This window comes from Mauremys reevesii, linkage group 1 (assembly GCF_016161935.1).
Source record: "Mauremys reevesii isolate NIE-2019 linkage group 1, ASM1616193v1, whole genome shotgun sequence".
Taxonomy (NCBI): Eukaryota; Metazoa; Chordata; order Testudines; family Geoemydidae; genus Mauremys; species Mauremys reevesii.
In genome coordinates this window covers 357,587,323-358,161,576 of record NC_052623.1, presented here as the reverse complement: position 1 = coordinate 358,161,576, position 574,254 = coordinate 357,587,323, and the positions used below count along the sequence as shown (strand labels likewise).

Here is a 574,254-nt window from a genome sequence, read left to right as displayed (position 1 = left end):
GTACCACACTTAGGAAGGAAAAATCAAATGCATGACAAGAAACCGGGGACTAACTGCCTAGGTGGTAGCACTGCTGAAAAGGAGCTGGGGGTTTTAGTGGATCACAAATTGAATATGAGTCAATCTCATGCAGTTGTGAAATATTCTGGGATGTATTAAAAGGATCAATGTATATAAAATATGGGAGGTAGTTGTCCCACTCTGCTCAGCACTGGCGAGGCCTCAGCTGGAGTACTGTATTCAGTTCTGAGCACCACACTTTGGGAAAGAGGTGGACAAGTTGGAGTCCACAGGAGAGCAGCAAAAGTGATCAAAGGTTTAGAAAATCTGACCTACGAGGAAAGGTTAAACAAACTGAGCATGGTTAGTCTTGAGAAAAGTTGACTGAGTGGGGACCTGAGAACAGTCTTCAAATGTGAAGGGCTGATATAAAGAGGACAAGATCAACTGTTCTCCATGGCCACTGAAGGCAGGATAAACAGTAATGGGGCTTAATCTGCAGCAAAGGAGAGTTAGGTTTGACATCAGGAAAAATGTTCTTACTCTAAAGGTAACTAAGCTCTGGAACAGGTTTCCAAGGGATGCTGTGGAATCCCCAGCACGGGTGGTTTAAGATCAGATTCACAAACCTGTCAGGGAAGGTCTAGGCTTCCTTGTGCAGGGGGCTGGACTAGGGATCGCTCAAGGACCCTTCCACACCTACATTTCTATGTTTTTTAGTGCCTCGTTGCCATGCCTAGGTGCCAGACACAAGGATTTAAAGCCTCCACATTATCCTGGGAGGACTTTGTGCTCTACACATCTTTCAGCAAGGACACAATTCCCGAGCTGCTGTCTTGGGGTGGCTACATACCAACAGGATAGGAGAAGAGGCTCAGCCACCAGAACATCTATTGCGCTAATTAGGGTAGACCTGTGCACTCAGACGAGTCTTGCATTGTGCTTTAGAGGTAGCAAGATATGAGATGACCTCTTGTAGTCTTAAGAAGCCAGCGACTATGGACATTAGCCTAACTCCCAGAGCCACTGAGTCCTCCTCCAGCCCTTCATGCTAAGCTGCTGCCCTAGACTGCCCGCATCTCTGCCCAAGGTACATGGGGTAAGTATAATGCCCACATACGGAGCATGTGCTGGTGAGCGGCACCACCTGATTGTTCCTGGCACTGTTTCCTTTCCTCCAGGTGCGGGCTGTTGGAGAGCAGCCGTGTTCTGATCGGTGACAGCCCAACCACTCCTGCATACCGCAGACTCCTCACCGCGGTCTCTCCTACAGACGCACAGGAGAATGCCAAGCAGGAGAGCATCCTGCGGCTGATTGACATTCGAGGCTGATGAGACTATAATTCCATTTCCAAGACAGTTTACAGGGGCTGGAAACCTAGAGGCAGGCTGCAAGGGGGACAGGCAAAGAGGTTCTGCCCAGAGGGGGCCGAGACCCACTGCTGGGAGCTTTCCCACAGAGTGGGGGGGAGGAACCGAGAGCAGGGGGTTACGTTTACTTTCCAAGAAATCAGAGTGCCCATTTCTCAGGCATTTCCATCCAAATTAAACCTCCCCAGCTGCATGCATTTATACACAGCGTATTTTCCCAGAGCCTAACTACACACCAACAGCACCATCTAGTGGCTTTCCCACCACTTCCGAATCTCCAAGCAGATGTGGTTACACAGTATGAAATATTTACAGACTGCATTCAGCAGGTTACAGCCCCGCAGCACACACAGCACCGCCCAGGCAATGCTTCCCTAACTCTACAGACTCCCCAGGCACAGCAGAGTAGGGCACCAGGGAAGAGGGTGAAAGGGCTTGGTTTTAACCTCAGTCAACACTGACCTGCTCTGTGACCTTAGGCAAGTCCTCTCCCCACTCCCTCCCACCACCGTTGTGTTGTCTATTTAGCCCATGAACTCCCTGGGGCAGGGGCCGTCGCTCACTATGTCTGTACAGCTCCTAGCACAATGGGGCTTTGATCTCAGCTGGGGCTGTTAGTGGTGACTGCAATACATGCAGGATGAACAAGGAATACAGGCCAGGCTCTGTCAGATCAGATCTGTGGCTCATCTCACTCAGGGCAGGCTGATTCAGAGGAAGGTGCAAGAAATCCTGCAGCAGTGTCAGTCCTGGGATAATCTGCCCCCAAGGGAAAGCTCCTGCCTGACCAGTCAGTGGTTGGTTTATTCCCTGATTCAGAAGGGTTCAATCTCCCTTCCAGACCCAGGGTTCCTCCATCTCAGACTGCTGTAATGCTGGAGTTCCATTATCCCTGTGTCAAGGCAGCTCTGGAAAGGCAGGCTAGGGGGTGGCTGCAGAAGGGTTCACGCTACAACGCAACTGAAGGATATGAACTTTACCAGAATAAGCATTACCATGAGCCCAGGCAGCCCTCTGCTGGCCACAGCACTGTAGGAGCAACCGAAATGTCCCTGCACTACTCACCATGACCACAGGGTGGAGCAAAACCCTCTGTTTCAAGCTTGGAGGATTAAACTTTCCCACTCTTTCTGCACACACCAGTTCGGGCCATTCTTGACCCAATCCTCATGCACCTTGACCCCTTCCTCTCTCCTCAGTACCACCCCGCTCCAGCCAGTCCTGGGACTTTCCCATCAAGGGAGGTTTGAGCACAGAGGAGAAGCAACATAGGGAGGGGAAGAGAGTCTGGTGCATGCAGGAAGCAGGATGGTGGGCAGGTAACTGCAGATGGGAGCTCAATGGGACAAGTGCTCCCACATACAAAGGGTCGAACAAGCACAGCTCATTGGCTGCAGATTCAGCTCCTTTACATCTGTGCCAGGCACCGTGGCACTACTGCGGCTCAGGGCAGGGCTGAAAGGAAGCCAAACTCTGTTACCTTCTCACCCTGAGCAGTTGTGTTAGCAGCCCTGGCTGCAAGTTACAAGGAGGTAGCATCTGCCACCCCAAATCAGTCCAACAAGTCCCATCTCCTGCTTCTGGCCTTGACCAGTGTGCCACGCTACAGAGGAAAATCACAATCCCCTCGTGCACCTGGACAGTTGTGCAATGCTGCACACAACAGGGAGGGGATGTGCTATCTGTAGCTATGGAAAAAATCCCAAAGTTTTATGCACTTTGAAACCAGCAGCAGCACATGCTCTGTGGCTACCTGTCTTCCATGCTCCGCTCAGGTCCTGAGAGCCTGGACAGGACATCTCCTCCTCACCTGCAAGGCACTCACCTTGGCAACGAACTGCTTGTCCTTCTGGTCCAGATTAGCCGTGGGAGCCACATAGTCTCTCCAGATTCTCAGCTTGCGTTCCTTGGCATATCTAGCAACAGAAAGATGCACCTGACCATCCAGAGCTAGGTTTGGAGTGTGCATCCTGTCCTACTTCCTGCCATCACGGGAGATGGGGCCAAGCCCCTTGCAGACGGTGACCCCCCATCTAACCAACACTGACATGGCATCCGTGCCCTACGCACAGGCAACTGCTCTGAGCACTAAGTCAGTCCTGATTCCTGGCACAAGGGCACCCTAGCAGCCAAACGGGCCTTTGTAACCCAACTACACTGAGGAAGTGGATCAGGACAGCAAGAAAATTAAAGGCAACACAGGGAGCAGCTGAGTCCTCTTGAGTCCTCGTGGCCACTTGCCTCTAAAGCCACATGGAGGCCTCTGAGAATCAGGCCCCCATTGCGAAAGCCATGGCCCAAACCACTAGTGTATTCTGCCCACCTGCAGCTCCCAGCCCAGCCAGAGAAGTGCTGTGTTAGCCAGCAACATCCAACTGAGCAGTGGAGGTGACACCAGGCCTGAGCTGGCTGGAATCTACATGCCAAGGGACCAGCCAAGCTCCTGCCTCTCCATGGTCACCTTCCAAGGCAGAGATCCGCCTTCTTCCGAAGCTGCATGCAAGAGGCAAACTACAGGAGTGAGGGGTGCTCCAGGGCCATGGGCTGAGGGGGAAGGATGCCCCTAGATCTCAGCCAAGATAGGAGACAGTGGCAGGGGAGCACCACAGCTGTCAGCCACCCACAGAAGGCAGCAGGCAGCATCCCATCTGCTCTGCTTGGACACTAGCTATGAAAAGGAGACGCACACCCAGCCCATACCTCCCTCTTCAAAGAGCAGCTCTGGGATTCCCCACCAGACACCAAGGGGGAATGGAAAGAAGCCAGCCAGGGAGCTGGGAGATCACCTTCCTCTGAGCCTTTCCCAGCTGGCTGCAGCAGTCTCTAACCTCCGCAGGAGCTCAGCTAACCCCACTCCCCTGCAAGCAGAGCACACCACGCAGCTGTCACCAGGGGCAGAGCAGGAGGCAGACAATTGTCCTTCCCACAGCCACGCAGCTGGGCCCAACTCCCTGACACTGCCCCATTCAGACAGCTGCGGGCAGCCAATGGAAGGCAAGGATGTGATTTTCTTTAGCACATGAAGCCCTCCCGGTCAAGGGCACTCTGGGTAAGACCTTGGTTGATTCTTGTGGAGCCCTGTGCAACAGAACCATCTCCACCCAGCATCAGCAGCCACCAGTTACCTTTCGGCCGCTCGCAGCTTCTCAGCCCCGCGGGTATACACAGCAATGGACCAGTCCACGCAGCGCGCAAAGCCGTCCTTCAGCAGCAGCTCCGTGATGTTGCCATTCTGGAACCAGGAGGGGAGATGACAGGGTCAGTCTCTACACTCCTGGGGCTTGGAGGCTCAGGCGTCATTCCCGTGGCAGGGCCAGGACAGACACCCATCTCCTGGCCCACTAGTATGTGGGAGGAGTCTAAAGCCACGGAGGCCCTCATTGCCAAAGGAAGCAGCATCGTGCTAGGCCCAGCCCTGGCTGAAACCCGACAGCCCTAGCTCATTGCCATGCTCACAGGACAGCTGCAGCTAGCCCATGGAAGGCAGGGACCCATTCTGCACCCCAGGCTAGCAGGAGCCACACGAGTAGGGAACTAGCCAACAGGAAAGCACTTAAAACTTGCCCTCAACAGTGGGGGATGTTAGGGGAGGCAGCGGCCCTCTGACTGTCACCTGGGCTGCAGTCCTGTTGGGCCCCTCGGATACTGGATGCCCAAACAGCCAGCCACCCCCTACTGCCATCAGTGACTGCCTAGAAGTCACCACCCTCGCCATGGTATCCCACTACAGTCAGAAACTCCTACCCAGCAATAAAGCCTGTAGAGCTCCCAGTGGTGCAGAATGCAGCAGGCTTTGCAGTTTAATAAGCAACACGGGTCACCATGAGCACTCCTCCCCGGCTAGCTATGTTCTCTGCGCCAACTCCCCACTGAATATGGAATGTGCTCTGGACACCTCCCCTGAAATTCAAACACTCCTCCATTTCAGTGGCCACCCCATGCAGCTTTGAACTCCAAGCTCCAGAGATGAAAGACTGTGAACCCCACGGTACCACTAGGACGTTGGCCAGACACACCCAGCTTGGGCACATGAGCAAAAGGCCCAAATCTCTGCTCTCCCCAATGGCAGTAACCTGTCGCACTGGGATCTGCCCAGAAACCCTCAGCACCCCCTGCCCCACTTGCCGGATGGAGGATGGTGCCCAGGATGTTCTGATTGTGGCAGCTCTCCAGGACAATCTGCACGTCTCTCTGCAGCAGCCGTGACTCAGTGAAGAACTTTGCTTCGGCTGCAAATGGCTCCGGTGTCTCTGTGCCATCTGCCTCCCGCTTGAACGTGGGGCACTGCAGAGCAGAGGCAAGGGCAGGTTAGGAGGGGGCGCACTGGTAAGACCTCTAGGATGGGGCAGACTGCTCGGCAGCAGTAATTCGAGAGCAGGGATGGATGGACCACCATCACTCCTGCTCCCACTCCTACTGCGGATTGTACAGAACGGAGCACACCTCCACCGCATGTAGAATCACCAGCAGCAGAGCGAGGGCACCTGGACCACAGACTGGAACCATTAGTGCCGTGTGCTGGAATCCTGGAGTCCACTGCACGGGAACGGCCTCAGACTCATGCATTTGTGCAGTAAGTAGGTGACCAGATATAGCACTGTGAAACATCGAGATGGGGGACCATAGGTCCTGTGGCAGACCGAACCCCTAATATCAGGACAGTCCTGAGAACATTGGGACATCTGGGCACCTCTCAGTAAGTGCTGTTAACCCTTGGGGAAATAGCTGTGTAATTACATTACTCCTGGTATTCTGGGGGCCCCCAGACCCTGTACCGAGATACAGGCCAAGGCTCACCCTAGTAATTTTGGGTGCCCAATGGGAGACCTTAAAAAAGGCAGATTTTCAACACTTGATCAGCAATCAGGGCTCTCAGTGTATGCCTGGAAGCACGCCCACAAATGCATAAGAATAGGAGCGTTTCTCTGGGAAAGGCATTTGCAAAGTTCTAACCATGGCCAGGCATTGTGGAAGGGAATTCCGGCCCGGGCAGCAAGTGATATGCTAGCACCTCCTCGACTTTGCGGAACCGTTGACAGTCCCAGAAGAGGGAAAGACGTGGAGGGCTCTGGCTTTTGGGAAGCACAGGACAGTTCCTGAATGGAGTACTGGCCTCACCCTTATCCCAGGATCTTCAATGACCATGAGTGTCAGGATCTTAGGATTTGTGTGATCTGAAAAAGGCTACCTCCCATCAGCAATGGCTAAGCACCAGGCTGGGACACGGAGTTCAGTGCTGGGTCTGAAGGGACCGTCTTCGCCCACTGAATTAGCACAGCCCTGGGAGTTTTAGCCAAAACCCTGACGAGGCAGATCCTGCTTAGCCTGTGACAAGGCAAGATCATTGCCCTAAGGCAGCACTGGCTGCAGAATGCTTTCAAACCAGATTTCCCCATGGACTTGTCACCCCTAAGCTACTAAAAGACAGGGATTAAGTCTCCGACTCTTAAGTAGCTAAGATCTGCTTTAACTCCCACCTCCTGCAGGAGACATGGAGATGAGCAGCCACTGCCTCCTTGTGAAGTCTAGAGGAGGGGTGTGGACACAGGTGCCTGACAGTTACCTAAGAGGCAGTCCTGAGACAGGGAACTTCATGGACACTGTCCCAGGGAATAAGACCAACTTAAAAGCTGTGAAGCTCCGGTTCAGGAGGTTTAATGGGGGTTACTGGTGAAAGCCCAGACTCTCCTCACTGAAAGCAGCAATGCACATTAGAGTAGGCACACCCCAACGGGCAGTGCAGCTCAGCACAGAGCAGTGGAGGATACTGGCATGCCTGCGACAAACCTGAAGGCCCAGCTGCAGCACAGGTCTGGTTGCAAACCTGGAGCCACAGTTCCAAAAGAAGGAAACAAGAGCCATGACTCACCTTGATGCCAGAAAGCATGACGGTGACCAGGTAGTAATCAGGGAGGAGCAAGGCTCTGACCACGCTGCCATCCCGGACGTGTTCTATGATGGCTGCAGAACAGAAATGAGTGAGGGTCAACTCTCAAGGAGAAGAGAACAGCACCAACTTTACGCTCCTCCCACCACAGCATTCAACCAAATCCAGCCATGAGAAGACACCCACACCCAAGCAGCACACACTGCAATCCCCTGCCCTGGACACGAAAGGCCAATTCACTTGGGATATGCACCCAGCAGCCTCCGCTGGGGCAGACTGCAAACTGAGGCCGGTCAGAGCTCAAAGAACAGTGCATATGTAAACACCGGTAGGATGTGAACATCCCACAGCTACATGCTCGCCAGTACCCCACCATGCTGCTTCACCTGGAGCACACGCTTACCATTGACTGGCTTCTGGTGCATGGAATCCACAAAGTGGCGCGGGTTTTCAATCGTGTATTTGAGATCCCGGACCGTGTGAGAGCCTGTTCCTTCGCTCCACATTCCTTTTTTCGCAACCTTCGCCTGATCTTCCAGCTCAGCCAGTCTGTTCTGCTCAGGACTAGGAGAAAACACAGCTCTATTGTAAGAGCATAGAAGATCCAGCGCAGAGGTGTGGGGGCTGTGCATAGCAGAGGCAGTTGGATGCTGGGGCATTGCTATCTTGCATGTTTTACCAAGAAGGTTTGCTCCAGGGAGCACACATTTGACTTGACATTTCACTTCTGGATACTTTAACAATCCAACCACCACTCAGGTCGAACAGATACAGGGGAAAGCCAGACCTCACCTTGCTAGTCGCAGTGTGCACAGCACACCCAAGACTAGAGGAATCTTGTCTAGCATCTCACAGCTGAGGAAGTTAGAGCTTTACAAGTACAGCACTGAGGCCATCCCTATAAGAGGATTAGCTGGATGAACACCCAAGGATTGCCAGGCAGATGGGAGCCCTGGTTTCATACCACGGTGCAATCTATTCCCCAGTACAGTGGGAAAGAGACCCAACCCTTTGTTACAGCTTCCCCGCAGTGGAGCTGCACCCAGGAAGAACGGTGGGGTCATACTGTCTGCGCAGACAACCTACGCCGCACAGCATCTGAGTCAGAAATAAATTCCTCCCTTTGTGAGACGACAGCCACAATGATTAAGTGACTGGCCCAAGGTCTCAGCAAGTGAGTGGCTGGGCCAGTAATCCAGTCCAGGGGCCCAGACTCCCTGCATTAATGACTGGACTGCGACAGTCTGGGGAACACTGTCTGCAGAGGGAGCTGGTTTCACCAGCCTGGCTCCAAGAACTGCAGGCTTATCTTCTGACGCTTAGAAGTGAACACTGCAGTCAATTTCCAACTAGGCTAGGAAGAGCCAGCCTCCATGCCTGGATCCTAGAGCCATCGAGCCATTGCTGTACATGCTGATCCAGCATGAGGCAGACCTTGCAGCAACGGAAGCAAGCATCTGAAGTGCATGCTGGAAGCGCTCCCACAAGGCACAAGCCAGGAAGAGCAGTGACAGAGGTTCACTCACCCCCTTGAACAGTTAGCATAATTAACAGGCGCCAACAGATATCCGCGCCGCAAATCACACCACATTGTACTTCCACATCTCACTTCTCTCGCAAAATAGAGACAATCAGAGCGTGCATGGAAGCCTCTCAGCAGAGAATTCATGAGCTGCTTCAGCTCTATTTAACACAAATGGAGGCAAAAGGAGCCTTACCAGGTTTGAGTACAGGGATATCTGGCCTGTTAGCAACAGCTGTTCTGGATTCATTAGCCAATTAATTAATGCAATCATCTCATAACAAGAGCAGCTGTCAGCCCAGAGCACTGCCACTCCACTAACATGCTCGACGCACTTCCAGCAAGAGACTCAAAGAAACTCTCATATACCAATGCAGCACCACATGGCTCTTCCTTCTGCCTGGGCATGGGACACCAGCAGGACTGGACTGCTGGCACCGTGCAAGCTGAAAGCCCGCCTCAGGAGCGGGAGGCCTGTTTTCCACAGCTTGGCAGTAAAGCCATGTACTGCATCCCAGCACGAAGAGGGCCAAAGAGTCCTTTCCCTGCATCAGGAGACCATCCTATTTCATAGCCTGAAATAGGCTATAGAACCCAGACAGCCACTGCAAGCACTTCCCCACACTCTTAACTTTCATCACGAGTACTCCTCCTGACGGAATTGTTCATGTGAGTGAAGTGAGTTACCTCCTTGTGTTTGCGGGATCAGGGCCTTCCCTGTCAATAAGTTCTTTGTCTCCACCACTGTTGTCATTCAACAAGGAACCCAGCCATAGTGGCATTTTAAAAAAATGTTTAAAGTTGCAATAGCAAACTTTCAAAATAGCTTTCCAAGCCCTCCCCCGACATTAAAAAACAAAAAAAAAATCAGTGATTTAAATTCCTTGATCCTGGTAAAGGACTGGTCCTGCATTGGATGGGGTGGGATGATGGCCAAAGTGCTCCTTTATACCATATCGGCTTTCCCGAACCCTGAAACTGCCTTGGAGTTTAAACAGGAGCCCGCAGTGAGGGAGGAGCTGTTGGTTCCAACTTCTCATGCAGAGTGTGACATATTCTATGTCTGGATCAGGTGGGAAGAGCTCATGGCACTTGTGCCACTACCAAGCTCTCCCAGCCTCTCCCTTTGACTCAGACATGCCACCCCACCCCTCATCAAGGCCTGAGGAAATAGGAAAGAAGACTCAAGGCAGCGTGCGATGTCTGTGCTGGCTTGAGCTGAACGCCCGGCCTTCCTGTTAGCAAAGGGGCAAGCAGCACACTGTTCTGCACAGTCAGTTGCAAGCAGTTACCCAAGGCACAGAGGTTAAGAGAGGCTGTGTACCAGCCACCATTTACAATGAACTAATTGCGGGTTTTTAAAAATACCACTATGGCTGGGTCCCTTATTGAATGACAACACTGGTGGGTGGAGGCAAAGAACATATTGACAGGGAAGGCCCTGATCCCACAAACACAAGGAGGCAAACTCACTTCACTCACATGAACAATTCCTTCAGGAGGAGTACTCGTGTGGGGAAGTGCTTGCAGCATCAGGGACTAAACTATTAAAAATGTTTAGTAGCAAAATCTGTCACTTCACAAGTACACGGTTCCAGTGTTAAAAGTTTGGCCTTCAATACACTGAGTTATTGACATTTTTATTCACAGGCTAAAATGTTCCAAAATACCCTAAAGTTTGGCTCCTAAGCCTATATTTAGGCACCCAAGGGTGCGACTTAAGAGCACAAGTCCCACTGACTGAAAACTGCAATTCCTAATACAGGAGTACAGCCTGGTTGAAGCATTTCAGCTCTCAATTGGTGGCTCAGAGCGTGGTGATAAAGCACAGGCTATTTGCCCAGTATTTCCAAACAATGTTTGCATTCCTCTCTGAGCACGGATATCAGCGAGGCTCTGGACTGGTCTCTCAGCACAGATGAGCATTTTAAGTGTTGCACTCGAGCAGAATAAGTCTACATAAAATCAGATTGTAAGGCTGCATCTGCACCGCTTGTGGTGGGGCGACTAAGCCATTGAGAGCTCTCCCATCACCTTAACTACTGCCTCCGTGAAAGGTGTAGCTATGGCAGTAGCTCTCCCACCGACATAGCGTGGGCTACACTGATGCTTAGCTCCGTGTAATTTACGAATCTCAGGGGGTGGATTATTCACACCCCAGAACGACAAAGTTACACCAAAGTAACCTGTAGTGTAGACAAGGGCTTAGTTAGAAGCGACAAAGAGTCCTGTGGCACCGTATAGACTAACAGACGTATTGGAGCATAAGCTTTTGTGGGTGAATATCCACTTCATTAGACATCTGTTAGTCTATAAGGTGCCACAGGACTCTGTTGCTTTCTACAGAACCAGACTAACACAGCTACCCCTCTGATACTTGACACCATGCAAGGTCTTAGTTAGGAATCCAAAGAAACAAGTACAACATCCACTTTAGCAATGTTAAATCCTGGGTACGTCTATAGCACTACCAGGGCTGTGTGACTGACTGCAGCTCGTGTAGACACACCCAACTAGCGCTACGGACTGGCTTGCTAAAAACAACGGTGAGGACATGGTGGCACAGGCTAGCAAAGCCAGTAGGTACCCAAGGGGGTTGTGCAGCTCACGCTGAAGCCTGTGCATCCTGTCCTCACTGCTATTTTTAGCAAGCTAGCTAGATTAAAGGAGTGCAGGTACATCTACATGAGTGGTAATCACACCCCCAGCTGCAGTGTAGACATAGCCTATAGCATGGTAAGTAAAGAACTGCAACTTGGGAACTATTCTGATTTAAACAAAAGTTGGTTTGTTAGTTGCTTATGGTTTGTATCCACCAACCATTCTTCATTGGGATTGACCCTTACAGTCAAGGATAACATAGCATGACCAAGAGGTGTATTAATTCTGGTGTCCTGCCCCCTTTCATTTCCCCTGTATTTTAATTGCACAGTATTTCACTTTGTGCTCTGAACAGCTATGCTGCTGGGTTCAGTTAAATAACTGCCTTGTTCTTACCAGAGCTTGGCAACACACAACTGCACTGCTGCAACTTGCGGTGGCCCCAAAAGTCTAGCCTAGCTCTGTTTAAGGTGCACACGTCATGCCATGTCCACAGGCAGCACAGCAGCTTGGTGGGATTGCACTGAGAGAATCAGGGCGCTGCTGCAGCTGCATCAATAGAATTTCATGCCAAAGCTGGAACTGCATTGGTGCAGTCACCCAGGATGGGATGCAGTGGGGCAGAGTCTTGCTCGGTGAAAGTGTAATCACAACGGTGACTCTTCCCCACTGGAAGACGTATGTGGGGGGCTGATGCATTTTCAGGCCCCTGCCGGGCATTTCACAAGTGTTCTAGCATACAGAAGACTTCAGAAGGGGCTGCGTTTCAGTCGTGGGTGATGTGATTTGTGTCTGTAGTTTGGAAAGCCATTTGCAGCCTTTCAGGAAACAAGGCACTATCTAAAAGCAAGTCTATATTTGACCAGTAGTTCTGGACAAGTCGGGCAATGAGGTCTGCACCACTGAGCACAATGGCTCCTGTGCGACAGCACAGTCTAGTGGACCAAGCAGAGACTGGGCATCAGGCATTGCAGAGGTGCTGTGCTCATGGCATCACTGCCTTGCTGGCTGATACTGGGGGAAGTCTAATTTCTGCAGACAGGGAAACAATGGGGATTATACCTCCCTCCCCAACAGTGGGATTGCAAAGCACTGTACTGTACACCCCTTAAGTATCATCACTTGAAGAAAGCTTTAGGTCTGCCTGAAAGACGGAACCAAGAGGAGCTTAATCCAGGGTCCCCAGCTCTCCTGGGAAACACCTGGCACTGCAGAGTTTTCTTTATTGGCAAGATTGCCACGGGTCTGGATTTTAGCTCCAATGTGGGCAGTGTTTACTCAGCATACCTGTTTACAGACTGTGCTATGAAAACCTCCAGTGGAAGACATCCAAGTGTGCTAGTAATGGGCTTGAGGAAATGATACAGGCATGCTTCCAACCCAACAAAGGATAAAATAGCATCCAACAGCTAAATATAGAACAGCTCCATAGACAATTCACACCCCGTGTAATACAATAACCCACGCCTAGGGATGCACTGGAGAGATCCTGGGATATCTTGTAGTTAAAATCCTGGGTCTCCCAAGAACTGGCCAGTGGAAAAAGCTACTCATGAAAGTTTTGCGGATATCACTTCCAGACACGGGACAGAGAGTGGAAAGTTGACATGTCAACTCCAAGGCTCTAACACAAGTTTTGTGCATCCTGGCAAACAGTAAGGGCCACATGCATGTGGGCTGAGTGTTGCGTCTGTGGATACAGAGTTGGGAAAAATCAGTATTAATTGCAGTGTTATCTTCCAGTGCATTAGCATGCTCTGACAGAGAAGGCCCAGGACAGCCTCAAAGAGGTTGCTTTGCAGCTAGAGAGAGGTCTCTCAAGAACTACTGAAAATGTGAGTATAGGAGAAGCCTGGTGAGGGGGAGAAGACTATTTGTTTACCCTCCTTCTGCCATGACCCCAAAGGAGGGGGGAGCTGCCATTTTGGAATGCCTGTTCCCAGCAAGCCAATTAGTTTAGTAGAAAAATCTGTCACTTTACAAGTAAACTGCTTCAGTGTTGAAAGTTTGGCCTTCCAATACATTAAATTATTGACATTTTTATTCACAGGCTAAAATGTTCAAAAATACCCTAAAGTTTGGCTCCTAAGCCTGTATTTAGGCACCCCAGGGCGTGACTTCGGAGCACAAGTCCCACTAACTTGCACCTGAGAAGTTGCTAGCACAGACTGAGATAAAGCACCCAACACACCATACTGCATAAAGCCCAGAACTCAACCAATAGCTGGTCCCTGAACAGGAGTGAGGAAGTAATTCATCAACAGCTTTGTCCTGTCACCACAGCAAAGTCAAAGCAAAGGCTGTTTGGGAAAGTCAAGTGCCACAGAACATCTGAATCCCAGAACAAGTTTAGAGGAGAGCAGGAAATATACGTACTTATTGGCTCGGATTCCTTCCCTGCGAGAGGCCAGGCCTTCTGCCACGAGAGACTCAGCAATGTTCTCCCCAGTCGTGTCTGGTAAGAGGGAAAGAAATGAAATCAGAGTCAATGAGAGCAAAGTTCAAGTCCTGTCACCTCACAGCATCTGTTTGGACGAGAGACAGTTATACAGGAGGCTCTTTATAGACAAAAGACTTGGGAGCGAAATATCAATTGAGACAACCACTGGAAGCAAACAAACAAGGAGGCAAAGGGAGGGCAAGGTTACAGTTACTTTGATGGAGAGTTAGGCTTGTTCTTGGCACCTCCGTTGTCCATCTATGCCAGTGGCTCTCAACCCGGGGCTCCTGGGCTGCTTGCAGCCCAATCAGCACACAGTTGTGTCTCATGTGACATGCTCAGGGCCATAGTATATAAATTGTGTGATGTGGCTCACATAGAACAGAGCTGCACATGCAGCCCACAATGGTAAATAGGTTGAGAACCACTGGCCAACACATTAGTGCATTAAATGTTTACCAGGCACGACGATAATAGAACAGGCACAATGCTTCACTAATTTCAGAAGGAATTCACAGGCAACTTGCTGGCATGGTGGCCACTAAGCGAGCATGAAACCTAGAATAAGTTTTCTATTCAAATCCAGCCCCAGCTCCGTGAAGAATAGAAGGCATTACCAGCTGGTGGCTGCTTGGTGCCTCCCCTTAGATTCAAGCGATGGGCATCTGCACCTGGCAATTTTGGCTGAGAAGCCAAGGATTGAATGGGAGAGTCAACGGAACGATATTGGCAAGGCAGGGAAGGGGGGGGAAGGGCAGTAGAGTGAACTTTGCCCTGTGCCATCTCTGCTTTAGAGGGGAGAAAGGGTTGGTAGCTGTGGGGCAGAAACAACAACTTTCACCATCACAAACCACCACCCCCCACATGAAATATGGATCACTGCACCCACAAAAAGCATTAAAAGCACTTTAGCACAAGTGAACTCTGTTCACAGCTGACATGGAGATATACCTATCTCAGAACTGGAAAGGACCTCGAAAGGTCATTGAGTCCAGCCCCCTGCCTTCACTAGCAGGACCAAGTACTGATTTTGCCCCAGATCCCTAAATGGCCCCCCTCAAGGATTGAACTCACAACCCTGGGTTTGGCAGGCCAGTGCTCAAACCACTGAGCTATCCCTCCCCCACTAACCACTTTCACCCAGTCATTTAGATTATGGAGTTTGATACCCATCTCCTCCAAACCACCACCTTGACAATCCCCTCTGCATGCTCGGAGGGATGAAGGATGGGCTTGGCCACAAAACAGGGTTCTAGCAGCTGCCATGCGGCCACTTCAGGCAGGATTTCCTAGAAGTGCTGGAGTGATTCTAGAGCACCAGTCTCAGATTACCAATACCAATGAGTCACTTTGCCCCAGGGAACACCTAGATCAGTGGTTCTCAAACTTTTGTACTGGAGACCCCTTTCACATAGCAAGCCTCTGAATGTGACCCCCCCCACACACACACACAAAATAAATTCAAAATACTTTTATAAATGCTGGAGGCAAAGCAGTGTTTGGGGTGGAGGCTGACAGCTCGCAACCCCCCCATGTAATAACCTCGCAACCCCCTGAGGGGTCCCGACCCCCAGTTTGAGAACCCCTGACCTAGATCAATGCAGTGCCAGTCTGGTGGCACCATGATGCAACAGGCACTGGTTGTCAAGGAGGAGTTTGGTGTCAAAGCACAAGGAAAAGAATATATGGGGCAAGCCACTCCCTGAGGACACTAAATTAAGGCAGGGGAAGAAAATAAGGGAGAAAATCTGACATAAAATCTGCACATCAGTCTGGGATAAAGAATTTTTATACATGACCAGGCCATCATCTGCAGCAGAAGCCATTGCATAGGACAGGCAGGTAATTATATGCAACAGGATCAAAGGGGATTTTGAAATACCATCGGAAAGAACCAGAATTCTAGACAAACCCAGGAAAGGGTGAGATCATGAACTGCTACAATAGTGCACAACCGCACAAACACCTGTTTCTGTTCAGAATCAACAGCCAACTTTGTGTCTAATGTGGCAGCGATGGGCCACACCTGACCACAGCCATTTGAGGGTGCATCTGATTGGACTCCACAGAACAGACACCAACTCAGACATGGGGTTCTCTCCAGTCTGAGAGGCTGGAACAGTTTGTTGGCAAGGGAGGGGGCAGATTAGTAGCTGTCAGGAACTGACAGCTTGCATGATCGGAAGAATTAAGGTTTTTGCTTTGCTCTCTCCCCAGTTCATGGCCTACCTAGGTGAGGCTGCAGCAGCCTCTGGCTCTAGGTACATTTGGAATGAATCCATGTCGGATTTCCTCAGACATTTCTAGAACAATAGCAATCCTTTTGCTCTTCATAGTGGGGAAGACGCTCCTGTTAGACATCCAAAAGAAGAAATAAGTGATGCTACATCCTTAAAAAAGGAGGAACAGAAGTGAAGGACAAATCCAGGTTGCTTCTAAGGCCCCAAGCTGGTGTGTTTCCGATTCATAAGGTGCGTGCTTCTCCCACTCTGCTCAGCCCAAAGCTAAGAACAAGGTGCAAAGGTTACAAGCTTCTGACCACTAATAGAGAGCTAGAATCCAGCTGGAGGAAGGCACCTGCCTGGTGAGGCTGTTGTGGCATTAACTGTATTGACATCTAGACAAACTTCATCAGGAAATGTTTTATGCTTTGTCTATTCATCTAAATCCCGTCCTGTCACACAGTTTAACAATAAGGGAGACACCTACACAGGAAGCCTGGCATAAAAATATTTTATGTGGCAGAGAACAAGGATGAAGAATACTGAAACAGAGCACTTAAACTGATAGCAATGTCACTTCAGAACAAAATCCTTTCAACATTTATTTCCAGCAGACTACGCACTCTACTTCTACCTTCTGATGATAAGTACACAAATGCTCCAGGATTCCTGACAGAAGAATGGATTTGCTACAGAAGCCAGGTAGTTAGAGACAATAGTCTTCTCCCAAGGAGACAGTCGTAGCATCAGCTTTTCAAAAGGATTATGAGGGCAGATTATCCCACAACTGGCTACTGAGGGGGTTCTCAACCTCCTTCTGAAGCATTTGGTGCTGACCACTGTTGGAGACCAGGCCAGATGCCCCCTGGGTCTGATCCAGTCTGGCAAGTCCTGTGATAGGCTGAATGGCTCTGACACTGGTAGGGCAGCAGCTTCCTATCTCTGTCAATGGTTCAACAGCAACTAATAGCAGTTACTGTAGGCAGGCTGGTCACAAGTAACACACAGCTGCAGCCTCTTATTGGAACACCTGGGAGAGACCAAAGAGTGAATGGTTTGTAAGAGGGGGAGGGAGTTGAGCATGCTGGCAAGGCAGGCTCCCTATACACACTTCTGCCATTGTACCTCAATTTCCAGGCCTCTCGTGAGCAGAAACTCAAATAGGGTCATACTGGTGTTGGCGAGTTAGAAAGGATTGACAGATGGGAGTTCAGGAAAGAGCAAGGGAGTAGAGATCTGACATGAGCAGCTGAGAGACCACTACGGAGGAAAGACCTGAAAAGAGTGGAAATAGGTGAATACAGAGGGCCTACCATAGCCAAGGAGAGGAATCAGTAGGGGCAGCAGGATGACATTAAGGAAGTCTACTTGAGCAGAGCACCAGTGAAGGCTCTCAACTGTGAGATGCAGGAGGCTGTGCACTCAACCTTTAGGGAAGGGGTAGAAGCCTCAATGCTTGGGACGTGTAAGAACCTAAAGGTTCTTATCCAGCCCCCATGTCTCAGTCTTTAATGCACTTTTCCTCCCACACCCCTGTAAGGTAGAACAGGAAACGAGGCCCAGAGAGAGACTCACCCAAGGCTTATGCAGTCTGTGCCAGAGCACAGAACTGGCCTAGGTCTGTCAAGTGCCAAGCTAGTGCCCTACACGCTGGTACCCATCCTTCCCTCCTAAGGGCAGCAGCAGCCAGACTGGATCAGATGAGCAGTCCATCTAGTTCCATGTCCTGTCTCCAACTGCAAGCTACTCCAGAGGCATGGGCAACAGCAGTGATGGGACAACCTGACTCCAGAGAATATATCCTGCTAGTGCCCAATAGAGTCTGAAGCATAAAACAGACAGGTTTAGCAGGGAACAATCCCTTGCATGCAGGAGATGGACAAGACTGAAGACTCACTAGTGACCCAGACACTCTGAAGGCTGATGAAAGTTACGCTCCTGTTAGTCTATTGCTAGATTAGGACAGCACTGTATGACTGGTGGGTGTTCTCTTTTCCCTCTTTAGACAGTGACCCACCAGCTTACGGCGCATTGGCTTGGCTTGAGCCTTCTCCCTTGGACACTTCCGATCCTTGTGCATTGAACTGACAGCTGAGGAGCAGGAACTAACCCACCCAGCATGGGGAGATAGGGAAGCAAAATGCATTTGCCCTATCTATTTAGGCAACAAGAGGTCAGTCCTATTCAGCTTCTTCAGCCACCTCCCTGTGTGAAACAGAACCCCTGTCCATGCAGACATAGCTACTGTCTCCATGGGTGCTCTGAGGCTGGAGCAACCGCAGAAAAAAAGAGTGGGTGCTCAGAATCCACCAGCCACAGCTGTTCAGTGGCACCACTGCCGATCAGCAATTTGGTGACACCCCCGCTCAGCTAATCAGGGGCACCACCAAACAGCTGACTGGCGGCTCAGGGAAGGGCTTGGGGGACGGCAGAGAGCAATGAGCAGGTGGGGGTCTTGGGGAGCGGGCAAAATAGGGGGCAGGAAGAGGCAGAGCGAGGGTGGGGCCTTAGGGGAAGGAGTGGAGCACCCCTAGGGAAAACTAAGCACCTATGCCTGCAGAGACCCAACAAGCAGTAAAGTCAAAGGGAATTAGCAAAACAGACGATAGTGAACCAAGAACAAAAAGAACAGAAGAAAGGAGGGGAAAATGTAGCATGGAGAGGAAGGCAACCAGGGCTGTCCTCGTCAGTGCCCCTCATTTTTACTATTGATGTGCACCTGGAGTTCAGGGACGAGGCAAGTGATAGTACCATGGGCATACCCTTGTGTTTCATTCCAGAGCATCCACTAGGAGCTCTCTGAAGGTCTCCCATTCAAATGTGGACCTGGCAGATACTTAGAGTCTGCAAGGTCTTTAACTCCACCGCACCATTTCGGAATAAGTCTTACTCAGATTCCAAGGCCAGAAAGGACCATTGTGATCATTTAGTCTGGCCTCCTCTAACAGGCCAGAGACCTGCCCCTACATAAATTCCTAGAGCAGAGCTTTCAGCAAAACTTCCAGGCTGGATTTAATTGCCGGTGATGGAAAATCCACCACAAACCTCGGTAAATTGTTCCAGTGGTTAATTACCCTCACTGTTAAATGTATGCCTCATTTCCATCGTGCGCGTACATGCGTTCCAAAGGGGTGCTTAAACAAGAACGGGGCTGAAAAAAAAAGATAGTTACCTGTTCCGTAACTGGTGTTCGAGATGTGTTGCTCATGTCTATTCCACAGTAGGTGTGTGTGCTCGCCACGTGCACCAGTGCCGGAAGTTTTTCCCTTAGCAGTACCCGTAGTGGGGGAGCACCGCTGCGACCCCTGGAGTGGCGCCTCTATCGCATTATAAGGGGAGCTGCATGCTTTCCCCACCCTCAGTTCCTTCTTGCCGGACAACTCCGACAGAGGGGAAGGAGGGCAGGATGTGGAATAGACATGAGCAACATCTCGAAGAACGCCAGTTACGGAACAACTAACTGTCCTTTCTTCAAGTGATTGCTCATGTGTATTCCACAGTAGCTGATTCCAAGCTATACCTGATGGAGGTGGGTATGAGTTACGAGTTCCCATGACGCAGTACCGCCCTGCCGAACCCGGCATCATCCCTAGTTTGGGAGATGATCGCATAACGCAAAGTAAATGTGTGAACTGAGGCCCAAGTGGCTGCCCTACAGATGTCCTGGATAGGGACATGAACTACGTAGGCCACCGATGAGGCCTGAGCCCTCGTTGAGTGCGCCCTGATGATCGGTGGCGGGGGAACCCCTGCCAGAGCATAGCACGTGCGTATGCACGAGGTGATACAGCGGGAAAGACACTGGGTGGAGACTGGTTGTCCCTTCACACGCTCGGCCGAGGCAACAAAAAGTTGCTAGGATTTCCAGAACGGCTTGGTCCGATTCAAATAAAAGGCCAGTGTCCTACACACATCGAGCATGTGAAGGTGGCACTCCTCCTTGGAGGAATGGGTCTTAGGACAGAGCACGGGAAGAAAGATGTTCTGTTCCATATATAAGGCGGAGACCACTTTCGGGAGAAATGCCGGATGAGGGCGAAGCTGGACTTTATCCCTATGGAAGACCGTATATGAGGGTTCCGAGGTCAGGGCCCTGATTTCCAAGACATGACGGGCTGAAGTGATTGCTACAAGGAAGGCTACCTTCCATGAGAGGTGAGACCAGGAACACATACCCAAGGGCTTAAAGGGAGGCCCCGTGAGGTGGGACACCACCAGGTTTAGGTCCCACTGCAGCACAGGGGGTCTAGCATACGGGAATGAACGGTCAAGGCCTCTCAAGAAGCGGAAGGTCATAGAATGGGAGAAGACCGAGTGCCCTTGCACCGGCGGATGGAAGGCCGATATGGCCACCAGGTGTACCCTGACAGAGGTGGGTGCCAACCCTGGGGTCCTAAGGGACAGGAGGTACTCAAGGATAAGCTGGAGTGGTGCAGACAACGGGGTGCTCCCCACTCCCCCGCCCACCTGGAGAATCTGGATCACTTCGCCAGGTACGTCCGGCATATGGACGGCTTCCTACTTTCCAAGAGGACCCACCTGACCTCCTCCAAACACCTCCCCTCCTCCTCGTCTAGCCACTGAGCAATCACGCTGTCAGGTGGAGCATGGCCAGATTGGGATGGAGAAGGAGGCGGACTCCGTCCTGGGACAGGAGGTCCGGGCGAAGCGGCAGCCTCCTCGGAGGGGCTGCCAAGAGGTGCAGGAGTATCCCGTACCAGTGTTGGCGGGCCCACGCGGGGGCTATAAGGGTGACACGCGCTTTGTTTTTACTTTTTGCAGGACTTTGACGATGAGGGGAAACTGTGGGAAAGCGTAGGAAAGCTGGCCCGACCCCTGCAGGAGGAAGGAATCCGAGATCATGCCCCTCCTCACTCCCTCCCGGAGCAAAACTGGGGGCAACGTCGGTTCTGGGGGTTGCGAAGAGGTCGACCTGGGGAACTCCCCACTCTCAGAGGAGCCAGTGAGTGACCCCCGAATGGAGCGACCACTCATACTGGGGTGAGAAAACCCTGCTGAGGCGATCGGCTTGCAAATTGCAGATGCCTGGTAAGTGGAACGCCCTCAGGGAGATATCGTGGGCTCTACAAAACTCCTATAGGCTCAGGGCTTCCCGGCAGAGGGCCGAGTAACGAGACCCGCCTTGCCTGTTGCAGCGGTGTTGTCCCTCAGGACTCTGACCACTTTGCCATGAAGGTGCATGTTGAAGGCAACACATGCCAACCGTATTGCCCTGAGCTCCTTGACATTTACGTGGAGGGACAAGTCCACGGTCGACCACATCCCCTGGGTTTGCATGTTCCCTGTGTGAGCTCCCCAGCCCAAGTCGACACATCGGACACCAGGTTAAAGCTCAGGTAAGACCACCATTGTAGGGAGGCAAGTATCAGGGACGGAACCGTGAGAACTTTGTCTAAGCCCGTCCCGGGCCTGGGAGAACTTGGAGGCTAGCCAAAGCTGGAGTGGGCTCATCCAGAGCCTGGCATGGCAGACCACATACATGCATGCCGCCATGTGCCCCAGGATCCAAAGGCACACTCTCACCTTTGTCACCGGGAAAGCCGTGACCGAGGTGATGAGATCTTTTAGGGCCTCAAACCTGCTCAGCGGGAGAGAGGCTGTGGCCCTTGAGGAGTCCAGCAGCGCCCCAATGAACTCTATGCGCTGCACTGGAACTAGCACTGACTTGGTCTCGTTCACCACTAAGCCAAGCTCGACACATGGGGACAGGAGCAGCTCCACATGGGCCCTTACCTAGGAGAGTTGCCCTTGAGAAGCCAATCGCCCAGGTATGGAAAGATCTGTACTCCCTCCCATCTGAGGTAGGCCACTACCACCGCCATGCGCTTTGTGAAAACCCTGGGTGCTGTGGATAGGCCAAATGGGAGGACCGCAAACTGGTAGTGGTCTAACCCCACTAGGAAGCAGAGGAAGTGCCTGTGCCCCTTGAAAATATGGATGTGAAAATATGCGTCTTGAAGGTCCAGGGCCACATTCCAATCCCCCAGGTCCAGGGAAGGGATAATAGAGGCCAGGGACACCATGTGGAACTTGGAGCAGACCAGAAAACAGTTGAGATCCTGCAGGTCCAGGATGGGCCTGAGGCCCCCTTTCGCCTTTGGGATCAGGAAATATTGGGAGTAGAAACCCTTGCCCTGGAATTCTACTGGTACTCTCTCCACCGCCCCAGGTGCAGCAGTCGCCCCACCTCCTGCCCTACGAGATGGGCATGCTCCGGGGTCCCCCCGGGCCCATCAGGGAGGGGGTTGGTTGCAAATAGTCAAAACCGCCTCTTTCCCTTAGAGGCTCCTGGCTGTGGGGCAGAGCGGGACTGTCGCTGAGACCGGAGCTTCTGGTCCCTCGGCCTCTTGTATGGGGGCTCTTATCTGCTCCTAGCCAGTTGAGCCAACAGTTGTGGTTTGGCCTTGTCCTTAGCCGGAGGGATGTAAAGGCCCAAGGTTTGCAGAGTGGCATGAGAATCTTTCATCCCGTGCAGCCTGATGTCCATCTGATCTGAAAACAGAGCTTTTCCATCAAATGGCAGGTCCTGCATGAGGGATAGCCCGGACAGGAGGAGCCATGACACCCTGTACATAGGTATCACAGACGCCATGGAACGGGCTGCCGTGTCCGACACTGCCTGAAGGGCCGCTTTGGCCGCCGTCACCCCCCTCATCCACCAGAGCCTTAAAGTCCTTTCTCTCTCGCTCTGGGAGAAGAGGTTTGAACTTAGCAGGGACTCCCATAGGTTAAAGTCATACCAGCTCAGCAAGGCCTGATGATTGGCCACCCTGAGCTGGAAACTTGCAGAGGAATAAAATTTCCTACCAAAGGAGTCCAGTCTTCTGGCGTCTTTGTCCTTGAGAGTGGGCATGGGCTGGCCCTGTCGCTCTCAGTGGTTCACTGATTGCACCACTAGCGAGTTAGGTGCCAGGTGAGAACAGAGGTACTCGTAGTCCTTGGCCAGCACGAAGTACTTCCTCTCAGTCTTCTTGGAAATCTGGACCAAGGAGGCGGGAGTTTGCCAAAAGGTGTTGGAGATGTTGGCTACCCCCTGGTGGAGGGGTAGTGCCATGCATCCCGGTGCTGAGGAAGACAGTACATTAAAAAGGGAATCGGACAGGCCCGCCATCTCCTCGGCCTGCAGTTGGGGGTTGGACGCCACCCGCTTTAGCAGGTCTTGATGCACCTTGAAATCCTCTTGCAGGATAGAGGGTGGGGGTGCCGTTATAGTGTCATCCGGGACTGGAGAGAGAGCCGACTCATGACCTGCCGATTTGTCCCTCAGCCAAGATGGGGAGGCCGATGGAGCCTGGGACGCCCCAGCCTCCGAGCGGGTTCCCGTCTGGGCGGGCATCAGTGGCCACAGTACCCATTGGCACCACTGTCCCTTCCATGGGGCCCCTTGCCACTGTCCAAGTTGAGGGCCCGGTGGCACTAGCTGGTCCAGCTGAGCCACGGAGCCCAGAGACAGGTGACCGGTGCCGAGGTTGACATCACCATCAAGCGTGTGGTCCCATAGGAGCGGTAGGAACGACGGTGCCCGCGACGCCCTCTTCCACGGGACCGGGACCTCGACGTCAAGGACTGGTACCCATCAGAAGTACTGCTCCAGTACTCGCCTCAGCGCCAGGAGCACCGATGCTGGAGAATCGCAAGGAGAGTCCCGTGTGTGACGTCTGGCAAAGCAGGAACTCGAGCGGGAGCATCAACGTCAATTGTGCTGAGACCAGCTATGGTAAAACTGAGTCTCGAGGAGGAGCGTTTTCAGTGCCTGTCTTGGTGCCTGCGCCCACTACCACGCAGCGTGGAGGGACCCCAAAACTCCTGCCTGGGCAGCGAACCAGTTAGCCCGGTTGGCATCGAGGGCGGGCGTGAGCTGCAAGTTGACCGGCCACTGCGCGTCGAACAAAGCAGGGAGCAGTCCTCGGAGTGGGAGCTGTGCCATTCTGGAGAGGTCTGGCGAGCACCAGCTGTGGCTTGCCGCGGGACCGAGGGCCCATCACTAGTGGCACCCCAGGTACCAGTAGCCTCAGAATGTCTCATGCAGCCGGTAGAGTCTCGGTGTCGATGGCATCCTGGCCACAGGAGACGCGCATGTGGATGGTGCTGGGCTGCTCCGCTCAGCACGAGTCGGAGGTTTTGGGCCAGGGGTAGGGGGAGTGAGGGCTGCCCGACGCAGGACCAGCCTCTCCCCTTTCCTTTTCTTGGCGCCGTGGCGAGGCGGAGCCCCTCCTTTGCTTCTTGGAGGGGGAGCGGTGCCAGCTGGTGGAGGGGGCCTCACTGCACACTGATGACAGTGCCAGGCGCCAAGTCCACTCGATGCCCCGGAGCTGGGGCCAGTGCCAATTCCATAAGGAGAGCTCGAAGCCTGATGTCCCTCTCCTCCTTAGTCCACGGTTTGAATGACCTGCAGATCTTGAAGCATTCACTCATGTGAGTTTCGTCCAAGCAGTGGAGACACTCAGCATGCGGATCACTCCTTGGCATGGAACAGCGACAGGAGTCGCACAACTTGAAATCTGGGGCACGGGGCATGCTCTGAGCCCACTTTAGCAATTGAAAACTGCCAACTGTAGCAAACGGTACCACTAAGGAATAGAAAGGCTGCAACAGAGCTGGAGCACGAAGTTCTGACTACCTTCACAGGCGGCAAGAAGGAACTGAGGGTGGGGAGAGCGTGCAGCTCTCCTTACAGCACGAGATAGAGGTGCCACTCCAGGGATCGCAGCGGTGCTCCCCCACTACGGGGACCGCTAAGGGAAAAAACTTCCAGCACCGGTGCATGTGGCGAGCACACACACCTACTGTGGAATACACCTGAGCATCACGAAGAATTGGAAGCCTTTGAGTCATTGTGTGAAGTACTCATGCCCCCAGACTTCCCATCATTTTAAAAGAATAAATCAGCTGTGCCCCACTTGTGCACTGCTTTTAACTGGGACCTGCTGACAATCCCCTCTACTGTGTGAATGAAAAGCAAAAGGTGACTTCCTCTGCATGTCTGACTTTTGTTGGGCACTCTTTCTTGGCTTCTCTCCATTTCTTGTCATAGTTTTCATGGTCGGTCTCTCTATTGGTTTGTGTCTGTTCCTTCTCCATCCAACACCTTATAGCCTCTTTCCTCGCATTCTTCTCTCTAGAGACACTTTGCTCAAATTTCCTCCCCCCAGCTTAGTCCTAGCAAGGGTAAACCACCCCGGAGCCATTTACCAAAGGTTGAGGTGGATTTGCCATCACTAGCCGTTCTTAAAAACAAGGCTGTATGTTTTACTAAAAGCTCTGCTCTAGGAATTATTGTGAGGAAGTGCTACAGCTTGCATTATATAGGTGGTCAGATTAGAAGATCAGAGTGGTCCCTTCTGGCCTGGGAATCTTTGAAAGCACCCAAAGTCCCCTAGACATCAGAATGAAGGCCCCATTAGGCTGGGAGAGGTGTGTGTGTGCGTGTGACCACCTTTGCCCCCACTCTTTCAAAAACTCCTGGAGGTGGGAACACCCACAGACTTGGGTTTCTGACCCATTTCATAGCAAAGGACAAGGGCGTACAGACTAAATTCTCAGCCATCAGCAGAACAGAAACAAGAGCCTGGACTTATGAGCTTGACTAGAACACATTTTATGCCCTGAGCATTCAACTTCAGACCACACAACTTGCCTTCCTCTTCCCTGAGCCCCAGCCCCTCCTCACTGGAACTAGCCCCCCCCCCCGGATATTTATGGCAGCTGTGCCACTTTTACAGCTCAGATCCTTTTTCCTTGCTCCATAGGTCACACTGCCCCTTTCTGCATGCTGGAACGACCCTAACAGACTCCGCCTAAGCATGCTGTCTAGTGCAGCTCATTGAAAGCTGCTCAGTGAAGCTTTGTATGAAGGAAGCTATAAGTCAGGGGTAGGCAACCTATGGCACGCATGCTGAAGGCGGCACACGAGCTGATTTTCAGTGGCACTCACACTGCCTGGGTCCTGGCCACTGGTCTGGGGGCTCTGCATTTTAAATTTAATTTTAAATGAAGTGTCAAACATTTTAAAAACCTTGTTTACTTTACATACAACAATAGTTTAGTTATATATTATATAGACTTATAAAAAGGCCTTCTAAAAACATTAAAATGTATTACTGGCATGCGAAACCTTAAATTAGCGTGAATAAATGAAGACTCGGCACAGCACTTCTGAAAGGCTGCTGACCCCCGCTGTAAGTTATAGAACATTCAAAAGCTAAACTAAAGCAATGGCCTAAAAAGGGCAATGGGTGCATTCAAAGCACTACTCCTGTTTTATAAGCGCCAGATAACCCACTTCCGAGTCGCTGTTCTCAAGCAGCTCCATGAGCAATGAACATCGATTCTCACTGCACTGACCCACACACAACAGTCCAAGGATGCTAATGAACTAAATGGGAGCTATGAACTCTTTTCTGTTGCCTGTCTCCAGTTGACTAAAGCCACAAGATTTATAATGGCAATAAGGGCTGCAACAGGAAATCTGAGGGAATTCAATTAGCACCACGACCTGCCGCAGCCTGGAGCCCAAAGACATTCAGCAATGACAGTCTGCGGCTCCAGCAAAGCAAACCACATTATAGGAACCCAGCACCCAACTCCAGTGGGTGCCTGGAGGTCCAGTGAGAACCCGCACCTGAATTTCCCTAGTATTAGTGACAATGCTATAAATGGCAGCCTGAGGCCTGCACAATGGAAGAGACCACAGAAGGAAGAACAGCAATGTACAGCTGGGTGTCAGGCTCTCCCGGACTAAGCAGCAGCTCCAGACTGAGGGGCAGCACGTCACTTCACCTACCTGCATGGCACACTTTGCCCTGTGGGTGTCTGGCAGCTCCCTAGCCACTACTCACCTTTCCCAAGGTACACCATGCCGTACTCCCGGCCTTGTGGGGTCTTGTACTCCACAGTGAAGCACACCTCCTTCCCAATGAGCTTCTTTCGCAGGAACTCACGAGCCGGAAATCCCCAGGGCTGAGGGGAAAACAGAAAACTTAGTCACTGGAGGTCAAAGTGGGCACCATCAGACCCCAAGGGTTCCCCTTCCACTGCTGGACAGTGCACAAGATCTCATAGTGGAGCAGGGTTGCCTAGTAAACAGATCACTGGATTGGGACTCAGGAGATATGGGTCTTAATATCACCTTCAACACTGGCCTACTGGGTAAACCTGGACAAGTTACTCAGTTTCCCCAACTGTAAAATGGGGTCAATGATACTGACCCCCTTCATACTGGGACCTGCTGATGAAAAGAGCTACATAGGAGCCAGGTGTTCTCTTGGCTAGACAGCATTTCACTGCTCCTGCAGGAGACCCCAGTGAGGCCACCTGCAGTTCGGTGGTTTGGAAGCGAAAGATACCAGGAGGCATCTGCTGGAAAGTAGGTCTGTCCAGCACTGACAGGCCAGGAGCAGCGCCAGTTAGAAGACAACATTTAAACTATTGCTGTCCTCTTGATCTGCTCCAAAGTAGTCAGGGTCACAACCACTCCCCAGGCAACAATGAATACTGTCCAGATTGCTTTCCCTGCTGAGACTGAGCCCATGCCATAGGGTCTCGGGCTGGCGACGGCTCCTCCCTACTCTCTCACTTGCATAAATTCAGCCAGAGGAAACTATGGATTGAAAACCCTCACAGTAAGAATACAGCTGTGGAATCGCCTGCCCAAGGCACAGGTGGAAGCCCCAACACTAGCCAATTAAAGTTGGACCAAACAGTGCCAAACATACTAAGGAGCCATCTTTCCCTGGCCTGGGGATGGGGGTCTAGATGAGCTATGGATCTATGGTAGTTTGTATGCCCACACTGCCTCATCCAGGGGATCTCAGCTCTACTCGCCCCGCCCCAGTCCTATGCCCCAGCCACACTCCAGCCACAGAAAGGCTGCAAGGGCAGAAACTCAGCATTACAACATGATTGCAGGGTCAGGCAAGCAGAGAAAACGGACTGGGGAGAACACTGTTCTAGCCACCAACAATTAGCTGAACTGACAGGTGTGATTTTATAAAGCAGGAGATATTTACACAGTTAAGCAAAATGTTCAGGAGACCATCTCCCCAGGGAGAGTCTCATTGCAAGGAGACCTGCAGTTTAAGGGAGCTCTATACTGCACCTAACACAGGGAGGGAGGGTGGCCCAGCTTTGGCTTAGTTCTAACTCCACCACCTCTATCCAAAAGAGGACATGGGGCAAATTCATTACCACTCAGTGAGCAATCAGCACATGCCACAGCCATTAATGCAGCATTTCTCACATGCAGCCACAGCCTCCTGGACTTTTTTTTTTGGGCAGGGTGTGGGGGAAGAAGCAGCCCTTTCCTGTTGCTCCTGGATACACTGCCTTGGTGTTGATTGCTGGGGCCACCAGCAGTGGCTGGGCACTGCTTCCCCTGTGGAGACACCTGGAGCACAACGCCGGAAGACCAGGCAGCCAGTGATTTTCCCACTTTCCCACGGGCGATGCGGTTCAGGCTTTAGGTTTCAGCCCTGGGGTGGCGAGACAGCGGCCAGCAGGCTCTGGCCACACTGCTTCGGACTCCAGCCCTCCACTGCCTCCCCCAACCCACGCCCATTGCCCCAGGCCCCCACTGCCTCTCCAGTCCCCCACATCTGGGGCTTAATTTGTCCCCAGGCTTGTTGACAGAGCTGAGTAAGTCTGCTGTGAATAATGATACTGGTATATTTATCAATATAACTTTTCACAACAGACTTACTAGCTAGCAACAAATAAATTACAATGATTTAGCCATGTCTATGGGCATATTTGTTTGTTTTTCCTAAAGTTAATTAAGTATTTTAGGAAAAAGTGTGAGAGCGGCCACCAGCAAGAGTTGGTGGCCACACTGAGGCCACCAAAAAATTTTGTTCCAAGAACTCCTGCATTAATGGAAGCAACCAGCTACTCATCCTAGAAACTCTGATCGGTCACATGACCCCAAAAGCAAGTCCCTGAACCTTTGTTCTGTTCCCTGCAAACCAACACAAAGTGCTTAGATCCGGACCTTATACATCCTGATATCCAACTGCTGCAAATACTCAGCATTTCAGACCAGAAGGGACCATCATGATCCTCCAGTCTGATCTCCTCCACAGAGCAGAGAATCCACACAGGGATTCCTCTACTCTAAGGAATTTCTCCCCTACCAGGGAAGAATACAGTCTGGGCCCTTTTCTAGTCAGATGGGTTATTTCAACAGGATGTGACCAGAACTCTATCTTCCGAGAACAGCTCGCATATTGGGACCAGAAAGACGAGAAGTCACAGAAGGGAGACGTCTCTTCAGACTGGTTTAGGACAGCCCTTTGTTCATGATATACATTGGCTCCCAGTGCCTACTTAAGTGAATGGTGCCCTGAAGGTGTCAACCACTAAGATGTTCTGGGCTAATTTTTCAGTATTATCCCCAGCCTCACCTCCCCATTTGCTTTGAAATGGGACATGAGGGGACACTGCCAAATATTGTTCCCCAAGATGGTGCATAACTCCACCAGAGAGGTCCTTTGGGGCCATCTGCCTGTCCCAAGTCAGGGTAAAGGAGGAGGGTTGGGCGTGGGGCTAGCAACTCCACCCTGTAAAAATCAGCTTGCTACAGAAACGCCAACAATAGAGTTAACAGAGACTTTTAGCCTGGAAAAAGAAGGGTCTTCAACTCGAAGATGCATGACGCTGGGTGGTGAAAGCCGCGAGGAAGCCACTAAGCCGATCACCCTTCTTGCAGCCAGGAGGATTACCATCGGCACATGGAACGTGAGGACCATGTACGAGTCAGGAAAGACGGCGCAGGTTGCAGCAGAGATGAGGAGCAACAACCTGACCCTACTAGGCATTAGCGAGACATTAATAGCTGCCTCAGAAGGATTCTCCAGATCCGCTGGCCAGACACCATCAGTAACATCCACCTCTTGGAGAGGACCCATCAACTCCCAGCAGAGGAAGAAATTAGAAGGAGAAGGTGGGGCTGGATAGGACATACACTACGCAAGCAGCCAACCAACATCACCAGACAGGCACTGCAGTGGAACCCCCAAGGCAAGCGGAAAAGAGGCCGCCCAAGAAATACCTGGCGACGCGACCTTCAGGTTGATAGCAAAAAAATGGGCTATACCTGGAACCAGCTAGAGCGAATGGCCCAGGATAGAAGACTATGGAGATCTGTTGTTGGCGGCCTATACCCCGGTTGGGGTGACGGGCATGAATGAATGAATGATGAAGATGGTGCATTATCACAGGGAAAAACAAAGTCCTCGATTTTTAGAGCTGGGCAGGAAACTGTTTTCCTTTCCCATGAATTTGAAAAGAAATTCCCATCCCCAAATCAGGACACGATGTCAAAATCTAGACTCTTTGCAAGCCAAACATCCAAAAGAAATTCTGATCAAGTCAACTGTAATGTTTCATTTTGATTAAAGCTTAATTTTGAAACTTCTGAAGTTTTTCAAAATTTCCCTATGCATTGAAATTGACCCTTTCCTGCAAAGGGTTTTGGTTTGAATGAATCAGGGTTTTCCAACAATATCCAGATACTCAAAAATTCCCAAACAGTTCTATTTATTCTTCAAACAAGCAAGCAGTAACAGGTGAAGCAACTTGCACAGGTTAACAGTTGATCAGCATCTGAACTGCGAATAGAATCCAGTAACTACACTGAAAACACTGCACCTCACTCTGGACTGAAAAGTTCTAATTTCACCCTAGCTTTCACTCGCTATCGATGTGCCATCTGCAATCACATAGCCACTGATACCCAGCCTCAGACAGGAACACCATGTTCTGGAGGATGTGTGGGGAGTTCCTTTCCCCCACTCTTCCACCAGTGGAAGATCAGAACTGTGCCAAGTTCAGGCACTGACACCAGTATGTCCTGCAATTAATATGCAGGCCTGAAAGTGAGTGGTTAAACTGCTCACGTAGAGTACCCTGCTAATTCATCTGCAGTGAGATCCTCCAGTAGATATCCATTGTCTAAACTCCTTACAAAACACCAGGCTACTATATCCTACCAGTATCAGTTCAGACACTGGAGGGAACCCAGAGCTGAGTAACTGTATCCAGAACGCTACATAAAACCTTGAGTTACAGGACCCTCAATCTCAGGACAGAATGTAATGCAACATACAGCCCTGGATAATACAACCATGACCTGGCCACGTCTCTATGCTCCCTCACTTGGCACTAAAAAACGCCCTGCACTCAAACATGGCCAGTCTGAGTGCCTACAGTCAGAACAAGGGGGGCGGGGGGAAGAGCTGCATTAATACCTGCCCTTTGGAGGAGGTAGCAATAAGACTGGTTTTGAGGAACTTTTAAATCCTCTATATTTAGCCCTTGAGCAAAGCAGCGAGTCAAAGGCAGCTCAGAGTCTGCTGGGTTGAGTTAGCATCCTGCAGCTTGTGTCGTGCTTAAGACTGAAGCAGAGGACTACGGTAATGAGACGTCTTAGCCTTGCAGCTGAAATTTGCTTCTCTCAGCACAGGTCTGTGTAAGGTCTATAGACATTTTGTGCTGGTGATCCTGGGGGCAAAAGAAGGCAGCTGGAGTCCTATTTATTCCCCGATGGGGCGCTGCAGAGCCAGCACTTATTCCCCATACCCAACCAAGGCTGTGCTTTAGCGTGGAAGATTTCCCTGGAGCAGTGGAGGGGAAGCTCACTGCTATACTACACAGTTACTCAAATACAGAATCTGTTCATTTTAAACCAGTGAATTTAGATGGAGAACACCACCTGCCTGCCTAGCTAAAGAGGGATCTGAGCTGTGAGTAAAACCTTCTGGGCTGGGCAATTGTGAATTAGTCTTTTCACACACCCTCTCAGAGAATTCTCATTTCCCTTCCCCTGTCTCCAGCTGTGACCCATTTGACTGTGAAGCTAAGCAGGGCTGGGCCCGGTCGCTACTTGGATAGATAGCACAGAGGCTGAAGGAAGAAGCCCTGTGGTTTCAATAGGTGGCGCTTTCCGCTCCCTCTGAGCAGGCACTCAAGCTGGCTGACAACACAGCACCAGATGAGGACAATTAACCGTGCTCTTCTGTTTCCACTAGAGAAATGTAAAGGCAAAACAAGGCTGAAAGCAAGAACCTGTCCAGGACTCTGTGCCTGACCCCCAATTCATAGCGCCCCCTAGCACCATACTGGGGCATTAGGTCAGCACATAAGGGAGAGCACCCGAGTACTGGGGTTTTAGGATCAGACTCCAGCCCACTCCCTGCAGCACAGCACCCCCTAGTGCCACATCTTGGCATTGGGTCTGCACTGACCCCCCCAAGCAAGGACCACTACCTCATGGATCAAGTTACGCTGGTCCAAGACCGAGGACTTGCCATACTGAGCAGTGCAAAAAAATCACTGCTGGCTTGAGGTTTACTTCTGGGCGATCTGCCAGGGCTAGGCAGTATTTGGGTGGCAACCACATTAGGTTATCTCCCTGATTTATTCTAAATGAAGCTCCTGGCCACAGTACTAGGTGCTCTGAGCATGAGGAGTTAAATGCAATCCAGCCTTATGCACCAGCCCCTTGGCCAGCAAGGAGACACCTACCTCATCAGGGGTATCCTTGGCATCTGGCTGTCCTGCAGCAGCCCGGCGGGCGAGGTTTCCAGCACGGATATTGCTGAGGTTGATCTGCCTCTCAGGAGGGGGCCCCCCACGGGGCTGCCCTCGGACAATGATGGCGCAACCTGAGAGGACCTGCAGGGAGAAGGAGAACATTAGCACTCCAACAGCAAAGTTAAACCTGTGGAGAAGCATCAAGTGTGATACTCTGTTCCACTCCATCCCTGTCTCCCCGCCTTGGGCCTTGTGCTAACAGTGACCTGTGCTCCCAACACTGACTGCCCAAGGGATCCCACTTACAGATCTGGAGTTGCATTTCCACTGTAATGGGCCCTTGATTGTCAAATTCACCCCCCTCAGTTCCTGTATCGAGGCTGTATTCCTGGCACCCATCATTATATGTTCAAGCATCACTCTCCACGCTTCCTAACAGCACCTTAAAAATTTCCCCATGTGCACAGGGGTGTTTTCACAACAGCCACTGCTGGCCCCAACTTCCATTCCCTCCCACACCCTTTCCTGGCTGCACCCCCTCAAAGCTCGCCAACTGCGGCAGATAGAGGTCTGTCAACACCAAACTCTTCAGACCCACCCTCACTGAGTGAGACAGACACTGGAGTTCATCTACATGTGGAATTCTGATAGAACTTCGCACTTTTGCTGCAACACTGGATTTTCAAGTCCACAAAAATGGACAATGTACCTGAGCCCCAAGGGACAGCAGTTTGATTTTACTCTGCTGAACAGCACCCTGGGCTACAGGGTTCCATGTGTATCCTAGCACTAGGCCTCTGCAGTACAATCAGCTAAGCCCACTTCCAGCCACTGTGCAGATAGTAGGAAGTGTGTCTGCTGCACAAGAGGGTGCCAGCCCCATCTGGAGAGATGCCAGTAGGCAGGAGAAGTGAGCCCTTTCTGCAGAAGTAAAGCATGGCATGTAGCTTAGACCACATGTAGCTGGTCCCGCTATGACAGAAAGGAGTGGGCCAGGGCCTAGCTGCCAGACCCAGAACACTGCCAGTGAGGTTTAGCCAGAAATTGTATGACCAGCTTCACTGGATCCACCAGGTCAGCCAGCTGCAGATGGATCAGATTCAGGAATAAGCACGAATGCCAGACTGAAGGAGGGAGCAAGCTGCTCTCCAAGCACCTACAGCAGTGAGCAGGCAGACATGCAGAGTAGCAAGGCTGGTGGGTTCAAACTGCCAGGCTGTGACAGTAACAGGACCTCCTGCCCATTCCCCAGCAAGGCGCTGCGTAAGACCTTCTCACCACAGCCAGCAGCAGTGAGCAGCCCAGCACCGAAGGTTTGTTTGCAACTGGCGCTTTCTGCGGGCCAGAGACATGAGCTCAAGTGGAGATCAGCAGAGCTCAGCCCCTGGGCCTCCAGCTATCAAGTTACTCACACGTGGCACCTGCAAGCCTTGCCTACAGCCAGGGCACAGTGGCCAGCAAGCTGTGCAGTCGCACCACTGCTGAGCCCTAGGTGCAAACTAGGGCAAGGCAGGGTTTGCACTTCACATTGCCGTCCCTTTATGCCTGTAATCCCCAGAGCAATGCACCCAGCTCCCTCTTCTTCGCACCCCACTTCCAGCAGCCCTTCACACCCTCTCACTAGTAAGCTCACGCCATGCCTCACTCAAGGTTAGATTTTGTCAGGTGTCTGGTTCTTTGTTAAAAGTCTGGTCAGCAGCGCAGCGGGGCTAAGGCAAGTTCCCTGCCTGGTGTGGCTCTGCGCAGCTGCTGGAAGCAGAGGCATGTCTCCCCTCCAGCTCCTATGCATAGGGGCATGCAGGGGCTCTGCATGCTGCCCCCACTGCAAGCACCGGCTCTGCAGCTCCCATTGGCTGGGAGACACAGCCAATGGGAGCTGTGAGGGTGGCGCATGCAGATGGGGCAGCACGCAGAGCCACCTGGCCGCGCCTCCGCGTAGGAGTTGGAAGAAGGACATGGCAGTGCTTCCGGGAGCTCCTTAAGGTAAGTGCTACCCAGACCCTGAACCACTGACCCACCCCCTGCCCCAGCCCTGATCCCACTCCCATCCACCAAATCCCTCAACCCCAGCCCTGAGAAGCCTCCTACACCCCAAACTCCTCATCGCCAGCCGCACCCCAGAGCCTGAATCCCCAGCCGGAATCCTCACCCCCCACACCCCTCTGCCCTAACCCCCAGCCTCAGCCCTGATCCCCTTCCTGCACTCCGAACCCATCAGCCCCAATCCAAAGCCCCCCTCTTTCACCACAAATCCCTCATCCCCAGCTGCACCCAAAAGTCTTCACCCCCAGCTGGAGCCCTCACCACAACCCCCTTCCCCAGCCGGAGCCTTCATTTCTCGCCCCACCCCAGAATCCACAATCCCAGCCCAGGGCCTGTATCCCCTCCTGCACCCCAACCCCCTGCCTCAGCCTGGAGCCCCCTCCCATACTCCAAACTCCTCGGCTCCACCCCCAGCCTGGAGCCCCCTCCTGCACCCCAAGCCCCTTATCCCTGGCCCCATCCCGGAACTCGCCCCCCAGCCGGAGCCCTCACCCCCTCCTGCACCCCAGCCCCCTGAGCCAGCCCTGTGAAAATGGGCAAGTGTGTGCGTGCGGACAGAGCGAGCGACAGAGAGGGAGGGAGGGAGAGAGAGGATGGAGTGAGTGGGTCAGGACAGGGGTATTCAGTTTTGTAGCAGTAGAAAGTTGGCAACCCTACCCAAGATCTGTTCCTGTTCATCATCTATTTCATGTGAAACAGTTGGCTCTCCAGGGAAGGGAAGAGGCTTATTCCAATGCACTCAGTAAGTCCACACCACCAGGAGCTGCCCCCTGAACACGTTAGCAAGGTGGGGCGCTGCTAATGGGAGAATCCTCCCACTTACAGCCAAGGCCCTGGAGCATCAGGACTGAGTCCTTGCAGCCAATCCCACTTACAGAATCCATGCTGGGCTTGGCACAGCAGGGTCTAACAGTCTCAGTTGGCTAGTTCTCCCCAAGCCCACACCCTCAAGAAACAACCCCCAGCACGTGTGCTAGAGCACTCATTCGCTGCAGCCAGACAAGTCCTCCTAGCTAGAGAAGAGAGGTTGTAATGAATGATGTCCAGGCTCTTCCCCTGGAGCTTGGCTGAGACATCTGTCTCCCTTGGCAGTTACACACAGGAGAAGCAGCGCAGCCTTGTGGGGCTGAGGAAAGCTGGGCTCTGTCTCCAGCTCTGCCACTGCCCTGCTGGGTGACCCTGGGTGAGTTACTTCACCTCTCCCTGCCTTCACTCCCCACACCCATGTTATTTTGTGGCGATAGTCCCTGCTCCTAAGAGTACAGATATTAAATATTTGCACAAGGCTGAGCACAACAGGCCCCGATCTCAGCTGGGGCCTGTCTATCCTATCTTAGATCAGTTCTTTTACCACACATCACCACAGTATCTGAGCACCATCCAGTCGTGCATTAAACATGACTCACATCTGCCACGTGTTTGTTCTTGGTGCCGCCGTAATCCAAATACTACAGGCTTCGCTGCAGGCCAATTGCAAGAGCAGTGCCATCGCCACATGTGGGGCCAACAAGCAGGATGGATGTAGCAAAAACAAACATTTAAACAGGTACCTTAATCACAGCCCAAAGCTTCCCAAGCAGATGTGAGGGGCAATGCAGGGAGAGGGCACTGGCAGCCACACTGACATTGAACACCAATCTTTCACCAGGAATATTCAGAAGAATATACGCAGCTGGTGAGGAAAGCAAACCCAGCACTTCAGAGGGTTTTGCTCACTAAGCAGGGCCTGCTGGGAAGGACTGCTGACCACCTCAGACTTGGGGCCTGGATTCCCTAGATCATAGAATCATAGAACTTAAGATCAGAAGGGACCATTATGATCATCTAGTCTGACCTCCCGCAAGATGCAGGCCACAAAAGCTGACCCAGCCACTCCTGAAATAATTCTCTCCCTTGACTCAGCTGTTGAAGTCTTTTTAAATCAGGATTTGGGGACTTCAAGTAGCAGATAATCCTCCAGCAAGCGACCCCTGCCCCATGCTGCGGAGGAAGGCGAAAAACCTCCAGGGCCACTGCCAATCTACCCTGGAGGAAAATTCCTTCCCGACCCCAAATATGGCGATCAGCTGAACCCCGAGCATGCGGGCAAGACTCTCCAGCCAGACACTCAGGAAAAAGACTTTCAATATCCCAACATTGACCCTCGGTACTAATTACCAGTGGTCGCATGTTATTGACCTATTGACTAAATCACGTTATCCTATCAAACCATTCCCTCCATAAATTTATCAAGCTTAATCTTAAAGCCAGAGAGGTCCTTTGCCCCCACTGTTTCCCTCGGTAGGCTGTTCCAGAATTTCACTCCCCTGATGGTTAGAAACCTTCGTCTAATTTCAAGCCTAAACTTCCCGACTGCCAATTTATATCCATTTGTTCTCGTGTCCACATTAGTACTGAGCTGAAATAATTCCTCTCCCTCCCTGGTATTTATCCCTCTGATATATTTAAAGAGAGCAATCATATCTCCTCTCAACCTTCTTTTGGTTAAGGAAAACAAGCTCCTCAAGTCTCCTTTCAAACGACAGGCTTTCCATTCCTCGGATCATTCTAGTGGCCCTTCTTTGTACCCGTTCCAGTTTGAATTCATCCTTCTTAAACATGGAAGACCAAAACTGCACACAGTACTCCAAATGAGGTCTCACCAACGCCTTGTATAACGGAACTAGCATCTCCTTATCTCTACTAGAAATAGCTCGCCTAATGCATCCCAAGACCGCATTAGCTTTTTTAACGGCCACATCACATTGCCGACTGTCATCCTGCGATCAACCAGGACTCCGAGGTCCTTCTCCTCTTCCGTTACTTCCAACTGGTGCGTCCCCAGCTTATAACTAAAATTCCTGTTAGTCATCCCTAAATGCATAACCTTACACTTCTCACTATTGAATTTCATCCTATTACTAATACTCCAGTTTACAAGGTCATCTAAATATCCCTGGAGGATATCCCGATCCTTCTCCGAATTGGCAATACCTCCCAACTTTGTGTCATCCGCAAACTTTATCAGCCCACTCCTACTTTTGGTTCCAAGGTCAGTGATAAATAGATTGAATAAGATCGGACCCAAAACTGAACCTTGAGGAACTCCACTGGTAACCTCCCTCCAACCCGACAGATCACCTTTCAATACGACCCGCTGCAGTCTCCCCTTTAATCAGTTCCTTATCCACCTCTGGATTTTCATTTCGATCCCCATCTTTTCCAATTTAACCAGTAATTCTTCATGCGGTACCGTATCAAACGCCTTACTGAAATCAAGATATATTAGATCTACCGCATTTCCCTTGTCTAAAAAATCTGTTACCTTCTCAAAGAAGGAGATCAGGTTGGTTTGGCACGATCTACCTTTCATAAAACCATGTTGTAATTTGTCCCAATTGCCATTGACCTCAAGGTCCGTAACTACTCTCTCCTTTAATATTTTTTCCATGACTTTACATACTACAGATGTTAAACTAACAGGCCTGTAGTTACCCGGGTCACTTTTTTTCCCCCTTCTTGAAAATAGGAACTATATTAGCTAATCTCCAGTCAAACGGTACAACCCCCGAGTTTAGAGATTCATTAAAAATTATCGCTAACGGGCTTGCAATTTCACTCACCAATTCCTTTAATATTCTAGGATGAAGATTATCCGGGCCGCCTGATTTACTACCATTAAGCTGTTCAAGTTTGGCTTCTACCTCGGATACTGTAATTTCCAACCCCGCACCTTCATTCCCATCAGTCACTCTGCCACTATTCCTAAGCCCTTCATTAGCCTCATTAAAGACCGAGGCAAAAATATTCGTTTAGATATTGTGCCATGCCTAGCTTATCCTTAATCTCCACTCCATTTACAGTTTTAAGCGGTCCCACTTCTTCTTTCTTGGTTTTCTTCCTATTTATATGGCTAAAAAACCTTTTACTATTGGTTTTAATTCCCTTCGCAAGGTCCATCTCTACCCGGCTTTTGGCCTCTCTCACTGCATCCCTACACCCTCTGACCTCAATAAGGTAGGTTTCTTTGCTGATCCCTCCCATCTTCCACTCTTTGTACACTTTCTGTTTTTTCTTAATCACCCCTCTGAGATGCTTGCTCATCCAGCTCGGTCTAAAACTGCTACCTAAGGACCGTTTTCCCTTTCTCGGGATACAGGCCTCTGACAGCTCCTGCAACTTCAACCTGAAATAATCCCAGGTGTCTTCCGCCTTTAGATCCCTAAATATGTTAGTCCAATCCACTCCCCTAACTAGTCGCCTTAATTTAGTAAAGTTAGCCCTTTTGAAATCGTAAACCTTAGTCTCAGATGCAATTTTGTTTATCCTTCTATTTATTTTGAACCGAATTAGCTCATGATCACTCGAGCCAAGGTTGTCCCCTACAACCATTTCCTCAACAAGGTCCTCACTACTCACCAAAACCAAATCTAAAATGGCATCCCCCCTCGTCGGTTCAGCTACTACTTGATGAAGGAATTCATCAGCTATCACGTCTAGGAAAAGCTGAGCCCTATTATTATTACTAGCATTTGTTCCCCAATCTATATCCGGGAAGTTAAAGTCTCCCATGATCATACAGTTCCTATTAGTATTTACCTCCTTAAAAACATTAAAGAGTTCTCTATCCATATCCAGGCTAGATCCCGGCGGTCTATAGCACACTCCAATCACTATCCCAGGGGAGGCTCTAGTAGTTTTCTTCCCTAATGTGACCATTGCCCAAACAGACTCCGTATTATCCATTCCATTACTAGTTATTTCATTACAGTTTACCTCATTGACATACAATGCTACTCCCCCACCTTTACCTTTGTTTCGGTCTTCCCTAAACAGCACATACCCTTCCATACCTGTACTCCAGTCATGACTACCGTTCCACCATGTTTCGGTTATTCCTACAATATCCGGTTTCAATTCTCGGACCAGGAGCTCCAATTCCTCCATTTTGTTACCTAGGCTTCTCGCGTTGGTGAACAAACATCCTAATTTTTGCTGTTTGGCTTCTCTCACCTTTGTTACCCAATTTGATAGGGACACAGTACCTGTTGGGTTTGTGGGGAGGCAGTATCCCTGAGCAGTAACCCTGAGCACACCCCAAAAAGCCCAGGTCAAGCCACCCTGGCTGAAGGATGACCAAGAAGCAAAGCTTGTGTGATACCAGAGGTCCCTGAATATCTGGTATGAAGAACCACTCGTTCATCTTGCCTGCCCCATGATGCATGGAAATCCAGTCCCCCAGGTAGCACTGCAATAGCCAGGCTGGAAAGACATTTCCAGACTTCAAAGGGGACTGCATCTAGTCCTGCTTGGACCCAGGGAGAAGGCTCACCAAGGAATAACCCACAAATTCTGATTGATACATGCAATCTGCTGCTTAATCTACAGTTTAATTCTCAGTACAGAAAAAATCCCAGGGGAAACCTGCCAACAGAGAAAGCAGGAGGAGCTGAGAGATAAGCATGCTCAGCACCAGGCAATTAACTAGCATCCTGCTCCTCATGCAGGGACAGGATTGGTGCAGCATCTAGACTAGAGCACTGCCAGAGGAGCCACTCCATGTAGCAGTTAGCTTTAACTGGGGTTCTCCTTGCTTCTACAGCTGAGAGTACAGACCAACTAGGCCAGGGGTGTATGGAAAGATCATTTCACCCAAGCAGCTAACCCAGGAAGAGCATCCACAGCCTATGCTACTGAGTGGCCTCGATACCCCTCCAGTCACCCGATAGGTTTCTGAGAACATGGCAGAAGCCCAGTGCCCTGTAGCCTCCTAAAGGCACCCCATCAGCACAGCTGGCTCTGCAAGCCACAGAAAATGGAAAAAGCACTAGCAAAGCAAACCGAATGGGCACATGGAGGGGGATGCATATACCGTGCATGAAAAGCTTCAGTACCAGCAAGACATTTTGCTGGTGCCAGGTGTACCCCTCTGCTAACTGGATCCAGGACCGTAGACTGCTGGAAATGTTACTATAATTTGTCTGCCCAGAGACAGTGCCTTCTCAGCTGGCTGTGCACTTGGGACAGCTTTCATCATTTTGGCTGCGTGGGATCCTCCAGCACCAACAAACTTGACCTTCAGACCCAAGATTGCTGGCCTCAGTTATCTCTCTCCTCAGAATAACTGTGCACCTTCCTGTGCTGTACTCTCTGCTCAGCTGACTCCTATACCCACAACAAGCACAGCCCCCATCCAGCTGCAATCACAAGGGGTGCAACAGAGCCAAGAAGGGGGACCTGCACATCAGGCCGCAGGGAACCTTTTTGGACACCATGGAACCTGGCTTGAAAAATTCATTCCTTCTCCTACCAAGTGGGATGCCTAAGCCATCAGTTTCTGCAGGAACTAAGATTTCATTCTAAAAGATACATTTTAGCCCATATGTTTGTGACCCAATGCAATGCTGCCTTCTCTAGTCTGCATGCTCCTCTAGTGCCTCTGTCACTGCTCCCTGCTTTGCCAAGGATCTGGTCAGATTCACTGCCACTTTCGAGAATCCTGTGGAACTCTGTACAACACATATTAGCGCAACATCAGGGGAGCACTAAATGCAGAGGAATCAGGAGTGTCACCTCCTGGTAAATGCTTACAGGTGGGCAAGGGGTTGATGCTATAGTTGCTGCAGACTCCATGACTGAACTGCATGGTATGGATGTAATTTCTCAACCATCATGTGGCATTAACAATGTCCTGTGCTGGGTAAAATATATGGGAATCTCAAGCTGAATACGTTCTTAAGACATATATGTTCTTTAAACCACTAATCAGTTACTGGGACCAGTTATGAGTGGCAAATAGAGGGATCCAAGGAAACAGCCTGGTCTCACTGATTCTCAGGAGCACTCTGATCTGCTGATGCATGTACAAGCAGTCTGGGAGCCAACTGCCCACAAGATGTGCTGAACATTAGGAAGGCAAAACTGCCAGCACCCCTATAGGGGGAAAGAGGAGTGACATCACCTCCCAAGAGCCCAGAGAGGACAACGAGGCCAAGAAGGGTGTTCAGGAATACAACTACCTAGCCAGGTGAGGTGATGGAGCAGCCTTGCCTGTTAAGTCAGCTCTCTGGCTAGTAGATGGAGAATTTTTCAAGCCTATAGTTCAGAGAAAATGTCTTTGCCATGCAGGCACCGATAAACCAGATCTACTGAGCTCTACAGGAGACGGTCCTGTTCTCACAGCATGCCACAGCACTGAGGAGGGCAGCTGCCATGTTTGAATGAATTACAGCCCAAATATTCCAGTCACAGAACATCCAGTGCCCTGAACCAATGTAAGAAGTGGATGCTTTTCACCTTGTTTTCAGACTGCTCTTTGCCTTTCCCCAATTGCCTTGAATACAAATGCAAAAAGCAAACTCCAGGCCAGTCTCCTGGCTAATGGGGGACTACAGTCACCAGGCAGGCTGCCAAGAGAGCAGAGATCTAATCTAACAGGTGAGCTCTCCCCTCCCTCCAGGCAAGCTGGATGTACACTGGCCTACAGAGCCAGGCTTCTTTGCATGGGATTGTGCCGAGTCTGTAAGGAGGAGGGCTGTTTGGCAGCAAGCAGAGCAGATCGAGCCCAGACAGGGAGTGGAGACGTTCTCTGGAGGAGAATGCACACTCTCCAATGCTAGAGCACAGACAGGCAGCATAGTTAGGGTCTGGGGTAGGAGTGCGTCTATGGTGCAAGACGTGTAGAGAATGCAGTTGCTTGCATCGGTCAGCACATACTCCTCTGGGCTGCGTCAGACCCAGCAGAAAGAAGGAGGCGGCTATGGTGGGGCAGGATACTCCTGCCTCAAAGAGGGACATATTCCCCTCCCCCCGGGCATCACTCCCCACAGCCAGAGCATTCATCCATCAAGTCCTGTGTCCCCACCCTCACACATTAGCCTTCCTCTAAAGCAGCAGATGTGGGCAACCTCCACACCCCCTCCAGTTATGCTCCTGGCCAGGACCCTGCTGTCACCGGCAAGGTCATCAGGACATCACCTGAAAGGGCTGCCATCCAAAAACAGGCATTTCCAGAGGCAACTTCAGTTTCTCCTCCCTGGAGTTCTCCAGGCGCTTATCCATCCACCGCCCTGTTCTGACCCAATCAAGGATGGGTGCCGTCCTCTAGCCACGAATGACGATTCCCCTTTTCTGCTCCCTCAGCAGTGGCCATGATCTCTGCAGCAAGTGCAGCCTTGCCAGGCGAGGCGCCCAGCTGGAGTCCCCAACATGCATGGTCCCATATTACACAAACACTACCCAACACCAGATGCATGCTTAACTCCACCCCCACCCCCCATCACTGCCAGGCTGGTGAGAGGAGCCATTTGGCCTCAGCTCTCTAGTAGCAGGGTGGAAAGCTGTCCCCACCCATAACTCCAGATGGGAGCTGGAACAACAGCAACACAGCTGCAGATGCAGTCCACCCCCCCACCCCCCAAAAGGCTCCTACAAGATTCTGTGGGGATTCAAGAGCTCATTCCAGAATACGCCTAGAGCGTGTCTCCACTTGGATTATAAAAACCACCCCCTCTCCCGCACAGGAAAAGGGAGGGTAAGCCACACTGCAGTTATAAATAAGGAAGAACCCAGCCTCCTACAGGCAGTGTTCCCTCTAATTTCCCCCACGCATGTGCGGAATGAATTTTGTTGTGTGCACCAATATGGAGTTGTCAAACTTCATGTGGTGGGGGTGGGGCTGAGGGGTTTGGAGTGTGGGAGGGGGCTCAGGACTGGGGCAGAGGGTTGGAGTGCAGGGGGTGAGGGCTCCGGCTGGGGGGTGCAGCTCTGGGGTAGGGCCAGGGATGAGGGGTTTGGGGTGCAGGGTGCCAGCGGCTATGGCAGGTAGAGAGGACTCCCCACAGCAGCACCTGGGCTGGGGAGAGGCACCTCACCCCACCGGCCGCGGCAGGTCCGTGCCGGGGGGGAGAGGCACCTCACCCCACCGGCCGCGGCAGGTCCGTGCCGGGGGGGAGAGGCACCTCACCCCACCGGCCGCGGCAGGTCCGTGCCGGGGGGGAGAGGCACCTCACCCCACCGGCCGCGGCAGGTCCGTGCCGGGGGGGGAGAGGCACCTCCCCCCCCCGCGGCAGGTCCGTACCGGGGGGGGAGGCACCTCACCCCACCGCGGCAGGTCCGTACCGGGGGGGGGGGGAGGCACCTCACCCCCCCGCGGCAGGTCCGTGCCGGGCGGTAGAGGCACCTCACCCCACCGGCCGCAGCAGGTCCGTGCCGGGCGGTAGAGGCACCTCACCCCACCGGCCGCAGCAGGTCCGTGCCGGGCGGTAGAGGCACCTCACCCCACCACGGCAGGTCCGTGCCGGGGGGGAGAGGCACCTCACCCCACCACGGCAGGTCCGTGCCGGGGGGGAGAGGCACCTCACCCCACCGGCCGCGGCAGGTCCGTGCTGGGGGGGAGAGGCACCTCACCCACCGGCCGCGGCAGGTCCGTGCCGGGGGGGGAGAGGCACCTCACCCCACCGCGGCAGGTCCGTGCCGGGGGGGGAGAGGCACCTCACCCCACCGACCGCGGCAGGTCCGTGCCGGGGGGGAGAGGCACCTCACCCCACCACAGCTCTGAGCCCCTGCACAGGGCTTAATAGGCAGCTGTGCAGCTTAGAAGGAACTTAGCCTACAGGTGTTTAGCTCCAAAGACACACTTGCCATGTGCCCCCACCCCGCTCCTGCACAGTGATTTGAAACCAATGCACTAGTAAGGCTAGGGCTCTGCTACACTGACCTGACTGTCAGGTGACGGGGGAGGAGTTTGCCCTGCAGCACAGACAGGGCCAGAGGTGTTTCAAGTGTGCTGCAGAACTGTGCTGGTTCCTCACTCAAGCCCCAGGACTAATGGCAGAACATTACATCTCATCTACACTGCAAGATGAAGCCCTCGGCTGCCGCCAGATCCCCCCATATAGTGGTAGTTTCTACAAGGGAGCTAGGACAGTAATTGCTTCCCATGTGCTGTAATCTGGACACACTCCACTCAGTGGTGCTAGTGGAAGAATTAAAACCGAGGTCCTGAGCACTTGGCATTGACTGACTGTTGAAGCTGATAGTTGTTACACATTTTCAGATTAATAAGCCACTCAAAACAGGAATGTGCTGGGGGATCTGCCAGTGAAAGGGGGGGAGAGGAAAAAGAATGGCCCACAAGGCCAATGGAAAAGAGACCCTCTCTCTCACACACACATTGTTGGGAAATGTTGCCAGCTCCATAAATTATAGTAACGAGAACAATCTGACCAGCGTGGACAGCAAACAAAAGGCTTTCCACAGTTCTGGTCTAGTTAGTCTCAACCCAATTCTCCCCAAGATTGTGACCCACCCATTTATCACACTACTGTCTCTGCACAGTAAAGTATCAGAGGGGTAGCCGTGTTAGTCTGGATCTGTAAAAAGCAACAGAGTCCTGTGGCACCTTATAGACTAACAAACGTATTGGAGCATAAGCTTTCGTGGGTGAATGCCCACTTCGTCAGCTGGAGAACAAAGTTTGGCCCCCTGCCAGCCCAGTCAGGGATTAGCTGGGATTCCCGGGGGGGTCACACATTTCCCATTTTCTAAAGGTTATTAGCTAGCTACCATGGTGATGGATGCTATTAAAAGCCACAATGCCCCGAGTCATGTTTCAAGCTGAACAATCACTTCCTGCTTCCATAAAATTCCCACTGTGGCTTAAACTGGAGACAACATTCCTTACTTCCTAACCTAAAGAGAGGTGAAGGGTTGCTGTGCTCTGTTAAACAGCTCTTGTGTTCCACCCCAGACATGGTTGCAATGATCCTTTGCTAAGGGCTTTTGGGATCTAGGAGAAAAAGTGATGCAATGTAACTGATTTACTGGGAACTGAATCCTCATTCCACTCTGACTGAGGGCTCGGGTCAGTTTTTAGCATTATACACAAGATACCAGGGAAACTGGCATGTTTCTCTGCACTGGAGAATGCTGCCTCCTGTGTTCAGGAGCATATCACTGTGCCCAGCAGAACAGCAGATAGATGGTACACACCAGATAACTGGCCCCAAACATTCCTACCTGGAGATCATTTGTATTGCACATGGCACCAGGCATCGCTACATGCGATTTGTTATTTGTCATACAGTAGATCATATAAATGAAATAAATTCACACTACAAACTACTGGAAAATGAGTTTCACTTTAAGCCTGAAAGTAAATTATACATACAGATCAATCCTGTTACAAAGACCTCAGTGCTCAACAATTAAGGACTCTGAGGTTTCATAGTTGTAATTATCTTTAATCTTTAATTTACAGGGCCCAAGGAAAGTCAGATGCTGTTAACTGTTTTATCCAATTACCAATAACACCTAAGTGTTCTGGGAAATTATTAGGGTTCTCTGATGAGGGGAAGAGGCAGCTGCTGTTAGCAGGTGAAGCCTTGAATCTGATGGTTCTGGGGGATTTCAGTAAGAGGTCCAGATGGCCCAGCCCCCCAAAAGCTGGCGTATCTGGTCATAGGAGGGTCACTCCAGCACAATCGAAGGGCAGCTAGAGAAGCACCTCCAGCTGCCAGCGTAGGTGCCACCAGACTCCCCCTGCTGTGATACTGGTCCCTTGGAATTGTCAGCAGCTGCTGTCAACTTAACACAACTTTTAGGCTCCTCTAACTTACACTAGGGACTGGCCCAGGATCAGTGCAGCACAAAGTGAGCTTTTGATCCCGCCCTGGGCATTCCTTCATTACAGCTGGGGACCTCACCCAGAGATTTTATGGGCCTGGGGCAAATTGGACCTGACAGCTCAGACTACAGTCTCTGCTAGAGCAGCAGTTTAACTCTTTTCACCAGCACTGGAGATAGCAAGGTTTGTCTTTTCACACAGCGTGCAATAAAATCCATACCACTGTCCCACACCCGCTAGTCACCCTTACACTCAGCACTCACGCTTCTGACTTTATAACCCAGGCACGAGGTCAACTATCAGTCAGGCAAAGAGCTAAAACACGGGTGGCCAGCCTGAGGAGCCACCAGAATTTACCAGTGTACATTGCCAAAGAGCCACAGTAATAGGTCAGCAGCCCCCCGCTCCCAGTGCCTCCTGCCCACCGGCAGCCCCGCCAATCAGCATCCTCCCCACAATCTGCTGTTTCATTGCATGCAGGAGGCTCTGGAGGGAGAGGGAGGAGCAAGGGCATGGCAGGCTCAGGGGAGGGGGCGGGAAGGGATAGAGTGGGGGAAGGGCCGGTGGCAGAGCCAGGGGTTGAGCAGTGAGCACCCCCCGGCACATTGGAAAGTTGGCACCTGTAGCTCCAGCCACATATTAACTTCTGAAGAGCCGCATGTGGCTGCAGAGCCACAGGTTGGCCACCCCTGAGCTAAAACGTTCATTACGCTCAGACTGCCAAGAGCATGATGGGAAAGAAAGCCATGAAGGCATGATATGGGCACAAAGGGGCATATGTAGAAGGGAGGGGAAGCTAGCAAAGAGGCAGAGGAAACCCACATTGTAAAACAAGTCAAACGGTGCATTTACAAGCTGACACCATGGGAAGGCAGAGGTATCTCCAGTCACCAGGCTTCCCATGTTTACACAAAAACAACCAGGAGCCCTTGTGCACCTTAGAGACTAACAAATTTATCAGGGCATAATCAGATGAAGTGGGTTTTAGCCCACAAAAGCTTATGCCCAAATAAATGTGTTAGTCTCTAAAGGTGCCACAAGGAGGACTCCTTGTTTTTGCTAATACAGATGAACACAGCTGCCCCTCTGAAACATGTTTACACAGCAGCTGTAGCCACCCACAAATCTGGCTCAAAATGAGGGTCCCATCTGAAGTGCAAACTAACTACCATCATTCCTATAGCTTTTCTATATATTCCTATGCACAGAGCTTTAAAGACAAATTAAGTTCCTGCCCCAAGTTGCTGATTTCACACATTTAGTGAGTTCAGCACCAGAAGGCTAGCCAGAATTTGCATTTAATTGTTTTCAGGGTCCCAGATGGCCTCTCCCAGGGGGAAGTGCCACTTAACCTGTTGCTAGAAATTAGTAATCTGTTTGCCCTGACTGTTCATGTCTGCACATAGCAAAAAGCAAAACCTGACTAGGTGGCTAGAAGTTGCTGAAATGCATCACATATTACATGCTTGGACCTGTTAGAATTGACTATTTTTTTTGGCAAGAAAGCAAGCCATACACCACCTTGGCCATTTGGCTTCTCTTTCAGCACCGGATTGAAAGAGCAGCCAGAACTCAGCCATTTTCAAGTGAATTGCAACATCCAGGACACAGTACTGGAATTACTGAGCAGAACAGGAGCAAAGTCCTGAAAAGACCACTCAGCAGACGTGCTTGCCCTTCCCTAGGTGGAATCCATGACAGGAACCAAGAATCCTCAGTTCAAACCAAGTATTCCAAGATGGAACAGCTGACTTGTCTTTAGCAAGTCACCTCGACTTTGCGAACATGCAAGAGATTTTATGAGGGCCCAGGATGAATCAGCAGGCTGTTTCCAGCTGTATCACCTGTCATTTATGCAAAAAGGCAACAGGAAAAAGAAACCAACCACCAATCCTATCTGATCAGCGATGAATCGTTAGATTTGAGCTATAAAACAAGCCTCAAGCAACACTGTGCAGGATGCAGAGTACACAGGAGACTAGTATCAGACAGTGCAACTCCATGAGGGTAATTACTCAGGTCAGGTTACAGCATCACCACTGGGGGCTGGACTAAACCCAGGTTCCTTCCAGCTCTACACCAGACAGTGTCTGGGCACACAGTAAAGATCCAACCACATCCCCCACCTCCCAGACATACCAGGAATCTGTGTCTACCTGTACTGACCGGAGACAGCTGACCTCCAACAGCCACTAACAGGGAAGGTGACCCCTGAGGAACTCATCTGGGATGCCGAGAAGGGTTAGAGATGGCAGCTCATCAAATGAGCTAAGGCAATTCCCTCACAGTGAGCCCAGCCCCCAGGTACCTCACCTCAGGGGAAGACCTGCCCTGGACACCAGCCCTCGTCACCCCAGGCAGTTCCCTAGAGAGAAAGCCAGAGGGAATGATTGCAAGAGACGACCCATCAAGACTCAATGTGGCAGAGGGGAGAAAGCCCAAAGGTGACATGCAGGCTCAGACTAAGATGGAATGTGACTGAATTCAATAGAGTTCCTTCCAGAGGTTCAGGGAACAGGAGTTTTCAGGCAGCAAGACAATATAGTAAAAGAGAAGCAAGGTAGAAAGGTCAGAAAATACCCCTGCAGTTCAGAACAAGATGCCAACTCACTAAAGCAACGGATCACAGCAATGCAGCAAGCTAACCTAGTCACCCCTCACCTTCCTCATGCTTTGATTCACATTGTTAGGCTTCTGAGTTACCAATCAAGGTAAAAGGGGCAGCTCAGGCCTAGCTGTTGTTTCAGGCTGTGGGCATCATCAGTTACTCTCCAGTCACATTCATAAAGTTCTCACTGCAGCCAGAAGTGCTAGGGTTTTACTCTTTAAAAAAAGAAAGCAGCTTCCAAGACAAGGTAGGACGCCTGTCTCCATCCAACTCAGCAGGATGCTCTGCAAGCACTGGGGTTGCTCTAAGAGCAGGTCATTTTCTCAAGAAAGCATTGTTACCTGCACACTCTAGGGCATCCCAACTTTAACTGGGTTACACCTTGAGATCCTAGGAACAGGGGTGCCTAAATTATCCAACCCTTTCCCAGTTCCTAGGGCTCTAGGCAAAAGGCATCTACACCCTTACCCAGTTCTTAGGGCTCAGACCATAATCTTCTGCGGGTTTGTGGGGCCTTTTACCAGTGAAAGAGCCATACACAGTAATACCCTTAACCTCTATTTATCAACAGTTACCAAAACAGAATATACAGGCTAAGTAAGCATACAATGTCCACCACTCCCCATAAGGCAGACAAGCTTTTCTTGGTGGCCAGTCAGGATTAGGTTGTCCTTGGCTCCAGTATTCTGCACCATGTGGTTGGCATGGTGTTGAGGTCTGGCAGCTCTGATCTCGGGGCTGTCCCCTCGAGTTGGTTCCAATGAACTTCCTTTTGGACTCTAGTTTATATAGTGAAACTTGAGTCCTGCTTAGCTGTACCATAACCAATCATTGTAAACTACAGTATTTTTCACCAATCCTAGCCCATTACGAAATAATTCTTTAACCAATCAGACCCCAGCACCTTAGCTGAATTAAATCTTGCAAGATTAGTTATGAAACAGAAACAATCATAGAACCAGAGACCCTACAGATAAACAGAAGTGGGGACCATAAAGACACAACAAAGTAGTGGGGATTTCACAACCACAACTGTTGATATGTGGTTCCTTGCCAGACAGAATGCCATCAAACAAGAGTTCTCTAAACATCTTAAGCTCTGTTTCTTTATCTGGTGGGAGTGGGTGCTGTTTGGAGAGGAGCACCTCCTTAACAGCCTGACAGTAGTTTGTTTTAATACAATTTAGAGGGAATGTGAGGGTGACTCTGCTACTTAGCTCATGGCTGCTGTCTTTCCATCTGGCTGCTTTTTGCTGCAGAAAAAGGCCTCAGACCTTACAGCACAGTCCAGTGGACTTGCAGTCAGGTGGATGTGAGTGCTGTTCCCAGCTGTGCTGGGACACACTCTCTGTTACCTGGGATAAGACACTTCACTTCTGAGGGTCAGTTTCCCCATCTGCAAAGAGGACAACATTGACTCTCCTTTGTAAAGTGCTTTGCGATCACTGGGTGAGCCGGGCTGAGCATTGTTACTGTGCATTTTTATTAGGTTTGAGATTCCCATCACAAAAAATGCACAAAGCTGACATCCTAGTCGTCATTCCCACAGCAGCCATCCATCTGCCTCCTTGTGTGTAACTATCCAGCTCTCATTGCCCGTGCAGCGAGAAGATACGATCTGCCTGCACCTGTGGTTCCAAGAAAGGAATATGCCATGTTGCCCCAGGGGTCAGCTAGTCTTTCACAGAGCCCAGCCTCCACTCCACATCATGTATGTTAATAGGCACGTGGCACTGCTACTTTCCTCACATGGGGGCACATCTGCCATACACCAAGCAGGGACAGGACTGGGTGCTCTTCGAGAAGCATCTTCCCCCCTTCTGCAAAGGCTGTGATGTCTGGGCTCCCACACAGGCTAGATATACATGTTTGGGGCCTTTTTAGGAGTGCAATGCTCTCAAGGACATTGCTGAAAAAGGCAGAGACCCCACTACTCTCCCAGGCCTCAGGAGAGCAAACCTGAGTCAGATGTGAGCACCGATTTCTACTGCTCACCTGCGCAGACTGGCCCTGCCATGCCTAAGTGTAAGGAGAAGCCAGGGAGGGGGGGTGAAGTTAGAGCTTTTCCTTGTGTTTCAATCCTGCACCTTCACCATGCTCACACAGGGACTAGCCAGAGATCTGTGCTCTTCAAGCTTCTCCTCCCCACTTCACCAAACACAGGGGCAACCAGCTTCTCAATCCTGTGCGTTCCACCCACAAAGGAACCTTATTGCTGACCTGCCACCCCTCCCTTGGCGAGGCAGACCACTGGGCCATCCCCATTCGCCTTCAAGCCTCCCCATTCCTGACATGTACCATTCACAGACCCCAAATCCACAGTACAGGGACAAAGACCAAGACTTCTGCTTTATCTTCCAACTCAGTCCAGTTCCCCATGCCACCTCTTGCAGCTCATGGAGGTCTCCTTCAAAAATCTAAGGCTCCTAGGGTATCTTACCCTGCAGTGCTCCCTTATGCTCTGCTCTCAGTCAGCCATTGCAATCAACCTGCCTGCAGTCTCTGATTACCTTTGCTTAGTCCCTTAAAACACACGTCTTTGCACCCTCTATTAGCTTCTGAAAGTCCTCATTCAACCACAGCACCATGTGCATTCTTGGCACCCCACATACATGGCAGAGCGTATCCCATGCCCCCTGTATAGCTTTAGCCTACCTGCTGCTCTGCAAGCACCTTCCTCCTTCAGGAATTGGTTCTCAGGAAGCATCTCCTCAAACTCATTTTCTCAGTTTGTCCCGATTAGAAAAAACGAATGCTGTGATTTCCATGGTGTTTCACAGAGTAAGACCAGGTTCTCCCCCATTAAAAGGCTAGGATCAGAGAGACCAAAGCAGGCAAACCACAGAACAGCTCCGGTAGAGGAGGGCATGAAACAGGTAGGCCAGGCAGCATCCCTGGAAACAGTGGCTCTAAGTAGGGATTTGGAGCCCAGAGGATGCTCAAAGAAGGAGATTGTCCCAAGGATAGGCCCCTGCGAAGTCAGGACTCTGAGCCAGGCTACAGTACAATCAGTCTTTGGAAGCATAAAGCTACATGCCCATCATCCCAACACGTCAAACAGGGGAATTGTGAACTGTCATTCACTCAGACAGTGAGTAGGACAGCAGCCCTACCTATAGCCCCCTAATCTCTTGACGTGACTGGGGGAACAGACGCCCAACTACCTCAGGTGTCTTGGGAACACCTACTACGTCCTCAGGATCTGACACCAGTGCTGGAAGGAGACATCCCGGGCTCTGTCTGCACAAGTCCAGGCCTGCAAAAGAGGGAGCCCGTTCACCTATCTGCTCCTTCCAATGATCTTCTAGGCTCTCATCACAGCAATAGTGCTGCTGCCTTCTCTGACTCCGTTCAGTAGCTAACTTCTATTTACTTCTACTTGCACTAATATATGTAGCATTCAGCTCCAAAGATGCGAACAAGCCCTCGCACAGAATGGGGCTTGCTAAGTGCTATACCTACAGCTGCTAATTCTGCCCCATCTGCAGCTTCTCACAGGTCTGTGTCTCTCCTGAGACTCCTGTTCCCTCCTCCTACAGCAATTGGCTAGCAGGCTGAATTACACCAGCATGACCCATACAATATGCTCTAGCCGGGTACTCACATGGCTCTCACCACCATAATATCTGAGCCAGCAGTGTGCAGAGGGGGTTGCTACCTACCATGTGCTCTCAGACTTGCTATTTCCATATACAGGCAGGGGGAAGGGGGGGCTCCCAAGGGAAGATTCATATAATCAGTTTCATTCACTTTCCATCTACTTATTTCATCTGCTTCTCCCTCCTCCCCTGCCAACTTCAGCCCTCCTATGCCCCAGCCCCAATTCCTTTACCCTTCCCCAAGGGAGTCTGCACCTACCCAGGTAATACCACAGTACCACTGCACCTCTTCAAGCAAACATCCACAGAACCAGCTTTCTGCCCATTAACTATGGCAGGATGGACAGTGCCCATCTCCCCTCATTTCAGCACAGCGTGGGAAATTCCCTCCCTGCTAACACCTGGGGTCTCAACTGGACACAGTTCTCCAGAAGGAAATTAAATTTAAGCAGCCACTACTTAAGAACTGGTCTAACAGGGTGAAAAATCTGATTACAGGACCCAAGAGACTGGCAGTGTGGAGACAGCAACAGCCAGTGTCCATTCTACTCCGTGCCTACAATGGAACAGAAACTGCAACCCACCTCAGCTACCACACAGACATGACCACAGAGACTGCACGGGTGGGAAGGTGATGATCCAACTTGATTGAGCAGGATGGAAATGAGAGCACTGGATGACAGGCCATGCAGGTCTGACTCACGGGCAGCACTCAAACCATCTCCAGCCTAGAACTCTTCCGATTAAGCTTGCTCCATTGTCATCGAGTGAAGTTTGGGATTCCCGATAGTTAAAAACAGCAATGGGGCTTCAAAACCTTAGCGCAGCTGGTAGCTGCAGCCCATGACCAACCACAAGCTACTCTGAGCTTGAATCAACCATCATCTCCCACACATTAAAATGAGCTGCCACTTGCCCTACGACTGTAGCATGGACTGCATTTAACATATACGTAATTATCCAGCCAGCTGCGAGAGCCAGGGGACCTAAGCCACAGAAAGGAACAGCCATTGCAGTGCACTTAGGGCAAAATGTCCTTGTTTGAGACATTTAAGCTTCTCTTCCTCTTTGTGCAGGGGCTCAGAGGCCCATTTCTCAGCTCCCCAAATGCCACAGGCTTCCCCACATCAGTAGGAAGATGCACCTAAAAGGTGCAAAAACAAAATTAAGAGGGATGCCAGAACATCTGTTAAGAGAAAACTGCAGGTCAGTGAGTTGGGAAGTGTGACCTTTAGTGGAGAAATAATGCCCCAAGTCACCTTCCTGAGGGCCGTTCCCACTAGGACTATGCCAATCTGGACTCTGTTACACTGTAGGAGTGCCAACAACGTGCTAGGAATTTTTCTAACACGAAGAGGACACACTCCCTACCCTGAAGACACTACAATGAGAAAATGAAAAACAGGAAGGGTGGGGGAGAGTCTAGCACATACAAACAGAGCAACAGCCTGGTAGCTCTGTTTTCAGGGGACTGCGTCAGCTATCCCCCCACTGCCCTCCCACTTAGAAATTACTCACTGGGTAATTTCTTGCAGACTTCATAAGAACTTAAGAAGTGCCACACTGGGTCCGACCAATGGCCCATTGAGCCCAGTATCCTTTCTTCTGACAGCGGCCAATGCCAGGTGCTTCAGAGGGAGTAAACAGAACACAGCAATTTATTGACTGATCCATCCCGTTGTCCCTTCCCAACTTCACAGCAATAGTGGGTCTAGAGGGTGTCCCATGCACAGTGGATGACACAGAAAACAGACACTGCTATGGAAGAGGTGGACAGAGGAGTCAACAAGGCTAGCACTGCAGTGGAGAGATAAGGATAATAAACGTGGTCCACTAAGGAGAGTCAGAAACATGAAGGGCCTTGAAGGCAAGAACAATAAGCTTGATGCAGTGGAAAGGGGATCCGTGGAGGGATTCACTGCCGGGGAGCAAACAGGCAGGTAAGTTTGTATGAACCAAAGGGAGTCACGGCAGCCAGAGAGCAGGCTGCAGTGATCAAGGGCTGCAGGAGAAATGGTGCTGAAGAGGTTGTGGCCAGGCAGGGGACTGGTGAGCTGATCCAGCACTGAAGGCTAATGAGGGGTCCAGTGGTCAAATGGGCCATCAGAAAGGGAGTTATCGAAGAGGACGGTCAGATATTGCAAAGAGGAAGGGAGGGGTCAAGTCAGAGGAAGGTGACTCAATGGGGGCCTGCACGTGACAGCTACATGGACAGAAGAGCATGACTATCGTTCCAATAAAGCAGAAAGGCTTAGAAACAGCCGCAGGAGGGATTCCTATCCCACCATCATCCTTGCAGTCTCAAAGAGGGAGGTGACAACTCTGAGGAACTGTCCCAAACTGAGGCATCAAGAGAGGTGGTTTTGGAACAAATTGATAAATTAAACAGCAATAAGTCACCAGGACCAGATGGGATTCACCCAAGTTCTGAAGGAACGCAAATGTGAAATTGCACAACTAACTGTAGTATGGAAACTATCGCTTAAATCAGCTTCCGTACCAGATGACTGGACAATAGCTAACGTAAAGCCAATTTGAAAAGGAGGCTCCAGTGGTCATCTTGGCAATTACAGGCCAGTAAGGGTCAAACTGATTGAAGTCTGCAGCAAAACAGATATCAAACCCAGGTCTCCCACAGCCCAAACTAGCACTCTAACCACTGCACCATATCTATATATATATATATATATATATATACACACACACACACACACACACACATATTTAGATATATATATATACACACACACACGAGTTTTTACTCCCCTAAAGGCTGTTTAGTGAGCATTACAGAAAATGCTTTGCATAATCGCAATTTGAAGAAAACTTCCAATTCAGCTGAGAAACAGCAGTTTAGCAAACTAAATCTAACTGAAAATTAAGCCAAATTCCCATAGAACTCCATCTGTAGCTCATGCTCACACCCTGCTATTCTGCATCACTGTCTGTTTTTAAAAAGAATATGCCAGTCTCACTTGCTCACCAAAGGAAGTGGCAGAAGAAACAAGGTTTGTACTTCTGACAAGTACATTCATTTGTTCACACAGCTGAGACATTTCAAATTTAAGGTTCAATAATGCACTGAGTTTCTCACAAGTGTTCAGCACACACCAGTTAACATCCCCAAAATCAGAGTCATGCCATGATATAAACAGAAAGTTGAAAGAACTTTGTTTATAGGATTTGCTGCACTGGCTCAGGAGCCCAGGCCAAAGTTTTCACACCTGGAAGCCTAAAGTTAGGGAACTTAAACCTGCACCAAGGGACCTAAATAAAAATTACCTGATTTCCAACACACAGGACACCTACAGCCCCCATTAACTTCAATGAGACATATAGTTGTTCAGTACTCCTAAAAAGCAAAGTATTTTTAATGAAGGCCAAGCCATGGATTACAAGCCTAACTTTAGACATGAACCAACCTCAAACAGTGACTTAAGTCTGCTACTCTACACGATGACAAAAACCGGAGTATACCCACCTGTACCATTCTGCAGATGGTAGAATTCCTTCCTGACTCCTCTACGCAATCAGTTTGTACCCTGAAGCAGGACGCTTGATTTCCCCTTTAATCACAGGTTGCAAAGCTACAATTGTTAGGTCATAAAATTATCCAGTCACTGCGCTCCTCTCGATAACCTCCTGAGGCCATGGATGCCACAAGGATGATTATGCTACATGAAGTAGCATTTATGTCTATTGGGTCTAAATTCACTGCCCTTCAATTTCCATCATCAAGTGACTTCCTGCAAACTGCGCTGCTGGCGAAGCAGCCGGCCCCAGAGTGAAATTTAGAGTTTTAGTCTCACGTGCCTTGAGAGGGAAACTGCTGCAGAGGCTCCTTTAGCCTGCTCAAGCACCTTATCTTGGGGGAAGGGAACAGAAGATAACAGGAAAGGGACAAAACATCCAAAGAGGAAGAAATGCTGGAAGGAAATAAAAGCACATGCTTCTATTTGGGGTGGAGACTCGATGAGTGTTTCCTCTGCCTGCTAATCTAGCAGGGATAGTAAGTAACAGCATCAGTAGCCTCCCTCCCTGCCTTCAAACTTCTGAATCCCTAATCTGTGGGAGATTCAATACAGCTAAAGAACTGTTCTTAATACAGACTTGCCCCTAATCCACATGGGTTTGGGAATGATGCATCTTTTACTCTGTTTGCACAGCACTCCCTCCCCTCACTGACCTCTTACCATCAACCACCTATCAGTTTGCCAACTGTATTTCATATACTCTATATATTACAGTAGGACTAGAGGCCTCAGTGCACTGGTTACTGCATATACCCTTTTTAAATTAGGGATGTGTTTGTTTTTCACACAAACTACTTAGCTGATTTTTGTGAAAACTTATGCAGCTGTCCGTCTTGGGGCAGAAACTAAGCCTGAAAAATCTCAGCTCGAAAGGGAGTACAGAAAGGTCTAACCTCAGACCTAGGGCCAACTCTAAATCCGACAGCACTCGCTCTGGCAGAGGAACCAGGAAGTCTGATGCCCACATTCCTTGGGATCTCTAGCAGCAGCCTAGCAACTCAAAGCTGGTAAAAACTGTAGTTACATTTTTTTAACCTACTATGTACAGCCCCTCTGGGGATCTCCTGAAAGAGCTAAACAAGGAGCAAGCCTTTCCCGTTTCAGCCCAACGGGGCACATTCAAAGCTCTGACAATTCAGTGGGTTAAGCCCTCTGGTGGTAAAAAGCCCACATGAACTGTGGTGAGCAAGATGACCATCCCTTCTTGGAGGAAGACTGAGGGGGGAACAACTTCTGAACCACTGCGCAAGCAGAGATGTGACCGGCCCACCTTCCTGCGCTGCTGCCTTGGCTAGAAGACTGTTCCCTTCAGAGCACAGCATGGCACCGGTCAGGGCCAATGTCCAGATTCCACTAAGATTCTGTTCTGCACTATAGCTGAAATTGCACTAGCAGTCCTTGCATCACCTGCCCAGACCCAGCACTGCTTCCCAGGCCAGCGTGAACAGGCTTCTTTTTTCTGAACACATTTAAAGTTGTGATAAGGACAAACTAGGAGAGAGTGAGGCATGACCACTGTAAAACTCCCTGCCTCCACAGGATTGGGCATGAACCCCTGACCTGCTAGTAACAGTGACTTTAGGACAGTTGCTAGCACCTTGACCGTTAACAGGGCCTGTATAGAAACAGCCCACTAGCCCCAGCTCCCCACACACACCCCCGGCCCAACCAGAAAAACAAGTCTCAGTTTCTACCAACCCCCTCATTTCCCCCCAGCCCAAATAACTGAGCTATATGTCTTGTGCCTGCTCCTCTCCCACAGACCAGGTTCCCATCTGAAAAACCTAGCCTCTCCACGGGCTCCCAGCAGTCCAGACAACAGCAAAGGATTAGACTTTGTGGCAGCTTCCAGAGCAGGGCTTGCTGCAAACAACACTGTCTGGGCCAATACAGATGGAGATGTTTGCAATACACCAACCCCAAGCTAGGTCTCCCCCACCAGCACACAGAGCAATTCCAAAACAGAAAACACACTGCACACCCACCTCCCTAACTCTCTTAGCCCCCCAAACAATGCAGACACCCCCACACCAAGCTGCACGTGTCCATGTCCCTCCCCCATCACCCTACACCCTGTTCAGGGCTCACCCCCAGCAGTCTCCCTCCAGACTTACTTAGGAGCAAGTTTTTCATACAGCCACTGAAAATGTTGCAAAGCCAATGGAAAGCCTGCCCTGGACATAAAGGCCTGCCAGTTCCTCAGGGTAAAGTACATACCCACCAATCCTCTGGCTCAGGCCCCTCCCTGCAGGTCGAGGGGATGCCCTCCCCAGCCCCAGGATGAACACACGTCCATCCACATGACAAGAGCAATCGCTGAGCAGCTTCCAGGTCCCCAGCCCTTGTGGGAGGGCAGAGCATGCCCCAGCCCCCAACCCCTGCAAGCCTGAAGGACACGTCCAACCCCTCCCACGTCGGAAGGCCTCCTGGCCTGCAGCAAAGGCACCGCAGCAGACAAGTCTCAGGCCCCACTAGGCACAGGACAGGATGTTCCCAGCCCTCTACTTAGCGCCCCTTTCCTCTGCCACCTCCCCCCGCGAGAAGCGGCCGGGGACCAGCGCGCCAGACCCGGCCGGGGCCCTGCCCCAAGGCGCACACGGTGCCCAGCCCAGCCCGCAGAGGCCAGGAGATGACAGGCCCCTGTCAGGGAAGGAGGGATCCGTGTCAGCCGCAGCGCCAGGACCCGGGAGCCTCCAGCCCTGCCCGGGGGGGGCTGCGGGGTCCCAGCTGCAGCGCAGGGGAACAGAGGGGCGGGGAGGGGTCAGAGCAGGTGCGGGGCGCGGCGGGCGGGACCGGGGGGGCGGGCGGAGGGGCAGCGAGGGCGGGGGGCACTGAGGGGGCTGGAGATGCGGACAGGTGGGTACGACAGAGACCCGGGGAGGGCCCGGGGCCGGGGGCAGGGCCCGGGGAAGCGGGACTCGCGGGGGGCGGGGAAGGGCCCGGGGCCGGGGGGAAGCGGGAATCGCGGGGGGGAGCGAGGGAGGGAAGGTCCCGGGGGCCCGGGCCCGGCTCTCACCATCTTGACGATGCCGCGCTGCAGCGCGAGGGGCGCGGCGGAGCCGCTCTGGCCGGGGGCGGCGGAGGCCATGGCGAGCCGGGCCGGGCGGGTCGGGTCAGGTCGGGTCGGACGCGCTGAGGTGAGGGGAGCGCGGAGCGGACGCACCAGACTCAGCCGGCGGTAACGTGGGGGGGAGGGGCGCTCAACGCCGCCGATATTTATCCCTCCCGCCATCCCGCGCAGGCGCGCTGAGCCCGGGACTCCCTCAGCCGACCAATCAGCGACCCGTCCGTCAGGCCCGGCCCCTTTCTGCCAGACCAATCAGCGCGCGGGGCCTCAACATGAGTCCGATAGACCGTATTCACAATGACGTCACCGGGGTGAGGGCGGGGCTTCCGGGGCACGCGGGGCAGGGACACGTCGGCAAAGGCTCGGCTGCCCTGGCCCCACGTGTGGCGGCCGCAGCGCTGACGGGAGGGGGCGCCGGCCCCTGTGCTTTCCCCGCCCCGCGGCTTAGCCCCGAGTGACCCCCCAACTCCTGTCCCCACCTCACCGCTCAGCCCCGGGACGGGGGAACCGGAGTGACCCCCCAACTCCTGTCCCCTAGCCCACCGCTCAGCCCCGGGACGGGGGAACCGGAGTGACCCCCCAACACCTGTCCCCACCTCACCGCTCAGCCCCGGGACGGGGGAACCGGAGTGACCCCCCAACTCCTGTCCCCCACCGCTCAACCCCGGGACAGGGAAACCAGGTGACCCCCAACTCCTGTCCCCACCGCTCAGCCCGGGACAGGGGAACCAGGTGACCCCCAGCCACACCTGTCCTCCACCTCACCGCTCAGCCCCGGGACGGGGGAACCGGAGTGACCCCCCAGCCACACCTGTCCCCCACCTCACCGCTCAGCCCCGGGACGGGGGAACCCGGAGTGACCTCCAGCCGGCCACATCTGTCCCCCACCGCTCAGCCCTGGGATGGAGGACCCCAGAGTGACCCCGCCAGCCACACCTGTCCCGCATCCCTCAGCCCCGGGATGGGGAGGACTGGAGTGACCCCCCCCCCAGCGACACCTGTCCCCCACTGCTCAGCCCCAGGATGGGGGACCCTGGAGTGATCCCCCCTTGGCCACACCTGTCCCCCACCGCTCAGCCCCGGGATGGGGGGACTGGAGTGACCCCCCCCCACATATGTCCCCCACTGCTCAGCCCTGGGATGGGGAACCCCGGAATGACCCCACACACGCCTGTCCACCAGCCCACAGTTCAGCCCCTGGGACGGGGGGACCAGAGTGACCCCCTACACCTGTCCCCCACCGCTCAGCCCTTGGGATGGAGGACTGGAGTGAACCCCCCATCAGCACCCGCCCCACAGCCCACCGCTCAGCCCTTGGGATGGGGAACCCTGGAGTGACCCCCCAACCCACCCAGGACAGGGGATCCCGGAGTGCCCGCCCAGCACATCCCCCCCAGCCCACCCCACAGCTCAGCCCCCAGGAGAGGGGATCCCCAGTGTCACCCCGCCCCCAGCACCTGACCTTCAGCCCACCCCTCAGCTCAGCCCCAGGATGGGGGAACCCCAGAGTGGCACCCCACCTCACGGTTCAGCCCCCAGGACAGGGAGACTCCAGAGTGATCCCCGACCACCAGCCTCTCAGCCCATCCCACTCCTCAGCCCCAGGGACAGGGGAACCCCAATGTCACCCCACCACCACCTGACCCCCAACCCACCCCACCACGTAGCCCTCAGACAGAGTGACCCCACCAGAAGCTTCCCTTCAGCCCACCCCATGGCTCAGCCCCCAGAAATAGGACCCTTGGAGTGACTCCCCCTCCACAGCACCTAGCCCCACTGCAGGGCAAAGGACCTGCCCAACTCCAGCCCCCAAAATTACCCCCCCACCACCTGCCCTTCAGCCCACCAGATGCCACAGCCCCCAGGATGGGGGGACCCTGGAGTGAGCCCCTCCCACCACCACCTGCCCCCAGCCCTCTCCATCGTTCAGCCCCCGGGTGACCGCACTACCACCTGCCCCTCAGCCAACCCCACAGCGTAGCACCCAGGACAGGGGACCCCCTGAGCAACCCCCTTGCAGGGGAAAGGACCTGCTCAACCCCTCTCCCACCACAGTTCATCATGTAGGACAGGGAGGTCCCACAGTAAATCCCCTTCCTGTCTGCCCAAATCTCCCCCAACCCAGCCCATGACTCAGCACTCGGGCACAATTAGGGACCCCAAAGTAACACCTCCAACTCCTAGCCCCCAGGAGGGGCAATGACCTGCCCAAATCCACTGACCTCCAATACACGCCACCATTCAGCACCTGGGGACAAGGGGGGACCCCAGCATAACTGCCCCACACCAATAAGCCCCCATCCCTCACAAAGGGAAAGCACTTTGTTATCTAGCACTCCCATCTCCTGCTGACCCCACTTAGCACCTGGTGAGAAGTGGGGACCCCAGAGTAACCCCCTATCCTCCCCTACTCACTCCCTAAGAAGGGAAAGGACCTGCCCCCTCTGCCCTCACATTCCACTTACATCACAACTCAGCACATATGGAAAAGTGGGATTCCTCACAGCCCCAGGAGGGGAAAAGGACTAGCAATCCCCACCTCCAACCTGCCCCAGGTGAGACCCCCTAGTTTCTCTCCTCCCCCCAGGAAGCCCCCAGGCGCCTGGAAAGGGTCACCCTCTTCACAGCTCAGCAGTGGCGGGGATCCCACATCAATTTCCCATCCCCACCTTCTGGATCCCCCTTGCCAGGAGAGTAAAGAACCCTACCTGAGGCCAAGCAGTAAGAACGGAGATGGAGATGAGAGAAACACCGCACACCAACGGAACAGCTGTCTCTCATCCAGCCCAAACCCATCTCCCTTGCCCCATCTAACACTCCCTATACGAGACATTGCTGCTCATCTTAGATGGGGACTGCAGAACGAGAGGAACTTAGACAGCAACAACCCCCACCCAATGCCCCAGCCCCTAACCGGTTTCAGTTCCCATTCCGTTCACATCTAGTCTTTTCTGAGGGAGTGAACTGAACAGGGCAATTCAACATATGGAAAAGGCAGTGAACAGTGAGGTGGCAAAATTTTCAGATGATACAAAATTACTCAAGATAGTTAAGTCCAAAGCAGACTGTGAAGCGTAACAAAGGGATCTCACAAAACTGGGTGACCAGGCAACAAAATGGCAGATGAAATTCAATGTTGATAAGTGCCAAGTAATGACTGGGGATATTGAACAGCTTCCATATGCAGAGGGATTAAAAACAGTGGGACTGTTAAGCTTAGAAAAGAGATGACTAAGGGGGGTATGATAGAGGTCTATAAAATCACGAATGGTGTGGAGACAGTGAATAGGGAAGTGTTATTTACCCCTTCACATAACACGTGACCAAGTGGTCACCCAATGAAATTAACAGGCAGCAGGTTTAATACAAACACAAGGAAATACTTCTTTACACAACACACAATCAACCTGTGGAATTTATTACCAGGGGATGTTGTGAGGCCAAAACTATACTGGGTTCAAAAAAGAACTAGGCAAGTTCATGGAGGATAAGTCCATCAATGGCTATTAGCCAAGATGGTCAGGGATGCAACCCCATGCTCTGGGCGTTTCTGAGCCTCTGACTGCCAGAAGCTGGGACTGGATGATGGGATGGATCACTCGATAATTGCCCTGTTCTGTTCATTCCCTCTGAGGCATCTGGCAGTGGTCACTGTCAGAACACAGGACACTGGGCTAGATGGACCATGGGTCTGACCCAGTTGGTCATTCTTAAGTTCTTATGTGTGGCTCACCCTCCCAATTCTCAGAGGCAGGCTCAGGAAGAGGAGAAGGGAAGTTAGAAGTTAGAGAGTTTGAATATTCCCAACTACTGGTCCATGGCCCAGGCAACATAATTCAGGTTTAGGCGGCTGGTACCTTCCAGACCTTGGTGATAAGTTCTTGCCTACCTCCCCATTCATTCCCAGCCGAGAGCATCCACTACTTGCTTTTCACAAGACAGGGCAGGAGAGTTGAAGTAGTCCAAGTTCTACTGCAGGCTGGAGTGAAATCAAAAGCTGTGGCCACTGGCTGTTGAAACAGAAGCGTTACACTGCTGAGCTAGTCCAGGTGCCCAGACTGCTGTATTAAGGATACTTTTTAGAGATCAGAGGGAAATACAGTAATACCCTGTCCCATCCAGTCCTATTGTCTTTATCCTCAAGCACCTTCTGTTGCAGGAAGAAGCTGCACTTCCTTACCGCTGTCAAGTTTGTACATGTTCTCATCCATACACTATTATTTGCACTAGAGTAGCATCATGGAATCATAGAATATCAGGGTTGGAAGGGACCTCAGGAGGTATCTAGTCTCACCCCCTGCTCAAAGCAGGACCAGTCCCCAACTAAACCATCTAGAAGCCCCTCCTAAGAGCAGGGCCCCACTGTGCTAGATGCTGTACAAACACATAGGAACAGAGAGTCCCTGCCCCAAAGCGCTTACAGTTTAAATAGACAAGACAAACAAAAGGTGGGAGGGGAAACGGGAAGCGAATTGCACAGGGTTGCTCAGTAGAATTGTGAACAGAGACAGATCTCCCGACTCCCAGTCCGGCGCTCTATCCGTCGGGGAGCAACTTGCACTCCTCATAGACTTTAAGGTCAGAAGGGACCATTATGATCATCTAGTCTGACCTCCTGCACAACGCAGGCCACAGAATCTCACCCACCCACTCTTGTAATAAACCCCTAACCTATGTCTGAACTATTGAAGTCCTCAAATAATGGTTTAAAGACTTCTCATGGGTGACATCCATTTGCCCAGTCAGTACCTACATTGGCAACTCTCACTCACTTTGCACAAAAATAAACAAATTGGAGACCTTCTTGTCTTGATTGGAGTTGCAGCCCATAGAAACTACAGTTCCCAGCATGCTGTGTTCTATCTAATGCCGCATGTGGATCAAGTGGCTTCAGTTAGGCTTCAGAGGGGGTATTTGCATGCTGGGATTTGTAGTCTCCACAAGCCACATCTCTGAATTCTAGACAAGTGATGCTTAGGGACAAATTATTGAATGCTGCAAGGTGTGCTTTTGGCACACATGGTTTAGTTACACTCAGGATACAGGAAATCTGTGTTTTAGCTTCCTTTTGAATTCAGAATCATTTTCCATGCTGTGTGTTCACTACTGGACATTTTCTCAAAGGGGCTACTACTGATGCTGCATTTCTAGCTTCTGGGTGGATATTCTGACATGCAAAGAGTTGAATCTGGGGAAGGAGCTTTCCTCCTTAGGGGACCTACAGTCTACCCCATTTAGGGTGACCAGACAGCAAAAGTGAAAAATCGGGACAGGGGGTGGGGGGTAATAGGAGCCTATATAAGAAAAAGACCCAAAAATCAGGACTGTCCCTATAAAATCAGGACATCTGGTCACCCTAACCCCATTCCCTGGGGCAGCCGCTGCATCACCTTAGAGACTAACACAGACAGCTGTAAAGTTTAGAACATTGTAACATTCAGCCTCAATTGCCAGAGTGAAGGTTAAGATCACTATGCAAATTGCCATGTAAAAATAGAAACCTGTGCCTGTTTTAACCCTGCAAGGTGGAGCAAGAGGGAATCAGAGTAACAGAGTTTACAGCTCAACTGATCTGAGAGCAGCTATTTTCAGAAACTGGTTTCAGGTTAGGCGGTAGTAACCTCTGTTTCCTCTGCTTCATCTTAGTTTATCTTGCAGAAAGGGCTGCAGAAGGAGTCCTCATTTTCATACTAATGGCTCTGGTCTTTTTCCATGCTGCCCCCTATGCCTGAAATTTCCCCCCAGAACCCATTTGTCCAGTCACCACCTTGGCATCATTCCACTCCAGCCTATAAACTCACTTCACTACCACTTCAACCTGTGCAACTCTCTGCCAGATGATGTTGTGAAGGCCAAGACTATAGCAAGGTTCTAAAAAGAACTAGATCAATTCATGGAGGACAGGTCCATCAATGGCTATTAGCCAGGATGGACAGGGATGGTGTTTGCCAGAAGCTGGGAATGGGCGACAGGGGATGGATCACTTGGTAATTACCTGTTCTGTTAATTCCCTCTGGGGCACCTGGCATTGGCCACTGTCGGTAGACAGGATACTGGTCTGACCCAGTATGGCTGTTCTTATGGTCTGCCAGGCACTCTATGAGAGGAAGGATGGTCTTATGGTTAAGGCACTGGACTGGAACTCAGGAGCTTTGGGTTCCATTTGCTGCCCTGGCACAGGTTCCTTGTGTGACCTTGGCCAAGTTGTTTATACTTTTTTTGTGTCTTAATTCCCCATCTGTTAGAGAAGGAGAAATTCTTCCTTTGTCTGATTTGTCTGTTTAGATTGTAAACCTCTATGGGGCAGGGACTGTCTCTTACTGTCTGTATGTACAATGCCTGGCACAATAAATTCCCAGTCTCACTCAGGCCTCCAGGTGCTCCTGTAACATCAGAAATGAAGTAGTAGCGAACAGCATCTAAAACAATAGATAATTAAAAGCAACAAAGAATCCTGTGGCACCTTATAGACTAACAGACGTTTTGCAGCATGAGCTTTCGTGGGTGAATACCCACTTCTTCGGATGCAAGTGGTGGAAATTTCCAGGGGCAGGTTTATATATGCAAGCAAGAAGCAAGCTAGAGATAACGAGGTTAGTTCAATCAGGGAGGATGAGGCCCTGTTCTAGCAGTTGAGGTGTGAAAACCAAGGGAGGAGAAACTGGTTCTGTAATTGGCAAGCCATTCACAGTCTTTGTTTAATCCTGAGCTGATGGTGTCAAATTTGCAGATGAACTGGAGCTCAGCAGTTTTTCTTTGAAGTCTGGTCCTGAAGTTTTTTTGCTGCAGGATGGCCACCTTAAGATCTGCTATTGTGTGGCCAGGGAGGTTGAAGTGTTCTCCTACAGGTTTTTGTATATTGCCATTCCTAATATCTGATTTGTGTCCATTTATCCTTTTCCTTAGAGACTGTCCAGTTTGGCCGATGTACATAGCAGAGGGGCATTGCTGGCATATGATGGCATATATTACATTGGTGGACGTGCAGGTGAATGAACCGGTGATGGTGTGGCTGATCTGGTTAGGTCCTGTGATGGTGTTGCTGGTGTAGATATGTGGGCAGAGTTGGCATCGAGGTTTGTTGCATGGGTTGGTTCCTGGGCTGGAGTTACTATGGTGCGGTGTGCAGTTACTGGTGAGAATATGCTTCAGGTTGGCAGGTTGTCTGTGGGCGAGGACTGGCCTGCCACCCAAGGCCTGTGAAAGTGTAGGATCATTCTCCAGGATGGGTTGTAGATCCCTGATGATGCGCTGGAGGGGTTTTAGCTGGGGACTGTATGTGATGGCCAGTGGAGTCCTGTTGGTTTCTTTCTTGGGTTTGTCTTGCAGTAGGAGGCTTCTGGGTACACGTCTGGCTCTGTTGATCTGTCTCCTTATATCTATTTAATTAATAGATAATTAAACAGTCAGGGGGGGCTCCAGGCAGGTCACCGGGAGGGCGGCAGGCAGGGTGCCTTTGGCGGCATGCCTGCGGAGGGTTCGCTGGTCCCGCGGCTCCAGCGAAGCCGCGGGACCAGCGGACTCTCCGCAGGTACACCTGCGGGAGGTCCACCAGAGCCGCAGGACCAGCGGACTCTCCGCAGGCACGCCTCCGGGAGGTCCACCGGAGCCGCGGGACCGGTGAGCGGCAGAGCGCCCCCCGCGGCATGACGACGTGCTTGGGGCGGCGAAATGTCTAGAGCCGCCTCTGTAAACAGTGTCCATGAACCAACTGCATGAACGCAGGATCTGATCCATCTCTTCTCACACCCACTTGTGTCATGTCTAAATCCTAGATGGGAAGTGCCTTAAGCCAGGGGCTGTTTCTGCCCTGGGAGATTTCATATACCGCTGGGATTAGTACAAGCAATAAAGAAAAAGGAGTTCCAGAGGGATCTTAGTTTATAACCTGAGTGGCTTCAGCCTCCTCAAGGACAAGGTTTCCACATGCCCTTCAGATCTAAGATATGACGCGCGCGAGAGAGATCCATATGCATTAAAAGAGAGAGCTCAGTCTTTTCCCGGCTGGCCTTCGTGATCAGAAGCTGCCCTTTATCATGTACCAGCAGTGGAATGTCAAAGTAAGGTCGCAGCCTAACACAGCTCCTGGAGATGTTTGGCCTTCTCATTCCACACACTCAAGGTGGAGTTATACGACTAGTCTCATCGGTAAGAATTGCTGGATTTGATCCTATTTCTTCAAGTTGCTATAAAACCTCCAGAACAGAGAGGGGCAGTGTGGTCCAGTGGATAGGATACAGGAATGAGATTCAGGACAGTTGGGTTCTAAGCCCTGTTTTGCCACTAGCCCCACCTCTGTGTGTTTTGATTTCCCTCTGTCTATTTTGTCTACTTACACTGTAAGCTCTTTGAGGGCAGGGATGGTGTCTGTACAGCCCCTTGCACAGTAAGGCTGTGACTGCCATTGGGGCTATTGCAATAATAATAAAGCAGCTCTCCCTTCCTCCTCATTAGCGTACAGTGCTCAGAGGCATTTTAAACCGGAACTCAGTAGCTCCAGCCCCCAGCAAATGACCCCTGGTGCATTCCATCCTTCAAGGACAAGCACACAGGCCCTTAGCTAACGTTTGTTAAGTGCTCTGGAAAGCAGAGGGCGCTGTAGGAATGCCAAGCCTTGTTGTCCCATTGGAGATGTGAGCATTACTCCTATGGCTTGGGTCTGTGACCAGTACAGAGCTGTCCCTCAGAGCAGTTAATAACATTTAATGCTTGATTTGTAAACCGTCCCACATCCCCTGCCACAGTGCTCGGGGTGCTGTGCCACGAAGGAGTAAAATGCATTCCTATAGTTAAATCAGTGACTCAGATCAGCAGTCACATTCTCTTTTTGAAATATATCAAGTCTTGGAAGCTGTCAGGCTAATATTGAATCATGTCATTTGTGGGTGGTAGAAAATTATTATCCTCTCTCTGGTAAGTGGTCACACAGAAAACCTAGGGAATTTTATAGCTGAGCGTAATGCCGATGGCATGTTCTTTCCTTCGGTAGCTAGAACAGAGTGGCACCTACTCTAATGATCAGGGGTGTCAAAGTGACTGATTACTGCAGCCATTATTACTTCCATGACAGTAGCAGCCAGAGTCTCCAATCGGGATCAGAACCCCATTCTGCTGGGTACTGCCCGGACACCCTGGAAGAGTGTGGGGCTAGACAATGACTGGCAGTAGCCAATACTGAGGCAAGGTGGGGATAGAGGGTGAGGGTTCCCTGAGGAGGGGAAACCCAGAGAGAAAGGGGTTACTGCCAGGGGGCAGCACCCCATGTAAAAGGGCACCGGGTCCAGGGAGGGACACGGGGGCCAGAGGACAGGTGGATCACCAGCCTGCAGAGGGTGCTCCAAGGCTAGAACAGAGCTAATTCCCGGAGTCACCAGCAGGAGGTGCCGCAGGGGTGAGTCCAACCCATCTACAGCTCCTGACCCAGATGTCTGAATAACCACTTCAGAAGGGTTATTAGGAATAAGCAGAGAGCCTATAAGGAAGGAGAAACAGGATGGATCAGCAAAGAAAGCTACATCGTAGAGGTCGGAAAACGTAGGAATAAAGTGAGAATTGCTAACAGTCATGTTGGATTGGCTCTTGCCAAGGGAATTAAAACAAATAATAAAAGAGTTTTAGTTATATAAATAGAGAGAGAATTCAGAAGGGTGAGTTTGGGCCACCAAGCAGTGGGACGGGGAAGAGATTAAAGATAATCTAGGTATGGCCCAAAAACTAAATGATTTTTTTGTCTTGGTTTTCAGTAGGGATGACAACACAGAACATGGGCAAGTGCAGAGAAATAGAAATGACCACGTCTGAAGTGAAAGAACTTTTGCAGACAAAATACTTCCAGCCCCACGAGTGGCAGTAGCTTTGTCAGCAGGCAGAGTCGTGTTCACACTGCCATTTGCATCAACAAAACTCTTGTCTTTTGCGGGGGGGCTTTTTAAAGTACCCATGAAAGACACAAGTTTTGTTGACAACATCGCAGTGTAGACAAGCCTTTAGAGGTCAATGTGATTAAATAGTGGGGACTAGATAATTTCCAGCCCAGAGTACTGAAAGAATCATAGAATCTCTGGGTTGGAAGGGACCTCAGGAGGTATCTAGTCCAACTCCCTGCTCAAAGCAGGACCAATCCCCAACTAAATCAAAAAGAACTGGCACATGAGATTGCTAATCCAGGAGCAGGGAGTTTTAATATATTTACTTATTCAAGGGTGATACCACATGACTGGGGACTAGCTAACATTGCATCTATATATAAGAAAGGGGAAAAGAGGGCTCTAGGCAATTGCCGACCTGTTAGTCTGACCTTGTTCATTGAAAGGCTTTAGAACAAACACTGTGGGAAAGAAGTAAATTCCTGGAGATAAACAGAAAAGGGGACGTAATGCAGCTTGGGTTTACCAAAGATCGATTCTGCCAGACTAACCTGACATCCTTCTTTGAGAAGGTAATAATTGGAGATATACCAATCTCCTAGAACTGGAAGGGACCTTGAAAGGTCATTGAATCCAGCCTGCCTTCACTAGCAGGACCAGTTTTTGCCCCAGCTCCCTAAGTGGCCTCCTCAAGGATCGAACTCACAACCCTGGGTCTAGTAGGCCAATGCTCAAACCACTGGGCTATCCCTCAGATAACTGATTTCTTTAAACAAGGGAAATGCAGTAGATTTAATATACTTGGACTTCAGTAAAGCATTTGAGATAATACCACATGGGAAGCTGTTAGTTAAATGAGAGAAGATGGGGATTAGTACTAGCATTGTAAGGTGGATAGACAACTTCTTGACCTGCTGCTCACAAACAGGGAAGAATCAATAGCGGAAGCAAAAGTGGATGGGAACCTGGGAGGCAGTGACCATGAGATGGTTGAGGTCAAGATCCTGACACAAGGAAGAAAGGAGAGCAGCAGAATATGGACCCTGGCTTTCAGAAAAGCAGACTTGGACTACCTCAGGGAACTGATGGGCAGGATCACCTGGGAGAATAACGTGAGGGGGAAAGGAGTCCAGGAGAGCTGGCTGTATTTTAAAAGCAGCAAAGAGTCCTGTGGCACCTTATAGACTAACAGATGTATTGGAGCATGGGTGCTCCGACGAAGTGGGTATTCACCCACGAAAGCTCATGATCCAATAAGTCTGTTAGTCTATAAGGTGCCCCAGGACTTTTTGCTGCTTTTACAGATCCAGACTAATACGGCTATCCCTCTGATGCTGTATTTTAAAGAATACTTACTGAGGTTGCAGGAACAAACCATCCCGATATGTAGAAAGAATAGTAAATATGGCAGGCAACCAGCTTGGCATAACAGTGAAATCCTTGCTGATCTTAAACACAAAAAAGAAGCTTACAAGAAGTGGAAGATTGGACAAAAGACCAGGGAGGAGTATAAAAATATTGCTCAGGCATGCAGGAGTGAAATCAGGCAGGGTAAATCACACTTGGAGTTGCAGCTAGCAAGGGATGTTAAGAGTAACAAGAAGGGTTTCTACAGGTATGTTAGCAACAAGGTCAGGGAAAGTGTGGGCCCCTTACTGAATGGGGAGGCAAACCAGTGACAGAGGATGTGGAAAAAGCTAATTATCAGGGGACAGCCGTGTTAGTCTGTATCCACAAAAACAACAAGGAGTCCGGTGGCACCTTAAAGACTAACAGATTTATATGGGCATAAGCTTTTGTGGGTAAAAAACATGTACTCAATGCTTTTTTGGCCTGTGTCTTCACAAACAAGGTCAGGTCCCAGACTGCTGCACTGGGCAGCACAGCATGGGGAGGAGATGAACAGCCCTCTGTGGAGAAAGAAGTGGTTCGGGACGATTTAGAAAAGCTGGACGAGCACAAGTCCATGGGTCCGGATGCGCTGCATCCGAGGGTGCTAAAGGAGTTGGCAAATGTGATTGCAGAGCCATTGGCCATTATCTTTGAAAACTCATGGCGATCGGGCGAGGTCCCGGATGACTGGAAAAAGGCTAATGTAGTGCCCATCTTTAAAAAAGGGAAGGAGGAGGGTCTGGGGAACTACAGGCCAGTCAGCCTCACCTCACTCCCTGGAAAAATCATGGAGCAGATCCTCAAGGAATCAATTCTGAAGCGCTTAGAGGAGAGGAAAGTGATCAGGAACAGTCAGCATGGATTCACCAAGGGCAAGTCATGCCTGACTAACCTAACTGCCTTCTATGAAGAGATAACTGGGTCTGTGGATGAGAGGAAAGCAGTGGATGTGTTAGTCCTTGACTTTAGCAAAGCTTTTAATACGGCCTCCCACAGTATTCTTGCCAGCAAGTTAAAGAAGTATGGGCTGGATGAACGGACTATAAGGTGGATAGAAAGCTGGCTAGATCGTCGGGCTCAATGGGTAGTGATCAATGGCTCCATGTCTAGTTGGCAGCTGGTATTAAGCGGAGTGCCCCAAGGGTCGGTCCTGGGGCCGGTTTTGTTCAATATCTTCATTAATGATCTGGAGCAGTGGTCCCCAACCTTTTTTGTCTGGCAGGTGCTAGACGACGAGCCATGGAGGACCGTGGCGGCGGCCGAGCATCCACCGAAATTCTGCCGACAAGTGGCAACGTCAATAGGCGTCGCCGCCAAAATGCCACCAAAAAGCAGCGTCATCGAGAGGCGTCGCTGCCAAAATACCGCTGAAAATCTGCGGTATTTCGGCGGCGACGCCTCTGGATGACACAGCTTGTCAGTGGCATTTCGGCGGATGCTCATCCCCTGGCCAGTAAGTGGGTGCACTTAGACACCCCAGAGGGCACCACAGTGCCCACGAGCACCGCGTTGGGGACCCCTGATCTGGAGGATGGCGTGGACTGCACTCTCAAGTTTGCAGATGACCCTAAACTGGGAGGAGTGGTAGATACGCTGGAGGGTAGGGACAGGATACAGATGGGCCTAGACAAATTAGAGGATTGGGCCAAAAGAAATCTAATGAAATTCAACAAGGACAAGGGCAGAGTCCAGCACTTAGGAAGGAAGAATCCCATGAACTGCTACAGACTAGGGACTGAATAGCTAGGAAGCAGTTCTACAGAAAAGGACTTAGGGGTTACAGTGGACGAGAAGCTGGATATGAGTCAGCAGTCTTCTCTTGTTGCCAAGAAGGCTAATGGCATATTGGGCTGCATTAGTAGGAACATTGCCAGCAGATTGAGGGACATGATCATTCCCCTCTATTCGATATTGGTGAGACCTCATCTGGTCTCATCTGGAGTACTGTGTCCAGTTTTGGGCCCCACACTACAAGAAGGATGTGGAAAAATTGGAAAGAGTCCAGCAGAGGGCAACAAAAATGATTAGGGGGCTGGAGCACATGATTTATGAGGAGAGGCTGAGGGAACTGGGATTATTTAGTTTTCAGAAGAGAAGAGTGAGGGGGGATTTGATAGCTGCTTTCAACTACCTGAAAGGGGGTTCCAAAGAGGATGGATCTAGACTGTTCTCAGTGGTAGAAGATGACAGAACAAGGAGTAATAGTCTCAAGTTGAAGTGAGGGAGGTCTAGGTTGGATATTAGGAAAAACTATTTCATTAGGAGGGTGGTGAAGCACTGGAATGGGTTCCCTAGGGAGGTGGTGGAATCTCCTTCCTTAGAGGTTTTTAAGGCCCGTCTTGACAAAGCCCTGGCTGGGATGATATAGTTGGGGATTAGATCCTGCTTTGAGCAGGGGGTTGGACTAGATGACCTCCTGAGGTCCCTTCCAACCTTCATATTCTATTATTCTAACTGCTTAAAAAGGAAGACAGCAATGGGTTGTGGTGAAAGGGGAACTATCGAACTGCAGGGAGGTTGCCAGTAGAGTTCCTCAAGGATTGGTCTTGGGACCAATCTTATTTAACATTTTTATTAATTATCTTGGTAGAAGCAGGAATGCGCTAATGAAATGTGCTCCCGACCCCATGTTAGGAGACATTGTCGAGGAGGATCGGAATATTGTACAGGAAGGGCTGGCTGACCTTGAACACTGGAGTCTCAGAAATGGGATGAAGTTGTATAGTACAAAGTCCAAGGTCCTGCACTGGGCATGTGTGGTATTTAGATGTTGCTTGTAATTATTAGAACTGGGAGCACTGGCTGTTGGGAGTCTGAAAGGACAGGAAACAGGAAGGGGGGGGGAGGAGTTGAGGCGGCAGAGTGAGAGCTACCGAGAGTGCAGCAACAGCTTGGTCAAGAGGTTTCCACTTTATTTTTAAAGTCCTGTTGAAGTTTGTTAGTACCTTGCCTGGTTACTACAACAGCATGGGAGCAGTGTGGGGCTAGCGCCCCCACAATGGAAATATTGCAGGCGCTGATCTGTGTTTCCACCCACTGTTCCCTGTAAACTGCGCACAAGTGCTGGGGGAGCAGGGTGGAGGTGGGAGTGAAACCCAGAGGGCTAGAAATGCTGCCACAACTGTTCTGCTTCTGTCCCTGACCCTAACTGTCCCCTGCTGCCCATGCAGAGCATCTCCAGCTCCCCATTCACAGCGAGCTTCCGCCACCTCTGCACTTAGCAGAAATTCTTCCTGTTAGCCCCTATGAGCTGGGGGCTCATCAGTTAGTAGTGACAAAGGAGGGGAGAGAGAGAGAGACCGGGGTGCGTGGGTTGATCACAGGGCGACGATGAGCCACAGGTGCAACGTGGCTGTGAAAAAGGCAAATACGATCCCAGGATACATCAGGCAAGGCATTCTCCAGTACAGTATTAATGCCATTGTTACAAAGCATTGGTCAGAGCCCATCTGGAATGCCGGGTGCAATTCTGGTCACCTGTGTTCCAAGATGAGTTCAAACTGGAACGGGGCAGAGAAGAGCAGGGGAAGGGAGAGCTGATCTTACAAGAGGAGACAAAGAGCTTGGCTCATCTACCTTGGCAAGATGCAGGCTGGGAGGGGATCTGATAGTCAAGTAGCTGTTTCCCTCCCGGGGATTTCTCCTCAAGCTAAGGACAATGTTGACACAAGAGCAAACAGGGATAAACTGGCAATAACCACATTTAGGCTGGAAATGAGAAGCAGGTTTCTATCCATCAGCGGAAGGAGGCTCCGGAACAGCCTCCACTAGGAGTTGTGGGTCTGTCAGGCTGATTTCCCCACTCTGGCACTTCGAGTGAAGAAGGTGGGGCCCACAAGGATTCTAAAAATTAATACTGGCCACTCCAGGCTGCTATTAAACTCCCAAGGTTACAGTTTCTCTCTGACCTTGGATGGGTAGATACTGACACCACCCAATTGCAAAAAAACCTTTGAAGCCAGAAAGGCGCACTTGGGAATTCCTTCCTGTGGGCAGGGCCGGCTCCAGGCACCAGCATCCCAAGCTGGTGCTTGAGGCAGCATGCTGCAAGGGGCGCCAGTCCCTGTTGTTTTGCCCCCAAGCAGCGCGCCGAATTGCCGCCACGGAGGGCGGGGGGAGTCCGTGCACCCTTAGGGCGGCAGGCGCGTTTCCACGGCAGCAGCAATTCCGCGGCAGCTTCTATGTTTAGCTGTCCGGGGCAGCTTCAGCTAAACATAGAAGCTGCCGCCGAATTGCCACCGCTGCGGAAACGCGCCTGCTGCCCTAAGGGCACACAGACTGCCCCCGCCGCGGCGGCAATTCGGCGCGCTGCTTGGGGCGGCGAAAACTGTAGAGCCAGCCCTGCCTGTGGGGTACCCTCAAGCCCTCCAAGGAGGAGCTGAGAAAGAAAAACAAAGGAAATCAGCGGTTGCCACCAGCTAATTTAACAACATTTGCATAAACCTCTTAGGACACCAAAAATCCAATCCTGTTCTTAAAAAAGATAAATTTTATTAAAAACAAAAAGAGAGAAAATACTCTGGAACTTAGGCTTTTGCTATATTTTAAAAGAGCAATTCCAAAAACCAAGCACCCAAAATAGCTTTCTTGGGGGTTCAGCCTAAAGGTTACAAGCAAACAAAAACATCTGGGGTTAGCACAGAGGAGTCCACAAGCCATAAGAAATAAACAGCAATAAATGTAAGTGCATCTTTCTAAACATTCCTGATCGACTTACACATCTAGGGGTTCCAGATAAGTAGTTCTAGGTATGATCTCTGATCAGACCTGGCTTAAAGCTTCTCATAGCATAACTGCTCCCTGTTCCCCTCTCACAGCGACAAAGGGAGGTGTTTTCCCCAATTTTAAAAAGTTCTAGCCCTCCCATTGGCTCTTTTGGTCAGGTGCCCATCCCACTCCTTTCCTTTTACCTGTGGGCTTGTTAACCCTTTACAGGTAAAGCAAGTGGAGAACCACCACCAAGAGGGAGTCCACAGCCAACTGGCTGACTGGGTGTCCACAAAAGGGAGCTACCCTTCTCTCATTTATCAGAGGGGCTAATGACCCAGCTAGATTTAAAATGGAGCTTGATCAACTTATGAAGAGCATGGCATGACAGGGGCAGCCCAGAGGCTTGGCCGGCTCCAGGGGTTTTGCCGCCCCAAGCAGCAAAAAGAAAAAAGGCGCGCTCGCGATCTGCGGCAATTCAGCGGAGGTCCTTCGCTCCGAGCGGGAGTGAGGGACTCTCCGCTGAATACCTGGAAGTGCCGCCCCGCTCCGGAGTTGCCGCCCCAAGCACCTGCTTGATAAGCTGGTGCCTGGAGCCGGCCCTGCCCAGAGGGTCCCTTCTGGTTCATGTCAGATGTTCCTTAAAAAAATCTCATGTTTCAAGGCTTCTGCTGGTCACCTGCGGGGGCTAGGAAGGGGCCCCCAGTGCATTCTGGGGTTGGGCTTTTTGTTTCCAGGGGCGGCTCCAGGCCTCAGCACGCCAAGTGCGTGCTTGGGGCAGCAAGCCGCGGGGGGGCGCTTTGCTGGCGCCGTGAGGGCGGCAGGCACGCTGCCTCCGGCGGCTTGCCTGCGGAGGGTCCGCTGGTCCTGTGGCTTCGGAGGACCTCCCGCAGGCAAACCGCTGGAGGCAGCCTGCCTGCCGTGCTTCAGGCGGCAAAATCCCTAGAGCCGCCCCTGTTTGTTTCCTTCCTCTGAAGCATCAGGGATGTCCATGGCTGGAGATGGGACAATGGGCGAGGTGGGGCAGGGCTCTGAGGTGGCACCCAACATTCTCTCTCTCAGGTGCTTGGCTGACTGGTTCTTGCTCACATGCTCAAGGTCTAACGGATCGTTACATGTGGGGTAAGGAGGAATTTTCCCCCAGGTCAGATTGCCCCTGGGGAATTTTCACCTTCCTCTGCAATGTGGGGGGCAGGGCACTTACCAGGATCATCTGGGTATATCTCACAATCAATTTCCTGCCATTGCAGGGGCCATAGGCACTGGTGCACCTCGGTCCCTCCTTCTCTGCCTGTGGCACACAGGGGCGGCTCTAGAAAATTGGCTGCCCCAAGCAGCGCGGTGCGCTGCGCCGCCCTTCCCCGGTCCCGCGGCGGGTCCCCTCTTCCCGCGGCTCCGGTTGAGCTCCCGCAGGCATGCCTGCGGCAGGTCCACCGGAGCCCGGGATGAGCGGACCTGACTGTGGCGGGTGCCGTGGTCCCGCGGCTCCGCTTGAGCTGCTCAACCGGAGCCGTGGGAAGAGGGGACCCGCCGCAGTCATGCCTGCAGCAGGTCCGCTCGTCCCGGGCTCCAGTGGACCTCCCGCAGGCATGACTGCGGAAGGTCCGCCGGAGCCAAATGCCGCCCCCCAGGGAAAGGGCCGCCCCATGCGCCTGCTTGGCGCGCTGGGGTCTAGAGCCGCCCCTGGTGGCACATGCTAGTTTAGTCTCCTGAGGGCTGTAATACCTTGGTCTGTTTCAGTTGTTGAGTTTAGTGTGCGGGTGCTGGGGTCCTGGATAGACTGTAGGTCAGACTGGACCTGGTCTGGCCTTTAAATACTATGAGACGGCTACAAAAAACGTGTCAGCCGTTGGGCTGTTATGTTAAGAACCGGGATGTAGGCAGCCTGACCTACTAGTCAGAGCAGGGGTCAGGTCTAGTGGGCAGAGCAGGCATCCAGGTTGGAGAACGAAGCCAAGGGTCAGCTCCAGAATCAACAGTCAGAACCAGGCATCGCAGCTGAGGGTCAAAGTCGAGGCCAGATGCCAAACAGCAGGAGCCAAGGGTCAAGCCTGAGTCAAGGTCAGAGGCCGGGTAGGAGCCAGGATTGGAGGTGAGGATAAAGGCAGGAGGAAAGGTAAGGATCAAGTGCAGAACAGAAGCAAAGGCGGGAGTAGGGCAGCAGCCGAGCAGGAACAGGACTGGGCGCAGGAGGCAGGCGCAAGCAGGGTCCAACGCCACCACAACAGGAAACCACCTTGTTGCTCAGATAAACTTCCTGTTCCATTCTCCTCCTGGCTTAAATCGAATCGGTGGAGCCAGGCGAACCTCCAATCAGAGCCCCCATGAGTGGGGTCTTGGCTCGGACAGCTTCCCAGTCCCCTGGTTTCACTAGCCAGGATGTAGCAGCTGTCTAGGGACTCCCAGGCCTGGGATCAAGAGCCAGGCCATCACCTCTTGCTGTGGGGAGACCAGTGCCGATCATGCTAACCAGTAGAGTCTCATTGTTGACTTGTTGCCCCCAGGCTGCCCTGGGTTTTGATTCTGAAAACAGTCACCTTAAGTTAGAGAATCGCCAGGAGCTGCCCTTGTCATTCCAGGGAGTTTTGTTCACTCTCTCTGCTCTGTTGTCCTTGGTCCTTCTGTTGGTTTCTTCTTTTCCATCATCCCTTTTTATTTCTTCACCTCCCTTTGCTGTCCTGAACACTGTTCTTCTCAGATAGTACCTGGCTTCTTGTAACTCCCCGCTGCCATGGATCTGTTCCCTCCACAAAGGGGCTCATGCTGACCGCCACTGTCTCCTTCTCTCGCCACACCTACCCAGTTCCCAAATTCCTCTGTGCCCAGACGCTCCACCTCCTCTTCTAGCCAACGGATACCATCCACAGTGCTCAGCACACGTTGGGTGACAGTCACTCTCTTGGCAGAGAGTCAATACAGGGCCTAGACACTGCTATAATCTCACAAGGTCCATGCACCACTTTAGAGGTGCATAGACCTTATGCTAGACCTATGGATGAGGAATGAATTCCCCCCACATCTGAATAGCCATCGAGCATGTATGACAGTTACCCCTCCAAGGCACATGGGGAAACCGCCGCTGGAATTCAAGCCCTGTTTGCCAGATAGAGGAAAGGACAAAAATTACTCCGGGAGGAAATCTTACATCTGAGCTCCTAAAGAGTGATCAGAGCTAGCGTCTGTCAGTGTCCCCTCGATACTGCGACCATGATTCATTATGTGCTTCGTCACTTTGTTATTAAGAGCATGCCTGCAGCTGTGCAAACACGGGGGCCGAATTCAGACAGGAGTGTACGGGAGAGTGCTGATTTATACCGTCTCCCAGCAGCTCACTCCAACCTTAGACACCAACAGATTCACCTCTGCATCTATCTAGCTTAGCCAAGAGACGGTCAAGAAGGGCCATAGATCCATAGCTTTTAAGGCCAGAAGAGGCCATTATGAGCACCTCATCTGACCTCCTGCACCACACAGGCCAGAGAATCTCAGCCAGGAAATGCTGCATCAAGCCCATAATTGCTGTTTGAGCTAGAAGGACATCCAGCCTGGATTTACAGACTGCAATCCACCATGGCCCGAGGTAGGTTGTGCCAGTGCTTAACTGGACAGTCTATAAGTACCTACATGGGGAGGAGACTTCAGAGACCAGAGGGCTCTTCAGTCTAGCTGAGAAAGGCAAAACGGCTGGGAGCCCGAGCTAGAGAGATTTAGACTAGGAACAAGGCCCAGATTTTTAACAGTGAGGATGATTAACCATTGGAACAATTTACAACCTAAGGATGTGGTGGATTCTCTCTCACTTGCTACCTGGACATTAAGACTTGCTGCCTCTTTCTACACGACCGGCTCTAGCTCAGCCAGAAGTCCTGGGCTTGATACCGGAACCCCGGAGGGAAATTCTCCAGCCTGTGCGATGCAGGAGGTCAGACGAAATGTTCAGAATGGTCCTTTCTCACCTTAAAACCCAACAATCTGGCTCATGGTCTCTAAACCCGATGACTTCTAAGCCATGGGTATTCAGGACCCAGACTGCCAGCGCCTTCTGCCTGGGGGGGAGTGCGCTAGAAATACACAGGCAGGACCAGATATTCAGAAGAGCTGAAGACCAGATTTCCAAGCACTCGGTGCTCACAATTGGAGCTGTTTAGACACCTAAATAAGGCCTGGATTTGCAAAGGGGCTCGGCAGTGAACATGACCCCAACAGGCTGAGCTCTTTGGATGATCTGGCCATAGAAACGCAGACTGGATACATAGAGAATATTGTAATTATTAGCATGGACACAATGCTGCCTGCCCCAGCCTGTGCAGTAAGTAATCAGGTCCTCCCAGATCACTCCTTGCCAGCCTGGTGCCTGGCACAAATGTGTCACTTCTGAATCTGTATACTAAGCATGCACACACACAACCCTGTGTAGTTTAATACACTTTTCTTTGTATCTGTGCAACCTCTTGCATCCAAGTATCTCAGATCACTCCCTGTTACCCCAGGAGCTACAACAGTCACAGTATTTCCATGCTACATCCAGGGAAACTGAGGCACAGACAGGGGGAAGGAATTTTCCCGAGGCCACATATGGAGTAATGGCAGAACGAATAATAGAAGCTAGCAGTCCTGATTTGTAGCTTGTCCCCACCTGGGATAGAACCCAGAAGTCCTTAGTCCCCAGCCCTGTGCTCTGACCTCTGAACATCACTTCTCTCCCAGAGCTGGGTCCAGAACGCAGTAGTCCTGACTTGCAGCCCTGTGCTTTGACCACGAGACATCACTCTCCTCCCACATAATTGTATGGTGAGTTTTTTCAGTGATGTGCACCCCTGTCCACCAGGGATTTGGCTGAAGGCCAGCCAAGTTCTCCCTCACTTGTGAGCCAGTCTACATTTGAACTCAGGCCTCCAGACACAGAAAGCTTTCTGTGCTCACTCCCCACACTCATCCTCTTCCCTATGTCCCTGCAGCCCCCACTAGCCCCTTGCTTGCCCTGTGGAACTCACCTGCCCATGAATGCCCACCCCAGCGGCAGGTCGAGCCCCTGTCGACGTCACCGTGGATAAGCACTTTCTCCTTGGTGGGACCTGGCAGAGGTGGAGGTGAGCTGTTGCCACGTCCAGTGTCCTTTACACTCTGAGTAATACACGAAGCTTGTTTATGAGGCGTCATTTCAGTGCATTACTAAACCAGGGGGCATAAATGTTTAATGTCAAGTGCTGACATTTTAATACCGCTTGGAGTGATGCATTTGACCAGTAATCCCAAAACAGCCCCCCTGGGGTGGGGCAGGGGAGGAAGGGAGCTCTGAAAGGGGGAGGGAATGGGGAGGGCTGGCAAGAAGGAGAGAAATGACTTTTGGGATGAGAACGAGGACAAGACCAGTAACTTTAACTCTGGTGAAAGGTGGTGGCTTGTCAGCCCCGGAGACTGGGCACCCTGCTACAGCTCAGGCAACAGCCGTACAAGCTTCTCCCAAGCCCCGCTCTGCCCCCACATCTCAACCCCGAACTGGACTTACCAGCTGCTGCGGTGATGGGGGCCAACAGCAGAACCTCGCAGAGAGTCGGGGCAGTGTGAGGTTCAGGCCCAATGGCCCCGTCAGTCGTTGGCCTCCATGGTATTTGTAGCGGTGGAAATAACGTTCTGAGGCTTCTCTGGCCCAAGATACGCATGCGAGCCATTGAACGGCCGATAGACGGTGCCTGACATGGGCCGCATTGGCTGTTGTGAGGGAAATGCTGTCTCACAGCTAGAGAGGTAGCAGCGGGGTTCACTATCAAAATCTCTGCAGCAAAACCAGTCAGCATCCCCATGCCTTCGCGGCTGACCATCCCAGTCCCCAAGGATCTTCCAATCTCATCCCAGCGGTGGGATCCTCACCGCACAGACGGCCTGTGGGCCTTCCTCCTCTTCAGACCCCTTCCTCGCTTCCCCGTCTGCCATTGCATCCATGGCGAGAGTCTTGCCAAAACGCCACATAACTGCCCGCCCGCCGCCTGCTCCGCCGACGAGCCCTGCTTTGTCAGCCTGTTACATTGACGCCCGCAGGCCTTCTCCCACAGGGCCCCTGCTCCAGCCCCATTTCCCTTCCTCGGAAAGGCCCACCTCCCCCACGCTGTTTCTCATGCATCAAGCTGCCTTGTACAGAGCTGCCTGTCGTTGCCCCCCTTCCCCTGATGCTCCCTATCTGTGAGCTCCCCGGGCCAGGGACCACCCTGTCCTGAATGTCTGGGAAGTGCCTAGCCTGTGTTGCAGCCGAAGAAGTGAGCTGTAGCTCACGAAAGCTCATGCTGAAATAAATGTGTTAGTCTCTAAGGTGTCACAAGTGCTCCTGTTCTTTTAGCCTGTAGCAGGCACTGCCATAAATAAGAGGAGATTCTGCAGCCCAACCTCTCTTATGGTGCTGGCCCATTCACTTACAGTGGGCATCATTCCTGGTGGGTCTGTGGCCCAGTAACTACCTTTCTATAGTAGCTAGAAGGGTTTGAGGGAGGACATCTAGGGCCAGCCCCTCCCCAGCCCCAGCCCTGCTCCGGTCCCACCCACAACCGTATCCCTGGCTCCCGGCCCTGCACCAGCCCCTAGCCTTGGCTGCTGGCTGCAGCTCTGCTCCTGGCCCCAGACCACCCCCAGCTGTGGCCCCAGCCTGGGCCCTCTTACCCTTGTCCACGTCCCTCCATGCGGAGCCCACTCCCAGCCCTGGTTCCGGGGGGGGCAGAGGGGGTGTAGACAGGTGTAAGGGGGGGATACCCTCAAATGTTTGGGGATCGCTGATCTAGGGTTTCAAGGTAAATCTTAAAATCTCAGACATAGTAAATGGGAGCAGGAGAGGTAACTCTGGCAAGAGAAATGAGAAAGGTTCCTGTACTAACCCCCCAACTCATCCTCTCCCACATCCCTGGACCACCCCCACTAGCCCCTTGTTTTTCCTATGGTCCCTGGAGCTCACCTGCCCATGAATGCGCTCTGGGAGGGGTTTGCCCACCCCAGCTGCAGGTCGAGCCCATCTGGTAAGGCTGAGAGGATGGAAGATGATTAAATACAGGTAGGATCTGATGAGAAACAGTCACATGAAAAAAAGTCCAATTCAATTACATCACGTAATGGCAGACAGCTAAAAAAATATTGAAGTGCTTATGTACAAATGCTAGAAGTCTAAATACTCAGCCAGGTGAATATGAATGCTTGGTATTAAATGAGACTATTGATATAAATGGCAACACAGAACTGAGGAAAATCAATGGGACACAGTAATGCTAGGGTACAAAACAGGTCATGCCGGTGGGGGAGTGGCACTACATGTGAAAGAGAGCATAGAGTCAAATGAAGTAAAAATCTTAAATAAAACTAATTGTACATAGAATCTCTATGGATAGTAATTCCATGCTTGAATAATAAGAATATAGAATAAGAATATAGAATATAGCAGTAGGGCTATATTACAGATCACCTGACCAGGATGGTGATAGTGACTGTGAAATGCTCAGGGAGATTAGAGAGGCTATTAAAATAAAGAACTCAATAATAATGGGGGATTTCAACTATCCCCATATTGACTGGGAACATGTCACCTCAGGACGGGATGCAGAGATAAAGTTTCTTGACACCTTAAATGACTGCTGCTTGGAGCTGCTAGTCCTGGAACCCACACGAGGAGAGGCAATTCTTGATTTAATCCTAAATGGAGCACAGGATCTGGTCCAAGAGATGAATATAGCTGGACCACTTGCTAATAGTGACCATAATATAATTAAATTTAACATCCCTGTTAGGGGGGCCGACACCAAAGCAGCCCACCATGGTAACATTTAATTTCAGAAAGGAGAACTACACAAAAATGAGGAGGTTAGGGAAACAGAAATTAAAGGGTTCAGCATCAAAAGTAAAATTCCTGCAAGCTGCATGGGAACTTTTTAAAAACACCATAATAGAGGCTCAACTTAAATGTATAGCCCAAATTAAAAAACACAGTAAGAGGACCAAAAATGTGCCACTGTGACTAAAAAAACAAAGTAAAAGAAGCAGTGAGAGGCAAAAAGGCCTCCATTAAAAAGTGGAAGTTAAATCCTATTGAGGAAAATAGAAAGAAGCATAAACTCTGGCAAATGAAGTGTAAAACTATAATTAGGAAGGCCAAAAAAGAATTTGAAGAACAGCTAGCCAAAGACTCAAAAAGTCACAGCAAATATTTTTTTAATTATCTCAGACTCAGGAGCCTGCTAAACAACCAGTGGGACCACTGGACGATCGAGATGCTAGAAGAGCACTCAAGGAAGATAAGGCCATTATAGAGAAACTAAATGGATTCTTTGCATCAGTCTTCACGGCTGAGGATGTGAGGGAGATTCCCAAACCTGAGCCATTCTTTTTAGGTGACAAATCTGAGGAACTGTCCCAGATTGAGGTGTCATTAGAGGGGCTTTTGGCACAAATTGATAAACTAAACAGTAATAAGTCACCAGCACCAGGTGGGATTCACCCAAGAGTTCTGAAGAAACTCAAATGTGAAACTGCAAAACTACTAACTGTTGTCTGTAACCTACCATTTAAATCAGCTTCTGTACCAAATGAAGGGAGGACAGCTATTGTGACACCAATTTTCAAAAAAGACTCCAGAGGTGATCCCGGCAATTACAGGCTGTGATGTTCCCCTCTGGTGTTATCCGGACCAGTGATCTGCTAGGTCACTCCAATCCGCGACTCTGGGAGCCAGCCTGACCCTGCTCTGCTGTGAGAACCCCACTCCTGGGCTGGTCACGCACAGCCTCTAGCATGGAAGCTGCTCCTTGAATTGTACAACCGAACGACACTAGCCAATATCTCCGGTCCCAGACTCAGTCCTAGGAACCTCCGTCTTGCAGTGTGCAGCTATCCCCGCTAGACGCTGCAAGCTTACACAAGTTCATCAATTTAACAAAGAAATTGATATGTACCAGGCTTATTATCCCGAGGGGAGTCTCTGACACGCTTCAAACCAAACACACTGCTTCAGGTAGAACAAACAAACTAATTTATTAACTATGAAAGATTGACTTATAATCACTTAAAATCTAAGCATAACAAGTCGGATTTGGTCAAATGAAACAAAAGCAAAACGCATTCTAAGCTGATCTTAACACTTTCAGCCCTTACAAACTGAGATGCTCCTCACCACAGGCTGGCTGGTTGCCCTTCGGGCAGGCTCTCCCCTTTGATCAGTGCCTCAGTCGCTTGGTGGTGGTGGTGTCTGTAGGTGGAGGTGGAAGAGAGAGGAAGAGCCTGGCAAGCGTCTCTCCATTTTATCATGTCCTTTCTTCCCTCTTGGCTTTGCCCCCCACCCCTTCAGAGTCAGGTGAGCATCACCTCATCACCAGGGCCGGTGCAAAGATGTTTCATGCCCTAGTCGAAACTTCCACCTTGCGCCCTCCCCACCCCCCGCCCTGAGGCACCCCCCCACCACGGCAGCTCCCCACCCTCCACCCTGAGGCCCCCCCCTCGCCCCAGCTCACCCCTGCTCTGTGCACGAGCACCCTGAGCACGCTGTCACTGCTTCACTTCTCCTGCCTCCCAGGCTTGCGGCGCCTAAGCTGATTGGCGCCACAAGCCTGGGAGGCAGGAGAAGTGAAGCGGCCATGGCGTGCTCGGGGAGGAGGCGGGGCAGGGGTGAGCTGGGGCAGGGAGTTCCCCTGTGTGCCCCCCCCCACGTGCTGCAGGCGGCTCTCCCCGCGCTCCCCTGCCCCAGCTCCCTCCGCCTAAATGCTGGCAGCCACCGGGGTGGCCAAAGATCCGGCCACCACGGTTGCTGCTGAAGAAAATGGCGCCCCCCCAAATCCCAGTGCCCTAGGCGACCGCCTAGGTCGCCTAAATGGTTGCACCCGCCCTGCTCATCGCAGTCCCAAACTGACCAAGGGAAGAGTCCAACAGATCCTTCTGTTACTGCCTAGGCCAGAGTCCTTTGTTCCTCTGAGGCTGGGTTTGTCCCATCCATGCCCTGATGAGGTGTGAACTGCCTCTTTGCTCTTGGAGAGTTTTTGCCTGGGCTTATTTTAAGCCATGAAGACACATTTTCAGCCTCATAACTATATACATGAAATTATAACCTATAACATTACTATAATAACAGTTACTATAACATCGCTATAACAATGCTCAGTACATCATAAGCCTTCCGAAGCCACCCAACATGACAAACTGCATTAGATATCACACAATCATATTATAAGGATGAACATGGGGGTGCTGGGTGTTCCCCTGAGGTACAGAGTGTCATACAGGCCAGTAAGCCTGACTTCAGTATTGGGCAAATTGGTCGAAACTATAGTAAAGAACAGAATGATCAGACACATAGATGAACACGATTTGTTGGGGAAGAGTCAACATGGTTTTTGTAAAGGGAAATCATGCCTCATCAATCTACTAGAATTCTTTGAGGAGGTCAACAAATATGTGGACAAGGGTGATCCAATGGATATAGTGTACTTAGATTTTCAGAAAGCCTTTGACAAGGTCCCTCATCAAGGGCTCTTAAGCAAAGTAAACAGTCATGGGGTAAGATCCTCTGATGGATCAGTAACTGGTTAAAAGATAGGAAACAAATAGTCGGTTTTCAGAATGGAGAGAGGTAAATAGTGGTGTCCCCCAGGGGTCTGTACTGGGCCCAGTCCTATTCAATATATTCATAAATGATCTGGGAAAAGGGGTAAACAGTGATGGCTAGATGGCCCATTGGTCTGACCCAGTGTGGCCGTTCTTTTGAGAATCTGAATTTCTGCTGGGCAGAAAACTGGCATCTTTTCCTGAGACCTGCCAAGGATCCTGGCAGAAACAAAGATGCATCTTCAGATCTTTATAGTGGAAAGAGAGGTGAGCCCTGTGGTGACTGGGGAAAGGAATGAGTGGGTGGAGCTGAGCAATGGACAACAGGAACCCTTTCCTAATGGAGAGACCTACTGGGCTGTGGAATCACATCCAGGGGTATGATGGGACCCCCACTGCTAGAGTCACTCCGGTGCACTGGGGAAGGAGGTGCTGTAAATACACCTCCACTGGTCGTGGGAGATGGGTGGGATAGGACTCTAGGCCTGATTCACAGATGCCTTGCACCATCATTTACACCTGTATAAAGTGGGTGTGAAACGATCCAATCAGAACGGTAGCATTTTACACACTTTGCACTGCTGCAAATGATGCAAAGCAACAGAGCATCAGATTTGCATCCCCGCCACCCCCACCCCTACACACTTCATCTCTGATCCATGCACCTGCGGGGCCTGCTGCTAGTTTTCCGTTCCCCAGCCAGAGCTCTCCTTTGTCCCACACTCACTTACTCTGTTCTTTAGCCACCGAGGATCCCACCTGGCAAGGGTGTTAAATCTGTCTCAGCTCCTGGTGCTGCAGCACCTGTACATGGGACTAGGAACGGGCTTTGTTTCCCAGGGCCATCACTGAGGTTCTCCTGTCTAGTTCAAGGGCCACATGTCCCAGGAGACCTACTGCCAAGTTCATCCCCATGGCACCGGATTCGGCAGAACAGAGCCCCTGGGAGAAAGAAGAGGAGCATCAGAAAGTGCTTGGGCAGGTGGAGATTAAATTACAGGAATAGGCAGAGAGACGTCAGATTTACAAGCAGGTTTACTCCCAGCTGGGCTGCTCCACCAGCCTGAAACAAACTGCTGTGAGGCATGAACAGCCCCATTCATCGGAATGGATTGTTGACTCTGAAACCTAAGGAGGACAAGCTGGAATATATTGAAAACTGAAACTGCAGGCAGCCTAAAATGAGCTGGATGTAAGAGCAACAGAAGCAATGCCAGGGATGTGGTGCTCAGTTTGTCACTGACAGCCACATTTCACTCAATAAAAACCTGGGTTTTCTACACCTATATGGTATTGCCACAGAATCCTCCAACGGAGGCTACAGGTAGGAGCCTCGGCAGAGACAGATGCATCCTGGAGGTGAATGCCTGGCTGCGAGCATGGTGTCGCCAGGAGGGCTTTGGCTTCCTTGACCACGGGATGCTGTTCCAGGAAGAAGGACTGCTAAGCAGAGATGGGGTCCAGCGACGGAGGAAGGGGAAGAGCATATTTGGCTACAGCCTGGCTAACCTCGTGAGGAGGGCTTTAAACTAGGTTCGACTGGGGCAGGTGACCAAAGCCCACAGGTAAGTCAAAAGCATGGAGACCTGGGAGAAGGGTCAGAAGGGGGCGGGGGGCGGCATGGGCTGTTATAGCAGGAATAAAAGAGAGACAAGACAGAACTGGGTGAGAGGGAAAATCAAATCAGTATCTTAGATGTCTGTATACTAATGTGAGAAGTATGGGGAAAAAGCAGGAAGAACTCGAAATGCTAATAAATAAACACAACTAGGACATAATTGGCATCACAGAGACTTGATGGGATAATACGGATGACCGGAATATTGGTATAGAAGGGTACAGCTTGCTCAGGAAGGACAGGCAGGGAAAAAGGGGGGAGGAGGTATTACCTTATATGTTAAAAATGTATACACATGTACTGAGGCTGAGATAGAGATAAGAGTCAGACTTGTTGAAAGTCTCTGGATAAGGATAAAAGAGGTAAAAAACAAGGGTGATGTCATGGTAGCGGTCTACTCCAGACCACCAAACCAGGAAGAAGAGGTGGGTGAGGTTTTTTTAAACAACTAACAAAATCACCCAAAGCACAGGACCTGGTGGTGATGGGGGACTTCAACTCCCCAGACATCTGTTGGGAAAATAACACAGCAGGGCACAGATTATCCAGTAAGTTCTTGGAATGTATTGAGACCATTTTTTATTTCAGAAGGTGGAGAAAGCTACTAGGAGAGAGGCTGTTCTAGATTTGATTTTGACAAATAGGGAGGAAGTGGTTGAGAATTTGAAAGTGGAAGGCAGCTTGGGTGAAAGTGATCGTGAAATGGTGGAGTTCAGGATTCTAGGGAATGGTAGGAGGGAGAACAGCACAATAAAGACAATGGATTTCAAGAAGTCAAAGTTTAGCAAACTCGGGGAGTTGGTAGGTAAAATCCCATGGGAGCAAGTCTAAGGGGAAAAACAACTGAAGACAGTTGGCAGCTTTTCAAAGAGACGTCATTAAGGACACAAGAGCAAACTATCCACTGCATAGGAAGATAGGAAGTATGGCAAGAGACCACCCTGGCTTAACCAGGAAATCTTCAATGATCTAAAACTCAAAAAAAGAGCCCAACAAAAAGTGGAAGCTTGGTCAAATTACAAAGGATGAATATAAACAAACAACACAAGTTTGTAGGGACAAAATGAGAAAAGCCAGGGCACAAAACGAGATCACACTAGCTAGGGACATAAAAGGAAACAAGAAAACATTCTACAAATACATTAGAAGCAAGAGGCAGACCAAGGACAGAGTAGGCCCGTTACTCGATGAGGGGGGGGGAAAGACAATAACAGAAAATGTGGAAATGGCAGAGGTGCTTAATGACGTCTTTGCTTTGGTTTTCACCAAGAAGGTTGGTGGCAATTGGACGTCTAACATAGTGAATGCCAGTGAAAATGAGGTAGAATCAGAGTCTAAAATAGGGAAAGAACAAGGTAGATGTCTTCAAATCACCAGGGCCTGATGAAATGCCTCCTAGAATACTCAAGGAGCTGACTGAGGAGACATCTCAGCCATGAGCGATTATCTTTGAAAAGTCATGGAAGACGGAGACATTCCAGAAGACTGGGAAAGGGCAAATCTAGTGCCCATCTATAAAAAGGGAAATAAGGACAACTTGGGGAATTACAGACCAGTCAGCTTAACTTCTGTACCCGGAAAGATAATGAAGCAAATAATTAAACAATCAATTTGCAAACACCTAGAAGGTAATAAGGTGATAAATAACAGTCAGCACGGATTTGTCAAGAACAAATTGTGTCAAACCAACCTGATAGCTCCTTTGATAGGGTAATAAGCCTTGTGGATAGGGAATAAATGGTAGATGTGGTATACCTTGACTTTAGTAAGGCTTTTGATACTGTCTCACATGACGTTCTCATAAACAAACTAGGGAAATACAACCTAGATGGAGCTACTCTAAGGTGGGTGCAAATCTGGTTGGAAAACCATTCCCAGAGAGTAGTTATCAGTGGTTCACAGTCATGCTGGAAGGGCATAACGAGTGGGGTCCCACAGAGATCAGTTCTGGGTCCAGTTCTGTTCAATGATTTAGATAATGGCATAGAGAGTACCCTCATATTGCCCTACGATGGACACCACAAGGAAGAAGGAGGAGAGGTAGACCATTGGGGACGTGGCGAAGGACCATTGAAGAGGAAATGAAAGCATGGGAATGAAGTGGGATGAAATTTGCTGCCTCGCTCAAGAACGAAATGAATGGAGGAGAATGGTTGACGTCTTATGCTCCACTGGGAGTGAATAAGAGGAAGAAGAATAGAGAGTACACTTATAAAATTTGCAGTCAATACGAAGCTGGGAGGGGTCGCAAGTGCTTTGGAGGATAGGATTAAAATTCAAAATGATCTGGACAAACTGGAGAAATGGTCTGAAGTAAACAGGATGAAATTCAATAAGCACAAATGCAAAGTGCTCCCCTTAGGAAGGAACAGTCAGTTGCACACATACAAAATGTGTAATGAGCCCCTAGGAAGGAGCACTGCGGAAAGGGATCTGGGGGTCAGAGAGGATCACAAGCTAAATAGGAGTCAACAGTGTGATGCTGTTGCAAAAAAGCAAACATCATTCTGGGCTGTATTAGCAGTAATTCTTCCCCTCTACTCTGCGCTGATTAGGCCTCAGCTGGAGTATTGTGTCCAGTTCTAGGCACCACATTTCAGGAAAGATGTGGACAAATTGGAGAAAGTCCAGAGAAGAGCAACAAAAATAATTAAAGTTCTAGAAAACATGATGTATGAGGGAAGATTGAAAAAACTGGGTTTGTTTAGTCTGGAGAAGAGAAGACCGAGAGGGGACATGAGAACAGTTTTCAAGTACATAAAAGGTTGTTACAAGGAGGAGGGAGAAAAATTGTTCTTCTTAACCTCTGAGGACAGGACAAGAAGCAATGGGCTTAAATTGCAGCAAGAGTGGTTTAAGTTGGACATTAGGAAAAACTTCCTAACTGTCAGGGTGGTTAAGCACTGGAATAAATTGCCCAGGGAGGTTGTGGAATCTCCATAATTGGAGATTTTTAATAGCAGATTAGACGAACACCTGTCAGGGATGGTCTAGATAATACTTAGTCCTGCCTTGAGTGCAGGGGACGGGACTAGATGACCTCTCGAGGTCCCTTCCAGTTCTATGATTCTAGGAACTTGGCCATGGGATTTAGGTCTAGCCTGAGTATGCAGGAGCCTTAACTATTGGGGTAGTTTGCATCTAATGCAATGTGGGTCTATACAAGTACAGAAAGGCAAACCCACTCTCCTGTGCAGAACCAGGGAAAACAGCTCAGGTGGTAGCTCTCTGATAACCTGTCTCTCCTTTGATTTTAGAGCAATGGAAGAAGCGGGGAGGGAAAGGAAAGGATGTGGGAACCATAGCTGGAGAGGGAGAGCGAATGGGGTCATGGGAGGGGGAAAGGAAGTGGATTCAAGGGAAGGGGGGAAAGGGATTATACAGAGGGGAAGGGAAATGCTGCAGGGCTTGGCTTAAATTCAACCACAGCTGTCTGGAGCGGAGCTCTGGTAACTTTTTCTCACCTGTGGGGCAGAAGCCCTGAACCCCTACATCCCCCCAAGCCCCGGCGCACTCCCACCCCACAGATGAAGCCCTGAATGGGTGGGAACATGGAGGGCTCTGGGAAATACTATGTGAGAATTTAAGCCCTGCTGCAGGGGGTCAGGAGGAGAGTAGGGTTGAGTGCAATGAGAGGGGGAAGAGATTACATGGAGGGGGAACCGGAGATGCAGGCTATTTGGAGGTGAAATGGGGTTGTATGGAGGCAGAGAGGGTGAAAGGGGGTGTATGAAGCTATAGAAGGATAAGGGGCTATAGCAAGATGGGGTGGGGGAAGGCTGTAACAGCGGGGGAGAGTGAAGCTAATGACACCTGAGGACCCCAGGCCTCCTGCCTGTTGAGATGAGTTCCTGTCTGCATCCTGTAAAACTTGCCCATACCGGTATTGCCCTGGCCTCTTCTTTTGTCATTCAGTGTTGAACGCATTCTAACACAATATGCATTTCCTCACCTTTTGGGGGCGAAGCCAGACTTTAAGGCACCTGCTCCCCTACTTGGTGTAAACTTTGCTTGTGCCAATCAGAAACGAACACAAACAGGTTTTGGGCCCCGTCCCCTATGACACTTCTATGATGTCATAGTTGGTACTTTAGGCCAGCCTGCCATGTGCAGGCAGGGAGAGGAGAAAGAAAAACGAATCCTGTGTATCCTGTGTACACCCGTAACCAAGCCTGATCACCTCGAAGCCTCTCTCTCAGCTCACGTGTTTCAAACAGAGTTTCTACGTTTGCCGGTCGTTATGCGTTGGTTTGTATTTGTAAGTATCAGTTATTACTAAATGCTGCATCTTTGTTTATAAATATTGTTAATAGATATTTTAGTCATTGTGTGTTTTAAGTTTCATTAACTCTATTAGCTAATCATACGCTGCTCCCTTACCCCTTGTAATTATCCCCAATAAAACTTTAAATTGATTAATTTTAGTGTGTGTGTGTGTGTGTGTGTCTGCAGTTTGCATCGTGACCCACACTCTCCTTGCATCCCTTACCAATACAGTCTGTTGCCACGTGCAGCCTGGTAAATAACAGGCCTGCATTTTCTTTCGCCCCTGCGAGTCCGTGGCAATCTTCACTGCCCTGGCTGAGAGCTGGGAAGAAGCCCCTCAGGATTCATCACTGGAAGGCCCACGGGGTGGAGATTAACCTCAGAAGAGTCTGTAGGTAAACACAAGATATTGGCCCCCAGGAAAATTAACCTGGGCCTGGGGCTCTGACAGGCTCTAGAGGGGACAGAGTCAAAGCCTGCAATGGCCAAGGGAAGGATCCTCATAGCCGCTGAGAAATGAGGCCCTGCCCCTCCATACCAGGGGTGCATCCCTGCAGGAGGCTCTTAGCAGAGCAGTCAGTCAATAGGACACTGATGTAGGGCCCAGAGATCATGTTATGGGAGCTGCCACCGCAGGGTCTTGAGATCAGGGTTCTTCCTGGGCCCACGCAGCCTCTATGGATACCATCAGCATCGTGTACAGGGAGCACCTTCGCCTACGTGACACAGGAGCCTATGACCAGGGTAGGGATCAGACAGAGCATCACAGAAATGACTGTACATCAGACCATTGGTCTATATAGTCCAGTATCTCTGCCTCCTGCTGTACCAAATCAAACTATTGGTCCACATAGTCCAGTGTCCTCATCTCCTGCTATACCAGATCAGATCACTGGTCCATATAGCCCAGCATCCTCACCTCCTGCTGTATCAGATCAGACCTTTGGTCCATATAGTCTGGTATCCCTGCCTTTACATATGACCACATCACCACCACCTAGATGGCCCAGGGCTTGGATGAGAGCAGCTCTGGGATGAAGAACAGCGGGCTGAAACTGAGGGCTTGTCTACACTACCGCGCAGGGTTGATCTAAAATACGCAACTTCAGCTACATGAATAGCACAGCTGAAGTCAACGTACTTAGATTTACTTACTGCAGTAAGTCGACACTGACGCTCTCCCGTTGACTCCGTTTGCGCTCCTCATTCCGGTGGAGTACCGGAGTCGAGGGGAGAGTGCTCAGCGGTTGATTTATCGCATCTATAATAGACACGATAAATCCGCCCCTGCTGGATCAATCGCTGCCCGCCGATCCGGCAGATAGTGGAGACAAGCCCTGAACCTGAACAAGGCAGAGGTGATGCTGGTGGGCAGAGGACAGTGTCTTGTAGAGTTCCCAGCCATGGTGTAGCCTCTGCTGGTTGAAGATACACACCCACAGTCAGTCAATTCAGTCCATAGTCTAGGAGTTCACTTGGATTCCTCGCTGACGCTGAGCTCTCACATCACGGCATCCGCAAGTAATGCTTGCTACCAGCTCTGGTCGGCTAGGAGACTCCATCCCATCCTGGCAGATGAAGGCCTGGCCTCATGCCTTCATCACCTCTCAGCTGGCCGACAGCAACGCAATATACCCGGGCATGAGAACATCCACGCTTACTTGGTCAGAATGTCGCAGTGCCTCTCTTCAGGCTGCCGTGAACATATCGAACGGCTCTCTGCTCGCTACACTGCTCGCTACACTGGCTTCTAATACATTTTTGAAGTAAGTCCAAGGTCTTGGTCCTTATCTTCAAAGCTCTCCCTGGCCTGACCCCAGGACATCTGAAAGACCATCTAAAGCTCTGGGATAAAGACAGGAGTTAACTTCACTCCCCTGGCCCATGGAATTCTCAACAGTAAGAGTGAGGCTTGTCTGGGCTGGAAACAACCTTCCCCGGGAGCAGTCCCAAACTGTGGAATAAACACCCCCCGGAACTAAGAGCCATCACAAACCTCATCCCCTGCCACTCCAAGTACCAGACATGTTGTTTGCCCTGACTTCTCTAACACAAACACAGAGCAACAGGTACATGTATATGAAATCACACACACACCCCCTACCAAAACAAGACACTCTCCTGCACACGCTTCTCCCTCTGGGGAGAGGATGGGCGATCAAACGCCATGCGGCAGATGAGTGGTCACATTACCTTCCCACAGTGCATTTAGCACTCAGGTGCTGGGCACAGTATGAAAACTGATATAGACTAGATCAGTGGTTCCCAAACTTGTTCTGCTGCTTGTGCAGGGAAGCCCCTGGCGGGCTGGGCCGGTTTGTTTACCTGCCGCATCCGCAGGTCCGGCTGATCGCAGCTCCCAGTGGCCGCGGTTCGCTGCTCCAGGCCAATGGGAGCTGCTGGAAGCGGCGGCCAGTATGTCCCTCATCCCGCGCCACTTCCAGCAGCTCCCACTGGCCTGGAGCCACTGGCAGCTGCAATCGGCTGAACCTGCGGGTGCGGCAGGTAAACAAACCGGCCTGGCCCGCCAGGGGCTTTCCCTGCACAAGCGGCAGAACAAGTTTGGGAACCACTGGACTAGACTATCCCTGCCTCATGCTGTATCAGATCAGACCACTGGTCCATATAGGAAATCACAATAAAATAATGCTTTACACTTACATTACACCTTCCAGCCCAGGATCTCAATCGGTTTTACAGAAGTGGGTTAAGGAACATCCAGGGGTTACAGTAGGAAACTGAGGCACGGGGAGGGAAAAGTATTTACCTAGAATCACATAGTGAGTCAGTGGCAGAGTCAGATAAGGACCCCGGCATCCTGATCCTGCATCCTCTCCCCTAGACACCTACTCCCAGAGATGAGAATGAAATTTATGTTCACTGATTCCCAGGTCCACCAGACCTCCCTCCCTCCAGAAGGGACCCATGCTCTGACCACTAGAAAACACTTCCCTCCCAGACACAGAACCCAGGAGTCCTGGCTGCCAGCGCCTTAGGCTAAGTACTAGACTCACCCCCTCCCATGCCAATGGAGCTCCTGCCTCCTGACACAAAGTGCCGTTAACTCACCACCAGTCTACACCATCTCCCCTGGCTGGGGATACTTTTTCCTTTCTGTTCCGATCCGGCCTCAGGGCGGAGTGGGGTGGGGCTCTTTTCTCTTGGCCACGTTTCCCAGAGCCTGCAAACGGGAGCTGCTGTTGCCAGGCTGAGTTCCCCCCCGTGAAGTCACCTGTCACAGCGGAGGAGGACAGGGGATTGGTGGCAGCTGCAGGTGAAAAGACACAGGGGTGGGGGGCAGCTTGCAGAGAGGAAAGAAGCCCCAACGCTCAGCCCTGGGGCTCCATGAGCCCCTAAAGGAGTCCGTGTGCAGCAGGAATGAGCTCCACAGAGGTTTTCCTGAGTCTTACTGAGCAGATACCAGAGTGTCACCCAGAGCACCACAGAAGGGCTCTAATGGTCATGGACCCAGACGTGTCACCCAGGGCTCAGCCAGGGCACCCCCAGCCTCCCTGGCACCTGGGCTCTCAGGCATGCTCTGAAAGGCAGCTGGCCAAGCAGAAATGCTTTTGTTTTTTGGGGGGAAAAAAAAATCAAAAAAAATAATCAAATGTGACGCTGGGTAATGAAAATAAAAATGAAAAAAAAATGGAAGAACACTGATTGATTTGATTTTGTTTTTTTTTTAGTTTATGTTTTATTATTTCCTCCAAGCTCTTCTGGGTCCCCGACATCCTCCATGTGCCATGGACAATGACACAGTTTGGACCGGGGGGCGGGGAGAGGCCTGGCAAGCAGGCAAGAACCCAGCTCCGGCAGAGATGGGGTGGGTGGGGTAGGAGGGCAGGAGGCGCTGAGTCCATCCCCCCATGCCCCAGCCCCCCCCAGGGGGGGGCTGGGGCAGCTGCGCTGCAGCAGCATGGCCGCATGCAGGCAGGCTGGCATGCTGCATGTGCTGCGGAGCACATCTTCTAGAGGAGAGATGTAAAACCAAGGTTCTGGCCATGTGCGCCTGTAATGGTCCTCACTCGGGGTCTGGGAAGCATGGCCTAGTGGTCACAGTCACAACCCCAGACTGCCAAGGGGGTTGTGGGGCAGGGAGCCCGGGCCCTCCCACTCCACCGGGCTCCAACCCAGGGCCCTTCAGGCTACCAGTAACCTGGCAACCGAGGCTGTCCTCCCTGGGCCTCTTCCTCTCGTTCCCCAGGGTCAGCTCAGTCCAAGGCCTTTGCCTGGTGGGGAAATCCAAAACCAAAAGAAATAAGGGGAAGTTTTCTATGTCCAAGGTCACAGGATACTTCCCGCTCTGTGACGGGTCCTCCCTTCCCTCAAGGTTTCCCTCTGCTCTGCTGGAGCTGTGGGTGCAGATCTGCTCACCTCCCGCTCTGCCACCCAAATGAGCTAATTCCCTGCTTTTTAGTGCCTCCAGCAGATGGCGCATTTGCTGCAGGTGTGGCAGGGAGGGGCTGGCTGAGCCCAAAATGATCCTTTAACCCCTTGTTGGCTAGTGTGGGGTTTGTACACCCCCTCACAGTGCCCATTTCAGGCTCTGTTTGCAGACCCTGGGGTCCAGGCTTGCTAGCGATCTGGGATGTGCTTCTGCATCACAGCACAGCGCAGTCCCAGAGGCAGCTCTGGGCGTGCCCAAGAACAGGCTGTATTCCCAGGCACTCTGCCTTCTCTGCCTTTTCCTCCCCTTACGTGGCATTTCACCTTTCCTCCTGGGCCTTCTCTCCCCAGCCTCCTCCCTGTGGCTTGGCCTGGGTGGGCTTAGGGAAAGGAGATGCTGCGAGTGCATCTCAGCACCGCTAGGCTTGGCCTCCATTTCCTTCCCTCTGGAGCAGCGGTTCCCAAACTTTAACAAGCTGTGAACCCCTTTCTCTAAAATGTCAAGTCCTGCTAATCCCTTCCTAAAAATGACTCTTTCCAGGGATTTTCTCCTTTACCTAAGTACAAATGATAAAAGCAGTGAGCTTGGAAATATAAAAGTTGTTTTTGTGACATGCTTATTACACACTATGTATTGTTAATTATTATTTCTCATTACAGTACTTGTATTGCATTAGGAAAACGGCAACACTCTTCCAAGATCTCACTTTCGCGGCTTGTATCACTTTGAATAAGCCTGTTATAAGACCAGGCTCCTGTGTTTCATCAAGGAGGATCAGATGTGAAACAGCAGGAAGGGGTTTCAGAAGCCAGCTCACAGAGTTCCTCCTACACCAGCATTCGGGTCTTGAGCAGTCCAGGCAAACAACGCACGTTACAACAAAGCTCAATTTGTTCTTCATAATAATTTAAAAAACAACACTAACTGCCTATTTAATTTTTAAAACAGCAAAAAATATCCACCTCCCTTTCCATTTCTTATGAATCTTGAAGTTTAAATCTCCTCAGTGTGATAGATGCGCTCGCTTTCATCTGCTTAGCTCTTGGAAGTCCAGGGGCTCCGGGCTGCTGGCCCCGGGCTGCCCGGGGTCCCTATGGACAGCTCTGTCCACCATTAGGGAATTTTTCTCCGAGAACCCCCTGTAACATTTCACGAACCCCAGTTTGGGAGCCGCTGCTCTGGAGGAAGGTGGTCTGCAGCCAGGGTTCTGCCTCCAGGAATGCTCTAACCCTCGGGAGGCTGCCCTGGGGCTGTGGTCTCCCCATGCAGCATGGCTGTCTCAGTGGTTCATGGCCAGGCTGGCAGCGTATGAGCTAACCTGGTTGGCATCCATCATTGGCCATGTGCCATTGGAACCAGGGCTTTGTATTTGCCCTGGGAATGGAGAGACATCCAGAGAGGTCATCAGGGCATCGGGAACCGTGCCGGGCTCAGCCAGCCGTCTGCCTCGTGCTACAACAGATGTCACTCAGGCCAGTGGTCACAGTCACCTCGAGACAGAAGGAGTTGTAGTGGGAGGAGAACCCCCCCCCCGGGATCTAATTCTGTTCTCGTTTACACTGCTTTCACTCCATAGACTTCAATGGAGTAGCTCCTGATTTATCCTGATATCCGGAGAGGGGACTCAGATCCATGGATTGCAATGGCAGGATCCTCGGAGAGGCCAATAACTTCCCAGAGAGATGACCACAGCATAAAGCCTGTGAGTCCTGGAGTAGCAAGGAGTCCAGCAAGTCCCTGCCCCTGACAATCTGCAGGAATTGAGGGAGGCACCATGTTTCCACAGGCATCTCCATTTTTCCCTTCTATTCCTAGCAGCATCAGTTCTGTCTTGCCTGCTTCTTCTGGGCACTGGGCCACCTTGGACAGGGGAGGCTGCAGAGGTGGAGCAGACACTGAGCAGACTCTCTGCTGGGATACACTGGCAGACGAGCACAGGTCTACACCTGCAGAGAATGTGGTCCATAGAGTTGCCATTGTCATGCTATTGATACTGGAGTCCAAGGAACCTTGTTCTCTCCTTGATGGGTCTCTGTGCTGATGAGACGAGGTGACAATCAGGCGTTTAGCTGGACTGCTTTGGAGCTGGAGGCCTTTTGAACTCCAAGCTGATGGGTCAGTGCTGGCTGAGACTAGCAAGCATTTCGGGTGGGGGTCTGGGGGGAGATCTGAGTGTGTGCCTTCACATCTCTCTCAACTGCTACTCTCTTCACCCTCTCCAATCCATCCGCCTGGGAAATAAGGAGAGTTCAACTAAGTATGTTCCAGGCAGAACGTCCTGGAACTGTCATCCTGTGATAAAAGTCCCGAACCTGGTCAGGCTGAAGTGAACTGTAGTTTGCTCAAATAAAAAGTTCCCACTTGGAGAAACAATAATTATGCGGTGAGAATAAACAGCCAAGCCTCTGAGACAGCCGACGCCACCAGGAATAACAATTATTTATCCCATTGCGTGCTGGAAACATAAAAGTAAACGCCATGTTCATGTTTCGAGGGCTCAGTGGGAAGGGATTTTCAACCAATACAATAATACTGGGTTACATTGTCACGCCAAAGGAGCCCAACACAAAAGACAGGAATCACTACACACTCTGCTGGAACGCAGGGAGAGAAACAGGCCCTGATCCAAAGCTCGGGGAAGCAGGTGGAGTCATTGGCTTTGGAGCTGGTCCACAGAGAATGCATCCCTGGACTGGAGAGCTACAGTGGAGACGTTGGTGTGATGGCAAATGCAGCACTGATTCTGGGCAGGGTAACAGAGAATGTGGCGCTCGCTGAGGGTGTGGACTTTGGTGTAACAGAGATTGAAACGCTGGTTCTGATCGGGGCATTCTGTAGTGTATTTAATACCAGTAGCAGATGAGTTGTTAAACTGGAGTCCTGGTCAGATTCTAATTTGGCGGATTGTATTCAGCCTAGCTACACTCTCCCTGCAGTCAGGGTCGGCTCCAGGCATCAGCACGCCAAGCACGTGCTTGGGGCGGCAAGCCACGGGGGGCGCTCTGCCGGTTGCCACGAGGGTGGCAGGCAGGCTGCCTTCAGCAGCTTGCCTGCGGAGGGTCCGCTGGTCCCGCGGCGTCAGCGGGACCAGCGGACCCTCTGCAGGCAAGCTGCCGAAGGCAGCCTGCCTGCTGTGCTTGGGGCGGCAAAATACCTAGAGCCGCCCCTGCCTGCAGTTACAATTAACTGATACATTCTTCTCCATCTGCTGTTCCAGACTGTTATATGGTGTTGCTGTTCACTGCTTAAGCAGCTGCTGTGTTCCACCCCAGAGGTGGCCATATCTATCTCACTAATAACCATAGGAATTGTATATTGCATGGAAGCACTAAGACCCTGGTCTTGCAGTAGGATCCACATGAGTGCAAAGGTTATCTGATGTGAATCTGAATATGGGGTTGGATATTCAGGGTTGTGGGGCATCTGTAAATGTGTCTCCTGTGTTTTGGGTCCACAACTGGCAGGATCAAGCATTAATTCAAGGATATTTTACAGCTCGGTGGAGCAGCGCCCGTGCTTTGTTTAGTGTTTGTATAGTGCCTAGCATGTTGTGAGCCCTGTAGTAAATAATCACCACAATGCAGTGTGACTATTTTGTTTTTATCTAGGGCCATGGGGAGGGGGGTGGCACTTTCCCAGTGAGTGTCTGCAGGAGAGAGCTCCATTCATGGAGCTACCATGGCATAGATGGGGTTAAACATGCTTTGTTTTAAAAATCCCCTTGTTTTGGGGGCAGGCTGTGAGCTTGGGCAGAGAGGTTCTAACTGCTGAGGTAACCCTTGCTGTCTTCCCGTTTTAGTCCGATAGGCTGTATAATGTCCCAGGGCTGGGATAGCAGGGAGCTGGGGCCAGGACTGAGGGGCATCGGCAGAGCTGGCAGTGTGGGGCAGGGGGAATGCTCAGGACAAGCATAACAGGAGGAGGCTCAGGGATGGGATTGAGGGGCATTGGCAGAGCTAGGGGAGGCTTAGAATAGTGGGATGGGGGAATGCAGGTCAAATTTGGGGGGCGCTGGCAGAGTTGTTAGGGGTGGGGAGCCCAGGGCTGGGATAGCAGGGGCTGTGGGTCAGGGTTGATGGGCACTGGCAGAGCTGGGCAGGGGAGGGGAGCCTAGGGCTGGAATAGCTGGGGGCTGCAGGTTGGGAGTGAGGGTCATTGGCAGAGCTGGGTGTGTGGGGAGCCCAGGGCTGGGATAGCAGATGGGTGGGGGTGTGGAGGGGCTGGGTGTGGGGAGCCCAGGGCTGGGAGAGCAGATGGCTGTGGGTCAGGAGTGAGGGGTATTGGCAGAGCTCTGGGTGTGGGGAGCCCAGCGCTGGGATAGCAGGGGCTGCGGGTTGGGAGTGAGGGGCATTGGCAGAGCTGGGTGTGTGGGGAGCCCAGGGCTGGGAGAGCAGGGGGCTGCGGGTTGGGAGTGAGGGGCATTGGCAGAGCTGGGTGTGGGGAGCCCAGGGCTGGGAGAGCAGGGGGCTGCGGGTTGGGAGTGAGGGGCATTGGCGGAGCTCTGGGTGTGGGGAGCCCAGGGCTGGGAGAGCAGATGGCTGTGGGTCAGGGTTGATGGGCACTGGCAGAGCTGGGCAGGGGAGGGGAACCTAGGGCTGGAATAGCTGGGGGCTACAGGTTGGGAGTGAGGGGCATTGGCAGAGCTCTGGGTGTGGGGAGCCCAGGGCTGGGAGAGCAGAGGGCTGGGGGTCAGGAGTGAGGGGCATTGGCAGAGCTCTGGGTGTGGGGAGCCCAGGGCTGGGAGACCAGAGGGCTACGGTGAGGGGCAGCAGCAGAGCCGAGGGGTGGGCACTATGAGAAGAATAGTGCCTGAGGCCAGGTGAGGACTGCACAGTGCCTGCCCCCCTCCTTGCCTGACTCCAGTGCTACGGCTCACTCTCTTTGGAGGGCATGGATAGGGTTGCCAACCCTCCAGGATTGTCCTGGATTCTCCAGGAATTGAAGACTAATCTTTAATTAAAGAGTGTCATGTGATGAAGCCTCCAGGAATATGTCCAACCAATATTGGCCACCTCAGGCATGACACTCACTCACTCCCTGAGAAGCATTTTGGATTTATTAATTGTTAACCCCCCTTCTTGATCATGCGCAGTAACAGGAGGCTTTGCTACCCTTGATGGGGCGCCTGGTGCTGACTCTGCCAATGGGCTCCGTGGAGCAGTGGGCCTAGGGGAACGGGATGTTTACATAAGAACGGCCAAGCTGGGTCACAGTAATGGTCCGAAGAGCCCAGTGTCCTGTCTTCCCACAGTGGCTGGTGCCAACTGCTTCAGAGGGAATGACCCGAGCAGGGCAATTTATCGAGTGATCCATCCCCTGTCGTCCAGTCCCAGCTTCTGGCAGTCGGAGCTTTAGGGACACCCAGAGCACAGGGTTGTGTCCCTGACCAGCTTGGCTGACAGCCATTGATGGACCCGATCCTGCAGGAACTTTTCCAAACCCAGTTATAATTTTGGCCTTCACAGCATCCCCTGGCACTGAGTTCCGCAGGTTGACTGTGTGTTGTGTGAAGAAATACATCCTGCTGTTTGTTTTAAACCTGCTGCCTGTTAATGTCATTGGGTGACCCTTGATTCTCGTGTTATGTGAAGGGGTAAATAACACTTTCTGGGTCACTTTTTCCACTCCCACCATGATTTTATAGACTCCATCATATCCTCCCCCCCCCCCGCCCCAGTCATCTCTTTTCTAAGATGAACAGGCCCAATCTTTTTATCTCTTCTCACATGGAAGCCGTTTCAGATCCCTAATCATTTCTGTTGCCCTTCTCTGTATCTTTTGTGAGATGGGGTGACCAGCGCTGCATGCTGTGTTCAGAGCATAGTGTCACATGGAGTCATATAGCGGCATTATGATATATTCTATCTTATTAATTATCCCTTTCCTACTAGTCCTTAACATGCTGTTAGCTCTTTTTATGGCCACGGCACATCGAGCAGATGTTTGCAGATAACTCTCCATGGTGACTCCAAGATTTTTCTGGAATGGTAACAGCTAATTTAGATCCCATCATTTTGTATGTAGGGTTGGGATTGTGTTTTCTAATGTGCATTACTTTGCACTGATCAACATGGAATTTCATCTGCCACTTTGTTGCCCAGTCACCCTGGTTAATGAGCTCCCTTTGTAACTCTTGGCAGTCAGCTTTGGATTTAGAATCATAGAATCATAAACCGATGGGGTTAGGAGAGACCTCTAGGGTCATCTAGTCAACCCCCTGCCAAGATGCAGGATCCGTGTGTCTAACACATCCAGGACAGGTGGCTCCAGTCTCCTTTGGAAAACCTCCTGTGAAGGAGCTTTCCCGACCTCCTGAGGCGTCTGTTCCATTGTCCTGCTGCTCTGACAATTAAAAAGTTTTTCATGAGATTTAATCTCAATCTGCTCTGATGTAGTTTGAGCCCATTGCCCCTTGTCCTGCCCTCTGTAGCAAGAGAAAACAACTTTTCTCCATCTTTTGTATGGCAGCGTTTCAAGTATTCAAAGACCACTGTTACCTCCCACCTTCATCTCCTCTTTTTCAAACTAAATATACCCTCTTCCTTCAGCCTTTGCTCGTATGGTTTGCATTCCAGCCCTTTGATCAGCTCGACTTAATTAGCTTGAGTATTTTTTGTCATCTTCAAATTTTGCCATCTCACTGTTTACCCCTTTTTCCAGATCATTTATGTATATGTTGAACAGCACTGCTCTCAGTACAGATCCTTGGGGGACACCACTATTTACCTTTCCTCATTCTGAAAACTGACCATTTATTCCTACCCTTTGTTTCCTATCTTTTAACCAGTTACTGAGCCATGAGAGGACCTTCCCTCTTATCCAATGACTGTTTACTTTACTTAAAAGCCTTTTGTGAGGGACCTTGTCAAAGCTTTATGAAAATCCAACTACACTATATCCACTGGATCACCCTTGTCCACATGTTTGTTGACACCGTCAAAAGAATTCTAGTAGATTGGTGAGGCATGATTTCCCTTTACAAAAGCCATGTTGACTCTTCCCTAACAAACTGTGTTTATCAGTGTCTGATAATTCTGTTCTTTACTATAGTTTCAACCACTTTTCCTGGTACTGAAGTTAGGCTGATTGGTCTGTAATTGCCAGGATCACCTATGGAGTCGTTTTTTAAAAATTGGCATCACATTAGCTATTCTATAGTTATCTGGTGCAGAGGCTGATTTAAGTGATACGTCACATACCACGGCCAGTAGTTCTGCGGTTTCCTATTTGAGTCCTTCAGAACTCCTGGGTGAATCCCATCTGGTCCTGGTGATTTATTACTGTTTAGTTTAGCAATTTGTGCCAAAAGCCCCTCTAATGACACCTCAGTCTGGGACAGTTCCTCAGATTTGTCACCTAAAAATAATGGCTCAGGTGTGGGAATCTCCCTCACAGTCTCTGCAATGACGATGGATGCAAAGAATCCATTTAGCTTCTCTGCAATGGCCTTGTCTTCCCTGAGTGCTGTTGTGCACCTCAATCATCCAGTGACCTCACTGATTGTCTGGCAGGCTTCCTGCTTCTGACCTACTTAAACAAAAATCGCAGGCAGGTTTTGTGTCTTTAGCTAGCTTCTCTTCCAATTCTTTTGGGCCTGCCTAATTATATTTTTACACCTGACTTGCCAGAGTTTATGCTCCTTTCTAGTCTTTTCAGTAGGATTTGACTTCGGATTTTGAAATGATGCATTTCCCCCCTCTAAGGGCATCTTGTACTCTGTGTAGACATGGTTGAGGATTTGGGGTCCTCTTACTGTTTGTTTTAATTATTTTTATTTGGGGGATACATTTACCTTGAGCCTCTCATCTTCTCGCCCCTTTCTTGGCTTTGCCCTCTTTGATATTTGCCCGAAGCCAGCATTATAAATAATCTCTGCCCTCCTCCCCCACATGCTGCCCCAGCAGGGACCCGTCCCATCTCATTCTGGATCTGGAGAATAGCTACAGCTGGATCTGACTCCCATGGGTACCGGAGTCAAGATACCCACTGGTGCCAGCACTAAGATGCCCATAGACACTGGGGCCAAGAGACCCATTGGTGCCCATGCCAAGACGCCCGTGCCTCCTTCCAGTGCCAGCGTATGGTAAATTGTGGCCCGCACACACCACAGGGTTTGCCCATAAAGCAACACCGGCTTCCTTGGAGGCAAACCCAGGGGGCTGTCCCCAGACCGCGGCCCAGACAAGGCGGGCGGGGGACACTAAGCTGCCGCTGGAGAAAGGGACTGAGGCGCCCAGCCCCCGGCAGCCCGGGTGGGAAGGGCCTGGGAACACGACGCAGAGCCCAGGGGAAGGCAGATGCGCCGCGGGGCCAGCCCGGGCGGTGCCCTCCCGCAGCCCGCCGGGGCACAGGGCTCCGCAGCGGTCTGCAGGCCACCGGGCTGAGGGCGAGCGCTGCCCCCAGGGGACCCCTCTCCCCCGCACCGCGAGCTGCTGCCAGGCGGGGGCTCCAGCCCCCTGCGCACCGCATCCTCCCCCGGCTGGGCCCGGGCGGGCTGGGGAGGGGACCGAGCCCTCTCGGCTGTGGGGGCGGGTGGCAGGGGAGGGCAGAGCCCGGGACGCGCTGGAGAGCTGGCCCTGCGCGCTCCCCCCGGCTCCGGGCCCTGGAGCCCGCAGAGGCGGCCCCCCCCGGGCAGCAGGAGGCTAGTCTCGGGCAGCGTGGTCGGGCCCCCCCCGGCTGCTCCAGGGGAGAGAGGCAGGGAAGCAGGGTGGCAGCCTCCTCCATCCCCAGCCCCGCCCCCTCTCCCCTGCGTTACGCACGGGTCTGCCTCGGCGGCGGGCCCCCCCCCGGCTCCCGCTTGCAGGGGGCAGCTCGGGAGGCCCTTGGCTTGCAGGGCTGCCCGTGGCAGAGGTGGGATCGGGGCTCCCCGCTCCGCCCCTGCCCGCGGGGTGCCCGGGGAGACGCTCGGGCCCGGAGGCGGGGGAGGGGAGGGGGGGCGCGCTGGCCGCTCAGGGCCGGGGCTGGGGAGCGGAGGGCCGTGGTTAATGTATAATTGGGAGCATATGGCATTTAAAAGGCAGCCTGTTCTCTCGGGAGCGCTCGGGGCTGGCAGGGCTCCGCTAATGATGCTCAATTACTCAGCAGGCTGGGCGAGCAGGGCCGCCACTCCGGGCTCCTCGCTGGCTAATATTTGCTCTTCAAATATGTTACTTGAAAGCTTTACAGCGTGTTTTTATCTGCAGCCCCCGGCCGAGGGGGCCATCTGCGCCGGAGCCTCGGGGATTAGAGAGACATCGGCCCCCCCAGGGTCCTCCAGCCGGGCCTGTCTTCTGTTTGCTCAGAGCAGGAAGGAGCGGGGGGGACACACAACAGCCCCGTAATAAAACAGAACCTGGGCTGGGTTTATGGTTGAATCCGAAGCACTTTGCCATCTGGCAGCTGAGCCTGCCACCCCGCCTGCCCTGTTTGCTCAAAAAGCGCCAGAAAGCCAGGCCCGGCCCCGGCCCGCGGGCCCAGCTCCGAGGGATGCTCCGGGCACGTGGCCGGCTGCCCCGCCACCCCCGGGCTGCGGGAATCCACGGAGGGGGCCGAGAGAGACCCCCCGCCCTGCCCCCGGCCAGCCACCCCGCGGGGATGCTCCGGGCTGGGGATGCTGCGGCGGCGGCCGGGCGGATGCCGGCGGGATGCAGCCGAGGCGCTGGGATGTGCTGTCCAGCCCGAGCTAGTGCTGAAATCCCCGCTCCCACGGGCGCTGCCTTCGGGGCGCGGCTCCTCCCGAGCCAGGTGTCGGCTCCGGGCCGGGCTCCGCTTCCCGCCGCTGCCCTCGGCCGCCCCCCGCCCCCCGGGGAGGGCCGGAGCCCAAGGGGCAGGGAGAAGGGCCGGGAGGGGAGCGGTCAGAGCCCTGGGGCGACTGGGCCACTGCACCCTCCGTTCAGGGCCAGGGTCCCCTGCAAACCCACAGGCTGCGGTGCAGGGCCCTGCTCGCCCGGCCCGGGAGTCCCCCGGCTTCCCACGGGACAGAGCCGGCTGAGAGCAGCCCCTGCCTGGCCCAGAGCCAGCCTGACCCGGCCAGGCCCACGGAACAGCCCCGGGGAGAGCCAGCGCTCCCAGCCCGCCGGCTCAGCCCCCTGGCCCCAGCCGACCGCAGCCACCGGACCCCAGCGCCCGCCCGGCCCTGGCTTGCCTGGGGGCGAGACGGCTGGAAAAATCCCCCCTCAGCGAGGATGGTGCTGCCCTGGGCAGAGGGGAGACAGCCCGGCACGGGCGGGGAGGCGAGGGCGGTACATTTCGGGGGGTGGAAAGCAGCCTTTGGGTGGGGATTAGTTCAGATGAATTTAGCTTGCACAAGAGGGTGAGTGTGTGTGCGTGTGAGTGTGTGTGCACGGGTGCAGATGTGTGTGTGAGTATGAGTATGTGTGTGAGAGTGTGTGCGAGCGTGTACATCTGAGTGTGCATATGAGTGTGTGTGCGCCTATGAGTGAGTGTGCATATGAGTGTGCATGTGCATGTGCACATGAGTGTGTGTTTGTGTGCATATGAGTGTGAGTGTGCATATGAGTGGGTGCATGCGCGAGTGTGTGTGTGCATATGAGTGGGTGCATGCGCGAGTGTGTGTGTGCACATGAGTGTGCGTGTGCATGTGCACATGAGTGTGCGTGTGTTTGTGTGCATATGAGTGGGAGTGTGTGTTTTATAACCCAGGCCTGGCTGGAAGCTGCTGCACACAATGCGGGTGAATTCTCTCCTCCTCCGCCTGCCCCTGCCCTGTGACATCACCACCTGCTACCCTCTTGCACCTCTGCCTGGAGTCACATTCCCCCTGGGCACCCCGGAGAGGGACTCCAGCTTCCCCACTGCCCGGAGCGGGAGAGGAAGGCTGAGCTCTCCGGCTGGAGCTGACACCCCAGGGAGGACAGAGAAAGTTCCCCGAGGAGCGGCCGCCTCCAGGGCCCGATCCCCTCTTTGCTCCAAACAGGTAGCTGGCTTTAAAGGCTCCTTTAACCATCCTGGAGGGGGGAGGGGAGCTGTTTTCTATTTGGCTTCATTTTGCTGCCTCCGCTTCTTTGTAACGCCTGGACCAAGGCACCTGCGGGTGCCCCTCTGGCTTCCTTGCCTGCCCGCCCGAATCAGAGGAGACGCAGCCTTGACATTGGACGGAGGCTTTTGAGCTTCTTCCTTGGCCAGACAGATCCCCTCGTCTTGTCTGAGCTGCCCCAGAACAGCGACAGAGCAACGATTCTCGTAGCGAATGGGAACGTTTCATGCTTCCCCCCTGAACATGTTCATTCAGCTTCCAGCCTGTTCCAATCTGATCCTGCCCCCGTCTCTCTAGGACGTGGAGACACGGCAGACCCCGCAGTCCTTCCTCAGGCACAACTCCCACTGACTGCAGCAGGGTCTCTACCCAAGCCAGAGCTGCAGCGTTGGGGGTTTGGGGTCATTCTCGGCATGTTTAGCCTCTTCCTTTCCCCCAGCGTGGCAGGTGCATGTCACAGGGGAGTGCCCCTGTATATCTAGGAGCAGGTTCTCCAGCCACTGTAAATCCGTGCAGCTCCATTCGAGTCCCCACTGATGGGCGCCAGTGGGACGGTGGTGATACAAGGAAAGTATCCTGGGAGTTACACCCAAAGGCAATCTGTCAGCTCCAGCCCAGGGAACGGGAACTCGTGCGTGTTAGAATTGTCATTGGTCAGCTCCAGAAAATGTAGTGAATCCTTTCCCCTTTGTTTAGTTACTTGGATTTCTGTTTTCATAGAATCATAGAAGATCAGGGTTGGAAGGGACCTCAGGAGGTATCTAGTCCAACCCCCTGCTCAAAGCAGGACCAATTCCCAACTAAATCATCCCAGCCAGGGCTTTGTCAAGCCTGACCTTAAAAACTTCTAAGGAAGGAGATTCCACCACCTCCCTAGGTAACCCATTCCAGTGCTTCACCACCCTCTTAGTGAAATAATGTTTCCTAATATCCAACCTAAACCTCCCTCACTGCAACTTGAGACCATTACTCCTTGTTCTGTCATCTGCTACCACTGAGAACAGTCTAGATCCATCCTCTTTGGAACCCCCTTTCAGGTAGTTGAAAGCAGCTGTCAAATCCCCCCTCATTCTTCTCTTCTGCAGACTAAACAATCCCAGTTCCTTCAGCCTCTCCTCATAAGTCATGTGCTCCATGGAGCCCCCTAATCATTTTTGTTGCCCTCCGCTGGACTATCTCCAATTTTTCCACATCCTTCTTGTAGTGTGGGGCCCAAAACTGGACACAGTATCCAGATGAGGCCTCACCAATGTCGAATAGAGGGGAATGATCACGTCCCTCGATCTGCTGGCTATGCCCCTACTTATACAGCCCAAAATGCCATTAGCCTTCTTGGCAACAAGGGCACACTGCTGACTCATATCCAGCTTCTCGTCCACTGTAACCCCCAGGTCCTTTTCTGCAGAACTGCTGCCCAGCCATGCGGTCCCTAGTCTATAGCGGTGCATGAGATTCTTCCGTCCTAAGTGCAGGACTCTGCACTTGTCCTTGTTGAACCTCATCAGGTTTCTTTTGGCCCAATTCTCTGGAGTTAATAATCACAGCCAACCTCCCCAAGCTGTGGGGTGGATGTACACAGGGTGTGAAATTGGCACACACCTCTGAGCGAGCCAGCGATTCACAAGACATCAGTGATCTTTCTTTGGTGATCGCTTGAACTGGGAGATCAAAACCATACGTCAAAAATAGAGCCAGGATTCTTCAAACCAGTGATTCTGGGGAGGCCTCTGGGAATCAGGCTGCTGGCAGTGGTAACTGTACCGTGGCAGAGCCTACAGGAGAGGGCAGTGCGGAGCTAGGCTCCGTACAAACACATAACAAAGATGATCCCAGCCTGGTAGGTGCCTCGGTGGGGATTTAGGGGTGTGATTTTAGGCACACAAGTTAGAAAATTGGAGTTTATTCATGCCAGGCAGACTTTTCAAAGCCACCTAAAGAAGTTAGGCACTTCTCTTCCATTGACTTCCAAAGGGAATTGGGTGCCTGTCTCCTCTCTATGCTTTTGAAAATCTTGCCCTTCTTCTTTCAATAGTTTTTGATTGTGTGGTTGTATATGTGTGTGGGCGAAGGGAGAGAAGGTGGCAACAAATATACAATATTGTGTTAGCTGTTGTGGTTGGTTATTATGAAGATGCACCTTATTTTAAGCTCTCAGTTGCTACAAGTGAAGAAAGAAAGAAAGAAAGAAAGAAAGAAAGAAAGAAAGAAAGAAAGAAAGTGTGTTTGGAGATAGATAGATAGATAGATAGATAGATAGATAGATAGATAGATAGATAGATAGATGAGGTGTATGGAGATAGATAGATAGATAGCCAGGCAGCCATTTTCATATGAGACCTGAAAAACGAAGGTCCACACAGACATCAAGATCGCATCCTTTTTTTCTAAGAGAAGTTTCTCCTTGCAGTGCAGCGCGATGTCGGTAGTTGCTCTCCCACCCAGCGATGGCTGCATTTTAGCGGGGCGGGGTGTGTGTACTTGCAAAGCACCTTCGATCCCTTCTTTCTTCTGTCTCCCGGAAATATGAGACATTCGTTGTTATTCGACACACATTAAATGTGGCACAATTAGCGCGTCTTTAGTTCTCTCGCTTTCCACATAAGCGGCTGGGAAGTTGGCCGGTGGTAACATTTGGTCATTGCCACCCCGAGGGAGAGTCGGCCGTAACCTAGCAGTGAAAGGCTCCGTGTCCTGGCAGGCCCACCCCGTGCCCAAACTTGCCCCAGTGTTTCAGAAGCTTCTGGCTAGGATGTGCCGCCATGGGCACTGCAGAGATCTTGACATGCAGGACCTGGTTTTGGCGGCAGCAACAGGCGTCTAGTAAATCGGGGAGGGCGGCATCGGCCCAGCACACGAACGAGACCGCTGGCCATTGATCGGGAAGTTGTCAGGTTTTCGGTCGCTGTGGTATAATTACCCAGCCTGCCGAGCTCAGTCTCTGAAACACAACGTGCAGGACTGCGCGGGGACGGGGTGCTGGAGCGCCGCCCCCAGAGGGGTTATGCTCGGTCCATGCCAAAGGCCAGGTGTGGTGGCCGAGGCACCTACATCCAGGTGTGTTGGCATATGCAGAGCCCAGGGGGCAGGTGCGGGGGTGGCATAGGCCAGCGGCAGGAACACCCAGGGCCCAGGAGGAGTTTTCTCTTGGAACAATAGCAGCACCTAGAAGAACCGATTTCGCACTTTCGAAGTGCAAGACACAGCGGGGAAGAATGCGGCGCTGGGCCCTGGGGTCAGTGTCCCCTCTCCGGATCCGCGGGGGGGGGGGATAAACGGGCTATGAATCAGCCCCCACAAAAAACAGGGTAGCCTGTCCCTGCTCTTCCTTGCACTGCGCTAAATCCGGAGCAGCGCCACTGGCTCCCGTGCAGCGCCACCGATGGGCGTGGGGGGCCAATCAGGCCTTGCGCATTCAGCGTTGGGCTCTCCAGGCCCATGTGTAGTGGTGTAAATCTGTGTAGTGGTGTAAATCTGGAGTCACTGTGCTGCAGTCACCGGAGTGACTCAGGGGCCCGCAGGCGTCGGAGGGATCGGGGCTGTCCCTCGGTTTAAAAGGAACAGACGGGGCGTCGGAGAGAATTGAGAGGAGGGCCCAGAGATGGAGAACAGGTTTGGAAAATAAGTGCCCTGGGGAAAAGTTGGCACCTGGGCAGGTCCCACCTGGAGCAAAGAGAGCTGGGCAGAGACAAGAGAAAGCTCTGCCGCTAGAAGAAGGGGTGTTAGATGGGAGACGGGTCAATCCCTCCCGCCAGTTGCTAAGGATGGGGCTGGAGGGACAGGCTGACACTGCCCATAGGGCACCCCAGGAATCCAAATATCTGACATGCGCCAGTAACTTCCAGGTTCCGGGTGACTCAGCACCAAGCCTCGCCATAGAAACCACCCTAAAATCAACCGCCCACCCAACCCCCCGGAGTAGAGGCATCCAAGGACACAGACTGACCTCCCGCCTCTGTCACCAGAGGTGCTTGCGCCTCAGAGACGCGCCACTCCGCCCCTTTTTACACAGGGAGTCGGTTCCAAGTTTGTAGGTTCAAATCCCTGGCCTGGGGTCCGGGGGGTTCACTTTCATCTTAGACCGCAGCAGGGAAACTCCCGGGGAGAGGGTGGGAAAGGAGCTTGGAACCCCTCCGAGCAGCTTGGGCAGCGGAGCAAGACCGCGGGGGAGGCCGAGGAATTGCTGTCAGGAGAGAAATTCGCCGATACGCAGGATGCTCATGGATCAAGTGTGGTCCAGGGATCATGGAACCATCCTGCCATGCTGCGGCGGGAGAGAACCAGACAACCTATGAGATCCCGCACCCTATCTCAGGCCACATTATCCATGATTAGCATCACATTCACAGAGCTGACCCATAGTATCTGGACTGGCCTGTCCTAGGTCCCCCCCAGTCCCCTCTCCGCCTGCTCCTATCTGTTGTGGTTCCTTTCTGCTGCCTTCCCAGCCTCCCCCTTGCGGCCTCCTATGGGAGCAGACACCACGGGGATGGGCAGCAGTATAAAACCCCAACAGAGCTATGTCGTTTCCAAGGGAGGGTCTCCAGGATCTGATTCATTCAGAAGCAGTTGTATTGTCTCACCCCGAGTGGGGCTCCTCTCAACCTCTGGACATGGCAACGAGCTGCCTGCACATCTGGCTCCGGCCCCTAACCGCTGACTATAACCCAAAGGGAGGTTAGTAAATGATGTGTGCGCAGCGCCGAGCACAGTGGGGCTCGAGGGCTCCGGCAGTACGAATGAACGGACACCACTAGGCAGCTCAGAATTCTGTTCCGGAGTCGTGGGCTCTCCTGTCTGTCTGCGCAGAACCAGAACATCCTGCGCTGGCGGGGGAGGGCTGGGGTCACCACCTGGCAAGGGGGAGGGGCAACATTTTCAGACGCTTCCAAGCGACTTAGGGGCCTTCGTCCTATTTCCAGAAGTGACTTAGGCACCCGGAAGCCTAAAGTCTCATTGACTTTCCGTGAGACCGAGGCTCCTAAGTCACTTGGGTGCTTTTGACAATGCGACTCTGTCATTGTCTGTCTCTGACCCTCTGGTCTCATGTCCCTCCCGCAGCGGGGGAGGCGTCTGGAATTGCCTCCCCATCACCCACTGAGCTGAGCAACCCCCTGGAGGACGCCCGGGCTCTGAGAAGCCGCCACCCGAAGCCTGAGACATGCAGCACCGAGGTAAGAGCTGCGTCCCCGCCCAGGGAGTCACCCGCCAGGGCTGCTCCAGCTTCCAGCCCCCCGGCAACCCGCGGGTGCTGCACAAGCCGCAGGGCGGGTGCTACGGCTGCTGTGGGCTGGTGCAAAGAGGGAACCCAGTCGGCTCGCTTTGGCTAGAGAGGGCGGGCTAGTCCCTAGGAGATCCGGCTTCTGCTCCCAGCTCTGCCGCTGGTTCTCTGAGCCAGGCCCCGAGCTGGACTGAGAACAGAGCAGCCTGAGGCGGGTGCGTCCCCTCGGCGCCCCCAGGCGCGGACAGGATGTAGCCCGGGGGGGCGGAGCGCACGGTGAGGGTCACCCCTAAGGCCACCCTCCACCTGTGTCATGCTGCTGCTTCCCACAGCACAGGGCGAGGCCAACCCTTTCGGGGTGTCCTGGCAGGTAAAACAACGACCCAGGCCCCAGACATCTCCCCCTCCCCGCGTTACTGCGGGGCCCTGACACCCACCTCGCTCCCCTCCAGCCCGTCCCGCACCGTCTTCCTCGCCCGCCAGCCACGCAGCCTCCCTCCCCGTCCCACCGTGTCAACGGCTCCCCTGGCCCCGCCCTGCTGGCAGGTGAGGGCGCCTGTCCTGCCAGGGTCCCGCGCGCCCCTCCACCCCCTCCCCGGCCAGCCCCCCCTGCAGACCCCTCTGCCACCCTGCGCACGTCCCCCGGCCCTAGCCCCCGCAGCTCCCCCCAAGCTCAGCGTCCTCCCGCGGCGGGGGCTCCCCGTGCGCCGGAGCGTCTCCGGGCGGGGTCCCCGTCCGAGCGGCGCTGTCTCCGGCCCGGTGCCCATTGCCGACGCTGCACACACAGATCAGGGCACAGACTCCTGCTCTCTCCGGGGCCGGAGACCGGCTCTTGGCCCGGAGCAGATTCCGGGGGTGTTTGATCCGAAAGCTGCCCGGAGAGGCGTCCGTGGGAACAGAACGGGGCCCGCGCCCGGCGGCAGTGGCCCGGGGCGCAGCGGAGTGAGCGGGGACACACCCCGGCTCCTAGATCGCTGAGCTGCTCCAGGCTGACCTCGGGCAGGGCAGGAGCCAGAGCGCGTCCCCCGGCGATTCCTGCACCAAGCCCGGATCTCGTGGTTGAGCCAGAAGGTCCGAAAGCGGCATCCGAGCGGGACTGCGGCCGCCAAGTGACAGCGCAGCCGCCGTGTCCCTCGGTCCATGGTTCCAGGGGTTCATTCCCCCCCACCCCCGCTAACACTTCGCCCCTTATTTCTAGCCTGACTTACCTGGCCCAGCAGCCCCCGCCCCTCCCCCAGCAGAAACCTCCTCTCAAGGGACCCGAGACAACACGCTCCTGAAATAGTCCCGCAGACGCCCCCGCCGCTCCCCCCCCCAGCCCTGCCCAGCACAGGAGCCCCCTTGTCTCCTGCGGGTGGGGGGTCACCTCTCTGCTTGCGGGAGCCCCCCCGTCACCCGTCTGCCCGGGCTCTTCCCCAGGGGCTGGCGGCGTGAACCAGCTGGGGGGGCTCTTCGTCAATGGCCGCCCCCTGCCCCCCTGCAAGAGGAAGACGATCATCCAGCTGGCGGCGAGTGGGGTGCGCGCCTCTGACATCTCCCGGAGCCTGAAGGTGGGAATCGGCCCGGGGGGGCTGGGGAGGGGAGTTTCTTGCTGTTCCCAGCACATGGGTGGAGGGTGCAAGAGGCCAGGCCCATGCGCCGCCCCGAGGCCCCACTCCCACGTCCCGCTCTTCCCCTGGGCCCCCCGCCACGCTGCTCCTCTTCCAGCCCCCGCTCCGCATCTCCCTCCACAGGGGCTTGGGGAGGGCAGCTCAGCTGGGCTGGCCAGGGCTCCTCCTGCCATGCTTGGGGGCTCTGGCGGGTGAGGGGGGGGAGAAAAGGCGGGGCCTCATGTAAAAGGGCGGGGCCTCAGGCAGAAGGGGCGGAGCAGGGGCGTGGCCTCAGACAGAAGGGGCGGGGCAGAGGCTAGCCTCCTGGAATGGGGACTTCACGCCCGCCCATGTCCCAGCAAATATACAGAGACCAGCAAAAAACAAGGGGAGGGCCTCGTTGAGGAGACAAGCAGAGGCCGAGGGGCAGCAGCCACGCAGGGAAGGGCAGGCGGGGGGACCAAGGGCGGCCGGCAGGGAGGGTGCCGATTTATGGTGCTTGATCCCCTATTCCTCCCATCTCCTTATGCCCCCGGGTCCCCGCCCGGAGCCCCTGCCTCAGTGTCTCTCTCTCTCTCTCCGTACCGCAGGTATCCAATGGCTGCGTGAGCAAGATCCTGGGCCGCTACTACCAGACAGGCGCCGTGGAGCCGAAGGCCATCGGCGGCAGCAAGCCCCGCATGGCCACCCCAGAGGTGGTGGCCCGGATCGCGCAGCTGAAGCTGGAGCACCCGTCCATCTTCGCGTGGGAGATCCGGAGGAAGCTGCACTCCGAAGGCATCTGCGCCAGCGACCGGACGCCCAGCGTAAGCCGCTGCTTGGAGAAGTCCCAGAGCCAGGTCGCGGGCTGGAACACCAGGGATCTGGCCCTCTGCTTCCATCCTAGGCTACGCACAGCCCACCCCCAGTCAGCTGTGAGCTGCTACTGCCCAGGGCAAGCCCAGGGTATAGGGAGGGGGCTCCCACTACCCTGAGTGCCCCCTGCAGACTCGCCACCCATCGGCACTTTCTCACAGGCTCCACGGGTGAAGTGGCTGGAGGAGGGGTCAGGAGGAGATGGGACATGACCTGCCAGATGGTGCAGCGAGGGCCCCCCCCCCACAGAGGGGAAGGAAGCGGGGAGGGCAGCGGGGGGAGAAGCGGACATCAGGGGGAATGATGGGGAGCTGCCCTGAGAGCAGCGCTCAGGCCAGGGGTGCCGTTACTGCACCTGACAGACGGTGGGGCTGGTTCTGTTGGAGACGCGAGTGGAACCACCCATCTGCATGTCAGGTCCATGGAATCGACTGTGCGAAGACAGAGCCTGGCAGCTCCTGAGGCCAGGTGTCCACCCGGGACCCAGTGAGACCACTGCGTTCGGTGGGAGCCCACGGTGAAAGCCAGGCTGTTTTCTGGAAGGGTCCCCCACAATGGAGCAAATTCCCAGGGGAAATCAGAATGCCCCTCACCTGAGTGTTCCCAGAGAGACAGGCAAGACCTGCTCCCGCTCATCCAGTGCTATTCCCCGGGCAGACCGCAGCGACCCATCTAGCAGAAGGGCCCCGGACAGAGAGAGCCTCCAGGGTTAGATTTTCTAATCACAGAGTCTCTCCAGTTTCCATCTCTGATTTGCAGATTGTCTCGCCGCAAATATTATTATTCCATTGAAATTCAAGGGCTTCCCAGCTCCTCAGGCCTTAGGAGCAGATGGGCGCCGTCCCTTGGAGTGGCGATTCCACAGCACGGACCCGAGCGCAGTCAGGGAAGGCTCAGGAGCACCGGTCCTTCTGGAGGTTCGGCTCCGAGACGGAAGCTTTGCGACTTCCACAACTCCAGGCCTGCCCGCATCCGGACCCCAGCTGCCCCACGTCTCCGTCTACATGCCCTGAGCCAAATGAAGTCAACAGAGAGATGCCTGTTGATTTCACTCCCCCTGCTCTGCCCATTCAGCGGGCGAGGGCTGCTTAGCTCCAGGGCTGTGGGTAAGTCTGACTGGGTCACTGGCTCTGTCCCCAAGCGACTCCCTGCATCTTCTTTGCCCAGGTGTCCTCCATCAACCGGGTGCTGAGGAACCTGCAAGGGGACATGCGGCTCACAGCTGACTTTGGTTTCATGATGGAGCCGTCACCACCAGGTGAGACACGCCATGGAAAGTCCCCAGTAGCAAAGACCCTTGGGGCAACTGCAGCCAGCATGTAACAGGAACACGCCTGTAACATACATCCATGGAGAGACACTCACATGTACACCCCACCCAACCACACACAGATTGCCACCCCCGCAGACATCTCCTCCCATGGCCTCCCTGCAGCAGGGATGCTGACGTGTCGCCCAGTGATAGCGTCTGTACAACCAGGGCCGCCTCCCAGGCCCCCTAACACAAAGCTGGTGGGTAGCAGCTCCCTCCACTCTGGGAAATGCATCGGAACGACCCACTTAGAATCATAGACTATCAGGGCTGGAAGGGACCTCAGGAGGTATCTAGTCCAACCCCCTGCTCAAAGCAGGACCAACCCCAACTAAATCATCCCAGCCAGGGCTTTGTCAAGCCTGACCTTAAAAACCTCTAAGGAAGGAGGTCCTGACAGACCCATATTTTAACCCTAACCCCACAAATTCCTTCCCTCCTGCCAAGGGAAACCCTGGAGAGCAGGTGCAGGTGGCCTGGGCCAGTATCAGCTGCTCTGGGTCACCCTCTTGGGGGTCTGAGACCTCCTCCCCCTGGGGCTGGCAAACACAGCACACACCATCCCCAAGGGGTAGGGAGTCTCTTCAGTCACTCGCCAGCGCCCCCGTTGGCTGGCTGATCAGTGACCTGGGGGATACCAGGGCCAGCCCTTGGTGGGTGGAAAGAGAGGCGCTTCCAAGGGCAGGGATCAAAGTGGGGGAAAGAAGGGGGCAACTCCAAGGGGCCCCATTGTCCATCCCCTCCAGAACGCGCCCATGGAGACATTTATTATTATTAGCACCGTAAATGTGCATCATGCATGGCGTTACATCAGTGAACAGCTCGGGGTTCTGCTTCTAGATCCCAGCCCCATTGCTGGCCTCACCCTCCCCGCGCACCGCCCCCAAGGAGACCACCCCTCCCAGAATCCCTGCAGGACCACGCCACCCAGGGCGCTTCACTCCCCTCTCCCCTGCGCTGCAGGTTCCCCCTGGCCAGGAGAAGTCGGCGGCAAGGTCTCAGCAGAGGCAGCCACGTCCCGATGGCACCCTGGGGGGAGCTCAGCATCGGCCAGGGGACCCCCGCCGGGCGTCCAGCACCGGAACAGGACGATCTTCTCAAGCCAGCAGTCAGTGGCCTTGGAGAAAGGTGACCGGCTTGAGGGCTGGAGGTGAAGCCGCGATCTGATCTCACACCCCCATGTACAGTCAGGCCAGGGACACGTCACGCCATTGGCTTTCCAGCTTCAGAGCATGACCCAAGCGCTGATGGAAAGGGTCAGGAAGGACCGTCCCCCAGGGGCAGGTTATGCCATAATTGTCATTTCAATCGTCCTCCGAAGCAGCTGGCGCTAGTTACAGTGGGACCCCGGCTCTGAATCAGCCGGGCCAGTCTCATAATCCTAATAGATTCCCTGTTGAAATCAGTGGGGAGTAAGCACTGATGGCAGGGGGTGGCCCTGTGTTATGGGGGAGGGGTTGACCTAGCTGTGCATCTGTGGGGTGGTAGCTGTGCTCCAAGGCAGGATAACTTTGCTCCAAACTCCCTTCCAGAATTCCAGAGAGGGCAGTACCCCGACTCCGCTACCCGGGAGAAACTGGCCTCAGCCACCCAGCTCCCCGACACCACCATCAGGGTAAGTGGGAAAAGCCCCTGACCACCACCCCCCAAGCTGGCTCTGCACATGTAACCCCAGGCTGGTGCCAGCTGTGTTTGCACACCTGTGTGAGTGTGAGAGCACGTGTATGTGCAGAGCAGTGTCTGATAGTGAGCAGACCTGGGCAACACTTTTTGGCTGGGACTTTTTTTCAGTAAAAGATGCAGATTTGGCGACATCAAAACTTTTCACAAATTCATGTCAGGTTCACCAGATAGTTCATTTCAAAAATGTAAACTCCCTCCCCCCCCCCCAAATGGAGGTGTTTCATTTTGACAATTTTGAAACGAAACGTTTGGTTGGAAATGACTTGTCTCAAAATTGCCTTTATTTTTTATTTATTTCAAAAACAGTACAAATGGGCAAAATCAAAATACAGCCTCTTGTTCAGCCCAAAATTATTTTTCCAACGTTTCTATTTGCCAAATATTTGGAATTTTTTATTTTCCGTCTGACCCCAAATGATATTTTTTCTGCCTTTTCGAAATCGCCAGAGAAGCAAAACCTCTGTAATTCATGCAGCTCTCTCAGGGTAAGTGATTGTCAATGAGCAAATGAGCGTGCGATGAGAGTGCAGCTGAGTGTGTCTGTAAAGGGACTGTGCACGCACGCCTGTGAGCGGACGTGTCTCAGCGTGTGCGAGTGAGGGGTGCATTAGTGGCTGCGAGTGTGGCTAAATTAGTGAGTGACACCAAGTGTGTGTGTGTGTGTGAGAGAGAGAGAGCGGCACAGCCGTTCCGGGAGCCAGAGGAAGGCTCTGTCCCTCTGCGCGTCTCCCCAGCACCTTGGCCAGCTACCAGGTGCACATTATGTGCGAGGCAGAGTCCCAGGGAGCTCAGATTTCATTGCCATCGTTGTGTAACTTGCAGTCAGGCCCACGCTCGTGTGTCTAGACCAGTGCAAGGGCGCCACCCAGAGGAACATTTAGGTGACAGCAGCTAACTTCTGAGTCAAGCTCTGGATATTTTTGTCATCTCCTTTGCTGAACCAGCTGTTCTCTTTGCTGGCAGGTGGACTGTGGCTCTGCAGACACATATTGGCCGTGCCATGGGGGTGTCAGATCATAGAATCATAGAATCTCAGGGTTGGAAGGGACCTCAGGAGGTCATCTAGTCCAACCCCCTGCTCCAAGCAGGACCAAACCCAACTAAATCATCCCAGCCAGGGCTTTGTCAAGCCTGACCTTAAAAACCTCTAAGGAAGGAGATCCCACCACCTCCCTAGGGAACCCATTCCAGTTCTTCACCACCCTACTAGTGAAAAAGTTTTTCCTAATGTCCAACCTAAACCTCCCCCACTGCAACTTGAGACCATTACTCCTTGTTCTGTCATCTTCTACCACTGAGAACAGTCTAGATCCATCCTCTTTGGAACCCCCTTTCAGGTAGTTGAAAGCAGCTATCAAATCCCCCCTCATTCTTCTCTTCTGCAGATTAAACAATCCCAGTTCCCTCAGCCTCTCCTCATAAGTCATGTGCTCCAGCCCCCTAATCATTTTTGTTGCCCTCCGCTGGACAACAGTGACACATACACTCACACACACACACACACCAGCAGGCACAGCCAAGTAGAGCACACCCTGGACAAATAAATCTGACACACACACACATTCTCATAGGTATTGTGGACGCACTTGGTAACGCCAGCTATAAATCACAGTGTCACTGGGACTATTGAGAAAGATGACCTCTCCTAGGGACCAGGCGCTGGGGCATACTGCTGCTCGCTCACCACGCTACGAACCACTGGCTTTGTTTGGAATAGCTCAGACAAATGACACCATCGTTGTATGACACCAGCCTGCTAAGACAGCATTGCCACTACATACTGCCCAGGCTGTCATGTGACACACTCACAAACCCCTGGGAAACACACACACGCTGGGGCAAAGTGTCCTGGGCCTTGTGCCTACAATAGTCTTTTAACTCTATGCAAAGTGGAGGCAAAGTGTTTCTGATCTGGGTTTGTTTAGCACATCTTTGCACAGCGGTAAAAGGCCCGACCAGGGACAAGGCAGACACGCCAGTGCCCCCCGCCACCCGTTCTCTCTTTCACACGCAGTGAGACGTGTCTTGTCTATGCCCCGTTTTGGCAGGCGAGCAGCCAGCCCCCGCTTACGAAAGACATTCCAAATTGCCAGAGTTTTGCCCTGACACCCAGGCTCATGGACATTAATGCATCAGAGACAGAGCAGAGCAAAGCTTTGGGGCAGGGTGTGAGGATTTAGGGCTGTCATCATGCAGATGCCCTATCTCCAGCCCCAAATGGTCCAAAAATCACGTGTGTGGCTTCAAATAAAAGCAGGAGATTGAAAAAAGTAACTAGCTGGGGAGAGCTCTGAGTTCCTTCAGAGAATTCTTTCCCAGGTGTCTGGCTGCTGGGTCTTGCCCACGTGCTCAGGATCCAACTGATCGCCAGGTTTGGGGGTGGGAAGGAATTTTCCCCTGGGTCAGACTGGCAGAGAGCCTGGGGGATTTTCGCCTTCCTCTGCAGCATGGGGCACGGGTCATTTGCTGATGTAAATGGGGGATTCTCTGTAACTTGTCATCTTTAAACCATGGTTTGAGGACTGCAGTAACTCAGCCAGCGTGTAGGGGTCTGTCACAGCAGTGGGTGGGTGAGATTCTGTGGCCTGCGATGTGCAGGAGGTCAGACTAGATGATCATGATGGTCCCTTCTGGCCTTAACGTCTGTGAGTTTCCTTTTTCGTTGCCTTCTGGGTTTGGAGCCTTTAGAGGTCACGTCGTCCAGCTTTTCATGAGTGTTTGGGTGCACCCAGCGGGAAGGGTGCAGCGGATCATTGGGGGATTGGGGCAGGTCACTGACCGTCTCCTTTTTCCTGTGCTAGGTTTGGTTTTCAAACCGAAGAGCCAAATGGAGACGAGAGGCAAAGCTGAAGCTGGAGACTGACCGTGCAGGTGACAATCTACGTGCATTGCTGCGTCGTGACGCTCCCAAGGGAGCTTTGACAGGCCTGTCCGCTCCGTGCACCTCCTCTCTCCCCCAGCCAAATGCTCTGGTCTGGAAGCAGCCTGTGGGCAGCTTCCCAGACACCCCAGGCAGTCTCCAATGGGCGGCAATGTCATTTATATCGTCTGTCCGTTCCATCTCGCTCTGTCCATGCAATTCAACCCTTCACTGCTGCTGGCATCTGGAACTGGTTCGGTGAACATATTGTCACTTCATGTTCAATCTCTAGGAAAACCTTCTCCCTTCAAATTCTTGGGCAGCTGCATGGGCTGGGTTCAGTACAGCTGCCACCTTCACGGGCACCCCAGGAGTGCTGATACTAGCTCGCCACAGATGCCCAAGCTCTGTGTTAGACATTGGAGAAGACTTTCGAAGTGCTCCAGGGCTAGTGAAGCACAGGACTATCTCACCCAGGGAGGCCGTGCAATCCCTGTTTTAAGACCAGATCAGCCAAACACCTGTCAGGGATGAGTTACCTTTATTAGGGCCTGCCTCAGCGAAGGAGGGGAAAGGGGTGGACTTGATTCCTTAAGGTCCCTTCCAGCCATCTGTAGGATTCATACCTACGAAGATTGTTCTGTGGCGCTCTATGAGATTCTTGCCCTGGAAGTTGTTAGAGAGACACCAAGCTAATTTTTAATAAGGAAGTCGGAGAAGGGATCCAGGAGTCAGGACTCCTGGGTTCTATTCCCAGCTCCAGGAAGGAGTGAGAGCTAGTGGCTGAAACAAGGGCCTGGGAGTCAGGACTCCTGGGTTCTGTTCACGGCTCTATGGCTGATGCACTGTGTGATCTCGGGCAAGTCACTTCACTTCTCTGCGCCCCAGTTATGAAATGGAGGCAATGACTTTCTCTGGTGGACAGGTGGCTGTGAGGCTTGTGAATGTTTGTAAAGCGCGTGGAGGCTGTCACTAGAGAAGCATCCATATGATATTCTCTTCCTTGCCTCGCCCAGGGTCGTGGTGTGACTGGATTCTATCCCCCTTTGTGCCAGCTCCCCAGGCCTTTGCTGCTTTCCATCCATCCTCAATGACCGACACCATCTCCTCACAGGTAGGCAGTGTGCCCAGATCTCCCCTGGGCCTGCTCTGTCTGGGAGGCTGTGACACAGTGGGAATGTTCTTAATGTTTTCTTTGAATACTGAGTGGGGAGTATTGCCCTGGGAAGGTTGCAGGGGAGTTTTGCTGGGACTGGCTGCATTGGGGATGGGAGACTTTCCTTGAGGGAGGATACCTGAGCATGGAACATGAGAATCCAGGAGAGGGGTTGGAGGCAGGTGACACCTCTGCCCGGGAAACTGGACAAAGGCTGGGGGAGGAGCTGGGGGGAGGCTGAGTGAGAGGCTGGAGGGAGTTTCAGTTTGGAGCTGGCTGGGAAAAGCGAGGGGAGCCCAGATGAGGCTCTGGCCTCCCAATGGGGCTATGACCTCCCTTCCCCCACCCTATGGACCTAACAGGGGGTCCTGTTGTCTGAACCTGCAAGACCTGTCTTGGACTGTGTTCCTGTCATCTAAATAAACCTTCTGCTTTACTGGCTGGCTGAGAGTCCTGGTGAATCGCAGGAAGCCGGGGGTGCAGGGCCTTGTCTCCCTCACACTCTATGACAGAGGCTTACCCTAGATCCAGGGTTTTTCCCATTTCCAGTGTAATGCCCAGGCTGCCCCTCTGCCTACCAGACCACCCCATCAGCCAGCAATGGGGCACTAGCCCTTCTCCCTGGGGATGATCCTGGCTGGATCCACCCTGTCAGGCTGGTGGATTAGAGAATAGCAAAGTAAGACCCCATGAGTTCTGAACAGGCTCGTCCACACAGGGGTTTAATGCACTTTAACATCACAGTGTTAGTTAATGCATTTTAACTCTCCGGAGTGCTCCCACGAAGACAAGTCCTGAAGGATCAAAGCAGCTGGATTCCTGTGGGAGAGGAGCTGGTCTGGAGCAGGCTGGGACCCTGAGTCTGGAGCGTCCCATCAAGCGTGGCCTTGCTCCTAGCAGGGTGTTGGTGGCCGCTGCCCAGCGATGATCTCTGGTGACCGTCCCAGTGGTGACATCTCTCTCCCTTCTGCTCCCCTCACAGCACCTGGCTGCCTCCCCGGACACCCCCAGCTTCACTGTCTACCCGGGGACCTCCCAGCCGCTGCATCTGAGTGCCTCTCCGCCTGGCGCCTGGGAAGAGCCTTGCTGTGGTAAGTGGGGCTGGACGACTCCAGGCCTGGCTCCCGCACTGCGTGGTTTCCACAGCGTCCCTGGGCTCAGCCCGTGGGGTAATAGGGCCAGGGACATCTGTCCTCCACTGATCCATGGGAGGGGGTGGGTAGCCCAGAGAGGGCACAGATGAGTAACCCAGAGGGAGAGCACCCCACGCCTCTGCCCCCCACAAGGCTCCAGTGACAGGGGAGAAGGAGTGAAATTCGCTTTCCCTCCCCTGGAGACTCCATCTCAGGCAGAAAGGAGACCTCAGGGGTGGGGAGGAGACAGGCAGGGAGGGAATCCCCGGACAGCCCCTGCCCATCACTGCCATGTGCATCCAGCTCTGAAGGCCTCTCCTCCAGGGATGCCCCCAGCTCCAGGCCCGCTGGAGATTCACCCAACCCCAGTTAGAAGGGGAAGAACCAAATCACATGGCCCTGGCTGATGCTTTGTTCTTTCGCTGCAGGGCTGGCTCCCGGGGGGACTCTGCCTCCAGCTCCTTGGAGGCCAGCTCTGGCCCTCCCTCCCTTGGACGCCTCGCCCTTTGCCCTCCCCGGTGGTGCCCCGCAAGGCTCCTTCTCTCTGCCGCCCAGTGCCACAGCGATGTCCCCCTTGCACCCTCCTACTCCCCCTCTGCTGTCCAGAGCCCAGTTCCTCTCCGAGGATCGGACTCCTGGGTTCCATCCCCGCAACCCCGGCTCAGCAGCAGCCTTTGGACACTTCCACTCCAGGCTTCAGTGCTTATGATGTTTCCCTGGTGCGCCCGGACGGCAGGCGGCCCCGGAGATGGGCTGCCCGGCCCCTTGTTCACTCCCAGCCAGGCTGGAGCCCACATAACCCCGTTGTCTAAACCATTCCCTAAGGGGAAACCTGTCGCTGAACCCTGGGCTCAAGGCGTCTCAGCACGTTCATGGCCCGATGCTGCCGATTGTCATTAGAGCTGTACCTCCCCGTCGCTGAGTGGTGACCAGAGCTGCCCGCTACCCCGGAGAACACTCAGCTGTCAGACCCCTCCCCGTCAGCGCGCACTCCCGCAGGCATGGGCGGCTGGGCCGCAGCCCCTGGGGCTCTTGGCTGGGCTCTCAGACGGGGCCCAAGCACGGCGACCGGGTTATCCTTAATGAACCACGCGTTGTGGAGCCAGCCCACAGCCTGTTCTGGGACGTAGCCAGCTGGACTTGATTTCACACACAGCTCTCTCGGAGTGGGGAAAGGGGGGACCCGCAGTCAATGGGACTTGGGGGTGCAGGAGAACAGCAGGAGGCCAGTGCCTGGGCCGTGGGTGGTTTGTGTATTCATTCTCCTCTTCACCATTTCCCTTCCCTTGGCCACAGCTTCCACAACGGCGCCAGAAGGGCAAAAAACCCGACCATCTCCTGAATGGGGTGTGATGCCGCTCATCACCTCCTAGAGCCCTCCCCCTCCTAAGCCATGGTGCGCCCCCACCCTCACCAGTTCTCGTAGCTATTCCCTTGGGAGTCGATCAGCCAGACACACCCCGGCCCGGCGTCGGCCGTTTCTCTAAAGCTCCGAGTGCCACAGCCACGAGCTGCAGTATGCCCCAGGCAGAACACATTAGGGTTCAGATGCCTGCACTCCTCCATGGCTTCACAGGCACTTGCTCCTTAGCTTGTGATGTGCTGGGGGGAACCAAACGAATGGCTCGGAGACACCTATACACACAGCTAACGAGCTGGCTCTTTGATCCCGCCAGAGCCCCTGGCTTCAGTTTTCCCTCCCACTGTCTGATCAGATCCGTGCTTGTACGCTCTCAAAGCACAGGGACGTAGGAATCCCCACCCCGGGTCCAGCCAGCCCATACCCTCTCTCTGTCAGAGGCCAGCACCAGCTGCTTCAGAGGAAGGTGCAAAGATCCCAGTGGGCAGTGGGGCTGGGATTTCCAATGAGTTTATCCGTATCTCACCCAAGTGAGGCAGGGCAGCGCTATTATCCCCATGGTACACATGGGAAACTGAGGCACAGAGAGACTAAGTGACTTGCCCACGGTCATACAGGATCATAGAAAATCAGGGTTGGAAGAGACCTCAGGAGGTATCTAGTCCCACCCCCTGCTCAAAGCAGGATGTCTGCCGTGGAGCAGGGAATTGTCCTAGATTAGTATCCTAGCCACTGGCCCAGCCTCCCTCTTGTTGGGGTTTCCAGATGTTCGCAGCGTTCGTCTAACTGCTAATACTGGAGTTTTACCCTTGACTTCAAGCACAGCAGTTAGGCCAGCACCAAGCACTTTTGGAAACCCCCTTTACGGATTATCCAGCACGCAGGGGAAGTTTCTTCCCAGCCCCCATGAGTTAGGGCCTGCCCCGATTCATGAGGGTCTATATCCTTGATCAATATTTTGTCCTCTCTGGGGAGGGCCTTCCTAGCCATACGAATGTCTGATCCTTCTGTTAATCATCCTGCTAAGCCCCGTCTAAGCCTTGTTATGCAATGTGCCGGAGACAATAAATTGTGAAGTAGGTTTGACAATCACTGCAGTGACATCAGCACCGCAGGTTACTCATCACATTCCAGGAACTCTAGTTGCAACCACTGAAGGCCGGCTCCTGCGCAGCCCCTAGGTCTAGCTGGATTCCCAGCAGCCCTTCCCCAGAGGAAGACCGGTTTTCCCCTTCCCTCCCACGCCAGATCTGAAGGCTGGGTGCACCAAGCACCCCCCACGTCTGACAGCTCCTCCAGCCCTTGGCCATGGCATGGTAGCCGGTGCTGTCCCAGCATGATTTATTACTTGTTTCCAGGACAAAGGCAGCGAAGAAAGAGAAGGTGTTGGAGATGGATAAGCATGCACCTTAAAGGGCACCTGACTTGTGAATGGGAACCTGCCCTGGTGGCCAGTACCACACACCTGGGGAGGGGACAGAGCCCAGAAGTAGGTTTGGCTTGATGCAGCCATTACTGAGATTCTCTGGCCTGTGCTATGCAGGAGGTCAGACTAAGTGATTACAATGGCCCCTTCCGGCCCATACAATAGGTGATTCTATGAAATCCGGGGGCAGGAGCACGCCAAGATTATTAAAGAACAAAAAGCACCTTGTGACCGTAGCACCTTCCACCCAACAATCCCAACCGTTAATGGCTGGTACCCCTGGAACAGTGGAAATTCCCACCCTGTTACAGGTGGAGAAAACAAAGCACAAAGAGCGGATGTGGTCAGACAGGAAGCCAGGACTAGAACTCCACTCTCCTGCACTGGTACCTCGGCCACAAGACCCTCCTCGACTCAAACCCCATTCTCCTGTGCTTCTACCTCAGCCATGAGACCCTCCTCCCCCACCCCCACCCGCATCCACACCCCCACCACCTCACCAACGCCATTCTCCTGAGCTGCGACCCCAGCCATGAGACCCTCCTCCCCCACCCCCCTCCTCACTCTCACCCTTCAGTCTCCTGTGCTTCTACCTCAGCCATGAGACCCTCCTCCACCACCACCCCCACCCCACCACCTCCCAAACTCCATTCTCCTGAGCTGGTACATCAGCCATGAGACCCTCCTCCCCCTCCCCCTCCCCCACCCCCACCCGAACTCCATTCTCCTGCGCTTCTACCTCAGCCATGAGACCCTCCGCCACCACCCAAACTCCATTCTCCCGCTTCTACCTCAGCCATGAGACCCTCCTCCCCTCCCCACCCCACCTGAACTCCATTCTCCTGCGCTTCTACCTCAGCCATGAGACCCTCCTCCCCTCCCCACCCCCACCTGAACTCCATTCTCCTGCGCTTCTACCTCAGCCATGAGACCCTCCTCCACCACCCAAACTACATTCTCCCGCGCTTCTTCCTCAGCCATGAGACCCTCCTCCCCCTCCCCCACCCCCACCTGAACTCCATTCTCCTGCGCTTCTACCTCAGCCATGAGACCCTCCTCCGCCACCCCCACCACCCCCCAAACTCCATTCTCCTGCACTTCTACCTCAGCCATGAGACCCTCCTACGCCACCCCCACCACCACCCAAACTCCATTCTCCTGCGCTTCTACCTCAGCCATAAGACCCTCCCCACTCCATTCTCCTGTCTCTGACCCTTGTACCTCAGCATGTCCAGTGACAGGTGGGGAGCTGAAAGGGCCTCCATGCTATAGCATCACTTGGCTAGGAATCAGGGACGCTGCAATGCCACAGATCATAGGGGCTCGCGTTCTGCCACGCAGGAGATCCAGGTTCAGTTTCTGGGGGAGGGATAGCTCAGTGGTTTGAGCATTGGCCTGCTAAAACCCAGGGTAGTGAGCTCAATCCGTGAGGGGGCCACTTGGGGATCTGGGGGAAAATCAGTATTTGGTCCTGCTAGTGAAGGCAGGGGGCTGGACTCAATGACCTTTCGGGGTCCCTTCCAGCTCTATGAGATGGGTATATCTCCATATATTAGAAAGACCTACCCACTGCACTGTGTGGGGACTCTGTCATGCCATGGGGGGATCCTGGGCTTGGTTCTTGGTCTGATGGGCAGGAGGGCTGAGACACGCCTACCTCACTAAAGCCAATGGAGGCTGCAGGTGCTCAGCACCTTGGACAATCGGGCCTTAGCGGTCTGGGCTGGCAGGGAGAGAAGGCTACTGAGGCCCAGAGGGACTAGACGAGTGTCATGTGACCTTTACAGTAACCCCTCTGGGTGATGAAAGGCTGGGAAAGGTCAGCGCCCCTTCCAGCCAGGTCCAGTGCATGGCTCATTGCTACATAGCTTGAAGCACATGGGTGGGTTCCTTTGCTAGGGGCCCTGACCTCTGAAGCACGAGACCTTTCAATTCTCTTTCCCAGTGCGCCTCCTGCTGCCCTGCCATGGTGATTAACAGATACTTCTTCTCCCCGCTGGAGATGATGCCCACAGAGACTATAGGTCCCTGGATCCTTTTTACATGCTGGAACCTGCAGCCTCTGTGGGCCACACCTCAGGGTACCATTAAAGAGGGGGGCAGCTGCCATCTGCTCTGTTTCATACAGATTGGGCACAGGCCATAGACTCCCGGCAGGTTATCCAGGCAGCTCTCAGCCAAGCAGCTTGGCTTAAGGCGCTCTCGCTCCCCATCGCTTTTGGTTGCTGAGCTGTGCTGCTAACCCAAGTGCAGAAAGAGTCATGTCCAGTGTGAACAAGCTGCTGAGTATTATTGTGTAATCCAGGAGCCACGGGGAATGGTGACATGCTGGATGGAGCTTTTCATCCCACACAGCGCTCAGCCTCTCCGATGCCACACCCTCATTCTTCCCAGGGGGCTCCAGTGCCCAGCGGCCTCCGCCCCACCTAGCAGGAGGCAAAACGAATCCATCAGTCCCCCTAAACTTTAGCACTCAGAAGAAGAGATGAAAAAACAGAGGTGGAGGCCCTTAGCAAGCCAGAATACGGAAAGTGTTTGACTCATGTTGCATTAGTAAAAATGGAGCGTGTTCCTCTGTAGACAGACGTGAAGATCTTGGTGTAAGTTAGACCTGTTCCATTGAAATCAACGGTGCTGTGTTGATTTATGGCAGATGAGGGTCTGGCCCCCCAGGGCATGCTCCGTTAGAAGTTAGATCTAGAAGAGCCCATCCACTCCACCAGCCCAGGGTCCAGGGCCGGACGGCCCCATTTTCCCGTGCTTTGTGCCAGGCTGGTTTTAAATGCTCGCGAGTTGAATTTTTTCCAAACAAAAAGGTTTTTCATAGGGGAAAAAACCCACCCTTTTATCAAAAACGAACATTTTCACAACGAACAGGCAGCAAACATCATTCACATTTGTCACTGTTCGCAGAAAGTTTTGCTCCATTTTTATCATTTTTTAAAAAATCATCAAAGATGGTATTACCGAAAGATTTTGTTTATCAAAAATCACCCGGCTCTGTCTCCCATGAGGGAGCAGAAGGGGTCAAGTGGGCATCTTAGGAACAGGATTTTGGGGAGAGGCGTCGGTGTGTTGGAATTGGCACAAAGGGGTTGATGGAGACATCAGCCGGCAGAATGTAGTGCTGGTGACAGGTGCCAGACCAACAGCGCCTGAGAACTGACATGCTAAATCCACAAACAATGACAGCACAGGCCTGAAGGAGCCACCCCTAGCAGCGTTCAGCCTTTGGCTTCCCCACGGACCCTGGTAGCTTTTGTGATGTGTAGACTAGAACTCATGCCAGCCCCAGAATAGTTGCAATTTTCAGTCGTTACTAACCCAGCCTGGATTAGAACCAGCCATTTAGCACCGAAAGACGCTTTAGGTCATTCCCCAGTCGCTTAGCCACCCCCTCATGTGGGCCTCTCTGCTAAGACTTATCAGGAGTGTTTGTGGCAGGGGGGGAAGAGGGGGGGTTGTCCTGTCCTCTGAGACCTACCGGACTCCGGCTGGATATTATTTAATATTTGTATTAGTGCTTAGGAGCCCCAGCGATGGATCAGAAACCCACTGAGCTGGGCGGCGTGCAGACACACAACAAAAAGACAGGTTAGAGGGGCAGCCATGTTAGTCTGTATCAGCAAAAACAACGGGGAGGCCTTGTGGCACCTTAGAGACTAACACATTTATTTGGCCATAAGCCACTATGGGTCACTACAAAAACTAATTTCCCCCTGCTGATACTCCCACCTTCTTGTCAACTGTTTGAAATGGGCCACCTTGATTACGTTGGCCTCATTAGCACCTCATTTTCCCTCCCTTGGTATTCACCCCTTCTTGGCAACTGTTGAGAATAGCCTACTTCCACCTTAATTGAATTGGCTCGTTAGAACTGACCCCCCCACACACTTGGTAAGGCAACTCCCATCTTTTCATGTGCTGTGTATGTACACCTGCCTACTGTATTTTCCACTCCATGCATCTGATGAAGTGGGTTATAGCCCACGAAAGCTTATGCCCAAATAAATGTGTTAGTCTCTAAAGTGCCACAAGGTCTCCTCGTTATTTTAACAAAAAGACAGTCCTTGCCCCTAAGCACTTACAATATAAGAGAAGAGACAAGAGGCGGAGACAGACGGAGGAGCACAAGGAAACAGTGAGACAATACTGGTCAGCATTATAGGCCATGGTCTTTGCACGCCTAGACAATGGCATAGTGGCTACCCAGCCAGCCCAGCAACATATGGGAAAGGAGAGACTCCTCTGTACCTTCCTCCATCTAGAATTCCCAGAGGCACTCGCTAGTGACTTCCTCGCTATCTGCCAGGAGGGTGCCGCTCCGGTCTCCTCGCATGTAGTACCCATTGGGGGCTAACACGGCCAGGATGTTACTTCCTTGGATCTCCAGACAAAAGTTCAAGGCAAACTTCCCCCAGGTCCTGAAGGTGCCGTCTGAGCTCAGAGACCAAAAGCTCCTGCCGTGGGCTGGGGAAGGAAGGAGAGCTGGTGATAGCTCTGGGGAGCTCCCATTCCACCCCAGGCACGCAGGCCCTGGGCAAGGATTCGCCGAAGAGGCCAATGGGCTCTCCTGATTACACTGGATTTGTTGGTTAGAGCGCAGTCACCAAACTCACATTCACACCCCAACCAGCCTGGAAACTCGACACTCATCTTCACCAGCGAATCCCATTTACTCTTGGCCAAGCTAGGCACTTTTCTCCTCCCGCTGGGTCCCCTCTCGGAGCCCAGAGCCCACAGGCTCATTGCCTTAGTCATCAACATTTCCATGTGGTGCCTGATGCCCCTGCAACGGCTCGAGTGAGGTCTGCTCCCTCCACCCCCCGTGATGAGCCGAACGTGCTGACTCTGCATCCCCTGCCAGGCTGAGGAGTAAGGACCCAAACTCCACCCCCCTGCTTGGTAAAGGGCTGGTGCCATCCATCTGCCTCCAACTGGGGGGGGCTGCCTCTAATCTCAGCCCAAGAAGGTGCCCGGAGGCGAATACCCTCCACCCTGCACTCTGGCTTTCCCAGCGGTTTCTGCTTCCGGGGCTGCAGATCTGGTGAAACGGGGACACCCCTTGAGACCTGGGAGTGGGCAGCTGGAGCATACAGCAATAGGAGCATACAGCTTGCTTCTCTCCCCAGCCGGCATGCCCCACCCTGGCTGCTGCTGCTGCACCCCCTACCACGCAGCACTGCCCCGCTCTGCCCTGAGTGGGACTGAGGTCGGGTTCATGTGGGCCCCATTTGCCCCAAGGCAGAGCCGGGCTCAGCACCAAGTGGCCAGGGCTCCCAGAACTCCCTTACCTTGGAAGTGGTAAATGCCCGGCTTGCAGGGCAGCAGCTCAATGCAGTCGGGGTCCAACAGGTTACACTGCAGGACATCATGGCAGGCCGAGCTCCCCACATAGCCGTACCTGCCGCGCAGCACCAGGAAGGAGCGGTTGGCCAGGCGCACTCCAAAGGCCTCGCCAGGCCCTGCGGGAGGGGAGGGGTGACAGAGGCAGGTCAGCGGTGTGACGTTACGCCCCATATTCTTCATGGAAATATTGTTATGATATGAATATGGTATGACTAAGATGTGTTTTAGGCAAGATGGGTCCTGTGAGGTATCATTGGAAAGGTTCTGATTTACAGAATGTGATTATCCAATTTGTGGCATGTATCTTTTCTGTATCTAAATTTCGGAGTATGGACTATGTAACAATTACAATTAGGTGTGTATTTGGGAGACACCCACCAAACAGGCCATCAGATTTGACTGTGAAGATACAGTCAAGGCTGTGAAGACACTAATCTCCCTCCCTCCTGGGAGGCGTCCTGGGACGTAGCTGTGACACTACCAGGTCAGGTGGTCTTGCCATCTGATATTAAACATTACTGGGGACTTCTTGTAACTTTCCATTAAAAGGAGATGGGGGGTCAAGTTTGGGAAACAAAAGATTCCCGCCTTATGTAAATCCTATTTCAGGGTGGGGAGGAGAGCAAAGGGGGCCCTACCCCATGGCCTGTCTGCCCAAGAAGAAAGACGCCTAAAGACACCTGAAGGGAAGGCAGGGGGGAGTCCAGTCTGAAAAGAGGCATAACTGGAACTCTGAACCACAGAAACTTTGCAACCTGCCTAACATAACATTTAGGGTAAGAAATTACATTTCGTAACCTGTTTCTTGAGTGTACTAAGCTTAGCTTGAGTATTTTGTTTTATTTGCTCAGTAATCTGCTTTGTTTTGCTTGTTATCTCTTATGCTCACTTAAAATCTGCCTTTTATAGTTAATAAATTTGTTTGGTTTATTATTAAACAGAACTTGTGCAATTGCTAACTGCAGGGGGCAAGAAGTTGTGCATATATCTCTTCACATTGAGGGAGAGGGTGAATTTTATGAGTCTGCGCTGTGCAGATCTTTCTATACAGTGCAAGACAGTATTCTTTTGGGTTTACCCCCCAGAAGGAGTGTGCACGTGAGTGCTGGGTGAATCCTCTCACACAAAGCTGACTTCGGTCTGTGTCTGCAGCTGGGTGTGGCCATACCTGTGTGTGCACTGCAAGGGGCCGAAGAACCTAGGGAGAGGGACCCCAGGGGCTCAGTGAAACCCCAGTACATCAGGTGGCATCCCAAAGGGGGCCTAACCCGTCCCAAGCGGCTCTGACACACGAGCTCTTCCTTGTCTCAGTGGGAGAGGCCTGGGGCTGCACCGTGAGCTGGGGGGTGAGTTGAGGAGAGTATCGGTCACTTGAGCTGTTGCAGCCCAGATGTTTCATGCAGCGGGGGGAGGGGGAAGTGAGAGGAGAGGGCTACAGCCACCTGTTACAAGACCGCCTCCTGCTGGTAGAGCCACCGAGGGGAGCTGGCATCAGCTGCCCATACAGGGCTGCCCAAGTGTGGAGACATGGGATTAGCGAGGTGGAGTCTCAGACCGGGGCAAGGAGGACACTCAGCTCTGGATGCTGACTTATGGGGCTTGATGGCCTCTGAACCCATATTTCACTCACTAAGAATTAAAAGTTCTCCTTGCAATGGTCTCTCTCGCTCCCTGAGGTGCTGGGGGCAGGGCAGAGGCAGCACGCGGAGCCCCTAGGAAGGGAGGGAGACCCTCATCTGTGACCCCTCCCAGAGTGGGGGTGATGGGCCCCTCAGAGAAATGCCACCTGCTCTCAGAGCAAGGTGGGTGGGGACATATCGGCTATGAGAGACCAGGGGGGTGTTGATGCAAGTGCAGCCGGGTGGGTCCAGTGACACCTGGCAGGGAGGCTTAAGAACGCGCACCCCTTCCCACACGGGAGAGGCAACAAGTCCTGAAGTCTCAGACAAGTGCCACAGAGATGCCAAGGGGCAGCATTGCTCAGCTGTTGGCAGGTTCCTAGGGGTCCCCACACCCATTTGCCTTACCTGGGTGCATAGCACTGGCCACCACTAGCCCAATGGGCATGGTGCCCAGGTACCGGCCGTTGAAAGCTTGCAGGAAGATTTTCCCATAATGCCACAGGGCACGGAAGTTGGTCTCTGGCTCCATGCGTCTCCCATTTGCCACTATGCTCTTGAATTTCCTCTGCAGGGAAGGGAAGGAAAGAGGTCAGCTCCCGCCAGCTGGTGCCAGGGTGTCCTTCCTACCAATGCCCTGCACCGGGAAGTCAGGAGAGCCAGGACTCTGCTCAAGAAGAGCAGCCCTGCGCCATGAAAGGGAGGAGGTTCCCTGGGGATCGGGTGGGGGTAGTTTACATCTTAAAGAAACAGCATGAATCCTGGCGATACTGCCTTGTATATCCATGTCTCTAGTCCATGGAATTATCCCTTGTGGTTCATTAAGGGACTATTATAATATGGTCTAAATCGACGGGACGCCCTCCCCTGGAATAATGTGCTGCGTTCCGGTCACCTAGAAACAGAAGGGGTCCAGAGACAAGCAATACAATGGTGAGCAAAGCGCCCACTGCTTCAGTGGCAGGCTCAGGCTCTCTGGGCCGACAGCGTCGCCCAACGAGCCGGGAGAGGGTTCACTCACCTGGGCCAGGTAGTGGTTGTTAACTGTTTTTAGCTGCACCGCATTGGTTTCAGGATCGAATTCGTAGTGGAACACGGACTTTGGGGTCACTTTGTCCGAGCCGGCATACACTTCCATGTCTGTGCAGAAGGGGAGAAAATCAGCCCATGTCAAGCCAAATGCACTCAGACATGGCGCCATCCGTTGGCTCAGGGTCGATTTGCGATTCGGATCCCAAATTACAGCAGTTCCTAGAGCTCCCAGTCTGGGATCAGGGCCCCAGCAGTCTATGCTCTTGTTGTTGTATCTTGATTGTTTAAAAACAGGAATGAATTTATCCTCCCAACACCCCAGGGAGGGACGGGGGCGGGGGAGAATCCCCATTTCAGATGTGGGGAACTGAAGCACCGAGATTAACGCCCAACATGTCAACTAATTGTGGGGGCCCAAACTGAGATGCTGTGGGCCTGATTCTTCAGTGTAGTTCGCAGTTTATGTCTCCAGCTGCTGTGAGCGCTCAGCACTTCTGCAAATCAGACCCCTGGTGTCTCAAGTGGGGATCGCAGAAAATGTCGAACACGCAGTGGCTGCCTGAAAAATCTTGGTTTAAGGGACTTGCCCAGCATCACACAGGAATTCTGTGTCAAGACAGGGCCAGAAACCAACTTGCCAGAATGGCATTCAGCTCTGCCTTAATCCTGAGACATCCGTTCCCATCTTTCAGTCCCCTGCCTTACAAACCTACACACTTCCCACAGAGACGACTCGGGCCTGCTGATAGTGGGGGCGGAGAGTGAGGGCAGAAGCTTCAGCAGGTATTACTGAGCATGCTCAGCCATTGCCTCTGCCTTCCAATGTCTGCAGCAAATGCAGCCAGGGGCCTACAGCACTGAGCCATGCTGGGCACTGAATGAGGCAGGGGTCCGGTGGGAAAAAAAGTATGTGACCATGTAATTAAAGACTATCATAAGAATATAAGAACGGCCACACTGGGTCAGGCCAAAGGTCCATCTAATCCAGTGGCCAATGCCAGGTGCTTAAGACGGAATGAACAGAACGGGAATCATCAAGTGATTATTATAACCCATATGCACGTGGGAGGTCGATTGATGGTTGCACAAACAAGCTCAGTTCTGGCATTTCCTAACTCTGAGTGCTCTATTTTGCTCAACCTTAATGTTCTCTAATGTGTGTGGGGGGGGGGTTATGTAACTTCCCACGTTTAAAAAAAAAACCCACATAAAAAATTTCAAAACAAACATTCCATCGTGTAGAAATAAGTGGATCCCCACGGTTGGGAATCTTCAGATCCACAGCCCAGCCCTCCACTGGAGCTAGCTGAGTGAGTACTGAGAAAACAGCAGCGACAGGCTGTTATCTTCCATATGGACCTGCCACTCTCGGGGGCTGGAGACCCAGCTACCTCATGGGTTTCACAGCTAGTTGCTGACAGCAGAGGAATGTTGACACTCAGGGATAATGGATTCACCTCCAGGTTCCACAGGGGCATGTGCTCTAGTGGCCACAGACCCTTCTGCCCCTGTCCACACCACTCCCTTTCTGTCCTCTGCTGCTCCATCCCCAGCTCCTGTCTCTCTCCACCTAGATTCTATCCCCCCCACCCCACCTCTTCTTCTGCACACCCCTCCCACACTGCTCCTATTCTCCCTTCCTGCTGGGCTCTGCCCCTGCCCCTGCCCCTCCCAGTCCTGCAACTCTTCCTTCCCCTGCCCCCCACCCCTCCTTCTCCTCCTCCTCACGGCCAGGTCCCCAGCGCGGGGGAGGAGGGGTTGAGAGAAAGGGGAAATAGTCTCTCTGCTCACGGTTCCAGTGCCCAGTGGCACAGCAGCCCCCAGCACTGAGGAGCAGCAAATGGCAGGAAAAGTCCTGCCCACCTCAAGTGTTCAAAAAGGGTTGAACCTCGAAAAATCATAACATTGGCTGTAAAGTCATGAGACTTAAAAATAGCGACATATGGATTCTTTTTACTTGCCTACCACTGTCATCATCTTTAGGGTTCACATTTTAAACAGGTGGGCTAAAAACTTCCTTTAAAAAAAAAAAAGAAAGCTGAATTTTTCCCCAGTCACATGCCTCCAGGAGCTGGGGCTTTAAGAAAAACAGCAAAAAATGGCAAAACTCACAGTTAAGTTGCAGGAGTTGGCAACCTTGTGAGAGCTTCTCGATAAAGCAGTTTTAAGGGTTTTGGTAACGCTGGCAAAAGAACCCACGTCCCCCTAGTCTCGGTCACAGAACCAGCTGAGCCAATTTATCTGCCACTTACCAAAAGAAGAGTTTGGCCCGAGGCAGACTCCTGGCATGGGAAATCTCAGCCCAGACTCTGTAAGTGTGGTGAGGTTATAATACCCTGCTGGCCGTTACTTATTGCGGAAAGTGTTCGGCAGGTTTCACTGTAAGCGTCACATGCACCACTGTCTCTGCTCTGCCTATCACTGTATTTTAAAGTGTTGAGGGCTGGCTATTGCTAGCTCTGATGACAAGTCCTGTATGTATCCTCATCACAGGTACTGCATGGGCAGTGGCCGGACAAGCTCCCCCCAACTACTCTGCCAAGGTGTAGCAAGCCCTGTCCTGGAGAGATTGCTGTAGAGATGAGCAGGGAGATCCCTCTCCATGGCCTATTCAATCCTCCGTCCCCTGCTAAGGACAGCAATGGGGGTGTTGGTGGGTTTTGGTGATGTAGGCACACGTCCCATTCTGAGACATCCCCCCCAGCTCAACCCATTTCATGTGATCCCCGCTCATGGGTATTGGGCCCCTCGTAACAGCTTTGCCATGGTCGGGATGTGAACTGGTGTCTGGACTCTGGCTCTGTGGCTCCATACCCCAGCTATCCTGCACCCGAAATAATCCTATATTCTACCCCAGCTTGTCCTCTGTGCAAGCTCACCGCAGTCAGGGGTGGGCTTCACAGGGCTAAGGCAGGGCAGGACTTGTCCAAAGAACTGTCGACCAGGGTGGTGACTGAGGTCCAGGGGGCATGTCCTGGCATCCTTCAGCTGGGCCCTCCACACCTGCTCAGACTGGAAAATGGAATTTACTTGCCACATATGATGGACACGTATCTCTTGGCCTTAGTTTTCAGACTGACCCATTGCGGACACCTCTTTATAACGAACCACTCTTCCTCCTCTTTGGGGTTGTCTCCAAGGCACAAGCGCCCCCGCTTGCCCTGAGGGTACAGGACACACCCATCTTGGTCGCTCAGGAAAGCCAGGCACCTGGGCTTCAGGTTTAAGTTGAAGGCCGTCTGTGCAGAGGGTTTCTTGGCTAGCTTCTCTGCTCTGGAGACGAATTTGTGGCTGGAGGTCTCCAGGTGGTACATCCCGTTCCTGAACCGTAGCACGAAGCCGCACTCTTCCAGGTAAGGCACCGGGGTGTCGACCCACACCCTGTCCAAGTCTGCATCGGCTCGGGCGTAGCATTGGTGGGTAGGGTTGTACAGCACGATGTGGACGTGCATGGCCAGCTGGGGCAGCCACTTCTGGTAGGGGGATGGGCTCCGGGAAACGCAGAAAACATCCTCCCCGTCTGACTCCAGGTACTTCTTGCTGTCCAACAACTGGAGAGTCCACTTGCCGCTGCGATGGAGCTCCAGCAGGAACTGGCTTTGCTGGACGGATGCTGGCTTCCCGCACCGGACTGATCCGTCAGGATCCACTACGAGATAGCGTCCCTGATGGCCTAGCAGCTCCACCACGGTCTGCTTCCCCTGCTTCATGGTGACCTGCAGCTCCCAGGTCTGTGAGAAAGCAATGAGCCAGAGTCAGCTGATTAGCTCTTAGAGAAACCCCTCTGCCCTTGAGCTGTGATCTGACATGCCTGCTGCTTCTAACCTGTCTCCAGGTGTCTGCAGTGCCAGTGACCCACCAGGGTCATCCCACTGGCCTGATTGCTAAGTGTTCTTCCTAGGACCCAGTGCGAACGTCGCCTGCCAGAGCTCCATGCCACTCGCTCCTTGCCCCACTGTCGCCAGACAGTGAGCAATCCCCTCCGTTGGAGGTGCAAGCCCTGTCATTCCCAGAACACAAATACAGCTCCCTCTGCCTCTCACTCACACACACACGTACGCACAGCACCATGCACCCGCCCTGGGAGGCTGCTGGGGGCTTCTCCTTTCTATACAATAAAAAACACTCTCTGCATCTCCAGGGCCCTTCACAGCCAGGACCCCAAATAGCTCCCAGATCTCACTGGGCCCTATAACCCCCCCACATGCTGCCCTGCCAAAACAGCCAGCCACTTCCATGGTCTAACTCCCTCCAAGCATTCTGCCTGTTCTCCCCCACCCCTCGGTGAAACACTGGCCACTCGCTGCCTCTGGAACTGTCTGTCTGCTGTACTCCCAGTCTGACACCCAGCTGAGCCGCTAGCCAGCTCCCTGCTCAATGCCAGCCCTTCTCACCCTTCCCTGTCCCCGCCCCCCCCCACCTCTCAGCGGCACGTTCCCAACACCAGAGCTTGGGATGCTGCGAGCCGGCTGTCCCTACATTGCCCCATTTAAAATTGAACGGCCTGGGCCATTGGCTTTGCCGTGCTAGTAGCCAGGCTTTCCTGCGAGACCCCTGGGTTAATTGTCATGAAACAGAAAATGGCAAATGGGACCCAGATCAATGGCAATGCAGATTGCTGGGGAGAGGCAAGTAGCGGACGTCCGCGGGACCAGGTTAAGTCCCATCTTACTTAACAGGCTCATTAATAACCCGGAGAAGGCCACGGACCATGAATGACATTAGCCAAGGTCAGTAAATTCAGAGCTCAGGACAGAGTGAAAATACAAAGGGCCCTAAAGAGGTGGAAGCCTGGGCAGGACTCGCACGACCTGGGAAGATGGAGCTAATCCAAAATCCAGCCCCGCCGTGGGAGAGGGGACCCTGGAAACAGCATTGGCTAGAGAGACCTGTGGGACAGGAAGGAGCAAACGAGGTGTAAGTTTCCCATGTGCTGTTACAGCAGAAAGAGGCCAGGGCAGTTTGGGGGCTGCCTGTGGAGACACATGGGACAGGGCCGGGATAGTTCCTCCCTGCACCGCTGGGGTACAGACACACCTGGAATACCGAGCACGGCCCTCGACACCTCAGTATCAGGAAGGCACTGACAGCGCAGCGGGAGTTTAGAGAAAAGCAACCAAAGGGAGCAGGAGCCAGAGCAGGGGAAGCCTGGGACACTTATTTCTAGACTGGACAAAGCAAACACAACCTGCCCCATCCCCCCTGGCTCGCACAAGGCCACAGTGGACAGCAGCAGCTGGATTTAGGGCAGCTGGCTGTAGCCAGTGCCTGGGCAGACTGAAGTGATGCTGGTGGGGAGCTAGCAGCCTGTTGAAGAATTTGCCATTGCCATAAAATCACCCCCCACTGAGGGCGTCTGCTGTCAGGTCACCAAGATCTCGGCAACCTTGGTGTCCCCTAGACTCTGCACTGCTCCTGGATGCACATGTAGCCAAGCCCGTGGAAAACCCACGTATCCACCTGTGACTGTGTGAGGGACTGAGCCCCCTGCTGCTGGAATTGGATTGGCGCCAATGATCCCATGTTTGTGACCTCCCCTCCTCCCCTCAGCTTGGTTATTAGGAGCACAGGATTTGCCAGACTGGATCAGACCCAGGTGTATCTAGCCCAATATCCTGTCTCTGACACCAGCCAGCCCCGGATGCTTCAGAGGAAGGTATAAGAAACCCGCAGTTGCAGATGTGGGATAATCTGCCCCCCCACCAACCCCACATATAGGTCTCATCTGAGTCATAGAATCATAGAATATCAGGGTTGGAAGAGTATCAGAGGGGTAGCCGTGTTAGTCTGGTTCTGTAGAAGCAGCAAAGAATCCTGTGGCACCTTATAGACTAACAGACGTTTTGCAGCATGAGCTTTCGTGGGTGAATACCCACTTCTTCGGATGCAAGCCAAGAGACCTCAGGAGGTATCTAGTCCAACCCCCTGCTCAAAGCAGGACCAACACCAACTAAATCATCCCAGCCAGGGCTCTGTCAAGCCTGACCTTAAAAACCTCTAAGGAAGGAGATTCCACCACCGCCCTGGGTAACCCATTCCAGTGCTTCACCACTCTCTGAGTGAAATAGTGTTTCCTAATATCCAACCTAAACCTCCCTCACTGCAACTTGAGACCATTACTCCTTGTTCTGTCATCTGCTACCACTGAGAACAGCCTAGATCCATCCTCTTTGGAACCCCCCTTCAGGTAATTGAAGGCTGCTATCAAATCCCCCCTCATTCTTCTCTTCTGCAGACTAAACAAGCCCAGTTCCCTCAGCCTCTCCTCATAAGTCATGTGCCCCAGCCAACTAATCATTTTTGTTGTCCTCCGCTGGACTCTCTCCAATTTGTCCACATCCCTTCTGTAGTGGGGGGACCAAAACTGGATGCAATACTCCAGATGTGGCCTCACCAGTGCCGTGTAGAGGGGAATAATCACTTCCCTCAATCTGCTGGCAATGCCCCTACTAATGCAGCCCAATATACCATTAGCCTTCTTGGCAACAAGGGCACACTGCTGACTCATATCCAGCTTCTCATCCACTGTAACCCCCAGGTCCTTTTCTGTAGAACTGCTGCTTACCCAGTCGGTCCCCAGCCGGTAGCAGCGCATGGGATTCTTCCATCCCAACTGCAGGACTTTACACTTGTCCTTGTTGAACCTCATCAGATGTCTTTTGGCCCAATCCTCCAATTTGTCTAGGTCACTGTGGACCTTATCCCTACCCTCCTGTCCCCCGAGCTTAGTGTCATCCATGCACTTGCTAAGGGTGCAGTCCATCCCATTATCCAGATCATTAATGAAGATGTTAAACAAAACTGGCCCCAGGACCGACCCCTGGGGCACTCGGCTTGATACCGGCTGCCAACTAGACATGGAGCCGTTGATCCTGACGAGCCATTGAGCTTGACGATCTAACCAACTTTCTACCCACCTTATAGTCCATTCATCCAGCCCAGACTTCTTTAACTTGCTGGCAAGAATACCGTGGGAGACCATATCAAAAGCTTTGCTAAAGTCTAGGTAAATCACGTCCACCGCTTTCCCCATATCCACAAAGCCAGTTATCTCATCATAGAAGGCAAACAGGTTAGTCAGGCATGACTTGCCCTTGGTGAATCCATGGTCTCTTATATAGTTGGAGACTGGCTTAAACCCTGAAACACAAGGTTTAATATCTCCTGCCAGAATTATTATTGCCATTAATTATGATAACTCTGGATAATCTTGTTATCCATACAAATGTCCAATCCATTTTGGAATCTTCTTAAGTTCTTAGCCTCCAGGAATTTCTGTGGCAGCGAGTGCCACAGGTGAATGACCCCAGCGTGAAAAGTATGTCCCTTTAGCAGGTTTGAAATTCCCATCTTTGAATTTCATTGACTGTCCCCTTGTCCTTGTGTTATGAGACAGAGAGAACAGAAACTCCCACTCTATCTTCTCTAGACCAGAGGTTCTCAAACTGGGGGGCGCGCTCCTCTGGGGGGGGCACAGAATGTATTGGGGGGGGGCATGAGAAGCTTTAGGAGAGCAGCGGCTACTAGCCAGGCGCCAGCACTGAAGGCAACACCGCCACCAGCAGCAGTGGAGACGTAAGGGTGGCGATGCCATACCAGGCCACCCTTAGTTCTGTGCTGCTGCTGGCGCCGGCGCTGCCTTCAGAGCTGGATGGCAGCATATGTACTTGTGTGGCAGGAGCAAGGGGGAGTAGGGGATATAACACACACAAAGAAGGGGGAGTGTGACCAAATAGGCTTGAGACCCACTGCTCTAAATTATTAATGATTTGATACATTTTTATCAGGGTCCCTTTGACTTGTCTCCTTTCTAAGTAGCAATTGCAGCCTTTTCAATCTCTCTTCCTAGGAGCATGTTTCCAGGCCTTGGATAATTCTGGTCACACTTCTCTGAACACCCTCCAGTTCTGCAATATCCTTTTGGAGACGGGGGTGACCCATACTGTAGACAGTACCCCGGTGAGGCCACACCATTGATTTATTATAAAGGCATGATCATGTTTTTGGTATTATTCTCCATCCCTTTCCTCCCAGAGTCAAACATCCGGCTTCCTTCTCTGACTGCAGCTGCGCTTTGAACAGAGGGCTCCACTGGACACCCAAATCCCTTTCTGAAGCTCAGACAGTTAATTTAGACTCCTAGGAGGTGTGTGAGTAATTTACGTGGGTCCCTCCAATGTGCATTACATTCAATTTAATTTGCCATCATGTTGCCCGCTCCCCTGGGTCTCTCTGCAGTTCCTCACCGTCTTCTCTGGTCCTGACTAACCTAAATAATGTTGTGTCATCTGCAAATGTTTCCCTTTCACTATTCACTCCCTTCCCTTTTCCAGATCATTAATAAATACATAACCACAAGACCTAGTATGGAACCCTGAGGCCCTGCTGTTAACCTGCTTGTCACGGAGTGTGGGGGAGCCAGGGCCCTGCACCCCTCTTCCTGAGATTCACTGTGACTCTCAGCCAGCCAGTAACACAGAAGGTTTATTAGACAACAGGAGCACAGTCCCAAGCAGAGCGTGTAGGTACAACCAGAACCCCTCAATCAAGTCCCTCTAGGGGGTTCAGGGAGCTTAGACCCCAGCTTGGGGTTCCCTGCATTGCACCACCCAGCCCAAACTGACCCTAAAAATCCCTCCAGCAGCTTTCTTCCCCCTCCCCTCTGCTCCTCCTCTCCTTTGTACAGTCTCCGGGGCAGAAGGTGTCACTTCTCCCCATCCCCCTTCTGGCTCAGGTACAGCTCAGCTAGCTTCCTTCGCATCCCCACTGTAACTCCCCGGCAAGATTCCCAGGTCAAATCCGCCCTGCTCCCTGCTCCGTCACACTGCTCTCATGGTAAAAATGAACCATTGAATCCTCCTCTTTGCCTTTTGTCTCCTAGCCAGTTTTTGATCCAAGACAATACTTCGCCTCTCACCCATGATTACTTAGCTCCTTAAGGAACCCCTTGGGCAGGCCTTGTCCAAGGTCTTTTGAAAGTTTAAATACATTGCCACCTGGTTCTCCGTTATCCACTAGCTTATTGACATGTTCAAGGAATTCTCAGTGTTTAGTGAGACACAATTTTCCTCTGCGGAATCTCTGCTAGCTAGACCCTATCAGACCATGGCCTCACAGATACTTGGTTAGCCTGTTTTTAATCATCAGTTCAACCAATTTGCTGGGAATGGATGTAAAGTGTCTAACAGGTCTAACTCCCTGGCTCAACCCTACAGCCATTTAAAATCTGGGGACAGCCTTTGCTACCTTCCAGTCCTCTGGAGTAGTCACTGTCACTAAGGAGAGATTAGGAAGTTTTGGTAGCAGCTCACCTACATCATACTTGAGCCCCTTTGTTGTAATTCCCTGTACTTAGGTGTGAAACCAACGACCTGAAGAAAGCTACAACCTACCTGCTCAGCAACACAAACCACCAAGCGCCCATCGCCCGGCAGGCCTCACTGAGAGCCCAGCCCCTCGTACTGTGGCCTCTACATTGGCTCCCTGTTGGAGACTGGGTCACACTCAAGTGTTTGGTCCTCCCCATCAAAGCCCTCCAAGCTCCCTGAGGCACCATCTCACCCTGCATGGCCATGGCCTCACCCCACAGCTACGTCCCACTGGAGCAAGAGAACGGTCAGTGCCAAGGGTGCAGTAGGCGTGCGTGCGAGAGACAGGGCTTTCTCAGCTGCTGGCCCATGCAGCAGGACTCGCTCCGGGCAGAGAGCAGGATGGGTGCTGCTGTAATAGGGTGATCAGCCCCTTTAAGACCCAGGGGCCAGCCCGCTCTGCTCAGTTATCAGACACCACTGGGAAGGAAGGAAATAAGGGATTACAAAAGCCAGCTGCTGGCTCAGTCGAGGGAGGGACGAGCTGAATCACCGTTGGCTTCTCTGGTAGGGCTTGGAGAGGGTAATTCCCAGGCAGATGACCTGGAGGAGGACCAAGGAGGTGTAGGAGGGAGATGGGCTCCTGCAGTACCCCTGAAGCAGGAGGGACTGAGACCATCAAAGGGGAGGAACTATTTTGTGTTTGAGGTTTTGCCTGTGTTCTACACTGGGAGAATAAACCTGGTGAGGCAGTGAGTCCTTCATGAGCCAGGAAGATAGGCCAGCAGCTACAGGCAGCTACCCCATTGGCTTCAGAACACAATACAAAACCCATTTCTTCATCCTAACCTCCCTGTAGTAACACCAGCAACACAAAACAGGCTGGCAAAACACACCCCGATGAGAGAGCTCTCGTGTGCGTACTACAGAATTTTGGGAGGCTCTTAGACGATATGTTAATAGACATCATATAAAAACCTGTCTAGATGGATAGACTGTACGCTCTCACCCTGGCCTGCCATGGAGGTGGAGGTGACACAGACCAGACAGAACATTTCCACTGTCCTCAAGCTCTTTGCTTCTATAATAAAGACGACCAGCGTGTGATTTGATCACTGACTGGCACTAGAGCTGGGCAGAAAATTGTTTTCCTATCCTGCAAAAATGTCTGAGATCTCAGACATTTTTCCTACCCCAAATCAGGATGAAAAGTCAAAGTTTGAAAAAAATGTTGTGAACCAAAAATATTTTTTTTAAATTGATTTAGTCCCGTCAAAATGTCACATTTTGATAATTTCAAAATGTTTTTATTTGATTTGGATCACTTCTTTTTTAAAAGAAACGTGTGCTATAATTAGGTTACATTTCAAAATAAAAAGGTCATTTAGAACTGAACAAAATAAAATGTTTGTTTTGAAAATGCCAAAATGGGACCTTTTGACAAATTTTTAAAAAAGTGATTTTTTTTTCAAGTTGAGAAATGCATCAAAGATGACCCTTTTCCACACAAAGTTTTCATTTTGATTTAAAAAAAAGTTTCCTTGACCAATTCCTGACTAGCTCTACTTGAGGCCATAGTTCAACTTCAGATTTAAGAGTCCTGTCTGAGGACTAGCACCTATCTGTCCCGATCCCGCATCCTCCACGGAACTAGCACCTTCACAAGGCGAGCTCTGGCTGCATATGAATGCACCTCCCTCCTGCACAGAGGCAGGATCTGTGCCTTGCATATATACACTCCCCACACATGGCCAGGGACCAGCCGGCTTTCCGCTGAATTGCTGGCACCAGACTAGTGAATACTGGAGCGTTCCCTGTCTGAGGAGCGGGTGTGTGCAGAGTGAACGTGTAACCCAGTGTAGGAAGTTAAATGTGGCTTGATCCACAGGAATTAACTGTTCCTTGGGAACGGACGAAGGCCAGTGAAGGTGATGCCACTGTCACTGCCTATGCTCTCATGGAGAACCAGGATTCTAGGGGATGCCCTGGTCACTGCATGTGGCCCCACCTCAATCTGGGACCACGTCGGTGCCCGGCGGGCTGAGTGCTTGGCTGGAGGAGCACTATAGAAAACCTGCTCTGGAAAGCGATGTCCTATAGGGTAGCATTTCCCACATGTGGCCACATGTGGCCACCAGGGGGGTTTCCTGTGGCCATGACAGCCTCTTGTGCAGAGATGGGGGAGGTGGCAAAGCAGCAGCCCCTCCCTACAGCGCCCAGGGGCTCCAGGGGCAGGCTCTGGCAGTGGGCTTCAGCCCTCCACCCCACCCCTCACAGCTTCAGCTGCAGGGCTCCACCCCCTCCCATCTCCAGTTGTGGGGCTCTGGCTCTGGGCTTCAGCAGGGCTGGCCTTACAGGCACCATAGTCAAGAGGCAAGGAGTGGGGTGAGCCTGGGGGGCGAGGCCGCGGAAGGGAGCCTGGGGCAATGGTGCGGGGCTAGGGGAAGGCAGCGGAGGCCAGAGGCACCAAAATACAGCTGGACATTATTTTTATTATTGGGTCTGCAAAGAAAAAAAAACCCTACCTAAATCAATTACAATAATTTGGATGTGTCTATGTGCATATTTATTTGTTTTTCCTAAAAGTTAATTCAGCATTTTAGGAAAATTTGTCAGGGCAGCCACCAGCAAGAGTGGGTGGCTGCACTCTGAGGCCACCACCCAATGTGTTGTGAGAACCCCGGCATAGGGAGGGTAAAGGAATGCGAACCTGTATTGGAAGTTCGACCACTAGAGGGCACAGTGTGCAACAGTCCTTACCTGGGCTAACCTCAGCCACACCTGGCAGCCCATTAAAGGATCCTACAGTGACTCATCTTGTCTCTCTACACTGGGAGCTCTGGCGCCAGGCCGTGTCTGGTTCAAGAGCCTGCCCTGAAGCCTCCCATGCACAAGCAATATATGACATGGTGGCAGAAGTACCAGCAGCCCAACTGGTGCCAGAGGACAACAGAAACCAGCAACAAAGGATGCAAACAGAAGAACAAAAAGCAACAACAGTTGCAGGCGCCAGTGGCTCTACTGGGTCTAGAACCTTGGGGGTTCTCCTGGCTCCCACGGTCCTTGGCTCCTCCAACAGCCTGTGTGACATCACAGTCCCTCAGCAGTGACAGCCAGAAGCCCTGGGAGCAGCGTGGACTCTGTCATCTTAATTCCCTGCTCTGGAAGCAGCCAGGGTGGTGAGGAACAGGGCCATCCAGACATGCTGAAAACACCTCCCTGAATAGGGGCTCTTGGCTAGTCTGCTCCTGTGCCTGGCACCTCTCACAGCCCCTGGCCATCATCTGCTGAGAACTGACCGACGCCAGTCCAGACAGCTGGAGAGCTCTGCAGAGCTGTCCAATGGAACGCAGGGACCTGCTGGGAGAGGAGGCGACGGACAATGGGCCCAGCTCAGATTGTTCAGTGGTGGGGCAAGAGGCTGACGCAAACCGTCATGGAACGGCAGCTACCAGAAACTGTCGGCGGTGTGTTTGGCAGGTGACGGTGCCCCTGAGAAGCGTATAATGGCCTGGTGAGAGAGACAAGGGCTGGCCCTAGACAAAATGGTGCCCCAGGTGAGAAGTGTCTTCGGCACTTCTCCTCCATTTGTTAAACTTTTGAATACCTAATTTTTTATTGCATTTGTAGCCCATTTCACGACTCTGGTGCACGATTTGCATGCATGATTTATCCCTGTCATATAAGACGATACATTTGCAGGCTAGGATCTGTAAATCGGTATTTATTCATACCATGTATAAGTGAATTTTTAAAAAGTTTCCACTAAGCTTATAGAAACTTTTTAATTTTAAGAATAACTGAAAGGCACTAACATCAAGAAATGGAACTGTGCACCCACATTGAGCGGACCAGCATTAACTAGTGGTACAGTAGGTGACAGCCTTAGAATGTTACCCTAGTGCTTTAGTTCAAAAAGTCGCTTTTCTCACCTTTGCCCTCGTGAACTGAAACACAGCGTCAGAGAGTCGCTACTTACACTCTTCAAGACTTAAAACACAAGTACACTTTCACCATTACACAACAAAACAAGGTTCACAATGCCACAGCTGGGCTCTCACTTCACTTCGTTCTTATATCTCACTGACTGACTGGCGACGCCGCGCCCGTTGGATACCCGCCAGGGCCTGACTGACAACATTCTGGGAGGTTCGAGGAAAAGGTAGTTCTCGGAAAGTCTGGAAGGTTCCACGAGATTCTACAAAGATCTGGAATATTCTAGGAGGTTAGTGAAAAATGAATCCACCCATGGAATACCTGAAACATGTTACCTCAAACATTCTATCTTCCCTTTTGTCCTTAACAACAGGCAGTCGCTGCCCCTAAATCCAGCCCTGAGAGAGAGAGATGCAGGCTCATTTTGCATCATGGTCAGAAAAATGCTTGAGGGAGTGATTTGTGATGGTCAATGTTAAGAAATAGGGCCCTGAGCTGAACCCCAGCCAAGTCACGGGGAGCCTCTTACTGCCGATGAGCCTTAGGCGTGCCCAGTGTAGCTCTGCTGATGGCGGGGGGAGGTGAAAACTCCCTGAGTGTCTGAGAGGGTAAACACTGGGAGCAGGGGGGAGATCGGGACTGGCTGCGCTGGAATGAGAAGCCTGAGGAGTGGGGACTGGGACTGGGGAGGTGAACAGAGTCGGGGAAAGACCAGACTGGTAAAAGGATGGGTTGGAGGGGACAGGACAGAAGGGGGTCAGGCTTGCGGGGGGAATGAGCAGCAGACTCTGTGCCCACTAAAGCGCACTCCCCTCCGGAGCCCGCCTTGGAACCCGCAAGCCCTGAGTCTCACCATCCCTCTGCTGTGAAACTCACTGGCACTGTGTGTGTCTCATCCCCTCTCGTGCTGGCCTTCTACTGCTACCAGTTACTCAAGTGGCAGGGGTCTGTTTAGAGGATTTAAAGGTCCCGCTGATGAGTGTCAGTATGGTGCCATATGACGGAATTTCAGTTGTTTTCAGTTGGGTTCTTTAAAAACATAGGAAATTACAAAAACACCTGTGTGAACAGACCATTAGTAAGGTTGGAACATCAAGCACTCGAAAGTCAAAGCTTGTGCAACCTCAGTTCAGCTTCTCATGTGGCTGGATTATACGTCTTCAACCGCATGATCACGTGCTATTTTTCCCCACAGGATCCCTGCCTCTTCCTGCCCAAATCTGCCCAGAGCTGGGATCGGTCAGTCCAGGCTGGCCCTGCTGGGCAGTCCCGGGGGGTGGGGGGGCCAGGCCCTGGGGTCAGCGCCCCTTGGAGGCCTTTGCCGGGCATGCTGCAGCAATGGACTCGCTTCTCGGCTTTTGTCTAGTGAGGCTCTTCGAGGAAGCAAGGGGGGCTGCAAATGGGATGAGGAGCCTGTCGCGTCTCGTCCGCTCCTCTCCAGCCTCCCTGGCCCCCACATGGCCCTTCTCCAGCCCATGCATATCACAGCTGGCTGGGTTAAAACCTGTGTCTATCAATCTGCCCGTAGCCCTGCCCTCCACCCCCACCTCACCCCACCCCCTCTGGTTCTCCCTTCGCCACTACATCCAGTTCAAGCTGCTTATCCTCCCCTTCCGGCCCGTCACAGCTCTGCTGCTCCTACCCATCACACAGCCCTGCTGCTCTGCCCAGGACGCCAGCCTTGCTACCCCGCATCTCCGCGTCTCCTGCAACCGCAGCTGCATTTCCGTCCGTGTCACCCCCCCTTACATGTGGGACCCCCTCCCTGAGCTGGCCTGCAAAGCCACCCCCCCTCCCTGAGCCCCAGGCCTTCCAAGAAGCCTACAAGAAATTAGCTGGTAGCTTCCTTTCCTTCACTCTGTCATGCAGTGCAGCAGCCCTCCAGCGTGTAACCCTGCTACCCACTGATGTTACCTCCGTCTGCCCCCCCTTCCACCCCAATGCTCCCTCCACAGGTCACCTCTGGAATCTGTCTGCAAACCTGCCAGGGAAGGATGGCGTCTCTCTACTTATCCTGTGAGAGGTTTGGCACCCCCTTGGGAGCCAATAACATTCAGGGGCTGGGAGCAGTTAGCACTGGGGGGCGGGGGGTGCACTACAGCAGGGTCCCTGCCTCTCCCCTTTGAGGGCACCTCTCTGCCTTGGGCTGGATTATAACCACACTGCAGTGGCCCACAGTGCCTATCCCGTGTGGAATTCGGCCATCCTGGCCTGCAGGGCAGGAACGCCCATCTTTGCAGGCGGAAGGCAGCGTCTCTGCCTGGCCAGGGCCAGGAACGGTGATCTCAGCAGCACTGCGCTCGGGCAGGAAGCAAAGCTTCCCAGTGTGCTCTGCTAGGAGAGGAGATGCACCCCTAGAAAAACCCCCTTCCTTGTGGAATCAACATTCCTGCGGGGGTGAGGGATAGAGGCTGAACCCCAGCTTCTTACGCTGTCACATCATGGGCCACCCCGAGGGGGGCAGCTCCGAGCCTGCGGGGAGCGCGGCTAGTTCTGCTCCAGGGGTGAGTTGCAAATTTTTGGCATCACGGTGGATTTTTAGCGTCACTCACCTGCTTCTTGCCCAGTGAGTTTCCCAGGACAGTGACGCCATCCCCGCAGCATTCGCTGGTGAGGTAACTCCCGGCCCAGTTAATCAGCCCAACCTTCATGGCTCCACAGCAGGGCAGCAGCTTGCGATTGCTTGGTCCTGTGGGACATCAGTCCCGCACGCACCCCTGGCTGGATGACTCCGTCAGGCCCAGTTCAGCCCTAGGGTCACCTTCACAGGCCATCAGATCCCTCCCAAGGGCAGCCAGGAAGCAGGGAGAGCCATTGCATCCCCGGGGGCCACCTGGGCAGGGATCCCTGCATACGTTCTGCCCCTGCAGGCCTGGCCTTTGTGACACGCAGCTTACATCACTGCAGCTGGTGAGAGACGGCAAGTCCTGCCTAATAATGGGCTGGACCCCGGCTGCTGGAGTCCAGGGGGGACTTTCCCTTGACTTCAGTGAGCACTGGGTCAGGTCCAACATACATCCTTCATGGGTGACTGTCCAACTCCCATCCAAATCCCCCTTTCCCTGGAGAAAACTAGCAGTGCAACCCCACTGAGCACCCACACTCCCCCAGGCAACATCCCCCACTAGGCCATCCCCAGGCCTTCTGGGTCTCCCCACCACCTGGGCATCCAGCCCCCCAAGTGACAGAGTTATTGAACGAGGGTGAAATGCTGGCAGATAACAGCACGTTTCTCATCTTCCTTGTAAGTGGGGCCAGGAGCTCCCAGGGCTGGACAGAGCATGTCTAAAGCCGCTGTAACCTCGTCACTACCTGGCAGATAAAACGCCTGCTCTGAAGGGCCGGGGAGAGGGGCGCACCAGCAAGATCTTTTAAAAACTTTATTACTGTTTTTGACGTGCATTACAGTAACGTCCACAGGCCCTGCCTGAGATCTCGTGCTAGGCGCTGTCCATGCACCACCTACGAACTGCTCGTCCCACACAAGTCCCCCACAGCTATCAGAGCCCTGTGGATGCACAAAAGTGCCTCTGTGGTGGGTAGGAATTTTCCTACCAGGGCATGGCCCGGCTAATTCAATACCCTCATCCTGGGCCCAGCGGCCAGCACCAGAAGGACCAAGAAATCCCCTAGTCCTAGAGGACTATTATGGAAGAACCCTTCTCAGTTAGCGAGCATTAAAAAAAAATATATAAACTCTCCCCTCATTCTAGCCATCGCTCTGCGGGGGGAACTCTCGGATACCGCTTTGTCTAAGGCAAGAATATCACAGGGATACTCAGTGTCCTCTGACCCAGCTTCATACTGTTACACTAGTTTGACCACCCTCAAATGTAGCTGTCTGTATGTACAGGAACCAGGCAGGCAAATGCCGAGGTTCCTGGTTCCTGTACATACAGACAGCTACATTTGAACCTGGAACCAGGCAGGCAAACGCCGAGGTTCCAGGTTCCCACTCCCATCCGCCTGATGGAGCCTTGTCCAGCTGTGGGCGAGGGTGTGCTTGCTCTCATGACAGCTGTGCTGCAATGGGCAGGTTGTCTCCATTAGTCACGACATTACACTGGACAGACATCACGAGCCCATGCGCCCCAAGGGAACCCCAGCAGAGCTCTCTGGTGGCCTGGGGAAGGCAGCAGACACGTCCCTCGCTCCTCTTTCCTTCCCCATGAGCCAGGCCCCCGCCATGCTGAAACTGACATGCAGGAAGCCAAGGGGCCAGGTAACACCACTGGCCTAGTAAGGGGCTTTGCCAACATAACTCCGTGAGCTGGGGAGGCGGCGGTTATTCTGGGTAGAGGGGGGAGATGGCGGAGGGCAGGTGTTGGGATGAAGCAGACTGATCACCAGCCTCCCCACAAGTCATGGGGACGGGACAGAGTTTTCAAGCCCTGGTGCCTGGAATTAGTACTTCCCCTCCCCCTTCTAGTTTTAAGCTACCAAAGAGAAGTCACCCAGTTTTCAGGGAGTGCTTCACTAGCTGCGGCTAGGGGAGGGGCAGGGGGGAAGCAGCATGTGCACCGCTCTCCCCCAGCACTGGCCCGGGCAGTACATCACTACTGGGAGAGAAGGGGAGGGTCTTGCAGAGCTCCGCTGAGCCCATCGGCCAAGCAGATGCCAACAGGTTGCTGCGTTAACCTCCGACTCTGACACGTAGCTGGATCCCACCAGCCGTTTCCACATCTGGCGCAGCTGGCTGCTGACACCCAGTCTCATCCTGTAGGTTGTTGGTGCCACACCTGGGCAGGTCACTCAGGTGATGACCTGAGACACTGGGAGCTACAGTCAGCATTAAACCGCGCTTTGCCGAGCACCCACAGGCCAGAATCCTTCTGGCACCTGCATTCAGAGCGCACCCAGCCCCCTCCTTTTCAAACCAGTGCCAGGCACACAGCATGCTGGGGACTCTGCCTTGCCACTCCAGGGCCTGAGAGGGGCTTTTGGGCAGGAGTCTCTCTACATTTCATCCTCTGGCTTCCCACCCCACAGGGTGGCCCTGCAACTCCCCATGATAACCTCCTTAGTTACCCCGACCCTCACACACAAAAGCCGGGACCATCTGCTGGCGAGAAAGAGGTAGGGCGTAGGATACAAACTGGTGGAGTTTTATTACTCGATATACAATAGCACATTACACAGTCAGAGTCCCAGCCCAGCCCTGCCCCCCACCCTCCCCAAGAGGAACAATTATAAAGTTCGTGGAAGGATAAAAAGGAGAAACAGTTCTGTTCTGCAGTGTTGTGACGGCCGAAGCAGTTACCTACGGCTTTCCTCACAAGCTGCCCATGGAGGTAACTGGAACAGCGCCACCCGCTCAGTGCTTAGACACACCCCGCCCCCACTTCCCTCCCTCCCAACAGGCCCCGCTGGGACACGGCACAGGCTCCACTTAACAAGAACACATGCAGCTGGGTAGGATGGTTAGCATGAAAGTGCCGTCCGGGCAGCGGAAGGCAGGAGCACAGCTAGTGCAGCTGCCTGAAGAGTCCTCAAGGTTCAAGTTCTACCAGATAAACACACAGATCATTTAAGACGAGGTCACAGTGGGGAGGAAAAAACAACCCAAAAACTAAACTAAACCCGTCACGGAGATCCCAGGTGGGCACGACACTCGTCTGGTCTGTGGGCCAGCTGGCCACCCACCTAGCGCTTGGAGAGCTCATGTGATAGCCAGTCCAGTCCGTCATAGAGGCCAGTGCCCTGGGTTGCACACGTTGCCTGCACGTACCACTGAAAAACAAGGGAAGGGAAGGAAATGAGGCAGCAGGCAAGACAGAGCAGCTAATGCCGAGAGGTAGCATTTAGTGGGCCGGGAGCCAAGCACCACCAAACCCTAATCCTATTTCAGCTTGCGGTGTGACCTGAGTGCCTCAGTTTTGCCCTCTGTAAAATGGGGATCATGATCTCACCCTACTGCACCTGGGAAGTGAGGATGGATAGGCCAGTTTGTAACATGCCATGTATCATTGTCAGCAAGCAAGGTCTCCAGTTCTCTTCAGCCCTACAGGAGACAATTGCTGGAGAACCCACTGTGGGGTCGGAAAGGGAAGCAAGACAGAGTTTGGTGCTGATCAGAGAAAGAGGGGGGAGGGATAGCTCAGTGGTTTGAGCATTGGCCTGCTAAACCCAGGGTTGTGAGTTCAATCCTTGAGGGGGCCATTTAGGGATCTGGGGCAAAAATCGCACTTGGTCCTGCTAGTGAAGGCAGGGGGCTGGACTCAATGACCTTTCAAGGTCCCTTCCAGCTCTAGGAGATTGGTATATCTCCAATTATTAAATTAGATGGACGGTGCCAGCTAGGGCCAGGCAGAGTGCAAGCTCCATGCACACCACTCTGCCAAATCACCTCTCAATCCTGTAGCAGCCAGCGTGACCCACTCCAGGCTCACAGCTCTGCTTCAGCGTCACAGCCCACGAGACTGTGCCAAGGAGAGCCGCTGAGATGGGCGGAGAGGCAGTCAGGCTACAATCCCTCCCGCAATCTCAAGACAGCCTCTCCTGGTAACCGCGGGACTCTGGGTACACTTACGGTTCTGCTGCGGAGCGTCTGCAGGCCCAGCTTGTCGGTCAGCTCGCTCACTGCCATGGCATTGGGCATGTCCTGCTTGTTAGCAAACACCAGCAAGACTGCATCCCGCAGCTCATCCTCCTGCAGCTGGAACGGAGCAGGAAAAGCAGCTCAGCCACGGCCGAGCAGGGAGGCCTGTGAAACCAGCTGGCCCGCTCTAGCCTACCGCAGTCTCCTAGGGACCAATCCCGAGTGACGAGAGGACGGCTCAGTGATAGGGCACTGAACCGGGACTCAGGAAATCTGGTTCAATTCCCACCTCTCCCATAGACGCCATGGGTGACCTTGGGCAAGACGCTTCTCTCAGTGCTTCAGTTCCCCAGCTGCTAAAATGGGGGTAAACCCTGCCTCCCTCCGCCCATTTTCACCTGTCTTGTGTATTGGCCCTGTGAGCTCCGTGGGCAGGGTGTCTGTGCAGCACACAGCGCAGTGGGGCCCTGATCTCTCATACAGTCACGTTCTGGTCACAGGACAGACCATTTGCGCGTTACAGCTCTACCGTGAGGGGCTGAAGGCTTCAACTTATAGCTTCTTCAGCCACCTCCTCCTGAGCCCTCTGCTGGGCCCCCCACATCCCTCAGGGTCCGTTCTTCCTCAGCTTCCCTGCATTTCAGTCGTTACCTCTCCATCCCTCCCAGCTTATCCACTGTCTCATCCTCACGTCACACCGCACCATCCCCCAGGGTAGCTATGGCCAAAACGGAACCCCTCTTTCTCCAGCTCCACTCGAGCGTGTTCCTTCTTCCCCTCTCCAGCCTCCTCGGCTCACACCCAGCTCTCGGCCTTCTCCCTCTGACAGTCTGGCCCCCAGGGTCACTGGGTGCAAACACATGCCATGTAGCCATAAGGCAAATACTCCTGTATTCTGCACCATGGGCAGCCCCCACTGTGGCTAGTGTCGTGCGGGCCTGCTCCGCAACAGATACACACGGTCGGGGTTTTGCTCTGTACCAGTGCAAGGTTCTCGCGGATTCAAGAGAGAAGGATTTTTCTAGTTGAATGGATTTTCTTTAAGTTCAGGTACTAACCGAACAGCCCACTCCCTCAGCCAGTGTGTCCTCAGACCTATTTCCATGCTATACGCTAAACCTGGAACAGCTCCCTTGTCTCCCTCGGGTCGCCAGGCGGTGCTCTAGCTGCACATACTCCTTTTTGGAGACCAGTCAGGCAAGTCAGAACCAACCATCTGCATATGGCACAACTCTGCGCTCAGGCACCCCTACACCTTCCTTCCCCCTTTCCTTTGCTGCAGGTCTCAGCCTGTGAGCTCATCAGGGCTGGGACCGAGACTCCTCTCCTCCAGGCACCCACTTTTCCCCAGCCCCTTGTCGTAATGCTTGAGTGGAGGTAAATGCTGCTGCCACCTGCCGGATGAACAGAGACATGCAGCAAGGACTGGGTCAGCATGAGCTGAGCACCAAAGCCCTGCTCTGCTGGGGTGGGACATGGGGAGTTCACTGCGGTGTTTGCCGGCCAAAGAGCCTGAAGGTTCTGGTGGAGCTCCCACTCTCGTCCTGCCTCTGCAGCTGCCAAGAAGCCCCAACTCCCCGGCTTTGGGCCTGGGATTTGCCTACGATCAGGCTCGGCCCAAAGGGAATTTCTTTTTCTCACAGTTGAAGAAAAGCTGGTTCAGCTGCTTGAGTTGTGGGCATGATCTCCTGCTGCCCTACGCAGGCCAGAGGAGCCACCAGCACCCAGTTCACAACAGCGAACACTGGGCAGCTTTTCAGGCTCAGTTTGTTTTCTCATCCTCACTGAGGATGGAAGAGTAGGGGGTCAGTGGTTTTAGGGTGGGGGGTGCTTGAAGCCCGAGCTCTCCCAAGACTGGCTCAGGGCAGTAGGCACCCAGCTAAGGCTGCAGCTCCACAGACAGGGAGCAGTGCTTGGAGAAAATCACATCCAAAAATTAGCATTAACAGAGAGACCAAGCACTCAAGAGTCAAGGTTTCTCCTGCGATGTTACCTAGGATGTACTGTCCATTCCTGACAGCCTTGTTACCAGGAACGCTCTGGGAGTCTATCCATGGGATACACACCAGGGCACCATTGGAGCCCCATTGACTTCTCAGTAGAAATCTTCAGTTTTGGAGTTGCCTGACCGAACACCTGGATTCTCAGCCTTAATGCTCCACTCGAGCCAGTTTTTGGTTATTACCAATGGGCGAGACTTCCAGGAAAGCGCAGCATTTTGGTGCACACCAGCAGCCAAGTGCTTGTGACGCTTGTGATCAGATTTTCAAAGTGAGCACCGCATGTGTATTTCATCATGGGTGCACATGGCACCGTACGGAATAGATCTCTGTCTTGTGGGGCTTATAATCCAAACTTGTCTACAACAGTAGATGAGGGAGTGAGACAGGCAGCAAATCAGGAATGGGATACTGCTGTAGAGGAGTGGTATTTGAAGAAGCAGGTCATCTAGCTGCTTTTTGTATTTTGATAGGGGGTCACAGTGGGCATAGGACCCGCTGCCCCAGAACAGTGGGCATATGACCCACTGGCCCAGAATGGAGATTACTGGTTGAAATACATACTCTCTATCAGAAAAATGAATTGTATCCCCCTGAAAACGCAGGAGAGGACTGGCATTTTATAGCTGGAATGGGACACTAATTATCAAGCCCTCCGCACATGAGAAAGTGGTAATGGTTGTACAGTTTAGGGGTAGATGAGCTGTCCTTTTTAGCACATTGGTAGAATGGCCACATGGTAAATGTGTCTATTGGATCTACATGAAGCAGCTTCCCTGTAACACTGATGTTCAACATACGCTGAGGAAACAGTCCCAGGCCTCCACTTACTTGCAGGTTGGTTTTGACAGCCATTGGTGAGAGACAGCATTTCTAGGAGCCGTCCCATATCCATGCATTCCATGGGTTCCACTAAATATGTCCATTCAACCCACTCAAAGGCCTTCTCTGCATCCAGAGAGAAAGCTAGACTGGGGCTAACACAAAGACACTTTCTATACTTGGCTCTGGTTAATTTTGGTTTGTTTTAGTAAGTGAGTTTAATGTGTCCCACCTATGGTTTTATGGAACATTTCTGGCAGACGCTGGTTTAGTCTAAAGGGATGGCATGGATAGTGTATGCAATTTTGATTTCTGGAACTAGCTGTTAGTGCATTTCACCCTGTAGGTTAACACAGTAAGAGATGCTGAGTACTAAGTTCCTATTGACTTCATATCTCAGCACCCGAAGAGTCAGAATGTCAGTCACACCCATCCCCCACACACACCCATCCCCCCAGTGAGTCAGTAGACAGCAGGCATGACTATGGAAGAAGCAGTAGCGTTACATTTACTCCAAACACAAGGGATTTTGAGGACTGTATAAGTGACCTCCGCATGCATGAGAGTCCATTGCAATAGCATCTAGACGCCTAGTCTTAGGGATAAGCAAATTTGGGAAGCAGGCTCCGCTGGTTTTGAGCTCCTGCTCCACACATGCCAACTTACCTTGAGATAGGAATTCTGCAACGGGCTCTAGCAGAGCCTCGGCCACCCTAGATCCATGTCCTACTAGCCCTGTCAGCTCCTAGGCTTTCACACCAGAAAGAGCCCACCTAACTATTCTCCCCCTTCCCACCAGTCACCCCCAGCCCAAGTCATCCTACGGAGATAAGATGCAGTCTCTCTCCAAACCACCCCCACCACTCACCATCTTCTGCAGCTCATCTGCAGACTCCTGCACTCTCTCTCGGTCATTGCTGTCCACAACAAATATGAGGCCCTGTAGAAGAAAGCAGACAGACGTGAGACAGTTCACACAGCGCAGGCACCACCAATGACACAGCGAGGGGCACACTACACAAACCCAGAGGAACACTATGGAACGGCAACTGAGATCACTGCCAATGTGGCAACCGCTTCCCACCATACCCCCAACCACGTATCTTCTCCAAAGCTATTCTATAGATCAGCAACAAGGGCTTGCATGCATCTTCATTCAATGGAAAACCCCACCTCTCTTCTTGCCGCTTCTGCTGCACAGAGGCCAGGGGTGGGAAATGCCCTGGGGTAGTTTTCAGACGCCCCACGTTCAGCACCTCGCTGCGCTGAACAAAGGAAGTTACTCATGGCTCAGAGCAGAGGCGCCTTCCCTGCCTCATTCTGAAAGAGCCTGACTCAGAGGCAGGGTCACTGCACCAGCTTGGTGCAGCGAAGGTGCGGACAACTCCCGTAAGCCCAACGCAGGCTGCTGCGTGGGGGGAGCCAGGAGCTGCCTTCCAGCCATGCTCCCTGGTTAAATCATCTCAGGAAGAGGACAACCTGCCACTACCAATGCCCAATAAAGCCTTAGCCTCTTTATCCAGCTCTTTACCAATGTGACACTGCTACTGCCCTTCCCCCACTAGAAGGGAGAGGGGTCAGAGGGTCACCCAGAAATGCTGGGAAGGCCAAAGCGATCTAGCTCCTATGAGCAGGGCAGGAGCAGCATCCATGGGACTAGGTCCACGTCTCATCCCTAGTTCTTTGCCATGGAAGCAGTTGCGATCTCCTATTCCTATCCTGAGGCAGGCAGGTGAGGGGAGGCCTCAGTGGATCCCTGTACAATAATCATGGCCAGAGGGCTCTTTCCCGGTGCCTCTGCAGCTCCTCCCACCTGTGTGTTCTGGAAGTAGTGTCTCCACAGGGGTCGGATTTTGTCCTGGCCACCTACATCCCAGACGGTGAAGCAGATGTTCTTGTATTCCACTGTCTCAACATTGAATCCTGCGAGGGTGACAGGAGGAGTGAGAGGAGACAGGGTTTAAGACCCAAGCGAGTCTCTGCTGAAGATGGTTAATCACCATGGCAGCCTGAAAACTGGCAGACCACAGCCGCACACTACAGGAAACACCAGCCACTGCCGGCAGAGACGCCACAAGATCTCAGGGGATTTTTGAGTCGGGGGAGGGAGGATTCATGGGGTGACGAGCGTCACAGGGGTGTGTTAAGTAAGATGAAGGTGGAGTGCAGCATCCTTCTCCTCCCACCAGCACTTCTGGGGGAGGGGTAATGGATGATCCCACCCCAGACAGCAGATCCATCCACCATGTCATTCTGCTCTACAATGGGACTAAGAAAGGGACAGCACAGGTCCACGTTCACAGTCTGCTCCCTCAGCAAGCTGCTTCCACCCACTACCAGTAAACTCACACAGGCTGGTGTTCCTTTACTGCTAGCAGAGGATTCTGCGTGACAAACTCTGACTTAGCAACCCTAGAACTCACTAAGTGGTTCTGTCCAGTGGTGCACAAGTCACATCTACCTACTTTGTCTCTCAAGCAGGTAGACAACTCTAACATGGTGAGCAGATGTCAAGAACCATCAGATGGAGACATATTTACACAGCTACATCTCAGGCTAGAATTGCACTAAGGTAACTGCTGTTCAGCTTTCATCTATAGCCTTGTCTGCTGACCACATTTCTCATGATCAGAAATAAGCAACCCACAAGCACCCCCATTCTAAAAATGCACCGAGAAAGACATTTACCACAGGCAGAGCTCTGCACAGCTGAGAAATACAAGCTCTGCTGGACTCACTGTGAAGACCAAATTAAGGTTAGATGATGTTTACAATCAGACCACGTGACCCAATGATCCATCCCAGCAACCCAGTCATCTGCTCTTCTAAGGTGAACCTGTGCACATGCCACCACTGGCACCTCTACAGCCACTGCAGACCTGGCAGCTCTCAGACTTACAAGCATCAGTGACAGAAACATGGGGGTGGGGTGACAGGGAACGGAATACCGGGGGGGGGTGGCAGCTTGGGACTGGGGGGTATCAGAAGAGCTGTGGATGGGAAGCCCAGGGCTGGGACAGTAGGGGGCTGCGGGTAGTGGAGAATCGGTAGAACTTGGCAAGGAGCCCAGGACACTAACAGCAGAGAAATGAGGTCTACTGACAGCGTTGTGTGGGGGCGTTTGCACAGCATCTGCCTCTGCTGTGCCTTGCCCAGGCACGTCCATCACTTTCAACACTAGCGTCACATCAAACATTTAAGATAAACACCACAGAGACGAACCGACAGGAAGCCTCTTTCTTCTGCTGCAGTCACGCTACCCGTCAGACCAGCTCCTCGTATGCTGTGTCCGAAGCGAGCAGGGCTGAGACACCAGAGCATGGGCGGTTAGGAACATACAGACAATGACTGCGCTTGCATGTGGTCTGAACTCGTACTGCTGCCCGGCCCAGCCAGTGTGCAGAACCGACCTCCCCAGCATTAGAGATACCGGGATGGCTCCATTTTATCAGGCGATTGGATTGTTAGCTCTTCAGGCCAGGACTGTGCAAGGACCTGGGCTCGGGTCTCGCTCGTTGCCCTGTTGGGAAGTCTAGCCCCACGAGACGTGGGCACCTCCTCGAGTCAAGCCGGCGCCCAGCAAGGCACAGCTCAGCAATGCGACAGGAGCCATCCTGACACATCCCTGCTGACTTCAGAAACCGTTCTAATTCCAGCACCATGATACAGCCCCCGCTCAGAGATGGCCCCCAGCTAACCAGCAAGGGAGCTGCAGGGAAGCACAACCCCACTGGCGACTCAGCCTGAGAGATGGGAGTCACTGTACAGAGCTTGCGAACCGCAGCAGATTACCCCTCTCCCAGCCTTGGAGGCAAACCAGAGCCGGGCCGTGGCTTTTCACCACTTACCGATGGTGGGGATGGTGGTGACGATCTCGCCCAGCTTTAGCTTGTACAGGATGGTGGTTTTACCAGCAGCGTCCAAGCCGACTGAAATGGTGAGAGAGAGGGAAGAGGCCTGTGTCACTTGCCAGCACCAAGGTGCAGATAAACACATGGCTCCTGCCTAAAGCCCCCATAACCTGTTTCCCTCCTGAGTCTGACCGCCCCAGTATACAGCACCCCCTCTTTCTAGGAGATGCTGCAGACAATTCTAACAGCTCCAAGAGCCAAGTACATGCTCCCAGAGGCTCAGACAGAGCCATCCTAGCAAGACAGCTTTACAAAGGGCTACCAAATTTACAGCCTACAAACCCACCCACAGCCCCTTGTGTGCAGCTCACCCCCAAAACAGCCACAGCTCATTCATTCAGGAGAAGCAAGAGGTCTGCCCAGAACGAAACCCACCGCCCCTGCGGCATTCTGCAGCTTTCCAAGCCTGAGTTATCCCAGAGACCACCAAGCAAATCCACATGCTGGGGGGCAGAGATCTAACAGCAACTGTCCCCTCCACAAAGCTCTCTGTGAAGATCAGTTCTGAGCACCAGGAGGGGAGAATCAGGCAAGATTCCTAAATGTTCCACTCCCTCCGTCACCACTCTGCTCAGTCCTAGGCCACTGGTATCAGTTGTGGAGGAGTCATTTCAGTCTGTCCTTGACATGATGCCCAGGGCAGGAATTGCTAGCGTAGGCCAGCTCTGTAACCCCCATCACAGAAGAGCAGATGTCTCTAGAGCCCTATCTAGAAGGGTCATTTCCAGTTCAGAGGCAGAGTCCGGTGCAGGGCAGAACATGTGAACACCCACACAGTTTAGAGTTTCCCCCTCAGGAAAGACAAGGTGTTTGTCAATAGAACAGCTGCATCCTACAGAGACAATAGGAATCTATGGGGAATTCTGCAAGCCTAGAGAATTAAGGTAATAAGGTAATAATTGGAGATATGCCAATCTCCTAGAACTGGAAGGGACCTTGAAAGGTCATCGAGTCCAGCCCCCTGCCTTCACTAGCAGGACCAATTTTTGCCCCAGATCCCTAAGTGGCCCCCTCAAGGATTGAACTCACAACCCTGGGTTTAGCAGGCCAATGCTCAAACCACTGAGCTATCCCTCCCCCAATTCTGCTTCCCTTTTCTCTTCTGCTTGACCTGACCGACATTGTAGTCCCAAACTTTACAAGGAGGGTGGTTCAGAAGGGCATTACCCGGGGAGCAGGGTGGCCCAGAGTAACAGGAATAGGCTAAGGAGACTCACACTCCCAAGGCGCTGTTCTGATCTGGGCCATGTCCGTATTGGCCAAGAGCCATTACCACCCAACGGCTCTTCTGGGACTCCTATAAGTAGTGAGCTGGGGTCTCAGCCCAGCTTGTCCACCTCGCAGATCTACCAGCACAAGAGGCCCTGCCTTGCTGGCCCTCGACTGGCTCATGGAGACTGAACACCCCTTGAAGTCAGAAACAGGGCACGAGGAGGTAGAAAGGAGCTTGCACAGACACTGCCTGGGCCACACCTTGCACGTGACTGGAGAACTCCAGTCAGCATGCGTGTCAAAAAGCTAGGACCTTCTTCTCATTAAAAGTGGTTAGGGCCCTGCCACTGAGCTGAGGCACCACTATATCTTGCAGGAACCCCCCGCAAAAATCCTCCATTATTGTTACTTATTTGCACTGCACCTGGGCTGAGAGATCCCAGCTCAGGTCAAGCCCCTGCTTGGACAGTCTCTGTAAACCCCTTGCTTTCTGCTGACAGGGTTCACAGCCATCTGTTTGCATTATGCACTGCACAGTGACCAGCCAGAAGTGCCTCGGCAAACTCAAACCCAGAAGAGCTGACCCGAAGACTGTCAGCATCTTTCACACGCACAGTCTTTGCCTGGTGGCACTTCCCTTCCAACAACGTTTAAAATGCACTAGACAGAGCCTGGGAAACACAGTCCCGCTGACCCCAGCTGAGTGGTTCATATCCCATCTCTGAATTCCAGCATCTCTTGACAAGACAGGCGTGCCCAGCCACACCAGAAGAGTCCGTTAGCTGGAGGTGTCCAGCCGCCACAAGGATAACTATATGCTCTAGGGCCCAATCAGAATCACATTTCAGAGTAAACACCCCGTTTCGGGGACTGACAGTTACGTGGTCCAAGCCCCGCACTGAGGACAGCTGAATACTCTACAGAGCCTTCTCTCATGGCTGTGGGCTCAGCCAGACCGGATAGACTCAAGGACATGAGTCTGGCCCTTTTGTCACCAAGGGCTCACGGAGCAGACCCAGAAGTTACAACCTTGAATCCTGTTGCCACCTGCAGAGGCCCTTCTAGCCAAGGAATGTGCAAGGATCCTATGCCCAGAGGTCCCCATCACCCAGCCCATGAGGGGGGTTCCCCTTCCGTGAGGACGGCTCTGCTGGATGGACTCTCTCTATAAACCCTGCAGCAGAGATCAATGCCCCATAAGGGGGAAGGGTACAGGATCCCTCAGCCCTATAGGTCTCAAGGTCTGGGGGGGACAAGTCTGTGCTCCTCCTGGAAGAGAGGAAGAGACAGCGATAACAGTCACCCCAGCGATGCAGGGAGGGCAGATGCCCACGCCTGGCAGGGCTGCTCAGCTCCACCGGACGAAGGCAGGGCAATTCTCCAGCAGGGACCGATGCCGTCCCCGATTCTCAGGGATAAGGGCTAGCGCTGGCAGCGCAGGGGCAGGCACCTGGCACTGGGCAAGGGCAGGGCTCCCCCTACACCACTCCAGGAGCAGCGGGCAGGCTGCCAACCACACTGCCCATGGCAGGAGGGGATGTTACCAGGCCCAGCTACCCCAGAGGGATTGGCCATGGGGGTGGGTTAACACCACTTCCCCTGCCAGCCCTGCAACCCAACCCCACTCCTTCAGGGGGGACCCTACCCACCCCCACGGCCCTGCAGCCCGACCCCTTCTGCCCCGGGGGGGACCCTACCCACTCCCAGCCCTAGGGCCCTGCAGCCCGACCCCTCTGCTGTGGGGTGGGGAGAGACTTTACCCACCCTCCGGGGCCCTGCAGCCCGACCCCTCTAACCCCCCGGGGGGACCCCCCCCAATCCCCCCACACTCCGGAACCCTGTAGCCCGACCCTCTGCCGCGGGGGGGACCCTACCCACTCCCAGCCCTAGGGCCCTGCAGCCCGACCCCTCCCCCGGGGGGGACCCTACCCACCCTCCGGGGCCCTGCAGCCCGACCCCTCCGGCCCTGGGGGGGGACCCTACCCACTCCCAGCCCTAGGGCCCTGCAGCCCGACCCCTCCCCCGGGGACTCGGCAGAGCCGCCCGCGGGCAGCAGCCGCCCAGCGGGGAGGGGACTCGGGGGCCCCAGCGTCGCCCCCCCGGCCCGGCCTCACCCATGAGAATCCGCATCTGCTTCTTGCCGAAGATCCGAGAGAAGATGGCGGAGACCGTGAGGCCCATGGCGGCGGCAGCGGGAGGGGGGGGGGGGAGGCCGCACTACGAGCCCCGAGGCTGCCGATACCGCCGCTGCGAGCAGGCCTGGCCGGAACCAGCCGCAGCCCCGCCTCCTGGCAGCCTTAGCCCCGCCCCGTCGCTTAGCCCCGCCTCCGGACAGAGCCCCGCCCCCGCCCACCTTAGCCCCGCCTCCGGACAGAGCCCCGCCCCCGCCCACCTTAGCCCCGCCTCCGGACAGAGCCCCGCCCCCCCCCCCCTGCGCCCCGCCTCCTGGCAGAGCCCCGCCCGATTTAGCCCCACCTGCCAATCGACCCCCGCCCCCAGCACCTTAACTCCGCCTTCTGGCAGACTTAGCCCCATATCCAGACCCAGCCCCTCCCCCGCCTACCTTAGTTCTGCCTCCTGACAGATTTAGCTCCGCCCCTGCCTGCCTTCTGAAACAGCTCCGCCCCCAGCAGCCTTAGCCCCACCTCCTGACAGAGCCCCGCCTCCTTGCCGCCTTAGCCCCCTTCCTGGCCGCCTTCTGAAACAGCTCCGCCCCCTGCAGCCTTAGCCCCGCCTCCTGAAACAGCCCCAGGCCCAGCAACAGCCCCGCCCCTTCAACGCTAGCCGCACCCCTGGGAGCACGAGCCATGGCCCAACACTGTTAGCCAATCACGTCTCCCAAAAGAGCTCTGCTGCTGTCAGCCTTAGCCCCACCTCCTGGAAGAGACCCCGCCCTTGCAGGACTAGCCCTGCCCCTGGGAGCAGGAGCCCTGATTGGGCACCATTAGTCACGCCTCCTGAGAGCGCCAGTCCCTGCAGCACTAGCCCCACCTCCTCGGGGTTCCCCAACCCCAGCAAGTAACAGCCCAATCCTTGGAAGAATAAGCCCTGCCCTGTAACAATAGCCCGCCCCCTAGCAACCCAAGCCCCGCCTCTCAAAGTGCTAACCACCCCCAAGGAGCTGGCCTGCCTCCTGGAAGAGCCACATCTCTATAGCCTTAAATCCCGTCAGACCGCACTTCCCAAGAGAGTCCTACCAACCACCCACCCCCGAAATTTCGGCTTCCTGCAGCTCCAGGCATGCCGCTCATGGTCCTCCCACCCTGGGCCATGGCCCTGCCATGTAGTCCTGTCCCTTGGAAGTGGCACCAGCTTTTGAAGTTAAGCTGAATGGGATAGTCCACACCTTTTGGAACTATTGTTTCAGGGTGTCTACCAGACAGCTACAGGGCCGCCCAGAGGATTCAGGGGGCCTTGGGCAAAGCAGGGGAGCTGTGGCGCTTGTACTCATCCAGCAGCAGTCCGGGTCTTCAATGGCATTTTGGTGGCGGGGAGCCCTTCAGGTGCTCCACGTCTTTGGCAGCACTGAAGGGCCCCCCGCCGCTGAAATACTGCTGAAGACCCGGAGTGACTGAAGGGCCCCCCGCCGCCAAAGACCCGGACCGCTGCCGGGCCAGGGCTCGTGGGGCCCCTGCGGGGCCTGGGGCAAATTGCCCCACTTGCCCCCACCTCTGGGCGGCCTGGACAGCTGGTGCGCCTGGCCTGCATTTTGCACATCAAGGTTTTTTAAAATGAAAGCTAAACTTCCGATCACAAGTGGCTCCAGTGATGGGGACCAACCTCCATAAGGTGAGTGCTTTAATCCACCCAAGAGAGGCGAAGTGGGTGAGGGAGTAGCTTCTATTGTACCAACTTCTGCTGGACCTGAAGAAGAGCTCTGGATAAGCTCGAAAGCTTGTCTCTTCCACCAACAGATCAGACATTACCTCACCCACCTAGTCTCTGATATCCTGGGAGTGACACATGACTACAACTACACGACTAATACCAGGCTATTGAATTCTAGAATGGAGCCATATTAAGCTATCCGTAACAGTTCTGGGTATCCTGCCTCAGAATCAAGATCCTGCTAATGAGCAAGAGGCAGACTAAGGTTCCTCTGATGAGCTGGAAGGAACAAGCCTTCTGCCTGAGAAGGGGGTTTATTCTACAGTGAGACAGCCCCCCCTGCAAGGACAGTCCCTAGAAAGGAAGGAGTCACGTTCACTTGGGCTTTAAAACACTTCTGCATGCCACCGCTTGAGCACCTCCGCCTCTCAGGACCACCACCCCGGATTTGGTACTCAGGATCTGCAGCAAATTCAGCTCCCCCTCTAGGGATCTCTGCTCGGGGCCTCTCTTGTGCCCACTGCCAGAGTAGGGTGACCAGACAGCAAGTCTGAAATATCGAGACTGGGTGGGGAGTAATAAGAACCTATATAAGAAAAAGACCCCCAAATCGGGACTGTCCTCCCTATAAAACCGGGACATTTGGCCACCCTAGCCAGGAGACTCCCTAGCAAAGCGTTCACACCGCCCCCAGGTCTCCAGCCACACCTCTACGACTGCAAACCAAGAGGCCCCGCCCCCAAACTCATAGGCCCCGCCCTGCCCCAGGAGTGCGCATGCGGGTCTGCGAGCGGCGGATTGCAATCAGCACATGCGCAGTAACAGACAGTGGCGAAAAGACCGCCCGCGCATTTATAGTCGAACGGGACCAACAGGCGCATGTACGTCAACTGTTGGAAGGGAGCCTCGGGGATTCGCGCAGGCGCGGCGAGTGTTGGACCGGGATTACGAGATATGCGCATGCGTTAGCAGGGAGCCACGGGGATTCGCGCATGAGCAGCAAGTATCGGCGGGGGAACCAGTGTCCTACGCGCGCGCGCTTTGGAAGGAAGCGGAGCGGAACGCGCAGGCGCGTGAGCCAGGAACAATGGGATACGCGCAGGCGCGAGGGCTGGGACCTATGGGATACGCGCATGCGTGGTGACGGTCGGATGGAGCCGAAGGTGGGGATCCGGGTGAGGAGAAACGCCCTTGGCTGGGGTCAGGGTGTGAGGTGGGCCCGGGGTCCTGCGGCCGGGGCGGGGGCGAGGCCCTGGCGGCTCTGAGCCGCTCCCAGGCCGCGCAGCCCCTCCCAGCGGTGGGTGTTAGCCCCTTTTACAGGCGGGTGGAGTGAGGGAGCGAGCGAGGCGGGAGGGACTTCGCCATGGAGTCGGGGGCAGAACTGGAGTCCCCCAGCTTCCCAGTCCTGTGACCAGGCTGCGCCTTCTCCCGAGGAGGAGAGTTCTCCGGTGTTCGGAGCCCTCTGAGGTGTGTGTTGCGCCTCGGGCTGTCGTGGTGCCCTGGGCTGCTGCTCTGCAGGTTTGTTAGCCCCTGAGCTCTATGTGGCTGGAGCCAGCGCAGCCTTGTGGCCTCGTAGAGTAGCCGGCACTCACCTGTTTTAAGATTTGCTAAGGCTATTTGTGTAGCCTTCGCTCATGCTTTTGTTCCCTCTCCTTTCAGGTGGCACGAGCAGCGAAGTTGAACCGCTGCTGAGCAGCCATGGAGAAGTTTGGCATGAACTTTGGGGGCGGCCCTAGCAAAAAAGATCTTTTGGAAACTATTGAATCTCAGAAGAAACAGCTTCTTCAGTACCAGACTCGCTTGAAGGATGTTGTTAGAGCCTACAAGAGCTTGCTCAAGGAAAAGGAAGCCTTGGAAGCTAGCTTAAAAGTGTTGTCCGTGTCTCATGAGACAGACGTTGGCCTGAGTGGAGCTCACCTTGAAGATGTTGCCAGCTCCAATGTTTCCTTTGCTGACTCTGCTGATGACAGGAGTTCTGTTCATAGCGAAGACAGCATGGGGACAGCTACAAGTGTGGACACTGCTGCCAGCTTGACCAGTGCCAAGGGTGAACTGGGGATAGAAGATGAGAGAACCACAGCTGGGGCTTCCCTTATGAAATCAGAGGAGGCGAGTGGATCAGAGAGTGGTGTCAGCACTGGCAGTGGGGATGTGCCCGCCACTGTTAATGAGGCTGACAAAAGGGTGCTCCAGCTGAAGACTCAGCTGGCCACCTTGACCAGCTCCCTGGCTACAGTCACCCAAGAGAAATCCCGCATGGAAGCCTCATACCTAGCAGACAAGAAAAAAATGAAGCAGGACCAGGATGAGGCCAGCAAAAAGGCTGAGGAAGAGAGGAGCAAGTTGGAGGCAGAGATGAAGTGTGTCCAAGAGCAGCTGGCAGAGACCAAAGCTCGTCTAATCACACAGCAACATGACCGGGCCCAGGAGCAGAGTGACCATGCCATTATGCTGCGGGAGCTACAGAAGCTGCTGCAAAATGAGAGGACCTTGCGCCAGGATGTGGAGCTAAAGCTGGAGGAGACCAGGGAAGCACTGGCTGGAAGGGTGTACGTGGCTGACCGTGTGGAAGAGTCTGAACTGCAGACCAAGCAGCTGAGCAGGGTGGTGGAGGCGCTGAAGAGAGAACTGCAGGCTGTGCAGGAAGAAAACTGCAAGCCAGACCCCCGGCTGCAGGAGCTGCAGGATGAGATGTCCAGCCTCAAGAGTCACTTTCAAGCACAGCTGCTGCAAGAGATGAGAAAGGTAATTCTCTGTTTGTACACCAGGGTGCACTAGCCCACATCTTGTATAGGAAGAGACCAATAGTGAGTACATAGAGATTTGTAGTGAGTTTGGGTTGACATAAATCCTGCATCTTCATAGGACCATAAATGAGAGATTTAAAAAAAAAAATCTACTGTTCCACTAGAAGGAATAACTTCTTAATAAGGATACAAACTGCCATGCTTCAGGGCAAAAGTCAACCACTAACCAGTGAGAGTAGGAAGAAACTTTTTTTATGAACAGGTATGCCATAATTGTCCATTATAGAGTTTCTTACACCACCTTCAGAATCATGTTATCCTGGCCACTGTCCGAGACCAGATACTGGAGTGGATAGAACACTGTTCTGAGCCATTGTGGCAGTTCCTGTGATTGTACTTTTGTAAAACTTTTCAAGATCCTGCAGTGAAAGAGCGGTGTAAATGGAAATTATTATAGAAATAATTTTAATGTAATGTTTTGTAAATCAACAGAACTCCCTATCAATGGATGCTGAGGTAAATAACTCAGTAAGATAAAGTGAAATGAGAAGGGCTTTTAATGCTTCAGCTTCAGGGGCTGAGCTGATCACCAGCTGGGGTCATGAAAAAATCTTTCCTCTTTTCTTGGTACTGTGCCGCATGCACAATGAGATGCATTTTGACAGTTTCACACCTTCCTTGGCAGCCAGATATCAGACTACAAGGACCATTGTCTGTTCCATTGAGAATAATCTTATGCTGCCATTGGCAATTGCTCCTCAATGTTGGTGGGAGCAACGTGAAACTGATGTCTTGTGCCATCCTTGTAAGTTTCATGGTATTCCTGGGGAAGCTCTGCTGTTGAGCCCCTTTGTGATCGCTCTCTGTGAAGTTTGGCTGGCCGGGGGAACAACAGGGCATAGGCCTGTCATGTGCAGGTAGGAAGAGAGAAGGGCAGAAACCAGGGATACGGAGGAGAGAGCGATGAGTAGGTGAACCCAGATTAAAGAGGGGATAGAAATCATCTTCAGTAATTGGATTTGCTGCTAAAAGAATTCCAGAATAAAATTTCCAACTCCTCCTCTTAACATTCCAGAATTCTTTCTTCCCCTCTGGATTTGGAAATGTCTAGAAAATTCCTTCCACCAGACAACACATGGGCATTAATTTCATTTTATCTCTGGTCTCGCACTCTGTGGCAGGGCCGCCCAGAGGATTCGGGGGACCTGGGGCAAAACAATTTCGGGGGCCCCTTCCATAAAAAAAAGTTGCAATAATATAGAATACTATATTCTCGTGGGGGCCCCTGAAGGGCCCAGGGCAAATTGCCCCACTTGCCCCCCCCCCTCCTTGGGTTGCCCTGGGAAAAATAAACATTTAAAAACCTTCCGCATCTCGGCACAAACCCAGTTTTGAGAAAACTTTTCAAGTCACCTTGACAAAGTATCACTGGTTCTCAGCATCAGCTAGTGCTAAAAGGCACTAAAGCTCATTAAAAGGGTTGGACAAATATTTTCCATCAAAACTTTTTTTGGATCGAAAACTAGGAGTTTTTAAAAAGCAGAAAAAAATCACGGACAGCTTTCCTTCAAAATTTGTTGTGGTTTTTTTAATTGAAAAGCTGAAATTAGGCTGCGAAAACCTGAACATGGTTTGGGGTTTCAGAAGTGTGGGGCCAAATATTTGCTGCTTGCTGTGTTTGATTGTTTAAAGAAACAAAAAAATTCTGCTTTTAAAAAAAAAAAAAAATCCAAATTTTTTGAACCACCTTAGCTTGTGACCAAACGCCTGAGCCCATCCAGTCAGAGATTTTTCCAGGTTTCTGATACTCTGCTGGTTTCTTGGACTCTCATCTGTCTCCATAACTTTGGGTTCATTTAGCTTAGAACATAAGAATGGCCATACTGGGTCAGACCAAAGGTCCATCCAGCCCAGTATCCTGTCTGCCAACAGTGGCCAATGCCATGTGCCCCAGAGGGAGTGAACCTAACAGGTAATGATCAAGTGATCTCTCTCCTGCCGTCCATCACCACCCTCTTTCAAACAGAGGCTAGGGACACCATTCCTTACCCATCCTGGCTAATAGCCATTAATGGACTTAACCTCCATTAATTTAATCTGTTTCCTAGAGACTGGCTCCATGGGGTCCCTCACAAACTGGAGACGGTTACTTTGGGTTTGTCTTTAGTATAACTTATGTACATACTCCACGAACTGAGCATTTGAGCTTGTTCCGGAATCTGGGATGAGCCTATGTTGTGTGAACTGAAATGCTCAAAATAGCACATGCATGTGAAGGGACACAGGGTGCTAAAATTAAATTAATCCAGGGGTTCTCAAACTGGGGGTCGGGCCCCCTCATGGGGTCACAAGGTTATTACTGGGGGTTGTGAGCTATCAGCCTCCACCTCGAACCCTGCTTTGCCTCCACCATTTATAATAGTGTTAAATATATAAAAAAGTGGTTTTAATTTAAAAGGGGGCGGGGTCACACTCAGAGATTTGCTATGTGAAAGGCGTCACCAGTACAAAAGTCTGAGAACCACTGAATTAACCCCTCTGGAGCCTTGGGGAATGCAGGGGAAGGGGGTCTCCCTTGGAAGGGTTGGGAGGGAGGTAGGTGGTGTAGAATATTGCTCTTCTCATGTGATTCCTGCCCTATGGCTCTCTTGGCTCTATCGCTGTTAATCTAAAGTGGCTAATTTTAATGAAACTGCCCTCCCCTGACGGGAATCTCCATATGGCACTGAAATTAAATGTAGACTATAATTTGGCATTCGAGAAGTGAAAGGGATGGTAGCCCTAAGGGAAAAGATAACAGCTTGGATCTTTGTGTTAAATAGCTGTCTGCAAGCCTCAAACTGCTGAATGAGCTTTAGGGTAGGGCAGGCTGTGCCTCCCCAATCAGCCTGGCTCTGCCCCCATCCGACCCCCACCCACTTCCTGCCCCCCGACTGCCCCTCTCAGAATGCCCGACCCATCCTGCTCCTTGTCCCCTGACTGCTCCCCCGGGACCCCACCCCCAGGAACCCCACTCCCTGTCCCCTGACTGCTCCAACCCCTATCCACCTCTCTCCCCCGCCGATTCCTGACGGACCCCCGGAACGCCCACCATCCAACCACTGTCCCCTGACCGCCCCTCTCCCTGTGCCCTGACTGTCCCCATGACTCCCTGCCCTTCATCGAACTCCTCTGCCCCCGCCCCCTCGGCCTCTTTACCATGCCACTTATCCCCGCCTCCCCCTTCTCCCAGAGCCTCAGCGTGCCACGTCCAAGAATGGCCCTGGACAGCGCTGCAGCGGCCTGGCTCCACGGGACCCGAGCTCCCGCCACTCAGCCGCAGCTCCGCCCCCTTACCACACAGCTCAGAGTGGGAGGAGCTCAGGCCCCAATGGAGCCAGGCTGCTTTAGCTCTGTCCAGGGCCGCTCCTGGACGTGGCGCGCTGAGGCACCGGGGGATAGGTGGGTGGGGGAGCCTCCGACATTCTCGTGGGGGCCCCTGTGGGGCACAGGTCCTGGGGCAAATTGCCCCTCCCCTCTGGGCGGCCCTGCTCTGTGGGCTTGTCCTTGGAAAATGGCCTCTAATAAGAGGATTTCCCAGGGGAGTCTGACCAGTGGAGAAGATTACTTGAATTTGGCTATGATACTAGCTCTGCAAGATGCTGCAGTTGTACCCAGTGCAGTTGCGTCTACTGCATCCTTTAGATTACACCCAGGTTTTGAGAAATCCCATAAGAAAAACAGGGCCTTAAGAGATCCAGCGCTGGCATGCCTCTCGTTGCCAGTGCCGGTGTGGCATAGCAGCACTTCTTGCTTGAGAATGGGGAATGCAAATAGAAAATTGTTTCTTGTTTCATTTGATCCTTTGTTTATTTGTCCTTTAAATATGGGCCAGACTTGCTGTGTAATGGCCCAGACTTGATTGTGAGAGAGGAAGGATGGCCTGGTGGCTAGGGTGCTAGCGTGGGTTTCAGGAGACCGAGGTTAATTCCTGCCTCAAATTTCCAGGTTAAAACAAAACAGACGTGTAACCTGTCGGTGCTCCTTTTGTTTCCAGACTGCACAGGCAGAAGAGCAGCTCCGTCAGCATGCCCAGATGGAGGAACGCCGAGTGGCCAGCTTGGAGAGCCAGGTCTCTGAGGTGTCAGAGCTGCTTGGCACTTACGAAAAAGCCAAACAAAAAGACCAAATGACCATTCAGAAACTAAAGGACCGCATTGTGCAGTTAGACCTGGAAAACAAGACTCTGGCCATCGCTGCTTCCAGCCGATCCCCAATGGACATTCACATTGAGGAAGCCAGCCTGGATGTTAACGTTCTGAAAGACAAAATGGAGAAGCTGAAGAAGCTGCTGCAGATGGCAGCCAAGAAGAGTCAGCCCGCCCTGGACATAGAGAAGCTCTGTGAGCTGGAGCTGCCAAAGGGCACTGAGGCTGGGGATGGGGAGAAGGCTACTGCTCTGTATTACCAGCAAGAGCTGAAGCAACTGAAGGAGGAATTTGAAAGGTACAAGATGAGAGCACAAGTGGTCCTCAAGAACAAGTCAGCCAAAGATGGCAACCTGGCCAAAGAGCTAGAGGACACCCAGGAACAGCTGGCTGAGCTGAAGGAGAAATACGTTGCACTTCGGCTCTCCTGTGAGGAGATGGAAAAGCAACACAAGCAAGAAATGGAAGCCAAGAAGCAAGAGGTGTCCCACCTTCAGCAGGTCCACAGACAGGACCTAGAGAAATGCCAGCTGGATTACAGGGAAAGGGCACTAAAGCTGGAGGAAGAGATGCACAAGCAGCGGGACAGAGCACTGGCTGTGCTGTCGGAAAAGGACCAAGAGCTGGAGCAGTTGAGGTCTCTAGCCATACCTTACGGACTTCAAGGATCCAAAAACTACCTAGCACCAGGGAGTGACATTAGCGGTGATGATTTAATGGGTGCAATCTCTTCTGAGAACCTCACCCAGGCTCTGCATCTTGCTGCCACCAATGAGCCCACTTTCTTTCTATATGCAGAGCAGCTGGCCCGGAAAGAGGTAGAAATTGTAGCCTTAAGGAAGCAGAAGCACAAACTGGAGAAGGAAGTTCACCAGCTCCAGGAGAGACTTTTGGTTGAGGAAGAGAAGCATAGGGAAGAGGTATCCACCCTTCAAGACCATATCCAGAAGAACTTAAGGGATAAGAGCAGAGAGGGAGCCAACCTGGAATATCTCAAGAACATTGTCTATCGGTTCTTGACCTTACCGGACTCACTGGGCCGTCAGCAAACTCTAACTGCCATATTGACTATACTGCACTTCAGTCCAGAGGAGAAGCAGGTTATTATGAGACATTCAGCTAACAGCAGTTGGTGGCTTTCTGGGAAGAGATGAGAACCCGGGTCCTGCTCATAACTACTTTACTTCTATGGTGACATGTTCCTGTTTTCTAACTGTACGAGAAGAACTAACCAGCCTTCCCAGGACCTCTGCACTTAATTGTGTCCATCATGTGTCAAGGGCACAGGAGCCTTCAGCAGAGTACTGAGCTTTTAAACTAGTGAAATTAGCACTAGGCCAAAAAACAAATTGTCATCTCAGTAATTCCACTAGGACTACAACTTTCTATGCCACAAGAATTCACTCGGGGTTAAGACTTCATAGAAGGAGGTCCCCACTGAGGAGATCAGTATTTTTTTTTTTAATCAAATGTTCCTTCCTTCCTTCCTTCCTTTTTTTTTTTTTTTTAAACCTGTTAGATATAGAGTGGGGAGAACTTACTAAGTTAGGTCACTTGCTTGGGTCTTAAAACTCCAAATGGGCTCATGGCCTAAAAATAAAAGGAAAAGCACTTAACCGATTGGGCAGCGCTGTGATCTAATCACTTAGCATTTAAAAAAACCCTGAATTGCTTTGCCAAGTATGGGAACCAAGGGGCTGAGTAATGGCTCTATGCCATTTCTAAAACAAAAAGGACAACGTACCCATCTCATCAAGTTAGATCTGAGTTTCTAACCTTCGTGGGCAAAGGGGAATCCAGTGTTAATGTGTTAGATCCCAGGAAGGTGGTGATGAAAGCCTGGGATTGCAATGGCAAGCTGACCTCCAGCAATCATTTTAGGCTTTCTGGGGCTTGTCCACCATCCTGGATATTCTTAGACTAGCTCTTTGTTCAGAATTTTTCAGGGGGGAGCACAACTGTTGAAGAAGTTGGAAGAAGCAGTGAAGGGTGTGGGAAAGCCAGTCTGCTGAGCAGAGAGAACCCAGTAGCTCACTGGGGAAATATGATTTGCAGTAAAGTACCTGGGGGCTTGGCCCACTTTCACTTTAATCCAGAGGTTCTGCCAAAACTTCTCCAGGATTAACTGAGATTAGCAGCCAGAGGTCGGAAATACCATTCTCTGGTGGGCTACTGCAAATATAGCATTGGAAACAGTAGCATTACTATTCCTTCTGGCTGTGCCCAGGAGCCCTTCGGCAAGACTGATGGCTGCTACACCGCCCAATGTGAGGCTTTGACTCGCCCGAGAAGACAGCAGCACTATTCATTTCAGTAAGGGCTGCAGGACTGGCCTCTAACAAGCCAGACAGGGAAGGGGTTGGGCAGAAGATCAGGCTGTGGGTTCTGAGCATTGGAGTCTGCTGGCTGGGTGAGAAGGGTAGTCTGACGCGAAGTGTATTGGTACCATTGCTTCCTCGTGTATGTCTCTGCACCTTCTGATCCCATTTGTGTTATATAACATGCACCAGCCTAGCGCTGCAACACCGCCAAGGGGGCTGGGTCCTGGTCTATCCTGTCTGTGGAAAACACATGTCTTTCTGGATTGGCATGGAAGGTGGAGTCTGTGTGTGCAAAACCCCTGCTTTCCATGGTGCATATCCAGTGGGAATGTGACCCAGTCCTTTTTCCTTGCCTGAGTGTGCTGCAGAGGCTGAGCTATTGAAAGGGACATCCTTGGCTCTCACTTGGGAGTAAGGGACAACTGCCCCGTGGCTGGCCTGGTTAGGAAGTAGAAGCCTCTTCACATGCAAGTCCCACACGGTCAAGCCTGTATTTCTCTGTGCTGAACTAGCAGGGGAGCAGATTGCCTTAACCCCTGTCTCTTTTCATTCTCCTCTCTCCCCCCACCCCTGGCAATTAATACCGACAGGCGTGAGAGTAGACAGGAATCGAGCTTTCAACAAGTTCCCTTTCCTTTTCCTGTGGGTAGCTTTGCCTTTCTGGGGGGAAAGCATAGAGGCTGTCTGGGTACCCAAATGTATGAAGCTAACACTTTCCTTTCCATAGTGCATTGGCACACCCAAATCACAAGGCGGCACCCTCTAGTCTGTGGTGGTAACACGGCTAAAGTTCTAGCTTCCCTCCCCATCATTCAGCTTTGAATTTAACCACTGATGCCCTTGTTGTATAGGTATATCAGAGCCTGTCTCAGTTTACACACAGATCTGGTGGATAACTTTTGGCCTCAAATCTTGCATCATTAAACCGAGTTTTGATCAGGTTACACAAGGATCAATCTGGAGAGTCAGGGATTTGGGGCCTGTTTCCAGATGGACACTTTGATCGGACTCTCCTATCTCACAGGAGCGTTTGTAAAGCACTTGGACGTCCTCAGCAGAGGCTGTGAGTGTAAACACTGGCTTGGTTATAAACAACTCCCAACAAGCTGGCCCTAAGCTGCCAGGGCTCTGTGGCGCTCTGGAGACTCTGTGGCAGCCTCATTTAAATTTAAAAATGGAGGATTTTAACAATTTACATACAAAAATTATGAATCTACTTAGTAACTCCCCACCTGCAAAACTGTGAGGGGGAACTTTGGGCCTGTGATAATCACGCTTGCTGGATATTTTGCTAACATGCTCAACAGTAAAATAGGATTGACATTTAAACTACCATTACGTTTTGGAATCACCAGCACCACATTGAAACGAACAGGGCAGTTCACACCTTTCAGAGCCGCTGTTGGAGGCTGCTTGCAGACTCTAGAACCTAGCCCTGTACTGGTTACAGTCCGTTCATGTTTTCAGGGTTTTCTCACCCAAGTGGGAAAGACATTTTTTTGTTTGTAATGACTGCTGAGATTCTGGAGCCCAGTTCTGCAGCCACAGGACAGACGGGCCTGTTTGCAAGCACATACATTTGACCTTGTTTTAAGCTTCCTTCCTGGCACTTTGTCGTATGGTGTTCCTGCTGGGTTTCCATTCCACTGGTGAGCCCTGGAACTTGGACAGGAAATAGATGGTTTCATTTAATCAGCTGGAGTTGTTGCTCTACAGCCTTGAGGGAGATGTCTTTCCCTGGCACACAACCCGGGCAGTGCTGCAGGGATGTGGTGCTGAGTATCTAGGCAGTCATGCTTGCCCTTGCAGGCTGGCAGTATGCTGCAAAGTTGGAGGAGCAGCCCTTAGTGCTTTCAGGCCACAGTTGCCAAGTGGACTCAGTTGCGTCAGCATAACATACGTGCTGTTTGCTCGAGTGCTGAAGAACATGTTCTTTGCTCAGCTAGGGTTCCTAGGCACTTTCGTTGGAATCGGCACAATGCTGCATTGGGATCTTCTTTGAGGAAGTGGCTCTGACCAAGCCCACGAGTTATGCAGGGCTTTCCAGCTGCAGTCGGATGAGAGCAGTATCTCAGCAAAGATTTCTTGGGAGAAAAAGCTTTCTGAGTGACAACTGTAACGAGTGTGGGGGAGTTATGGAGAGCATGAGCAGTGAAATTTAATAGCCTTCTGTACATAGTGTTTTACTCTTTCAAAGTGCTGTGCGAGCAGCCCCTCTCCTCCATGGCAATCAGTGTTGATAAATTGTATAGTCAATTGCTTGACCACGCTTTGGTTTATTTCGTTTGAAATATGCTCAAGACCAAATGATCAACATTGGGTTATTAATGCGATACAGGAAAAAGTTTCTAGACCATACCAGTCTCCAAAGAGTAGTCGCATGCAGCGATGGTACCTTAATCTTATGCAGAAGTTGTGCTCCTCAAGTTACAGGTTTCGGCTACTGCTATTTGCTTCTTTACAAGTTATCCATTTCTTTATGCGACACTAAAATCCAACCCATCAGTTTGTTCCAGTTCCCTAACTTGTTCTGTTCCTTCCTTAGCTTTGTTCTGAACATTAGCATTCCATGTACTGATCCATGAAGGTCCTTCCCTAGCTTGTACCATGACAGAGAACAAATGTGTCTTAATTTTGACAAATTTCCTATCAGCTTGTGCCAAATGCTGACTTCAGCAAATGCCAGGTATTATGCGATCCTTAGCATAAGTGAACAGGATTATGATACAGACCAGATTAGGTTCTATCACTATTACATTATTGGTGCTTTGTGTGTGTATAATACACACACACACACATTAACATCATGTACAATATGTATATATGGTGCAGATAATACATATGATTACTATGATATATATTTGTATGCTAACCAGCATGTATTAGTCAACATCGGGCTGGCCGGTGAATAACAGATGCTGGCAGACTGCTGTTGTGGTGATCACTTTGCCAACCACAAAGGGAAGCATCTGACTTGGTGATGCATAAGGGTCTCTCCATTCCATTCCAGAAACTGATTGTTAAATGGAAAACCTCAGTCCTCCACTGCCATTTGCTCCCCCAGCAAACTCGCAGAAGAAACGAAAACTCCTCAGGCAGATTCTGTGCCTGCTGGAAACCTTGGAAAGGGACCGAAAAACCAAGGAGTAAACACTTCATCAGATGGTGCCAGGAGAAGAGGGGCTGGGTACCTCCACTTCATTGGATGTCGGGCTGCTGGGAACATGAGCGGAAAGGATGGGGCCTGGGTGAGTTTCTTCAATGAAATGTGGGATCAGACTTTTGCTATTGTGTTGAAGTCTAGTGGAGTCACTCCAGGTTGCTAGCAGTGTAACGGGGAGCAGAATTCAGCCTTGTGTGTCTCATCTCTCTTAAGGCCTGGTCTATGCTGGCGGGGGGGGAGGGGGGAGAACTATTTAAGTTACGCAACTTCAGCTACATGAATAACATAGCTGAGGTTGAGGTACTTAGATCGACTTACCGTGGTGTCTTCCCTGTGCTGAGTCGACTGCTGCCACTCCCCCATCGACTCCGCCTGTGCCTATCACAGCGATGGAGTACCGGAGTCAATGAGAGAGCACTTGGGTGTTGATTTATCGCGTCTAGAGTAGATGCGATAAATCAACCCCCGCTGGATTGATCGCTGATCCAGCGGGTAGTAGACATACCCTAAGAAGTGCAGGTAGTTACTGCTATGGACCATGCTGAGAGGTCTGAAGGAGGAGTCTGCTTCCCCTAATCTCCGTGGTCCCACTTTGGCCAACCTTCCGTTGAGTAGCACCTTTGAAACCAATAGGACTATTCACAAAGTAAGGTTCCACTCAGCATGTCGGGCAGAATAAGGCCCAGAGTTAGAATGGGCGAGGGGGTCTCCAGACTGGTAATTTTACTGCTCAGGCTGCCACTGACTAGAGCCGTTCTGAGCGCCACTGAGCTTACCCCATGGGTGTGTTTCCAGACTGTTAGGAGATGGGCCATGTTTTGCCTCTGCCTGGGGTGGTGATACCAAGCTGGGAGGGGTTGCAAATGCTTTGGAGGATAGGATTATAATTCAAAATGATCTGGACAAACTGCAGAAATGGTCTGAAGTAAATAGGATGAAATTCAATAAGGACAAATGCAAAGTGCTCCCCTTAGGAAGGAACAATCAGTTGCACGCATACAGAATGGGAAATGACTGCCTAGGAAGGAGCACTGCCGAAAGGGAGCTGGAGTCAACAGTGTAACGTTGCAAAAAAAGTGAATATCATTCTGGGCTGTATTAGCAGGTGTGTTGTAAGCAAGACACAAGCAGTAATTCTTCCGCTCTACTTCACACTGATACAGCCTCAACTGGAGTATTGTGTCTAGTTCTGGGTGCCACATTTCAGGGAAGATGTGGACAAATTGGAGAAAGTCCAGAGAAGAGCGACAAAAATGATTGAAGGTCTAGAAAACATGACCTATGAGGAGAGATTGAAAAAACGGTCTTTTTAGTCTGGAAAAGAGATGGCTGAGAGAGGACATGATAGCAGTTTTCAAGTACATAAAAGGTGTTACAAGGAGGAGGGAGAAAAATTGTTGTTCTTAACCTCTGAGGACAGGACAAGAAGCAATGGGCTTAAATTGCAGCAAGGGCTGTTTAGGTTGGACATTAGGAAAAAATTCCTAACTGTCAGGGTGCTAAGCACTGGAATAAATTGCCCAGGGATGTTGTGGAATCTCCATCATTGGAGATTTTTAAGAGCAGGTTAGACAAACACCTGTCAGGGATGGTCTGGATTAGGGGTTCTCAAACTTGGGGTCAGGACCCTTCAGGGGGTTGTGAGCAGTGAGCCTCCACCCCAAACCCCACTTTGCCTTCAGCATTTATAATGGTGTTAAATATACAAAAAGGTGTTTTTAATTTCTAAGGGGGTCACACTCAGAGGCTTGCCATATGAAAGGAGTCACCAGTACAAACATTTGAGAACCACTGGTCTAAATAATAATTAGTCCTGCCATGAGTGCAGGGGACTGGACAAGATGACCTATTGAGGTCCCTTCCAGTCCTATGATTCTTTGGAAAGGACTGTAGAATAAGAGAATGAATGGTGGTTTCTCTACTCCGTCCTTGTACATGATGGCAGGACTGACTTGATCATCCCAAGACCGTGCCTGAAAGATCACTGCTGTAGCCTAGAAAACCTGGAGGGATGGGGATTCTCCATCCACCTGTGGCAGCTTATTCCAGGGCTGTTGCTGAGCTTTTCCCAGTCACTGTTCTGTGAACAAGGCTTGGTCCTTGAAGCTTGGTGACTAGTACTCATGGCCCCTCAACACTGGGCCTGTGTGCCGGCCCTGCTAGTCAGCTGTGCATGCTCTAATCTGCAGTGGAACAAGGGCTGCTCTCAGAATCACAAGAGCAAGCAGCCAGCGCTCACAGATCAGACAGAATCAAAGCTAAAATGCTTCCTGGCTCTGCAATGGTGCAAACCGCTCTGAGTTTGAATTGATCTAACCTCAGAAGTTTCAACTTACTGACTTGAAATGTTCATAACTTTAACACTCCGTAACTGATTTTCTTCAATCTTGGCTTATTTTGATTTTAAAAATGAAGTATGTCTGTCAGTGTGAGCTGCAGCCCACTGAGCAGGAGGGTGTGAGAGAAGTTGGTGTTATATAGGGTGTTAACAGACAGTTTGGTGTAACGAGGCCATGTGTTGAAACATAAGCAAAAGGGAGCAGCAGAGTTGAGTGGGTTGAGTCTTCTGCCTTCAGTGCTGTCCCTGACTTCATAATCTTGTTGCTGGGTGAATGGCATCTTGTTGCATGGACTTGCTGTGTAGAGTGAAGGGAGCTGCCAGTACTCAGCTATGTCTGAGAAGCAACGGGTTACCTGGAAGTGGGGAAAGCCCTGCCCTGCTGCTGGAAATGCTCTGTCCTAGATTTCATGCGTTTCCCTCTCAAATCTACATAATCCCGCTGTTCCCCCAATGTCCCTTTCCTCAGCCAGGCTGAGGGAAGTGGTGAGGAGTTAGCACAGACGGCCACAAGGCAGAAGGTGGCTTTCAAACATCAGTACTTATCACAGTAGCTTCCCCCTCTCTGCGGTGTGGTGCTTTGCATCTCTCAAAGCACTGCCCAGAAGAGAAGAATTGGTCCATCTCCCACCGGGGGAAATCTGAGGCAAAGAGCCTGGGACCTGCCCAAATCTGCAAAGGGAGGTGGTATCAGAAGAGATCAGGTTCTTGGGTGTTCCTGGCTCCAGTCCTGTGCTCGGGCCAGTAAGTGACTCAGCGTCAGTCTCTGCCCTCCTCCCGCTTGGAGAGCTGCAGCTGGGTGGGGCTTTGCACAGACACCCTTCACCCTACAGCATTGGGAATGTTTTTATTGAAGGGTTTGTGTGTGTGTATGAAGTCATGTGCCAACGGTTGTTAAACATGGGCCTCATTAAACATGCAGTCTGTTCCTTTGCATTATCGTGTGAATTTCCTTCTGCATGTTCCTGGCCAACACGGACAGACTTACCTTTCCTGTGTTCGCAACGTCCGCTTGCTGACTAGCCTCCGTCCTGTCCTCAAAGGCTTCTCTCAGCTGCCCTCCTCCGACTGGGCTAATTTCAGTCATGTTCCGACTGATTCTACTGGCAACAAAGAGCTGGGTTGGAAAGAACTGGGCTGTGTTCGCTCATGCCCTGACAGCGCAGAGCCCCACACAGCCCGCACACACTGTTCCTAGGCACAGCTATGGCCCCGCCCACGAGGAGCCAATGAAACCATCTCTGAAGGCAGCATGGCGTCCTGTGCCTCGGGGCCGGGAGCTGGCATTCCTGGCGCGGAGACTCCCTTCCTCACTCTAGGCCTTAGTTTCCCGCTGCTGCAGCTTGGAGATCATGTTCGCCCACATCGGGGAAGTGGTGACGGTGTTGTCACCCGCCTGAGCCACAGGGGCAGCTGAGTGGCACTGAAGCAATGGGTTAAATTCCGAGCGGTTGTGAGAGGTGATGTAAGACTTGCAGCCCCGCATTGGGCCGAGCGGCTTGGAGGTGCATGCTCAGGAGCCGGTGAAGGTGTGAGTGAAAGGAAGCGGGGGAGGGGGCAGCTAGTGTTGAATTTTGCACCTTTTACTCCCTCTTAGGGTTTTGGGTTCCTGTCTGGCCCCTCAGCTTGAGAGTTATGTCACCCCCGCCCCCTCCCTGGGTGATGTAGTGGGGATGTGGGTGGGAGTCCGGGGTGATGAGACATGCACAGAGAGAGGTGACTTGTCCCCTCTTGCAATCCCTCTGGACTCAGCGGCTTGGGCCGGGTATCTAATCCCCACCTTGCTCCAGCCATGGTGGCTCCAGGGTGCTCTGGGAGGCTGCAGGGCATCGAGGGAAGGCTCCTCCCTCGACCCCTTTGTGAGATAGTGGGAGGCTGGCTGGGCGGGTTGCTCCAGCCGCACTCTCCAGGCTGTGTTCGGTGCCACCCCCCCACCCCAGGACGGGTGTGGAACAAACCAAACAAGCAAAGGTTACAACAGCAGTTCAGTCAACAGCAGCCTGCGAGGGAGAAAGGCGCCTGGGTGCTGAGCACCACCACCGCCTGCAGGAGCTCAGCCCAGGAGGAGGAGCTGGGAGGCTTTTTGCTCTGGAATCAACAGAAAAGGCTACAGCCAGCATGGACGCGACGAGTGGAGGGAAGGACGTGTCAGCGCTGTCCAATGACAAGGTATCAACCCACACGCACGAACCAGGGCTGTAGAGACCCCAGCAAAATCACAGGGGCTCTGCAAAGGTGCCCTTCAGAGCCCGTGTCGCCACACTCACCAGCTCAGTGGAAGCCAGCAGGTCACCTCCCCATGCACTGAACAGTATGTCCAGTGTAGATGGGCTCAGGGGACACTCCTGGGTCCACACGAGAACTGACAGCCTGCAGGGAGGTGGAGCTGATGTATTTCCCGGCTGCAGAGTGCATGCTGTAGGACTCCCGCTCGTGCTGTGCGGAAGATGATTGTGTTTCTCTCTGGAACTGAGCTGCATTTCTCAGAGGCTGTAGCTTATGCTCTGTGCCTGTCAATCTAGCTCTTTCTTACCAGGATTCAGCCGTTCTATCCTCCGAATGAGTTGTAAGATGGCCTGTCTCTCTGGGGGCTTTAGTTGTCTCTCTCTGAGTCATTCAACCCCATCTCTCTCTTCATGGCTCATTTTCTCTCCATCTGTAACTGGGGAAGCTGTACTGTTTGGGGGGCTCACCGGGCCAGACACAGCATTTCAGAGAGGCGACGTAGCCAGAAGCGGCTCTCGGGAACTCCCCATTCCCAGGCTGCTGTGACCCCCACGAGGCAGAGGGAAAGGAGTCTGTATGGCCCAGCAATGCTGGCAGGGGAGCATCCCATGGGCTGAGGCTAAAGCAGGGCTGCTCCTCACCTTACAGCAACCAGCCATGTCCCCTGTTAGCAGGGCTGCACCCCGGTCTGGGAATGAGGGGGAGCAAACTCCAGAGCAGGGGTTCTTGCTGGTCTCCCAGAGACACTGAAGGGAGAATCAAGCACCTTTTGCTCCTCTCTCTCTCTGTCTCTCACCCTGGCAAGCGCTTTGTGCTGTTCTCCTGAGCTCGCCTGGCAGAAGCCGGGGAAACCCCACCCAGGATACCGGTAGGACAGGGTACCGGAGCCAAATCACCACCCCCACCTACTCCTCTTCAGGCGCACGCAGTGATTGCAGAGGGTAAAGATCTTCTCCGGCCAAGCTCCTGAGGCCAGGGCAGGATTGTTCCCTATTCCGGCCCTTTATCCTGCTTGGCTTGGATGTCCCTTTGCTGGGAGACTAGCACACCCCAGGATCATCAGACCAGTTTTTCCCAGGCCTGCTGTTAATGGCAGAGCATCAGGCACCAATACTGTCTAGTCCTACTCCTGCTGCTGTCCAAGGAGAGTCTGGGAGAAGTCGCCAGTTTTCTCTGATAGCTCCTGGAGCTAGTTGAAAAATACCAGATGATGCCTTGTGTGAGATCCAGATTTAAAAAAAACACCCTACAAAAGCCTTGTTTTCTAAGCCAGTTTCAGTGTAAAACAAACCAAACCCCAAAACAAAACCAGTGACCTCTCCCCCACCCCAACCCGTCAGGGGTATTTTTAAGCCAAGAACTCAAGGCTTTACTGTGGAAAAAAAACTGGTTCTACACACCCAGCCAGACTCGTTTTTTTAAATTCTGTCTGAAAACCCATTTTCCATCACCCCCCGTTAGCCAGCTCCCTGGTAGCATTGCAAGTCAGCCGGTGAGCGTCCTCGCCCGCAGCAATGCATGCCCCCGCATGGACTCTGCACCCAGCTTGTAACATGCACTGCTCCGTGCTTGTGATGTTAAACCAGGGTCTTTTCTGCCTATTTTCTAGTGTGTCCCTGCTGCAAGTTAGAGCCCCTTCCTCCCCGCCTCCCTATCTCTGGCTGTTTACACTGCCGAGTGGAATGGAGCCTGCCCAGGGTTCAATGTCTTGCTCTGTTCCACTGACAAACAGCTGGCTCAGCTGGGGCAAGTTCCCTGCTGGTGGCCTGGCTGGGAGGGTCGAGGGGTCTCGGGCGGCCAAGCGCTGCTGCCAGGCGAAGCGGGGGAGGGCAGAGCCTCGGCTTGCACTGGGGAGGAATTGAATTAAGGCCACGGGACACGTGATTAACCCGCCGTCATCTCCCTTTCTCCTTTTAGATCTTTGTGCTGACTCGCGTCTACCTGGTGGCCTTATCTCTGAGGTGGGTCCACTTACCTGAGGCCTGTCCCAAGACCTGCTGGGGTCAGGATAGGCAGGGGCCAATGTGGATGCACTTTGCTCCTGGCCACTGGCCAAGCTCTTTCCCCTGGTAGCCCCCACGCTGGCTGCTGCCCCCCTTCTGTGGGAAGATAATGTAAGAGCTCAGTGTGACGAAGTGGGACTGTTCGTACTGGGGGCTGGGAATGCTGGGCGCAGTTCTTAAGTATCTAGCAAAGCAAAAGGCCAGTGCAACCGAATGCCTGGCACACTGTCTCCTAGCAACTGATGGCCTGGGCCCCTCCCCTGCAAAGGTGCAACTGCAGGTGTTGGAGACAAAGGGGTCAGGTGACCTCCTGGCCCGGGAAAGAAGCGGAGCAGAGAGGAGGGGCTGGAGGGGGTTGGGCAGACCGGAGCTGGCTGGGGAAGGAAGGGAAGCACAGACAGGGCTCTGGTTCCCCAATGGGGGCTGTGGGGCTCATGGGGCCCCAAGATGGACCTAACAGGGGGAATCCTGTTACCTGTGCCTGCAAGACCCTGTCCTGGACTGTGTTCCTATCGCCTAAATAAACCTTCTGCTTTACTGGCTGGCTGAGAGTCCTGGTGAATCGCAGGAAGCCGGGGGTGCAGGGCCCTGACTCCCCCACACTCTGTGACACTCAGATATCTACGTCATCGAGGCCTCTGCTCATCCCTACACTAGGGACGCATGCAGGCTGGAGCCAGGTTCTGGGGGTGCTCTCAGGTAGCCAGGCAGTGCCAGTGCAGGTCCCAAGCCATAGTGATACCTCTGGGGTCTGACCCTGCATGCTCCTGCATCCAGCTTGCAAGGTCATTTGGGATGCATTATCCCCAGCCCCAGGGTTTCCCCCCTCATCCTGTCCAGCCTTGTCCACAGTGGGAGGGGACTGTGGAATCCACCTTTCCTTCTGGAGGCCACCACGTCCCCTAACATCCCTGGAAGCCACCAATGGTCATCTCCACTGTGGAGGTAAGTGAGCAGCCTACGGCGGGGCTTGTGTCAAGGTTGCTGGTGCATGAATCCACCAGCAGGAGGCAGCAGTCCAGCGGGAAGCCATCCCCCTCAGTGCTTTTCCGTTGCCACATGCCAGCTCCTTTCCAGTCCCCACTGTCCCGTGGCTCTTCTCTCTGTGCAGTCTAGGAACCAACGTGAGCCCCACTGCAGCAGCCCCCCGGGTGACCAGGATGGAGAGGGGCTGGGACGCAGGAGGGTTCTGGACTCTGATCCTGTTCCCAGCTCGGAAACCAGCTGCTGGTAACTCACACGAGCGCCTTGCACTTCAGATGTCCCAGCTGGGAGACGGGGTGCAAAGTGGGGACCTCCCCGAGCCCCAGACCCGTGTCCGAGCCCAGGCTCAGGGAGAGGTTCAAGGGATGTTAGCTGTGCTGTGTGCAGACTAATCCATGGACACCATGCATGGCTGGCTGTGTGCGACGGAGCCTAACCATTGGCTGTATTTCCATTTCAGCCTCGTCGGCAGCAGCTCGGTCCTTGCTGTAGCCACCCTCAGGAGGAGGTGCTTCCACAGCCAGGTCTGTTGCAGACTCGAGACTCCCTGGATTTTTAGAGAAGTGGAGAGTGTGCGATCTCACGGGGCAGTTCATGCCCAAGGGGTTTTAATCCTGCCCCATAATAGTCCATCCTAATCCCGTGGCCAGTTCACTGTAGCCCTGGAATACCCATTTCTTTGGATCTGTGTTTCCTGGTGTTTAGCTGGAGCAGCTGCGGGTCATGGGGAAAACCCCATAATCCATGGGGTTTTCAGAGCCCCTGCTACCAGGCTGCGTGCGTTCACCCTGACACCAGGCAGGAGCTGGTCAGACGGCTCTCTGCGTGGGACTCAGTGAGGTGGCTGCTTCTAAGGGCAGTCTTGAGAGATCAGTGATGGCCCAGTCCATTTGGGTCGGGGAAAGGAAGAGCGGGGCAACAGCTGCCCTAGGCCGGCCGGCCCCATGGCTTGGGCAGCCCAGCAAGAGCCTCGTTTGCTTTGAGTGCTCATTGGTTGCTGGAATTACGGGCTGGCTGCAGCACCGAATCCATGGCAGCTCTCCTTGGCCTGTTCCCTCCCCCCTCCGGGCACAGGGGTACACAGAGCAGGAAGAGGGCACAAGTGGGAGGAGATGGAGTGTTAGGCCAGGAGGGCATCACCTTCAGGGGAGGGCAGAGGAGCTCTGGGCCACACACCATGCGGAGCAAAGGAGACTGATAGGTGCTGAGGAGGGAGGCAGGGGAAAAGGGGCTGCTCCCTGCTGGCGGCATCGTCTGTAACGAACCTTGTTGCCTTTCCCACAGCTGCGCCCCCTCTTCCTGCTCTCCCTGGCAGACTTCCTGGCTGCCTTGGTGCTGATCATCACGGCTGCCATCCAGCTCCTTCCAGCCCAGCTCTTCGTCCTGGCTTACGAGTTCTGCCCCTACGGCCTGATGCTGGCCATGGTGAGCACAGGCGGGGGTGGGGGTGCGATTGCACGAGGGTCGACGTGCGGGCCGGGGCTGGTGACGATTGTGCCCTGCTCAAAAGTGGCTGCTGCTGCTGTTTCTCTAGAAGCCGCGTCCTCTGGTAGAGCTGCAGATTGTAACCGTTAGCGCGGTGGGTGTGTCAGGCTGCCCCTGCACGTGGTGTGCCGAGCTGGGCCCTCTACTCTGGGAATGTTAGAGCCCTCACAGGCCCCACCAGCGGGGGCCAGGATTGTGCCAGGATGGAGATTCAATCCCTGCCCTGGGGAGACGGTGTCACACCTCAGCCCTTCACCCGCCCCAGGTGCAGCGCTCGCCCCAGCACCCCAGGGCGATGCAGCTTTGCTCCCTCCCTGGGCTTTGTGGCTCCAGAGCCCCCCCCGGTGATGCCAGTGGAAGTGGGGTTTCCTTCCGCCTCTGTTGACAACACTGGCCTGGGGCACCTGAACCAGAACCAGCCCTGGGCCTCCAGCCCTTACCCGCCCCACGCTGCCCCAGCCGCTTTCTCCTGCTACTTTACCCTCAGCCCCTCCTGTGTGGCGTGTCCTGCCTTCCCTGGCAGCCAGCCCCTTGCTCGCTGTCTCCTACTCCACCTGCCTGCAGGGCCTCTGGGTTTGACTGCCACTCCGCAATTCATAGAGCCCTGGCGTGCCAGCCACAGGAGCCCCCTGGGACCCAGAACCACCCTAAATGCCTTAACGGGCCGGCCCCAGTAACGGCGACTGATGGGGCCTGCTCTCAAGGGGGCCAGCCTGCTCTGCTAGCCCTGGGTTGAAGGTCTTCCAGACAGTTTTGACTCCATGTGACCATGTCTTTTCCAAGCCCATTTGAGCCAATGGCTCACTGAGATTTCAGGAGACACGGTCGCATGTGGGTTACTGCAGTCCAGACATGGGACACCTGCTGCCCTTTGCACTGGGGTGGTAGCCAGCGGCTCCTGGAGCTCTGGGGGAAGCACCGTGTTTTGGAGCCGGTTGTGAGTGCTAAGCCTGAGCCCACATGGATCCTCTTAGCTAACCTGTGGGGTGGGGGATGTGTCTCGGGGACGTGGTCATGTGTTATTAGAGGAGCCGGGGACCACTGCGTGGCTGAGCCTGTTGGCTACCGCAGGACTGTTCTGTGCCACGGCCTGCCCCGATCCAGCTCCGCTACCGGGAGCGCGTGGAACCCGCTTGTCACGTGGCCGCGCTGGTGGGAATCCGTTTCGGGCCCCGCTATGGAGCCTGGCTGGTGAGGCCGGGCTGCGGCGACTCATGTGCTCAGCTCCGGATGGTCCTGGTTCGAACCCGTGTGTGTCAGACAAGATGGCCGCCATCAGGCCCTGCTGTGCCGCATGGCTGGAAAGCCACGAGGGAGGCCCCCAGTAAGGGGCCCGAGCCTTTGCGGGGATGGATATGGGGGGGGTGAGATTCGTGCCCAGGTGCTGGGTCCTTTCCCCTCCCCCAACATGCTGGAGCCGTGGCGGTGTCGTTACCAGACTGGACCATGCTCACATCCCCTGGGGTTACTGGGAGCAGCGCTGACACCAGGACCCTAGGCATGGGGAAGGCAGGAAAGGCTAGTGGGAATGGGGGTCCAGCAGGGCTCCTGGCTCGCCCTAGAAGCCTGCAGGTGGGATAGTTGCTAGGTGTGACCCTCAGTTTCTCTCTTGCTCAGATGTTCTACGCCATCTCCTTCCTGATGGTCATTGTCTACGCGTACGAGGTGAACCGCACCATCCGTGGCTGGAGAGTGACGCACGAGCCAGCTCCGCAGGTAGGGGCTGACCAGGCCTTCCTTCCCCATCCTGCTGTAATGCCTGAGGCGGCCCTTCTCTCCCACCAGGCACAGCCGGGCCAGGGGCCGGATGGAGCTGCTGGTGGCAGCGCCTCAGAAGACCAGACACACACCACAGGGGGACCAGAGAGACAAACGGGAGGAAGTTACGCCACATGCCTCCGGGCAGGGACAGGCCATGCCGTGAGCGTCCCTCAGACCTGCCAGCCCATGGCCCTGGCCTGAGATTGGGGGGTGGTGCTGTGGTCACCCACCCACACCTTGGTAGGGGAGGAAAGGGAGCAGGATGGGCCAGAAGCTCCTAGCCAGGTTGCCCAGCAGCGAGTAGGTCTCGGTGTTCTCTCGCTGGCAGCGGGTTACCTTGGCGCCCTGGCTAGTAGTGGGTGTTGTGTCAATGGGACGCGAACAGCGGCAAGCGGGTGCCTGGGGCAGCCTGTTCCCTATTCTACCATGTGTGTATTGTGATGTGATGCCCACCTCCCCGGGCACAGCACTCGGCCCCCCCAGCTCGCCCTCTGGGGGCCCCTGGGGGCCCGGGCTGCTCTGAGAATGGCCAGCCTGAGTGAGTGGCTCAGAGACGCACCCACGCCAGTGCAGAGCAGCAGCTTTTGGGACCCCAGGTGGTCCCCTCCGACGTGGTTTTAATGCCACTGTTAAGGGCTGCACATTCCTGCCAGTCTCACGGGACAATGGGCCCCGTCCCTGGACCCGGCTCAGCGCTAAACGCTCCAGTTTCAGTATCCAGGCCCCGTCTCTAGCCCTGCGGCGAGGCTGCGGCCCTTTCTGACCCAGCTCTTCTCCGCTGCAGGAGAGAAGCAGGTGCATGGAGAGGGCGCAGCACTGCCTGCCCTACGTCCTGGCCTGGTAGGTGCTGCCCCGCTGGGCTTCTTTGACTTGTGGGTTTGGATTAGGTACGAAGCTGCTCGCCCCAGGCCCCCCTCACTGCCCTTCAGGCCTGTGAGCAGTGACAAATGCGGTGCAGCCGCAGAGCCTGCGGGACCCCTGCCCGCGCTGTCTGGCTCTGGCTAGCATCACCTGCTTCGGGGAAGCCGCATGCTGTCCTGGCTCGCAGCTCCAGGCGAGGGGCGTCCTGCATTCCCCTCCTGGCTCCGCACGGCTGCGCAGCCTGGCCTGGGGGAAGTGACCAGCATAACACAGCCCCAGTCTGACTAGTGACTGCAGCTCCCTGGGCCTCGGGGTCCCCATCTCTAATGCAGGGTCAGAGGTGCTGCCCTGGGAGCCCCAGCTGGGGCGTGCTGTCGCCTTTGCAACCTGGGGCCAGGCACAGCGTTCCCAGTGCATGGGGTGACTCCCCGCCGCGTGCCCAGGCTCTCACGCTCTTCCTTTCCCCTCCCCGTCTGTCTCTGCCAAGGCTGCTCCCCGCCCTCACGTTCCTGGGCCAGCTGCTGTTCAGAGGCACGTCGGTGAGAGACATCGCTCCCACGTCCCTCAAACCCGTCATGCCCCATACGGCCAACCGCTCCCGAGGGGCCGACAGCCTGTACTGCTCCAGGTAGCGCTTCGGTCCGTTCGCAGCAGCAGCCGCCAGCCCCTTCTCCCTTCCAGCAGCCCGAGCCTCCCCCAGGAAGGCCCCACAGAGCCTTCGGCTGCCTCTTGTTCTGCACTAGACAGTGCGCTCTGGGGCCGGGCCCGTTACTCCCGGGTCTGTGCAGAAGTGAGCAGGCCCAGTCCACAATGATCCTGAGCCAAGGGTTGTGACACTAGCTCCGAGTCCTGCCCCTGCAGGTCCCCCTGAGTCCCATCCCGCACCCAGGTGGGGTGGGGCCCAGCAGCAGGGCTCAGGGCAGGATGCCCAACTCCCCAGGCACTGCAGAACCGCAGCTGCAGAGACAGCTGGATCCTTAAGCTGCTCCAGCCATGCCCACTGCTGAAGAGCTGTCCAGCTGCTGGAGCCTGTCACTGAACTCAGCCAGCATCAGCGCGTGCCCTGGAGAGAGGTGCCCTGAACAAGGCCCTGCGCTCTGGGGCACGGCGCTGGTCCATGGCCTTGGCAGGCAGACTACACCGCCGTGATGGGAGCTCCCCCTTCCCGAGGGGAACATGCTGAGATAGTGCTGGGAGCCAGCACCACTTACACAGCACTGTGCTTTCAGCTGCCTGATCCTCATCCACCGCTCCCAGGACGTCTGCTATAAGGTGAGAGCTCCCCGGCCTCTGCTTCCTCCCTCTCCCAGGCAGCAGCTGTCCTCCAATCTCCATTGCTCGTGGCTGTTGCCCTCCTGCGGGGGCTGGGGGTGGGTGGGTGGGGACTGTCCTTACTGGGTAACCAGTACACATTGCTTCTCCTCCTGTCCACCCCACCATTCTACCCATAGGGCAGCTCTCCTGACCCCTGCTGCCACCCGGGACTAAAGGGAAGGTGGCGCTGAGAGGCAGCTGAGCAATGGCTGGGGATCAGGGTGCATGACAGGCAAAGGGGATGGAGGATGGAAGGCTAATGCCCCAGCAGGGTTCTCTGTTAAGAACTGAAACTTCGCTTCTCTAAGAGAGGCTGGGCTGCACCTCTGGGCTCAGCTGGCCCCCAGCTGTGTGTTTGTTCTGTAAAGCGCCTGGCCTGGCCTGGCCTGGGACTAACAAATACTAACGTCACGTAGACCCGGAGCAGTGCAGGTCTGAGTACCCACCATTCGCTGCCACAAGCAGTAAAACAAGGTGCCTGGGTGGGGGAGGAGCTGCTGGCAGGGGAGGGGGCAGCATAAAGTCCCAAGCAGCCGCCTCACAGCGCTTTTCCTGTGTCTCCCAGTACATGGGCGGGAAGGACACTGGCCTGGAGATGAAAATCCTCTTCTTCATGTACCTGCTGCTGGTGCTCAGCTGCAGCACGGTGAGCACATGAGTTTGTTGTATCCTGGAGTCTCAGCAAGTGGCCTGGGGAGCAGAGCGAGTGTGCGTGCGCCTGTTGAGCGGCGCGGGGGGGGGAGCGAGTGTGCGTGCGCCTGTTGAGCGGCGCGGGGGGGGAGAGCGAGTGTGCGTGCGCCTGTTGAGCGGCGCCAGGGCAGAGAGCGAGTGTGCGTGCGCCTGTTGAGCGGCGCCAGGGCAGAGAGCGAGTGTGCATGCGCCTGTTGAGCGGCGCCAGGGCAGAGAGCGAGTGTGCATGCGCCTGTTGAGCGGCACGGGGGCAGAGAGCGAGTGTGCGTGCGCCTGTTGAGCGGCGCCGGGGCAGAGAGCGAGTGTGCGTGCGCCTGTTGAGCGGCGCCGGGGCAGAGAGCGAGTGTGCGTGCGCCTGTTGAGCGGCGCGGGGGGGGGGAGAGCGAGTGTGCGTGCGCCTGTTGAGCGGCGCCGGGGCAGAGAGCGAGTGTGCGTGCGCCTGTTGAGCGGCGCGGGGGGGAGCGAGTGTGCGTGCGCCTGTTGAGCGGCGCGGGGGGGGGGAGAGCGAGTGTGCGTGCGCCAGTTTAACGGCCTGTCTCTGTCAGTTCCTCTACTGCAGGGTGAAGCGCTGGTGCAGGAGGAACAATGAGGTGCGGTTGCTGAACATGGAGAATGACGGCTTCGCCAGCAGGAACATCCAGAGCGTGTGCAAAATTTCTCGCTGCTTCCAGCTGGTTTTCCTGATCTGCTGGACACCAGGTGAGTTGCTCCTACTAGATCAAGACTGATGACTGGTCCTCTCTTCTGTGTGCACCATAATCCCTTCACAGTGCAATCAAGTGCAAACATGCAGCCTCCCCCACCACCCCCGGCCAACATTTGGTCCCACTTTTCTCCACTCCCCCGTGAGATCCTTGTGCCGAGAATGATACGTGTGTTCAGGGAGAGGCTGAGGAGCAGGAGTCAGGCTGGCTATAGCAACAGTGCTGGCAGCAATCCTGGGTCTGGCTGAGAAGTGGAAGGGTCTGGCCTCAGTGCCTGAGGAGATGTCAGAATATCAGGGTTGGAGAGACCTCAGGAGGTATCTAGTCCAACCCCCTGCTCAAAGCAGGATCAACGTTCTGTGCTTTAAATTTTGAAGTCTCTGGCTTCCCTAGAAACACAGAACTCCGATTCCTTCTGGGTTGGCTCGGCTCCTCCTCACCTCCGCTAGACCAGTTGAATCCCACTCATTTCAGCAGGTGTGGCTCTTTCAGACGAGCCCTTAATCTTTTGTGCAGGTGCCCAGGCGCAGGAGAGGCCAATGTTTCCTCTCCCCGCTGCAGGCTGCCTGGCTTCCACTTGGAAGGGGCTGCACATTCGCAGTGAAGCTGTGTGTGTACAGAAGCGCTGGTAAATCACGTGGGGACCCACCCTCAGGGGAAAGGTGCTGGACAAACATCCGCTGAGGCTTAGGGCCTGGCCAGCAGGGGCAAAGGCAGCAGCACTCTGAGGGCTGCGTGTTAAAGGCAGGTGCAGAAGTAAATGGCAAGAGAGATGAGCAGGATAAAGCCATGACTGCACCTTTCTTTGTTTCTGTCCTCAGCTTTCCTGCTCAGCATCCTCTCCTTCACCAGCATCGAGCCCACCTCCATCTTTGCACTGCATGTTGCCATGGTAAGGAAGTCTCTTCAGCCTGACAGGCAGGTGCTGCTGCTTAGATTGTGAGCTTGTTAGGGGAAGGACTGTCTTTGGATGAGTTTTGCACAGTGCCTAGCATGGGGCCCTGACTGGGGACCTGTATATGCTACCACCAGACAAGTACTGGGAGTGCAGAATGATCAGTGGCCAGTCTAAAGGGAGAGAAGTGAAACAGCATTCAGACAGCAGGGGTTGCTTCTGTTACAGCTCCGCGGTGCCTGTGCATCTGCTTCCTCTGTGTGCCTGTAGCACTCAGGTGCTGACAAGGCAGGTTCTTCTCTGCTAGTGTAATCCCCACACCTCCTGGGTGTGGGGTTCTGTCCCATCTAGTGGCCCAAAGACCACTTAGCGAGAGAGAAAATGAGTCTGCTCTACAGACCGGGGTCTGTCAGTGTACGCTAGGCAATGCGGGTGCATGGGTGGAGGGGGCAGGCACTGGTCCATGCACACGGCACAGTGGCCCCTGCACAGTGAAATGAAATAAACCATCTCCAAGGGCCGGACGAGTTCTGCTGGGGCTGCCAAAATGTAAATAAATGGCCCTGTGAAATACAGGCCACCGGCTTGAGGGGAGCGATTCCATGGCCCGGCCCGGCTCAGCTCAGCACCTTTGCTCTTTCCTGCTGCCTCTCCTGGCTGTTGATGCGAAGTCTTTTGCTAACCCTGCCAGTGGGAGGCCGTGTCAGTCTTGCTTTCCTTGGAATCCTGGCTGTGGCAGGAGGAAGCTCCTCTGTTTCCATCACCCCTTTGTCAGTTGGTTACGCAGTCATCTAACTTCCCACTTTCTGTCATGGACTCTGTGTTGGGAGAGGAGCTGCCCGCCTCTCCCCGGACATGGAGGCCTGCAGAGCAGAGGGCAATGGCCCTGCAGCGCAGAAATGGCACAGTGGCAGGAGGAGTTGATAAAAGTGCTGCTCTCCCTCTCTTGCAGGCCCTGACCATGTCCCTCCAAGGGCTCCTGCACAGTTTGGTCTATGGCTGGCTGCGGCAGAACTTCCGCCAGGAGGCTCTGGGGGAGACGCTCCCCTTGAGACACTACCCCGGCCTCAAAGCCTTCTATGATGAATCGTTTGGGGTTGAGTGCTAGGAGAGTGCCTGCATCGTTCTCTGCTGATGGGCACTACACAGCTTCTCTCCTCACTGGGGGCTGATCCCCCTGGACACTGCACCAGGCAACAGTTAGGTACTAAGGAATCAGCCCTGTACTGACTTTGTGGTGCAGCCTTCCTGGAAAACCGGGACCTGCACTGATTTCACCACCCTCCTGGATTTTGAGAAATAACTTTGCAAACACAGAGTTGTAGCCACACCTGCTCCTGGAAGCAAGCTGGCTGGAGAGGCTGCTCCTTAGTCAAAGTAGCAAAATCATTAGCAACTGTCATGTGACCAACTGTGGTTTGCTTAAGGAGTGTTAAAGGCCCAGAGCTGATGCTGGCTGCAAGGGAGAAGAGGCCAAGATCTCACTCAAATTCCCTCCCCCATACACTACTGTCCTTCCCTCATCTCTAAAGTAGCTTCTGCAAAAGGCTGGGAGTGGCAGCCTCCCCTCACCTCCCCAGTGGGGACCGTGGGGCTGCTCCAGGCCTCTGTGAGAGGGAAGGGAGCTTGAAGGAACGGTGGCTATCGCTACGACAAGGCCACAGCATTTAGAGGAGAAGCTCTGTGGAGCAATTCTGTTGTACAATTGATTGATTCCATTAGCTGTGGGGCCTAGAGCCCCAGTCAGGGAGCAGGACCCTGTCTGTGCCAGGCGCTGTACCCAGCTCTGAGTGCGTTCGTGGCCTGGGAACTCACAGGGTCTCTTTCCAGCCCGTAAATTCAAACAACATGGACAAAGATAACTGGGGTGCAGAGAGCTCCCATGAGGGATTTGGGCATCCCCCCCACTGCTGGCAATGGAATCTTGTGGCTGGCCAGAGGAGGCAGGAGAGCTTGCTTGGCCCTCAATTGCCATCTTTACCCACTTGAGAATAAAAAAGCCTTAACCCTTTCTTCCCAAGCTGGCTTCACCTGTATTCCCTCCCCCAGCTCCACGACGTGTAAGGTGTTCACAGTGCGTTGTCTGGCAGAGCACCTCGCAGGGCTCAAAGGCGGATGCTTAGCCGCTCCTCATCCTTCCTGCCCCTGGGTAAAACAAAACCCAACCCCGGAGCGGCTCACCTCCTTTTCTGCCAGGGATGAAGGGGTTCTTGGCTAATGCCCCAGAATGAATACAGCTGACAGCCCTAGAAGCTCTCCCGCTCCCTCCTGTGCGCACTCAGGCTTAAGCCTTGTCAGTGCTAACCCGCCTCGCCCCCGGCTAGTTAAAAGCCAGACCAACCCTGTCTCAGGTCTGGCCCTGGTGGTGGTGGCTCCCAAGGGCTGAAATTGCACCTCACTGAACAGCAGCTGCTGCTTCGTAGGGGCAGAGGAAGACAGCTGCCCTGCCTGTCCACAAGGCTGGTGCTGGAGCAGTGGTGACCTCTCTGAACTCTCCTGCCACAGCTGGCTTGAATGAGTCAGGCCTGACCCACATAGCAAACCAGCCCCATTGTGCCCAAATATTTACCCATGTGCTGTAAGGCCCCTTTCCCTTCATTGCCACCCAAACCCCTAGGAGCTGCATAGCAGACGAGTTTACTCCTGGGGGAATTCAGCACCACTGCGCATGTGCAGAATTTGTCTCCTGTCCGTCTCCCCCCCCCAATTTCTTTGCTTCCCCTCAGAAAAATCTGACTTTCTGATGGGGCAGCAAAGGGAAGCCACAAGCGGTCATGTGACCCTCCCCAGCAGTACGTTGTGGATGCCCAGGGCAGCTGGCAGAAAGGTAAATCACTGGGCGGTGGGGGAGGGGGGGACTGGGGAAGACCTGGCTAGTGGCTCCTACCCTATGCCAGGCTCAGCTGCTAGTCCCAGCTGGGTTGGGGAGGACGGGACTTCCTCTTCCCCTGCACAGCATCCAGGGCCAGGTCAGACCCACCCCCAAATTTCTCCCCCAGCTTCAGGGGGAGGGATTCCTGTACAGGGAGCTGCTCCCCTATCTACCCAATGCCTGTGCATCCCCACAGAACACCCCTGATGAGCAGAGCCGCCCAGAGGATTCCGGGGGCCCGGGGTCTTTGGCAGCGGGGGGCCCTTCCGTTCCGGGACCCGCTGCCAAAGTGCCCCAAAGACCCACGGCGGGGACGCCCCGCCGCCGAATTACCGCCGAAGCGGGACCCGCCGCCGAAGTGCAGCCCCCCACCGCGGGTCTTCGGGGCACTCTGGCGGCGGGTCCCGGAACGGAAGGACCCCCCCCACCGCCAAATTACCGCCAAAGACCCGGCTGCGCTTCGGCAGTGGGTCCCGCTTCGGCTGTAATTCGGCAGCGGGGGGGTCCTTCTGTCCTGGAGGAAGGACCCCCCCCGCCAGCAAAGACCGGGAGCAAAGCAGCTCTGGGGGCCTGGGCCCCGCAAGAGTTTTCCGGGGCCCCCGGAGCAAGTGAAGGACCCTGCTCCAGGGGCCCCGAAAAACTCTCGTGGGGGCCCCTGCTGGGCCCGGGGCAAATTGCCCCTCTTGCCCCCCCCTCTGGGCAGCCCTGCTGATGAGCCCCATTCCACCTGCACGTGGCTCACCATCCCACTGAGCCCCACTCCCCTGCTTTGCCCCAACCACCTTCATCCCCCATGCAGAGTCTCAGTACCATTGCACGCAGAAGTCCCCCAACAAGCCCCTGTGCATCCAGACCCCCCCCCACCTAGACAGCCCCCCACAGAACCCTCTGAACCCACAGCTGGATCCCACCTGCCTGCCCACACCTGGCATGGAGGGGCAGGGCCCTGGGGTGTTTCTGGGGCAGGCCTGGTCCTTGTGCTGTGTCAGGGTTGGGTGCAGCCTCACCGCTGAGTCTGGGTCCCGGGGGAGGGGAGCTGCACGGTGATCTCCCACCTCCGTGCAGCCAGTGGCCTGCGTGCCCCACTACCAGGGTGGAGCCTCCCCATTTATTTAACCCGTACACTCTGCAGAATGTTAAAATACTGTGCGCACACTGCCCTCGGGAGGACACAATGAACTGTAGGGGCCAGAGAGACAATCCACCCTCGTGCACCATGAGAAGGCACAGAATCCAGGCTGCTCTTCCATGGAGTGGGAAGAACCTGAGTTCTTTGGGGGTGGCGCCGTTCCCCTGGGCAATGGCACGCTGACCGTCGAGAAGAGGCTAGCTGGGGATGATGGGCACGCTGCACCTGGGATTATTCTTACTCCAAGCACAGGGTGCAGAAAACGCCCGTTTCTTTTCAGAACAAAGCTCAGCCCAGCCCACTGAGGCCCCAAGACAAGCGGACGTTTTTTAAGGTAACATTTACTACTATACGGTAGCGATTTAAGTCCCTCCTGTGGGCACAGCACATCTCTATACAGACTATACACTATACAGACTGAGCTTTGTCACTACGGAGCAGTTTACAGAGTAACTTACTGCATGGGGGGCCCTGGCACCTGCTTCTCCAGACGGGGAGCCTGCAGGGAGGCAGGGCAGGGCAGCCATGAAGAAGGGCTCAGGGCTGCAGTGAAATGCTCACTACCATGACGGCTGCCCTGCTTTCTTCTAGACTGCGTGTGGCGGGGGATGAAGGAACCATCCCCCAGAGTCGGTGGCAGAGAGAGGTGGGAGGGTTCCGGCATTTGTGCTTTACTGACCCCTCTGCATAAATGAGAAACAGTCTGATGGAGGGCAGAACTTGCTAGAGAACATCTCCTCCTCCCCACCATTGCACCCCTGGTCCCCGCTCCCTGTACACACAGCTCACAGGATGCCTTAGTGCAGGGTCCCGCCTGACACCCTGACCATCCCTACTCTGCAGTGTGCAGGCCCTGGGCACCAGGTTTGCCCCAAGGCCCACGGAGCACAGGACACACACACTCCCTGGCAAGAACGCTCTGGGCCCTGCTCAGAGTGGCAGAGGGTGAAGCACGAGGGGGTGAGTTAAACCAATGCTCAGAGAACCTGGAGAAACACTGCTCTGAAAAAGGGGGAAGGCGGCGGTCAGTCCTTTTAGCGCTGGTAGAAAAGCCAGCCCATCATTCGGGGTGTGGGTGTGTGTAGCCCTTCCCCTTTTTCTCCCGCCCCCTGGAAATAACAGAGGCAGCAGTACCAGAGTCCTCTGATGCTGTGGGTAAGGACAGGGGAGCATCTCACTGGCAGTACAAGTATATGCACCAAGCTCTGTACCCACAAGGGAGCCAGTGCTATGCAAGTGCCCATTGGTGAGGGCAATGCAGGGTGTAAACAGTGGTGCTGAGTCCTCCCTGACGGGCAAGGGGGCTGAGAATCTGTAGGACAGAAACGCTCGTTAGACATGCTCTGGTCAGACACCTCACTGCACAGGAGACTGCTACCTGCTCTCACATACTACCAGAGCTCCAGCCCCCCAGCAGGGTGTGCTCAGAGCTCCAGTCTGTCTAACACACACAGCTCTGGAGAGCTCCATTCCTTCCAGCAGTCACTTCTCCTGCTTCCCTTTATCCTGCCTTCAGCTCCACTAACAATTCACTAGGCCAGCTCCTGCTCTCTCCAGCAATGGGTCCCCCTGTTGTGGGGATAGTGGTGGATTTTCCACATTCCCCTGTGTGAAGGGGCCTGGAATCACAAGATTAGTGAGAGCGTCAGGTTTCTCCTGCAGGCTCTGTACATAAACCCCAAACACAGAGTGTTCCTGTCTCTACAGCTCGGACCATGACAGGTGGTCATGATGGACATGTACGTATCAATGGGTCTGGTGTGAGGGCAAGGGTGGGGACGTCTGTGTTGGGTCTACACAGCCTACCACATGGGACTGGAAGCCTGGCTGCCTCCCTCTGCCTCACTGACGGCCACACAGAGCTCTCCTCCTCCAGCTCCTCCGGGAGAGCAGGACCGGACAGCAAACAATTGTGCACAGAAACAGTTCACCTTCCCATCGTCAGTTCCACCCCGCGCTCAGGACTCAAACCCACACGCACTGGCAAGCAGAATCCAGGTCAGCGTGGTGCTGGATCAGGGCAGAAGCTTCTTCCTCAAACCTGACTGCAGCCCCCTGCAGCTCTGAAGGAGATGCTGTGAATGGGGGAGTCCTGGGGCTGGGTGGCTCAGTGGTGGTGCAGCACAGTCTGGAGATCCTCAGGCAGGGAACCAATGACGGTTTCGATGTAAAGGCCCACTCGCTGCAGCGTTTCCTCCTTCACAGGGAGGTGATGGCACCTGGCTCTGATCTGAAGGGAGGGGGAACTTTTAATACAGACTCCAAGTATCCCCTTTCTGCTTGTGCCATTAACTTAAGGGAGCCCCATGGGTTCTCCCTTACCTGGGAGGATATACAGGCCCTGAGCAGTGCTGCCCCTGTGGAGATGGTTTGAGAAGCAAGGGTAGGGGTGAGAAGAGCAGGACTGTAGGGTCCCTTTTCTAGCATTTATAAGGGAGGCTCACACCTCCCTGGCTGACTTCGTATGCTGCTCATCAGGGAGGAGCAGCAGGAATACACCGTCTCCTATACACTGTGTGTGATCCACTCACCACCAGAAGGGCCCATGCCCATAGGAACCAAAGCAGTAGGAGGAAACTCACCAGCTTCTCACGAAGTTTCAGAACCAGGTCTACAATCTCCACCTCGGACTTGTCTTTCATCCAGGCCACAATGTTCTACAGCAAGAGAAGAAAAGTTCTCCTAAGGGAATCAACTTCCATACAGCAGCTCCCCTCAGAGCTATCTCCCAAGCAAAGCCTAGTACCGAGGCAGGGGTGGGGACAGAAGGTCCTTCTCCTTTGCACAGCTGTGTTCAAGCCTAGGTATTTGCATGTGCTGCATGCAGCACGATGGCTTCCAGGCTGGCTGAACAGGACAATGTCCTCCCCAGCTTTCTGTCTGTGGCAACACTATCCGCTCCCAGCCAAGCCGAGAGTCCAGGGAGGATGTGGCAATACACAGGCTTTGCATGGTCTCTGTTCTCTTACTCCCGGTCAGTGCCAGGATTCCTGCAGATTCCTCTTGCCGTGTGCTCAGAGTCCACACGTCGCTGCCAAAAGGAGATGGGTGTAGGATTTTTGTGCTGCCCTGGGGCACTGCACTCAGACCATGCACTCGGCAGGAGCCAGAGGCACTGGCACAATCCCAGCAGGCTTTGCAATTTGAGAAATGTGCTCTAGGGAGTTGCTGTCGGAACTCCTGTCTATTTCAGTTCCCGGGAAGGAATCAAGCAGGCGGAGAGGCATCTGATCACGAACTCAGCTGGCTCTGGAAGCGCCTGAAGAATTAAAATGGCTGCCAGCAGGAGGCAGAGCAGGGTTTGTGCTCGCTCCTGGGAAGGCTGGTCTGACCCCAAACTGGATGCCCAGGTACTGAGACCCAGGCAGTGACTGGGATGTGGAGTGGATGTTCTCTAAATACCTGAGTGCAGTCCCCCCTCCAGGAGTGCTGAATCAGGACGTGACAGTGGGCATCCCCCATCACCAGTAATGACACCCAGGCATAGGGATCCCTGCATTTGCTTTCACCCCCTTTTGTCGGAACATACCGCCTCACAGATCGCCTCCAGGTGAAGGGCCTCCAGCTTCTGGGTCATTTCCTTGTGTCTCTGACGGTACCAGCCATCAAAGTTGGGAGACTTGAAGAAACGTCTGCAGGAAGAGACGTGAAGCTGAGAGGGGGAGAGAGAGTGGACTGGGCTCTGGGGAATGGTACTTGCTGTCTGGTTTCTTCACTACTCCTAGGGATTTCTCATCCATTGAAAAGTTGGTTCCAACACAGAGATGTTGGAGGGGGACACAGAATCCCTGGTTCAGTGTAATTAGGGATGTGGATAGGTTAGAACTTAAGAACAGCCATACTGGGTCAGACCAAAGGTCCATCTAGCCCAGTATCCTGTCTTCTGACAGTGGCCAATGCCAGGTGCCCCAGAGGCAATGAACAGAACAGGGAATTGCCAAGTGATCCATCCCCTGTCATCCAGTCCCAGCTTCTGCCAAACAAGCGGCTAGAGACACCATCCCTGCCCATCCTGGCTAATAGCCACTGACAGACCTATCCTCCATGAATTTATCTAGTTCTTTTAACCCTGTTATAGTCTTAAACCCTGTTATAGTCAAGTATAGGTTGCTATGGAGAAGGCTCTTTCTGACCCCACCTTCCCTAACCTCTCATATCAATGGCCCGATTTATTCTTAGTCTCAGAAGTTGGCTTCTCCTACAATACATAGGTGCTAGTGTCTGGCGAGTTGGCTGCCCTGAGGCAGGCAATGGTGAGTGCTTCCCACCTCTGGGCAGGCAGCATGGTCTTATGGTTAAGGCACTGGATTAGAACACAGAAGATTTGGATTCTATTCTTGGCCCCACCACAGACTCCTCGTGTTCATTTTCTAGAATTCTGCCCAATCTGGTTTCCAGTGTGTCAGGAAATGGTGCTCCTGGTCTTTCCACGGGGAAATGACTCCACAGCCACGTCCAGGGCAGCGCCACTGTGTGTTTTCTAATCATCTTAAACTTGCCCTCTCAGTTTAACAATCTTAGCTCCGTCCCTCTGCACCGCAACTCCCCTCCCTCCTTGGTGTTTGCATAAAAAACACTTATTGTTGTCATGGAGCTAAACTCCACACATTTAGGCCTTTCTCTCTCTTTATAAACGCTGTAGCCAAAGGTTTGGAGGCTGCAGCCCTCCACGGTGCAGCCGATGGGTGATATTTTTTTTTTTTTTTACAAATGGAGGTTTTTACTGAATGAAATACGGAAATGAAGCATTAGCACAGCTCATTAGTTTTACACAGCCCCGTCATTTTTAATTTTCAGGGTGCTGCAGAATTTCAGACTTGGAATGAAAAATGACATGGCGAAGTTGTCAGACGGAAGCTGGCAAGGGACATCTGAGAAGGTGTAGACGGTAGGAGGCAGTTTGTGATTATGGGATATGCAGATTAGTTGGATATTCATGCTAAAGTAACCAGCTAACACTGTTGAGATCTACACTGCCACGTTTCAGAGTTTATCCCCGGTTAAGAATGGAGAATTTCAGACCTTCATTATAGCCTGAAAAAAACTGCTATTTGCAGATTCAAGCAGACAGCACTTTATCAGTGGCACTCAGTTCATGCGTTTAAAGGTTTCTTTGTAACCCTATAAAGGCTCAGTGCCCCAGCACAATGGGCCCCAATCTCAACCGAGGCCTTTGAGTGCTGCCATAAAACACTTTTTTTTTTTTTTTTTAATGAATTCAAGCTTAGATTTTGGAGCACTATTCTGTGCTGAGGGATGGATTATGCAGAAAGTTCCACAGTTAAGAACTGCAGAGCACACAAGATTCTGCCCTGTAGACCCTGGTCATGTTCTCTGAACTCTCTCCTATTTGCCAATATTTTTCTGGTAAGTAGGTAGTTGAGTATTGCAGTTATTGTCACACCAAAGCTGCAGAGAGAGCAGCTATTCACTTTCCTGCTGCTTTATTTAACCTACAATTGCACTGGTTTTATTTGCAGCCTTATGTTCCAGATCCATACATAATGTGCCTGTCCACTTTCTGGGTCTCTTTCAGCAACAGGTTCAGATTTTTAAAGGTACTTAGGTACCTAACTCCTTGATTTCAAAGGGTCTAAATAGCTCTGAAAATCTGGACCCCAATGCCTTCCGTATTTCTCCTATCCACGAGTATCTGGTTTCAGTTTTCCCCCTCAGATTTTGGTGAAGATTTGCTCTGTTCTGTTTGCAACTCTCTAATTTTTCATTAGAATAATAATGGGGGGAACCCTCATACAAGTTGTCTCAAACTTTACCCTAAAGACCCTGTATTATTATCTATAACAAGGTAGGACCTACAGGCCCCAATCAGCATCTGGGTCCCACTGGGCTGGGTACTGTTCAAACACACAAAGATTGTCATCCTGGATCAGAACCGTGATCTATCTAGGCCAGCCAATACCTTGTCTCTGACGGTGGCAAGAACCAGCTGCTTCAGGAGCAAGGTACATGAAACTCTCTAGTGGATAATGATGGAATAACGTGCCTCTGGGGAAGTTTCTCCCCAAACCTATCACACTCAGGGACTGGCTTAAACCCTGAAACAGGAGAGTTTAAAGTCCTACTAAAACCTGACAGTTCCATGTCATTTAAAATATTATTTATACATAAGCAGGATTAGCTGTTTGCGGTTCCTCCCACCATTGTAACTTGGCCAGTTCCTTGTTGGCATCAAGCTTTTCAAAGGGAATGGTCTCTCCCTTGAAGCTGCTCTCTCCTCCTGATGAGTCTAAGCCAGGATTTGGCAGGTATGTTCGTTATACCCTTTACCTACTGCTGATGAGACAAGACAACCAACCACCACGTTCTTACCTGTACAGGCCTAACCAGTCACCCTTAAGTACACAGGTGAGCTGGGGACCAGCATGTTCAAGGGTCTTCATGAAATCCTCCTGTCGGAAAGGACGGATCTGGGGAGGATTCTGTGCAACAAAAAGAATACATCGCAATGCAGCCCCCAGTACTGGGAATGAGGCTCAGAGCTCCTAGGAAAAGTCTATGCAGGATACACCGAAAATCTAGGAGAACCACCACATGCCTGAAACTGCACATCTCAAACAATTCTGCTAGGAGAGTTTACGTTACAGATCTCTAACAGCTTTGCTGAGCTGAAAACTACTGTAAGGAGGAAGCATCTGTCCCAGTGTTCATTCTATCTCCCTTTTCAGAGGGAACAATCCTGTCCCTGCAACAAGGGCAGTTTGAGAGTGGGCCATAGTATTTCACAGATTCCTACATCTTTTCTAACAGTCCTACCTGGGGGATGGAGGAGAGGGGATGAGCTCCTTGAGGCTGGGCACCCTTGGATTTTCCTATGACCCAGTGTGACAGTCTGTACCCCTCTGTTCACTCCTTTTACAAGACTGTGTTAAATTTTGTACAAAGCATAAGGTATAATTTGAAAACTCCTGATTTGCTGATCATGACTGTCCTGGTAAAATGGTTGGCAACATTGTATGTAAAGAGGTAAGATTCCACTGTATAATGTATCGAGACATGTTCCAGCATGTTCTGGAGGGCAGTCACAGACAAGTTCTCCAGAGACAAAAGCTAGCCAATGCCTCAGCCAAGTGTCAATGAGACCAAATGGACCATCACCTGATTAAGTAGCCACTCTTGGGCAGGAGAGAGGGTGTGGGCAAAAAAATCTACATTTTGACAAAGAAGCACCTTAGGGTTTCTGACCCCACAGACTTTCTGTCTCCTGAACATCAGCTGAAGCTGATTCTTGTGCAAGAGAAAAGGCTATAAGTAGAGAGGACAGACACCCCAAAACATCTCTCCCTGCTCTCTACCCACAGCATCCATCAACACCTGCAGAACAAGGAAGCAGCACTGGACTGGGGAGCAGACCCTGACTGAAAGAGGTTCAGCCAGTAAGACGGCTGGAACATGTGATGAGAGAGACCTTTGCTTTGTATTCACTTAGCTTGTTAAGTTAGGTGTTAGTTGGGTTTTACCTTTGATTTCTTTGTAACCAATTCTGTTTGTATGCCTCATTACTCGTTGTCACTTAAAATCTATCTGCAGTTAACACATTTTTGTTGTTTTATCTAAACCAGTATGTTTGGGAAACTCCATTTGGGATAACAAGGATTTGTGCATATAATTTTCTATTAGTAAATTACAGACTTCATATGAGCTTGTATTGTCCAGGAGGATTCTGAGCAATACAAGAGGCTCATTTCTGGTGGAAAGTCTGGGACTGGGAGTTTGCTGGCGTTGCCCTGAAATGTAATTCAGGAGTGGCTAGCTATAGCACTCATCCAGTGTAGCTGGGAATGATTTACATGCTGGAGGCTGTGTGTGGACAGACCAGGAGCGGTTGCTTTCACAGCAAAGCAAGGTAAAAGGCAACCCAGGTTGGAGAACTGAGCGGGGACAGCTGTCCCTCATTCTAGATTGTATCCTGGATAATGTCACACCCAGATCTAAGTCCTGGAGGGCCTGGGCACTCTCAGAAGATCATGTGACCCAGATCTAGGAGCGCTAGAGGGCCTGACCTTGGGTACTTTTCCCACATCTGAGCAGTCTGTTGCATTCGGGACAATTTCCCAAGAGAATGATCAGCATAAAAGTGTAACTATTCCAAATCTCTCTAAGGAAATCAAATTAAACTGGACATACCTTCCATGGAGTAATGGCCCTCTGTAGAGGCATCAGACTCGCAATGTAATGCTCCTATGGAGTAGTAGTGAAAACAGAACTTAGACTAATTAGAGAGCCCTTCCCAAGGTCATTAGGTGTCACGCTGTGCTTTAAGAGCCACCAACACGACATTCAGTGAACAACCTTCCATTCTCTTTTCCCCTTCTTTGGTGTGTAGATTTCCACAAGTCCAAATGCTCGTTTGCTTATCTCCCCCTGGATCCCCACTGCCCCGGGAAGCTAGGACATCAGAACTGGCTACTGTGGAAGTTTTAAGAATGCCACACAGGATGAGATCTGATGGGAGGGAATCAACAGCAGGAGCTGAGTGAGACTCAGAAAACACGGTAACATCACAACTCCTCTCACTGGAACAAAGAAGATGGAGAAGCCAATGCGATTCTAACTGGAATGTCTACCATAGGTGCAAGTAGCTCTCTCACAGGGCAGGAAGAGAAAAGGGGTTGAAAACAGCAACCATTACCTTCTGCAGTAAAGCAACAGCCATCCAGGCAGGGCTCTTAAAAATGCTATGGTAGGGACTGTACCCTCAAGAACTAAATACTAGGGCTGTCAATCGCAGTTAACTCATGTGATCAACTCAAAAAATTAATCAAGATTAAAAAAACTGTGATTAATCGCAGTTTGAATTGCACTGTTAAACAGCAGAATACCAATTGAAATTTATTAAATATTTTTGGATGCTTTTTTACATTTTTAAATATATTTATTTTAATTAGAACACAGAATACAGAGTGTACAGTGCTCACTTGATATTTTTTATTACAAATGTTTGCTCTGTAAAAATGATAAACAAAATTGTATTTTTCAATTCACCTCATACAAGTACTGTAGTGCAATCTCTTTATCATGAAAGTGCAACTTACAAATATAGATTTTTTTTGGTTACATAACTGAACTCAAAAACAAAACAATAAAACTTTAGAGCCTACAAGTCCACTCAGTCCTATTTCTTGTTCAGCCAATCACTAAGTGAAACAAGTTTGTTTACATTTATGGGAGATAATGTTTCATTCATTCATTCATTCATGCCATTTCTTCCTCTGCTGAGTTGAGTGGATCCTCTCTCTGAGGTGGATGGATGTGATGGTGTCTGGCCAGCGGATCTGGAGAGAATGAGGCAGAGGCAGCTATTAATGAGGTCTGGATCTGGGTGGTTTGTTTTTTTTTGTCCTCAGGTTTCAGCTCTCATACAGTAAGACTGATTTCACGGTTGAGTTGAACAGTCGAATCTATTGCAAAAAAGACAGCTCTCTCTGCCAGATGTTCTTTTGAGCTGTAAGAAGGCTGCTCTTGCCTTACCAATCCTTACTTTGATGTGATGGAATTGATCCTAAGGGATCTGGGTCTTATCTTGTGGATGTTGAGGCCAACCTGTGATAGGTCATCAAGCTGGGTCCACAATGACCATTGGATTCAGTGATGATTCTATAGTTGGCACAGTTGCTGGTCTCCTTTCTTGGGGATTTTGATGAGATATCCAATTGATTGGGTCCTCCTTGGCTGCTGTCGATGATGTCTGGTGGATTTGGTGGTGCTGGTCTGTTCAGGAGTTCATCTGTTCATCTGTAGTCTATTCCTGTTATAGACTTTCCCTGCTTGTCTTTAGTCCATCCACATAATCTCTCTTGTCCTTCCTAATATTCCTCTTCACTGCTCTGCTTTTGAGCTTTGGCCTTTGCTCTAGTCCTGCTGTTGTTGACTGCTGCCTTCTTCTTCTTTCTTTCTTCTATCTCTCTCTAGGACTCTGCTGCTGCTGATCCTTTCTGCTGGTGTTTCTTAATTCCATCCTTTTCCTGCTGGCATGCTGACCTAAGTGTGTCTCTCTCTTCCATCTGTTGAGTGAGTACACTTTCCTCTTCCTCTCAGACCGATCCTGTAGTACTGAAAACTTATTCTTCAGCGTCAATCCAAAATCTCTTCAGCTTCAGCTTCAATCTGGCCACCACTAAGTGATATCCTGTGTGTGGGTCCAATTTTTTGGCATTAAAGTCTCCCATAAAGGATGGTATGTCTGTTGTGGAGAGAGTCTCTAATTTTTTTGGAGTCTGTGTAAAAGTAGTCTTTGTCCTCCTCTTCACTGTCATTGGTTGGAGCGGTAGCACTGAACAACATTCATCTTAATCCTCTTCATTTTATGTCCTGAATACAGCAACAGCTCTCCTGTCAACAGTCGTCTCTGTCGCTACCTAGTAAGGGTCAGGTTGTTGCTCCTCAGTTGAGATAATGCTGCCCGTTTCTTATTTACAATGTCACCAGAAGGTGAGAACAGGCATTCACATGGCACTTTTGTAGCCGGCATTGCAAAGTATTTACGTGCCAAATATGCTAAACATTTGTATGCCCCTTCATGCTTCGGCCACCATTCCAGAGGACATGCTTTCATGCTGATGATACTCATTAAAAAAAAGTGTGTTAATTACATTAAATTAGTGACTGAACTCCTTGGGGGAGAACTGTATGTCTCCTGTTCTGTTTTACCCGCATTCTGCCATATATTTCATGTTATAGCAATCTCAGATGATGACCCAGCACATGTTCATTTTAAGAACACTTTCACTGCAGATTTGATAAAACACAAAGGTACCAATGTGAGATTTACAAAGATAGCACAGTACTCAAACCAAGGTTTAAGAATCTGAAGTGCCTTCCAAAATCTGAGAGGGACAAAGTGTGGAGCATGCTTTCAAAAGCCCTAAAACAGCAACACACTGATGCAGAAACTACAGAATCCAAGCCACCAAAAAAGAAAATCAACCTTCTGCTGGTGGCATCTGACTCAGATGATGAAAATGAACATGCCTCAATCCGCACTGCTTTGGATTGTTATCAAGCAGAACCCATCATCAGCATGGAAGCATGTCCTCTGGAATGGTGGTTGAATCATGAAGGGACATAGAAATCTATGGCGCATCTGGCACGTAAATATCTTGCGATGCTGGCTACAACAGTGCCATGCAAATGCCTGTTCTCACTTTCAGGTGATATTGTAAACAAGAAGAGGACAGCATTATCTCCTGCAAATGTAAACAAACTTGTTTGTCTGAGCAATTGGCTGAACAAGAAGTAGGACTGAGTGGACTTGTAAGCTCTAAAGTTTTACATTGTTTTGTTTTTTAATGCAGGTTTTTGGGTTTTTTACATAATTCTACATTTGTAAGTTCAACTTTCATGATAAAGAGATTGCACTACAGTACTTGTATTAGGTGATTTGAAAAATACAATTTTTTGTTTTTTTACAGTGCAAATACTTATAATCAAAAATAAATATAAAGTGAGCACTGTAAACTTTGTATTCTGTGTTGTAATTTAAATCAATATATTTGAAAATGTAGAAAACATCCAAAAATATTTAAATAAATGGTATTCTATTATTGTTTAGCAGTGCGATTAATCACAATTAATTTTTGTAATTGCTTGACAGCCCTACTAAATACTACACACAGCAGGGGAAGTTTTCAAACTGGTGTGTGGGATTTAAGCCCATTGTTCCAATCAAAATTGATGGGAACTCTGGGGTTAGCTTCTCATTCACCTCTGTAAAAGTCTCCCTTGCCATCTCTTAGCTGGATACAGGCTAAGATAGCAGAATAGGTGTCAGAGACCAATCAGAGGGGAAGTTAATTCTTGTACAGGAGAAAAGGTTTGTTCCCTTTATAAACATTCTGCTGGGTGTCAGGACTGTAGAGCCAAGCACAGTATCAGTCAAACCTGCTAGAACCTGCCAATTGGAAGACAAGTTTATTCTTCTCTAAGAAGAATTAAAATGTCTATGATGGTGTTCAGGGCTCTGGCACAGAGCCTGTCTTTGTGGAATAACCTAGAGGGGAGGGTGGAACCCAGCATTCAGGCATACGCTGTTCATTCCTCCCATACTCCTTCACCACACAGATCAGCAACCCCCTACTCACCAGGGGAATAATGAAACTCTGTGTGAGCTCCAGCAGGTGGCGCCTCAAAAGGGCACTTTGGACTTCAGACGGGCGCTTCCTCTGAATCCCCTGCAGGTAGAGAGTGAAGTTACAGCACAGGGGAGGGCTCATGAAGATACCATTTAACAACCAGAAGCTTTAGTAGGTAAGAGCTGAGGCTATGCAAGTGTGTGCAGTTCTCAGCAAAACACTGCAGCTGCATGCAGCCAGTCAAGGGGCAGACTGGAAAAGAATAATTTTGTGCACTCTCCCAAGCCTGGCCCATAATACAAGCTCCACTCACTTGTGACACTAAAGTAAGATGCCACTCACATAGACTAGATTGTTTAAATCTGCCTAATATGATCATCCCTCTCCTTTCTTGCTAACAATGCTAACGGTTAAGATATCATTAGGCTCCAGAGCTCAATCAAGTGAAAATCTTCTGAGATCACCACCCTGAGAAGACTGTCCAAGTAATTTTAACCCACACTTGGAGGGCCTGGACTTCACCCTGACTGAAGTCAGGGTGAAATCAAAGACCTCGGGCCAAAGGGAAAACCAGTACTATTTCTCCTTTGGGCTTCAATGGTTTAATCCAGACTTTAGCACTGCTTTCCTGCAGCGTTTTACAGGATGGGGGATAGAGACAGGAAACGCTCACCTTTAACAATCTCTTTATCAGGGTTTTGTCTTTGTGCAGAAACGTCTTGTAAGAGGTGTAGATTCCTAGATTAAAAATACAGAAATGCTTAAAAACAAATCACCCCCCGGCGCCACTTTCTCAAGGTCACATTATTGTGCAGTAAAGCCTTGTTCACAGGCAGGGGAGGTGAATTTCCCAATCTCAACTCTGGCTAGTTAGAAGAGAAAAAGCTTTGATGACAGAAACCTCCAAAAATGACAAGAGTTGCTGCCACAACAGCACTCACAGTAGGATTAACTTTAGAGACCTTTTAACTGTCCCGGGGCACCCCTCTCCCCCAAAAAATGTCACAGGAAAAGACACGTAACCAGCAGCATTAGCTCAGGACTAGACTTGAGTTGACTAGTTCAGTGGTGTTAGACAGCTGTATCTACCTACCTAGGTACTTATGAGTCCCCTCACTATATCTGACAGCCTCCCAAATACTCAACAGAAGTGATATAAATTTCTCTCCACTCCCAACCTGCAGGTTAAATAGCCTGAATAATTTATATTGGAGGGTTTAACATCTGAGAGCAAGGGGATGTGTTGTGTGCCTGTGACAAGAACATATCCAAAGTCTCAGCATGAGTTCTGAGCATGGCAAGGCCTGTGGCCTCATCTCCTGCAGAAATGAATTCATAAGAATGGCCAGACTGGGTCAGACCAATGGTCCAGCTAGCCCAGTAACCTGTCTCTGACAGTGGCCAGTGCCAGCTGCTTCCAAGGGAATGAACAGTACAAGGCAATTCTGAGTGATCCATCCCCTGTCACCGAGTCCCAGAGTCTGGCAGTTGGCGGTTTAGGGATACATGGGGCATGGGGTTGCATCCCTGATCATCGTGGCTAATAGCCATTGATGGACCTATTCTCCAAGTCTAGGCCCAGCTCCCCTGAAAGTTCTGTCTCTCACCTCAGGAGTCTCTCCCTATTGGCCAACAGCTTCATTTCACCCATACAACAGAACTGTCCTGGGAGGTCATGGTGGGGGAGCTAACTGCTCAGAGAGTTAGGGTCAGTTCCAGAGAGGGGACTACGAACTGGACTGTCAACGGGAGCCAGTGCAGAGCCTAGGGCACCATCACAATGTATGCATGTGATCTTGTTGCTAAGTGGGTAGGCGATGCATTTTTCAGAGCGAGAAGCTTTGTTAGTGTATTAGCTATAGAGAGTTTATCACCAACACATGGATCATTGTGACCAAGTCTGTGGCTGAGAGGATGAGGCAGTGTCTTCTGGCTAGGTGCAGATGGACATGGGTGCTTTTTGCCACTTTCAGGACTCATTTGGCCTGAGGCAGGCCAAGCCAACCAGCACCGATAGTGGGTTTAACCAGATGCTACAATTAAAGGAAAGTTACACACAAGTGAAACATTCTGATGCTTCACTCCCCAGCACATGCTTTTACCCATGTCCCTACCCACCAACTGATGTTTCCTTAGAAATGCTAATTCACTGCAAAGGGGCTAGAGCCCCAGACTTCATGCAAACCTGTGAAGACTCAGGGTAAGTCTACACTGCAAAAAAAAGACCCATGGCAGCAAGTCTCTGAGCCCAAGTCAACTGACTCAGGCTCGTGCTATGGAGCTAAAAATAGCAGTGCAGCTGTTCCCACTGGAGCTGGAGTCTGGGCTCTGAAACCCATCAGAGGGCGGTCTCAGAGCCCAAGTGTCTACACTACTATTTTCAGCCCTGTAGGGCAAGCCCCACGAGCTCGAGTCAGTTGACCTGGGCTCTGAGTCTCCCTTATTTCATGTGAGCTGCAATGCCTAGGCACAATGGGGTGAGTTAAGGAAAGCAGAAGTGAAGCTTGAGTTGTATCACTGCAATGCAGAGATAAGAGTAGCCGCACTGGGGGAGAGGGAATAGACAGGTGATTCAGTCCAGCCCCAGACCAGCCCCACAAAACCCCACCTTCTTCAGCCAGTCAGAGCCATCAGGCTATACAAGTACTTCCCAACAACCACTGGGGGAAACCTCTAATGAGGCTTCTACCATCTCCAAGGCTTCTCCTTCCTCAGACAGAGTCTTCCTCAGGGAGGTTTCTAAAACCAGATGGGAGGGGGGGCTTCCACGTTTTCTGTTTCAGAAGCCTTTAGATGGCCCAGTAGTAACAATGCTCAGGAGAGTGCAAGTCAGGAAGGACACTCACGTAACCGTAAAGAATTACTGCACAGCAGCAGAGGATCTGGAAGAAGTTACAGCCCTGGAGTTGCTCTCAGTTGAGGCAGAGGGCAATGCCCACAATACACACATTGCTGCAAAGCCTTCAAACTCAGCAAAGAGGGAGGATAAACGCAATTAAACCAAATCTGATGTTAAATGGGAATTACCCGGCTTAGTGTCCAGAGTTTTCAGTTTGGTTAGTTTCTTCACCTTGACTTGTTTGGGTAAGTCACCTGTGGAAAGACACACAGTGTCTAGTACCAGGTTATGAAGGCGGCACTTCTAGCCTCAGCACACATGTGAGAGGACTCGCACTTTAGACCATCCATGCCAAACTGTGATATGAATCCTGAGCTAGTGCTGGTATCCCAACTGCTACGCGAGCTTTCAGACCTGCCTCTGCCAGTCCACGGTGATGACAGGAATAAGGTAATAATGAGTCATGTAGAGAACAACTCCTCAGCCCAGCCTACAGCAGCGCTCTTGGCTTTTCAGAAAATAAAACCAGTGTCTCTCTACCAAGCATCTCTCTCCTATTCCCTTCCATCTTCCATTTCCTTAAAGCTTAGAAGAAAGAAAAACTAACTTTGTTGTAATTTTCTTAAGACTTTGCCTTTACTGCTGTCACCTCAGCTCCCAGGCTAGCAGCCTGAACTACCCTCTCTCTCTGAGTCTCCAATCCACAGAGAGGTGGTGATGTGCACGTGAAACTGTGGCTGAGACACCACTACATGGGTCAGCTCACCGTCAACCTCTGAGTCTAATGCAGAAAGACGAGCTTGGGTGAGAGCTTTACCTGACATTTTGAGCTCCCCGATCCGAAGAAGGTGAGGCCAGTGCTGGAGCGTTTTGATGAAGAAAGGATTTGTGACTCCCACGACAATGTTCGGCCTACAGAGAGAAGGTTGAGACGAAAGTGGAATCCAGAGCAACAGTGCCCCCAAGGTTCCATCATGTAGCTTGTGCTGACTGAGTAATGAGTCTCGAGGTTCCTTTCACACAGCACAACCAGGGTACTTACGGGGCTTGTGTCCTGGTGGTGTACTCCTTAAACTCGCTGTCATGGACAGTGAAATATGGACGATAGTCACAGCAGTACTTAAGAGGGGTGAGACAGCTGCAAGAATAATACAGGAGTATTGTAGTCATCACGAAAGACAGCTCATGTTGGAGAGGAACAATTTTGGGACAGGCCAGTTTCACAGTGGTCACTGCTTTGCACTGCCAGATGAAAAACACAGGATTTCCCCTCCCTCCCTCTCTAAACTGGCGGCATGTCTACACTTTGAGTGGGAGGTGTCATTACCAGATGGAGGAGTCACTCACACGAGCTCTGACAGAGCCAGCAGCTGACAGTAGAGCGTAGCCATGGCAGCGCAAGTGGCAGGAGGGGCTAGCCACCCTGAATACGTGCCTATGGTCTCCCATGGCTACACACTCAGGGCAACTAGCCCCTGCTGCTGCTCGCACTGCCATGGCTACACTCTGTGTTTACTGAGTTGGCTCTATCAGAGCTAGCGCAAGTATGTCTCCTTGAGACGGGGATCACACTCTAGCTCCAAGTGCAGATATACCCTAAGAGTGCTGCTGACAGGGCCATCCCTAGCGGGGTGCGGAGCCCAGGACAAATCAGCCCCCACCGGCTTGGTGGCCCCGCTCTGCATCGGCGTCACCACATGGCAGTGGGGGGAGGGACAGCTGAACTGCTGGGCAATGGATAGCCTGCTGGGCAACTGCCGCACAGGGAACTTAGGGGAGTCGGGAGCTGATGGGGGGCTGCTGGTCCACCCTGGTTCCAACCCCCACCAGCTAGCTTGCAACGGGCTGCTCTTTCTGCAAGCAGTGGACAAAGCAGGTGGCAGCCAAACGATGTTATAAGGGAGCATTACACAACTTTAAACAAGCACGTTCCCTAATTGATCAGCAACGTAACAACGTTAACCAATGTTAAGTGAGGAGTTACTGTACTTGCATACACAAATTAGATCCGATGCAATTTATTGGACAGAGCAGAGGTTCTAAAGGGAGGAGAATTAATAGTATCCTGTGACAGTCACCTGCGATTCAAACAAATTACCTGGTAAGTGCGAGAACCATTTCTGAGGAAATTGTAGGGGATGGTGCCATTACAACTATTGGCTCCCCAAGTAGCATCAACTCCCACAGCATCTGGATATGAATTAGCACTGGCTGGAAACATCTGTTCATGAAAGAGAGAGTAACAGGGTAAGGCTAGAAATGGAGTTCCTGAAAGAACAGACTCTGGTATTAGGTACATTCAGCTACTCCTCTGCATCTGCACATTTAAGGTCTAGGATGGGTTTCTAATATCCTGCAGCAGTGAGTTCCACAAGGTAACTATATTTTAATATATATATATATATATATCACACACACACACACATATTATATATCTATATATCTATCACACACACACACACACACACACACACTTCCTGTAAACCATTTCAAATCTGTTAAAAGGAAACATTTTAAGCAATATATAGTTACCCTGTGGATCTCACTGCTTATTTGATATATTTTAAGCAAAATAAGATACATGTAAAAGGGAATAGGACAGTGTTTCTGAAACTGGAGTCGCCGCTTGTGTAGGGAAAGCCCCTGGCAGGCCGGGCTGGTTTGTTTACCTGCCCCATCTGCAGGTCCAGCCGACTGCAGCTCCCACTGGCCGTAGTTTGCTGCTTCAGGCCAATGGGAGCTGCTGGAAACGGCGCGGGCCGAGGGACATACTGGCCGCCGCTTCCAGCAGCTCCCATTGGCCTGCAGCTGTGAGCCAGTGGGAGCCGCGATCAGCTGGACCTGCAGACAGGGCAGGTAAACAAACCGTCCCCGGCCCCCCAGGAGCTTTCCCTACACAAGCAGCAACCCCAGTTTGAGAAACACTAGAATAGGATCTACAGTAGATTGGTTACCCTGGACATTTTTAATGTAACTAATCTGCCAGGGCATAGGCTGATCCCCAGCCAAAGTCAGGAAGAAATTCCTGTCTCTACAGTCCAGGTGGTTGTGCATACAAGAAGCCCATACATGCACTACAAAGCTCCCTAATGCCCTTAAGCACTGTGCGGCTCCTACTAACCCCACGTTCAGACTGATGCACTTTACCGACAAGAAGTATCAAGATCACACCCGATACCCACAACCTCCCACTCAGTTAAAGAACATCATGAGCAGAGAGGAAGGAGGTAGGATGGGAGGAGTGCGTTGAGAGAAGCTAACTCCCACCTGAAGAGATCCAGTTCATGAACACTGGGGAGAACTAATGGGGCTGGTAACAAGTTCTGAATGGGAGAGAGGAGAAAGGCAGTTAATGAATGAGCACAAACTACTGTCACTCTGAGTTGCCCACCTCAGTCACAGAAAGACATTCCATCTATAGTAAGTACCAAAGCATCAAAAAGCTCAGACAAAGATAACGTTTGGAGAGCCAAGCTAGGAGCAAACGTGGACAGCACTGACCGGGGGTAAACTGCTGAGCCAGTCGAGGTGTAAGAATTTCATTTCTTACCCCAGGCGCCAGCCAAAAACCCCCTGCCTTCCAAGCCTGAGAAACCTTCCCACTGCATCCAAGCAGAGCTTAGGAAAATGATAATCAGGGAAGGTGGTGGATGCTAAGAGTCCAGAAATGTGTGAAAGGTAATAGCACAAAGGAGGGAAGGAGAAGGGATTACTGGCAGGGGTTAAGATGGCAGAACAAGGAGCAATGATGTAAAATTACTCAGGAGGCTGAAGCAGCATCACTCAGGGATTTCTCTGCCCAGACAGGGGTTAGTGTCATTCTTATTCGGCGGGAGTTTGAAGAGTTGAGTGAAAACACTTGAGAGGAATATTTAGGAAGCTGTTGTTCCAGGGAGCATGTTGGACAAGCTCCAAAGAGCTCCAATTCTACAGTACCCTTCTCTTACTCAGCAATCTAGACTCTCCTTGCTATTGGGCCATTTTACACCACTCTCTTCTTCATCTCACCTCCTGATTGAACTGCTTCAGAGGACTTGATCCGGGTTTATCCACCCTGGATGGGATTCTCACCTGGGTTACAAACAGGAACACAGAGAGGTTATTTGGGGAGATGGGCTCAGCTGACAGGCATGAAAACTTCCTGTTTATGTCTAAATGTGCAGAGACTAGGAACAAAGGGAAAGAATTTAGAGCCATCAGGAACATTAACATCCAAAGGAGTATAAAGGAAATATGCCACCTTTTGGGTTCAGTGTCCATCAATGCCTGTGGCTGGAGCATTTGTGAGTGGAATAGCAGTAGAAAGTACCTGAATGACAATTCCCATCACAGGAAGGTTTAGCGTCTGTCCTGGCACCGGAGGTGGCCACTGATCAATCTCATTGCACACTGCAAAAACATGGACAAAAGGCAAAACTTCAACCCGAGGGACAAATGCAGCCGATTTAGGTAGTCTCTGTGAATCCTGCTGTGAACATATCACCACTGCTGCTGGTCTTTATTACAGGATAAGGTATCTAACTCTGCTTGCTAATAAGAGAACCAAAAAAAGAGCTACCGTGGCTAAACAACAAAGTAAAAAGCAGTGAGAGGCAAAAAGGCATCCTTTAAAAAGTGGAAGTTAAATCCTAATGAGGAAAATAGAAAGGAGCATAAACTCTGGCAAATGAAGTGTAAAAATATAATTAGGAAGGCCAAAAAGGAATTTGAAGTACAGCTAGCCAAAGACTCAAAAAGTAATAGCAAAAAAATTTTTTTAAGTACATCAGAAGCAGGAAGCCTGCTAAACAACCAGTGGGGCCACTGGATGGTCGAGATGATAAAGGAACACTCAAGAATGATAAGGCCACTGCGGATAAATAAATGAATTCTTTGCATCGGTCTTTCTGGTTGAGGATCTGATGGAGATTCCCAAACCTGAACCATTCTTTTTAGGTGACAAATCTGAGGAATTGTCCCTGATTGAGGTGTCATTAGAGCAGGTTTTGGAACAAACTGATAAACTAAACAGTAATAAGTCATCAGGACCAGATGTATCACCCACGAGTTCGGAATGAACTCAAATGTGAAACTGCAGGACTACTAACTGTTGTCTGTAACCTATGATTTAAATCAGCTTCTGTACCAAATGACTGGAAGACAGCGAATGTGACGCCAATTTTTAAAAAGGGCTCCAGAGGAGACCCCGACAATTACAGGCTGGTAAGCCTGAGTTCAGTACCGGGCAAACTAGTTGAAACTATAGTACAGAACAAAATTGTCAGACACATAGATGAACATAATTTGTTGGGGAATAGTCAACATGGTTTTTGTAAAGGGAAATCTACTAGAATTCTTTGAGGGTGTCAACAAACATGTGGACAAGGGAGATCCAGTGGATATAGTGTATTTAGATTTTCAGAAAGCCTTTTACAGGGTCCCTCACCAAAGGCTCTTAAGCAAAGTAAACTGTCATGGGATAAGAGAGAAGGTTCTCTCATGGATTGGTAACTAGTTAAAAGATAGGAAATAAAGGGCAGGAATAAATGGTCAGTTTTCAGAATGGAGAGATGTAAATAGTGATGTCCCCCAGGGGTCAGTACTGGGCCCAGTCCAATTTAACGTATTCATAAATGATCTGGAAAAAGCGGTGAACAGTAAAGTGGCAACATTTGGAGATGATACAAAACTACTCAAGATAATTAAATCCCAGGCAGACTGCGAAGAGCTACAAAAGAATCTCTCAAAACTGGGTGACTGGGCAACAAAATGGCAGATGAAATTCAATGTTGACAAAGGCAAAGTAATGCACATTGGAAAACATATTCCTAACTATACTTATAAAATGATGGGGTCTAAATTAGCTGTTACCACTCAAGAGATCTTGGAGTCATTGTGGACAGTTCTCTGAAAACATCCACTCAATGTGCAGCGGCAGTCAAAAAAGTGAACAGAATGTTGGGAATCATTAAGAAAGGGATAGATAATAGGACAGAAAATATAATATTGTCTCTATATAAATCCATGGTACGTCCACATCTTGAATACTGTGTGCAGATGTGGTCGCCCCATCTCAAAAAAGATATATTGGACTTGGAAAAGATTCAGAAAAGGGCAACAAAAATTATTAGGGGTATGGATCAGCTGCTGTATGAGGAGAGATTAATAAGATTGGGACTTTTCAGCTTGGAAAAGAGATGACAGAGGAGATATGATAGAGATCTATAAAATCATAACTGGTGTGGAGAGTAAATAAGCAAGTGTTATTTACTCCTTCTCATAACATAAGAACTAGGGGCCACCAAATGAAATTAATAGGCAGCAGTTTTAAAACAAACAAAAGGAAGTACTTTTTCACACAACGCAGTCAACCTCTGGAACTCCTTGCCAGAGGATATTGTGAAGGCCAAGACTACATAATAGGGTTAAAAAAAGAACTAGATAAATTAATGGAGGATAGGTCCATCAATGGCTATTAGCCAGGATGGGCAGGGATGGTGTCCCTAGCCTCTATTTGCCAGAAGCTGGGATTGGGTGACAGGGGATGGATCACCTGATGATTACCTGTTCAGTTCATTTCCTCTGGGGCACCTGGCATTGGCCACTGTCGAAAGACAGGATACTGGGCTAGATGGACCTTTGGTCTGACCCAGTATGGCCATTCTTATGTTCGTATGCATAGCAGCTCTGGGCTCCTAGGGGCTAGATAGGTCCAGGGACAATAACTGAGAGCTGGGAGACTGTCATTCCTGTGCTGTCACAATAGCAACTGAAGTCAATGGGAGCTGTGCTTTGAATACACACAGTGACATGAAGTACTCTGATTAAATCGGGTCCTAGGTGTCTCAAACTGGATGCCGAAATTAAGTGGATACTTTTGACCTTATTCTCTCTGTGCCTCAGGGAGAATGTGGAAAAAATAGTTTATGATCATGTGATTAAAGACTATATCATAATCCGTGCACACAAAGGATCCAAATTAAGGTTGCATAGACCACCTTAATTCTTGCACTTCCTAACTTTTGAGCATTTGACTTTCCAGCCTTAATAATGGTCAAAACAGCTGTGCGTGTGTAATATATACATATTTGTTTAATGGAACTAATTGATGTTTCTCCCTACTAGTAACGTGCAGCTCTGCAACCCTTTCTTATCAATTTGTTTTCCATTTTCCATGGCATACATCTCCCATTTGCCTCCACATTTACTAGTATTAGATTTTTAACCCCGTTACAAAACCCTCCTGCCCACCCTTTCTCCTTACCTGCCTCCAGGCACGGCTCCAGCTTGTCAAAGTACTCAGGAGCAATCAGCTGCAGCAGAGATTGGAAGAGGTTCACATAAGGCAAGCGTGACACCAGCACTAGAGACTGAAATAGATACACAGTAGCACCATCGTCAGCACCTTTAGCACTCCATCTACAAGAGGTGTCCAGACTCTGCCCACCGGAGGTCCACAATGGACTCTTGCCAGGAGCCCAGAAGCTGAATCTATTTTGCCCAAAATGATGTTTCAGTGCACTTGCTCACAATCTGTGGAACACTTGAAGGTTATTTTGTACTGGATTCTCCAGGTGTCCACGCTCAGGGAAGAGCCTGGATGTCTGCAGAAGCAGCTGTAAGGTGGAAGGAGCCAGTCTAGCAGCCTCCACTAGGGACCACTGCAACCATAAGAGATGAATCTGCAGCCCAGCAGAAAAAAGATCACCAGTGTAAAGAGCCAGTGATTGCCAGTAGGTCCAAAGCTGCCAGTGCAAGCACACCAGGAGCTACCTGAGGGAGGAGGGTACCGAGTAGAGCTAGAGACCAGGCACAGGGGAACAAACCAGCAGAGCAGGAATCAGGGACCAGGCAGGGAACTGATATGTGGAAGACTGAAGCAGACAAACAAAATAAGGGAAATGAGAGATCATTTTTCCAAGTTAATTTCATTTTGCTTTTTCTGCCCATGTTTCTAATCTCACTGGGTCCCTTTATACCATCTCTGTCATTGGTTTTTATACCACCTTCCAATTCAGTATCCCCTCAGTGTGCTGCTTACTCTGCTTTTCAAATTATTCCAACTCAAATCTTTTCAATAACCCCTAGACACTTTCTCCAATTCAGTACACCTCTACCCCGATATAACGCTGTCCTTGGGAGCCAAAGAATCTTACCGCGTTATAGGTGAAACTGTGTTATATCGAACTTGCTTTGATCTGCCAGAGTGCGCAGCCCTGCCCCCCAGAGCGCTGCTTTACCGCGTTATATCTGAATTCGTGTTATATCGGGTCACGTTATATCGGGGTAGAGGTGTACTTTGCCATTTGGTCTAGCCCTCTGTTTTACTCCCATCTAAGGGCTTGTCTACACTACCACTTAAGTCAATGTAACTTACCTTGCTCAAGGGTGTGAAAAACCATCCCCCCAGGCGACGCAATTTACATTGACTTAAAGCAATACCCACCCCATGCTGTTGGCAGGAGACGCACTCCCGCTGACATAGCTTCCGCCTCTCGTTGAGGTGGAGTAATTATGCAGACAGGAAAGCGCTCTCCCGTCAGGATAGCACATCTTCACCAGATGCACTACAGCAGCGCAGCTGTATTGGTGCAGCTGTGCCTAATGCGGCAGTGCAGACCAGCCCTTAGCGTGACAGTGTATTGTATCCAGTGCTTTTACATTACCCTCTACTGCTGTAATTCTATCGCAAAAGCAATCAAGTTAGCATGGCAAGAGGTGTTTTACAGAAACTCTCCAGTGCAATCCAATTTTCCATTATCTTCCTGATTATAAGTATCAGAGGAGTAGCCATGTTAGTCTGGATCTGGAAAAAGCGACAAAGAGTCCTGTGGCACCAGGACTCTCTGTCGCTGATTTTAAGTGTTGTTTTTCTCTCAGTGACTGATCGATTATTTTACTGGGGACACAAGTTGATGAGCGTTAAGACAAGACTGCTCTTTGGAAGATACTCCGGGGTGTGAGCACAGAGCAGGATAGAAGAGGAGAAGCGCACAAAACAATTATAGGGGCAAAAGAGCCTCAATCTTCTGTCAAATTATCAGACTGGCCTATTGCAAAGCAGAGGTCTCTGAACGATAGTTTTAATTCCCCTCTGGTTCAAACTCTTTAATAGGAGGTCACTTTAGTTTTCATGGGAAGATCAAAACAAAACTGGTAATTCAATGGATAAAGATAAAAGAAAGAGAAATAGATGCCTGCAATGAATTGGAAAATCTTCCTTCACTAGACTTGAGAAAAAGAACTAGTCTGAAATTCCATGTTCCTTGAGGCACCAGTTGTGTATTCCTCTACATTTGGACAGTATCCAGCACATTGTGGGTGGTACCATCATACAAATAACAAACTACACCATCTCTGTGCTCCTGAAGCTGGAGTGTATGGGAAGGGAGGTGTTCCTTCAGGGATTTCTAAGGAATTTATGGCACAGATGGACTGTAAATCACTGGTCACATGATTTATCTAGTACGGCAGCGTCTTGCAAGTTTGTTTCGGACTACACTTTCCATGTAATCCAACTGCTGCAGCTTTTTTCCCCGTGGCCCTTCCTGTTTCCTTGAGGAACATTTCTGGTGTCATTGAAGGGAATGGTGAGATTGTTAAGAACCATGGATAGATGCCATTTTACAGCTAGGTACTCCTTTAAAGCAGCAAGTTACCTAGTTTCAATACTCACCTTCTGGAAATAACCTCTCTTCATTGAGCTGTCCTTGACTTGCCTGAAGTACACATAGCCAAAGTAATGAGCTGACTCCCGCTGCAAGAAAGAGGTCAACAATACCATTGTCAAGGAACCTGCTACCTCCGCCACCAGTCTTGAGCCTCCCTCTAGTCCAGTGGTGGGCAGCCTGCGGCCCGCATGCAGCTCATCAGGGTAATCTGACTGTGGGCTGCGAGCCATTTTGCTGACATTGACCGTCCACCGGGACAGCTCCCTGCAGCTCCTAGTGGACGCGGTTTGCCGTTCCCAACCAATGGGAGCTGTGGCCAGCACGTCCCTGTGGCCTGCCGCTTCCTGCAGCTCCCATTGGTCGGGAACGGCGAACCGTGGCCACTTGGTGCTGCGGGGGGCCTTGCCTGCGGACAGTCAACGTCAGCAAAATGTCTTGTGTCCCACAATCAGATTACCCTGATGGGCCGCATGCTGCCCACCACTGCTCGTCTCAGAGATCTGCAAGTACATCTCAGCCCTGAACTACAGCACCCCCCACTACTCCAGGCCTGGTCTTCTCTGTGAGGCAACTGTCAATAACAAACTGTATGGCAGATTTTATTAAATGGCCATGTAGGGATGAGACTGGGCCCACTGACCTCACAATTGCAGCATAAGGAGTTGAACTCCAGGGTGTCACCCAGCCCCTTGTACTACATCCACTACTGTAATTCCATCTGTGGCTCTTATTAAAAGGGTTACTTGCTGTTCCCATTGGAATAAACCAGCTGGGCTTGCTCAGTGATCTAATCCTGGTAACTCCCTGTTGCTATGTAGCAAGCTCTTGTCTGATTTCCAGCTTCCCTCTTGGGATAGAGACGGGCTTGGAGTGCTGTGGGGGCAACACATCTCCTGGGAGGAAGAGATGCCTGCCCTCCATCGCTCAATAGCACTCTCTCCAGACAAACTCTTGAGTCAATGCCATTCTGGCTTTAGCTAGGACAGTAGCTTTGACAAAGGACCTGAAGGACAGAGCTTGTAAGGCAAAAAAAAAAACCCACATGATTTGATAAAAATCCTCACCGCTAGTTGGCATTTACAACATCCCTACATTCCCACAACTGGCACTGGGGTAGTGATGGAGTCACAGTGGACCAGGCCTACTATTCCTTGGCATGTCAGAGTTCTATTGACCGTGACACTTATAACACATCAGGTATTACTTTCCCAGGAGCAGCATCTAGTTTTTTAGCAGTCTTGCTCCCCTGGCAATTCTTTAGCACCACCTGGTGCGATCTCTGAGCAGGCCCCCCTCCCTTGCTGACGGGAGAACAATGCGATTGTGTGTGTTGTGAGAGCACTAGGTGATGAGAGAGTCCAGAATATTCCCAGAATTCCTTCTCTGCGCAGCAGTCACCATGAGTCACTCCCCAGGGCATATGATGGCTGGCGTTAAGAAACCTTACACAGGCACCTGAGGGACCCTGACACCAAACAGGGGAAGAAGGAAGAGGAAGTAAGGACAAACTCCTGCTCTAGCAGGAGAATCAGTACCTAGCCACACCTACCTTCTCTGTGTGAAATGGACTAGCCAGTACAAGAGAGAATCACAGACCAGAACTCCAGGGGTAGAAAGCTATTCTAGGTCACCAGAGCTCTAACATTCGTCCCCTGTTTGAGCGGAGCAATAACACTCCTTCAGCCTGGCTCATTCCAACACATCATATCTTGATCTTTATTTCCACAGAGAGGTTAAATCCTCGGCAGTATGTCCCTCTACTCGCATTAAGATGAATAGGAATCCTTATGCTGAAAATTTACCCCTTTATGATTATTCCCAGTCAAACAGGACAATTATTTACAGAAAAAATAAATCCATGTTCACATTTTGTTTTTGAACACATGAATGCTATTGTTCATTTTGCAGGTGCAAGCTGCATACTGTGCAATAACTGACCTGTAGTGTTAGGGGGGCTTCTCTGTTATATTCGCCATCATCCCCAAAATGAGTGTTTCTCTGCCCCCCAGACTGACGGAGACGGAAGCTAAATTGAGTATCTCCTAGGCCGCCTGAGACAGAGACAAGATCACACACACTCAAGAAGAAGATTCAGTAAAGGAAGGACTAGGGACTTTGATTATCAAAAAAATGTAAGGAAGTAAAAACCAGTTAAAATATATCAAACTCAAATTAGCAGTGAGAGAGCAACAGCAAAACAGTAGGATCAATTAGGAAGGAGATGCAGCAGATCACAGGAATTTGTATTGATGTATTTATTATGCACTCATTTGCTGGGAACATTAAAAACATCAGCCAGTACTGCCCACACTGAGCAGCTGCAGCCCTCCCCCTATCATCCACCAGATTGGAAACCTACACATATATAGTTTTAATCCAAAACTGCATAAAGGCTTGGCTGAAAACACAGCCAGTGCACCGTACCCTGAGAGCCAGGATGTACTTGTTCTGGCAAATGGCCAAGATGAGTGAGTTCCCCAGCTGGGAACCCCCACACTGAGAACACTTTGCACATGGTACCAGAGCATGAAATTCTCTCCAGAGATACCCCAGATTGGAGGGATGGGCAGAGAGACACCTACAGAATATGTGCAAAGTGAGTTCACATTATTTTAGGCCCCAAATCATCATCAGGCATGTGAAAGGAGAGCCAAACTGGGACTGATATTCAGGTCTATGGAAAACTGACTTGACTGTCCAAGGATGGGCAAAATGCAGCCCACAGAGTTCTACCATGCTGCCATTCTCATCTCTAACATACATGTGCAACCCACAGCAACTACAGCAGGAAGCTGGAAGGACTGATTTATGATGAAAGCTACATATGTAAAACTTGGCTAAACACTAATTTAGGCTAATCAATAACTAATGCACTACATAGGGGTGAGACATGATACACCCTTCACATTTTTTTAGATGCTTAAGCCCCAAGGAAGGAAAGGGATTATTTTGTGTGTTATGAAGGAGTACAGCTAGAAATAAAGGGATCACACTAAGAACAGAAAAGTTTGGGATGGACAGCAGAAGTAGAAAGGGCTCAGAAAGGAAGTGGTGGAAGCACCATCTCTAAGGACAATTAAAACTCAACTGGCCAAAGCACTGGAGAGCAGACTGTAGGAAACAATCATGGAGGGATTTACGGGAAGTGGCCTAATACAGCTTTCCATCTCACAGCTATCGTTCTGATTCGCAAACACAGACTCTGAATTTGTTGTGTTTTGTTCGGAGAGAACCCCTTCCCCAGAAAAGCTAAGTACATTTCTCCCTGTGCTGAGCCATCTTCTGCATCAAAATGCTGATATCAGCATGGACAGCTGCAAGTCCCGGGAAATTTAGCCCTGATTATTATTTGTAATACTTTTTTCTGGCACCTGAAAAGCATGAACAAAGCTTGCACATAGAGAAATTCTCCAGTCAGCCGCTAGATCACAGATTCTGCATCTATTTAGATAAGGATCAAAATTCAACTGGAAACCTCTCCATGCAGCCCTGACGCCAGAGTGCTCTCTGAGGTCTTCATTCTGGAAGATACAGTCCATTGTTCTCTCTGCTACATTACAGATGCTGACTCACTCTTTCTAATATTAACCTTAATGTCTCTTTCACAACAACAGGAACCATCCTCATTCTCCATGCAGAGCCCACAGATGCCACCTACCTGAGTAGGAGTCTGGGAAGGACAAGTAGCATATGTTGGTTTTCTGTAACAAACAAGAACACATTGTAAGACACCCTCTACGACACCTACCGATCTTTAAAACAGAAGAAACAATCCTACCTCTTTTTCTGTCAGTCTGAAGTCATAAGGATACACCAACTACAAAACAAACAAGAGATGACAAGCTGCAGACTCCGGCCATTGCTACGTCCCCCAAAACTCACCCCCACCAGGCCAATGTTTTTAAATGGCTGTAAGAAAAAATTAGGTTATATAATCCACAGACTCTAGCTCACACTATTAACAGGTAAACATACCCATTTAGAACCGGATAGTACAGTGAGTTAACAAAAGGCAGCCTGTGGCAGAAGCCACATTTATTAGATAAACCAATCTGTAGACAGAAAGGATCGTTCACATTTTAATTCTGACATCCCTGGTTTAAAAACTAGCAGTTCTTTGAACTTTAAAAACTAAGTAGCCTGAAGCTTAAACCTGATAGCAGAGATTGCTGATTTGGTGACTGTGCTCTCTAGAGGAAGCCAAACAGAACTATCCTCATTCAGCCTGAAATTGTTTCCAAGGCCCTTCCTCTTTATGGCCCCAATTCAGGAAAGCATCTCCATTCAAGACAGCACTTAAGCATGGGCCTATATCTATAGTTGTGTTTTTCTGCTTTTGAACCTGGCTAAGGCAGCACCTATGTTTCTTTAAAATGGTCCAAGCGTTCAGAAGGCTGCAGAGGGAACCATATCCTGTGACCACTGCAATGGAACAGCAAACATATAAGAACGTAAGAATGGCCATACTAGGTCAGACCAATGGTCCATCTATCTCAGTATCCTGTCGTCTGACAATGGCCAGTGCCTTCATTTCAGAGGAATGAACAGAACATGACAATTTTGAGTAATCCAAGCCCTGTCAGCCAGTCCCAGCTTCTGATAGTTGGAGGTTTAGGGACACCTGGAGCATGGGATTCCATCCCTGACCATCTTGGCTAATAGCCATTTATGGACCTGTGCTCCATTAACTTATCTAATTCTTTTCTGAACGCAGTTATAATTTTAGCCTTCACAATATCCTATAGCAACATGTTCCACAGGTTGATTGTGCATTGTGTGAAGTAGTATTTCTTTTTGTTTGTTTTAAACCTGCTGCCTATTAATTTGATCAGGTGACCCGTTTCTTGTGTTGCGTAAAGAGGTAAATAACACTTCCCTATTCACTTTTCCGACACCATTCATTATTTATAGATCTCTATCATACACACCCCCATCTTAGTTGTCTCGTTTCTAAACTGATCAGTCCCAATCTTATTCATCTCTCCTCATACAGAAGCCATTCCATGCCCTTAATCATTTTTGTTGCCCTTCTCTGCACATTTTCCAATTCTAATACATCTTTTTGAGATGGAGCAACCAGAAATGCATGCAGCATTCAAGGTATGGGCATACCATGGATTTATGTAGTGATGTTATGATATTTTCTCTTATTATCTATCCCTTTCCTAATGGTTCCTAACATTATTAGCTTTTTTGGCTGCCACTGCACATTGAGCAGATGTTTTCAGAGAACTATGCACAATGACACCAAGATCTCTTTCTTGAGTGGTAACAGCTAATGTAGAGCCCATCATTTTGTATGTTCAGATGGGATTATTTTTCCAATATACATTAATTTGCACTTAGCATTGAATTTCATCTTATATTTTGTTGCCTGGTCACCCAGTTTTGTGAGATTCCTTTGTAACTCTTTGCAGTCAGCTTTGGACTTAAGTATCTGGAGTAGTTTTGTATCACCTGCAAATTTTGCATCCTCACTGTTCACCTCTTTTCCAGATCACTTAAGAATACGTTGAACAGCACAGGTCCCAGTACAGACCCCTGGTGGACACCACTATTTACCTCTCCCTATTGTGAAAACTGACCATTTATTCTTAACCTTTCTTTCCTGTCTTTTAACCAGTTACTGATTCAGGAAAGAACCTCCCCTCTTATCTCATGACAGCTTACTTTGCTTAAGAGCCTTTAGTGAGGGACCTTATCAAAGGCTTTCTGAAAGTCCAAGTACACTATATCGACTGGATCACCCGTGTCCACAAGCTTGTTGACACCCTCAAAGAATTCTAACAGATTGATGAGACATGTTGTATGTTTGACTCCAACCTCAAATGCCTAAAGAATTATGCTATAAAGTCAGTGGGATTTGTCACCTAATGCTTCAAATGCAAAAGAACCTAGACTGATTCTATACATCTAAATTGAAAACAAATTCCATTTTGTACTTGAAATATTTAAGTGCTGCTAACGTTGCATCTATGTGCCTGTAGACAGCGTAACCCAGCTAAGGAGAAGTAAACTCATTCAGCATTTCTCAGTTCAGTGGCAAGTACAAAAATCTGTGTGCAACTGACATACACCAGCAAGGTTCTTTCCAGAACAATAATCTCAATCACAAATTCAAAGAGATGTGAGGAATTCTGACACAGTGATAATGATATTAAGCTTTATATCCCACCTTTTACCCAGATGGATCCTAAAGTATTTACAACACTTTATTAATAAACCATGCAGCAGCTGCCCCAAACAGCCCTTCTGGATAGAAAATGAAGAATAACGTAGCCAAGTGAAATTGCAGGGGGAATTTTAGGTAGGCAGGTTACTGGCACTTTGAAAGCAACTTGTACTGGATGACCTGCAAGGCAGGGATTTTCTAGGCACAGTCTAATTCTGAGGGTCTCAGGAGGTAGTTCTGTTTCAGGACAGTATGAGGACCACCTGGTACTCAAATCAGAAGCTGTTTTCAAAACTTGGCTTCTCCTACCTGTCTATTAATAGCTACTCTGGGCTTCAAGCCAGAGCTTTGAAGGTTCACAGGATCAAGCCTGTCCTAGCTCTAGTAATTCCTCACAGCTTCTTTGGCAGGCTGGCCTAATCAGCTTCTGAAAATGAGTCAAGTTAACTATTAGAGACTACGCTGACAGTACAGCCTCACCACACAAAAAAGGCATAAGCTATAAAACGCCAGGAGTAAAGTTATGACAGGTACAGTGCAGCAGTGAAGGGGCAGATGTGTGATAAAAGCAAGGCCAAAGAACCTATGCTTTTAGACACCAAGATGTGATGCATTAGAACTGCACAGGAGGAGTGTAATTATTTTCATAAAATGCTTGATGTATTTTTGCAATGAGCAGCTGACTCCAAACTCATATGGCTATGACCAATTTGATCTTCAGTCCAATTTTTCTTTCTGTAACTTCCAATTTATCACACACAGAGCAAAGGGTCCAACAAGAGTGGAGTCCTGCATGCCTGAAGTCTATTCATTCTCAAATGATCAGCCAACCGAGCAGTTCGCGAATCCAGTACAACCACTCTTTCTGGAAGACTTACTGCTTGTGGTCTAAGTGCTGGACTGGAAGACAGAACAGAATTCTAATTCTGATACCACATCTTCTATGGCCTCCAGCAAGCCACTCAAACCAAAATTCTCAAATGTGGACACTGAGGTTGGCCCCCTTATTTAGGCCTGATTTTCAGAGATGTTAAGTATTTATTTCAATTGGAGCTGCAGGTGATCAGCAGTTTGGAAAATCAGGCCCAAATGTCTCAGGCTGACTACGCAAACATTGAGACACTCAAAAATCAACGGTCACTTTTGAAAGTCTGATCCTTAATGTCTATACCTCTCCTTCCCCAGTAAAATGAGCTAAGAATACTTACCCACCCAGGAGAAGGTTGGGAATAAGTTAATACTCATTAAATACTTTGTGGATGAAAAGAAAATCCAGAATATTTAGGATATAGCACTTTTCAATTGCAAAAATGTACTGTATATAAAAAGGAACATTTCATTGTAAAGATCCCTTGAAATCTAAACAGGAGCCCCAACTGGCTGAAGTCACTCAGTATTCTCTGTGAAGTAGGAGCTCTCCCACCAAAGCTAAGTTAACAGTGTGCAGCCTGCTTGTACTGTTGAGAAAGGGTCATTCCACTAAGGCTCCCACATTGAAATCTACAAGGGCCCCGAGTGCTCTGCTACTGTCATAGCAACGCAAACTGTAACCCTGAATATGGAGTCTGGTAGTTTAAAATAGCCCCTGCTGCACAAAGCGCCTGTGTTTGGAGGGGTTTAGGAAGGGAGGGGTTGTGCTTTTGTGAAATGGGTTATTTTAGAACTACCAGACCCCATTTTCAGCACTCCACTGTCTGTTTCTATGACAGCAGCAGCCGAGCAGTCAGGGCCCTTGTAGAGTTCAAAAGCAATGTGCTAGTAAGATCTGTTCCCAACAGCACCTACAGACTCCAAACTGTTAACTGGAGGAAGAAAAACAAAAATAAAGATAGGGAAATATTTTGAAATTTTCCCTGCTATTTTTGTTGTCAGGGTGACAGACTGACAAAATCCTGTAATAGCCTTATGGAATTAAGATAAACTTACAAAGGTTAATATCTTTGGGGTACATTGTATTAACAATGCAATTGTATATGTGTTGTGACATTGTACAGACCTTCTCTAGTAGGAAAGGGGGATGCTAATGAACTTCATCCTTTATCAGGCTTGGAACCCACCCCTGCAGGGATATATACAGATACTAGTTCAAACTGAATTCTCCAGAGACCAAGAGACAAAGAAGAGACTTTTGGATAAAAAGCCTGGGTTTAAAGTGCCTCAGGGCCTTCTTCCTCATACAGCAAGCAGACAGGACCTCTGGTCCACGGAGGGCCCCAATCCTTAGGGAAGGATTGGAAGGACTTGGCCTACTGAGGCCTCGTAAGACTGGGTGCTTGTTCTGAGCTGGAGTTGTGAGGAACTGGTAACCACAGGGTCTCCTGTAGGGTAGGGGACTGAAGGACTCATCTGCCAGAATCCATGTTAGGAACTCAGAAGTTCCAGATAAGCTTATTAGCATGTGTGTAAGTTCTTTTATTGTTTTTAATGCATCTTCTCTGTAATGCTTTAAACGTTACATTTGGCTTGCTTAGAAAGAACTGTGCAGTAACTTACAGCCGTTGACAATCATTGTTATCAGTCTCTGAAGAGAAAGCAAGCAAGTCTGTTTAGGCAGACTATCTGTGCTGGAAATACAGCAAAGGCCAGGAACTGTTCCGCCTGGACATACCCTGGTCAGAAGGGATTGAGATGCAGTTCTCCACCGAAGAGAGGCAACAGCTGGAAAACTGGAAGTCTGAGAGTGAGTGCCTTTGCTGGACCACTGAGGGGAAATACAGGTGCAGTTGTCCTGAACTGAGATAGTCACTTCATAGGCTATTTGAAGAAACATGCTGGTGCATGACTCATAGCCAGTGTAATTCTATCTGATTCCTGCATCAGCTGATTCTTCCTTTCGTAGCACCTATTACGGTTTGTATTATATTATACATTTGAACACCACCAAGGCTAAAGCCAATGGAACGCTTTATGTTCAAGACTGATTGAATATCTGTGCTTGGTGATTGCTGTGCAGACAACATACAAATCATGCAACATTTGGAAACGTGCAATCCCTAGGCTACAGTGACAGCTGTAAGGGTGTATTAAGAGTTCCCATTCCATTTGATGGATCCACAATACAAACTAGGCTTGCCTTCATGCATATTGTTGTTAAAGGACAAGAACTGTGCACCAGGATGGCTCCAATTACATGGCTTTTATACTGATCTAGAGCAGCAAGGGGAAGGAAGAAATGCATTGATTTTAATAACACTGAAAGCTCCATCCAATCAGATCCATCCGGAAGAGTTTTATTCAGAAAAAAATATTTGAGACTGCACAGTTTCGAAGAACCCTACAGCAAGGCTGATTAGGTCTCCCATGTTTTTATTTTTTATACATCTCCAAAAGCTAGTTAGGCACTGAAAAATAAAATAAAGTCCAGTAAACAGTTAAGAAATCCCAGTATTTAGAATTAATGTGTCCAGGATGACTCTGTGTCTACAAAGTACACAGAAGGAATAATTTTTCACTCTCCTGTCTCAGATGTGGAAGGCAAAGTCTGAAGGGTGGGATAGGGGTTGGAACAATGTTAGTGCCCATTTCTGTATTGAGAGGCCAACCAGGCAGTGCCAAAGAGCGGCAAAGGTAAGGCACACACTAAGAATTCTCAAACTTAGTCTCAACATAGGCTATAGGCAAATTGGCGGAACCAGTGCCCTTCACCTAATTTGTATCCAAAGGAGCACAATGCAGCTTCCCTGTTGCTTAATCCACAGGCACAGCCCATAATAATTACAGGTCTCAGAATGCAAATCTTGCTCCAACCAGATCTACCTCTACTGCAGAACTGTGGTGGCCATATGTGGAATACACCTACTCTGGAATAAGACACATCACTGCTGTTTAATGGATTTCCACTAACATGCAGAACGAAAGCCTTTTTTGGCACCAGTGCCTCTTCATGCACAGATTGCCAGAGGTTGCTGCAAAGAAGTATGGTGTACACTCAACCTGGGCAAAGCAGAAAAGCTTTTCTCCCCACCTCTATATCCATTTTGCAATGCCACTGGCAAAGGCAAAATTCTTCTTCTAAGTATTTCTGAAGTGTCAGTCCGAGGATCTGCACAGCAGCTGGAAGAGTGCTTCCCGGCCTGGGTAAACAGGCACATGTTAGCTCTGTTAGCATGCTAAAAAGAGCAGTGTGGCCACAGTGACACAAGCTGCAGCTCAGGCTAAGCCATCCAAGTACACACCCAGGTGGTCGGGTGGGATCGTGCTCAGCCAGCCCGAGCTGCCGCTGCCTGTGCCACCGCAGCCACACTGCTATTTTTTGCACGCTCGCTTGAGCAGAGAAGCAAGGGAAGCATCCTCCTCAGCTGCTGTAGACATACCATAACTATAAACATCTCTCCAGAAGCATACTGGGCCACATATAGACACACATTTCTCTAATGGCTTGATCTCAATGGTGCGGTATTACAGCAGCATCCAAAGACCCAAGTCAGGACTGAGGTCCCATCACACCAGATGCCATACAAACATATTGTAAGACATTCTCCCTGTCCCAAAGAGCTTACAGTTTAAGGTTCTGACCCTGTAATTGACCTTGTGTGGATGCACTGATCTGTCCGAGTGGAGTCAATCACAGGATCAGGACCTAATTTAAGACCAGCGAGATAATAGGAGGGGAACGGATGTGTGTGGGGAAGCATTAGGGAAATGATGATAACATCACAGGATTAAAGACGCTAACTAGCGTATATCTCGATGGTTCAAAACCATAAGTTTTTTTTTAATTACCTTCTTACAATTCTCTACCAAAACACAACAGCTTGAGCCCTCTAATCATTTGCTTCCTTCCCACCCAGGAAACACTCTGAGTTTCCATGCTTAATTCCACCCACATCGTTCCTCTTCCCCAAACTCTCTCCCTTGCTGCAGATAACACTGTGGGGTTCCCCTTCTGCTTCCTCACAAAGGTGAGAAGGACCAGACAGTGTGGCCTGTCCTAGATATAAACTGGTAAAAAGAGGATGTGGCATCACCAAGATCCTGAGATGGCCCCACTATGTTCCAGGCAGCTGGTGCTGTCAGATAAGTGCTTCTCCAGGCCCTTACACCAAACAGAAGGAGACTATCCCATTTCAAGATGATTTGCTGCGTTGCCAAGTCAACTATATGCAAGTTCAAGTCACACTTCTCATCTAACAATGGACAGATAGTGAAGGGTGAGAGTTCAACTTCTTTCAGGTTAAATATTCATTAGGATCTATTAAATATTTATGCTACGAATTATCTTGATATGCCACCACAGCCCCCAGATCTGCATGTTCTCTCCAGGATTTAGTAGACCTGGCTGTGAAGAAACAAGTCCACTGGGAATGTAAAACTGACTGAATTGCAGGGTGGAAATTATTTTACTTTTATATATATTTTATTTTCAAACTGCATAGAAAGTAAAAATAAATGTAAATGTCCAGGAAGCAAAAAACTCACCCAAACAATTCCTAAGCAGGGATGCGCTAGTTTGACCTCTAGCTCCTCCCATCTAGGGACCTCAAAGTGCTATAACAATAATTAAGTCTCAATTCTCTAGGAGTCAGAGGTCAGGATCCTCCCCGTTTTACAGTCTGTAAATAAACGGCACAGAGGGGGTAGTTCCTGTGATCACACAGTGAGTTACAGGCAGGAGACGAGGTTCAATCCTGGGGTTCAGTGCAATCAGTGGAAATGTCTGTTATTGCAAGATCCTTTCTTATGATGGGACCTCAAGCTCTCCTCTGAGCAGGGTGGGCTTCAAGCCTTCAGTCACCTCACATGTCCCATACACCTAGCTCCCTTTGTGTATCTTCCAATTCCCTTCCTCCACAGGGTCCCCTCTCAGGCTCCATGTTCTCCCAAGGAGGCAACTCAAGCCCTTTCAGTTAAGTGTTCCCCATCCCCAAACAATTCTCTCTATCCCTTATGGGGAATTCTCTATGGGGTCCAGGTGGGGGCCAAAGTTTACCCTTGTTCATCCCCTCACCTCCATAGCCATCTGCCCCCACCCCCATGGCCTCCCCTCCTCAGCTCCCCCATCACCCTATGCAGGGTCTTCCCTAGGAGAGTGTGGAGCCCGAGACAAATCAACCTGTATGGGTACCCTTAACATTTTTTATACAGGTGAAATCTGGTGTGGGGAGGTGACACCAGTGCTGGGGGGTGAGGGACGATGGAGAGGCACTGGGTAGCACCTGTACCAAGGGTGAGGGGACCCCTGTGCAGGGGGGTCCCAGAAAAGGGAAGGGTCCGGGGCAGAAGGGCAATGGATGGGGTCAACGTGGCGTGTTCTGGCGGTACTAGGATGCGCCAGGCCAGTGCGGCGGCAGACGAGTAAGAAAAGGAAATACAATGCGCGCTTCGCACCGGTGAGTGCAGGCTTGACCCTCACTGCCGGCACCAGGCCCCCTGTTAACTCCTTGGCCAGCCTAGCCCGCCAAACCATTAACCTCACCCCCAGGCTGGCCTGGCCCCCCAGGCACCCCTAACCCCAGCTCCCCTGGACGGCCTAGCGCCCCCCACATGACACAGGCACACTGAAGCAGGGAATCCCTCAAAGCACAGGACCCAGAGCCGTTGCCCCAATTCAACATATCCAAGGGACAGCTCTGACCCCAGGGCCCCTCATACTTGCCTCCATGGACCTCCTTTGCCCATGCACCCCCTTGGCCACCTACACCCCCTCACCTCCCTTGCTCCCCCTTAAGGCCTCTCTCCATAGCTCCTTCACCTCCCGCTCACCTCATACCCCCAGACCCTCCTCACCTCCATGGCCCCCCATACAGGGGGAGGGGTGTATTTCCCAACCCTCCTCACGCCATACCCCCCAGCCCCTCCTCACCCCATGGCTTCCTCCCCTCAGGTCTCCCCTATTCACCTCCATGGCCCCCCTTTGCCCATACCTGTCCTCCCCACCGTACCCCTTAGTCATCTCCATTCCCTCATCCTGTACCCCCACAAGGCCCTAGGGCCCCCGTCACCCCATGCCAACCTTCACCTCCATGTCCCCAGAGCCCCCCCTCACCCCGTACAACCATGACCCCCTGCTTCCCATGGCCCCAGAGACCCCCTCAGCCCATGCCCCCCCACCCCGTTCTCTCCAGGGTCCCCCTCACCCTGCACCCCACACCCTGGCCCCAGAGCCCCCTCACTCCTCCAACCACCCCATACCCACTGACCCCCACCAGCCCCTCACCCTGCCCCCACAGCCCCCGTACCCTGCCCCGCTGGCCTGAGCCCCTCCCACTCCATATCCCCTGCCCACCACAGGCCCCCGGCCCCAGAGCCCCCCATCCCCAGAGCCCCCTCACCCTTCCCCCCACAGCCCCCCTCACCTCCATTGCCTGCCCCAGCTCCAGGTCGAAGGTGACCACGCAGACACACTCGAGCCAGGCGGAGAAGCGGGCCCAGGGCAGCAGGGAGGCCGCCGGGCCCGGCTCCGGGCAGGAGCACACGGGCGGCTCCCCGCGGCGGCCGCGAGGCCGGGGGTCGGCGCTGCACAGCGCGTCCATGGCAGCCGGCGGCGGCCGCTCCCCTCCTCTCCGCGGCCGTGACGGCCGGGGCCCGCCCGCCCGCCCGCCGCCGCCGCAGCGCCCCCTGCCGCCCGGGAGGACCCGCTCCGCGACAGCCTCCAGCCAGCTAGAGCGGCCGCCCCTGGGCTCTGCGGAACGCAGCGAGTCTGGCTGTGGGGCAGGGCCGCGCGTGGGGCGGGCTGGGGGCTGCAGGGTAACTGGGGGGGTGATAGCAGGAAAGGGGGCGCGTACTGCCCCGGCCTGTGGGGGCTAGGACTCCTGGGTTCCCCCCCCCTCTCAACCCCCGCCCTGCTGTGTGACCCCTCCGCCCTTCTGTGCCTCAGTTTACCATGCTGCTCCTGAACGCAGGGAACTGCCCCTTTCATGGCAGGCCTCGGGTACAGTATAAATACCAAGCCTTCCTTTGCGCCATTAACCTTTCTAAAGGACCCCACCACTGCTCCGGATTTTACCACCTCACTCCCTAGTCCAGGCAAGCTAAGTCAAAATTAACAACGGGGAGGGGAGAGACTTCTGCCTGAACAATGCTGCGTTACAACAGCAGCACCTCTTATTGCTCCACAGGACAAAGTTACAAAGGTATCCACCGACCTGTGGGGGGGCCTGGGACTGGAATAACAGGCTGTGAAAGTGCAGCTCTGGTCAGAATTAATATGAATTGGCAGAATGGGGTGTGTAGAACCCAGGACTGGAATAGTACTGCAGGCATGCTGTTAAATTGAGGTGTGGTGGCAAAACTGAGTGTCGGAGGCTTTCACTGCACTTGCCTCTACTGTATGCTATTTGGCTGCCTCACATTCAATAAAAAAAAAAAAAAGCCTGAAACAACAAACCGCCTAACATTCCTAGTTACATTGAAAATAATTTGGAAAAGATCATTTTAGGGAAGATTCTCAAACATGCTAATAAAAGAGACTTCAACACTCAAGAGCTGGTGTAGTGCAGGAGATCCTGTGAATTAAGATCAATTTCACCGCAGACATAACAGCAGGTAGCATCTTCTGTCCACCCAACTGCTGTTATATCCACTTTTCAGTGGATGGCAGTTAAGGAGGGAGTCTGAAGATGGAAATAGTCACCAGTCAGTATCCGAATAATAAACCTGTTATCTCACAATACATCCTTTTTCTTTTAAACTAAGCCTATTCCTGAATCTCTGCATGCGGCATGTGTTAGTGCATAAGCAGAAAAGACTGAAACTGATTATACACAGAAAATGGCCAGCCTGTTTCCAGTAAGTGAAGTAACATACATAACTTGCACTAGTCTCTATATACCACTTAAAGGTTTAAGTGAAATTTAAGTGGTGCATAGGCCTTGTGAGACCCAATGCCCAGGGTGAATTTTATGCAAAGTGTTAAAGGAATGATGAGTAAATTAGATATTTTTAATTCTTTCAGTTTAGTAAACTAAGGTATTAGTAGAAATTTTTACGTTTTTAAAAATAATGTAAATTTTATGGGGCAGACACTGTCTCTTTGTTATATGTTTGTACAGTTCTTAGCACACAGTGGGGCTGTGGCTTCTAGACGCTACTGCAGTATAAATAATCATCATTTTATCTTGCAATCAGGCCTAGGGTGACCGGATGTGGACAGTCCTGTTTTTTGGGACTTTTTCTTATATAGGCACCTATTACCCCCCACCCCTGTCCTGTTTTTTCACAGTTGCTATCTGGCCTGCACTTTTGTATGCCTGTGAATGGTGGGGGACTGAGAAAGAAATAGAAGCAAATCTTTAATATGGTTGAAATTAAAATGTTAAAATGGATGCTTGGAGATACAAGGATGAACTATGTTCGGCATGAACAAAGTAGGGGAAAGGTGGTACCAATTATATAAAAGTTGAGAGAGTCCAGGCTTAGATGGTTTGGGCATGTGACAAGACAAGAGGATTGGAAGACTATACAGGAAACATGACATTATATTTAGGCCATGTCTACACTACTGAGTTAAGTCAACTTAAGTTATGTCAAAGATCATAAGTCGCTTTAATAACATCAGTTGTGCACATCCACACAACACTCCTTGTGTCAGCAGAATGCGTCCACAGTACTTGTTCTTGCTTTGACAGAGAGAGCGTTGCATCATTGATAGTTATTCCACTGTGTAACTCGCCATCCTTTGTCTCCCTCTGCCTCTGGGAGTTCTGAGAACGGATTGCGGTGCATCATGGGGACATGCTCACCATCTTGTGATGAAATTCTTTCTGTCCCATCATTCCATGGACTTCCTACTTGTTTTGTGCCATTTTTCAATTACCCTTGTAAACTGTGTGCCCACCACCTCTGCCTGACAGCATGGATTCTGAGCTGCTGACCAGTCTGGTGATGAGCCTTATGAACACAATGTGGCTGGTCCTGCAGTATTTAATTAACTGCTAAATGGAGAGTGAATTAGTGATGCCTGCCCTGCTGTCTGCCAAGCAAATAATTCAAGATTGCTGCTGGCATTCACAGAGCAGCTTGCCAGGGTGGACTGTTGGCACTAGGCTAGGGAAACAAGCACTGAGTGTCAGGATCAAGTTGTGATGCATGTATGGGATGGCGAGCAGTAACTGCAGAACTTTTGGATGCAGAAACCCACCTTCATGGAACTGTCTGCATAGCTCGCCCCAGCACTGCAGCATAAGGACAGCAGAATGAGAGCTGCCCTCACTGTGGAAAAGTGAGTGGAGATCACTGTGTGGAAGCTGGCAACTCCAGACTGCAATCGATCAATCGTGAATCACTCTGGGGTTGGAAAGTCCACCGTGGGGGTTGCAGTAATGCAAGTGTGCAGGGCCATTAATTGTCTCCTGCTACGAAGGACTGTGACGCTTGGTAATGTGCAGGAAATAATTGATGGCTTTGAGGCAATGGAATTCCCTAACTGCAGTGGGGCGATAGATGGAACACATATCCCAATGTTGTCCCCTGACCATCTTCTGATGGAGTACATCAACTGAAAGGGCTACTTCTCCATGGTCTTGCAGGCACTGGTGGATCACCGGAACCATTCCACTGACATCAGTGCAGGGTGGTCAGGGAAGGTGCATGATGCAGCCCAGTATAGAAAACTGCAGGCTGGGACTTTCTTTCCAGACCAGAAGATTCCAGTGGAGGATGTGCAAATGCCCATAGTGATCCTTGGAAATCTCGCCTACCTCTTGCTTCCATGGCATGTGAAGCCTTACACTGGGAACCTAGACAGTGAGAAGGAGCTCTTCAACAATAGGCTCAGCAGGTGCTGAATGACCATTGAATGTGCCTTTGGCTGATTAAAAGCTCACTGGTGCTGTCTTTTTGGCCGGCTAGACCTCAGTGAGGAAAAGATTCCAACGGTCATTGCAGCCTGCTGTACTGTACGTAATAGCAAAGTGAAGGGGGGAAAGTTTCCCCAGGGGTGGGCTGCTGAGGTTGATTGGCTGGCTGATTTTGAGCAGCCGGATACAAAGGTAATTAGAGGGGTGCAGTGGGAAGCTATTCCAATCAAGAAGGCTTTGAAGGAGTATTTTGGCAACAATTTCCAGTAATGTGTCCTTGTGTGAGGCATTTGACCAGGCAGTGATTACTTGCTGCCTTGAATTACACCATTAATTGCAGTGAGCAAATAGTTCTATCTATAGCCACTGTGTTTCAGTGTTAGCACTAACCAATGTATGTATGTCACAAATAAAGAATCACTTTATTTCAAAGACTCAAGTTTAGTAATAGGACAAAACACAAATGTTTGGTCAAACAGGTGACATGGGCAATGAGGAACAGTCTTGCAGTTAGGGCTTTCACAGCTGTGTGTAACTCCAGCTTTCACTGAGAAACCAGATCCTAGGTGTGGAGTGCACAGGGTACTGTGAGGGCCTGGGAACTTGTGAGGACTGCAGTGCGGGAGTTTGGAGAGGGCATGGACTGGAGTTCTGTAGTGGGTGCAGGGTGAGTCGTGCACAGGTGTGCTCAGATTCCAGGGTAATGAGGGACTTAATCATCTCTGTCTAGCCTTCCAGTAGCTTTATCATCCACTCCTTCCCCCAGGTCCTTTCCAGGCTATCCAGCCTCAGTCTTTCATTAATTGTCTCCCTCCATGCTCTTGTTTCATGGTGTGCTGCATCTATTGACTGCAGCACTTAATGAAACATATCTTCCTTACTCCTCCTGATTCGCACCTTATCTGATGGAGGCACTCTGCTGGAGGATTGGGTCCTCAAGGGCACATCTGCAGAAGCCAAAGAAACAATGAACAGAGACAGTATTATGAGTGCACTCACAGTTGTGAATCACAAAAGTTATACACACCTCTTTTTCACTGTCCCTGAGCTAGCATACAGGTTGGCATGAGTCCCAAATATGGTGAGTTTGTGGGGGAGAGAGGTGGCAAGGGTGAATGCGCAAGAAGTTATAAAGAGTGGTTTGCAAAGGGGGTCACTAAAAGTGGTTAGGGAGACTATTCTGAATACTGGCACCCTCTTCAACATGTTAGAGCAGGGGTAGGCAACCTATGGCACGCGTATCGAAGGTGGCACGCAAGCTGATTTTCAGTGGCACTCACACTGCCCAGGTCCTGGCCACCGGTTCGGAGGGCTCTGCATTTTAATGTAATTTTAAATGAAGCTTCTTAAACATTTAAAAAACCTTATTTACTTTACATACAACAATAGTTTAGTTATAATATTATAGACTTATGAAAAGAGACCTTTTAAAAACATGAAAATGTATTACTGGCACGCGAAACCTTAAATTAGAGTGAATAAACGAAGACTTGGCACACCATTTCTGAAAGGTTGCCGACCCCTGTGTTAGAGTAATCAAACCCGATATCTCACTCCTGAGGGTAACCCAGAATTCAAGGGTGTATCTCCTGCATGTGTGCCGCTTCAGACCAGCTCCGTATGCTGCTCACCTGTGTGCCACTCTGGTCCCTGCAGAAATAATTGCTGGGTGGCATGGCAAAGTCTCCTATAGTGGGGGGAGAAACAAGGCAGCTCTACCAAGGAATCTTTGGCAAAGGATTGCAGAATACCTAGAGGAACATTTCCTAGAGATCACTATGGAGGATTCCAGGGACATCCCCGTGTACATTAACAAACTTTTCCACCATGGACTCGCTGCATAGGCTCTGTTGTTAATATCTGTCCCTTATCCCTCTTCTGCCATATAAAAGAGTACATGAGAGCACACTCTCCTGTCACCATGCAGTGTCAAAGCAAAATGAGCACTTACTGGAGCTTGCCTCCCCTGCATCCTGTGTGCCAGAGCCAGAGTGCTGAGAATGGCTAGACCCCTCCAGAGTGGAAAAGAGGTCCTGATTCGTCACACCACTGGACATTCTTGCCATTTGCTCCATATCGTCCTCGAGCTCCATTTCCTCATCCACCACTTTGTCATTGGGGTTGAATCTGCTGACCACTGCCTCCAGTCCCCCCAAAGTATCCATGGGGCTCTTAGCAGTGGAGGTGGTGTTGCTGCCGAGTATGGCGTGCAGCTCCTTGTAGAAGCAATATGTCTTTGGCTCCACACCAGAGTGATGGTTGGCCTCCATTGCCTTCTGGTAGGCCTGTCTCAGCTCCTTTATATTGGCATGGGGTCTGCTGTGATCCACCTTGCCAGAGCCATCAATGGACTTCTGCTAAGTAGGGTAGTGACTCTGGAAAATGTCCAGGACATAGTGGGAGTTTGAGATTTTGCCGCGATGGGGTTCCCTAACTACAGTGGGTCGACAGACAGAATGCACATCCCTATCTTGGCACCAGACCATGTTGCCAAAGAGTACATAAACCGAAAGGGGTACTTCTCAATGGTGTTGCAAGCACTGGTGGGGAACAGGGGCTGTTTAACTGACATCAACGTGGGATGGTCGGGAAAGGTGCATGACGTGCACATCTTTAGGAACACCGGTCTGTTCAGAAAGCTGCAAGCAGGAACTTTCTTTGCAGACTGCAAAATAATCAGTGGTGATGTTGAAATGCCAATTGTGATCCTGAGAAACCCACCCACCCGTTGTTCTTATGGCTCATGAAGCCGTACACAGGCAGCCTGGACAGCAGTAAGGAGCGGTTCACTCATCGGCTGAGCGAGTGCAGAATGGTGGTGGAATGTGCCTTTGGATGTTTAAAAGCCCACTTGTGTATTTTGCTAACTAGGTTAGACCTTAGTGAAAGCAATATTCCCATTGTTGTTGCTGAGTGCTGTGTGCTTCATAATATCTGTGAAACAAAAGGAGAAAAGTTTCTGGTGGGGCATGGGGTCGAGGGTGGAGGCAGATCACCTGGCAGACAATTTTGATCAGCCAGATACCAGGTCAGTAAAAAGAGCACATTGAGGCGCACTGTGTCTCCGTGAGGCTTTGAAAACTAGTTTCATCAATGATCCACAGTAATGCAACACTTTTGTGTGTTGTTCCTTACCAAGGTGTCCCCTTCATTGCATGTACTCCCCTGTGAACTACACCCCCTACAGTGTGCTGAATTAATAAAGAGCCTTTTCTCCTCAATCCATTAATTTTGATTATGCTCACAAGCACTGAGAGACAGCGAAGACAAGTAAGATAATCTGAGTCTAAGGGGCTGATAACACTGGGGGAGGGCAGGGAGAAACAAGGACGGCTTGCTTACAGTTGTGCTGCAATAACAATCAAAGGTGTGGGAATGGGCGCCTTCTCATCCTTGTACCCTCCCCTGGAGTTTAGTACAAGGGATACCAGAATTCCCCAAGCCCCCGCATCCTAGGATTTCTGGGAGAGGAGGATGTGGAACTTGGCAACGGTGGCAGCAGGTTCAGCATAGGCTGCAGTGGGACTCTAGCATCCAGCTGCCTTTCTTGAACCTCAACCAGACACACCAACATATCTGTCTGCTCCCTCATAATCCGCACCATCTTGTCCTGCGTGTCACGCTTGTGTTCCCAGCATGATCTCCTGTCCTCGCGGTCCTTGTGCAGGCTGTTGGACAGTGCAATCCTGCGCTGAGCTCCGTCTTGTCACTCTCGGAGGTGTGCCTTAACTCATTGGACATGTCCTCCTGAGCCTTCTTTTTCCACCTTCTAATCTGGGAAAGTCTCTGTCCCGGCATGGAGGATGCGCCTATGGACAAGGTTTCATCTACAAAGAATGCAAAGCACAAGGGTAGCATTGACAGTGCATACATTGTTTCTAGTGCAAGGTTAATTCTTTTTATAAAAGAAACACCCTTCAATGCACTTTCCTGCAAGCCACAATGTAATCACAACCGCTGGCTACTGCAAGAGTCGGTTTGCTACTCCAGGCCATGAGTTATGGGTGAGAGGTCTTGTGCTGCAGATTTTGTGAAGACATCCTTGGGATCAGTGGTTCCAATCTCAGAAAAAGCCCCATTTCCCATAGCAACCTAGATGGTGCTTGAGGACAGGCACCAGCGTAAAGCCCCACAAATAGTTTGATTGTTACAAAAGCAGCACTGAGTTCGGGTGGAAGGGAGACAAACAGGAAGCATTGCCCCCAACCCTGTTTTTTAAATGCTGGCTGCAATACAGCCACAACCAGGGCATGCTCGGGAAAGTGTGGTTGTGTGACCCAGAATTCACCAAACAGGTGGATTACTTGTCAAATTGCTTGGGGTTTATGGGCTAGCATTTAAAACTTCCCCCGTTTCCCGTAGGTGACCATATGAGCTATCACTCTCCTGAGTATCAGTGTTAGTCTGGATCTGTAAAAGCAGCAAAGAGTCCTGTGGCACCTTATAGACTAACAGACGTATTGGAGCATGAGCTTTCGTGGGTGAATACCCACTTTGTCGGATGCATTCTCCTGAGGGTAACAGAGGCAGAAAGGGAGCAGATGCTGCAAGCATCTGGGTACAGACCTGGTCCTTATGCTGCAATACTGTGTGCCGCAATTATGCCAGACGAGTTAATACTGGAGTGGTATGGGAAAGTGTCCTACCATGGTGGACGAAATAAGGCAGCCCTTCCCAGAAACCTTCTGCAAAGGATTAGAGAGTACCTCCATGAAAGCTTTCTAGAGATCTCAAGGGAGGATTCCCGGGGCATCCCCAGGCACATAAACAGTCTTTTTCGGAGAGCACCGTCTGCATAGCTGGAGTGGCCGCTGATAACTACTATCCCAATTTTTTAATTCAGATTCAACATTAAAAATAATAGCATGTGGCTCCTACAGTTTGATTGAAAATGTGTACTCACCAGAGGTGCCTTCCCAGGCATCATGCTCTGCCGACAATTGGTCCTGTGAGGGGATGGGCTCCAGAGTTAAAAAAAGTTCTTGACTGTCGGGGAGAATGGATTCTCCGCTTGACTGCCTCGCATTCTCCTCCTCTTCTTCTTCTTCAACAGTGTCCTCTTCGTTGTCACCTGGGGTTCCTGGGAGGTATCCACAGAGTATTTTGGGGTAGTGGTGGAGTGGAGCCTAGAATCGCATGCAGTTCCTCATAGAAACGGCATGTCTGTGGCTCAGAACCAGACCGACTGTTCGCCTCCCTTGTCTTCTAGTATGCTTGCCGAAGCTCCTTTATTTTCACACGGCACTGCTGTGTACCACTGGTGTAGCTCTTCTCCCCCATGACCTGCATGATTTTGGCATAGATGTCAGCATTTCTTCTGCTGGATTGGAGCTCTGCCTGCACAGATTCTTCTCCCCACACAGCAATCAGATTCACTACCTCCTGTGTGCTCCATGCTGGAGCATGTTTGCGGCCTTGAGCATCCATGGTCAGCTGTGCTGACAAGCTCTCCACACCAAACAAATAGGAAATTAAAATTCAAAAGTTACCGGGGCTTTAACCAGGGGGGTGGCTGTTTCCTGTGTACCTGTCTGAAGTGCAGTGAAGTTGAAAGTGCTCTCCAGAGCAGTCACAGTGGAGCACTGTGGGACACCTCCTGAAGGCCAATTCATTCTAATTACACAGCGCTGTATTTACACTATCCTCATGTCAACGCATGGATGTCGACTGAAGCACTACGCTTCTCGCGGAGGTGGAGTACAGAAGTTGACTTTACAAGCCCCTTAGGTCGGCGGAAGGGACTCAGTAGTGTAAATACATACATTATTAACTCAACCTAATGTGGCATATGTCGACCTAACTTTGCAGTGTGGAGCAGGCTCCAGAGTCTTGGAAGCTGTAACTGCCAAGGGAGACAACTGGAGATCACCCAGGGTCTGTGCTGGACTCATGCCTATTATTGATCCTGTTTGAAGTGACAGTGTGTATTTCTATATTAATTATGGCTCTCTATTGTTTGTATGCATCTCAGATGTTATTAGAACTATCATTACCATTCTTATTCACAGTAATATTTTTGGTGAAGAGCAGCCCAGGTATAATATATGTGTGGTGGCTACAGCTGTATGAGTTTCTTTGATCATAGGAGCAGAAGGCATTTTAAAGATGGGAAAAAGCGGTTTGGCTAAATTTGCTGGTATTTTTGGTTCATGTTGACTCCACTTTAATGTTTTTCATCAGGCCCCTCAAGCCCTTTCTCTAGAAATAAACAGGGATTTTAATTTTCTTAATGTCCTTTTTAATCTATGCTTCATTTGTCTTCCTCAATAACTTATCCTATATAGTTATCAAGGGAGAAATTCAGTCCTCTCTAGCGGGCCAACACCAGATTAATGCTATTTTGTGTTTTTAAGTGCGACTTAAATGGTATATAGGCCTTATGGTGGACCTCTGCAGAATAGTGATTTAATCCAATTTTCATGCAAGTATATCAATGCAGTGGGTTGGATTGAACAGGTTAAGCCCTCAACAATATGAAGAATAAAAAACCTTATCTTGGCACCTTGCATTTATATATTGCAACAGAATCATTAATTGTGTGGTTGCATACTACAGTACTTCTCAGATAATAGTGCATAATACAATTTTTTCTGCAACCTTAGATGCATGTATATCTGAGATCCTGGAATCCACAAATTAAAGATTGCATTGTAATATTGTGTTGTTTGAGAAACAGTTTGTGATCTCATGGTTAAAGACTGTACCAGAATCCACATCCACGAGAACTGAGGTAGGATTTGACATTCAATCTCAACATCGATATTTCCTGACTTTTGAGGGGTTCTGACGATTCTGAGGCTCAGTCCCTGAGCATTTCACTTTAATATTGTATTAATATGGTGCTTTTACATTTAATTTCCCAGGTTTTTGTTAAAGGAAAATAAGAAGGTGAGGGGTTTAAATGGAAATAAGCATCAGAGCTTCCACGCAGCAACAGACTTAAGCTTCCCAAGAGTTCTGGGCCTGTGGCATTTAGGAATTCTGCAGGAGACAGATGCAAAGATCTCCTTTCCTGCAGTGAAGGTAAGCGCCTAAACTCTAGAGGGCTCGGCCTCCCAAGAGCTCAGTTTCTGTGAAGCATCTAAGTACCACAGGTCCAGAGTTTCAGGCCTATGAAGTTCCTAAATTCTGCTGGACCACATTTTTGCACCTAAGGTCCTGCAGAATTTAAGAGCATTACAGGACCAATCCTCACCAAAGATCTGGCTTTGTTGATCTGTTGTGCTTGTGACATTCCAGGGTGCAATCCAGAGAAGTGAGATACCTCACAAGACTTACTTTGTACAAAGATTATTACCATAGTGTGTAGTGTGTGAATACAGGGGTGCACTCAGTCACACCTCCCCCCTTAAAAGCTGCAGGAGGGTTAGCCACTGGCTGACCCAGAGGCAACAGGTCAGAGCCCTCTTTCCTGGACAGCATGTCTGCAACCATGCTCTCTTTTCCCTTTATATGCACAATTTCCATATCATGTTCCTGGAGCGTGAGACTCCATCACAGTCATTTGGAATTGGAGCCTTTAGTTTTGTGTAACCAGACTAATGGAGAATGGTCAGTTTAGTCCCCTGAACTTTCGGTTAAAAAGATACAGCCGTAACTGCCCACAATATGCCCCACAAATATTTCACAATAAGAAGTATCACCTTGGAAACCTTTCTACTTCATATTAGAACTACATTGTTACCATTTGAGAGACAAGAATTTACTTGCTGCTTGGCGGGGAGAGGGGCAGCAGCACCAACTGCCAGGGGCTGCCAACAGTGGCTGCTCCTACCACCCCTGGGACCACTGTCAGGGGCCGCTGACAGCGGCTGCTCCTGCTGCCCGCCCCCAGGACCACTGCTCAGGCAGTCCCGAGGGCCAGCCTCACCGGCCACTGCTTGGGTGGTCCCTGGGGCCAGCTGCCTGGGCCGCCCGAGCAGTGGCCAGTGTGGCTGTCCCTGGGGCCACCTGAACAGCTGGCCCTGGGGTCAGCCACACTGGCCGCTGTAGAAGTCAGAGAGGTCATGGAAAGTCACAGAATCCGTGACTTCCATGACCTCCGTGAAAGACACGGGCCCTGTGTATAAGTTATACTAGCAAAAGCACTTTTTTGCCCATATAAGCTGTGTCTACATTGGGGTGTGTGCCGGTATAGTGTTACTGAAAAATCTTTTCTATTGGAGACCTGGCCATAGGCTCCAAACCTGCAAATGCTTACATGTGAATAACTTTACACGCGTGAGTAACCCCTTTGACTTCAACGAAACTACACAAATGCTGAAAATTAATATGTTCGTAAGTGTTTGCAGGATGAGAGCCTAAATAAAACAGGCAAAGAGATGACAAGACACATTCAGAGACTAGGGGAAGTGATCCAATGTGACATTTTTCAAAGCTCAATTAATTCTTTTCTTGTACAGTGCTGGAATGTACAGGGCAACTGAGCTGATTTTAAAAAGGGGCTTCAGAGGAGATCCTGGCAATTATAGGCTGGTGTGTCTAATTTCAGTACCCAGCAAATTGGTAGAAACTATAGTAAGGAACAGAATTATCAGACACATAGATAACGTGTTATGTTAGGGAAGAGTCACCATGGCTTTTGTAAAGAGAAGTCATGCCTCATCAATCTATTAGGATTTTTTGAGGGTGTCAACAAGCATGTGGATAAAGGTGATTCAGTCAATATAGTGTACTTTGACAAGGATCTTCACCAAACTTATGAAACTAAGTAGCCATTCCATCCCTCATCAAACGCCATTCCCACTTCCACGCAACCTTCCTACCCCCCCATTCCATCCCTCATCAAATGCCATTCCCACTTCCATGCAACCTTCCTACCCCCCCATTCCATCCCTCGCCAAATGCCATTCCCGCCTCCACAGAACCTTCCTACCCCCATATTCCATCCCTCGCCAAACGCCATTCTCGCCTCCACGCAACCTTCCTACCCCTCATTCCATCCCTCATCAAATGCCATTCCCGCCTCCACGCAACCTTCCTACCCCTCATTCCATCCCTCGCCAAACGCCATTCCCACCTCCACGCAACCTTCCTACCCCTCATTCCATCCCTCGCCTAATGCCATTCCCACCTCCATGCAACCTTCCTACCCCCCCATTCCATCCCTTGCCTAATGCCATTCCCGCCTCCATGCAACCTTCCTACCCCCCCATTCCATCCCTCGCCAAACACCATTCCCGCCTCCACGGAACCTTCCTACCCCCCCATTCCATCCCTCGCCAAACGCCATTCCCGCCTCCACGCAACCTTCCTACCCCCCATTCCATCCCTCGCCTAATGCCATTCCCGCCTCCACGCAACCTTCCTCCCCCCCATTCCAGCCCTCCTCAAAGGCCATTCCCGCCTCCACGCAACCTTCCTACCCCCCCATTCCATCCCTCATCAAATGCCATTCCCGCCTCCACGCAACCTTCCTACCCCTCATTCCATCCCTCATCAAATGCCATTCCCGCCTCCATGCAACCTTCCTACCCCATTCCATCCTCGCCTAATGCCATTCCCGCCTCCATGCAACCTTCCTACCCCCATTCCATCCTCGCCAAACACCATTCCCGCCTCCACGGAACCTTCCTACCCCCATTCCATCCTCGCCAAATGCCATTCCCGCCTCCACGCAACCTTCCTACCCCCATTCCATCCTCGCAAATGCCATTCCCGCCTCCACGCAACCTTCCTACCCCGCCATTCCATCCCTCGCCAAACGCCATTCCCGCCTCCACGGAACTTTCCTACCCCCATTCCATCCTCGCCAAATGCCAGTCCCACCTCCATGCAACCTTCCTACCCCCCCATTCCATCCCTCGCCTAACGCCTTTCCCGCCTCCACGGAACCTTCCTACCCTCATTCCATCCTCGCCTACTGCCATTCCCGCCTCCACGCAACCTTCCTACCCCCCCATTCCATCCCTCGCCTAATGCCATTCCCGCCTCCACGGAACCTTCCTACCCCTCATTCCATCCCTCGCCTAATGCCATTCCCGCCTCCACGCAACCTTCCTACCCCCATTCCATCCTCGCCTAATGCCATTCCCGCCTCCACGGAACCTTCCTACCCCTCATTCCATCCCTCGCCTAATGCCATTCCCGCCTCCACGGAACCTTCCTACCCCCCCATTCCATCCCTCGCCAAATGCCATTCCCGCCTCCACGGAACCTTCCTACCCCTCATTCCATCCCTCGCCTAATGCCATTCCCGCCTCCACGCAACCTTCCTACCCCCCCATTCCATCCCTCGCCTAATGCCATTCCCGCCTCCACGGAACCTTCCTACCCCTCATTCCATCCCTCGCCTAATGCCATTCCCGCCTCCACGCAACCTTCCTACCCCCCCATTCCATCCTCGCCTAATGCCATTCCCGCCTCCACGGAACCTTCCTACCCCCCCATTCCATCCCTCGCCTAATGCCATTCCCGCCTCCACGGAACCTTCCTACCCCCCCATTCCATCCCTTGCCTAATGCCATTCCCGCCTCCATGCAACCTTCCTACCCCCCCATTCCATCCCTCGCCAAACACCATTCCCGCCTCCACGGAACCTTCCTACCCCCCCCATTCCATCCCTCGCCAAATGCCATTCCCGCCTCCACGCAACCTTCCTACCCCCCCAGTCCATCCTCGCCAAATGCCATTCCCGCCTCCACGCAACCTTCCTACCCCCATTCCATCCTCGCCAAATGCCATTCCCGCCTCCACGGAACTTTCCTACCCCCATTCCATCCTCGCCAAATGCCATTCCGCCTCCACGGAACCTTCCTACCTCATTCCATCCTCGCCTAATGACATTCCCGCCTCCACAGAACCTTCCTACGCCCCATTCCATCCCTCGCCAAATGCCATTCCCGCCTCCACGCAACCTTCCTACCCCCCCATTCCATCCCTCGCCAAATGCCATTCCCGCCTCCACGGAACCTTCCTACCCCCCCATTCCATCCCTCGCCAAACGCCATTCCCGCCTCCAAGCCACCTTCCTACCCTCATTCCATCCTCGCCTAATGCCATTCCCGCCTCCACGGAACCTTCCTACCCCCCCATTCCATCCCTCGCCAAACGCCATTCCCGCCTCCATGCAACCTTCCTACCCCTCATTCCATCCCTCGCCTAATGCCATTCCCACCTCCATGCAACCTTCCTACCCCCCCATTCCATCCCTCGCCCAAGGCCATTCCGCCTCCATGCAACCTTCCTACCCCCATTCCATCCTCGCCAAATGCCATTCCCGCCTCCATGCAACCTTCCTACCCCCATTCCATCCTCGCCTAATGCCATTCCCGCCTCCACGGAACCTTCCTACCCCTCATTCCATCCCTCGCCTAATGCCATTCCCGCCTCCACGCAACCTTCCTACCCCCCCATTCCATCCCTCGCCTAATGCCATTCCCGCCTCCACGCAACCTTCCTACCCCCCCATTCCATCCCTCGCCAAACGCCATTCCCGCCTCCACGGAACCTTCCTACCCCATTCCATCCTCGCCAAAAGCCATTCCCGCCTCCATGCAACCTTCCTACCCCCCCATTCCATCCCTCGCCTAATGCCATTCCCGCCTCCACGGAACCTTCCTACCCCGCCATTCCATCCATCACCAAACGCCATTCCCGCCTCCACGCAACCTTCCTACCCCCCCATTCCATCCCTCGCCTAATGCCATTCCCGCCTCCATGCAACCTTCCTACCCCCCCATTCCATCCCTCGCCAAACGCCATTCCCGCCTCCACGCAACCTTCCTACCCCCCCATTCCATCCCTCGCCAAACGCCATTCCGCCTCCACGCAACCTTCCTACCCCCCATTCCATCCCTCGCCAAATGCCATTCCCACCTCCATGCAACCTTCCTACCCCCCCATTCCATCCCTCGCCAAACGCCATTCCCGCCTCCATGCAACCTTCCTACCCCCCCATTCCATCCCTCGCCAAATGCCATTCCCGCCTCCACGCAACCTTCCTACCCCCCATTCCATCCCTCGCCAAACGCCATTCCCGCCTCCACGCAACCTTCCTACCCCCCATTCCATCCCTCGCCTAATGCCATTCCCGCCTCCACGCAACCTTCCTACCCCCCCATTCCATCCCTCGCCTAATGCCATTCCCGCCTCCAAGGACCCTTCCTACCCCCCAGGCCATCCCTCGCCAAATGCCATTCCCGCCTCCACGGAACCTTCCTACCCCTCATTCCATCCCTCGCCTAATGCCATTCCCGCCTCCACGGAACCTTCCTACCCCCCCATTCCATCCCTCGCCTAATGCCATTCCCGCCTCCACGCAACCTTCCTACCCCCCCATTCCATCCCTCGCCAAATGCCATTCCCGCCTCCATGCAACCTTCCTACCCCCCATTCCATCCCTCGCCTAATGCCATTCCCGCCTCCACGGAACCTTCCTACCCCTCATTCCATCCCTCGCCTAATGCCATTCCCGCCTCCACGCAACCTTCCTACCCCCATTCCATCCTCGCCTAATGCCATTCCCGCCTCCACGCAACCTTCCTACCCCCATTCCATCCCTCATCAAATGCCATTCCCGCCTCCACGGAACCTTCCTACCCCTCATTCCATCCTCGCCAAACGCCATTCCCGCCTCCACGCAACCTTCCTACCCCCATTCCATCCTCGCCAAACGCCATTCCCGCCTCCATGCAACCTTCCTACCCCATTCCATCCTCGCCTAATGCCATTCCCGCCTCCACGGAACCTTCCTACCCCATTCCATCCTCGCCAAACGCCATTCCCGCCTCCACGCAACCTTCCTACCCCCATTCCATCCTCGCCAAATGCCATTCCCGCCTCCACGCAACCTTCCTACCCCCATTCCATCCCTCGCCAAACGCCATTCCCGCCTCCATGCAACCTTCCTACACCCCCATTCCATCCCTCGCCGACCGCCATTGCCGCCTCCACGGAACCTTCCTACCCCCATTCCATCCCTCGCCTAAGGCCATGCCCGCCCCCAGGCAACCTTCCTACCCCCATTCCATCCCTCAAACGCCATTCCCGCCTCCATGCAACCTTCCTACACCCCATTCCATCCTCGCCAAACGCCATTCCCTCCTCCACGGAACCTTCCTACCCCCCCATTCCATCCCTCGCCTAATGCCGTCTGTCATGGAACCTTACCCTCCCCAGATCCAAGGAACCTACCCATCCCCTCCACAGGCCCAATGGAACCTCCCCTCCCACAGAACCTTCCCATCCCCAGGCCCATGAAGCCCTCCCCGTCCCCAGGCCCAATGGAACCTTCCCATGCTCCCTTCCTGTAGCTTTCCCATCCCCCCTCGGCAGAACTACCCCCCGCAGCTGCGCGGAGCCCCCGGGCTTCAGGCGCCCACCTCTCACCCTGGGCCCCGCCCAGTCCCTGTTGCAGGCCCCGCCCCTCGGCTCCCTCTGCCCCTCCCTGCCCCGCCCCCTTCCCGGGTCTGGGCAGGCCGCTCCTGCCGCCATTTTGGAGCGAGCGAGCGAGCGAGCCTGTGGTGGCCGAGCCCTCAGCCCCGGCGCTCGGTGACAGCGCAGCCCGGCCGGGGAGCGAGCCGCTGCCAGGCCCGGGGACGTGTCCCATGTCCGCGGCCTTGCCGGCCTCTGCAGCGCAGGGAGCAGCGGGAGCGGAGCTGCGGGCCCGCCGCCGGGGAAGGCCGGGCCCGGAGCAGGTGAGACCCGCGGCTGGTGCTGCCTCCGGCTCTCTGCGGCCGAGCCCCTGCTGGCGGCGCCCCCAGCCTGCCCCGGAGGTGCCTGAGCCCCCCGGCCTCGGGGCTGTCTGAGCTCCCCAACCTGCCTGCCCCCGGCACCCCCGAGGTGCCTGCCCCCCTGCGCCCCCTCCCCAGGTGTCTGTCTTCCCCCCGCGGGTGGGCCTACCCTCGTGAGCCTCCCCCGAGGTGCGTGAGCCCCCCAGTCGAGGTGTCTGTGCCCATTGGCTGTCCCTGAGGCCCCCCCATCCAAGGTGTCTGTCCCCCCCAGAGGGGTCTGAGCCATCATGAGCCCTCCCCCACAGTGGCTGCCTCCCCCAACCAGCCTCCAATGACAGTCTTGAGCCCCCAGGAGTCTGAGTCCGGCCCAAGGTGCCTGCCTTCCTGAGCCCCCCGCCCCAGATGTGTCTGAGCCCCCCCCCGACAAGCCTGTGCCTGCCTCCCCCAGACATCCCTGAGCCCCCTCCCCCCTGGACGCGTTAGCCCCCTTGCTTGCCTCTCTGTGACAGCCTGAGCTCCGGAGGTGTCTGCTCGCCTGCCTCCCTGGCTTCCCCACCGTGACACTCCTAGGCCTCCCTCAGTGTGTCTGCCCCCTGAGAGCCCCCAAATGTCTACCCCCTAGCCTGCCGTCCGCCTCCACAGCACATCTCTGATCCTCCCTAGATATGTCAGCCTCCTGACGTCCCCCCCCACCTGACCCACCTGGATGTGGTACCTCCCCCATGACCCCTCCTACCCACCCCCTGGATCTGTCAGCCACTACTTCCCACCATGACACCTTCTCAGCCCAGTGTCTGTCTCCCACTTGCAACCCCGACCTGCCACCCCGTGACACCCTGAGCCTCAGATGTGTCTGCTTGCCAGGTCCCCAAATCTGATAGTATTTTTCTCCCATCCCTAGCTGAAAGGCACCTGCCTTCCCTGAAGGGGTTCCAGCCTGTGGATGCTGGGGAAGCTGAGTGTCTTCAAAGACATCTCTCTCTACCTCCCCTTTCTCCAGTCATGAGGATCTTGATCCCCAGCCTCAGCCCCAACAATATGCCCCTTCCTGTGCGTTCTTTCTGTCACACCATCCTACTTTCCCGTTGGGCTTTTTAGCTGTATTAGCTACTCCTTTGACCCTTTACAAGTTTTGCTTATTTCAAGTTCACAGCCTAGATTTCATCTTTCAGAAGAACATCTCAAGGCAAAATATTTCTCCCAGTAATATTTGAGGGTACATAATAAAATATCTGTATTGGTTACTACATCCTGTATATTTGTCCGTTTGAACAGAAATTAGTTTTTTAATTACTGAAACTCACTCTTAATCCTCAAACCACAATTAACTACATGCTACTAAATTGTTTTTGTTACTGTTTTATTTAAAAAATAGCCAGCTGCTTCAGACATTCAAAATACCTTTAGTTATGAAATTCCTTTTTTTGGGTCTTATTTTATCAGACGTTTTGAGTCTTATTTTATCCTTTTTAATATAGGATTTGGGTGAATAATTCTAAGTTTCAGGGTCTTGTATAAAAAGTTTGTTTAAATTTCACTTTTTTCTTGTATTGGAGACATTAAAGCTTGCTTCTCTGGGCTTCTGTAAAAGGTGGTGAGGAAGAGTGAGAGAGAATATTACAGCCTAGCCTTTTCTGAGTCATTCATAACAGTTGACTAAACACTGAAACTGGCAGAGGAGATCATGTTGGCAAGGTCATGTGGAGTCCATGGTCAGTTTGATTAGGAGGAATGAGTGACTTTGAATCTGTATTGCCTAGATTTGAATTAGGGAAGCCATTGGGCTTTGGTACGTATTGTATATATGAAATAACAGTAATACACTACTTCTGTGATTATATAGAAATTGTGGTGGGAATTGTAGCAAGTCCATTTGTGGCTTCAGCCTTGGAACTTTCTTACAGGAAGATTGTATTTCTTGACAAATCTAGTGAAAGCTTCTTTCCTAATTTGAAGGGCTTGTTTTGTACTAGCTAAAGAAAATTAGGAAGTGAAAAAGGAGAAATTAAGACAAGCTTAAAAGGCTTTGAGGTATTTTCATAATCTTAAAAATATTATATTCATTTTGTTAACCTAGTAAAAGATGAAACTGAAGCTTATTTCCTTAGTGAAACCTTTTCCCTCTCAAGAAGGAAGAAAATTTGTGTTGCATATTTAGGCCACAGTCCTGTAATAAATTATGCGTGTGCTTGAAGTTAAGCATGTGAGTAAATATTTGCAGACCTGGGGTCTTCTTAGGGCAGTTTGTCCGAGTTATAGAAAAAAAATTATAAAAACTGATTTTTGCTGTGACTCTTGTGATTTAACACTCCCCCTTCCCCCTCCCCCTCCCAACTATCAGGGCAACTTTTGCTGTCTTGGTGGTGGGAGTTGGTGGTGGTGGTATAGTAATTTCCATAGCAACTGATTGTGATACCATGGCAAATTGGTTTAAGTTTTGGAATGTGCAAAAGAAGCAGATAAAGATCATGCCTTCATTGAAACATCCCTAATAATAAATGTTGGTGCATCAGAATGGCGGAAGATTGGATATAAGCACAATTGTTTTGAAGTTGACTGTTTTTCCTTGTTTCTGGGGTGCTGGATTTTAACTTGTGACTACTGTACTTTATTGTTGTAGAATATGATGATTCATATTCAAAAGTTAGATAGTTGGTGGGGCTTCTGTTTGGGGACCCAAGACGGTATCCTGGCCTGAATCATGGGAAAACTTATTAGGCACTGGAGAAACTTTTTAGTGAAGGGAGAGCCCATAAAGAAGGGATGGGCTCCACTTTAACCAAAGGAGAAACAGATTGCTGGCATAGAAAACTTGTAATGTTTTGGGGGAGTCACTTTTACTTGGAGGTGCAGAAAAGTTGAGAGGTGCTGAAAGGCACTTATGTAGGAAAAAGCCCGGATGCTGGGGATGTCAAATTATATAAAGGTAACCCAATAGTGAGGAAAAGAACAGAAATTACAGCTGTGCTGGAAGAGAGAGAGAGGCTGCCATCACAGATGTATGTTTCAGTAAAGTACGGTGTGTCATAGAAGAGTTAAATAAAAACTGGCACATGATTCAAAAATAAAATCTTTAATATCTTTATTCCGGTAGTGTCTAGGCTTTTCAGCTTGGAGGCTGAATGTATTACTTTAGGAAAGGTTAAGAGCTGCTATCATTACTTGTTTAGGGGCATAGTCTCTTCCCTTTTGTGGTCCCTGTGAGCAGGGAGCAGAAAACCACCTCAGGTCCCCCCAGTTGATGATTCCTTTGGTAGAGAGAAGTCACAAGTGAATATAGAGCTGGTAAAGACACCTCTTTCCCTGCACCCTGTGGTGCATGGGTTGCATTGGGTGAGGAACTAGCTGGCATGAGTTGCACACCGGCTTTCCCCAGCTCTTGAAAACTGTTCTAACATGGGTTGAGAGAGGGAATCATATGGTTCTGTACCTATTCTCTTCCCTTCTGATGGCTGTATGTGGGAGGGGAGCCATCCTTTCTATGCATTGCTCTGTGTTCAGGCATAGCCAGTTGAGTACTACCTTGCTGTTCCTGGGGTGCTCACAATCTGGCAGGTAAGCAGGCAATAAACCCAACCAGAACTTCTCACTTTCCCCGGGGATGCTGCAGGTGGCAAGTGGGAGATCTGCTGAGCAGCTTCACCAGGAGTAGAGAGCATCTGCTTAGAGTTCTCTTGGCTCTCATTATTGTGGCTGCTGGGGAAGCTAAGCTCTTTTGATTCCGATTCAAACACTTACATTCAAAAATAGCAGGTCATGGCTCAGGGAAAATATTTAAAATTCATAGTCAACTATACATTTTCTTAACACAGTTGAAGCCTCAAGAGCCCTGGGTGAGAGACTACTCTATTTAACAATGTGAGAAGCTTAACAAAAATAGGTGAACTAGAATGCTTGAAAATGGAAGAGGATCTTGATATTATAGGTACTTCTGAAACATGGTAGAATGCCAACATCCTGGGAATACTTGTGTATAAAGTGGAGAGATTGGGTCAAAGAGATGGGAGAGTAGCACTATAACTAAAAGATTCCATAGAATTTTCTAAGATGAAATTTCTGAGTGAAGAGGACTTGGAGGGATACAAATCCCAAGTCATAAGAATGCAAATATACTAGCAGAGTTTCTCTACCAGTTTCTAAATCAGGAAGTTGAAAGATTGTACAGTGCTGAGATAGCTCAGAGCTAATACAACTGAATTAATGAGTGACTTCAGCTATCTGTATAAACTGGTCAAATGTTGAGAGACATTTAAACAAGCAGTTTGTCCATATCTTACCCTTAATGGGGTCTCCTACTTATTCTGTGGAGAAGGCAGAGTTCTGTATTTGATTATGGTCTGTGGGCTAGGTTACAAATATAAGACAACATACTATCCTTCTCTCCATGGTGAATCTTTCTTTGATATCAATAGGTTTATACAAAGATCAAGGACAGTGTATGGCCCTTAGGTGATAACTAAACTTCTAGTTACTATTATTACTATTTAAATGCCTTGGTTTTTGTCAATATCACTTAACAGGAAAATATGCAATCTTTTATGACCACTACTATTTCTAAGCCTCTTGTTTCTCTTTCTTCCTTATTGCCCCTTCCCTGTCTTTGTGTGCCCTCCTTTCTTCCCTCTGCAGTTCCCCTTGCCATAGGCTTCTCTCTTCTCTGTTCCATTTGACCTGCTAAAATAATCAGCAATAAAATAGTTAATGTTGACATTAACATGTTGTCATAAGGCTTTAGAATTAACACCTTAGTGAGAGATGCAGGTTGACACACAATTGTTTCAGGCATTATCTGTTTGCAGATTCTGGAAGACTTCACTGTATTGGTTACATTCACTCCACAGTTGGAAGATGATCTTTCAAAACCAGGGATAGAACCAAAACTAATCCCCGCCCCCAAACAAACAAAAAACACAGATTTTTCCGAATTTGAGTTTGTCATGCAGACCACATAAATGCATTAAATGGCCAGATCTGGCCTGCAGGCTGGGAGTTTGACACCATTCCCTTAAACGATTGCTCTTTTGAATAGTTAGTTTTACAAACAAGGGAAGCTACTCTAATTTTAGTCCTAAATAATGCACAAGTTGGCGCAAGAAGTAACTCTAGTAGAAACATTACATAGCCATGAATAGAGTATAACTAAGGTCAGCATCTTTATGGGAGGGATCGTACCAAACATGAACTCTGCGGGGAGTTGAGAAAAATTAAGACGCTAGTTCAAAAGAACCTGAAGTGACAAATAAGGAAATCAAAATCTTTAATCTGAGCATGGAGAAGATAAGCAGCTGGTGACAACTAACTAGTATTGTCTCACTGCTTCCTTGTGGTCCTCTGTCCTTGTTGTATCTGTTGTCTCTCATCTTAAACTTAGATTATAAGCTCTTTGTGGCAGGGACCATCTCCATATTGTGTTTGTACAGGGTCTGGTACAATGGGCCCTGATCCATGACTGGGGTCCCCAGGTGCAACCTCAATGCAAATAATAAGTGATAATCTTAGGCAGTCATGAACTCATTCATACCCCTACACAAAAAGGAAACAGGAAGGCAAGAGAAAAGAACATTATGGTTAAGTGGCAAAGTTCAGTAGGTTATTTAAGCCATACAGATAGGGCTTGAAAATTCTACTGGGCTGTGCAAATAGGAAGCTTTTTTAAGCAAGTGCTATTAGATTCTGTAGAAGTTAAGCTTTTACACCTCTACCCCGATATAGCACGACTCGATATAACATGAATTCGGATATGGTAAACAGCGCCCTGGGGGGGCAGGGCTGTGCACTCCGGCGGATCAAATCTAGTTCGATATAACGCAGTTTCACCTATAACGCGGTAAGATTTTTTTGGCTCCTGAGGACAGTATTATATCAGGGTAGAGGTGTATTTTGAAACAAAATAAAACTGAGTTTCTAACCTTTATGGTTGCAAAAAACAAAAAAACAACCCTTTCAAACATGAATCAAAAGTAACCTGTGCAGTCTGTCTGCAAATTTAAGACAGCACTGCTTCATACCTCTGCTGCTGCTCCTATCTTTGCCTGGTTAAAGCAGAGTAAAAATACCAATCAGTCTTGTCAGTTTTCATTGCTTCTGTTCATAACTCTGTGGACAGCAATGAAATTGACAAGTATTAGGTCAAATTGATTCTGATTTTGTTTAGCAAAGCTAGGAGTAGCAGTAGCAATAGAGACAGATACTGGAGCTATTTTCTGAAAGAAGGATTAAAAAATGGATGTTGGGGGGTGGGGTTCAGTAGTGGAGTTCCTCCTACTCACCCTCACAATGCCCCAGGAGACTGAGGGAGGGAATAGCAGTGAAATTTTCAATGTGTTCTGGCCCTGCCTCCTTTGACTCCTCTGTCTTTGGCAGTCTTATCTGTATTAGCTGAAAAAATACATCTGAGGTAACTATATCCCCAATATGTTCTAATGAAAACAAATTCATTATTTTAGCTTCACTGTAGTGGCTTTATCCTTTTTACTTGCTCCCTTTACTTCCTGGGAGGCCAGCAGAACACCACCAATTATTTCACAGGTTTCTTGGTTCTTATATGAATAATTTCTTGTTATTTATTGTCTTTAGCTATTGCTCTTCCAGTTCTCTAGTAACCCTGCAAAATATCCTCAGACATTGTAGCTACTATTATTTTTTCCTTTCGGTTGGTCTCATTTTGGCCAGTCTTCCCCTTTTTAAATGGATACCCGTTAGCATGCTTAAACGTTAGCCAGCTCCTACTAGCCCAGGAGTTAAGCCTACCAACTATCTATAGTCCGAAAGACCACTTTCCAGAGTCGTACTCCATGCAATTTAAAATAGTTATTTGCCATTTACCGGGAACTTTATTAATATTCTCAATCATCTTTCTGTTTAATAATTTTTTAAAAAGTAACTTTTGCATCTTGACTTGGTTTTGTTATATCTATTTTCCCTTCTTGTCTTCTCCTTTTTTTCTGTTTTACTATAACAGATCAAGCTGAATCTTTTCCAGAGTTGTTTCTGTGTGTTCCTCTCTTCCTTTGCTCTCCCTCCACCCTTTTACATATCTTTCTTTAAATTATGCCCTCCACCATTTCCCCATGTTATCATTATATTTTCTGTCTCCCTTTTCTGGCACTTGTCCCCTTCAAATCAGTCTCTTTCCCAATGCCTTACTTATTTTTTTAATAACATCTCCCATCTGTCTCACACCTTCATCTCCATTCAGAGGGCATAGAAATTTCACTAAATACCAATAGCCAGAGAACTAAACTTACTGTCCAAAGGTTCATATGGAAGATGGGGACCCCGTTGTCCAAGTGTGATAAGATAATTTGGAACTCTAGCTACTAGAAAAGGTAAAGATATGGAGAGTCCTCCTAGAATGATGTCCGTGAACTCTGCTCAGTGGCTCCCATCTTTTCACTTCAGTTTCTTGCTAGGCATTGGATACATTTGAATGCCTACAAGAAATTGGCCAACTGATAAAAGCTATGTTGAGCTTGTCAAGAATATCCTGTATTTATGTATAACCTTTTTATATGATTCAATACAATTAAGTTGTGCACTACTTACATTATAAGCTTTCTTGCATATATGTGTGTACAACATGTTTGGATTCCTGATCCTGACTGAGACCTGTAGGTATTATTAAAATGAGGGCTGTCAAGTGATTAAAAAAAAAATCGTGATTAATCACACTGTTAAACTGTAATAGAATACCATTTAAATATTTTTGGATGTTTTCTAAGTTTTCAGATACATTGATTTCAATTACAACCACAGAATACAGTGCTCACTTTATATTTATTTTTTATTATAAGTATTTGCACTGTAAAAAACCAAAAGAAATAGTATTTTTCAATTCACCTAATACAAGTACTATAGTGCAATCTCTTTATCATGAAAGTTGAACTTACAAATGTAGAATTATGTAAAAACAAACCTGCATTCATAAACAAAACAATGTAAAATTTTAGAGCTTGTAAATCCACTCAGTCCTACTTCTTGTTCAGCCAATAGCTCAGACAAACAAGTTTGTTTACCTTTGCAGGAGATAATGCTGCCCGCTTCTTGCTAACAATGTCACCTGAAAGTGAGAACAGGTGTTCTCACTGCACTGTTATAGCCGGCGTTCCAAGGTATTTATGTGCCAGATGCGCTAAAGAGTCGTGTCCCATCGTGCTTCAACCACAATTCCAGGGGACATGCATCCATGCTGATGACGGTTTCTGCTCGATAACAGTCCAAAGCAGTATTGTCTAATGCATGTTCATTTTCATTATCTGAGTCAGATGCCACCAGCAGAAGGTTGATTTTCTTTTTTGGTGGTTTCGATTCTGTAGTTTCCGCATTGGAGTGTTGCTCTTTTAAGACTTCTGAAAGCATGCTCCACATCTTGTCCCTCTCAGATTTTGGAAGGCACTTCAGATACTTAAACCTTGGATCGAGTGCTGTAGCTATCTTTAGAAATATCGCATTGGTACCTTCTTTGCATTTTGTCAAATCTGAAAGTGTTCTTAAAAGGAACATGTGCTGGATCATCATCTGAGACTGCTATACCATGAAATATATGGCAGAATGCGGGTAAAACAGAGCGGGAGACATACAGTTCTCCCCCCAAGGAATTCAGTCATAAATTCAATTAATGCATTATTTTTTTAACGAGTGTCATCAGCATGGAAGCATGTCCTCTGGAATGGTGGCCGAAGCATGAAGGGGCATACAAATGTTTAGCATATCTGGCACGGAAATACCTTGCAATGCCGGCCACAAAACTGCCATGCAAATACCTGTTCTCACTTTCTGGTGACATAGTAAATAAGAAGAGAGCAGCATTATCTTCTGCAAATGTAAATGAACTTGTTTGTCTTGTCAATTGTCTGAACAAAAATTAGGACTGAATGGACTTGTAAACTCTAAAGTTTGACATTGTTTTGTTTTTCAATGCTGTTCTGTAACCAAAAAAAATCTACATTTGTAAATTGCACTTTCACGACAAAGAGATTACACTACAATACTTATATGAGGTGAATTGAAAAAACCTTTTGTTTATCATTTTTACAGTGCAGATGTTTATAATAAAAAATAATATACACTCTGATTTCAATTACAACACAATTTAATATATATGAAAATGTAGAAGAAAATACAAAATATTTAATAAATTTCAGTTGGTCTTCTATTGTTTAACAGTGGGATTAAAACTGCTATTAATTGAGATCAATTTTTTTAATCAAGATTAATTTTTTTGAGTTAATCGCATGAGTTAACTGTGATTAATCGACAGCCCTAGTTAAAATACAAATAAATGAATAATCTGTGAAACCTTATTGTCTTATTTTCTCCCTTATCCTTCCTTCCTCTTGCTCTCATGCTGTTTGTGGTAATCACTTTTTGCACCTTATTTCAAATTAGATTGTAAGCGTGTTAGGTCAGGGTCCATATGTTTTTCTATAAGTTTGTGCAGTGCCTAGCACAGTGGGGCCCTGATTCTTATCCTGACATGGGCCTATGGGCATTACCATAGTACAAATGCCTAATAATAATAGAAGCCCCAACTTTACCCTGCTCTGGCTACTGGGAGAAAGAGCATTAAATAGTGACAAGTCGCCAGGACCAGATGATGCACATCCATGAATTCTGTAGGAACTGAAGTAGCTGAGTTGTTGATAAAAATATGTGATTACGGTAACTCCTCGCTTAACGTTGTAGTTATGTTCCTGAAAAATGCTACTTTAAGCGAAATGATGTTAAACGAATCCAATTTCCCCATAAGAATTAATGTAAATAGGAAGGGTTAGGTTCCAGGGAAATTTTTTTCGCCAATCAAAAGACTATATATATATATACACACACACACACAGTATACGTTTTAAATAAAGAATTTAATACGGTACACAGCAATGATGATTGTGAAGCTTGGCTGAGGTGGTGGAGTCAGAGGGTGGAAGAGGGTGAGATATTTCCCAGGGAATGCCTTACTGCTAAATGGTGAACTAGCACTTGGCTGAGCCCTCAAGGGTTAACACATTGTTAATGTTGCCTCACACTCTACAAGGCAGCACGAATGGAGGGGGAGACACACTGTGTGTGTGTGTGTGTGTGTGTGTGTGTGTGAGAGAGAGAGAGACAAGCATTGCCCCTTTAAGTACGCTGACTCCACTCTAAGTACACTGGCTTTTAAAGTAGATCAGCAAGTTGAGACAGGAGCTGCTGCTGCAAGCTCCTTCCATCCTGAGCCCTATCATATTCTCCCCCCCCCCCACCAGGGAGATAGGGTAAAGGAGTGAGGTGGAAGGGGACACCCTGACATTATTTCCTCCCCCCCCCCCCCGTGCACATCAAGGAGGAGGCTCCAGGGAGCAGCTCAAGGCAGAGGGCAGGAGCAGCACGGCAGTAGGGGAGGGACAGCTGAACTGCTGGGCAATTGATAGCCTGCTGGGCAGCTGCAGCCCAGGGAACTTAGGGGAACCGGGAGCTGATGTGGGGGCTCTCAGTCCACTCTGGTTCCAAGCCCTCACCAACCAGCTCCAACGGGCTGCTCTTTCTGCAAGCAGTGGACAAAGCAGGTGGCGGCCAAACAGCATTGTAAGGGAGCATTGGGCAACTTTAAACGAGCATGTTCCCTAATTGATCAGCAATGAAACAACATTAACCAGGGTGACTTTAAGTGAGGAGTTACTGTACTTATTAATGTTAGCTCCTATACCAGAGGATTGGAGGATAGCAACTCTTACATAAAGGCATTAGGTGTGATCCTGGTAGTTACAATCCAGTGAGCCTTACTATAGGGAACAGTGACATACATTTATGGAAACAATAATTAAAAATAGTTAGAAACATGGCTTGAAAAATGTTCTTGACATCTACTTGTCCAGAGGTTAAATCTACTAAGCCTGTTGAGGAAACTTGTGGTATTGTCCTCAAAATGTGCATATTTGATTTCCATTGGCACATCTGCATTCTGCCCCCTCACCCACCCATATCTCCTTAAGAGATCAATTGTTCCTTCCCAGTGTATCATTTTTATTCCTCAATCAATTTTGTCACATTTCATTTCAGTCAGTTATGGTCCCTACAAAAAATAAATTTCATCTCCTAATCAATCAGTACCTTGGGTGTGGCTGCTGCTGCCACCCTCCCATACTGGGTGTGTTGGTGGCCCATGGCCTCCCAGTTTCTGCTTCTCACTCCATTTCATAAAGTAGTAGCATCTCAGAGGGCACTCTACTCCCTCCCCTCCTCTTTAAAACAGCAATACCTGGGCTGCTCTTATCCTGCCTCCACAGGAGGGGACTACATCTTTTTAATTCCACTTACCTGGACAAAGCTTCTATTCACTTTTGAGTAAGTGGATTTTTCAAGCACTTCATATAAAACACATGAATGAACATAATATAGGGGTGAACGAGCACAGCATCTGTGCAGGAAGATTATCTCCAATTTATTTGAACCTTTGAATGTGTCAGTAAAATAGTGAATAAAAGAGAAGCAATTGATGTGTTTCGACTTTCAATAAATGTTTGACAGAGGGCATCACAAGAATTAGTTAAGGTAACTTAGTAGTCATAGGATGAGAATTTAGTACTGTCATGAATTAGAAATTGGCTACTAGACAGAAAACAGCTTTCAGCATGGCAGAAGGTTATCAGTGAGAAACGCTGATCTGTAAAAGCATTAGTTGCATTTCATATATTAATTTATGATCAGGAAAGGGAGTTAATGGTTTAATAATTTTTGCAAATGGCAAAAATTATTTACATCAGTAAGATGACTGAGAGTGCCATGAGAGGAACTCATAAGGACTTAATGAAACTAGGTGGATTGGCAGCATGATGGCACAATAATTCAGTGTTGACAAATACAAGATAATGTATGTAGGAAGGAAAAAAAATTAATCATGTATGTTATTGGGTTGAAATTAACTGTAATCAGTTGAGGTGGGAAAAAGATGGGCAGCTTTATGAATATATGTTCTTAATGTGTGGAAGCAAAACAAAATGTTGATGTATAAAGAGAGAGTGGGGTGGAAAATAAGTCTGAAAATAGCAAAGTGCCATTATATAAATTGGTGGTATGCTCTCACATTCAATACAGTGTTAAATTCTTCTGTTTCAAAAAGATGTAGTTGAAATAGAAGGGATCCAGAGATGAGTAGTGAAAATTATTTGAAATATAGAAAGAGTTGTATGTGATGAGATACTGAAAAGAATTGGACTATTTAGTTTAAAGAGGAGACAAATTAAAGAGGCATGATAGAGGTATATAAAATGTATATTATAGAGTTGTAGGTTACATGAATGGTTCCTATATACCAGTGTTTCTCAAACTGGGGTCACCGCTTGTGTAGGGAAAGCCCCTGGTAGGCTGGGCTGGTTTGTTTACCTGCCCCGTCCACAGGTGTGGCCGATCGTGGCTCCCACTGGCCGCGGCGGTTCGCCGCTGCAGGCCAATGGGAGCCGCTGGAAGTGGCGGCCAGTATGTCCCTGGCCCGTGCCGCTTCCAGCAGCCCCCATTGTCCAGGTGTAGTGAACTATGGCCAGTGGGAGCTGCAATCGGCCGGACCTGTGGACAGGGCAGGTAAATAAACCGGCCCGGCTCGCCAGGGGCTTTCCCTACACAAGCGGTGACCCCAGTTTGAGAGACACTGCTGTATACCATCCTTTTTAATACAAGAACAAAGGGACAGCCGATGAAATTGAAAGGTGACAAATTTAAAAGTACTAAATGGAACTGCCTTTACATGGTGTGTAGTTAGTCTGTGGAACTCATTGCCACAATAGATCATTTAGGCCAAGAGTTAGTAGGATTCAAAAAAAGATGAGATATTTACAGTAGAACCTCAGAGTTACAAACACCAGAGTTATGAACTGCCCAGTCAACCACATACTTTATTTGGAACGGGAAGTAAGCTATCAGGAAGCAGAGCACACATACACAGCAAATACAGTATAGCACTGTTTTACATGTAAACTACTAAAAAAAAAAAATTTTTTTTCTTCTGGCTAGTAAAGTTTCAAAGCTGTATTAAGTTAATGTTCAGTTGCAAACTTTTGCTAGAACAACCATAACGTTTTGTTCAGAGTAATGAACATTTCAGAGTTACGAACAACCTCCATTCCCGAGGTGTTCATAACTCTGAGGTTCTGCTCTTTTAGGGTAATGAGACCATCCATGTATTAGATACGATAAAATATGGCATAAATCAGCCACTTGGAGATGCTCAGACACTATGTTAATGGGGGCCAAGTTATTTCATCATGGTTCACTGTGGGGATTCATGCATCTAATTCTGAAGCAACTGGTACTGGCCACTGTTAGAGATAGGATACTGGACGCAATGGACCATTGGTCTGACTTGTTACGGTATTTCCTATATTCTTAAACCCAGACTGCCTCCCCAATCCATTTCATGTCCTTACTTCTGCTGCTGTTTATAGCAGTAGATTGAAACTTACAGTCTTAAGATTCTGAGGAGCAGTAATGATATTAAGCAGATTCTTTAAACTGTCACTTGGGGATTCTGTGGTTAGTTGTTGCAACAGGGGACTCAGGGCTTGTCTACACTACTGGAATCATCTGGTGAAGACGCGCTATGCCGACAGGAGAGCGCTCTCCCATTGGCATAATTACTGCACCTCTGTGAGAGGCGAAAGCTATGCCGACGAGAGAGCGTCTCCCATGGACATAGTGCTGTGTGGATAGCCCTTTAAGTCGATATAAGTTATGTCACTTAGGGAGGTGTCGTTTTCACGCCCCTGAGCAATGTAAGTTACATTGACTTAATCGGTAGTGTAGCCCAGCCATCAGTCTTCAGTTTGCTCAAACCCTTCAGTGAGTTTGAGTTAATGGTACTCGGCAACTCCAAGGATCAAAGAGAATGTTCCACTGACATAGCATTTGGATATACATGGGTCTGTCTGTCACTGAAAAAATGCTTTGTTTGAAAATTATTTTTGATTTCAGGCATTGGTACACAACAGTGATATACTCTTAACAATACATACAAATCAATAACCTGAGCTTTTCTCATTTTTTTAAAACATGGCAATTAAAATTTAAATTCAGAGAAGATTGAGATTATAATTGAGGTTTTATGACAATAAAATTTTTGATAGCCTTTGAATTACTTTTGCTCTTTGAACATTACATTGTGTACTCTTTCTCTCTAAGGTATTTATAGTGGCCCAGTCACCAGAATATGTACTGTCTGTCTTTTATGGGAAATTCACGTTAGTGTGTATGTAATCTATTAGAGACCTTTATTAAATCTTGTATAAAAGACACCAACCTCAAAGAGGCCCTTTTGCTTCCCAAGAATTTGAAGTCCTGATATTTTCTGTTCCAGAGTACATTGATTTGTTTTTTTGGCAATTAGAGTTGCTATTAAGGCTATCAGTGTGAACTTGTTCCTGGAGTTTGTGCCTAAAATGCATTGAACTGTAATGAGCATCAACTTTATATTCATAAAATCCAGAACAAACTGAGCTATAGAAGATGGGCAAGGATTGCTAAATCTGTGTATTTGAAGGGTATTGCCCATATAGTTGCGAAGCTTCCTGGTGATCAATATTTAGCACTGACATGCTATGGAAAAAAAAAATTAAAATCATGGGCTTAATTATTTACTCATGTAAAATGTGCTGCTTTCTTGCCTCTAAGGATTAAAGAACTAAAAATGATTTTTTAAATATCTTTTTTAAAGTGATAGTTTTATCAGCATTGTAATAACAACAGAACATATAGGTAAATTGATAGCACCAGTGTGTTCTGAGGTCAAACTGGTTCTGATCACAGTATTCGAAAGAATGTAAGCATTTTAACATATAGTATTGTTGTAGAATGGTTAAAGATGTGATTTTATATTTTAATGTTTGGAACTATTTTACAATTTATATCTTGCATGAGATATTGTTAAAGGAATACTGTCAAACGTTGTGATTTTTGTTTGCTCCATTATGATGATATAGTACTGACAATATAGGTGAAGTTGATTTGTAATACTTTACCTTCCAATAGAGTGCAACGGGAATTTTCAGTCTGCAGATGTTGCTTCCTAATTGTCAGCAGGGTCTGATGCAATTGCAGCATTCCCTAGCTCTCATCTGCAGTAAAGAGATGAAGTCCAGAGGCAAACATCTGCATGTCAAATTATTTATTACCAGAGTAGATTATCTTAGCCTATGTCTGGAAGAATTTATAGTTGGCTGTGAAGTTCCAATATGTTTCAATTTTCCTGGCCTAGACAAGTTTTAACCTAAAATATAGTTGACATCAAAGTCTTGTTCAGCAATGTGAGAACTACATGTGGACAGAGAAAATTGTTTAACGGAACATTTGAAGAATGCTGTTGGAGGGTAAATCAGTATTAAAACTGAAATAATCTAGTATTTGGTTTCATTTGTTTAAATTTTTTTAATAAATTAGTCACTTAGTCTTTAACAAGATAGTTTGAAATTTTGTTTTATATTGAACATATTTAACTGTTAAATATCTGCACATATTCATATGGGAATTGAGATAAAAATATAGGTTAATAGAATTTCTTCATTGATTCCCTGTGTCTAGCTGAATAATTTGTGGCTGCACTAGAGCATATCCTTTTGTTTATTTTATAACTATGTTGCAATTCACCATTAGCACAATATAAATTTACTGCTCGTTACGTGCTTTGTTTTGATTTTGATTATTTACTCATAAATCTTGCCAATTCAGCAACTGTCTCACATTTAATAAAAAATAATTACAATATAGGTCTAAACCCCTGCAAATTTAGTTCTTATAATAGCCTTGGGCATTAGCTGGAAGTTTGATTGGATGGCTAGTGGGTATGGATTATTTTAGTCATTGAATCAGGGAAATCTCTGATATTTTTTAATTTGGGGATTTCATAGCCCCAGAATAGCTAGAATTAATTCTTTCTGTGCGATGCATATTGGATTACTATGGCACGTTGATCCTTCGTGTTTTCCTGCAGTAATTTTCTATTAGGAAATCCCTTAGTCTCTGCTATTTCAGAATGAATCTTTTGAAGCACACTTAGTTAGGTTAATGTGTGCCTGTTTAAAGTGTCCATCCACAAACACAGACCTTTTAATTTTCAGGTAATGTCAGTTGAGTAGGAGACATCTTGGTGTCAAGAAAAATTACTCAAAGGAAAGCACAGCACTCATCCAGAAGAGGGAAACAAAGGCAGGATCCTCTGCTGTTTGGCCAAAGAATCTTTTGATGGACAGTTATGCAATTTAGTTCACATTTCCCGTCAGCTGGTGACCATTCTTATATCAGTACCTCATTACAGTTTGCAGATGGGGTGCAGGTGTGCCCTCCTATCTGACAAACTGCAGTCCATGTCTGCAGCTGGTCAGGATGATTCTGTTAATGTTTAAGAATTATGTTAACTCTGGTGTTCAGGAATCCATTGTCTTGCCTGATTCTGTAGGACTTTCTATCTGTCCCTTTTCTAATCTGTAAAATGGAATAATTGTCTGTCACAGGAGTTGTGTGAAAATTAGTACATCAGTATGAAAATGTAAAGTGATATTTAAGTGCTATTATGTCCTCTTAACCTTGAAGTCTGAAGAGAGTTCCAAACTGCAAATAGATACTGGTGGAGTGAGCTCCATGAACCTCATGAGCAAAGTTCCTGATTATCATATTTATAACAGTTGTTAGAGGAGTCACTGCAGTACTGCTTAGTTTGTATGAAATCTTGAAATGGGAGGAAGCTTTGCAGTTGTAAAGTAAAGGAGGCCTAAAGGGTATTCTCTAATTTAAAAAATCATATAAGTATTTGCTGTTTTGCTCTGATAACTTTAGCAGTCAGTAGCAGATACCTATAGAAATTCTGTGGATGGAAAAACGTAAGACAAATAGTTGAAGTCTTCCATTTAATTTCCTTGTGTTGATAAAATGGACACTAATAATTATTGTGTTAAGTAGGATGTTCTTAGACCTGTAGTATGAAATCAGATTTCCAGTGTGCTCTTGGGCTTTGGATGAAGCTGCCAACTTCTTAGTTTTTGTTTTTCTTATTTCAAATATTTCTTCCACTCTACTCTGAAAATATTTTTTTTGTTTTTTTTCTTGCCACAGTTACTAAAAATACACTAGAAAAATATTCAGATGAACATCACAATTATTCTGTATCCTCTATATTAGCATTGAAAGCACGAGGTTGGAGAAGAATGTGCCAGAGCTGCTATCTAAAACGATCAGCTCTGAAACCTTTTCATAGAGTTTAAAGCCAGAAGGGACCATTAGATCATCTAGTGTGACCTATATAGCACAGATAATTAAATTTTATCAAGTTACCCCTGTACTGAACTCAGTAATTTGTTTGACTAAAGCAGAGGTGGGCAAACTATGGCTCGCGGGCCACATCCGGCCCACAGGACTGTCCTGCCCGGCCCCTGAGCTCCTGGTCCGGGAGGCTCGCCCCCAGCCTCTCCCCTGCTGTCCCCTCTCCCCCACAGCCTCAGCTTGCTTGCTCCGGCACCAGTGCAATGCTCTGGGCGGCAGGGCTGTGAGCTTCTGGGGCAGCGCGGCTGCAAAGCCCGGCCTGACCCGGTGCTCTGAGCCTCGCGGTGACAGCAGTGCGGCTGTAGCGCCACCAGCCACCCGTGCTCCAGGCAGCGTGGTAAGAGGGCACGGAGCAGGGGGTGTTGGATAGAGGGCAGGGGAGTTTGGGGTGGTGGTCAGGGGGTGGGGGCATGGATAGGGTTTGGGGTGGTTGGTGGGTGAGGAATAGGGGGTTGAATGGGGCAGGGGTCCTGAGGGGGAAGTCAGGAAGGAGGGGGGGTTGGATGGGATGGCAGGGGGCAGTCAGGGGTGGAGGTCAGCGGACAGGGAGTGGGGGTGTGTGGATGCGTCAAGGGTCCTAGGAGGGGCTGTCAGGGAACAGGGGGGGTGGGTTGGATGGGGCAGCTATGAGGTGGGGGCTGGGCCACTACCCCCTCCCCTAACCGGCCCCCTCTCCTAACTGGCCCTCCATACAATTTCCGAAACCCGATGCGGCCCTCAGGCCAAAAAGTTTACCCACCCCTGGACTAAAGCATATCTTGTGTTTAGCTTAAGCATATTTTCTAGAAAGGCATCATCTTGATTTGAAGACTCCAGGGGATGGAGAATCTACCACTTCCCTTGGTAGTTTGTTCCAATGGTTAATTATCCTCACTGTTAAAAATGTGTGCCTAATTTCTAGTTTAAATTTGTCTAGCTTCATTTTGCAGCCATTGGTTCTTATGAGGCCTTTCTCCACTGTATTCTCCACTTACTCCTTTCATACCTGTTCCCCTCCCCAAGGTACTTATACATCATAATCAAGTCACTTCTCGATCGTCTGTTGATAAACTAAAGAGATTGAGCTTTCTAAAAATCTCTCAGTGTAAGGCATTTTCTCCAGTCCTCCGATAATTTTTGTGCCTTTTTTCTGCACCCTCTCCAATTTTCCAACATCCCTTTGAAAATGTGGACTCAAAACCTTAATGTATGTATTCAGGGTCACAAGTTTTAATGGAGTACCTGTTCTTTTCTGTGGTATGGAAGAGGATGCACATCATAAACATTCACTGTCAAAGGGGGTCACTTTAGAAGTGTTTATATATCAGTACACTTGAAGGAGGCAGTGTGTTTCCAACAGTGTATAAGAACATTAGAATGGCCATACTGGCCCATCTAGCCCAGTATTCTGTCTTCTAACAATGGCCAATGCCAGGTTCTTCAGAGGGAATGAACAGAACAAGTAATCATCAAGTGATCCATCCCCTGTTGCCCATTCCCAGCTTCTGGCAAACAGAGGCTAGGAACACTTCGTAGCACGGTTTTGCATCCCGGCCCATCTTGGCTAATAGACATTGATGGACCTATCCTTCATGAATTTATTTACTTTGTTTTTGAACCCTGTTATAGTCTTTTGCCTCTACAACATCCTCTGGCAAAGAGTTCTACAAGTTGACGGTGCGTTGTGTGACGAGGAACCTTATGTTCAGTTTTTATCAAGATCAAATGTTGAGATTCCTAATTAACACTGAGCTGTATTTTTTTGGAAAATGTTCCATCTTGTATAAACGTAACTGGAACGGATGAATATTGCATTATTGCTCTCCAATGTGAAACAGGTTTTAAAGAAAAGCATGCTTTCATTCATTCACATTTATAACAATTCTGTTGTGCTTCATAACGTATATTTGACTTTACCTCATATTAACTAAGATTTTAAAAACAGATTAGATCTCCTAGCACAAACCAATGCAAGGAATAGGGTTCAACATTCCTAGTAGATGCCTTTACAAATAGGTTTTAATAGCAAACTTACAGTACTTAAATATTGCCTAGTGGGGAACTTAAGTGGCTACTCCCATTACTGTTCCTCCTTATCCCTCCACACTTTCTACTCATCAAAACCATCCTGTTGCTGCTTTGCCTGCTTCCTACTTAGCTGTTGCTGCTCTTAACAAGCAGATACAGACTCAGTTGCCTGACTGAGCGATGACTCATGAGCTAAAGACAGCAGTTTGCAGTGCAAGTTAATCGCATTTCCTGGGGACCTAAAATTTTAGGTTTCAACTTTTTAGTAGTGATTCGTAAGAGGTTCTTAATGAACAATACTATGATTTAAAATATGCCAGTGGTCAGCTCCATTCTTCATCGTGATAAGGTCCACAGATCCATTTCAGTGGGTATTTGAGTTAATTTGCATCCTGGGACAGAAACAGATCTGGTCTCTGGCAGCAGGCCAGTGTCCTGATCCTTGAAGTTCCCTCTAGTTTTATCTGCCTTCCCATCAGCAGATGGCTCTCTGAACCCTCCCTGCTGCAGAGCTCTTCTGAGGGAAATTTCAATCCTTTATTTCAAATTTCTGATTAACATTTTGGCTCAGTAGTGACTAATTCCTGGCCGTGTCTCAGGGCTGCATTTGCTTACTGGGGAGATTTTCCCTTTTTGAGGAGTCTGCAGTGGCTAGCGCCTCTGCAGACACCAGGGAGAGAGCTAGACTGAGAGAACCAAAGGCAAAAGGAAGGGTTAGTGCCTCCTTCACCCACTGTCAGTTCTCTTTGGGAAGCTCAGACATCTCTGCTCCTGCCTCAGCCTGGTCTGGCAGGGTTCCCTCAGTCCCGTTGTGTCATATGTGTCTCCTCTCTTCCCTGCAGGAAAAGAGCCAGACAGGACTGGAATGACAAGCAACCCCCGCTCACCCCATCCCATTTCCATGAGAGGAGCAATGCACAAGATGAAATATTGTGCCCTAGTTCCTAAAGTCCGCACCAAAGCTGTTCCTCAACTGCAGAGTGCAGCCATCTTTTCCCCTCCGATTCTCCTTGGGCCATGGATGGAGGGCAGTACACGCAGCACAGATACTGGCAACACTAGCGCCTCCTCCTACTTTCTTCTCTATAACAGGCCTCCCAAGGGATCCTTACTGACATGCCAGACCATCTGGCCTATGTGGACCCCCATAACAGAAAAATGGTGAGCCTCTGGGGAATCCATTCTTCAACCCCAGTAACTTCCCTGAGAGACCCAGATGGGGCCCCTGTTGAGGAGGGAGGGCAATAAGCACAGCCTCTGTGAGGGCAGGAGCTTGCTACCACTTGAAATATTTTTGGAGCAAAAAACCCAAGTTTGCTCCTCCTTTTGAAGCAGGATCATAAGGAGAATTTCCCAAAGGGGATATAAATACGTAAGATCAGTGCCCAGTTCCCCTTCTCACCTTCACAGAGTACATGCAGCCTGACAGATTTAGCACAGATCTGTGGCTTGATTTTTGCTGAATTATTCCTCTGGGTTCATGCATGCATAAAGTGGGATGGGAAAGGGAATTCTTCCTTAGGGGATGCCAGCTGCCTGAATCAGAGATGGGGATCAAATAATAAGATACTCTCAGGAAAAGTACGAAGTACTGTGAATCTATGCTTAGGAGGTCTGCAGGTGCCCTAGACAAACTATGATGAAGGTTGGGGATTTCCTGCCCAACCTAAAAGATTAGGAAAGTATTGGAGTGTTGTCCCAGATGCCGGTGTAGGTTGCTACACTCTAACTATTAGCTGTTGACTCTGGCTGTCGTCGTAGGTTGCCTTGCCTTGCCACAGCTGCTCCATGGTAGCTGTCCGTGGAGTGATGAGGACAGCCCATATGTGGAAGAGCAGCAGGCAGTAAGGAACCTCTTGGCCCATCATTTACTTTTTTCTAGCCCCCCAAACCTCAATTTTATAAGGCCATAAAGTTCCTCCATGTGCACCAGTCCAAATTCAACCTGATGTTACTACCAAAGGGAAACAGGGCTATCTTCCCTGGTGGTCAGGGACTCAGCATTTCTAACTGAGTGAGACTTTTTTTTTTAAAATCTGAAAGGATAGCCTCCTGACTCTGCAGGTAGCCAAGTTTGGGCAGATGTCACCTCAGTCTCTTCCCTGGGTGTAAAAGCTCTCAGGTCACATGAGCCCAACAACGACAGAAATAAAAATTATGAAGTATTGTTTGATGCTCTTCACGTGCTTCACAGGCAGTGCTAGCATGGGTGGACAGTATTGCTCATATAAACAACAAGGAGTCCGGTGGCATGAGTATTGCTTACATGGTTATCATAACTTCAAAGCCTAAGGGCTTCTCTGTGCAAAAGTTAGTGGGTCCTAAATCTTTACATGAAGGTATAGGGGGCCTTCTCAGGCAAATTGGTTTCCAGCTTGTAATTCTATAGTGGGAAACTTTTTGGAAAGCCAAAGCTATCCAGAGCTGTCAGAGAAGTAGATTTATAATCCTGGCTTCTGCCAGACACTACTGAAAGATTACTTGGCAAGTTAAAACAGTCTCTAAAGTACAGGAGAGAATACTACTTTGCAAATGGTGGGAGGAACAAAATTGAGGGAGCTGAGGCAAGGTCAGTCCCATAGAAAGCCAGAGTTACAAACACCAGAGTTATGAACTGACCAGTCAACCACACACCTCATTTGGAACTGGAAGTCTGGAATCAGGCAGCAGCAGAGACCAAAAGAAAGAAGAAGGAAAAAAAAAAGGCAAATACAGTAGTGCTGTGTTAAATGTAAATTACTTAAAAAATAAAGGGAAAACATTTTTCTTCTGCATAATGAAGTTTCAAAGCTGAATTAAGACAATGTTCAGTTGTAAACTTTTGAAAGAACAGCCATAATATTTTGTTCAGCGTTACGAAAAACCTCCATTCCCAAGGAGCTTGTAACTCTGAGGTTCTATTGCAGTTGCCCTGAACTGCCTCAGAGTAATTTGCATGACTTGCAACCAGCCCTGTTTAGAGTTAGACCCCTGAATGGTGCCAAGCTCTTTCAATTGGGAACCTACAACTTTGGCCGCAGTAAGATCACTGGACACTGTGCAAAGAGGGATACTCTCTGGAGCTTAGCAAGGATCACAGACACAATTTTGTCTCATTCCCAAACTCAGGCAGCCCGTTGAAATGCCAGGATGTGAATGTAACTGTACATTACCTACTTCAGATAAGAGCGATATAACTCATCCTGTTTCTAGGGCAGGTCTACGTTACGGCGTTAAGTCGACCTAAGTTACGCAACCCCAGCTAAGTGAATACAACTGGAGTTGACGTAGCTTAGGTCGACTTACTGTGATGTCTACACCACGCTGGGTTGACGGGAGAAACTCTCCTGTTGACTTACCTTACGCTTCTCGTCTGGTGAAACAACGGAGTTGACGGGAGAGCAATTTGTGGTCGATTTGGTCTTTGCTAGATCCGCTAAATCAACCCCCGGTGCACCGATCGCTCTAGCCTCAATCCCCAGTAAGTGCAGACATACCCCTAAACTCAGAGAATAGGGAACTAACAGGGATCTCTGAAACATCTGAGGCTTATAGTCTTATGCCCATTTTATTGTTCCATAGTCAATTCTCACAGTTTGCATATGGATAGAAGTCCCTGCATGGCACCGCCGCGCACGGAGCTCTTCTTCCCCCCCCTCCAAAGTTCCATTCACTACTATTTGGACTGACAGATGCTTTCAGGGTCTCCTGAAATCACAGTGGTATTAATATGGGCTTCTGGAAAAATTCAGTCATAGCTCTGAGCTGATGATAAATCCTATTGGGTACAAGGCCTCGTCTCAGAAAAACGATAACTGAAAATAAAGATGACCTTACAGGGAAAAAAAAAGTGGAGTCAAACAAAAATCCAGTTCTTAGTAAATCCTATTAGGAATGTTGCTTTCATGCACAGACATGCTTCAGTGAACCTGAGTTCATATGAGCCTTATCCGGTAATTCCTATTATCCCTCCACATTTCAACCTATCACATCTATTGGTAGAGGCCCTATTGTCTATTCTCTGTTCCCTCAACTCAGGGTGGAACCACTAGCTGGCTGTGCCTAGTCTATGCTTGACCACTTTGCCTACTCTGCACAAACCACCGTAGAGTTGGCAGATGTTTATCACCTCTTGACCCTTGTTACGAGGATTCCTTCTGGAACATCACTGAATTTACCTCTGTCCTATAGCGCACTGTTATATATGCCACCTGATTGCTACAAACCCCATAACAAGAACAGACGGATGTGCTACAATTCTTGCATGATTCAGCACAGAAATGAGGGGCCCATTATACCTTCGGGTGCAGATGTACATTATCTTGTATCACAGTATGAGCTCTGGCAACGTGCTGCAAGTAATCCCCTTCACTGTGTTAAGGTCATCTGTATTGACTGGTGCAGGAAGTTGGAATGCGTGCAGATTAACAAAAGAATATAGTTATGTGGAACACATCACACCATATTAACATGGCATATATACTTAGTGATTCCTCATGTTTGCTTATTATAGGCAGCCTTGGCTGAAACATCCAACTGGTTTCTCTTCAGATCGTATAAATATCTCCAGTAGCTCTTGCCAGCTCCAGAGGATGGAGTTAATATTGCATGGTGGGGTCTGAAGTGTACTGTAACTCTGTATTTCCTGGCTTTCAGAGGTTTGTACGCAGCTGCACTTAATGTTCTGGAAGGGTAAGAGGCACTGCCAGTAAACCTTAACTTTTGTGATAATGGAGTTTTTGGGCACTGAATAAGAGATTTAGTCTAGTCATGACAGTCAGTGTGTCTGATGAGGTTTTTGTAAATAATTTAGGAAGAATATGGTCAGCCCTGCCCCAAAGAGAAAATCAACTTCTCCTTTCATGGGCAGAGCAGAGTTTCCTATCTCTGTGTACTGACCATCAAGGAGAAGTTGAAGACCAAGGTTTACATGGCAGAAGTTGGTTTAAACAGAGTGGACCTGGACCCAGACATATCCTCACTTATTGTAAGTCAGTTTGATGGGCTGGTGATTGATTTATTTGTATCTGGAAATAGCAATAAAGTGCCCTGTGGCCTCGCCATGTATCAAGACTCAGCATTTGAGGTTGTGGATGATCCCTTGGAAAGCTGGGCAAGGTCTCTGCTCCATTCCTTTCCACCGCTCCCCAGAGCCAGGCACAAGAAAGGAAGGAGAGTGCCAGAGACACTCGTTGTCTTCCTTGCTGAAGAGGCTATAGCTCCTAGGACTGATTTAACCTAGTGTTGGACCTTCCAGTGTTTCTACATCTCAGAGAAGATCTGCTGTTGTAAAAAGCAATCCTTCATCCAGCACCAGGCAGGTTCAAAATGGATTCTTGGATGAAGTGATGATCACTCCCATGGACTGCAGAAAAGTCGATAAATAGAACTTATTTTATTGGTAGAAGCAAAGTCTGTGTTTAACTCCCACATTAAACAAATGAATTTGAATTCCTCCAGGAGGGCTTTAATGAGAATGTTCAAGCAAAAATGTAAAGTTTCTCTAGTACAAGGGTCTCAGCATGTTAAAGACAAGATCTGTAAACCCTGAAATTAAATACCTCCTTAGGGTAACTACCTTGTTTCCAGCTGCACAGGTTATAGAATGCAACCTTGACATTTCATTCTGGTCCTTACAACGCTACCTCAATTAAACCCCTGTTGCAAGTGTCATTATATTTATCCATTAAAGTAGACTTCCTGAAAACTGCTATCTCCAATCAGATGAGCTTTTGAACTCTCCTGAATGAGACCCATTGTGTATTTTGAATTCTGACATAGTTTTTACAACTGTCATATCATTCATGCCCAAAGGAAATTCAATAAATATTTTTCCTTCTGTCAAGCATCAAAGTCCAGTCTATAGAAGTGCTGACAATTTCAGGGCAGAGAAGTCATATCTCCAATGAGATATGCGCGGCAGCGAAGTAGCCACCAGTATATAAATTCACCAGATTCTGCATATTGGTCATTCAATCTTTAGCAAGTGCCATTTTTGACGGAAGTCTTCTCCCTGCCTCAGTGCCCATGGAAAGAGAAGAAATATAATTTACACTATTTTGAATGTACATATTTAAAGGATGATCCTACTTCCCACCGTGGAGGCTACTGCTCTGAAAATCCTACTGTAATAGATATCTGTATCTTAGCATGATGAAGAATAGGAACATTTTTCTGCATTTACCTGCATATTTCCTTTCCTTGAAACAATTCCCACAGATCTCGCTTCTCCTAGAGACAAATGGGATCATCCAGAATAGAGATGGAAATTGACAACTAAACATTTAGGTTTATTTCATTAGGGGAAATTGTCCCTATGCTCTGCAGTAGGATAAATTGTTCTTTTTCTTCAGTGTATATTTAGTACAGTCTCTAATTTTGGAAAATAGATTGAAATTACGGTGGCTGTTGAAGTTGTTTCAATTAGAGGAAATTTAAGGGGGCAGGGCAGTTCCCTGCTGCCAGTGACTGACAAGTATGGTTCTGTTTCTAACTTGCAAGCAGGCTGAAAAACTAATTGTAACAGATCTATGGACTTCATTAACTCAAAGAAAGGAAATTTTCAGGTAAGCAGATAAATTTTTTTCTTCAAAGGTTTTGGTGGTGCTGTGTGGTTCACATCTGTGCATAGTGATCTTTTAAAAGTGGGGAGTAGTAATTTATATACAAGGATACATAATGAGAGGGTAAGAGAAGGAAACAGAAATGAGAGAACAAGCATCTTTCAGTTAGCAGTCTTTATTTTTTTGTTGTTTCTTCCTGTCAAGTTAAGGTTACCTGGCAGGCTGCCCAGAGAGAGAGAGAGAGAGAGAGTGTGTGTGTGTGTGTGTGTGTTTTGCTGTTGGTGCAGAGGAAGATGTTGCTGTAGGAACTAGCCAGACATATTTCTGCCGTTGGTAAGCCTATAACTCTGTTAATGGGCACCAAGCAACATAGCAATGCTGCTTTTTTTAGCTATTCATGGACCATAAGACCCAGAGTATGCTACTTTGGAGCAATAGGCTGCCAAGGCTTTCTTGAAGGATTTGGAACCAACCCCTTTTTCCATTTACTCTGCAAAATTGTTTCTCTGATGGTACAAAGAGAAATGTTCCAGAGCCTTTCAGATGTTAGTGGGATTAAAGAGAAGACGCTATGAAAATTAACATCAAGATAACTGTGAAGCTGCTTTTTTAAAAACAGTATAGTCTAGAATAAAAGTATAAAATCATTTTCAGGTCACTGTTAGTATGAGCTGTACATCAGGAGGCCAAGTGTGTTTCATCAGTTTACCACTGTGTCAAAAAAAAAAATGATTTTGCCACATCAGCAAAATTTATCTAGATGAAGAGTTAAAAGTCCTTCTACATGCACATGGGTTCAGTGTGTTTTCCATTTGGGATCTCTATAATCTGTATATATCACACCTTTATTTTGCATAGAATCTTCTTTACAAACTGTCCTATACATACTTTCATAGAGGTCAATAATACAGTGACACGGGTGAATAGGTGAATTTAAAATTAACAAATATAGGGAAAATAGAACAGAGATATTCCTAGAGAATGAATGAATGAATGAGAAGGAATACTGTTCACAGCAGTTCATAGTAAGTGGATACTCAAAGAAGTTTCCTAAGGAGCTTTCATCACATCATAGTGTGACTTAAGTTTGACTATGGTGCTTTCTTGTTTGTTGCAGATTTGCTCATTTCATTCATACTTACCCACACTGTAAACTGGCCTGAAAGCAGTGAAGCAGTCAGCTGAAAAGTATCTCTGAGTTTCTCAATGTAAATACTGGAATGCTAATACACTGGACTACAAAGTAATATAGACAGAAAACCGCACCATTTTTGTATATATTGTCAGAGTTGTATCTAGAGCTTGAAAAGTTTAGTTGGATAATCTTAATATTTGCAAATTTGAATTGACTTATGTGCGGGTTGCTTTCAGTATTCAAATACCATTACTTATGGGCAGGTGTGACAAACTGACATCAACATAGATGGGTTTGTGAAAACCAGCCAGAAGTATAGAAAGGCCATTAATAATCCTCCTGAGGTTCTAAGGCTGCATGCTCAAGGTGACCCTAAACCTCTGACTACCAGAAAATGGGTGGATCGCTGCATAATTTCCCTTTTCTTTATGCTCCCCCTTAAGGTGTGGTACAGGCCACCATTGGAGACAGGATACTGGGCAAGATGGGCCATCGTCTGACCTAGAATGGCAGTTCGTCTATGACTCTTGTCGGTGTCTATTCATTTGATTAAATCTAGAGGCACCCTAGCTTAGGGCAAATAGTGTTTCGATGGAACTGCTTTTTCGGTTTTTAGGCATATTGAGTGTTATGAGTATTGAGTGAAAGCTATGCTGACAAGTGAGAGGCAGCACATATAATGCTGAGAAAATGTACTGGGCCCAGTGGGATTCCTCCATTTTTCTGCAAGCAGCTGGGAATGTAAGAGATGCAGAGAAAAAAGAGAAACACCTCAATTTTTCCTAGCAGCTAGGTAAGGAGAGAGGAGAAATGAGTGATAATGTGCCAAATGGAGTATGAGATCTGCAAATAATTGTGGTGTCCTGGGCTTATGTTACTTTACAATATTTGTAATGTGTAACGTTTTATGGACTGCCTCTCACAGGATTTGTAAGGCATTTATCATCTTGATGTGTGTGTATATATATCTATATAGAGTGAACAAATTTATGACCAAATACAAAAAACGATGAGCTTTCCCTTGAGTCTTTCGAGTACAAGAATGTACAAAGGTAAGTGTGATGTTTGTTTTTTAGAGGTGTTTCCCTGTGAAGGAGGCAAAATTGGAAAGATGGCTTTCATTTAGCTCTAAATGCTCTCAGGGTTGGGCTTTGTCTGATTTCTTCTGGCACAAAAATTCAGTCAGTTTCCTGACACTGACAACTCTCTGTGGGATCCTCCCCAATAGTCTAAAGTTGGGCCTCTCTATGTTAATTGCTTTTGTGGAGCATTACTCTATTTGGAGGATCATGGAGGGCGAGGCAGTCTGAAAGAACTGGGTTCCATCCAGTAAATGTTTTGTATATTAGGACCAGAACTTTGAATTCTGTTGTGAAATGGAGTATAGGGTTTGAGAGTACAAATATAACTATTTTGATTGCTGATGGTGCGTGTTGTACTAACTTAAAATGGTTGCATTTAATCCTATATAGAGAAATTTGTGGTTGTCTAACCTGGAGGAGTCAAAATTGTGGTTCATGATGTTTGTCTTTGTTTGGGAGGAAGGGATGTAGTCTAGTCAGTGAAAGATGAATAAAAGTGTTGTTGGCATATTCAGAAGTAGTGATGAGTCCTGCATGACCTGATGCTTGGTAGCACCTTGACAATCAATAGTCTGATGATTTTGAATGTTGATGAAGTCAGGATATGGCCAGTTTGTCAAAATATTTTCCCCATTCTGCCAGTATAATTCTGTCATTGGTTGAGTTTTAAGAAGAGCAGTTAGTTTAAGGGGGGGAGAGAGAGTATTGAGATGTACAGGATTCTTTAGTAAAGAAGCTTGGGTGGTACGGGGCATGTGTCCATCAAGAATCTCTGGGATTTGTCTGGGAATGACTGGATCCAGGGCAGTGCGAATTCACTTACCTTCCACCAGATCGGTGAAAAATCTAATAGTTTCATAGTTTTTTCCCAATTTTTTTAATAGATTGCCCAAAGATTTTCAGAAGTCTAGAAGGGGCTAGTGATTTTAGGTGATTTAATTTTGGAGTAGCCAACTTGAGACACCTGAGATTCTGATTTTCAGAGTGTGGGTGCTGAACACTTTCTGAAAATCAGACCCCCTTAGGCATCTCAAGTTGGGCAAACCAAAAATTCAAGGTACTTTGAGTCACTAATGACCTTTGAAAGTTTTGGATCTCGGTTTTAAGGCCTGAATGGCCTTCTCATGTAGTCCGATCCTATTCCAGGTAGAGATCACAACATAGTAGCATGATGAGAGTCTACAGTTACTCTGTTTTTGTTCTGTTTTACATGTGATGACCAAATGGCAAAGTAGATTGATTTAAATCACCATTTTAATCATGATTTAAGTGAGCAAGCAGGAGGAGCTGTGATTTAAATAATTGATTTTAATTGTTTTGCATTTGTGCTTTTTACATCTTTTCCTAAATAAGTTTATTCTTATTAGTAGGTTACCATTAAAACATGTTGATTTGCAACCAAATATAACTTTACGCCAATTTTGGTGCTTCTGTTTGTTAACCAGGAAGATACTTGCTAGCTGTCCAAGACTGAGTATAGCTGAGTTACATCATCAGTTTGATTAGGTATATGTGAGTGCAGCCATTGCAGATGGTAAGATGAGAAATATAGTGGCATTTCAATTAATAGGTATCCTGTTTTATAGATAATCATGACTTAGTGTGACATACATTGGTAGTGTTACCTGTTTTGATCCGTGCAATTGGCCATTATTCAGGGTTGTATCTGTTAGGAGGAGAAAGTGATAATGAAGTCAGGTATTTCTTTGATGCTGTCTGGTTTATTTACAAAGAATTGCACACTAAGTCCCATTTCTCTGAATAGAATAAGAAGCAAATGTAATCAAACAGGCGGCGGTTTCTTTGCTAACAGTTCCTAGCCTCATTCCAGCTAGCACTCTGCCTCAAAAGATCTCTCTGGGTTTTCTCTCAGGGCCACTGCCATGGTGCTTTTCTAGCTGTCTCCTTGGCTTTCTGTGTGCTGCTGCTCACAGACACATGGATTTTCACCAAACAGGACCTAGTTCCCTGCATTTGCATTCATTCTTCAGCTTCTAACTGGCCATGCACGTGGCCTGTGTTTTTGGCAGTGGTTACTGTTGTTTCAGCTTACTCCAAAAAGGAGATTAAATTCTTACAGTTATCCTGAATGGTGCTTTCATGCCCACTAGCTTCAAAGAGGTTTCACCCACCTTCATTATAATATGTTTTCTTATATATAGATTAGCTTATAGTTGAGACTTTATGATAGTAAGCTAAGGACTTAAAATAGTAACAGGTATAATTTAGAGGGAGTTCTCAGACTTACAGTGCTATTCTGAGGAACGAATTGTGTCATGAGTCGAAACCACTTTTCCCATAGTAATTAATGGTATGAAGGCAGGATTGGTTCCTGAACCAAGGCTTGATACACTATTTTCACCACAATAACACAGATTTTTGTATTAAATGAATTATAGACAAATGTTGCAACATCAGTGTATTTACTGTGCACTGTATTTTGTAAACAGCATTCAAATAAACATATAAACTCACAAAGGCTGCTCAGAATGCCAGCAACACAGGCTCAGAAAGCCAGGGAGAACGGTACACATGCTGAGCCTCAGCCAATCACTGTTCAAGCTTTCTGATTGACTGAGCCCGGGGCCGGGAGCCAATCAAAACCAAGCAGCAACCCTACCTGGCAACAAGCTACCCTGCTGCCTCAAAGCCAAACAGAAGCAACCCCTTCCAGCTCCATACCAGTATAATGCAACCAGGAAGTGATTTCAAGCAAACTTTATGCAAATCGAGACTCATAAGGACGAAACGCGTTGTGGGGCAAAACAGGTAGTCAATTGAAAAGCATTGTAAGTGGCGTCTGATGTAAGTCAGGCATCGTAAGTCTGAGGACTCCCTGTACTTCTGTGAAAACAACGAGGAGTCCTTATGACACCTTAGAGACTAACAAATGTATTTGGGCATAAGCTTTCGTGGGTTATAACCCACTTCATCAGATGTATGGAGTGGAAAATACAGTAAGCAGATATAAATTTACAACACATAAAAAGATGGGAGTTGTCTTACCAAGTAGGGGGCCAGTACTAATGAGGTAAATTCAATCATGGTGGAAGTGGTCCATTCCCAACATTTGATAAAATGATGTGAGTATCAACAGAGGGAAAATTATTTTTTGTAGTGATCCAGCCACTCCCAGTCTTTATTCAGGCCTAATTTGATGGTGTCAAGTTTGCAAATTAATTCCAGTTCTGCAGTTTCTCATTGAAGTCTGTTTTTGAAGTTTTTGTTGTTGAAGAATGGCCACTTTTAAGTCTGTTATTGAGTGTCCAGGAAAAATGAAGTGCTCTCCTACTGGGTTTTGACTGTTACAGTTCTTCATGTCTGATGTGTGTCCATTTATTCTTTTGCATAGAGACTGTCCGGTTTGGCCAATGTACATGGCAGAGGGGCATTGCTGGCACATGATGTGCAGGTAAACAAGCCCCTGATGGTGTGGGCGATGTCGTTAGGTCCTGTGATGATGTCCCTTGAATAGATATGCGGACAGAGTTGGCAATGGGGTTTGTTGCAGGGGTTGGTTCCTGGGTTAATGTTTCTATTGTGTGGTGTGTACTTGCTGATGAATATTTGCTTCAGGTTGGGTGGCTGTCTGTAAGCGAGAACTGGCCTGTCTCCCAAGGTCTGAGAGAGTGAGGGATCATCCTTCAGGATAGGTTGTAGATCCTTGATGATGCACTGGAGAGGTTTTAGTTGGGGGCTGTAGGTGATGGTTAGTGGCATTCTGTTATTTTCTTTGTTGGGCCTATCCTGTAGTAGGTGACTTCTCGGTACCCTTCTGGCTCTGTCAATCTGGTTCTTCACTTCCCCAGGTGGATATTGTATTTTTAAGAACGCTTGATAGAGATTCTGTAGGTGTTTATCTTTGTCTGAGGGATTGGAGCAAATGCAGTTGTATCTTAAGGTTTGTCTGTAGACAGTGGATCGTGTGATGTGGTCTGGATGAAAGCTGGAGGCATGTAGGTAAGTATAGCGTTCAGTAGGTTTCCGGTATAGGGTGGTGTTTATGTGATTCGCTTATTTTTACTGTAGTGTCCAGGAAGTGGATCTCTTGTGTGGACTGGTCCAGGCGGAGGTTGATGGTGGGATGGAAATTGTTGAAATCCTGGTGGAATTCCTCAAGGTTCCCATGGGTCCAGATGATGAAGATGTCATCAATGTAGCGCAAGTGAAGTAGGGGCTCTAGGGAAGAGCTGAGGAAACATTGTTCTAAGTCAGCCATAAAAATGTTGGCAAACTGGGGGGCCATGCAGGTACCCATAGCAGTGCCATTGACTTGAAGGTATAAATAGTCCCCAAATCTGAAATAGTTGTGGGTGAGGACAAAGTCACAAAGCTCAGCCACCAGGATTACTGGGACATTATCGGGGATACTGTTCCTGATGGCTTGTAGTCCATCTTTGTGTGGAATTTTGGTGTAGAGGGCTTCTACCTCCATAGTGGCTAGGATGATGTTTTCTGGAAGATCACCAATGGATTGTAGTTTCCTCAGGAAGTTATTGGTGTCTTGAAGATAGCTGGGAGTGCTGGTAGCATAGGGCCTGAGGAGAGAGTCCACGTAGCCAGACAATCCTGCTGTCAGGGTGCCAATGCCTGAGATGATGGGGCGTCCAGGATTCCCAGGTTTATGGATCACGGGTAGCAGATACACTACCTCTGGTCAGGGCTCTAGGGGTGTGTCTGTGTAGATTTGTTCCTGTGCTGCTTCAGGGAGTTTCTTGAGCAGATGGTGCAGTTTCTTTTGGTACCCCTCTGTGGGATCAGAGGGTAATGGCCTGTAGAATGTGGTGTTAGAGAGCTGCCTAGCAGCCTCTTGTTCATACTTCAACCTATTCATGATGACTACAGCACCTCCTTTGTCAGCCTTTTTTATTATAATGTCAGAGTTGTTTCTGAGGCTGTGGATAGCGTTGTGTCTGCACGGCTGAGGTTATGGGGCAAGTGATGTTGCTTTTCCACTATTTCAGCTCATGTACATCAGCAGAAGCACTCTATCTAGAAGCCCAGTCTGGTGTTTCGACCATCAGGAGGAGTCCATGCAGAATCCTTCGGCTTGTAGCGTTGGTAGGAAGGTTTCTGTGAGTTAATGTGCTGTTCAGTGGTGTGGTGGAAATATTCCTTCAGTTGGAGACAGCAAAAGTAGGATTCTAGATCACCACAGAACTGTATCATGTTCGTGGGGATGGTGGGGCAGAAGGAGAGGCCCTGAGATAGGATAGACTCTCTTGCTGGGCTAAGAGTATAGCTGGATAGATTAACAATATTGTTGGGTGAGTTAAGGGTACCACTGTTGTGGCATGTAGGAGTTTAGATAGTTTAGTGTCCTTTTTCCTCTGTAGAGAAGCAAAGTGTGTGTTGTAAATGGCTTGTCTAGTTTTTGTAAAGTCCAGCCACGAGGAAGTTTGTGTGGAAGGTTGGTTTTTTATGAGTCTCTCCAGTTTTGAGAGCTCATTCTTGATCTTCTCCTGTTTGCTGTATAGGATGTTGATCAGGTGGTTCTGCAGTTTCGTTGAGTGTGTGTGGTATAATCTCTCACCATAGTCAGTGTGGTATGTTGATTGTAATGGATTTTTTATCTTCAGTCCTTTTGGTATGATGTCCATCTGTTTGCTTACTCATATCATTTAGCATATCTTCAGACTGTGGGATGTTTTATCACAGGCTCTCTTTGTATTTGTGCCTCTGAAAAGGATTAATTTCAATCTTTAAATTTGTGCTGTTAATTCCATGTGTAAATTAAAGTGGTATGTTTATCACAATGACTAGAAACAGAATTCAAAATCCTTTCTGCGGTGAAAAAACAGCAAGGAGTCCTTGTGGCACTTTTAGAGACTAACAAATTTATTTGGGTATAAGGTTTCATAGGCTATAACCCACTTCACAAATTTTAATAATTCTGGTGAAATCATAAGTAATTCAGAATGAGGAAGGTGAGAAACTATAGTACTTTTTCCTTGAGTGCTATATAAATTGTAATCTCATGCTTTCCATGGATTTTGAAAGTCTAGTTTGAAATACTGTCTAGATGTTAGAGTACTTGTCTAATGCTTCTATCTAATGCCCATTTTTCATGGGTGTGATACTGAAGGTTTATACATAACCTTATACATAAGGTTTCTCAAGGCATGTTCATTGTTAATATTGCGCTTTAGTTTAGTCTTAAACACAAGATTGGAACCTCACTTCAAGATCTGACGAGAAGACCCTGGATTGTGTAAAAATACCTTGTTAAAACTAGGGCTGTCAAACAATTAAAAAAATTAATCTTGATTAATTGTACTGTTAAACAATAATAGAATATCATTTATTTAAATATTTTTGGATGTTTTCTACATTTTCAAATATATTGATTTAAATTATAACACAACACAGTGTACCGTGCTCTCTTTATTTTTTATTACAAATATTTCTGCTATAAAAACAAAAGAAATAGTATTTTTCAATTCACCTCATACAAGTACTGTAATACAATCTCTTTATCATGAAAGTTGAACTTACAAATGTAGAGTTATGTACAAAAAATAACTGCATTCAAAAATAAAACAATGTAAAACTTTAGAGCCTACAAGTCCACTCAGTCCCACTTCTTGTTCAGTCAGTCACTCAGACAAACAAAAAGAACAGGAGCACTTGTGGCACCTTAGAAACTAACAAATTTATTTGAGCATAAGCTTTCTTGGGCTACAGCCCACTTCACCAGATGCATAGACTGGAACATACAGCAAAAAGATATTTATACATACAGAGGGGCTACTTCCACCTTTTCATGTTCTCTGTATGTATAAATATCTTCTTGCTGTATGTTCCAGTCTGTGCATCCGATGAAGTGGGCTGTAGCTCACAAAAGCTTATGCTCAAATAAATGTGTTAGTCTCTAAGGCCTGGTCTACACTAGGACTTTAAGTCGAATTTAGCAGCGTTAATTCGAACTAACCGCTCAACCGTCCACACCAGGAAGCCATTTAATTCGAACTAGAGGGCTCTTTAGTTCGAATTTGGTACTCCACCCCGACAGGTGGAGTAGCGCTAAATTCGACATAGCTAGCTCGAATTAGGCTAGGTGTGGATGCTAATCGAACTTAGCTCCGGGAGCTATCCCACACTGCACCACTCTGTTGACGCTCTGGACAGCAGTCCGAGCTTGGATGCTCTGACCAGCCACACAGGAAACGACCTGGGAAAATTTGAATTCCTTTTCCTGTCTGGGCACTTTGAATCTGACGTCCTGGTTGGACATCGGGGCGAGCTCCGCAGCACCTGCAACGATGCAGAGCTCTCCAGCAGAGGAGTCCGGGCAATCCAAGAATAGAAAGAGGTCCCCAGCATGGACTGACCGGGAAGTCATGGATCTGATCGCTGTGTGGGGCGAGGAGTCTGTGCTCTCGGAGCTGCGCTCCAACAAGCGGAATGCAAAGACCTTCGAGAAGGTATCCAAAGCCATGATAGACAAAGGATACAGCCAGGATGCGATGCAGTGCCGCGTGAAAGTCAAGGACCTGAGACAAGGTTACCAAAAAGTCAGAGCGGCAAACGGACGCTCCGGAGCACAGCCCCAGACATGCCGCTTCTACGAGGCACTGCATGCCATTCTCGGTGGGTCTGCCACCACTGCCCCACCAGTGACCGTGGACTCTGAGGATGGCATAGTGTACCTGGACAGTTCCTCGGCGATGTTCGCCGATGGGGAAGATGAGGAAGGGTTTGTGGAGGACGGCGCAGGCGACAGCGAACACAATACCGCTTGCCCTGACAGCCAGGATCTCTTCATCACCCTCACAGAGATCCCCTACCAACCGTCCCCGCCCGTTAACCCGGACTCAGAATCAGGGGAAGGATCAGGCGGTAAGTGCTGTAAACATGGAAACATTTATTTTTTAAAAAACAGGTATAGAAAAAATAGAAATACTATATAAAAAATTTTCAATGTCAAACTATATAAAAAGTAGGTCCACACATATAGGGATTGAACAATAATCCTCTTCGGACAGTTCAACAAAGTTCTCAGAGAGCTGCTCGAAAAGCCTCCGCAGGAGGTTCCTGGGGAGAGGTGCCTTATTTGGTGCTCCGTGGAAGCACACTCTTCCGCGGCAGGCCATCCTAATGTAAAGGGGAATCATCGCCTCCACAAGCATGGCAGCATATGGTCCTGGTCTGTGCAGGGCTTCTCTTAGCATCCGCTCTCTCTGTCTCCGAGTGACCCGCCTCAGGGTAATGTCGTCCTGGAAGTGCTGCATCTAATTAGGGCAATTAGTGTACTGTTACTATTGTGAATGGTAGACTTTTACTTTGCATAAGAATGACCCTCGCTTAACAGCCACGTGTTGGAGGCCACAGAGGAAAAGCATACAGTGATCTTTCCCATGCATTGCAGGGAGGGGCTGGAAAAGGCTCAGAGTTTATGCTTTCCAGATTGCCTTTAGCGGGAGGGCACAGCTATCCATTAACTGTTAAGCAGACTCTACTGTAAGGCTTACCAGGACTGGCTGCTGGACGGATTCAGCTGTCCCTCCCCGCTTGGCGTCTGTCCTGTGCAAGACCGCAACCACTGAAAGCGTATTCCGAAATCTCGAACTTGTCCTGAGATCTCGTGAGACTAGGTGCCCTGTATGGTCTTGTTCACAGAAACTGACTAGACTGTGTTCACTGTTCGCAAACATGTATCTGTTCAAGGAAATCACTTACTTTTTCCCATCACACAGCTTCGGCTCTTTCCCGGACTGCCCCGTCATCCACCTCGCAGAGGCTGGCTAACATTAGGTGGCGAAAAAAAAAGACTAGGGACGAGATGTTCGCGGAACTGATGGCCTGCTCCACAGCCGAGGCGGCAGAGCAGAGCCAGTGGAGGGAGACCCTATGTCAGCAGCATCGCACACACATCGAACGGGAGGATAGGTGGCGGCAGGAAGACAAGCAGGCGACTCAAACACTGCTTGGGCTAATGAGGGAGCAAACGGACACGCTCCGGCACCTTGTAGATGTTCTGCAGGACCGCAGGCAGGAGGAGAGAGCCCCCCTGCACTGTATCTGCAACCGCCCTCCAACGCCAAGGAGTCCTGTCCCCCCCTCACCCAAAATTACAAGAAGGAGGGGCGGTAGGGGCCGTGAGAACTGTCACTGCACCACAGCAGAGCGCTAATGTACCAGACACCTCTCACGCTATAAATTTGTAGAAGCGCTTCCCTTACAGGATCACCCAGTCCCAAATCCAAGTTTCATCCCCCCACTGTGTAGTAGATTATTAAAAGCGGTTTGCTGTTATTCCCTGTTTCCTTCACGTTTTTCGTGTAAGAAGACTTTGTGTGTGGGGGGGGAGGGGATTTTTAATTGCACTGGATAGCCTACATTACCAGGGTACAGACTTGGGGGCAGGGTCAACTGCAGGGCACACACAGACTGCAGTCACTAGGCACCAGGGTCAGTCTGTGTGGTGTATGCTGCCCCGGTTCATTCGGTGATGTGTACGCTTGTCCAGGGTCCTAGCGCCTGCCATCCCCGAATGTTAAGGCAGGCTGCCCTTACCATGCACTTTCACTGTAGCCACGAGCCTCTCCGCTGCCCTGAGCCCAAACAAGAGCCCTCATCCACGGACAGATACTCACCCTTCCCCCACACCCCTCACCCCTTCCTACATCCAAACCCACAGCCGTCATCCAAACCCCTATCCAAAGACGGCACCCCTTGCCCCTTCCTGCAAACCCACCCCTTACTGCACAACCACCTGCAACCGTCCCCCACCCCAGAGACCTATGTAGGAGCAGGAGGCTGTCATTCCTCTATTGTACAAGCGGTCTGTACATCAGTGCACACCGTACCCAGCACAGTATGCGTCCATGTTTCAACCCCTGAACAGAAATGCAAAGTAAAAGAAAGATTTATTAACAATGACTGTTCCGTTTAATTTATTTTAAAACGTGTTTTGGAAATGGGGGAAACTTGGAGAACGGGGTATGTAACCGCAGATCTCACTCAACACATAGAGACACAGGCCCAGGATCAGCGTCTCTTAAAATCAAGTGGAGAGTCATAGGTTACCCTGCTCTCCAAGGAAACTTGCTTTCAAAGCCTCCCGGATACACAGCGCTTCCCGCTGGGATATTCTTTCGGCACGGGTGTCTGGTTGAGCGTAAACAGCAGCCAGGCAATTTGCCTCAACCTCCCATCCTGCCATAAAGGTCTCGCCCTTGCTCTCACAGACATTGTGGAGCACACAGCAAGCAGCAATAACTACAGGGATATTCTTTTCGCTGATGTCCGAGCGAGTCAGTAAGCTCCGCCACCTCCCCTTAAGACGTCCGAAAGCACACTCCACCACCATTCTGCACTTGCTCAGCCGGTAGTTGAAGAGTTCCTTCTCACTGTCCAAGGCGCCTGTATAGGGCTTCATGAGCCAGGGCATTAGCAGGTAGGCTGGGTCCCCGAGGATCACTGTAGGCATCTGCACATCCCCAACCGTTATTTTGTGGTCCGGGAAGAAAGTTCCTGCCTGGAGGCATCTAAACAGACCAGAGTTCCTGAACACACGCGCGTCATGAACCTTGCCCGCCCACCCGACGAAGATGTTGGTAAAACGTCCCCTATGGTCCACCAGTGCTTGCAGCACCATTGAAAAGTAGCCCTTTCGGTTAATATACTGGCTGGCCTGGTGGGCTGGTGCCAGGATAGGGATGTGAGTGCCATCTATAGCCCCACCGCAGTTTGGGAATCCCATCGTGGCGAAACCATCTATGACGACCTGGACGTTTCTGAGAGTCACTACCTTTGAGAGCAGTTGCTCAACGATTGCGTGGGCTACTTGAATCACAGCAACCCCCACGGTAGATTTGCCCACGCCAAAGTGGTTCGCTACTGACCGGTAGCTGTCTGGCGTTGTAAGTTTCCAGAGGGCTATGGCCACTCGCTTCTGCACACTCAGGGCTGCTCGCATCCGTGTGTCCTGGCGCTTCAGGGCAGGGGCCAGCAAGTCACAGAGTTCAAGGAAAGTGCCCTTACGCATCCTGAAGTTTCGCAGCCACTCTGTTTCATCCCAGACCTGCAGCACTATGCGGTCCCACCAGTCCGTGCTTGTTTCCCGGGCCCAGAATCGCCGTTCCACACCAGGGCCGCCCAGAGGATTCTGGGGGCCCGGGGTCTTCGGCGGCGGGGGGCCCTTCCGTTCCGGGACCCGCCGCCGAAGTACCCCGAAGACCCACGGCGGGGACCCCCCGCCAATTACCGCGGCGGGACCCGCGCTGAAGTGCAGCCCGGTCTTTGGCGGTAATTCGGCGGCGGGGGGCACCCGCCGCTGGTCTTCGGGGCACTTCGGCGGCGGGTCCCGGAACGGAAGGGGCCCCCCGCCGCCGAATTACCGCCGAAGACCGGGCTGCGCTTCGGCGGCGGCCCCCGCTTCCGCCCCGCCCCCAACCTCTTACCCCCGGCTCCCTCCTCACCCAGAGTCTCAGCGCTTCGCCGGAACAGCCGCAGCGTGTGGCCGGCGGGGCCTGAGTCCCGTCCCGCTCAGAGCCGCGTGGTGAGGGGGCGGGGCTGGGAGCTCCACGCGGAGCGGAGGGAGCCGAGCTCAGCCCAGAGCTCCCAGCCCCGCCCCCTGACGACGCGGCTCTGAGCGGGGCGGGGCTCAGGAGCCCCGGCGGAGACTCGGCGTTTGATGCGCTGAGGCTCCAGGAGAGGGGCGGAGGCGGAGGCGGGAGCCCCCGCTGTTCTCTTGGGGGCCCCTGCGGAGCCCGGGGCCCGGGGCCAATTGCCCCCTTTGCCCCCCCCCTCTGGGCGGCCCTGTTCCACACCATGAACTTGACCCATTGCCACCATGATCTCCACTGCGCGGCGTACCCTGCTTTGTGCGAGGTCTGCGCCACTCTCCTCACCGCGCTGCCGGAGCCTCCTCGCCCGATTTCTCAGCAGCTGACTGTGGAAGAGGTGGACGATAAGGTGCAAGGAGTTGACAACGGCCATAAGTGCAGCGATGATCGCAGCGGGCTCCATGCTCGCAGTGCTGTGGCGTCCGCGCTGTAACCGACCAGAAAAGGGCGCGAACAGATTTCCCGCCGGCGCTTTCATGGAGGGAGGGCGTGATTGACGGTTCGATGACGACAGTTACCCAAAACCACCCTCGACACATTTTTTCCCCCAGCAGGCATTGGGAGCTCTACCCAGCATTCCAATGGGCAGCGGGAACTGTGGGATAGCTTCCCACAGTGCACCGCTTCGAAAGTCGACGCCGGCCCCGTTAATGTGGACTCAGAAATTCGAATTAGTGTATTTACTGTGGATACACAAATTCGACTTCATAAGGTCGAATCCACAAATTCGACTTAAGTAGATTCGAAATAGTCTTGTAGTGTAGACAAGGCCTAAGGTGCCACAAGTACTCCCGTTCTTTTTGTGGATACAGACTAACACGGCTGCTACTCTGAAATCAGACAAACAAGTTTGTTTACATTTGTAGGAGATAATGCTGCCTGCTTCTTTTTTACTATGTCACCTGAAAGTGAGAACAGGTGTTCACATGACAGTGTTGTAACCAGTATTGCAAGATATTTATGTGTCAGATGCGTTAAAGATTCATATGTTTTTTTCATGCTTAAGCCACCATTCTAGAGGACATATGTCCATGCTTATGGGGGGTTCTGCTCGATAACAATCCAAAGCAGTGCAGTCCGATGCATGTTCACTTTCATTGTCTGAGTCAGATGCCACCAGCAGAAGGTTGATTTTATTTTTTGGTGGCTTGGGTTCTGTAGTTTCCACATCGGAGTGTTGCTCCTTTAAGACTTCTGAAAGCATGTTCCATACCTCATCCCTCTCAGATTTTGGAAGGCACTTCAGATTCTTAAACCTTGGGTCGAGTGCTGTAGCTATCTTGAGAAATCTGAGATTGGTACCTTCTTTGCATTTTGTCAAATCTGCAGTGAAAGTGTTCTTAAAATGAACAACATGTGCTGGGTCAGCATCCGAGATTGCTATAACATGGAATATATGGCAGAATTCAAGTAAAACAGCAGGAGACATACTGTTTTCCCCTGAGAAGTTCAGTCACAAATTTAATTAAGTCTTTATTTTTTTAATAGGCGTCATCAGCATGGAAGCCTGTCCTCTGGAATGGTGGCTGAAGCATGAAGGGGCATATGAATGCTTAGCATATCTGGAACGTAAATACCTTGCAATGCCAGCTACAAAAGTGCCATGTGAATGCCTGTTCTCACTTTCTGGTGACATTGTAAATAAGAAGAGGGCAGCATTATATCCTGTAAATGTAAACAAACGTGTTTGTCTTAGTGATAGGCTGAAGAAGAAGTAGGACTGAGTGCACTTGTAGGCTCTAAAGTTTTACATTGTTTTGTTTTTGAGTGCAGTTATGTAACACAAAGAAATCTACATTTGTAAGTCGCACTTTCACAATAAAGAGATTGCACTACAGTACTTGTATGAGGTGAATTGAAAAATACTATTTTGTTTATTTTTACAGTGCAAATATTTGTAATAAAAATAAGTGTACACTTCGTATTCTGTGTTGTAATTGAAATCAATATATTTGAAAATGTAGAAAAACATCCACAAATATTTAATACATTTAAATTGGTATTCTACTATTTAACAGTGTGATTAAAACTGCGATTAATCACAATTAATTTTTTTAATCGCGATTAATATTTTTGAGTTAATCGCCTGAGTTAACTGCGATTAATCGAGAGCCCTAGTTAAAACAGAACTTCACTAAAAGCAAAGGGAAGCTAAGAAAAGTACAGTTCTTTCACAGTTTTCCTCAATGTGAGTCTTCTTTTCAATGTATTGTATATTCAGTTCCTGGGTTCAGTGTCTTGCTGTCCCTTCAAAGCAATAGGGGCCTCAGACTGAATATGTAATACATGTATTCTGTTGTAATTATTCTTGGAACAAGGAAAATGACCTTTTGGTTTCCTTGGCAACTTAGAACTTTCTTTTAGAGTGATGTCAGGAAAACAAAGTGTGTTCCTGAATGAAGTAGGTATTTCACAAGCTGAGTCTAAGGACTGCAGAGAGGAGGAACTGTTAACACATTGTGCTTCCAGAAACCAGAATAAATGTTCATAGTTGTCTACAGTATTAAATGGTAAAGCTGCAGGTAGTGTGATAGAAGGGAGTATATTCATATGTGATAATGATTTTACAAAAAACTTGGCATCTACAATAAGTTCCATCTTTCTTTAGTCTAACTTAAATTTCCCATTAGGTGAGGTTACATGTAAAAGATACTTCATGCCACAGTAACCTTTCAAGGGCTTTCCTTGGTGAATAGTAACAGTATTTTCTTTTTCTTTAATTCTCAGGAAAAAGAGACTGGAGCAAAACTTCACATTGAAAGAAAGCTCTTTTTTTTTTCTTTTTTCTTTTCTTTTTTTTTTTTTTTTAAGATGAATATACCCCAGGAACTGTAACCCAAATGTTTCTCTGTCCGTGGAGAAGATTTCATTTTTGAAACAAGATTTCTACGGAAGGTATGAATATTTACTCTTCCTCTTTAAAGCTCATTTGTTTCATAATAAATACAACTATACAATGCATCTCAGTATTCAGAACTTGAAAATTTTACTTGGCATTTTATACTGAGAGGTAGACAAGATGAGAGTGGTGATGCTGGGAGGGCTGTAACCAATGTGGTTCAGCTCCTCTGCCACCATTTGGAGGCATGTGATATACAGGAGCTCAATCTAGCTAATCTAATGATTGTTTCTGGCCTTAAACTCTGTAAATCTGTGACTCATAGACGATAAGGCCAAGAGGTACCACTGTGATAATCTGACTTCCATATAACACGTCCCATAAGACTTCTCTGAACTCTTTGAACTAGAACATCTCTTTTAGAAAAGCTTCCAGTCTTGAGTTAAAAATTTCCGATGACAGAGACTCCACCACAACCATCGCTAAGTTGTTCCAATGGTTCCTTGCCCTTCCTCTTAAAAATGTGCACCTTGTTTCCAGTCTGAATGTGTCTAGTTTCAACTTCCAGTCATTGAATCTTGTTAGACCTTTGACTGCTAGATTTAAAAGCATATTATCACATTTTTATTCCCCATGTAGGTACTTATAGACTGTCATCAGGTCACCTCTTAAAGAGAAATTAAGCTAGATAGTCTCGAGGAGCTCAGTCACCATAAGGCAAGTTTCTTCTTCGAGTGATTGCACCTGCATTCCTTTTGAGGTGTGATGCATGTCCCCTTAGCATCCTTGTGCTGCTGCACAATGGTATGAAAGGCAGGGCTGACACTCCCCTGCCCCAAAGTTCCTTCTTACTGCCCTTGATCAGTAGAGTGCGTCAGCTTGCTGCTGTGATTTTTCTCCTACTCCAGGGGATTTAACTCTCTTCTGACCAGCATTTACTTGGTCTTGCTAGTATTCAATCTGAGCCAGTTGATCTGTGTTGTCTAGTCTATATACACAATATCTACTGGATCCCCCTTGTTCCACATGCTTGTTGAACCCCTCAAAGAATTCTAGTAGATTGGTGAAGCCCGATTTCCCTTTACAGAAACCATGTCACTGTTCCCCAACAAATTATGTTCATCTATGTGTCTGACAGTCTTGTTCTTTATTATAGTTTCAGTAAGTTTTGTATCAATGATTGTTTTCACCTGAGCTGCACATGTGTGTTTTTTGCATTGGAAGGAAGAAAGGGAGAGGATGAAACATATTTTATGGCAATAAAATAGATCAATGTTGCCAGAGAATTTAGGAGTGGTTGTTTATAATCCACAGAAGTACACACCTATAGATAGATAAAGTGTTGCTACAATATCCTGAGCAATGACTTTTTAATTAAATAACTGTATTGTCAAGTGCAATTAATATGAAAAATTCTTCTGACCATTTGAACACTGAGATCTATACAAAATGTTTGCAGCATTCTTTTACAGTTAAATGAAGACTAATAGTTATAAAATGCTAATATACAAGCTTTCAAAGAAATGCAGTTAGTCAATCTTGCGTCTTCTATTAGATCACACTGACTAAATGATTCATCTAGTGGTTGGCATTTTAATAGCTCATAGCGGTAAATACTGTGTCCTTTCTCTGGCTCTGTTCCCCTCCAACCCCCGCCAAAAAAAAGCCCAGATAGATATTTTGACACATTTAAGGCTTGTCTTCACTGGAACAGTTAGCTCAAGTTAGCATGCTTGAGTTATTGCACTTGAGTTACTCTAGCTAGAGTGAGTGACCACACTTCTAAAAAACACTGGAGTTTCAAAACTACATTGGAGTTATACGGAGTGATTTGGTTTAAATGCAGTAGGAGCAAGAGAACACAGAAAGTAAACGTCCTTTTACTTAGCGGGGAAGGAGAGCTAATAACAGACGGCATCAAGAAGACTGAGCTGTTCAATGCCTATTTTGGTTGTCTTCACTAAAAAGGTTAGTGGTGACCAGATACTCCACACGATTAATATTAACAAGGGGGAAAGGTATTAAAGCCAAAATAGGGGAAAAACATATTAAAGAATATTTAGATAATTTAGATATATTCAATTTGGCAGGGCTTGCTGAAATTCATCTAGGGTATTTAAGGAACTAGCTGAAGCATTCACAGAACCATTAGCAATTGTCCTTGAGAACTCATGGAGGATAGGTAAGGTCCCAGAGGACTGGAGATGGCAAACATAGTACAGTACCTGTTTTTAAAAAGGGGAACAAAGAAGACCAGAAGTATTACAGACCAGTGAGCCTAACTTCGATACCTGGAAAAATAGTGGAACAAATTATTAAACAATCAATTGGTAAGTAAGACGATAACAGGTTAAAAGTAATAGCCAACATGGATTTTTCAAGAGCAAATCACTGCAAACAACCCCATTTTCTTCTTTGACTATGGCGACAGCTGGCTTAGTGGATAGGAAGGAAGTAGTAGATGGGATTTTAGTAAGGCGTTTGACACAGTCTCATAGACATTCTCATAAGCAAACTAGGGAAATATGGTATAAATGAAATTACTGTAAGTTGTGTGCAGAGTTGGTTGAAGGATCATATTCAAAGAGTAGTTATCAGTGGCTCTCTGTCAAACTTAAAGCTCCTGCAGGAGTTTTGTTCTTGGTCCGGTACTATTTAGTATTTTCATAAATGATTTGGATAATGGAGTAGAGAATATGCTTATAAAGTTGATGGATGACAGCAAGCTGGGAGGGATTGCAAGCACTTTGGAGGACAGGATTAGAATTTAAAATGACCTTGACAAATTGGAGAATTGGTCTGAAATCAATAAGATGAAATTAAATAAAGATGAGGGCAAAATACTATGCTTAAGAAGGAAAAATGAAACGTATAACTACAAAATGGGGAATAATTGGCTAGGTGGTAGTGCTGCTGAAAGGGATCTGGAGTCTATAGTGCATCACAAATTGAATATGAGCCAAAAATGTGATGAAGTTGTGAAAAAGGCTAATAACATTCTGGGATGTGTTATACAGGAGTGTCATATATGACATGAGAAATAAGTGTCCTGCTGTATTTGGCACTGCTGAGGCCTCAGCTAGAGTACCATGTCCATTTCTGGGCACCACACTTTAGGAAACATGGACAAATTGGAGAGAGTTTGGAAGAGAACAACAAAAATGATTAAAGTTTAGAAAACCTGACTTATGAGGACAGGTTAAAAACCCTGGGGATGTTTACTCTTGAGAAAGGAAGACTGAGGGAGGATCTGATGATAGCCTTCAAATATGTTAAAAGCTGTTATAAAGGGGATGGTGCTCAACAGCTCTCCATGTTCTGGGCCCCACATTTCAGGAAAGATGTGACAAATTGGAGAAAGTCTATAGAAGAGCAACAAAAACGATTAAAGGTCTAGGAAACAGGGAATATCAGGGTTGGAAGGGACCTCAGGAGGTCATCTAATCTAACCCCCTGCTCAAAGCAGGACCAATCCCCAACTAAATCATCCCAGACAGGGCTTTGTCAAGCCAGGCCTTAAAAACCTCTAAGGAGAAGGAGCAACAAAGAGTCCTGTGGCACTTTATAGACCAGCAGATGTATTGGAGCATAAGCCTTTGTGGGTGAATGCTCACCTTGTCAGACGCATGTGACGTTGCTTTTTACAGAACCAGACTAACATGGCTACCCCTCTGATACTCTAAGGAAGGAGATTCCACCACCTCCCTAGGTAACCCCTTCCAGTGCTTCACCACCCTCCTAGTGAAACAGTTTTCCCTACTATCCAACCTAAACCTCCTCCACTGCAACTTGAGACCATTACTCCTTGTTCTGTCATCTGGAGTGACCTGTTCATGAGAGAAGATTGAAAAAATTGGGTTTGTTTAGTCTGGAAAAGAGAAGACTGAGAGGAGATATGATTGCAGTTTTCAAGTACATGAAAGGTTCTTACAAGGAGGAGGGAGAAAAATTATTCCCTTAACCTCTTAGGATAGGACAAGAAGTTCTGGGCTTAAATTGCAGCAAGGGAGGTTTAGGTAGGATGTTAGGAAAAACTTCCTAACTGTCAAGATGATTAAGCACTGGACTAAATTGCCTAGGAATGTTATGGAATCACCATCATTGGAGATTTTTAAGAGCAGGTTAGACAAACGCCAGTTAGGGATGGTCAGATAATACTTAATCCTGCAATGAGTGTAGGGGCTGGAATAAATCAGTGGTTCTCAACCAGGGGTACACATCTTCCAGGGGGAACATCAACTCATCTAGATATTTGCCTGGTTTTACAACAGGCTACATAAAAAGCACTAGCGAAGTCAGTACCAACTGAAATTTCATACAGACAATGACTTGTTTATACTGCTCTACATACTAAACACTGAAATGTAAATACAATATTCCAATTGATTTATTTTATAATCATATGGTAAAAATGAGAAAGTAAGCAATTTTTCAGTAATAGTGCGCTGTGACACTGTCTGATTTTGTAAGCAAGTAGTTTTTAAGTGAGATGTAACCACTGGAGAAGCTGTCCCATCGGCTTAGCAGCATCTTCACTAAAGCATTCCAGTGGCACAGCTGCAGCTTTCAAAGTGTACACCTGCCTGAACTATAAGGGTAGTTAAATTCTGGAGTAGGCTTCCAGTGGAGGTTATGGAATTCCCATCCTTGGAGGTTTTTAAGAGCAGGCTAGACAAACACCTGTCAGGGATGGTCTACTGTGCTTGGTTCTGCCTTAGTGCAGGGGGCTGGACTTGATGACCTCTTGAGGACCCTTGCAGCCCTGCATTTCAATGATTCAGTGATTAGCAAGCAGCACAGAGTAATTGGATTAGAAAAGAGAGTGGATTAGCTGCTCAGTTGTTTAAACTGAACTATTGCACTGCAGCTGCATGACTAGCTCAAGCATCAGCATCACTAGCAAACACTGCATTTTAATACAGATAAATGTAAATGTATACATATAGGAACAAAGAATGCAGGCCATACTTAAAGGATGGGTGACCCTGTCCTGGGAAGCAGTGACTCTGAAAAAGATTTGGGGGCGATGGTGGATAATCAGTTGAACATAAGCATCCAGTGTGACGCTGTGCCCAGAAGAGCTGATGTTTTCCTGAGATGCATAAATGGGAACCTTGAGTAGGATTGGAGAGGTTATTTTACCTCTATATTTGGCAGTGGTGCTACCACTGCATGAATACTTTGTCCAGTTATGGTGGTCACAATTCACAAAGGATGTCGATAAACTGGAGAGGGTTCAGAGAAAAGCTGTGAGAATGATTAGAGGATTTAGACTCAAAGAGCTCAGTCTAGTTACCTTAACAAAGAGAAAGCAAAGGGGTGAGTTGATTACAATCTAGAAATATCTATGTGGGGAACAAATATATAATAGTGGACTCTTCAGTCTAGCAGAGAAAGGTATGACATGATCCAATGGCTGAAAGTTGAATCTAGACAAAGTCAGACTGGAAATATGATTAAATTTTTAACAGAGTAATTAACCATTGGAAAAATTTACCAAGGGTTGTGGTGGATTCTCTATCCCTGACCATTCTTAAATCAAGATTGGATGCTTTTCGAAAAGATATGTTCTACGAATTCTTTTGGGGAAGGTCTGTGACATATTCCAGTTATACAAGAAGTTAGATTAGATTATCACTGTGGTCCCTTCTGGTCTTGAATCTATGAACAACCTCACCTTCTACCCCCCACGGGCCAGTGAACTGTAGCTTACCTCATCGTTTAACTGGAGATTTTTGTGTGGGGATGGGAGTCAGGTTAGGGATAACACTTGAGTTGTAACTAGAGCTAACTGAGCCGTGTAAAAGTAGTCAGTTTGCTTCACATCTGCCATCGGTCATCTTAATTTAGGTTTTTATTAATACCAGTCTGAGGAGTTGCATTGAATTCTGATGTGCAATGCAAAAAGCTTCCTCTTTTCTTTGTGGGTTTTATTGACTAAGGTATTTGCTGACAACCTACAGTGCTCTAATTTATTTTCCTTTTCATCAAAATAACATGTAAACCAATTTTGAAGCAAAAATCTTGTTACAAATTATGCGTCATCTTCAAAGAATTCTTACAATATAATTTTCACCAAATAGTGTAGATAGTAAACTCACTGAGGCAAGGACTATTGTTCTTTTTCTGTACAGTGACTGACAGATTGGGTTCTGAGCCTCGATAGGCATTCTTGGGCACTGCTATGATATTAAAAAAAATGAAAATGAAGTAATATTCCTTCCAAATGAACAATTAATAGTTCACTGGTGAAAGACGGATAACTTCACATGCAGTAAATATGGAATTACAATTTCTAGAATACTCCCGCTAGAATCACTTTAAGTGATATAAAAGTATAGAAAACATTAGGACGTTACACTTAACCAAAATAATGTGTTATTCCTTGACTTTAGCAAAGCTTTTGATACGGTCTCCCACAGTATTCTTGATGGCAGGTTAAAGAAGTATGGGCTGGATGAATGGACTATAAGGTGGATAGAAAGCTGGCTAGGTCGTTGGGCTCAACAGGTAGTGATCAATGGCTCCATGTCTAGTTGGCAGCCAGTATCAAGTGGAGTGCCCCAGAGGTCGGTCCTGGGGCCGGTTTTGTTCAGTATCTTCGTTAATGATCTGGAGGATGGCAGATGGCATGGATTGCACTCTCAGCAAGTTTGCAGATGACACTAAACTGGGAGGAGTGGTAGATGTGCTGGAGGGTAGGGACAGGATACAGAGGGACCTAGATAAATTAGAGCATTGGGCCAAAAGAAATCTGATGAGGTTCAACAAAGACAAGTGCAGAGTCCTGCACTTAGGACAGAAGAGTCCCATGCACTGCTAGGGACCGAATGGCTAGGCAGCAGTTCTGCAGAAAAGGACCTAGGAGTTACAGTGGACAAGAAGCTGGATATGAGTCAACAATGTGGCCTTGTTGCCGAGAAGGCTAACGGCATTTTGGGCTGTATAAGTAGGGGCATTGCCTGCAGATCGAGGGACATGATCATTCCCCTCTGTTTGACATTGGTAGGCCTCATCTGGAATATTGTCCAGTTTTGGGCCCCACACTACAAGAAGGATGTGGAAAAATTGGAAAGAGTCCAGCGGAGGGCAACAAAAATGATTGGCGTTGGAGCACATGATTTATGAGGAGAAGCTGAGGGAACTGGGATTGTTTAGTCTGCAGAAGAGAAGAATGAGGGGGGGATTTGATAGCTGCTTTCAACTACCTGAAAGGGGGTTCCAAAGAGGATGGATCTAGACTGTTCTCAGTGGTACCAGATTTCAGAAAAAAGAGTAATGGTCTCAAGTTGCAGTGGGGGAGGTTTAGGTTGGATATTAGGAAAAACTTTTTCACTAGGAGGGTGGTGAAGCACTGGAATGGGTTACCTAGGGAGGTGGTGGAATCTCCATCCTTAGAGGTTTTTAAGGATAGTGACAAAGCCCTGGCTGGGATGATTTAGTTGGGTATTTTTCCTGCTTTGAGCAAGTGGTTGGACTAGATGACCTCCTGAAGTCCCTTCTAACCCTGGTATTCTATGATTCTATGAATGTTGCTTCACTTAATCCTGCCCCTTCTGGGGAAACCCTTCAGATTTTCTCTTACTTAACCCAATGAATGACCCATTAAAGAGTAATTAGAAAAAGATTTCTAAAGTATATAAAATAAAGAAAATAGCATCACCACTTTAATCTACATATCTGTGTAACTTGTAAGCTAAAATGTTGCAAGTAGGATGTCTTGTTCACGCAATCTCTAAATGTTTCTTGGCTCTAAGACTTCCTCTTTTCTCAAGAAAGCAAGAATATTAGGTTCCAAATCTGGTGCCTTTTACATTTATTATTTATATTTATTGTGGTAGCACCCAAAATGTGCTGCTTCCTGTATAGACACGAAAAAGCTTACCATTGGAAAGACCTCCCCACCCTGGCAAAAAAAAAAAAAAAGGACAGTGGAATGAGATACAAAATACAAGAAGGATGGTCAGCATGATGGCTGGAATGTATATTCTTAGTTTCACTTTTGTTAGGAGTTTTCTGTATGCACAGTCAATCCCTAACTACACCTGTACCCATCAGTAATTAGATGGCTCATTTTGTGTACACCTCACAGTAGAAGAGGGTGCAAAGAAGGAATTTGAACAAGACTAATTATTATTATTTGTATTACTGTAGAGGTAGGAGCTCTAGTCATGGCCCAGGACCCCATTGTGCTAGTCACTGTACATACACAGAACAAAAAAGACAGTCCCTGCCCCAAAGAGCTTACAGCCTTGTGGATCATTGAGTTCATTCCAAGTGTAAGGGAGGCATGGAAGAAGGCAGGAACATGATTGTGGAAGAAGCAAATCAACACACCATTGAGGCTGGCAGCATTGGTAGAAAGGTCATAGACACAATTTTTCCAAACACCAGATATTTCTTTAATTAAGAGAACAAACAATAATGCCGTAATGTTTCCACCTATATGCACTTGCAACCTCTCCTTTAAAAATTAATCATGGAATCATAGAAGACTGGAAAGGATCTCTAGAGGTCAGTTACTTTATTTAAAAATCTGTTGCTGTCAACCTTGGGCAGGGCTTGATTTAGGGTTGTGGGGAATAGTGGTACTCTCTCAAGCTCTGCCCACTTGACACAGCTCATGGTAGATTGTGCAGATTTCAAAATATAAACTTGTACGCAGTGCTGGGCTTCTCAGGTTGGGCTCTCCTTCACTGGAGTTCTGATACACCTGGGAGAAGGGTCAAATTAAGGCATAAGCACAACAGGCACATGTCTGGAGCTCTTGCTTCCCAGAATCAAGTGATAACCTCAGATTCTTAACGTTCATTTATTTAAAAAAATTGTCTGGTACTTAGGGTTGGGAAGAAGAACTTGAAAATATGACCTCAGTGTAAATGGTGCAGTGACATCTGCCTGAATCTGTAAACAGCCTCTGGAGAAAGAGAAGCCACATTCACTAGATCAGTGTGTGATGTTCTGTACCTCGTGGGAACATCCTACACCCCCATGTTCATCTTTATAATATGATTATGTGGTATCTAATGCAAAGTTTGTCATGTCAGGTGTCTTCGGAGGGCTCATGATGCACTGAGCATTGTTGTTATAATGATGTTATAGTAATTGTTGTTACAGTAATGTTATAGGTTGTAATTTCATGTCCATAGTTATGAGGCTGAAAATGTGTCCTCATGGCTTAAAATAAGTCCAGACACAATAAAAGGGCGAGATGTTTGGCAGGCTCTTCCTCTCTCTTCCACCAACCTCTACAGACACCACCACCACCAAGCGACTGAAGCACTGATCATAGGGGAGAGCCTGCTCGAAGGGCAACCAGCCAGCCTGTGGTGAGAAGCATCTAAGTTTGTAAGGGCATTGAAAGTGTTAAGATCAGCTTAGAATGCATTTTGCTTTTATTTCATTTGACCAAATCCAGCTTGTCGTGCTTTGACTTATAATCACTTAAAATCTATATAGTTAATAAATGTGTGTGTTCTACCTGAAGCAGTGCATTTAGTTTGAAGCATGTCAGAGACTCCCCTTGGGATAACAAGCCTGTTACATATCAATTTCTTTGTTAAATTGATGAACTTGTATAAGCTTGCAGCGTCCAGCGGGCATAACTGCACACTGAAAGATGGAGGTTCCTAGGGTTGAGTCTGGGACCGGAGATATTAGCTAGTGTCATTTGGTTGCACAATCCAAGGAGCAGCTTACATGCCAGAGGCTGTGTGAGAACAGCCCAGGAGTGGGGGTTCTCACAGCAGAGCAGGGTAAGGCTGGCTCCCAGAGTCAAGGATTGGAGTGACCTAGCAGTTCATTGGTCCAGATAACACCAGGGGAACGCCGCAGGGGCAATAATCATTTTGTTCTAAACCAACAGTATTAATCTTCCTTTATTTTTGAAAAACAACCCAGATCCCCATAACATCTAAAGGCATGCCATCTCTGTAGGAACTCAAATTTCAGCTGCCCCTTCTGAGTACCATCTAGTGTCACATCTCAATGACCCCTGTGTAGGAGGGCCCCTCCTCTTTGAAAAGCTTAATTTCCCCATATTAGCCCTCTTCCAAACATAGTAGACTTCAGAGTTCTGATTGAGGATGAGGTAATGTCTGAGGAGGAATCCAGCTGAGAGAGCTGGTCAGAGCCAGAAATGGAAAATTCTGTACACAAGTTCTCATTAGTTAAGAAAACAGCTAACTGTATTTTACAGTCAGAACATCTATTACTGAGGGAATAAAGTCATATCTGTATTTTATTAAAAAGCTTGGAGAATTTCATATGAGTTGGGGGAAAGGTGAAGTCCCTGTTTTGGCTTCCTAGAGGTGTGTATCCTTATGAAGACAAGAGGAGGGAGTTCTCCTTGCATCACTGGAGGGAAACAGAAAAATCAAGTTGAAGATGGTGTGACCTTGGCAGGGGCGGTTCTAGGCACCAGCAACGAGCGCCGCCCCGCGAACCGCCGCCCGCAGCCGTGCCCGCGGGAGGTCCGCTGTTCCCCAGCGGAGGCTCCCCGCCCAGGCCTGTCATGCAGGCGCAGGTCCCGTCCGGTCCCGGACCTCTGGCGGGAGCTCAACCGAGCCGCGGGGGGGGGGACCCCCGCGGAGGAGAGGAAGGGCGGCGCAGCACACCGCGCTGCCTGGGGCAGCCTATTTTCTAGAGCCGCCCCTGGACCTTGGGTAGCTTTTATTGGCTGAAGTGTTATTAAATATAGCCGCTGGGGTACCAAAGAAACTCCCAGAGTGCGCCAAAATAGTTTTGAGGAAGAATTTGGTTAAGATGTATTTCTGTTGCATTCTCTGATTGAACCACTGATTAATTCCCTCTAGAAAACCCAGATTTCAAATTCCTCTCTCTCTTTTTGCCTTTCTTGAGACTGCGCAACTTACCAAAAGATAAACCATTTGGGGATTGTCTGTCAAGGGTGGATTTGTTATCCCAGCCTTAGAAAGTAATCTCTTCTCCCTGAACACTATGTTAAACAAAGGGAAGTAAAAGCCCTTGGGGAAAGATGGTTTGGGGTGGGCGGGGAGAGAGGAGGAATCTTTGATTATATTATTTTTATTATGGCCTTGATAGTCCATCCATCAATTGTTGATTTTGAAATGAATAGCTCAACTTTAAAACGTGTCACTTCAGGTGCAAAATTTAGTTTAGAATTCTCCTCCTAATTATTTTCATAGAATGTCAGGGTTGGAAGGGTCCTCAGGAGGTCATCTAGTCCAACCCCCTGCTTAAAGCAGGACCAATTCCCAGTCAGATTTTTGCCTCAGATCCTTAAATGGCCCCCTCAAGGATTGAACTCACAACCCTGGGTTTAGTAGGCTAATGCTCAAACCACTGAGCTGCTGCTCCTCCCCCCGTGTGCCAGTGAAAGAGAATGAAAATGCAAATATGTGATTCTTACACCATTTAATATAAGCCCTTCCTTTATTCATATAACTTGCCACAGTTACAGCAATTAATTTGGAAAAGGGACAGTTAAATCCTTGCTTAAGACTCATGTCTTCCATCATGCCTATAAAATTGATAACATGGCTGAGTAACTCTCTGATGATATCACTGTGACCCTCATCTTTTCTCAGTGTCACAGGGCAAGTTGGCACTGTGGAATAAGTAAAGAGTTTCTGGGTAGGACAACTTACTGCTTAATAATAGGCTAGACTTGATTTCTCTGTGTTTTGCTAGAGCCTAGAGCAGGGGTCGGCAACCTGCGGCACGCGTGCCAAACACGGCACGTGAGCCGATTTTGAGCGTCACACAGCTGCCTGCCGCGGTCCCGGCCCCCAGCCTAACTCAGCCACCCACTGCTCTCCACTGCGGGGGCAGGAGGCAGAAGCTTGGCTCTGCGGCAGTCAAGCTTCCCCCTCCCCGGCTTCTTCCCCCAGTGTGGTGCTTTCCTGCCCCGCCCCCTCCTCCCTGTGCTAATCAGCTGATGGCCCTTGCGAGGGGGAGGGGGAAGAGCGTCAGCCTGCCCGCAGCTCCATAGAGGATGCAGAGAGAGGTAGGGACGGAGCCTTGGGGAAGGGGGTGGAACAGGGCACATCCCTTCCAGCCCCCTGCCATGAGCCGCTCAGGGCAGGGGGCTGGGAGCACCCCTATGAGCCGAGCACCCCAGCCCTCTGCCTTGACTCCCCCCCACACCCAGCCTTCTGCCCTGCACTCCCCATACCTCCAGCCCTCTGCCCTGAACCTTGAACCCCCTCCACACCCAGCCTTCTGCCCTGCACTCCCCATACCCCCAGCCCTCTGCCCTGAACCTTAAACACCCCCACACCCAGCCTTCTGCCCTGCACCCCCATTCCCCCATCTCTCTGCCCTGAACCCACCCACCCCAACACACACCTAGCCTTCTGCCCTGCATTCCCACAGTCCCATCCCTCTGCCCTGAAACCCCCCCACACCCAGCCCTCTGCCCCGCACCCCCACAGCCCCATCCCTCTGCTTTGACCCCCCACAAACACACTCAGCCTTCTGCCCTGCACCCCCACAGCCCCATCCCTCTGCCCTGACCCCCCCAACACACACCCAGTCCTCTGCCCTGCATTCCCACAGTCCCATCCCTCTGCCCTGACCCCCCCCCACACACTCAGCCTTCTGCCCTGCACTCCCCATACCTCCAGCCCTCTGCCCTGAACCTTGAACCCCCTCCACACCCAGCCTTCTGCCCTGCACTCCCCATACCTCCAGCCCTCTGCCCTGAACCTTGAACCCCCTCCACACCCAGCCTTCTGCCCTGCACGCCCCCTACCTCCAGCCCTCTGCCCTGTACCTTGAACCCCCTCCACACCCAGCCTTCTGCCCTGCACCCCCACACTCCCCCAGCCCTCTGTCCTGACCCGTGAACCCCCCGCATACACCCAGCCTTCTGCCCTGCACCCCACCCCAGCCCAGCCCTCTGCCCTGACCCCTGAACCCCCCTCCTCCCCCGGTCTGGGGTCCCGGGGTCCCAGCTGCAGGCTCTGATCAGCCCACTGCCGGCCTAGGTGAACAGAACCCCAGGCTGGCAGCGAGCTGAGCAGGCTGGCGGTGTAAAATCAGCATTTTAATTTAATTTTAAATGACGCTTCTTAAACATTTTGAAAACCTTGTTTACTTTACATACAATAGTTTAGTTATATAATATAGACTTATAGAAAGAGACCTTTTAAAAACGTTAAAATGTATTACTGGCACACACAACCTTAAATTAGAGTGAATAAATGAAGACTTGGCACAGCACTTCTGAAAGGTTGCCGATCCCTGGCCTAGAGTTTGGAGCCCTGAGTGAAAGGTGGCTCAGAACTCTTTCCTTCAGTGTTAGAAAACTGGTTTATCTATTACTATGGAGTGAGGGGGCAACCAGGAAGCAAATCTTGAAATTTGTTTGTTTTTCTCACTTGAAAGATGAGCTTGACATATGATGCAGAATAGGCTGGTTCTAGAACAGAGGAAAGAGTAAGCCAGTTGAGGCTGATCTGAGCCACTAATTCAGAATGGTAGGAGGTACCAATATCAGGAGGCCTGGTTGTCACTTGTTTTATAGCAGACAGCAGAGCAATAGGAAAGGCAAGGAGTCTGAGGCCATTAAAACTCCATGGCGCGGTGTCGCGGCGATAGGACGGGATATATATCGCTGCCTCATCTAGCATATCAGCATCGATATATACGCGCCTCAAATCGCCTCTATCGACCTCCACCCCCTCCCCCCGCGCGGCGGGCGCGCGGCCATGGAGAGAGAGCGGACATCGGATCTCACGGCCGAGGGGGATCGGTTATCGAAGATAACTTCACTTCTCAGCAGCTTATTCACGAGCTGGCTGGAGCGATGATCTATATCATTTTTTCCTTAGTGTAGACCAGCCCACAGACTCTTCACCCTTTCGGAGCAGTTGAGAGCACAGAAGAAGTAGGTGGTAATCATGTAGCTGAAATTGTTTGTGGGAGGCAGAACCAGTCAAGGGGAGCAGGTTTCCAAACAGCTTTTTATCCTGTAACTCCAATGTAGAGGATACTCTTGGGAGGCATATTACTCTGCACTTTTGAAGACTGGTGTGTATGTTAGCCATTTCTGTGTTTTATGGCAAACATATTGTTTTATTGAAAAATCCCATCCCCCCCCCTTTTTTTCTGTCCTTTATTTCATCATTTCTGTGGTGGGCCAGGGCATTTTGGCTCACTGTTGCAGTAATGCCATACTCATGCTATATTTGTAACTCCAACTTGCTGTATTGTATTTTAATATTATGGAGGCTTTGGTCACAACTCAATAGTTACGACAGAGTCAAAATTTTCAGTATAACAAGCATGTATAAACATATATTTTGTGTCAAGTATCAGAGGGGTATCTGTGTTAGTCTGGATCTGTAAAAAGCGACAGAGTTCTGTGACACCTTATAGACTAACAGATGTATTGGAGCATAAGCTTTCATGGGTGAATACTCACTTCATCAGATGCATGTATTTTATTTATTTTGCGTTTTCTTTTAATCTAATTAAAATGGTAAAAAAAAAAATAAACACAGAATGTAAACTTTAAGTACTATTTGAATTTGTCATGGTGGTTTGATGAAAATTGAGTTGATACACAGAGAGTAAGGAGTTCCCAAATCAGCCCTTTATGAAGTTTTCACTGGATTGTGTCCCCTTTCTTTGGGTGTCTATTGCAAGAAATCTAAAACACTCTGGATCTGTGCAGTGTTCCCCATGTGGCTTTTCACGTGCTGATTAATCAGTTACAGATAGGTAGTGTGGTTTTTTGTGTTAGTTTTTCTTCATAATTGTAAAGAACTATGCCAAAACAAATAGGTAGTAGTTAGCAGTGATGATGTAATCGTATCTACTTATATAAAAACCTCCATCAGGGGCTTGGTGGTGATGGACAGCAACACTCCCCCACCAAAACTTCTTGTAGACCAGGGGAAAGTTCCCTGAGCTGCAAACAGAGACCATGAGTTCAGATTTCATCTCTTAACTGTGGTTTACATTCTCATGCACCTCACCAACCTTGTTATTGACAAAGGCGATAAACCCCAACTGTAAAAGGCAGTCAAGTCTGCGGTTCAACCCCATTTTACAAATAAATCAATGGAGGTTACACATCATAACATGGTAGACCCAAATCTCAGCTACTCAGTTGCCCTGGCTTTCAGATAATATAACCAAAGAACATTCAATCTGTAACCACTAAACCAAACACTTTTCCCAGAGTCAGGAATAGAATCCAGTATTCCTAATTTCTGTGATGCTACTGCTGTCTAGCAAACAATTTTGTAAGTCAGTGGGAAAATGTGTCAAGTCCCCCTCTAGGGGCTGAACTAAATAGAGGTTATCTATTACTGCTGTAGCTCAAGTGGTATAGAGCTGAGTTGTCAGTGTGAAGGTTGAGGGTTTAATCCCTGTTGTTGACTCAGTTGCATGTGACAGCTTTTGATTTTTAAGGTTTTTTTAAACTGCTTAGTTAATTCATAAAATGAGAAAACATTCTGTGAGGACTTTTTATAGAATCATAGAATATCAGGGTTGGAAGGGATCTCAGGAGGTCATCTAGTCCAACCCCCTGCTCAAAGCAGGACCAATCCCCAACTAAATCATCCTAGCCAGGGCTTTGTCAAGCCAGGCCCTAAAAACCTCTAAGGAAGGAGCAACAAAGAGTACTGTGGCCCCTTATAGACTAACAGATGTATTGGAGCATAAGCCTTCGTGGGTGAATACTCACTTCGTCAGACGCATGTGACGTTGCTTTTTACAGATCGAGACTAACATGGCTACCCTTCTGATACTCTAAGGAAGGAGATTCCACCACCTCCCTAGGTAACCCATTCCAATGCTTCACTACCCTCCTAGTGAAAAAGTTTTTCTTAATATCCAACCTAAACCTCCCCCTCTGCAACTTGAGACCATTACTCCTTGTTCTGTCATCTGCTACCACTGAGAACAGTCTAGATCCATCCTCTAGTACCCCTTTTCAGATAGTTGAAAGCAGCTATCAAATCCCCCCTCATTCTTCTCTTCTGCAGACTAAACAATCCCAGTTCCCTCAGCTTCTCCTCATAAATCATGTGTTCCAGCCCCCTAATCATTTTTGTTGTCCTCTGCTGGCCTCTTTCCAATTTTTCCACATCCTTCTTGTAGTGTGGGGCCCAAAACTGGACACAGTATTCCAGATGAGGCCTCACCAATGTTGAATAGAGGGGAATGATCACATCCCTCGATCTGCTGGCAGTGCCCCTACTTATACAGCCCAAAATGCCATTAGCCTTCTTGGCAACAAAGGCACACTGACGACTCATATCCAGCTTCTTGTCCACTGTAACCTCTAGGTCTTTTTCTGCAGAACTGCTGCCTAGCCATTTGGTCCCTAGTGTGTAGCAGTGCATGGGATTCTTCTGTCCTAAGTGCAGGACTCTGCATTTGTCTTTCTCCTCCTTTTTAACTATTATAATCTTTAAATTATTGTAATTTCAGTCATTTATCTGCCCCACTGTGACCCTGGAACACTGTGTGTATGTGTGAGAAAAACTTTTGGAAACCCCCCTGAAAAGTAGAGGTAATGACAGATTAAGGATCATCTGCTGCTTTGCTACTTCACATTGCTGACAACACTGTTTATACATACTCCAGTGCTTTGTAAGGCTTTCACTCTGTCTCCATGCTCTGGGTGTCCCTAAACCTCTGACTACCAGAAGGGATCACTTGAAAATTGCCTTGTTCTGTTCCCTCCCTCAGAAGCATCTGGCACTTGCCACTGTTGGAAGGCAGGAAACTGGACTAGATGGGCCATTGGTCTGACCCAGTAAGTTGTTCTTATGTTTTTATGTCCAACAGATACTGAAAAGCGATACATACCCCAACTTCATGAAACTTATCCTCTAGCATAGAGCCTTAACAGTGACCTCAGCAATGTTAAGGCAGAATAACATCCCAGATATGACATCTGTGCCTGATATGTGGATCTGTTTATTCAAGAGCATCTTTGGCCCTCTTCTGCACCTTTTTTCTATTTTTAATGTCATCCTTAGTTTTCTTTTTTCTGTATAGTTTCATTTATTTTAAATGTTTCTTTTTCCAAAACACACTTTCTGTAGGACTCTTTTCCCACTTTGACTGTTTCCCCAGATCCCGCAAACAGCCCACATCCCCTAGTCTCTCTCCCCTTGTTTTCCTCTCTGCCCTGTTCAGGTCTCTTGGAATGGGGCTTGAGTACATGACTTAATTGTCCCCTAAATGCAAGTGATTGGATTATTGAGAGGATGACTGTGAATGAGATTATCTGAGGAAGTCAGGTTCGCTTACAGCCTGGCAGCAGCTTCCAACCAAGCAACATTGAAAGTATCTGGTTGCTCACACCTCACTTAGCCTGTCAGCTCCAGCGGACAACCCATATGTCTGTGAGTCTACAGTAAAATGTCAGCATTAAGGGATGAGAGGGGCAGTTCATAGGCTGGCTCAGCTGCAAAGGCTGTAACTGCAGATGCAAAAAAGTCTTTACAGTTCTGGGCCTGGGTAGCCCAGTAGATTGGGGGATGCTTTACCATTCCTGAGTTGGTTAGTTTAAACGTTAAGTAATATGCCTTTGTGTCCTTTGGCCAAATAAGTGACCCAGAAGGGTAAGAGGAAGGGACAGGGAGAGAGATAAAAAGAGGAAAGAGAAAAAAGGCAACAAATATATAAATTATTAAAGAAACCCATCTTGGATTGATATCATTTTTTCCCTCTTAGAACAGAACTTTCTTCCAAAGATTAGACCTTCAATTAGATGGACTCAAAACTGAAAGGAGAGAGGTGTTCTCATGGATTTCCAAGTCTCTCTCCTTCATCCATCCTGCCTCTGGACCACTAAACACCGAGTGAAGGACAGCAGAGAACGCTCAAGAAAGAAATGAAGGTTATTTGTAACTGGAGTTCTTCCTGATGGATTCTGCATGGTCACACTCCTCGCCCACCTTCCCTGCTCCTCTGGAGTGCAGATTAAGATGTCTGCGTTTTTTTGTGTTAGCAGTGGAAGGAACTGAGGTGTCAATAGTGCCACGGCCTCTTTACACTCAAGCCCTTAGAACACATTGGAGTGCTAGACAGGGAGGGCAGGGGAGCGTGGGTGCTTAATGGGCACTGCTACTGAAAGGTTCTACCGTCCCTGCATCGGTTGACCCAAGTCCCAAGAGTGTGAATATGCAGTCCATCTCAAAGAACTCTTGTTACAAGTAAGTAACCATTTCTCCTGTAACAGGTACTCCTTTTACTGAAGATTTTTTTTTTTTTGAGGGGGTGTGTGTTCAGTCTGGACTCTTTTTAGAAGGAAAGGGAACAGACAGACTTCACCAGTGCTGGTTCTGTCCAAGCTGATTGATGGTGTTCAAGGCCTGATTCTTCATGAAGTGTTGGTCTTTCTGATAGAGAATTCTCCTCAGGATTTTCATTGTCCTACAAGGAAGACTGTATGCATGTGCTAGTTTGCTTGTAGTACCAAAACTACCTGCACTTTGTAAAATTGTGGCCCCATTTTCAATTCCAGGCCTTCACTTTTCTCCCATTCCTTGTTTCTCATCAGTTTGATGGTGTCTCTGATGGGCAGTCTATAACAGGATGATCATAGACAACTCCTTTATAGCCTAAATAGTATCTGCACATATTGATGAGGTCTTTCAGCTGCTTGCATCCTTCACTTCTTTATATATGCTTCAGAGGAATTCCTTGGTGCCCTGTCAGGATCTGGCCCACCTCTAGGCATTCCGTGAGACATTTGTGGTTCTAAACCAGTTGCCCAGAAGGATGTTACAATTTGTATTTCTTCTGGGAACTCCTCGAGTACTTGCTATTCAGAGACTATAGTTACTTTTGTTATGACAATTGCTGGATTTGAAAACTGTTCCAAGGTGGTGATGCATTTTTGTACTTTACAAAATATCCTGATTATGTTCAGTATCAGGAACCAGGTTATCTTCTGTGCACCTGAGTAAGTTCAGATTGGCTCTATAGAATTCTAGGCAAATGGTTGTCCCAGGAAGCTGATCACAACAATGTCCTAGGGTTTAAAGCAGTTAAGAAAGTGGTTTTCTCTCTACTCATGAGATTTCCACTGGACTTGATTGCGATTCATATGAGAAACAACAGTAAGACATGTGTTGCGTACTGGCACTTCCAGGCAGGAGCAAGAAAATAGAAGTTAATAGTTCTGAATGAAGCAAGGGGAAATTCTCTTGCTCCTGAGGCAGATGGTTTTGTTGATTTATTACTGAGATGGCTTTTTTATAGTAGTACCCACTGGGTGCTTTCAAAAGCCTCATTTTGGTCTGTTCTGGGGAGCTCCCAACTTAAGGCATGTCAGAGTTAAAATCACCTACATTTTAGCAAAAGAGAAACCTATAGCCTAGCTTTCTAAGCAGATGCCACTTGGGCAAATGAGAATAGGAACTAAATAATTTAGTCTTCAAGTGGTTAACAGAAATGTAGTGGTGCAGAGACCCATCGTCTCTGAGACTCCTGCATGTGTCAGTTCAGCATTCCTGAATGTCCTGGGCTGGGAAAAATTCAATTCCAGGATTCTCTTAAACTCCCAGATTTAAAGCATCTTGAGACTCTTAGCTTGGAACCTGAGAGGTTTTGCCTGTTAAAGCGATGAATATTCAGGAGAGCTTGTAAACTTAGAAACTGTCCCCAAATCTGGACATTTCAAGAGATTCTGAAAATTTGATCCTCATGGTGAGCTTTTAAAGGACAAAAATCCCACGTGGCCGCACAACCAGGGATATATTGAAATTCCTTCTCTTAAACTGAGATCTTGATTGGGTCTGATTCCCAGCTTCCTGAAGGTCCAAAACTCAGTGTTAGGAGTCTTGGAGCATATTGGTTCCATTTCTAACCTGTTTTGGCAGCAACTTCACATTTTCTAATTCCTGAAAGCTGTGTCTCTGTAGAGATGCCGTCTTGAGACTACTGTGGTTTGATGTAATCTCTGAACCTTCATTTACAGAGAGGACCTTCCCTGTAGTTTCCATTTAAAATATTGTTTTTCCTGTTAGCAATTATGTTGAGCAGAAGAGTTAGTGAAATCAGGTGCCTTACCTATCTGGAATACTTACAATTTTTCCCAGATGAGATAATTTTCAGGCCTGCCTCAGAATTTTGTCCTCCAGAATTATGATTTTAACTTGATCCAGTCTATTTGCCTTCTTTTAATCAGTCGTGGTGGACTTTAATTATGGTTGGGATATTCAAATTCTGTTTATGCATAACTAATCCTTGCAGGAAATTAGATGCAAGTTCAGGAGTAGATGAGTGACCTAAGAAAGGGTGCAAAGTATCCATATCCCCTATTTCCAGATGGATACATTCAAGGGTTTCTCAGGCCTACAAAATATCATAAAAGGTCCCACCTCCTTCTGTGAGGGCTTACTCACTCAACGTGTGACCATTTCCTGCACAGAACAGCATAGTGCTTCATTCAAAACATTTTGCAGTGTGGTTGTCTGGTCTTCAGTGCATTTCTTTATCATTTTAAAATAGATGTGTTGTCTTTGTCTGATATGACACTTGGACAAAAGGTTCTTAGTCTTTCCCTTTTCATTTTGTAGCTAGAAAGAGGGTTTTTAAGGAGCGCCTCTCTGTGCTTGGAAGATGAGAAAACAGTGAACCGGTTATGGAGCAGAAGGTGCTCATTTCAGAGTAGGAAAAAATACTGATAGATAAGTAAATATCACCTATTTAACTTCTTTGGTTGTGATCCTTAAAACTAATGTCCTGAAAAATTAACCCTATATTTACAATGGAAGCGCTGAATCCTGCAAGATAGCACTTTAAGCACAGCAAAACATTTAAGCACTTTCTTGAGCACTCATATTGACTTCAGTGGGACTATTCTGCTTAAAATTAAGCACATGCTTAAATACTTGACTTTATTGGGGTCACAGTGCTTAGTACCTTGCAGGATTGAACCTTAAGGCATAGAGATGTAGCATGGAGGGTGCTGATTAATTTTTTTAGTCACATAACTGTGTATTTCATTTTGCTTAAATAATTTAACTCATCTTTATTTCCTTTTCAGAGACATAAGGGGAACCCTGAAAAGACCCTTACTGTATCTTCACTTGACTTGTGGAGGCTGAGTATTAACACTTATCCTCTTGCATTGCAGCTGGGTGAGTTCCATCATCATGTTCTGGAAGTTTGATTTAAACACATCATCACATGTGGACAAGCTGCTGGATAAGGAGGATGTGACACTGCACGAGCTGATGGATGAAGATGACATCCTACAGGAGTGCAAGGCACAGAACCGCAAACTGCTGGACTTCATCTGCCAGCAGCACTGCATGGAGGAGCTGGTTAGCCTCATCACACATGAGCCCCCCGTGGACATGGACGAGAAGGTCCGCTTCAAGTACGTACACAGATTCTTTTTTTTTTGTTTTTTTTTATGGGAAGAAAAATGAATTGGAGAATTGGCTGCAGAAATTCTTCTCTGGTGCAAAGGTGATGAAACCTCCTGCCTTGGAAAAAGGCCTTGAGGTTCAGGTTGTGAAATAAATATTTGACTATTTTGTGATTCACAGTGAATATTACATCACAATATTCTATTTCTTGCTCTGTTTTTCATATTACTTCATTGAGTTTATATACAGTGTTTTATCTAAGAATTCATCTCTTTTGTTTCTTTTAATTGGAAACTCTGGCAGCAGAGAGATCAGTTTTGTTTCAGAATCTCTCCCAGGCCATCATTCTGTGGTCAGAATCCCAGAAATGACAGTAATGATGCTCACTAGGATATAGATTCATTGAGGGCCATTGACTTGAAACCGATACAGTCCATAAAATATAGGGAACCTCTCCCAGGAATAAAGTCTTGGAATTTGTGGAGCTCTGCATACATAAAAATTGCAGAATTATTAGAAGGTGCACTAAAATAGTGAATACACTTTTGGATTAGGGTGTGTGGAAAGAGCTTGTTTCTTTTTGTAGTGTTTGCTTATTGTATTGAATTGTATTTACACATGCATGCTTCACTTATTACTCTTTTTTATAATGTGACCAAACGCCTTTGTTTTGGAGTTGGGGAATTTGCAGTTTTTTTCTTTGTTAAATTTATGTCAGAAATCTTGATGTACATGTGCAAGTGTATGTGACTGTGCTCCTGGGGTTTGATCGGGGTCAGTTATTACCATTGTCACTAGAAATCTATATCTCACTATCTTAAATATGCATTAAATTAACAACACTGTCTATAGTGACAGTGTACGTAACTTAATGCGTATGTAAGATAGTGAAATATTTTTGTGTGTGAATATATTCAGGCATGTGAATGTAATGAAACAATGTGAAAAGTTACTGTATTCTTGTGGCTACTATGGTAATATTTCTGTTATAAAATCTGTGAAGTCAGAAGGAACCAGGAATGTATTATTAGATTGTCATTATTTTACGAATGAAGATTTGTATCAAATAACTTGTTGTACCAGTGTTTATGCAGGCAACATTATTATGGCTTTCTCCATTGTTCTTTTACATTCCAGAATAATATGCATTGGTGAGGCTAATCTTCAGAGTCCTTAATGGAGCCCTCCACCCATTTTCCCTCTTTCTGCCTAAGGAGGACTGGGCAGAATTTGCTTTAGGAGTCCATTAGTGCTACTGCTTAATGAGATGGAGTGATGTTGAGCAATGTGAGGCAAACTAGGGTCTAAGCATGTTCTGGGGGTATGAGTGATCAGTGCCAAGAAAATAAATCCATGAATTTCATGTGTCAGAGCAGAGCACTGTAATTAACCAGACCTAGTTCTTTAAGTTCTTTTTCTTTTCATTTTTTTTTGTGATTGTCATCAGCATCACTGCTCAGCATCATCACCAGACAGTTAGTACCTCTAATCTTTTTGCTGAGAGGCAGAACAGAAAACCTCTTTTTAGACCTGCACCTTGTTTGCAAAGGGATCTGTAGAATTTTAAGGTTTATTTAAACTGTGCCATTAAATGTGCATGACATTTCACAGACAAAACAATGGCGGGTTACTATTCCAAAGAGTTTATAGTCTAAACTAGATGTAACAGCCTGGGATGACTCTAAACTAAGGGTGAAAAGAGTGAGAGTTACAAATAAGAAAGATAATGAGATATGCTCATTGTTGTCTTCTCATCTTAAACTGTGTGCTTGAAGTCTTATGAGTTTTAGATTGTGTGCATTTGCCTTTGTGTAGTGTGGTTTGCCTTCCAACCTCCGAACCATTCCCATACTCATATTTCAACATGGGTGAAGTGTATGTATATATAATACAATCTTTGTGTTAGTGCAAACATGGGTGAATTGTGTATCATACACCTTTGTGTTAGTGCAGAGTTATCAGCTAATCTGAGAGCTATTTAGTAACCTTCCTCTGTGGATGATTTATTCCTGAAGCTAAATTTAGTATAACGGTTCATCTAGACACAAAAGTTGTATTACTTTAACTATGCCGGTATAATTAAAGTGCTGTAACCCTCCGATTGCGGATACAGTTATACCAGTATTAAGATGCTTTATACCTGCATAGTGATTCCCATATCATTGTGTTCACATTAGGGGTTGGTCCAGTATAAAACTATTTTGGTAAAAAATTATCCTCTCCCCAACTGAAATAGCTTTACTGATACGAGAACTGCCAGAAGACCCGGCCTAAGGGAGCAGCAGCATACCTGGCTAAAGTCATCTGAGAAGCAAATGCTACTTGAAGTTTTCACAGAGCTTCACCTAGGTGGAAGTGGAACTGCTCAGCAGTTTGTGGGTTGTTGTTGGGTTTTTTGGGGTTTTTTTTGAGTGCGTGCAGATGTGTATTCCACTGAACACGCCCAGTGCACCAGAGCTGGAGAACTTTGCCTATCATTACCCATAGGGTTGGCGCTCACCTCCTCTCTCCCAATAGCTCCTTCTCTGGCTATTTAAGGACAGTGCCACCCCGATCCTTCTTAGTTCATTCTCACTGTTCGTAGCTAGAGTTGGAGCGTTCCGTGTAGTAATGCACCTCACAGTTCTCTGTCTCAGTCTTTCTGGGACTTTGTTGTATGTAGTTAATAGTATAGTTTAGTAGTACCCTTAGCCGGGTGAGTTGAGTCGGTTGGGGCGCGCGTTCAGTAAGAGCTTAGCGAAAGTTAGGTTAGTTTTTTAGACCCTAGCTTAACTAGCTAAGTTGCCCTTTGAGCTTGATGGGGGCTCTGGGCCTAAGCCCTCCTCTCCCCTCCGGGCTCGCGCCGCTGTGTGCTGCAGAGAGCTGTGAGAGCTGCTCCCCCCCCTGCTGCTGCTGCTGCTGCCTGCTCCTGGCTGCTCCTGCCCCTGCTGCTGCTCTGCCTCCCCCCCCCCTGCCTGCTGCCCCCTGCCCCCCCCCCCCCCGTGCCGCCAGCCCCCCCCCCCCCCCCCGCCCAGGCCCCCCCCCCCCCCCCCCCCCCCCCCCCCCCCCCCCCCCCCCCCCCCCCCCCCCCCCCCCCCCCCCCCCCCCCCCCCCAGCCCGCCCCCCCCCCCCAGCCCCCCCGCCCCGCCGCGCGCCCGCCCGCCTGCGCCACTGCCCCCAGCCAGCCCCCCCCTCCCCTCCGCTCCAGCCCCTGCCCCCCCGCCCCCCTGCTGCCAGCCCCCCCATCCATCCACTGGTGCCTGTCCCAGGGCAGGCACCCACCACACCTGCTTCAATCAGGGGGGGGGAGCAGCTGGGACCACACACAGTGCACACACACTGACCAGACACCAGACAAGTGAAAAAAAACGGGGGGGGGAGGGGTAAATAGAGCCTATATAAGAAAAAGACCAAAAATTGAGACTGTCTGTGGGGAGCTCATTTTTAGTTCAGCCCCATCTTTTTAAAAAGAACTTTAGGTAGGGTTAAAATACATCTGTATTTTCCTGACATGTCAGGCTTTTCGGTTCTTAATCAGGAAAAAAAAAATACATGGGTAAGTAACCCCTTAAAAAAAAAACTTGCTAGGGAACCCATTGTTAAATCAGAACTTTTATAGGAACCTGTTATCAGAACTTTATAGGGAACCCGTTGTTAAAATTTTGGCAGCTCATCACTGCCCTTAGCGTTAGTGAGTAGTAGTTAGTTAAGATAGTTATCTGGTGTCTTGCTGTTACAAGGTGCCTCCGTCACTACCCAGTGAACCTCTCTGCTTAGCCAGTTCAGATGGTTTCACAGTCACAAATGCACACCAGGCCGTTTAGCTTTCACCAAGGTGTGCATTTATTCCCCTCTTACATAACAATACCGTGCAACACTGGCTATAGCCAAGACAGGCTTCCCTGCAGCCCTCACTCCCCAGCCCAGGCTCACCCTCTGAGTTTTCTTTGAGTGCCTCTTGCGCTCCCTCTTACTTCCTGTTTTCTCCTTGTATTCTCCCTAGTTATCTTGTTAGCTCTGTGATTGTCACCCAGGTGCTCCCAATTCCCCACCAGAAAGCGTGTAATTGCCCTCAGCTGGGCCTGCAGCCTTCTCCAGGATGCAGCACTGTAAGTGACCAGGGTGCTGCTGGTAGCACCCTGTTACAGATGCCCACATTGTCCATTGTGTGGGGTGGTTATCCCCACTAGTGACCCCTACATGCGATGTTTGTTGTGCCTGGGAGAGGAGCACATTAAAGAAAGGTGCTCCATCTGCAGATCATTCAAGAAAAGAACCCAGCTGGCGAGGGACTTACGTTTGAAGCAGCACCTTCTGGAGCAGGCCATGAGGCCCACTGCGATACTGGTGACATCCACAGATTGTCAGCTGCCCCTTGAGGATGTCCGAGTGGGCACTGGCTGTGGTTTAGCCAGATTCAGATTCCTGTCCTAGGAGGAAGAGACTGTTCTCCTTTCTCTGGTCCTCCTAGACAAAGATCTCGTGAAATGGACTGGGGCCGTTCCAGAGCTAGGAGGTATTCCTCCTTCCCGTCTAAGAGGAGTGTAGACCAGTACCATGATTCATCCGGTATGTGAGATAAAGCAGGGCCATCTACCAAGATAAGAGCAAGTGGACTTGATATCGTTGACACTGGTACCGTCTGTGGGGCATCTGTTGAGTCCAGTACTGATGATGTCGGTGTCGGCACCAAGGGTTTCCACACCACCATTGGACTTACTTTGCCTGTCTGTTCCTGATTCTCCTCTAATTCGGGAATGTTTGGCTGTGGTTGCTGCTGCTTTGGTGTCCTCAGTGCTGTCTGAACTGATTGCACACCTTCCATTATTGTTGGTGCCATCTTCTGGGCCTCTCTCTGTTCACAGTGTTGAATTGAGGTTGCTGCCTTTTCAGTACTGAGGGGATTGTCAGTGCAGGCATGATCTTTGGTGCCGATGATGACTCCAGTGCACACTTCATGTGTGGGAATGTGCTGGTTTTGACTTTGGTGCTGACATCTGCTCCAGTGTCGCGTGTGAGGCCTTTATCAGTGTTTCAAGTACTGACTACTTTATCTTTGTCAGAATGGATGTGTCCTTTGTGCTGGACTTTGGATGAAGTTAGACGTTTGCTGGCTGCTCCTGGGACGACGACTCTGTTGCCTGTGGACTACTTGGAAGGATCCTCAGGGTTGCACTCAGGGATGTCGTCCTTCTTTTTCATGCCGCTTTGTTATCACTTTCTAAAGTTGTTGAGACCTCCTGGGGATCACTGTTGGTGCAGATATTGGCACTGCTTCCGGAGCAGAAATAAGGTCCTTAGCCCAGTTCCTGCTGGCCACCAGAGCCATACTCCTGCCCACATACTCCTTGGAACCACTGGGATTTTCTGTGGTTGGCTTGGTCTTGATCCTCATTGCAGCCTAGAGCAAGGTCACTTATTTCTCCAGTAGCCTTTCCTCCTGAACATCCATTGCTGCAACCACAGTTTAGCAGTTGCTCCTGCGGAACTGGTTCAGCCTGAATTGTTACGGGCACCACAGGAGGTTCGATTGGCTCTACTTCTTTCCTCTCATTCATCAGAAGATGACTCTGCAATGCCGGACTCTTCCTTCCCAGTACCGTAGGATTTTAAATCATACCAGGATCTTCTGAGATGCATGGCTTCAGCCTTGGGTATTCAGGCTAAGTTTGTTCAGGAGAACACACACAAGTTGTTGGATATTCTGCAATCCTCAGATCCAGGGAGGATAAATGAAGTGATCTTGGAACTGGCAAAAACTTTTTGGAACACCCCAGCGCCCTTACCACCCACAGCAAAGCATACCAGTAAAGAGATGCTATGTGCCTCTGCATGGTTTCAAGTGCTTCCACTTGTATCTGGCATCTGACTCTCTTGTCGTAATGGTGGCTAATGAGAGGTTGATACAGGGGAGATATAAGTTGACACCAAGGACAAGGATTCTAAAAGATTGGACTTGTTGGAGAGGAAAATTTATTCTACCTTATTCTTACAAATGAACATTACCAATAAGCAAGCTCTCTTATCAAAGTATGACTTTGTAAATTGAAAATCAATGGCAAAATTTACAGGTAGGTTGCCAGAATCCTCCAGGAAAGAGTTTTAAGGCTTTCATTGCAGAAGGTCGTCTAATGGTGAGGATATCACTGCAGTCAGTTTTGGACATGGTTGACACTTCCTCTAGAATTACAGCCTCTGCTGTAACAAAGAGAAGGTCTTCATGGTTGCAGAACTTTGGTATAGTTCCTGAGGTCCAACAGATGATTGAGAACCCTACCCTTTGTCCAATTTCAGTTTTCAGGGATAACTGATGAAACATTACATTCCTTTAAGTCCTTTCAAGCTAAGCTGTGTTCATTGGGGGGGTTTACACTGATAATAGAGGTGTCACTTTTTGGGGCGACAACAGCAATATCGCCTTCAGTGGTTCCTTAGGTCATATTATCCGGCTAGACATCAGGGGCACAAATCTCATAGGAGAAGGTCTTCTGATGCCAATTTTATTCAGTCAGGCCATCCTTCATTAGCTTCAGGCAAGCAGCCAATCTGACTCTCCATTGTCGGCATTCCAGTCGTTGAGTTTCAAGCCATTTCTCTTCCGTCTGGGGATAGACTGTCCCACTTCCACAAGGCTTGGGAGTTAACTATGGACAAGTGGGTCCAAAGCATGATGAGATTGGGTTATGTTATTCAATTCCTGCCCATTCCCCATCCCTTTTCAGGGACCCCCCTCTCAAGTCCCTGCTTCTTCATCAGATGCAGGCTCTCCAGGCTTCAGGGGCCATAGAAGAATTTCCTCTTTAGAATTGGGGAAAGGGATTCTACTCTCAGTACTTCCTCATTCCCCAAATCCCAGAGAGGGATGAGACCTATCCTCAATCTCCACAGTCTTAACAAGTACATCAAATATATGAGATTTTGCATGGTTACCCTAGCGACTAGTTTTCCCTCTTTGAATCACAACAGTTGATTTGCTGCCCTCAATCTTCAGGATGCTTCCTTCCATGAGGTGATTTTCCTAAGTCACAGGAGGTTTGAGATTTCTAGAGGCAGGTGAGCATTATCTGTACACTGTGCTTCCTTTTGGGCTGTCCTCTGCTCTGTGGGTATCTACCAAATGCATGACTGTAGTAGCAGAATATCTCAGAAAAAGAGGGATTCATGTCCTTCCATCCCTGGACGATTGGTTAGTGAGAGGCAAGTCCAGAGAACAAGTCCTCTGTCATGTCCAGTTCACAGTATGTCTCTTTGATTATCTGGGCCTGATTCTGAACAAAGGAAAGTTGTCGTTAATACCAATTCAAAACATTGAGTTCATAAGTGCCCTACTAGACTTTGAGTTCGAGAGCATTTCTGCTGAACGATTGATTTCAAGCAATTTGTCTCCTCTCTCTGGCACTCCAATCTCAACCTTCAGCTATGGTCCATGTATTCCTGAAGTTACTAGGCCATATGACCGCAAGTGCTTGCGTAGTCCAGCATGTGAGATTGCTCCATCATCCTCTTCAAGTGTGGTTGAAGTTAGTCTATTGCCTGAAGCAATCACAATGATGACATATGAAATAGCTCAGACCACGTCTCCATAGAGGTTACAGGCACATTCAGTGAGGGCCTAAGTGACATCAGTAGCATTCTTCAGTGATGCTATTGACCTAGATGCAGTAGTAAACTTTGGAAAGGCAGATCTGCAGTCGTTCTTTAAGTAACCTCCGAGCCCCACCTCCTACTGTTACAGCTTGTGAGTCACCTGAGTGAAGTACATGTCTGCAGCCACTCGAAGAAAAAAAAAAAAGACTATTGTCTACCTGTACAGTAACTGTTGTTCTTCAAGATGTGGGTGCAGACATGTATTCCATGACCCCTCCTCCAGCTCCACTGCATTAGAGCCCCAATTCTTGACATTCGCTGTGAAGGAACTGGGGGGGTAAGAGCCTGTGCTGCCCTTAAATATCAAGGGGAGGGGTCATTGGGCAAGAGGGCACAAGCGCTGCCCTATGGATACTGCTGGGCAAATTTCTCCGGCTTTGATGCTCTGGGCGCATGCACGCCTGAGCGGAATACGTGTCTGCACCCGCATCTCAAAGAACAGTAGTTACTGTACAGCTTGGTAACTGTCTTTTGTCTTCTAAATTGGAGACACACAGGCCACTGACTTGGAAGGGCTGACATTTTCCTTTTATTCTCCGAGTGTCACTGCTGATTTATTGGGTTCTGTCTTAGTGTCTGGAGAATCATAGTCTGTAAATATAATTGGGGCAGTAACTATTGTGACCTTTATCAATTATGCCTGTTGGGGTTTAAATTGAATAATTAACCGTTCTCTGAAGCTGCCAACATTCCACAAAGGGCCCAGTGGAATTTTTATAAGACATTAAATCACACATAGAAGAACAATCTTGGAGCCCTTATCCTGGCTTGTAAAGGATGCTGAGCTGCATTTTTGGTTAAATATTTTCAGTGGGAGCTGTAATGTAAGTTTAATGTCTATTATAGTTGTCTTGAAATAGAAGTCTACAGATAAATTTGCAATAGTGTGTGCACACAGTCAGCACCAGCGGTGACTGTCACTCTCTTATCTGCAGACAGTATATTTCCCACACAAACTATCACAATTTTTGAGGAGTAAATGCTTAGAAGATAGTCAATAAGTGTTGCTATGGAGCTAACCAATTGTTTTGTTTACATTTTTTCATAGTTTTTTTTTTTAACGAAACAGTTTGAATAGAAAATGATCTATCTGTTTTAAGAACATAAGAACATCCATATTGGGTCAGATCAAAGGTCCATCTAGCCTAGTATCCGGTCTTCCAATTGTGGCCAATGCCAGGTACCCCAAAGGGAATAAACAGAACAGGTAATCATCAAGTGATCCATCACCTGTCACTCATTCCCAGCTTCTGGTTTCACTGGATTCTCCCCCCCCTCCCCTCTCTTCTTCCACTGGAAAGCAAATAGTTGTGTTCATTTTTAAGAGAACCATACTTCTGCCCAGCATACTGAGCATTAATGTTTTGTATTTTTTTTTAGATTTTTCATTAGATAGCATATTTAGATTGATTTGGTCAAAACTTTGTAATAGGCGAGGTCCTGAAAAAGCAAGTAAGTTGGCAAAAGTTGGTCAGTATCTAATGATACAAAAGAGTGATAGGTCTTGTTTAACTAATAGACTGTGAGTATTTTATTATCCTGTTCTTGTATTTTACTTGTAGAATTGCAAGGGCTTCCTTTGGATGGTGTGTACCATTTTGTATTTGAGGAATGAATATACTTACTACAAAGTGAGAGTGTTATGTTTCTTTTCCAAAACTTCTTGGTTTGTTTCACAGTGTATTCTCAGGAAAAAATAAACCCTGGGGTGCAGAGAGGGGTTTGGGAAGGAAAAAAACCACCAACTCTGCTAGCAGTGGAAAGAGGGTTCAGATAGAAAACCCACAGGTTCTATTTCTTCTCTCTCTTTTGTGACCACAGAGTTTCATTGGGAAGTGGCATGGGATGGGATGGTAGCTCTGCAGGGATCTCAGCATTCAGAGCTGTCTTCACTGTAACTGGCCTATTCATCTCCTTAAGAGCACTCCCACCTCTCCATTGTCAGGCCACTCTCTCCCCCCTTTTTTGGGGAAGGAGATTTGTTCTCATGCTGCCCTAAATGCAGCTACAGTTATTTGTCAAGGATGGGTGTTGCTGCCCCCCTTCCCCCAGCTCTCAGTGTGCCTGGAGCACTCTTGGGATCTCCTAGGTGAGCCTCTGTGGGTCACTTGTAGGTGGGCAGATAAAGTTGGGCATTGCTTGAGGATACCCATCCAAAGCTGGAGTTCTGAAGTGAGTTCTTGTATCATAAATGGATTGAGGGATTTGTGTTGTGGATTTATTTCATAGGAATTATTATTTCAACTGTCTTCTAAGAATTTGTAGAAGGCTCTAATCTCACCTTCAGTTGCTGCTTTGGTTCTGTGTCTCTAGATATCCGAATACAGCCTGTGAACTCCTGACCTCTGATGTGCCACAGATCAACGACAAACTAGGAGGGGATGAAACTTTATTGAACATCCTGTATGACTTCTTGAATCACGAGCCGCCTTTGAACCCTTTGCTTGCCAGTTTCTTCAGCAAGACTATTGGGAATCTCATTGCAAGAAAAACTGAACAGGTAGTGATTGAGTCTGTTTTGATACAAACACACTGATTACTAGTGATGTAGTTGTATGGGTTGTATGAGCACTGAACTGGCAATTTCTTCGCTCCTCCCCAGAGGAGGAAAATGCTGAGCTTTGTAGATCTGGTGTGGATTGCTGGAATTGGAAATGGAGTATGCATTTTGTAAGGCATCTTGTCAACCCTACCATTTTGATATGTGTGAATTGTTTATGCACCTAGCAACTAGTATATAGCTTTCACTTTTGCTTCAGCGGGGCAATTGTGTCTGGGGTATTGCACGTTGCCCATCCTGTGATGTTTTAACATATAAACTTGTCATACAAGTATTGTGCGTACAGCTAAGAGGCTTGGAATATTTGCCATACAGTATTATGGGGATGAGTTAACTCCATTCCAAATTTTACTTCCTTTTAACATGGAGATATTTTATACAAAGGAGCCTCAGTGGGATTAAAAATTCTTCAGCTTCACCAGTGTCCTCAATCTCCATATATCTTAGTGGAATAGGATTTCTTTGGGATATGACAAAGGACTGTTAATGGAGCTCTGTTTGGCACTTCCTTGCTTTCAGATGTTCCTTTGCTTCCCTGTTCTCAAGAAGAATTATTTATCCTCCTAGCTGTTTCTCATTGGTTGATTGAAACACAAATTTGGGGAGTACTGAGAGCTCTGTGACATCACCTCTATGTATTGTAGAGAAAAGTCATGTTGCATTTTTTTCTTTTTAAAGGTGATTGCATTTTTGAGAAATAAAGACCAATTTATTAGCCTGGTACTAAAGCATATTGATACATCTGCAATGATGGACCTGCTGCTTCGTCTGATCAGCTGCGTGGAACCAGCACCTCTACGTCAGGAAGTATTAAATGTGAGGCTTGCTTAATGTTTCTCTGTGGTTGGTGCAGGGGGGAGAAAGTATTTCTGCGGAGATATTACTCAGTTTCAAGTAATATGAGAGTAAATTCACTCCTCTTCTAAAAACATATTTTTCTTGCTTGTTCTAAGATCCACAGATCTGGTGCAATGCGGACATCAACCCACTTGTAGTTTGGGGGAAGAATTAGTCTGTCAGTCACTGGCAACAGGAATGTCCCACCTCCTGAAGTTCCCCTCGTTTATTCCTGAGCCCCCAGTAAGCAGCAGGCTCAACAAGACCACTTTGCTGCCAAGCTTTTCTGAGGGGAATTTCCAAACTTTATTGCAGACTAACTGTCTCAATAACAGGCTCCTTAGGGATCCCTACTCGTATTCCTTCTTGAGACCTCCATGGGAAAAACAGACCTATCCTGGCCCATGTGGATCCGATGCACAGAGAGGGCTAGAGCTTCTGGGAAGCCCATCAGTAAACCCCAAGCCAATACGTTTCTTGAGAGACCTATCAAGGGCCCATGTGGAAGAGGGGAAATGAATAAGCCCAGCCTCTTCAAGGACAGGGAGATTGATAAACACATGAACTATTTCTGGAGCAATCTCTGAGCCCAGTTTTGCTTCCCCGTCAGAAACAGGCTCATGGGGACAAGCTTCTAAAGGGGGAAATAAAGGAATACTAAAATCAACGCTTGGTCCACCTGCTCACCTTCATGAAGTGCAGCATGGCAGATCAGCGCTGCAAATATCAGACCATGAACTCTAGGCATGAATATTCTCCCCTCCCCCCCCCCCCCAAAAAAAAAAAAGGGGGAGGGGAGCCCTTCTTTCTTTTTAGGGAGGAAGGCTAACAGCCCAATCAGAGATGGGGAATCAAATAGTCAAAAAACAGCCAAACAAACAAAAACAATTAGAGGATAGATTCTCTCAGGTAAGAGTGTACTGAGTATTGTGAAACTAGGTTTAGGAGCTGCCCTAGACAAGCTATAACGTTATATCCTTCTTCATGCTCCCTGGTAGAGTGTAATAGAGGGAAAGGGATTTCCTGCCACACCAAAAAGATTGATAAAGTATCAGGCTGTTATCCCAAGCTGCAACTTTGGGTCACCATGTGCCATACAATGCATATGTGGTAGAGAGAGTGGAGGTATGTGTAGGACAAGCGAACAAATTCCTTTGTGGAATAGACAGGGAGGAACTGTGTGTTTAAGATACAAGATCAGATAAGTTGGGAGCAGCTAAATTGGGATGGGCCTTGAAGGGAAGGACCAGAAGTTGGATTTTGACACAGTGGAGAAAGGGAAGCCAGTGGAGGGATGTAAAGAAGGGGTTATAACTTGATTAAAATGACAGGTTAGTCTTAGTAGCAACGTTTTGGTTGGGCTTGTTTGTGTGATGTGGGTGTCAGGTAGGCCAGAGAGAAGAGGTCAAGACATGAAATAAGGACTTGAACGGTAGTTTTAGTTGTATGGACAAAGAGGATAGACTGTTTCTTAGAAATGTTATGGCAACAGAAATAGCAAAATTTAGATATGGACAGGATGTATGGGTCTAAAGAGAGAGAGAGAGTGAAGTCAAAGCTTCCCATATTATAAGTTTGAGTGAGAGGATAGTAGTAATATCAATAGCAAGAAAGGGCGTTCATTTTTTGCCATGTTGAGTTTAAGATGATTGCCGGACTTACACAAGGAGATATTGAAGAGACTGGCCTAAGATATGGGATTTGGATAGGGAGTGACAGGTCAGGGGTACAGAGATAAATTTGAGTCATCAGCATGAAGACGGTAGTTGAAGCCACGTGAGCAGATAAGATCCCCTGGAAAGTGGGTGTAGACGGAGGAGGAGAGAGTCTGAGGGACCCCCACTGATAAAGGGAAATGGGTGGAGGAGGGAGACTCCAAATGAGACACAAGAAATGAACAGAGAGGTAGGAGGATAATTAGGAGCAGTTGGGATTGTACAAACTAAGGCCTGGTCTACACTTGGGGGGGCGGGTGGGAATCGATCTAAGATACTCAACGTTAGCTAGCGTAGCTGAAGTTGATGTATCTTAGATCGACTTAGAATCATTTACTTCACGTCCTCGTGGCACAGGATCGACGGCCGCCGCTCCCCTGTTGACTTTGCTTCTGCCTCTCGCCGAGCTGGAGTCCAGCAGTCAATGAGAGAGCGATTGGGGATCGATTTATCACGTCTACACTACTCGTGATAAATCGATCCCCGATAAATCGATTGCTACCCGCCGATCCGGCGGGTAGTGTAGACGTACCCTAAGGGAGGACAGGATTTTGAACAGTTAGGGAATGGGCAGTGGTGTTCAGAGCAGCTAAGAGATAAAAAAGGATGGAGTAGAGGTGCTGAGATTTGGTTAGGAAGAAGTCACTAGCAGCTTCAGTAAGAACAGTTTCAGAGGAGTGGAGAGGGCAGAAGTCAAGTTGGAGATGAAGTGGAGGAGAGGAACTTTGGTATAATGGTTATAGATGGCATGGTTAGTCAGTTGGGAGGTTGATAGGTGAAGAGAATAAGAGGAGATAGGGCAATAGTTGGAGAGGTAGGAGGAGGTAAAGGGTTGGACCAATGCCCCACACCAAAGGAGGACCACTTTTTATGCAAGTGTACCCTAGCAGCACTGTTGTGGCAACTGAAAATTTTAACAGTTTTCTGTAATGTAAACCGAGCTTCAGGACCGTCTTTAAACACGTGATAGTAGGGTGATGGGGGCCATATAACTAGATTTATGGATCTTGTCCTTTCCCCATAGCCAATGCAGAATTGTTATGGCAGTATATTTTAGAGTACTATGTCCACTTTCCTTAGGAGAATATTCCCTGATCAAATAGACTTCGCAGATAGGAAATGTTTCCTTTATAATCAGCCTGCTCACCTCTTACTTCCTTTCTGGTTGTTGATGGTAGCTGAGACCCTTCTGGGAGAGAAGGGGCTTTGTAAAAGTCAGTCCTATTAAAGGTTCAGCTGGTGTTAATGGTGGGGTATGATGCCTCCTGGAGAGGGGAGCAGGTTGCTGGGACCTAGTGTCCTTAGAACAGCTCCCCCACTGGGCTGAAGAGGAAAGAGAAGAAAGCACATGTTAAAACCCAAATTAGTAAGTCCATTTTGACTATAAACATAGTTAAGATTCAGACAGGGACCCACATTCTTGACTAACTTGCTCAGTGTTTTCTGAAGATGTTACTCCCTTGTCTGCTTATATCTTAATCTTAACTCCAGTGGTCTGGAAGTTGAAATTGGACAAATTCAGACTGGAAATAATTACTGTCACTGTTAAAAAATTGCGTCTTAACCACTGGAATAGCTTAGCAAGGGTCGTGGTGGATTCTCCATTACTGGCAACCTTTAAATCAAGAGTGGATGTTTAACTGAAAGTTCTGCTCTAGTTCAAACAGGAATTAATTCACGGAAGTTCTCTGGCCTGTTATGCAGGAGTGCAAGCTAGATGATCCCAGTGGTCCCTTTTGGCCTTACAGCCTATACATCTATGGGCACAGTACACTAGGTGGTATTGGCACAGGTATCCTTTCTGGTTGAGGTCAGATCACAATTACTAAGCCCATTGCTTGAGTCTTTAGACTTAATTAAGGTGTTTGATTAGATGGTATAAAATTAAAATAGTACACATTAAATAGATTAAAATCTGGATAATTGATAGGTCTCAAAATGTAATTGTAAACTTCCAGTCATCACTGAAAAGGTATGTTTCTAGTGGGGTGCTAGAGGGTTTGGTTCTGGTGTCTAGAATTTAAGAAGAACGTTGATAAATTGGAGAGTGTTCAGAGAAGAGCCATGAGAACGAATGAAGGACTAAAAAACATGCCTTATAGTAATAGATTCAAAGCTCTGAATCTATCTAGCTTAACTTAGAGAAGGTTATGTGGTGACTTGATTACCTACATGGGGCACAAATATTTAATAATGAGCTCTTCAGTCTAGCATATAAAGGTCTAACACTATCCAATGTCTGGAAGTTGAAGTTACACAAATTCAGATTGGAGTGTAAGTAAGATGTACATTTTTAGCAGTGACAGTAATTGCCCATTGGAACAATTCACCAATGGTCATGGTGGATTCTTCAGCACTGACAGTTTTAAAATCAAGATTGGATATTTTTATGTAAAATACCTGCTCTGTAAATTATTGTGGGGAAGTTTATGGTCTGTGTTATACAGGAGTTAGATTAGATTATCACAGTGGTTCCTTTTGGTTTTGGAATCTATTAAGCTATTATATATAAAACTAGAGATTTAAAACAAGACACATTGTAGGAAAAAATATGCATTGGCCAGGAAATTGATCTGATGACCTATTAGGTTAGTCATCTCTCTTTTCTGTGATTCCATAATATTTATTTGTGTTAAGAAACATAGTGAATCCATCTCAGTTGGTTTCAACTCCCATTAAATTTACTGACTAGGTCTGGCAGTTGTTGCAGGGACAATACATAGCAAAGATTTGATGTTTATTTGGTCAGTGCAAATTAACATACAACAATTTCTAGCCCTGAGGAAGTAGAGTGTAGTGCTTATGTTTTGTAGACTGTGAAACAGAGGGAGACTAATTTTCCTCACTGTATGTATCCCATGCTAAGCAGTGCTTGCTGTAAGTAGTAACTGACCGAGTTATGTGATCTCAAACCAGGGGCTCTTTCCTTTCTCCTCAGTGGCTTAATGAAGCAAAAGTAATTCAGAGACTTGTGGAGCTGATCCATTCGAGCCAGGATGAGGATGTGAGTGTGACATCATTTATTTTTTGTCTGATTTTGTAAACTGAATAAGAGGTCTAGAAGCATGGGCACTTGAGAGTACCCTTTTGTTAACTCTTGGAAGAATGCCCATCTTGCTAATGGGGAGAGCATAGTAATGGAGAATATGTGTGGCAGTGCGGTCCTTCGTTTGAGTACTGAGCCTGACATCAACTAAAGGGGTTTTCTCTAGTCATTTTAGTACCAGTTTCCTGATTATTCTAAGCCAAACTCTGTATGGTATGAATTTAGATGGAATCCTTACAGTCGATGACGATTCAATGAGGTTTATTGAGAACATGCTACTTGGAGTATGCTATTGAAAGACTTCGACAACTGGCTAGTAGTGGTCTTTAGTTAATTTTTTAAGCCAAAAACAATGTTTTTGTTTTAATATCCTACTAAAATCTACAAGATGCAATTATTTGAGCCTGTGCAAGAAAAGTGCCAAGTACTAGATTATACAGATAAAAAAAGACAGCTCAAATTTTTTTTTCCAGCCATTTTCACATAACATATAATCTTGGTTTGGGAATTTAGCCCATTACATGAGTCCATCACACCTGGGTATCCTGATTGCAGTCACTGGTGCTGAAAGGTTAAGACCAGAAAACATTAGGGTAATTTTCCATCTCTATTTTAGCGAGGTGTATTTGATCTGGTTGTTCACCAACACATCACCACAGTTGTCAGCAGCAAAATGAATTCAGTGGTTGTATAATGATTTTCTTGTTATGCTGTTTGTGCTTTTACTGGAAGGGTCAAATTCTGATGTCATCACATTTGAAGTTACCTCTTTGTGAAAGTACATGGGAAACAGCTAGTTTGTGAACTTTGGTATCTTCAGCAATGTTATTGGATAGGTGAGGGTTACAGTACCAAGATGGCCATGGAGAGTGTCTAAATAAATGGCTTGGATTAGTAAACAGATAGCTATTATGATACACAATCAAAAAAAATACAGCAACTAAAGGTTTGTAACACAAACCAGTGGTATTTAAGGAATTTTGTCAAAGAACTCTTTTGTGTTTCATATTTTTAAGGAAGTAAGAAATATTATTGAGTAGAGAGAAGCAAAGATGAAACATCTGCAGTAACAGTCTTGCCCTAAAAAGTAAAGAAGAAAAACCTCATTTTTAAATTTTAGTTTATTTTAACTTGTGAGTTAAAGAATCTAAAATCTTTCTGTTAATTATGTTGCTGATATGAATGATGCTATGAAGATATAAGCTTGGATTGAAAGCTAGTTAATTAAGGCAGAATATATCTGATCTTCCATGTTATCTTGGAGTACTGCTGGCTTTGATCTGAGGGATTCTTGTTTGCTTAGTTCCATGGATTGCTGGCCGCTGTTCTCTCTTCTGTCCCAACTGCATTACATTTCCTCTGACGGACATGATGAACCCAGCTGTGTAGTTAGTACTTAAATGTGACCTTTGACATTGTTTACAGAGGCAATCAAATGCTTCCCAGACCTTGTGTGATATCATAAGACTGAGCAGAGACCAGGGCAACCAGCTACAGGAGATATCTGAGCCTGATCCGCTTCTCACAGCACTGGAATCGTAAGTACATGTCAGAGGAGTATTACTAAACTAAAATGACTGTTGCTGGCAATGTTATTTCCTGACATGGCATGAACTGTGCAGTAAATAATCTCAGACCTTTGTCACACTCCTCACACTTGTTCTAACTAATGATATTTATTGTTGCTACATTATGGTAACACCCAAAGCCCCAGTCAAGCCTTACTGTACTTTTGCATTGTACAAAGACACAGGAAAACTTGGTCTCTGCCTTGAAAGTCTATACTAATAAAAAAGACACCACCGTTGAGAGTGACAAACAGAAGGGAACTGAGAAGAAAGTCATGGTAATAATATTCTCACCATAGTGTCTGACTACTTCATAGACATTAATTTATTTACACAACTCCCCTGTGAGATTGAGGGGTGGTATCCCCATTTTACAGCTGGGGATCTGAGGCTCAGACAGTTTAAAGCCAAAACTCTCCATTAATTTTGGGTGCCAAACTTGAGACGTCTAGGGCTTGATTTTCAAGTGTACGTAGCATTTCTCTAGCATGCTGTATGTTCCAGGCACAGCTGCAATCAACACTTCTAGAGATCTGGCCCAAGTTGTCTTGTGAGGCACACTGAAAGTGAGAAAAACACAGTTAGTGGCCACCTGTGAACATTTTAGTTTGTGACTTGTCCAGTGTTGCATAGAAACTGTGGTAGGGGCGGGATAGAATTCAGTTCTCCAGGGTGGCATTCAGTTGCCTTATCCATGAGACCATCCTGTCCCTTCTTGCAATCCTCTCTGCATCATTCTCTACACACCTTCCAATTTCTGTGACAAATGAGGTAGGGGTCCTACAGACAACAGCCTCCTTCACTACACAACCATTCCCAGAGCACAGTCCATGCTGTGCACTGAACTTGGAAGGGGCCCCATAGAAAAATATAAGCCCAGAGGGGCCAAATTGAGGTTGCACAGGCATCCTGAATTCTGGCATTTCCTCTGGGCGCTTGATTTTGCAACCTTAATACTGTTCTTTTAACATAAGTGATTTGTGTGTAATTTCCTAATTAATTGTATCAAACATTCTAAAAATATTCACTTCAGTTTTGAGACTAATCATGAGATTTTTTTTAGGCCAAAAGGAATTATTTTGTCAAGAAGGGGGTGGGGGAATAAAAAATAGGGTTTCACTGAATGAAGCTCATCTTTAAGTAGTGAAATGAAAAACAGGAGAGTTTAACTAGGGCTTGAAAATTCTACTCATTCACTTGTCTCGTCAAGTGTAGGTAGCTTTCTTGGTGTGCGGAAGGATGCAGGTAATTCTGCAGAATCTAAGCTTTCAGTTTATTCAGGAAAAAAAAAGTTGAGAACCTCTGTGCATTCCCATAAGGGATATGGCGCGCCAGTTGCTTAGCTGCAGAACTGCCTTGGTAAGCCAGGTCTGTTAGGAGGCACATGATAGATCTTACATGAGGTTGATGTTAGCACCCTAGTCCATATAAGGGCATCCATAACTTTAACTGCTTCAGTTCCTTTGCTGCTGCTGCAGGGAGCAAACTGAACTTTCCCTCATGCCCTCAGACTAGATCTTCTCTTAGCCCAGCTTAATGTTTTCTTGTCAATCGTTAGTTTAGAGCATTATAGGACAGCTTCATTTAGGGCCTTCAGTTCCTTGCCAGGACTGTGCTAGACTCTGAGTCTTATATGGGCTTCAAGAGATGTGTCCTCTTGCCGGACGATCGTACCAGAAACGGACACCTACATCTGGTGCTCTCTATGTCTGGGCGAGACCCACTCGGTAACCCAGTGCATGGTTTGCTGTGTCTTCACTGCCTGTGCTAGAAGGGATTGATGCCTGAGGTTCCAGGCTCTAAATGCCTTCAGCCTGATATTCAGAGAGGCCCATCAAGGGTACCAAGACCAGCCTTCATGCCAAGGTACATTTGTCTGCTCTGGCTTCACCTCTGTGCTTTATCACAGGCTTGAGATCTGAATCTTTTTTGCCCACTACTGGGAGCAAATCCTTTACCTAGCACCATCTGACTCCACTGGTGCCAGTTTAATCTAAATAGGTACTGACACCACCTATTAAGGCCTCAGTAGCCTTTAGTGATGATATAGGAAGCACCGACCTTGGTGTCTGCTCCTTACTCGCACTGTTGCTCCTGGAACTGACTCTGGACTTGTCTTCTGATGCTAATGCCTCTGTTTTGGAACCAAAAGTCCACATGGATGCTCCTCCAGATAAAAGGAAGGAGAAGAGGAAGCACATCTTCCCACAAGAGGGGCTCAAGCAGAAGAAAAAGGAAGTGCCATCTCTCTCCTCCTTTGTGTTTTCTGACCTATGAGTTCTTTGAAGATGCTCAAATGGCACTGCTGTCACCTCCTTTCTATGCGAGATGTTTCTGGACTGACTAATTTAGACTCCTTGTTATTTTGGATCCAAAACCTTTAGTCTCTCTTTGCCCAAGGGGCATCCACTATTGAAGCTACTAGCCACCTGTCTGCATGCTTTTCCATTGCTTCGCTTGGTACCTGGATAGACTTTCTCTGGTCTCAATCCAGAACCACCTCAGAATAGTTTCATCCCCTTCAGAAATTAAGCTGGAGGGTCCCCAACTTCAAGATTCCAGTCTTCTTCCCTCCTCTCAGATCAAGGCATCATGCAAGGCCCTCTTCACCTCCTTATGTGGCCCTTCTACAGGACTCCATGAAAGCCCTGCTGGAGGCTGTGAGAACAATTGCAGCATTAACCTCCCTCCTGATCCTGATACCTCTTCTGGCACCATTGCCTCCCTCAGCACTGATCCCCTCATCAACGCCTATTCCTCACTCAGCACCAACATAACCTTCCTTGCCAGCACCAATGCCTGCACCAGACCCCTCAGATCCGCAGAAAGGGTCTGCCTATTTTTGAGGAATGGAATGAGACTCCCTCAGAGAGACCATACAAATCCCCCTTGGAGGAACATTTAGATGGCACCTCAGCAGAATATATTAGTGCTTCATCTGTTTTCTCTCCTGACTGACAGAGAGAGTTTCACGCAGAGTCCACTCAACTTTATATAGAAGCTGTCAGTCTCTGGAATTGATGCATCTGTCACCAGGTCACCCGCTTAGCAGTGCACCTTCCGGGGGTGCAGAACATTCTCTGACTGCCTCAGCAGGCATTTCTCTAGAGACCATGAGTGGGAACTGCATGACTCGGCAGTGCAGAGCATCTTTCAATAATGGAGATTCTTGTCTGGGGATCTCTTTGTATCTTGAGAACAGCCTACTGTTCCTGAGTGGCAGAGGCCACAATTCCAGAGGAGATGCATTTCTAGTACAGCGTTTGGAACCACCGATGTACTCATTCCCATCCTTTCCTTTTTGCCCTGAGTCCTGAGAGAGTGCAAACAAGACGAAGTGTCAGTGATCCTAGTGGCTATTCAGGTTCACTAGCTTTCTCCAGATGTCCTCACACCTTGACCCAGGACAAGGGCAAGATCCTCTGTCCCAATCCAATATCTCTCCAGCTAGCAGCTTTGTATTTGCATGGACACTGAGCTTAGAAAGGGCTTGCTCAGTGGCCATACCATTCATCATTAGCAATAGCAGAAAAGACTCCAGGAGAAAATGAAATGGAAAACATTCTGTACCTGGTGCCAGCATTGTTGGATACTGCCAGAAAGTTCCAAAATCCCTTCTTCTTCTCACTACCTCCTATCTCTAAATATTTCAGAGCTGTCCCTCAGCACCATGCAAGTACACTTGGTAGCTATTAGTGTTTTTCACTCTCCAGTGGGCAATCATTCAGTCTTTGCCCATCTGACTACAGTAAGATTTCAGGAGGGGCTTGTCACAATCTTTCTTCAGTGCTGAAATCTACTGTGATGTGGGACCTCACTTCAGTCCTTTCAGCACGAACAAATCTCCCATTCGAGCCTTTAGCTTCATGTATCTTCACTCATCTGTGAAGGTTGCCTTTCTGGCTGTAGTGATTGCAAGCAGAAAAGCAGGCGAGCTGGGGCTCTTATGGCAGACCTTCCCTATATGGTCTTCCATGAGGATAAAATTTCGTTGAGGTTATATCCAAAGTCGATTCCTAAAGTAATCGTGGAATTCCATCTGAGCCAGGTCATCCATCTACCCATCTTCTATTCAAAACCCCATGCCTCCAGATAATACAGGAAGCTACACTCTTTGGATGTCCGTCAAGCATTGGCATTCTGCCCGCAGAGGACAAAACCCTTCAGGAAATCTCCCAAACTATTTGTATCTTTCACCAACCTATGAGAAGGGGAATCTCAGACTGCATCCTGGTTTGTTATGAGTTAACAGTGACCACTCCCACAAGGTGTTAAAGCCCACTTGATCAGAATCCAGGCTGCATCAGTAGCTCCCTTCTGGAGATCTGTGGCACAGCCACATAGGGCTCTGTGCATAACCTTTGTGAGACAGTACAACCGTGGTACAAGATTCTACAACAGATGCATCCTTTGGGAGAATGGTCATCTATTCTGTGGAACAGCAGGGCCCCTTGCACCCTCCTCCTCCTCAGTGAATACTGCTTATGAGTCATCGCAAGTGGAATACACACAGGGACCATCACTTGAAGAAGCAAAAGAGATAACTGGAGTTCTTCCAGATAGGTACATAGTTGTAGTCCACTATCCACCTTCCTCCTCTGCTCTGGATCCTTATTGTAAAGTTATTTGGGGTAGAGAAGGAACTGGAGAAGTGATTGGTCCTCAGTGGTCCTTTATACCCTTGGTTTGGAGCATGAGGAGAAGGATGCAGGCCTAGACAAACGGACACACTGCTAGTGAAAAATCTTCCTGTCTCAGGTGCATGGTGCACATGTGCACCACGAATGGAGTACACAGGGAATACCACACATCTCGGAGAGCTCCAGTGACTGTTCAGGGTAAATAAACTCTCTTTGTGAAAACCTGTGGAAACAGCAAGAGTTAGGGATTAACGACTGAAGTGCATAGACTTGGGAAGCATTGTTTGTAGCTCCACCTATGACTTAAAAAGTGGGAAAGCTCCTTTGTACTGGTTTTTGGAGGAATGTTCAAAACATATTTGTAGAAGCCACTTTGGAAAAAGAGATTTGGACACAGATGTGGAAATAGAGATTGCATCCAAATCATTATGGATGAATGAGAGAGTGCACAGTGCCAACCAGAACCTTGTCTTGATGCTGTCTTTTGTTTATTGTACACATTAGACTACAGTGACACGAAATGGGCAATCAAGGATTGCCTGTTTGCCACACGCTAGGCAGTAGAGATACTACTTGCCTACATTTGTGCTGATCAGTCCCTAAGCCTGAGTTGGAGAGTCACATCTGTGTATTTATAGTTTTTAAAGTGAAAGGTGACTGTTATGATGATCTAGCTTGACCTACAACACAAAACAGGCCACTAGCTTTCCGCCATTGATTTGTGCACGTAGCCCAATAACCTGTGGTGGTGCTAGGGCATATTGCTTAGGAAGACTTTAAATCTTTACTTAAAGGCACCCCGAGGTGTAGATTTTACCACTTTTCTTGGTGATAATTTGTTCCAGTAGACAATTACCACCACTATTGAAAATTTGCATCTTATTTACAGTTTGAGCCCTACTGACTTCAGTTTCCAGTAATTTGATCTTCTTATGCCTTTGGCAGATAGATTAAAGTCCAGTAGTATTTGATATCTTCTCCATGGGATCTGTACAGGTACTTATAGACTGTGATCAAATTAGCTTTTAACCTTTTCTTTGATAAGTTAAATAGATTGAGTGCATGGCAGTGGCCAGCTAGCAGCTCATAATGTAGAGGCATTCCTCTGCTCATGGGAGATAGAGCCACTTTTTGGTTTGGTGGTGTAAACCATAGATAAGCAGAGTCCTAGACCTGACATAGATCCATCACTGGCATATCTGCCACTGAGAGGGGAGTTTCCCTAATCTGTCTTCCAAAGAATTGCTGTTTCTTTATTTCAGAAAGGGAGTGAGTAGTTTTAAAATTAAAACAATTAATTCTGCAAACTATTTGTATCTCTAATGCCTTTCTTTAACTCCTGTGTGTCATTTAACAGGCAGGAATGCGTGGAACAGCTTTTGAAAAACATGTTTGATGGAGACCAGACTGAAAACTGCATAGTGAATGGAACTCAGATTTTATTAACGTTATTGGAGACAAGGCGCTCTGGGTAGGTTTACTCTCCTCAGCAAGGAAATGTTACAGCTCAAAATATAGTTTGACTCTGTTAAAAAAAAATAAGGATGTTACATACTTTCAGGGGCTGCCTAAAATAAATACAAGAAAAGCTGTTTTTAAATGCAATAGTTGTTCTTCCAGGTAGCATTTCAGGGTTGTAACCGTGTTGTGCTAGGGGCAAACACATAGGAAAGCACATCTTTACACCAGAGAACTTACAATCTAAATAAAAACAGAAGGTGGGAGAAAGAGGTACAACATAAACATGCTTATGATGGGCACAAGGCTTTTTAGTTCCAATTCTTCATTTTAATTTTTTTTTTTTTTTTTTTATTTCTGTGTTTGTGGGGGCAAATGAGGGAGAATGGCAGGAGCGGGAAGAATAAACAGGAGCAAAGGAGTGGGGAAAAGGAAGACGTGGAAGAGAGGCATCAAGGGGGAGGTAGGGAGAATAAGAAAGGGGAACAAAAGGAAGAATGGAGGGGAGCATGGAGGGCCGGTAGTGGGGTAAGAAGAGCAGGGGATGGGACTTGGGCAAACAATCAACCAGCAAATAGAAAATAATATTCAAAGCTGAAATTGTAAAAATTGGGATGTGGACACCAAAGAGCCAGGGGCTGTGATGATCTGAAATGGCAGGACTCAAGGGCTCCTGCCTGGGTCTCTCCCATCTGTTGCATACAGTAGGCAGAAGAATAATTCTTCAGACATCTGGACTGGGAGAATGCTATAACTAAGGGGAGGCACACTTCACTGTGTTTGTAGGCCAAGCTCATTGTATACACCAGGATCCTAGCATCCCTCCACAATCTCCCTGTGTGCCTCCAACCTCTATCCCCCATGCCAGCGGCTCTTTGCATCCTCATACCCTCCTCCCCCCATACAAGAGTCACCCATTCCCCTCATGTCAGGGCCTCTGGCACACCCCTGTTCCCCCATACTAGAGTAATCCATTCTCCCCCATGTCAGGGACTCTGTGTGTGCCCCTTCCCCAAATGCCTTTCCATTCTCCTTCCTTCCTCCCTCTCTCTCCTTCAGTCTCTCGGAGAGGGGTATTGTTATGCTGGAATATGCTAATTTCTGCCATCAGCAGGTTCTTTGGTCTGTAGAAAAATTAGAAGTGATTGAAACTGTGGCTGTGATAACCAGATGCCTTGGGCTCCATGCCCCCATTTGCCCCTTTTGTTTTTTCTGTTTTTTACCATAATCAATAGGGCTCTGATCATTCCCTGACAGTTTGATCAGATGAGGTGTTCAAAACTTATCATGTTACATCCAGACAGAAAATGCCACCAAGCTGAGTGCAAAGGCCTCACAAGGTCGGCCAATAACTCTCCAAACAATAAATGGGGACTGGAATCCTCGAAATGTAGAGCTGGAAGGAACCTCAAGAGGTGATCCTATGTAGCCCTCTGCTGAGGCAGGACCAAGTAAACCTAGACCAGGGGTCTCAAACACGCAGATGCAGCCCGCAGAGTTATTTGCTGCAGCCCGCCAACCTCCCCTCACCCGCTGCCCCACCTTCCCCCCAGTGCGCCATGTCCCTGCTCCTCTGCCTACCTCCAGGCGCTTCCCACCACCAAACAACTGTTTGGCAGCGCTTAGCGCTTTCCAGGATGGAGGGGGGAGGAGCAGGGAGCCACGTGCTCGGGGGAGGAGGCGGGGCAGGGATTTGAGGAAGGGGTTGGAATAGGGGCAGGAAAAGGGTGGGAAGAGGGGGCAGGGGCGGGGCCTCATGAAAGGGGTGGAGTGGGGGGCTTTTGTATCCTTACATGAAAAGGTATCATTTTTGTTGCTGTCCTCTGGACTGGTTCCAGTTTATCCACCTCTTTCCCAAAAGTGTGGTGCCCAGTTCTGAGTAGAGAGGACAATTACCTCCTTTGTCTTACATGGAACACTCCAGTTAATACACCCCAGAACGATAATAGCCCTTTGCACAACTACATCACTTTGTTGACTTGACTCCATTTGTGATTGACTAGAACCCCAGATCCTTTTCAGCAGAACTGCTCGTCTACCGGAAACTCCTTCCTGTTTGCTCAGAACAGACGGAAGGAAGTGTAGGTTTGCAAGGCCATTACGAGGCTTACGAAGCAATAATTCTTTTGTGGTTATGGCACTGGCAGTGACTCGACATCTGGATTCAGTTTCCAGCTCTGCCACAGATTGCTTGTGGGAGCTCAGGGAAAATCACTTAATTTCTCCGTGGCTCATTTCTTCATCTATAAAAGGAAGATAATGCTTCCCTGCTTCTCAAGGGTTCATTAATGTTTGTTGTGCATTCAGAAATACTCAAGTGATCAGGGGTATATCAGCTAGTGTATTTGCATTATTCTTGATAAACATGTCTTGAAGTTTTGTTATAACGTTTAACAATTGTGTACAAGATTAACACTTCCAGATACATCTTCAATGCTTAAATATTTCAGAAATGTTAAACACAAGGACATATTTTAATTATTTTTCCTTTCTGTCCTTAGTATGATGAGTAAACAGTAATTTACTCTGTCATCTCACTCTGCTTCATGGATTTGTATTTACATAGTATTTTAAACTTCAGCCAGCAGTAAACAGTTTGTCTTGGAAAATAGCTGTGGATTTGAAGAGGGAATGACAAGGCAGATAAGAGGGCTGGGATGGGTTTCTGATTAAGTCAAGCATGACTATTCTTGGTGGTTTTGTCCAAGTTTTGAATATTACATTTTACCTTTCTCTCTACAGAGTGGAGGGACTAATGGACTCATTCTCTCAGGGATTTGAAAGGTCTTACACTGTCAATAGCAGCATCTTACATGGTATTGAACCACGGCTAAAGGATTTTCACCAGCTTCTACTCAATCCCCCCAAGGTAAAGCACCTCAGCCCTTGCTGTGTTCACAGTAGCTGACAACATGCACATCAGAGGTTTTCTTTCCTCTCTGTGTAGGATCATTTACCTCCTGGATATTTTCAGTTTTGCTCACCTAAAAGCATCATGTACTAAAAAAACCCAAATCCTACAATAAATTAACTTAAACCCTCAAAGAAAAATTCAGAGTTCAGTTTTAGACTTTAGATGTCTAGGTACCAAGTGGTGGGATTTGGCAGCTGAGTTGCTGTATTTGAGTAACATTAAGGATATTGTTTTATTGTAACTAGGGTTTTGGAGACGTGTGTGGGGAAAGGAAGCATTTCCAAATATAGCCTGTTGGAATTCATGAATGTTCTGAGTGGCATGCAAATCTGCTATTAATCCCAGGGGATAGTTAGATTATCAACAGATGGCTGTATCTCCCATAGGGCAGGACTTCTGTCCTGTCATGCGCCCTTTATAATAAAGATTTGTATTTACTCATTGGTGGTTGTAGCTTTCTGAAATTTGATATAGAAAATACTATCTGAATATTGTTAATTTTGATTCAGAAGTTCTTTAATTTCACTTACTGTATTGTCCCTGGACATGATTCAGTGGGTAGAAGGAAAGGCTGATCTAAGTATCAAACAGTTTCCTTAGCAGAGGAGGTTTACATGAAGCCTACTGAATGTAAAATCAGACTAATGTCTGATTAGAGTAATGACATCTTGACCTATGTAGAGATGGACTCAAAATCTGCTTCCTTTTTCTGTTTGTGGTAGAAAATGTCAATCCTGACTACAATTGGTGTCTTGGAGGAGCCACTGGGGAATGCTCGTCTTCATGGAGCTCGACTAATAGCGGCTCTGCTTCACACAAACACACCCAGTATTAACTATGAACTATGCAGACTCAATACCATGGATTTATTACTTGTGAGTAATAATACAGTGTGACATATTGTGGAAGAATATGCTATTTAAAGAGAGAACATTACCTGTGATCTGTACAGTACAAAGACAGATACACTGTATTTGATGTATGCCTGTTTGAGTGTGTAATTAATTGCTTAATCTCCTGACAGTAGGAATATCTATTCTCAAACTAGTCTTTATAACATAATTATAGTTGGTTAATGTGTTGAAACACACCTCAAACTTTCAAGATAGGAAGCAAGATAGAAAGTATAGTAAGAGGCCACCCTGGCTTAACCAGGAGATCTTCTCTTGCTTCTCATAAATCAGAGAAATATAGCCTAGACCAGGGGTTCTCAGGACAAATTTTTGGGAGCCTGAGTGTGCTGCTCTCACACTTCCCCTAAAATACTTAATTAGCTTTAGGAAAAACAAATAAATATGCCCATAGACACAGCCAAATCACTGTAATTTATTTATTGCTAGCTAGTAAGTCTGTTGTGAAAAATGATATTAACAAACATACAAGTATCGCTTTTCACAGCAGACTTACTCAGCCCTGGCAAGCCTGGGGACAAATTAAGCCCTGCATTAGGGGTCAGGGGAAGCAGCAGGGGCCAGGGACAGTGGGGGTTGGAGGGCTGGGGGAGTCAGCAGGGGGCTGGAGCCTAAAGTCCTTCGGCCAGAGCCTGAAACCCCAGAGCCTGGGGCCTGCCGCTGCACAGCCAGAGCCTGGAGCTGGAGCCTAAAGCCCCTTGGCCACAACCTGCTGCCACACCACCCCAGAACTGAGGCCCAAAGCCTGATCCCCACCATCCCATGGGAAATGGGGAACTCACCAGTTGTCTGCTTCTCCAGCGTTGTGCCCAGGTGTCTCCAGAGGGGCACAGAGCCCAACCCCTGCTGGCGAGCCCAGCAATGAACACTGAGACCTTGTCTATGCTGCCACTTTACAGCGCTGCAACTTTCTCGTTCAGGGTGTGAAAAAACACCCCCTTGAGTGCTGCAAGATTCAGTGCTGTAAAGGGGCAGTGTAGACAGTGCACCAGCGATGGTAGCTGTCTCCCCTCATGAAGGTGGTTTTTTTTATAGTGCTGGTAGAGCTCTCTCCCCGTGCTGGTGCAGCAACGCTTTAATGTTGCTAGTGAAGACATGCCCTAAGGCTATGGCTACACTGGCAATTGAATGACAAAACTTTTATCTTTCAGAGGTATTAATCGCCCCATGAAAGACAAAAGTTTTGCTGCGACAAGTGCCAGCGTGAACAGTGCGTGAACACAAACGCTGCTCGTTGGGGATGGAAGTTTTTTGTCAGCCGGAGAGCTGACAAACAGCTGCTACACTGCATGACTTTTAGTGGCACAGCTGTAGCGATGCAGCCATGTAGCTAAAAGCGGTGTAGTGTAGACATAGCCTAAAGTGGTGCATTCAGGAGCAACAGGGAGGTGGAGGGGCCACTATTTTGCCACCCTACCCCATCACATCCCAGAAGTCTGTAGCCACAAGAAACCCCCTGGTGGCCGCATGCAGTCATGGTGGCCACATTTGAGAAACGCTGGCCTGGACGAATCTGCCATGAGGTGGGTGCCCAGGTGGCTGGAAAACCGTACTCAGGGAGTACTTATCAGTGGTTCACAATCAAGCTGGAAGGGCATGTTGAATGGGATCCTGCAGGGATCTGTCTTGGGTTCAGTTCTATTTAGTATCTTCATAAATGATTTGGATAATGTCATAGAGATTACACTTACAAAGTTTGCAGATGATACCAAGCTGGGAGGAGTTGCAAGCACTTTGGAGGACAGGATTAAAACTCAAAATGATCTTGACAAGCCGGAGAAATGGTCTGAATTAAATAGGATGAAATTCAATAAGGACAAATGCAAAGTACTAAACTTAGGAAGGAATAGTCAATTGCAGAAATACAAAATGGGAAATGACTGCCTAGGAGAGAGTGCTGCAGAAAAGGATCTGGGGGTTTTATTGCATCACAAACTAAATACAAGCCAACAATGTAATATTGTCACAAAAAAGCAAATATCCTTCTGGGATGTATTAACAGGAACAGCAAGATAAGAAAAGTAATTCTTCTACTCTACTCAGCATTGATAAGGCCTCAACTGGAATATTGTGTCCAGTTCTGAGTACTACACTTGAGGAAAGATGGGGACTAATCGGAGAAAGTCCAGTGGAGAGCCACAAAAATTATTAAAGGTCTAGAAAACATGGTCTACAAAGAAAGATTGAAAAAAATGAGTTTGTTTAGTCTGGAGAAGAGAAGACTGAGGGGGCACATAGCAGTCTTCAGGTACATAAAAGGTTGCTATAAAGAGGAAGGTGATAAATTGTTGTCCTTATCCACTGAGGACAGCACAAAAAATAATGGGCTTAAATTGCACCACTGGAGATTTTGGTCAGACATTAGGAAAAGCTTCCCAACTATAAGGGTAGTTAAACACTGGCACAAATTACCTAGGGAGCTTGTGGAATCTCCGTCAGTGGAGTTTTTTTAGACCAGACTAGACAAACGCCTGTCAGCGATGCTCTAGATAATAGTGGGCACTGGACTAGGTGACCTATCAATGTCCCTTCCAGTCCTACGTCGCTATGATTCTGTGAATCTTTCAACATTAACTGTTAAAGTAACTTAGCAGAATGTCTGCAAAATAGCCTAGTTACATATTGTGAAGGCTCAGATGTTTAATGGGACGTACTCCAGATCTCCAAGAACAGATTTTTTTACCCTCTGCTCATCCTTACCCTGGGGTACAAACCAAATAAACTGCACAATAACTAAGAGAATGGCTTAGGAAAAATTATTTCTGATATTTTCTGAGTGGCACAGTTAAGTTATTGTCAGTGATTATTTTTTATCATAGCCAACCAAGCCATGGGGTAGAGAATATATCTTAATTTAGTTGTGCTATGAGTCAGTTATATTTGTGTATGATTTAAAGGAACTAGTGCATTATGTTTGGTTATAACTTATGTGTTGGAAGACTTTGTTGTGGAGGTGAGATATCTGTGAGTGCATTTTAGTGTAATGCTGTTTAGGTGTTATACTCCTGGGGGAATTCTGTGCCAAATAATTAAAAATTATGCACACAATGTTTTAAAATTCTGCAAAATTCTTAATATTTTGTCAAAATAACACAATATAATCACACCAGTTTCAATTATTTTGGTTATTTATTTCAAAATACTTGTTAGCAAGTGTGTCTGTTACAATAAAGATGACAAAAAAAAGATTCAGGAATTTTTATTTGACAAATAGACTCTGCATATTACTAGGCATATTAATACAGAACTTTGAATAATTCATTTAAACTACAGTCCAGAATTGTATTTCCCACACCCTGCAGAAGCAGGGTAAAAGCTTGGGGGAGTCGGGGTAACGGAGGAGTTAAGAGAGGGACAGAGCCTGGGAGTGAACCTGGAGGGTTGTTGAGTATAGGTGGGAGAAGTATGGAACAGTTTATTTTGGAGGAGTGGGGGAGGGATTGTTAGGGATTTGGGGAGCCTCCCTCATGCAGACCCTGGCTGACCCTGAGCCTCTCCCATTCAGTCAGGCACGTCTGCCCTTATCCCCACACTCCCCATCCCCATGTGGTCCTGCACCCCCCTACTCCCTGTCCCCATATGGCCCTGGCGCCCCATCCCATTCATCTCCTGGCTCAATGCTGTCACCCCCTAGCGCCTGAGCCCACACCCCCGTCTATTGCCCCCCCACTAGCCCTTCTGAACCCCAGTCTGTGACCCCCCCCCCCAAGCAGCCCTGTGTGCCCCACTCTGCCTCCTACCCTGGCTCCACCGGCAGGCTGCTGTGGTGAACACAGATTGCTGCTACCTGTTACTGCCGGTCAGCCGGCTGTTCTGGCACCACTGCAGCACTTCTTGGGTTGAATGTATTTTCTGCAGGGGAAATTTATTTTTTTTTTCTGTTCCGGACATGAATTCTGTGCGTGTGCAGTGGCACAGAATTCCCCCAGGAGTAATGCTGTTAAGGCATGTGAATTAAGGTTGTCTTAACTGTTGATTTCCTTGATTTTTAGTAGCAGCAAAGAATCCTGTGGCACCTTATAGACTAACAGATGTTTTGCAGCATGAGCTTTCGTGGGTGAATACCCACTTCTTCGGATGCAAGTAGTGGAAATTTCCAGGGACAGGTATATATAAGCAAGCAAGAAGCAAGCTAGAGATAACGAGGTTAGATCAATCAGGGAGGATGAGGCCCTGTTCCAGCAGTTGAGGTGTGAAAACCAAGGGAGGAGAAACTGGTTCTGTAATTGGCAAGCCATTCATAGTCTTTATTTAATCCTGAGCTGATGGTGTCAAATTTGCAGATGAACTGGAGCTCAGCAGTTTCTCTTTGAAGTCTGGTCCTAAAGTTTTTTTGCTGCAGGATGGCCACCTTAAGATCTGCTATTGTGTGGCCAGGGAGGTTGACGTGTTCTCCTACAGGTTTTTGTATATTGCCATTCCTAATGTCTGATTTGTGTCCATTTATCCTTTTCCTTAGAGACTGTCCAGTTTGGCCGATGTACATAGCAAAGGGGCATTGCTGGCATATGATGGCATATATTACATTGGTGGACGTGCAGGTGAATGAACCGGTGATGGTGTGGCTGATCTGGTTAGGTCCTGTGATGGTGTCGCTGGTGTAGATATGTGGGCAGAGTTGGCATCGAGGTTTGTTGCATGGATTGGTTCCTGAGCTAGAGTTACTATGGTGCGGTGTGCAGTTGCTGGTGAGAATATGCTTCAGGTTGTCTGTGGGCGAGGACTGGCCTGCCACCCAAGGCCTGTGAAAGTGTGGGATCATTGTCCAGGATGGGTTGTAGATCCCTGATGATGCGTTGGAGGGGTTTTAGCTGGGGACTGTATGTGATGGCCAGTGGAGTCCTGTTGGTTTCTTTCTTGGGTTTGTCTTGCAGTAGGAGGCTTCTGGGTACACGTCTGGCTCTGCTGATCTGTTTCCTTATTTCCTCGTGTGGGTACTGTAGTCTTGAGAATGCTTGGTGGAGATTTTCTAGGTGTTGGTCTCTGTCTGCGGGGTTAGAGCAGATACGGTTGTACCTCAGTGCTTGGCTGTAGACAATGGATCTTGTGGTGTGTCCGGGATGGAAGCTGGAGGCATGAAGGCAGGCATAGCGGTTGGTAGTTTTTCGGTATAGGGTGGTGTTAATGTGACCATCACTTATTTGCACCGTGGTGTCTAGCAAGTGGACCTCCCGTGTAGATTGGTCCAGGCTGAGGTTGATGGAGGGGTGGAAGCTGTTGAAATCGTGGTGGAATTTTTCCAGAGTCTCCTTCCCATGGGTCCAGATGATGAAGATGTCATCAATGTAGCGTAGGTAGAGAAGGGGCGTGAGTGGACGGGAGCTGATGCTGCAAAACGTGTTAGTCTATAAGGTGCCACAGGATTCTTTGCTGCTTCTACAGAACCAGACTAACACGGCTACCCCTCTGATACTTGATTTTTAGTGATTATCTTGGTGGAATTAGCACTTGAGCAAATAGAACCCTTATGTTAACAAAGTTTTTGTTTGGGGGAATTAGATTACACTTCTGCAGTCTCGAGAGGCCTCAGTTTTTGGAGTGAAGCCTGCATCAAAACCAGGCTGCACCATTATAACACAGACTATCTTATGTTGAGCGTAGTACCTTACTCCACCAGTGATTCCTCTGATCGAAGTTTCACTGTCTTGCCCTCAGGGAATATGCTCTGTAAATTGGGCTGACTGACAGTATGCTTCCACTTTGTCCCTCTGGGTGTGTGTGTGTGTGTGTGTGTGTGTGATCAGATGTGTCCTAAGTGGATTTTTTTCTATCCTTTATTTTGTTCCAGGACTTATTTTTTAAATACACATGGAATAACTTTTTGCACTTCCAAGTGGAACTGTGCATAGCAGCTATTCTCTCGCACTCTGTGCACGAAGGGAAATCAGCAACAAATGATCTGGAAAATAAAGAGGAGGTGCTGAATGGGAATGTGACCACAGAGAACTTGAAGACTCCAGACCACAGTCCAGAGAATATTATGGTGACACATGTAAGTCTAGTCATGTCACTTGAGAGCTTTAGATCAGGGGTCTCAAACATGTGGCCTGCGGGCTGCATGAGGCCTGCAAGGTTATTTTCTGTGGCCTGCAAGTTCCTCGCGGCCCCCCCCCCTCCCCCCGCCCTTCTCCAGCGTTTACCTAGTGCGGCTCTGGCCCTGCACGCACTGGGGGCAGGGCAGGCTCCCTGCCTGCCTGCTCTGCCCCTGCGCCGCTCTGGGAAGCGGAAAGAACGTGGGGGAAGAGAGGTGCAGGGGTGTGTGTTGATGATGCTTCAGGCACCGCCTCCAGCAGCTCCCATTGGCTGCGGTTCCCTGTTCCCGGCCAATGGGAGATGCTGGGGGCGGTGCCTGAAGCAACAGCAACACCCCCACCCCACCGTGCCCTTGCTCCCCCATGCTCCAGCCACTTCCTGGAGTGGAATGGCATGGGGGCAGGTCAGGCAGGCAGGGAGCCTGCCCTGCCCATGGTGTGCGCCGGGCCAGAGCCCGTCCCCCGAGCCCCTCCTGCAGTTGAACCCCCTGCCCTGAGCCCCTTGCCGCACCCTGCACCTGACCCCTGCCGCACCCCTCCTGCACCCCAACCCACTGCCCTGAGCCCCCTGCCGCACCCCTCCTGCACCCTGACCCCCTGCCTTGACCCCTGCCGCACCCCTCATCCCTCCTGCACCCCACACCCCATCTCCTTGCCCTGAGCCCCTGCCACACCCCACACCCCTCCTGCACTCCCTGGGGGCAGGGAGGGGGTGGAGTTGGGGTGGGGATTTCAGGGAAGGGGTTGGAATGGAGGCAGGGAAGGGGTGGGAAGAGGTGGGGCGGGGCCTCATGGAAGGGGTGGAGTGGGGCCGAGGGTGGCTGGGGGGAGGTGTCAGTAATGCAGCCCTCAGGCCAATGTACTAGTCCTCATGTGGCCCTTGTGGTCATTTGAGTTTGAGACCCCTGCTTTAGATGGATGGATTCAGCACGGGTCCTGGTTAACAAGAGAGTAGCCTGACAAACTGCTCAAGAAGAGAGGGTAATGCTTATCAAGGTTTCTAGACTTTGCTTTGGTCTTCCAGTTCTGATTGGAAATGTACTTGCCTTTGTACAGATGATTTATTCTTTCAACTAAAGAGGAAAAATATCACCCGTCTTCATGAGTTTAGAGATCACTTTTCCTTTTAGTAAAGATGCATAGACACTTTGGACCAAAAAACAGTCATCGTCATTACAGATTCCCAACTCTTTCTGTGCGTGTGCTTCTAATGCTGAGAATATTCTGTGCTGTTGTCTTAAAACCATGATAGCTCTCTTCATTAATATTATGATGAACCATCTAAGGGTAAAGTGAAGAATCTTACAGGAATCACTCTCTCTCCCCTCCTCTAAGAGAAGGGAAATTCTGTGACATAGAGGAAGATTGAACCACTTAAGGAAAACTTGAGAGGATTGCTGGACCTTTTTAGCGTTCTTGTGCAGTTTATTCTGTCAAGATGAATCCATTTAAAATTTGTCTTAAAGTAATTTTAAGTGATAAAAGGTGTAAAGAGATTAATGAAAGTGATCCCTGGTCTAATATAGGCCGCAGGAGTTCCTTTAGCCAGTGTCTGAAATGTTCTCGCTATCTCTCCCTCTCTAGTTGTTCCAGAATTGCTGCCTGTTGCAAAGGATATTGGATGCCTGGGAAGTCAATGACAAAATACAGTAAGGGTGTTTTTGATTGTATGGAGGGCCCAATTTGAGGGCTGCAAATTTTGACTATTGTGTTGAATATTCTTTCAATTATTTGGACAATAGAGAAGTTTGCTAATGTGCTAGAAAATCAGAATGCAGATTGTTCAGATGTTAAAAATCAAATACATACTCGGTAAACACATACATAGACCCTTGTGGACACATAAGAGCCTCACAGTGCTCCAACACACACTTCATTCTTGGTTTCCCAAAGAACATCACATAGCACATCAGCTTGCTTTTTTTTTTTTTTAAATAACCTATGTACTGTTCCCCCCACTTTTGGGAGAAGAATGTCTGGGAAACCCTATTTGAGATTAGATTCCTCGTGTAATTTTCTAACTCTGGAAGCCATTCAGGGAATGTGGTGATTGGTATGAAATACGACTCTAAAAATAAAGAAAATAGACTGATGTGAAAGAAAATGATCTGGGCTTCCGTTTCCTTGCTTGCCTATAGAACTTTACAGCTTCAACCTGCTGTAGAGGCAATTTGCTAATTTCTCTTGACAGTCCCCCTGCATTGTAGGTAATGCACTGACAACCATAGTTGTGTCTGTCCATATTACTTGAATTTTGTTTTATAGACTTAAATGAATGGGGGTGATGAAACTTACTCAGAGTGTCACAGCTAATACAAGGTAGAACAGATTGTTTAGCCTAAGTAGTTAACACACATTTCAAGGTGAAGTGGCCCATTAACACCTCTTCCTTTCCTCCTTATGACTTGTCTCTCTCACCAACAGAAGCTTGTCCAATAAAAGATATTACCTCACCCACCTTGCCTCTCTGTCATCTCTGTTTGGGCTTTGACTTCTGTCACTCTTTGAGATTCAGGAGACACTTGTGGAGTTCTTGATTTAGCTCATAATTAATGCTCGAATTTTTAGGCACAACTTCATGTTGTTAAAAGGAACATCCTGACTAGGGGGTTTGTATAAAGCCTATCACCTTATTATCTAATACTGAATTTTACAGTAACATCATGAGCAAAACAGGGGAGTCCTGCGACTGGTGTTATGCAGGTCAATCTGGACGATCAAGGTATTCCCTTCTGGCCCTAAAATCAATCAGTCTATGAAAACTCCAAAGCATTTATGGTGAATTGACATTAGAACAGCAAACCATCACAAAATTAACTTTTGATATATTCCAGTTACTCCAAAATATAAAGTGAAAAGTTTTATGTGTCACTGAAGTACTACTGTATGCTTTTATCATCAACATCTCCTCCAGCAGCTCAGATAAAAGAGGTGGTTTTCTTTTTACAGTATTTTGTCTAGGGTTCAGTAGTGGGTGACATGGAGACTTCTTTTCCATTGTGTTTCTATGATGTTTTTAATGTGCTTTGGTTTGGACCAGACTCCACAATATTCAGCAGGGCTGCCTGTGTCAACCTTGCGCACAGTTAGAGCTGCACAAGTAATATATGACTCAAGCCAGAATATTTGATGAGATATTCTGTAATGTGAATGAAGGGTTGAAATGAATAATTAGGTTACTTGTTTGAGTTCTAGCCATTCTTTTGCTTGTCAGCACCTGCCAGTTTGAAAGCAGATCTTCTATATTAGCTGAGTAGTTCTGATCTGAGCTGTGTAAGTGCCACCTGCTGACCTGCCATCAAAGCTAATATATTTTGATTCTTGAGTCACTTCTGTCCTTTTCTGCATAGTGTGGGTAGGAGGATTGGCTCAGCCATTTCACTCACTGATTGATTTTGAGATTGACATTTTCCTTGGATAGCATTGGAGCAACAAAAATACAGGGGCAATGTGACTTTGTTATTATTTGACTTAATTTTGATTTTTTTTTAAATTCTCTTTGAGGGAAATATGTCATCGTAGATTAGGATCTCTCTTGTTCTGTCTTACCTTCAACTACAATGCCAGTGCTTTTTAAATACAGCAATGATTCGAATCTTTCTCTGTTGCTGTCTCTTTGTTTCAGGGAAGTGATGATTAAAAAACGATCTAGTTCTGTGCTAGTATCTCATAGCTGCTTTTATAGATGACTAGTATACCCGGTGCAATGGGAGTTCTCTCTTCCCTTCTCACTATCTGACCAAGACAATATGAACTGGTTCCTCTGTTGTGAGACAGCACATCCCCTTCAGCCTGTTCTGTGTTGATGCAGCATCTTTACATCTGCCACACTGTAGTAATTACTGTTTACACACGTTAAATTGTGGCAGCAGCAGGTGGCTCTTAAGAATTTGTTGATGAGTGTTTTGTTGAACTGGTACTGACTGTTGCTGTTTTCAGGGCAGAAGGTGGAATGAGGCGAGGGAATATGGGCCACCTTACCCGAATAGCCAATGCTGTGGTACAGAATATGGAGAAGGGCCCCATGCAGATCCAGATCAGTGAATTCATTAAAGGTACATGGTCCTAGTCCCATCACATGTTTTTCTGATTGAATAGCTCTTTCTGAAACACTTTATTTTGCCTTGTTTTACATGCTCGTAAGAGTTCATTTTACAGTTTTAAAAAAAAGATTTCTGGCTGAATGTTTATATTTGATTCTTAATGAGGCTTTTGGCCACATTCTGCTCTCTCTTACATGCACACTGCCACATTGAAGTCTGTGGGATTGTATCTGCATAACCATGTGCAGAGTTTGACTCGTTTTGTCCTACCGAATGCCTTGTTCAGCAGGAGGTTGTCTGTTTTTGCAGTACCTTAAATTTACAGGGGAGAATGGGACCCTGTCCCAGGAAGCTGATCAAGAAATTACAAGAAATAAAGTGTGGGTGTTGGGGCTTAAGAGGTGTTATGTGAGAATGTGGTTTCCATTAGTAAATTATCACTAAGATTTGATTCTCTGAGAGATGTACAGGGGCAGATGAAGTTCTTCTGACCCCACTTGACGGTGGCCTACAGTTTGAGAACCACTGTGTAGCCCACTTAACCCTTTGTTTGTCTAGGAGAAGATAAGGATACCCAATTAAGTATGTTAATTGAAAACACATTGGTGCAGATGGGAGGAATCTTTCACCTTTCTTGGCTTCTTACATGCTTATCAAACACTAACGTTAGCAACTTGAGAAGTTGCATTGGGCAAGAATTTGTAAGCGTTGTCTTCTAGTTTGCATGGCCATTTAGGGGCTACACTGGCTGAGGAATTTGCCTTGTTTCTATTCTCTTTAGCTCTCTAACCCGGTTCATTGCATTGGAGAATAGCATGTTAAACACTGAGCAAGGCCCAGAACTGAGGTGGTACATTATAATGCATGGGCAGAACTAGTAGTTACAGTACATAGTATCCAGAGAATATGAAATGGCATGAGTTAACTTTGCTTTGGAAGTCCTTAGGGCTGGAATCTCTCCACGCTCTGATATCCATCTCAGCCAATGCCCTCTGAGCTCTTAAATGACACCTCAAATGTACCCCTCTTCCTCAGTTGTGTGTATTTCCAGTCTTGGCCCCATATTTTTGTTTTGTCTTCTGTTTGCTTTGTTGGATTCTCGATTGACTTTCAGTGTTTTGGGTCATAGGAATGTGTTTAATCTTTTTAAATATCACCATGTTTTTGTTGTACAAGTGCTGAGGGATTAAAAACATGTTATATAAAATATTGCATCAGGTATTGAGATGCATATACCCTAGAACACTGTTCCTTACTCGTCTGGGGCTCTGAACATTGTGTAATATATGGGAGAGAGGGAGACTGATGTGTTCCATTGACTGGCACTGGTTCTTTGTTCCTTGAGCTATGAGGTAACTATGGTGGTGACCCATTTGTTACAGAGCTACCTGAGGATTGCAGAGGGAGGTGGGAGAGCTTTGTAGAAGAGACATTGAGAGAGACAAACCGGAAGAATACAGTGGATTTGGTAAGGACAGTACTAAACGCTTCTGCATATTTCAGATGGGCCTGCTGCTTTCTGGCACCTGTTTTATTTGAAAATTGTCAGTTTTATATGACTTTTTCTGTGATATTTTTCCTTGATCCTACAGCGGGTATACAGGGGCCAGAGCAGGAAGTTATAGTTAACCTCTCCTCTATAGTGCTGAATGTGAGGGATTTCTCTCTGACCTAGCGGCAATACTGCTGTAGGTTGGCAACCTCTCTGTCTATTGTGTCTCATGATGTTGGGCTCTGAAGGAAAATAATTCCTACTAGATCGCTTTGGTCTCTGGCTGTCACAGATTTTTAACAGGGCAAGATTATACTGTGACCTCTCTTGGTTTTCCCTGACATTCATTTTGATCTTTGTTTCAGGTGAGCACCCACCATCTGCATTCATCCAGTGAGGACGAGGACATTGAGAGCGCTTTTCCCAATGAACTCTCCCTCCAACAGGTGACAGACTCTGTGCTTCGTACTGTTGCCAAGAAGCACACTACATCTGGCTTCATCTTTAATCCTTCTCACTATGGTGCAGCTTCCTGACTTCTTACCAGAGTCTAACGCTGCTTGTGTGTCTGTCTAATCCATTAACAGTAGAGATGTTTTTACAGGAAGGGAAGAACAATTTGCCCAGTATTTGAACCTTCTCACCCTAAAGTTTTTGTGCCTGGTGGAAAATATCACTCACTCACTGCAACAGAGGGTAGAGCTGACCATTGGTGAAGACTGCTCTTCTGCTGGAGCTGCCCATGGGGAAGCCAGAATTTTGTTAGAAAGAGGCAGTGTGACCCATTAGGTTGAGTACTGGATTGGGAGACCTGGATTCTCTTCCCAGCTCTCCAGCAGCTCTGCGGTATGATCTCTCTGTGCCTTAGGTTCCTCAGCTTTAAAATGGGGATATAGTGATACTTAGCTCTTTTGTAAAGCTCATTGAGATCTATGGGTTAAAATGGTATTATTTATAAAGGAAAGGGAAGGCAATTGTATAGGTATTCTCTTATAAAATGAGAGAGCCAAATGAATGGGTGAATTTTGCTTTCTTGTGTCTGGAGGCAAATGTTTGAAATTTCTTAATGGTTAGTGGTAGAGCCAGGTTGGACAGCAGCAGGGCTGGATTAACTCATCATTGAGCCCCAGGCAGACATACACTACGGGTCCCTACCTATGCTGATGGAGGTGTGGCCGGGCCTAATATGGATGAACAGTTTGTGACCTGGTGCACGGGGTCCCAGCACCACTCAGGTTTGGCCTGCCTGTGCTTCCATCTAGTGAGCAGGGCCCTGAGTAGTGGCAGGATGAGCAGGTGGTCCTGGCGGATCTGTAGTATGGCAACCCTGACCACAGTGAGTGGGGAGAGCCCACTCCCCCTCCAATGAATTTTGGCCCTAGGTGCCTAGTTTGCCTGTATATAAATCTGGCCCTCGTCATCAGGAGCACTCTGAGGGCTGCTGAAAGGTGTATTTGCATAGTGATTGTTAGGTGAGAGTAGAATGGGAGGAGAAGTGTCTCTAGACTCATGAGGAAAGTAGAGTCGGAGTTTAGGAAAGGGCAGAGCAGATTAGATTCAGCAAAGACATTTTTAGGTAGTTCAGTTTTAGCTAGTCGTATAAAACCAGGTGTGGGGATTGTAGGGACACCCTTAACCTGAAATCTAGTGAGGTCCAAAAACTGAGTTTCAGGTTACTTACCCCTTCACCTGAGTCCCCCAGCCAAATTCTGTGGTTTTGCAAAAACACTTTTCTTTTCACTCCAGTGTTTTTCTTTCCCTAGTTGCTATGTTAAAGCCCCCCATAAAAACAAGGGAAATTAACTGACTTCTCTCTACAAGGGAAATGGGAATTTCCCCCTTGCACTGGTGGGACGGCAGTTTCAACAGCCGTGCTAACAGGAGAACTTCAGTATATTTGAGGGTCAGAAAAACAGGTGTTTGCTGGCTACTGCAGCAAAGTCCTAACAAACAATAGTGGTGGAGATGCCTGGCCTGGAAAATTGAACTATTATTATTATATAGTTAAGTTTATTATAGTAGTGCCTAAGGGCCAACCAAGAATGGGGCCCCGTTGTGCTAGGCGGCAAACAAACTCAGAGGCGTAGAGCATGGGTGGGATAGGCTTGATTAGCAACATCTTCTTGTAATGTTTATTTTAAACTCCTTGAATTGCCTTATAACCAGTCTCTGGTTGCATCCCTCAGGCATTCTCAGAGTACCAAATCCAACAGATGACAGCCAACTTTGTGGATCAGTTTGGCTTCAATGACGAAGAGTTTGCAGACCAGGATGACAATATCAAGTGAGTTCAATTTTCCAGTTTTGTCATGTCTACAGTTGAAGATTGGCAGTCAGATGAAGTCCCTGAGGAAATCTTCATCTTCCTCATGTAGAAGGAAGCATGCAAGTGATAAGGCAATTCCAAAAACCATTAAGAAGGGAGAGGTGGATGGATTTCATGTTACAGAATCTTAGGGTACGTCTACACTGCCTCCCCCCAAATAATAATAATAAAAAAAATTATCCAGCGCTTGGTGGTGAATCTCAGAACCTGGGCTTGTGCTCGCAGCCTCAATCTACAAGGCTAAAAGTAACGGCATAGACGTTCTTGCTTGGGCTCTGAAGTGCTGGGGGTCTAAGAGCCCAGCCTGAAGGTCTACATGGCAATTTTATAGCCGTGCAAGGCCAAGTCTGCTGACCCAGGCCAGCCACAGGTGTTTTATTGCAGTGTAAACAAACCCCCACAGCATGAGTTCACTGCAAATCAATAGAGTTTGAACCCTGGGTCCTGACTTAAGTCAGGCTTGGACTCTCCATCCCATGGGGTCCTGCGACCAGGGTCTGAGCCCTCGGTTTGTGTGAGTTGTTGTAACTAGAAGGGGGGTGGGGGGGATAGGCTATGCCTGAGTTTGAACCCGGGGCTTACACTGCACTGCAGACATACCCTAAGTGATAATGACTGTGCCGCTGTTACGTAAGAGATGCTAATCTCATTAAAAACACCTCCCCATCCCCATCTCCCAGATTATCACCACCCTTATAGGTTTCTGTCATTAAAAATAAATTATAACATCTTATAACTGTATTTCATATAGCGTTAAAAAGTAAGAGGTCTCCTTCCATTTTGTGAGACTTAATTTGAAATAGAAAAATGCTAGAGGCTGATGGACTTAGTGACATGGTGATCAGTGGAAAGGGGCAGTTTTTAGCCCGGAAAGCTCTCTGATAGCAGAATGACTCTTTGAGTCTTTTGCAGCTCCTGTTAAATCTGAGTTATTGGGAAGTTCATTGTTTGTTCTCTTCATGGCAGAGCTTAAGTCACTACCAGGTTCTGAGTAAAATAACTGTTTTCAAATTGCTATTTCATGTTGTATGCCAGCTTCAGATGAGTTTGTACTGTCTTTAGAGTCACCCTCAAGAAAATACCAACCAGTATGTCCTGAAAGCTGTCAGTACCATCTAGCTCTGAAGGTCTCAGGATTCTCAAAGTTCTAGGGTCTCTGCTAGAATATTTAAATAAATGGAAGCTACTTTTCAGTGTGAAGGGAGGATCTTAGATATTCTCTAGCCTTTTCCTTGAGCTTTGTGGTCATAAGGGCCATTAATAGGGCCAACAAGTTCCAATCCAGCATGCAATTGACTGATTATGGGGTAATTGTTTTTCCCATTTTGTAATAAAATAGGAATTAAGTCAATTATTGGGGGGAAAAGCAGCATAAGTTCTGTCAGGAATCATGTAGAGACAGTTAATGTAAAACTGGAGCTGAACGAGAATTGTAGCTGGAACATACTGTTCATTCCCATGAGGATGAATAGGAAGGGAGAGGGAAGAAAACAAAGGCTCTTCCAGTGAAGGATATTTGTTGGTGAAATCTTTGAAAGAAATGACTTAAGATATAATTAAAAATGACCCTTTTTTTAGTAGGATGGTCATTTGAATATTTTTTAATATTTTACAACAGATGCACTAACTTAATAGCTTTAATTGATAACATTTGAGACATAAATAACACTGCCCAGATTTAGGCACGTGTAGATGCTGCATAAAATCCCCCTCCTCAGTCCCCTCAGGTTATTCCAATTAACTGCACTCTTGCCCTGTGGAACCCTTTCCCGTTCTAGTAATGGTCTCTCTTAACCTAAAGTGCCAGTGTGAGCTATTTGATGATTTTTGTGATTTGCATCATTATCCACTAGGGACTTGGAGCAGCTACATAAGTGATCAGTAAGGACAGAACATGATTATATGAGAAGCTCTTAGAGGTTTGTGATCAGCTGGAATTGGCTTTATCTTTGGGAGCTTTGTCTCTGACTCAGTTGAAGGAACTGACAAATGTTTGCAGGCAGCATTTGTACTCTGCAGGAGTTGGCACGTGACAGCCAGTAGGGGTTTGGTTTAGTCTCTGTACCGCTACATTGCTCTATACGGTCAAAATACCTTATGGGCTAGGATAGTCTCACTGGTCCCATTCTAAGGAGCTGAACAAGATCTAGGGGTGTTTATCCTACAAATGATATCTGCAGAGAAGCAGAAATACAAGGTTACATTATTTTTTTCCCTCAAGGACTAGAGTAAAAAAAATCATTGGGTTTGAATAATACAGCAATGAGTGTTCAGAGAACAGCAGAGAAGTTGGGTTGCAAAGTGTCGTTATATGTTGAGCTGTCTTTGTACCCTGTTGCTCCAAGCCCTTATGCAGATTTCTCTTTGCAGTGCACCTTTTGACAGGATTGCAGAGATAAACTTCAACATAGATGCGGATGATGACAGTGTAAGTAGGGTTTCTGGATATTTATTGAACAGGACTGACTCCGGCAGGTCAGTCCATGCTTGAATCAGATGCAGCCATTTGCATCTTGGAGAAAAGGGGTGCTGTATTTTATTTATGTAGTAAAGAAAAAGATTCCCCAGTGCCTATCTCCAAGCAAGGGAATCAGGACACTGAAATCACCTTACTATATAATTCTCTTACTCTTTCAATCTGCTGTTGCATCGTCTAGCTCTAAGACTCCATTACAGGAGCAGCCACTGGAGCTGGATGGTGTGCTTCTGTCCAGGGCCGGCTCCAGACCCCACTGTGCCAAGCGCGCGCTTGGGGCGGCGTGCTGCGGGAGGGCGGCAGGCGGCTCTGGTGGACCACCCACAGACATGCCTGTGGACGGTCCGCTGGTCCCACGGCTCCGGTGGACCTCCCGCAGGTGTGACTGCGGGAGGTCCACCGGAGCTGCGGGACCACTGGACCCTCCGCAGGCACGTCTGCAGGAGGTCCACCGGAGCCGCAGGACCGGCAACCGTCAGAGCGCCCCCCGCGGCGTGCCACCATGCTTGGGGTGGCGCAATTCCTAGAGCCGCCCCTGCTTCTGTCTTTGCTAGTAAATGCCCTATGAACCTGCTGTTGCCCGTTGTCTTTCCCTGCCACCCATTCTGTCTGTTGAATAGGATTAGAAGTTGGTGAATAAAAATATTAGAAACTTGGTTCCTTACAGATCTGAGTATTGCCACCGCATCCTTTGTCTCTCCACCATACTGTCCTGAGCCAGCACCAGTTGTGGGAGCTGGATGATGGTGCAAGTCAAGAGTCCCCTACACCTGTTTCCTGACAAACCCTGTTCCATTCAGAACTGAGGGCATTTGATTTCCTTAGTCTTAAAACTGCTGCTTTTAACAACTTCCTTTACACTGCTCAGTGAAAAATTAGTTCCTTCTCCCCTTTTCTCTCTTCACTCCTCCGGCAACATTTCTGAGATGCAAAAATTCATTACGTTTTGCTTGAAACTGCAAACTAAAACCTGCAGCCCCAGATAGCATTTAATATGCTTAGCTGCGCTCTCCTAACTAGAGAGGATTTTTGGTAGTGAAATTTCACTACAGCCCTTGCTTATGACAGTACATCATCTCATAACTGACACATACTTAGAACCTTTTATCCAAAGATCCCCAAAGTACTCAATGAACTTGGCAAACTGATCACAAATTGTATATGTTCAGAAATATGTGACTTCACCAGCCACTGAAATGCAGCCACTGCTGGGATGGAAAGTGCTATGTGTTGGACAGAGCAAGAGTTCAGGAATAGCACACCAGTTAGAATTACAGGGTGCTTTTAACTAGGAAGAATGTAATTACTCAGTTGAAATTTAGCCTAAACGCCGAGATTATGCTGTGGGAAGTTCATTTGTCTGTGTGGAGTGGACTGTATCCATGACATCATCTCTTTATTCTCAAAATTCCAAACTGGAAAATTTGTGAGTGAATGATTTACTGTATATACTTGATCATAAGCCGGTTCGTTTATAAGCCGACACCCTCCCACCCCCCAGATGGATAAGTAAAAATGGAAAATTTTTATGACCTGTTCGTAAGACGACTCTGTAATTCAGGGGTCGGCAAACTTTGGCTTCTGGGCCATCAGGATAAGCTGCTGGCGGGCCGAGATGGTTTGTTTACCTCGAGCATCTGCAGGCATGGAGGTAAACCTAAATAAACAAAGTGTCCCGCACGGCAGCTGCTTACACTGACGGGTTGGGACAGCAACTGGTGGGGAAATTTTTTGGGGGGAGAAACGGGGTCAGGGAAGTAACCCCTGTGACCACCCCCCACATTACCCCACCCCTAGCCTGGGACCCCCACACTCTCCCCATCCCATCCCTTCCCACCTTATCTGGGGAGGACCAGGGGAGGATATCTCTGGCCTGGCTGGAGCTGTTGCAGCAGGCCGGGCAGCGGCCGCAGCCTGCTCTGGGGGGCAGGGGCTGAGCGGCATGGCTGCAGGCTGACAGCTCCAGAACTGCAGCTGCTTCGGAGGCTGGGGGAGAGCAGTGTGACTCTGGCCCCGCCTTTTCCCTTCTGGCTCTGTTGGCTGTGCTGTCTCTCCTTGCTCCCTCTGTTGTGGGGAGGGGCTGTGTCCCACCTCTCCCTCTCTATACCCGTTCATAAGCCAACCCCCTTCTCTGGTGCTTCCCTTTTTTACTAAAAAAAATTCGGCTTATGAACGAGAATATATGGTACTTTGTCTGAAATATCTCTGAGACAACCCCCCATAGCAGAGAAGCCTCCCTACCACAGTGGGTGAAGTGGAGAGATTTGTATGACAGGATGACTATGAAGCAGCAAGCAGGGATACCTTTTATTTCAGACGCAAGCCAGGCTCTGACAGCCTTATTTCTTATTTGGTATCTTCTTGGCTTCCTGCCTCCAGGCTTACCAGACCTCTTTCTGACTCTTGGCCCTTCCACTTATGTATATTGCCTGTTCCTTATCCTGGGTGAAAGTAAAGTGAAAAGTGTATGTATGCCTTCGGGGGACTAGATGTATATAGACATTATGCTTTGTGAACTCTGCTCTGCACCAGCATTCTTGTTGCTTCCGCCCCCAGGAATCTGCAGAAACTGATTTCTGTTGAAATTTGTTTTAGCCAAATGCATCCCTCTTTGAGGCCTGCTGCAATGAACGGATCCAACAATTTGATGATAAAGAGGAGGAGGAAGATATCTGGGAGGAGAAGGAAATAACCTATGCAACCCAAGTCAAATCAAGAACACGGTAAGGTGAAAGCAAATGGTCTGTCTTTTTTCTCTGAATACCATCAGGTTGTATATTCCAGTTAATTATTCCTCATAAATACGTGCTTTGGAGCCTGTTGCTTGTATAGAACATAATAGCTTTATATGAGCTGCTCCTATAAAGAGATTATTGCTTGTCTTAAACTTAGAGCAAGATACCTGTCATGTACAAACGAGGCCAAGCTTGAGGGCATGTAATAATGAGGGAAACACTAGGATACACAACCAGGTGTGGAGGAGAGAAACTGCCTTTATTTGAAGAATTTTTTAGAAGCCATTCCTTTTCTCACCTCCCAGAAGCTGAGTGTAAAGCCCGTGTCTTGTTCTAGAGGAAGAGGTAGAGGGAACAGCGATTAATTTGTTTAATAAGGGAGGAGATGTAGGGTCCTTTTTAAAATTGTGAAAACAAGAAAAATTAGTTTTTGATGAGAATTAGGGCCCTTTCCTGTTGTGTAGCTGGTATTGTAATGAATTTGCGATTCATCCCTTAGATTTATTATTTAATAATAAATTCTTCTAGATGTGGACAGATTGGACAACAGAAACAACCAAGAGGCTGAAATTGAATTGTGTGAAATGTAGTAGTAATCTCAGTCCAGTTGCTAATGGACAGTTATTTGCATCTCACAAGCCACCAGGCCAGGTGACACTAACTTGCCTGCTGTTCTCGTTCTCAATCTCAATTGAGATTGAACTCACTTCCCTGGCCTAGAAATGATTCTTCTAGGACAGATGTTAGGTACTGTAGAGGGGTTGCGTGGGGAAGCTTGCCCTGCTGCTGCCTGTGCAGTCTCCAGGGCAGTCAGTTCCAGCACTTTTATCAGCTGCGAATGAATAAATCCTAACAGGATGGGTGTGACCATTCTCGGTGCCAGTGAGAATCAGCCCTTCATTTAAAATCAGTGCTGCATACTGTAACACCAGCTAGTTCGATAACTTTAACTTTCTTGGAAGGGGAGAACTTCCAGATTGAATCTTTTTTTTCCCTTTGCTTATCCTTCATTCTGATGCTTCTTTTTTGTTGTTCTGGACTGATCACTCATCCCACCTTTTCAGTCATTGCAGTATGGAAAATGTAATTGAGTAAAATCACTTTGTTTTAGTCAGTTTCCATTTGATGTGTGTAAAAGCGGAATGATTTGTTTACTGTCCTGTGTAATTTTTGTTTATATATAACAAGTATACTCCCTCCTATCCAACTCTCCTTTCCCCAAAAATCTAAGTGAAGAAAGTAGTCTTGTGCCACCGAAGGGGGACCTATATTAATTGAATTAGGCGTTCTGTCTCCTTTTTGTGTACAAGGTGGAATGGTCAGAAATATGTAGCTACTGCTAGTAGGAATGAAAATTGTGGGTGCAATGACGTCATAATTCTCATTTGGTTAGAAATGTAAGTCAGACTTTTAGTGATCACATGAAAATTGATTTTTTTTATTCAGACTCAGTTATCTTGAAAATGCTTGTATGTGTAAATTAGAATATGGAAGATTGTTTGCATTCATAGTGTTTTATATCCTCAGGGTGCAAGGCATACATTAGCTAATTTAGCCCTCCTACCCCCATTTTACAAGTGGGGAAACTATGAAAGAATAATTTAGTGACTTCAGTTGTAATTAAAAAGAAATCTATTAATCAATCTGTACAATGTACGCTGTGATCTCCATGCCAAATCTACCCTCCCCTGAATTCTGCGTCCTTCTTCCTCTTTCCTTCCCACCCAGTTCTATACTTCGGTCTCTTGTCTTTTTTGTTATGGTTAGTTTAAAGTGGATGCTCCGTAGGGAAAGACTGTCTTTTGGTGTGCTTGTAAAGTGCAGTGCATACCTGTGATGATACTGTGCAGTGCATACCTGTGATGATACTGTGAATAATAATAATTGACTTAGGAGACATGATTCAGAATTGTTTGTATAGCTTTATTTAGTAATGGCTCAGGGAGAAGGGTGTAGTAAACACAGGAACACTGGGGAGTCGGGTGGCACCTTAAAGACTAACAGATTTAGTTGGTAAACACAGGAGGGATTCTGTAGGGGTTTACTGGAATATAAATGGGAAATTATGGGAAGAAACTACAAAACAGAAAATTTAGGCTGAATGTTAGGCCGAAATTCATAAAGGACATTTATTAAGCTGAGGAATATCTCCCGTAGGAAGCCGTGTCATTTAGGATATCAAACACTACATTGATCAAAGCATTAAAAGACACAATTTAAGGGCGCATCTGCACTGTCCCTTTCTTCCCCCTCCTGATGGGACTAGCAGGTATGGGATGGACTACATGGCCTAATAGGTTTTTCTAACTCTAATTTCTACGATTTAGGTTTGGAGTGTCTCAGACCTCAGAGAGTTCCTCAAAAAGTGATCTAGAGAATGGGGATCGTGATGGCAGTGTGGACTCAGAAGAAGAGGAGGAAACAGAAGAACAAACAACACCTGTCACCGAGAACACCAACAAGAATAATCCTTCTGAGCAGAAAGACACTAACTCTACTGAAGGTAAAAAGTTCAACATACCATCTTAATTAAGTCTCCAGAAACATGTCTCAGGCAGTCTTTCCTCGAGATCTACCACTTGGATATATGTATAGCCACCTGCAAGCCACATGACTACTGAGGCTACTCAGTAATGTAGCCTCAGCAGCTGGGAAGTAAAATGCCCGTTGTGAATTTGCATCTGTGTATTCCTGCCTTAAAAATGTTGGAGCTCTGCAAGATTGCAGTGTCAGTTACTCTCCTGGACCCAAGCAGGATATAATTACTATAACTGTGTCAATTTTTATTAAAAATCAGCGAAGAAGATATTAAGTGAGAGGACTAAGGTGCTGACCCCCAGGATATTTTTAAGGGTTTTATGGAGAGCAAAACTGAATATATTCAGGCCCAACCTTCCTTCCCCCCCTCTTTTTCTCTATGTGAAGAACTGCCTGTTGTTTCAGTTTCAGTTTTGCTGTTGTAAACCCATTCTTCCGGGGCATGGGGAATGAGCATACACACATGAGCTTGGCCCAGAGCAACACAAAGGAATGATGTCATCATGTAGAGCTTGAGACAGGAAGTGCAACTGACAATAAACAAGAGTGAAATTGACTATACACACTGCACTGTCAGTTGCTCAAAGTAAATCAACTGAAATAAAGGAAGAGAAGTTTTTTGCAAACTTCTTTGTTATATTAATCTTCGGTGTTACTTGTGACTAGACTACAAAATTTGCAGACAGAAATGTTATTTTTTTCAAGCGGTGTTGCTACAGAAGAACCATTAGCATTGTGCAAGTCTGCTCCTGTAAAAAACAAAAACTTTCCACTGAAATTACCTACTGTTTGTGTTACAAAAACACAGATATTTTCAGGTCATCATCAGAGGGACATCTACATCCAGGCCAATTAAATTACAAATATTTATACTACAGGCACTTTCTGTGGACAGTGTAATTGGTGCAATTGACTTTGTCTAGAAACTAAGTTCAGATATTGGTACAATTCATGAGTGAATATAGGTTGGGTGGATCACCTCCTAATTTATGCATGCTCCTCAACAGCTGATTGATTTGGCACAATACATATTGTATTAAGAGAGGTACTGTATTGCAGGTCAGGAAGCAAATCACTGTTAGAACTGTGTGTCTGAAACCGAGGAGATAGAAGGATGTTTTAGTAGATAAGACAGTGGACTGGGACTCAGGAGATTTGGATTTAATCCCTGGCTCTATTATTTGACCACCCGGTTGGATAATCATAGAATCATAGAATCTCAGGGTTGGAAGGGACCTCAGGAGGTATCTAGTCCAACCCCCTGCTCAGAGCAGGACCAAACCCAACTAAATCATCCCAGCCAGAGCTTTGTCAAGCCTGACCTTAAAAACCTCTAAGGAAGGAGATTCCACCACCTCCCTAGGTAACCCATTCCAGTGCTTCACCACCCTACTAGTGAAAAAGTTTTTCCTAATGTCCAACCTAAACCTCCCCCTCTGCAACTTGAGACCATTACTCCTTGTTGTGTCATCTTCTACCACTGAGAACAGTCTAGATCCATTCTCTTTGGAACCCCCTTTCAGGTAGTTGAAAGCAGCTATCAAATCCGCCCTCATTCTTCTCTTCTGTAGGCTAAATACAATCTCAGTTCCCTCAGCCTCTCCTCATAAGTCATGTGCTCCAGCCCCCTGATCATTTTTGTTGCCCTCCGCTGGACTCTCTCCAATTTATCCACATCCTTCTTGTAGTGTGGGGCCCAAAACTGGACAGAGTACTCCAAATGAGGCCTCACCAGTGCTGAATAGAGGGGAATGATCACATCCCTCGATCTGCTGGAAATGCCCCTACTTACACAACCCAAAATGCCATTAGCCTTCTTGGCAACAAGGGCACACTGTTGACTCATATTCAGCTTTTCGTCCACTGTAACCCCTAGGTCCTTTTCTGCAGAACTGCTGCCCAGCCATTCGGTCCCTAGTCTGTAGCAGTGCATGGGATTCTTCCGTCCTAAGTGCAGGACTCTGCACTTGTCCTTGTTGAACCATTGATCACTACCCGTTGAGCCCGACCATCTAGCCAGTTTTCTGTCCACCTTATCGTCCATTCATCCAGCCCATACTTCTTTAACTTGCTGGCAAGAATACTGTGGGAGACTGTATCAAAGGCTTTGCTCCCTGTACATCAGTTCCCCCCGTAAAAATGGGGATAATAGCACTTCCCTACCGTAGGGACATTGAGAGGATGAATTCCATTAATGATTGACACATTCAGATAGTGTGGTGATAAGGGCCACATAAGTACCTAGATAGATAGAAACTTGCCCAGATCTTGCCTGTAGCACATGGTTAGCCTGCAGCTAGTGCATTGCAGTTACAGAACTGTATAAAGCCATCTTTCTTAATAAGTGCTCCCCTATTGTGGGGTTACAATATTTGTCAGAGAAACCAATTTTCAGATAAAACAGTAAATGGCCTGATTTCTTTCAACAACATGAGATTCACCTACAGTCCTCCTATAGATTCCCATAAGGATTCCCACTGCACAATTTTTGTTTTTATCTCTGGGAATATACCCCCCTCCCCTCCTCCACTTTGACTTTTTTTGTGAAGGCATAAGGTTGTACAAAATCTTAGCAACTCCTGTTTATCTTTGTACCTTCAGGATCTGGGTGGACAGCTGTGTTTGAGCCTGTGAATTCAAAACCCCCGGTACCCTGTGTTGCCATGGATGTTGGATCAAGTGTATGGGATTCAGCAGCACCAGAGACAGCCACTCCTGAGGAGAAAGGATGGGCAAAATTTACAGACTTTCAACCTTTTTGTTGGTAAATGAAGTATAAATGCCAATAATTTCTCCACAAATTCTGTGTGAAAGAATGTTTGGCGTGTGGTTGCATGGAATAACTGGCTAGGGGTCTGTGCTGTAATCTTTCTTTTCTTTTCTCTAAATATTGTCTGTGTGGATTCTGGATCAATACTCTCACCTCTGTGTTTACACTGATTGAAATCAGTGGTATCCATATCTCATACTATAATGATACTGTATATATTGTCACTGTTGCAAGGCTCTGACTATACTGTAAGTTATTAGGGTTGCTTGTAATAACTTCTTTTTTAGGAGTTATTTCTGAGTAGCCTATATCAGGACCGGAACAGCTGTGGTTCATTCTCGGTTTTTTTCTTTTCTAGCTCCGAATCAGGTCCCAGATGTAGTTCTCCTGTGGATACAGAAAGCAGTGACTCAGAGGGAAACCCCAAGCAGGGTCAGGACAAGAACTGTAAGTGGCAATAATATTATGAAATGTGAAGGGATTCATTTGCATCTGTAACCATTTTGAGTATTGCCTAACATCCCAGGTTTGTGGGGAAAAGTTCCTGTCCAGTGCTTCCTCACAGATGTTACTTGATAGATCCACTCAGACATATTAGAGCTCCTAAATGTGGGTTCACCCCCTAATGAAACAGTAAGAAATGCTGCTACTTTTCATGGGTTACACTCTCATCAGTAATGAAGTAGTAACTTGTATGTTTATATGATTATGATCCCACATTTACACCTTGTAAGCACTGTGCTGTAGCAGCAAATTCCTTCCTGTTTCTTTCCAAGTGTTCCTTTATAAAATCAGTTACTAAAAACTGTAATACCACAAAAAGTGATCTTTGGAATCTGGATTCCAATAGAAGGGAGACGATGAAAGTAGTGACAGAAGAGACTAACGCACTAATGTTGGTGTCTTTGAGGTTAGACTAGAGAATCAATCTGGAGCTTCTCCCAGAACTGAAGCTGAAAGGTTTGAAATTTTGGTTTAACTTTTTGAAAATAAATTCACACTCCTTTGTGTTGCATGATTTTTTTCTGATACCAGAAGTAGAAATGCCAAAACCCAGCAAGAGAAGCTATCCCTGTTGTATTTCTGATGAGCCACAGCCAGAAAGTACTGGATACAGACTAGGGACTAGGGACCAAAAAGGACCTAGGGGTTACGGTGAACGAAAAGCTGAATATGAGTCAACAGTGTGCCCTTGTTGCCAAGAAGGCTAATGGCATTTTGGGTTGTATAAGTAGGGGCATTTCCAGCAGATCGAGGGATGTGATCATTCCCCTCTACTCAGCACTGGTGAGGCCTCATTTGGAGTACTGTGTCCAGTTTTGGGCCCCACACTACAAGAAGGATGTGGATAAATTGGAGAGAGTCCAGTGGAGGGCAACAAAAATGATTAGGGGGCTGGAGCACATGACTTATGAGGAGAGGCTGAGGGAACTGGGATTGTTTAGTCTGCAGAAGAGAAGAATGAGGGGGGATTTGATAGCTGCTTTCAACTACCTGAAAGGGGGTTCCAAAGAGGATGGATCTAGACTGTTCTCAGTGGTAGAAGATGACAGAACAAGGAGTAATGGTCTCAAGTTGCCGAGGGGGAGGTTTAGGTTGGATATTAGGAAAAACTTTTTCACTAGTAGGGTGGTGAAGAACTGGAATGGGTTACCTAGGGAGGTAGTGGAATCTCCTTCCTTAGAGGTTTTTAAGGTCAGACTTGACAAAGCCCTGGCTGGGATGATTTAGTTGGGTTTGGTCCTGCTTTGAGCAGGGGGTTGGACTAGATGACCTCCTGAGGTCCCTTCCAACCCTGAGATTCTATGATCTAGTGAGATTTTTCTGTCTAATTTCTTGAGCAAAAAAAAAAAAAGGTAGGGGGCGTTTAAACCTCTGGATTTTTTGTGCTTCACTCAATGCTAGTTTAGAGCTTGATTCTCTTGTTAACCTAGAAAATCCCTTGTGGTGCTTTGGTTTTCAGGTCCTCAAACTGATCTTACTGATATCAAACAAACAAACCTCAAGACATTAATAAATGCCAGAACATCAAATTAAGAAACTCCTGGTTGCATTTTCATCCATTTTAGATCAAAACAGGGTTCTAAGAATCCGTAGTAGAGACACAAATTAGCCCCAATCTTGTCACAGTTCAGAACATTAAGATTATTAAAGGTACCTATGAAAATCAGGGTAGATTCCCAGTGCAGCTTATTCCCATCCATGCTTCTAGCTGTGTGGAAGCACAATCTTTGTAATCCTCCTGTGACAGGTCTCTTTTTTGAGTTTGGGTCAGTGTGGAGCCCAAGTGCATGTACATGTGCATGAGACTGGATTCTTTTGAGTAGCAGTGTTAGTCAGGGCCATGCACGCACCCTGTGCTCCTCATGTTCCCATGAGAGGGCATAAAGGGTGGAGTGGCTGCAACCCTCCCTTAATTCCCTCTTACCACCTGTGGCAATGAAACGGAACCCAGCAAGTGCCTGACTGCTACTCTGATCAGTTCTTTCAGTTAGTGAAAAATTCTGTCTTCACACCCGTTTCTCTGAAAGATGTTCCTTAAAAAAAAATAAAATTGATAGACAACTCCCCTGTACAGTGGGATAAGGCACTTTGTGCCAAGCTCCGTGTCTCACGGTGAAGTCCAAGCTCTCAGGGTTCAAACCCTACCTTCCTGCAATGGACTGATCTCCATCAAGGATGGACAGAGCTGATACCATTTCTAACTAGGAGACTGCCACATCCTGGATAAGTGCTTTTTGTGTGAGTCCTTTTCTGCCAGGACCCACAAGTCTAGGGACACATGGCTGAAGTGGCATCTATTTGAGCAATCTGTGCAGGTCACTTTGGACCTAGAGGTAAATGGTTATAACCAAAGTGAAGCTGGATAAACCAGTATCGGACACTATAAAACACTCTTCACGTTCCGAGATACGGCAGTGGAAAGAGTGTGAAAAGACACCAGCAGAGTCAGTGCATCTGATGCTGATCACCTCCTCAGTGAAATCTCCAGTGTGTAAGACCTCAGTGTTGACAGCCGTGGTGCTGAGCATCTCTGCACCAGTAGTTCTGGTGCTTACAACTCCGGTAGACTCCCCCAACTCAGGTAGAAAAGCTGGCACCTGTGCCTGCTCAAAACGGGACACTGGATTGCATAGCTGGTCTGAGCATAAGCATAGCTCCAAGGCTGAAGGAGGCTTCTGGAGGGAAGACGTAGGACACCACTCCAAAAGCAAAGCCCCTAAGCAGATGGGCAGAGCAGGAGGCCTGGCCTGAATGCCAATACTGATCCTCATGACGGAGTTGAGCAAGGACTTCAAGTGTCCATATCACCCCTGGAGACGTTCCTCATACCAAAGAGGTGGCTGGCAGCATGCCATTCCTTGGCAGTGCCCTTCAATTAAGAGAGAGATTCCTCCTTATCATTGCTAACACGTTTCTTCTCTCCAGCACTGAGCAGAGATTCCTCTCTCCATCTTTGGAGAATGGCCATAAGGACGGTATTAAAGAGCTCCCATTCAGAGCGCTGCCCCAACTGGCATGGGAGTGACGCTGGGCCAGCCAGCCCCAATTTGGTCAGTACCCATACAGTAGGCCACTTTGGCCATATTAGTCTTACTGGGGGCTGTCCTTCCACATGCTGAGGAGCAGCAGCTCTCCTTCCTGCATGTCTAGAAAAAGATAATCATGTTTCCCAATGTTTTTTCTGGCTAGGCCAGCACAGAAACAGGAGACGATAGAGGGACAACAACAATTCCCATGTCCCACCAAGGAATCCTCCTCATTGCTGGATGAGGCAGTAACACCAGCACCTACACAAGCATTAGATGACTTTAAAGCCTTCCAGGACCTCCTTCTCTGAACTGTGGAGATCCTGGACATAAGACTGTTTCTACAGCGGGGAGGGATAGCTCAGTGGTTTGAGCATTGGCCTGCTAAACCCAGGGTTGTGAGTTCAGTCCTTGAGGGGGCCATTTAGGGATCTGGGGTAAAAATCTGTCTGGGGATTGGTCCTGCTTTGAGCAGGGGGTTGGACTAGATACCTCCAGAGGTCCCTTCCAACCCTGATATTCTATGATTCTGTGATTAAGTCTCATAAGCTCTTCGGTATCCTGGGTATCATCGTGATGACACCAGCCAGAATTACTCTCCTTAGTAATGAAGGTATCCTACAACCAGCCAAAAGACTCTGGCAGACCTCAACTATTCTTCTTCCCACCTCTAGGTGTGCAGAGAAAAGGGATCAGGTGCCACCAGAAGGTTTTGAATACTTTTATGCCTGCCCAAACCTAGGGTTCTTGGTCTTCTCTGCAGCTCAAGAGAAATCCACAGTCCATTAAAGGCCCTCCTAAAGACTATAAGAAGTTAGACCTGTTTGGGCAAAGGTACATGGTACTGCCATTTGGACTGTTGGTGCTGAGAGTCTTGTCAAATGCCTAGTGGTGGTAGCAGTAGCACATATCAGAAGAATATGGGCATTCATGTCTTCCCCTGCTTGGTCAATTGGCTGATAGGGTCATAACCCAGCAGGAGGCTACCATGCACCTAAAAGTTCATCCTCTCAGTTCCCTTAGCTGAACCTGCTAGTGAACTCCAAAATATTATTTCTTATCCCATCACAGATGATAGAGTTTGAGGAGTCCTGGTCAGTTCTGGTCCAACAAGAGCATAGGCTCATAGACTCATATTTCCAGTAGAGATAAGGTGGTGGTAGTACCATTCTACAAAGCACTGGTAAGACCTCATCTGGAATATTGTGTGCAGTTCTGGTCTCCCGTGTTTAAGAAGGATGAATTCAAACTGGAACAGGTTCAGAGACGGGCTGTTAGGATGATCTGAGGAATGGAAAACCTGTCTTAAGAAAGGAGACTCAAAGAGCTTGGCTTGTTTAGCCTAACCAAAAGAAGGCTGAGGGGAGATATGATTGCTCTCTCTAAATATATCAGAGGGATAAATACCAGGGGGGGAGAGGAATTATTTAAGCTCAGTACCAGTGTGGACACAAGAACAAATGGATATAAACTGGCCATCAGGAAGTTTAGACTTGAAATTAGATGAAGGTTTCTAACCATCCAAAGAGTGAAGTTCTGGAATAGCCTTCCAAGGGGAGCAATGGAGGCAAAAGACATATCTGGTTTCAAGACTAAGTTTGATAAGTTTATGGAAGGGATGGTATGATGGGATAGATCAATTAATTGCCAAAATTAGGCTTTGACTATTAGTGGTAAATATGCCCAATGGCCTGTGATGGGACACTAGATAGTGTGGGATCTGAGTTACTACAGATAATTCTTTCCTGGGTGTCTGGCTGGTGAGTCTTGCCCACATGCTCAGGGTTTAGCTGATCACCATATTTCGGGCCGGGAAGGAATTTTCCTCCAGGGAAGATTGGCAGAGGATTCTCTACACCTTGAAGTTTTTAACCCACAAGTTGAGGACTTCAGTAGCTCAGACATAGGGGTTTGTTACAGGAGTGGGTGGATGAGATTCTGTGGACTGCATTGTGCAGGTGGTCAGACTAGAAGATCATAATAGTCCCTTCTGCCCTTAAAGTCTATGAGTCTATAAGGCGAAATTAGGGCTGGCATAAGTCCGGAGAAGAGTACTTGAGTGGCTGAAAGCCTGGTGGTGTCAGGGTGCTGACACCCTGCTACCACAAGAAAGACTCCTTCTCGCTAGAGGCAGGGGGATAACAAGGTGACTCTCAGCCCTTGAGAACTGTCCCACTCTTCACCTGCTGGGTGTCAGTAACAACATGGTGGATTTTCTGAGCAAACAGTTGATCTGTGGAAATCCATCATAGCAGCGATGTTCCTGTGTTGGGAAAAGCCAGTGGTTGACATGTTTGTTGTTGTCATCAATGCCAAGTGCCAGAAATGTTGTTCCAAAGTAAGCATGAATCTGAGGTTGTTACGGGACTCCTTCTTTCCTCAGTAGTCCCAAGTATTCTCATATGCCTTTCCACTGACTTCCTTGAGTCCCAGGGAGGCTTCCAAAATCAAGAGAAACTAGAGAGCACTTTTCAGCTTGTGGTTCTTCTAAACTACGGCAGGAGGGATTTGCTAACACACCTCCCTCACTGGCAACCATCTGAGGTAATCCATGATGCTGGTAGAACAGCAGCTTCTATTTCTCTCCCTCAGCATCACTCGCTGCCTCCTTATTGAGTCCTCGGATTGACAAGTCATAAACCACTTCCTCAATTTTCTTGACATCATAGTTCAAGCCGTCATAGTGCTTCCTCAAGGAGTCATTTTTCAGATTGAGGAGATGGAAGCCAGAATCCAGCTACTTAGTGAAGGTAGAGATGTGAAGAGGACAAGAATAGTCACCTGCGGTGACACTGTTCACTGCCAGCCTAGACAACTCACTGGCAAGAGTCAGAATCCCAGAGAGGTAGTCTTCAGTGTCCAGGTGAAAACCTCTCTCTTGATCATCCTCAATTCCAAGTATTTCTGTAACCGCTTCTCGAGTCACGAATGTTTCTGTCTCCAAGTAGACAACGAATGCTGCCAGAAACACCAAGTGCTGTATCACAAACCTCCAGCGTTAGTGAAATCTGTAGCACTGATCAGCTGGAAACTTGGTCTTCAGAGATGCTAGCTGTGTTTTGACTGCTCCAAAGTGTTCTCGGTCCTTCTGACACTTCTTTGGTATGTCCTGAAATCCAGCTCCCTGGTGAACCCTCTGCAGCAGTGTTAAGATCTCCTGAGCCGTCTGTTCCAGGGTCTGAACCACTTTCCTGATTTCCTCTCAGATGTCCTGGTTGGCGGTGAGGACCCCCTGCAAGGTGGTGATCATCTCACTGACCGACATGGTGTGCTGCCAGGCCGGGCACACGGGGAGCCACCACCCAGGGGCTAGGATGCTCCCAGTGCTGCCTGCGACCCACCTCTCCCACTCCCAGCTGGGACCGCAACCACTGCTCAGGGACCTTCCAACTGTTATTGTGGCTTCATATTGGCCAAGACTGTTTTGGCTGATGGCCTGATGCAAATATGTATCCGGCCTTTCATTCAGCTCCCACCCTGTCCAGACCTGTTCTCATAATATCATGGTCAGATACTGGCTGCTGGCTGGTTGAGTACAATGGACAGAGTCTGCTTCCTACAGATCCAGGAAATCGTAATATAGAGCAGGAAAGCATGTACCAGAAGAACACACATTCATATCAATGAAAAAGGTTTTTCAAAATGGGCTGCCCAACATAGTCTGGACCCAGTCCAGCCCCCATGATACTACATATCATCAGCTACTTATTGCAGTTCAGACTGGCCAGACTGTCAGTTAGCTCTATTAAGGTCCACCTTGTGGTGATTTCAGTTTGCCATTTGCCTGTATGGTCAGGGTTGCTCTTTTCTCACCCCATATCTTCAAAGTTTCTCAAAGGGTCATCATGCATTTGCCCAAAGTCAAAGAACCTACCTCTCCTGAGACCTCAGTCTAGTCCTGTGACTCATTAAACCTCCATTTGAACCTCTGTCAGCCTGTGCCCTGCATCACCTTGCTCTGAACACAGTCTCTGTTACTCTGGCCAGGAGAGTGACTGAGCTTCAGACACTTCTGGCCGAACCCTTCCCCCACCCTCAGTACAACATTTCATAGCGTCATGGTGGTGCTGCAGGTGCACCCCAAGTTCATTCCTAGGGCAGTCTCAGAATTTCATCTCAATCTGTCAATCATCCTGCCCGTTTTCTTCCCAGAACCACACTTGGCACATGGAGGAAGGAAATGACACACACTAGATGTATCCAGGACTATGCTTTGTTACGTTGACAGGATCAAATCATTTACACTATCTCCTTATGTGTCTAGAGTGGCAGCTGGATATTCTAATGGTCAAGTCAGCTCCTCACAGAGGGTATCAAAATGGTTAACACAGTGTAGCTAGCTGGTGTACCTCTCCCACTGAACATCAGGTTTATTCCACCAGAGCTCCAATAACATCCTCTGCTTGTTTCACAAATGTGCCCATTGACTTTTGTCAAGCATAATGCATTGGACTTAATTGCTAGAGCAGATGCCATGTTCAAGAGAGCAGTACTACAATCTCTGTGTCACTGGTGCAGCTGTAACTCCTCATTGCCACCATTCCTAGGTGATACTGCTTGTCAGTCACCAAAGAGAGTTCCACAGAGATGCATACTTGAAGAAGAGAGAACGGTTACTTACTTTACAGACACTGTGTTTCTTTGAGATGCTGATGTCAGTGTGAATCCCACAACTCGTCCTCCATCCCTGCTTTGGGAGACCTCAGCTACACGGGTTTTGAATTGTGAGGGACCCGAAGGAGGGTTGTGGCTGCTCCAGCCTTTATGTCCTTGCACGGGGCACAAAGAGGCACAGGGTCTGTGTGCAGCCCCAATGGATGCTATAATTAAAAAAAAAAACCAAACACCTCACATATGTGAGGCACATACCTGCCTATGGTGGGATCTGTACTGACAACATTTCAAAGAACCACAGCTGCTGTAAGGTAAGTAACCATTCTGTTTTACTGAAAGTATTTGGGATATATTTGAGAGTTTTAGCAATTCTTCCTGTGTTTGTTCATTTTTTTCATGTGAATTATTTACTCTTTCTTTGCAGTCAGTGCTGCCTCACCCTGTGTTTGGAATGTCTGTGTGGCAAGGAAGGCACCTCTGGTGGCTTCAGACAGCAGCTCATCTGGAGGCTCAGACAGTGAGGAAGAGGAGGATAAAGCTGATATCGTCACAGAAACCATCAGTACAGGCTCGGGCCAGGAAACCATCAAACTCACCATGGATGCTAAGAACGAGAAGGCTGTGTTCACCAGGTGCGAAAGAAATCAGCTGGGGGTGGGGTAGATATGGCCACTAGGGTTTTGTAAAGTGTAGTCTGAATCCAAATATGGCATAAGACAGTTGGCAACTCACCTCTGGTTTAAAATCAAGTGTAAATCACTCATGGGATGCAAGGCCTGTTTATGAAAACAAGATAAAAATGTAAATGCATGGGAGCATCACGGCACTTAAGGATTAATGCACCGGTTTTTTATTTTCTGAGACCTGGGTTCTGAATGTTGACTGTAGGCAGTTTTTTTAAGGTGCTCTACGGCCTTCCGGGGTGCTGGGTGCTGATAAATTAAAGTATATATTACTGTTACACAAATGCTGTCTCAGTTCACAAGTGAAAATGTGGGTCTTCCTAGCCACTGAATCATATTGCAAAACTACCACATAATTGGCAGTATTGGCTCACTTGAGATGTAGGAGTGGAATAGTAGTGGGGGATGCAAGCCAAGAGTGAGATCCGCTAGCGTGTCATGAATAACACATGGTGTTATGGATCAGCATTGAGATCGGCATCCCACAGAACTTCTAGGGGTGAGGGGTCGAAATGGCTCAAGTTATTGCTATTTCCTCATTTTTGGAAATTCACTCCTAAATTGTAAGAAGCACAGATCCCCAGAATTAGACATTACAAGTCTCAAGGCTTATGGTAACTTATGGACAACATCTTTGTAAGAGCCCTGAAATACACATCCTCCATAAGGTTTTACCACAAGACACCTCAGGTGAGAGGGTACAGTTCTTAAAAGGGGAATAGACCAAGCACGGGGGGGGGGGAGGTAAAATTTTGATAAGTGACTTAGGCTCCAAAGTGCCCAAATCACTTTTGAAAATGGGCAGATTGGTACTTTCTGAAATTTTACACAAGTTCCATTTTTCTTCTTTCTTGTTCTCCTCCCATCTGCTTGTAGGGTATGAGCCAATTAACTGGGGGACCCAATATTTTGGAAAGCTTGTTGGGAGCAGATATTCACCCAGTGTATATAATATAACAATTCATTGCCTTTTGGGGATGGTCAGTTTGAGGTACGTGGCACACCTTATTACTCCAGTGAACACTTTCTGGGAATAAGGAAAGGAGGCTCCTAAAATGGTGTGCTGAAGTAACATGGCTGTAAAACAAAGCAAAATTGCTGGAGAAAATAAATTAGTGACAGGTTTTGGTTAATCCAATCTGCGTTGAGTTTTTTATAATCTGAAAATTTTTGAATTTCTGTGTCAGTCCAGGCTGCCTTTTCTGCTGCAGACTTGAAATAAAAATCTGATGCATAAAATTTCATTGCTGACGAGCAGCTTGGTTCAGGAGAGCTACTTGGATAAATGGGACAAATTTCCATGCACAGAGATGACATGGCCCAGCAGATTGTGCTTTCAGAGACCAGGCTGAAGAAATTAAAGGTGGTCAATGTTGCTGACAGCGGCATCTGGCCTAGTAGCCCTCTCTGCTGTTCATAATACACTTGGCTCCTTTTCTCATGTCCATTGATCCTTGAATTTTAACAAAATAAAACATTTGGAACATAGAGTGGTGGCCAGCACTGTCTTCCAAGTGTGTCTTTTTCGTCTCTGAACCTATGACATTTACAGCCGGAGTTGTGCTCTAAATTTAACTGTCTGTCTTGGTTCAGTTTAACACAACAGCAGTTTAAATCCTGTTTGGCATTTTGCGTGACTTTTACATTAGCTTCACAGCAGATTGGGAAAAGGGTATTCTTATTCTGATTAGCTAGGTATGTCGTTGCCCATGACACTGGTAAGTCTGAGCATTGTAATTTTAAATAATGTTTTTTTAGTAATAAGGATCTCTCTGAGTTAAGTGCAGTTGTAACTTAAAAACCAAAACAACAAGGTTTCCAGAACCTGCTTTGTTTTGCAGGATTGTGGCCTTGTTCAACTAATTCTGCTTTTGCAATGCAAGCAAATACTCCGATAACCACAATCTCCACTATAAAAGTGTGATATCTTAACACAGCCATAATCTCAACCAGAAATTAAAGGTTTCAGCAGCCATTTGTTTTAATTCAGATTGTGGTCTCAGATGTATTCAGCTGTTTCAGAACTACCTAGCTAGGTGAAACTTCTTATTGGCCAGTGATTATGGTTGAGGCTTCCCCGCTTTCCGAAAGTCATTCTCCTTTTCCCTTCCATTTCCCAAACAAAGACAAATAAATCAGAAATGCATAATTCTGGGTTTAATAGTTTCTTCCCAGTTCCTTGATGATTATGAATAAATCAACTGCACTGATCATTTAAAAACATTTTGGGTCTAGTACAAATTTTATGATGAAGTTTCCTAAATTCACAATCCCAGTGGGCCCCTGTTGTTTTATAACCTAATGCTGTCTGAACTCAGTACAGCCAGGATTAAAACTCAACTCCTTCTGTGGCTTTGGCATGTTACTTAGGTTAACATTTTTGTATTTAGGTGCCTAAAATTAGGCATTTAAATATATATTTAGGCACTAATTAAAAGTGAGCTGATTTTTCAGAAGTCCTAAGCTCCTTTGGCTCCCATTGTCATAAGGGGAAGTTGGGGCTGCCATTATCTCTGAGAATCAGGCCTCTTAATTCCATAAATATGAATTTAGGTGCCTGACTTTAGATGAGGTTGGTGAGGGAATATCTTTTATTGAATCAATTTCTGTTGGTGAGAGAAACAAGCTTTCGAGCAACACAGAGCTCTTCTTCACATCTTGGAAATTTACCTAGTGTCACAGCTAAATACAAAGTGAAACAGATTGTTTAGCATAATCAGTTCACACGCATTTCAAGGGACCTTTCAAGGTGAAGTGGCCTGTTAACACCCCTCCAGTCATGAGGGTGGTGGAGAGGAAAAAATGCCATGGCACTCTTACTGAAGGAATATTGGGACTCAGAAACCATCCTCACACCACTCACCACACAAAGGACCAGCTTCCTCCAGGGTTACAGCTGACTTCCTCCAGAAACTGCAAACCTCAGAAAACCATGGATGTCACTTCCCTGTACACTGACCTCCTCACAATGGATGGCATTGCATTCTGCCTCAGATATTTACAAGACAATGGACAATTCTCAGATATCCACCCCAAACATATTGCCAAACTCATCCATTTCATCCTCACACACAACACTTTTATATTCAGCAACAAACACTTCGTTGAAACTATGGGAACAGCCATTGGTACTAAGATGGCTCCCCAATAGGCCAGCCTCTTTGTGGGCCACCTTGAAGAAGAATTTTTGGGCAAATGCACCATGAAACCAATTATATACCTGAGATACATCAATTATATTTTCGTCCTCTGGACAGACGACCTACACTCCCTCATAGATTTCCACCGCATCTTCTATGACCGCCCACTTATCCATTAAACTCTCAGAGCACTTCCACACTAGCTCAACTTCCTGGACACCATGATCAGCTCCAGCAATGGAACCTTACAGACAACTATATACAAGAAACCCATGGATCACCACACCTACCTTCCCAGATCCAGTAACCACCCCAAATGCAGCAGGAAATCTGTTAACTATAGCCAAGCACTTGGATAACACAGAACATGCTCTGAGGAGAAAGTCTGGGATATATCCCATAACACACTTAAAACCATCTTCACCTAACAAGGATTCTCCACCAGAGAAGTAGATTGCATCATGGAATGGGCCACCCAAATGCCCTGGGAGAATCTGCTTCAATACAGAAATAACCCCCCTTTGACCACACACCTCTAATTAACACCAACAACCCCACACTGGAACCCATATAGGGTAGCACCATGCTTGATGAGAACCCCCTCTTCTGGCCTTCAGACAACCCTCCTTCCCCAGGCAATTTCAAGAACATTATCAGAAGCAAGCTCCTCACAGGCCAGGACACACCATCTCAGAGCAGCACCTGGGTTGACCAGATGTCCCGATATTAGGGGCACAACCTGGAACTGTTGCACCACTGTGCTTCCTTAACTCCCCAGCCTCTCACAGTGCTATGCCAGTGATGAGCAGCAAACCCCTAGAGGTGCTGCGATCACTCAGCCATCAGCATGTGGAGCCCCACACCAGCTAAATTGCATGAATGTTCCTTGAGTCACTCATGAATCATACAGAGAGAGGCACCAGATAATCCCCCCAAAGCCCAGCCTTGCACCCCAGTAATATATCGTTTTAGCTGCTCAAGACTCCCTTGGACAGTACAAGCTCATTAGTTAATTTGCCACTTCTTCAGAGGAATGTGGACATGCACTAGCCTTTGTAATCTGAGTTGAGATTCCCCAAGCACTCGAACCAATGTGTTTTTGAGTGACATAAAACAGATTTATTAACTACAGAAAGATAGATGTTTAGTGACTATAAATAGCAGGCATAGAGATCAGAGTTGGTTACCTAAGAAGTACAAATAAATTCGCAGTCTAAATGCTAACTTTAGCACACTAATTAAGATTTGAATTAAGCAGTGTCTCATCCTAACAGATGTTACAGGCAGTTAAGTTTCTAATACACAAACTGAACTCCCTTCCAGCTTGGAACCAATCTCCCCAGTTCAAAGTCTGTCTTCCAGACGCTCTTCTAGGTGTTGAGATGTGCGTGTGCGGGGCAGGCTAAGTGATGTCACCGTCCCTCTTTTATACTTTCTTCCAGCTGCTAGAAAGATCCTTGCTGTGACGTAGGTTAGGACGCCCTTGTGGCATATGTGCTGTCTCTGAGAGGCCTCCAGGAGAGTGGATTATTCTTGATGGGCCATCACCACTTGTCTCGCCAGTGATAGCTACTCCTTTGCCCCTAGTGAAAGGCCAGCTGCGGGCATCTTCCTACCTCACAACATATTTCAGTAACACACATAGCAATACTTCATAACATCACATACAATGATGACACATACAAATCAATAGGATATTAAGGTTCAACAGACCAATACCTCACAAGGCATATTTTGTACCAAACATATCCTGATTGTGTCACAGTGGGGCATCATAGTGCTACAGATTGCCCCATCCCGCTTCTTCACACTTGCTATCTGGTCACCCTAGCAGCACCAGACCCTGCCAGAACAGATGCAGAATGTGTAGATATCTCCACTGCTACAATGATCAACACCCCCGGCAACACACCTGTCAAGATCCATTAGTCCTACATATACCTATCACAAGATGTTTTGTACTTCACTCAGTGCACTAAATACCCCCAAAACAATTATGTGGGTGAAACCAGACAATCACTGCGCTCTCAGATGAACTCACACAGAAAAATAAGACAAGAACACCATATCACCTGTGGGTGAACACTTAACTCTCAAAGCGATCCCTCTGTATCTGACCTCTGTCCTCATCCTCAAAGGAAGCCTGCACAACACATTCAAAAGATGAGCCTGGAAGCTTAAATGCATAACTTTACTAGGTGCTAAAAATCATGGACTGAATAAGCCCACTGGATTTATGGCTTATTACAACAATCTGTAACTTTACCCCCTGCCCAGCTTTTTTTTTCTTTTTTCTTCCTTTTCCCCCTAGGACTAGAGAGGTGTTAGCGGGCCACTTCACTTTGAATGGTCCCCTGAAATATGTGTTAACTTATGCTAAACAATCTGTCCCACCTTGTATTTTGCTGTGACACTCTGAGTACATTTCCCAGGCCTGCAGAAGAGCTCTGTTTAAGCTCATACGCTTATCTTTCTCACCAAGAGAAGTTGGTCACCCACCTTGTCTCTCTAATATCCTGGGACTGTAATAACATTGTACATAACTTTAGATGCTCAGTTGTGAAGATGTTGGTAGGGTCTGTGCCTTAGTTTGCCCATCCATAAAATGTAGCTAATATTTATTCCACTAGGATGCAGATGATTAATGAATTAATGTGTGTAGTAAAGTCCTAAGAGAATGTCAAGTGCTAAAGAAATGCTTCTTATTAGGGTTTAAAACTCATTTGTCGTCATAGTGCTACATAATAGATAATTTCACAGTGTATGTTAACATTTAATAAATCAGTACTGTGCTATGCCAGAGATTTTGAAGACATGAATGATTGTCTGCAATCACCAAAGGGATTACCTTGAGACAAACTGAAGTTTTTTCTCATATGCACCCAATAAATGTTGTCTTTCCTAATCTCCTCCAAAGGAGTTGCAAAACATGGAGAAATGGTTCTCAGTAATTAAGAGAGGGAAAATTGGCCTGAGATGGAGCTCATATAGAAGATGTATAGTAAGATGAAATTCAGTTCAACAAGATGAAATTCAGTAAAAATAAGTCCAAAGTCCTACACTTGGGAAGGAAAAATTAAATGCATCATTTAACAATGGCAAATAACTGTCTGGGTGGAAGTACTGCTGAAAAGGATCTGGGAGTTAGTGGATCACAATTTGAATATGAGTCAACAATAGGGTGCAGTTGTGAAAAAGTAGTATCATTCTGGGATGTATTAACAAGAGTGTCAGATGTAAGAGACAGGAAGTAATTGTCCCACTCTGTTTTGGCACTGATGAGGCCTCAGCTGGAGTACTGTGTCCAATTCTGGGCACCACATTTCAGGAAGGATGTGGACAAGTTGGAGAGATTCCAAAGGAAAACCACAAAAATGATCAAAGGTTTAGAACATCTGACCTACAAGGAAAGGTTAAAAAAAACTTGGCGTGTTTAGTCTTGGGAAAATAAGATTGAGGGGGAACCTGATAAGTCTTCACACATGTTTAATGCCTGATATAAAGAGAATGTTAATCAATTGTTCTTCATGTCCGCTGAAGGTAGGACAAGAAGTAATAGCCTTAATCTGCAGCAAGGGAGACTTAGGTTAGATATTAGGAAAGACTTTCTAACTGTGAGGGTAGTTAACTTCTGAAATAGGCTTCAAAGGAAGGTTGTGGAATCCCCATCACTGGAGGTTTTTGAAATCAGGTTGGATCAAACACTAGTCAGGGATGGTCTAGGTTGACTAGATGACCTCTTGAAGTCCCTTCCAGTCCTACATTTCTATGATTCTGACATCATCACTGTGATGATGATTAAAAAAGCTTTTAAATACTAATAGAGGAAACAGACCTGGAAGTATTTTGCATTAGTGAACTTTGATAATCTCTGAGAATGTTTCCTTCCTGCATTGTATGTCGTTGTGTTTCTTGTAGGAGTTCCTCGTGGAATAACAGCTGTGATCTGCTTAACAATCGGTACGAGTGGCTCACTAGAGCGCCAGCCATGTGAATTTTAACCCTCCTTGGCTTGTGCAACAGATGCACAAAAGGATTTTTAGGATACCAAAATCCCATTTCTTTTAGGGAAAGCTTTGCAGTGCACTTTTTAGCATCAAGAGAGGACTCTAATCAATTTGAGGTTGATAAGTTTTTCTCTCTTTACTCTTACATGCAGTAATAATACATAACATTTGTTCTTCAAGTATATGCCCCTATGAGTGCTCCACATTCTGTATGTGCGTGCTCATACGCCTTCTTTCAAAGATTTTTTTTCCTGAGCAGTGTCTGGGGGTCTGCGCCTGCGACCTGCACATCCTCTTGCTCTGGACGGCGGGTATATAGGGAGGGCCAGATCCGCCACTGCTCCAGTTTTTTTTCAGCTGCCTGAGGTTGGAGACAGAATATTGTGGTGTCCGCTACTTACCTGCATAATTTGTACCTTTTTTGTTTTTATGCCCTTATTTTACTTTTTTTTAACCTTGATTTTTATTTTAGTTCTCTCCCTTAGCACAAGTTTTCAATTTTCTTTGTGCTCTCACCTGTCCCCTTGGTTGGCCATGGCTAGGGCTCCCAGCCTGGCCCTTTTTTCAGCTGCGGTTTATTCCTTGTCTGACTATGCTCCAAACCCCAGGCTTCAAACCCTGCCAGACCTGCCACAGCTATTTCCCCTCAGCAACAGGCATTCCAGCTGCCTTGGAGAGTCCCACGTCCCGTCTAAGTGCAAGGTCTGCATCAGGTTTAAAAGCAGATCTTGCAAGTGGAGATAAGGTAGACTAAAGCTCCGTTTTGGTAGGTGATCTCTGAGGCCTGCAAGGTAGATTCTCCCCCGTACATCTACTGCGGCCTCTTTGACTTATGCTGCAGCTCCAGGGAGCAAAGAGCAGGGGACATCTTCAAAGGCCTCCAAATGCTCCAAGAAGAAGCGATCCCAGTCCCTCGATTGGGACTTGAAGCACTGTGAGAGGTCTTCCCAAAGATCAGGGTCTAAGAGACTTTGCATCCCGCTCCAGGTACTGCTGAGGCTCCTGCTTTTTATGGCACTGAAGGCTCAGTACTGCCGAAGAGATCTACCACCCCACGCAAACAGACACACTCAACAACATTTTCTGTACCTTCGGAGCCCTCCAGATGCAGGGACTCAAAGAAACCACCGACCCTGACTTCGGCACCCTCTGAGGGCCATGGGCGTGTGCACTCCCGTTCATTCACACCGTCTCTAGTACCGCTTGACCCTCTTCAGCTGAAGGAGTACTGCCCCAGATCAGCAGTGCCAACTTTGTTCTTTCCCACAGGGACCTCTGCATGACAGGAGCCAGATTCCACTCTCCTGAGAGGTGCAGAGAGGATTCCTTTCTCAGTACTTCAGGCACCCACCGGTACCGACCTACTGATTGGTACTGTCGCATCCTGCTACAAAAAGTTGGCCACCTGTACTGATTTGGATGCCATTTCCCACCCAGCTGCCAGTACCAATCCGACCCCAAGTACATACTCAGCTACCAGTACCAACACCCTTAGCTTCCCCATTGGACCTAAGGGATTACACATCTTCTGAACTGGACATCTCTGTCCAGGATTCAGCCACCCTTCCCTTCCCTCTCCTCCTCCATCCCCTGAGTGTATCCTGAGGAGGAGACTCTGGGATCTGGCCATCACCCTCCCCGCCAATCTTGTCAGGAGCACCCCTGAGGTCCTACTCCCTTTCCACATGCTCTGCCACACTGGGCATTCTGGAAGCCTTAGGCTTCCTGCAGCAACCAATTTTGCAGGGTGCCTTCCCACAGAAAGGCATGCCAAAAGGAGTAGCCCTCTGGACTCTGGGAGCACCACCTCTGCGGGAAGACTTTGTGGAACACCAAGAGTGAAGAGTCAAGGAGGAAACTCCCTCTTCCGACAAATCCTTGTAGTCTCTTGATGAAGCAGTCATGCCCCTTCCACCATCCTACGCAGCTGACTTTAAAGTTTTTCAGGACTTGATGAAGAAGGCAGTCGAGACTTTACAGCTTCCGCTGGAGCAGGTGCAGGAATCCCGACATTCCCTGATGGATATCCTCCATGCTACATCACAAGACAAGATAGCACTGCCTATTGATAAAGCTAGGATTTTGCCATGGATATTTTTAGTAAAAGTCATGGACAGGTCATGGGCAATGAACAAAAATTCACGGAAGCCATGACCTGTCCCTGACTTTTGCTAAAAACATCCCTTACAAAATGGGGAGGGAGGAAGGTCCAGCACCCTTCCCTGCTGCATGCAGCAGCAGGCTGTGCCCCGTCCCTCTAATCGCCCCCCCCCCCCACACACACTGTCTGCATCCACTGGGAGCTGGGGGGTTCCCCTGCTGCTGGTGGTGGCTGGGCTGCTGCGGGAGAATCCCCCCGCTGCTGGCAGTGCCTGGACTTCTGCAGGGCACCCAGTGCCAGGGAGATTGTGGAAAGTCAGGGAATCTGTGACCTTCATGACATACTTGTAGCCCTACCTATTGATGATGCACTATTGTCACCAGCCCATAACATCTGGCAGACACCTGCCACCATTCTGCCTACGTGCAAGACGGCTGGCAAAAAATACCGTCATCCGGCCAAGTGCTCTGAATATCTTTTGTTCTCTTCCCACCCCCAACTCCTTGGTGGTCAGTGTGGTCAACGAGAAGAACAGGCAACCCCTGCAGAGAGCTACTTCTCAGCAGTATTACAATTTAGGGTAGCAAAATTATGATGCCCTGCTGGCAAAAGATGATGACAGCATCTACTCAAAGTTCTTTCAACTTATTGACCATCTGCCACAGGACCAAAGGGACCAATTTGATGGCTTTACAAATGGCTCCCAGTAGTTGCTGCTCACCTCTGTCGGATGGGAATAGTCGTCTTCCCCTACTTGGACAGCTGGCTTCTCAAGGGCAGCTTTTTCTCTGAAGTCAGGTCAGACACCAAAAGTCTCTAGCTCTGTTTCTTTCCCTGGGCCTTCACCTCAGTGCAGAGAAGTCCAACCTAATACCTGCTCAGCATATAGACTTAATCAGGGCCATGCTGGACTCAATAACCAATAGGGAATACCTACCCACAGACAGGTGCGACACCATGTCCAGCCTCATATGCATGATACAATAGAGCCCTCAGACCACAGAGAGGTCTTGCCTACAACTCTTTGGTCATATGGTGGCCTGCACATTTATGATGCCCCTTGCAAGGCTCCACTCCAGATGCATTCAAACCTATCTCAGAACCTTTTACACACCAAATAGACATAGCCTGTTCAAACGAGCATTCCTTCCCCACGGGGTCCTTGACACTCTTGATTGGTTGAAGGACCCCCAAAAGGTATGTGTTGGGAACACGTGCAGAAGTTTACACCACAGGGCAAGTGGACCATCAAGAATTGTTGCTTCACATTAACGTCCTCAAGCTAGGGGTAGTCTACAATGCGTGCCATCACTTCCTACCCAAGATCAAGGGTCACTTCAGGAGAATTATGACACACAACAGGGCAACATTGTAGTATGCCAGCTACCAAGGAGGAGCAAAATCTTCTTCTAGATTGAGAAGAGTTTTAAAGAGCTACAGTAGAATTCAATACTACTGTGATGGGTACTATAACATAACCTATGTTTAATAAATAGTTCTGGTGAGTGTGTAATCACTACACTTATTAGTACCCTACTTATTAGTATCCTGCTGTTAAGGGCACTACACATGGCCCTCTATGTCTACTCCAGTCTGCTGCCACTATACCTTTTCCAAATTCTGGGAACCTCTTTAAATCACCTCCAAGACTCTGCTTCCTGTTGACCTTCCCTCCACCCCAAATAAATAAAAGCAGGTAGCATTCGTGATTGGTGGTACTTATTCTCTTGTGAATCCGCAGGTTGGAGATGTATCACTGATGGATCTGGCATCTGCATTTAGGCTTTTTACATGATGGTATGGTTGAAACACACCTGAGTTAATCATCTCCTTGCATTGCACAGCAAAACCTTACCCATGGCAGTTTTGGTTCAGGTGTGCCATATTCTTACAGCAGTTTTAAAGGGTCGTACACAAGTGATAGGCTATTTCAGCCATCGTCAGCAGATATATTTCCCCCCTGGAAGATCCATAGTAAATTTGACATCTTAGATTAATTGGAAAAAATGTGCAACGGGACCTTGTAGAGTTCATCTGGTGATGACTAGAAAGTTTCCTGTTTCTGGCATATTTTGCTATTTGATAATCTAGAATTTGTATTTTAAGTGTCAACTTTGAGCAGGCTGTTCTTTATGGTGTGTTGATTCATCTACTTTTGTGTATATTGGGCACAGTTTTACATGAAGGTTCCAGTGCACAGAATTCAGCTCAGTGGTTTGAGCATTGGCCTGCTAAAATCCTTGAGGAGGCCACTTAGGGATCTGGGGCAAAAATTGGTCCTGCTAGTGAAGGCAGGGGGCTGGACTCCATGACCTTTCGAGGTCCCTTCCAGTTCTAGGAGATTGGTATATCTCCAATTATTACCTTTTATTACCTTATTAGAAAAGCTTTTAAACATCCCTTGCCATGTCATTTTTACAGGGAAGGAAGGCATCTGAGGATAGCAATGCAAAGTTAATTCTTTTGTCTGTTTTTGCACTAATCTTTACTGTTTTCTTTTTCTTTCTCTCCTTTCTGCCTATCTCTGTCTCTCTTGCTGCCTTTCTATCTTGCTGTGGGTATTGCTCAGAATATTTAGACCTTCAGTCAGAGGGTATGTATAATTGTGACATTTTCAGGGTTCCAAACATCCACCTGACAAGTAATCTCTCCTTTTATTAAGCTACTTCCTTCTGATTTCCAAGTCCTTGATGCTGAATTGGGAACAGAGCTGCTGAATTACTGAACTGGCAAATGACACTAGAAAACTGACACTTCCACTGTCAGTTCCACTGTCAGTTAAACGTGTGCCTAGAAGCAATACTTTGAAATGCCTAACTTGAAGTTGTGTGGAGTCCTGTGTGAAAAATACATGCAGAGGCAGCACACCTGTTAAAGAACCTTTTTAAAATTATTACAGTATTTGGATAGTTTCATGTATCTCATTGTGTCCTTGAGCTTCTGCCATTCCACCTGTTCACGAGCTCTTTCTGAAAATAGGAATAGGTTTTAATAATTTTACAAGGGAGGGGTTGGTTTATGTTCAAGTAGACTTAACAGTGAAGCCTTGTTAACTGCCCTTTGTTACTGCACACAATTCGATTGAAATCAGTTATTTCTGCTATCAGTGTGGGGGGGAAAGTGCTGTAGTGACATCTCCGTACTTGAGACTTCAATGAATTAACTTAGCAAAACACTTACTAGTATGTTACAAAGTACTATCAGTAAAAAACCCGAAATTACATTTGTCAAATCACAAGACATTTTGAGCTATATTATCTTTCATTTTTTAAAATTGTGTTTTTACTCATTTTCAATAATTCATCAATTCACACTGGGTGTCCCAGTCATTTAGTGCAAATTAGCAAGGCTCTGCTGTAATTATTTCCTTATTAGATCAGGGATAAAAAGAAAGTTCCAGTATAAAATAAGTGATATCCTAATAATTATGTCTAATTTGAAAGAAGAGTTAAATCACTTTAGAAAATCATTTAAACTGTCATAACATAATGAAACATGGTTATCAGTCACACAGGGAGCCGTCATTCTGACATACTGTAGTACTAGACATAGAAAATGCAGTCCAGTATTAAATGCACCTGAGATTCAGGCACTTTTAAAACTTGTGGATGAATGGTATTTAAAAATATTTTTGGACCACTTAAGATCTTATTTTAATAATTTTCTAATAAATATTACCACTTTACACATCTTTGACAGTTTTCTGTCTTTCTCAAGCATTCAAAGGCTGAGCTGCATTTTTCCTTTGTCTCAAACTTGTGCTGTCAGGCTAGACTTCCTGGCAGGAAGTCTCAGTGAAATTCAAGTCCTTGTTCAGGGAGACACCAGCAGTACTCAGAATTAAGATATTTTAAATAGTGCCAGGTAAAGAATTTCTCTAAATTATATTAAAAGTGAACATGAGATCTGAAAAACTAATGTTAGTGCATTACTAAGGGTGTAGAATTAAGCATATGAGCCAGGAAAACAGAAGGTTAAGGTTCCCTCAGTGGTGTTAATTCAGCTGTGTTTCACATCTTGTATATTTATGGTATATGATTAAAAGCATAAACAGTAATAAGATTGACATTGAACAAGTAAAGCAGCAATAGTGAATTTTACGTATGTGCAATGTGGTACCTATTTTTTGTGGGAAATTACTTTTGAATTTCCACGTTCTATGTGATTAATTTTTCAACTTCACCATTATTATCAACATAAGCTTTTGGATTGTATTTCCCTGTTATTTAAAGGGAGTAAAAAGTGTTTCACTGCTGAGTTCCCCTTAAATGATGAACTTAAGTGGCTCCTTTTAAAGCTGAGGCACACTAAAAAGTGGCTGATATTTTGTTGTGTAGGCTTAGACTAGCATTTTTTAAATTTCATAACTTTTAAAATAATTTTTCTCCACACTTGGCTGTTTTGTTTTTGTTTCACCTTTCCTTGGTGACAACTAAAATGTTGCCGAGTTTGCAGTCTATAGCATTAGATGTTTTCAAGTTAGGGACTAATGTTGTTTTCTTTACACCCGCTGTTCTGAAAAGTGGTCAGATCAGTTTAGATTTAGTGTCTCCCCCATCCAGAAAAAATTCAACTCTGAGCTGAGGCTAAGCATGAAAATTTCATCCCCAAAAGATTTGTTTTAATGAGCAACAGAAAAAGTGGGGTTAGAATGGAGGCTGGAATTTAGTCTAAACTATAATGTTTGCTATCTATGAAAACTATTTTTTCTGATCTCTGTATAATGCTCATTCTTAGTAAATGCCTTAGGTACAGTGGCTATGTATCATAAGTAAGCACTGCAGTAGTTTAAGTCTGAAGTAAAAAGGAGCTGATGCCAACAAATTCCGGATTCATTAAGGGAGCTCCTGTAGAACAGGAAGTCCCTTCTTTTATGTTCAATGATAGCTTAGTTCTAGGTTGAAACTATTTAGCTTACATATTTGTTAGCAGCAGTGAAAACCTTAAATTCCTTCTTCTGAAATAGCTCTGAAATAACAGCTGGAAATGGTTGTTCCCATTGCTTTGGGCATGAACTCCGACATGGAGCTGGCATTCTCTCCATTGCATGAAGGATCCAGAAAGGAGAATATGTCTTTGATGGCATTTGTACAGTATAACCAAACAGTTGGCGCCAAGCTATCTCACAATTTTCTTTTTGCTGTTGTTGAGCAAGGAATTTGGTGTAGCATCCACTTACATGCAGCAGAGAAAATAACCCTCCAGTTTCCCAGACTGAATGGAGTTATATTGTCACAGTGGATGTTTTGAGCTCTCCCATTTTGGGATACATTTTTCTTTTCTGTGCCTGCTGATTCTTCATCCTGCATGACCTGTGGACTTCTCATTTTTTCTGAGAAAGCATGAAAAAAATAAGCAGAAGAGTCAGTTGTCTTGCTAGCATTTAGTTATGCCCTTAGCATGGCACGTTTGCTGGAATGCATTAAATGGATTATTCAGAAGCTAAGCATGCTGTGGAAAATTAGACAGGTAACATATCTCCATCTTTTCTATAGAAATTGGTTAAATATCAATTTACATGTATTTTAAAAGCAAAAAACAAATAAAGGAACGGTGACCAAACTGCAGTCTCACATTTCACTGTAAAAATTGATGTTTTGTAATCAAAGATGGAAGTTTAGTGCAATTAATTATCATAGACTGGATCTTCTGTGCTCGTGTATCTGTTGGCTTTTACAACATAAAATGGCATTGTGTAATCTGGGAACTATTCATTGAGCCCTCCTGTGTTTTGTGACCTTGTTTAATTACTAGCCAACAGATAGTTTCAACAGCCTGTTGAAACGATGTAATTTAGCATGATTGTCATTGCATCTCGTTTTGGTTTTGTCCTTGGTTGACTGTTGCAGAATTTGGCTTTAAAGGGCTTGTTTATAGGCTCAGCATGGGGCTTGTACTGTTTAGGTATGCTGCTTGTACATCCATTTGTAGTGTCACCATCCTTCCTAGTCTGTCCTTACAATGTTTTGATGTCTATGATACTTATTAATTGTTTACCAAAGAGAGACTAGAGGATAACTAGAGTGTATCCCTGGAGCAACAATAGTAAGCGTCAGAGGTGGGTAGAATTGGATTCTAAGGTTGCCTTATTTAGTATCAAATCCATATTTTTCTGAAATACTTTAAGCCCTTCGATCATTGACCATTTCAGCCTGACTTCTTTACAGGTCTTTGACAGTGAGATGCATTTTATCAACGGGCTCCTCATCATCATCATGAGAAACTACGTTAGGTGCTGTAGTTTGTGGATTTTCTGCCTGGTAGTATGAATGAGAGTCCATCTGGCATGTGTGAATGCCCAGTGAAGCCATGGGAATTAAATTTGTTTTGCTAGCCTTGGTGCTTCTCAATAAGTAGGTCAGTGGAAGGATGAGGCGGGCAAGGCTGTTTGATTGCAGTAATCCTCGTGAAGGTTAGATTTAATTGTTGAGTTTACATAGTCGAACTGGTTGGCAGGGAGGAATAGAAACAAGATATAGCAGCATTAAAATATTTTACAATAATCTGTGGGAAAGACATTTTGGAAATAAAAAGATAAATATTTCGTATGCACAGAAGCTGCCAAATGGAGCTTGCTTTCTTTATTAGCTGGACAGCCTAGCGCTGCATTTTAACAATATATCATTTTCATTACAGGATGCTTTTATGCGACCTACATTAATTGCAAAATGAGAACTAATCTTTTATTCTTGTTCACTGCTGAGGAAGAAATAACACTTGCAGAACACACAGTTGTATTATCAGATTGAGGAAGCCACGTGCTGTACTAGAGAAAAGAAAGCTAACTTCTGGCTCCAATCAGTATCAATGACACCTCATTGAAAATAATTCTATATGATGTAAATTATTCCTTATATAGGTACATACAGTAAAAGATGAGAACTCAGGAGAAGATGTGCATTAGATCTTGTCCTGAGAAACAAGTTTGGGGAAGTTATTTGGTCTGTGTTATACAGGAGGTCAGACTAGGTGATCACAATGGTCCCTTCTGGCCTTGGAATCTATGAATCTATGTTTGAAATTGTTCACCAGAGAGAGAGAGCGGGATTATCAGTAGAGGCAGTTTCTCATACAGCTTCACGAAAGGCAAATCTCTGAGAAGAATTACTCTGAGAACAAGGTGACGAAGACACATTTCCAGTATGGGAGCTTCTTAACAAATTCTCCAAAGGCAGCTAGGAACCAGTGTGCATTTTCTCACATAACCCCTCACATAACATGTGCATGTAATCGATCCACATGTCTTGAAAAGTTATTTAAAACCTGCTTGAAACCAGGGTAAGCTCCAAAACATGATTTTCCTTGTCTATTCTAGGGGTTTGCACTGATGGCTTGCAACTGGGGCTAATTCCAAGTGTAGACAGGGTTTATCTTTTTTTTTAATCCCATGATTTCAGTTTTTTAGATAGCTAAACAGGGAATTTAGGAGCCTAACATGAGGCACCTTGATTATAAAATATTAGGCTTAATTTCTGCTGTTTTCCCATCTGTAAAAAAGGGATGGGGCTTAATTTATTGTATTCAAAATGCCATAAGATTCCTAGATGAAATCTGCTAAATAAGTGCCAGTTATTTATTTTTCACATATATCAATCCACTTCTCTTAGATCTGAATTCTGATCTTTGCTGGAAATGGTAAACCTAAAAAAGTGTTTTTTACAAGATGTGAGGCGCTGTGCATCCGTCAATCAATCTGATGTGTCTCTTTGAAACTTCAACCCGTGGTGTTTTGGAAGCTGCCTCACTCTAACATACAGGAGATACCTAACAAACGATGACAACTTTTGGAAAAAGTTCTATTGCAAGTAATTCCTCTTTCTCTGGAGTGACCATTGTTATTTTAATAATTATTGTATTGTGCCTGCCCTGAGGAACTTAGTCTAAAAAGACACAGACAACATGTAAGTGAGAAAAAACATTAGTTGAGCAGGAAAAGCAGACCACGGTGGTATAACAGATTTTTTTAAAAGGGGGGAGGGGCATTTCACTGGGTGACAAATTAACACTGACAAGCTTCGTGGCAGCTCTCCACTCTTGAGTACATGCTCCTACAAGTAACTGAGGCAGAAAACTCCCCAGACTCAAAGTTTTAAAGTTGGTTCTGGCAGCACCCCAGAGTCTCCGACCACCAACTTTGTCTGAGAGGAGTCAGTGTAGGCCTTAGACCTTAGGGTACGTCTTCACTACCCGCCGTATCGGCGGGTAGCAATCGATTTCTCGGGGATCGATATATCGCGTCTCATCTAGACATGATATATCGATCCCCGAATGAGCTCCTGTTGACTCCGGAACTCCACCAACCCGAACGGTGGTAGCGGAGTCGACATGGGGAGCTGTGGACGTCGATCCCACACCGTGAGGACGGTAGGTAATTCGATCTAAGATACTTCGACTTCAGCTACGTTATTCACGTAGCTGAAGTTGCGTATCTTAGATCGTTTTCCCCCCGAAGTGTAGACCAGCCCTTAGTCCATCCTGTGTTTTACTGCACATTGGGCTACCCACATTTGCCATCCTTGCCTGTCAACTGCCCTTCTCTCCAAATCTTCCCATTTCTTGGTAAGGTGCTTGATGTCATTCAGAACTGTTCGTTTCCATGTTACTAGCGGTCTTCCTCACTTTCTTCTTGCATTTTCTGGCTTCCATTCAACGGCAGTATTTGGTATGTGTTCTTTTTCCATTCTTAGCACATGTCCCAGCCACTGATGTCTTCTTTTGTAGATTATTTGTGAGAGGGTGCCTTGTCCAGTGATTTTTCTGACTACTTCTTTTGTCTTCCTATTTCTATATGTTATTCCCAATATTCTTCTCAGACATTTGTGATGAAATGCATCCAGCTTTTGCGTATCTTTCTTGGTAAGTTGCCATGTCTCACTGCTATATGTTGTGATGGCGATAATAATTGCTTTATACACCTCTACCCCGATAAAACGCTGTCCTCGGGAGCCAAAAAATCTTACTGTGTTATAGGTGAAACCGCGTTATATCGAACTTACTTTGATCTGCTGGGGTGCGCAGCCTTGCCCTCCTCCCCCCGCCGAGCACTGCTTTACCGCGTTATATCCGAATTCGTGTTATATCGGGTCGCATTATATTGGGGTAGAGGTGTACGTGTTCAGTTTTGTCTTGAGGGAGATGTTTTTGAGTTGCCAGATGTTTTTGAGTCTTCCAAATGCAGCATTTGCCTTTCTGATACTTCTTATTTCCTCAGAACTAGTACCACCTTGGCTGATGGTACTTCCAAGATACGTAAATTGTCCACCTTCTCCAGTTTCTCTTCTTCAGTTTTGATTTCTGTCCCTATAATCCCCATTAACATGACTTGACATTTCTTTGCATTGTATCTCAAACCTATCTTCTCCATTACTACTTTTATTTGGTTTGTGCATTTTTGTAGTCCATTGGCATCTTCATAGATAAGAGCGATGTCATCAGCAAAGTCTAGATCAAATAGCCTTGAAGTGTTCCATTTTAGGCCATATGTATCACTGTCACATTGTTTTAATCAGAGTAGGAGCTTCCCTTTATTTGTTGTACGTAGCTACTTCAGGCTTCGTGGCTACCAGCTCACGTGGACACCTCATCAGCACTAACAATATCACAGAGTACATTTTTTCCAGACTCTGGCACTTCAATCATTGCATTATTCCACCATCCCCAAAACAATTTGTTAGATGACTTGAAACTCCAACTCTTATAACCGCCCACTTCTTCAAAGCAGTCCAGCTTGATCAGCAGACAGTGATGCATGTGTCACTTGGCATATTGAAACTCTGACCTCTAGGGGTACAGCTCTGTTCAAGGGGATTGGTTTTTCCTTGTTTTCAGCATTTGCACAGGTGAACATTTTGACTTGTTCCTTCCCTCCCCCAATTCCTTTTATTATCTAGCAAGTATGGAGAGAAGGTAGCATTCTAGGCTTTAAAATGTGTTCAGAGTGTGGTCAAACCAAGTCCTTCCTAAACAGGCATATATATCTACTGTGCCCTGTACTTTGGAATGGAGCAGGACTGGCTCCGCTGTGAAATCTGTTCATGGCTATCACGGTGAGCAGTCAAATCCTGTATGGAGAGCCTCAAAACTCTCCTGGCTTCCTCTGATGCATCTCATAAGTCAGATGAAATATTGGCTCTCTAGGCCATAGTAGCTCAGTCCTTGAGTACTTAGTTGAGTGTCTCACCTAGGCATTGAGATTGTGTTTAAGGCGCATTTGTGTTGGTCCAGCAAGATACAGTCGTAGGTAGGTACCTAAAAATTGGATTTCAGTTGTTCCCCTATCTGGATAATTGGCTGATCAAGACCATCACTTTGGAGAAGATCCAAGTATCAGTCCATTGCTGGTATCAACTTGTTTGCATCTCTGGGGTTCAAGATTATCTGCCCAAAGTTTCAGTTTGTTCAGTAGAGACAGACAGTACAAAAGATTCCTGTTGTAGAAGGCTTAACTCAAGACATTCCTGCATCAGGACATTGTGGATCCAGCGGAGAGGATTTGCCAGGGCCAAAAGATACCAGCCATCACATGCCAACAGATGAGGCAAACTCAATCAACCCTGGAGTCTTGGTGTTGCTAAACTATACAGGGTATGTCTGCACTGCAGCTGGGAGATGTAATTCCCAGTGCTGGCTATCCACCCAAATCCAAGCCTGTCTGACCTCCCAGGTCCAAGCTTCAGTGGCTAACCCAAGCCACTGCCTGTATTGCAGCATTCACGCTGCTATTTTAGCATGCTATTTCACGCAGAGCACTGGCAAGTCTGGCTGCCCATGCTGGGAATCACACTGCCCAGCTGTAATGTAGACATACCCAGAGAGGTCCACATAACATGCAGGTGGCGAGTGACCTCCAATGCCCTGTGACTTGGTGTCAGTTGGAAGGAGGCTTTCAAATTCTGGTGATCCAAACGGTAGTAACCACGGATGAACTCTGGCAGGGATGAGGCATTTGTGCAGACAGATTCTATGTACAGTATCTTCAAGACCATTGTAACTGTTGGAGAGTGCAGTCTAGATTGCCAAGAACCTTTAGAGACCAGTATCCCAAAAGTTGGTCCTAATACATATGAACAATTAGGCCATAGTGTTTTACATCAACAAGCAGAAGAGGAGGATATACTTCCTTGTACAGATTGTCCCACAAGACATGCTTAAGTGGCCACTTAGCCATTGGAAAGGAAGGCACAATCACAGACCAGTTGGGACTGTTGTTAGAGGACTCACATGAGTGGCCTCAGATCAGGAGGCAGGTGATTAGATCTTTCATGAATAGGAAATATCAGCGGTCTGTTCACAGGCACTGTGAACAACAAACTAAGAGACTACACTGGGAACAGACTGCATTGTTAAGTGATGCCATCTCAGTCTACTGCTCAGACAGATCTCTTCGGCAACCTCTGTCCTAACCAGACTCATGAGAGAGAAATGTTACATGCTTGTAACATTTCCATACAGATGATATTCTTAAACCTGTCCAGGATTTGAGTGGTCAGTGTCATCATTGTGAGTGTCTGACCCTATCTGATAATGCTGAACCAGACCAATTAGTGATCGCTTGCATTGTCAGCGTGGCTGCTGAGTGTAGAAATAGAAGACTGGTGTTTGAGGCGGCATCTCAACCCTTCCTAGTTGCTTAGAATGAGGCTACTAGAAGGTTACAATTTGACAGTGGTAAGGCCGCTGGTGTGCTGAGACCACAGCCAATCATGCTGACCAATACTCTCTCATTGTTTCCTTGTACTCCCCTGTCTCTGCGTCCATCTGTTGTCTCTTGTCTTATACTAAGATGGTGAGTTCTTTGGGCCAGGGAGCTTCTGTTTGTTCTGTGCTTGTATAGCACCTAACATGGTGGGATCTTGGTCCATAAACAGGTGCTTTGATAATACAAATAACAAATAATAATGGGTGTTAGTTTCTGATCTCATCTCATGCAAATTCTTTTAAGATAGTACAACATTTTGCACTAACTGTATTTAGCTCCTTTCAGAGGATCTTAAAGCACCTTATAAAAGTCTGTTTTTACAACTGGGGAAGTCTGAGGCAGAGAGACCGTGAATTGTCCAAGACCACAGAGCGTGGCAGTGGCAGAGGTAGGAATAGAACCCAAATCAGATTGCCTATCCCATGCTTTAACCACCAGACTATGGTGATATGGACACATCCTAGATTCCTCCATAAGGTGGTGACCGAATTTCTACTTAATCACTCACTCATCCTGCTATCTTTCCTTCCATGCCTATATGCTCATTGCAGAAAAGCCCTTCTCCAGAAGCTGCATGTCAGAAGTTCCCTAAGTTTTTATCTGGAGTACACTAAAATCCTCAGGATATCTACTCAGTTTTGCTTTGTTTTCACTGTTACCAAAAGAAGCATGTGTAAGCGGCTGGCTGCTTCTCTCATGTCAGTAACCTGGCAGCAGTACAGGTTTGTCACATCACAAAGCCCATTCTGTAGAGCAAGTTTTACTCTGGCGGCAACATTCTAACCACTGCAATATACGTATTAAATAATGTTAATAATTTGAGATCTGCAGTGCAGTCATACGGTGTATGTCAGCATGGTATGTTCCCAAAGCATTGTAACTTAGATTCATCCTTTAGGCTGGAGTCAAGGTCTGGTCTGTCAGTGTCACAGAATCACTGTCTCCAGTTTAGGGGCAGACGAACTCTCCTAACTTGGAGCAAACTGACTTTATTTTTAGGCTCTCTGTATTTTAAACTCCTCTTGCCTGTTTTTAGAGGTATTTTATCTCACTGTGTTAAAGTACAAAACACACCGAATTTTATAGAAATATCTTATCTCTCCACTCTGAAAAGTGTTCTTTAGTGTTAACGTCCAAGATAGATTTACCTGGCCTGCAGCTTTACTGTCTGCTGCAGATTTTTTCATTTTGTTATGTTGTATTTTGTTTTATAGAGACATCCTTGGAACTGTTAATCTCCAAGTGTGGGGATCTGTTCTCTTAGGAATCTTTGCAGGGGTGAGAATTACTTACTGTAACTGTGGTCTGAAAATTACCAATCATAAGATATCACCTCTAGTCCACCTTCCATCCCATAGAGCTCCAGGTTCTGTACTACTTAAATTAAACTTTTTAAAAAACACACATGGGAGTGACTTCACTTGCCAGCTGTAGGTTGGAGCAGAAGGGGTGCCCGGGTGACCATGTGAAAAGTGCTCTGCTGGAACTAACATTTAAGAACTCTGGGCTTGGGGATTTCCAGCCTTGGTTGAGTGCAGGAGCACGGCCCCGAGAATAGTGATGGATAATCTCCATCCACTATTATAGGTGAGTCATTTTCTTTCATCCAGCAGTGAACTCGGCCCGCTAATCTGTAAGGTTCTCATTTGAATGCACTTCATTTGTTGGGTCCCTTCTGCTGATGACTTAGCAGGCTGACAGTATTTGTTCTCCATTCTCCATCGCTGGACAACATGCTATTAATAGCGTTTGCATCTAGGAGAGCGCTAACGCGTCTTCCTTCCAGGTAATAAGAATATACGGAAGCTCGTGGGCTTGTTTCTGTGGCATTGATTGGAAGTGTCTTTTGTGGGAATCAGTGGTTTTATGCGTTTTCAGTGTCCTGATTTTAGGAAACATAGCCTCCAGGATAGGTAGAATGCTTTTAATTCCAGTTTGATTTTACTGTTCATTTGAATTCATTCATTACATATCTCCACTTGTGGGAATGGTGTATTCTGTTAGACGAGGAGGAGAATCCATTTTTCTCCATTGGAATTTAACACCCCTCAGTTGCCAGTTTGACTTGAGCTTGAGTTCTCCTCACACAGTGATGCAGACTGCCTGGTTATTGACAAGCTGACCATCACAGACATGGGAACGACAAAGGTGTCCAAACCACTAAACAGCATGCCCCAGCATTCTGAGGAGCTCCAGAACGCTGCAGCTGTCGGCATGGCTGCCACAGAAAGCACAACAAAAGACAGGTGAGTGGGTCGAAGTTTTCTAACCACCGTGAGTCAGACAAAAACAGTAATTTATTCTGTACCAAACCATTGAATCCCTTAGCTTAGCACTAGCGCACAGTAGAATGCATGCTGGTCTGTCTTGGGTGCCTAGTGACACATGAGACTGAAAGCACAGTGTGTTAGACTATTACAATATAATGCACACATCCTGCAGTTTCATACAGATTTTATCAAATCTTTGATGCCATGAAAAATAAATCATAGGGCTTTGATATTTAATATTCACTCTGCATAAGGAAATAGTCTAGTTTTTTTTTTTTTAAAAAGAACCTTAAAAGCTTTAGTGTTTTAACCAATGAAAATCATGTGAGAGAAGAAATTTGGAGGATAGTTTTGGTGATTAAGACTGGGAGTCAGGGAGGTAGAGGGAAGTGCTTATTATGAAGTCTTTGGAATGTCACCTTTTTAGGGTTTTTTATGTAGCTTGGTCCTTGGGACTTTCCAGTGATGTCATCCTCAAAGGCCCTGCTGTCATGGGGGCATTCTATGCCGTGTCTCAGCCAGAGAGCTGTTTCTCAATAATGAGGCACTTCCTCCACCCCTGGGGCCAGGCACACAGCCTCTGTAGCACTTCCTGGTCCTTGCTCTCAGACGCCTGATTCCCATGTGGCAGTGCTTGGCTGCAGTTAGAACATTTCTAGGTGGAGAGCCAAAGCATTTCAGAATTGTGTTAATTTTGATGCATCTTGTTGTTTCGTGTCCTTAATGCACAGGATCACAAAATGCTTTGTAGAAACAAATTGTAAGCAGAAGGCAAAGACACTCTGGGACTGGAGGAGGAGAGTACCAGGCAGAAGGGTCTAACACAAGTGAGATTGGCTCTTCACTCCAACATGAGGACATTCTTTTTAACTTCCTAACTCTCCCAGGCCCCTTCTGTCATTTGTTCACCCAGCTAGCCGGTCAAGGGATCAGAGTTTTTTTTTTAATAGAGAGTTGGCATTGTAATATGAGAGAAGTCCATTTAATTTCTGTTTCTTTGGTTTCACCTCCTTGGAAGGCTGAGCTTTCAAGAGCCTTTGGTTCATGATGTTTAATGCTCACTTGAGAAATAGATCAACCATTTGTGATTTCATAATAGACGAACCCCCTGACTTTGCACGTATTAACATTCTCGGGTTGGTTGATGCTGCTGGGCCAGTTTTGTTACAGTTCTTCCCAGCTGAGTATTTTATACATCATGCATCAAAGTTGGGGGAGCATAGGAGATCATCTTCTCCAAAACTGTGTCTGATCATGTGTCCATTTAGTATGAGAGTCCCAGGATAGGAGTAAGATGGGACTGATTTTAGTGTGTCGCTTGCCCGGACTTTGCTGCCAAGTCACTTCACGAGCTAACTGAATTCCCAACTACAGTGACATTGGAAATGCAGAGCGTGCTATGAGCAACTTCAGTCTGCATGTAGATAAAGAATCAGCTCAGGATTTCCTGGCCACCATGATGACCATGGGCCTATCCCTGGTAGCTGCTGTCTCAACTTACACATTGGCTGGGATTGCAGGTTGGGCAACTGGACCTTCAGATCTGTCACAGACTGACCATTACCTCCTGTGCTTTGAGGTTGGGCCTCATCCGTCACAGACTGACCATTACCTCCTGTGCTTTGAGGTTGGGCCTCATCCGTCTTGGGGAAGGGACCTGTTTAGATGGTCTACCCGTGGAAAGTCATGGAACTAGAAATGTTCTAGAGAGCTCAGGGAGAATCCTGTTCCACCGACGGACCACTCCCTCGATGGGTTGGTAGAGCCCTGTAATACTTTCCTCCCGCCCCATCCCCACCGTTGATGAGATGGCCCCTGGGTGCCCTCTTTGCTGGCTTTGTTCTTACAGGTCACGCTATGTTACAGATGATCTCTGACAAATGAAGCGAGAGGGAAGTTTTGGGCTGAGGCTGAAAAGTTGCAGCATAAAGATTTTCTTTAAATTCTTGTGCTGTGGTTCTGTGGGAGGCAAAGAAAAATCTCAGACATCCAATTTGTTTTGGGCAATAGGTAGTCTGGTCAACCTGGACTGTCTCAGTTGTGTAGCAGGTCGGAGTTCCACCAGCTGTGAGGAAGTTGTTTGACCTTTTGTGGACACAGTAGATCAGCTTAGCAATGGGCTGTCTACCTCTGTGGTGGCAGAGCAGGGTCTTGGGGGAACAAGGGCCTCATCTTCTCTGAGAGTGTTTCAGCCAGTGGTGTTCCCTGAACTAATGGAGGTGTTGGGAGAACTTTGTCCCACAACCTATGCTTTGGATCCGCATCCTTCCTGTCTGGTGAAGACCACTTGGGAAGTAACGGGTCACCTTACTTGTGAAGATCGTCAACACATCTTTTCGAGAGGGCAGGCTGCCCATAGCTTTGAAGCAAGCAGTAGTCTGTCCTTTGCTCAAGAAGTCGTCACTTTACACTGACCATTTATTGTCCAATATCACATCTTCCCTTGTGGAGAAGGCTGGTATGAGACAACTGTCCAAGTATCTGGATGCCTTTGATCTCCTTGACCCGTATCAATCTGGATATAGATTTGGCTACAGCACCAAGACATCATTAAGTCGCATTGGTTGATGATGTGCTGGTGATGAATGAAGACCAAGTCTCCATGCTGGTGGTATTTTATGCCTTCAGTACAGTTAATCAAGAGGTGATACCCTGGCAGGAGCAGATGGGGCTTCACTCAGTGCCTTCATTCTTTTCTCTCTCAGATCTCAACAGGTAGTTGTGGGCAGTTGCCCTTGTTCCCGAAGACCTCTCAAGTCTGGAGTGCCACAGGGTGCCATTCTGTCACCCCTCCTGTTCAACATGTGGGTGGAGCTTTTAGAAGTGTTAGTGAGGAGGCACAGGGTGCAGTGGGCTGATGACACCCAGCTACATGTGTCTATCTCATCTGATTCAGTGCCTCACCCAGTGTCTAGTTGAGATTGGGGCTGGCTGAGACTCTGCCCAGACAAGACTGAAGGTGATGATAGTGGGTTGGGTGAAGCAGTCGGAGAAGAGGGTACAGGTAATATCAGCCCCTGTGGCTGAAGGAGTACATCCATCATTAACTAATATTGTTCACGGCTTAAGGGTGATTTTAGACACCTCCCTCAGCTGCTGTTTGATGTATTGCAGGAGAAAACCCAGCTTTCAAGTAGTTCTACTCCACTAGCGCAGCCATCAGCCAATCGGATTGTACAGTATCCAGTGAATTTTATATGAGTGCACACTTGAGAACCAGGAGCATATGGCTTCTAATCCTTGTTTTGACTTTTGGCCTTGGACAGCTTTACTGCAAGTTCTCCATATGTAAAATGGGGCAGTCCAGTGCCATACAAGTGCTTAGTTATTAATGTTGTGGTCATGGCTATTGAAAAAACTATATGCTGGAAGGATGGCTTCAGCGTCACAGAAAAGGTGATTTGTCCAGATGAATGCCCGGATCAGTGTAAGATTGAAAGGAGATGAGTGGGTGGCACAGCTGTCTTAGTTCTTTAATGCTTATTGTAATACTGTTTGTTTTTCTTGTAGGAAAGAGGAGGTCTTGCCATGTGCTGAAGCCACATTAAACGGCCCTGCTTGATGAAGCAAATGCAATGGGACATGTCTGATCCAGGCCAGGCTGCTACCTGGTGATGCAATTTGTCAGTTTTTTTCATTTTAATTTTATTTTTTAATAAATGCTGCATTGATGAGAGAGCTGGCATTCAGGACCAGACACACGATTTCAACACCAACAATCTGTTCCGGAAGACACTTGTTTTGTCTAAATGTAGCATTGATCAGTTAGTCATCACAGGAATGACTCGGCCCTACCCAAGGAAGCCTTCTGCCTAATTTTAGTACCTTGTCCCCCTCTCTCTGCTTCCCTTGTTTTTGTTTTCTCTTTGGGGTTCAATCCTATTTTCTTAGTGTTATTGCACACAGTATTCAGCTTCTCTTCAGAAAGGTAGCAGGTCTAACGCTGGGACTTGGACGGTGCGCAATAAGTCCTGCAGTCGTGTGACCAAAGTTCCTGATGGAGCTGTCTTTGGGCAGCATTTGCACCGCTTTTGTATAGCAATAAAGCCTTATCAGAAACATTTCATAGGAGGTAAAGATAAAACAAACACTTTAAATGGGATGAGGCAGGGAGGGCTGGGGATTTTTTGGGGGGCGGGAGGGGGTGAAAGGGAAGACAATGACATTGTGTCCCAAGCCAGAGGCCAGATAGCAAAGTTAGTGTAACACTGAACTGTCTTGAGCAGTGGGCTGTCTCTGCATTCCAGTGTGTTGCACAGTGCTCTGTTTCTGGGGCAGGACAGTTCACTGCAGGAGCTTGGAACATTTAGCAACTGGTTATTTCCGTCCACGCCATCAAAACTCAACCCTATGGATGTCGTCGTCCTGCGTTGGGCTGGAGAGCATGCAAAGACAGTAGCGTGTCGTGTTTGCCATCTGAGAGGACAGTCACCCCAGGACTGCTGCCATGCAGGGACAGGAGCTGACGTGGCACAAACAGGTTATCAGGTGCTTGCTGGCTTTTTGGAGACTAATGTATTTTCAAATTGATATGGAAATCTTTTTGTTCTGTTTTTAAAGTTTTTAATGGATGCAGGAACAGCCACACTTTTGCACTTTGTACCTAGTGACAGCAATGGAGAATGATGTGGCCCCAGCACTGGACTCCTGCTGTTACGCCCCATGTAGATGGTTGTGGAGGGGGCTGGGGAGGCACACTGCTCCAAGGAACTGTGAGGTAGAACAGTGCAGAGAAAAGGACGATACCTAGAACTGCCCGGGAGCAAGGTCATGTCAGGTTGTGTACTTGACTCTGGAACAAAGGAGTCTCTGCGTAAGCATGAAGTACCCAGCCTGTGCTGGCCTCAGCAATGAGCTTGTTCCCAGCCTGGACTTGTGCCCTAGGTCGTACGGGTGTAGAAGATGGGCTGCTTTTAGTGCCAGGCTCAGGCTCATAACAGCAGACTGCCATAAGTTGTTCTCAGTCTGTGCTCCTGTAGGCTTTAAACATGGAGCTGGGCTTGCTTTTGTGTGTAAGCTGTGTGTGCGGAAACCCACCTGGTCACATTTGAAATGCCGCTTATTTTACTAGTCCAAGATCTAAGCTGGAAAATCATTCACTTTGGCATAAAAGCATGAGGCTTGGCACATAGGTAGCCAAATGGCTTATTTTCAGCTGTATTCTCATGTGTGCGAATCTGAAGGCCTTCATCTTGTGAGTATGAAAAATAGCCCTGACACAGATCTGTTATCATGAGCAAAAGCACCCCAGCCATATTTCAGTTTGTTTTTTAAAATATTTTATTTTGAAATGCATGATGTGGATGTACATTATGCTGCATAGTAAACGTTCTTAAAAGTATATTGGTATAGAAAAGTGAAGAATGAAATGTTCTCCCTTATCCCAGCAGAACAGACCGGCTCGGTATCAGTGTCTGGAAGTGAGGTGCCCACAATGCAAGGCTCTCATTTATTTGTCCAAAGATACGGGTTTGGTTTTGTTCTTAGGGTAGACTGAGGATTGCCTTTATTGGAGTGTCAGAACTGAAGTCCAGAGTGCTGGAAGTAAAATGAGATTACACTCAGCAGCCCTGTGAACGTGCAAGTTGTTGAGGCAGTTTCTTGCAGCTGATACAGCTTTGTTGTCTCCCAAGGGCAGTTATTTGGTAAGCAAATGCTTTCCACCTCCATTGTTCTGGAGGCCCTCTCTCCCTCCTTCATGCAATTGAAAAGAAATAATTGAAAGATGCATTGTGCTGGGAGAGAAACCTCACACTCACTGTTGGTTGCTCCCCAGGCTGTTCAGAAGCCAGTTTCACTTCACAGCCAAGATTTTCAAAAACAATTAAATGATTAGTAACTTTGAGTGCCCAGTTGGAGATGTCTTAGAAGCGTCTGATTTTCAGAGAGTTGAGGTTCAGCAGTTTATAAAAATCAGGCCTCTTTAAGATCCCTTAAGTTGGGCACTCAAAAAATGTACTATGTCAAAGCAGAAATGTTATTAACCAAATACAACAGAACTGCAGCTGATCCCAGCAGTTACTTGAAATCCATGGCTGGGTGTCACAGCCCCATTAAGTACCTGGTGAGGCCAATAGCTTGTTCCCAATCTTTTCTCAGTTGCAGTTCTTGGCCTCCAGGGGCTGCATTTCCAGCTGATATAGTTCTGGGACTAAGTGCAGCCTGCTTGGGATCTCTTTGAGTGGAGAAGGGGAAATGTCCATAGGAATCTGGTCTTTCTCTTGGCTTGATGCAATTTCAGCCACTGCAATAGGGTAAGTTGCATCAAGTCTGCAGTGTTAGTAGCAGATTTTAACCTTTTATGTTTCATATTCATTAGCTTTGAGCATTGACTTCATGACTTCAGGTGAAAGCTTTAAAAATGTGTTTAAAACATATCCAATAAACAGCTCTAAATGGCCCAGAATATGTTAGGAGTGAGCCCCAACCTTCGCTGCACAGTGTGAATTTGGAGGGGCTCTTGATCTGAAAAGACAATAGTGAACTTGTCTCTTGTGCCTAATTAGTGATTAGGCATCTTGTAAATAGTTAGATAAACTTGTAGAAATGCCCAAGATTTCTTGCTTTTAAGACAGTGAATGATTCCTCCATATTCTGGGGTTTAGGTTCTGAATTATACCTCATTGACTCCACAGCATTGTCCTTCCTATCAGCCAGTGAACTGAGATGGAAAGTAGCTTTTATATGTTTTCACCCTTAGTATCTTGGAGGTTGTAACTTAGCACAGAACCCGTCAGGTGGTGGTGTCCTTGCCTGACTCAAATGATTTTATTAGTAAGCTACACACAAAACTCTGGTTGTCTGTATATTGAACTCCCTGCTATCTAAATTCACATACAGTATGGCTAGATTAAGGTCCCCCTGTCTCCAGTTCATGTGGCCTGCAGTTTTTCCATTTGGTCCTCATTGCTATCTGAGCTTTCTTCCAGCCACTTTAGGCTACAGTCTAGTGCTGTTGTTGTGTCGCAGTCCGGCCATTTGATTGCTGTACTGTATCCGGATTACCTTTCGTGGTTATTTCCCTTTAAGGGATAGCAATGGACTTAACCCTTTCCTAGACCGTGCTATGCCTTGTGCAATCTCCCAGTTGCAACAAAGATGTTTCCATTGTTTACGATGACAGATTGGGACTTGCTTTGACCATTGGAGGTGTTCTTCGTCGGATGCATGCTATACATCTGGGTCCTCCCATAGGGTAAGCACTGTATCCTGGGGAGGAATTGTTGCACAAGGTTGGAAGCAAGGCATATTCTCTACCAAAGATGGATTTATTTACACCCAGCTGTATCCTTCAAAAACAATTTTAGACTGGGGCAAAATTATGATCAGATCATGATCAGAAAGCAATGAAGACTGAACAGGAACTATATTCAGCTCTCTCCTTCCCCATCTATATGCAGTATTTAAGTCTGATCATATCTATATGGTATGTATAATTTGTTTAGTTTTGTGTGTGTGTGTGTATATATATATACACACACACACACACAGATGTGTGTATATAAATAGCATAATACAGATTTCAATATATATATGTATGTTTATATACACACACAATTGGAAATTGTATGACACTTCTTGAAATGGAGACTCGATGCACAAAGAACTTGATTTACATATGTATGCACAGGTACCTATAAAACTCCAAGACATGCACAGCCATATTTGTTGGTTAAGACTGAGGCTGATAGACCAGAGCTTGTGGTGGCAAAATCTGTTTTATATATTCCAGTTTAATAATTTTAACCCAGCAGGGCATTGAAATAAATGGATTACAAAAGTGCGTTCGCTGCAAAATGACTGATTTATATCATTGCTCCTGACATCACTGCTGCTGTACAATACTTTATCTGCCAATGTGCTTTTGTACCGGAAGAGGCAGAGGAGTTGGTTGCACACTTCGTAGAGAAACGTATACAAATCAGCTGTCATTAAAAAGTTCTTACGTTGTAATGACATCTCACCTTGAAGCTGGTAGGACTGAAAAAATCCTTCATCCTTTCAGGCATCATAATACGATCTGTGGACTTTTGGTGAGTCCTGTCTTGTGATGTCAGTTGATCATTATCAAGTGTGTACGACCACTCTGTTGAAAACCAGGGTATATTATATTTGCAAAAAAATTAAATATGTGAAAGGCAAATCTGTGGTAATTGCTGTCAGGCCATCCTGTTGTAGAGATGTATCAGAGAGAACTGGTTAGGGGGCATGGGAACTTGCAAACTCAAGTTGTTGTGTTAGAATCTTTTGCCTTGCTTTTGTGTAGACCTGTTTGTCTGAATTCTCTTTCACGTCGTTCTGTTCAGGATTTGGAGAACGCAGGGAGTGCTACTAGCAGGGAGACCTGTTCTTACAGATTGAATGGGACTTGGAATTGCTTTCTCAGGTGTGCATTCCCCTGCTGCTAACGTAGAGGTATGGTTCACTTCAAAATTGTACCACCATAAAAACAAAGGATACTTGAACCAAGGATATTTGGTTGTGTTCAGCACAGCTGTCTGGAAAGAACATGAAAAGTTGAAGTTTTTTTTCTTTACTCTGCCTTGTCTGAACACCCTGTTAATGGCAGCCATCTCAGTCAGAAGGTTTGCGACACAGGTGTAAAATTTGCAGGCCAGGGGAGAGGAAAAGGAAAGCCGAGGCCTACAGTTGAGATTGTAAATGTGGCAGTACAGTTTGCCTCCATTATCAGCTGGTGTCCAAAAATAAGGTTCAGCAAGATGGCCAGCCAGTTGTAATTGAAAGCATCATCTAGCTTCTTTAACAGGTTGTACCTGGCCAGAAGTTCTGGCTGATAGATAGCTATCCGTGGGCTGCTCACTGACATCTACTCCAGAATGGTTCTTCTATGTTTCTTTCTAATGTTCCACTTTCCCTCTAGTTCCCCTGGGCAGAAGCCTCTTGATTTCCTTCTGCCTTTTTAGTAGTTGGAGCCTTTGTTGCTAGTACAGTGCTCTGATGTGTGGTTTCAGGATCCACAGCCCTCTGCAGGGATATCACAGATTTTGCTTCTCTTCCTCATATTGTGCAACTTTTCCTGCATTAACTCCCCTCCCTTTGTACTTTTAATTATGGCTCCATCTTCCAGGATGATGAGCCATTCTACTCCAGCCGTAATCACGTTTAAATGAAAGCATCCCCATTTCCCTCACTTGTCCAGCGATTCTAACAGAGAAACAATTGAGTTACAACTGCAGAATCCACAGCAGCTCTGCTGACCTTGTTAAGGCGCATGGTGGATTGTCAGTGTTGATGTTAAAAGAGGGGGCCCGGTGGAAGTGGAGGGAGAACAAGTCCTCATTGCTGTATGTATTCTGATAGTCAGACTTGCAGCTCAGTGTCACATGAGACTTGTGGAGTTCTTGTTGTTTCAGTTTAATTTTAAGAAAAAATTCAGCAGCTCATCTTGTAATTTTTAACCGTTATTCCAAAGAATAGGTTTCCTTCTCCTGTTGATCTTCCCATAACAGTGACCTCACTCTGAACGGCTGAACTATGTTCCAGTCAGTTGATTTAGTCTCTAGCTGTCAAGACAGATTTTGCTGTGATTTTTTTTTTTAAAAAGTGTCTATAAAACAAAATGAAACCTGGTGTTCACAATGGTTTCTTGTTTTTTGTTTACCCCAGCATCAGTTCTCTGTGAAATCCTAATTGAGCACTTCATTATTGTTCTGAAAACATGTTTTCCCGGGTTATAGGCTCTCACAAGGCAAGTGTGTACTGCACAGATTTATTCTTTCACCAGGGCCAGCTTTAAAATAAAATATTTTGGATGGGTTCTCTCCCCAAAGTGAAAGTTAATTTCTTAAGTAACCTTGGCCCTTTCCCTTTTACCAGGGGAGGAGGGCTTTTAATAGGGGGATGTGTTGTAAAGGTTGCTGCATAGAGTCGCACATTTGTTTGCTATTTAGAGGGTACAGCATAGGTATTTCTTGCCATGGTGCTGTACAGTGCCACTCTAACCTCTAGAGTAGGGGTTCTCAAACTGGGGGTTGGGGCCCCTCAGGGGGTCGCGAGGTGATTACATGGGGGGTCGCGAGCTGTCAATGTCCACCCCAAATCCCGCTTTGCCTCCAGCATTTATAATGGTGTTAAATATATTAAAAAGTGTTTTTAATTTATAAGGGGGACTGGGGGGGGGGCTGCACTCAGAGGCTTGCTATGTGAAAGGGGTCACCAGTAAAAAAGTTTGAGAGCCACTGCTCTATAGTGTTTGAGTTTGCTTAGACATTACACACTAAATTTTCTTATAACAAGTGGACAATTATCACACTCCTGGGGAGAAAATTCTGTGGGTTTCTGAACAACTAGCAGAGGGATCTTTCTGTGATTTCTGTGTTTTTTCGCAAGAAACCATGCACAGTCTGTTGGGAACAGCTGAAGACGAGAGAGCGGTGAACTCGGGGGGGGGGTGGGTGTAAAAAGGCAATACACATTAGTATACAGGGTTTACTGCTACTAATTGGTTTAAGCGGGGTCAAATGACAAAAAAAGCTTACCCGCAAAATGGTCAATAGCCTAAAAACTAAGTTGGTGACATGATAATACTTTTCCAAAATGCTGTGTTGCTGTTGATATTCATAAGAAAATGCATTTCACGTTATTGGTAGTTTGTCGTCTTGGTGAAGGTAGGATCGCTTCTTCCTTTTCCAGGGATGGCCTTCTCTGAGTCTCAACACTTGCATGGTTTCCCTAATCAACTTCTAAAGGGATTTTTTTTAAACCATGTTACTCAAACTGCCTAGTAATCAATAGCCTAGTTTGGTAACATGGCTGCAGGTAGGCTGGGAAGAATTTAGACAGTAATTAGTAAATGTTCATAATTCCCTTAGTCTGACTGCACAATCATCAGGTAGCATCTGTGGCTTTTCCTCAGCTCTGTCTGTCCAAACAATTGCAACTCTTTGGTTCAAAAATGGACCTTGCTCATATGATTCATGCCTTTGCCACCTTGAGATGAGACTGGTACAGAGGACTATACGTGGGGCTACACCTTCCAGTGATTCAGAAACTGAGCCTAGTGCAGGACACAGACACCCTTTGTTACCTGCACATGATGACAGTGCTCTGTGGTCTGCACTGGACTGGCTGCCTCCTAATTGCCAAGTGGGATTTACACTGTTTGGTCTGACTGATAAAGCCCTAGCTGGCTTGGAACTGACCTGCCTGAGAAGCCTGCCTCTCTCCCTGTGTGGTGATACCATCGTTGAGACCAGCAGAGACACTCAAGCTGGAGTCCTCTTGCGGCTGCCAGGGCATTCTCTGTATAGGTCGCTTGATTTTGGTACTTACATGCATACCAGTGTGAATCTGTTGGGATCTACAGCGTGCTATGAAGTTTCATCTGCTTTCCACAGGCTTCAGGGGAGAGGGGGAAGTGGGGTCATTCAATGTAAGTTTTACAGGATGGGTTAAGACTGCTGATTTGTTTACCTCTTTTTAAGAAATACATTTCTGATGCATATAAAAGGCACTTAGAGCACAGAGAGAGGGGCATTTGTGTTACAAAGGTAATCATACACATAAAATTGTTAATTTCTCCCTTTGCCCAAAAGAACCCCCATGGTTCACTGACATTTACAGCGGGGAAAAGTAACAGTGCAACATTGCTGGAGGACTAAGGGTCCCAGCATAATGTGCATAGAGGAGAGGTAGAAATTCAAAGGCAGGTTTCTTTCTTGGGGCATGATGGTCCATTCGGTGCACATTTGCTTGCTCTAGGTAAGTGATGCTTGTAAGTGAAAAACTCTCAAATATATTTTAATTATGAATCTTACTAATTTTTCAGCTTCTGCAGTTACTAAATTTAAAATAACTTGGAGTAAACCCCATCTTATGTCAACATTCATAACTAGCAGTCAGACTTTTCTAAGCCTCCCTATGGCAGGTAAATTCCAGTCTCCGTTTATCAGGAAACCATGTCAACATTGGCTTCATTGTGGATGGTGCCTTAATCAAAACCCAGAATGATGCTGTGAGAGTGATTTTTTTTGTAGCCCTTGGATACCCCTTACAAGGATCTATGCATGGGTGTCACAGTTTTTTAAATTTAAATTGAGCAGAAGTTTCTAAGAAGATTTTTTTCAAAACAGGCAGGGCCCGATCCAACTCTCATTGACTTTATAGTGACTAAAGTTTCTGACTTTTTATGGGGGAGTTGTAGGTTGAGAGAGAGAAATTTTCTCTAGGATCTGGCCTCCACCTGCAGCATCAGGCAGAATGCCCACCGATACGACATTTCCTAGTAAACCCCAGTAGAGATAATATCACATACTTCCTCTGATAAAGTGAGGCACAAAAATAAGCTATTTGACTGGCTCCTGGTTGTGCAGTTACCATATTATGGCCAATTAGGCTAGAACTCGTTTACCTCATTACTGGCAGGGCAGTGTGTTAATAAGCCTGACCTAAAAGTATAAATCTCCCAATCGATTTTATAAAAGAATTGAATTATATTTCAGAATGACCTTTTTCTTATTTTCAACTTTTTAAAATGGACTATAAAAATGCTGGAAAACAGGCATTTTTGTAAAATGTATTTTTATATTTGATTGCTCAGGAGAGAGGATTTTTCCTGAAATAGTGCGGATTTTTGTAAAAGGCAGGGTCTCGGCAGTTTTAATTTGACAGTTGTGTGCATGTAAATGATTAAAAACATTTTTCATGTGGTTCTAAAGATTGAGTAGAACTTTTTAAATATTCTGGTGATCATAATAATTAGTTTGTATTAGTGCATTCCCCACTTTGTTGGGTTTTGAGTAATTGTGTTTCATGCATCAAGATGGTCTGTTGCCAGGTATTGGGAAAATTTCTCCTAAATTAGACCACTAACGGATGCAAACTTGGGATATAACTAAATCACATCAAATGTTAATAAAACTTGAACAGAATTTGAAATAATGATTATTTGTATTGATAAATTGGTGATCCCCTGTGAATATTTTCGTTGAGTTTTGAACATAGGTCCTCAACCTTGCAAACACTTAATTTAGTTCAACGAGTCTACTCACATTAATGAAATTATATATGTTTAAATGTTTGCAGATCAGGGCCGTAGGAAGTACCAGGAAAATAGAGAGGGCTTTACCGTAAGATAGATATTAGACAAAATACAACTCGGTCCCCATGGGCTTCTGTTTTCTTTTATGGAATATGTACTGACCACTTCTGTGTGAGAGCACTATTATGTACTCGGAGTTATTTTTAAAGTGACGACTATGTTTCTCTGATGCTACAAGCCCTGGGTCTTCAGCCTCAGTATTCAATGGTGGTTTTATAAACCACACCCTATCACATGGTGATAATGATCCCGCCCTAAGTTTTTAACCCTTTAAGTGCCCATCTCTTTTTTGTGGTAAGGTTTAAATACCGAACTGTGACTGGGGCCTGGCATATTTTTAAAACTTAGATTGACATAGATAAAGGCCTCAGGGGTATGTGAAAAGCCCACACTCCTGAGTGCTGTCAGTATGCCGACCTACAGCCCCAGCGTAGAGGTGATTAGGTTGAGGGAAGAATGCTTCTGTCAACATAACTACCCTCGCTCAGGCAGGTGGAGTCACTATCGCAAAGGAAGAACCTCCTCCGTTGCTGGAGTGTGCAGCTGCAGCGCTGTATGCCACTGAACCCCCGTTGTGTAGAGCAGCTCTGACTTGCCAGGGCAGTGTGACCACCAGAGCAGAATGTCCTTGTGCAGGACATCACCCCTTCTTTTCTGAACTGAGGCCAACTGATGTAGTTTTCCAAGTTTTGTTTCTGAAACGTTGGTATATTAGCCCACCTCCAGTGCAGTGTATGTCACCCCTCTTCCTGCACACTTCACCAGTCACCTCACAAGAGCCCCCAATTATTGTACTCAAATATTTAATAGGCAAAAAGACCAATATGGCTTTGACTGTCAGTTGTCACGGCATATCCTCTGAGGCCTCCTTCGTTATCTGTGCCACATCAATTCAAATCAGAATAGTAATAGCATTGAATTTGCCCTAAAGATCTGTTTAATTTAGCACACGAACATTATTCGTCCCTAAACCATTAACACCAAGAGAACTAATGATTACCTTGTGTTATATATTTATGTAGAATGACGGCCATAACACATTAACGACACACATCTGCATATTGTATGAAAACAGTCAGAGTGAGCCTAGCATTTGCACATTGTACCTATTTTATTTGCACAGTGTAGTACTTAGTGTTTTAGTAAAATCACTGTAAATTTTAATAGTTAAGATATTGTGCAGTTTCTGGAAATGATTTGGAAAAAGAAATATTAGCTACTACTTTAACTCCTAAGAAAGCTAACTTTACAAAAGGTCTTGAAATGGTACTTTTCTAGATAAGACATTAGACATGGAAAGTCCCTTCTTGTCTATCCAGCAAGGCTGTTCTCTAGAGTATATTTCCCCAGTATTGCTTTGGCCAGTCAATTTAAAAATGTTCCAGGCAGTGGACTGTTCCACATGTAACAGATTTCCGTTTTCTAATACATTAATTTTCCATTTATTTTGTCCCATCACTCCTACTTATTTCCTTTTAGACCATGCTAAATAATTCCTTTCTCCCCAAAGAGAGATCTAGTCTGAGACGGGAAGGGGTGTGGGGAGAGAAAAGGAGGGGAGGTTAAGCCACTTGCTACATGTGAGTAAATATTAAGTGTTTCTTGTATCTAAACATTAACAAAAATCCACCTGCAAAACTGTTCACCTAATTCAGAAAGTATTTTTCTACTCAGATGTTTCTTGAAATCTGTTGATTTTTTGGAAAAACCTGAGTGGTCTGGATAGCCGCCCTACCCATTGTGTAGCATCTTGGCTTCTTCAAGGAGAAGATGCAGTGTTCATGCATTGCAGGATAACGCTCCAGGACATCAAAGGAAAGGAATGCTTTCCTTCTTTCAGTGGACCTCATCAATACATGGAGAATTAGGGAACAGGGAGACATTTCGAAAGGTCTGAGTCACTCATTGCGGCTCACAATTCTTTGTGAGGGATTCTAAACACTTTTACAATGAAAATGAGAAGTAGTAACATACACAGAACCCAGAACACTGTTTCTGCATATCTGGACATTGATAAGTGACTCTCTCTACGTAAAAGGGTGATGGATAGCTCCTGGTATTTGTAAGTACAAGTGATAAGTTAGGGAGAAACAAGTCCTTCTGAAAGGTTAAAAAATCATGTCATGTGCTTAGATGCCATAGCCAGAAGAGCTTTAAAAATACATACAATGAAAGGTACATTTCCCCTGCATACTGTAATTACTGTAAATCCTGCTTAACTGTCTAATCTGCAGAATCCTTTACCTGTATACTCTCTAAACTGAAAATTAAATAGTGCTCGTTTCAACACTTAAAACTGATGAAAGGTGATTTAAAACTCTTGCCTAAGAAAATGATTAATCATAGCTTTGCCTTTAGCTATATTATTTAAATCTTTAATGATGATTAATTTAACATTTAAATTAAAATAACATTCAGTTGACAGTATGGAATTAAATATTTTTCCACTTATCAAATATTCCTCTTCTGCATCTTGCTTCGGGGATGTCAGAATCAGATCCATTCGAAAGGCCTCCTGTGCAGCTATTTTATTTCCTAACATTTTCGTCTGTCTTTAACTGCAGCAGAACACATTATTGAAAATTCATGGAAAAGTACAAAGATCCTGTTTAAATTACTATGAACTTTACACTCAAAGCAAATCTGACATAAGTCACAAGGCCCGACCCTGCAATTGGATCTGTCGTCTATGGATCTGTCTTCCCATGAGAAATGCCATTTATAGCATGAAGGCTCCTGACAGATGCACAAATCAGATTTCTAGATGGGGGTTACCATGAAGTAGGATTGTTTTTGATCATTGAATGTTCCTGCTTGTTCTGATACAAATATAAAAGATGTAAACATGTAATATATTAACTAAACAATTCTAACCAGAATCTTTATTTAAGTTATTTTAGCACATGATATTAGCATTATGTATAAAATTACTTCATTCATGATTTGTGTCACAGTAGCGCCTAGAGGCAGCATTGACCTGTGCACTATATAAACACATTTTAAAAGATGTCTTTGCCCAATTCCAGCGCTGCTGAAAAAATTACCTTGTCAACATATGCCACATACAGACAAGTGCACATTGCATATAATACAAAATAAACATTACTGAGGGCACTGAAATATGTCACCCAGTCCTGTCCCTGCAGTAGTTCTAAGTGCTAGGATCTGGTCTTTGATAATTAACAAACCATTACCATAGATTCAGAATTAGACATCATTTGCAGAAAATAGTCACTCCCTTTGTGTCACACACCTTCCCACCCCACCTCCTGTGGCCACCAACCTTGAATGAACACATCTGCAGTCCCTCTGCAATACGTGCAGCCTGCCTCTTGGTTATGTGAGAAGGAAGGTGCTCGCTAAGACGACTGTAGGGTACCTCCATGCACAGTCCCACACTGAATGCAGAAGGCCAGTGAACCTGCTGCATCCTTGCAAGGCTGACACCAGGGGCTAGAACTGAAGGCCTGTAGAGTGTGCGCGTCTATTTCAACTCTCTCTTAATTGCATTTGATGTTTCAAATAATAAATATATGGTCAGCTCTTAAAATTGGGCCTCCAGAGCCAGTGGTGGAAGTACATTTTCACTGGAATAGGCTGAGATCTAAATGTGATTGTTGTAGTTTAATTCCAAAGAATTTATTGTATGGGGAAACCAGACTCTGAAAATTACATCCTCAGTGGCACTGGAGTGATGGTGGCAGAGCGCTGCATTTTTTGTGTGTGAGAGAGAGAAGAATCTGACAAATTTGTAAATAATATTTAATCAAGTTTCCCCATTTTTAGTATTTTTTTAACATAGGAGTAGAATATCAAAGAAAATGGACATTCTAATAAAACGAAATTGTTGGGGTTTTAAGAAGGAAACTCTTTTCTGTGCCCAGCAATTCTGGCAATGAAAATACAGATCTAGAGGAAAGAAAATGGTTTAATTTCTTCAGTGTCTTAGATATTTGAATACATCTTCACAACTCCTCCAAATGATCCATTCTCCTATCTCCTCTTGCAGACAGGCCCAAGAAAGGAAAGAAAAGTGCAGTTTAACTGGCTAGCTGGTGAGATCAGGCTGTATAATTCTGTCAGGTATGTTAATAGGCTCGGTGGTGGCGGCTCTGGCTAAGGTATGAGATGGGGGATCTATGCGATAGCTTACACAGAGGAAAGAATTACACGTTTTAAGGAAATGCTGACCTAGATGAGTTGTTTGTGGTTTTCTGTGGCGTGCTAGAGATGTTAGTTTCAGGTGGCGCTCTTAAGTATCAGTTGTTATTGTATAAAGGGATTATTTATATTTTTTAAACTTGGTTCTACAACCTAAACTTAAATGAACTGCCAGATTTTCATGACAGTTCCTACTTGTTTTTTGTCTAAAACACACAATCATAGGTACAGAAAGAAACGCAGAGGTACTAACACACACAGCTGTGAAGGGACGGGAATTTTTTTTTGACCCAGCAGAATACCAGGTGTCTAAACACACTCCAGTAGAGTTGGGGTGGGATTAGTCAATCCAAGAGGCAACATCCCTGTTTTCCTACCACATTACACCTCTTTTAACCACCTTCTCTAGAAAGGTAAAGGTGTATTAAAGGGGTATTATCAGGTTGAAAAAAAATAAACGTACCCAGCAGTATTAACACCTTAGATCGTTGTTACTGATATATGTATATTTTTAAATCCGGCTCACTTTTCTCATCGATGCTGTGTGTTTCCTTTTGGCATTTCTCGGCTTGGTTGATGAAAAAGCTTTTCGGTTTCATTTTTGTTTCTGGTCAGTTTTGTGGCTTGATGTTCATCTTCTAACTCAAGGCTGCAGTTTGGGGGTTGCCGGTATTGAAATCCAAACGAGTTGTTTCCACTGAAATATAAAAAGCTGCAGAAACATTTCTCTTGAGCTGAAGTTTTGTAAAACTGTTCTAACACATCCCAAATGTTGGAGCAAAATCAACTTGACAGGGCACGTTCCTTTTTATAAATGTTGGCAGTGGATGGCATCCATACGTTGAGGCAGAAAATACACCCTAGTATAGGGGAAAATTCATTAGAATCATGGGTATCTGCTCAGGCACACAGAGGAGCTTCCTCCTTCAGGCCATGATATTACTAGTGAAGAGACACTTAGTTCTTTATGACAAATCAGTTAGCTCACAGCTGGCATAATTAAAGCAATTGGAACAGCTGATCTCTCCTAGCTGATTAGGTTTTGAACAGTGTCTGCCTCATGCGGCGAAACCTCTGAGTTGCTTCTGTGGGCATTTCTTCATAACCTCCTAGCGTTCTCTTTGTTCCCATTGTTGCAACTAGGTAACAGGTTAGACATTAGGCTATTGGAAGTGCTTGGCTTTGCAGGCTACACTAGGGAATCCAGTGTCATTGCAATGCTTGTAAAAACCATCGTTTCCCTGAAGGAAACTGTTTGATTTCAGATATAACTGGAAAGGTGGAATCCTTGCTAAAATGCCATTGAAGTTCTGTAGTAATTTCACAGAAACATCAGTCACTGAGAGAACTGTGCTGGGACCAAGGCGCTAAGTGCTCCTGCAGCCTGGTACGGCTGTGTTGTGTGTGGATGTGCTGGGCTGTTCTAGAGGACCCAGTGTGTTAAGGTGGCTGCATTGGTTCTGCACAGCAGGTTCTGGCTGTGCTGAGCTGAGCTGCACCATTTCACCGTGAAACGGCTCCTTTTGCTAGTGTAGACGGGTCTTTGGTGGGCAGTCCCTGATTTTAAAAGGGAAACTGAGACAGCCTCCTTTCCAGTCCTTATCATCACAGTTGGCAGCTGACAACGCTCGAGTTCTGTGTTCGTAACGTGTGGGCGTTGAACTGTTTGTGTCTCTATAACAGTATGTGAAAAATACCCTTTAAATACCCAGTCCACACTGGGAGAACTCCACTAGCTACTGCCATGGAAACAGTGTGGGTAGGGCTTTGATGTATTGATTTAGGGCCAGATTTTCAAAGCAGCTCAGCAACCAACATGCACAGCTCTTCTGAAAACCATGTCACTTACGTAGGGGTCTGAAGAGGAGCTGAAATCTGCCTCTGGGTGCTGAGCACTTCTGAAACCCCTGCTCCCTCATGCATTGGTGCCAGAGCTTGTTTGTGAGATTTCACCACCTCATGCAGATGGACTGGAAATCAGGACTAGGAGGATGAGTCTGCATAAAAATAGACCCACCATAAAATGTGGCGGTTCTGTCTGAGACGCACTCCAGATAGCAATAAAACACCTGCCTGCAGAGAAGAGGTGTTGGGAGAATAGGGGGCTGAGGTAATTGGGTACAGTGACTCAGAGGGATGGCTCAATTACTGAGGATACCAAGCACATGTTTAATGTCAAGTGGCCTTTCCTCTATCTGGGGGAGGGGGCGGCAAAGGGAGGGGTCTGAAGTGGGTGGATTAATTTAGTGCAATGTCATAGGGGAGCCTTTTTGTTTCTCATGATGCCTACTGCCCTTAAATGTTGAAACTGGGTCTTTGTAAGCAATGTTTGTGTATTTATGTGTATATCTGAGGTACAAAGTTTTAAAATTACTGCCTTTTTCTCCCTGTTATTTTTCTGAGTAATTCCGGATGTACTTTAGTCTCTCTACTGTCAAAACTTTTATATTGTAAAACTGATGCTGGTGGGTTTTGGTTATTTTGTTTGGTTTTTGTTTTTTGTAAAAAAAAGAAAAGAAAAAACCAAGTCTGCATCTCTCTATTCATTGTCAGTTTTAGGCTGTAAATTCCAACTATCAATAAAAACTCAAAATTCTCATTGAGAGCGGTGGATTTCTCAAGCCCCAGGCCCTATCTCTGCCCTCTCAACCATCTCCCATTGCACATTTCGCACCCAGACTTATCGGTAACCTCCCCAGTCCTGGCATCCGGTTGTTTATTAGTGTAAACTGATGGCTTTGGAAATGGTGCAGAAGAGAGCGTTCAGGCAGTGGCACTAGCCTGTTTCTTTGTGTTGTGTTTTTATCCTAGGGGTCTCCTGTGATCAACTGACATCACTGGCTGTGAACAAATCGGCCGCATTCCCAATCTCCACCTTCCTGTGCATTAAGAGCTGCCTGGTATTAGTTATTGCAGAAGTGCTCAAAGCTGTAAAATCTGTGACACTGCTCCCTAGAGTTCCCAGTCTCAATAGGTGAGACAGACAACAATGAGCAACGTGGCTTGGTGCATTGTTAAACGCCTGTTTCCCTTCCCCCCATACCAGACACCTCAGAGCCCCCTGGTTCTTATCAGAATAGGAATCAGGGTTTGCCTCCAGGCACCAGTCAGGGTCTGAGTCATCTGCTTAGACAGTTTAGAAATCCCTCTAAGGCAGCAAGTGTACATAGATCAGCATGTAGGTTCCAGGGCAGCACCACCTGCTGGGTCCTGAAGGAAATTGCAATGGTTTGGTCTCTCACACACAAGGACTTTCAACCTTTTTTCAGTTGTGGACCCTTAAAAATTTTCAAATGGGGGTGTGGAAAAGCTTTGGCTACACTTACACTTCAAAGCGCTGCCACGGCAGTGCTTTGAAGCGCTAAGTGTAGTCAAAGCGCCAGCGCTGGGAGAAAGCTCTCCCAGCGCTGTCCGTACTCCACCTCCCTGTGGGGAATAATGGACAGCGCTGGGAGCTTTGACCACACTGGTGCTTTGCAGCGCCGCAATTTGCAGCGCTGGAGAGGGTGTGTTTTCACACCCTGCTGCAGCGCTGCAAATTTGTAAGTGTAGCCAAGCCCTTAGACAGGTTCCAGGTTGGGTTTTTTTAATACTTTTTTTAGTTTGTGTGGAATGAATGGCCTAGAGCAGGTAAAGGTGATGGGAATTGTTTTGAACACCTGCCTACCCAGCCTTGGGAGAGCTGGTAGCAGCAGGTGCTTAGAATTGTTTTAAAGCATTAGATACTTCTGGATGAGAACTTACAATCACATGTTTTTATAACTACTCAGCTTTAGTGGTTGGATGACAAGAAACTTCTCCTAGGAGAGGGTCTCGGGCCCACCAAGCTCCTGCGCCTACGGCCCAGCGCTTTCCTGCCACCAAACAGTTGTTGGGCAACGCTTAGGACTTTCCAGGAGGGAGGGGGACGGAGGTTGGAATGGGGGCTAGGAGGAGGGAGGGCCTCAGTGATGCAGCCCTGGTGGTGATTTGATTCCCTCGCCAAGGAGCAGGTTACTCCTCGCTGTTCCATGGTCCAGGTTCTTGCACCGGCCACAGAATGCAGTAGCCCAGGAGCCGGTACAGCACTGCCTTTGGGGCGTTTGGCCTAATAGCTTGGAGTTCATACCTGGAAATGGTTACAGCCGAGGTGCTGCTCGGCGCTGTTAGGGTTGATACCATCAGCAGCCGCTGTCCCAGAGGAAGGTGAAAGAACTGCCAGCTGGGCTGTGATCTGTCCCCCTCCCTCCCACACTAGGTCTGATCTGCTCTAATGGAGATTGGCATCATGTTCCTCCTAAAATTTGTGTAAGGCTGAACTGTCCAGTCCCTTTGAGTCATGCCAAACGCTTGGGTTTGAGGTCTCCCTAGGGCAACGCGTGACAGGCAAAGGTGCCTCAGGCCAGTCAAACATTTTGCAAAAGTCTCCGTGCAGCTCTCTGCCAGTGCGCGAGGCTGTCACATTTTAACCACCAGCGTGAGTATTTTTTTCCTGCCCTGCAGCTTTCTAAGAGGATGACAGTCACATAGGCAGCAGGGGGAGGGTCAGGTTGAGCTCAACTCATCTTATATTCCACCAGGAGGCAGTAGTGCTGTGGTCGAACATATGGTGACTTATGCATAGGGTACTTTTCCTAGCTCTCATGGCTTGAGTTCAAGGTTGGCTTCTGCCCCAAAGTGCTGTCTGTTCTCACTGACCCTGCCAGATGCTTAACCTCAGTGAGTTCCACACATTAAATGTCTTTTGGTCTTATACTCTGTGTGTATACAGGAGCAGTTGCTATTGCATGTACCTCTGTCCAGCTCCCTTTTGTTCTCTAAACCAGCCCCCTTTCTTCTTGCTTAGTTAAGGGTGACTGATAGGGGGAGGAGAACTGATGCTGTTCCAGGTAAGCACAAGCCCTTTGATTTACATAACAGAACGCAGTGTTCTTTGAGTGCTTCTAAGTAGATGTGTGTGCACACTGCATGCATGGCTGCTGGCTTCTTCTCTAGTGGTATCCAGCAGGTGGGTGTGGGTGCCTCCTGGAGTGTCACCTCCATGGTGCTGTATATTGGGCCTGTGCTGGTTAGCTGGAATCCTTGGCATTTCACTCAGGTGGGGCCAGCTGATCAGTCTTTGCTAACCCAACAATTGGCCATTTTCTTAAAGGACTGGACAGGCTATACTTCAAGTATGACACCCAGTGCCAGCTTGGGCCCTTCATCTTCTTTCCAGACTAATGGGGCCCCCTTTGACCCTTTAGCAATGTGCTCACTGCTCTCGCTCATAGGGAAGGTGGCATTTCTGGCAGCAATACGCTCTGCTGAGAGGGTGTTTGAGCTCAAGGCCCTAACAGCCAAACCTCCTTACACCATCTTCTAGAAGGACATGGTTGAGCATCAGCTGTACCTGGCCTTGCTCCTGAAGGTCAAGGCTCAGTTTCATACCAATCAGGACATTTTCCTCCCAGTTTTTTTACACCAAATCACCTGCTAACACCCAGGAATAGCAATTCCACTCTCAGGCCATTGGCCTTTTATGTCAAACGGACCAAGGTGTCTCAGAAGTCTATGCAATTGTTTGTCGCAGTAGCAGACAGGATAAAGGGCCGCCCCAAAAAAGTTTATCCTGGATCAGGTCCTGTATCCAGGCATGCTATGATTTGGCTAAGCTACCTGCCCCTGGGCTGACAGCGCACTCCACGAGGGGGCAGGTGGTGTTCCTGGCTCAGGTTCTGATCCATGAGCTGTGTGTGGCTGTGACTTGGTCATCAATCCCCATGTTCACCTCATTACGCCATCACGGACAGTGCAGCATTCAGCACAGTGGTGCTTCAATCAGCGAGTCCATGAACTCTGGTACTGGCTTGGGAGTCACCTAATTGACATGAGCAAGCACTCAAATAAAAAAAAAAGTTGCCTACCTCTCATAACTTGTTCTTTGAGATGTTGCTCAAATCCCTTCCAAGACCCAGCTGCCTCCCCTCTGTCAGAACAAAATCAGCAAGAAGGAACTGAAGTGGTGGCGCCACGAAGGCATGACTCTAGGGGGTGCCTGGACTGACCCAACATGTACTGTTAGGGGGAAAAACCTTCTGGCAACTGTGTACACAGCACGCACACACCTACTTGGAATGGGCATGAGCAACACATCTCGAAGAACAACAATTATGAGAGGTAGGTAAGTTTTTTCTCTTGTCTATCAGGGGTTGGCCCATCACTGCAGATTAAGTGGCATGTTAAGTGAGCAGGACAACACTGGCTTCTTTCCTGATCAGTTACTTTACAACCCAGCAACATAGGAGTATGAAACATTGCCCCTGCAAAGTACAACTTTAGTGGGGGAGGGTCGATTATGAAACTTTGATCTCCTCCAAAATGCCAAGGTGGTGATCTATCCAAGCCTGGCTTGAAACTTGCATTAAAGGCTCTAGCCTTCACACTTTAGTACAAAAATTCCTTGGAACAATGATTTTTAAATCATTTAGCAGAGAGAAGGGGCAGAACCAGTGGTCTTACAAGTGAGCAAAGGGACTGAGCAAGTCAAGTTATGAGACTCAAAGAGCTCAGTCAATTTAGCTTAGAGAGAAGGTTGATTTGATTAATCTGCATGTACCAACATAACAGGCTCTTCAGTCTAACAGAGAAAGCTCTAACCCCATCCAGTGGCTCGAAGCTGGACATAAAAGTGTTAATTTGTAATAGTGAGGTTAATTAACCATTGGAACAATGTACCAAGGGTTCTGGTGGATTCTCCATTACTGGCAATTCTAAAAATCAAGATTAGATGTTTTTCTAAAAGATCTGCTCTAGGACTCATTGTGTGGCAGGTCTCTGGCCTGTGTGTTACACAGGGGGTCAGAGGAGATGATCACAATGGTTCCTCCTGGCCTTGGAAGCTATGAATCACATACAGGCCATGCTCATTCTTTGCACATACTCTCCCATTGACAGCAGTGGGTGTGCTACAGGGAAGTAAAGTCCTAAATTAATACCTTGGCCCCTAGACCAGACTTAAAAATAAAATTCAGCTCTCACGTATGAGTTTGGCATCTTTCTGCTGGGCACTCAGCAACCAAGCCTCTTGCCAAAGAGATTGAATCTCCAGAATTAGAGGGACCCGCAGAGTCCCCTCACATCCACCACACGGTCTGGCATTGCTCTGATTTCATCTTAATGTACTTCTCAACTTTGCAGGGAGGTAGCGATGCAGGAAGGGGCCTTTCCCCGCCTATGGAAGCAAGCATCCCATTTTGCATCTGGTTCCTTTACTGCCCTGAAGCAAAACCTCACATAGCTGGACTTGGGCAAAACCAAGTAGATTTGTGGTTGGCCTTTACTTTTTCAGTTTCCTCATCATGGGAAAGTGACACAGGCACCAGGTTTGCCTGCCACCCAGTGCTCTATTCCTGCCTAACAAATTACTGAATCCAGTACTTGGGGAGTTAAATGCTTCCAGACAGTTTAAATAAACCATGGCTGTAGGACTCTGATTCTGGAGAGCGCACGCTCTGCTGAATGGAAGGAAATGTTACAGAGTTCACACCTCCAGCCCACTGAGGTAGAGCATTACTTCTTTTGGATTTCAAAATTAATGAGTCTTTAGTAGCTAGTCAGCTAAGAAAGATATTCACTCAGTTGGTGAACATCTCCTTGGAAATCTTGACAGCACACATGGGAGCATCTTGTACTAGAAATGGTCACTTTTCATCCTGAATATTCCTGTAACTTTAAAGATGCAAAAATAGGCATCTGAGATGAGAGCTCCAACCCGGAGCAATTATGTTTCCTAAGAGCAATGTTATATTATGTTCAGCTTGTGTATAGACTGAAGCAGTTTCTTCAGGATGAGAAAACACCAGGAATAAAATCCAATTAATTGCCCTGAAACTCAAAAATCCACCACCATTATCCCTCTTGGACTCAGAGGACAACCCTCCCATCATCTTAATATAGTATCACAATCCTCCCTTTCAGTGTATAATCCACAAGCCATATGGATAGAAAGCCCAAGAGACCCATTAGCAGAAGGAAATACGGCTGAGCCAAGAGACTTTTGTAGCAGAAGTCTTCAGAAGGCTACAGAGCTAATCCAAAGAAGAATGGCTCCACCCTGGAGCTGACAGTAAGAGTAGAAAAAAGCTGGACCTGGAGGGAAACCTCAATAGAGTTCTCTAAGCACACCGGGTTCCGAGACCTGGATGGACGAAACTGAGCAGTCCTGAGTCATTCTGCATTGAAATATTATGAACATGAATCTAACTAGGTGATAAGTTCTTGGGCATCCCCAGATGAATCTGGAGGACTAAGATGCCATGGTAACAGATGAAGCTCTGTGGTGATGCTATGGTCCAGCATCTGACCTCTTGGAGTTAGAACAACTCTAATGGGGTCAAATATCTCAAAATGCTTTCTTCAGCTTCTTCCTTTTAGGGATGGAGAACAAGACTAGGCCTCATGGGACTGAATTATCCAGGTGATATTTAGATGCCATGGCCAGCTGCAAAGATTGCAGCTCTTGGGTGCTGACACCTCTGCCAATTGAGGGGGAAGTACACACTATAGAGCCCCTCTACTGGTGCATCCATTGTCCAAACAGAGAACCTGACAATACCAAGAAATCTCTCTTGGCTCGGCAAGATGAACACAGATCCTGGGTGGGAGATGTTTGCTGGCAGCTGAGGCAAAGTGAGGAATTTAGGATAATACTGGGATGCATCTTTTACACCCACTGTTCTGTATTGGATTCATGGTGGTTACAGGAACACCCTTAACAGGCCTGTTCCTACCCATAGTTCTGTGGCTTGTGACTCAGGAGTGGGGCACATACAAATGCAATGTCATGAGGGAGAGCACAGGAGAAGAGCAGGGTGATGCTCTGGTTACTGCCAACACAGCAGAGCCAGAGGGACTGTTTCAAATGATGAATACAAACCTGCCCACCACGACAAGCAGCAGGTCTCTCCCGCCCAGCCTGGGACTCATGTGTGAACAATGGGGAGGGCTCTGAGAGAGAATCGCTTCTGGAACCCAACCCAGCACGGGGAAGGCCTGTGTGCCATGCAGCCCAAGAGAATATGCATATTAATTTTTTATTAAATTCAGTTAGTTTTCTCTTTATATAACATTTTCCCTCTAGGCACAATACAATACAAGGACTCTGTATGTTTGACACAATGTACAGAAACTTCAATAATCTACAACTGCTCCGGGAAGTTACAAAAACCTCCTTGTTGCACCAGCTACCTGCCACCGCCATTATCATACAGGAAAAGGAAGAGGGGACCCTGGGGGTTAAGACTGTACAAAGAGCTCTGCACTGAAATAAAACATTGTACTCCTTTAAAAACAAGACAGGTAGAACGGTCAGCCACCTTGGCTCTGCGCAGCGGGAGGGGGGAGGGCAAGGGCAGGAAGCTGGTGAACTCTAACCGAAGGGGGGGGGGGTGTTGGAGTGCTACCGAGGCCAGGAATGGTCTCATGTGAACAGGCAGCTCCTTGGCCCCAAGGGACCACACGCAGGTGCCCGCTGGGTTCTGGGACGAGCACACGGCTCTAGCCTGTGAGCTGCTGGGGGCTAAGCTTGCCAAGGTGCAAACCGGGGGGGGGGAGCATACAGGGGATTTGTTTCTGTACCAGAGATGCCATCGCCTCAGTCTCATGATTCCACCTTTGCACTGACAATAAGTTACAGCAATAAGCAGGCTGGGGAGGGCAGCAGGTCTGGGCTCAGTGGAAGTGCTAGAGCGGGGGCTAAAGTACACGTTTGTCCCTGGTACACAAGTCAGGGGGTCAGGAGCTGAGCCCTGAACACCCCAGCACGGTGGGGATCTCAAGGAGCTGAGGTTGCCCCCACAGCACAATGGCAGTGAAGAGCTCCCTGCCGTCCCAGCTCAAAGCAGAGGCCTTGCTCTGCGGCTGGCGGACAGTGGCTGCATGGAGACTTGCCGCTGCGAGCCCAGGGGCTGGGCATCCGAGCATAAGCTGGGGAGAGCCCCGAGAGAGCTGACAGAAAAGGCTGCAGCTCTGTGCTGTGATCTCCAAGCTCAGGCCTCTTCACTCCCTGGGGCAGCGTGGCTGGTAGGTGAGGGGCTCAGCCACACTGCTCCTGTGACTGGCCTGGTTGTCCTGTTCTACAACTCACCCCAGGGAACCTCTCTGGGAGCAGGAGCCCAGCCCACGCCCCAGCCACTGCAGGGAGGGGGAGGGGGGCTCCAGGGCTGTGCCAGAGCAATCCAGCCTGCAGCGGGGCAGCTACACCGTCAGGGGAACCTGCTCCCCGCAGCCAGAGTGAGCACAGGTTTCCCAGGGGGTGGGACCAAGAATATAAGCAGGTCCCAGTCCTCAGTCTCCCCTCTCCCCCCGCCAGGGGCAGACCAAAAGAGGAGCTGACTCTAAAGCTACAATACTGCTAATGAGACACCACCCGTCCCACCGAGCAGGCCCCTCTTCCCCCCCCCACGCCGAGCGGCTCATCGGGGCAATACTCTTGGGCAGACACTGAGCCAGCCCCAGTTGCTGGACATGGGGTGAGCAGGATGGTCCCAGTCCTCTTGGCCCTGCTGGGCAGGCGAACCCTGAGCTCAGGACCCCAGCCTAGTGCCACTCAGAAGGGCTGGGCCAGAGCCCAGAGGCCTGGGCCAAGTGCCCCAAGGGGCTGGCGGCAGGTCCACTTGGATTTACAGACTGGACGTGCAAGTTCACAGGAAGCTCCTGGGGGTGCAGAGGGGTAACCAGGGAAAGCTCAGGCTGCTCCCCAATGGTGGGGGGGAGCGAGGGGGTTGTTCAATGCACAGCACCTCCTGGAGCCTCTCCCAGCAAAGGGCCAGTAAAACCCCACAGCAGCATTCGCAAGAGAACCAGAGCAGTGCTCAGAAAAACGCCATGCCCAGCCAGGGACCCCAGGTCCGTGTTCTGCCGGGGGTGGGAGCTGCGCTGCCCAACCAGGGACCCCCAGGCCCATATCCTGCTGGGGGTGGGAGCCGGGAACTGAGGTCCGTGTCCTGCCGGGGGTGGGAGCTGGGACCCCAGGCCCGTGTTCTGCCGGGGGTGGGAGCCATGCTGCCCAGCCAAGGACCCCAGGTCCGTGCCTGCCGGGGGTGGGAGCCGGGACCCCAGGTCCGTGTCCTGCCAGGGGTGGGAGCCGTGCTGCCCAGCCAAGGACCCCAGGTCCGTGTCCTGCCAGGGGTGGGAGCCGGGACCCCAGGTCCGTGTCCTGCCAGGGGTGGGAGCCGTGCTGCCCAGCCAAGGACCCCAGGTCCGTGTCCTGCCGGGGGTGGGAGCCGGGACCCCAGGTCCGTGTCCTGCCAGGGGTGGGAGCCGCGCTGCCCAGCCAGGACCCCAGGCCCATATCCTGCCGGGGGTGGGAGTCGGGACCCGAGGTCCATGTCCTGCCGGGGGTGGGAGCCGGTAATGATGTGGCTCAGACAGGCTTAGTGGGGTTGTAAGAATAGATCCCCACTGCCCCTAGCCTGACATTTCAATGCAATTAGTTCCTGCACTGGACAGTTCCTACCATAGTGTAACAGACTGATCCTGCCCTGACCCCTGCTACTGTCCTTGAGCACGCAGGGGGCCTGGGGCTTCCAGTACGATGTGCCCCTGGCAGTGGGGGAGAGTAAGGCCTCTGGCCTCCTCCTCCTCAGTCAGTCAGACCTGGGCCAGCTCAGGTGCTAACCCTGGGCATTGCCTCTGCTTCATGCACCGGGGCCCGGGGGACTCCGTGCCTGGAACGGGGGCTGCTGCTGAGCCAGTCTCACGCGTCTGACAAGCAGCTCTGGATGCGGTCGATCCACTGCTGGGCCAGCTGCACGTCCTGGGCACAGAAATTGTAAACTCGTTTCGTCGTCTTCAGCTATGGGGAGAAAAGATGAGAGCTGAGGCAGGGCATCCACCGGGGGCAGGAGAGGCAGCCCAGGCTGCCAGGCAGAGCATAGCTCGCGATGGGCCCCGGGTCCCCACCTGGGGAGATGGGCAGGCAGGACTGGCTAGGGGCCGGCACCTTCCTGGACACACAACTTGGCTCCAGCCGGAGGTGGCGAGTGCCTGGCACAGTCTGTACCACTGGCGTCCTCTGCAGAGACCACAGCTCAACTCAGGAGCCCGAGTCCCGGCCTTGCTGGCCAATGCAGAGCTGGTGCTCAGCTGCCTTGGTCCAGCCACTATCAGCCCCCGGCCCACCCCCTGGCACTGGGGACTCACATCGAAGAAGGCCTTCTCCTCCACTGTCTTGGGGGCCCCCATGGTGGGGGTGCCGGGGGTGATGGACTCCACTTCTGCCAGGTCAATGATCCCTTTGCACTCCGTGTCCATCCGGTTGTCATAGTACCGCAGCTGCAAGGAAAGGTGCCGCGCGTCAGCCGGTGCCCCCAAGTCCCGAGCTCACGTCAACACCAGGCCGGCTGAGCTAGTCCCCTCGTCCAGCCCCTCGCCGCCCCGGCCCACTTCCCAGCCCGTCCAGTACCTGATGTTTGGTTTTATCCAGCACGAACCAGCGGGGCTTCCAGGGCTTCATGAAGGCTCCTTTCTTGTAGAGAGTCCCCTCGTAGGACCTGCGGCAGCCAGACAGCAGGTTAGTGCCTTGCTGCCGCGCACCGGGGAGCGAGAACCCAGTGGGGATGGACCAAAGAGCTCGGCTCCCAGCAGCCAGAGACTGATCCAGCTGAGCCCCATGGGACCCACACCCCATCCCAAGCAATAGGGCTCATTGCTGACCACAGGGCCCCCACGGCCTGGCCTGGCCATCTCCCCCCGGGCAGCCAGAGCTCCCTTCACCTGTTCTCGCTCTCCGACATCTGGAACTGGCTGTAGAGGTTGCTGGTGCTCTTGCGGCCCCCCTGCTTCCCGCTGGACGGGGTGGAGGTGCTGCTGGTGTCGCTGTCCAGGCTGAGGTTCAGGGTGGAGCCCACGCTGCTCTCCTGCAGGTAGACCCCCAGCGAGCGCCGGTGGGGCAACAGGCTGGAGGACATCAGAAGGGAACTGGACGCCATCTGCAGAGCACAGAGCAGGGAAGTGAGGGCACGGGTCCTGCCCACCAGCCACCCCCCACTGGCGCTGTCTCATCGTCACACGAGACCCACTGGGCCTGGGCACAAGGCACTGTGAGCCCCTCCTTGGCCACGCAGGCAGCTGGGGGCAGAGCCAGGAGCCCTGGGCCAGGTGCCGGAGCAGGCTCCCAGCGCGCTGCTCCTCCCAGCCCAGCCCCTGGCTCACAGGACCCTCTCGCATGGACGGCTCAGAGACCTACCCTGCTGGCCTCCTGCCGGGCCTCTGTGCGCTGGGAGGCTTTGACCTTGTCCCACGTGTCCTTCCAGCGCTCCGGCACCTGGCCCAGCTCCGCCTCCAGGTTGTGCAGCTCCTGCGGGAGGAGTCAGAGGTTATTCTGAAGAGGGGGAAAGACAAGACACCCCTCCCCCGCCCTGAGATGGGCCCTGCCCCAGGAATTCAGGAGCTGCAACCACACACACTGCGCACAGACGATCCCTGCCAGGCACGATCAGAGATGGGGGTGGGGAGGAGGTGGCATGAGCAGTGTCTGAGTGCCAGCCTCAGTGGAGATGGGAGCGCCGGGGGGCTCTGCAAGGGGCCTGCTGGGGGAGCAGTGCCTGATCCAGCCCAGGGGTGTGGATTTCTGCCTGGCACACCCACCCCGTGAACACGTCGTGCAGATCTGGTCGCACCAGCTCAGAAAAGATTTATTAGAATCGGAAAAGGTGCAGAGACAGCAACAAAAATGGTTAGAGGGCTGGACCAGCTCCCACGTGAGGAGAGAGTAACAGGAGGGGGACTGTTCAACTTAGAAAAAGGATGATGAAGGGGGGATACGATAGAGGTCTATAAAATCATGAAGGATGTGGAGAAAGTGAACCAGGAAGTGTTATTTACCCCTTCGTGTAACACACGAACCAGGGGTCACCCATGACATTAACAGGCAGCAGGTTTAAACCAAACACAAGGACGTATTTCTTCACACAACACTTGTTGCCAGGGGATGTTGTGAAGGCCAGAAGTATAACTGGGTCCAAAAAAGATTTAGATCAGTTCCTGGAGGACAGGGCCATCAGTGGCGATTAGCCAAGCTGGTCAGGGACACAACCCCATGCTCTGGGTGTCCCTAAACCTCTGACTACCAGAAGCTGGGACTGGAGAACAGGGGATGGATCACTTGATAAATTTCCCTGTTCTGATCATTCCCTCTGAAGACAGGACACGGCTAAATGGACCATTGGTCTGACCTAGTCTGGGCCTTATGTTCTCATTTGGGGAGGGCCCCTCCCCCGTGCCCCACACACCTCCAGCAGCTTGGAGATGGCGTCGGGCTCCACTCGGCTGCGGTTGTCGTAGCACGGCCAGATGATTTTGCGCTTGGTCTGCGGAGCACTGGAGTCCTGCCGATCCACCTCCTCCACGTGCTCCGGCTGCCCCTGCACCAGCTCCCAGTCGTAGGAGGGGCCCTCGGACAGGACCTCCTGGGTGTAGTAGTCCCACACCTTCAGGTTGGAGATGTTACTGTACGGCCTCAGCACCTAAGGAACAGGGAAGTGCTCAAGCAGGGCCTTGCAGCCGCCCCGCAGTGCCTGGCCCCACTGAGGCCACAATGGCCAGAAAGGCGGTGAACTCTGCTGCCGGGCTGGGGGTCCAGCAGCAGGAGGGGGGGTCCCCAGGGGCAAGTCATCCCCATGGCAAGTCAAGCCGAACCCTGGAGAGCTGGGACAGACTGGCTCCAGGCCAGCAAGTTAGGCACCTGCTCCCCGTGCTGCTGCATCCACCCCCACACCCAAGATCGCATTGCGGTGCACGGGCCAGAGGCAGAACGGCAGAGCAGGCTCTCAACCTGGCTGGCCGCCCTGGGCCCCTCTGTACTCAGTGCCCAGAGCACAGCTGTAATGGCAGCTTGTTACAGTGTCCTGGGGTAAGGGGCACCCAGTGAGCAGGTGACTGACTTCCTGCATGTCCCACCACATGAAAACCAGGCCCCACAGTGAGAACAACGGGGCACTTTGCAGCTGTGCACGCAGGGCAGGGCCAAGGAGCAAGCACAAGTGCTTTCTGGCCATCGCACCGCTGTAAGGATCAGGCCCTTGGCAGAGGCTGAGATGCGAGAGGTGGAGCCCATCCCTCAGAAAACGCTGGTTACACTGAGTCCAATCATTCCACTGGAACGTGTCGATTCTGTTCAAACTCTGGAGGGAAACCAAGGCAGCAGGCTGGCCAGGCCAGGCTTCCACCAGCAGGAACGAACGAAAACGTTCCATTCTGGTTCATAGATTCCGACAGCTCCTGATTTTAGAGGGCTTGACTCCATTCCTAGCACTCGGGGGTGCTCATACAGTCGTCCCCAGCAGGGCAATCCTGCAACCCCAGCTGGTTAAACCCGCTGACTTCGCTGCTTCCCAAGTCCCCACCCCACATGGCCCCAGGAGGGTTTGCTTTTCGCTCGGGAGGCAGCAATGCAGCTGGATCAGGCTGCACTGGATGCTGCGATCCCCGGTCTCTGTGCTTGAGAGGAAGGGCACTGCTATTCCTCCATTTCAGGCTGACTGGGGCCTCCCTCACAAAGGCGAGGGTCCTCCATCCTGTGTCACTCCCAGAGCTGGCTGCCTCGCTCCCTCCAGGGCCGGCTCCAGGCACCAGCGAAGGAAGCTGGTGCTTGGGGCGGCCAATGGAAAGGGGCGGCACATCCGGGTCTTCAGCAGCAGCGGGTCCCTCAGTCCCTCTCGGCGCGAAGGACCCACCGCCGAAAAATGAAAGTGGCACGGTGGAGCTGCTGCCGAAGTACCACCGACCGCGGCTTTCTCTCTTCCCCCCCCGCTTCACCGCTTGGGGTGACAAAAAAGCTGGAGCTGGCCCTGGCTCGCTGCAAGGTCTCCCTGGATCGTGCATTGGGCTGTGGGAGGCAAAGGTCCCGTCTGGCCCGGCGTCTCCGGCCAGCCGAGCAGGCTCACCTCCCCATCCTCGGGGGCGTACATGTAGTTGAAGAAGACGGGGGTTTTCTTGTTCAGCCGGTCGATGTACTCCCAGATGGACTTGTAGACCTGCTGGCTCTTCCGCTCGCCCTTCTCTTCATACAGGAGGCCTGTGGGGAGAGAGAAAGAGGCCGCTCAGCTGACAGCGCTGCCCATCGGCGATGGGGCCAGGGGCCCAGAGCCCTTACCCAGCTCGATCCGCTCGTAGTCCGAGTCCAGCAGGAAGGTGCGGAACCGATTGGAGACGTAGTGGTAGCTGAGGAACTTCAGGTAGTACTGGGTGAACTCAAACTCCATGGGGAACTGGAGGTGGATCTGCAGAGAGACGAGCACACAGCCAAATGGACACCAGCCTCCACCCAGCAGACCACTGGATCTGCAGCTCCATGCAAGGGGGGGGCTGGCTCTACACCTGGATTCCCCTGGCCAGAGACGAGGCCCAGGACGCAGGTTAACCCTGTGCTGAAATCTGACGGCCCAGGCTGCTCAGAGCTCACCTGATGGACACAGTCCAGGAACTGCAGGAAGACAGGAGCGAAGCCGCTGCCCTGACCGGCGAGGGTCTGGGCTCCGCGGTGGCTGAAGCGGTGCCCGAAGGACAGCCACTCCTTCTCGACGAGGAGCCGGAAGCCCTCCATCGTCCGGTAGTAGGGGTCTGACAGCAGCTGCACCAGGGACACCACCTGCAGGAGGGAGGAGGCCAAAGTCACGGCCCACAAGGGGCTGGGACCTCAAGCCAGCAGCTGGGAGAGAGGCCAGCCCATGCCAGCCAGTTGCTGCAGGGCTCTGACTCCTACCTGCGTGGTGATATCCCAGCCATCCTCCAAACTGACCAGCACAGAGGAACCTGTATCCAGCAGCTCCACCACCAGCACCGAGATCTGCAGGATCTTGTGGATCTGTGGACACAGCACAAGAGGTTAACAAGACAGCGGGGGGGATTCGGGGCTGGCCCCGAGCCGGGGACAACAGCCTTTCCCAGAAGGCTGGTGAGCTTAGCAGGCCAGATCCTCTGAAGTACATATGGGGACAGTCCAGACCCTAACGTCGCACACAACAGTGAAGTGTCTGCCAGGCTCGGACCTGCCAATCCCCTGGACCCGAGGGTGTGATGGGAACAGAAGGACCCCAAACCCAGAGACCTGTGTGTGAATGAAACTCACACGCCACACCCCTCCACTCAGCAACACTCCCCTGCCCAACCTACCGAGGAGCAGCGTGGGGCCATCAAGGGCACAGACTCAGGCTATTTGGAAGTCCCTGTAGAACCCCTCTCCCCCAGGTAGATGGGCAGGTGCTGACTGGCACAGGACATCCAGAGCACAGGGGGAGAGGGAATGGCTCCACTCAGACACATGGGTCCCTGCCCAAACTCAGATACCAGACTCACCAAGAACCTGGGCTGGCCTCACCTCGGGCAGACAGCACTTGTTCAGGGCCCAGGCGATTGGGCCGCGCGGTCCCTACTGCCAAGAGGAGAGTCAGACAAGATCTGAGGCCGTGTGTGTGCCTAGCGGCCCAGAGCAGGGACAGTGCTTAGCCTCCATCCAGTCCCAGCACGCACACGGCAGTCAGCACTTGGATCCCTGCACAGCAGCCCAGAGAGCATCTAGCAGTGGGAGCTTGACCAGATCTGGGACAGAGGCCTCTGGAGCCAGCCAATCCCAGCAGCTTTGCTCTTGGGAGAGCTCCCATCACCAGGTCCCTTCCTGGACTGGAAGGTGTGTTCCTAGCCAGACTGGAGTCGGCAGGAATCCCATACTCGCCAGTGCATCCACTGACTAGAAGGGACCACTGGATCATCTACTCTGAGCTCCCGCATAGCCCAGGGTGTTAAATCTCACCCAGCTACCCCTGTGTATTGACTCCGAGAGCCTGTGTTTGGGGAAAGCTCCTTCCACAGACATCCAGTCTGGATCTGAGGACACCAGCGGATGGAGAACCCAGCACTTCCCACAGCAGCCCTCACTCGCTGTTCAAAATGGTGCCTTATTTCTACTTGGAGGCTGTCTAGCTCCCGTAGCTTCTTGTTCTGCCTTTCCCACTAGACCAAAGACCCCATTAGAACCTGGCATCTTCTCCTCAAAGGGTCTAATCAGCATCATCATTTCACCTCTTGTTCTTTTTTGACAAGCTGAACAGATTGAGCTCCGTAAGTCTCTGTCAGGCATTTTCTCCAGCCCTGCAATCATTTTTGTGGCTCTTCTCTACACCCTCTGCAATTTTCCAGCAACCTTTTTAAAATGTGGATCCCAGAACTGGACCTAGTATCCCAGGAGCGGTCTCATCAGGCCATGTACAGAAGTAAAATCACCTCCCTGCTCTGAGTCACTGCTCCCAGCATCGCACTGGGAGTTCACGTTGCACTCCCTGTCCACTATGACCCCAGCTCCTTCCCAGAAGCCAGGCCCCATTCTGCGCGGGAGGCCTGCATTCCTCGTTCCTAGCTGTGCAACTCTGCCATTACCTGTATTTAAACACATTTTGCATGGGCCCAGCTCACCAAGCGACCCAGATCACCCTATAAGATGGCGCTCATCTCATAGTGACACAGCACTCTACCGCTTGGTCTCACCTACCAATTTCACCAGATCACTGGCGAGAGGTTGAGTAGCATCAGCTTAGGATCGATCCCTGCCAGGCCGCCCTGGAAATGCCACATTCCATGACAGTTCCCATTGACAGCCCTGAGGTGGCACTGAGCACATTCTCTCTGGCGCTCACCTGCTCAGGATCTAACCGATCGCCGTCCGTGGGCTTGGGAAGAAATGTTGCCCCATGTCCAACTGCAGAGATCTTGGGGGTTTCCTCCTTCCCCTGCAGCCTAGGGTGTGGGTCACTTGCCAGGATCATCGGGGGGTATCTCAGATAACCCCCTGCCATTGTGGGGGCCTCAGGCAGTGGTGGGCCTTGGTCCCACCTAGTCTCTCTGCCCGTGGCACGCCATAGGCTAGTCTCCTGAAATACCTTGGTCAAATTTCGGCTGGCGGGTTTACCGTGTAGTTGCTCCTGGAGGTCAGACGAGAGGATTTGGTCCCTTCTGGCCCTAAACCCTACGACTGACTCGAAGCTGGCATGATGCTTGGGTCCTGTCCCAGTGACCCAGCAACGAACCCCCATCCCTTGCCTTGGGGTTCCTGTGACACACACCAGCTCCCCTCACACTGTAGGATCCCAGGTGTGGAGGCAGGTCCGGCCCCGGCGACAGCCCCTGTCTGACACTGCCCAGCCCAAGACCCAGCACACTGACCTGGGACAGCCATTCGGACTCCTCCAGGGTCCGCAGATAGGCGAGACTGGGGTCTGTGGAGGGGCTGCCGGGCACGCAGGCCTTCATCAGCTTTTTGAAACTGGCCTTCACCTGCCGCACGTCAAACACCTCGATGGGCACCACCTCCCAGTGCTGCAATGGGTCTGGCTTCACTCCCTGGGCAGAGGGCGAGAGCGGCAGCCCAGGTGAGCACAGGCTGGGCCGCACCAGGCCCGTTCCCGCCTGCCCGCCCTTCCCTTCACGGAGCCCCCGCTTCGCAGTGGGTTCCCCACGCCACTCCTGGGCTCTTTCACCTAGGAACAGCTGCAGCTGCACTGGTCGCTCTGGGGCACTGTGCAGGGGGAGTGACTGCCCAGAGGGGGTCGGTCCCTGGAGTGGGTCCCTTTCCCCACACCGGTCCTGGCTGCAGGGGGGGCGCCTCCCATGAAGCTACCTCTCCTCCCTGACAGTCCCCCCATTCTCCACACACTGCTCCTGCTGCTGCTGGCTCAGACAGCTCCCTGCCCTACGTGCTGCCTGGTCCCCAGGCCATTACCTTCAGCTGCGACTTGTCCCCAATGATGTAGAGGGAGGCCCGGTGCTGGCGCAGGAAGCTGGCCTCAGAGGGGGCCCCATTGTGCTGAGCGCTCAGCAGGTCCTTCCCTGCCAGGCGGGACCCGATCTCCATGTTCAAGACGTAGTTGCTCATGCGCCCGCTGGCCCGGATGCTGCCCCACTTGCCTGCAAGGGAGGGCAGGGTCATTGCCACGGCCCGCTCAGCTGGCTCCCAGGCTGCGTGGCCTCCGGCCTGCCCTGTCACCTGCCGCTTTCTCCCGGATGTCCAGCTCGGGGGGCGAGCAGCTCTCCTCACTGAGCTGCTCCGGCCCCAGCCCAGATTCCTGGTGCACTCGGGGGATCAGGTTTGCTTCTCACACCCCCCACTCGCCAGTGGATTGGGCAGCTGGGGCCCGCCGGGGTCTGAGGCTCTGGAGCCTTTGTCCTTCCTGCAGGCACGGCTGAGATTACCCCCTCTGGACAGATGCCCTGCCCTGCCCAGCCCGCCCTGGCTCCGCAAGCGGCACCAATCTGCCCCTGGCACTATGGGGCCCTTGGCGGCTGCTCCTTGTCCCTGTGCACTGCACCCCCCTCCCCGGCATCCAAGCACTGGCAGATGTGTGAGGTGCCTAAAGCAAACCTGAGAGCCCATTCCAGAATCAGCTGGGGGCGCACTTACCTGCAGTGCCGGGAACTGCGCAAGGCAAGCCATTCAGTGACACGGGAGTCATTAGCACGCAGCAGCTCATTAGCTCACCCTTGTGATTGGGTGGGGGGGTGTTACTGGGACATGTGGGTTAGTCATGTGAAGGGGGCGTGGTGTTACATGGGGCAATCAGTCACATGACCAGGGTTAGCGCCCGGTGGGTTAGGCGGATGACAGTACAGTACCTCGGGGACTTTCGCGGCCCTTCACCGATGCACCCTTGGGGGTGGACAGAGTGACCACCCTAGCTCTGGGACCTAGCGCTGAGAAAGTACAGGACGAAAGGAGTCTCAGCAAGGGCGGCAGACCACGTGCTTCACCCCGAGCCGCACTCCCTGAGGACGGGCTGCTGAGCTGGGAGGGGTGGGGGGAGCGGTGCCCCAGGGGCGAGATGGAGCAATGAATGGTATGAATGAGGTGACCCCAGCCGGCTGTGCTCCCAGGTGATCCGAGTGCCAGACACTGGGCTCCCACCCCCAACAGCGAGGACAGGCCCATCTCCTCATGGGGCTGCCCCGTACGCTCTGCCAGCCCTGGGGAAGCAATGGTGAAGCATCTACTCTACAGCCAGCTGCCTTGGCCACTCGGGCGAGGGCCCTGCGGGGCAGGGAGCTGTGCCCGGCGTTCCTCACCTCCTCGGCTAATAGTGCCTGGCCCATCGTCCTTCCCTCCCATCACCTGCTTCATGAGCGATCCCAGCTTGGGCTGCCTCTTGTCGGAAGAATCTGTAGCACCAACAAAACACCAGCTTTCGGCTTTGCTGTTTGTCCCCACAGCATCTCCCCTCCCCTCCCCACCCCGCAACACACCCCACGGGGGGGAGAGGGAGAGAAAGCAGGCAGAGGAGGCGGCGCCCGGGGCTGGACTCCACAGCAAGGATGAGCCAGAGGCCAGAGCATGGGGCAAGGCCTCACAGCAGGGTCCCACGCTGCAAGGCAGCTCTAGCAGTGGGCTCTGGTCACCTGCTGCCAGACACTCCATCGCACGCGCTCTCCCTGGGGTGCCACCCAGCTGTCCCAACCCTCTCCCAAAGCAGATACACCCGCCACTGTCGGGGAGCCTCTCCCCACACGGCTCCAGACTAACTTCCGCCCACCGCCCCTCCACCAGGCGCGGGCCGGGAGCAGGGCTGGAGGGGCTCCCAGCTACAGCTGGCCCTAGGGAGAGGCCTGCAGCCGCCTCTCTCATTCCAAGGCAGACTGGGAGCTGTGGTGGAGCCTGGCCAGTGGCTCACCCAGCTCACCGGTCCCATGCCATAGCCTAGCCCGCGCTGGGCATGGGATGGTGCAGACGGACGATGAATGGGGATGGAGCTTGGTGCAGGATGTAGGGCGCTGGGTCAGCCCTGCTCTCCCAGCAGCGGGAGGAGGGAGACAGAGGCAGGACAAGGAACGGGGCATGAGACTCACCTGAATGCGCTGCTCAAAGCCCCAGCCGTTGGGCGCTCTCGGCCCTGCCAGTCAGGCACAGTGTGGCCAGGAGGTGCTAGGACATCTCGCTGCTCACAGAATCTGTACCTACCAGCCCCACCGAGCCCCCAAGCCGGGCCTGGTGCAGGGACTCCAGTCAGCCAGCACTTGTAAGGGAGCCCCATGGCTTAGGGCCTTCTGAGACCTGCCCCACACTGACGGTGCCTGGGCTCCACAGCCGCATGGGGAAAGGAGGGTGCAGGAGCTGAGCCCACAGAAGTGCACTAAGGGGGCACCTTGGGGAGGGCAGAACCCGACTTCCCACTGCAACAGCAGAGCCCTGCCCAGGCGCCCTGGCTGAGCTGGAAGGATCCCCAAGCCAGAGGCCTGTTGAAAGCACCAGCCCAGGAAGTGGGCACGCCCGGCCTGCTCCCTCCTCTCCCCACTGTGCTGTGGCCCCATGGCTGTGGACTGACCCATGCCCCCTTACCTGCGCTGCTCATGTGCGCAGAGGTGAAGCCGCTGAGCGTATTGCGCCCGCTGGCATCAGCATAGTGCGGCATGGAGTTGATCACTGCCTGCAGGTATTTCTCCTGCTCCAGGCTGGTGGAGTCCGTTTGCGACTGGCCTGCAAGGAGAGCCGGGGCGTCAGCCATACTCAGTAGGCGCACGCACAACCACCGCGCTGGGGAGAAGCTCTTGGCCAGGGTGCAGCCGGCACGTTGCTATGGGAGCTACGGAGCATGCCCCAGAGGCACATGCAGCGCCCCCTCGTCACAGAGGCAGGTACCTGCAGTAGGGGCGTTCTGCGACTTGAAAAGGCCCACGACACCCTTGCCGTGCAGCCCCCCCGACCTCAGCAGCACGGCCTTGGTGCGGGAGTTCCTCCAGCAGACGACAGGGAAGCGGCTCTGGCGGTAGCAGCGTGAGATCCTCTGGATGGTGTTGTCCTGGATGCTCTGCGGGACGATCAGCAGCCCCGGGTAACTGCGGGAGAGAGCACAGGCCATATGCCACCCTTATGCCACACTAGGGGAATGGCGCAGCAGGGAGGAAGGGGATGCCACAGCTGGGCTGCCCCCCAGAACCGCCCGTGGCCCATGCACCAGGTACCTGCCTCCGGCAGATGGCCCCCCACCCTGAGTACCCCCCATGCTAGATACCCGCCTCCAGCAGATGGCCCCCCACCCTGGGTACCCCCCATGCTAGATACCCGCCTCCGGCAGATGGCCCCCCACACTGGGTACCCACCTCCAGCAGATGGCCCCCCACACTGGGTACCCGCCTCCGGCAGATGGCCCCCCACCCTGGGTGCCCGCCTCCGGCAGATGGCCCCCCCACACTGGGTACCCACCTCCGGCAGATGGCGTACATGCGGTTCACCGTGGAGATGCGGAAGGGCTCGTTCTTGGAGCGGGTGAGGCTGTTACTCAGCGTGCCCAGCCCCATCCTCTGGTAGTCACGGCAGCAGGCTCGCTCTACTAGGTGGCTCATGGTCATCTTGTCTGAAGGTTTGATGATAGTGGAGGGGGTCAGGGTGCTCCTGTCTATCTCTTCAGACACTGCACAGGCAGAGGGAAGAGGCAGGGTCAGGTCACTCTGGAGGCCACAGCCCCAGCAGGGGGAGAGGGAGACTGGAACTCTGGGGCCAGGGCACAGTCTGATGCACCCCAGGCCTGGCCTTGCTGCAGCAGCGACAGAAGATGAGGGCGCAGCTGCCCCGTCCTGGGGTGCCAGTGTCACAGGATACCCAGGAACGGGCCAGGCACTGTGGGGACTGAACCCAGGAGCCTCTGGATCGAAAAGCACGAGCCTCTACTGGCTGAGCTAAACACCTGGCTGGGTTCTGAGCTCCCAGGCTGCAGCAGCTCTGTGGCTTGGCACCAGAGGGGGACAGAGCCAGGCTGCGTTCCTGCAAGTGACAGCAGGTGACCAAGCCAAGCCACTGCACACTGCAGAGCAGACCCCAGCTCCTGGGCACTCACAGGCTGAGACCCCACTGCTCACCCACGACGCGTTGCTCCAAGGAGGCCCCCCCCAGGCTTCCCGCGCAGGAGGCAACCTGTTTGCCAGGGAAGCTCCCAACCTGAGATTTCATCCTCGTCATCCTCCTGGAAGTGCTGACTGCTGCGCTGCTCCCAGGTAGGCGGCGTGTACTTCTTGCGGGTCACGTACGGTCGGCCAATGGTCTTCTTGGCATTCTTCATCAGGTTCTTGGAAAGTGTCCTGGAATGAGAGCAGGGGGGCGGTGAGGCCAACCTGGTACCAACCCCAGGCGCGACATGCCACGGTGTGGCCACAGGGACCCTGCCCCCAGAGGGGGGCTCCACAGACCTCGCCCAGCCCAGCAGGAGAGGGAGAGACCCCAACACTCAGTTAGACCATGAGCAAAGCAGAGGCAGGAGCATCCCTCGGTGCCACCCACAGACATACTTGCGCTAACCCTGCCACTGAAGGGCAGGGGAAACAACCCTCCCCAGCTCCAGCAGACTGGGGCCCACCAAGACGAGGCTCCCACCCGGGAGGACAGGACAGCCAGGCAGTTACCATGGGCCATGTCAGAGATGGGGGCTAAGAGACCACTCCCCAGACCACAGTAAGATGAAGGGGGGAACCCAGAGGTGCCTGGACCCCTTAGAGTCCAACTGGGTAGGGAATCCGTCAGAGCTGAATGACACCAGCTGACCCCAGCCTCAGGGCCTCGTGGAGATCCTGGAACAGCTCTGACAGGAGCGTCAATGGGGGCAGAGGACTGGCTATCTCAGGTGCTGGTCTGGCCCCGTCACCCTCGTAGCTGAGCACCGACTAACTCTCTGCTCCCCCCCGAGGCCGGGCACCACTCTGACCCCCCACAGGTCAGATGAGGAGTCGAGGCAGATGTCCAGACTTGCCCAAGCTCACACAGGAGGTCTGGGGTAAAGCAGGGAATTAAACCTGGGTCTCCCATGTCCTTTGGGAGGAGGGCACAGGACAGGCTCTGGGGGTCCAAAGAAATGCCAGTGCTACGCCTGCCTAACCCTACTGCAGTGGCCACCAATTCAGGCTGTGCCGGGGCTCGGAGACAAAGGATCACAACTGGCACCCAGCACAGGGCATGGTGCAGATGGACACACACTTCCAGGATTCACCCTCCAGAGCAGCTGCAAACTGGGGCGGGCACAGTCTCCTTGGGACCATATGGGGAGCTAAACCCTCCAACTAGCCCATTCGGCCGCAGTGGGGTTGGGCCCTAATCCAGCCTGTACCATAATGGTGGAGAGAGGCATCAAGTTTGCAGTCCAGCCTGTACCATGATGGCCAAGGTGGGGTTAAACCTGCAGCCCAGTCCGAAGCCTGGGAGAGGGAGCCTGTCAAGCCACAGGGGAAGTCCCAAAGCCCTTAGCATGCAGAGTGGGTGAAAGGAAGAACCACTGGGAGCAGTGAAGGCTACAGCCTGAGCCAGTGCCACCTTGCAAGCCCCTGTCCAGTGTGAAGGTGTCTTACGTGGATGAATGGCCAAGGTGCCCGAGGGATATGACACCCACTGCCAGGCCCTGGAACATATCGGTCACCTGCTGGGAGCTGGGTCACAAACACACAGGAGAGACGCTTAGACGTCACACAGCACCAAGCCCAACGCAGCAGCAACCAGACCACCAGCAGCTACAGCACTTGCTAGTCCAGAACGCGGGTGGCACGACACAGGGCCTCATCATGCACAGGATCATCTCATCATCCCACCTGCCACCCTCCTGCAGGGCTGGGATTAGACCAGCAAGGGGATTCCCGACAGGAAGTGCTGCTGCTTCACAGATCTGAGGAGGGGTCCCTGCGCCACCCCCATCCCTTCTGCTCGGGGCTGGACCTGCTGCCTCCGAGAGCCCAGGCCAGGAGTCGAGGCACGTGACTGCAACCAGTTCCTGGCCTCTTATCCCTGGGCTGGGAAAGCTTTGGAGCCAGTGAGCCCAGACCCCAGTCCTGGAGAGGCAAGCTCAGCTGCCAAGAATGCCGTTGCTTTGCTCGATAGCAAGCCCTCAGGCTCTGAAGGGAGTCTGCTCAGCGGCTCTCTGCCGGCTGGATTTGGGATGGGGCAGAGGAGACTCCTTGGGGTTTCAAACAGGGACCCAAAGAATGTCCTGTGTCCCACGCTCCCTGGCAGCCCAGTCACACCACAGCATGGGGTGGCCTAGGTCCGCACTCCCCAGCGAGGGGGGCAGAGAACCTCCGATACCTGAGTGAGGGGTTTTTCTCCTTGGCCTTGGGCTGCATGGCTTGCTTGGGTGACTGGCCCACGGTGAAGGCGAAGGTGCCACGTACATGCTGGGGATAGCGCAGCTTGTGCAGGTGCTTCCTGAAGACCTCGGCGCTCTCTGAAGCCACCTCCTCGTCAAAGGCGATCCGCAGCAGCTGCGGGGACAGCAGAGTGGGCTCAGCCTGCCGCTGCGGGAGGGCCTTCACCCCACCCACGTCGGCGCCAGGACCCCAAGGGAAGCACATTTAGCACACAGCCTGGGGCAGAGCCAACAGCAATGTGCCTGGGAGCAGCCCACCCCTTTGCTGCTCACTCCGTCCAGCACCCCTAGTGGCTTCACAGACCCTACCGGATGGTTACTGGGTGTCCCTGTGCTGCCATCCCTGCTCCCAGGGCAGGCTGAGATCTGCTCATGGCCCCAGCTGCCCAGCTCCACACCTAAGCAGCAGTATAGCCAGGTGGACGTTTCAGCCCCTGAAAGCGCACAACACCCCTGGGAGCTGGGGGATGCTCAGTGACCCCATTCTATAGGTCAAATAAGTCAAAGTTGGAGCTCAGGAGATCCCAGGCTCCAGCCCAGTGCTCTGTCCACAGGAACATGCCTCCTCCCCCTTAAGCATAGAAACCGGCCATGTTTTTGCAGTCAGCCACTGCCTGGGGTTCCAGCAGCCCCTCAGGTTTTTCAGGGACAACATCAGGTTCTAACACACCTTGAACTGGGAGACCTGGACTCACAGAAGGTGAAAACCACAGAAGAGTTTATTTCCAAGATGTATGGCTTGTCAAAGGCCCACAGCACTGACAAAGCAAGTGCCGGTTTGTTCACACGCTTGTGGCCATCAGAAGCTCTATCCCTATGAAATGATGCTTTTATTTCCATGTACAGGGAGCTCACTATAAACATATACAGGGAACAGGAGTTTGGAGAAAGGCCCGCTGCCCAAATTTGACATGTCTTCTTCCAAACACACTGGGTCACCCACAGGAGGACAGGTCTGGTGCCACAGCTCATATCACTGCCACTAGTAGCAGCAGGCAATATTCTGTGGCTGCACAACAGGGTGCAGCAGTCAGCGATGCAGTGCAGAACAGCACATCTCCTTTGTATAGGAGCATGCAAAGGCAGTGAACTGGAACAAGGCTGCATCAGTGAACCTGACACTTACTTGATTATACTGGCCTTACATGCTAAGTTCATGTGTCATAAGTGACCTAATCCTAAATTGATTCAAGATGCCAGGGTATGCCAAAGTTCCTCGAAATAGCACAACATTAACATGTGCTTAACTTGTTTGCATTAGACTGTTTAGTCAGGAAAATATTTTCATTTGTTTTAGAAATCATTGTGTGTTGTGTTTCTGATATTTAAATCAGCTTGTATACTTTTGTTTCAAGGTGCCAATGTTAAAGTTCTAAGATCCATGTGCACAAGCTCTTTCACGGCTGCGTTACATTAAAATATTTCTAGGAACTCGTATAAACAAGATACTGAAATCCAAGAGCTCTATGAAAAGGTGGTGCATATTATTTGGTCACTTCTGTTACAGGAAGAGCCACCTGAAGTAGGTTAATCCTACGTGAAAAGGAAATAAAGATTTACATTTCAGTGATTTCCATGTGTTACTGTCTTGTCTACCACGTACCCCGTGGTAACAGCCATGTTTGGATGCACCACCCCCGAATTCTCCTATGAAGATTTGTTACCAGCTTTTAACAAATGCCTCTTGCAGTTAACATTTCTGAAAACCCAACTGGTCTGTGAGAATCCCTCCCCCTGAGCCCTTGGAGGAAGGGATGCTGTCTTTCAGCCCTGCACAGGTGCAATAAGCAATAGGAAAGGAATCAGCTGGGGGTACACGTTGCAGACACCCCTGTGACGTTATTGATATAAATTGGGACCATATAGAACATGGGTTGCAACCAAGGTCCTGTAGTGGCACCAAATCTTAAGTAAAGGGGGTCATATAAGGTGTCTAAGACCAGGTTCTGGGTTGCTGGTTATGATTATGCTGTCTGTATGTCTGTGTATCATTTTGTAGTTGAAGTTATAAGTATTGGCTCTGTACTGTCTGTATTTTGTATTATGCTCTGCTTCTGGGAAATATCCCAGACAAGCTGGTGTTAGCCCTGCCTAGCTGGCTTGATGGCCCATTAAGGACCATCAGCTACACAATTGACCCATGGAGAGAAGGCAGACACGCCTTGTGACTCAGCAAAGTATGCAGAGACTTGTCCATGTGACTGCAGACTCCATTTTGCTGTAATTTTCCACAGTGAGGACAAAGAGATTCTTACACCTGGAAAAGTCTATATAAGGCTAATGCATCATCTCTATCTGGTCTTCAATCCTGCTTCTTACCTCTGGAGGGACTTTGCTACAAACTGAAGCTCTACACAAGGGACTGAGGACCCATCCCGGCAGGGGATGTTCCAGAGACTTGACTTGAACCTGCAGTTTATGCCATTGCTGCTGCAAGCCTGAACTAAGAACTTTGCCATTACTGTATGTAATTGATTCCATTTAACCAATTCTACCTCTCATCTCTACCTTTTTCCCTTTGTAAATAAATCTTTAGATTTTAGATTCTAAAGGATTGGCAACAGCGTGATTAGTGGGTAAGATCTGATGTATATATTGACCTGGGCCTGGGGCTTGGTCCTTTGGGATCGAGAGAACCTTTTCCTTTTATTGGGGTGTTGGTTTTCATAACCATTTATCCCCAGGACGAGTGCACTGGTGGTGATACTGGGAAACTGGAGTGTCTAAGGAAATTGCTTGTGTGACTTGTGGTTAGCCAGTGGGGTGAGACCAAAGTCCTTTTTGTCTGGCTGGTTTGGTTTGCCTTAGAGGTGGAAAAACCCCAGCCTAGGGCTGTGACTGCCCTGTTTGAGCAATTGGTCCTGATTTGGCACTCTCAGTTGGGTCCCGCCAGAACCGCATCGTCACAACCCCACTCCTTGTTCCATGGCTGCAGCACTGCTGGAACAGCTCACTGGCTTGGGTCTAAGCTCAGCTCCTACGCCCCTCAGGACGCAGCATTCTGTAGGTCTGAGGGGCACATGGGGCTTGAGAGACATCACACCCTAGCACTACCATTGGTCCAGGACAGGACAGCAAATTCTATCCCCCTTCTCTGCAATGGAGCCCACAGACCCCAGCAGGAAATGCTCAGCCAGGGGACAGTACACTCTGGGACCCGCAGGCCCTGGCCTGATGGCTGCCTTTGGCCAGTCAGGCATGCAGCAGCCCAAAAGCCACACAAGCCCAGGAGGTCAGTAACCCCTCTACTCCGGGGAAACTGCCTGCAGGACCCATCTCCCAGCTGGGGCACAACACAGCAGTTCGGCGAGGTCGCCCCACAGGACCAGCAGCAGCAGCCGGGAATGCAGCCCAGCTGTCTGTCTGGAGAGTGTCTCCGGCAGGAGTGCTGGGGGGCTCGCCTCACCTGGAATGTGCATGAGCGCAGCTGCAGCACCTCCTGGATGAGCTGATCCACCTGGGCCGGGACGCTGATCTTCTTCTCTTTCTGGATGAGCTGATCCACCTGGGGCTGGACGCTGATCTTCTTCTCTTTGGTCAACGAGGCAATGGGGAAGGACCGGACCACAACCTGCTCCCCCACTGGGGCCACGAGAGAACAGGGGACATGTTAGTCACATGCAGGGTCTCGGCCTGGCTCAGGCCACCTCAGCTGCTCCTCAGTAGCTCTGGGACTGCGCTCCCTGCTCCAGGGCAGAATCAGCCTATAGCCCAAGGCAGTGGAGGAGTGGGAGCTACATAAGGGAACTGGTGAATAAAACTGGGACCTGCTCAGCAAATGCCTCTCCCCAAGCCAAAGGGCAATCAGCCCCTCCCCTGTAAAAGGTAATTCCATTACAGTACTCTGAGTGAGCCCCCCCTCTGGCCACAGCCCATTCTCCGATCCCCAGCGAGGGAAAAACCACTCACCAGCCCGGACTCCTACTGGCTCTAAATGGCGCTGGGCTCTGGTTAAGCGAAGGTGAAAAGCCCCCGACAGCAGAATCCTCCCTCCCAAGTCCACTCGGTAGCAGGGCAGGACCCCAGAAACCCCACCCAGGATGGATTCCCCCTGTCCTGGCAAATCCCCCACCTCCCCCAGCTGATCTGCCAGAGGCCCCCGAGGAGCAGTGCGGGAACCGGCCCACCAGGCCACATGGTGCAGAGGGAGGGTCCTCACCCAGCGGGTCTGTGGGGGTGCCCTTGAAAACGATGCGGTAAGTGGTGAGGAAGATGGCTCCTTCGGCAGGGAGCAGTGGGGGGCCCCCAATATTGCCTCCGGAAGCTTCTTCACGTCCGTCAGGCATGAGGTACACGCGGAGCCCTTCCATGACACACTCCTCGCCCACCAGCAGGCTGGGGCGTAGCAGCTTGGGCTGCAGGGACAGACAGGAGGAGGATTGAAAGCCATGGGAGACAGGCCAGCCCCCCCCGCACAGAGCCACGATGGCTGGGGAGTGGGGAGAGGTTCACAGCTGGGCCCCACAATGGAGCTGCTTCAGCTCTTGCTGGAGACCCACTGGGCCCCCGCCCTGCCAGGGCAGACAAGGTTATTCCCGACTCAGCCCAGCCGCCTCAGAAGGGAGGCCCATGCAGGCAGAGGGACCCCTTTGCACCCCACAGGCTCCCTCAGCCATGGTGCAGGACGTAGGGGGTGCAACCCAGAAGGGAGGTGATGCCCCTGTGCAGCTAGGTAGTACAGACCTTCTGAATAGGAGGGAGCCTCTTGCTCTCCCTGTGCACAGCATCCAGTGTCTCTATGTGCATCTGCACGATGTCTGAAGAGGAAGGGAGACACAGAGTTAACCCTTCGGGGCAGGAGCGTCCCGTCCCGGCTGCAGGCCCCAGACAGGAGACAGAAAACATGGGCCTATTGCAGCCTCTCTGCCAGCCTCCCCACTTCCTCCTGGGGGAGCACAGCCCTCGGTGGGCAGTGCCTGAGCACACCCCTCCCCTGCTCTGGAGGGGACTCTCAGCAGCAAAGTGCTGGCTACAAACCCAGAGAGCCCCCCCCTAAATACTGGACAAGCTGTTTACCAGGGATCATGATGTGCAGCCCCTTCAGGTGCTCGTTGGTGACGCCGCTCTCCGTGCACACCTTGTCCACGAAGCGGTTGATGAAGCGTACCACGTAGTTGGCCACGTCGGAGCTCTCGGCATCCTCAAACCCACTTTCCGTGTCGTAGCTTTCGGCCACGCTGCCGGCAATGCTGACACAAGAGACGCGGCTGGGAGTGAGCCTGCCCGTGGTGCACACGCAGGCTCTCTCCCACACCCCCGAACAGCCTTGCTCTCCCGGGCGCCAGGCCGAGACTGAGAAACACCAGCTCCACCCCATACCTGGACAGCCTGCCTCCTCCAGGACCTGGCAGCACATGGCAGCTTCAGCCCGCCACTCCCCACCCAGACCCTGCAGCGGTAGCTCCCACGCCTCCCGAGTGCCAGCGCAGCCCACCAGCCAGTACCTGTTGGTGACAAAGCTGTTGCTGACGCTCTCCACGTCGCCCAGCCCCGAGCTGCGCAGCAGCCGGTTCTTGCTGGTGTCGAGGGGCAGCAGCAGGTAGCTCATGCGGTTGGCGTAGTGGATGGCCTGGCTGAAGACCGTGCTCTCCTCCTTCTGGATCAGCTCCTGCTGCTTCTCTCGGCTCATGGTAGGCCACAGCCTCCGCTGCTCCGACGCAATCTCCAGGGCAGATTTCTCTTCCTGAGGCCCCTCCTTGCCGTCCTAATGGAGCAGGGGGACAGATCAGCCCTTTGCCCGAGCAGGAAACCCGTGTGCCAGCTTCCACCCCACAGTGTCTGCAGCAAAGCACCTGCTCTCATCAGGGCCTCCTACCCCCATCTCTCCCCAGGAGCCCCACGCCAGGTCACATCCAGACCCCATGCCTTCAGGCCAATTCTTGCCTCCTCACTAGCTACGAGGAAGGCTGGGCCAGGACGGCCTGGGGCTGGTATTCCTGCCACCCCATCACCTCATCCAAGTGGTTCTCCTCATTGCTCTCCAGGTACAGGGCTCGGATGTGGTTCTGCACGTCGCAGTAGAACATGGCCTCCCAGAACTGGATGTTGGTCCATACGACGTGTTCCTGCACACAGCTGTAGGCAAACTGCGTGATGCCCGGGCTCAGTTTCTGGGGGGCAGAGAGAAGAGAGGGTCTCAGTGCAGATGCCTCCTGTATGCTAGCCCCTCCCCCAGCTAACCCATGCTGTGCTCCAGCTGGGAAAGGCAGTGCCCTTGGCCAGCCAGTGGCACCATATACACTGAGCCCCCTCCCTGCACAAAGTAACACTGCACTGACTGCCCCTTCCGCATGCCCACTTAATGCCACAGCAAACTGCCTCTACTGCTGGGGAGCAAAGACTGAGCTTTGCTCCTGCGAGACTGAGGGAATCAAGGTCAACACTCCCTGGCCTGTGACCCAGCTGTCTGAGCACCCTGCAGCTGGGTGCCACAGCCCTGCTCTCAAGCCCAGAGATGAGCAGCGCCTGAGAGAGGCCCAGCCACTGCTGCTGTCTCCCCAGCAGGGAGCCCCTGCTGCCACAGAGGGTCTCGCTACACTGCGATGAAAAACCCACGACTCGGGCTTGTGGGGTGGACTTCTGAGTTCTGGGCCCCTCCCATCTCGCAGGGTCCTAGAGCCTGCACTCCAGCCCAAGCCAGACGTCTACACAGCCATAAAACAGCCCCTCATCCCAAGCCCTGTGAGCCCAGCTGGCACGGGCCAGCCGCGGGTTTCTGACTGCATTGTAACTATACCCAGAGTGGCCACCCCTGGGCTGGGAGGAGCTAGGCCAGTGGATGCAGAGCTGACATCTCTCCTCACACCACAGCCTTTCAAGGCCACCTTAGTGCAAGGCCTCTCAGACCTGTTGGAGTCAAAAGGGTTTTGGGCCCAACAGGACCGAGGCAGGAGGCAGAGTGGAGCCTCCACACCTGCCTGAGCTACGGCCCTGTGGGGTGACCCCCACCCCCCCCCGAGAGACCAGCCCCTGCACTGGCACAGTGCAATGGCGCTCTCTGCAGTCATTCCGTAGTTCCAACCAGGCAGACACGAGGCCCTTCTGCCAGGATCTGCAGCATGCACCAGGCTGCACTGGATACGTACTCGGCAGAAAGCAGTGACTAGTGGCAAAAGTGCTGCTGCAATCCCATGCTCATCCATGGCAGTGCAGTCCTGGGGCGGGGAGAGAGAGAAGAGATTAGCACAGAGCCCTGGAGAAAGGGGCATTCACTGTAAGACCCACAGAACTACAGACCCCCAACACTGCCCCCAAACCTCATCCCCGCAGCTCTGGAGAGGGGTGAACTGGCATTCACCGCAGGGCCCCCAGAACTATAGACTTCCACCCACACTCCGCCTCAAGTACCCTCCAGGACAGAGCTGTGCCGGCTTCTCCAGCATCCCGGAGAGGACCCCATTCACAAGGCATCAGCCCTCCGAAGGAATCCAAGGGTGTGATGGCAGCAGCCCTGGTGAGCCCTCGTCCCGCCGCAGCTCCAGCCAGCCCCTTTGCACGGTACCTGTAAACAGCAGTTCATCACGCGGACAATGAAGTCGAATTGTTGGTGGTCCAGTACGGCTCTGTTCTGCTGCACATGCAGGTTCAACTCCTGAGTCAGGCAGTGTCTGGCTGCTCGGCCCTTCATGGCCCTTAGCACAGCTGGAAGCAGCTGCAGGGGGAAGAGCAGAGGGTAGACCGATGGGACCAAGCTTCCAGTCCAGGCCCTGCTGAGGATTACAGGCTGGAGGGCAGCTGGTAGCAACTGGAGATGGACGTAGGATGTAGAGTGCCCGCTGCAAGGCCTGATGCTTTGGAAACTCACAGACAACCCACCCGCCCACCCACCCCGGGGTAGTCAGCACAGCCAGAGGTGACACACTGAGCCCCCCCTGTGCCGCAATGACCCACACTGCAAACCCACACCCTGGAAAGTAAAGTACAGCTGCACAGAACGCTCACTGGAGCCCAGCCCCTGTCTTAGCCATCTCCACAGGACAGTCCCAGGTGGGGGCAGAACCAGGCAGTGGCCACAGCATCCCAGATTTGCCAGCCCACACTGGTTAAATGCGGCAGTTAGCCAGGCTCTGTGGTACGATGGGCAAGAGGCGTGCTGACGAAGAGCGTGTGAGGCGGTGGGGGGCAGCCTAGGCAGATGGAGGACCGGACACAGGCAGGAAGCTCTCCCCTCTAAGCCTCTGTGTGATGGGATGGCAGAGATGTACAGCAGCCAGGGGCTGGGTGTCCTGTCTCTCCGCACACCCGCCCCTTTACCACCAGCTCCCTGGGCCTCACCTTTTTGGCTTCTAGCATCTTGTTCTCGAAGACGTAGGAGATGCAGTTCCTGACCACCTCCAGGCGGCGGGCGCTGTTGGCCAGGGCACTGCCATTGCGCTCCATGATGGCAGCTGGGGAGAAAAGCCACCAGTCACTACACTGCAGGAGCGGGTGAGGGAGGCTGGCCTGTCCCCCTCTGAGGGAGGCAAGCCGCACTGCCAGCCCATCTCTTTGTCCTGCTCTGGGTTTCTGACTCCCACGTGGGTCTCCCCTGCTCCCTCTCCAGCAGAGGGCATGGCCCAACTGGCTACGGTGGAGATGAGCAGCCTCAGTGGCACAGATCCCCAGGGGACATGGTTCCTGATTCCATGGACTCGGCCTCGGTAAAGGGCAAGGGGGATACAGGAAATGGGAACACTGGCTCTCCCGTGCCTTCCGTCCCTGGGGTGCCCAGGACTTCACAGCCAGCAATTCAATAAACCCTGCAGTGCTGGGCAGCAGCCCAATTTCACAGCTAGGCAAACTGAGGCACAAAGAGGTACAGTGGCTTGTCACAGGGTATGACGAGTCAGGGGCCTAGCCAGTCCTGGCTCCCCGCTCCCACTCTAACACACTAAGCACGTTGTTTTGGAAGTGAATGGTATTCCGTGGTGGCAGAGCTGAGCAACCACAAGTAGAGACGCAGAGCGAGCTGCTCGCCTCTCCAAGCAATGCTGGCCCTGCAGATCTAGGATCACCCTTTCAGAAGAGTCCACTGGCTCTGGGTGCCCAATTCGAGGCACTCTGGGCTGGACTGTCTGAGGGGGCTGCACTGGGAGCTGTGGGAGCATCTCCAGCTGGGCACACAAAGGGAGCAGCCTCTCCCAAATTCAGGCCTAGCTCCCAATCTCGCCTGAAAGGCTCCCTGTGGGCACGAGCAGATCCAGCACATGGTTAACCACCCCCCAGTTCTCGGCTAAGCCTCTGGGCTGACAATGGGGCCACACCCCAACCTCCACCTCAGCTCGAGGCTGCGGGGAATCCCAGCCAAACATAAGAACCATCTCTCCAGCCTTCCCTCGCTGACACACCCCTGTAGCCTTCTCCACCCCAGGCTTTGAAATCCAACCAAGCTGCCAGTGGAGCCCATACTGAGCTGTGAGCCTGGCAGTGCCGAGGCAAAACTCCACCCTCGCGTGGCCCTTTCCCGTGAGGCTGTGCCCCTCCTGGGAGACATACCAATGGGGGGTCCCGATGGCACCATACACTTCTTCTCCGCCTTCACAGCCGGCGGGGCTGTCTGCAGCTTGGCAGTGGCCTGGTCGATGATCCACTGGACTGTCCCCTCGTCCAAGCGGGGAAAAGGCCTCTGGTGTAGGCGCAGGTGGCAGCCATCCGTGGGCTTCTGCACCTTGTGCATTGTCACTGCGGGGTATGGGTTCTCCTATTCCAGCAAGGGGAGCCGGTTACTCTCCAGGACAGACCTGCCGTGCTGTGTCCCTGGGGAACTGTACCCGGCACCAAGGCCCAGGCCTTCCCACAGGTTACAAACCAGGAGCCCTCCAGCACCAGGTGCAGACTGCCTGGCTCAGGCCCAGCTGCACTATGCTCTCCGGAGCCACCCACGCAATGGGGCCGGGAGATCCTGGACGTGCTGGGCAGGTAGGGAACTCAGCCCTCTGCAGCAGGGCAGTGCCCTCGCAAGTCCAGCGGTGACCCTAGGCCAGAGAGGGCAGTGCTGTCATGCTCCAGAGGCCGTCTCAGCAGGGCGCCCTCAGTCTGAAGGGGTGGCTGGCCAGATCCTCCAGACCAGTTGGGACACATGGGGGAGGAATTACTCTGAATACCCCCCAACCCCACCCATGCATGCAGGGTCCCTCCAAACCAGAGAGAACCAGGCAGGCAATGGGTTGACAATTCAAACCACCTGGGCCAGCTCCAAGAACGGTCACCGATCTCCCCCTGGGCCACCTCTAGCTGTGGCCAGCAGACGAGGGTTGAGGCACAGGGCTGGAATGTACCCCAAGGAGAAGAGGCTCCAGCACTGGGCATGCAGCACCAGAGGTGAAGGAAGAATGGCACCTCCTTCAGTGGGGGCCCCTGACCCTACTCAGAGGGAGGCTTTGCCCCCGTGCCAGGCTCCCACCTCCACCTTATTCCCACCCCCAGATACCCCACTGTGCCCTGCCCACCCCACAGCCCAGCCCTTGGCACTTACATTTTTATAGAGCTGCTCTGCCAGCTCCTTGATGTGCCGCAGTATTTTCTGCTTGCTCCCCTCCTCGGCACGCATCCGCTTCACTTCATAGGCGACCAGCTGAGGGTGGAGGAGAGGCATGAGGGGCAACCTCCTGTGTGGGAGCACGGGTGCCGTGTTGGCTATGCTCCTTAGTGCCAGGGCTGCCCCAGCTGCTCCCGGCCCATGCAGAGTGCTGCAGCCAGCAGGCCGAGGGTGCTCCCCTGACATCTTTGGCTCTCACCTTAGTCCCTCGGAGGGGAAAACAAGAGCTCAGACATGCTCTGCAGCCCCTGGTTATTTACTGAGGGCTGTCGGTGCCAGAGAGGGAGACGTGCAGGGCTGCCAGCCAGGGAAGGACGGAGTTGCCCCCGAATCACCTCTTACCTCATCAAACAGGTCAATTGCTCGGTATGGGGCGCCCCTCTCGGTCACAAAGCCAGCGAACGCCATGCCCTCCAGGACCTTGGTGAGGAAGTCATCCTCCACCAGCCCCCTCTGACCGAGGAAGGCTGCCTACAACAAGGAACAGGAGGCAGCCATTAGCGGACTAAGTCTCAGAGCCAGCCAGACGCGGCACCACGCTATCACCATAACGGATCACGGGCTCTCAGGCCACGAGGTGGAAAAGCGCGGGAGCCAATGGTGGCAGCCCGCAACCTTCCAGACAGCAGCCCCATGCCGGGGGAACTAGCAGGATGTGTGCACAGCCATGAGCCTTCCTTTCCCCAAGCCTGCTTGTGATGCGGTGTCTAGTTCAGACCCAGACCCAGGGCTTCATTTGCCCTTAACGTACCAGATGGTGCTCTATAAATGGCCCCCTGAACACTTCCCCCTCTTCACGGCCCTGCGGAGTGGGTCAGAATTAGATTCATTTACAGACAGGGAAGCCCAGAGAGAGATGTATGGATTAGAACCTGGGGTCACAGCAGCGCATGGCAGAGCCAGAGCTCAGGAGTTCCTGGTCCTAAGGCCCCTACTCCGAATGCTGCACTCCTCAACCCAACAGCTCTCCACGGCCTTTACAGCCATCCACGTACAGGCACCAGTTCAAATCCGGCCGCCTCGGTGATGGAACACAGGACAGCAGTGTGGTTTGAGACTGGAGCAATGCTGTATCCGATGCACTCCAGAGGGAGCGCAGGGGACAGAATGGAATACACCCAGGATACCAAGGCTGGAGTGGTCAATTTCACATCTCATGCAGTAGACAGCCTCCCCAACAGCACAGCACCACTCCCCCGCCGATCCCTCCCTTCACGTTGCACGGAGGAGCACACTGACTCAGGGCTTGTCCAGCCAGGGAGGATTTTGTGGTATAACTAATCTGAATAAGTGTGTCCACAGAGCCGGCTGTATCTGAATTCCTTCGGAATCAGTGCAGTCACATGGCACTGCATTTTTTGTTTTGCTTTTTAAACAAGCATACAACATTCTGGGCAGGTGTCTCATGGTGCACTGCGCAGCTGCTTAGTCTGGAATTTTTTTGCAGGCCATTGTGAAGCCACTGGAATTCTGGAACTTGGGAGCAAAGGGACAAATTCCCATGGTTCCTCTTTTGGCATCCCACGATTCATCTGTCCCTTTTGAGCCAGCGCCGTTTTCAAACTGTTGTCAGCTGGCATGGAGGGAATACTGCTGCCTGCAGCCATCCTGACAGCCGTTAATACACATAAGTCGCCCACTTGCATTTGCAGTCACGCAGCTGGATGACTTTAGGAGTCACCACCATGCCGCTGAGCCAATCTCGGGAGAGGAGTGGTGGAGGATGAAATCAAACAGCTGCTTGTGGATGGCCATTTCCTGGACCAGCTTCTCTCAGAGTGTCATTTCTGGGCTCGGGAAACGAGCCCCGACAGCTGGGAAAGGACAGCAATGTGGAGTGGCAGCAGGATTTCAGGACGACAAAGGCCACTTTCCTAGAGATCTGTGCAGAGCTCACCCTGGAGCCACAGCACGCCGACCTGGAGAAGCATGTGACCATTTGCTCACCGCCTCCAGCTTCATGTCTGTAGCTGAGCAGCTGGGTGCTGGCAGACCAACTGCTAGGGCGGTTGTCAGGGATGGATGCATTGCGAGAGAGGGCACTGATGCCCAGGATCAAGCACACAGGAAGTTACTAGTGGATTTGCACTGTTGGGGTTCCCCAATTGTATTGGGGCCACCGGCAGGACCCATGTGCCTGTTCTTTGCCCCCCACATCAGACCTCAGAGTTCATCAATAGAAAGGGGTATTTCTCCATGGCTGTTCACTGGGGGAGGTTCACCAGTATTAATACACGGGGGGTGAGTCTGGGAAGGTCTGTGGTGCCAGGATCCTTTCTTCAATGACAAAGGGAACCTTTGCTCCCAGGACCACTATGGACATTAATGGTGCTATGATTTCCAACATCATCCTGGGAGACTCAGCTGCAGAGGGACAACGGAGCATGTGTTTGGAAGGCTAAGGGCAGTGCAGGAGCCTGGTGATGAGGCTGCAGACTGATGAGCAATATCTACCTTCTGTGAGAGCTGCTTGCTGTATTTTGCCACCATCTGAGAGGGTAAGAGAAAGCACCTCACTGATGGGTGGGAGGCAAAGGGGCAGAGACCTCTGGAAAGTTACAGCCTGAGAGGCTGCTTCTGCAAACCAGCAAATCATCAGTGCCACGGGGGCAGGTTGCCCAGTGTGCCTCCTTCAAGGCTAGCTCAGATGTTGAAATGCACCAGGTACAGATTGTGATTGCCACTGGCAGGATTGTATGAAATGGACTTTTCCATGCTGTGTACAATGATTTACGAAAGGGCATTTTATTGTGTTGATGGCCTGCGTGTAATTCTAAACCACAGAACCTTAGTCAGAAATAATCTTTATCGAACATCAAACAGGGCAAATAAAACACTTTACTGTGCACATGTGAAACCAGTGGATTGTAAATCACAATAAACAATGCAGCTTTATGGACCATAACAGTGCCAAAGTAGCTGACATGGTCCCAGACATGCACAGGTGCAGGGCTTCTGCCTGTTGTTCTCGCCTGGGGGTGTAGAATGGCGAGGGGAGAAACTATCACTTGTAGTTGCAGGAGTGAAGTTGGGTCCCAGGAGCCACTGTTCTCTGTGTGTTGGAATATGGAGGCAATTGCCTGTAGCTGGAGCTTGGAGAAGGGTACCGCTACTCAGCACGCCGGGCTCTCCACAGCTGACAGGAAACAGGTGGGACCATAGTACCAAAATGTTCTCCAGCACGACTGTCTGCTTGTGCATCAACTCCAGCAGCTGCCTCTGCACGTGCCTATCTTTCTCAGTGTCGTCCCTTGCCAAGTCTCTCTCCTCTCTCCACAAGGAGGCCTTCCTCCATCTTGTGTTCTTAACCCTCTTCTGGGATGCAGACAAAGTCCCCAGACGTTTCCTCTCTCGTCTTCCTTTTCTTGACCCAGAGATTTGCCGCATGCTCTGAAATTGATAATGTCCTGTTCGAGGGGAGGCAGCGGGTGCCAGAGCTGCAGGAGCTGTGAAACAAGTAGTAGTTGTCCTAATTCCAGTCTCCCGAGCAACGATATATGATGCTTTCCTCAATTTTGGATACCACTCCTGGAGCCCTGCAACCTGACCTGGACCCAACTGCAAGAGTCTGGACAGGTCTATAAAACAACCCAACCCTCTCGGTCAGGTCTGATCGGCTCTGATCCTCTCACTCCGTAGTGCGCACAGCACAGTAAGGCAGTGGCAGTCGGCTGGAGCGGGGAAAACAGCTGCGGCAACACTGATATATAGATCATGGGTATAGGAATCCCTTACCAGGCTGAGCCCCAAGGATGAGGCAGCAGCAGCTGTGGCACAGGTGTGAGGGAGGAAGTGTCAGGTTTGAACTGGGTCGGTTTTGAAAATGACTGTCTTGGGTTGGGTCCGGGTCCAGGTTGGACTTTAAAATGAGGCCGAAGCAGATCTCTATATCATTCCTGTAGGACCTCTCCAGTCTGGGGTGAGCTTGGAGATGGTTAGGCAGTTTTCAGTGAGGCTGATGACTGTGGGTATGAATAGTTCAGAAAAATAGCAGCTGTAGAGCTTAAATGCTCTGGTGCAGATGCCATTTTGAGCACAGTGGTGGGAAAGGAGAGATGAAATTTGTTAAACTCCCTTATACAATTATGTTGTAATATATATAAAATATGTTGTGATATATCTTGACTTTAGCAAAGCTTTTGATACGGTCTCCCACATTATTTTTGCCAGCAAGTTTTAAAAGTATGGATTGGATGAACGGACTATAAGGTGGGTAGAAAGCTGGCTAAATCGTCAGGCTCAACGGGTAGTGATCAACGGCTTGATGTCTAGTTGGCAGCCGCTATCAAGTGGAGTGCCCCAAGGGTCGGTCCTAGGGCCAGTTTTGTTCAACATCTTCATCAATGATCTAGATGAAGGGATGAATTGCACCCTCAGCAAATTCGTGGATGACACTAAGCTGGGGAGAGAGGTAGATATGCTAGAGGGTAGGGATAGAGTCCAGAGTAACCTAGACAAATTGGAGGATTGGGTTAAAAGAAATCTGATGAGGTTCAACAATGACAAGTGCAGAGTCCTGCACTTAAGACAGAAGAATCCCACACACTGCTACAGGCTAGGGACTGACTGGCTAAGCAGCAGTTCTGCAGAAAAGGAACTGGGAATTACAGTGGACGAGAAGCTGGATATGAGTCAGCAGTGTGCCCTTGTTGCCAAGAAGGCAAATGGCATATTGGGCTGCATTAATAGGAGCGTTGCCAGCATATTGAGGGAAGTGATTATTCTCCTCTTATTCAGCACTGGTGAGGCCACATCTGGAGTATTGCGTCCAGTTTTGGGCCCCACACTACAGAAAGGATATGGACAAATCGGAGAGTCCAGCCGAGGGCAACGAAAATGATTAGTATCAGAGGGGTAGCCATGTTAGTCTAGATCTGTAAAAGCAACAAAGAATCCTGTGGCACCTTATAGACTAACAGACGTTTTGCAGCATGAGCTTTCGTGGGTGAATACCCACTTCTTCGGATGCAAGAAAATGATTAGGAGGCTGGGGCACATGACTTATGAGGAGAGGCTGAGGGAACTGGGTTTATTTAGTCCATCCTTAGAGGTTTTTAAGGCCCGGCTGGACAAAGCCCTGCTGGGATGATTTAGTTGGGGATTGGTCCTGCTTTGAGCAGGGGGTGGGACTAGTTGACCTCCTGAGGTCTCTTCCAACCCTAATCTTCTATGATAGCACGTACCACTCACTGGCCGTGATCCTTTCCCAGCACTATCTTGGTGGGAGTCCATTTGGGTGTTGGGAGACATCACTTCCTCAGACTTTTGTGTGGGAAAGAGATCCTGGTTTTGCTGGGAAATTTCCTCCTCACTGGAGTCCTGATCGGGGTCTGCACTCCTGGGTGCCGTCCACAACATACCAGTATTCAGTGGTGGCCTCCTGGGCAAAAATGTGGTGCAGCTCACAGTAGAGGGCAAGTGCTGGGAGCATTCCTGAAGGTCTTGCGGCTATCCCAGGGTTTCTGTAACTACTGGCCCTCTTTTCCTTTGTTCTAACATGGGACCTTGTCCCAGGAGTGATCCATCTCCAGGATTTGCTTCAACGTAGGCTCACAATATTGGCTGTCTGGTAGCTGCTGCTAAGGCAAGACTGGACTGTCTCCTCTTCCCAGCCCTCAGGGCGACACATGATCTCTGCACAGGTCCACACAGGAGAAGAGTACGCAACTCCAGGAGTGTGTAATTGGGGTGCACATGGCTGTGCACCAGCATTTAAATGGGGGAGGTGACATCCAGTCAACATGATCCCAGACAAGTAGAGAGAACACAAGTAAGGAGACAGGTCGATCCAGATGTGAAGCAATCAATGTGAGATGCAGTGGGAGGACTGCCAGTGGCAGGAAAGATCATCCGAAATAGAGCTGCATCCACACAAAACCTTTTTCCAGACTAACTCCTCTCAAAATGAACTTAATCCACTTCCACACTGAATTATCCATTTCGCAAAAGGCCAGATGACTGGAAAAAAGAATTGTGTCTTGAGGGCACAAGGCATTTTAACCCAAAAGGCAATGTGAAATCCACCCCATGCAGACAAGCTCTCAGAGGTAGGTGTTTCCCATACCACATTACTCACACTGCCCCCTGCAGTACCTGGGTTTTTGGTTGCTCTGCCCATCCAAGTACTGATTAAGGTTTAAGCCCACTTATCCTGTGATCTTTTGTGCTCTGGCTCCAAGGGTGCGTCTGAAATCCCTTCCACCCACCCACCCATGTACCAGCGGCCTTACCTTGTGGAAGCGGATGACTGGCTCTGGGTGGATTCGGATGATGTGCAGGCACCAGCGGTAGCCCTGCAGCAGCTGTGCAAACAAACGGAGGAAGACAGCTCGGATCTCCTTGTCCTGCAGCAAGAGAAGGACAGAATAGTCAGGCACTGAGAGAACAGCAGAGGAAGCAGCCTGAGAGGATGGAGCCAGAAGCTTGGCAGCAGAGATGCCTCCTCAGGAAGAGACGGGCTCTAACCCAGCACCTGCCAACCAGGAAACTCGAAGGGACAACTGGAGGAACGCAGGGGATGGGATGGAATGGGGAGGAGGAAGGAAACCCATGTCCCCTCCCTCTGCACTGAGCAGAGGCAGAGGGAGAGGGAGGTCCTTACATTGCTCACAGTGAAACAGGCCCTTCATAGTTCAGTGCAGCTGTAACGCTAGCGTCTGCTGAAGCAGCTGTCCCCAGTGCACCAGATGAGGGTGATTTCCAGCCCCTGTCAAGAGCTAGGGAGCTCCATACGCATGGAGGCCAACGGGGAACCCTCTTCTCTAGCCCTGTAAACACCATCTCCAGCCCAGCTATTTGCAACACCACTGTCGGCTCTAGGGTGACCAGACAGCAAATGTGAAAAATCAGGACGGGGGTGGGGGGCAATGGGAGCCTTTAGAAGAAAAAGACCCAAAAATCAGGACTGTCCCTATAAAATCGAGACATCTGGTCACCCTAGTCGGCTCCTTAACCAGCACCTAGATGGAAGCTTCAGCCCCACCTTGCTCCTGGCCATGGAAATAAAGAGCAGCCCCTCCCAACCCCAGCAGGGAAAGCAGCTCCTCTGCAATCCCACGCCCAAAGAATGGACACTCAGAAGGGACAGACCTGAGTACAAACGCTTCCTCCCAGGCCCCTCCCAGCTCCCCTACTCACCTGCATTTTGAGGGAGGAGGCAGAGACGGTTGATGGGGGGAATGCTAAGTCTGCTACCTCCAGCTCAGGGTCCAAGATCTGCAGAGACAAGCAGAGAGCATGCTCAGAGAGGGGGCCCTAGCCCCCTGGGAGTTTACCACCACAGCTGAAGAGGCCAGGCCTTCCTCAATGGACCACGGAGCAGCCGGCACTGGGCCCTACCCTGCAGTGAGCCCTGGGAAGGGACACTCTCCAGAAAGAGACACAGTCCTACCAGCCTTGGGGACCAGACCTGAAGAGGCCTGCAGGCCACAGTGCCTTTGGACTGGGGCAGGAATTGCAGGATGGAATTCTATAGCCTGCATCACACAAGTCCTACTAGATGAACGTGAGAGTCTCTCCTGCCCTACAGATCTGGCAGATAGCTCCCTGCAGCTTCACAGGGCACTGCCAAGGGTTGTGTCCCTGGAGAAGACTCCTCAGACATGTCACCTGGCTTGGGAGAGGGGATGGGAGCTCCGGGAAGTTCCCATGACTCTGCCCACTATCGCCTCTCTGCTTTGGCTTCGAGCCCTGTTCCATCAGTAGGCTGCCCATAAGAAGAATAGTTTCCATTTCTGACCGACGTTGCTGAGGTGCTGTGCTCTCTCGTAACCAGGTGCACTGTAACTTTAGAGCAGCAGCTGCTGATCAGAGGCCTGGCTCCTCGGTGCAGACAGATTCTTCTATCCTGACTGAATTGACAGACCCCAGAAAGGCACCAATGCAGGGGACTGCCTGGAAACCATCAGCTTTCCTGAGCCACTTTCTGCTATCAGCATCAGCGAGAGCTGATGAGGCCATGTTGTTCTGGACACACGTGCCCAGGGTCACAGCCCCTCTGGGACCAGCTAGCACCCATGCAAGGAGCTCCAGGGCTGGAGCGGTTTCCTGTTTGGAGAGTGAGGACCATTCACAAGACTCCCAGAAACCTGAAGCAACTGCATGTGCCAACCCCCAGCACCCCAGTGTGCCCTGTGGGGAGGAAGGAAGCATGACAAGCCTCAAGTGATATGATCGCAACCTCGCAAGACGTGGGAGACTCCCTGTTCAGGCTCTGCTGCTGTGCCTGATCTCACTTCCAACACCTGCCCACAGGGTCCTGGCCACATGCCTCGAGTGCTATGTTCACCCCCATATCAGGAACCTCTTGAGACAGGAAGGGGACCAGGGTGTGGAGCCGAGCCAGTCCTGGGGTCCCACACTTACCATGGAGAGGGCTTCTCGTGTCTGATGGAGCAGTGGCTCAGGCAGCAGGGAGATGTGAATGCACTCTGGGATGGTCACCGTCCCACCATCCAGATCTGCTATGACGACATCCAACTGAAAGCAGCAAGGCAGGCATGAGCATACAGACAGGACAGGCTTTCTGGAGTGCTCCCCACCCAGCTGAGTGACCCAGCAAAGGAGCTGCATACAGCTTTTTTTTTTTTTTTGGCGGGGGGGGGGGGGGGTTGTACTTAACAGCCTCCCCACACACAATCTGGTAGAGCCTAGAGCACTTTACAATCCCTATAACTTCTTACAGTGCCCATTGCCAGGGTACTTGAGCACTTGCTGACATACGAAATACGCCTGGGGATCACGTCACCCGCTGGGGTGAAGTGCAGCAGCTGTGTAACAGCCACAGGAACGCTGCACACCAGGGTAGGACAGGAGGCACCACCACCATTTCCGTCTGAACCTAACAGCAGAGGGGAGCAGGAACTGCACAAATCAGGGTGCTGCCAGGACACCAGGGTTCACAGCTGCACTCTTAGGGGAAGTGCCAGGGGATCTTACCAGGGATCCGGACCTTGGCTTTACATCTCACTGAGACAGTACTGACCTCACCAAATGAAACACCAGTGCCAATCTCGCAGCACCCACAGACTTGTCCACATGAGGCTGGCCGGTTTAACAGGTAATTTTAAACCAACTTAGTTGAAGCAGTTCAAAAGGCCGAGCAGGCACTCTTGTTTCGGTTCAAATCAGGCTTATTTCAGTTTAGCTTAGAACTGACTTAACTAAGGGCTTGTCTACACTGGCAATTTACAGCGCTGCAACTTCCTCGCTCAGGGGTGTGAAAAAACACCCCCGAGAGCAGCACGTTTCAGCGCTGTAAAGCGCCCATGCGGACAGTGCCGCAGCGCTGGGAGCTATGCCCCTCGTGGAGGTGGTTTGTTTTGAGCACTGGGAGAGCTCTCCCCCCGCGCTGCACCGTGACCACACAAGCCACGCTGAAGCGCTGCTGCGGCAGTGCTTTAGCGCTGCCCGTGTAGACTAGTCCTAAACCCAAAGCAGGCGCTCGAAGCACAGTAAGTGCTACGCTGCCTTCTCAATTGCCAAACTTATCGCATCTTCAATCACCCTCATGTAGACCAAGTCTCAGGCAAGTCCAGCCCCAGCCCAGCCCTGCTTGACTTGTGAGACATGCCTGGATCTCAGCCCCGGCTGGTCTGACTGAACAAGTGCAGCCTGTTCCAGCAGGGTTTGTTCATCCCCGCACTCCCATGCCCACTGGCACAGGACCTCTTGCCCCTCCCTCAAGAGCTCGGACCCAGGAGGACTGGAGCAATGTGGGGGGAGGGGAAGAGTGACTGCACAGACGGGGTTACGCAGCGCCTCACCAGTTCCTGAGTCTCCGACTGGAAGATGGAGCTGACGCCAATGATGAAGGGCGTGGGAGTGCTGAGCACCTCAAGGAGCTGTGCAGGTAAGATGGGCACGTACGTGAAACTGTAACCAAAGCAGATCGTCACTACAGCCAGTCAGGAGCTACGCTGGGCCCAGCGCCTGGCTGCAAGACCCCGCTGCACCCTGGCCACGCCAGGCTCCAGAGCCACCCGGACGGTGCAATAGTCCCCCAGGGAAATGATGGCACCCACATCACAAAAGTCATTTCAAACTGGCCTGGTGAAAGTCCTGGGGAAGATAGCACCAGGAACAACCCTGGCCCATGCTGGGACCCACGCTAATGGCCAGTGGATAGTGAGTAGTGGTGTCAAGGCCCTTCTGCCATGGCAGGCGCTCTGAACCGTGCGTGCGCCTCACAGCTAGGGCGGCTTCTAGGTTTGGAAAGGGACCCGCCGTCACGTTATCTGGCTCTAAAGTTACAGTCAGCCTGAGCCCATGTCCAGTGCTTCCAGCTCGAGGGGAGGGGAGTGTAAATGCCAAAGGAATACATATAAAGAACCCTTCTCCAGCCTGGACCCAGAGCAGGCAGCTAGCAGCGACAATGACACATCTATCTTCACTGCCCTAGCTGGGAGAGGTGCAAACAGCGAGCAGCGTAGGAGATGGAACCCTGTCCTGGGCCGGGAAGGGAAGTCAGGTCACTGTTTGGGCCAGTCAACATCTCCCCTTCAGGGTGGGGTGAGCAGGGCACCCGCCGTCTCACTAACGAGTGCCCTGTATGCAATCACCCTTTCTGGGGAGGGCCACTGGGGGTGGGCAGCTCTGGGAGCTCCTGGAGTCCTGCTGATTTCCTCTACCCCATTCAGTCAGGTCTCTGGAGGTTTGCACTGCCTGCAGAGTGACTTTGGCATGGCGTGTATCATAGGGGAACCCCTAAGGGCCCAATCCTGTAAGTGCAACGCCTCTACTGAGCTCAGGGAGAGCTGATCACACTCGGCATCTGCAGCACCTTGCTGAACTGCGCCTGGCTGCCTGAGACATCCCCCGCTCTCACCATGAGGCCGTGCAGCAGCTGCAATCAGTTCATGCTCACAGCTCCTTGGGCTCGGAGGAAGCAGCTGGCAGGGGCCTGCAGCGCTGAAACTTGCTCCCTCTCTGATAGTCTAGAGCCCAAATTTTGCTCAGGGGGTGCGGAGCTGGGGTTATTCGTGTTATTTTGCTGTTGAGGAATTTATTATAGACGCCTCTAAAGCCATGGACAGGAGCTTTCACTGAAGCCAGAGAACACGTCTCTGATTTCATTTCACCTGGCCATCCCCGACAGTGCTTGGCCGACAGTAATCAGCCCACACTAGCCATGGGACTTGGACACCACTAGTGCACGGAGCCAGATGGAGGCAGGGCAACCTGCTTTGCACGGGATGTCGAGCCCCTTTTCAGCACGTAGCTTGACTCCAGCCACGTGTCAGGTGGACTCGGCACTTCCTCACCTGTACTTGAGGGGGAACATGAGCGCAAGCAGGGCCCGGCAGCCGTCTGTGAGTCTCTGATAACTGCTGGAGAGAAACAGGATCTTGTGTTCGGTGAGTGCAGCACAGAAGAGACACAACACGTTGGTGATCCCTGGGAAGAGAAGGGGCAGAGCATTCAGCGCTTGCAGGTGGATTCTTCCCAGGTACAGCACCAGAGTCCTGCTAGAGTCCCACGAGCGCCTGCTCTCTCACCCCACCAAACAGGCTGCCAAGAGTCTCCCCCACATCCTCACTCCTTGTTGCCCCTTCCTCCTGCTGCATGGGGACGGGACTTCCTCTTCCATTCACTGGACGGCGAGTGTGTCAGTCGTCTACTAGAAACCTCCTGTCACCTCTGGATCAGTGCTAGGACCTGCTAACTCACAGACCGTTTCTGAGCTTAGGGCCAGCCAGACTGCTCTGAAAGTCCCTTGGGGATCCCCCTGGAGCTGTGCACACCCCCTCATGTCTGGCATCTTTGGCAGCTGATGCAGTGAGAGCAGCTGGAGCACAAATCCCTGCACAGAAAGGCCTGCAGCTTCTCAGACTGCCCCTGCCTAGGTGCTCAGTCAGTGCCCATTAACATGGCGTCTGAACGGATCCACAGTTTGGGGCCACAACCAGAGCACAACTGCCAGGCTCCCCCTCACTTCCTGAGAGAAGGAAGGCAGCGTGAGATGGAGAGATTCGGTCGGATGTGGGGGTGGAGGGGATGGAGCATGGAGCTGATAAGCCGAGGTCAGGAGCATGGCATTGGGGGCAGCACAAGGGCACTGGCTGACGGTATTCAGCACCTGTCCCTATGAGCAGGTGAGGCCGGGGCGGAGTCTCACCGAGCTGCCGGAAGAGCAGTGCTACGCTGCAGCTGCTGACGGGGAGAGAGTCATTGATGGGCGTCTGGATCACCTGCCTGTCGCCAGCCCCTAGAGAGATCGTCCTCTGCAAGAAACAGACATACACCAGTCACTGGGATTCGGGCCGAGTAACAGACGAGCACAGGCATCACAGGGAGCCAGCTCCCACCTACCACCTCAGAGTGGAAGGCCAAACTCCAGAAGCAGCTGGGCTCACCCAGTGACAGACAGGACAGGACGCAGGGGCCAAAGGGACATCGTCCGGCTTTATACCCTGTGGGGTGGCACAGGGCCGCCCACCATAGGCTACTGCGTTTTTCCCACCTGCGGTGTGAGTGTGACTGCACCCTGCGGTGGGGCAGATATGCAGGTACTGCCTGCCTCAGTGCTGCCTCAGTGAGGGAGAGCCACTGGCCAGCTGCAGAGGGGAACCACCCCCAAGACAGCTACAGCTGTACTTAGCACTCAGCTTATGGGATGGAGTTCACTGGGATATCCTGGGCACGCCCAGAAGCACACGCAGTGTCAGTGTCGCGGCAACTGGAGTAGCCAGTAGAGCACCGCCCGGCCCTGTCACCAGAAACACACGAGCTCTCATTGCCGGTACAGAGCCTTGCGCAAGGAAGAGGGAGCCCCAGCTGCCCCGGACTGGTCTGAGGGACGAAGGCTGGATGGATCAGCATAGCCTCCCCTTTTTGCAACCATTTATTTTAAGCCTGTATTAAGCTCTTCCCCTGCCCCAGAGCCTGGACTCCCACCCACCCGTGGGCTCCTGGCCTTGGTTCAGAGCCTGCACGATCTCAGGACTTCAGGTCTATTGATCACATTCCCCTAAGCAAGCAGCTTCCCCCAAGAGACTCCTCTCCATCTCCCTGCTCAGCTTTCTACAGCAATGCTCACGCACACTAGCGTCACCACATTTACCTGGCACGCTCCCTCCTGGCCACTGCCCCACCTCAGACGCCCCTTAAAACCTTCACTGGCGCACACAGGGGAAGGAACAGCCTTGGCTCTCAGAGAACCCAACATGACTTCTCCCAGAAAACACTTGGGATCTTGTGCATTCAACAGGAGGTGAGAACAGAGCATACTAACTCTGATGTCACCCACCTGGGTCCCAGGACATGTAACCCCTTCTTCTGTGGCCCATGTGCATGGTCACCTGCATCCCTCACACACACACGCGGCCATGTGCACAACCAAGGGTGCACTGCCTGGGCTGGGGAGATGCACGGTGCCCAAGTCTCTCCTCCCACTCTCTGTGGGGGATGCTGACCCAGCAGCTGCAGGGGCCGGACATGTGCAGCTTTTGACACCCAAGGGAGGAGTGTTACAGAGGAGACAGACCCATGAAAGAAAAGGTGTGCATACCGCTCTTTCGTCCTCCACGTCAGGCTGAGATAGAGACAGACAGAGATCGCACAGTCAGTTAGAAACGCACAACACTGCAGCACAGCCAGACAACAAGGAGAGACATGCACACATCACACCAAAGCCGACAGTAAACTGGGCCCTGAACCCACGACGGAGGGAATGTGCAGACAGACACAGCAAAAGCCACATCACAACATTTAGAAAGAGCCCTTCCAGATACAGCAGGGGGGAAGCAAAGTGCAAGAAGGGGTGGTGCCACCTTCAAACTGCCCTAACGCCAGCACCCCAGGGTCTGTGCGCACCGAGATGCACCAACTGCTACGGCCACAGCCCACTCCCAGGAGCACTCTAGGCGCCACTGAGACATGTCACTCCCTGAGCCTCTGATACTCGACAATCCTTATCCACTTGCTTGCACAGCTTGCCCACGAGGGACCTGGCCGAGGTCAGCTGCACCCAGCACACCTGCAGGAGGGCGACCCCTCTCACCCCTAGGCTGGGGAGGAGCCCCGGGCACGTGGTATGCAGCCTCCTCCTCGTGTGGCTCACAAACCGAACGTCCCCTTTCTCCTTTTGGGGGGCCTAAGCATGGCTGATATACAACCTCCAGCCTCCCCCAGGAAGGCCCCTCCATGCCCTGTGCATGCTTCTAGGCTAACCGGGGAGGAAGCCCCAAGCCCAGTGGCTTGGAGACTATGAAGGTGGCACTTCTGCATTACAGGCATCCTGGGGATGCCTACAGAGAAGGCTGCACCCCCTTCTTCAGACAGTGCCACAGCGCCCAAGGTGGGGGCCCCATCTGGTGCTTCTAGGCACCAAGGTCCCTTGACTTGACTGCCTCTGAGCAGATCAGAGACTCTGTTGGGACTAGAGCACACTGCAACTCGAGGATCCCCATGGCCTCTGGGGGTGCAGGGCAAGAGGCTGCAGCCAGCCCAGAGGGATCCTGGGGAGGAGGCTTGGCGATTTCATGCTGAGCACACTGGAGCTCAGAAAAGCAGCTCGCAGCACGTAACTCAACCCCTGCAGGAGTGAAGCGCTGTGTCCAGGCTGAGCTGCAGGAGTGAAGTGCTGAGTCCAGGCTGAGCTGCCAGGTGTCAGTGCAGCATGGGAGTCTAAGTTCCCCTGAATCAATGGCTTATCAAGCTGAGGCAGTTAAGGCGCATCCATTTCCTAGTCAGCAGTAGACAAGGGAGTGACGTGCCCAGCATCACATCCGACCACCTTTGATTGCCCTCACCTGACGGATCAGCTGGGTGAACAGGAGGTGGCCTTTCTGTGAGACACTGAGCGAGACTCAAACCCACGACCTCTAGGATCGTAGTTAAGACCCTTAAGCGTGCAGACACCCCACCTCATGAGAACCCAGGGCTAAACTGCCAGCTCCTAACCCTCCCTGCCAGGATTCCAAAGCCAGCTGGGCCATGTCCACGCCCGCTGAGAAGCTCTGTCATCACCCCTTGGGCGTCCCTTCTGCTGCCGGCTCCAGGCAGAGTGCAGCCCAGCTGGCTCTCCTGGAGCAGGAGGGGCACTGCAAGAACATTTGTTCTGGTCAGTGACTGGGATGATCAGCGAGCATGACAAGGAGGGGCCATTTTTACAGCCCTATTTCTGAGCATAAGCCAGACTGCTGGGGAACAAGCATGAGACCAGATTCCCACGTCAGACTGTTTGAAGAGGGGATTCCAGGCCTTCCCCACAGCAAACGTTAGTCCCGTTCAGCCTATCCAGCGCAGCTGGGTGGTCTCAGCTCTGACCAACGGACTGTGGCTGCTAGGCTCTGAAGCAGCTCTGTATGACAGATGGGGCTTAATGGAGAAACAGAATCTCTGCTGGCTGCATGCATGCCCAGGGCATGGCAACTGTTCTCACAGACAGATTCGTCCATGTGGGAGGTCAGGTTAACTGATGGCCAAGCCATGCTGTGCTTTCAGGTGACACTCCAGAAGAGGGTACCCCAAGGAGGGAGTTGAGATGGGACTCTCCAACCATGGCCAATTTCCACCCCTTGCTAAGCAATACTACAGTTAGACACCTACCTAACCCATTAGCCAAGCTGCCCTAAGACACTGGGAGGAGCCAGAGGCAGCTCAAGGTGGTTTGCTGCAGTTCCATCCCTAGTACATGGGAAGCCACTGCCTGCACTAGCCACTCAACGCCTGCAGTGCAGCTGTAGCCTCCTCCTGCCTCTCCTGAGTGCACTGTCCCACAACCTGCTTCACAGCTGATCCCGGGAAACCAGCGGCCAGTGATACCGCCCACGATTCCCATAGCACCCTGGAGCAGAGCCGGGATAGAAACATTCCCCACCCATATCTCCAGCCATTTCACACACTGGGAGAGAAAGGCAAGTTCAAGAGGGCACAGAAATGAGCAGGTACCAACCTGAGCTCCCCCTGTAATGGGGATGGTACATGTCAAGAGGTTTCCAATGACGTTCTCCAGCGATGCGCTCAGCCCGTCCACGTAGATGGTGTAAATCAAACCCAGGCTGTTCTGGAGGAGCAAACAGAGCACCGAGGTGTGTCCACAGCAAGCAGCAGACAAGCCACTTGAGCACAGCATGGGAGGCCGCTCTTTTGAAACACAGGTACTGGCTGGGGCTCCAAGCAAATCACACCATTGCACGCCCAGCACTTGCTCATGCGGACAGTGTGTTCTGGCCCAGCCAGGGCTTGGAGCCTGTCTGCTGCAAACACTTCAGAGTGACGTTCACAACCCTCGTCGCCAACAAGGAATTGTGTATTTATTGCACACAGTCCCTGTCCAAGGGGTGCAATCTCAGGCACAGACAGCAGGACAGGCCCCAGCTTGATGCTACTGGTTTCCCCACGGCACCAGGCTGACCTCCAGCACCACCAACAGTGCACTTCAATCTGTGGCTTTGCTTCAGTCAGCACCGGGGGAGAAGAAAATCCAAGAGTCGTCCAGGAGGAGGACAGCCCTAGTGCCAGAGTTCCAGAGCCCCTGCACCTAGCCTGACAACTCTGCAGGTTTACATCAAAAGTCTAATGAAAAGACAGCACTGTCCAGTGGTCAGCACTGCGAGCAGTTCTAACTTTCAGGAGATGCATCTGGGACCCAACGCACATCTGTCTTCAGCTAAGACTCCTGGTTTAGTGCATAAGCAGCCTGACCCACTCGGGACAGAAGGGAATGTCCCAGCCCAGCATTAGGCTAACTCACTGGGATGGACAGATCTAGACTACATGCTGTGATAAGACCTCGCAAGTACTAACTAACCAAAGTGGAGAGCGAGCAAGGGCAGCGTGAGGGAACCGGCTTGTGCTGTGAAAGCAATAGGCTCCACGGGACACTTACACCATCCTAGGTGCATTTCCTTGGTCATCAGACCCTAACCAAAAGGAGGAAACTGATGTAACCCCAAGCCCCAACAGGGCAGGAGTCAGGCACTCTTGATGCTTATCTGCTCCCAGGAATTAATAAGCTAGAGAGCTCAAGTGACTGAGCAATATAATCACATAGACAAATGAGCCGTGCAAACACTGCTCATGTTCCCAACAAAAACAAGCCAGGCATGTGGAGGGAAGCCCTGGCCAGACTGCAGGGCACTCAGGTGTGCTGCGGCTGAGAAGTGCTGCAAGCTGCCCCAGTGCAACCTCCAATGAGAGCCAGGACACACCGCCCCCAGAATTCGCCCCACACGCCGCACAGGCAAGGCCACTGTATGGCCTTTGCTGCTCTTCAATTCCATTTGGTTATTTACCACCCGAAGATGGGCACCACAGGACCCTTCCCCCACCCACCTGGTCTGGGAGCTTCCTTTCCACAGCCCTTCCCATCCCTGCTGGGTCAGGGGGCGAACCTCAAATTCCGATCTCCAGCCCAAGCTGCCTCCTGACCCCCCAGCCTATCACGGCTACTGTAGGGTGAAGTCTCTGTTCCACACTTCTACCAGCAGGTCTTATGCACTGCAAGAGAATGACATTTCATGTCCCCTGCATTTTTTCAGGGCCCTTCAATAGGGATTCACCTTGCCAAAATCTGAATGATCCCACGAAACACTATGCAAGTCCTAAGAGGCACCAGCCCAGAGTCTCCACCAGCTGGATAAAGCATTAACTCCAGAGTCCCAGCTGGTCACATGAGCAGTGCCTACATCCTCAAATAGTTTCTTCTCCTTTCACCCTCTAAGGAGAAAGTCTGTCACACAACACCCCTGGAAAGCCCAGCATAAGGGGACAAAGCACTGGAACAGATGCTGTTGACAAGTTTCCTGCATGGGGAGATAGACTCGAGGTACCATCTTCTGCATCGATCTCTGCCTAGCTTTTATGTTGGGCTCACCAGGTTACCTGATTACCCAGATGTCTTGTTCACAGGAAGGTTACAATGCCCTGCCCCACAGCCCCACAAAGAACTCTCCCAGCATGGCAAGCTCTCTTCCCTGGGACCAATACCTGCAGAGGGACAGGGCCATTGTAGCCTGAGGTTCCCTGACTGGCTAATGGTGATCTCAGCCTCCCATCTAGAGGAATCAGGAAAAACAAAGAGCCCTGGAGAACTTCACACTTAGAGAACATCTACTCTGGAGAAGTCTCTGTGGCTTCTTGCTCAGGTCTGCCAAGTTCTCATCCTGGCAGCTGTTCAGACAGTTCTGCCAGCTAAGCCCCCAAGGTGCTTCCCCCTTTGGGACATGCAGCACAGCACAACATTCTTACTGTTCAGAAAACTCCAAGCTGCTGTGCCACTCAGGAACCCTGGACATCGCCAAGGGTGGGCCCGACCAGTACCCCAAAATAGGGAATGCATTTCTGGACAGGTACAGCACCAAGACAGCAGGTCAGAGGAAGGGCTAATCAGACCAACCCCAGAAATGTTATAACCCCCTGACCCACATAAAAAAAAAACCACAGTAGGTCTTACTGCTATCAGGAGGGACAGACCCACTGACCTGGGGAATGACAACAGCCAATCCAAGCACACAGCCACCATGCTAAGGCATCACTCCAGGATGACCGAAGTGTGGCCTCCTTCAATGCAGGTCTCTGGTTTGAGGAGACCGCATGTCCCAGTATGCAATGCTCTATTTCAGTCTAAGCATCTGGCTACACCAGGTACCAGGGCTGGCAGTCTCCACTGAAGATGAGAAGAGTCACTAGTCTCTCGGCCATTTACCGATGTGTCTGGAGCGGGCATGCGAGCCCTGCTTCCCGGCCAGCACGCCCACAGTACAAGGGCAAGGCTCTGTGCATTTGGCCCAAGAGCTGAAGAAGAGAATGGCAAGAGGGGTCAGCCAGTCCATCCAGCCACAAGGATCACATGCCTGCCTTGGCAAGCCAGGTGCTGCTGACTCTTCGATCATACCCACTCGAGCTGCGTTTTGGGAACAAGCCAGGCTGTAACTTGCACCTTTCCAAGCCTTTTACAGCCTCATAACAGAGCAAGCATGAAGAATATAAAGATGGGAGATACGGCTCCACCAGGAACATTTTGTGCTTAGAATTTTACTGAGAGGCAGGGCAAGGCTGCCAGCTGCCCAGCCCAGGCAAGTCCTCACCTTGCCGCTCCACAGCCTGACAGCTTGGGGAAGGATCAGAATAAGCCACACACATGGCCCTGAGTAACTGCTGGACATGAGCAGAAGGTCAGAGCAGGCACCATAGCAGTAAATCCCACAGGCCGCTGCTGCTACTGGTGCTCTCTCTTATATGCCCCAATTCTCAGAAGCAGAAGAGTTGGCTGACAGTGGCTCCGAGGGCCAAGGAATCAATGCAAGGGGAAGTCCCCAGAGAATCCAGACACCACCCTCTACTCCCCAAATGCAGCACTTACCCGGAAAACCTCAGTATGGTCCAGTCGTGACACTAGCACCAAACTCTTAGGAGCAAAGAGCTGCGCAGGCTGGACAAGGGATGACGACTCCTCTTCCTCCTCCTCACCATTCCTTGAGTGGCTCTGAGACTGGGGAGAGAGACAGATCAGACCCACTGCAGGGACTTGAGAGGGGATAGACACCCCCCGCCCCACCACCACCTCAGACAGCTACACCACCATGTGAGGCAGGTACTACAGGAGATCACGGCCCTTCTCTGACAAAGGAGTGCTGGGTACAACCAACCTGGGCGATGGGAAACCACAATTCTCATAAGGGGCTTTTGCTCACAGCTGCCTGCTCAGCAACACCCCCCCAACACTTTCACAGGCAGCCTCCCCCGCGGGGACATTACCTGGGCACTCTCGACAGCCTCCCAGAAAGTGAAGCAGGCGCAGTAATGCCGCTCGGAGCTGATGTCCGTCAGCACAGCGACGAAGAAGGTGGGGGGATTCCGCTCGGTGAAGAGCTGCCAACCGCTCGGCTGACAAAACTGCAAGAGGCGAAGGTGAGAACACAATGGTCAGCTGGAGCCGACTTGTACAGCCCGCTCGGGGGCAGGTGGATGCAGGCTGACCCATTTCCTCTTCCCCCAGCCCCTCCCCCCCCATCACTTATGCAGCACGTCGAGAGCTCCTGGAGGGGCTGTACATGAAGGAACACAGCCACTGCACTGTCAGCTCCTCAGGGCAGGCAGTTTGGCTTCTTACCTATCTAACATGCCATGTACTTGGTGGGTTCAGACAGACAAGCATGGCTCAGTTAAGAGTTGCCAGCAGGGAGCAGTGGCCAGCATTCATGACGGAGCCCCTTTCTATATACACACAGAGCACCAAGCAGCATAACCATCTTCCAAAAGACGTGAAGAAACCCACCCTAGAGAAGCCCTGAGGGCAACTGTTAGAATGCAGGCAACGGAAGAGGACGTCCAGGATAACAGCTGAGCAGAAGCACCTGTTCCCATTCAGGCCAAGGGGCCTCCCCTACTGTCTCAGAAGAGCTGCAAGATCTCGCTTGGCCAGACTGGCAGAAGAGAGCTGTGCCGAGAGTGACATCCAGGAGGCAGGGCTGCCATTCACAGGCACACAGGTCTGCCCTGAGCTGAACCTGGCAGTGGAGTCTAAACTAGAGCTGTCACTCTCCCTCATCTAGGAGAGTCAGTTGGAGCCATTTAATCAGTGTCCTGGGCAGCTGCATGCGGACGAGGCCCAGGCAGCTGACAGGGAAGAGGCACTCCAAGAAGGCATCGCTGCACGGTAAATTCCTGGGGGTGGGGCCTGTTACCTATTTGGCACTATACGGTACAGGCTGCACAATACACTGATAAATGAATAGTGGATCCAATAGAGCAGGGGTAGGCAACCTATGGCACACATGCCGAAGGCGGCACACGAGTTGATTTTCAGTGGCACTCACACCCGGGGCCTGGCCACTGCTCTGGGGCCTCTGCATTTTAATTTAATTCTAAATGAAGTTTCTTAAACATTAACCTTCTTTACTTTACATACAACAATCGTTTCGTTATATATTATAGACTTATAGAACAAGACCTTCTTAAAACATTAAAATCTATTACTGGCACGCAAAACCTTAAATTAGAGTGAAGACTCGGCACACCACTTCTGAAGGGTTGCCAACCCCTGCAATAGAGGTTCCTCCTCCCTCTGAATCAGCATCCCAGCCTGGTGCTGCTTGAAATGCCGCATTTCAGATGAGGTTGAGCTCAGCGATCCCCGGGGACTTGCCACAAGAGTTACCCCGGGGTCCCAGCCCAACTGCAGGGGGGGGGGGGAATTCCAGCCTTCTGGCCGAGAATTCCCCATGAGGTTTTCACTGATATAGGGCTTTTCCTCACTTCCTCCCCTAAACAACTGTGTAGTGTTGCTGTGTGCTACCCAGTTACCACAGCTTGTGGGGACTTTTTAAAAACTATGTTCCTCTGAATGTGGAACAGAGCAGCTTAGCACCACCCACTCCTTCCAGCCACCATCACCCCTTCTGCCAGAGGCCGGGGAAAGTAACAGGCTGATGATGAGAGATGGCAGGCTCCCTGCAAAGTGATGTGGATTCCTGTTCCAGACCAAAGCCTGCTGACCTGATCAACAGGGAGGTTCAATTAGGAGGCTACTGGATCATTAGGGCTAGAGAGATTTGGTCAGCCCTGAAGCACTCTAGTCCAGTGGTCCCCAACCTTTTCAGTGTGGCAGGCATCTGACGACTGGCCGCCGAAGAGCACGGCTGCCGGACAAGCAGTCACTGAAATGCTGCCAAGAAGCGGCAACACGAAGAAGTGTCGCCGCCGAAATGCCGCCGAAAAGCAGCAGCATTTCGGCAGTGACACTTCTTGACGTTGCCGCTTCTCGCCGGCATTTCGGTGGCTGTTTGTTCGGCAGCCGCACTCCTCGGTGGCAGGGCGCTCCCTTGTCAGTAGGCGGGCACCATGGCGCCCGTGGGCACCGCGTTGGGGACCACTGTTCTAGTCTACACCCTCTCCAAAGCTACCAGCCTTGTTTATCCACCTCTTCCCCCCAGGTATTTTTAAAGCACCCATCACAGTGGTACATAGTCGACGACCACAATGGGCATCAAACACACTTCCAGGTGTCCAGATATTACAGTGATGAGGGCACGAGGGACAGAAACCCTGCTGTCTCCCCAACACCTACCCTCTGTACCAAGGGATCTTTGACCTATTTCAAAGACAAACACTATCGCCTGCAATGGCCTGCAGTGTGCAAACATCGTTAAAAGGGATTAGGGGAACAACGTCCTCTATGTAAATTCACCCCAGGCTATTTCCATGGTGTTGAAGTCATGCTCCAGCCAAAGCAAGGCAGCCAGGTTATGTAAACCCAGTTCTCTCTCCAGGAGCTGGAGGTCAGCAGGTGCAATCTCTCTTTGGAGATGTACCTATTTCACAGAACTGGAAGGGACTTTGAAAGCTCATCAAGTTCAGTCCCCTGCCTCCCTCACTAGCAGGACCAAGTACTGTCCCTGACAGTGGTTTTTCTTGTTTTGCTTTTGCCCCAGATCCCTAAATGGCCCCCTCAAGGATTGAACTCATTACCCTGGGTTTAGCAGGCCAATGCTCAAACCACTGAGCTATCTCCCCTTAGGCTTAGATCAACCTCACGGCAGCCGAATGCCTTCAGAATTCAGTCCCCAATGCATGACACACCAAGGGCATGACAGGCCAACTGAGACGCATCAAGGCCAGCTTCCAGCTGGGAGCTCCTCCTGAAACCACTAGGAGGAGAGAAGCTAGATTCCTGGATATAGCATCTGGTCTGCACACAAGTCTCTGCCTCAAACGAGCAGCAGATACGCTCCCACCCTTCAGGCCTGGAGTTGGGAGACTATGCAGTGTTACTGGCAGCCCAACATAAGTGAGGCTACCCAGCTTACTAACCCATACACAAGGCAACACAAAGTAGCCATCAGCAACAGAGTGTCCTGTGGCACCATTAAGACTAACAGATGTATTGGAACATCTGTTAGTCTTAAAGGTCCCACAGGACTCTGTTGCTTTTTACAGATCCAGACTAACACAGCTACCCCTCTGATACTTGACAAAGTAGCCATGTGTTTATAAAACCCCTTGTTCATGGAAGATGTAACATCAAGACTCTCTACCCTCTGCTGGTGCCCACAAGCTAAGCAGGGTCAGGCAAGGTCAGTCCATGCATGGGACATCTCCAAAGAACACTGGCCCTACATGCTGCAAATGGCAATTTACCTACTAGCGACCCTGTGAGTCAAGATGTCAATTGCTGCCCCGTATGAGCACCAAAGAGCCCATTAATGTTAGAGGTGCTGTATCTATGGTGACCCACCAAAGCAGAAGCCTTCACCACTCAGGGTTACAACAAATCCTCCAGGAATCCTGAAGAGCCAGGCATTAGGCAGAGTGCCCTAGCCATATTCAAGTCAGGGTGGAATTACACTGCAGTTTAAGCAGATATGGAATTCTCCATATCTTGTCCGGATGCGCTGCGTAGAGTTGCTGTGAGCTGTCAAATGCAGGTCATGTTCCAACCCAGAGATGGTTGAGCAGTGACCTTATATAGAAGTCGGGAGATCAGTTTGGTTTAGGGTAACCAGACAGCAAGTGTGAAAAATCAAGACGGGGATGGGAGTTAATAGGAGCCTATATAAGAAAAAAATCCCAAATATTGGGACTGTCCCTATAAAATCGGGACATCTGGTCACCCTAGCTTGGTTTGTTAGGTGTGCTAGCATTGCTCTGCATGAAAAGTCATTACCTTCTCTCCTTGTAACCCAACTCACTGCTGCTGGCTGCCAAGTGAGGGAGAGGGCAAGAGATGAGCTAGCAGAGAATGAGTAACCTCAGCTCTGGGGAGAGCCAGATAAGAGGAATGGAGTTTCCTGTAGATAAGAGTCCTCTACATAGCCCTAATCCTCGTCTCTCTTGGGGCTGCCAAGACCTGAGCTCTGCACAGACTGCACCTCTCCGCAGCAGCCTCTCCCCGCAAAAGTCACTTCTGCTACACCTAGGGGGAAAGAATTCTGGTTTCTATGTCCATGGGGAGGTGGGGCCGAGAGCTGGGCTGCAAAGAGCCTGACTACAACCCCAGGAGCCAGCTTTCAGAGGTGACTTGATTACAGTGTAGAAGTACCTTCACAGGGAGACAATACCAGGTACCAGAGAGCTCTTGGATCTAGAGGAGACAGGCAGAACAAGAACCAGTGGCTGGTAGCTGAAGCCAGACAAATTCAAATTGGAAATAAAGCCTCATTTTTTAACTGTGGGGGTGATTAACCACTGGGAGTTAACCAGGGAAGTGATGGATTGTCCATCTCTTTATGTCTTCCAATCCACACTGGCTGCCTTTCTGGAAGATATGCTTTAGTCAAACAAGTTATTGGGCTCAGTACAGGGGTAACATTCAATGGCCTGTGACACAGGTGGTCACACTAGATGATCTAATGCTCCATTCTGGCCTTGAACTCTATGAATCTATCAACTAAATTCATCATCTCATCAAAAAACAGTATCAAGTTTGTCTGACAAATCCTATTTTCCATAAAGCCATGTCATCTGACATTAATTATATACCTACCCTGTAATTATTTACTGACTGCATCCTGTACCAGCATTGCCACGAGTCTGCCTGGGATCGACGGCTCACAACCGGGTCATCCTGTTTACCTTTTACATATGGGGACACTAGCAAAGGCCAAGCTCTTCAAATGCCTGCATTAGTATGCAGTGAAGACAGCTGGGCAGAAATGTCTGCTACATGGGGGACAATGGCAGCCTTGAAAGCTCACACCTACAGAAACTGCCTGCTCCATCCCTTAGCAGAGCCAGGCTGCGATGCCACACTCCTGCACACCCAGTGAAACAATAAGCTAAGGGCTCTGTGGGCTTGTAACAGCACCTGAGTGCAACTGAGGCTAGCCAATCTGGATCCCGCTAGTACACCAAGGTTGTCCTCCCAGCAGCAGAGATGAACTAGGGAAAGAAATCTAAAGGCCAGGATGAAGGTCTCCTACGAGACTGGACTCAGAGAAGGAGAAGCTTTCTAGGAGACTGACAATGGAGATTTTACTTCAGCCAGGAGACCCCTTGTCCCGTCTAAATCCATCAGTGCTAGACAAGGCCACCAGACCCTGCATCCTCTCCAAAAAACAGGAAATGGATGGGCTCTGATACAAGGGCCCCTCCTCTGAGTTCTGCTGGGATTCAGGGAATCTTTTTATGCCCTTCAGGACTCAAGGAATGAATGACCCCTGATGCTGCAGGCAGGCAATTAACAGGTTCTTGGAAAGCAGATAAGGACTCTATTATTCCCCCTCTCTAACAACAACAGAGAAGCCTAATACTCACTGGGGCCCTGCCAGGAGAGGGGATCTGCTCAGCCATGAAACAAGAGGTTGGGGAAGCAGGGGAGAACGTTAAAGCCAGCATCCTTCTCTCTCTCACCCTCTGACACTCCGGAAACCCCTTATTCACCACTGTCATATAATCAGGATGTGTTTTGTACAAAGTCTGCCTTCTGGGGCATCATTCTAAAAGTCTTGATTTGCTAGACATTAATATCTCATTGGAATGTATGTGCTATCATCGTATGTGACGTTCTGAAGTTTGGCTACATACAGTAACTCCTCACTTAATGTTGTAGTTATATTCCTGAAAAATGCAACTTTACATGAAACTATTTTAAGAAAATCCAATTTCCCCATAAAAATTAATGTAAATGGGGGGGGGGTTAGGTTCCAGGGAATTTTTTTTCACCAGACAAAAGACTATATTATATATATGTATACACAGTATAAGTTTTAAACAATTGAATACTGTACACAGCAATGATGATTGTGAAGCTCGGTTGAGGTGGAGGAGTCAGAGGGTGGGATATTTCCCAGGGAATGCCTCACTGCTAAATGATGAACTAGAATTCGGCTGAGCCCTCAAGGGTTAACACATTATTGTTAATGTAGCCTCATACTCTACAAGGCAGCACGAATGAAAGGAGGGGAGACAGCATGGCAGACAGAGACAGAGACACACCCTGTGTGTGTGAGAGAGAGACATTGCCCCTTTAAATATGCTGAACTACTCTAAGTAGATTGCCTTTTTAAGTAGGCCAGGAAGTTGAGACAGCAGCTGCGGCCAGCACACACACTCCGTCCTGAGCCCTGTGATGTCCCCACCCTGCTCTATATGAAGATGGGATAAGCAGGGGGCAGGAGCAGGGGGGAGGAGGACACCCTGATATTAGCCCTCCCCACCCCCCCAGCAAGCAGGAGGCTCCTGGGAGAAGATCGAAGGCAGAGGGCAGGAGCAGCGCGGCGGTGGGGGTGGGACAGCTGAACTGCCGGCAACTGATAGCCTGCTGGGCGGCTGCCGCACAGGGAACTTAGGGGAGCAGGGAGCTGATGGGGGGCTGCTGGTCCACCCTGGTTCCAAGCCCCCACCAGCTAGCTGCAACGGGTTGCTTGTTCTGCAAGCAGTGGACAAAGCAGGCGGCTGCCAAACAACGTTATAAGGGAGCATTGGGCAACTTTAAATGAGTATGTCCTCTAACTGATCAGCAACGTAACAACGAAACAATGTTAACCGGGACAACTTTAAGTGAGGGGTTACTGTATGTGCTACTGAAACATGTTGTGAGGTTGAGAATACCCACAAGCCGCCTTTCAGGCACAACAATAGAAAGGTCAAACAATGTTAGTGACTTATTGAGGAAATGCACACGAGCATAAGGGTTACCCCAGGAACTGTGTGCAACAGAAACCTCTCAGAGATAGCAGTACATAGTAGGAACTGTTTGACCCAGGTCACAGCAAAGAAGCTTTCCAGCAAGTTGGAAGAAGATATAAAAGGAGGACATAACCAGGGGGCGGGCTACTCAGGCAGAGCAGGGCTTTAAAAAGCCCGCTCTTAAATGACCAGAGGAGCTCGTGAACAGGAGCGGCTAACAGGGGAGTTTGGCGAGGGAGTTTACAGGGGGAGTGTGAGCAGGGGCCAAATACACCTAACATTCTTTGCACTTAAAGGTCAAAACAGTGCTTGGTAAAAACAAAGCACCAACAAGGGAACAAGCTTCGGGAGTAAAAAGAGAATGCAGGCAGAAGTCCAGCAACAGAGTGGGAGCTACCCAATTTATTGCACCCAATGCAGCATGTATGGGCTGGTGGCGTATGTGAGCATTCGATGCAAGAAGCTCCTGGCCCTCAGAGACCGTATGGAGGTAAAGGAGACAGAGAGGTACATAGATGAGACTTTCTGGGACACAGTAGAATGATCCCACCCCTGGTCTGACAGTCTCTGTGCTGCTGAGGAGGATGAAAGCCACAGGGAAGGAAAACATCAACGGGAGCAGAGGGAAACAATCTCATAGTTGGGACCCTCCTCCCAGATGATGATGTGGTAACCTCTCGCACTGAGAATACTTCTCCGGGGGAGGGAACTCCGGTTATTAAGAAGACACAGGTATTAGTAATGGGCGATTCAATCATTAGAAACATAGATAGCTGGGTTTGCGATGATCGGGAAAACCGCACGGTGACTTGCCTGTCTGGTGCGAAGGTTGCAGATATCTCAAGACATCTAGACAGGCTTATGTGTAGTGCTGGGGAGGAGCCGGTGGTCATGGTACATGTAGGTACCAATGACATGGGGAAGGATAGAAAAGAGGTCCTGGAGGCCAAATTTAGGCTACTAGGTAAGAGATTGAAGTCCAGGACCTCCATGGTAGCATTCTCTGAAATGCTTCCAGTTCCACGCACAGGGCCAGTTAGACAGGCAGAACTGCAGGGTCTCAATGCATGGATGAGATGATGGTGTAGGGAGGAGGGGTTTAGATTTATTAGGAACTGGGGAAGCTTTTGGGAGAGGGGGAGCGTATACAGGAAGGATGGACTCCACCTAAACCAAAATGGAACCAGATTGCTGGCGCTTAAAATTAAAAAGGTTGTAGAACAGTTTTTAAACTAAGGGCTAGGGGAAAGCTGACAGGTGCAGAGGAGCATGTAGTTCGGACAGCCCTTGGGGAGGATCTATAACTGGAGATTCCCTATGTCCTAATAAGGAGGAGAGGATGGAAAATGATAAATTATAGGGAGGATCTGATGAGAAACAGTCAGATGAAACAAAGTCCCATTCAATTACACCATGTAATAGGGGACAGCCCAAAAAATGACAAGTTTTAAAATGCTTATATACCAATGCTAGAAGTCTAAATAATAAGATGGGTGAACTAGAGTGCCTAGTATTAAATGAGGATATTGATATAATAGGCATCACGGAAACTTGGTGGAATGAGGCTAATCAATGGGACACAATAATATCAGGATACAAAATATATCGGAAGGACAGAGCAGGTCAGGCTGGTGGGGGAGTAGCACTATATGTGAAAGAAAGTGTAGAATCAAATGAAGTAAAAATCTTAAATGAACTAAATTGTACTATAGAATCTCTATGGATAGTAATTCCATGCTTGGAAAATCAGAATATAGCACCAGGGCTATATTACAGACCACCTGACCAGGATGGTGTTAGTGACTGTGAAATGCTCAGGGAGATTAGAGAGGCTATTAAAATAAACTCAATAATAATAATAATAATGGGGGATTTCAACTATCCCCATATTGACTGGGTAACCTATCACCTCAGGAAGGGGTGCTGAGATAAAGTTTCCTGACACCTTAAATGACTGCTTCTTGGAGCTGCTAGTCCTGGAACCCACAAGAGGAGAGGCAATTCTTGATTTAGTCCTAAGTGGAGCACAGGATCAGGTCCAAAAGGTTAATATAGCTGGACTGCTTGGTAATAGTGACCATAATATAATTAAATTTAACATCCCTGTGGTGGGGAAAATTCCACAGCAGCCCAACACTGTAGCATTTAATTTCAGAAAGGAGAAGTACACAAAAATGAGGTTAGTGAAACAGAAATTAAAAGGTTCAGCACCAAAAGTAAAATCCCTGCAAGATGCGTGGAAACTTTTTAAAGACACCATAATAGAGGCTCAACTTAAATATATACCCCAATTTAAAAAACGTAGTAAGAGAACAAAAAAAGAGCCACCGTAGTTAAACAACAAAGTAAAAAGCAGTGAGAGGCAAAAAGGCATCCTTTAAAAAGTGGAAGATAAATCCTAATGAGGAAAATAGAAAAGAGCATAAACTCTGGCAAAGTGTAAAAATCTAATTAGAAAGTCCAAAAAAGAATTTGAACAGCTAGCCAAAGACTCCAAAAGTAATAGCAAAAACATTTTTAAATACATCAGAAGCAGGGAGCCTGCTAAACAACAAGTGGGGCCACTGGACGATCGAGATGCTGAAGGAGCACTCAAAGACAATAAGGCCACTGCGGAGAAACTAAATGAATTCCTTGCATTGGTCTTCACTGTTGAGGATGTGAGGGAGATTCTCAAACCTGAGCCATTCTTTTTGGGTGACAAATCTGAGGAACTGTCTCAAATTGAGGTGTCATTAGAGGTGGTTTTGAAACAAATTGATAAAACTAAAAAGTAATAAATCTCCAGGACCTGATGGTATCACCCAAGAGTTCTGAAGGAACTCAAATGTGAAATCGCAGGACTACTAACCGTCATCTGACTGTAACCTAGCATTTAAATCAGCTTCCATACCAAATGACTGGAGGATAGCTAACGCGATGCCAATTTTTAAAAAGGGCTCCAGAGGTGACCCTGGCAACTACAGGCCAGTAAGCCTCACTTCAGTTCAGTGAACTTTGGTTGAAACTATCAAAGAACAAAATTGTCAGACACAAAGATGAACATAATTTCACAAGTGTGCCCCTGTTGCCAAGAAGGCTATTCTTGGCTGTATAATTAGAGGCATTGCCACCAGATCGAGGGACATGATCATTCCTCTCTATTCGACATTGGTGAGGCCTCATTTGGAGTACTGTGTCCAGTTTTGGGCCCCACACTACAAGAAGGATGTGGAAAAATTGGAAAGAGACCAGTGGAGGGCAACAAAAATGATTAAGGGGCTGGAGCACATGACTTATGGGGAGAGGCTGAGGGAACTGGGATTGTTTAGTCTGCAGAAGAGAAGAATGAGGGGGGATTTGATAGCTGCTTTCAACTACCTGAAAGGGGGTTCCAAAGAGGATGGATCTAGACTGTTCTCAGTGGTGCTAGATGACAGAACAAGGAGTAATGGTCTCAAGTTGCAGTGGGGGAGGTTTAGGTTGGATATTAGGAAAAACTGTTTCACTAGGACGGTGCTGAAGCACTGGAATGGGTTAAATAGGGAGGTGGTGGAATCTCCTTCCTTAGAGGTCAGGCTTGACAAAGTCCTGGCTGGGATGATTTAGTTGGGAATTGGTCCTGCTTTGAGCAGGGGGTTGGACTAGATGACTTCCTGAGGTCCCTTCCAACCCTGATATTCTATGATAATTTGTTGGGAAATAGTCAACATGTTTTTTGTAAAGGGAAATCATGCCTCACCAATCGACTAGAATTCTTTGAGGGGGTCAACAAGCATGTGGAAAAAGGAGATCCAGTGGATATAGCGCATTTAGATTTTCAGAGAGCCTTTGACAAGGTCCCTCACATAGATTCATAAACTTAAGGTCAGAAGGAACCACTATGGTCATCTAGTTTGACCTCCTGCACAATGCAGGATCTCACCTATCCACTCCTGTAACAAACCCCTAACCTATGTCTGAGTTACTGAAGTCCTCAAATCATGGTTTAAAGACAAGGTGCAGAGAATCCTCCAGCAAGTGACCCGTGCCCCATGCTGCAGAGGAAGGCGAAAAATCTCCAGGGCCTCTGGAGTTGTGATGTTATCTGATTAAAATCTGACCATATAGATCACTGTTGCTACCACTGTTATATAATTGCAACAAATCCTGTACAAAGTATATCAAGTAGGCATCTATGAAGAGATTATGATTTGCTGAACATGATTATACTATTTGTATGCATGAATCCCTTTTGTAACTGAAGTTATGAATATTAACTATGTACATGTATTTCAAATGTTTGCACCTGTGGTAACATCCACAAGGTATTTAGTCTGCACATCTTGAAGGAACTATTCAAGTTAAATGGCTGATCAAGGAACACTTAACTCACAATGGACCATGGAAGATGCCCATCCACACCCGATGGACTTTCATGTGAACCTTCTAACTAGAGTATGGGTAATGGCCTCTGCTATGACTAAGCAAAGCATGCATAGACATGTGACTTGCCCATGTGATTCCAAACCCCACCTTGTTATCTCTAATTTTCCACAAAGTAGAACAATGGGTTTCCCTTCACTTGGCGGAAGTTATAACAGGAGCTGGAAACATCTCCATTTTGCCTCTTTCCTGCTCAAACATCTGGACTATGGACTTACACTAATGGGAGCATTCTAACCAAGGGACTGAGGACTTTCCAATGATTTGGAAGCAACCAGAGACTTAACAATCCAGCAGTTTATTCCATCACTGCTTCAAGCCTGATCCAAGAACCTTGCAATTGTTGTATGTATTTGATTCCTTTAACCAATTTTAACTCTCACCTTTTTTTTTCCCCTTTCTTTTTATAAATGTTTAGATATTAGATACTAAAAGATTAGTTACAGCATGATTATTGGGTAAGATCTGAGTTGTATATTGACCTGGGTATGTGGCTGGCCCTTTGCGATAAGAACCCTTTTGTTTGATTAAATTGGTTTTAAATAACCACTCATCATTAAGTCTAGTGTCTGGGTGTTGAATTCAGGACTGGAATACCTAAGGAGGCTGCTTTTCTGACTTCTTCTTAGCCAGTGTGGTGAGAAAGAAGTTTACTTTTGTTGCTGGTTTGGTATATCTCATGGAAGAGGTGTGTCTGCCCTTTTCCCCAGCAACTTGTCCTGAATTTGGTATTCTCAGATGTGACCCACGGAGGCACGGTGACAGCAGTGCAAGAGTGAACTCATTAGTGACACAGAGGGCTCAGCTGTACCTCAGTTCCAGGTGGGGGGGGACCCATCACACACCCCTTCTAAAATATGCACCACCTGATCCTCTTCTCCATCCAGAAAACAGCAAGGAGCTGTAGACCAGCAGGTGTCATAGAAGAGCAACGCAAAGCTTGTGGAGACCTAGGTCCCTGCTGAGAGGAGCAGTGTCTGTTCTCCACACAAGGGTTTGGCCCGAAAACTCCTGGCCAAAGTCCTGCTGACATGCAAAGATGACAAATCCCCGAAGCCTGCATTCACAGTACCACAGCCCACTGTACTAACACAGAGCTACAACCTGCTTTGCACATGCACGCATGCACACAATACCAGGAGGTCCCAGTCCCAACAGCCAAAATACTCACCAGTTCAATGCCCTGTGGGAAGGGGTTATCCTCCCAGTCCTTCTCCGGGAAGCGCTGGAGTATCTGCCCCTGGCCATCCCTGCTCCCTACAAAAATAAGCAGAAGGAAAGTATTAGAAGAATGCAGGCAGCCCTGCTGCTGTGGCCAGCTGCCATTTCGACCTCCTGCCAGAGCCAGGCAGTGAGCAACAATGGCAAACTCCACAACTGCACACAAGCAGCGCCTTGCGGTTACCCTGTGTAGGTACAGCACAAACATGAACTAACCCTTACACCCACCCTGGAAGGAAAGAATTCTCTCCATAGTACATGTGGGGAACCAGACGGAGGGAAAGTTATTTTTTCCCCAGGTCAGACAGCAAGTAAGTAGTCGAGCTACATTAGAAGTCAGAACTTTGATTCCTAAGCCAACAGCCACCCTACATATGCCCCAGGTACATACAGCAGGACCCTTACCCCAAATATAGCAAAGCAACAATGGAGAGTGAATTCAAACTGACCCAATTTAGCACCTTCCTAGAGCTCAAAGAGCTTAGGCTACAGAGAACCACATGTCCTGAGCTATCAAACTACTCAGGGATTCAGCGCTTCTTAAAGGTGAACCAAAATGTGAGAAGTTGTGTAACATCACTGGTTAGGTTAAATCTCAAATTTCTTACCTTGTGTTACTAAAATAATATAGACGCTGAAAGATTTGAACAGTAATTCCCTTTTTCACCATCTACAGTTTGTATTTTGCATTGCACTCAGCTTGGACCACAGAAATACGTAGGTCAGTTTAACATTTTGGTTCCTAAACACCAGCATAAGGCTGCAACGTTCTAGTTGCAAAGACTGCAAGGAAATGTATAATCCTAAATGAGTGACTAATACAATGCTATTTAGGTCTGTAGAACTTTTAGTCTCCCCTTTTAGATGCCAAATCATTAGCAGAAAATCGCACATGTATTCTAGTGGGACGAGGCATGCAGTGGGGAGTCAGGACTCCCAAAATGGATTTCACTTCTACCATCTATACAGTGTAGTCATGGACAAGTCTGGGGATAACACTGACCTTTCTCATAGGAGTATGGTGGGGATCAAGGTTTGCACAATATCATTCTAGTGCTCAGTCTGTATAAACTTCAATACTTCTGCTTTTGAAAGAGGACTCAAAGGTATTAACCAGCTGAGATATATGTACAGAGCCCTGTGCTTCCACAGAATAGATACCATCCCTAATCCTGAGACAAAAACCAGTGAGCAGCAGTCCACAGAACACTAGGAGACATGTAAATAGATGCTTGCTGCATCATGAACCTTTCCCGGGGAAGTGCCTAATGAATTTCATCTGGTAAAATACCTTCTGGCTCTTTGTTTAGAGAGGGGTTAATCCCTTGCCAAGCCTTCAGATACCAAAGCGTCTGCCCTAATCCTTCATTCTGAACTCCCTTCACGGCTTTGCACAGTCTCCTCTACCAGGTCCAGGTGTACTATGTTCTGTTAAAACAGGGTCCACTGCCAGTGGTTCTCACCATTTACAGAATACAACTCCAGCTGCAGAGGACACCACGCTCCCCACTCCTTCAACCTCTCTAACCTCACTTGCAGACTGCTTTCCAGCCACAGGGGCTGGCTGACCCTGGCATACCTCTGGGCCGCGTAACAGGAAAAGCCTCACTCCAAAATGCATGGACCACTGCAGGACTATTTTGGGGAGCTAGAACAGTTTCAACCACTCCACTTACCAACAGCCACCCACAGCTATATTTAAAAACACAGACAACAGAACACATGCCAATTATAGTCCAAGGACCAAAAAGGAAAGGTCAGCGCCAAGTTATGTACATAAAGAGTGTCCTGTGTGATGCTAGTGTGTGCTCCCTTTCCCTGCCCTCAGACACTACCTCTCTCCACCCACTACCGTCTCATGTGCCTCCTCTCAGACAGCAACACTCACTTCAAGACCTACCTGACCCAACAGCTTTGATTAGAAATTTAATGCCTACCCTTCTCAGAGCCTGGCCAAAAAGAAACAAAGGCAGATTCACGTAAGGCACTTGTGTCAAGTTGGGTGTAAATCTTGCTCAAAGCCTCCAGGGTTTTGTAGCACCCAAGTGCTGAGTTTCTATGGCAAATTGGACATTTTACGCTGTTCCAAGTAAATCCAAACAGGGATGATCCAATCAGCGCATTTCCATTCATTACTCCGCTTTTCATAGATTCAGATCCTAGGGCCAGAAGGGACCACTCTGATCATCTAGCCTGACCTCTCACGTGCCACAGGACTTCCCCAAATTCATTCCCTTTTGAACTAGAGCAGATCTTATAGAAAAACATCCATTCTTGATTTAAACATTGCCAGTGATGCAGAATCCATCACAAACCTTGATAAGTTGTTCCTCTGGTTGGTTATTCTCGCTGTTAAAAATGGATGCGTTGTTTCCAGTCTGTCTAGCTTCAACACTCAGCCATTGAATCTTTACAACTTGGTTCACTAGATTGAAGAGCCCTGTATTATCAAATTTCTCTTTCCTATGTAGGTACTTATAGACTGATGAAGTCATCCAGTAACCGTCTCTTTGTTAAGCTAAACAGATTGAGGTCCTTGATTCTATCACAATAAGGCAGGTTTTCTAATCTTGTATTCATTCTCACAGCTCTTCTCTGAACCCGTTCCAATTTATCAACATCTTTCTTGAATTGTGGACATCAGAACTAGACAGACTATTCCAGTAGCAGTTCCACCAGTGCCCAATACAGAGGTAATATAACATTAAATGGGTTCAAAACTGTCTGACAGGTCTCAAACTGTAATTATTCACCTGGAATCATCACTGAATAGATGTGTTTCTAGTGGGGTCCTGCAGGGATCGGCTCTGGGTCCTACACTATTTAACATTTTTATTAATAACTGAGAAGAAACCAAAATCACTGATAAAGCTTTTAGATAAAGCAAAAATTCGGGGAGTGGTAAATAATGAAGAGGACAAGTCACTGACAAAGCAACCTGGATCACTTGGTAAACTGAACTCAAGTGACTGTTATAAGAACGGCCATACTGGATCAGACCAATGGTTCATCTAGCCCAGCATCCTGTCTTCCGACAGTGGCCGACGCCAGGTGCCCCAGAGGGAATGACCAGAACAGGTAATGATAAAGTGATCCATCCTCTGTTGCCCATTCCCAGCTTCTGGCAAACAGAGGCTAGGGACACCATCCCTGTCCATCTTGGCTAATAGCCATTGATGGACCTATCCTCCATGAACTTATCTAGTTCTTAATACTGCCAAATGTAAAACCATATCTAGGAACAAAGAACCTAGGCCATACTGACAGGACAGGGGGCTCTATCCTGGGAAGCAGTGACTCTGAAAAACACTTGGGGGTCATGGTTGATAATCAGATGATCGTGAGCTCCCAGCGTGACACTGGCCAATAGGAGTAATACAGTCCTGGGATGTATAAATAGGGCAGTCTCATGTAGGAGTAGAGAAGTATGCCACGTTGATTTTGTATCATTCTAGTTCAGGGGCAGGCAACTATGGCACAGGTGCCGAAGGCGGCATGCGAGCTGATTTTCAGTGGCACTCACACTGCCCGGGTCCTGGCCACCAATCCAGGGGGCTCTGCATTTTAATTTAATTTTAAATGAAGCTTCTTAAACATTTTAAAAGTTTTATTTACTTTACATACAACAATAGTTTAGTTACATATTATAGACCTGTAGAAAGAGACCTTCTAAAAATGTTAAAATGTATGACTGGCACGTGAAACCTTAAATTAGAGTGAATAAATGAAGATTCGGTACACCACTTCTGAAAGGTTGCCGACCCCTGTTCTAGTTTGTTTGTTTTTTTAAATCAAAATGTCATGCGGTGCCAAGTCAAATGCCTACAGAAATCAAGTATATTACAGCACCATTATTACCTTTATCAACCAAACTTGTAATCTCAAAAACCCCCACACCAAGTTGTTTTGAAAGGATAGTAACCCTTGACAAAAAGGAGGTGACCCTCTATTTCCCCCACACCTCACCACAATATCAAGCACTGCATCCAAAAACCAATGGATTACATTAGCATGACATTTCAACTAAAACAATTGGAAGTGAAAGCTCAGAGCAACATTGAAGTTGTCATGTTAGCAACTATATGGTGCCTACATCTTAGTATTTAAGGGCTGAAATTAATGGGGTAGCTCACAACTTTTGGTTGTTTCAAGGGGAGGTTAAAGATATAATTACAGGAAGACAATATAGGATCGAGTTACATTTGGGGGACTCAAACCATAAAAACTAAGAAATGTGATTTATTTATTTATTTGCAATGAAAGCTTAGATTCTGCTACAAAATACTGGCGCTCACCTCACACTCTGGCAAGCTCCCTGGAGCAGCTGCATAACGGTTCATGCTACATATGGAATATATATTTGCACCTGTTAATCATATGCTGCATTTTTTTTCCTTCCATGGTTCATTCCAATGTTTCTGACTTTAACAAGTCTCTAGCCTGCATTTCATTTGCATGTAATGGAGCCTACTGCAAATTCTATCTTAATACTGACGTGCAGGCCACAGAAATGACTGGTTCCAGAATGCAGCCAGGCCACGCTGGATCGTGATGAAGCTTTACACACTGGGACTTGTGACACACAGACACCGCACTTGGCAAAGATAAGGATGGCCACTTTGTACAAGTCCATGGACTGCATCTGTCCTACCCTTGAGCTACTTTTGTCTTTATTAAATCAGCCCCATTGTGTACCCATAATATCTAGAATGCCCTGTTGTAAGACACTGTCCTGGACTCTCCTTAGTTACTTTTCAGTAGCCTAGCCCTGCCTCTCTGCTTCACAATATGCAATGCAACCAGCATTTAAAAGGCTCTTTCCCTGTCAATGTGTTCACATTGGAGTGCTCTTTCCTGCTCTGATGAGCTGACCCAGGACAGCTGCTGCTGCCTCTGCTGTTTCTAACCTGCCGGTCTGGGAACACATGCGTCTGTATGTTTGTGTTGCGGAAGCTGCTTTTGCTTTTTCCTTCCTGTGTGCTCCCAGAGCTAGATTGCACAGAGGCCAAGTGGATTTAAGGTAACTCTTGGTCATGGCTCTCTGGATAGCTTAGTATTATCTGCATTAATAATATGCCATATTTGGAGTTTGATGCTACTTTATCACGATACTGAAATGTTTGGATGTGTTTAAAAATTGAAGCACTCAGCTGACTCAACAACCCAAGCAAAGTGTAAGTCTTGGCTAGGCTGGCCATGGGGTTAAAGGATCCTTCCCGGGGAATGGATGGCTCTCACAACAGCACAGACATGCAGCATAATGTGGGTTACAAACAAGCCAGGGTCTGCAGCCAACTGGAGAGCCCCGTGAAACAAACTCTCTATAGGTTATCACACAGAAACTACCCAGCAAACAGAAGAGTGGACTCTACCACTGAGCATTTGGAGGGGAGCTAAACCAAAACTCTGTCCTCTGTATCCCCACCCATACCACCTATCTCCAGACACCAATCTGTTCAGTACACTTCTCACCTATGCAGACAGACATGCATCACCCCATATCAGAAACCCACAATAAAGTGACTCCTCTACAAAGTCTCTCTCAGCCATGGACACATCTGAACTTCTACTTAATCTCAACTCTTCCTGTATCCACACCTGTTATCCTACTCAGCCCCTACCTCCTTCCTCCCATCATAGGTTGATCTACCCCTGCTGCACCAACTCTAGTCCAGGCGTGAATGCTCAGAAAAGAGTTGGGTTTGCTTCACAGGCTGGTAAAGGCTGTGACTGACTAGAGGGGCAGCACTACATTCTGGCCCTCGGGGGAAACAGGGTCTTGTTTCACCCTGCAGCAGTCCCCCCAGCCAGGGTCAAAACAGTGCTCCTGCTGACAAGGAGCCGTTTACACTGCCATTTGCCATGACAAAACTTTTGTTTGGGGGCGGGGGGGGGGGGGGAGAGCACCTGTGAATGACAGTTTTGTCATTCAATTGGCAGTGTAGACCAGGGGTCGCAAACTCAAATGACCACGAGGGCCACATGAGGACTAGTACATTGGCCCAAGGACCGTATTACTGACACTTCCCCTGGCTGCCCTCAGCCCCACTCCACCCCTTCCATGAGGCCCTGCCCCTGTCCTGCCCCCATTCCAACCTCTTCCCCAAAATCCCCACCACAACTCTGTCCCCCAGGGGGTGCAGGAAGGGTGTGTGAGGTGTGGCAGGGGCTCAGGGCAGGGGATCGGGGTGCAGGAGGAGTGCGGCAGTGGGTTGGGGGGGCAGCAGGGGATTCAGGGCAGGGGGTCAGGTGCAGGGTGCAGCAGGTGGCTCACGAAAGGGGGTTGGGGTGCAGGAGGGGTGCGGGGTGCAGCGGGGGCTCAGGGCGGTGGGTTGGGCGCAGGAGGGGTGTGGCAGGGGGTCAGGGTGCGGCAAGGGGTCAGGGCAGGGGATCGGGGTGCAGGAGGGGTGCACCAGGGGGCTCAGGGCAGTGGGTTGGGGTGTGGAGTACAGGAGGGGTGCGGCAGAGGGTCGGGTGCAGGGTGCAGCAGGTGGCTCAGGGAAGGGGGTTGGGGTGCAGGAAGGGTGCGGCAGGGGGCTCAGGGCAGGGGGTCAGGGTGCAGGGTGCGGCAGGGGGCTCAGGGCAGTGGGTTGGGGTGGGGAGTACAGGAGGGGTGCGGCAGGGGGTCGGGTGCAGGGTGCAGCAGGTGGCTCAGGGAAGGGGGTTGGGGTGCAGGAAGGGTGCGGCAGGGGGCTCAGGGCCGGGGGTCGGGTGCAGGGTGCAGCAGGTGGCTCAGGGAAGGGGGTTGGGGTGCAGGAAGGGTGCGGCAGGGGGCTCAGGGCAGGGGGTCAGGGTGCAGGGTGCGGCAGGGGGCTCAGGACAGTGGGTTGGGGTGCAGGAGGGGTGTGGCGGGGTCAGGGTGTGGCACGGGGCTCAGGGCAGGGGGATCGACTGCAGGAGGAGTTCGGGGGTCAGGCTCTAGCCCGGCACACACCGGGGGCAAGACAGGCTCCCTGCCTGTCCACCCTGCCTCTGCACCGCTCTGGGAAGCAGCTGCAACATGGGGAATGAGTGGCACTGGGGTGTGTGTTGCTGTTGCTTCAGGCACCGCCCCCAGCATCTCCCATTGGCCGGGAAAGGGGAACCGCAGCCAATGGGAGCTGCTGGGGACAGTGCCTGAAGCAACATCAACACACACCCCTGCACCTCTCTTCCCCCACGTTCTTTCCGCTTCCTGGAGCGGCACGGGGGTGGGGCACACAGGCAGGGAGCCTGCCCTGCCCCCAGTGTGCGCCGGGGCAGAGCCGCTCTAGGTAAATGCTGCGGGGGAGGGGGGGGGGTGCTGCGAGCCGCGTGTTTGAGACTCCTAGTGTAGACAAAGCCTTTGTCTCTACTGACCAAGCATCTTAGTCCTTCAGTAATGTCACCAGGAGCTTTCCAATGACAGTCTGAACGATGTGCCAAGTCTGTCCCAGCAATTAGTGTTTCCACAGTTTCAGACATGATTCAACGGATGTCACTGATTATACCCATTGCTTGGTATTATGTGGCACAAGGAAAGTGAAACCAGGCAGAGCCCAATGTTTGTAAGCCCCTTATGAGACCAGAGATGGACTAGCTCCACCTGGCAGAGGTGGTGATGTGGGACACTTCACATACAAATACCACTAGAGTAAAACTGACAACTCATTTTAAACTACAGGTTAAGAATGAATTCTGTAGATCAAAACAAAGCCGGAGCTCAATTCCAGGGAAGTCTCAGTGGAGAGGATTCCAGAAACTGCCCAAGACCATAAAACTGAAGCCATTTCAAAAGCTGTAAAATCCTAAAGCTTCATCAAACACCTTACGCTGCAGGAGAGTAAAATGCACCCCTCGGAATTCTACAGGGCGGCTACCAGCATTAATACACTAGCACAGTGGTCTCCAAAGTGGGGTGCACAAAGGGATCCTTGGGGGTGCACGGCAGGAGGAGCACTTTTTTTTTTTGTGCTTCGTTAGTTCGGGTGGGAGTCCGAGCGGCTCCCCCACCGCTTTGGCAAAAATGGTAGAGCCGGTGTGGCAGGGGGGGCGTGCTCAAAAATTTTTTTACTGATAGGGATGCGCGATCAAAGAAGTTTGGAGCCCACTGCACTAGCACACAAAGGCAACAGACATCAGCTTGCAATGAGGCCTGTTTAGCTGTGGTTGAGTTGGAGCACTGCATACTGGGAACTGTAGTCTGAAAGGAGTAGCCTTCAGAAAGAGGAGGATGCAATCTGCTCTATTATATGCAAGTCAGGCATAGCCCTTGGGCTACTGACAAACTAGCCACTGCAGCCCCTGGATTAGGCAAAGTTTGGACATCCCTCTTCTACAGCAGAGCTACCATAAAATGTGGGTGGGGCAGCTGCATTGCAAAAACCACCTGCTGCTTCATAGGGGGATGGGATAGCTCAGTGATTTGAGCATTGGCCTGCTAAACCCAGGGTTGTGAGTTCAAACCTTGAGGGGGCCATTTAGGGATCTGGGGCAAAATTCTGTCTGGGGATTGGTCCTGCTTTGAGCAGGGGGTTGGACTAGATGACCTGAGATCCCTTCCAACCCTGATATTCTGGGATAACTAATGCCATGGACAGATCAGTCTGCCAGGAAACTACTTACAGCACAGCCATCTGCAATGCTCATGTCTGCCCCAGAGTAAAGCAGCGCTTCTTAGCACGAGCAAAAATGTGGCCATCAAATACCCACCCATATGAACTGGAGCAGTTCCATGGTACCCTGGAGAAAGTCATAGAATATCAGGGTTGGAAGGGACCTCAGGAGGTATCTAGTCCAACCCCCTGCTCAATCAGGGCCAATTCCCAACTAAATCATCTCAGCCAGGGCTTTGTCAAGCCTGACCTTAAAAACCTCTAAGGAAGGAGATTCCACCACCTCCCTAGGTAACCCATTCCAGCGCTTCACCACCCTCCTAGTGAAAAAGTTTTTCCTAATAATCAACCTAAACCTCCCCCACTGCAACTTGAGACCATTACTCCTTGTTCTGTCATCTGCTACCACTGAGAACAGTATAGATCAGGGATTGGCAACCTCTGGCACGCGGCTCGCCAGGGTAAGCACCCTGGCAGGCCAGGTTGGTTTGTTTACCTGCCGCGTCCGGAGGTTCGGCCAATCGCAGCTCCCCGCACGGGCCAATGGATGTGTTGGCCACCGCTTCCCGCCACCCTCACTGGTCTGGAGTGGCAAACCACAGCCAGCAAGAGCTGCAATTGGCCGAACCTGCGGCATGGCAGGTAAACAAACCAGCCTGGCCCACCAGGGTACTTACCCTGGCGAGCTGCGTGCCAAAGGTTGCCAATCCCTGGTCTAGATCCATCCTCTGTGGAACCCCCTTTCAGATAGTTGAAAGCAGCTGTCAAATCCCCGCTCGTTCTTCTCTTCTGCAGAGTAAATATGCCCAGTTCCCTCAGCCTCTCCTCGTAAGTCATGTGCTCCAGCCCTCTAATCATTTTTGTTCCCCTCCGCTGGACTCTCTCCAATTTTTCCACATCCTTCTTGTAGTGCAGTGTCCAAAACTGGACACAGTACTCCAGATGAGGCCTCACCAATGTCGAATAGAGGGGAATGATCCCGTCCCTCAATCTGCTGGTTATGCTCCTACTTATACAGCCCAAAATGCCGTTAGCCTTCTTGGCAACAAGGGCACACTGTCGACTCATATCCAGCTTCTCGTCCACTGTAACCTCTAGGTCCTTTTCTGCAGAACTGCTTCCTAGCCACTCGGTCCCTAGTCTGTAGCAGTGTGTGGGATTCTTCCTTCCTAAGTGCAGGACTCTGCACTTGTCCTTGTTGAACGTCATCAGGTTTCTTTTGGCCCAATCCTCTAATTTGTCTAGGTCCCTCTATATCATGTCCCTACCCTCCAGCGTATCTACCACTCCTCCCAGTTTAGTGTCATCTGCAAACTTGCTGAGGGTGCAATTCATGCCGTCCTCCAGATCATTAATGAAGATATTGAACAAAACCGGCCCCAGGACCCCTGGGGCACTCTGCTTGATACCGGCTGCCAATCAGACATGGAGCCATTGATCACTACCAAAGTACTAACTAAAAGAACTAACTTTAAAAAAGGGATTGTAGGGAGACTCCAATTTCCTCTATAAAACTTGATCTCTGTCCTGAGCAGAGTCTAGCACCTGGCTAACCAGAACTGCTGGAAGAAAAAATTCCAAGGTATTACACTCTGGTGGCAAAATGCCGTAAGACTGGGTAAGGAGCAACGTTAAGTGGAACTTGATATCCATCAGGTACTGGCAAGTCCTATGCTGCACTCTATAGCACATCCAGGAAATGTGTTCATGCGGCAGCCAATCAAGGCTGTAGCCAAAGCCAGGCTGTGGGAGTCCCGTGACCAAATAAAGAGTAAAGACAGGAAGTCCCCAGGTCATGTTTGCCTTCCGACATGAAATGCTGCCCAACGGTGTAGAAAAAGCAGCTACACCCTATTCAGAACTTTGACAAGCACCATTAGCACATCACAGGGACAGCCACACTTGCCAGCTAAGGGCTGAACTGAAAATGGAGTGCAATGCCTCCCTCCCCACAAGCAGTGTCCCACCTGGATCAGAGCAGGCAGGTCACTTGCTTCAAGTCAGAGAACTGTAAGTTGGAACCAATGGCCATTGTAGGGGGCCTGGCAGTATGCCACTGGCCACCTCTGGCCAGCATACTGCTCTTTTGGAGTCCCTCATGTGCTAGATAGACCTTATCAGCTACCAAATGGCTCCCAAACCATTTTGAATGCCACAAGCTAGTAACAATGGGGAGCACCCAATAACCCTGGTATGAGGCTGACTTTACTCAGGGCAAAGGAGAAGGTGCAACTACAGTAAAAAAAATGGGACTGTATAATTTCAAACAACAGTTTCAGGGTTCCTCCAAGTGAAGCTAAGGATCTGACCCCATCAAGCAGCTTCAGGAGGACACACTGGATGGCAGGATTTTGGTGTCGTCTGAGGTTGAGTTATAAAAGGTTGGAAGGGGAGATTCAGGGAGGAGCTTATTGCGGGAAGTGTGATGCCCGCCTACACCCCCAAACCCTCCTTTAGGGCTGTGAGGAAAATATAGCCATTTTTCATTTCAAATATGCAAACCACGGAGTTAGACATTCTTATTCATACTGACAAGTGGCTGGGCTCTACAGGATACTGTTAAAGCACTAAGCACTGTCCTGTCCTCCCTCAAAAATAAGGAATTTCAGAGGAAGCATTTTGAGCCCAGCTGCTGTGGGAATCTCATCTTCCCCCTTTCTTCCCTCCTGTATCAAGAATGGAGAGGCCTTCTTGACTCTTCCCTGATTCCATGGATTTACTTGGTAAGCCACCCATCCCTGGCCACCATGCTGGACTGACAGCACAAAGGGAATTCCACTATGGCTGAAAAAGACCTTTACTTGGGGAGGGCAGAGTTTCCAAATTGTATCAACAACTAATTGTGCTGGGTAGAGCAGGCAAAAGTCCCCCGACTTTTACCGTCAAGGCTCTGGATTACTTCATTCATCTCTCTCTGCTGTTTCCAGCCATGCTGAAAGCTAGGCCTCACCACTCTTTATACCCATGCTGACTCTGGGGGGCACCCCATGGCATTGTTGCCAACAATGCAGCGCTCCCCAGTGGGATCTCCTATCCCATAAACCTCTACAAGTTTGTTACTTATACTGATTGGGTGTCCACTTGTTCTGGGACAAAACTCCCTTGGGCCAATCAGCTCTGAAGTACGTATGGTGATCAACATTACAGAAGGCACCTCAATCTCAACCTCTTCCATCCTCCAGAGGAAAGCCTCCAAATCCAAGGCCACGGTGCTCAGCTGGCTAACACTGCTGGCTTGGATTTGAGAAAGGGTCAGTTCCTGGAATCAAGGAGGCGCCAATAATCATTTGGTAGTTTGCCTGTTAAGAGGGTTAAACTCAGCAGACTCTACAGGAGATCGAGGTTCTGTTTCATGGAGACTGAAGGGCCACGTCCAGAAACAGGACACAAATTGAAAAGCACAGGCCCCCACATGGTGCCACTCTATAGCCATCAGAACAACTGCTGCCACTTAAATCTCATTGACTCTAAATCCCTTAGTCACCATAGACCCTTCAAAGGCCATGGCTGACCTATGGAATAGCATGAACAAACCTGAGCTCCTTTCCCAGTGTTCTTCAGAAGGTGAACTTGGCTTCAGGGCAGCATCCTGACCCTCTACATCCTAGCTTTTGCTCCACACTGCACCCCACCTCCCAGAAAAGTACTGAACGAGTGTCTGCTCTGCTCTTCAGAGCTCCAGCTTTATTGCTTATGATAATCTGGCAGGGAGGGTACACCACAGTCCTTCCCCGACTTCACAACAGACACGGGAGAGGATGGCAGCAAGGATGTTTCAGTGCCACAGCAGCACAAGATGACGAATGACTCAGAGGAAAAAATGAGAGCACTGGCTCCTCATTACATATTTATGAAGCAAGCATGAATGGCTTTTCTATGACAGAAAAAAAGGACTGTTACAGAGCTGCTGAGGGCTGCATGTATCCTGCTCCTCCCTGTCATGGCTGGAGACTCTAGGGGTACGTCTACACGAGTTAAAGAAACTTGTGACTGGCCCGTGCCAGCTGACTTGGACTCGTGGGGTTCCGGCTGCCGGGCTGTTTAACTGCAGTGTAGACCTCTGGGCTCAGGCTTCATCCACGGCTCTAGGACCCTGTGGGCTCTTCACTTCCCATCTCCGACTTGATATCTGGGAAAATTCAGCAACTGAGACTGGCTGGACTGAGGGAAGAGGGCAAGAGCTGACACTTTGTTTATTTTTGGCACCCGTCTATAAAAGTTGTGCCTGTTCGACCGTGCTCTTCCCCACAAGTTTTTGTATATCACTTTTCTTAGAGTATGAATTCTTCAAGACAGGGACTGTCTCCTGTGTGTTTCCCAGCATTCTGGGGCCCTGCAATTCCACAGTAACATAAATATTAAATAACTCATCAGAATTGAAGTTGGTCCAATAATTTTTTTTTTTATCTCATCCACCTTGTCCCCCTAGAGTCAGTCTTTTCTAGGCTTCACATCTCAGTCTAATTCAACTCCAAAGGAGGAACTCCCTGAAAGGCCCATGGCAGAACAGAACATGACCCCTCACTCAGCCCTACAACAAAACTGGCTGGATGTGTGCCAATGGGGGCCAGCCTCTCTGCTCACTCATGTATGTTTCAGATTCAACTCTAGAGAGGCAGAACATGCAGCCTTTATATTAGATATGAAGCCTGCAAAAGATACATGGCATGATGATGTGCAGTGACATTGGGAGATCCTGCCAACACCACCATCCCGGCAGGTACTGAATGCTAAGGTCAGTGTGGAGAAAAGGAAAGCATTGGTAATACCTGCAATACTACATTCAGTTCTGGGCACCTCAGAAACTGGAAGAAGTTCTGACAGCAAGACAAATAACTAGGGGGCTACAGGGTTTGATTTATGAGGAAAGATTAGAAGGGTTAAATTTGTAGAGCTTGGCTAAATGACGATAACTGGAGTAGACAATAACTGCAAGTGTGTGAAGGGTACGATCACCGAGGGAGAATTGTTCAGGATGGGGCAAGGAGATATAGCTAGAACAAATACACTGTTCATTTCATTCTAACCTGAGTATCAAGAAAACTACTCAGCAGAGAGTTCAAGTGGACTGTGGAATTTTTCCAGGGAGGAGGGGGAAGGACGAGAGAGTCTATCATTTGGGTCACTTACACCTAGACTGGACAAACCCCCAACAATGCTGAAGGGAACAATCCTGTCCTGGGCATAAGAGGGACCAAGTCGTGCTTTCCCATCTCCAGCATCTGATGCGGTGCTAATCCTCAGTCTATGGCACCAGGGCAATTCCATTTACAAGTCACAACAAAGCTTTATATGAGCCCCTGTCACAAGACTAAAGAGCTGCCTAGTAATGAGATTTTTATAGATAAGCTAAAATTAAATGTCTCCATAGAACTGGAAGGTGTTTTCTCCGTAAGAGACCTTTTTATAAGTCTGTCTCTATTTTCACATCATCCCCTCTTTGGGCTCCAGCTCTCACCTCAAAGCTGTCATTACCTTACGTAAACCCACCATTGCACTCTCAAATTAAGGTCTGGAGGTGTCAGTAGGACATTCTAGTCACATGGATATCAGAGCACCGGGCTGCCTGAAGCCTGGCAAGTTATGATCCCTGCTGCTCTGTGCATTGCCACCCACCCTGCTGGGGAAACAGTTCAGAGGCGGCTGCTGAAAGAAAATAAGCTGCTTCTGAGATGTCATGTGAAACAGGAACCTTGGATAGAGTGAGTCCCAGCCACTACATCAGATGGATTAGACAATACAGCAAAGCCAGGGAGGTCCCCAAACTTAAATTGTTCCGAAGTTATGGGCACCCCAATAGCCTTTGGCTGCTGCCTCAGGCTTCAGGCATCTAGTCCTTGCAAGGTTAGGGCCTGCTCCTGAAAGACAAAGAGCCACAGCCAGAAAACCCTGCCTGTCTGGGCCAGAGCCGCGATGAGTGCTACCAAATTCAGGGCTGGCCATGGAGCCTTTTAAAGCTTGAAGAAATTCACAGACTCAGATTCCCAAGGCCAGAAGGAACCACTAGTATGACCGCCTGTATAACAGGCCAGAGAACTGCCCCAAAAAATCCCTAAAGTGGATCTTTTACAAAAACATCCAATCTTGATTTTAAAATCATCAGTGAGAATGAGAATTTACCACAACCCTTGGTAAACTATTCCAGTGGTTAATTACTCTCCCTTATTTCCAGTCTGAATGCTAAGCTGCTTCCCTCCTCCCTTCTCCGTTTGGAAAGGTTCATTAACCAGCACCTCAAAAAAAAGGGGGGGGGGGCGTGCCCTCAGAGCTGTTCCAAATGGACCAGTGCCTTCATCACAAGAGCTATCGTCCCTTCAGTCCAGAGAAACAAAGGACTCAATGGGTTGTAGAGTGAATTCCCTCCACCACCTCTCCGAGCCAGAGATCATACAAATCAGTAACACCAACACTCCCTCACCCAGTGTCTCTCTAAGAATGCCTGAGTCCAGTGGAATAATCCTGCACTTGCAGGGGGTTGGGGAAAGGACACAACAACCTAACACAGCTTTACTATGAGCCAGTGAAAAAAAAAGTAGAGCCGTGGACTCAGGAACATGACACATGTTGATATGACGCCCTACGCAGAGGAGCAGCTCCATACTTGAGCACTTGCCAAGAGGAAAGTTGTATTTATCTTTAGAAACATTAAGGTCCAAGAGGAAGTAATTTAAAATATCCGTCTGTTTCCGAGAGAGTTTGTCCCAGAAAGTGCTGCTCAAGGCCTGGGGAGTTACTGGCAGAGGGAGAGATAAGCTTTTTACAGCTGCCTGCCACTTGTTCACCCATATCTCTGTTTCTGGAAATGGCCATTATGTAGCAGGAAGTCCTTACCAAATACCTCCGGCTTAGCAGAATAATTAACTAAACCTTCCTCAAAAGCAGTGACTCGAAGCTAGTATACTAGCCAGCAGAATGGCCCCGCACACACACTGCCCATTTTGGGGGTAGTCCTCCTATGGAAGCTGCCTCAATAGCCACTAGGATGTCTGGCTTTTAAGAAGTTAACCACTGTACCAAGGCAGTGCCCTCTCAGGGCAAGAGGGGAATTCAGGCTCCATGTTTATTCATGCACCTGGAGAGGGGAGCCAGGCCAGTTACTGGCACCTACTACTGGAGGCATCACCGAGCCCATACAGGTACATGAGAACTTGCACCAAGCGAACTAACTCTGACCTCCTTTCTTTGAAGACAAGGGGGGAAGTTTGAATTGGACTGAATCCTAGGCTCTTCCCCATGGCTCCACCAGTGTACTTCCCCCCCACCAAAGGCAGAGAACTGACAGCCCTGCACATTGCAGGGGTGAACTAGCGAGTGACAGGTTAGAGATTTTCCCATCCCTAGTATGAAGGATAAGATAAGGAGCATCCTTCACTGCAATGAGGGGGCATTCAAACCTCTGGTTTCTCCACCAAGTGTCTCCATGAGAAAGAGAAAGGTGCTTGGGACATACAGGCCAACAGTGGAAATCAACTCTGAGCAAACTGCCAATTGACTTTGCTTTAGTGGAGGCCAGAACCACTGGAGAATCCATCTATTCTGTCAAAAGCAAAGCGTGCCCCTCACCCGCTGTGTGTGATGAAAGGAAACAGGAATGTGTGCATGCCGAGGGGTTCAGCTTGCCTCATTTCGGCACTGAGTGAGGCAGTGTGTGTCAATAGTGACACCCATCTGGCCAGTGAGCAGTGAAGTGGGATAGGAGAGTGGTGTGTGGGTATTGCGATGGGTAAGTGCAAGTATTGTGTTAGAGGGAAGGGGCTGTAAAATGCGTAGTGTGGGGTTTTCAGTATTTGAGCACATGGCAAGTGTTCAGTGCAGCTCACCTGAACAGGTATCATAGGGTAAATCACCTCCTGAGCATCCCCGCATGGCCTGATGGGCAGAGTACCTCAGTTTCCCTCTGCAAGGAACTTCTTATATAATCTCCACACAAGCTTTATTGTCCAATAATGCCCCTTCCCCCGGGGTTTAATTTATTGATATAAGAAAACAAAACACTCAGCCTTGGGGCTTCTATACTCCCCAAGTCTGGTTTCTCCAGGTTTTCCCGCCTTGGCAGGCTGCTCTCTCAGCCCTACCTGGCTGGAGTCTCTCTCTATTCCCATGGAGCCTCTTCTCTCTGGCCCTCCACCCTCTGGCTTCCAGGGCCAAATCCTTCCCCCTAGTCAAGGGTCTCCTGCAAGAGCCTCCTGTTCAATGAAGCTTTTCCGCAGTCTCTGCTACAGCTTCCTTTGGCTCTACATATACACACTGAAAGGTAAGTACAGTATTTATAGTTCAATTGATTTGTTTATAATTATGGTAAAAATGAGAAGTCAGCAATTTCAGTAATAGTGTTTTGTGACACTTTCATATTTTTGTCTGATTTTGTAAGCAAGTAGTTTTTAAGTGATGTAAAACTTGGGGGTACACAAGGCAAGTCAGACTCCTGAGAGGGGTATCGTAGTCTGGAAAGGCTGAGCACCACTGCACTAGCTCAACTTGAGAGCAGCATTAGCCATGGCTTCGGGACCCCGAGGCAGCCACAGGGCTCCTGCAGCGAAGCGAAGGCGCAACATCTGCCTCCTAACTCTACCCCAAGCTGATAAATTACACTGCTGTGAGCCTGTGCATCATGGAAAGATTCTACACTAACTAGCCTCCCACCCAAACAAGCAGACTATACCCCAGGCCTGCTCTCCCAGATGACATTGTGATGTCCTCGGTTTCCATTCACCCACTAAGTTCACAAGCCAAGGGAGGAGGTTGGTCTGTCACCGAACGCCTACATGAATGATTTTTGATTATGCCCATCACTGGAAATAGGAACTCACGAGCAATCTGGGAGCATTTCATGCTACCAATTGGTGGAATAATTGTTGTCCCCTCTTCCCACCCTGCCCAAGTCCAGACCTACTCTTTCCCAGCTGTATAGATGGAAACTCGAGGCAGCAGAACCCTCTGTCATGAGGCCTAGGAGCCCTTAAAAGGAATTGCTACTGCTGCATATGGGACCAAGAAAGGATACTGTGGAGAAGCCCCTTCCTGGGGCATCGTACACTAGCGCAATTTGTCAGGTGCCAGCCCATCACGCAGGGCCGGCTCCAGGCACTAGCTCAGCAAGCAGGTGCTTGGTGCGGCCAAGGGGAAGTCAGGCTCTTTGGCAGCAATTCAGCGGCGGTTCCCTCAGTCCCTCTCAGAGGGAAGGACCGGCCGCCGAATTACCAACGAAGAAGAAAGAGGCACGGTGGAGCTGCCGCCGATCGCAGCTTTTTTTTTTTTTTCCTTCACCGCTTGGGGCGGCAACAATCCTGGAGCCGGCCCTGCCACCAGGGGCAGGACAGCCAGTGATTACAACATGTTTTGAGAGCTCAAGGCCTCAGCAATGGACTCCAAGATTTTCCCAGCATTACTTATTCTAACTTCCTTCCCTGCTGCCAGTCCTGGAGGCAGGGACGAGGCCCAACCACAGCACACCGAAGAGCCCTTTCAAACGGCACCACAGGAATCCCAGCTGGCCACACACCAGAGTAAATACTCTATGCAACCCAAACAGTGCTGCCCACGCTAGGCTCCACAGGCACCAGGGGCTGGGGGAGCTACTAAAAGCATTTGGGGAAGGAAGTTGCACTATTTTTACCCAGTGTCAAATGCCAGCCGCCTACCAGGGGAGCTATTAGCCAGCTCCCAGTACCATTCTGCGCCGATAATTACAGAGCCACCCCCACTGACATTTACCCAAGGACTAAAAACAGCACCTGCTGCACTAGCCGTTCCCTCCTTGCCATGCGACACACAGGGCAGACAGCATGAGAACAGCCACAGAGGACCCACAGAGGCTGTCTGTAAACGAGCAGCCTATGCAGGTAAAAGCATGGGGTTTGCCTGCGACAGACAAGTCCAGAAAAATACCTGTTGAGATATTCTGCCATCTCTTCCCACATCCCTCTAGTAATAACCTTTAATACTTTAAAGCCTTGCTGACAGAAGTCATATTAGACTAAAGTAGATTTTCTGTCAAAAATACATTAGATGGAAAATACGGTTTCTGCAACATCAAATATTTCCCTGAAAAAACTGCAATTTTTCACAAATTTTTCATCAGGAAAATCTAAATGAAGTATTTCATTGCAGGTTGGTTCAACATTTGACCATTTCCTGTGGCATCTCATGGGAGTTGGCCACACTACATTCCCCCTCTGACTGAGCCCTGTGGTGCATCATGGGACATGTAGTCTGGCCACAGAGCCCAGCCTCTAAGGAAAAATGAGGGTGTGAAGCACCTGCACTTCAACTCCCCTGAGGCACTGGTCAATTTCTATATTTAACTTTTCATTCAAACGTGGGACAAAACCAAACACTGAAATGTCAATTTCCTGTGTAACAAAGTCTGGTTTCCAGCCAGCTCTACTCTTAAGTTTTGCCTGCACAAGGCCTTCCCAGCTCCACATATATCACTTGCTTCCCAGTCACTCTCCCACGCTGCCCCCAGCCTCTTACACAGACCCACATCACAGCAGCATCTTCTCAAACACCTTCAAAAAGACACGTTGCGCTCCTCACATCAGCACTCCCTGGAAGGAGGAAAACCTTCCCAGGCCAGCATACAGACACCAAAGATATTTTTCTGGCTTTTCACACCCATACCCCAATGCAGCAGAACAGTCACCCTCACTTGCAAAACACAACATGAAACACCTCTAAAGAACAGTTCCAGACAGGGTGAGCATATCCTGTTCAGGCCAGCACTGAAAGCACAGATCCTTAGCAGGAGAAACACTGGCAGCAAGGAGGAAGTGAAAGTGACATTCATACTGTGCTCGTGTGAGAGAAATCACCAGCAGCTCACCACTGAAGGTAATGGGCTGAGGGCCTAGAGGGGAAATAGCAATGACAGGTAACACACGCAGTCAGTACAGGGTTCTGACCATCAAGATTAGGCAAGGACAGAACATTCCTAAGGGCTCATTCATACACTGAAATCTTAACCAAAACCCCAAGGGCCTATCTCTGCGACAGTGCCAGGTGTGTGAGAACAAACCGCCAGGCCCTGGAGCCTGACAGGTGCTCCACAGTCAAAGCCATACCCTGGGTATCACAGGAGCAGGAGATCCCAGAGGGTAGTTGAACGTATGACTGCATTTCCCCCAAAGCCCTGACGGGTGGCAACCCCACCATGCCTTCCACTTGCAGCGAGACAGTCAGCTGCCTACCATACTACAAGTGACTGTTTCTCCTCTTCTTACTTAAATCTTGAGGCAAGACAGAAGTTACTAGCCAAGCTACCCCTCCACCTCCCAAGAAACAGCTCTGGAACAGAACAAAGCCATCAGGGAAGATTTCTCATCAGCGCTCTGATGGCCAGTGAGGCAGGGGCATGTTTGGGGTGTGCTGGGGAGGAAATGAGTCATCTCTGCATCCCAGCACACCAGCAGCTGGGAGAGCTGGAACTGCTAAGGACAGAGGAAAGAGAATCCACTAATCCCACAAAAGCAGCAGCAACAGAGCAAATATTTACAGCTCTCCATTAGTTTGGCTTTTGTTAAACTGGTACTTCCTGCCAGCACAAATCAGGATGAAATTTGATTCATCTGTCAATTAACCTCGATTCAGGGCCTGGCTACACAGGCTACACTCTGCCCAGCTTTGTTTGGCATCTTCCACCATCCTCCAGCAGAGGGAGCTCTGGAGGGCTGACAAAACCAAGTACTGTAGCTCCATCTGCAGAGGAAGGTTTCCCAGCCAAATAATCCAAGCCATGCTGGCAGACGCTAAATCAATAGTGTGCTGCTGCGACTCCAATGCCTGCCCAGTCTGAGGAGGCACTCCTGTCCCACTTATGCAGCTTGCAGATGCTAACAATTAGACACATCTTGGTGCCATTCTTACCGGAGAAAAGTCTGAGCCAGAGCCAAGCGCACACACAGAGAATGGAGAGACGGTGGAGCTCTCCCCCACACACACATATCCACACATAGAGAACCCAAGGGAAGCAATTGTAAAGAATCAGCAGTATTTTAGGACCAGGTCTCATTTGACACACTACAGTGCAGGGACTTGGCGACCATGCACTGTATGATATTGTTTGTGTACATGACACCACAAGACAGAATTAGAAGACATTCAAGCTAGCAGCTCTGTTCTACAAACCAGCTGTAATGCTGTTTGAATCAGCTCCGCGCTCCCAGCACAGCGAAATCTGCCACGTAATGCTGCCTTTGCTTCTCAGCAACTCTGTGCTAACAGATTCAAGGCTGAGTATGGCACATGCCAACCTCCTCTACATGGAAAGATCCTAGGAAGATAGACCCTCAGAATGAGGCAGCAGAAGAGCTAAAGCTAATGAGAACAAAGGATGGAAAATGAGCTCAGTCCACAAGCTCTGCTAAATCATGCTGTGAAAACATAGCAGCATTCCCAAGGGCAAAAACTGAGTGGGGGGAGGAGAGGGAGGATGACTGTGATGCCCTTGGAAGAGATATGGGCAGTGGTCCCCAACCTTTTTCATCTGAGCCATGGAGGACTATGGTGGCGGATGAGCATCCACCGAAATGCCGCCGACAAGTGGCACCGTTAATAGGCGTCGCCGCCAAAATGCCAGCAACAAGCAGCAGCATCCAGCAGCATCGCCGCCAAAAATCGGTGGCATTTCGGCGGCGACGCAGCTGGATGACACTGCTTGTCGGCAGCATTTCGGCGGATGCTTGTCCGCCGGCCAGTAGGCGGGCGCACTTAGACACCCCGGTGGGCGCCATGGCAACCGTGGGCACCCCATTGGGGACCCCTGGATTAAGGAATCTGTCAGATGAGATGATCTTCTCCTGCCGACAGAGCTTATGCCGCTCATAGGGGTAGCTGTTATGCTGACAGGAGAACTCTTTCCCATCAGCATAGAACCTCTTCACCTCTGCAGCTGTATGTGTAGACATGGCCTAAGTTCCTGACCACTCCTGTGGTATTCCGCATCAGAACAGGGCAGTGGACCCCCAACTTTGAGAGTCATGCCCCCCCACTCCTGGATCTGGGGGTGGGGGGGTGACACGGACAGGGGTAAGGGGGCCAAGGCTGGGGGTGGGTCTGGGCCAGAAGGGGGACCACGGCCAGAGTCTGAGGCTGGGAGCGGAGCCGCAGCTGGGCTTCTGTGGGGGCTGGCAGCCAGGCTCGCAATCAAGTGTAGCTCCACTCCTGGCCTCGCCCCCAGCCCCCAGGCCGGGAATAGAGCCGCAGCCAGCGGCTGAGGCTGGGGGCTGGGAGAGGAACCATGCACGTCTGAGAGCTAGGAATGCAGTTGGGGGTGGGACCGGGGCAGAGCTGGGAGCAGGGAGGCACTCCCTCCCAACCCACCCTGAGGGCTGGCCTGGGTTCTGCCGCACCGCCCCCTTCTCCCCAATGTTTCTCCATGCCCCCCTCGCGTGGCGCATCTCTCAGTTTGGGGACCTCTGGAATAGGGTGTTAAACTCTATGTCCTGGCCAGATTCCAACGGCTGATTTCCTCCTGGTTCTCTTAACTCCCCACTTGCAGTTTCAATGGGATACAGGATTTCCCTTTCTGCCTTACATTAATGTGTAGCTTCCCTGTGTGCTATTAAGCAGCTGCCATGTTCCATACAAGAGGTGGCAACATTTATTTGTGGCAGATGAAGCAACATAGAGAGGGCTTAAGCATCCCAAACACCTACTAGGTGCGGGGAGGGATAGCTCAGTGGTTTGAGCATTGGCCTGCTAAACCCAGGGTTGTGAGTTCAATCCTTGAGGGGGCCACTTAGGGATCTGGGGCAAAAACCAGTACTTGGTCCTGCTAGTGAAAGCAGCGGGCTGGACTCAATGACCTTTCAAGGTCCCTTCCAGTTCTAGGAGATTGGCATATCTCCAATTATTACCTTTTTCTTTTTATTATTTTATTACTAGCTGATAAGATATCCAGAAGAGCAGCTCTGTGTACCTCGAAAGCTTGTCACTTTCACCAAGAGAAGTTGGTCCAATAAAAGATATGATCTTACCCACCTTGACTCTCTAAGACAGCTTGGATGCACTCAAATCATAGATTCATAGGAATGTAGGGCCGGATGGGAGCTCGAGAAGTCAAGTCCAGCCCTTCATGCTGTGGCAGGACCATGTAAACCTAGACCCTCCCTGATAGGTGTTTGTTCAACCTTGGAAGCCTATTCCAGAACTTAACTACCCTGAGAATTAGAAAGTTTTTCCTAATATCAAACCTAAATCTCCTTTGCTGCAGATTAAGCCCATTACTTCTAGTCCTACCATCAGTGGATATGGAGAACAGTTGATCCCCATCCTCTTTAAAACAGTTTTCAGCTATGTTAAAAGCTGTTATCAGGTACCCCCCTCAGTATGCTTTTCTCAAGACTAATCCTCTTATTCTCCAGGTGCTTACAAATTGATTGTTTAGTCATTTGTTCCAGTATCTTTCCAGGAATCAGAATTAAACTACCAGGCCTATAGTTCACTGGGGTCTCTTCCCCTTTTTAAAGGCTGGAACTATGTTTGCACTTCACCCATCCTCCAGGAGTTCTCAAAGATAATTGCTAATGGTTCCAAGACTGACTCAGAATGCAAGAGTTTAGGAAATCAGAGTTCAGTATCAGCATCCTGGCGAGATTAAGGGCTTGTCTACACACATTAGTGCGCAGCAAGCCAGGGTGTGAATCAACAGTATGCACTAGCTTGCCATGCAGTAACATCTCATGTGGATACTGCTACATCAGTGACCATTTTATAGTGCACTGTGACGTACCCCCATTTCAAAAGAGAGTATGTCACAGCATATGATAGAGCATTCACTGCACTCTAGCAGTGTCCACACCGGACACTCCTGCTTGGCAAGTTAGTGTGCTGCAGATACACACCCTGACTTGCCACACACTAACCTGCCATGTAGACAAGCCCTAAAGTAGACGCATTCTTCACCCTCCATTTGTAGATACCTGGAAGGCAGTCACCAGACTACTGCCCCAGACCCTAATAGAGACCTGTGTTTTTTTTCATATCAATCTCAGCTTTTAAGGTCTCATCTATGTGGAGCCACCAACCTCACTTTCAGTGGTTGCTTGAAGGGAGCGGTCAATTCCTCCTCCTCCATCTTCCCAGCAGTCTGGGTGAGGGAGCATGTGAAATACCACCACCTAACTTCTCTTGGTTGATTGGCAAAAAAGGGAAGGCGAGGACAGCAGCTGTGCACTACTCCTCTTCCCTGCCCCTTTTGCACCTCCATATAATCCCCCTGCCCCCTGAAAGCTAAGGACTCATCTACACACAGATGTTCCTGAATAGCTCCCTATGTGGACACTTTCAATAAAAAGAGGACCTTGTTCCAGTTCAGCTTAGTGTCTAGTGAAATGAAATGACTCCTGTTTAGCAGAAAGGCTTGCCCTGGATTTCATCCCTCACCTATTCATTTTAGGGGTGGTTCATATAGAACCGAGATCGAGCTGGGGATCACAGAATGACAAGCACCCACAGAAATCAATACATTCCACATGGCCGAGAAGTTACAGATCTGCACAGACTACAGAATCTGGGAGCAAATTAAAATGGAACTCACCGCCCTCCAGCCAATTAAGGATATTTCAATTTTCCCTACACCAAAAATCCCATTTAGGAAAAACCACCAAGGTTTTATGAAATGAAGCACTATGCAATTCATAAAGGCACATATTGACCAGAACAAAACACCGGCAATTATCCAGTTCAAGTCTCCTGCCTTTCAGCTATTGTTGCATAATCTCCAATTGATCTCTGCCATTTTGAAAATGTAGATGATGAGCCTGGTGATGTGGAGCTGCTGGGAGGCACTGAATGGGGGAATTTATGTTACGGCTCTGCTTTCACGCCAATGAAACGTTTCATTTGTGTTCTGTTTTTTCACTTCAAAAAGGCAAAATTTCATTCAATGCCACATTTGACTGTGAAGAATCCAATTTTCTGCACTTGGAGATAAGCACAAACCCCTTCTACCTTGCTCCTTAATTCTTGACAATGTTTACACTTTGCTTTAGAAGAACGTTTTCACTATTTTATTCCATTCTGTCACTGCCTTCCTAATACTTCCCTCAACTTTCAACATATTGAGTCAAAAATTCACACAATCACTAAATAATCACCCGTTTGCTATGTTGATTGGCAGCTTTCATATTTTACTGGAATCAGCACCACCTACTGAATTCAACACCCTGAAGCCTGAAAAGTAAGAACCTTGCCAGTTTTATCTAGAATTACATTAGATGTCCTGCCCACCTTCCAGGAGTTCCTAGGTCCCAGAAACTGAGTCCCCTTGAAAATTGCACCTCAGCTCACTTCCCACTCTTCAGCATCAATGACAGGTGATGCCACCCACTAGTAACTGTCCTTTCTACAGTCACCAATGACTCTACCTATGCCCTTTCCCCTCCAAGCTTCTAAACAGTTCAATAGTTTCCTTATTGCTTTTTAAAAGGTATACGAAAAACCTGGATGTTCTCATCACTTTCCTTAATGTTAGAATAAAGGTTTCATTCACAAATTGAAATAAGAGCCAGTTTCTATTAACATATTTAAAGGGTTATCTCTGTGTAAGGACTTCAGAGAGACAAAAGTTCACAAAATTATAAAACTCGCAAAAAACCCCTCTGAATTGTCCGTCCCCGTCCCCCCCCACTTTGGAAAAACCTGGGTTTTCATAACCCTGATGGCCAGTCACCAAGGCTTTGTATTTAGAGAACAAATAAAGTCAGAATGCATGGAAAATCCCAGCCCAAGTTCAACTAGCTCCATGTCAGCAGGTGGGCAAATCTCAGCCGGTTCCCAAGAACAGAGCACTGAAACAGATTGAAAGGGACAAGAAAGGCCAAAAGGCCACAGAACAGACAAAGGAACAAGAAACCAAGCTGGGAAAGGTCAAGGTACTGTTTTGAAGCCCTCTGATCTAAGCACTGAAGTGCAGGGAGCCCAGCTGCAGTCTTAGCAGGGATGGAAGTTGACAGCACAGGCTGCAATACAGAGGGAAGGAACTTATCAGACATGGAACTGGAAGCAATAAGGCCCCTTTTTTTAAGCTCCTCCTTTCATCCAAGGAGCCCAGTGTATGTTACCAATAAGCCTTAACCCTCCATGCTGCTTTTATCCCCATTTTACAGATTTAGGAAACTGAGGCTCAGCAGAAAGTGAAATGCCCATGATCACAGTAAGCAGGCCTCCAAATCATCATCCAGTGCTCTACCCACTAGACAACACTGCTCCCCAAATGGGACCTGTGCTGGTCTTGCTGCTGGAAGCAAAGCACTTTCCCTAGAATTGCTGGATACTGTGGAAGTGAGGGACTTTGGGGGAGCAAAGGTCTCACAGCAAATAGTGGGACCTGGGTAAAGTCTCATGATGGAGTGGTTAACACCAGCCTCCCTCCACCATTTCCAGTGGAGTTCTCCTCAAAGCAGAAAGCAGCACTCTGTACAAATAAACAAGGACAGAGAGGAAAGGGCAAGAGAAGCCAGCTCCTAACTGGTTCGCAAGCAAGGCAGGAGGAGAACTCGAGAGTCCCTCCCCTCCTGAGCCGGAGCAGAGGGGTGATCTAAGCACTAGCTCAACTTGTCTCCAACCTCCTGGGGCACCACTTATATTACAGGATTGGCCAGAATCAGCATCTCCAAGGATTGCAAATGGAGCTTTTATTCCGTGGCCCTCTGTGCAGAAGGCTGCTGCAGAGGGAGACAAAGGAATCAGACCAGCTTGTCAGACTGGAGAGTCTGAGATGCCCAGAAAAGGTAAATGCTCAGTATGTCAGGAAAGTTTAATCTGGAATATTAAGATTTGCCCTGACTCCAGAAAAACTCTACCCTACAAGGGGTGATGAGCTGCAGAGAGGGACAGTGCTGCTACTAAAGGGGGCTGTTTGTTTTAAGCAGTGCCCTGGGAGGAAGTCTCAAATGTGTTTATACTAATTCTGTTGGAAGGCATCAACATTAGTACACTGACCATATCTCCCTCTCACATACCTATGCTGGAGAGGAGGGCAGGGATAGTTCAGTGGTCTGCGCACTGGCCTGCTAAACCCAGGGTTATGAGTTCAATCCTTGAGGGGACCATTTAGGGATCTGGGGCAAAAATCTGTCTGGGGATTGGTCCTGCTTTGAGCAGGGGGTTGGACTAGATACCTCCAGAGGTCCCTTCCAACCCTGATATTCCATGATTCTATGCAGAGATAAGTCTCATGATAATTATTGTTTTCCTTAAAGTCCCAGCTCCTGGAGTCAAGTGATGATGTCAGCCTTCATTCTTAAAGAAAAATAGTTTCTAGCCCTCGTGGTGGTGGAGAAAGCTTCAAAATGTGAGCACAGTGTACCCTAAAGACTCAACAAGAAGAACACAAATAAAAATCTATTATTTTTACCTAATCTCACAATTTTAAAGCCAATCTCATGATTTTTGAATATTGGGGGCTGGCAATCCTGCAAACTGCCATGTGTTTGGGGCCTTGTCAAACACCACCATCTATGGGTTTTTCTAGCCCAGATGGCGGCCCAGTGGCAAGGAAAACAACCTGCAGTCTGGAAAGGAGTCTTAAGCACATGGTAGGATTGTAGAAGATAGAACTCCAGGCCCCCAGGATTCAGCTCTGGAGGTCAGATGCACAAGCCTATGTCAGGAAGAATCTTTCATACATGCCCACGAGTAGGCAGCATCTTATTTACACAGTCAAGAAGTCCTTGCAAATGATTAGGAGGCATGTGGTTGTGAAGTTCCCCCAGGGGCTGTTTTTGCCCTGGTTGCTCTGAGCTTTGAAAGCACGTTTTCACCTCCCAGTTTAAACCAGGCCCTTGGCAGAGATTTCATACCAGGGTTTCAAGATTCCATGTAAACAGGACAATTGAAAGGCAGAGACACCATGCTACTAGCAGTCATTCATGTTCCAACTGCAGGATCCAAGGCCTGTGGAGACAGGGAACTCTGCAGACTGCACGCTCAGCCCCAAAGCTGGTGAGGAGGCTTGGGAATGATGGATGGCCACCAGCGCTGAACTAGAGGGAAGATCACTGCCCAGTAGTGTCTATCAGGGCACAGAGAGGCTAATGGTGAGATGCAGGAAGCACCCCCATTCTTAACTGATTGCCAGCCACTCGGGTCTGGCAGGCAGCAGGAGGAAAATGAGCAGAGACTGATCTCTTCCCAGAGAGCATGCTCTGGACAGTAGATCAAGGCCACTTTTCAGATTAACCCTCTTCAATCACTACTTTGTCTCCTCTCATGAACACTGGACTTGGCCAGGTGATGGAAATTCCTCCCCCTCTTGCCATCCATCTCTTTCTCACAAACTCAGAGTTGAAAACTAACAGGTGCCTCTGGCAAATAGAAATGGCAGGAAGCTAAAACTGAATCCCACTGACAAATACCATGTTATCAGCAAAGCAAGAAGCCAAAGCTGCTTCAGTATTATAATAATATCTAGCTCATATATAGTGCTTGGCATCAGCTTTACTATTCCCAGAGTTGGGGGATCTAGGGAGCCAGCCAGACCCAGAACACTAATTTACTTCCAGACGGCGGCAGCAATAACCTGCCTCAAAGCACCTTCTCTGGGCCAGGAGTCAGTAAGTGCCTACTCTACAGACTAATCCTCAGAACTCCCACCATTGTGGGGTGAGGAGAGAGTGTGTGTAAGCACAAGGACAGGAAATGAGCTTAAACAATTTGTCTGAGGCCACACAGGGAGGCAGTGTCAGAGCCGAGGTCAGAACTTATGCAGCTCCTGGCTCCTAGCCCTTTGCTTAGACCACAAGCCACAAGTGAACAGGAGCAGCAAAGAGGAGTTCTGCAAGCGAGTTCAGAAAGGGAAAGCCATGTACACCTCAAACATTCGCTACACTTAGACCAATACCCTGCCACCTGCCCAGTCCAAAAAAAAACACAAAGAACAAAAAAAAACACAAGTCCAGCAGCAGAGTGGCGTTATCCAGTTGTCACGGAGTGTGGGGGAGTCCGGCCCTGCACCCCTCTTCCTGGGACTCACAGTGACTCTCAGCCAGCCAGTAAAGCAGAAGGTTTATTGGACAACAGGAACACAGGCTACAGCACAACCAGGACCCCTCAACCGAGTCCTTCTGGGGTTCAGCTGACCTCACCCTCTCCACTCAGCTCCTATCCTTTGTCTAGCTCCCCTCCCCCCTCCTAGCTCATGTTACAGGCTGACTACCTGTCTCTCACCTAAACTGCTCTCTGGCTCTCCCATCTCCCCCACAGACAGCCCCTGCTCCATCACACCAGTTTATTGCGCTGAATGCAGCATGAATGATTCTTTGACAGGGTAACAAGCCTTGTGGATGGGGGGAAGCAGTAGATGTGGTATATCTTGACTACAGTAAAGTGGTATATGACTTTAGTAAAGCTTTTGATACTGTCTTGCATGACCTCATAAACTAGGGAAATGCAACCTAGATGGAGCTACTATAAGGTGGGTGCAAATCTGGTTGGAAAACTATTCCCAGAGAGTACTTACCAGTGGTTCACAGTCATGCTGGAAGGGCATAACGAGTGGGATCCCGCAGGGATCAGTTCTCGGTCTGTTCAATATCTTCATCAATTATTCAGATTATGGCATAGAGAATACAAAGTCTGTGGATGATACCAAGTGCTTTGGAGGATAGGGTTATAATTCAAAATGATCTGGACAACTGGAGAAATGGTCTAAAGTAAATAGGATGAAATTCAATAAGAACAAATGCAAAGAACTCCACTTAGGAAGGAACAATTAGTTGCACACATACAAAATGGGCAGGGATCTGGGGGTCATAGTGGACCACAAGCTAAATATGAGTCAACAGTGTAACACTGTTGCAAAAAAAGCAAATATCATTCTGGGCTGTATTAGCAGGAGTGTTGTAAGCAAGAGACAAGTAGTAATTCTTCTGCTCTACTCCGTGCTGATTAGGCCTCAGCTGGAATATTGTGTCCAGTTCTAGGCACCACATTTCAGGAAAGATGTGGACAAATTGGAGAAAATCCAGAGAAGAGCAACAAAAATGATTAAAGATCTAGAAAACATGACGTATGAGCAAAGATTGAAAAAATTGGGTTTGTTTAGTCTGGAGAAGAGAAGACAGAGAGGACATGATAGCAGTTTTCAAGTACATAAAAGGTTGTTACAAGGAGGAGGGAGAAAAATTGTTCTTCTTAACCTTTGAAGATAGGACAAGAAGCAATGGGCTTAAATTGCAGCAAGGGCGGTTTAGGTTGGACATGAGGAAAAACTTTCTCACTGTCAGGGTGTTAAGCACTGGAATCTCCATCATTGTCTAATCTGCTCTTAAAAAAATCTCCAAACACCTGTCAAGGATGGTCTAGATCAGGGGTCGGCAGCCTTTCAGAAGCGGTTTGCAGAGTTTTCATTTATTCACTCTAATTTAAGGTTTCGCGTGCCGGTAATACATTTTAACATTTTTATACGGTCTCTTTCTATAAGTCTATATTATATAACTAAACTATTGTTATGTAGAGTAAACAAGATTTTCAAAATGTTTAAGAAGCGTCATCTAAAATTAAATTAAAATGCTGATTTTACACCGCCAGCCTGCTCAGCTCGCTGCCAGCCTGGGGTTCTGTTCACTTAGGCCGGCAGCGGGCTGAGCAGGGCCTGCGGCTGGGACCCCAGACCTAGGGGCGGGGGGTTCAGGGGTCAGGGCAGAGGGCTGGGATGGGGGGGTGTAGGGCAGAAGTCTGGGCTGGGGTGGAGGGGTGTAGGGCAGAAGGCTGAGGGTGGGGGGTCAAGGGTCAGGGCAGAGGGTGTGGGGCATTCAAGTTTCAGGGCAGGGGTGTGGGGGCATCAGGGCAGAGGGCTGGTGTGCTCTGCTCGTAGGGGTGCTTGGCTCAAGGCAGGGGGCTGGAAGGGATGTGCTCTGTTCCACCCCTTTCCCCAAGGCTCCGTCCCTACCTCTCTCTGTCTCCTCTACGGAGCTGTGTACACACAGCCGCTCTTCCCCCTCCCTCTCCCCCTCCCCCTGGCCATCAGCTGATTGGCACAGGGAAGGAGAGGGGGCGGGGCAGGAAAGCACCACGCTGGGGGAAGAAGCGGGGGAGGGAGAAGCTTGGCTGCTGCAGGACCAAGCTTCTGCCTCCCGCCCCCACAGGGGAGAGCGGTGGGGGCTGAGTGGGGCTGGGGCCAGGACTGCGGCAGGCGGCTGCGTGCCGCTCAAAATCGGCTCATGGCACGCGTGCCGCAGGTTGCCGACCCCTGGTCTAGATAATACTTAGTGCTGCCATGAGTGCAGGGGACTGGACTAGATGACCTCCAAAGTCCCTTCCAGTTCTATGATTAGCTGCCTTATGGGCAGGTAGCATGTGTGTGCATTCGCTGCAAGCAGCTTATGGCCCTAGGAGGCCAAGTACAGCCTCTTTCGGCCAGAGTGGCTGACCTGGAGGAGCTAAGGGAGACAAAAAGGTACCCTGATGAGACCTTCCGAAACACAGTAGAGCAATCCCACTCCCAGCCTGACAGCCTCTCTGCTGTTGGAGGATGAAAGTCTCAGGGCAGTAGAACATCAAGCTGGAGCAGAGGAAAATGATCCTATAGTTGGGATCCTCCTTCCAGATGATGTTATGGTATCCTCTTACAATGAGGATACCTCTCCAGGGGAGGAGACCACTGTTATTAAGAAACAGGTCATGGTAATGGGGGATTCATTTATTAGAAATACAGACAGTTGGGTTTATAATGACTGGGAGAAGCGCATGGTGAACTCCCTGCCCAGTGCAAAGGCTGCAAACCTCCTGAGATATCTATATAGGCTTGTGTGCAGTGCTAGGGAGGAGCTGGTGGTCATAGTACATGTGGGTATTAATGGTGCACGGAAAGGTAGGAGAGAGGTTGAGGCCAAAATGAGGCTGCTAGGTAAGAGATTAAAGTCCAGGAGCTCCATGGTAGCATTCTCTAAAAGCTTCCAGTTCCAAGCACAGGGCCGGTTAGACAGGCAGAACTGCAGGGACTCAATGCGTGGATGAGACTATGGTGTTCGGAGGAAGAATTCAGGCTTATTAGGAACTGGGGAACCTTTTGGGAAATGAGGAGCCTATACAGAAAGGATGGGCTCCACCTCAACCAAAATGGAACCAGATTGCTGGCATGTAAAATTAAGAAGGTCGCTGAAGTTTTTTTAAACTAAGAGCTTGGGGAAAGCTGACAAGTGCAGAGGAGAACACAGCTTGGACAGACACATCCATCAGGGGAGGATTTATTAAGGGAGATAATCTATATCCTAGTAAAGACAAGAGGATAGAAACTGATGAAGGACAGACAGGAGCCAAAGAGAAACAGTCAAATGAAAAAAAAAGAGTCCCATTCAATTACATCACAGCAAGGTAGACATCTAAATATTGACAAATTTTATAAGTGCCTGTACACAGATGCTAAAAATCTAAATACTAAGAAGGGTGAATTTGGGTGCCTGGTATTACATGAGGATATTGATATAACAGGCATCACAGAAACGTGGTGGAACAACGATAATCAGTGGGACACAATAATACCAGGATAAAAATATACAGGAATGAGAGTAGGATGTGCTGGTGGGAGTGTAGCTCTATATGTGAAAGAAATCATAGTCCAATATGGTAAAAATCTTAAATGAATCAAACAGTACCATAGAATCTCTATAGATAGAAAATCCATACGTGAAGAATAAGAGTACAGCAGTAGGAATATACTACCATCTACCTGACCAGATGGTGATGACGACTATGAAATGCTCATGGAGATTAGAGATGCTACAAAAACAGCAAAGCCAATAATAACAGGTGATTTCAACAATCCCCATATTGACTGGGAACATGTCACCTCAGGGTGGGCTGCAGAAATAAAAGTCTAGGCATTTTAATGAATGCTTCTTGGAGCAGCTAGTCCTGTAAGAGGAGAAGCAATTTCTGATTTAGTCCTAAGTGGAGCACAGGTTCTGGTCCAAGAAGTGAATATAGCTGAATCACTTGGTAATAGTGACCATAATGTAATTAAATTTAGCATCCTTGTAGAGAGGAAAATACTAAGGAAACCCATCACAGAAGCATTTAACTTCAAAGGGGGAATTACTCAAAAATGAGGAAGCTAGTTAAACAGAAATGAAAAGGAACAGCCACAAGAGTGAAATGCCTGCAAGCTGCACTACAACTTTTTAAAAACACCATAGCAGAGGCTCAAACTATATGTATACCCAAAATTTAAAAAAAAACACAAAAACAAAAAAACCAGTAAGAGGACCAAAAACTGCCACCATGGCTAACCAGAGAAAAAAGAGGCAGTTACAGACAAAAGACATCTTTGGAAGTCAAATCCTACTGAAAAGAGTAGAAATAATTCCAAGCAGCATAGTGATATATTTCCTTCTTGTCAGGCATTTTTAGTCCCTTTGCCCAGAGTTCAAGCTGATAGGATGAGTTCACGGGCAGGTCCCCTGCTCACAGGATTGGGGGGGGGGGGGGGAGCAATCAAAGTCTTTGTCCTTTGATGTTTCACAATGACTCATTTGGCTTCAAGGGGCCTTCTTGTAGGCAGGACCAGCACTTTACACTGATTAACGCTTCGTCCCTGTTTGGTGAGTTACACAATTAGAGATTTACAATACTACTAACACTCAGTGTAACTTTATACCATGCTACAGATGCTATAAGTAAGATCAATACATGCAGTATCCTACAAGCCATTTCGTCAAGTCTGAACACTGCATTTATCAGTGTTCATGCATCCGACGAAGTGGGTATTCACCCACGAAAGCTCATGCTCCAAAACGTCTGTTAGCCTATAAGGTGCCACAAGACTCTTTGCTGCTTTTACAGTGAGACCTAGGGGCCCTGGCATGAGCTGGCACCTGGTCTGCCAGCATCACAGCGCCATATAGTAAGAATCAGGGTGGATAAAAAAAATTAAAATAAATAAATAAATCTGATTTTTTTTAATTGGATTTTTTTTTATAAAATGCTTTTTGAGGAAAAAACCTAAAGATAGTTATAATTAAGCTACATTATAGCTCAAAGATCTCTCATCATGGAATAGGGTTATAAATTCTAATTCTATAGTATGAGAATATATTCATGTAACATTTAAGAAAAATTTTGTAAATGAGTTCCAATAGTTCATGGATTAGGGACCCAATCTTATGGGGTTCCAAGGTCTTCTGTATAGATTATTTAGGTTAATCTTTCTATCTAGCTAGTGGGACTCAGTGCTCAGTCTAGAAGAAACCATCAGTGATGTTTAGTTTTGCAGTTCTCAAACTGTGGATTTGTGTCTCCAGAGATAACATGCTTGTTAACAGCAAAAAGTGTGTTTAAATAAATAAATCTAATATAAAGAGGTGAGAAATAACAGACCTAAACCCTATTGTCTCTCTGCAAATTTGTGTACACAGAGTCAATCCCTTACCTCTCTCTAAAAGTGCAAAGTTTCAAAAAGTTCAACAACTAGAAGACTGTTGGGAGTGGACTAGATCTGGACAAGGAGAAGAAGTCTGAAGATAAATGTGAGAAGGGAGGGACAGGCAGTAGAATCAAAAGTGAAACTCTTTGAGCAGCATATTCCAGAAGTCTTGAGGTCTTTCTGAGTGTAACCTTCATTGATTTGAGATCTACCATACCATTCTCTCACTAGGAGGGAAAACGTATAATGGCCAGAGGCTGTAAAAGAGACCCAATTTGAGAATAAGAACCATTCAAGAAATATGCTTGCTGATGATGTTTTAAAGAAAGTCACACCAGTAAACTGGTGGAAGTCACTTAAGCACTTGGATTCAGAGACTGTTGAAGTGATAATCTCACTTTTAACAGTAGTAGCTTCTTCTGCCAGTGTAGAACGAATATTTTCTTCCTTTGGACTAATTCATTCCAAATTGAGAAATTGTTTGGGACCTGAAAAAGCAGAAAAGCTTGTTTTTGTTTTCCAGATTATGAACAAACAGAAAAATTAAGATGAAGATGACTGAGTTAACTGCAGAAGCCAATATTTTAAATTTCTCATGTTGACCTGGCTGGCATAGTCGATTAAAATATATATATATAATTTCATTCGACTATTTTAGTTAAACAATTTGTAACAAAAACAAACCTGATTTAAAAAAACTAGAATGTTTAAATTCAAAAAGTCATGCTTGTTTTGTTAAAATATATGTTTGCTGTTGAAAATAAAAATCCAGAATACATAACGTCGTTGTTTTAGTTAAATAAAACAATTTAAATGTCTGTCTGGTGATGTTCTCCTCCTAATACAGCATGGCAAGAAAATCCTCCTAATATTAATGATTAACCTGTTGAATTGGAGATAGTTCACCTCCCAATGACTTCATAAATATCTGCTTCAATTACCTTTGGTAAATGAAATAACCAATCATTCATTTTCTGATATAGCTGTAAAACTAATCTGAAAAGTTTTCAAAATAAATCACTTTAAAAATGTATAGTGTGTACCTTCTAAAAATGAAACCTACATCTGTCTCTGAGTTGTGAATAATATGTATTAAGGTTATAACAACCAACAAGAATGCATTTTTATGTAGAAATCCATGATTAAATCGAGTCTTCCTTTGATTTAAATCAAATTCATCCTGGTAAGAATGTTAAGGACCTATCAAATCCACAAATATGGCAAATGATCCCAAAGCGGAAGTTAGTCTAGAACTTTTAGGGTCTTAGAGATTGTCTCAGACACTAACAATACCAGTTTACCAGAGCACTACTCTAATTCATATGCTGCTCAACAGTGTCAAAAAAGAAATAAGGCACAAAGTTTTATTAGTGAGGGTAAATAAACCATTGGAACAACTTCCCAAGGGATCTGACGGATTCTCCATCACTTGAAGTCTTTAAATTCATATGTTCCACCTCAACACAAGTCAGGCTCAATGCAGAAGTAACTGGGTGACATTCTATGGCCTATGTTACACAGATCAGACAAATCCTACTGTAGTCTGGTCTATGCTACAGAGTTATGCGCTCTGTAAGCATCTCCATTAAGATGTAGCTTCCACCAATGTAATTCGCCCACTATACCGACTTAACTCCACCCCATGAGGTGGCTGCTTAAGTCGATGCGACTCTTAAGTCAACGTAGTTAGGTCAACACAGTGTCAGTGTAGACACTGCATTACTAACATCGACTTAATCAACAAAGGTTGCTGCCTTTCAGAAACCATCCCACAATACCCCACACCGGCAGTTAAATTGGTGTAAGCACTCTGGGTGAGAATGCACGCTGCCAACACAAGGAGCATACTGTGGACATATAAAAGCGATTCAATTACTGCGGTGGCTGTATGTCACTGTAGCTTAGGCTGACGTAATTTTGTAGTGTAGACTTGCCCCATGTCCCTACTAACAGGGACTTTCCTGTGAAAGTCTCTATGAGGCATTTAGAAACACACCTTACTAAACTCCTATCCTGGGGGCTCCTCTAGCTATGAACAAGCCACAGTCACTGCTGCTCTGTAGGTTAGCAGAGCACAGAAATGCCACACATCAGAGCTTTATTCCCAGCTCTGCCACTTATTCACTGAACAGTATGGGCCAAGCCACTTAATTTCTTAGTTTCCTAAGATGATACTGACCACTGCTCAAGAGGACTGAGAACTAGTGTTTGTACAGAGCTTAGATGGTGGGGGCCAGAAAACAGAAAGAATTACTTAGACCAGCTCTTTCTCCAGGCATTTCCCTCTTATGCACTAGTCTGTGTGCTAACCAGGTCAATGTAAGTAGGTTAACATTCGCCAGGTGGTCACACTCAAGAGGCCTGGGTTTGCCTTGCCCACCCAGAACCATCACCCCAATGCGGCCTTCTGGAAAGTTATAGCCATGCCTCTATTTCAGCATGCTGCTCAAGCCCTCCCTGCCCTCCAATGGTGGTGAGAATGAACATGTGCCTTGAACCACTGCTACAGACCTTTCTGCTGTGCCCTCAAAGTGTAATACTGTAGGGCCAGGGCCGAGCAACAGGCAGCTCTCCACTGTTAATCCCTTTGTAATTAGAGGACAGAGCCCTTGAAAATGCTGCCACTCCAGCAGCAAGTTACTGAAACACAAACATCTTAGTGCACCAGCTAGCACAGGACTCACCCCAGGGAGATTAGCAGGATTACACTGTCTCTGGCAGCCACAGCACCTGCTCAGGTATGGATGCCACCAATCTGGAAGTAGGGCTGATCCAGGCTCCTCCTAAAATCTACCAAACCTATTGGTGCAGGCAATGTCCACACCACAAACAAAAATAGAGCATACAGGTTACCTAGAGGGCCTCTAGGAGCTGTGGGTGTCACTCCAGTCATTGAAGCCCTGCGGGAGGACACAGAGAATCACACAAAACTAGACACACACAATGCAACCTGCTGGAATCTCAGCACTTGTGGATTGTTCCCATCACCACCAGCAACCTGACCTAACCACCACAGCTGCACACTGCCCTACAAACTCCACTCAGTTCTCTACCTCAAAACTGTACCCAAATTTCTACTCGCAGCTGGTATGAAACACCTTATGTTTGGTGCCTGACTGCCTTAGGAATAGGGACTGAATACAGAATTTTAACTATGCGCCACCTGGGACCAACAGTCTTTACTAACTTTTGTGGAATTAGTTGGTGGGTCTCCTTTCCTCACAGACTGAAAACCAATCACAAAACCGTCATCATTAATAGCCTCCTTTCTTGGCAGGCTCACTTGTGGAGCAGAAGACAATGACCAATGAGACAACTTCGTTCTCAGCCTTGGAACGGGTGGGTCCCTTCAGATGAAGGTTGAGGCACGCTGCTGGGGCCCAGTTCACAGGGACAATTTGCACTGCCGATGTTGGACCTCCATGTCTGTCAATATGGTATCTTTTGCCAATGGAAAACATGAATTATCACACCCGAGTGCCAGGGCAGAGGACAAGGAAGAAAATTCTGTGTGTCTGTTTGTCTGCCTAGACTCTCTTTTAAAAGCCAGGCTCTGTTCTGTACGAGTGCAGTCCCCAGAGGTAAGGTTATCCTGGAAGCCAAGACAGATCCTTTTACTTCTCGTGGCTTGAACAAAAAGCTCTCCCCACTGACAAGCAAAAATGTCTTCATCTTCTGAAAGGGTCCAAATGAAACAATAGGATGGCATGAAATGGATTCCAAGAGCAAGGAGGTTCAACTTAGGCAAAGAGGGATTTTAACAGTAAACACTACCTGCTGAGCAGCCGAAATCACTTAACTTAGAAGTCTAGGGTACAATCACAAGAACAAATCATTATGAAGAGAGCAGTGAACCAAAATCCATTGGTCAGAAAACAAGGTAAAATGAATGTAGGAAACTGCATGCTGCCTTTATAGACCATTCAAAGCTACAGTAGGGGTTGGGTTGGGCATATTTCTTGGTTCTCTTACTGAATAGCAAAGTTAACTTCAGCAGGATAACCTGGTCTTTTCCAAGAGAAATCCCAGCACTGACTGAATGCCAGGAGCTCCTGGCACACACAACCATATCCCATACACACAGGCTGGAGCGGGGCTTGGTTATCATGCAGTTTCATACTTCAAGTCTTTAGCAGCGGCTGGCCATGTGACAGAGTGCTTGTGTGGAGCTGAGGAAGGGATGGGAACAGTGGACTAGTTCCACCACAGACAAAAAGAGTGCTGGGGAAGCTCAGGAAACAACAGCACAGCAGGGGCTCTGCTCCACAGCCAGCTGCAGGAAAAGCCTGGCTCAAACTATGCAGGGTACTGTAAGGGGTGGACATGAATTAATGCAATCCAAATACAAGGGCCAGAAGCTGCATTTTCAAGCAGGATACAGATGCGAACTAGTTTCTAGTCAGTTTAAGGACAGAAAAAGGAAAATACTGCTCTAAACATCTACAAATATTGAGGGATTGAGAACTCATTAGATCTTCCAGGCCCCTGCATGAAACCCAATAAAGTCAGAGAGGAGAAATCCAGAGGATAGGCCTCCAAAATAAGAAAAGAATGGGTCTGAACTCTGCTTACAAGCAAAGGGGGGAAATGCACTGGTTCCAGCCTGCAATTAATACCTGACAGCTACTCAGACTTAAGAGGAAACCGAAGTTGTCATGTAAATTAATACTGCCAGTGAGGTTAGGCCTGAAACCTTCCTCCTACCCACAGCAGATCTCACAGACATCATCTCAAAGCCTTTCATTTCCATCTTTGCTGGGGGGGCTTAATGTAAATACGAGTTTGCCACATAATGTGCTGTAGGCAATGTGTGCACATGGCACTCCAGTAGTTGAACACGTGAACCACTCTGGATGCAAGCAGACAGCACACATTGTTTTGGGACTTGTTTAATTTTATTTCACATTGCAGCAAAGATTACTCAGAAATGAAACACGGGGCCTTCTCAGTGAAAAATCTGCATTCTGAACAAGAATTGCAATTTGCATCTTGAACGTAAGATACCATCTACAATAAAGTATTACCGCTGTTAGCTCTGAATATGGACTTAAGAAACCAGACAGGTTACAGCTGGACAGGAGACACTGCTGAGCTTGAAAGCTCCACTTGTGCACAGGTGGCTTTGTGAGCAATCCTCATCTTCAAGGCCTATGAACCTCCTCCCAGCCTACATCTGTGATCTCATCATTCTGTCCCATGGATGCCAGCCTTGATCTCTTGTTTGCTATCTCCCCATACTCCAGCCTTAGTGTTTATCCATGCCACCCCCTACCATGGAATGACCTCCTGCCCCTCGTCACTCCACCCCCAATTCAAGTTACTTTTAAAGACTGTTTCCACAAGGCCCACAAAAAGTGAACCAAACCAATAGTTCTCCTTCCACGCTGGGTTTTCCAGTGCACCCTGTCTTCAGAAAGATTTTTTTCTTAGCATGTGAACTCTTCAGGACAGGAAATGACTTCACCCTGCGTCTTGTCCAGCACCAAGTACACTGACATCATAACTAGAGACTACTTTATTCATAGTAAAGGATTTTTTTAAATTCTATTTAGTGTCCCCAGAGTCTGGCAGGTTGAAGTTACATTTGAAAAGAAAGGTAATCAAACTCTACACTGGAGACAAAATCATCACAGTGCTGTCAGCTTTGTTATACATCTCATCTGGAAGATGAAATCAAAGTGCCTAATTAACTGATTGTTAAAATCTCATGGTATTTTCTCCCCAACAATAGGGTTGTTAGATTAAGCATCTGAGCCAGATTTAACATCCTAGTCAAATTTTACCAAGTAAATTCTGCGTTTCTAAATTCCCCCTGCAGTTTCAATTTGACACATTCTTTAAGTCTGTCCTAAGCTTGTGTAGCGTTACACTGTGTTATACAACTGTCTTAGTCTAGTCTAAAGATGGAGATGGCTGAAATTCAGTTGTGGACAAAGTGATTCCTTTGTATTTACAGTCCAAAATACTTTTGTAAGGTTGAGCACTAACATACTAATTTCTCTAGCTGTGGGAATCCAATCTGAATTTGTTACACATCATAGAATGGTCTCAGGGGCTGCCCAAATGACTCCTTTGTTCAGGCTTTCTGTAGGTTCACTGGTGTGGTATCCCAACATGCGTGGCCTTTACATTTCCCATTTGTCTGGCTTCACTTCACTAGCACAACGTTGTAATATCTGGGTTGCATGTAGTCCAGGGAACATCTAAATCCAAACTAAAGTTATTTAAAATGTTTATGGAAGACATTTGCTTAATAGGTTTTATAAATAACGCTAATTTCATACACAGAGGCTAAATTATATCTCAATGTCCCTTCTACCAGTGCTACAATGCTAATTAGTTTCTGATACCTCACATCAGCCAATTACGTACCTGCTATTACTGTTATTGCAGTTGACAGGTGGAGGTCCTGAAAGGCTTCCAGGAAACTGTATTGTATTGATTCCCTCCACTTGCCATCTACATCCCAGTAACTATCAGACACTAATTAGTGCAGGCTCAGGACTCCCCAGTTATGCCTGAGGGTCATGTTATCAACTCCAAAGGAGTCAAAGGCCACCCCTCCCTGTATTTTGCATAAAATGAAGCAGATGGCAGCACCTTTATCTTCAGGGAAGATGTATGGTCTCTGAGCCTAAAGGTCCCAACATGCAATGCTCTCTTTTGATCCAAGTGGCCTGCCAGTCCAAATTTAGTATTTCTAACTTTTCCATAATTACTTATCTTAGGTGTAAAAATACCTGCAATGAAACACCATCTCAGACCACAATCAACATTTTTGACTGTTAATTGCTAGAGCACTGAGATAAAGCTGCAATGTTCTGCCAATATAACAGTCACGGTTCCAATACCTGTTGTACCCTCTCTTGCAGTGAGAGGCAGGACTAAGTCAGGAAATTATGGGTTCTCAACACAACTTTAATGCTGACTTGTTGAGTGGCCTTGGGCAAGACACTTAAGGCATGTCTTGGTTCTCTACCTGTGAAGCAGAGAACCATTTACCTGCACTCCCAGGGTGGCTGTGAGAGTTCATGTATATACAGCAATATGTAGATGCAAAATATTACTTGAATGCTAAATTCTATTGTACTGTCATCTCAGGAGTTAGTCTGAGCCCCATCCCACCATAAACCTTCGAGACACATTAGGCTACATTTACTAGTATCCAAGACATTACACACAGATTAAAGGAAGTAGGTTAATGTGTGTGAGGGGAAAATCTCTAAAACACAGATAACACTTTCCTAAAATTTATCACAGCTGGAGGAATGAACTGAGGAAACAGTTTAACTGGCAGAAACTTGGTGGTTCAGTCCACTCCATATACAATCAAGTCATCACTGTCCCAGAGAGCTGGGACACAAGCAGAGCTGCTGGTAACTGCCCACTGCAGCACACAAGGATGTGGCTGGACTGCACTAGTCCTGCTGCACAGATGAGTGTTGCTTACCCTTTCAGATTGTTGAAATCTCACTTTTTTTTCCCCCCTCCAAATTACCATGTAACTGAGCTCATATTCCTGTTAGAGGAGTGGAGAACGTATCATTTGGGACACCACTGCACACACAAGGGAGACATAAGGTCATTAGCAGCAAGAAAATGGTGCAGTGCAGTAAACACCAGCAACAGCAACTGAGCAATAAACTTAGGGCTTGGCTACACTTGCAGGTGTGCAGCGCTGGGAGTTACAGCTGTCTTCGTACAGCTGTGTAGGGAAAGCACTGGAGTGTGGCCACACTGACAGCTACAAGTGCTGCAGTGTGGCCACATTTGCAGCGGTGTTGGGAGTGGTGCATTATGGGCAGCTATCCCAGCGTTCAAGTGGCTGCAACGTGCTTTTCAAAAGAGGGGGGTGGGGTGGAGTGTGACAGGGAGGGTGGGGGAGAGAGAGAGTGGATTTTTGGAGCTGACTCCCTGCCTTGCAAGTCCAGCGATGCTGTGTCCACATGGCAAAACCACAGGGCTTGAACCCTGAGTACTGACTCAACTAGAGCTCAGACCCTCTGTCCCTGGGAGGTCCGAGGACCTGGGGCTAAGTCTGAAAGTTGCATTTAGACAGAAAAGGAGTTAAGGCTTGAGCCTGAGCCCAGACTTACAATTCCTACATGTCCATATCCTTTGTGTTCATTCTTTGTAAATAAACACGATCACACCAAAGGAAAAAAAAGTTCCGATCCCTTCCTTTCTTTTAAGTTTGCCCAAGGCGATATCAGTGCAATCCTCGGCTCCTCTCACCTCCTCGTTCATGCTCCCACTGTGTCAGCTCCCTGCCTTGCAAATTCTGACCATTTCCCCGACCCCTCATTCACTCTTAAATGCAAATAGCCTGCAGACCAGATAAGCAGCTGCTCCAATGGACTCCCTTTCCCGTCCCCGCCGTGCTGTTTCTCTCCTCAAGCAAACACTAGCTGTAGACGTTCATCCCCCTGCCTGCCTCATTCACAGCAAACAGGAGCTGTGTTTGTTTTTTAGATAAGCAGCTCTGGGATCCCCGAGTTCACAACAAAACAAAGAGAGGCATCATAACAAAACAAAAAGAGTTCTTTAGTTAAAAGCATTATGGGAAAATTCCGGAGGCCAATTACAGCGCTTTTGGTGGCCACACTGGTGGAGCAGCGCTGCATCACCAGCGCTGCAATAGTTATACCCGAGGCAGAGCAGGAGTACAGCCAGCGCTGTAGCCAGGGAGATGCAGCACTGTATGTGCCTTGCAAGCGTGGATGGTGTGTAAGTTGCAGCACTGTAAACCCACCACCAGCGCTGCAACTCTCCAGTGTAGCCAAGCCCTCTGAATCCGAGATGGGTTCACAAGCCCTGGACCAGTGACAAGGAGTTGTACTGCTCTTCCTCACAAATACTGCTCCCCTAAATCAGATTTCACAATTCAGATTTATCCAAGAGACCTGGGAGAATATTCATCTCTGGTATCAGGTTTCAGAGTGGTAGCCATGTTATTTTACCTTCAGTCCTTTTGGTATGATGTCCATCTGTTTACATTTGGAAAGGAAGATGTCTGTCTGTCTGTATCTGCAAGAGTTTTTTCATGAGGTTGATAAATTTCAACTTCATATGGCTAAATTCAGTGTCTTGCGTGGTGACAGGTTTCAGAATGGTAGCCGTGTTAACCCGGCACTGAATTTAGCTGTAAGAAATGGAAATCCATCAACTTCAAGAAAAACTTGTGCAGATACAGACATCATCTTCCTTTCCAAATGCAAACAGATGGACATCATCTCTGGTACGACTCCAGTGAAGTTAATGAGGTTACTCTAAGGATGGGTTTGGCCCCTCAGGAGTGAAGAAGGATGTCCAAACACCTACAAAGGCTACTTTTTCACACTGGAAATATGGTCACCCTCAAAAAGTGGCCAAGTCTGAAAGGGTAAACTGTCCTCCAATTAGACAGAATATTCCAAGAAACCTGAAGCGACTAGCTGCGGAGACAGAAATGAAGGCCAAAATCAAAAGTACAACGGGATCTTACTGCCAAAAACAAAGGGAAGGAAAATGGCACCAAGGAGATGAGTGCAAATGGAATCCTCTCTCAAAATGGACTGCTCCTCCCCACGCAAGGTCCCCTCCTGCCATAGCCCCCCAGCACATCTTAAGGTGTTTACCTGCTGTCCATCACTGTAGTATGAGTGCCTTCCCTATAGCATCAAAGCAATGATTTTCTAGCTGACTTCATGGAATCTCCAGCACATCTCCCTTTTGAGGGTCAAAATTCTGCTTGAGGTAAGTTTTTCATTTTAGGGGGCTGGTAAAGGTTTGGAACCTGAAGGAATGTTCGCATTGTGAGCATCACTTGTGGTGGAAGGGCTCTCTCAAAGAGGATAAGTTTTGCAACATTTCCTAAAGTCAAGCTCTGGATTTGCCTCATTTCTACTGGAAGACCGTTCCATAGCCAGACCCCTCTACCAGAAATGCTTTGTTTGCAATTCTTACATGCTTCACCCTGGGGTTGGTAATCTGCATTTCCAAAACTGAACCCATCCCAGCTCTGTTATTCAATAGTTTCTAGGGCCAAGCTGTTGCCTTCATTTGTTAAATGGGAACATTCTGTAAACAGAAACTGAAGTACATGTACAGAGACTAAAACAGGCAACTACACGGATCACATAATCCTCCAAATCTCCGTCCCCTCTATACTTTATCACCCCAATTTGGCAAAAGCACAGTCTAGGTTCCATACCCAGGCTGAAAGGGGTAAAGGAAATCTGACAACTCTAGATGATACCATGAACACATCCTTCTCTACTATCTAAAAAGGAAAGTTAGTAACAAGATAATTGGCTTCCCTGTCAGCATCAAGAGATTAGTGTTCTGCTCCAGAAACAAAGGCCCTAGTTTCAGAGAAGCTGGAGAGACTGCCCCTCCCTAGGGGAGGATGGCAATCTCCAAAACAACCAAAACTTCCTCCTGTTTGACTTTACCTACCAAGGGGCAGAGGTTCAACTCACAGGTCAAAGCTCACAAGCACAACTATAATATTAGTGGGCAAACCTGACCCAAACAACCAAAAATACACTGCATTTGACTCTTGCCAGCAGGGTTCCACCCCCATGGGTCATCACAGCCAGCCCACTTAGACTCGGACCCCCTTTTTCCCCCACTGATGTATGGAGCAGTCTCAATACCCAGGTTCAGGGATCAGAGGGCTTCACTAGCCACAATGCTGTCTAGCTCATTCCATTTCACATCATTCTGTGTTGCCCTTGTGACAAAGTAGGGATTTTCCCTTGATATGTTGTATGTGAGTCTTACTGTTTTGCATGAATACCGTGTGCCTCAGTTTCCCTGTGCATTGCACCAATGCCTAGGTGGTGGGATAAGGGTGACACACTCTGGCGGAGACCCAGTGACTCCGTGACAGTCCCCTAAAACCAGCTATTTGTGTAACAATGGCTAAGGACTGGCCCAGCAGGGGACATTTTATAAACATAGCATGGAACTCACTTTGCTTGTGTTGTAACCTTTTCTCCGCCCTGAGTCTGCCAGCTTAGACTGTAAGCAGCTTGGGACCAGGACTGTATCTTCATTTACATTTTTTCACTGCGTAGAGCATTTTGATGCTGCTGTAATAATAACTGCAGCACATGTGGGCTAGCTGCAGTCTAATGTGACAGCGTGAGCAGACCCATCCAGCCTCTGTAGGACATATCCACAGCATGGAACATCAGCTTGCACAACGCTATTAGTTTGCCCTCCCCCCGCCCAATACCCAGAGAGGGGAATCCACATTCTCCAGCAAGTATTTCTGGGGAGTGATCCAAGACAAGTTATCAATCTTTCCACTCCCCCACTCACACAAGGTCCCTGCTCCCTCCCTCACCCCTGCCACCTTCCTGGTGCCAGAGACTAGGCCCAGTGCCTAGGTCAGGAGCTCAATTTTGTTGATGGGAGGTGGTGTAGGTTGGGAGTTCTGATCTTAGTGACTTTCTTGATTCTCCCCCATAGTTATAAGCTGGAATTTCCTTCAGCGGAAGCCACCATACTCCTTTAAGCCGCCCCAGCACTTGGAAAATTCCACTAACCCCAAAGCTCTAATGGGCTGAAATGCAGCAGAAGAGCCAAAGGAAATAAGCAATTTGCAAAAGATTTTTGAAAATAGAACAACAAACAGAAGACAACAGAGGAAACATCTCCCTTGGCCCAGCTACTGGATATGGGGAGGGAGAAAACAAGCCTGGGGCATGCCCTCCAGGAAAAGAAGCCACCCAACAGCCACACCAACAAGGAATGCACATGTCTGCAGAGGCTGCCAGCACCTCCCCAGGCCCAGAAAAGGGGGAGTGGGGGGAAGGGAAGAAGGCCAGGTAATCCCAGGAAGCAGTTCTCACAGTAACATGAAATTGCAGATGTCTCCCCACACCCCAGAACACACACTTTCCAGGATGGTGTTGGAATTGCTCAGTCATAGAAATCTAAAAGTCTGATGGACCAGGTCTAACTGGGCCCCACTTAGGCCATCCCCCACACATCAAATTCTTCCCTGTAGTCTATTCTCAACTGCTCTGGTAAGTATTGGGGCTTCCACCCCTTCAGCTGGGAGATGATTCCATAGTATCACAGTATCAGAGGGGGAGCCGTGTTAGTCTGGATCTGTAAAAAGCAGCAGAGTCCTGTGGCACCTTATAGACTAACAGATGTATTGGAGCATAAGCTTTGGTGGGTGAATACCCACTTCGTCAGATGAACGTACACACAGTATCACAGACCTCTCTGAGATTTCCCCAGATGGATGCATGACTAAAGGGCTCAGTGCTAGGAATTTGGCATGCAGTTTGACAGTTATTCAGCAATGAATCAGAGGAACAAGAGAGCAGATATGGTCAGCCACACATCAGAGGCAGAGCAGCAGGGAATGAAGAGCTCACTCTATGCCCATCCCAGTCAAGCACAGGCAGACTCCCGACATAAAGAAGCTGTTTTACTGATCACATTGTCATAGTGGGGAAAAAAGAAGTTTAAGTGTCAAGGTTTCACAGAAGTGGCATAAGAGCTAAGCAAGGAAATGCAAACTCAAGGTAGCCTGGTATCTCTTCAAACAATTGGTGCCTGAAATCAGTCACTTATGCAGTTTCCTCCTCCTCCTCTGGTAACCACAGGGTCGGTGTACACAGCAGACTGGGCTCATGGGGCTTGGGCTGCAGAGCTGTTTCATTGCTGTGCAGGCTTCCGGGCTCATACTGGAGCCTGAGCTCTGGCACCCTCCCACCCCACAGAGTCGTAGAGCCAAGGCTCCAGCCCAAGCCTGGAAGTCTACCCAGCAATGAAACAGCCCCACAGCCCCAAGGGCCAGCCACGGGTTTTTCTTTGCTGTGTAGACAGACCCAGAGAAAGCTGCTGAGTAGGATGGCTCAGGCAGCATGCCTTCCTTTCCCTGCAATGCAACCTATGAGCTTGTCTTCACTGCCACAGTTAGTATGACTTAATACACTTGAGTTCATAGGTTCCAAGGGCAGCAGGGACCATAGTAATCCTCCAGTCTGACCGCCTCCTGAGAACTTCCCCAAAATAATGCCTAGAGCACATCTCTTACAAAAGCATCCTATCTTGATTTAAAAATTGCCAGTGATGGCAATCTAGCCTAGCTTGAGTGACAGTTACCACTCCATGAAAGAACACTGGAGCTACTGCAGAAGCAGCAAAGAATCCTGTGGCACCTTATAGACTAACAGATGTTTTGCAGCATGAGCTTTCGTGGGTGAATACCCGAAGAAGTGGGTATTCACCCACGAAAGCTCATGCTGCAAAACATCTGTTAGTCTATAAGGTGCCACAGGATTCTTTGCTGCTTCTACAGAACCAGACTAACACGGCTACCCCTCTGATACTGGAGCTACTGCGTAACTGGATTAACAACTGAATGAGGTGTAATTCAAACTTCTGCATTCCCCTCTGCAATAGTAACTCAAGCATCAGCAGCACCCCAGCTCCCACCCCACACAGGCCAACTAACTTAGCTTAAAGCACCACTTAACTCAAACTAGAGATTTGCGTGTGGATTCAGGTTAGAGGCAAACTCGAGTTACAGCTCAAGCTAACAATGCAGTGAAGACTAGCCTATTCCAAGGATTGGTATCACCTCCCCAGAAGATGCTTACATCCCTCAAAACAAAGTCTATTCTCACTGCTCCTTCCACTTCAAGCCTGTACAGCAGTGTTTCCCAAACTTGGGACTGGCAAGCTGGGCCAATTTGTTTACCTGCCCCGTCCGCAGGTCCAGCTGATCGCAGCTCCCACTGGCCACAGTTCGCTTCTCCAGGCCAATGGGAGCTGCGGGAAGCAGCGGCCAGTACGTCCCTCGGCCCGCGCCACTTCCAGCAGCTCCCATTGGCCTGGAGTGATGAACCGCCGCCACTGGGAGCCGCGATCGGCCAGACCTGCAGACAGGGCAGGTAAACAAACCGGCCCGGCCCGCCAGGGGCTTTCCCTACACAAGCAGTGTCCCAAGTTTGGGAAACACTGCTCTACACTAAGAAAACAAAGCTTCCATGCCTGCAACCCTGATGGCACTAATTCCTCTGTGCACCAGTCCAAACACATCAGTCTTCCACCACGTGGATGCAATCATTCCCGAAGCGAGGCACCCTCCTGCCAACACCAATGATGTGGGTGCAGAGAGGAAACTGAGCTAAATGCAGCCAGACTGGTTCCTACAGCTTTAGTAACAGGAAGAAAGGAATGAGGACAAGAGTTATTTTCCAGCTAATAGAATGTGACTAATAGAAACAAATGCTATGAAAACTGTAATGTTATAACTGGCCCTTCAAAAAGAGAGCTCATGAAGAGCCCTGTAAGGCTGGTAGATGGAAACACTTACAAGCAGCTCTGAGGAAATCAAGGCACAAACCAGACACTGGTGGGAAGCAGGGAAACATTCTCAATACTGATCATCAGTACAAAACCCAGAAGGCGTTTGTGTGTGTTTAAGTTCTCACAAACCCACTTCCTATATACAGCAGTCTTAGCAGAGAGCTGAAGCCAGCTAGGTTAGCAAGTCCACAGCTGTCTATTTCCATTCCACAGGAACAAATTCCTGCTTCCATTCTGAAATTCAGAGGGCTGGAATGTGGGAAGCAAAAGGCAACACAGCTGCTCCAGAATCACACTGCCTTGCGCTCCAGCAGGCAAAGCAGGCACAGTACCCACTTCTTCTCATGCCTTCCAATCCATGTTAATAGCAATTATTTAATTGCTGCCAAGGGAGGTGATTTCATCCAAGGCAAAAGAGGGAGACTCATTAATGGGGTCCCACAAAGCTGTGTGTTTTTCAACACAAGGGATTTGCTCCAGCCACTGAAGCTAGGGAAGTTGACCTCTAGGCAGATTTCAGATCAATGATTTGACAAGAACAGCACTGTGCAGAGGGCCAAGAGCCCAGGGAGAGCAGGAAGTGGCAGTGAGCATGGAGGGAAGAGCCCTACTTGGCACATGCAACAGCACAAGTCACAGGAATGTCAGTGACCCATCCCTGGCACCACTTCTATTTCAGGAGGGTACAATGTTGGCTGACACTTCTCTACCTCTGCTCTGTGCAGTAACAGACGCAAACCTAGGCTGCAGGAAGGGCAAGCAGGAGGCATCTGTACGTGGCACAGCAGTTCAGTTCATAGACCCTGCTGCCTCACAAGCATTTGCAGGGCCAGTCAGGGAAACTCCTGTTAGCTGAGAAATGGGAAGGAGAAGTAGATTACCAAAGAGGTAATCTTCCTAACAACCCGCCAATGGGCAGAAGGGGGACAGATGCACACTTCTGTTAGCCAGGGAAGTAAATAACCTTGTCACATGGCCTCACCACACAGGTTACCCACCCACCCCACCACAAACTGAAATTGCTGTCTGGAGAGCTCATGAGAAGCTATGCAGCTCCATCACCTTGGCACAACTACGATCCTCTCCGGCAGCTTACACAGGAAGTGCAGGAAGCAAGGGCAGGTCACAAGCTACTTTCCAATACTTAGGTGATTCAGATGGAACAGCTTTTCATCCTCCTCCCTTGGGTCCTTTCTTCCCCAGTACTGTCCTCCCCAAAATGCTGGCACAATAATCCTGTCCAAGGGGGCCTGGATTCAGCTCCCTCTTGTGCTTGTAAATGTTCCTTCAAGATGGTCATCAGCGGTTGCTATAGAGCAGTTCCTCTCTTCCAGGGGGCTCAACATGGCCATCCTCGACCAGGTAAGGAACAAAGGACTAAGTGAAGGGTCTGAGAACTCCCAACGCAGTAGCACTTGGTCTCACTGCTAGGCCAACAGACTGAGCGTGGACAGGGATTCTCCAGCACATGCACAACCCATTCCTAAAATCAACAGATGCAGCAGTTGGACCTCAACCCCCAAATGCCCCATGTGAACAGGAGCCACGGTCTGGAAAAATACCATGCAGGGATGGTCACAGCCAGCGATGAACTTCAAACAACAAAACCAGGGCTACAAATTCCTTATAAAGCCAGCACGATTAGTGTGCCTGGGAAAACTGGGAAAGCGGAAAGACAAGGAAGTTAGATGGAAAAGTTCTTAGGGCCCTGCTGGCCAATCATTTCAGGCAATATAGGATTTTTCTCTATGGTAATTCTCTACCTTTTCCCCCTCTGGTTTTAAGTAGCTCAAGCAAGGGGACTTCCACCACTTCCCCAATCTTGTATCTCATTGTCAGAAAGCTCGCCCTAGTATTCAGCCCAAGTTCTCCTGTGCTGAATTCCATCCCATTTCCTCTTCTTATACTCCCAAATACAACACAGAAGTCCTCCTCAGCCTTGGCATTCTCATCCACAGAGCTCTGGCAGGTGCTTTCTCTTCTATGCCTCAGACCACCTACCTATAAAACCCTATCGCCCTGGGCATTTGGGAGGCTTAATGTTTGTAAAGCACTTTGAGATCTTCAGATAAAGGGACTAGAGAAATGCAAAGTATGATTAAATCTCTGGGTCTGCTCTGAGGTGGATTCAGCTATAGTCACTGACATCACAGCTGACTAAAATCAATCTTCTGTTTCAGTAGGAGTCATTTATTGCTTCAGACTTAGGGTACGTCTATACTACCCGCCGGATCAGTGGGTAGTGTTTGATGTATCAGGGATCGATTTATCACATCTCATCTGGATGCAATAAATCAATCTGCTAATCAACGCCCATACTCCACCTCAGCAGGAGAAGCAAGCACAGTCAACGGGGGTGCCACAGCAGTCGACTCACCACCGTGAGGATGGCCAGGTAAGTCGAACTAAGATATTTCAACTTCAGCTACGCGAATAGCGTAGCTGAGGTGCGTATCTTAGTTTGAACCCCCAGGCTAGTGTAGCCCAGGCCTAAGAAAGTAAACTAAATGCTGGCAGAATTACTGGATCAGGCCAAGAAAATTAAGGGTAATTCACCACAGTCCCAAGCTGCTCTCATCCCTCTCCACTGACTGAACACAAATCCCTTGCAAACCACACTCATCTCACCCCAATCGGGTAGGTAATGATGCTGTGTCTATATAAGGGAAAGACAACTGCTATACTGTGCACGTCTCTGAAAACCTCAACTTCCTGCTCTGTCTCCTCCTACCCTCAACAGTGCTTTTCAGAAGGTGACAATGTAACAATAAGAATGGAAGTGAGATTTCTGTTAGCAATAGGAAGCCATATGCTCAACTTGAGGGAACACACATCATATGTGCAGCATCAAGGGAGGAGTGCAGGCTGCAAAGACTAGGCTATGCAAAGTCAATATGCTGCCTACCATTTCATATGAAGTCCTAGGCAGAGATGTCTGTACATTGCCCCTCTAATCTCCTAAATGGCTCCATTAAGTGATCGCCATTTATCTCACAGCACCATGAAGCATGCTAGGTGCTTCACAATAGAGATAGGACTAAATGATCCCTAACCTGAAACACACTCACTCTAATTTCAGACTTGATACAACAAAAGCAGTAACAAACTGGTAAGAAATAGACAGCAGAAGGGTTACCGCAATACGATTACATTGGGACTCAGCAAAGGCTAGCACACAGCATGGTGGAACAAAACTTTACATGGGAAGATTAATGAGCAAGCAAGGACTGCCTGGCTTTTCTGAAATGCAAGAGTTCATAACACAGGCTGAATCAGCCATCCTCTGGGGAGAGATGTAGACTATCCTGTGGACAGAGCAAGAGAATCCAGGAAGCTTTATTCCTGCAGTAGGAGCAAATATTTCACAGCATATTGTACTGCAACCAGTGGATAGGCACACAGGTATGCAAACCCAAGTGGCTTGGCTGGAACCCTATCAGCTCTTGTTCAGGAACAGATGAAGTCGGGGGGGGGGGGGGGGGGCATAAAAAAGAATGTGCTGAGCTAAAGGAGAGAAAGGTTCTTTCTGCACAGAGCTATCAGAGACCACTGCCTGGGAATCAGGAGACAGCAAAATTGCTAGGAAGAATCACCTTCAATTTAGTTCCTGCTCCCTCCCACAGAACCCTATAGGACAGTCAAGAGCAACTGTGTTTAATGGTATGCACATCTTACTGACAACCCCACTTACACAAAGGAGTCCCAGGTGCTCCAGGGAACATGCATTCCCTTCACAACACTATGGACTGATTCTCTGCCTAAACCAGCCTTTAAGGACAATCATTGTTTAATCCTCAGCAAGCACCTGTCACAGGTTCCCATTACACAATGAGAAAGAACATGATTCATCTAAACTGATCAGGATTTACATGACAGCCAGTCAAGAGCTCTTTACTCCGCAGACTGGGCAAAGGTTCTGGAGAGCAAGGCCATGTCTACACTAGAGACCTTACAGCAGCACAGCTGTACCAATGCAGCTGCGCCGCTGTAAGGTCTCCTGTGTAGCCGCTCTATGCTGATGGGAGAGAGCTCTCCCAGTCGACATAATTAAACAACCCCCAACCGAGCAGTGGTAGCTATGTCAGCGGAAGAGTGTCTCCCACCAACCTAGCACTGTCCACATGGCGCTTATGTCGGTGTAACTTATGTTACTCAGGGTGGTGTTTTTTCACATCCCTGAGCAACGTAAGTTATACCGACAAGAGTGCTAGTGTAGCCACAGCCCAAATCTGCTGGAAATCCAGAGGGCTTTGCAAAGACTCTCCTCAGTGGGGAATACCCTTGCAGAAGTTGGGAGACCATTCCCCTCCCACGCAATTGTAACCTCCCCTTTTCCCAAGATAGCTTGTTTCCACACAAACTCAAACTCCATCCTAATTTCCCTACACTAGTAATGCCAGCCCAGCTCTGAGAACTGACTTTGCTAGCTCACAGCTGCTAAAAGTGGGTCCATTTTGTGTAAGATCTATTTTTAAATTTTTCAGCGGAAATTTCTAGTAAGGCCCTACCATACTCTTACTGCTGGGGCCTAGCTCACCTGACAGCATCCCATTAAAACTCTTCCCAAAGGCCACATTCCTGAAGCTAAGGACTGCTCCTCTGCTGGTAATTTCCAGCATACGTGGTGGCACAGAGCATATGTTAATGTACCCTCCCACACATCCTGTGCTGTAAATACACATCCACACAGCACATTAGTCTCAGCTGGCAAGTGGAACAGCCCAGCCCTGAACTATGTTTCACTGTTAGAAATCACTTAACCCCTTAGCTGCCTCTCCATATGAAACAAAAGAATTGTGAAACCCAACAAATAAGTGTTGCCCTTCAGAACTTTCCCTCCCCTCCCTATTCGACAGTCTGCACAGGGCTGGCCAGACAAGGCAGCCTCCAAAATTCTCAGCAGGTGTGTCATAGGTCTCACTCCCACTTGGAGCTGTTGGGTTCACAAGATGGGGACCTGCATGGATCCTTCTAAACTTAAATCCTAGTTTAGATCTGGTAAAAGCTGCCACTACCCAATAATGTACGTGTATTGGGACACAGTCCTTCCCCAAAATCCTTGGGGATCCCAAGAGCCCCAAATCCATGGAGTTCTTACACCCAGGAGAAATAAACCATTCCCCCCCTGCTTCCTCCCCCCTCCCTTTTCCTAGGAGAGCTACCGGGATCCAACTACAGAGGGATGCCTTCCTTTTCCCTCCTCCCCTTCCCTAGTCCTGGGAAAAATACCTTGATTCAGACTCCTTGAATCTCAACACAAAGGGAAACAAACCATTTCCCTCCTCCCCTCTCCTAATGCTTAGGAGAGATACCTGATTCAAACTCCTTGAATCAACCAAAGAGGGATTCACCTCCCCCTCCCCTTCCCTTGAAAATGCAAACAAGAGAAGAATCAATCAAGTCCTAAAAAAAAAGATTTTATTAAAGAATAAAAAGAAAGTAACTTGTCTCTGTAATCCAAGATGGAACAATACACGGGGTCTAAATTTATTAATCTCTGGAGAGAATCCCCCCTCCTTTCTTTCTCAGTAAAAGCAAAGTAACAGCAAACAGAAATAAAGAATTTCCTTCAACAAACACAATTGCAAATGTAGAAATCAAATTATAAGACTAATCCGCCTTTCTAATTAATACTCACTATTGGATAGTAGGAACTACTCCAGGAGAACTTGGAGACATGACTGGCCTCTCTTAGATCCAAAGAGAGCACACGAACACTTACACAAAGAACACAGACAAAGGCTTCCCTCCACAGAGATTTGAAATTATCTTGTCCCTGATTGGTCCTCTGGTCAGGTGTTCCTCAGGTACTGCATGTTAACCCTTTACAGGTAAAAGAGACCTTAACCCTTAACTATCTGTTTATGACAAGGTGTTTCTCAACTAACCACGAATTCAAAAGTGACAAAAGAGCTAGGGACACACCAACTGACCCTCAGCTATTGCTAATGCAAGTGACCATGAAAGGCAACATAGTCAAGTGGATTAAGCATCCCAATTTTATTCCTGGCCCTGCCAATGGAGTTGCAGTCCACCCTATAGTAACGCATTTAACCTCCACTGCGGGCTCCCCCTTCTGTGAAATATTTTCCTCCTAAAGGGCTTGTAAGGAGTAGTTACCAAGTATTATGGAATGTGAGTGATGACACTGGATACTCCCTGTACGTAGGTGTCACAGCAAGGATGAACAATTCTATTAGAATAGGGCTTCTCCAACACACTGTACACAGGGTAGGCTCATTGATCCAACACTCTTTATGTAAAAGCAAAGGCAGCAGTCCCAGCTTCATTTTCATTCCCATGCTAACAAGGGCATTTCCCATCCCACTAATTCTCATGCAAAGTGAATGCTGATCTGCACTGAGCTTCATAAAGGAATGGGGCCCATGCAGCCCAACTGACTTGGCAGGCCCAGCACCAGAGAAATAACAGGGCGGAACAGAGTTTGCAGCAGTAATTAGCATGCTGTGCCTCCCCACCCCTCACACATTATTGGAGTGGAACAACAGGCAATAACCACTTTTTGGAAAGAAACCTAGAGTCCATTTCCTGCCCTCAGCCTCTCCGAGTGCCCTGCTCCCTCACCCCCAGGCCTTTCAATTCACCATGTCAACAACTGCCTTCTCTCAACTGAGAATCCACAGCCGATTGTTCATTCAGTGTTCTGTGGTCCAGCTCCCACTCTGAACTGAGAAGGCTGGGAAGGCCGCAGGCAAGACAATCAGCTCTAGAAGGTGAAGGCCTGCAAGCCTATGGTTTAAATGAGCATGCTGAAAACTTCGATTTACATCAGTGATTTTAATCCTGTTTTGCATTTGTACTTTCGTTATCTTCTTAAAAAAAGGCTTCCTCTCTCTCTTCTTATTGGCTGGTATAAACATTAAAACATGTTGATTAGCAACCGAATAGCCTTTACACTACATTTGATATTTCTTTTTGCTAACAAGGAGGATACGATGTATTACATCATTTACCACACACTTAATCAGCTTCTTAATTTTTATTTTTTTAGAAAACGGTGAACCATGCATTTATTTACTAGATGATAGGGTTGTTCAGCTTGTTGAGGTTTTTTTGTTTGTTTGTTTTTTAACACCTTGGATTCACATCAAGAGACATTTGTATGGAAACTGAAATTCAATGAACATTTACAAAACAGCATTTTATTTTATTTTTATTAAATAGAGCTCTCTTAACATATTGGATACAAACAATTTTTTTTCCCAAAACCATGTTTTGCATATGAAACTGCTTGATTAAACAAAGGAAGTTTTAACTGTAGTTAAGCAAACTGATAAATTGTTTCTGGTTACCATGGGCCAGATTTCCAAAGACATTCAGATAACAAAAAATGCAGTTAGGTACCTACAGGGATTTTCAAGTGGCTAGTGATCTTCCTGTCCTCAGAGAAGCTGGGCTTATTTGTCTCTCCTCCTCAACATGGGTCACTTCTGGGTTTGTCAAGGAAAGCAGGGCCTCATAGAATCATAGAATCTCAGGGTTGGAAGGGACCTCAGGAGGCCATCTAGTCCAACCCCTGCTCAAAGCAGGACCAAACCCAACTAAATCATCCCAGCCAGGGCTTTGTCAAGCCTGACCTTAAAAACCTCTAAGGAAGGAGATTCCACTACCTCCCTAGGTAACCCATTCCAGTTCTTCACCACCCTACTAGTGAAAAAGTTTTTCCTAATATCCAACCTAAACCTCCCCCTCTGCAACTTGAGACCATTACTCCTTGTTCTGTCATCTTCTACCACTGAGAACAGTCTAGATCCATCCTCTTTGGAACCCCCTTACAGGTAGTTGAAAGCAGCTATCAAATCCCCCCTCATTCTTCTCTTCTGCAGACTAAACAATCCCAGTTCCCTCAGCCTCTCCTCATAAGTCATGTGCTCCAGCCCCCTAATCATTTTTGTTGCCCTCCGCTGGACTTTCTCCAATTTATCCACATCCTTCTTGTAGTGTGGGGCCCAAAACTGGACACAGTACTCCAAATGAGGCCTCACCAATGCTGAGTAGAGGGGAATGATCACATCCCTTGATCTGCTGGAAATGCCCCTACTTATACAACCCAAAATGCCATTAGCCTTCTTGGCAACAAGGGCACACTGTTGACTCATATTCAGCTTTTCGTCCACCGTAATCCCTAGGTCCTTTTCTGCAGAACTGCTACCCAGCCATTCGGTCCCTAGTCTGTAACAGTGCATGGGATTCTTCCGTCCTAAGTGCAGGACTCTGCACTTGTCCTTGTTGAACCTCATCATATTTCTTTTGGCCCAATCCTCTAATTTGTCTAGGTCCCTCTGTATCCTATCCCTACCCTCCAGCGTATCAACCACTCCTCCCAGTTTAGTGTCATCTGCAAACTTGCTAAGGGTGCAGTCCACACCATCCTCCAGATCGTTAATGAAGATATTGAACAAAACCGGCCCCAGCACCGACCCTTGGGGCACTCCACTTGATACTGGCTGCCAACTAGACATGGAACCATTGGCTCTGGGCTCAAGGATGGGCTCCCCAGCAGTGCGCCCCCTCTCTGTGCCTGGGATCCACATGGGCCAGGCAGGGCTGTTTCCCCAGGAAGTCTCAGCCCGGGATATGGGTAAGTGTTCTCCCATGTTGGGAGCAGGGGAAGGAAGGGGCAGTTAGAGATGGCAGCAATGGGAGGGAGCTGGGCCTGAAGGTCCCTTACTATATTCTCTGGCATTGGCAGTGTCTGTGCTGTGCCCTCCATCCGCAACCTGGAGGGAAGTGGAGCACGAGGAGACAGCTGAGCTCTGCAGTCAGTGGCATGGCTGCTGATGTGGGCTATAGGGATTCCAGCATGATCTTCCATCTGGCACACTGCCCTGCTGGCTTCACTCCCTTCATGCAGATGGGAGAGGGAAGCTGCTTGTCCTGGAGCCAGTTCTTTTCCCACCAGCCCTGCCCGCCTCCTTTCCTGCAGAGAGGAAGGGAAGAGATGCAACCCTGCCTGGCCTAGACTGCATCTTGCCCAGAATGGGCGTCTCCAATCCTGCCTAGTGAAGGGGCTGGGGGCCACACTGGACTGGGCTCTGAGGGGGAAATTGCATCCTGCCTACATAGCTGGCCGAGCTCCCCAACAAAGACACTTGATTTGGGGGGGGGGGGGAAGGGGAGGGAATCAGGAGACAAACCCCGTCCTTTTGCCTTGGTCTTTTCTTGGTCTAGCTTGCTCCCTTGGGTGCTGTCTGCTGCAAAAACCTCAGGAAGGGAAGTGGTGCTGAAGGGCTGATCTCCCCAAAAGACAAACGCAGCCCTGGGACCATGGCTGGGAGTCAGACAGACACACTGAACCAAAATATTAGTTTTAACATATGGGATCAAGTTTGGAATTTTCCTCTGCAAAGCTCAGCAGCAAGGGGGGCCGGGGGAGCCACTGGCTGCTGGAAGGCAGTGAAAACTGGTGGGAACTTCAGAAGGCAGAGCTTTCCCCTACTGCAGTGACTGACAAATCTGGTTCTGACCCAGGCTGAAGCAGGCCAAAGTACCCAGATCTGTGGATCTTATCAGAGAATAAAGCATAATTCACTTAACTGAACAGCGACATGTACTAATTGGAGAAAGTGATTCTTGTCCAGGAACTGTGGCCTGGAAGATAGTAGTTGCAATGCTAGGCCTCGGATACGTTCATTACTCTGAATAAAACGCTACGGTTGTTCTTTCAAAGTTTACAACTGAACATTGACTTCATACAGCTTTGAAACTTTACTATGCAGAAGAAAAATGCTGCTTTCCCCTTTATTTTTTTAGTAATTTATGTTTAACATATATTTGCCTTTTTTTTTGGTGTCTGCTGCTTCCTGATTGTGTGCTTCCGGTTCCAAATGAGGTGTGCGGGGCTGACTGGTCAGTTCCTAACTCTGATGTTCGTAACTGAGGTTCTACTGCAGTAACCGTCGGGGACAGCAGCTCTTAGTGAGTGTTCATACTTATTTCCCTTTGGTTGCATTTACCCCTCTCCTCCACTCTCCATCAGCGGCCTGTCCTCTTAAACTAGGAGCTTGTCAGGACAGGGACTGCATGTTCTTACAATGTTTGGACAACCCCTGCCACTTTGTGAGTACTATCAGAATACAAATAAGGTAACAGACCTTGGAATGCTGCCCAACATATAATGCATACAGTATACAGGAAGGACAGGTTAGGCCAAAGAAATGGGGGAGTAGCATTATAACAAATAGCCCATAGAATGTAATGAGATTGACATTTCTGAGAGAAGGTGACCATACAGTAGAATCTGTATGATGACAAATCTCAAGTCGCAAGAATACAAATACACCAGCAAGGTTATAGCTCCAGTCTCTAGATCAGGAAAACAATACTGAGAAATCCATAAGGTAACAGAGTCTAATAAAACAATAACGATGGGTGACTTCAACCACCTGCCTTTGGGTGGATCAAATATCACAATGGGATAGAGTTTAAAGAAGCAATTTCTTGACACCCTACAGAACTGCTTCTTGGAATAACTAACTCTAAAGCATAAAATACCTATCCTTGTCTTAATTCTAAGAAACACAAGTCAGTTCAAGTACTAAGTAGGTCACTCCATAAGACAGCACAATATAACTGAAATCATAGTGGAGGTATTAAGAACAAGCATGTGATACAAATTTTACAAAGGGGAATTACACAAAATGAAGAAACTAATCAAAAAGAACCTCAAATCAAAAATGAGATAATTAATATCCTTACAGTCAGCATGGAGGTTATTCAATACTTGTAACGGAATCACAGAAGTCAGACACCCCCAAACAAAAAGGGGATCAAGATGGCAAGGAAAAAAACCAATATGGTTAAATGGCAAGGTTAAAGAGGTTTTTTGAGCCAAAGAAAGTATTCTTCAGAATATGGACATTCAGACAAATGAAACCAATAGAAAGAAGCAAAATATTGCAGGTACAATGGAAATCAGGACAGTAAAGAAATTTGAAGAGCAAATAGACACAAGAACAAAAATTATGGAAGTGCATCAGAATCAGAAAATGCACAAGAGAATTGGTGGTGAAGTAAAGGGCTCAATTAAGGAGACTATGGGCATAGAAAAGAAACTAAATGATTTATCTGCATGAGTCTTCCCCACAGAAGGTTGCTCTTCTCAGGCAATAAATATGTCAGAGATTGAGGTGTCAGAAGAGGAGGTACTGGAACACACCAGAAGACTAAAGCATAGAAAGTAACTAAGACTGTAGGGTATCGATCCAAGAACTGAAGGAACTTGGGTGTGAAATGGCTGAACTAAAAAAAGTCACACTTATTAAAAACTCTCCATTCCTCAAAACCACTTTGTTGCCTGTCTGTAGTCCCCTTCTATTTCTTCTTCTTTTTTTGGAGGTGGGGGGGCGGGGGGGAGATAGGTGGACCAGAACTGAAGACCCTATTTCAGGTGGTTTATACGATGAGGTTATACTATTCTCTTTGTGAGCCACACATGACAATTCCATGTAAAGAGACATGTACATACAAGGCAGTATCCTCAACATGTAAATGCTATTTTTCTTAGACATAAACGACTCCCACCAAATCCCCAGGAACTTTCTCCTTTTCTTGGGGAAGGGGTGGCTTTTGGGACATGAACTTATTAAGTCAATGGCAAAGCTCCCATTGACTTTAATGGCACAGGATTTGAGCATAGATGAGGCATTGCCCCAAATAACCCTGTACCATTATAGAAGTAACCCACCCTAAAATACAGATCTCATGCATATGTCTATGCATATGAAAGCAAGCTGCACATACTGACATGCAAGGTCTGTCCAAATTATCTGACATGTCTGAACATCTTTCAAGAAAATCTTTTGGCATTGATTCATTTCATGAACGATCAGCAGCAGCCTGCTGCATTCATGGCAGAAGACTGTCCCCCGGCAGGACACACAATTCCCAACTGGGACCTGACCTGGAACAAGGGCCTGAGACATACGGGGTGGGGAGGGAGGTGGAGAAACTGCACAGAACTACAGGGAAATTCCAAGAACAGATTCCAGGATCACTGCTGTGAGCACTTCAGCAACACACAACACTGGGACCATCTTTTCCTTATGTGTCAGGCCCGGAGAGAAGCCTGTAGAATGCAGACTGGCAGTTAGCAGCTGGATACAAGAGGCCCGATGTGGGACAGTTTTATTCAGGTTCAGGATGCACTTCAATAAAAAGTGGTTACCCTGCCTGTGTTATAACTGTTCTTTGGGATGTGATGCAGACGTGTATTCCACATAGTGTATGTGCACCCAGCAGGAGCTGAAGAATTTTCCTAACAGTACCTAAAGGGGTGACACTCGTGGCTCGAAGCCCCTCCCCTGGCTATATGGGGCAGTGCTGCCCTGACCCCACCTCAGTTACTTCACATTGAGTGTCAAGAACAGACTCAATTGCAGAAGGGATGCAGGGTGCATTGTGGAACACACATCTGCACCACATCTCGAAGAACAGTTACACCACAGGTAAGTACCTGTTTTTCCTTCTTCTAGTAGATGCAGCTATGTATTCAAAGTAGGTGATTCACAAGTGGTACTCACAAGAGGTGGGACTTTGAGTCTGTTTAAACGAAGATTGCAGGACTGCCTTCCCAAAGGATTGAGGGGGAGCTCAGTGGTTTGAGCATTGGCCTGCTAAACCCAGGGTTGTGAGTTCAATCCTTGAGGGGGCCACTTAGGGATCTGGTGAAAAATCAGTACTTGGTCCTGCTAGTGAAGGCAGGGGGCTGGACTCAATGACCTTTCAGGGTCCCTTCCAGTTCTATGAGATAGGTATATCTCCATATTTAGGTTCATAAACATATGTTCAACTTGACCAAGTGGCAGCCCTGCAAATGTCCAATATTGGAATGTCAATTAGAAACATTATCAACATGGCCTACACTCTTGTAGAATGAGCTTACACCCTTTGAAGGGGTGTAGTCAGAGCTACCTCATATGCTGTCTTGATACAGGAAGTTATCCATCTATAGATTGGATGTGAAGGGAGGACCACCTGTCCCTTCATTCAGTCAGCACACAACACAAACAGATGAGGCAAAGCACAAAAGAAGTCTAGTCACGTCCAGGTCTCGTCAATTATATTTAGTTCTGTTAATCTTCCCTCATAAATCAAGATCTCCAGATGTCTGATCATTTTGTCGCCACTCTAAACTCCATCTGATAGATAAATAATTTTCTGGAAATGAGAGGCTGGAAGCTGAACGAATATTCCAGATACGGTCACATCACAGCAGCAAAGAGAGGGTCTTACTTCCCTGCTCAGGAGTCCTGTGAACACTACCCAAGACTACAACTGCCTCTCTTGCTTATAATACAAGAAAACTTGAATCTAAACTGCTGCCTATTCACCCCAGGTCTCTCTCAGGCTTTGCTGCTTCCTGGGTTTCGGATTGTTTTCCCCCAGTGTGGACTGGGTGCATTTTCCTCCCTGGAACCTTATTTTGTTCTGTTCAGTCATGTTTCAATTCTCTAGGTCTCTTGGGATTATTTCTGTACTTGCTGGTATTTGCAACACCTCCCTCTTAATTTAGTATCAAATGCAAATTTTGGAATGTCCTGTTTACCTCCTCTTCCAACTAATTAATGAAGACTATAATTAAAATCTGTTCTAGAACAGATCCCTGCTGCACCCTACTAGACAACTCCTCCCAGCACATATGGTTTATCATTACTCATTATTTACAGTCCTACAGTCAGTTTTTCAATCCACATCAATGTCATATCCAATCCAGTCAGAACTCTTTTTCCACATATGATTGTGTGACAGCAAAATCCTTTACTAAAATACAGATTCTCCTTTCCCTTCATCCAATTTTGTACTACTACTAAAAAGCACCAAGTTTCTCTGTCAAGATCTGTTCTTCATAACTCTTAAAACTGCAGGCTGTTCGTGGTTCTATTACCCTCTAACTGTTCAGCACTTTTCGCTAGCACTCATTATTCCATTACTTTACTAGGGATTTAAGTTAGACTTAGTAATTGCCATACTCACTCCTCTTTCCTTTAGTTAAATTCAGAACCACTTTCCTTTCCACAGGTCACAAGCACCTCACTGGATCACAATCACTGTAGCCCAAACAATTCTATGATCTTGATTTGAGCCCTCTATTTTCATGTCCAGTGCAATTCCCTCAGGAAAGAAGCCAAATTTTCATCATCCAACCTACCATATCTAAAAAGGTCTATAAAAACAGGAACTGCCACACTGGTTAAGACCAGCAGTCCATCCAATATCTTCTCTAACAGTGACCAGAAGCAATTATGAAACTACCTGCTCAAAGAAAGTTTCTTCCTAACTTCTGTTAGTGGTTGACATATGACTGAAGCTGAAGATTTACATCTCCTATTTTAAAGGAGCTATCCTAATGTCACTGTAGACATTCTAGCTACATCTGAGGGGTGTGGGAAATAATTTTCTGTATTTTAGTTTAAATGAATTACTCAAAGTTCTGCTTTAATATATCTAGTAAGGAATCTATTTGTCAAAAAACATTTCCTGAATCTTTTTTGTTGTCTGCATTGTTACAGACACTTGCTGACAGGTATTTTGAAATAAATTACCAAAATAATTGAAACTGGCATGATTATACGGTGTTATTTTGACAAATAAAATATGCAGAATTTTTAAATATTGTGCCCCGCATTTTTAATTTTTTTGGCACCAAATTCCCCCAGGAATAGCCGTTCTAATCTTTTCCGACCTACCTCATATGGATGTCTCCCTAGGCCTCTAATTATTTTCATCACCCTTACTTGAATCTTTTCTATACCAGCCTTTGACTTTTCTCAGGCTGGATAAGCCCAGAGTTCCCCACCAGAACAGATGCCATTTCCTCTCCATCTAATAATTATCATAAGTGTTTCACAAAAATGATCATCCAAGAACCCAGGAAAACCACTAGGGATCATTTCTAAATAAAGCCCATGACAGCATCCCTTTGCTGCCTCCACCACCACCAGTCCAGAACAGCCCCAGATCTGAAGTGAGTAATTGTCTTCTCTGCTTCACTCTAATGAACAAAGCTGTTGTGTCCAGAGAAGAGAGAAAGACAATGCACTCACTCTCTGCTCCCCACCACCAGAGCACTGCATGCAGCTGCACAAGCCCACCCTCCCTCCCTTATACTACTTCAGCCTGTCCGAAGCAATCACTTACACCAGTAGCGATGCAGGATCGAGCAGCACTGGGTAGCTACTCCCAATAGATATGCTGGGCTTGAGGAAGCAGTGGGACAAGGCATGAGTGCATTTATACAGAGATGGGGGGAAAGGAAAAACCTACTCTTTAGGCAGTTTTATTTTTCCAGGCCTTCTAGGGTGCTGCAAGCCCTGCAACTACTGTGCATGAGGAACAGCCTTTCCATCTAGTTCACTTTCTGGAATGCTACAGCTGATGAGAGGACAGAGTGATCAAGAGCAAGATAACTGCACTATCAAACCTACTAAGAACACAGTTTCTTCAGAAACTGGGGCTTTGTGTAAACTGGGATTGGAACCATGCTACATACAACTACGCAGTTAGCTCACTCCTACCAGTGTGCACAGGATCTAAGGTCTTCTCTTCACTACAAAAATGTACTCGTCTTAAAAAATGATCTAGTTAAACTGGTGCAAATGCCTAATGTATATGCACTTCAACTGGTTTAACACTTTCTTAAATCAGTTTTGCTTGCCTCAGTAAGCTATTGACAAGCTAAATCAATCTAAGCAAGGGTTAAACTGGTTTAAGTGAATCTACATTACGAGGTTGCATTGGTTTAACTAGATCAATTTTTAAATGATTTAGTTAACTACTGCATTTTTTAGTATAGACAAGGCCCAACTCATGTTTGATTACTCAGGGGCTTCCATGTTCTCACTGCTCATCAAGGGTGTGTCCCCTAATTTTCCACTGCTGCTACCTCTGCTGCAGCTCTACCAAAAGTAGTAACACCAGAAGCACTAGTACAGACAGGACACTGGATGTATAGTGTTTTAGCCACTGTCATCTGACCTGGCTCAGAGCAGGTCTATAGGAAAAAGCCAGCCACTTATGGAGCTGTATCAGTAGGAAGTTAAGTAAAAATGTTTAGCCTGGTACTACAGATCCCCAGCCAAAAGGAGATTAGCAGAGGAGTGGATGTTGCCCTAAATTTAGGATGTTCTTGCTTATGGTAACCATCTTATGTTATTGACACGTGCAGTCATCTGCTTTTCTTCATTTTTAACCTTAAAAAAGCAACCTCTTATAAGCCGATCTCAGAACATAATTGGGATGTAGAGGATCCACTGCATTATCCAATGCGAAATAAAAATGTCTTGTCTGCCATTGCTCTTTGACTCTATACAAGTCCTTTTGTATATGATTTTATACAGAGTAGCCGGTGTCCTGGCAACATTCTAACTTGGGTATCTATGTCCTGCTTCCATAAATTCCCCTGCAGTTTCAATTGTTATAGAATTTTTATCACCTGTCTTGAACTACTGCATAGTGTTGCATATTTATATTGCACTAATCACTGAGATATCTTGGCACCAGGAAGCCGCACTGGTAAACACCTGCCTTGCCCCATCTCAGTGGTCAGTGAAGCAATCCCCTATCTCCAAGTTTTTAAAGTCAGGGTGTAAGGCACTTGGGATTGCCTGGTTGAAGGAGTTTAACCACTTTAAAGAGCAATGGCCAGAAGACATCTTTGCAAGTTCTTAAAGCACAAAATCCATTCAGCACCAGCATCATGATCAGCAAAGTGAGATTCTGAAAAAGAAGCCACTCCCCTCCTGCACTGAGGTATGGGCTGCAAGCTACAGTGTGAGACAGGTTGGTATATCTTAGTTATAAATCCCTCAAATTAGGAACTGTCAGAGCCTGAGGCAGAATGAACAGCACCACTATGAAAGCAGCAGTGCATTTCACTCTGTTCCAGAAAAGGCATGACTCAGCCAGACAGCACAGCCCTCACATCTGGGTAACAAGCAAGTTTCAGAGAGCTAAGGCCTCAGAGCAAAAGAGGAAGAGGATGCACAGAAAAGAGGCGAAGCAGCCTAACTGGGACTCCGCTCCACTCCCTGCAGCTACCTTCAACCTAAAAATCCAGCTTTCCAGCAAGCAGAAGGGACACCCAAGCAGTTTGTTTTCTTGAACATTCAATGCTGTATAGATTTCATTAGAAAAATTCATTCAGAAAAAAGCCATGCAGCATTGTCCAAATCACAGTAACAAGGCAGCCAAGCAGCTGCCAAATATGCAGGCGGCTCCCCACAAACTGACACGTGGCTGCTTTGGGGTCATACTGTAAATAAAAATCTGATTTTAATCAGTGCAAGAATACAACCCCCTAGTTCTGACGGCTCTGCAACCCCATCTAGTCATAATGAGCATGGAAAAGGAGTCTGAGCACAAGTCTGGAAGCTAAAGACTCCCAAGTTATAAATTACTGTAATTTGTTGTATAAGGTTATTTACAGTGTCCAAAAGAGACAGCCACTAGAGAGAAAGTACACGGATATAATCCCTTTGTCAAAGAGCTTATAACCTAATTTTCTACAAAACACAAAGTTACAATGAGGGAAGATGGGATGAAGCAGCTCAAAGGTTAGAAAAATACTTTCATGTTGTTACTCTGGTAAGGTTCAAGCACATTTTGGTGGCTCTATTAAAGTGTTTTGTATGGTTAACTAACATGTCACAAAAGGAGTTTAAGCAGGGATCTAAATGAGGAGGCTTACTGAACTGAGATTGGGAGGTTTGTAAGTCAATTTAAATTCGGCCCAAAGTTTAAATGTGGTGAAAAACTTACAAAACAGAAGCCCTTCCACAGTCTCAAAACTGATTTCACTGGAATGTTTACACAAATATATCTCCCCAAACAGAATTTTAATTTCAGACATGGCTGCAATAAGAACCTGAAAACTAAACTGATTGGAAACAAAGTGGCTAACTTCACTGATTTTCATTGTCCGAACAGAAAAATACAAAAAGTAAACAAAAAGCATCAAATTAGATTTGCAGAATTCTCACTAGCAATAAATGAAGATATTAGCAATACAGTTAAAGAATTTTGTTTACAGCGAACATTTTAAGTTGACAGTTCCTCAATGCTCCTGCAGTGCTCTGAAACGAACATACACGGAACACAACTATATAAATACTGGTAATTTATTCCCAATCATACTGTTGTGCTGAGAGGAATTTTTGGCAGTGAACTCCATAGGAAATCCTCTCTCTCATGAAAGGGGAGAAAAGAGTGGCCTGGACCATTAAGCCAGCCACGCCATTACTCTGTAAATGTGTTAGCCCAGGCTCAAAAACTACTCATCTTCACCAAAATACATTTTTTTTTATCATTGTATTTGCCCTACCAAAAGAAAGTTGCTTACCCAAGGTAAAGGGGTAAAGAAGATTTTCCAGTACTGCACTAAACCATCAAGATAGTGGAGCTTTGGGATTTCTAATGTATAACTGTTATAACAGCAGAAAGACTCATTCACATGTCCATCTCACCATAACAGGATTATGGATTTTTCAAAGAGCAAGGTCTCTTTGTTCCGTGTATGTACAGCACCTAGCACAATGGGGGTTGTGAACCAAGACCAGGGCTCCTAAGTACTTCAAGAAGCACGGCAATAGATATGTGAAATGCTGCCCTGTCAGTGGCAGATGCACAGACTACAACCTGCGCCCTTCCTTTACTGAGGTCACATTCTCTCTCCAGGTACTTATATGGCACCGTGACGGGACACGCATGCCCTGCACTGGGACTGCAGGGGTTAACGCCTCTCTCTAAACCGAGGAGGCCAGGCCCCCTCGGCTCTGCTGGGCATGCTCTGGCTGGACACCAGACATAAAAGGGAGCAGCTCAGCTCATTCAGGGCCGACTGCCAGAGAGGAAGCAGATACACTGAAGGCTCCTGCGGAAGGACTGCCAGCACTTCAGGACACAGAGGACAGCCAAATGGTGATGACCCACAAACCCCCCAAGTCTGGGCATCCCAGAAGGAGTGACCGTGGGAACGCCAAGACGGCACACTGTGGAAAAATGGGTAGGAAGTGACCCAGGGAAACTTTGCGGGGAATATAGAACCACAGACTATCTTGGCGTGTTTCAGTAGGAACCCGCCACTGCGTCAGGGCCCTGGGTTTGGACCTGGTGGAAAGGGAGGGCCCAGGCCCCCCTATCCCAGCCGCCCCCAAGACCAGAGTGGTGGCTCACCTCACCAATCCTATTGACTCGGGCCGCTAAGCCACCCTGCCCTGACAGAAAAGGCAACTCTATTGACTCTGAGTGTTAGGCCAATCTGCCCTCATAAAGAGAGCGGCTATATTGACAACATTCCCAGGTCAATCCACCCCACTCCGTACTGCGTCACAAAGATCCTCCATTGAATCTCTCTGTCAAATCAAGTGATCTCAGAGAGAGGGCTTCAGGCCCTGATCACCTCCACCTTCGGTCTGACTGGTATTTTCCCCCCAGCTGACAGTTCCTCATTTTATTTTACTCTGAAAAGTTAGAATATGAGAATGGTCATAATGGGTCAGACCAATGGTCCATCCTAGCCCAGTATCCCGTCTTCTGACAGTGGCCAATGCAAGGTGCTTCAGAAGGAAAGAACTGCAGGCAATCCAGTGATCCATCTCCTGTCCACTCCCAGCTTCTGGCGAAGAGAGAATAGGGACACTCAGAGCATGGTGTTGCATCCCTGACCATCCTGGCTAATAGCTACTGATCTAGTTCTTTTTTTTAACCCTATCATAGTTTTGGCCTTCACAACACCCCCTGGCAAACGGTTCCACATGTTGACTGTGTGTTTGAAGACGTACTTACCTTTGTTTGTTTTAAACCTGCTGCCTATTAATTTCATTAGGTGACCCCTAGTTCTTGTGTTATGTGAAGGGGTAAACATTTCCTTATTCACTTTCTCCACACCAGTCAAGATTTTATAAACCTCTATCCTATCCCGCCCCCCTCCTCACTTATTCATCTCTTTTTCAAATTGAACAGTCCCAGCCCTTTTAATCTCTCCTCATACAGAAGCTGTTCCATACCCTCTAATCATTTTAGTTGCCCCTCTCTGTACCTTTTCCCATTCCAATATATCTTTTTTGATATGGAGCATCCAGATTTGCACACAGTATTCAAGATATGGACATACCATGGATTTATATAGAGGCATTATGATATTTTCTGTCTTGTTATCTATTCCTTTCCTAACATTGTTACCGTTTTTGACTGCCGCTGCACATTGAGCAGATGGTTTCAGAGAACTATCCACAATGACTCTGAGATCTTTCTTAATGCGTAACAGCTAATTTAGATCCCTCATTTGCTATGTAGATTTGGGGTTATGTTTTCCAATGTGCATTACTTTGCATTTATCAACACTGAATTTCATGTGCCATTTTGTTGCCCAGTCACCCAGTTTTGTGAAATCCCTTTGTAACTCTTTGTAGTCTGCTTTGGACTTAACTATCTCAGGTAATTTTGTATCATCTGCAAATTTTGCCACCTCAGTGTTTACCCCTTTTTCCATATCATTTATGAATATGTTGAACAGTACTAGCCCCAGTACAGACCCCTGAGGGACACCACTATTTACCTTTCTCCATTCTGAAAACTGACCATTTATTCCTACCCTTTGTTTCCTATCTTTAAACCAGTTACTGGTCCATGAGAGGACCTTTCCTCTTACTCCATGACTGTTTACTTTGCTTAAGAGTCTTTGGTGAAGGACCTTGTCTAAGGCCTTCTGAAAGTAAGTAGATCACCCCTGTCCACATGTTTGTTCACCCCCTAAAAGAACTCTAATAAATTGGTGAAGCATGATTTCCCTTTACAAAAACCATCTTGACTCTTCCCCAATAAATCATGTTCATCTGTATGTCTGATAGTTCTGTTTTTTACTATAGTTAAAGAACATAAGAACGGTCATACTGGGTCAGACCAAAGGTCCATCAAGCCCAGTATCCTGTCCTCTGACAGGGCCAATTGGAGGTGCCCCAAAGGAAATGAACAGACAGGTTATCATCAAGTGATCCAACTAATTTGCCTGATACTTAAGTTAGGCTTATCAGCCTGTAATTACAGGCCTTTTTTAAAAATTGGTGTCACATTAGCTATCCTCCAGTCATCTGGTACAGAATGTGAAAGGATTTGCAGTGGCTGCTAACTGCAGTCAGCAGTGAAAGATTTGACAGAATCTGAAACAGTTTCAATGCTCATGAAAATGAGGAACAGAGAGCACTGACTAAAGTAGGTATATGGCGTGCAAGCTTCTCTGACACAGTTCTCAGTCCCGATGTGCAGCACCCCCTGATATTCCAGTCCTAGGCTCCCCAGACACACAGCTATACTGATACCCTCAATCCCAGCCCACATGCCCTCTGCAGTTCCAGTCCTGAGCTCCCACCAAGACTGACAATTGCACCCCAACCCTGATCTGCAGTACTCCCTAGCCTGTGTTCTAGGCTCCTCATGCACACAGCTCTGCTACTACTCCACAATCCCAAACTGCAGTATTATTCTAATCCTAAATCTTCCCTGCACAAAGACGGCTAGTTGTTCCATGTAGTGGTTTTTGTGAACAGGAACTAGGGCAAGACCAAGCATTTCACACCTGAACAAAAACGGATATGAACCCAGACAATTTAAAGGGCAATCCACAAAGCCTGTAAAAGTATTTATAAATAGGTGGTGAAGACAAATTAGTAAGAGAATATATGCTTACACCACATTAAAAGTTTAGAACTAATCCTTTGAAAAAACTGATCATCCTCCATTCGACTGCCAAGCCCCCAGTTCAGGATTCTGCATTCCGACTGCAACAGCTGAAGACCTCACTAACAAACCCTGGGCAGGAAGCCGTCAGAAAATGCTGGGTTTAAGGGTTAGTGAGGGGGCACAGTTTCATGGGGAAATTGTAAACGGAGGACAGGGCTAGAAGGAGGAGCCAATTTCTCAGTGGTTTATTCAGAAATGTGTCTTAGATTGTGAGCTCCTTGGGGCAGGAGGCCATGTCTTTCTCAACGTTTTGTACAGTCAAGCACACTGTGCCCTCACTTAGTGTTAAATAAGTATTTGGAATCAAGCTGCTCTAGTCCTTTAAAGATCTGGCTCTCAGACAGACTGTCAGACACACAGAGCAGCTTTGCAGTTAACCTTTCAGCTACAAGACTTCAAGGAAAGCAAAGAGTCCAGGGCTTTGCAAATGTGGCCATTTATCAACATTAGTAGAACCACTCTAAGGGTAGGTTTACACTTACCGGCCGGGTCGACGCGGTGAGTTCGAACTCCGGAAGCGCTGCGGTCGACTCCGGTACTCCACCACGGCAAATGGCGGTGGCGGAGTCGACGGGGGAGCCGCGGAGTTCGACCCCGCCGCGTCTGGACGGGTGAGTAGTTCGAACTAGGGTACTTCGAATTCAGCTACGCTATTCACGTAGCTGAATTTGCATACCCTAATTCGAACCCCCTTTTTAGTGTAGACCAGGCCTAAGGCCTTGTCTACACAGATACTTTACAGCACTGAAACTTTGTCAGGTGGGATGTGAAAAAAACACCCCTCTGAGCGCTGCAAGTTTCAGCGCTGTAAAGTGGCAGTGCAGACAGTGCACCAGCGCCAAGAGCCACGCTGGGAGCTACTCCCCTCGTGGGGGTGGGTTTTACACAGCACTGGGAGAGCTCTCTTCCAGCTCTGGTGCCGTGACTACACAGCCATGGCAGCGCTTTAACATTGCTAGAGAAGACATACCCTAAGTGCAAACAGCTCAAGAGATTTGAAAACATCCTTTCACTGAGAATGGCACAAACAATGGCACAGTGTGACAAACACTCACATACAAGGAGATCAGTTTCCTTCTGCTGGAGTATTCTTGCTCTCATGAATACTTTTATCTGGAGCAGTTTCTCTCAAACTGGGGTCGCCGCTTGTGTAGGGAATGCTCCTGGCAGGCCAAGCCGGTTTGTTTACCTGCCCCATCCGCAGGTCTGGCCGATCGCAGCTCCCACTGGCCGTGGTTCACTGCTCCGGGCCAATGGGGGCTGCTGGAAGCAGCGCAGGCCGAGGGATGTACTGGCTGCCGTTTCCAGCAGCTCCCATTGGCCTGCAGCGGCGAACCGTGAGTGGGAGCCGTGATCAGCTGGACCTGCGGATGGGGCAGGTAAACCGGCCTGGCCCACCAGGGGCTTTCCCTACACAAGCGGCAACCTCAGTTTGAGAAACACTGATCTGGAGGCTCTGAAACATACAACCCTCTGATAAAACATCTGAAGATTTGCACAACACACCACTACAGAGATGCACAGGCATTGGCTCAGCACACAAACAGGCTGTGGCAAGGCCCTGTAATCACAAGGTGCAAGTGACTGGACAGACAGATTAGAAGAGAGCATCATGCAGCCACAGTTTATAGGGGGATTTTGGGTTTGCTGTAATGCTTCAGCTTTCTGCTTCACTGACCACAATCCCCAGCCTGACAAAGGGGCAGGAATCCAGTGTCTGGGCACATTACCATTAATTGTGCAAAATGCAGAAGTAGAGATTTCACTGACCAGGAGGTAAAGCAACTGAATCTTTGCTTGCTGGCCTAGGGCATCACCACATTGTCTGATTTCAGAGCATCCCATATTGGCTTCTGACCACTTCATGGTACAATTACTCAGTAAGACAACATGCTTCCATGCAAGAGTCAGTGCTCATTTTACCTTATGTCACAGCAGAGTGTTCCTACAGAGATCAGAATGGTTCTGCATCATAAGAGTATGTGTTAAGTACAAGACTAGACTCCCTTAGAAAGCTCATGTTATCCACCAACTATAAACCTAAATAAACATTCTGAATGTGCTGGACTCCATGAGAGCAGTATCCAACTTCTCTAATGAGCCTAGAGCTGTAGCTGCCAAACCCCATTTCCTGTCTCTCTCTGAAGTAGTCTGAACTGGTTTATCTTTAACTTTCATTTCTGCTCCCATGAAGCTGCTGGTGCAGAGCTGGAGAGAAACAGACTTGCTGGAGAGTTTGCTGAACTATTCCAGCCGCCATCCTTTCAAACATATTTCTTATGAACTAGGCAAGTTTCCCTTTCACTGTCCCCCATCACAGTCCCTTCCACCCTTGGATATTAACCCATCAGTTCACTATATTTCCAGCAGTTGGAACATCTCACCAGACAAACTAGAATGAAAATGGGATACCAGCAGCATCTGAGAAACCCACCTGGTACTCACAGGTCCCTGGAGAGCTACAATAGTCAAGCTATACCCACAAATTTTCCTTGGGGATATTCTATGGATTGGAAAGGTCATGGGCAGCAAAATAAGACCTAAGGCTTTCATTTCATATGGCCCAGTTAAAGACAAGTATATTTGGAATCCACCCAAAACAACAGACCCTTTTCCCTCCTCCTAAACAATCTATTATCTCAGTAGCTCTCCCCAAGTCCAAGAGTCTGCATGTGTCCATGGCAGCCAATGCAGCCTCGCTCCAAGCTGCACTACATACACACTTTGTTCGTAAGAAGGGAGGTGGCTGCATCCTCCATGGTAGCAGCCAGTCACACAGGTTATGGCCGTGTCAGGACTAATCCAATCAGTAAGGCAATTAGTCACTTTCAGATGATGAAATAAATATTCTCCAAATTCAGCCACCATCCGACGTCCTTCAGAGCTGGACATGGGGAGTGGACATTAATGCCAAACTCACCCCCCCAAAAAAAAAAATCACTAACCAGTTGCCTGGAAATCAAACACCTTCTATACTTTGGGAACTGGTCCCAAAGGGTTCTTACAAAGATGGATTATGTTGTCCAAAACAAGTGTCACTTCAGCCCCACCCCCACCCCCCAGAGTATTCTGCACACATGTAACCACTTGTTGGCTGAGGAGAGGGGAAGCTTTCTGGCCAGTGCCAGGCAGGAAGGAGGTTAGGGCAAGACTGAACTTTACAAAGAACTGGCCGGTTCACTCTTGTTCACCATTTTCTGAGAGGGAGATGCAACTGACAAGATTCTTGCTTCTCTCTACTGATTGACTTCTCTCTCCCTCAGAGTGATCCCCCAGCAACAGAAAACCAAATTCCTGCCTCTGTGTCTGCTTCTCATAGCATATGGTATGAACCCTCTTTGGGTCTCACTAGCATAATTCAGTGTGAGACTAGAAATGCTGCTGAAGTCTAATGCTAGTACAGCTTGGTGAGAAGAAGATATGAATAGTTCAAGGTAGACATGCCCAAACTTCACTCAATTGCTGCACTGAGAGCTTACCAGAAGCTGGAGGCAAGCTATACCTAACTGGTATCAAATTGCAGCCACTCTTATCTTTAACAGATGTGCATCCCTCAAAAATTACACGGTCTTGGTACACAGTGCGACCTGTGAAGACTACAAGTCCTAGCACCTAATGCCCTATCTTGAGTTGAGCAGTCTTCATTAGCGGATTAATTTACTGGGCAGTACCAGGAGCAATGGAGGGAGAGGGTGAATTGCCAAAGCCTCAGACATTTAATTTAAACATCAATCTCTATATTTCACCATTAGTGCTGTGCCATTAGAGCACATTTTAAGATCCCTAAGCCACATATTGCAAGTTTTTTCCTTCCCACTGCGCTACCCAAAACTACATACTTCACAGCACAGCATTGTCTACTGTTCAACTTCCCAGAACACAAGATATATCAAAGGTCACCATAAATCCGCATGACATTTACACCCCATCTTCCCTCCCTTCCCATATCCAGCTTTCCAAACAACAAGACAAGGAAAATATGATTAAACTGCAGTTTTGTCTATGCACTTATATGGCCCGCAATCCCACGGTATGATCACCTTACCAGCTATCATGGAAACATCTCCACTCAGTATCAGCTTCATATGGTGTATATATCAGAACCAGCTACAGCACCTCAAGTGCCACTGTACAGCTCTACAGCAGTTACAAAGGATTGGGGGAGGGGGGAACATCTGGAAGCCCAGTGAACAAGTCCCATGAAATCCAACATCCAGCAGTGTGTCGATGACAGCAGAATCACATCCTCCATTTCCTTCACTTTTTATTAACCGCTGAAGAGGCTTGCTTGTACTGTGATCCTGTTTGACGTAAAGTTAAGCAAGGCTGAACTGGCTTGTAATTGGATGGGAGACCATGCAAGGAACACATGTAAGCTGCCTGGAGTTGGTTTGGGAATAAGGTTGGTGGAGCTCTTCCTTCTGAACCTGGCACTATGGGATGCTGTGCTGCTAGATGTGTGTATTTTAGGTAAGATACAAAAATGACAATTACATGTGATCACTAAAGAGTTCATGGTACTTTTCAGAACTGTCAGGGCTGCTCTCCAGAACAAATTCCAAATCAGGTAATTATATTCTGCATCCCTAAATTTACCGCCTGCAGTTGCAACTGGAACTGAGATTCTCCTTTACTTTTTCCCCCTAGACTATTGCGTAGTGTCACTTCATGCCAGTCAACAGCTGCCACCTTCCTCACCAGAAGCGGCTGCATTTCAGGTGACCCCTGCACACAGTTTACTTCCAGAACAACAGATTCTAAAAACCCAAGACCAATAACCAACATTCAAGTCTAATCAGTGCAATGGGATTCAACAATATGGGAGATGTGAAATGGACTTGATCCCAACAGGTTTTTTACATGAGATGCTGCTGCTGCACCACCGCCTCCATCACTGTACCACTGTTCAGAGTCAAATGTGGTGGTTTTGCAGCAGCAAAAGGACAAACATAACAGAACAGGAGACCAGAGCATGCACACACACACTACAGTGCTGGGTGCTACAAGAAAATAAACTATACGACACAGGTCAGGTGCAACCTTAAGGCTCTTATTCCTTATCTTGGAATCCCGGCCTACAGATGACTTTTTTTTGGGGGGGGGGGGGAGTGGGGGAAGATGCATAGGAATTGCCATAGTTTATTAGAGCTACGGTCCACCTACTGCAGTATCCTGTCTCCAACACTGACCAGCCCCTACATGGTTCAGAAGAAGGTGTGAGTACCCCACATTAGGCAGATGTGGAATAATCTATAACCAGATCCTATCTCATGATGCTATTTATTACTTAGAGACTGGATTACTAATTCCTGAATCATGAGGATTAATGTCACTTCCAAAATGATGTTAGCTCTCAACTTTCTGTGACAATGAGCTCCAGAGTTTAACTGTGCATTAAGCATAAGAACAGTCATACTGGGTCAGACCAAAGGTCCATCTAGCCCAGTATCCTGTCTTCTGATAGTGGCCAATGGCGGGCGCCCCAGAGGGAATGAACAGAAGAGATAATCAACAAGTGATCCATCCTGTCGCCCATTCCCAGCATCTGGAAAACAGCGGCTAGGGACACCATCCTTGCCCATCCTAGCTAATAGCCATTGATGAACCTATCCTCCATTAACTTATCTAGTTCTTTTTTCCATTGTGTCAAAAAGTATTTCCTTTTATCAGTTGAAATTTGCCACCAGTCACGATTTCTTTGAACATCCCCTTGTTTTTTATAATACAGGGAGAACAGAAATTGTTGACCTACCTTCTCTGAACCATTTATCTGATATACTTTTATCCTGTCCCTGCTTATTCATCTCCTTTCTATGGTAAATAAAGCTCATTCCACCTGGAACAATTAAACTCAGGAGAGTGGGTGGAAGCAGCATATGAAGACAGCTCCATAAGGCATAACTAGGGATGGGAACATACACAGGCCCAGAATGGATCCATTGCAAAGCAACCCGATGGGAGAGGCACAGAACCCTTTGGAAATATTACATACATATAGTGGCTCACCTACCAGGAAGCCACTTAAATAAAAATCAAATTAATTTGGCAAGAATTAAATAAAAATAATGCACCAGCATTACTCACTTTTTCACCTGCTGAGATTCAGCCATGGGTAGTTTGGACTTTGTAAAAACTGTTCCTCACTCAGTTTGATGGATCCATCTCAAGTTAATCCCACCTCATTGTCTAGATGATAGAGCTCATCTTTCCCCCACACTTCACATAGGACACAGTGTCACTACATCTTCTTTTCTAAACAGTGGTAGTGAGAGGAGGGATGGGAGAACTCAGTGAAGTCCCTAACGTAACCCCTTCACACCTGCTCCAGTTCCAGAATTTTTTGCAGTGTTTTCCCAACCATGAGGTTTCTTAACAACATTGTGTCTACAAGCCCCTTACCAGCATACCTGATTCCCTTCTGAGAATCTCACAAAACATTTCCCATATATCTCCTAGGTTCTGGATTTTTCTTCTCATTTTCTATTAGAGACGCTTGCACAAAAATAGAATCTCGGTCCCTTTGAGCTTGTCAGCTCCATCTCTTTAGTCCCACATGAAGGCATCTACCTGTGATCGCATTATCTTTTCTTCGGTGATGTCACAAAAGACTCTGCATAATTAAATCCTATTATCCCTGACACTGCTTGGAAGAGCCAATACATGCTTGGAGGCCTGTTAAATTTCAGACTGAGCTAGAAATTGATACAATGCAGGTCTTCAATGAGTGCTTAAACTGTCCCTGTAATTGAACAGAGGCCACTTTCTCCCTATGGTGGAACATTTGAATGTGTTAGGCCTGCAGTGGTCTGGGATTTCAGATTCTCCCTTCCACCTCAGGTCATATTCTCCCTTCCCTCTGGTTGCTGCTATTTAGGAAATCGCAGCTTGTGACACTGTTTTCTTACTGACTGTAGGGGTGAGGAGAGGAATTCTGCCATGAAGGGAATTAGGCAAGATTAACACAAACTGGTGCAGCCTAAGAGAGAACAGAATGCATCATATCAACTCTCAGCTGAGGGCCTAGGCATTCGGCACTGGCAAGGCAAATACAGACTCCCACACTGACTAGTTAACACTGAGAATCCCATCTGTTTTCAAAGAGAGGCTGAAGCAGGAATTGCAGGATTGCATCCAACTAGTCAGCGCTGACAGGTCCTCAGTGTCAACCTCATGAGCACTTATAAAGCTAGCTGCTGATTACCTGCTATTTATTCTCCTTCCACCTCTCCACCCACACCCAACCCTCTTTTCTCTGATATAAGAACCCCACCCTGTCTCCAAACAACCTACATCTACTTAGAAAAAGAACAGAAGCACAGATCACAATTTCAGAATGAGTTATAAAACTCAATTTCCAAACAGGTAAGCCACAAAAATGGCACTAACCAGTGAAGCATAAGCCACTGATACCATAATGAGTAACGGAGACAGCCATCATCAGGCCTCCAGAGCAGGTAAAAATACAGGACAACAAAATACAATTAAGCATTCCGAGCAAGACTAAGAACCAGGTCTACCCATACAGTATTTAGAGACCAGAGGATTCAGGGCCCCAAGTCACAGAGTCTGCCCAGATGCACATCTGTGTACTACTACCAGAATTGCTATAACCCCTTTGACAGGAGTCTGTTTTCTGAACATATTATCTGTCAGCCAATTTATAATAGTGACATACAGGCCAATTCTTAGAAAGCCCCTCCAGAGCCAGGAGCAGTGTCAAACTCTAAGCATGTCTGTTGAAAAAACTGCTCCCAGTTCTCCTCCTCATAGAAGACGGTGGCTTCAATGAGGCAGTTTGAGAAGTAAATTCAGTGACCAGCTCAAACGCAAACAAAGCTGTCAGTAGCACAAGCTGATGAGACAATTTTCAGCTCTAAACACCAGAGTTGGCCAGACATGGACATACTATAATGAGTTTCAAAGATTACACTAAATATATTGCCAGATTTATAGATACACTTCACTTCCTCCAGAATGGAGTCATCGGGTCCTGCCTACTGCCCACTTCCTTCAGTCAAAAAACTAAGACCTCTGCAGTAGCTAGATAGACAAAGGAAAAGTCAGAAGAGCAAACAATGAGAAAAAGTGAGCGCAGACTAGTACTGGACGAGCAGACATTGGAAGTCAATTTACAGTAAGAGCCTCCAGACTCCCATCATACCCAATTTAACTCAATCCACCTCCTGCTGGGATGCCCCAGATATAAATATTCTGTCAGCATCCAGCAGGATATTGGCATTTCAGAATGGAAACCAATCCCAAGCACTGTCAGGATTCACTGTACAGCAGCCCTCTTCAAAGTTCATGGTCTCTTGCCAACCTTCTACCACAAACATGGCCTGGGGCTCCTTATCTCCAGGCAGAACTTTCCAGAACATCCCCAGACAATCAGATGAAAGGCTTTCCCCTACAGGAGTATTTGGTCTTGACCAAGCCCTAGAGACATAATGCCAGTGGGAAGACCTTTATGTGCATCTGCACAAAGAGAAATCATTGAGTCAACCAGAGTAAAGTCATGCAATTGTGTAAACTGACACACAGAACATGGCCCCTAGTACCTTTCCAGCAAACCTAAAATGTTCCTTTTCCTAGCTGATCCAGTCCACTCATAGGGGCAAGTGGGGGCAGAAATCAGCAAGGGCAATGCCCTCCTTCCACCATTCCAGTAGAAGAACCGCCATGCAATACACTATTTTGACTTCTCTCTCCATCCATCTGGACCTCTCCAGACCTTGTCCCCAACACTCCATTTCAACACCACCCCCGCACATTCCTCTGAATTTGTCCAAAACTTACTTGATTCCTTTTGCCACTGTCTAATCCTGCAACAGTTACCACACACCCTCCACTGCCTCCTCTCTCCTTCCCTACAATGCCAACACTAGTGCCCACCCCTTCCCACCAGGCCCTGCTCAACCACAGGATAATCCTCTTCCCCACCCGGCCCCTGATGGCCTGGGCCCACCTGCATCCACTGCCCAACTGTGAGAAGCCTTGCTCCCCAGCACCCCACACCACAGCCAGCCCCCCGCAACCCCCTGGCAGACCACCCCCCAGGCCGGCCAGCACCACCACCCCTAAAACGCCCTCCGCACTCACCCAGACCTGCTCACCAAGCCCCATCTCAGCCGGGGCTGCCTCCCAAACCCGGCTACGCCAAGGGACTGAACCAAACCGCCAGCTCCCGTCGCTGTCCCCCCACGGGCCCCTCGCATTCCCCCGTCCCGCCCCGTATTCATGCCTCCCCCGGCGCCCCCTTGCCGGCGCTACCCCCGGCCCGGCACTCCCCATCCCCCTTGCCGGCGCTACCCCCGGCCCGGCACTCCCCATCCCCCTTGCCGGCGCTACCCCGGCCCGGCACTCCCCCTCACCCTTGCCGGCGCTACCCCGGCCCGGCACTCACCCCTCACCCCTTTGCCGGCGCTCACCCCTCCCCCTTGCCGGCGCTCACCCCGGCCCGGCACTCCCATCCCCTTGCCGGCGCTACCCCCTCCCCTCCGGCACTCACCCCCTCCCCCTTGCCGGCGCTCACCTCCCCTTGCCAGCGCTCCCGGCCCGGCACTCACCCCGCGCTACCCCCTTGCCGGCGCTCACCCCTCCCCCAGGCCCGGCACTCCCCCGCGCTCCCCCCCCGGCCCGGCACTCACCGCGCTTGTCCAGCTCGTAGCCCACCAGCACGAAGTAATCCGCCAGCCGGGCCATGGCGAGGCCTGGCCGAGCCGGGAGCGGCGAGACGCGGGCGCTGGGGCGGAGCCGGGCGGCTCATACCCCGGCCAGAGCGGCCGCCCCCACGTCAGACTCAACCCGGCGGCGCCGAGCCCCAGCCGCCGCCATCTTCCCTCAGCCAGACCCAGCCCGGGCAAGGCGCCGGACGCATGCGCGGGGAGGACCCCGGGGCGGGGTTTCGAGTGAACAACATGGCCATTGGCCGCCACGCGGCGGGGGGCGGGGCCATGCGAGCCGCGGGCTGCAGGAAGCGGGGGGGGGGGGACTATTGCCCCACCCACAGAGACCTCCCGGGCGGGCTGTGCCGCGGGGCGGGGCCTTACCCCACAGGTCCCCCCTGCCAGACTGTGCCGCGGGGCGGGGCCTTACCCCACAGGTCCCCCCTGCCAGACTGTGCCGCGGGGCGGGGCCTTACCCCACAGGTCCCCCTGGCCGGGGCAGGACCAGGGTCCTACCCCACCGCGACCTCCCTGCCAGACTGTGCCGCGGGGCGGGGCCTTACCCCACAGGTCCCCCCTGCCAGACTGTACCGCGGGGCGGGGCCTTACCCCACAGGTCCCCCTGGCCGGGGCGGGGCGGGATCTTACCCCACAGGTCCCCCTGGCCGGGGCGGGGCGGGATCTTACCCCACAGGTCCCCCTGGCCGGGGCGGGACCAGGGTCTTACCCCACAGAGACCTCCCTGCCAGACTGTGCCTCGGGGCGGGGCCTTACCCCACAGGTCCCCCCCAGCCAGGCTATGCCGCGGGGCGGGGCCAGGGCCTTACCCCACAGAGACCTCCCGGGCTGGCCGTGCCAAGAGGCGGGGCCTTACCCCACAGATCCCCCCCAGCCAGGCTACGCCGCGGGGCAGGGCCTTACCCCACAGATCCCCCCCCAGCCAGGCTATGCCGCGGGGCGGGGCCTTACCCCACAGGTCCCCCGGGGCGGGGCCAGGGTCTTACCCCACAGGTCCCCCCTGCCAGACTGTGCTGCGGGGCGGGGCCTTACCCCACAGGTCCCCCTGGCCAGGGCGGGACCAGGGTCTTACCCCACAAAGACCTCCCGGGCGGGCTGTGCCAAGGGCGGGGCCTTACCCCACAGATCCCCCCAGCCAGGCTATGCCATGGGGTGAGGCCAGGGTTTTACCCCATAGATCCCCCCTCGACCAGGCTGTGCCACAGGGAGGGGGTGTTACCCCCCCACATACACACCCCCTAGCCAGGCTGTGCCATGGGGTGGGGTATTACCCTATAGACCCTCCCCAGCCATGCTGTGCCATAGGGTGGTGGTGTTACCCCATATATCCCCCTAGCCAGGCTGTGCTACAGGGTGGGGGTATCACCCCATAGACCCTCCCTCAGCCAGGCTGTGCCCCTGGGAGGGGGTATTGCTCCATATCCCTGCCTGGGTAGAGCCCCACCCCTACAGCCAAGCAGAGGAGGAGCATGTTGTCACCATAGATGCCCCAGAGCTAGACAAGCAGTGCCAAAGGGAGGAGGATATTACCCCATACATCCCCGCTCTCCCCCCCTAGCCAGGCTGTGCTCTGGGGAGGAGTTTTTACCCCATTCCCATTTTCCCCACTCCCCAGCTAGGACCACAGTAGAAATTCTTCAGCTTCCTAAGAGACCATGTGCAAAGCCACATCCCCATGGACTGATCTCCCAGCCCCAGAGATCTCCAGGGATCGGGGAGGGCAAGAAGGATGAATATCTTCAAGAGAGCCCAAGGGATGAGAGCTAATGCTCCATCCCAAAGCCCAGGGTCTCAGTAGAGCAGCAGGTTCAGGGTTCTTTTGCACTGGAGTCTCTCTTCCCCGGATGAAGCATCTCTACTAGAGAAAGTTCTGCTCTCAAGCCAGGAACAAACTATGGAGAACAACAATGATATTGCATTGCCCATGTGTGTGTAATATCTCAGAACTCTTTCCAGGTTGTATACATGAATCGCTTCACCACTGAAATGCAGCTGGCTCTGTGGCGGCGTGTGGCAGCTGTTTTAATGGGACACAGCAATGCAGTATAGGGTGCAAGGTAGGAAGGGAATCGTCTACCCAGTAGAAACTGCCAGGAAACAAGTAAGGTCTGTGCTGCTTCAGATTTAGTTCTAGGCCTTTCCTCACCTTTTCTGCTCTCGTGGAAGGGACTAGACCTGCCCTCTGCAGGGTGGGTGAGGCGGTGAAAGACAGGTGAGGGTCAGGAGCAGAGGCCTCACATCAAGTGGAGGTTGATATGAAGGAACAGCAGCCCCAGCGATGCTGGCTGTGGCTGGGATTCAGCTGAGACATCCCAAAGCCTTTAGCTCCCTTCGCTGGGCACATCTTGCAGTTCTGAAATGCGCTGGTGTTTTACTCTGCACTTTGATTGACCTTTCCGCCTGGGATCCCAGAGATGAGAAAAAGACCAAGCATTTCTGTCCTGAAAACGGTGCCTGCCGATGCTCCTGGGGGCCAACAAAGTGTCATTCTCCTCACTGCAGAGAGAAGAGAAGGGACTTGCCAAGATCATACACAGAAACCCTCCAGGTTCCTACTCCTGTCCTTAGCCCCATGAAACTTAAACCCCTGCCTCTCATCAAACAAGATCAACTTTTGCCCTCCGTCTCCTATGGGTACTAGAGGCCCAGGTGGCGATAGGGTTGGCAACTTCCTAATTCCAGAAAATGGAATGCCCTTGCCCTGCCCCTTCCCTGAGGCCCTGCCACACCCCTTCCAGAGGCCCTGCCCCCTGCTTACTCCATTGCCCCCCCTCTCTCGCTTGCTCTCCCCCACACTCTCTTGCTCACTTTCACTGCAAGCATAGGTGCCAACTTCCCCTCTTTCCCCTGGGTGCTTGACCCCACCTCTGCCCCTGGCCCCGCCCCAGCCCCCGCCCCCACTCCACCCCTTCCATGAGGCCTCACCCCTGCCCTGCCTCTTCCCATCCCCATTCCAACCCCTTCACCAAAGTCCCCGCCCCAAATCTGCCCCCTTCCTGCCAATATTCCAACTCCTTCCCCAAATCCCTGCCCCAGCCCTGCCTCCTCCCCGAGTGCACCACGTTCCCGCTCCTCCCCAGCTGTTTGGCAGCAGCCGGGCAGGAAACGCTGGGAGATAGGCAGAAAGTGGGGATGCGGCACGCTCAGGGGGGAGGAGGAGGTGGGCCAGGGAGGAGGAGTCGGCGCCTGTGACTGCAAGGCCCAAACACGCATCTTTATTGTTTTGACAGATGTATTATGCTAAGTTCAGGCAGGGGTGAAAGTAACTTAAAGGATTTACCAGTATGCCGGAGTCCTGAGCAGGGCGTGGCCTCAACTGGAAGAGGAAGAGGCGGGGATTTAAAGGGCCCGATGGGGCCACTGTAGGGAACCCCGGGCCCTTTAAATCACGTCCGGGGCTCCCCGCAGCGGCTGGAGCCCTGGGCCCTGTCAGTCACCACCGGAGAAGCCGGTCCAGTCCATACCGTGGTACCGGACCATACTAGCTTACTTTCACCTCTGAGTTCAGGTTTTATTTGTTACAAGACGCTAAAGCTGGCCACAAAATAGTCAAAAAGGGTAATTAAAAAAAAATAAATTACATAAAGGTTTTCATAATTCTTTCCCTCCCCTCTTCTCATTTTTTGTAACCAGCTCCGTGTTTTTTGTTCACTAAAGTTATTGTAATTTTGTGTGTGGAATTAGGATCACACATTATCACAGCTGCAATGGGTCCATTAAAGGCCCACTCCCAAAGCCCAAATACGAATCCATAGAGCACAACCACAGAAATGCACCTGTCCAGAAACCTATATAAATAAATCTGTAGAAACTGACTCCCACCCCTACATGCAGATACGCATGTGTATTCATGTGTACACACCTAGCATGCACTAACACATAGACTTCCACATTATTTAATATTACAATTGTTGTTTAGTGCCTAGAGACCCCAACTAAGATCAGGGCTCCAGGGTGGTAGGTGCTGGACATACACATAAAAAGAGAGAGTCTGCAATAAAGAGTTTATAACGTAGCTAGACAAAGGTGGGGAGAAATGTACGATCCGTCGGCTCTTCTGCAATTACTAGTCAACAACATTCACTTTTTAAGAAATAATACATTGCTTTTAGAGTTCCTTTCTCTTTTAAAAACTTGTCATGAAAGGAATACACACATATTTTATGTCATCCATTTTTGTGTGTGTGTGTGATAGGTTGGATCACAGAAACTCCCTTGGGAGCTGCCAACTGATGTGCCAAAACTACCTCTGCTCCTGTTTTCCCTGCCAGCTCAGGACCCCAACACCCTGTCTTGCTGAGCCAGACACTCCCGTCTGCTCCTACAAAGACCCAGGGTCTGAATTACTTGCCCCAAAGCTGCAGGTTTACCTGAAAGCAGCTCACAGAAGTGGGCTTGTCTTTATCACTCAGATGCCCAACTCCCAATGGGGTTTAAACTCAAATAAATCCGTTTGACCCTGTATAAAGCTTACGCAGGGTAAACTCATAAATTGTTCGCCCTCTATAACACTGATAGAGAGAGATGCACAGCTGTTTGCTCCCCCAGGTATTAACACATACTCTGAGTTAATTAATAAGTAAAAAGTGATTTTATTAAATACAGAAAGTAGGATTTAAGTGGTTCCAAGTAGTAACAGACAGAACAAAGCAAGTCACCAAGCAAAATAAAATAAAATGCGCAAATCTGTGTCTAATCAAACTGAATACAGATAATCTCACCCTCAGAGATGCTTTAGTAAGTTTTTTCCTCGGACTGGACACCTTCCAGGCCTGGGCACAATTCTTTCCCCTGGTACAGCTCTTGTCCCAGCTTAGGTGGTAGCTAGGGGGTTCTTCATGATGGCTCCTCTCCCCCTTTGTTCTCTTCCACCCCTTTATACATCTTTTGCATAAGGCGGGAATCCTTTTGTCCCTCTCTGAGTTCCCACCCCTCCTTCTCAATGGAAAAGCACCAGGTTAAAGATGGATTCCAGTTCAGGTGACATGATCACATGTCACTGCAAGACTTCATTGCCCACTTGCCAACACACACGTATACAGGAAGACTTACAGGTAAAACACACCCATCTGCAGACAATGGTCCTAGTTAATGGGACTCATCAAGATTCCAAACAACCATTAATGGCCCACACTTTACATAATTACAATAGGCCCTCAGAGTTATGTTTCGTATTTCTAGTTTCAGATACAAGAGTGGTACATTTATACAAACAGGATGATCACACTCTGTAGATTATAAGCTTTGTAACGATACCTTACAAGAGACCTTTTGCATGAAGCATATTCCAGTTACATTATATTCACTTATTATTAAATTTTTATAAAACCATATAGACTGCACAACGTCACAGTGTGCAAGCCAGCAAAAGGAATAAAAGTCAAAGAGTTAGGCTGCAAATTTTATTCACACAGGTATATACACCTGCGGCAATACACACACCTCCCTACACGAAGACACACAGTCTCTTACACACATACAATGGCTGCATGCACACACTTGCCTGCACAGAGACACTTTTTCAGACACTTTTCCAGGGGCTGCCTAAATCACCCAGCCAGGAAGGGAGGAGGAGGGTGGACTGGAGGGGAAAAGATAGTGGGGCGGAGGAGAGAGGATGGGGAGGGAAAGAGGCAAAGGAGGAGAGCAGGGTGGGAGTGAAAGGGGGCAGTGAAGGACAGAGGAGAGGATGTGGGGGGTATGTGGGGTGGATGAGGATACAGGGGGAGGCAGAAGGCTACAGGTGCATGAGGATGTGGGGGGCACAGGGGTTCATCGGGACATAATGGGAGTGCAGTGGGGTATGGAGGTGAATGGGGTGCAGGGATGAGGGACGGGGGTGGCAGCTCTGGGAGGTGGAGAGGATGGGTGGGAGAGCGCTGTAAGGAGTACAGGCCTTGGATGGGTAGGTGTAGGGGGCAGGACAGGATCGGACAGGGAGGGATGCAATGATGGGGATGAGGGTACAGGGGTTGGGATGGGGAGGTAGGCTGTGACTGGGGATGGGGTGCGGGGTGGTTCAGATGGGGAAGGATGCAGTGATGGGGATGAGGTGGGGTTGTGACGGGAGAGATGCAGTGATGAGGGATAGGGGGGGTTGGGGAGGAATGCAGTGATGGGGATGGGGTGCATGGGGTGGTACAGGAGGGATGCAATGATGGGGATGAGGGTACAGGGGTTGGGACGGCGAGGTATGCAGTGACAGGGGATGGGGTGCGGGGTGGTTCAGACGGGGAGGGAATCAGTGTGGGGGATGAGGGTGCGGGGTGCTTTGGATGGGAAGGGATGCAGTGATGGGGATGGGGGTTGGGACGGGGAAAGATGCAGTGAGAGGATGGAGGTGCAGGGGTTGGGACAGGAGGTATGCAGTGATGGGGATGGGGTGCGGGGTGGTGGTACAGCGAGGATGCAGTGATGGGGATGGGGTGCGGGGTGTTAGGGAGGAATGCAGTGATGGGAGATGGGGTGCATGGGGTGGTTGGTACAGGAGGGATGCAGTGATGGGGATGAGGGTGCATGGGGTTGGACGGGGAGGGATGCAGTGACAAGGGATGAGGGTGCTGTGGGGTTGGGACGGGGATGCAGTGATGGGAGATTGGGGTGCGGGGTTGGGACAGGAGGTATGCAGTGATGGGGATGAGGGTGCATGGGGTTGGTACAGCGAGGATGCAGGGATGGGGTGCGGGGTGTTGGGGAGGAATGCAGTGATGGGAGATGGGGTGCGGGGTGTTGGGGGAGGAATGCAGTGATGGGGATGGGGTGCATGGGGGTTGGGACGGGGAGGGATGCAGTGATGGGGATGAGGGTGCATGGGGTTGGACGGGGAGGGATGCAGTGATGGGGGATGAGGTGCAGGGGTGTTGGGGGAGGAATGCAGTGATGGGGGATGGGGTGCATAGGGGGGTTGGTACAGGGAGGGATGCAGTGATGGGGGATGAGGGTGCATGGGGTTGGACGGGAGGGATGCAGTGACAAGGGATGAGGGTGCTGTGGGGATGGGACGGAGGGATGCAGTGATGGGGATGGGGTGCAGGGGTGTTGGGGAGGAATGCAGTGATGGGGATGGGGTGCATGGGGGTTGGACGGGGAGGAATGCAGTGATGGGAGATGGGTGCAGGGGTGTTGGGTGGAGGAATGCAGTGATGGGAGATGGGGTGCATGGGGGGGTTGGTACAGGGAGGGATGCAGTGATGGGGATGAGGGTGCATGGGGGTTGGACGGAGGGATGCAGTGACAAGGGATGAGGGTGCTGTGGGGTTGGGACGGAGGATGCAGTGATGGGGATGGGGTGGGGTTTGGGGAGGAATGCAGTGATGGGGGATGGGGTGCATAGGGGGGTTGGTACAGGGAGGGATGCAGTGATGGGGGATGAGGGTGCTGTGGGGTTGGGACGGGGGGGATGCAGTGATGGGGGATGAGGGTGCATGGGGGGATTGGACGGGGAGGGAAGCAGTGACAAGGGATCAGGGTGCTGTGGGGTTGGGACAGAGGGATGCAGTGATGGGGGTGCATGGGGGGGTTGGTACAGGGAGGGATGCAGTGATGGGGGATGAGGGTGCTGTGGGGTTGGGACGGCGGGGGATGCAGTATGGGGGATGGGGTGCAGCCCCATTCCCTGCACTCGGAGATGGGGATACACATCCCTCGAACTCCTGGTGCCGGCGATGGGGCGACAGACAGACCGTGGTTCGCCCCACGGCACGCGCCGCAGCTTGAGCCCAGCCACACGAGGAGCGCGAGGAGAAGAGGCTGGGCAGCAGCGGGGGAGACGCACCACGTGACCCCTCAACAGCCGCCTGCTGAGCACTCCCCTGCCCTGACCCAGCCAATGGGAGCTGCGCTGGCGGGGGGCAGGACCCCACTGGCCACCCCTAACGCTAGGAGCCCGACATGCCGGCCCGGGAGCTGCGCAGCGTGGTGGCACTGCCAACCAGACAGTCAACAGCCCGGTCAGCGGTGCTGACTGGAGCCACCAGGATCCCTTTTTGACCAATTGTTCCAGTCCAAAACCGGACACCTGGTCACCCTAGGTGGCGCAGAGTCTTCAGCTTTACCCACACCCATTTCTCTGGCCTGGGCCCCCCACTGCTAGCTAGCAGCATGGGGAAGCAAAGAGGCACCGCGCAGCCAGTGCCTGAGGTCAGAGGCCCCCCCCACCTTCCAGCTCCCTAGTCACTGCCAAGTTGCTGTTTTTTTTTTTTTGTTTTTTTTTCAGTTTTCTTTTTTATTTATGTACATCTGTTATGTCAGATTTACTCCCGAGCCATAAGTTTTTGCTTCTTCAGCTTCTTTTGAGAGATCTTTTTCTTCTGAGCAACTTCCTCTTCTGGCTTTGGAACAATCTGCTCCTTCTCAGTGAGGATCATCTCAATATGACAGGGGGAGCTCATGTAGGGGTTGATACGACCATGAGCTCTGTAGGTACGCCTGCGCATTTTGGGGGCCTTGTTGACCTGGATGTGCTCAATTACCAGAGAATCCACATCAAGACCCTTGAGTTCAGCATTACTCTCAGCGTTTTTGAGCATGTGCAGTAGGAACTCTGCACTCTTTTTAGGCCAACGTCCCTGTGTCCAGCCCCACTGCTTGGCCTGAGCGCATCTGCCAACTCCACCATTGTAACGACGGAAGGGAACACACTGCTTTTTTAGGGTCACATCCTTTAAGTATTTAGTGGCTTTCCGGATATGCATGCCCTTGATAGCTTGAGCGGTTTCACGAGTGTTACAGTGTCAGGTTCAAGGTGGTGAGCGTGGGAGCATGTGACCTGCCAAGCTCATCCCCACCCATCTGGTCTGACAGCTTCTACTCCTGATTCATTGCTGCCCAAAAGGCCGGTTGACAAGTCCAAGCCGCTTCCCCAGGAGGCAGCAGGGTTTCTGAGCCAGGGAAGTCATTTCTGTCCCAGTTGCTGGTTCTCCACAGACATCCCCTCTAGGTAGAGAGAGACACCCCTCCCTTTCCCCTCTTGCTCCTGCTGTACTGAGTCCAGCACGGCCAGGGGGCCAGCAGCCGTGCACGTTCCATTGGCCTTCCTCCTGTGTTGCCCAGGGCCGGTGCAAGGAAGTTTCGCTCCCTAGGCGAAACTTCCACCTTGCGCCACTTCCCCACCCAGCTAACCCCCCCACCAGCAGCTAACCACGCCCCCGCCCCACGAGGAGCCCCCTGCAGCTAACCCTGCCCC

The 574,254-nt window shown here is 49.1% G+C and overlaps 9 protein-coding genes, 1 long non-coding RNA gene and 1 pseudogene across 31 annotated transcripts in view; 3 read left to right on the top strand and 8 right to left on the bottom strand.

Annotated features, from left to right (window-relative positions):
• SND1 (staphylococcal nuclease and tudor domain containing 1) overlaps positions 1–62,962 on the bottom strand; it is a 477,167-nt gene extending 414,205 nt beyond the window's left edge. The window contains exons 1-9 of one of the 2 annotated variants that reach the window (XM_039520222.1): positions 62,936–62,962; positions 32,583–32,732; positions 26,903–27,023; positions 13,758–13,836; positions 7,662–7,822; positions 7,241–7,332; positions 5,497–5,655; positions 4,497–4,603; positions 3,197–3,287 (exon numbers count right to left, since the gene is read on the bottom strand). In XM_039520222.1, coding sequence (XP_039376156.1) covers positions 3,197–3,287; positions 4,497–4,603; positions 5,497–5,655; positions 7,241–7,332; positions 7,662–7,822; positions 13,758–13,836; positions 26,903–27,023; positions 32,583–32,732; positions 62,936–62,947 — 972 coding nt within the window. In that variant the 5' untranslated portion in view covers positions 62,948–62,962. Of the gene's footprint in view, positions 1–3,196; positions 3,288–4,496; positions 4,604–5,496; positions 5,656–7,240; positions 7,333–7,661; positions 7,823–13,757; positions 13,837–26,902; positions 27,024–32,582; positions 32,733–58,995; positions 59,171–62,935 lie in introns of those variants that run through there. The other variant, XM_039520221.1, reaches the window with a different exon arrangement.
• A 14,003-nt stretch (positions 62,963–76,965) lies between these two features.
• LOC120395640 lies at positions 76,966–91,208 on the bottom strand. The gene is made up of 5 exons (XR_005592726.1): positions 91,148–91,208; positions 86,309–86,519; positions 81,952–82,054; positions 80,006–80,183; positions 76,966–78,104 (listed from the first exon to the last, which is right to left on the bottom strand). It is a non-coding gene; the product is annotated as an uncharacterized LOC120395640 (long non-coding RNA).
• A 38,363-nt stretch (positions 91,209–129,571) lies between these two features.
• Positions 129,572–149,541, bottom strand: FSCN3 (fascin actin-bundling protein 3). 2 transcript variants are annotated; one of them, XM_039520207.1, is made up of 7 exons: positions 149,215–149,541; positions 147,539–147,691; positions 136,453–137,149; positions 133,408–133,526; positions 132,795–132,954; positions 130,713–130,883; positions 129,572–129,888 (listed from the first exon to the last, which is right to left on the bottom strand). In XM_039520207.1, the coding sequence occupies exons 3-7, from the start codon at positions 137,126–137,128 to the stop codon at positions 129,683–129,685; spliced, it is 1,332 nt and encodes a 443-aa protein (XP_039376141.1). In that variant the 5' UTR covers positions 137,129–137,149; positions 147,539–147,691; positions 149,215–149,541; the 3' UTR covers positions 129,572–129,682. The 2 variants fall into 2 exon arrangements, with proteins under 2 accessions (XP_039376141.1, XP_039376140.1); XM_039520206.1 differs by lacking the exon at positions 147,539–147,691 and having other exon boundaries at positions 149,215–149,540.
• A 2,212-nt stretch (positions 149,542–151,753) lies between these two features.
• Positions 151,754–163,418, bottom strand: ARF5 (ADP ribosylation factor 5). Its single transcript, XM_039520209.1, has 7 exons — positions 163,260–163,418; positions 159,871–159,951; positions 157,836–157,945; positions 156,891–156,962; positions 153,192–153,317; positions 152,306–152,392; positions 151,754–152,165 (listed from the first exon to the last, which is right to left on the bottom strand). The coding sequence occupies exons 1-6, from the start codon at positions 163,324–163,326 to the stop codon at positions 152,306–152,308; spliced, it is 543 nt and encodes a 180-aa protein (XP_039376143.1). The 5' UTR covers positions 163,327–163,418; the 3' UTR covers positions 151,754–152,165.
• On the top strand, positions 158,499–174,993 carry GCC1 (GRIP and coiled-coil domain containing 1). 8 transcript variants are annotated; one of them, XM_039520204.1, is made up of 3 exons: positions 158,499–158,594; positions 166,633–167,718; positions 171,757–174,993. In XM_039520204.1, the coding sequence occupies exons 2-3, from the start codon at positions 166,672–166,674 to the stop codon at positions 173,059–173,061; spliced, it is 2,352 nt and encodes a 783-aa protein (XP_039376138.1). In that variant the 5' UTR covers positions 158,499–158,594; positions 166,633–166,671; the 3' UTR covers positions 173,062–174,993. The 8 variants fall into 8 exon arrangements, with proteins under 8 accessions (XP_039376138.1, XP_039376132.1, XP_039376131.1 ...); XM_039520198.1 differs by lacking the exon at positions 158,499–158,594 and adding an exon at positions 165,771–166,042; XM_039520197.1 differs by lacking the exon at positions 158,499–158,594 and adding an exon at positions 165,772–166,148.
• A 4,172-nt stretch (positions 174,994–179,165) lies between these two features.
• LOC120395632 (transmembrane protein 116-like) lies at positions 179,166–195,410 on the top strand. Its single transcript, XM_039520208.1, has 12 exons — positions 179,166–181,898; positions 183,873–183,916; positions 185,403–185,466; positions 186,227–186,367; positions 188,045–188,143; positions 188,973–189,028; positions 189,537–189,677; positions 190,279–190,321; positions 190,929–191,009; positions 191,599–191,752; positions 192,579–192,649; positions 193,605–195,410. The coding sequence occupies exons 1-12, from the start codon at positions 181,848–181,850 to the stop codon at positions 193,758–193,760; spliced, it is 1,101 nt and encodes a 366-aa protein (XP_039376142.1). The 5' UTR covers positions 179,166–181,847; the 3' UTR covers positions 193,761–195,410.
• A 1,289-nt stretch (positions 195,411–196,699) lies between these two features.
• Positions 196,700–234,909, bottom strand: DENND6B (DENN domain containing 6B). 2 transcript variants are annotated; one of them, XM_039520195.1, is made up of 20 exons: positions 234,699–234,908; positions 225,010–225,048; positions 224,890–224,932; positions 223,170–223,282; positions 221,237–221,317; positions 218,825–218,930; positions 215,891–215,970; positions 215,590–215,652; positions 214,849–214,904; positions 213,680–213,802; positions 212,624–212,719; positions 212,399–212,493; positions 211,770–211,835; positions 209,416–209,480; positions 208,752–208,841; positions 204,799–204,852; positions 202,984–203,093; positions 200,183–200,285; positions 199,236–199,310; positions 196,700–198,883 (listed from the first exon to the last, which is right to left on the bottom strand). In XM_039520195.1, the coding sequence occupies exons 1-20, from the start codon at positions 234,873–234,875 to the stop codon at positions 198,761–198,763; spliced, it is 1,758 nt and encodes a 585-aa protein (XP_039376129.1). In that variant the 5' UTR covers positions 234,876–234,908; the 3' UTR covers positions 196,700–198,760. The 2 variants fall into 2 exon arrangements, with proteins under 2 accessions (XP_039376129.1, XP_039376130.1); XM_039520196.1 differs by lacking the exon at positions 211,770–211,835 and having other exon boundaries at positions 234,699–234,909.
• Positions 234,910–251,551: 16,642 nt separating this feature from the next.
• On the top strand, positions 251,552–403,429 carry PPP6R2 (protein phosphatase 6 regulatory subunit 2). Of its 6 annotated transcripts, XR_005592724.1 has the most exons (26): positions 251,552–251,776; positions 294,150–294,317; positions 315,359–315,604; positions 325,536–325,722; positions 326,461–326,598; positions 331,273–331,338; positions 332,806–332,918; positions 338,946–339,059; positions 341,789–341,915; positions 342,683–342,835; positions 348,660–348,863; positions 350,488–350,552; positions 352,843–352,958; positions 354,329–354,414; positions 354,804–354,884; positions 356,625–356,722; positions 359,135–359,192; positions 361,836–361,963; positions 364,303–364,478; positions 367,115–367,277; positions 367,642–367,730; positions 375,852–376,059; positions 387,928–387,951; positions 399,147–399,302; positions 402,441–402,722; positions 402,837–403,429. XR_005592724.1 is itself a non-coding variant. In XM_039520188.1 (25 exons), exons 3-25 carry the CDS (start codon positions 315,378–315,380, stop codon positions 402,886–402,888), a joined length of 2,829 nt encoding a protein of 942 aa, XP_039376122.1. In that variant the 5' UTR covers positions 251,553–251,776; positions 294,150–294,317; positions 315,359–315,377; the 3' UTR covers positions 402,889–403,429. The 6 variants fall into 6 exon arrangements, 5 of the variants coding, with proteins under 5 accessions (XP_039376122.1, XP_039376123.1, XP_039376128.1 ...); XM_039520188.1 differs by lacking the exon at positions 402,441–402,722 and having other exon boundaries at positions 251,553–251,776; XM_039520189.1 differs by lacking the exons at positions 294,150–294,317; positions 402,441–402,722 and having other exon boundaries at positions 251,553–251,776.
• LOC120395628 lies at positions 373,280–374,078 on the bottom strand (annotated as a pseudogene).
• A 22,155-nt stretch (positions 403,430–425,584) lies between the features above and the next one.
• SBF1 (SET binding factor 1) lies at positions 425,585–565,256 on the bottom strand. 7 transcript variants are annotated; one of them, XM_039520181.1, is made up of 43 exons: positions 565,035–565,256; positions 485,327–485,412; positions 472,882–473,019; positions 472,487–472,615; positions 469,076–469,186; positions 465,296–465,401; positions 464,442–464,574; positions 462,945–463,053; positions 461,545–461,658; positions 460,318–460,395; positions 459,411–459,524; positions 453,523–453,651; positions 453,118–453,216; positions 452,139–452,343; positions 450,939–451,051; positions 450,166–450,315; positions 449,750–449,818; positions 448,616–448,774; positions 448,109–448,368; positions 447,681–447,853; positions 447,348–447,421; positions 446,824–447,019; positions 446,071–446,246; positions 442,604–442,779; positions 441,877–441,954; positions 440,480–440,619; positions 439,748–439,898; positions 439,184–439,380; positions 438,884–439,021; positions 437,617–437,709; positions 437,170–437,247; positions 436,280–436,464; positions 435,724–435,900; positions 433,271–433,372; positions 432,971–433,156; positions 432,662–432,788; positions 432,453–432,583; positions 430,800–431,033; positions 429,755–429,865; positions 429,283–429,497; positions 428,972–429,059; positions 428,710–428,841; positions 425,585–428,362 (listed from the first exon to the last, which is right to left on the bottom strand). In XM_039520181.1, the coding sequence occupies exons 1-43, from the start codon at positions 565,087–565,089 to the stop codon at positions 428,264–428,266; spliced, it is 5,814 nt and encodes a 1,937-aa protein (XP_039376115.1). In that variant the 5' UTR covers positions 565,090–565,256; the 3' UTR covers positions 425,585–428,263. The 7 variants fall into 7 exon arrangements, with proteins under 7 accessions (XP_039376115.1, XP_039376114.1, XP_039376116.1 ...); XM_039520180.1 differs by having other exon boundaries at positions 439,748–439,955; positions 565,035–565,255; XM_039520182.1 differs by lacking the exon at positions 437,170–437,247 and having other exon boundaries at positions 439,748–439,955; positions 565,035–565,255.
• An 8,048-nt stretch (positions 565,257–573,304) lies between these two features.
• On the bottom strand, positions 573,305–573,794 carry LOC120396703 (60S ribosomal protein L17-like). The gene has a single exon (XM_039521752.1). It carries the CDS (start codon positions 573,761–573,763, stop codon positions 573,323–573,325), a length of 441 nt encoding a protein of 146 aa, XP_039377686.1. The 5' UTR covers positions 573,764–573,794; the 3' UTR covers positions 573,305–573,322.
• Positions 573,795–574,254: the final 460 nt, after the last annotated feature.

Coding starts and splice junctions, on each gene's coding strand:
- SBF1 (XM_039520180.1), bottom strand. CDS start 565,089: ATGGCCCGGCTGGCGGATTACTTCGTGCTGGTGGGCTACGAGCTGGAC. Junction 463,054..464,441: donor ATGTTCCCCCTCAAGTACAG/GTGAGGAAGTGC, acceptor CTTTGGTTACAG/TTTCACGTACGTGCCCATCT. Junction 433,157..433,270: donor GCTGGGATATCACCACGCAG/GTAGGAGTCAGA, acceptor TCCCTCCTGCAG/GTGGTGTCCCTGGTGCAGCT.
- DENND6B (XM_039520195.1), bottom strand. CDS start 234,875: ATGGACGCGCTGTGCAGCGCCGACCCCCGGCCTCGCGGCCGCCGCGGG. Junction 212,494..212,623: donor ACCACCAGGACACAAGCCCC/GTAAGTACCCTG, acceptor TTCTCTCTGTAG/GCCGAACATTGTCGTGGGAG. Junction 209,481..211,769: donor AACTCTGGACACTAAGCCGG/GTAATTCCCATT, acceptor TTTTTAATCTAG/GAATCTACACCTCTTACAAG.
- PPP6R2 (XM_039520189.1), top strand. CDS start 315,378: ATGTTCTGGAAGTTTGATTTAAACACATCATCACATGTGGACAAGCTG. Junction 341,916..342,682: donor TTCTACTCAATCCCCCCAAG/GTAAAGCACCTC, acceptor TGTTTGTGGTAG/AAAATGTCAATCCTGACTAC. Junction 376,060..387,927: donor GAGAAGGCTGTGTTCACCAG/GTGCGAAAGAAA, acceptor GGTATTGCTCAG/AATATTTAGACCTTCAGTCA.
- FSCN3 (XM_039520206.1), bottom strand. CDS start 149,313: ATGAAGGTTGGGCTGATTAACTGGGCCGGGAGTTACCTCACCAGCGAA. Junction 132,955..133,407: donor ACAACCACTACCTGGCCCAG/GTGAGTGAACCC, acceptor CCTTCCCTGCAG/AGGAAATTCAAGAGCATAGT. Junction 130,884..132,794: donor GGCCAGTGCTATGCACCCAG/GTAAGGCAAATG, acceptor CCCCTCCCGCAG/GGCCTGGCGAGGCCTTTGGA.
- LOC120396703 (XM_039521752.1), bottom strand. CDS start 573,763: ATGCATATCCGGAAAGCCACTAAATACTTAAAGGATGTGACCCTAAAA.
- GCC1 (XM_039520204.1), top strand. CDS start 166,672: ATGGAGAAGTTTGGCATGAACTTTGGGGGCGGCCCTAGCAAAAAAGAT. Junction 167,719..171,756: donor TGCTGCAAGAGATGAGAAAG/GTAATTCTCTGT, acceptor TTTTGTTTCCAG/ACTGCACAGGCAGAAGAGCA.
- LOC120395632 (XM_039520208.1), top strand. CDS start 181,848: ATGGACGCGACGAGTGGAGGGAAGGACGTGTCAGCGCTGTCCAATGAC. Junction 181,899..183,872: donor CAGCGCTGTCCAATGACAAG/GTATCAACCCAC, acceptor TTCTCCTTTTAG/ATCTTTGTGCTGACTCGCGT. Junction 189,029..189,536: donor CTGCCCTACGTCCTGGCCTG/GTAGGTGCTGCC, acceptor GTCTCTGCCAAG/GCTGCTCCCCGCCCTCACGT.
- ARF5 (XM_039520209.1), bottom strand. CDS start 163,326: ATGGGCCTCACGGTCTCCGCCATCTTCTCTCGGATCTTCGGCAAGAAG. Junction 159,952..163,259: donor GCAGATGCGGATTCTCATGG/GTGAGGCCGGGC, acceptor TCACCATTTCAG/TCGGCTTGGACGCTGCTGGT. Junction 156,963..157,835: donor ACTACTTCCAGAACACACAG/GTGGGAGGAGCT, acceptor TTTCTTCTACAG/GGCCTCATATTTGTTGTGGA.